The sequence below is a fragment of the Cheilinus undulatus genome, linkage group 15 (assembly GCF_018320785.1).
Source record: "Cheilinus undulatus linkage group 15, ASM1832078v1, whole genome shotgun sequence".
Taxonomy (NCBI): Eukaryota; Metazoa; Chordata; class Actinopteri; order Labriformes; family Labridae; genus Cheilinus; species Cheilinus undulatus.
The window spans coordinates 9746248-10223204 of record NC_054879.1 but is presented as its reverse complement, the minus strand read 5'-3'; the positions used below and the strand labels follow the sequence as shown (position 1 = coordinate 10223204).

At 39.8% G+C, this 476957-nt stretch overlaps 1 protein-coding gene and 1 non-coding gene across 2 annotated transcripts; both read right to left on the bottom strand.

The window, feature by feature from the left end:
- Positions 1-29621: 29621 nt before the first annotated feature.
- On the bottom strand, positions 29622-29703 carry trnas-aga. The gene has a single exon. It is a non-coding gene; the product is annotated as a tRNA-Ser (tRNA).
- A 4968-nt stretch (positions 29704-34671) lies between these two features.
- On the bottom strand, positions 34672-308828 carry tmeff2a (transmembrane protein with EGF-like and two follistatin-like domains 2a). The gene is made up of 10 exons (XM_041807381.1): positions 308013-308828; positions 269325-269434; positions 183009-183138; positions 144211-144237; positions 78743-78839; positions 55619-55767; positions 50366-50416; positions 49981-50110; positions 38796-38954; positions 34672-35272 (listed from the first exon to the last, which is right to left on the bottom strand). Exons 1-10 carry the CDS (start codon positions 308191-308193, stop codon positions 35176-35178), a joined length of 1131 nt encoding a protein of 376 aa, XP_041663315.1. The 5' UTR covers positions 308194-308828; the 3' UTR covers positions 34672-35175.
- Positions 308829-476957: the final 168129 nt, after the last annotated feature.

The window sequence follows — 476957 nt, the reverse complement described above, 5'->3', positions numbered from 1 at the left end:
AGTTGTTGTGTTGTGTGAGAGTGTTAGTGTGTCCTTCCTTGTGTGCATCGCCTGCTTGCTGTGTTTTCATGTGACTGCCAACCATTCTACTTTGTGCATGCCTGGCTGCATTTGTAAAATATGTGTGAAGGCTACTTTTGTTTACTGCTCTCTCTGCTGTGTCCTTGTTTTGGACCAAATGTAGTGGACTGCATTGTGATAGCGGATGTGTATGTGGTTGTGTGTGTCCGAATAAACAATGAAATAAGCTACAGTCCAAATCAGTGCTGCAGTGTTGTTTTATGTGTTGCAGGAACTCTGAATTGTTTCCACTGCTACGCTGCAGGCTGAGATAAGTCATGGTCTGTATTTTCCTTATGGGGCATATATGTGTTGAACTAACCCCTAGCTTATTTATGAGTATGTGCCGGGGTGTGAGCGCCCTTTTCCTCTCCCCTCTTGTTTTCGTGCTCCGTGTCATGGCATGGGGCACACTGACATGGAAATGTGGAAATCCCTGTTTCAACAATGATCTCATCTCGCTCTGGCACTATGCCCCCGCCTCTCCCTCAATCTTTCTCTTTGTCACTATCGTCGTCAATATTTAATTCACTGTAACACAATCTCTCATTCAATCTAGCATGTTTTAAAATAGACAGAAATGTGTTGGAAAGTGTCTATGTTTATCTGCATTCCAGTACAGAAAACCTACTGTATGTGAAGTATGAGAAGAATTTATTCTATCACTGTAGCCAGTGGAAAACATTCAAGCCCACTCAGTTTTATTGACTTTGCCTGATATATTAAAGGCTTGGTCAGCTACAGTCTCAACTAAAATCAATACTAAGTACTCACACCCTTAAACTGAGATTAGACTTCCTGCTTCTACCTGTGTGTACTCACTAAAAGACACCTAAGAAAACATTAAAAATCTATTGGCAGAGTTCAGAGTCCTCTGCAGATACAAACCCATCAATAATCTTTTAGACTATATGGTAGTTTAAGAACATTTACCATGGTTTTATTTGTAGCAGCAATAAATAAAGTGTCCTGTTGCACCAGATAATACCCAGTCCTACTGGCATGCAAGCATCACATCACGAAGTATAGCATGCTAATATTTTATTCTCTGCCTTTATTCTGTCTCTTTTTAGTGATTGAAGAATTCTGTCTCTTTTAGTGATATACACAGATTGGGCATGACATAGAGGGTATGCAAGGCCGTCCATAAGGGGGGATAGAGGGGAGCTTTCTGGGGCCCATTCAAATGTTAAGCAGTGATATCCATATTGATATCCATATTTAATTGTTTTAACCTTAATAACAACTCTTTTCAAATCAAAAAATATCATTTTTTAATTTATTTGTGCCATAAAGCCTTTTTAAAAATGTAAATCCATTTTGTTAAATATCGAATTATAATTGGTTAAAATGGCTAAAACTGGCAAAAAAAGAGTTTTAAGTTGCAGAAATTGGTTAAAAGTGGCAAAAATTAGATAAAATGTAAAAAAAAAAATAGGAGAAAAGTAGCAAAAATATGTTCAAGTGGCAAAAACAGGGAGCGAAGGTGGCTGAGTGGTTGAGGCGCGCCCCATGTGCGCGGATGGCCAGGGTTTGAGTCCAGCCTGGGGCCATTTGCTGCATGTCTCGCCCCTGCTCTCAACCCTGTTTCTGACTCTATCTACTATCCTCCACTATCAAATAAAGGCACAAAAATGCCCAGAATAAACCTTTAGAAAAAAAAAAAAGGTGGCAAAAACAGGCAAAAAGTGGCAAAAGGCGTGCTGATGTGGGCATAAAAGTGGCAGAAGTGGGTGGAAATGCGTGGTGAAATGGGATCAAAAAGTGGCAACTGGCAAAATGGGTTAATTGAGGCAGAAAAATAGGCAGAAAGTGGTAGAAATTGGTTAAACAGGTAAAAACAGGGACAACAAACAGTGAAATGTAATTAAAATGGGCGTAAAAAGTGGCAACAATAGCAGCAAAAATGGGAGGCAAAAATAAGCTGAACATTGCAAGAATTGGTTTACATGTGACAATATGGCTTACAAGTTGGTGAAATGGGATAAAAATTTTGTTTAAAGTGGCAAAAATTGATAGGAAAAAGTGATGAAAACAGGTTAAAATATGGCAAAATTGGTGAAGAGACGAAAATGTGTGCAAATTGTGCAAGTGATGAAAAGTGGCATAATTGGGTGGGAAAAAATGTGAAAAAGTGGCACAAATAAATTATTTCAACACCTGAATTCAACAAAAGCTTACCAGACTCTACAGCTCTAAAATGAAGGAACTGTTAGCCAGAACGCTAGCACCAATGCTCAGTGACGTGAGCAGATCTGCAGCCCTCTTGCCACTGAAGAGGGCACTTAGTTTCACGTGTTTTCAAAGGCTCTTTAGACATGTTTATATGTTATACAAATGGCACATTATATAGCCTTAAAACAGACTAACTAGACAGCAGGACCGTTTCTAGCCATTTTGGTGCCCTAGGCGAACTTACAATTTGCTGACCCGCTGCCAAATGTGTGGTTACAGATGCATATTTCTTAAAATATGCAGAAATATTAATAGTAATGTTTTTATTTATTCTGTACCATGTGCTTTTAAGCTTTTCAAATTTAAAAAAAAATCAGTTTTTTTTTTTTTTTCTGTTTGGCAACAAGAATGAAATTTCCATGTTGTGATCAGCAGGGTCAATCTCTGTATCAAAATACAAGATATTTCTTTTTACATTCATCAGTCAGAGATAACATACTTTTACCAAAGTTAAAGACTTAATGTTTTGAGAAAACATTAGGGGCATAGACCCCACAATCCACCCCATGGCTCCACCTCTGACTGATGAACTTATCCACCACAGAAGATTTACATATCATAATGCCAGAACAGTGTCAGAAACATAAGGTTATTAACACACTGTGACATAATTAATTACAGACATAGTTCAAGAGCACCTGCAGCAGTTTTTAAAGATAATTATCCTGTTAGTTCTACTAAAAGAAAAAAAGTTAGATGGCTGTGTTGGGATCAGGTCTGAATTTCATTTTTGCTTGCACTAAAACTGTATAAGTTCATAAACAGGGCACAGTATAATTCCTTTAATGCGCCCAGAAGCTGTAACTCTCCTCATAGCGCTGCAGACATACAGTATAAGCGTCTCCACTGCTCTGATGCACCTCATGACGCACAGGAGGAGACTGGCACAGACATACTGAACCAATATTCTGTTATTTAAGTGGAAATCCCTTCTATCCATAAAAACTGGCCTCTTTTCATAAAGCACTTAATTTACAGATAAGGACAGGGACAGAGAGGGGCAAACAGTAAAAACAAACTCCCTGTAGAAGCTGACTGACGTACACTGAGCTTATTGGCACTCTCGAACAATGATCAGGAAAATAAATTTGCTGGCACATTCAATCCTTCAAAGTGAAGGTTGCAGTTGTGACTGAACTGTTGCAGCTTCAACTGAAGAACAAACTCCCGTCAAAAATCACGGTGGAGGATATCACTAACTTTTTGGTGGAGGAGAGCAAAAAGACCTTAAGAGTACAGCTGTGGGAGTTTGAGCTGGAGGACTATGAGGACGAGGACGTGAAGGCTCTACTCAAGCTTGTGTGGGAAGTAAACATCAGGATGCTTAACAGGGACGTGGAGTTTCAGGCAAAACATCTGCTGGAGTCTCCAAACAACATCCCTCCCTCCTACAAGCACCCAAAAGTCCTCAGCCAGGCTCATGAATATGCAAGAACCCTGGTGGAGCGACTACAACAACCTCCCATCTCCAAGAAGCTGAGTCCACAAGAGGTGATTCTGGATTTCGTCCCAAAAGTACTGCAGGCCTTTTGGGTTCCCAAAAGAACAACTTCAAGGGACATGCCCTCAGAACAGCTCTCTAAGCTGGCTGTCAGTGTGAGCAAAGCCGTTATGGATGGAGTATCGTCCTCTCTGTCTACCTCACTCCAACAGGCCTTCTTCCCCTGCTCAGTGAGGGACCTCATGGTCCGCTCCTTAGAGGGAAAGGTGAGACAGAGGTACTCTCCTGATACTCTGCGGAGGATGGTCAACACCTTTGACACAGAGCTGTTAAAAACCATCACCAAGGCTGCTGTGTTTTACGTCTGTTTCCTGTTTCAGTGTCAGACTCGCTCAGGTATCAACGCTGACAAACCCTCAGGGCTCACTGCTGTCCAGGAGACTCTGAATATGAGCCAGCAAACAGAAAACCATACAACGCAGGTAGTCCTACCAGCTCCTGTTGAGAAGACCACACCTCTGAACAAGGCTGAACTTCCTGCCCCCACCAGCATGGATGAACAAAGAAAGTTTTCTTCTGTCAGTCCAGTTCATGAGGAGGAGTCTTTATCGAGCCAAGACCCAGACCCTGCTGCTGCGACGCCGTCGCCAACACTCATTGATACCCCACCAGCTGAACCTACAGTTATGGTCTCAGTCCTGGGGGGTGAGGTAGTTGATGAGCAGCCCTATCAGGATCAAGAACCTGGTATCACACAAGCTCCAGAGCTTTTAGTTGAATTCAATGGTGTTCCCTCTGCTGCCACTGAGGGCGAACCACAAGACTCCTCACCAAACCAGGAACCAGACTCTGCTATTGCGATGCAGTTGCAGCCTCTTCATGCCCTGCAGACTGAACCTGAAATGATGGTTTCAGTCCTGGAGGGTGAGGGGAAAAGCAGATCACCATCCGGTCAGGTCTCCACTGATGGGGCACAGGATGAGGTCCCCGAGACTGGATTCCGCAGATTATAAGGTGGCTTAGAAACACCTTCTTCTGCTGCCTCCGGCCTGAGGTAGAAGAGAATCCTTCAGTCTGATTATTCTTGTAAATAAATTGTAAATAAATGTTCATGACAAAATAATGAATTCCTGATTCCATTGAAGTCCGTTTCTATCAGCCTGTCTCATCTGAGTTATTTTGATGTTTGTTAGACACAGTGTTATTGTGGATCATTAATCTACAGCTGAGGAAGAACAGTGAGATCAGATGGTGAAACTGAAAAACTTTGATAAATATGTTTTTTAATCAGTTTCAGATCTCACTGGCTTTCATTGCCACTTTGTAAATGAAGATTAGTTGCTGACAATATTAGCCTATAATTTGCAAACATGAGCATCACCAGCTCTGTTACAAAGTAATGTTTTTTTTTCATTATTTTAACCATGTCCTCATCGTATTTTCTTAACATCGAGGAGTCAGGTAAAATAAAGATATGGAGAAACATGAGGAGTTCCTGGTTGCTTTCTACAATGCTGAATAAGCACAGATCCAAATCATACAGGAACAGAGAGGTTAACCAAGGCCTCCACCTGATTCACACTTTACCAGACAGCAGATTGTCCTGTTGGTGGAATTGAAAACTTCCTTAAATGGTTGGATTAAATAGTTTTTTTTTCTTAGAGAAAAACTGTTCCTATTATGTTGTGTGTCTGATATTTTGATGTGACTGATGATGCAGATACAAATTATTCACAGCACTGATTTTTATCCACACTAATAGCGTTTATCTTACAAGTTTCAGTGATGGACTTTTATTGTCCAGAGTGAGGCTGGAGGGTGTTAGCACTTTTTAATGTCTTTTTTCTTTCTCTTATGTTGCAAAATTCGTCCATGAAAATGAAATGTTTACTGTTTTAGTACCTGTACCTAATGGAGTTCAGTTTCCAACAAAAAGACTCTGTATCATGACTCTGTGTTATGCATGTCTGATGTCTGCAGCTAGGTAACTCTCCTTTCACTGCATTTCTCTCTCAATATGGGAAATTTATCAATGAAAACAAAAGGCTGGATTTCTGTGGTAAATATAACTCAATATGAAGTAGTACTGAGAAGGAGGCCACCGAGGTGGGCGGTGCTGAGCAGTGCTGGTGTCAACTCACTGGAAAAGACTAATGCCACAGGTCTCTATGTTACAGAGGTGAATTTGGGCGGTTGAACTCAGAACCAATGGCAACCACTATTACAAGACATGTCCGAAAACTTAAGGAAATATTTGAGACACTCTATGATGTCAATCCTAAAACATAATGTAGTAATTAGTAAGGATTAATGCCTGACAAGTCCAGCTATCAGGGATTAATGGACAACAAATGAATGAAACCCCCAATTTAATCATGTTCATTTATTTTTCATACTTTTTGCAATCAAAATAGAAAGTTTTACTAAAGCAACAATTCCTTTTCTGTAGCAATGCCTGATGGCCTTTCTAATAACTGCAACAGTCCTTCCAATCCCAGCTAAACAGAATAATATCCTCTTTATGCACCACGAGGTGATGTGAAACATCAGCAGCATCCCAGTCATCAAAGTTGTCGTATTCACCAAATAAATTTAATGAAATAATTGAATCGCTCATTGTTGTTTTAAATTTGCTATTTTGTATCCTCAGAGAACTTCAGCTTTAATTCTCAGAAAATATGACTGCCTCAGGTTGCTATGGTTACTCCTATCATCTAACAGCTGCTGAGCATGAATTTGGAACAGTGTAAAGGTTTTTTGACCAGAACTACTTGAAAAGTTCCATAAGAGTCCAAATATCAGAAGTTAATGTACACCAATAGGACTTCCAGAGCCAATCAGAATTGAGCATTCAACCAGACCATGGTAACAATATGGATATATCAGAGGCATAATAAAACATAGCTCATCTTCAGGTACTGTTAAGTGAAAAAATGATCATCTTACCACCATATGAGCTCTCACATGTGCATACTCACTGGTGATCTTAGATTGTGTTCTTTGCCAAGAATAAATCCCAGATAAGAAAACTCTGGTAAATGTCAGAATCTTCTGAAAAACTGTGTGAGTGGGTTTAAATCACAATTCTTCCAAAGAGTTGTTGGTAAATGCGGCCCCTGGAGTCCCTGACTAAAGTCTCACCTTTCTAACAGACACAGATCCACCCACTGGTCTGACTTCAAAATGGTTCCTATTTAACAATGCATCCCTAAAGTCATAAAGTCTTCCCAAGGATAAGGGCCATGGTTACGGACACAAAAGAGATCGACTGTAACAGAATTGTTTGTCAGATAACAACATGCTGAAAAAGACCTTTATTTTTTTAAACAACTCCTGTGCACATAGATCAGCAAAACAATGTAAACTGCTGTAATATACATCCCACATATGGGCGTCTCTTACTTCAGTAGAGAGGTGAGGTTTATAGATACATCAACAGCTAACACAAAAATGTTTGTATGGATGGAAATGACACGTGGCTGCTACTCTTACAATGATTGTCAATGTGGGGGTCAACACCCCCTTTGGGGGTTGCAAGACACTTAGAGTTCGTCTCCAGATGCTTTGAAAAAACTAAGAATAATTGTTATAATTACACATTTGCCACTTTACACCAATTTTGCTACATTTTTCCCTGTTTTAATCACTTTTCCCCACCAATTTTGCTCATTTTAACAACTTTTTGCCACTCAAAACACATTTTTGTTGATTTCAAACCCTTTCCACCACTTTTTTCTGCCAAGTGTTGTCGCTTCTAAACCAATTCTTCTTTCTACACGCTACATGACTGTGTATTAAACTTAAAAACTTTTGTGTGATTTGTGTGATTCCATGTCTTCTACCATAGAGGGAACAAAGGGTCTAGATCAGTGGTTCTCAATGGATGGGTTGGGACCCAAAAGTGGGTCATGACTAGTTGTCTGAAAAAAAGTGGTGGCAAAAGTCCTGAAGTCCTTTCTGGACATGCATCGATACCTTTTATATTACCCTGTTTTACGGTGACATTGTCTAAAATTAAATGTTTTATCAATATTTCAACTACTTTATCTCCTTCTCTTGCGATAAATGACCTCTTTTCCCATAATAAAGAAGCAATTTCACAAATTCTCTGGAAAATGGGAAAAAATTGATACATAATGATGGAGAAAGAGAGTATAACATTTGTCAGTATTGTCCCTTTTCTTTTTTATATCAGGTGTTTTGGTCCAATCATGCTCCAAACTGCAACAGATTCAATTAACTAAACATATGCTGATAAAGATTTTTTGGAAACTTGGGTTGCAGTCAGTCATAAGACAGGCTGGTGAGTCCTGAGGACAGACAAGTTGAGAACCACTGGTCTAGATCAGCCATTCTCAACCTTGGGGTCCCGACCCCAACTGGGGTCGTTTGCGTTATTTGTTTACATGTTAACTGGCTCAACTACCAGCAGTATGATGTGATGTAGCGACCACTGTTGGTCTGTTGGTCACGTTAAAGAGTTATTGTGATGCTGCTACATGTTTTATTTAATAAATCCATAAGTGATTTGCCAAAAAATAGGATGTTATTGTGTTATTGTGATGTTATTGTATTGTGTGGGCAAGACCTGTGTCTCAATAAGAAACTGATAGTCTAAGTGTGACCTTAAGTGCTTGTTTATAAATCAGACACAAACAGTATGCTGTATTGTTCAGGCACGCAAGTGACAGAAAGGACACGGGACACCTTTAAAATATTAGAAGTTATGAATTTAGACAGAATGTCATGAAAAAAAAAGTATCTATTGAGATTTATTCATCATATACAGAAATAGCCCTCAAAATCTTGAGCGGAAGCTCATCCCGAGAGGCAAAGGTGCTGCTTTTTTCTCTCTCACACTTGTTGACGATTGCTTCACTTAGTTATGTTTCTGCAATCTTTGGATTTCTCCACTGACATTAGAGTGAAATTAGAGCCAGAGTTTTACTGACAACCAGTAAAGGGAGTAGAATAAGAACTCTAAGTATATTTTTAAGTTGTTTTTTCAGTATACCTGCACAGTTTGTTGTTTCAGGGGGGTAGCATGCATGTTTGGGAGGAGCGCGCAGGGTGGGTGGGGGGAGTGGGGTCGCGGACAACAGTGTATGTTAAATTGGGGGTCGCGACTCAAAAAGGTTGAGAACCACTGGTCTAGATGACAGCATACAAGAGTCTAGAGGAGGCTAGGTGAGCCCTTTTATGCTGTGATACACCAACTGTCCAAAAGCTTTATCTACACATGCACGCAGTTGTAACCCAGTGAGTGATGCAGACTGCAGGTGTATGTGAGCTCCACTGATCCCCCAGTGCACTCTGCTTAAAGGGGAAATGCTTACTGAAATCTCTCTAGGCTAATACTGCTAATATTTAGCTCATAATCAGTGTGTGAGATAAGCTGTTTGTAATGGTAGGTTTCGATTTTTTTCATGTCCTTCTGACTTAAATCTCAAAATTGTATGCCAACTTTTTTCTTGAAGTTTCAACTTTAGTCTCATGACTTTAATCTCATCATTTCAAATTTTAAGTGCCAAGCGCAAATTTTTCTTCACCTGAGGCCCTTATCCTCTTCCGTTGTAAGTAAAGCCTAAAACTCTACTAACTTATTTGTTCGTATGGCCAGTATGTAAAGCTGATATAGGCAGGTTATTATTGGCATAATATCAGCTGTAAATGCCAGCATTTTTTTTTTTAATCTGTTGATATAGATAATTCACTTTCAAAGCCACAGTGATATCTACAGACACTGATAGTGTTCTGATGATTTCATGCATCCCTGATTGAAGTGTATGAAGATGAGCTATTTGTAATCCCATTCATACGCATCCATACACATGCCACTGACGCAGCAATGGGAGCTATTTGGGGTTAAGTGTCTTGTCTAACCCTAAGACCCACAGACATGTGACTATGGGAGCTGGGGATTAAACCCCCAACCCTCTGGTTGAGACGACTGCACAATTGAACCACAGTTGCCTAAATCATTAAGAGTATAAGCAAGTGAGCCCAGACTCATAGACCCACCCTGAATGCTGAGCCTGGTCGGGCTGCTGTCTCCTTGTTTTTAGTCGTTGTGCTAAGCTAGGCTAATTGGTTGTAGGGAGGAGCAGCTACATTCAAGCTATTTCAGGAATGAAATATGAAATCCCCATCTTTCTCCTTAAAATGAAACAGATCTTTTTATAGACATGAAAGACTGTTTACTGGCCCATCTTTTCACCAGTTTTACATGCATTCAGATGTGCTCTTGACACATTCTCCCATGTCAACATCCAACGCTAACACCTCTTCCAGAGGTTACTCGCTCTCCCAGCTTCAAAGCTGTCACAGTAGAGTGGAAGTGCTAGACACACACTGGCCTAAACAAATTTCCTTCCTCCTGTGAGTGAAAACCTCAGTGTTCCTCTCTCCTCTCTCTGTCGCTGCCTCTCCTTGGAGACATACACTTTTGTCAACATGAAAGCGTGACCTCCCGTTCCTCGCTCTTGAACTCTGACTTTTCCCACTTTCGCCCGTGGGATAGAGAGGAGTGGATGACGCTCCCATCCTGTCATTCTTCCAGCTGTCCCCCTCCTTTCCTTTCCCCTGGTTCACCTCTTCTCCATGCTTCCCTTTTCCCCCTTTTTCTGTAACTTATCTTCTGCCTTCCTGAATTCCTCACGAATCGATCTGGTGCGTTGCACATATTTCCAGCGATGTGTCCAGGAATGTTGTCTCTCCCTCGTGTATTTATGACAACATTAAATATTTATTTAAGGGGTCCTTTTTGCTGTTTATCTTCCTACTGTTACATGTGCTGTAGGAAATTAAGTCATGCACGCAACCTATAGGTGAAAGAATCCATGAAGAGCTCGGGGCTGAAGCTCCAACAGATTGATGCATACGCCCCCTGGAGGCCAAGAAATGCAAAGACATGGTCAAACTCTCAGAGCTATAGACCAGTTTGTTTCAAAGATAAAAAAAATCCTGCATTTAATTTTTTAGAGACAATACTTTACAGCCTTTAGTCATTTTACTTCCTCTTTGTACTGAGAGTTAAAGTCTCATCTTGAGTCAGAAATCTTTTGGAGGAAGCATACAGAAAAAGCATAAATACAGTTCAAATTAAAGTTTCTACAGTAAAGTAATGTCACTTATACGAAGATATGTAATGTAAAATAAGTGACTGCATAAATATTCACCCCCTTCACATCAGTATTTAATAGATCCACCTTTGGCTGTGTGGATAGGTCTCAGTCAGGCCTGCTTATCCCATTGGGGGCACCTCAGGTGGCATTGGGCGTGAGACGGGGTACACGGGCGGGATTGCTCACTAGTCAATCACAGGGCTGAAAACCAAGCACACTCACACCTACAGCCAATGTTAGAGTCACAAATTAACCTAAAAAGAAGAAGCACATCTCTGGTGGGAGGAAGCCATGCATGCATGAGGAGAACATGGGGTAGGGTAGGTAAGACAAAGGTCTTCAGGTCCATTTGAATAGTCCATTTTGCTTAGGAAGGTTCCTAACTGAGTGAAACGACCCGGAAATATTTTAATGTCGGCCATGATAAAAGCTGTTTGAATTCTCAAACTGAAAAGGAAAGGAGCTTCATTACTTCCTTTATTATCTCCTTTAGCTGAGGAAACACTGGACCATCCCTTACCAAAGGAGAGATGAAAAGATGACCCACAATTCTTTGTGTAAACTTCATTTAAAGTGACGCACCTGTTGACCGCTCATCAAAACAAGCGATCAACTTGACTTTAACTTTACTAGCACTGATTTAAAAATCATTCTCAAACTTAAAATACACATGATAAACGGAAGGCAGTATGGATGAACAGAGGAATATTACAGACATGAAAACTATATCAGTCCACTTATGAAAACATTTTTGATTTCTTCTCATTTCCATTTTTATTCAACCAGTGGACTTATCAATCAGTGTTTCAAATGGCATTTGTTTGGCTATTTTGAAATTTTAAGTAAATATGATTAACTTTTCTAAATCACATCTAATTAAAGCAATAAAGGCGGCATGTTGCCATATTGTGGTTATTATATTTATCACCATAATTACGCAAGTAAGACACGGTTTATAGAGCTTTTCACATAATGAGCGTAAAGAAAGACTAAACCAGAGTAGACTAATAAAAAATGAGAAAATTAAAGAAAATGGATGGGTAGAGAATAAAACAAAACAATTTGATATTGTAGTGAAATCAAAGGACTTGAACATTATTCATGTAGTCGTATTGATTTCATAGTCACAGTTCCTCATCCTGAAGAGACTTCAGGATATAAAAATCTTAATGAGCTCATATTTATCCCAGAGGTTTTCACGTTTCATTTGCTGCACATAAAAACAAAGAGAACGCACCGAGTGGTAGGTGCAAATTTTGTAGTCCATTAATGTTCAATTGTAGTTTTTACACAAATAACACGTATCACGTCTGTAACATCTGCCTAGGGAAAGTGTGGTGAGATTCCCTAGTCACTGCTGTTCTCTTTCCTATCCTTTTACTTCCACCTTTGCTTGACCCTGTGATGTTTTTACTAGGGTTAAGGAAAAGAGGATAGGACAGGACTTAGGAGGTCATTTTTTTGACTTGTTGAGAGCTTGCATGGGAGGGGGTTGCTCTGGGACTCTGGAGCTCACTGAACAGCCTTCTGGAGATGTTGTGGGACTAACTGAACAAAACTACAGCAGAAGCAGGTTCCCACTTGACAACCTTGGTGAAGTGCTGAATTTTTACTTTCAGAGACCAATAATAAGGGCATCACTGAGTTCCTCACTGAGCGCTTATCCTTTCTGTAACACGTAAGCATCTTAGGTTTGCTTCAAATTTAACCGTTTTCTTAACAGCATCTCTATTCATACAGTTCTTCAGAGCAGGTATAACAGAAGCTGCAGCAGATACAGTGATCAGTCAATAACACAATTCCAACAAACACGCTGCTACAAGTCACGTCAATGACCGATTGAGCTTTGTATCCTGGTAACCTTCCCAGAGTTGCTTCATAAGCATTAACAGAAGGTGTGGTAACCGTTGGCTTTTGGCAGGAGGACTCTTTATTTTTTTAAGACTGGTTGATGAATGAGTTTCATTGAGTGCATTGTCATGGGACTATTTTCAACCATCTGCATGAAAATAATGCATTTGTATTATGTTTATTTCTCTAATTTCAGCCTGACGTGATTGCATTCACAAACCCACAATGCATTTGACATGGAGGAAGTGGTTTACCTTTCAAGTTTGGTCAGGACCGACTATTCACACCTGTTTAAAAACCGACATTTAATTGCTTGTCCAAAATAAGTCTCTACATCTTGTTTCATAACTGCACACACTAGTTTAACAAAACGGTGACATGCTTCCTTAACTACTCTGAGTTGTTCCCTGCCACATGTTTGTCTAAGTGCCTGCTTGATGCTGATACAAGAATGCAACCAGAACACCCTGAGGCAGACTTCATGGGGACTTTAATGACGGTTTCTCACACAGACGGAGCCACTCCGCTGTGAGGTCCAGGAGGAAATGCTCACATGGAGGTGCGCTGTCTGCATTTTTTTGTTCTACTTGCAGGATGTTGTTGTATGCTACCACATTGTGAATGGAGTTACATACAAAATAAAGAACGCTACAGACACAATGTTATGGTAGATAATTTCTCGAAGCAGCTTCTTTCATGTAGACAAAGCAAATGTTTTTTGATAAAGTTGGCAGATAACCCAAGCTGCAGGATGTGAACAAATAAGTTCCTGTGATAACCCTGCATTTCTACATTGCATCATTTCTGCGTCGTGCTCTGTGCAGCGCTGTTGTGTTGGCAGGACACTCCTTCATTCTCAGCAAGGCTTAATTAAAGTTAAATATAACTTGTAGGTCAACACTGAAGTAGCAGGCCTGGCCTCAATTCAAAGTTTTTGCAAAGTTGGGAAGTCTTAAAAAGAAGGTCTGTCTGTTTTTGTGTGGAGTTTGTTCATCAGGCCTTTGACTGACCAGACGGGAAGATTTGTATTCTGAAAAAATGTGGATACTAGTGGTTTTAAAGCAGACGACTTTGACTCAAAGCTCCTGTGGAGTGATTTTATCTGGTTTGAAACAGACTGAAATTAATATTTGACATTAAATATTGAATATTTAACATCAAAATTCTGCCGCAAGAGTAGAACGAACAAGTATGGTGAGTCTTCATTCAATGTTTACGCTCCAAGATGGTGAAACTGCCAGCCAGAGGATCTGAGACTATCAACATTTTTAACACTAGCTAAAAACTCATTTATTCATTCTGACGTTTATGTTGTACTTTATAATTTTATGACTATACGTACTATCACAATCACTGTTCTATTGATTCTATTTCTTATCTCACTCACATTTTAATTTTTTATTTTAATTCAAATTATTTTTTAAAAATTAATTAATTTTTAATTTATTTATTTAATTTATTTTTAAACTTTTATTTAACTATAGTTTTGATCATCCATGTTTTATGTCCAGTTTCACAGGCTTTTCATCTTTTTGAAATGTTAAATCATTTTTAAATTGTTTTTTATTATTTATTTTTATACAAATTTTAATTTTTCTTATTTTATTCAATCATTTCCATTATTGCTTTGTCTTTTATCTCTGCCTCTTTTTAATCCTCTATCTTTTTAAATTATTTTAACCAATTAATTTTGGAGTGCATTTGTCTCTAAACCCGTTTACCTGTTTGTCAGTCTCTTTTGTTCACTCCTGTAAAGCACTTTGAATTGTGATTGAATTTGTTTGAAAGGTGCAAAATAAATAAAGTTTAACTTATTGATTGATTGGTTGAATATTGATGTCACTTTATCAGCTCTAAAATCAAGACTACTAGCAACAGGACTGATTATTCATTGGTCCCCAAAGAGACTCAGGGCTTAAAATAATCTCAAGAATATGTCGACAGCTTCAAGATGTCAAATCAGAAAACACTTTCTTTAATTTCCCCAAATATCTTTATTTACTTTTCTGTTATTATTGCAAAACATAAAACATAAACTGAACAGTTTGAAACCAAAAATAGAGAGCAAACACTCACATGCATACACATACACACTTGAATTTTCATTTAAATAAAATAAAGTGTGCTTAAATCATAAATAAAATAAAAATCATATCAAAAATACCCCACACAGGTGAGTCCCATATTCCTAGCTTCTTTAATATTCATGTATGACTCCTAGAGTTAAACAAAGTCTTTCCATCTGCCTTTCAGAATATGAGTTAGTCTTTCCAATCCAATCCAGTCTGAAAGTTCCTTTATCCGCAGTTTCAAAAGAAGAGCATCTGTACTCTTCCAATAAGAGGGCTCAATATGCACAAATCGCCTCCACATTTGGCATCAGGCAGCTCCCAAACTTCTGATCAGGAGATTAAACGCAGAAGAGAACAGTGTATGATGGTGAATTACTTGCCGTTTGCTCGCTGTTTGCATGATTTACCCAGGCTGACTGTCAATGACGAGTAAATTTAGCTGAAGATTTCCATTATAGCACACAGCAATGACATCTAGAAGTGCTATTAACCTGTTTTTGAAACATCATTTTAGCACGTTTGGATACCATTATGATAAAGAGTAAACACAAACAACAATCGAAACAAACAAACTAACAAAGAAAAAAACAAAAACTGACGAATAAACGCAGTATAGGACGGTATAGATTCTGTTTTGAATTAGCATGTATCGTTGGGCGGAAGTTGGAAAGCGGCCTTATTTTCCACTGAAAATACGTCACACCATGCCGTGCATAGAGCCTTTAGCTCTCTTTGCCTGAAGAAGTCCAGAATCCAGTAGTTTTGTATGTGTCTGTGTTTGTGTAAAGTCCTCTGAAAATATTTCAGTTTGACAGCTGAAGGAATTTTGATGTAAAACGCTTCAGATAAACTTTTTATAACGTCTTTCCAGAAGTTCTGAATTCTTGTAGATTTCCATAAACAGTGAAGGAGGGGGCCTTTCTCATTAAAACATTTATCACAGATATCTGGACTGTTAGCAGACGTGAAGAAGTTTAACAGGAGTTGTGTACATCCTCATCAACCATTTATATTGCAGTAATCTGAATCCTGTAGTTGAACCTTTGCACATGCCTTGTTCCACACTTCCTCGTTATTGTCTTCTTGGATATAATTTTTCCATGCATTAAATTATCCATAGCAGAATGTTCAGTGTTTGGCATTAATATATTATAATACTTAGAGAGATAAGGCTTTAAATCTGAATTATTTTGAGCTATCTCATCCATTTTTTAAGGAAGTGGAAAGCACATAACCTGTTCACATTTGGATATTATGAAGCTTTTTTATTGTAAATATTCAAATAAATGTTTTTAAGCGATTGGATACTTCTCACTTGATTGCTCAACAGTAAGCAGAACTCCATCTTCATAAAGGTCCTTTATTTTCTGAATGTCTTTTATACTCCATGATTTAAATCCTCCATCTTTTTTCCCAGGTGTAAAATGCTCATTACCCCAAATAGGAGCAAACTGAGACAATGTCTGGCCTGGCCTCGTCAAAATTACTATGTAGGATTATTTACTGATAAATTGCTACTGATATCTTTGCATCATATCCTTGCCAGGGGGTCATAAGCAATTAACATATGCCATAAATATGCCAAAGATTCATCGTGAGCTGCACATTAAAGAGGATGTGATTTCTTGTCTGCAGACACAGCTTACACATGTACAGGAAGAGACCAGAAGAGAGATAAGACTTCATCCTCAGGGCCTGCCAAAAGTGAGATGACCTTAAAATTCCTGACAGGAGCCTTAAACAGAAAGAAGCGGTGATGCAGGTAGACTTACTGGGACCACACAAGGACACTGAGAGATGTCTAGATACACTCAGAACAGCTCTATCTCTCTTATGGATCAACACGGTCTCAAAGCATTCTGTTAAATAGTTAAAAAGAAAACATTAAAAATTTGGTTGGTATTTTTGTGGCGGCAGTGCATACATATATCAAGGAGGCCTTTTTTTAATAGGAAAGCAGGACGGCATTCCATGGCATTAAACATGGGACAGGTAGCCGTCAGTGAATCCTTTCACACATTTGCCAAGTGGTGATCTTTGCCAATCAAAAAAGATCTGTTTTTTTTGGGTTTTATGTTAGTTGATTTCCTGGTAAAGATATGGTATATTTATAAAGCTGTAGAGAATGAGGGTGACGGTTTTTTTTAGGTGTGTTTGGTGACATATGCCAGTCACAATAATTCGACTTCTAAAGCTGTGTTTCCGTTAGGTGGTCCTGCTTGATTGAGAATGGTTTGGTATCGTTTGCTATGCTAAACCCCCAAATAGTTTGCGTTTTTACAGACAACCGATACACGTGACCCAAGATCATGTGGCCCTAATGAGCCTAGTAAAAGGCCCAGGAATGCTCCCAGGTGAAACTAGATTAACAACTATACCGACACTTCTTAGGCGCCCACCTAGTTCTTTTGCATAATAATGATCAGCAGAGGTTTATATTACCAGCTCTGGCCCCAGTCAGTTTTAAAACCAAAGAAGTCTTTTCTTTTTTTGTATGATTGAAGTTTGACTTGCCCTCAGTCCTGAACTCAGGTGCAAATCCAATGTTCTTTTGATCAGCATCCCCAAACCTTTTTTGCACCACTGATTGCATTAATGAAAGACATTTTCATGGATCAGCCATCAATTTGAAGGGAATACACCTAAATACGCCTAAATAAAATGATACAAACAGCATTAAAATAAATAACATAATGTAACCTGAATCAATGGCAAGTAAGAATCACCTGTCATGATAACCATTGATGTAGGACTCCTGGTATTGTTTTTTAAATGCAGCTTTGTTTTTCTTTCTTTCAGTCGTAGGCTCTACTTCTGTCTCTTCATCAATCCTTTTCCTCTTTGTAAAGAAGCTTTCCAAGGATGTTTGATCTGTACTGCCCAGTACCAAATGACCCAGTTTTGTATCTTTTAAAGTTGTAGTGCCCAAAGTAACGGTCATTTGGTCTTGTCATCTTGACAGTAGAACCTACATATATTTTTATATTTCTGCTTAATTTTTAGTCCATGCTGTTGACCCCTAAACATCTACAAGAGACTCAACAACAGGCTCTTTGATCAGTGTTTAAGTAGGACCCCTAATGCTTGTGATTAACATCCACAGTCCCACACAGGTGGTCATACCTGTGATGATATGACGAATGCCCGGCAGTGTTTGATTTGTTTAACCGGCTCAGACTGGATGTCTGGTCGCACAGTCGGAAGTGAGGAAGCAATGGTACCCTTTTGTCGCTAAATCAAAGGCCCCCACTGAGGGGAAAATGGCATGCTGGGACCAAAACAGATGGCGATGGATCTTTAAATGACCCTTTTTCACAGACCAGCGTGTGTTAGACACACGTTCCCTTAAAGGTGGCCTTGTACGCTACCGTTGGAGAGTGTGTGTGTTTTCTGTGGTGTGTTATGATGCTATCAATTCTGGAGCTAATGGACCAATTTTGAAGGTGCTGAGCTTTACACACACAATCTGAGAATGAGAGGAAATGCCTCGTCTCTGTGTGTTTGTTCCTTTGTGTCTTACACCATCAATTTTCTAACCAATGGGCCAATCATTCCCCACCAAAAGAATGGAGGTGCATTTTGTTGATTGTAAAATCAATGTGAGGACTCTCCTGGGCAGTCATTCAGCCTCAAGGTTCACAAAATGTGGTATCCTCAGAGACAGACACGTGCCTTCAGGCCAAATGGTTTGATTTCACTGTTATTTCATTTATCACTAGTGCCTCTCTGCACCGCTGATGAAGGAAATTTTAATATTCAGTAGATGTACCTGATTTACATGTGAATCACCAAGCAGGCCTGCACGTTCAAACATGTTTCCCACAGTAGTAAAGGGTTCGATGAGGAGTTATGCATTTCTTAGATAAGTGTCAGATTCCAGAGTAAAGTGCCTATCTGTTAGCCTGAGTGGCTGCTGGGCTGGGAATGTGCCTGTGTGGAAATATGTCAGTGTGTTCAAAGGAAGTCATGTGGTGAAAACAGAGTGAAAGTTTGGTTTTATCTTTCCTTTGAAACCTCAAATAATTCAAGACCAGTCAAACATTGAAAACATGTACAGTTTTGTTAAAGGCACCTTCATTTTTACAATATAAACCACGCATTATGGTTGGTGGGACTGCACAAACCTCAATAGAAGTTCACAGTGGACAACCTTGAAAATCAAACTGATATGCAAAGGGGGAATTAAGCATTTAATCCCCTGCCAATTTCACAATTTTGTAACGAGAAGTCTATCATGGGATTGGCCCTTAGTACTTGGTAAGGTAACAAGCACAGATGTCAGGCATTTCTTGTTGGTCACCAGGTTCGCACATCTCAGGAGGGATTTTTGCCCACTCCTCGTAACAGATCCCCTCCAAATCCAAAGTTTAGAGGCTGTCATGAAGCTTCAGCTCCCCCCATAGATTTTCTATAGGATTAATCTCTGGAGACTGGCTAGGCCACCCTGTGATTGTGCTTCTTCTTGAGCCACTCCTTAGTTGCCTTGGCTGTGTGCTTTGGGTTGTTGTCTTGCCGGAAGACTCGCCTTCGACTCATTTTCAGTGCCTTGGCTGAGGGAAGGAAGTCCTGGCCCAAGATTTTGCCGTATATGGCTTTGTTCTTGATACGGTGCAGTCATCCTGTACCCTTGGCAGAGAAACAGCCCCAAAACGTAATATTTCCACCTCCATGCTTGACGGTGGGGTTGGGGTCCTTCTTCATCTTCCTCCACACACTGGTCTCATCTGACCACATCACATTCTCCCAAGACTCATTAGAATCTTTTAGATGTTTACTGGCAACTCTTAAATTTGAAAGAGTTTTTTTTTACATGTTACTTTTATTCAAGCACAAACTTCCCCTAATAGTCTTATCTAACACTCAACTCATTAAGGACTCTTTTATTTCTGCAATAATGGATAAAATATACCAGCAATCATTTTAAATTTCTGTAAGTTTCTTTTTTTTGGAGACCATCCCATAAACCTCCGAGGGGTCCTGACTCCCAGTTTGGGAACTACTGGGCGTGATGAGCTCCAGTCCAGACCTCATGGGCTGCAGCACACATGGATGGTGAAGAATCAGGAAGAAAACACATGATGCAAAATATGATGATATTATTTATCCCTTATGTCTATGCTGTGTGTATACTGATGCTTTTGAGAAGAAAACTCTGGTGAGTCAAAAAACAAATCAAGCTGATTAAATCTGGTCTGATATTGAAACAGGGACAGAATTCAAACATTGGTGCCGTGCTTGCTTGTGGTGAATTTTCCTGAATTTTCCTGAATTTTCCGGCTGCAGTGGCTCTCTTCAGCTTTGAGGAAGTTCCATTATGAAATTTAGATTAAAAGACTTGCATTGAATTTAAAGCTGTATCTAAAATTTCTCCTCTAAGAAGCAGCTAGTAGAACAGACTATGTTGATGTTACCAGTGCAGGTTAGAGCCACAAATGCTGTCCATAGAATTTGGAAATAAACCTAACATCACATACTGTGTGGATGGGTGTTCTGTCTTTCTTCGTTTATGAATATATGATGGGATTCCCTCTTTTTTTGGTGGCGTACATCCTAGCTGTCTTAGCTCTATTTATTTTAACAGGGTAAAAGGGAAACCCACACTGGGATGGTCTAGCTCTCCATTAATGTTAACATTCACTACATTCCTGGACCTCAGATGAGAGCAGATACTCAGACACTCGCTGGGATTTCCTTCCTACACCTCCCTGGCCTCAGGCCCACTGGATTTGAGCCGAAAACCAGCCAGAGAGGACAGGAAACTGACAGGATTACACTGACTGGGTCTGCTGGGTGCTGTGCCAGTACACAGATGTCTCTATGAATAAGGGCATGCCCAGAGGTTGAACTGATGTGTAAGGAGCCCGCCAATTATCTATGCTATGCAAAAGTGTGTGATGAATCGATTAGTTATCTATTAATGATATTATTTGTTGATAGTGATGGGGAAAAGTTTTTGTATATCTCATTGGCAAAATCATGGATCCTTATGTCAAAGTATGAAATATTTTGATATTTGGTGGTGGTGGTGGTGGGCGGGCTTGGGGTGGCAGACTAGTCTATATCATAAATGTAATTCAGACATCATCATAAGTTTATTTTAAAAAGTTTAGAGATTGAGTAAAAGGCTTTTGCTGTATGAGAGAATCATACTGGCACTCTACATATTTACAGTACATTTCCATGATAGTGCAGCCGCAAAGCTCAGCTGTCTTGCATCTTGAGACATTAGTGCTTCTACTTCAATGGTGTGATGTTACATAGAGCCTGTCTTTCAATTTATTGTTCAAGGGCTGGCTCTGTACTGTAAACAATGCGATCTAAATCCTACTTGAGAGGCATCATTAATTAATTAATGCGTATTTCATTAACACAAATACGCACTGGAGCACCAAGATGCTGAGCCATCATGCATATAAATTATTTGTGGAAAAAACACTCCTTACCATGCAAACTTGCCTTTCTGTGTTTACCCTCTAATGAAGAAGTTGGCAACAGCACAGCTCATCTTTGTATGACCTAAAGGTCACATATTTTACCCTTTTAAGACAAGTTTATATCGGTCTCAGAGGTCCCCAAAACATGCCTGGGAAGTTTGTTGCTGAGAAAAAACACTCCAGTATTGGATTTTTGTACGTCTAAAAACCTCTCTGTTTCAGCCCTGCTCAGAACGAGCTGTTTCTGTGTCTGTGGCTTTAAATGTTAATGAGCTGTCTGACTCCACCTCTGACCACACCCCTTTCAGGAAATGGACGTGGAAGGCAGAACTTTCTTCCAAGCGAAGCAATGGCTGTGTCCGAACCCACTCACTCATTCCCTACTCCCTATCCACTCTACAGTGAGCAGCATATAGTGGAATATATAGTGGACTCGACTGCAAAACGCATAAATGATTTCGGACACTACTTCGGACGCGGGCGATGACATCATTGCCGTCTCACAATTAAAATGTTTTGCAGCAACGGCTCGTAAATTTCCTTGACAACGGCTGAGGATTGAAATTAACGGTAGAATTTCAATGAAAACTGCTACAAAATGAAACGTATTTTCCCCAAAAATAGATATACTAATAGATAAAAAAAGCTGTCTCTATAGTGACAAATAATATACATTTTTGTGTGTATTATCACTTACTTTTGCACAAAGATGATGGTGTCATGTCTTGTAATCATCATAGGGGAAAGTTACTGCGTTTTGAATCCTTAACATTTTCTTACAGATTTGGTAAAACCAACAAACAGCAAAGCATTTAAAAAGTTTTTATGTGTTCCTGTGCTCTTCTCATTTTTCCGTCATGTTTGAGAGCAGCAACCGCGATGCATTGTGGTAAATTTGCTGGGCTAGTGAGCATTGGTTGTTTACTACTTTTCACAATGCATTGTGGGATAGGATGAGTGCACTATATAGCGAATAAGAATGCTCACTCAGAATTCGGACACCACTACAAAATGGCATATTCACTATATAGTGCACTATATAGTGAATAGGGAGTGATTTCGGACACAGCCAATAATACCCAACTGCAGCTGCGGGTACCGTACAAACCATGCCCCCTACAAACCACGCCCACTTGTGCTGTTTTCTTAGTTTAAGGTTAACTTGACATTGCTTGTACTAAGCTATAACCAGGAGTTAAATTTGTCTGAGGCCCCCAGCTGTTGAGCCAGACAAGGATGTGAGTGTTGTGAAGTCCCACTCCTGACAGAGCAGCTCACAGTTTTCATATCTACACCAGCAGGTAACTCAGGATCTCTCCTGCTAACCAGTCTCATAAATGCTGCGTTCGATTGTACTCAGAACTCGGATAAATCCGACCTCCGAACTGGAAAAGTGCAATAGAACGGCCCTTGAGCTCGGGACTCCGACTCGGGAATTAGGGTAGGGTCCAAGCAGCCCGAGTCGGTCGGAATGACGTAGCAAAATGGTGTCGCACACCGTGAGAATCACTTTCTCCTCAACTTTTACTTTTATGTGTTATCTAATTTAGCATTTGTGTTACTTCAGTACAGGCCTCTGCACAGCTCGCTTTGATGCCCGTGTAAGTTCAGTGATGCACGCAGGATTCCCCTCGCTGGTGCGTTCAAGTCATACTTACAGCATGTGATGTTTCTGTTTCTCTCTCTCCCTCAAGTTGCAAATATATTTCCCCAACAGTAATTTTTGATCCTCGAAAAACATCAAAACAAACATCAGCTTACTGCGACCGGCCATGTTTTCCGAGCTTATGCAATGAAACGCATTTACCTCGGAAGTCGGAATTTCCGACTCGGATTTTTCCAAGTTCCGAGTACAATCGAAGACAGCATTAAGCTTCTCTCCTCTTTCTTTCTTCCTGCTAAGTCTTCATCTGTAGAAGTTCTACTATTGCTGAGTACCTCATACAACCCAATTTCCAAAATACTGAAATGTCCCTTTAAGGACTTGTGCTTGATGTTGGAAGTTTTTTAGACCAGAGGGGACGTACAGGCCAGCCAGTGAGCAGGTTTTGTTCTACCTGCAAGGCATAATTGAGATTTTGATTAAGTTGAAAAAAATGAAGCAAAACTGGTGTAAAATATCGGCACAAATATCAGTCAAAGGTTTAAACATTTATAAATTTAACTGATTTAATGAAGTGGTACCAAATAAGGAGGTGAAAGAGCCAGACTGGAGCTCTAAAAGACCAGGAGTTCCTGTTCCCATTACAGTATATTTCTGGTATCACAATGGCTGTGAGTTAGGAAATGGCAGTTGTAGACACAGGTTTCCCAGAGTTATCCCAGAGAGATAACTACTATAATTACAAACAGTTAAATGGGAGGGGAGATAACCAAAATAAAACAGTAATAGGCCAAGCAAATAAACTCCTCTCCCAAACAGCACCGGGACAAAAGAGTAGCTAAAGCACTGCTGCCAAACAGCTGACCAAAAAACCAAAACTCCCTGGGAGACTGAGGAAACACTCGTTGAATGAGACAAAGGCCACCTGACAGGTGTGTAGAGAACCAAAAAGTCTGGTTAAAGACCTCCAGCAACAACAAACGTAAAGTCTTGGACAAAGTTGGTAAATCACTTAGAAAAGTTTTAGAAGTGCTTAAGACTCTCACACATAAAGAGCCATGAAAATGCAGAGAGATGCTTTCCCTGACTCTGATGGTGAGATAACAAGCCAGAGAGTGCAACAAGAATAAATAAAAGCTTCACACACCTGGGCCCAATCAGAGCCAATCAGCCACACCTGACACAACTCTGAGATGAGTCTCTCATCACACTGAGTGGGTGACCAGAGTGATCTCCCTCACAGCTGTGCAGGTTTAATGGATACCATTCTTCACACACCTTTACCAAGTCCATCCTCAGTGCTGTGCCTACTTAGACCACATGATGTGATTCAATACTATACAGTACATTCAAGGTGCCCACAAGGAGAGATAAAAAGGAGGGCCAAATGGAGGGCCAATGTAGGTCAGAAAAATCATTTTCCATTGTAAAGTTAAGCTGTGAAATCAATATTCTACCTTCTACCTGAATAATAAGCACTCTTATTAAAGCAACACATAATTTTTATTCATTTGTGCCACAGTAAATAGCATTCTTAAAAATTCAAACCCCTTTCCTTAAAAAGACAGAGTTGAAATATAAAAATAAAAAGGGGCAGAAATGACTTTAGAGTGACTATTGAGTTAACAGAGGCAAGAGGTGGAAAATGGCCAAAATAAAAGCTAAGAGTAGCAAAAATAGGTGTAACAAATACAGTGAAAATACAGTTTAAATTGGCAAAAAATCAGCAGAAAAAGTGGATAAAGGGTTAACAATGGCAATAACGTGTCAAGTGATGGTACAAAGGGGAGAAAATGGCAATAATTGGTTAAAAAGTTGGAAAAGAAAGGGGTGTTATGGGTTAAAAAGTCCAAAAATTAGCTAAAAAGTGGCAGAAATGGGAAGAAAAGGGGTTGGAATTGGATTAAAGTGGTAAAAAATAACATTGAAAGAGTTTTTGTGGTTAACAGTGGCAATAATGAGATAACATAGGCATTAACTTGCAGAAAGCTGCAAAGATTGGTTAAGAAGTGGCAAAAAATGGGCAGAAAAAGAGGTGAAAAAGTTTAAAATTGGCAGAAAAGGTGCAGAAAATATGGTGACATGGGATTAAAATGTGGGAATGAAATGGCAAAAATGAGTTAACAGAGGAAAACATTGTTTAAGTTGGCAAAAATTGGTATAAAAAGTTTTAAATGAGTGGCAACAGTGGCACTTAGGGGTCAACAGCAGCAACAGGTGGAAAGTGGCAAAAAATTGGTTTGGAGGAGGCTGAAACACCAAAGAGGTGGAGGGGGTTTAAAGGTGGCAAAATGGCTTAAAAGTAATAGAAATGGGCAGATGTGGTGGTGAAATGAGATCAGAAAGTGAAAAAAATGTGTCTTCAGGGGCAAAGACGGGTCAATAGAGGTTAAAAGTGGCATAAATTGTTTAGTAGCAAAAATGGGCATAATGAAGAGTGAATGTAGTTAAAATTGGTGTAAAAAGTGGTTAAAGGGGGTTAACAGGGGGAATAATGGGTCAACAGAGGCAAGATTGGGGAGAAAATATGGTGAAAAGAATCAGAAATAGGTTTAAAATTTTATGGGGAAAAAGTAAAGATTAGCAAAAACAGACAGCAAAAGCGGTGGAAAGTGGCAAAACTGTCTTAAAAGTGGCAGAAATGGGTGGATACGGTGGTAAAATGTGATTAGAATGAGGCAGAAATGGGTTTAGAGTAACAAAAATGTGTTATAAGTAGCAAAATTGATGTAAAGTGGCAACAATTGGAAGTAAAGGCTAAATGGTTTAAAATTTTGCAAAACTGATGGAAAGTGGCAAATACTAGTGGCAAAAATGGACAGAAAACAAAAATTTCAACATCAGAACCCAACTATAATTTGACTTGCCATTTGGCTCCAGAATGAAGTTACTGTTGGCCAGGATGCTAGCAACAACGCTTCTGCTAAAACACAATAGTGATTTTATTATCAGTAAATCACAAAGGGGAGGGCCCATGCTCAGGTTTGTCAGGGTCCAGCCTAACCTGTGGGCAGGCCTGAAAACATGGTCCATAACAACGATGATATCATAGTACTGTGATTCTGTGTTGATCAGTATGTTGCTGGGCAATCAAATGAAAATACATCATGGTTTCAGACTAACTGAATAACGTGAAATGAAGCTAAAATAATAAAATGCAGGATTAATGCATTTGTTTTCTTTCCTTCGGTAAATTAACTTTTGTTTACATTTCTTAAATTCATGTTATAAGTGCTGTTGTGAAGAGTTACAAAGTGGTGCCGTCAAACTGGCAAGTCATCAACATTTGGCATACACTGATCATATCAAACAAGCTTAGATAACAACATATGCTGCATTATCATGGGCTGTCTCATACTGGCAACTTTATTCATATTACATTTCTGTTCAATAGCCATGTTGTTTACTGTTGTTTACTGTCCTTGTTCTTAATCTTTGACTTGGAAGCACCCAGTGCTTAAACACCATGTGCAGCACTCCCACCATTATAAGTGCTCTTTGTCTCATTGTGGTTTGGTTTATTATGGCGTGCAATGCACACCATTTCACAAAGCGTTTCTTTATAAGTACCATTTCATATTGATATATAAACGCCTGAATTTCCATTCCTAAACTCCACAGTGGAGATTTTCAAGTTTCTCAGATGTGGGAGTGAGCCTGAGGGAAACAAACACTCTGTCTACAGACCCATTAAAAACAGTCAGTGACTACGCTTAAGTCAGCCAGAATGACCTGTTGTTGACCCTGAACTTAACTCCACATGTGAACTTCATACATGAACTCTGACCTTTCCCCTTATTAGAATAGTCTTGTGGTGTTGCAGTGTGACTTTGATGTTTCCAAAACACTGAATCTGGAGGAATGTCATGCATGCTTTGCTCCTGCTCAAGGCTGCAGATAACACATCAGTTCTTTTGGTGACCAGATGGGTCTTAGATGGATTTATTAATGGATAACTAGAGCTGTAACATACGCACTAAATTACTCTAAACTTATCATTTTAAGGTGGGCTGTAGGAGGAAGTATTCAGGAAAATGTACCATGAGCAGATGGAAGGGAGTGATGGTGTTTGCTGCGACCAGCAGCTGTGTTGTGAATCATCATCGGTGTGTTATCACATGTAATAATGCTGCGTCCCTGTGTTTACTCTGTTAGTATGAAATTCTCCGGTCTTTTGTTAAACATGCCACATTGATAAGAAGGCAAAAACTGTAAAACTGCAAAAACCATAACCATGCCCCACCTGCCAAGGGCATTAACCCATTAAAATCCCCCAACTTAGAGAAAAACTATGCACAACTTAACTGTGCAAGTAAACGTATCGTCTGTTGCTTCATACACCTCTTTCATGTTAATTTAACATCATTTAGTGCCTCCCCATGTTAACATGGAGATCCTAATGCCAAGAAAGGCACATGTCAACAAGCAACTCAGAAAGATTTTTATCCACTAAACATCAGAGGTCTGCATCTGTGTCAAAGGCAAATGTGCCCATGCAGATTAATATGAGCACTATGGGATTATTTATTTATAACTCAAACGTTACACTGAAATATATCCTGGTTGAAACTCGTCACTCGTTTCTGATTATTTTACACAACACAGCATGTTGTAAACTTTATAAAACTATGCATGTTTGTTGTATTCAAATAAGATCTTTTTCTGTTTATCTGGGTTACATATTTTGCTTGTTGGGCTTATTTTTTTAGGTTATATTCTAGTTAAAGCTCATTACTGTTTATGAGTATTTTAACAACACATTGTAGTGTCTCCTTTAACAAAGCTATGCTCCTGCTTTTTTTGGGGGCTTAAATTTTAGGGTTTTATGCTGCTTAAAACTTGTAACTCGTTTTTCACTATTTTATATAATACACAGTATTGTCGTCTTTATCAAAACTACCTACATGTGTTGCATTTAAATGAGAATATTACTCATGTTCAACTTTTTTATTTAATTCAGAATATTGTCATCTTTAGCAAAACTACATATGCATATTGTATTCAAAAGAGAAACAAACCTAATTCATTTTCACTTTATTTTGTACTTCAGAGTAGTGGCATTTAAAGAACAAACCTACTGAGTGTGTTGTTTTTGAAGGAGGAAAAAAACCCTGATTTTCTGGGTCACAATTTTTTTTTTTAATTTTATTTTTGTTTCCTGGTTTAAAATAATTACTCAACTTTTTAAAGGGTCTATACAATGCAGAATAGTGTGATCTACAACCGGGGAAAAAACTACATACGAGTGTAGCATTCAAATACGATTTTTTTCTGTTTTTTCAGGATAAATTTGAGCTTTTTAAGGTTACTTATAGAGTGGTATTCTGGTTTAAACTGATGAAAAATGCGTTACTACTTGAAACAATGCACAACAGTGTCATCTTTAACGAAACTACGTATGTTTGTTGCTAAATTTTTCCAGGTTAAATGTTGCTTTATTAGAGTTAATTCTAGGGTTGTATCCTGGTTAAAAGACATTTATGATTTTGAACTAGTTAAGTAGTCACAGAGTATCATTTTTTACCAAAACTAACTACTTGTGTTTTACTCAAATGAATTTTTCCCCTGTTTTCCTGGGTTAAATTTTTGCTTTTTGGGCTTATTTTTAGGTTTATTTCCTAGTTAATACTCATTACTCATAATGATTTTATTCAAGGCATTTAAGAGTCATTTTGAATCAACAAAAGCATGTATGTGTGTTGTCTTCAAATGAGAATTTACTGATTTAGAAAAAAAAAAATACAACCCAGAGTATTGTCACCTCAGATATTATTCTTATTTATTTATTTATTGTCCAAGTTTTATACTTCTTTCTTTTTTTTCCCTTTTTAATTAAAATTCAGAGTAGGGTTTTCACAATCAAAACTATGTACCTATGTTGTATTCTAATGATAAGTTTTTCTGGGTTCAATGTTTGGCTTGTTTAAGGGTTAGATTCTGTTTAAAACTTATTTCTCATATTAGCTATTTTATACAAGGCAGAGCAGTGTCATCATTACCAAAACTATGCACATGTTCTCACCTGAGAATTTTTTTTGTTTGTTTTTCTTGGTAAAACTTTTGCTTTTTGGGCTTTTTTAGGGCCATATCCTGGTTACATCTCGTTACTCCAAACCTTTTTTATTCACTACATTGTAGTGTCATTTCTAATTAAAAAAAAAAAATGCAATGCACGTGTGTTGCATTCAAATAAGAAATTTCTTTTTCTGGGTTAGATTTTAGCTTTTAAGGTTATTTATTTATTTATTTATTTTTTGCTGTTTCAATTACATCTTATCTCTGAATTTTGACAAATCGATGCTACTTACTCTTAAAACCAGAAAAAAAAAATTCAATTAAGAAAAACAGGGAGAAAGCAATATATTTCCAAACAAACCCCCACTGTTAATTTCCTTTATTAAGCCTTTTCAGTTTTGATAACTTATTTCTATAAAAAGATTGGGTTAGATGTTTTTTACTGTCTTAATAATCCACGACTGTTTGGGTCTTAAATTGAAATATTTAATCCTTCAAAGTATTGGATAATAATAGCCTGTTTTTGTCCTTACAAAATGGTCAATCCTCTTGTCATGGAAGAGAAAACTAATGCAGGATGTTTTTTTTCTACTGATCATCCAAACTGTAAATTAAAAGGCTCTAACATCTGTAGAGCTGGATCTGAATGGATAACAGAAGACATTCTTGGTGTTTAGATGTCAGGTTCTGCATTAAATCGCTCTGGTAGTTTAGCTGCGCTGTTTTAACCTTCCACGTGGTCTAAAGTATGTAATGGGCAGCATGCAGCGTGAAAAAACTGAGTCACGTTGTCGGCAGGATTCGAACCTGCGCGGGGAGACCCCAATGGATTTCTAGTCCATCGCCTTAACCACTCGGCCACGACAACAACCTATACATATTCGTCATGTATTTTCAACACAACATTATTAATCACGAGTTAACGCCGTATTTTTGACGTTTAACCGAGCTGTACCTGTTTGCTGTCCCGTTCGCCTCTGCTCCCGGCAGTAGAGGTTCTGTGCTGTTATCAAACACAGCGCCATCTCGTGGTGTTGGGCGACTTGAGCCAGTTTACACCTCCTGTTACCCTGGGATATTTCTGCACTTCAGAGGTTATGTATGCCCGGTCAGTATGAAAACTCACGAGAAAGATATGAATTTGTTCGTTAATTACAGGAATGTGATAGAATATACAGGGCCAACTCAGAATAAGCATGAAACTACATCACATTTTCACCAGGTGTTACTAATCAACTTTTAAGTATAGTTATCAGACGTTAGAGCTTTTAGAGATAAGTGGCTAAATGTTTTTCATGGTTTCTCATTGTGTAAATGAACACAGAGACTCTGGTTTAACATATTTTAAGTAAGCACATTGACATAAGAAGTATTCAGAGACTTTTAGTTCAGAAGCCAAGAGGCTACCCTTAAAAATATAAGCCAACCACGGGGAAATTACAGCAATAAACGTTTTTTGCATAATATAGCTTGATGTAAAAATATGATGTAATTTTCGTTTAGGGGAAATACTGCCCCCATGTGGTGAAGATTTTCATAAATACAGCAGTGATTTCATATTACGTTTAGCCATGATCAGAGTATTATTGTGCAATATTGAAAGGGCAAACTTTGTTAAAACCACATAAAGATGAAACTGAGCATAATCAATTGCCATATTATGCAAAACTAAATATATTCTGAATCAGGACTTATTATGCACACTGTATTTCTCAACCGTGAGGTGCTTCTTGGCACTGTCAGGTGTGCCTTCAAAATGCTTGGAGTTCAACCAGAAATGACCATAAACATGCAGATGTTCAACTAACCTGGGGTAAATCATCAAATTTGTCTCATATGATCTGTCCTGTTATCACATCAGCGTCAGCAAAAGGAATGGTTGAGGCAGTTTGGCATGACCATTCTGTAAAAATATAGGCAATTTAATTGTTTTCTGAAAAAGCTTTAGAGATTAATCTTGTTAATTCTGTTAGAATATTTTAACTGGGGCTACTTTTTCAAAATTGTTAAGGGTGCCTGTGCCAGAGGGTAGCATAGGTGGAAAAAGCACACGACTGTTGTACTCAAGTAAAAGTACAGTTACTCTGATTAAAATGTATTTAAGTAAAAGTAAAGTAATATGTAGTATAAATCTACACATTTTAAACATTTTCAATTTAAAGTTTAAGTACTGAGGAGTAGCTACTGAGGATTTGTACATTAAAATACTAACTTTCCTTTTTGGTGAGAACAACAAAAGAATAGATCTCTGACAAGTTTGTTCTTGGAAACATCACACCTCTATGATAAAGTAAAACACTCTGAACTGACTCTAAAGTAAAATACCCCCCCCCCCCCAGTTTGTTCAGACGCCTTGCATCCTAGTGTTTTACACTAGGATGCTAGGATGCAAGGCGTCTGAACAAACTGGTGAAAAAAGCTGGCTCTGTGGTCGGAATCAAGTTGAACTCATTGGAGGATGAGGTGGAGAGATGCACAATGAAGAAGGTGGAGGCCATTCTGAGGAACATGGATCATCCACTTCATATCTCTCAAAATGATCAAAGAAACAACAGTGGTGGACAGCTCCTCTCTTTTCGCTGCAGGACAGAAAGATTTAGAAGATCTTTCATACTATCAGCAATAAGACTATAGAATTCTACCATAAACAGATGAGACTCCAGACAAATGAATTTCCCTTTGAGGATAAATAAAGTTATTGTACTCAGCAAAATGACAGTGTTAATGAAACTCATATAGAGGTACATTTAACACTTGACAAATTTAATTAAATTAAATTAGTGACAACAAATATTGACCTTTTTCATGATATTGAATTTTTTTTAGACGTACCTGTATATTGGTCCTTATGTCATAAATTAAATAAATATATATATATAAAAATCATCCACAAAGGGGGCACAATGTAAAAATGGACCTCTGCTTCTGTCCTGCAGTCATTCAGCTCCCACTTTCAAAATAAACCACAAACAAAAATACTCATTCTTCAAGTAAAGATCTTCAGGTAAAGGCATATGTGTTGAGTTCATCACTCTTGTCTTACTATTGAAGACATTTATTCAAAATGTAATATCATAAGTTGAATATTCTAATAAAAATGCTGTGTAGAAATAGAGTGGCATAAAAATTATGTATAAATTGTTTACTTAGGCTAAATCTTTACACTATACTGTGTAAGTGTTGGACTTACTCTCAAATGTACATTGCTCTAGACAAAAGATTTACTGCTGTATTATTATCTGAAGAAAAATAAAAGCACATTCTGCCACCAAAAGAGATCTAAACTTATTTTAAGAGTTTGTGAATTGAGTAGTTCTATATGTCAGTTATGCATTGATTTGTTGTTACCAGGGGTGTCCCAAACTAAGCTTTTTCAAAGTTGAATGAGGTATTGAGAAATTTAAAAAAACAAACAAACGAACAAAAAAACTAAAACACACTAACTCTTGGCCCTGTTGCCCCCATACTGTGGTTTCCAATTCAGCACGACGGACAAAGACACAGACAACATGACTGTAACTTCACTCACTTTGTGGCTTATTCTGGGTCATTTTAGGCACATACAGCTCTCGTACATTGTTTAAAATGAAGGGTGAGTGTAATGGTCGCATCAATTATGCATCATGAGCATGTTGCACCCTCTGCTCGTGAGCATGCACAGGCACTTGTACTGTGCTGAAGCACACCTCTTCCATCCATGCAAGGGCCAAGAAGTGTACTGGGATTCAGCACTGTATGGGACACTCATGCCAGTCGAACTGGACTTTGGGGCTCAAGTGTGCTTGGGCAGTAGACCAACTGATTAAAAGTACTTTACTGGAATTGCATTGAAGGGACATATTGGTTGATGTATTTTTTTTTTTTAATCAAAATAGACAACCAGCCATGATTTATTTGGAGAAAAAGGAAAGTGTGTGAAATTAGGGAGTTGCCTTTGGTCCATGTTTCATATGACGGTGTTCAAGTATGACGTTTGCAGTCAAATGGAGAGGAATTCTGGCTGCAGACTGCAGATCTGGGACCACTAATGTGAGACGCCTCTCTTTCAGAACAGAAGGAATGTAATTTGCCACTACAACACTTTAGGTGTTTTTTTTTTTTTTTTTTTTTTTTACATTTATCTATTTATTTTTTGTTATTCAACTTTATTCACGAGGTATTCCTCATGACGGTTCTGCAGTTAGATTCATGATATAACCACACTGTAAAACATAAAACATAACAGACTGAGCAACATTTCATAAAAAAATAACAAAGGTCCAATGTCTAATATGGGATTAAATCCCATGTTTAAGAAGCAACTATTCAAATGGTGACTGGTTTAAGTTTCATAAGCTTTAGTTAAAGCAAAAAAAGGCTTCTCTAGCTATGTAGCTAAGCCAGTGTAGCTATGTTAGCTTAGGCTAAAGCTAATGAACCTAAAGCGAGCTACCATTTGCAAAACTACTAAACTGGTCTAGATTTAGCAAACATTATATAATCAAATGCAGCTTAGTTTGCTTTAGCTACATTAGTTAAGAAGCTACATTATCTACATAGCTTACAAAGCTAGCAAAGCTTTGTTTGCTTTAGATTCAGCTACATTAGAGATGTAGCTATGTTACCTGCTCGGTTATAAAGCTAACATAGCTTCGGAGGTTTAGATTAAGCTAAGATGTTTATGTAGCTATGTTACCAACATAGCTCACAAAGCTGACATAGCTACTTTAGCTATGTTTGCTTTAGCCACATTAGCTATGTTATTTATGTAGCGAACAGAGCTTTGTTAGATTAGATGTATTATGTTAGCTACGTAGTTATGTTACCTATTTGGTTACAACACTAACATAGCTTTGTTAGCTATGTTAGTTATGTAGCTACGTTACCAACACTACTGATAAAGCTAACATAGCTTTGTTAGCTTTAGATTAAGCTAGGTTTATTATGTAAGTATGCTACCAACATAGCTTACAAAGCTACCATAGCCTTGGTAACTTAAGCTATGTCAGCTTTAATATTTATGTAGTGAATGCAGCTAGTTAGCTTTAGCCTTAGCCGCGTTACCTGTGTTCCATAGAGGACATGCTCCTTTGCTGTCAACAGACCATTTACTCAGCTTTATTAAATGTTTTGTTAAAAGGTTGTGCAGGTCAGGTTTTTACTTTTAACATTGCTAGTCGAACCTTTACTATAACCCTTACCCAAACCTTAACCGGGATTTTAATCGTATTTATTTTAGAAGTTTTAGCGTGTATTTCCGTTCTGACAGAGATGGCATCTCACCACAGTGGTCTGCAAGCAGGGTCGTCTGAGATCTGCGGTCTACAGCCAGACTGTCTTGTTCAAATAAGGCTCCGTTAAATGTTGAATATTTGACCAGGTTTTTTCATTATTGTTTATCACACAAGTCTCATTTATTAAATATGACTGACATGACATGATTAGCAATTATATATAGAACATTTCTCATCAATTTAATCCTCTGTGGACAAAAGAGAAGTTAAGAGAACATCTTAGTGATTACAACAGGTTATTCTGTTATTGATCCATTATTCTATAATAAGTGTCCCCACCATAAAGAAAGTCGACACAGCAGGTTACATTTCGTGATATAAATTATTTATTTACATTTACAGAAAAATGACCCCATCAAGACAATGTAGTAATAACTATTGGAAATAGAACCCAAGATACAGAAGCTGACGTCTTTGTCACAACCGAACAGAGAGCTCTATAGTAACATTGTGCCCTCTGTCAGAGGTCTCCTATAACACAAGGTGCAAGGCATCACGTGTAGCCCCCGAAACCCCCCAACCCATCCCCACCCTTAGTCCCACCCCCCTCCCAGACCCGACAACACACACCTCATTTAAAGCCAATACCCTGCTTTGCACTATCCCGATTTTTGCTTTATCCCCTTCATCTACAAACGATAGACACCGGCTAGCCCTCCTCTACCAAAGCTCACACATCTAATACTCATTCACACACACTCATTCACTCACATTCTGTATCCTTAATGCCCCCCCAACACCTCATGGTTCAGTTTTCAGGAAAATCCCTGGCGGACGTGACAAGGTGCTAGGAGACACACGGCAGTCGGGGGGGGGGGTTTGGCGGCGTCGGGCAGCCGATGACCACGTGTCCCCCACGTGTGAGTCCATCACTGACTGGTGCACCAGTTCAGTCTTTGCTCTGCCACCGTCCTCCCTGGGCGTTGTAGTTCATACTGGGAGAGAAGGGGGGGCGAGGAGTGAGGGTAAGCATATCCTAATTGTCGGGAGTTTGGCCTACAGAGGGGAACATTTAACACCACGGCGCTCCGTAACATGGAGGACGTCTCCGTCCGGGGTGTCTGGGCTCAGATAAGTCGAGTAGAGGCGCGCATCGTGTTTTCTGAACTGAAGTGGACATTGTTCTGCTTCTGCCGGTTGATCCTGTTGGTCCGTGGGCACTTCCTGTGCAGAAATAAGGGGGAAGAGGGAACAGAATGATACATATAGGTTTAAAAAAGATTGTTTCATTATTACTGAGCCTAGAAAGTGGTACTTTAATTATTTCTTAAAGCAGTTATCCCCAAATTGTGATCAAGCCCCCCAGTTTCTGGCACACACAAACCCATGACATAATCTCTCAGTATTAATGAAATTTGTCATGATTTTATACAAAGATTAAGATAATGCTATATTGATCAAAATTGCCCATTCTACCAATTTTGATAACTTCCCTACCTGCAGCTTTTCTTGTATGATCTTAATACAAAAAAGTTACTGGAGATATTATACTACCTTTTGGGCATTTTTGCCATCAACTTCATATTAATAAGACAAAGTAATTGGGCATTCTTATCTTAAAAGAAAGGTAGGACTAAGTCGGTATTTTCTTCTTGAACCCTTAAAATCCTAAGAAAATCGAGACCACTGCAGATAAATAAAACTCCTAAAAAAAAGTTATTTAACAAGAAAACATTACAGCCTCTGAATACCAGAAACAGATAAAAACATGTTCTTGCACTCCTCTCATTTTTTCTGGAGATACATCTACCAAAAGACAACATCAGATGTTTAATTTTTTGGTGCTATTCAGCACTTCTTGTAATTCAAAATAACAAAAAATAGACACACTATGGCTCTGTCACAGCTAGACAGATGTCATTTATTTATCCAGAGTTGGAAAATTGCGATGTTGCAGCAGAAAGTTATCCAGGCAAATGGAGCATTGGAGAAATAAATCATAGAAAATAAGCCCCAAAAACAGAACGAAGAAATGCAATCAGACATCTAACTGAACAGCAATACAGTGATGTAGCACTGAGTCTAAAACCCAGAATATTGTAATAATTGTAGCACTTTTGGGTCCATTGTTTTCAAGTCTATATATTTTATGAATGAGTTGTCAGTAGAAGGCCAAAATAAGGTCTGTGTTTGGCTAAATCTTAAGAGAAGTAAACATTTAAATTTTCTTTTGTATGACAGGGAAAAAATCTGAAAGAGCTCCACTTATAAATTTTGACACTTTTTGCATCATGCAAAAGGCTAATGTCAGGGACATTAATGACATTATGCCAAACATCTAACTCTTCTACTAGCCCGCCTTACCGCTAGTCTGTGATTTATGCTAAAACTACCCTAACCTTTTTTGGAATAGTCTTTTATACTAAAGCCTTGCACAAATTAGAATATTTTTAAAATCATAATCAATTTTGGAAATGTGAGACCCACCTATGAATACAATAATGACAGAATTGTCCTGTTTTAAAAGAGTGTGGTGTGTAAATCAGGGGTGTGGCACAGTGAGAAAAGGCATACTGATTACCCAGGCCCTGAGTCGGGTGGGGCCCTTGAGAAGCATGGAATGAAAAGTGTGTTTCTTTTGTTTTTTGTTTTTTTTTTGTAATTCTCATCACTGTTGAACCAAAGCCACTAAATTTACTAGTCAACAGACTGAAATTTGAATCGAATAGAGTTCCTATGCAGGAAGCAATTTTCCAGACTGGCAACATGTTTTGCTGCTTGGAGATGTTGCTGCCACAACAGCTTTAATACCAGACATGCGTTTGCTACGTGTTGGCTTTGTCTCACTGCTGTCAAAGATCTGTCATTCTTCCTAGGTTTTACCTCAGTAAACCTCCCTATGAGTGACTGGATTCAGTGAATAGTGCTTTTCAAAATAAAATCATTCTGTACATATGAAGGGAGTTTCTCCAAAGAAATGCTAAAGTGGACTTTTACTTTGAAAAGCACAAACAAAACGTATTTTGTAATGTGATTATCTTTACCTGCAACATTTTTGACCATGAGAAACAGAAATGAGAAACAGAAAGCTTCATAAATTGTAGAAGTTTGGGGAACAACTTTATTAAATGATGCAATTTAGCTTGTGGTCTTCATCTGGTTAATCAAGAAACAGATTTCAATCATACTCTAGTGGTGTGAATGTAAATATTTGCTACAACAAGGTAAATATGGCTCTGTATTTATCATTTTCATGTCTAGCTTGACCGATAACTGCTCGTGGTGCAAGGAAAATATAGAAGAGACCCCAAATATTAAAATTTTCAGTGTGTGAGACGTGAAGTGTCTCTGAGATGCAGCCCTCACACTGGCTGCAAGTCTGAAACAGCGGCACTGTGACGTCACGGCACCAGTGTGGACCAAAACATGGCGGCCTCCTGGTGAGTTTTTAAACTCCAATTACTCAAAATGCACTTATCTAGTGAGTTTTTTTTTAATTCAATATGCATATGAGAGATACAAATATCTATCCAACAAGATGAACTTATCTGATCATGCAGAGCTTCTTTAAAGGGAAAGGCGATGTCCCAAACTAGAGTGTAAGTTCATCTGCAGCTTAAAACAACGTAAGAAAATGGTTTTAAAATGACACCTGCATCAAGTGGAAAAGGACGCGATACCTTAACGCTAGGTGTTCAATGAGGCCCTTTGTTTTTTGTGCTTAATGTGAGTTCTTGTCACTTGCATTTTGCTACTTGATCACTTTTAATCAGTCAAAAAATTGAACTTCAAATGTGTTTTTTTTCCAGACAGATGTGATTCACAATTTGTTTTTCGGTTAAGGATGCATACCTCAGAAACCTTCACCAATACGTAGCAGCTGCCTGTGTTCACACTCAGAAGCCAAACTCTGTTAAAATACAATGCATAAACCTGCTGCATTAAGTGGTTGCACAAAAATCCAACCACAGCACTTACATCAAAACAAATGTATTATTTTAGCTCCATCTGTCCAGCACAGATAAGACACTAAAGTGAGCAAGTAATTGGAAATACTGACCTATAATTCCTGTAAAGTTTCTTTCATTGGTCTAGTTAGGCCTCCTTCACCATTTGACTCTGTATTTGAGAGCTATGTGATATATCGTGGTCTTCGGCTGTATTTTTTATACGTATTGCTTTGAATAAATATCACTGATCAGCAGGAAACTTTAATGCTCCTATATTCTTCCCTTCTTTATCTCCTCTCTTTACCCTCCGTCCCTTTACAGCTGCTCCTGCTCTCATTTCATCCCCCCTCTTCCTCTCCTCCTTTGCTCAGAGGGGCACTTTTGTCTCGGCCAAAACTCTTTTAAAATCTTTTATTAAATGTCATAAATTGCTTAGGTCAGCCGGAGGCAGGGGAGCTGCAGGCTATATATGTACTTTTGTGTGTGGGCTTCCACTGTGAATACAAAACGCCTGTTACAACACAAGGGTGGATGCTTGCCTACACAGATAACTCTGTGGGTCCGTGCTGTAGCCTCACAACTTCAGATGTGTTTGTGCATCCACAGAGGGAGAGACAGGGACTTTTTCCCCAGCAAGGTGACCTTTTCGCTCTTTCCTCCAGGCTCCACAGACCCCCCTATGACTCCACAGCTCACATCATGGAAAACACAGCTCCAGGGCTCATTAGTAAAGCTTTACTTGAATTTGTGCTGATTTGTGTGTCTTTTGTGCACCTGTGTGTTAGAGCATGACTCACCTGGTAATGCAGAGCACCACCACACAGATGATGACCACCTGGAGGGCTCCGATGATCGAGGCGATGAGGACGTAGTGCAGTTTGCCAGAGCCGGGCACCACATAGAGCACGTTGTACTCTTTGATGTCACACTGGGGGCCTCTGAATCCCGAGTGACAGCTGCAGACGCACAAAAAAAAGCACACACAGGCACGAGTGAGGAGAAAGACAGGGAAGGAGAGTGGTTTCTAAAACAGGTTAATTATTTCCCCGTGTCTAATAGAGACGTCAGCACCTGTTTTGTGAAGGTGGTGTAACAATGAGCCGTGCGACCGTGTAGAGACTGTGCTTTTCTTTGTTGTGACTGCTCAGATGGACATGCCTGATAAGACTGCAGTGGGCAAGCGGTAGAGGGAGAGAGCAAGAGAGTGTGTTCACACTTGGCGGCTACATTTTCATCATTTTCTCCGTGTTTAGCTTGTGTCCACACTCAGGCTGGAATTAAAGCCGAGCGTTGGTGTGTGCCTCCTCAGAAATGTAACACAGAGGCAACATGAGCTACAGAGAGAGCACATGGAAACCGAAGCAGGTGTGATTGCGATGGAATATGTTTGTTTTTGCAGCGAGCCATAAAAGCATTTTCTGATTTTACAGCTATTCACAACATGGCGTTTTTTTTCTCTGTGGCTCCAAAATGAATCAAAACAAAGATGGAAAAATATCTACAATTACAAAAGTACCGGCATTGTTTTTAAGGTTCGGTCAAGGCTAAGTACGAAAAACAACTCTGTTGTACAAGAAAAATCTCTAAAAATATTATTTCTTTGGTGAGCTAACAACAGTTGTTTAACTAAAAACATGGTCAATAAAACCATGCTAAAAATCACATATTCATGTGTTAAATGCACATTAGGTAAATGTTGCTGCCAGAAGTCCATGAAACAGTAACAAAAGATGACACTAAGGGCAGAGCTTTAACATGCTCATATTTATGAAGAATGTTGAACTGAACAGTTTGATTCATGTGTGGATGTAGTTCACACTGGAAAAAGAGAATAACCATTCATGCTCAGAGAGGTAGATAGATATGATGACCACAGTTTGGCAAAGCAGATTTACTGCACCTGTTGAACAACAGCATTGGGTATATCATGGTACAAAGTAACATGTGTAATCACATCACATTACATTTGTCTATAACAGTGGTTCTCAACTGGTAGGTCGGGCCACAAAAGTGGGTCGCGGAGCCCTTTTCAGCGGGTCGCGAATATGTTCCTGGAAATAAGTAAAGTAAAGTAAGTAAACAAGTAAACTCTTTCAAAACAAGCTTTTTTGCCTCTCATCTTTGTTTGTGGCAAGTTTTGCATTTTTGAGGTTCAAACTGGGATATTTTTCATTAGATAAACCTGATTGGTCAAAAAAGATCAGAAATTTGGGTCTAAGTTTTTCATTGGGAAGTTGATGGTGGGAGCCACTGGTTAATAACAGTGACTTCCAACCTTTTTTCATTAGGGTCCGCCCTACTCATATAAAAAAAAAAGCCCCCACCCCCGAGACCCGATAGAAAAATATAAATTAATTCTGTTTCCACTGACAAAATCCCAAAATAATAGGCCTACATGCACTTGTTCTTGATGAAAGATTTATTTACAAGCTGCCCATTATTATGGTGGTGTATTAGGACCACTACAGAAAAGAGTTTAAAAGTCGTAGCTGTATGTGAACTGAAACTTAAAGGGATACTTCAACATTTCGGCAAATTTGTCCATTGCCATAATTCCTATAGTCTTAGTAATAGGTTCGTTACCTTCAGTTGTCGGTGCAACCTGTTTTTAGATCGGCCGCTGCCGAGTTCGGACCTGCTGTGCCAACTCAATGTAAGCACACGGTATTCTGGCTTTCCCTCGTCAAACTCATCAAATACACAATCTAACAACTCAAAAACGCTCTCGTGGACAAGTTGTGACCTGCACATTCACCACGCTATGAAATAATAACGTATAATTGTGTAACATTACGACGCATGAAGCAAATACTTGAAACTATTTCTTGAGTAAACCACTGGGCGGAGTGACACAGTGCAGCAGCCATGCCTGGAGTGTAGTTCCAGCTTTGCATTTAGCTTTAAAAGATCTCCGTCTCGTAATGTTCCATGATAATTTCATAGCATGGTGAATGTACAGGTCACAACATGTCCATGAGAGCATTTTGGAGTTGTTGGATTGTGTATTTGATGAGTTTGATGAGGGAAAGCTGGAATACCATCTGCTTACATTGAGTTGGCACAGCAGGTCCGAACTCGGCAGCGGCTGATCTAAAAACAGCTTGCACCGACAACTGAAGGTAACAAACCTATTACTAAGACTATAGGGATTATGGCAATGGATGAATTTGCCAAAATGTTTAAGTATCGCTTTAACATTTTTAGATTATAAAGACAAAAAGTCAAAAATCTGCAATATTAATAGCTTAGTAGACAATACACTACTCCAGCATGACTACACCAGTTTAATCCAAATATACCCGATACGTTCATTAAATGTGGTGAGCAGAAGGGGTCTCTGTTTCACTGTATGTGGGAGTGTCTATTAATGTTTATTTTTTGGAAAGTTGTTTTAAATATATGGAGCAAAATTATTAGTAAAGGGGTCCCTCTTAACCCCAAACTATGCATTCCTAATATCTACCCCGATGAATTTGTAATTCCAAACAATTTAAAGTCACTGATTAATGTGTTGGAGGCTCAATGATGCATTGCTCTGTTATGGAAACAACAAACAACCTGTGGAGTGTCCCACTGGTGGAAAGGATTGTGTGTCTATAGGGCTGCTGATTTATGTTTTGTTTTATTGTACTTTGTATTACTTCCTCTCCTTTTTTTCTTAAGAAATGTGCCAATTGACATCTTGTACACTTTGTTTTCCTATTAATGAAAAAGAGAATAAAGAATTGTTTAAAAAGTTTGGTTTCTTGTATATTTTGACTTAAGCACTGTTGTACATATATCATTTTTAAAACATGAAATGTTTGAGTCTCAAATGCCAAAATTTAAGACTTTTTAAACAAAGAAACATCCCCTTCTTTTCATAAATCAACAAAATTCTGAGTTTGTTTTCTTGAAAATATGTGACTCAAAAGTTTCAACCCCCCCAAAAGATTTCATTTTTTTTGCACAAAAATTAACAGATCATCTTTATTTTTTAAAATCTTCTTAGTGGCCCTTACATGCCATCATACATTATATAACTAATCATGATTTTGAAAGAATAGATGGCTGGCGTGGGCCAAAACTTCATATCATAATTTTCCATTATTTTCAATTTTTTTTTTTTGTCATCAGTGCTATTAGTCACCCTTTACATCTGCTGGTGAGTTTTAACCAATTCTAAAGCAATAAAAAAGTGTGGAAAAAAAGACTGACTGTGACTACTCAATGATAAAGTAATTTTAAAGATTTTTTTTAATTCCCTGAAAAGTGGTGTTTTGGAGATGAGAGGTTTTGGCACGATGCCAGCTATATGTACATCCAAGTCTAACAACGTCAGAGCAGACAGAGCCCTGTGACCAGCCTGAGATCTTTTGCGCCCCCTTAGGGGTCCCCGGATGCCAGGTTGGGAAACACTGGTCTATAACACGGTACTGTAATGTGTTACTGGTGCTAACTTTGTAATCACATTACAAATACTAGAAATTAACAATCTTGTTACTTGCGTTACTGTTAATTCAACAACTATGTGCAAAAGGGGAGCACAGAGAAAACAAATCAAGCACCCCTTTTAATATGCACTGATGCAACACACACAAATTCAGGTGAATGACACATCAGCACAAGTCCACAGAGGAGCAGTTGAACTAAGGATGTCTTTAGATGTATAGAGATATGAACACTACTTTGGATTTGTTGTACAAAAAGACGAGAATGTGATGGTGAAAAGTAAACTGACCCAGGTCAGAAACAACTCTCTGTCCCTCATGGACTCTACATCAGATTTTTCCAAAAATCTGCAAAGGCAGCACACTAACTCAAAGCCAGTCAAGACTCCCAGAGCTGGAGTGAGCCTCAAGATAACTGCATGAGTCCAACACCTTCCATCTGCCTGAGCTCAGTTTTCAACAACAGCTGCAATGGCATTTTGTGTGTTGTGACAAAGTTTAAAAATCCTCAAGTGGAGCTGTTTCAGATGTATTTTATGTTATAGAAAACCTGCTTAAATCTCTTCAGCTTGCGTTTACCTATCAGGGATCTGATTGAAAACATTCAAACTCCCATGGGCTTTGAGATGATGGAGTTGAAAGCGCTAAAATGCTAATTCATTTCCCAGTTTTAGGACTCATTACTGCACCACTCTACTGAGCTCTGCCTTCAGCCTGGTCACTGTCTTTCTCCACCTCTGCCATTAAATCTCCCTCTCTCTTTCTCTCCTCTTCTCCCTTTCTTTTCCTGTTTCCTGTCTCTGGGGAGGTTGTTACCCACCAACACCTGCGTTTCCTTGTTTGGCACTGACACAGAAACACACACACACACACACGAAGACACACCAAAACCTCCTCTTCTTCACACTCTCCATCCTTTTGACCTGACAGTGTGTAAGATGAACACTGCAACCTTGTTCTGTTATGGTTTAGTGCTCCGCTTCCTCACACACAGACGCTGAAAACACACACAAACATGTACCTCTCCCACAGAGACCACTGTGCTTTCCTTCTTATTAAGCTGCAGCTCATATTCCTACAGCCACTAGGGGGCAGCAGAGATCTTTTGCTTTCTCTATGCTCAGCATGCAACATGATTGTGTGGCTGGGCGAGCGAGGTTATAGAGAAAGGAGAGAGAGAGAGCGAGAGATAGCGAGACCCCCTGGCTGCTGCACTATCAGGCTGTAAAAGATGGCAGACCTGAGCGGCACACATGTACATTCTCTGTGTGTGTATTGTATGAGTTTGTGTGAGTGGGCGGTTGGGTGGTGGGCTTTAATATCATTCGTCATTGTGCCTCTGGGTAAATGCGAGCCTGTGCGGCCTGTGTTTAAGTGGATTTTGTGTGCTTACGTGAACATCTACATGCATTCTGTGAGGACTGTATTATGCAGCTCTAACACTGCTCATCTATATGTGAATCTTTGTGTCTACATTTGTTTTGTAGTGCTTTTCCTATAGTTATCTTTTATGAGGCTCAGTCTTTATGATCATACCCTTCCAATGGAAAATACTCCTTTTGAAATTCTTCAGAGGCCAAGATACTAAGACCTAGATCAGCTCACCACAGGTAAAGCTCCATCTGAAGTGATGGCTTTCAGGCATTTGTACCCTCAAGTGAAATAATCAGGTGGTCCAGGATTAACACTGTGTCTTAAAGAGCTAGCCTCAGACATCATGTCTCATCCCTCAGCATCGCACGAGCGTGACAGACTGGGGCGACTGTAGCTCAGTAGGTAGAGTGAGTCGTCTTGCAACCAAAAGGTTTGGGTTCTGTCCCCAGCTCCGATCACATGTTTATGTCCTCGGGCAAAATACGTAACCACTGCATCCACTGCTTCATCTGTGGCGTGTAAATGTGTATCCATGCAGAGTTTGTATGTTCTCCCCGTGCATGTGTGGGTTCTCTCCAGGTACTCCACCTTCCTGTCATGCCAATGACATGCTTGTTAGATTAACTAGTGACTCTGAATTACCCGTAGATGTGAGCATGCCTGGTTGTTTCTCTCTATATGTCAGCCCTGAGGTTGACTGGTGACTTGTCCAGGATGCACCCCACTAGGCTCCAGTCCCCCTTTACCTCAAATGGGATAGGAGGTGTAGACAATGGATGGATGGATGAATATTATGCACAGGTACCTCAACTTTGTAAAACAAGTCAACAAGCTCGAGGAAGTACAAGAAAGTCAAAGAAATATTCCGTCTGATAGTGCTTGTGTTTTATTGTTTTGTTTCCTTGTTCTTAGCCCATCTCAATGTGAGCGACAGGGGGGGAAAATAGAATGGGGCAACGAGGGAAAAACATTGATTTGCTGTTAGGACACTGCAATATGAATCAATGTAATCAAGCTGATTATGTTGTTCACTTGCATCGCGCAAGCCTTGATTAAGAATTAGGTTTAGGTCAAGGTAGGGTTATAGTACAAGAGAATGGTCTTGGTCTCAAGACCACATTTTGAGTCGCTTAGTCTTAGTCTTGTCTCAGAATCGGAAGCATTTCTATTCTGTCTTATCTCAGTCTCAGACTGGCCTGGCTCGGAATTTTCCATCAAGACCGGACAAGACCACAACTCATGTGTTATTCTTCCACGTCATTAATATGATAATAAGGAGAAGCCCTTGCTAAAACAACAATTTGCAATTTCCATCTTTACTCATGGCTCAGGTTTTTGAGTGTTTTGTTACTGAATTTTATCCAGGTTGGGTTATAATGCCATTTTCAGTTGACACTTTGGTCTTGGGCATGTCTTCGTCTTGGATAATGTGGTCTGGACTACAACACTAGTTCGAGGTTCTGAATTATCCATCCATTGGGGGTTACCCCATTCGGCGAGAGGCAGGGTACACCCTGGACTGGTCACCAGTCAATCACATACAGAGACAGACACACTCACATCCACACCTAAGGACACTTCAACCAACCTAACGCTGGTTAGGTTAATTATGTTTTATGGTCTTATGGTGGGAGGAAGCCAGAATACCCGGAGAGAACATGCACAGGGAGAACATGCAAACTTGCACAGAAAGGCCTCACTGACCGGGAAGCGAACCAGGGACCCTCTAGCTGTGAGGCAACAGCGCTAACCCTTGCGCCGCCGTGCCGGTTCTGATTGCAAATGGACGAAGTGGTCAATTCAAACCTCTAATTTGACCATTTTGGGGAGTATTTGAAGATCATTAGAATAGGTCCGGGCAATTAATTGAAATTTAGATTAAAGCGCAGAAGGTGCAATATTTTTTTGACCTGGAATGTGTTTCAAAACACCAATTTAGCCTCTTAATTTTGCTCTCAGAGCTCTCATTTAACTTAATGAAGGATCATGCCCTTGGACCCCCCTAGACAGTGCACAGTCCCCCTACCATAGTCTCCTAAGATCCTGTAGGGAACATCACACAGCTATCTCCACTCTGTAAAACACCTTGTGTCTTGTTATCTACCTGTTTCTTTGTTCTTTGCCAATCCCACTGCCAGTAATGCCCCGCTTAGCGATCCAGCCTTGTCTTTAGCAAAGTGATTTCATGGTCTTATACATTAGTAAATAACCAACATGTATATTCTTTTTAGATTTGGATGAATTTGCATTGATTTAACAGTCTTTATTCCTGACATAGCAAACATGTTTTTTGTGTAAAATAGAACTTACTACTTCACTTGTGTACTTCTCTCCCCCCTACCTTTTTTCAAGGTTCTGCCCTGCCCAAACACTGTGTTTGGGTGGCTGCCCACATGGATGTGAATAATATATATTATGACACTGATACGTGGAACAGTCTATCTGGTGTGTCAGCTTACTGTTTGCAATAACTGGTTGCCAACTTTGTTGTGTTTGTTGTTTGGCTAGCACTGCTTGAGTGGGGGTTTAAACACAGCTCTTTCACTGGAAACAAGGACATACTGTTGTAAAAGCAAAACAAAGAGCTGAAAGATACTAATGTTTATGCAGATTAGAAATACCCCTCCTTGCTAAATGAGCATTAAAGTTTAAAACAGTGATGGCCACTGACTTCTGAATTTCCGCAATGCTGTTAGCATTGCTGTCAACCACTCACCAGTGATGCTGTTTTAAAGATTGTTTTTTTTTGTGCTGTAATCAATACAGGAATGTTTCATAACCACTGGGTGGGCTGATGACAGATTAGAGGTGTCAGTCATCCGCGCTGCTGACAGCAGCATGGTGTTGTGTTTACAGCCCAGTATTATCATTGGCAGACAGATGATTGTGCAACTGACTGGAGCTTTTCAACATGTTAAATTTCCACTGAGTCAAGAATTAGACTTGTTAAGCAGGATCAGATTGCGTGGGGAAGGACACACCACCATGTTCATTTAGCAGAAAGGAATCCAACATGGAATTATTTTGAATGGTCAATACTTCCTCTTCTCAGCATACTGGCTTTAATTCCTACTCTGTAATCAAGCCTGATTATATAACTACATTTGGTTTCTGTAATATTCAAGCAATGCTACATTTTTACAAGTGATTAGCCTCCTTACATCACCCAGTTTCTCCTCATGTCTGCAGTTTAAGGACTGAGTGGGTGAGAGAGTATCCCTGTGTCTCTGTTTGTTTATGGCTGTACTGTTGCTATAGAAACATTGTAGTCAGTAATAGTTGAGATAAATTTAGCCTAACTGATTCCTACATAAAATCTATGAACTGTAGCTCATAATTAGCTACTACAAATACTGTATAGCTTCATTGATCCCTGGCTTTTGAATATTTATTCAGCTCATTATAAATACATGATCAATAGTCTTATTGGCACCAAAAATGCATGTCACTTGCACTCACTAGCTGCTCCATCAAATGGTTTTAGTCACAGAGCACATTACATTTATGATATTCATGATGCCCAAAAAGTTGTGCCGCTCCATGCATTTTGCTCTCGTTTTGTATCTGAATGTAGCAAGAGGTCTACATTTTTACTCTGCACAGTAGAAATGTTTTTAACATGTTATGATGAACTAAGAGAGAGGGGAAAATCCCTCATTAGTATGTGCCATTCATGCATGAGCTTGTTTTCCCTCTAATTAGAGTGAGTTTTCCTGCTAAATACTAAAATAATGACACAGAGGCTGTGTCATTATTTCAGTATTTCACCCAGGTTCCTCCCATGTCTCTTTATCACTGCTGAGGTGTTTCGACACCTTGACTGGAGTCCACCTGTGGTAAACCAAACTGATTGGACATGGTTTAGAAAGGCACACACATCTATAGAAGGCCTCACAGCTGACAAGGCAAATCAGAGCAAAATCCTAGCCATGAGGTCAAAGGAAATGCCTGCAGAGCTCAGAGACAGCAATGTTGCAAGGCACAGATCTGGGGTCTACGGAAGTCTACAGAAAAATTTCCGCTGCATTGAAGGTTCCCAAGAGCATCGTAGCCTCCATAATCAAATGGAAGGACTCTTCCAAAAGCTGGTCGCCTGGACAAACTGAGGAATCGGGGGAGAGGAGCCTTAGTAATAGAGGTGACAAAGAACCTGGTTGTAACTCTGGCAGAGCTCTAGAGATCCTTTGTGGAGATCAGACAAAGTTCCAGAAGCACAATCATCACGGCTAGACAGAAGCCTCTCCTCAGTGCAAAACACATGAATGCTTGCCCTGAAGGACTCTCAGACTGTGAGAAACAAGATTCTCTGGTCTAATTAAACAAAGATTGACCTGCTTGGCCTCAGTTCTAAATGTAATGTCTGGAGGAAACCAGCCACCAATCATCACCTGCCCATAACCATCCCAACACTAAAGCATGGTGGTGGCAGCATCATACTGTGGGGATGTTTTTCAGCAACAGGGACTTGGAGACAGGTTTGTGGGAAAGCTGAATGGAGCAAAGTACAGAGATACAGTGCTTAACAAGTCTGTTAGACCACCATTCATACTTGTTTTAAAGACCATCCAGCATCATGAAGTGCTTTAATGCGGACTCTTTCATTTTCAGTGAGCTCTCCACGTTTTACGATTTTGAACAGGAATGAGGGATTTCAAACTGAATTCATCCAAATTTGAGCCGGTGTAGGTACCAGATGGGCTCGGTCCTGCGCCTGTCGATGACGTCACGGTATATGATTGGCTGGGAGCTGGCAGGATGACGTAACAGACTGTGGTTGGTCCAGACAAATTACAAAACAGTTTTAGCGGGATTGTAGTTCTTTGGAGAAAACATGGATACATTTTACGAAGAAATCTCTCACTACTTGAAGAAAGGGATAAAAGCAAAAATATCTATTGATAAATAGAGATACTGAGCACATCTTTTTTTTCTTTTTCATTTAAAAAAGTTAACATATGCAATTAAAGCCATCTCAAAATTATGGTACAGTAAATTGTAATTCTCTGTACTATATGAAGACAAAGGTTTGAGGTGAATTGAATGAACAAACGGAAATAAAGACAACCGTAAGGGGCTTTAAACTGAGCACATCTGACTCTTATTAAATGGGGTGCAATGTAGTTTGTCCGAGTGGAGTTGCCGTAGTGTGACGTCATCGACAGGCGCAGGACCCTGGGCCGATCTGGCAACCCGAGCACATCTGGTACCTACACCGGCTCACTGGGCTTCTCTGAGAAGTCAGAAATTAATCAAGCATAACATACAACCACTAAAACTAATTTTCTGTCCAGGAATATGAGTAAATAACTATAATTTGACATATTAATCAAGAAATATTAATGTGCTTTACTATTTTTTCAGTTTTTTTGTGAACCAGTAAATTTGAAAATTCATGAATAACAATAATAATTATATTTTACCATGAAAAATATCATTTGGGTTAAAAAGCTTCTACATATCGGTGTATTAACCATTGCAGAAACATAAAAAATGATTTTGGTAATTACCAATGCTGTTAATTTAGGGCAGCTGTGGCATAAACCTTACTTTTGTTAGGGTTAGAGTGGTCTAATAAGTTTGTTAAGCGCTGTATCCTCAATGAAAACCTGTTCCACAGTACTCAGGACATCAGACTGGGCCGAAGGTTCATCTTTGCATATGACAATGACCATAAGCACAGCCAAAATAACACAGGGAGGGGCTTAGGGACATGCTGGGAATTTCCTAGAGTGGCCCGCCAGAGCCCTGACTTGAACCCTATAAAACATCTCTGGAGAGACCTGAAACCAGCTGTCCACTGACGGTCCACATCCAACCTGACTGAGCTTGAGAGGATTTGCAAGGAAGGATGCCAGAAAATCCCCAAAACAAGGTGTGCATATTCAAAACGACTCAAGGCTATAATTGCTGCCTAAGGTGCATCAGCACTGACTAAAAGGTCTGAATACTTATGTAAATGTGATATTTCAGTTTTTCTTTTTAAACAATTTGCAAACATTTCTAAAATTCTGTTTTCAGTTTGGCATTGTGGGGCACTGAGTGCAGATTGATGGGAGAAAAAATGTATTTAAATGATTGTAGCATCAGGCTCTAACATAACAAAATTAAAGAAAGTGAAGGGAGTCTGAATATTTTCTGGATGCCTGTATATAGCAGTACAATATATGTGTTTGCATACCTGCAGGAGGGCTGGGCCAGAGCGCTGGGGAACTGACAGTCTCCGTGCACGCAGTAGTTTTTGTAGTGATCCGGACAGGGGATGTACAGGCCGCGCGCCAGCCCGTTCCTTGGATCGTCTTTTTCCTCTACTATATAACACACAAAGCACAGATACTGAATATACAAATGTGTGTAGCTAAATATTCACATACACAACTGCAATGTAGAGAACTGGCACAAATGACAAGAAGAAAGAAGCTATAAATAATAAAAGAGAAAAAGGGGAAGTGAAATGGATGAAACAAGAGGAAATGAGAGAGAATGAAGGAGTAACAATGATGCAGTCAAGGGTGAGTGGCAGCACTTGTTATTTGGCAGCTTGCCACGGTTGCACCTGCACCCACCTGTGAGGTCAGTGCGTGCAAAGTGTCCATCTTCGCCTTTGTTCCCGGTTCCTGGAAATACAGAAAAACACATTAAAGCCGTTTCAGGCCACTACAACCTCAGAAATCTGCCCTTATAGGTCACACCGTCACACCGATGCCAGCGCTGGAGGAGCAGGTTGAATGAAAATCATGATCTCAACAAAGGCTTCATTTGGTGTGTGCACCTGTCTGGTTAATACGTATAAATGTGCACTATTCTTTCCAACAGTCACAAGCCATCCCCTCTAACGTATTACTCTGAACAAAGGACAGAATGGAGCAGAGCCGGGTTGAAAAGATCAGAGGGAATAATGCATTTTTGCTCACCTTATTGAATGCATTGAGTTCCTATTTCCACAATGGCAGGACAGAATTTTTTTCCCTCCAATCATTATCATTTTATTAGAATTGATTTTTTTTGTTCCCCGTGGTCGGTGAAATGATTCCCTCAAACTGAGTGTGGGAAAGTATTTTCCAGGTTTACGACGCAAGAGTGGTGCTGGGAAATTGATCTGGGACTTTTTATTTCTTATTTCTCTTATTTATTCGCTAATAAAACAGCAGAAAGGGAATAAAAGAAAGAAAAGGAGAGTTTTGTTTACATCAACAGCTTCAGTCTGGGTGGATTTCATACATACGTATATTATACATTAAAAACATGAGAAATGAAGTGAAATTATGGCCTTGTGAGAAAGAGTTGTTCTCAAACCATTCTTGGGCATACATTTAACTTAGACTTACAAACTTGGGTGTTAAAAAATGAAGCCAGTGCAGAAAGCTGGCAGAAAACGCCCCTGAAGTTTCATGCACAGTCACATTTTAGCAGCAGACATGAACATGTCTATAGCCTATTACAACAAAGATGGTCTAGGTCTGAATAGATCATATCTGTATTGGTAAAATCTGCACCAAGGGGGGGATTTTGCCAGTTATACCTTATCATTATTAGCTTATATGTTATGCAACTTGTTAAGCTGTGCAACTATCTACAGGAAAGGCCACTGGTAACCGTATTCTGCCCTCCCTAAAGGTTCCGGTTTAGTTTGGCAGAAAGATAAACAGTTCTTTGTGAAATGAGAGACCGTTTCTTCTTAGTTGGGCCGTTTATTGAGACCTCACACACAAAGGCGCTTTGTAAAACTGCAAAAACAACAGAGAACACAGTTGTCACTATAAAGAGTTAAAACAGCATTTTCACTGTAACCAAACTGTTTGACATGTCTTTACGTGATGCTCCGTAGAGCTAGCATACCAGATACATTCATCTTACACAAAGTCAAAAAAGGTCCATTAGCTCAATGCTAACACATAATGGAAAATACTATTTACAGGATAATGAAAATTAGCATCGCAATTGCGGTTATTCTTCAGCTATAAGACAAAAAAAAAAAAAACTTAAACGACACATTCTCAACACACAACATCATAAGTAGTCCAAAAATAATCATACTTACAGGCATAACTTTCCAACAGTTTAAAAAAACAAACTTAAGACTGCTAGCATTAGCTGATATATAAGCGGACTCCAGTCTAGGGCTGCCAGGTCTGTTTTCTTTAATTCCCTCACAAATCCCCATTAGCCGGGCAATAGTAATTACTAAAAAATAAACAACCATTTCAGTTTCACAGACGAATTTCACATAAGGGAGAAAAGCTGTTAAAAAGCAGCCTTGCTGGTTCACGCTAAAAGCTACTCACAAAGCGTATTGTAATCTCTTGCAGTGCTATTATACAGCTTTTCTCCCTCAGCATCAGAAATTTGTTGATGAAACCAAAACCGTGGTTTATTTTTTAGTAAATATACCATATGGAGTTCCGCTTTTGTTGAACAGAGCTTGGACAGATCCTGCTTCATTGTGTAGCAGCAACTCATGACCACAGCCATGTAACAGGACAGTATAACTATACATATATATATATATATATATATATATAGTATAACTATAAAAATAACCTCTCTGGCTTTAAGACGTGTTTTTGAGATAGTGAAAGCACTCAACTACAAGTGTATCTTACACAGGAGTAATCATTCTCTGATTATTTGATTTTCAGTGCAAAAAAGTCTAAATTAAAGTTAAGATCACCACCATAATGATACCTTTTCTGTTAGTCCATGAATAAAAATTTCCATTATTTCATAGTGACTAGCTTAAGAACTAAGATGAACCTGTGGCCTCTAATAGGTTGTTTCCTCCAAGCAGTCTGGCTCAGAACAGCACAGAACTTTTTTTGTGTTTCAATAGAGCAGAAGTTGGAAAGGGTCCCAAAAAACGGACCCGTGCCATCCAACTTTTCGGGACCCTTCCGTAGGGGTACCAATCTTACCTATCAGTACCAAAAAGGTGGAGCTACACTCACAACAATAGAGGGTTGCACTGACGTCATGTCAGTGCACGACACAGCTGCTCAGCTCCGGGGTGCAAGACATGGAAGTCTGCCCTGTGAGGAGCGAGCAAAGACGGGAGAAAAATGGACTAATGTCTGCATTAATTGGGGATATTTGGACTTGACAGAGATCAAAACTGATGTCTGGCCACAAATCAAGTTTCCTGACATTTATCTGGACCTGATTTTAAGAACACAAAGCAGAGCCTGAAGGCTCACAGCCTGCTATCCGCGTTGGATGTGAAACTAACCCCCAATTTCCATGTACAGTGTGCGCGCCGCGGAACACTGTCGAATTGTAGTGCGGAGCACTCCGCTCCCTCTCTAGTCTATCAGAGCACTTCCATAATCGGTGCTCCAGACTGGCAGTGGCGCATGCCTGGAGCGACCGCTGCCACACCTCGTAAATTCACTGTCATTCAGAAAGCACCAACCATAGAAGTCACAAGCATAGAACATCCGGTTCTTTCAAAATAAAACACAATGCACGGACTCCCCATCGTAAATCATCACTATATCAACATTATATCTCATCCTGCAGCAAGAGCAAAGGGTCACCGAGAGGTCAGTGGGTCACAGAGCTACAATGGCACCATTGACGAGGAAAAGTTGACTTTTGGGGATATTTAGCCAAAGAATTTTGCATAAAACCACAGATCCTTTAAGCAAACATTAACCTTTTAACTTCCTACTGTACTCACTCAATGGAGAAAGCATAACATCATGGACTTATACTGGAAAGGATGATAAATTAACCCCAAAAAGTAAAACAGTCTGCTGTTGACATACTATTCCTGCGTCAACTCGCAGTTCTCCCATGATCTCTTCCTGCTGATCAGGGCTTTCGCGCCATGGCGCTGCACTCTAGACTTGCTTCCAGTGGGCGAGGTCGCTCTCCTTTCGGTCGGAGCAAACCTGTGGCGCTTAGGTGCGCGGTGCGCACGCTGTATATGGAAATTTGGGGTAAATCAATGCTGAAGTTTTGTGAATACGAAGCTTTTGATCAGCTGATTCTCTGTACTGTAACTAGTTATTCATCTATTTCTTTTTTTAGGTAACTTGTGAAAAGATCGCTCTGTGGTTGTTAGCGTGTTCGTAAAACTACAGGCTGCAGCCTATTTTGAAATTCGATCAGTTTGATTTTAACACCAGCTGAACTTTTACTTTATTTTTAATGTGGCAAATTCTCACAGTACAGCTCTAAATATACAGACTAAAGTAATACAGACTAAATATAGTCATATGTTAACATACCATTATGATTCTAAGCATTTCTCTACAACGTATTCTGTCAGCTGATGATCTCCCTTGACAGCGGTTAACATAATTTATATGTAGTTATTTTTTTAAAAAGCACTTTCAGCTGAAATGAAGCCGTTTAATGCGTATTCCCTACAGATTTCTGTCACTCATCTGGACCAGCAGACTTGCACTGCATGTGACTTCACATGCATGCTTTTACAGCCCACCCACCAAGTGAGGGCACAGGTGTCTGTGGAAAGGCAAACTGTTTTGGGGTTTAGCGTACCAAACCATACCAAACCGTACTGAATCAAACCAGACCCCCTGATGGAAATACGGCTTATCAGCTTCCTTCCTCCATGCAGAGACTAAAGCACACATTGCCAGAGACTCACCAAACTTAACAAGACTACAGTGAAAAGTTTCTCTTCCTTTGTGTTATTTCTAGCCCTCAGCCTTTAGTCAACTTGATGTATTAATGATATAACTTCTGTTTTTTTAGCATCAAGTGATGGATGTTCTGAATGATAAATAAAAGAGCATCAGTTAAAAGCACAACTATTTCCACATTAAAAGAAATGCAAAGCAGTTTTCCAATAACATGACAAGTGACACACTGAGGAATATTAAAAACCAGTAATCTAAATATCAAGCTGCCACGTGGACTCCAGGCTAATATGATGTTTAGTTTTCTCTCTGGACTTAAGTGTTTCATGACATTTGTTTCGCTCTCTCCTTTCCCTGATTGAGCCAGAATGAATGGAAGCCAATCGATCAAGGTGGTCTGACCCGGAGGGTGTCGCGTGGGGGAATACAGATTTCTATTTGTGTTCCAGGGGCTGGTTAGCCCTGATTGCTTTACTCCCCATTACTTCTCCAAGCCTCCACCTCGGCTCTCACGTATCGATCAATCGTCCTGTTAGTCCCATGTGGATGCAGAGGATCAAATGCTTGCAAATGTACTCATGCACAAGAAAAACAGCTCCCATTTGAGATTTTTGGGACCGTTTCTGCCTCTTTTTGCACCAAAGATGGCTTCAGATCTTACAAGGGTTCAAAGAAAACAAGTCCATAGAAAAAAGAATTTAAGATGCTGGTGCACTACACCTCAAATTCAATAACAGGGAGTAATTATTATGTGCCTTTGTCTTCTCCCACATGGATTAACAAGATGACTCGGTTTAGGGATTTAAGCACAGAGATTATTAAAAAAAACCTCTATGCCTGAGACCGTTACAAACAAATACTGCACCCAAATGAAAAATACTACACATAAAAGGAGGGATTACCATTCTGTAAAATTATCAATATACATAGCAGCGCTGTCTATGTAGGGTTTTAGGGATTATCTTTGCAGAATATTCCCAAAAACGATGAGTGGAAATACGTGCAATTATGAAATGTGGTTGAAGCTGCAGCCTGAGGGAGAGACGGTATCCTGCTGTCTGCGTTTAGCTCTGCAGGCGGCCTCATTTGCCTCCATGGCCCCAATTTAACCTGAAGTCAACACCTGCCCGAAGGACTGACGGCTCCCAGTGTCTCTGCATGTTGAGGTGTTATTGTGACGTAGAAGTGTGAATGCATGTGTGTCTGTGTGGTTCTGACCTTGGCAGTGGCCCAGGTACTTGACCTCGATGCGTTCCTGCTTCTGACAGGACTCCTCCTTCACCTGGCAGGGGTTGTCATAGGAGCGACCGTCTGAGGCACACACCGGGTTGAAGCTGATGTGGGAACAGTCGATGTTGCAGACACACCTGCGGGACAGTAGCTCTCATTAGAATAACACAAAGGCAATACTTAAATTCAAATTCAACTTTCTGGAAATAAAAGCAACAGGAAGGCATACCCTACTAGATTTTGTACATGTGATAATGTTGATTGTAGAACGTGGGGGAAAATTGACATTGTGAAGTATTTTCTGTCTGAAAAATACTGTGATTTGGAAAACATATGACTGGTCAATGGGTCAGTCAGGACAACAACCAGAAAAAAGTCAGAAAATAAACTTTCTGAAGCTGACATTGAGATGTCTGTGAATGAAAGGTCAGTTTGTGACACATTGTTTGCTGCAGCAGGAAGGTCTCTATAAAAACAGACTGGCACCACTTTGCTGCTGCACTCCAGCCTCTGCTGCAATGCCAAAACATTCCCCATTCATTAGAGATGTAATGGTATTGTTAATATCATGGTATCGCATTGAAGGAGGCATCTCAATACTGTTGTGGACACAGGACGGCTTCAAACAATAGGTCATCAGGTTTTTTCTTTCTTTTAGTGGAATAGAGCAAAATGAAGCGTACCCATCATCCTTTGTCAGTTATAGTTGCTGGAGCTGAATGTAAATGTTTGAATATGGGTCTGTCTGCGCTGTAGCCAGACGGCGTGATACTTTGTAACAGCTCCACAAAAACTGCATGCACTAAAACAATGTCACTGAAACAGAAAAGTAAAACTGTCCAAGTCAAAAAGGCACAGGCTAATTAAAAAACATTTACCTTACAATTTTAAGGCTCCCCTTATGTTGTGGGTCTATCAGCTCACATATGCACCAGCGTGTGGAGACGCTGAGCCATTATGCAGTTATCTGGGAGAAAAATCACCCCCTTTCCATGCAAATCGGTCTTAATGCATAAAGCCCTGATGCCTTAGTTCTCAACTGATATGTAGGAAGCCAAAATTCGGTCGTGAAGACATTCTCAGAGGGTCACAGATCTGTGCCAGAAAAAACAAGTGCAGCAAAAAGTCTAAGATGTGTTTTTATTTTGATGGATATGTCTCCATCTTTGTTCTATCACATCTTTTGTTCTATGTAAATCCAGTGTGCCCCATGTTTTTAAACACGTCTGGTACTGATTGAAAAATGCAGGAAATTTGGGTCAAAATTTGTTGTTGATCAAAACAGATCGCAATTAAAACACTTGATGCACCCATTCTGGTTCTAAGTTAATAACACTTAATACAGTTAATCTTGACAGCCTGACTACATACACAAGTTTGCTCAAGTAACACACAGTGAGTTTAATCAAAAAGACCAGCAAACAAACACACCAGAGGTGATGGGGGGACAGTGAGTTGCTGAAGAGTTCAGCAGAATGTCAGACCATTAAAATCTAAAACATCTTGAGTCATCAAACACATGCTAAAGGTCATTAGGCCTGATCCTAAACTCGCTCCTTAAATAATAAAAGTGTTTCCATGTCAAGATGCAAAATAAGTAGAATCTCAATTATGAATGAAAATGGGAGCATCTTTGTTCCGGAGAGGATTCTGAGAGTGTCTGACTGCAAAGGACACAGACTGAAAATCATTCAGGGATTAAAACCCAGACAGAAAATAACAGTACAGCTTGCACTCACTCAGGATGTTGGACTGTGCATAGTAATCCTGTTCTGACTGAGTTTGGCACATTAAATATGACACAATAGCAAATGGATTGAACTTTGCAGAGAGAGAGAGAGGCTGCACGGAGGGACTGATTGACAACTGATGCACCATTTCAATGTCAGGAAACTATTAATTATAAAAGAAAGGAAGTTAACAGGGACAAATGGGAATAAATAAATAATTGCACATCATGCTGCAGAGGAAACTCGAGCAGAGAAAATGGCCATATTTCTGGCACTTTCTGGTGTATTATTGTTTTGAGATAACACAGGACAGAGGTTAAACAGAAAAGTAATACATTTATAAAAACTCTCATCGCACAGCTTGATGGAAAAGTCACTGAGGATTGCAGAACAGCTTGTTCCTGGTTTAACATCAACTCAATGGTGAGCATTGGCTCCAAGTCCACAGGCATGTTTGGTATCTTGTTGTCATAGCTGAGAAGAAAAATGTGGCCTACGCGGTTACTGAGTGGAAAGTATCCCTTATTTGAAAAGTAAATTATGGTCCTTGATAGCTTGATTATCTTTAAATTAAAGCACTTATGGCACCAAGTACAAGTTGTCCATGTTTACAAAGCTTTTTAAGCACTAAGAGCAAGTCAAATTAGAAGTGCTTTAGTTGTTATCTTTGGCAAATTTACACTCACATTAATGCAGCTTTAAATAAGTGCTGTTTTTCTTCCCTGTTTATTAAATCACTTATTTCCTTCCAGAAGCAGGGGCTTTTCTTGTGGCAGAAACACAGCTTTCATTCCTCGGTAAATCAGGCTCTTACAGGATGCTCTCACTCTTGCAAATTAGCCAGCCAATTTACAGTCGCACCATAATTTTGGATGAAACTTTAAGTGTGAGTTAGTCTGTGTTTGTGTGTGGGCTTTTCTGCATGTTTGACAAGTGTATTAATGACCGTGAGAGTCACGTGCACGCAGATACTTGTGTGTGAGTGTGATGTGACCCTTGAGTGTGTGTCAGGCCTGATCAGCAGAAATTACTCCCAGATTGCATTCCCAAGACAGTTGCTGCTGAGTAGCGCTGAACGCTAGATTCTGTAATTATAAATCTGTCATTATTCTCCCGCTCTTTTCATTTTCCCCTGGTGCCAGGCGCTCACTTAAGCACAGGCATTCAGCTGTCTTACAGATGCATTTGCATACGGCCCACGTGGGCGCCCGCCAACACATTGACTCCCCCCCCCCACATGCAGGCAGACACCTTCCCAATCAGCCGTGATGATTCCTCCTGCTGACACTGATGTTGATTGAAACGCAGTGCAACAAAGCGTGGCGGTGCTCAGCTACTGTTGTGATGATGGATCAGCAAAGTAAGAGTGATGTGAAGAAAGGCTTCGTTATGCATCAGAGAAGACACAGCTGTCTCAAGGTAGGCATAGATCCAAAATCCGAGCTGACACCGAAGGTGAGCCGACGCACCTTTGAATGACCTGCTGCTGCACGGGTTACACAACCAGACTGGAACACCATGACGCCGCCGTTCAGTTTGAATAAATTACAGAAAAGAAACAAATCTTTCTAGAAAGTTGACAGCTGTGCAGACAGTTTTATTTTGTAGGTTTTTATGTCTTTCTGTGGGCAGATGTTCCTGGAAATGTTGAAGTAATCCTGAAAAAAAACTATCAATAGTGTAGTCTGTGTAGTTTATAGATTAGTAAGTAAAATCTCTGGGGCACTAAAATACTTCAAGTACTTCAGTGTTAATTTCATTGCCTAAAATAGTGACTGAAAATGTTTGTCTACTAACTTCAACAGGAAGAGGAGACTATCACTATCTAAAAATAGATCTTTGGCTGCAGCTGGTGTAGAAAATAATGAGATAATCATGGTTGATCACAAGTACAGCAACAAATAGGCAACTCTCAGAAGCAGTTCCAGCTTCCTTACATAGCACTCTCAGCAGAGGCGGATGTTTAAGGGGCAGGGGCAGGGGGGAGATTTAAGAAGGCCCCTGCTGTATTACGTGGAGCACCAGCACACTGAAAGTTGTAAAGTTGCATTTAAAGTGCAGTAGTTGGAAAATCAACTAGAAGGACACAATGACGGTCACTTTGTCAAATTCTGTCCACCAGAAGGATGCCATATGGGGCAATTAATCACATATTGTTCACTTAAAGGGTCCCTCAAGGGGGCTCTCTGTCAAATATTTTCCACCTAGAGTGCACTTTAAAGCAAAAATTGTCACATTTTGTCATAGAGAGAACTTAAGAAGATGCTTTGTCAAATCTTGTCCACTAAGAATGCACTTTTAAGGGCACTTTGTCCAACTTTCTCCAATCACAGAGCTCTTAAAAGGGCACTTTGTTGAACTTTATCCACTTAAAGTAAACACAAAAGGGCACTTTGTCTTTTTTTCCCACTTAAAGCAAACTATGTCAAATTTTGTCCAGTGAGAAGGCACTGTGTTACACTGTGTCCAATCAGAAAGCACTTTGTCAATTTTTGGCCAATTAAAGGTGCAGTGAGTAATATTTAGCCTAGTAGCATTTAGTAAAACAAACAAACTTGGTTAAATGAAACATGATGTCTACAGGTAGGTCTGTCCTAATTACTGTTTATCCACCTGAAAAAATGTGTTTTTGTTTTATATTAACTCAGAATAAGCAGTCTATTCATACATGGGGAGGGTCCCCTCCACGGGCGCCGCCATCTTGAATTTTTGCATTTTGCATGTTTTTCTGGTGAAAACTGTGGCATCCAGTGGAATAAAAAAAAAAGTGTATGTTATTTGGTCGCTTCTGTGGCGCCATAGAAACATGCAAAATGCAAAAATTCAAGATGGCGGCGCCTGTGGAGGGGACCCTCCCCATGTATGAATAGATTGCTTATTCTGAGTTAATATAAAACAAAAACACATTTTTTTCAGGTGGATAAACAGTAATTAGGACAGACCTACCTGTAGACATCATGTTTTATTTAACCAAGTTTGTTTGTTTTACTAAATGCTACTAGGCTAAATATTACATACTTCACCTTTAAAGGGCAATTTGTCATATTTTGTCCAATCAGAGAAAATGCAAAATGTTGTCAAATCAAAGGGCACTTTGATGAAACAAATACACTTCAAATTGTTTCCAATCACAGAGTGCTTTGTCAAATTTAACCAATCAGAGAGCTTTCTCCAGTTAAAAGGCACTTTGGTGGGGGCCTCTTCATATTTATCAACCATAATGGCAAAGAGAGGCCAGTTTCACAGTGTCTCTTATCATACATTTGGGCACTGGGGGAAGTGGTTGATTGAGTGAGTCTACCAGTGATTCCTGGGCCTAACTTCCTTTGTTTCCATGGCAATATTTGACATGTTTGTCTGTCAAGGTGGCTCTGTCCTGGCGACTGCAGTGACAAGATATGGTCCATCTTAATCCACAAAAATGTTCTTAAAATCTTGACAACTATTACAAATACCTGAGCAATACAAATGCATTGCAAATTTAATTATTGCTCTGTTTGGTGACATGAAGCTCAGCCCTTTTCTGAGTGTGATCAAATCCTGGTCTTGTCGCTAAGTAAAAAGCAATGAGCTCACTGAAAGAAGATGACCAGTGTTATAAAAGCTAAATACTGCAAAAAGCAATAACAAGTGGTTTAATTTGAATAAATAAAGCTATTTGAAAAAAAAAACATCTTTGTAAAATACCTAAACCTCAAAATCAACATGTCTGACATGCATGATAAATGCTGTAATAAAAATACATTGGAAAAAAGTGCTCTCTTTTTAAATTTCTTTAAGTCTAGAGGTGGTGATGAGTGCAGGCTGAGACTGTGTAGGTTCATCCATGGTCTTTCTGTCGCAGTACCCTTTTGGACACGAGCGCACACAGAAAGGTCAAGTGTGTGTCGGTGGCTGCTTGAGGAATGAAATGTCCTATCACGTCTTTACTTTGGTCAGAAGAAAAAAAAAAAGAAGAGGAGCAGTGCTGGTCAAAAGGGGTTAAATATCAGTGAAGAAGAAAAGCCAGAGTTAAAAAAACAACAGTTTTTTTCTAAGATATAATCTGATACAATCTGTAAATACGCATAGGGTCTTTCATTTTCCTGAAATGAATATTCAACCAATCACCACCAACTAAAGGAGAATGAAAGGCTCCATGTTTTCCATGCAGTGTACAAGGAAACAGGAGGGTCTATCCCAGCCTAATCTTCTGCTCACAGCTGGTTAGATGAATTTCTGGCATGTTTGAAATTTCTACACACATTCTCATAATAAGAGCAGAGCCAGGTGTTGATTCCCCATCTCTCCTGATTGTGTCTGCACAAACTTGCAACAGGGTAACATGCTTGTTTAATGCACCCAACCCTCTCTGTCAAGAAAGATATGAATGGGAGAGATGTTGACAAAGATGGACCTCCATCTAGCAGGGAATGTTTATTTTGTTTGGCTTTCTAGTTAGCTTGTGTTGACTGGTAAAGCTGAGTGTGGAGCAATCTTGATGGTGTCAGTATATAAAAGTAAATGCATTCAACTAAGATGACTGTGAGCACCAAAGGCGTTGGTATGCTCAAACAAAACTACATTTGTTTTGTATTGTGAACAAGGAAGAAATGGCAAGTGTGGATAATTTGATTCTTTTTCGCTACAATATGCTTTAAATATAATCCTTTATGTTTTTGCTTGCAATAGCACCAAAAGTACCATAGTTGTAAAAGATACTACAGATTAGCAGTCACATCTTTAACCAGAATCTGCTGCAAATGGAAAGAGAGGAGGAGAGAACATGCAGCAATGGGCGATCAAACGTGGGGAGGGGAGCAGTGTTGGGGGCTCTCATACCAGAGTCTGCTAAGTTCCTCACTGGCTAGGGGCGGCCTTGGTAAAGTGACAAACAAAGTGGTGATCTCTGATACTACACAGCCAACAGTTTTATTAATTTTGTCTGCAAATACATTCTGTTAAATCTCTTAAGGATGTCATAGAGATGCAGACATTAACATTAGTGTCTGTTGCAGACAGTTAGAGAGCAGAGGAGAGAGGCAGTGACGTCTCCTGGTCCCTAAAATTTATCTTTTCTTTTTATCTTCTGTGGCTTAGGGTGGTTTCACATTAGAAACCCTAGCCTGGATTTTAGAACACTTGATCCCTAAGCCTAGTTCTTTTGGGTCAGTGTGAACACAAGCATACTGTAATCAGGCACCGTGCTCGAGCCTGCTTTAAGAAATACCACCCGGCCAAAGCACTGGGTTGTAAAGGCAAAAACCACTGTATCAACACGACGCAGGCACATTTCATCAACTAGCATGAACAGCAGATGTGGAAGTAGGAAGAGGGTTGTCGCTGGTGTCTTAAAATAATTTAAAAAAACATAGCCTGCAGGTTGCCCTCCATAGTCCATACACATTATCGAAGAGTTGGCCCAAGAGTTGAGACAGTTGTATCTTCTTTATTCTTAGTGGAGTTGCAAAACCGACTATGTGCACGTCACCATCGACTGTATCAGACTGAATGTGTGTGACGAGATCTCACGAGACTCAAACGTCACAAGATTTCTCATCGAGGTGAAAAACCATTTCATCCTTTCTTATTACCCACGCTGATGAAATCGGCAGGGGGTCATGTAAAGGGTTCCGTATCTTTGTTTGTTTGTTTGTTTGTTTGTTTGTATGTGTACAGGATAACTCGAGAACAGAAAGTCAGATCTTCACCAAACTTTCAGGGGATATTGGGATTGTAACAGGGAAGAATCGATTAGATTTTGGTGATGATCTGCGCACCAGTTCAGTTTTTTCTCAGACTTCGAAATTTTGAACACCATAGTAATCAATGGGAGCGGAAGTTCCTCGGTGGCGCTCCTTAGGCGTTGGTCTGCCGCCTCAGACGGCCATTCTACTTAGTATTGTATGGAAATTTAAAAAAGGACTGAATGATTTGGGAAAATAATCAAATTTTTACCCAGTATTGCGATTGCGATTTAATATTTTATTTCTGAAGTTCCTTATGTCATGTATTTTTCAACAAAAACAAACAATAATTCATTCTGTACTATAACAAACACAATGTTTGATTAAACTAGGGCTGGACAATTAAAAAAAATCTAACTGTGATGATTTTGACTCATTTTGCAAATTGAATATGAACTGTTGCATTAAAGGGAATAATAATTTTAATATAATTCTCATATTTAACAAGAAATACATTTTAAAAAGGAAAAAAAAAAAAGAATTTTTGTGCACACTATTCTAAAAATATTCCACTAAAATGATTGCATGATATGCAATGCATAATGTCTCTGCTGCTGCTGCTGCTGTAAAAAAAAACTTTTGAACTGGTATTTCGTGTTTGAATTTCAGATTAAAGAAATATTGCACCTTCTGCAATTTGAAAATTGCAGCAGGCCATATTGCGATTTAATCTCATTTGCGATTAATTGCCCAGCCCTAATTTAAAACTCTGCTATCATCTTTAAAACCATCCAAACCATGCTGAGTGTTGGATAGCAGACTGTGAATAAGACTGGTGTTATATCCTGCTATTTCCTCTAGGAGGGATACAAATACTCCTGTCTTGGTTTTATTCAGACCTCCCTTCAGGAGGTTCTCAACTTCATCAGTTAAAGCTAAAATTATGTTCACAGCAAGATACCACTGGAGGCAAATGAGGGAAAAAAGTACTCTGGGTTAACCTTTAAAGATTATAACAGAGACTCTAATTTTTGCAACAGCCACCCTCAAGACAAGATTAGACTCACAATTAAAGAGTCTGCGTTATCATAAAAAGTATCTAAATGAGAATGGTTTTAGCATGAAAGGGGAGCAGTGAGAGGAACTGTGAGGAACTTAATCAAAATCTTAAGAGCTTCTGGACTAAATGGAAATTTCTTCACCATGCTGCTGTAAAAAACAGGCTTGACTCTCCACACATGTTCACAAACACACACCCACGGTGGAGGAGCTCTCAGCCATCCCGAGAGGCCACTGTTGGTCGCTGGCTGATGTCTTAGCTGCATACATTTTTAATGAGGCCTCTCACTTTCTCCACAATAGGCACTATACTGCCAGACTGCAGTGCGTCAACACATCCTAATGCTGCTCGCAAACACTCGAACACCCGCAGACAGGCGTGCATGAGCAGTCATACACATGCATGAGCCGGCTTTGTGATAAACCCTGCTATTCCTGCTTCTCTCACTCACAGAATCAGGGATTCACACGTTCTGCTGAGAGGTACAAAGGGGGAGAGGAGTGTTAAACGAAAGTTAGCAGCGTGTTCGTGATCCCGAGCGTGTGTGACACGTGTGCGTGAGGATACTTTCTTAGCAGGATGTGTCGTATTGATTAGTTCCCTGCAATTATTTCCCTCCCCTCATCCCGCCCCTCCGCCTTCAGACTGTCTGTGTGGCTCTCAAGTGTAAAGGCCACTTTACACACATGTTAACACTATCACACAGTAACGCACACACACACACACACACACACACACACACAGCAGTCAAGTCCAAAATATTCACACACAGCCTGCACATTTTGCACAAATCCTAAGCAGCAAACCTTATTGCTAGTGAACATAGAATTGATTTTCATAATCCTTAGCCTCAAATTTCAGAGTAATCCTTTGCAAAAATGAGTGAGTGAGAGATGTAAACAGGAACAGAGATAGAGAGAGAGAGAAAAAATCAGCTTGTTGAAACAAATAAAGGGAGAAATAGAGGAAAGATAAGTCAAAGAAAATTGAGTATATACACAAATTATTAGATAAATGAGAGCTTTAACAGTACCAATGCACATAAGCATAGACCAAATCTGGGCAATATGACCTAAAATTTACATTTGAGTGCGTTTTTTACTCTGTGTGATAAAGGAACTGTATCCCGATACCAAATCAGAAGGGATTACATGTTTAAATTCAGGTGCTACCAACTCCTTCTCCCCCTAACACAAGCCTGCATTGCCATACTCAACTCATGCATGTGCATAAGATCACATGGGTTAATATAAGTATCTGGTTCATTTGTCCTGCTCAGGTCTGTTAGTCAACACCACATTTCCTAATGAGGGCTTTCATAATAAAAGCACTCAAGCTAAATAATAACTATGAAACGTGCCAGAAATAGCAGGTTTAACTTTAGCAGTTACTAGTGAGTGTACAGAGCAACAGTGTTTACAGCTGCTTCTTTGACCACGATCAGAGCTACAGCCTACTTCTTTGAATCATCGTGGACTTTAAACATGGGAGCCATCGGTTAAAACCGTAAAACTGTTGTTCAAGACAGGCCCGTCCACTGAATTGACCCCTGAGAAAAACCCAAAATGGCCCCTCCCCATTGTGATTTATTGATGATATCAAATGTGTGCTGGATCAGTAGCATCGGTGCTGGCATCCTGGCTAACAGTTACCTCATTCTGGAACTGAAGTGTGTCCAGCTATAATGGGCCTGATGGTAAAGTTCTTTATTTGTGCCACTTTTTTACCTCTTTTAACCAGTTTTCAGACCATTTTTGTAACTTTCATTTGCTACTTTTCATCAATTTTGAGCACTTTTTTACCCAATTTGCATCTTTGTACCCATTTTTGATGCAAATCCATTTTCATCATTTTTTTCTCACCCATTTGTCCACTCTAAACCTGTTTTACCACTTTTTAACCTGTTTTCACCACCTTTTCAGCTGTTTTTGCCACTTTTGACCCATATTGCCTTTGTTGGCCCATTTTTTTGCCCTGGTTGACTCTTTTTTCCACTTTTTTTTACCCTTTTTCTCCAATTTAAACCCATTTTTGCCTCTCTTGGCCTTTGGGTTTGCTACCCTTTGAACCGATTTTCCTACATTTAAGCAATTTTGCCACTTTTTGCACCCTTTCCACCACATTTTCTGCCCATTTTGTCTCTGTTAAGTCATTTTTGCTACTTTCCACCCCCTGTTGTCTCTATTAACCCATTTTCCTCACTATTAACCCCTTTTCACCACTTTTTATGCCAAATTTGGCTGATATTTATTGCATTTCCCTCTTTGTTATGCTCATATTTGCCAGTTGTAACCTTTTTTTCCACTTTTTTTCTGCCTGATTTGACAATTATTATGCCATTAATGCAACTATCCACCTATTCTTTGCTTCTGTCAACACATTGTCACCACTTTCAACCTATTTTTATTCTATTTTGAAGAAAGCAATATATTATGGCATATAAATAAGACAGAACTTGAATTTGAACTGAATTAAATTAGACAGATAGATAGATAGATAGATAGATAGATAGATAGATAGATAGAAAACGTGAATATAAAATGAAACAAGAATATGGTATGTGGTTATCACAGCTTAACTTGATGATTTTCCTGACCTCCATGCCCCCCTGTGCTCCACCATATCTATATTCAAACAAAATTAACGCCCTCATATCAAAATGTAAGCCTACACCTACATTGCCATTCCCTGTGCTTTACAGTGTAATAGTAGGCCTATTTGCTCTATAAAATGTATTAAACATAATGTCTACAGCAAAAGTACTGGTGATTTAAAGGACTATATTATATAAGGAGGAACTAAGATAAGACAATAATGAAATAAAAAGATAACTAAAATTTGGACATGGAAGCTTTTATTTTGAAATGTTCCCATTGGGTCACATGATTTCCTTTCATATCAAGTATTTCATTAAAACAAGAAAACAAAATAATTGGGGGGAAAAAAATTAGACCAATTTTGTTTTTTGTAAATTAGTTTGTCTTGCTTTCCATATTTGTGGCTGAAATGAAATAATGGGGAAATTGCTTGTTTTCCCATTTTTTCATTGTTTTTTCCAGAAACGAAAAATGTCTCCTTTTTCTTTTTTTTTTCTTTTTTTTCTTCTGATTTCTGGTCTCCAACAGGAAATAGAACTACAAATCAACATAAAATAACTATAAAGACATAAGAAATCTAACGTAACTTCAGTCAACAACTGGTGACTATCCGACTATAAATAGATGTTAAAGGAACTCTGAAGGAGCAGGCTTTTCATGTCAAAGAGCAAATGTTCTCTCCATTTGTTAACATGAGCGGTGCACTGAAGGCTTCCAGTGGTTTCTGTATGTGTGGATAAAAGGAGCAGGCATGAGGAGAACAGTGTCAGCTCCTACTTTGCCTGTTGGCCTGTGACTTTTTCATTCAAAGTCCTTTTTTGCTCTCTATAGAAAAGCCTTCAAAAAGGACACAAGCGCAGCCTTTAAAAGCCTCTCGCTCCTCTTTCAGGGGGTCTAAACCCAGCGAGTGTCCCTGCACTCCCTCTGTATGACTGCCCTGCTATCTGCTCCTTCTCTATCTTAATTCTATCATCACCAAATGGTGCTATTGATGGGTTTGAAAGCATGGGTTTTTGTGGGTAATTACAGTTTTACACCACAAATGGATCTAAATGGGTTTTCGTGACACTTTATTGATCCTTGAGGGGTAAATTGGTCTTTTTTTGCGTGCAGCCTGCCTGAGGAATAAGAAGCTAGAGGGGTGCTGTAAGGATAGTGAGGCTATTTCCCTCAGTGGGGTCAGACTCACTACAGTTCAGCCAGAATAGGTTCAAAATACATGCAGCCTTTTGGAAACATTGGCAGATTATTCTATTTTTCCTTAATTCAACCCAGACAGTGAGTCACACATGATGACTCATATATGAAATATCATTTCTCTCCTCACTGGACAGCTCAGTGGAAATCAGATGATGATTTTAATGACAGCAACCCTTTATTAATGTAAACATGAGCTCTTCTGGCACAACCTTTGTTTTTGTCAGAAAAAAGCCTTAAAAATATCATGTCCTGCAGATTTTTTCTTTATATCATGCAAGTGGAAACATTTCTATGTAAATAACAGCCACTAGTGTATTTTTATAAACACTATGTGGACAAAAGTGTTTGACCACACCTGTTAATTGTTGAATTCAGGTGTTTCAATCAGACCTGTTGCCACAGGTGCATAAAATCAAGCACCCAGCCATGCAGTCACTATTTGCAAATATTTGTGATACAAAATGGGTCGTTCCGAAGAGCTCAGTGACTTCAGGTGTGGTACTGTGGTGGATGCCACCTTTGTTATGAGACAGTTTGTGGAATTTCATCCCTGCCTGATATTCCACAGTCAACTGTATGTGATATTATTAGAAAGTGGAAGCGTTTAAGAACAACAGTCACAGACCAGACCACGTAAAATCACAGAATGGGGTCAAAGACTACTAAGGTGCATGGTAAGTAAAAGTCACCAACGCTCAGTTTATTCAATAGCTGAAGAGTTCTGAACTTCCATGGCATAATGTAAGCACAAAAACTGTGCAGTGGGAACTTCATGGAATGGGTTTCCATGTCCGAGCAGCTGCATGCAAGCCTCACAACACCAAGTCCAGAGCTAAGCCTCACATTAAGTGATGTAAAACACACTGACATCGGACCCAGGAGCAGAGGGAACATGTTCCGGAGAGTGATGGATCAAGCTTCTCTGTTTGGCAGTCAGATGGGTGAGTCTGGGTTTATTGGATGCCTGGGGCTGTTTTTCGAGGTTTGGGCTAGGCCTCTTATCTGCAGTGATGGTCAATCTCAATGCTTCAGCATACCAAGACATTTCAAGACATTCTGGCTGCTGCCATGAATTTCTGACAGCCCCTCTCAAGTCAGTTCATCTGAGATGTCATCTCTGTCAGAATGCTAAAACTTTTGAAATTAAATTGGATTAAACTTCTGTTTAGTACTAGGATATCAAAATTTAAAAACTTGACCTGCAAAACCTGATTACAAAATGTATAATAAAGCTGAGTCTGCTTACAGGAAAAAGCATTTCTTTCATAAAACATTCCACCACAGCCAGCAAAGCTGACATAGCTCCATTAGCTGCACAAGCTACATATAGGTTGTTTCCACCAAGTGGTCCGGCTCAGTTCGGTGCAGAACGGCATGCATTTTTTTGCGTTAACATATAGCAAAAGTTGGAAAGCGTCCCAAAAAAATCTTGTGGAAAGCCTTCCAAGAAGAATTGAAGCCTTTGTGGCCAACTGGACCAACTCCATATAAAGGTCCGTATATTTGAACACAGTGTCATTACAGCCCATGTTGGTGTAATGGTCAGGTGGCCTAATACTTCAATCAAAGCTTTTAAATTATAAAACAGGGTCATCTGATTTCACTGTTTCTTAGACTGACACAGCTGCAAAAGTTTACTAGTTGACTTTCCAGCAAAGTTCTTGATTATTCCACAATGAACCCTGCCTGATGGGAAAGATAAGTGTTTGTTATGACATTATGTTGTTTTATTATGTGTAATATTTCACAGTGTGACACAACCAGAAATAAGACAAACATGTCACGGTATTTCTTCCTTTTCTTGCCATGTTTTGACAAACTTTTCTGACATTATCCAAAATGTTGATACATCATGTACCAAAGTAAGGGAGCAGACTAGCCATAAATGTCAGACACCTTTTTACAGATGAACGTTTCTAGGCTAAAAATGAAAACATCTGGATGAACTCAGAAGTATTTATAAATCCAGGCTTCTTTTGGTAGTGTGATTTTTCATGTGTAGAAGTTTAAACCATTTTGTCTTACTTTAGTAACCTGATAGACCAGATAGTCAGTTTTACAATTCCATCCATGCATCCATCCACGCATCCATCCATCCATCCATCCATGCATCCATCCATCCATCCATCCATGCATCCATCCATCCATCCATGCATCCATCCATGCATCCATCCACGCATCCATCCATCCATGCATCCATCCACGCATCCATCCATCCATCCATCCATGCATCCATCCATCCATCCATCCATGCATCCATCCACGCATCCATCCATCCATGCATCCATCCATCCATCCATCCATCCATCCATCCATCCATCCATCCATCCATCCAACCATGCATCCATGCATCTATCCATCCATCCATGCATCCATCCATCCAGCCATCCAACCATGCATCCATCCATCCATCCATGCATCTATCCATCCATGCATCCATCCATCCTTGCATCCATCCATCCATCCATCCATCCACACTTATCCAGGTCCCTCTCCCCAGTGACACTTTCCAAATCCTGTTTGAGGATCCAGAGGCGTTCCCACACCAGACAGGATATAGAACACCTCCAGCACACTCTAGGTCTTCCCTGTGGTCCACTTCCTGCTGAACCTGCTCAGAAGACCCATTTCAGCCATGCCTAAAATCCCATTTCAACAGCGTTTCTGCCATTTTTTGCCACTTTTGACCCATTTTTGCTACTTACAAAAAACATCCACTTCAACAGCTTTTCAATTGTTTTTTCCACATTTTTCCACTTTCAACATGTTTGCCACTTTAAACCCATTTGCTAATTTCATCATTTTTTCCTCTGTTAACCAGTTTTGCCTCTCTAAATACAAATCAGCCTCGTTAATCTCTTTTCATCCCATTTTTACACCTTTTCTGCCAATCTTTGCTGTTTTTTCCCCCATTTCTGCCACTTTTTTAACCACTTTCAATATTTGCTATGCCATTTATAATTTCTCTCCATTTTTTCCTCAGTTTTTGCCTCAATTACCCAATTTATTCCACCTTCAACACATTTTTTGCTTCTTTAACTCTTTTTTGCTACTTTTATAATCCTATTTCAATACCTTTTTGTCCCTTTCTGCCACTTTTAACCCATTTTGCCCTTCTCTAATCCCATTTCATCACCATTGCATCCCATTTTTGACACTTTTAAGTCATTTTTCCCCTTTAAATCCTTTCTATCACTTCTCTGCCAACTATTGCAACTATTAATCCATTTTTGCCACTTTCACTCTATTGTTGCCTCTGTTGACCAATGTTTCCCACTAACTACTGTTTTATCACTTTTCACACCCATTTTTGCCAAATTTGACCACCCTTCACTATTTGCTCTTTTATTTGCCACATTTCATGACTTCTGCATGTTTGCCTGTTTTGTTGCAACTTTAACCCTTTTTTGTTCTACATATTAACCTCTTTTCATTACCTTTTTGATCAATTTTGAACCCATTTTTGCTCATTTTAAAATCCCTTTTCAACACCTTTTCTTTCCACTTCTGCCAGTTTAACCCATTTTGCAACTTTCTTTTCAAATTTCAATACTTTTTAATCCAATTTCTGCCACATTTAAGCCATCTTTGCCACTAATAATCCTGTTGTAACACTTTTTCAACACCCATTCCCCATTTCAACTCCTTTTTCTGCCCATTGTTGCCAATTTAACCCATTTCTGTGACTTATGTATCCCATTTCACCCCTTTTCCATCACTACCACTTCTACCATTTTTAAGCCATTATTCTGCCATTAATAAACCATTTTTCCCACTTTCCAGCAATTGTTGCCCCTGTTGACCAATTGTTGCCACTATTAACCCTTATTTTAACCACTCTTACCACCCATTATTGCCAAATGTAACCATCTATCACTATCTAGTATGCCAATTTTTGCCACTTAAACTCATTTTTGTCATTTGTAACCACTTCTCTACATTTTTTTCTGCCATTTTATGCCACTTAATCCACAATTTTGTCTCATTTAACCCATTTTAATTCTATTTTAAGAAAAGGGCTTTCCATTTTTTCAAAGGCTACACACTACAGCTCGAATGGATAAGAATGTATTTGTTGCTTTGACAAGAGTAGTAATATTTAAGGTTAACTGGCTTAATTTTATATTGAACCATTTATATTTATTCATATTGAACCCTGACCTCCCTGGGCCCCCTATTTGCCTGGGCCCCTGAAAGCTCTCCCCTTTATCCCCCCTTATGAGTGGCCTTGCACCATGTCAACAGATTGACTTAATTATGCACCAAATTGGTACATGATTCAGATGAACTGCAGGCGTTGAAACACCCGTAGGCCAGTGAGCTTTGAATGACGGTGATTCTTATATAACACACATTATCGGAAAAACAAACAAACAAACAAAAAAAAAACCCTGGCCAGTCAAGGCTTCAAACAAGCAGCTTCCATGCTCTGCTTGGTAAAACTGCTGTTTTTATGCATGGAGTCTGGTGGCTTGGAGGAAGAAAATAACAGCTCTTTTGAGCGTGTGAAAAATTGTGGTCCCTAGAGGATGGCCTTCAGGGAATTTATCAGTAATGATTTTAAAACAAAAATCCGTGCCATTCCTCTAGACTGTTGTATATCAGCGCCAATTAAGATTGGTGGGTTGGATATGTAGGAAGAATAAAAATATTTCCACACAACAGAAGACAAAAGAAGTAATGTTCCAAACAGAACAAAATGGCACTGAAATCCAACCATCAGTACTCACTCAATCCACATATTTCAAAGAATAAAAACTCTTGATGACTAACAAAGAAAGAACAACATGTGTTTATCCGTCTGTGTTTGCATGAAAATATAAACCATAAAAACACTTCACTTTCCCGTCATCCGGTCTTTCATTGCCATCATCTCTCTGTGCTCTTTGTTTGATTAACTGACGGTTTGCTTGATTAAATCAGCTACGTCTGATTGGAGGAACCTGTCATTTTAATCAAAACAATCCTCTGCTGGGGCAGAGGTTGGCGGCTGTTTGATGAAAATTACCTGCTGGTGGGTCGCAATTACCTGACTGATTATTCACCACATACATTCTTAGCACAACACCTCTTGGCTTTAGGAAGTCTAAAGGGTAGATAGTGTCTGATTAAGGGGAAAGGATGCACTTTTTAATCTGTTACTGTTGAGTACCATAAAATTCAAAGGTGCATATTTAATACATATTTTCACCTCCATAAAAAAAAACGCCTGCATGCCTTTAGCACTGAGACACAAGGGTAGAGATGTTCCGATACTAACCCCACTGCAGCCTCAACCATCACACATTACATGATGCAGTTGAGAATTTGCCCCCACCTGTGTCCGACACTCAGCTGATGCACTGCTCAATGGAATCCAAAGACCGGGCTGGTCATCTGGTCCATTCAGCAGCTTCTCTCTTTCATCAGGTGCTCTTGTGGAGAGCTAGTTTGATTTAAGTTTTTGTAACATTCTTTTGACTTTGCCATATTTCTAACATGCAGTCAAACATGACAATCAACAAACCCCTGGCAGTTCAGGCATTTCATGTTCTAGCTCAAGCAAACCTGGTGACACTGATGAAGCCCTACATTAGCATCAGGTGTGCTTGAAACTATGCTGTTCACCTCAACAAAACATGAGTGGAATTCAGTTAAAATTCAATACAAACAATAAATGTAATCTGTCCCTTTCCAGCCCTGATTCTCTACCGTTACTGACACCCTTTACCATGGTGATTGGTCCTGGAGAGTGCAAGCGTACTTTATTTCTAGGAAAAGTGGCAACCTAAGCAATGGAGAAAAGGAGCCTTAACCCTCTCAGACTGGCGTTGTCGTGTATAACCCAGAGGGAAACAGGATTATTATTGAATTATTAAAAGTTGAAAGTAGCCTCTTACCCCCACAATAACAGCATTTAAAAACAATTATAAAGACTTTTGAAAAAATATGGCAATACAAAATTATTTCTTTTATTTTTTAGTCACTAAAAATGGGAGCAAAAAATTTCCGAGTCATAATTGTGTGTTTCAAACAAAAAATCTTTGGGTTTTAATTTCTATTTAGATTTTTCTTTTGTCTTTATAGTCTCATAACTTTGTTTTTCATCCAACTGACATTACTGCAGCACACATATTTAAGACCCTGTAAAGTGAAAATAAATCTGTATTTAGGTTTGCTGTATGGCAGTGTGTTATGAACCCCTAGTTTAAATTTTATTCCAATAAAACATTTCTAGGTTCATAAAATTAAGCTTTAAAATCATGAAAAATGAGGCAGTAAAATCTGCTCCAGGATGGTGTGGGTGGGCGTGTCTGTTGCATGAGCTGAAGCCACGCCCACTCAGGAGAAGTACAATCCTTTTAAATTTAAAAAATGTTACAACCTGAATGGAGGAAAGCACTCACACATCAGCCTGCCCCTTGACAAAGTCCTTTTTCTGGCTCAAATCTCTGTTATGATGCTTTAAATGATCCATTGACCTCTGATGCTGATAGATTTGGCAAATTTACCTAAATGAACAAAAAAAAATGCATTTAACTGACTGTTAACTTTCTATAAAGGCAGTTACATCAGCCAACAACAGACTGTACTGAGATAAACTGCTCTGTGATTTTATATTGTAGTGTTAGAGGGGCGGGGTCATTCCCCATTGGGGGTTGGTGACATCATGAGCCCACATATCAGCCCCACCCACATGAACCCAAACCAGGAAAGAGGGGACAAACTGTCTGACAGTCTAGATCCAAAATTCAGTCACGTGTAGATCTCAGTGTTTTCAGATGTTTACAGTAACTGTATTTCAACATATCTAGTGTGTTAAGACGATAATTTTGGATTTCACTTTATAGGGTCTTTAAAGTTCAGGTTGTTTTGAAAAAAAAAAAAAAAAAAAAAGCATGTTTAGAGCTTGACTGTGCACCACAGGGTTTATGTTTCCTAAGCTTATTAAGAAAATAAGAGACAAAATGGTAAAACGATAGCTTATGGCTTGAAGGGTTAATGCATCTTTAGAGCCTCAGATAAACCGGCTTTTGCTGATGTTAGTCAGAAGGGGGGTACTGGGCTCAGCATAGTCTTGTTATCTTGTATGTAGCCCCCTTTATGTGCCTGTGTGACTGTTGTTCCAGATTGTACAGCACTCTTTAGTGACTTTGGCTGCTTTTCTTTCCTGGTCCGCTGTCTTTTATTCTGAAGGGACTAAAGGGCCATTGCATGTTTTCGAGGCTCCATTTGCCTTAATGTTTCCAGGTTTGCTTGCTCACATCACCACCGGTGCATTTTGCTGTTTTGACCTTCTAACTTCCACCTTGGGGGATTGAGAAATTGCCACTAAATCCATTTCTGTGTTTTAGTGGAATATTAAGGTGCATTTGTGAAAGTGGGTGGCATCAGGAGGAGAGGAGTCCAGCTGTTTGGTATTTGCAATGAGGCTCAGAATGCATCATGAAGCCGTTCCTTTTGCATTACGGTTATTGCACACCAGGGTACATTATCTTTCCATTACATCGAGCAGTTTGATAGAGTCATACTCTCAGGGCACTTCTAATTTCTAGCGGTACGTCTGGGATTTCTTCTAAGCGCTGCTCTCCCTTTTGCTGATAGCAGCTGATCCTTGTTCCACACCACATCAGTAATGTTGGCTCATTTAAGCTCCAATCATGCCACAGAAGGCAAACACACTCATGCTCCTGCTTCACGCAGGAAACAGCTCACCAGTTGAGCTTTTATCTAATTGGTCTTTGCACCCTTGTGTTTACTTTGCACCCCTGAGGACGTTTTTAGTGCTGCTTTCTCACTAATGCATGGGAGTGAGATAATAACACAATACCTGCATCTGCCTCCAACAAACGGTTAAATTCACGACAAACATTATTTCTTCTCTGAACTAGTTTTTCCTCCTGAGTCAGAGTCATTTTTGGCCTGACATTGCAGAGTCCTGTAGGGTTCATAATTGGATTTCCAGAATGAGTGAAAATCTTCTTTCTCTCTGTGCCCTGCTCCAGTAATTGAGGTTAAATGAAATGGTCAACCATGCACTAAACCTCAGCGGGTGCTGAGCAGCGGGGGCGAGCGGCATACAGAGGGGTCTGGATCTAAAGCCTCAGGTGTTTAAAGCTGGAATGAATGTACAGGAATAACACAATGCAAGGTGATGATACCTGTCTGAAAGATTACACACAGGACTGCATCTCTGAGGGGTTCTTAAATAAGTATAATTGCTGAGTTTGGTTGTGATGACACCAATGACCAGTGTGCAGTCTGCTGATACATTCCTCCAATAGATACCCCAGTTTACTGGTGATGCCTCATTTTACAACTGAAACTTCTTGTGCCTTCATTTAAATAATTTTCTGCAGCTTTTGGGGACCATTACTGTCCTGGATTTGGAGTTTAGGAGGATAATTGTGATGCATGTCATTGTAAATGAGCCTCAACACACCCAAATCAAAACAAAATATTAGGTGAAACAACTCAAAATGTAAGTTAACACAGATAATGTTTTCGTGGCTTTTACTCTATTGGGAGTAAAACCTCCACTATGCCAACATTTTCTCTCATTTGACCATTAAAACAGACGAGAGTTTATCCAATGGGTGAATCATTCTGCCCAGTAAAACACCTCTTCTTTCAGTCAGCATATAGGTATACTAGCCCTATGTTAGCATTGATTTGACTGGACACAGCACATAAACATAGGCTATCTACTTTGGTTCCTGCCCCATTATTTGCAGACAGCCAACACAGCTGATACCAGCGTTAATCTCTGCAAATTGTAGAAAGTATTCAGTCAATATAAAGAGAAAAAAGACAACAGGTTACTCTGCCTATCTGAGTTCTGGTTCAATCTGAATTCGGCATGGTTATTTTGCATTTCCATATATCAAAAGTTGAAAAGGGTCCCAAAAAAAAAAAATCTGTACCGTCCCACTTTTTTGGCATCTTTAAGTAGGGATACCAGTCTTACCTATCCAACACGACTGCTCTGTGAGGAATGGGAGAAAAACAGACTATATCCACTTAAATTTGGGATATTTGAACTCAGCAGAGATCCATGCTGTTTCCAGAACTGTGAATGTTGATATGTAGCCACAAATCGAGTTTCCTGACGTTTATCTGGACCTGATTTAATGAACACAAAGCAGAGCCTTAAGGCTCCCATCAGCCTGGTTCATCAGTGATGGATGTGAAGCTGAATTAATGTAGTTTTGTGAATACCAAGCTTTAGATCAGTTGTTTCTCCATATTGTAGCTAGTTATTCCTCTACTTCTTACTTTAGGTAACCTGTGAAAAGATTGCTCTGTGGTTGATGAACGTGTTTGCAAAACTTTGGAATGCAGTCTATTTTAAAATGAGATCAGTGTACCCAGGATTTCTTACTTAACCTAGTTTGATTTAAATACCAATTGAACCTTTAGTTTGTGTTTAATGTGATAAATGCTCTTAACTTCTATATTGTAAAATCCTGTGGATTTCCACTTCAAAAAATGTAGTCCACTCTGAGTGACTTGTGCCACAGGATGGGAAGTAATGTTGATACAGAGATAAGATTTACATTCAGCTAACCAGATGCATTGTACATTTCCGTTAAACGCCTGCTGGCAGCATGCTTCACTGAAAACACACCCAGCATGGATCTTGAGGTGAGCAGAGTAGAGAGACTTTGGAGCACTGTGTAGACTGAGTATATGGAGTTTATGGGTTATATGTGTGCATGTATTTTACTTTTATTATTCAGAGCAAAAAAATACTAAACAAATCTTAGAATAACACTGTTTTACAAAATGTTTAGTCTTCATGTCAATTGAAAGGTATTGTTTCACCTTCGACACTAAACACAGTGCCTACTATGTAATGATGAATAGGATATGATAAAATAAATGTCAGTCCAGTTAGAAATTAGATTCCTATTAGATCATGCTCCCAAGATCATGTGGCCAGAGGTCCACATCAGGTCCTCCATAGCCCTCCATCCGGCCCTCAGAAGATGATCACATTTATCAAATGGCTGCTGTTTTAACATGTTTTTGGTCTTGAAAGTCTAAATACTAACCCTGACCTAAAAACTTATCAAACAAGAGGCAATTAGGTGCATTTCCATGAGCTAGCCTGATACTGATCACTTTATTCTTGATCAAACCTGACAGCTTTCATGACAGCTTTTAACCTCAGTCTTTTTGAGAGAGCAGTTTCTCCAGTCGAAAAATCAAAACGAAAGACCACAGTCCTGCACATGTTTTTCAACAATCATAATACAGCGTAGTAGCATGAGACTCAGTGATCGACGACCTAACAGCTGCAGAAATATGTAGGCAAAATATCAAAATTACCCTCTTATGGTGATAAAGACAGGCAATAAAGTCTGAGCTCCTTAGGGCTAAAGCGTGCACACATTTTCAAAGAAAACAGCAATGTTTCAACAAGAATTTGCTTATTAGATCAGAATATTTATTTTGTTTTAAGTCTGGCCCTTGTAGTGTCTGTGAAGAAAAAAGCTGGCCCTTGTTCAAACGTAGTTGATGACCCCCAGCCTATTGTAGAGTGCTGTGGAAAAACTCTTCATCCTGCCAGATATTACAATAAAATCCTGATTCATCATCAGTTTTGGGATGCTGAATCTGACCACAGACACCACAGCCTAGCTGACATGGATTGATGTTTGAACGCATTGATGCACACGCCCATACTTCCCTTGTAACCCCTCAACTTCCAACAACATGCACTTTAGCTTCACTTGCATGTGCAGACATGAGACACACTATGAACCAACTCACTTTATTATTGCATGTACCACATATTTGCTCCAATAATGTGAAGATGAATTGATACTGCTTTCTAAGAAAAAAATCTGCGTTTTGTTTGTAAAGTTCAAACTCACCAAACATCCTCTGCATCCACATCGCACTCAGCTCCAAACTGGCAGATATCGCAGGTGGACGTTTCCTTCTGCCCTGCCTCTGCTGAGCCTTCTCCTCCTGAAAGAGACAAAAATAGACAAATGAGAGCATTTAGTGCCAGTTCCAACTAAGTCAATCCTTCCTGTAAGTGACTTTTCTCTTAAACCTCACTGATTAATTCAGAAGGAGTAAAAATGTGTAACAAAGGCTCTTAACCATGCACCGCTCACACGTAATGTGACCGTGAGAAATCATCCTCGGACTACTCAAGTGCATTCACATTCTGCCATATTACTCTATAATCCCACCCGAGCTTACTCCCTCATCCTTTCACCCCCCCACCCCCCCCACCTTTTCCCCCTTCCCCCCCTTGCCGACTCTCATCTATCACTCCCAATATCCCCGCTGATCTTTCTGGAGACCCTCCTTTATTTCATCGCGCTGATTTTCTCGCGCTGTGAGTGCGACGGCTCCTTGGCGGCGGTGTGGGTACTGGCGTCAGGCTTATGGCGGCTTAGGGACCCCGTCGGTGCATATCACGCTTCATGATCGGCCGTGGGGGAGAAGAGAGGAGGAGGGAAAAAAAAGCAATCTGGCCAATCTCAAATTGCATTCTGGTACCACAGAGGACTCCTCCAGTCTCTGCACGCTCTCACTCGTCTTCGCTTTCCCTTCGGCCCTCTCCTCCATTAGAAAAGCTCTATTTTTAAACTTACTAGGCCCCACGAGGACAACTTTGGAAAAGAAGACGAAAGAGGAGGAACTTGGCATCATTTCCCCATGTCATATCTTTAATCATCCCGACTCACACGCATGCACAGACACCCACGCTGCTGCCACCTTGCATCGCTCCCCCGTGTCCCCTCTTTCATTTTCCCCTCTGAAACTTTTGTTACTTCTCGTCATCCCTGGTGACACGCTGGATGAGATGGAAAGAACTGCAGAGGAGAGGTTTAACCTGATTTTCCGCTGTCGAGCTTAAGTCGGGTTCGGCTCTTATTTTAAGGTCAAAGTCAGTTAACTTCTCTTTGGCTGTCTTTCACTCTTGAATATAGTTTGAATACTATTGGCCTCCTCCGTAACTCTCAGCTTAGATTTTGTAGCTGTTGGCTAAGATTATCCCAACAGCTTCATTTCTCTGCTTTTGCCTGTGTCCAAAAAAACACAATGCAGCCTACAAGAGTGAAAAGTTCCATTGCAGAGGATGTTAAGCTCCTTTCAAACGTCCTGCCTTGGCTCTCAATGTTTTTTTTCTTCCGTTTTTTTTTTTTTTTTTTTTTAAGCTGGCTGTGAGGCTGCAGGTGTTGGAAGGCAGCCGTGCTGGTGAAACAACATGTCCTCTGAATGTTGAACATTTGCAGTCAGGTGGAAAGATGTGCATTCTGTATTCCCGGCTGTGGTTTCGCTTTACCTTCGGGTCACACGACTGACAAGACAGCGACTAAGGTGTGAAGCTGCGTTGGCGTAGAGCCCACTGGTGGAGGCCATTTCAGCAAAAATTCAACAAATATAAAATACCAGATCCAATACATGTAAAGTTTCACCTGATATTAAATCTTCTGGAAGTGTTTTAAATTACAAGATTTTGATTTTCTTAGCACTGAAATGTCTCTGTTAACCAAAAAAGATAATTGTTGTGTTTTAAATATCAAAGTTCTCACTTGTTTCCAGCAGCTCCAAAGCCAAAGAAGTACATTTTTATAGTTGCAACAGGATGTGTTGTTATGTTTGCTGTCATGACAGAGCTACTGTGACAGAAATGACCGTGGAAACACTGGATGCTGCATACAAGACTGCTATAATAAAGCAGGACCTGCTACTGAAACCAGCTGTTCTGTTGCTTCATCTCATTCATGTCTCATTCATGTCTTGTTACTAATGATGGACAAGGGGTGGGAAATATATTGAGTTTACTTGATGTACTACAGCTTTTTCCACACAAGATGTATAAAATGACTATTTACCGACCATTGAGTATAAATTATGTGAAAGTTTTAAGCAGTCTACGTGCAATTCTGTCTGGAATTTTGCTTCTCCCACAGTCTCCTAATACCTCCCTCACAGCACACAGCACACTCCCCTTCCCATCTAGAAAACTCTCCCCTTCGTAAGTGCATTTTTGTTCCAGAGAAGGAGGGAGTGACGCATCGAGAGAGCAGAAAGTGTACAATGAAGAACCAAGGAAAGTCAGAGAGTTTAAAGAGACAGAACTTTGAGTTGGAGACAGACGATTTAGTTCAGAATAAAAACAGTACTGGTTTTGGCAGTGGTTCAGATTTCAAAAGGAATACGACAAACAAAATGTGGTAATCTGTAAAATTTAGATGAGGCCAAGTTTACAGCAGCAATAACCTAACATCGCCAAAGACATGACCTCAATAAGTGATGTTGGAATGGCAGGATTTGAAAATCTCATACAGATCTCTATCCAAAGTTTGATTTGCCTAGGCGCAAATTGGATGGAATAAGCGGTGTAGAAAATGTATATTGCTGCATAAAGCTTCAAGTTTGGTCTGTGTATGGGGACACTTAATAATGGAACTTACCCTTTACTAGTTGTCCCAGTGCAGTAATGAATAAAGGCATGTCAACAAATTCTTCTTGGAAAAGTTTTTGTTTATAGAATTAGCACAGCAACACCAACACCCAGTGTTAAACCTGGGAAACATAATACAGTACAGCCTGAGCTTCATGTTTTTTATTATTTAATTTCTAGATTATGGATTCTAAATAGACCATGGGCTACAGTTGGCCCCAGACAGTAGCTTGGACATCTCTACATTAGATTATTCAGATATTCTTCCTGTAATTTCCAGGAAATATCTCGGAATAATTTTCCTTGAAATGCACACTCCTTATGTAAAGCAACTTGTGCAGTGAATTTATTGAAAAATATATCACCCAGTCGATGGGAAAAGAAAAAAAAAATTGGCCTCCTTGTGCATGGAGATACAAACAGTGTGTTCTGCCAGAAAAACCAGAGGTGGTTTATGCAAAGCTAGCAGTAATAAAAGTAAAAATCTGGGCCTGATTAATAACAATCAGCTGTGCAGGCTCTACTTGTGTCAGCTGTCTCTGCAGCTGATATCACATACCCCTCCAAAGTTTTACTAAACTTTGTGATGTATAAGCCATTCTCTACAGCTTCAGACAGAAATCTGAAGAGAAATGCGCAGAGGGTAAGCACTGATGCCACTTTAGAAACAGAACACTCTCCTCCTGTTTGGCTGGGTAGTTAAAGAGTCAGCATCATTGCTGACTTCAGCAGGAGAAATGACAACAATGGGAGTCAAACAGACCCTCCACTAAAATTGGAGACATCTGGACTCTGAAGAGATCCCTACACATCCCTAACTCTGTGTTCTGTGGGCGATGAAATATCACCGGAAATGGAACCTTTGCTTGCTCTCTGATTGGTTCACTGACCCACCAACCAAAGAGCTCCCTCCTAAAGTTTAAACCCATGCCAAGTATTTTCAAGCAAATGACCTCAGATAGATTTGGCTCTCCTGGCATACGGAAACCTCCTCTTTGATGGCAGAAACTACATACAGAGGGTCCCGAGGGTCTCCAAGGCTGTGTTTGTTGTGCTTCCTCCTTTGGTCAGCGTGCTTCTTTATTGGCTATCGCTCCTTCCCATCTAACAGTCTTGAGGTTCTGATCATCTCCTGAGCATTTCATAGAGGAAAGATCACTCACCCACAGGACAATCTGGAGATATAATCTTGAGAACCAATCTGATAAGTAGGCTTTTGCTGACATGGTTGAAAGGGGGGAATCTGGCTGAAAATTGCCACAGTTATCTTGCAGCCAGGGATGCACGATATTATTAGCCCATTGGTATCTGCAGAGGTTGGCTTGAAGGGATATTCCAGTATTTTTGAAGTTGGTTATATACAAGCTTCGTGCAATGCACGCTCAGCATATCTAGTCAGCTGTTTGGGCCTATGGGCGTTGACAGAGACAACAAGAAACTAAGCTAGACATTAGATGGGTGGCAATGACATGTCATTTACTGTACACAGCGGAACAACTTCTACAGATGGAGACTCAGAAGGAGGAAAGTGAGGTTGCAAAAACATAAGTAGAGACGAGTGAGCAGGAGAAATCCCAAGTTACCTGGTGTAGGTTTGCAAACTATGAGCCTCTGCCCACTGGGCTACTGCTGTCAGGACTTCACAATACTTCTTCAGGACATTTCCAATCGAGGATGGCAGCTCACAGACGCCTGCAACCTGCATCACTCTCCATCCAGAGTTCCCTGCCTGACTGAATGCTGGAGTTTTATGTGCCTTCTTCAACTCTCTAAAGATAAATTGGAGAAACTGACCCATCCCGAAGAGTTAAATGGAAGTTGGTCATCCAAGTAAGGTTATCATCAGATACGCTGAGGTGCAAAAGAACATAGCTGGTAGCCAAAGCTTGCAATGCAAATTAGTGCTAAACACAGAAGCTTTCTTGAAGCTTGTTTTTTGACACACACTGAAATTTCTGAAGGCTAATGCCACTACTTCTGCCAATTATCTTTTACAACCCTACTTCAAAACAGTGCCAATTCTGACAGCTATTTTCAATTCTAGCCCCAGTCTTAGTCTTTAGATTAAATGCCTAGTTTTGGGGGGCTGCACGGCAGAACAGTGGTTAGCGCTGTTGTCTCACAGCAAGGAGGTCCCTGGTTGGCTTCCCGGTCAGGGCCTTTCTCTGTGTTGAGTTTGCATGTTCTACCCCTGCGTGCGTGTTCTCTCCAGGTACTCCGGCTTCCTCCCACCACCAAAAGCATGCTCATGAGGTTAATTGGTGACTCTAAATTAGGTGTGAATATGTCTCTTTATGTCAGCCCTGCAATATACTGGCGACCAGTCCAGCAAGGATAGGCTCCAGCTCCAGTCCCTTTAAAACATGCTAATTTAGCAAAGCTTTCTAATCCAGAACAGATCGATAACACGCACTTGTTTTTGTTGTGTCAGAGTTTAAGTTACACGTGAAGCCGGGCTGCTGATGATTGAATTAGCCAGTTGTTACTCTGAACCACTCGCCTAACTGAGGTTTCACTTATTTCAAACTGTCCTGTATGAAGTGATGTGTGAAATTTCCTCAGCCTCTCACTAGCTGGTCTCGCTTAGCTTCACTCTGTTCTCTGTCAAACGATCGACTCCACATAACGGCTTGTGGCCAGGCAAGCATGTAAGCTCTCCTGTGAGAGGACAGTCATGGTTTTTCTTACAGGTGTGCACGAACATGCACAGCACTGATGCCAACATTGTCTCTTGTCCCTTGTCTTTCTGTCCTGACAGATCTTTTATGCACACCACCGCACACACTCTCCCCCTTGTTCCCCACATACACGCATTCGGTGCAGCAGGCCCAATTACCAAAGGCGACTAGGGACAGGCAGTGTTTTCCACTCCTCAAATCCCTGATAGAGTCTCCTGTAGCACTAACACAACATCTCCCCTGTTTCTGTGTCTGCTAATCCCTCGAATCAGGAGACACGGCTGGGTAATGACTGAAATGATTAGCCCTTCTACTGCCCCCACAATCACCCTCCCACCATCTCCTACATCACCGTGTATCGATCCATGCCTGGACCAGACCAGTCGACTGGCCTGATGTGTGACAGCTACAACAAAAATCCCTCCTTTGATTTGCTCCTATTGTTTCCAGCTGCTCACTTTAATAAACACATTTCTTGTAGCTGTTGCTTCACTGTAACAGAACAGAAAGTAGAGGTAAAGAGCATTCAGGAAAGAAAAACTCAGGATTAATTTCCTTGGGATCTGAATAGGAGATTAAAATACAAAGGAGGGAAAACGGTGGCTTATTTTTGTAATTTCTGGACCTCCTTCCAGGGTTTAAATTGGGTCTTTCACTGGTGTCTGGAGCTCAGACATGCAGAAAATGCTTTATCCTTGTATGTATGCCCACAAAACAACAGAAATCAACACCCTGAGAAACCCGAGACTCCTTTGGTGATGCTAGTCATGCACTCAAAAAGCTTTCCCAGTAGAAAATGGGAAAGGTTTGCAGTGAGAGAGGAGAGCAGCATGACCAACTCTGAGCTCATTTTGCTGCAGCAGGCTGAGGCGAAGCACTGGTCCACTGGGCTGGCTAATGTAAGCTGTAAGACAGAACCAAGGAGTGAGCCACTGTGCATAGAAAATGAATATCTGTGCAGTAAATAGATTCACTCCATGATTTTTAAGGCATCAGTGTCAACCTAGAAGTATCGTTCTTACACTGTTTTTTTTTTTGTGCTAAAGCTTACAGGATCAAAGTGAGCAACAGTTTAACAAAGTTTGGCTTATATTAAGGCCGAATATCCACCGATTATCTACAGCTGTCATTGGGTGAGAGTCAAGAGGCAAGTCAATCACAGGACTGAAATATTGAGACAAAAAAGAACCAGGTTCACACTCACATGTGGGTGTGCCCACAGAATTGTCTGGGCTCAGAGAATGGGCCCTCCCCAGTTGTGATTTACTGATATCAATGTATGTGTATCAATGTATGTGCTAGCATCCGGGCCAACACTTTGCTCATTTTGGAGCTGAAAAGTGCATCAAACTACTACTGGGTTCTGATGATTTTTGATACTTTTAAAACTCTTTTCACTACTTTAGCCACCAATTTTTGCCCCTTTTAACTCCTTTTTTACCCATTTTGCCACATTTTAACCATTTTCTACCATTTTTCATCAAAAATATTTGGTTATGATTGTAAAATGTAACCCACCCAGCAAAAATTAGTTGAAATGACATTTAAAAACATCTCCACTATACGTCCAAACAACATCTAGATTTAACTGAAATGTGAAAAGCTGTAATTTTCAGGTCATTGAAAAGCCATCTCTGTAAAGACGTCGGCATAATATGGTCATATTTTAAATGACTATTTTGTGACCAAATTAAGGCTAGAACATTAGCTATATATTTTAGCCTGAAAAAGAACATCTAAATGAAGTCGGGTGTTTGGTGGGAAGACATTTGTGTTGCAAGTAGTGGTAAAGGAGTTGAGGTGCTCATGCTAGACCAGTTTAGAACCATTGATTTAGGCACTTTGGAAGTGATTCCAGAATGCACATGTGGATCCTGGATCCGAGAGCACGTGTGCATTCTGGAGTCACTTCCAGCAGGAATGCCCGTGTGCACTTTTAGGTATATTTCACCATTTCATGAGAAATTTATGAATGAAAACAAAACAGCAGTTTTCTGGTTAGTAGATGTATAAGTAGTTGTGGCCTAGCAGTGCTGATCTGTAATTGTCATGTTGTGTTATTGTTTTGATTGAGAGCCCCCTGGTGGTAGAATTTCACATACTATGCACTTAAATGTCACGTATTTTTCCCCTTTAAGATGAGTTTACATTGTTCTCAGATGTCCCCAAAACATACCTGTGAGGTTTGTTGCTGTAAAAACACTCCAGTATAGGATTTTTGCATGTCTAAAAAGCCCCCTGCTTCAGCCCTGCACAGATTGAGCTGTTTCTGTGTCTGTCTTTAAATGTTAATTAGTTTTCTGACTCCGCCCCCAACCCCGCCCCGCTCAGGAAATGGATGCGGCCTAATGGATAGGGCTCTCCTGATCCTCCTTCCAGCTGGCAGCTGAGAGGAGGATCAGGAGAGGAGGGTGGAACTTTCTTCCAAGCGGGAAGGGCCAACTGAACCTGGGGGCGGGGCTTAGTCACCACATGACGTCATGAGGGGGAATATCTGAGAAAAGCTTGTTTTAGCACACATTTTCTGAAAGGTGGAGGTTCTGATTCTTGGGGGTATCGTGGACAGGCCAGGGGCACATATTTTTATTAGAAAAGCCTGAAAAAGTCTTTTTTGCATAATCTGTGGCCTTTAATGAGATGTGAAACTATTCACCTAAGAACGTAACTACTATAGATGTTTACTTCTGATCTAAAATTGGACATTTTAATGAGAGTATTGAAGGAACTTTCATGTCTTTGAAGCCAAACTTCAGTGGACACCCAAGGGAACACATCTTTTTACAATTCTGCATTGCTTTACTTTTCAACACTGGAGGTTGTAGTTGGGCTGTTTCTTTTAAATAATGTACAGAGTTTGTGCATAATAGTGTACGACATGTACAGAACAAAACCCAGCAAAACAGAAACTGTACAAGGACACAGGCTCCGTCTGCCTGCAGACAATCAGTTAAACAAAAAAGCGGTTCCAGTGAGAGCGACTAGAAGAGAGATCATTTAATTGCGTGAGCATACGGAGAGATCAGGAGAACAATTTCTTTTAGTGAGCAGACACACACACACATACAGTATACCCACACACGCACAGAGACCCACACCCAAACGCAGACACCAGATTTAGGGCACTGTAGCATGCAGCTATGATAGGGATGATGAATGAAGCCCACACATCCCTGGAAAACAGAGCAGGACCACTGCGACCTTGGTTGAAAACACACAGGGGGGAGACAGAAAAGAGGAATGAGGGAATAAAAACATAGGCTGATATATCCTATGTCTCTGTGAGTGTAAACCCCACATGGCTGGTATTGTTACTGAATCACCCTTCAATGGTTTAGACTGGGTTCAGACACAGCACGTTTCAAACAATCCACTAAGTCTCAGGAGTGATTTATTCTCTGTAAAGATTGTTTGGGTGATGGCCATATGTTTAATTTTAGACTGTCTGTACTACATGGCTGCACAGGCTGCCTTCAGAGAAGCTTTGCTACCGATATCTATGTTAAAATAGTGAGCTGCGACCCCTAGTGTCCATGATGATTGACATCAATTGATTGACAAAAGTAGACACTGTTGAGTCTGTAGACATACAAGAACAATGGAGTCCATTCACAGTTGCGATCAGTTCAAACAAACCAGCCATTTCTCATTCTTGAGGCATCAATGTTTCGTCACAACCCTTGGGATCCCAGGCTCATACCTAAGATATCCTTCAGGCGTGAATGAGACACAAGATAAAAAAGAAACCCATTAAAAGTCGACCTTTCAACATCAACATCAGCAGCTCAGAAAGCATGTGATGAGTAGCTTTCATAAAGAGACCCAAAAGGTTTATTTGGGGTGGTGATCATTGGCGATGGATGTGATGAAAAACATCTCGGATAAGTCTCAGAGATGACTGGAGGGGAAAAATGGGAGTTGCGTGGATGCCATTGCTGTTTCCCTACAACATCTACGTGTTTGAATGCAATCTGCCAAGGATGTGAGCATTTTGCTTTTTTGAACATGACTTTCTATGGCAAAGAACTTTCAACAATATACAAAAGACGGAGTTAAGAACCTGTGGAGCTCTCAGCTGCTCTAACAGTCACGACAAAGAGTAACTTTGGACGAACATTAAACAGGCTTTTACCTCAGAGTCCCTCTGTATGAGAGCTGACACTGATTCATTTCCTGCACAGAGGATTGAGATGTTCTTTAGCAGTGGATCGATAACAGCAAAATTATTTTGGCCTTTGTGAGTGATATGGAGAAGGACTTTTATTGTTCATAGCTACACAATGCATAACATTCTTCTACTCACAAGTAGGCCTTTCAACTGTTTTTATATTTGAACCAAACTGACACACATGAAGTACCCAGCAGAGCCAATAGCGTCTTCAGATCAGCCTTGCAGGGAAACTCTGGGTTGGCAGTGACATTTCATTAGAAACATGACAATATTAGACAAAATCACTCAGATATGCCACCCACTGTACCCTGAACTAAATAAATCAATGCTCAACAATGTACCCCCGACAAAGAGGGCTGCATGTAAAGGTTATACCTACATGTAAAGTTAGAAAAAAAACACTCCACTCACAGGGCCAGGCTGTATCTTCCACTGTCATACACAAGCATGATTTATTGCAAGCTGCATGCTGCAGTTAAACATCCCAATCAGGCTCTAACTGTAGCTTGACTGTGAATGACTGTTACACCAAAAACAGATGGACCTCCTCTGACACTTGAAGCTATCTCACATTTGAAGACCGCTATTATTCATGCCACTTTTTGCCAATGTCCTCAAAATCTTTTTGCAACTTTTGGACTATTTTAGCTGCCTTTTGCTATTTTTGTTCTAATTTTTGCCCCTTTTTGTTCAAATTTGCAGTTTTTCTCATTTCTTGCCATTTTCTTCATTTTTCCAACATTATGCCCATTTAAGCCACATTTTTTTCCATTTTAGCAAGCTAGTGCTATTTTTTTTAACCCTGTTTTGCTGCTTTTAACCTATTTTTTGCCACTTTTCTCGTATTTTTTGCCCCTATATGCCCATTCATGCCACTTTTTCCCCTTTTTTGCAATGTTTTTGACACTTTTGCCAATTTTCACCACTATTTGCTATTTCTTTCCCATTTTTAACACTTTTTGCCCTTTTCAGCCTTTTGCTATTTTCTTCTTTACCCCTTTTGGACCCTTGTTTTCCCAAATTTGCTGTTTTTTTTTTCTGCTTTTCCCCACCTTTTTTCAAAATTTTACCAATTCAGCCACCTTTTGTTATTTTATCCATTTATGCCACTTTTGGCCATTTTTTTTTTTTTTTACACTTTTTACCATTTTTTTCCACCTTACCCCACTGAACCACTGTTTGCCTTTCTTTGCAGCCTTTTTTTCTATTTTTAACCCTTTTTTTTACTCTTTTTGTTCCAAATTGCGTTTTTTTTTTGTTTTTGTTTTTTTTTGCTATTCGCCACTTTTATTTTTTTGCCAATTCATGCCTGGTTATGCGATGTTTGCCCATTTAACACGCCTTTTGCAATTTTTTTTCACCAAATTTGGCCTGATTTTGTCCAATTTGTTCTTTTTTTGCTGCTTTAAAACCCATTCATTGCCACCTTACCCATTTTGCTACTTTCCACTGTATTTTAAAACTTTTGTCCATTCTTTCCACTTCTTTTTGCCACTTTCCCCCATTTTTTTTTCCACTTCTTGCCCCCCTTTGCCAGTTTTAACCAATTTTGGCCATTTTTCACTGTTTTTACCTATTGTTGCTACTTTTCACCATTGTTGGCCTCTACTCACAATAATTCTATTCCTTTCCAACAAAGTTGTCACAGTTTCTTTATGCATCATTTGTGCACATTACGGCCTAGCCATGAAGTCTGACATTACTTTCCTACTCAATTGCAGGGCTGACATAGAGAGACAGACAACCAGGCACGCTCACATTCACAACTGCAGCCAATTTAGAGTCACCAATTAACCTATTGAGCATGTTTTTTGGTGGTGGGAGGAAGCGGGAGTACCCGCAGAGAACCCACGCATTCATGGGGAGAACATGCAAACTCCGCACAGAAAGGCCCTGACTTGAGAAAGCGAACCAGGGACCTTCTTGCAGAGAGGCAACAGCGCCAACCCCCCACACCGATGGCAGCCTGAGTGGTTGTTATACAGGTTAAAATAGAAATATTGTTATCACAGCTTAACTTCAAAAAGGACCATAATTTTGTTGACCTCCATGGGCACCCTTTTTGGCTGGGCCCCAGAAAGTTCTCCCATTGATCCCCCCTTATAGGCGGCCTTAATCAGGACATGTGGCCTGCCACCTGTGAAAAGGCTAATTTAGAAAATGCTCCTGTGGGTCGTATTAAAGGGGGACAATGCATGTGGTTTCATTGGCATTGTGCAATGTCATAATATAGCATTAAAAATGCATGCAATCCCTATTGTGAGCTGAAACAGATATTGCATGTGGAGAATTGGTTAAGCACGATCTATGAGACAAAAGACGTTAATTATAAATGAGAATTCATCAATGCAGATTAACACGAACAAAAACTATACAGTGCAGTGTTGCACTGTCTGCCCTCTTTGATATAAATAAGCAGGGAAACCATTAGAAACAGCCCTCTGTTAAACACAAATCAAATAACCAGAAGCACAAACTAAAGCCTCCAAAATTACCATGAAGTTCAATCATCACACTCAGCGGTGGCTGCAAGGCTGCTGTATCAGACTGCATTAGTTTTATCTCTGCTTCCTGTTCAATCACTACTTATAGACTCAAATTGCAGAGAGTGTTGCTGGAGATTTGTATACAGGCTGCGGCATAATTGCACCATGCCAGCAAAACAAAATTAGGCCTATTGGCAGGTGTGATAAATCTTAGCGAGGGCTGTTTTCTTCCCGTAAACTGACATGCGATCCATGAAAGGTGATACAGGAAGCAATAAACAAGAGCCTGATAGCTGATAATGGCTCAGGGATTATGATACTGAATCTACATGTCCTATCTGCATCTCTGTGAGCGCTGCATGCGGCCCGAAATCATCTGAGTCATCTGAGACATAGTCCTCCCGTTGTATGGGAGAGCTCCATTAAAAGAGGACCATGCTGACAATTAAACTTTGAAAGCCATCAATCAAAATGACATTATCACCGTGCCGCTGCCCCAAGTGGCCGATCTGACAGGGCGAGCGGGGCCAAAGAACAGAAGACAGCCAAATAATCCATAAACATAATGGACATCAATATTGAAAAGATGACAGATGAGACTGCCGACAGAGGCCAGGATTCAATTTCTATTCTTTTTTTTTCCCCTGCAGGACACCATATCGCTTTTCACAAAGTCATTTATCAGCCATAAGGCCGATGAGGAGAAGCCAAGCTCCTCCAAAAAGTGAGCCAAGGGCGGTTGTTTTCAGTGACGCAAATGACAAAATAAATCAAGCACGAGGCAATAATGACTCTGATATGAATAATGGCACAATCAACATACTTGGTGGGCACCGGCAGGGGAACTCAAAATATACTCAATGTGGTAATGCAAATGAACATTTACAAAAATACTTACAAAGGCTTAAATGATGATGCAAGTTACTGTCCAATACTGTGAGTCATTTTAAAGAGGCTCCAATATCAGGCATGGATGTCTCATTTTACAACAACACAAACAAAAGAATACCAGATCTAATAAATGATACCAGTACTGGAATACTGGATTTGTTCTATATTTTCCTTAACAAAAGTGCTGGCAAACTACTGCATACTGACTAAATTGCACACATATGTTGAAACTTTGGGGTTCACCATGTTGCTATATCCACCTCATTACTAGGGGCTCAAGGGGAGATGTGATAATGGGTGGATCTTCTGGTTATACAGTTGAAGAAGATAAAATACTCAGTTGCAAACCAGCATGCTTTAATTTTCAGGGAGTGCATGGCTAGAAACCCTCATATGGATAGATACATTAATGACAATGCATACTGAGTACAATAATATTACTTCAAAAGCAATTAATACATAGTAGCATGAATCTGAATATGAGGGTACAACAAGCTTTATGTTATAAAGGAGGAGGCTGGGGTGGAGGAGGTTATTGCTTGCCAGCAGCAGCAGGTGCATGGTGCATCAGCATTAATACAAACAGGGATTAGTGAGAACTAAGTCATATTTAAATGGGCCGCTGTGTTTAGAGAAAGAGCTGTGATTGGCTGTGGGATGTGGGAGGCAATAATTGGGATCAGTGAATACCGTGTCCAGCGATAATAAATTCTGAGCTTCATCCATACATAGAGACTAGTTTGTGAAATAATGAGAACTTTAGAACATCCACAGAATAAAATATCTGACCAGAATCCATGCTCATATTTATGCTGAACTTTATTTAAGCATTTTTCAAGGTTATTTTGGGGTTTTTGCCTCTATTTGGATACGACAGCTGAAGAGACACAGGAAACATGGGAAGAGAGAGTGGGGGAAGACATGCATCAAATAGCAGCAAGATTGAGAATCGATCCCCTCACCAGTGCCTCTGTATATGGGCGCCCACTCTACCCACTTAGCTAAACTGGTGCCCTAAGCTTTGTTTTTTTAATAGACAGTGTTGAGCAATGTGAAGCGCTTACTGTACTTAACCATTAGACTCCTAACCCTAAGCCTTCGCAATACCATCATTAAAGTCATTAAAGAATAATTATATCGAATTCAAGCACTGGGTATCAAAGTTTTGATGCCCAGATGGCCTAGCAGTTAGGTTCAAGTCCAGCCTGTGGCTTCTTTCCTGCATGTCAAACCCCCCTCTCTCATCCCTGTTTCCTACTCAACCCCCTGCTCTACCTTTGTCATTTACAAAAAAACCCCAAAAATGAATGTATTAACGTATTGAAAACATAAACAACCTCATGTCCTTCCTGATTCTGTTTTTACTCATGTTTGTGCCAAACCAAATAAAAAATGCAGCATTCTGAGGTATTCTTGGCTGAAAACATTCATATGCAGCCTCACTACTTTCCATGACCATCTCTCCCTGACCTTAATACCTTATTGTTCAAACACATAGAGGCAAAGGCTTAGCCATGTCAAAGCAAATATGCTTTGCTTTTCTGTGGGTAAAGAATACTTGAGCTGTGTTTTGCTGAGGGATTCCTAAGCTGCTTTTAATAGTTTGTGATGCGTCCTTTATCTGAAGGTCACATCCAAAAACATGCCTGGAAATAAAAATTAAAAAAGATAAAGCATTGTAGGATTTCTGTTTGCACATGCACTCTGTTGTAAGGAGTTGGGTGCAATGTTAGTTGAAGTGATGTTATCACTTGTCAGTGAGCTTTTTACACTAAGACTGAGCGTCTTTGTCACACCTAGAGGGACAGAACAGGTTAAATGTAGCAGAAAATACTGTAAAATGTATTAAATTGAAGGGTCAGCTGAGTTCACGGTTGACAGAAAACAGCTGATGTAGTTTTCAAACAACAGCCTTAGTAACTTCAGACAAGTTTGGCCTTTTCAAAAGTTCAACTGTGTCTATGACTGCTAGTTTAAAACTCTTTAAAACCCTTCCCCCTGGACAAGCCGGTGCAAAACCCACCCCGTACCTCTCATTCAAACTTTAAGCACAGCACAAAAACACAATGACCTCCAACTTGCTCTTCGAATCCCAGAGTGGCGCGACACAGCTGCAGCCAGGTACGAATACCTTTGCCGGTGCCTGTGCAGCTGTTAACGAAATCATGAACAAGGTCCCCAACTGGGTCAGAGCCGCTCTGAATGGATTAAAAAGAGAATTATGGTTTTAAAACTTTTATGACATCTTTCAAAGCTTTGAGAGGATTAGACCCAGCATTCTGTTCTTCTCCTCTCTCGCCTGAATGGCTCAGTGACCGTCTCTCACTCCTGGCGCAGATCTGCAGCCAACAAGAGCTGAGGAAGAGGTGCAGTCAGGCTGCCCAAAACACTTCACTTCTTTGGCCCAACGTTGCCTCCTGTATTCTTTCAGTTTAATTAAACACGACTGAGACCGAGGCTTCTCGGTACCTCTTGACTGTTAAATACTTGTGCAAATAATTTAAAACCAAATTAAAGCTGCAGAAGGCGTAGCAAATGTGTCCTGCAGAGGACTGTTTGTCTTTTATTACCAGTGCTCATATAGCCAGGATACTTTAGGATACATCACCTCTGTCTCTGGCAGCGAGATGAGCAGTGTGATACCAACAGTGGTGGAGAAAGTTAATAAAACATTTAGCTCTGTTAGCAGTTAATCCACTAACAAAGACATTCACATTGATAACAAGTTATCTGTGAATTTAGCCCAAAACTAATGAAAGTTTGACAGTCCATGCCGAGGCTGTCAGAGGTTCTCTCCTCTTTATTCCTAATATTCACAAACCTGCTGTATAGAAATGTCATGCTATGCATTGTAAAAAAGTTATGATTTTTGTGACTGCAGCCATTAAAAATCCACAAACACAGCAGCCACAACTCCAGACCATGCACCGACAGTGATCCGTAGAGTCATTAACTCACCATGAGAAGCTTTGCTGCACTCTCTTGATCATACATTCCAACAAAAATGATCCTGCTGCATCAGAAAGGGTCCCCAGAGAGTACATCCAGTATAAAGATTTTCCTTACTAATTACATTGATAAAGACACTTCACCAATAATAGAAACTTTTTCAGTGTAACTCCAAGTCAATCACACTTCTGGGATATTCTGGGATGTCCAGTTAGGAAGCAACACTGATTGTGAATCAATTTCACCTGCTGTTGTGCAAATTGGAGAGACAAAGGCTGGCCGTTTTCGAATTTCCCTACTATACTAGCAGGGTGTACTGATTTGCCCAAAATGTAGTATGCAGTATGCGAACAAATGCAAAAGTTGCAGTATGCCAAAAATACCCGGATGATGTACTGATTTGGAAAATTTCACAGTATGCATAGGATCAGTCTGCTTCGCCTACTGTTGCCCACAATGCAAAGCGCCGGGTCAGAGTTCATAATGGCGGAGAGTGGCGAAACTTTCACTGGAGCGGCTGACGGTTACAAATGGAAGTGCCATTTCTTTTAATCTTTACTTTTTTAACATCTACTATAGCGAAATATGTTGTAATTAGGTCACTGTTGTTTTTGTTTTGCCATTATGGCTCATAATGGCTGGAAAGGTGCTGTCAAGTGTGTCCTTTCACTGCGCTATACATGCTAAGCTAAAAACAACGGCCATAAAAATCTAGAAAAATCAAATAAAAACACTCCCCAAATTTTTTCTGTACGTAAATGGATGGAAAACACTGTAGCGTCGTTTGCAATTGACCAGGATATGACATACTTATGTATACCGGGAACCAGCTAAACTGCACCAAGCATACTACACAGTAACGTCTGACTGGCAGTCATACTGCATACTACTGTCGAATGCAGTACGTAGTGCGCAATACATACTTCATACTGCGTTTGGCAGGAGTATGCAGTAGGCCAATTCGAAAACAGCCGCTGTGTCCGAAACCACACACTAATTTCCGACTCCCTATCCACTACATAGTGAGCAGCATATAGTGGACTATATAATGGACTCAACTGCAAAACGCAAAAATGATTTCAGACACTACTCCGACCGCGAGCAATGACGCCATTGCTGTCTCACAATTAAAATGTTAAGCAACAACGGCTCATTGATTTTGATGACAACGGCTGAGTATCAAAATGAACGGTAGAATTTCACTGAAAACTGATACTCAGTGTGATGTGTTTTCCCCCGAAAAGGTAAATCTGCCACAATTTTTCATGATTTTGAAGCTTAATTTTATAAACTTGGAAATGTTTAATTTGACTGAAATTTGATTTAGGGGTTCATAACACAGGGACCTGTCATACAAAAAAACCTACATACGGATTTATTTAGGTCTTTAAAACTGGTGCTTCACTAACATATACTAGAGCAAAACTTATATGAGTTAAAATATATGAGTTAAAAGGCCAGTTTATCCCAATCTGATGTTTCTCAATCATTTACAGAGTAGAAATGAAAGGACGGTTTAACAGTGATGCAGAGATAAACTGAAGCAACTTTACAAGTAACTGCAAAGACCAATGAACTATCCCAGATAGTTTTCATTTCAGAATAAAAGCACTGTGTGATAATGCAGATGGACTCACCAAAGAAACAAAATGACCAGGCTTTTACTTTGAAAAACTCAATGGAGGTGTACTGTACCGGTCACATCATGGGCAGCAGGTTTAGACTGAATTCACGCCTTTATTCATATTTTGAAAAATGAGCTGGTCAGTTCAAAGTTCACCAAAAATATGGGCAGGCTCAATGAACACGTTCATGCACAACACTGCCTGGGCTTTTTCACGCCTTTATTTGACAGAGGAAGGACAATGGATAGATTTGGAAACAGGGAAGAGAGTGGGGAGAGACATGCGGTAAAGGGCCACAGGCTGGATTCGAACCCGGGCCGCCTGCGTAAATGGGTAGCACCTTAAACCACTCGACCATCTGTGCTCTCCACCTGCCAGAATTTTGTTTTTTTTTTTACCTGTGCCCATACCCGTGAAATTATATAATTAAATTCTCCTCCTGTAGCTGGACAGTGAAGGACTCTAGCTCGTGGTAAGTCTACCTTGGATGGTTATGACATTATCGCCCCTCAGCATGGACTGAATGATGTTGTGACTGATGTGGGACAGTAAGAAAGCATGGGTGGGCATGTCTTTAATCCCTCCTCAGTGCTCAAGTGTAGATACTCTTTAAAAGAACAAACTGAAAATCAAAGCCACTGTTGGTGCTTGGTCCCAAAAATAATTCAAGGCTCATAGTCTTGTGCTTTAATCCTGTTTTGACAGGTTTACACTAGTATTTATGTTTTTGTCTTCACTCAGTAAAACCCAGAGCAGAAACCACTCATTTATTTTCTGTTTTTAATCGTAATCAGCCACATCAGAGGTTTTCCCTCTCCATAAGACACGTGTCTCTACAAGAAGAATTTACATCACACGCTATTTTGAGATTAAATAAGCATAGAACTACATTTTATGAAGCAAGAATTGAACATCCTGCATTCAGAGCCGCTCAGTATTATGCAAAAAAAAGAGCATTTCACAGTGCTTTGCATCAGCAACAACAGGATGTGGAAGCTGCTTTTGTGCCTTTCATCCTCTATATTTGCTACGGCCCTTTTTCTCAACAGTCTCTTTCTGTGTTGTGTTCCAGACAAGATTCCTTCTTTAATCCGGAAACAAGCTGAACTAGCCTACAGCAAGTCACATTGGACTTCAAATAACACAAGGAGAAAGCAATGCAGGCTATTCCTCCCAAAAGAGGACACCCATCTATTTAAAGTTTGATTCCACTAATGCATTATGACAAAGCCACAGCTCTGGCCCACAGCGTTCACCGTCTATTAAGCTGGAAAAGAGATTTTTTTAATCAACCACACTAAATCATTCATGCTTTGTTTCCATTTAATTTCAAGTCTGTTTAATTTTATATAAATGTGGGAGATTGCACCACCGCGGCAACAGAATGCAACTCGGTGCCATTACTTTGCTGTTTTCCTCTTTGTAATCCCTCCTTCCTGCCATTACTCCATTATTTGTCTGCATAAATACAGCTCAAAAGGATTTAGAGTTTTCTATCCATATCTCGCATCAGCATGCTTGTTGGAAATTCAATTAATTTTCCTCTCAGTTCGCACTAGCAGCTAGGCCTCTCTAACCTTGGCATATTTACTTTCCGAGCCCTGTCACAATGTGGAGAAAATACAGAAATGAGCAGGCAGGGAGTACGAAGCTTGCTCTTTTTTCTGTCTCCATCTTTTTTTATTCAGCCATGTGGAAAATTGTGAAACACACGTCTGTCGAGTGTCCCCTCTGCAGAAAATATCACTCGTCATGCTGTAGTAAAGGACAGAAAGACTCCACCTTGACTATGTGAGGCTGTAGAGCTTCCATGGGTAAGAGACATGCTTCGTTATAACACTGTTTCATGTTTGAAATTACCTCAGGAGTGATAAAACAGGCCAAGTGAAACTGTTTCTGTATAGGTATTATGGGGAAAAAAATAGGTGTTCTCAGTGAGGATAATTAGATTTTTATGCTAGTACTTTTACCGTGTTCTCCACATCAAACTCAGCTCCTTAATGTCTGAAATTTGACATTTGGTAAAGATGTAAATAAAAACAGAATGCATTGATTTGCAACTCCTATAAACCTGTATTTTATTCACAAAAGAACATAACATACTAGATGATGAAACAGAGATATTCTATCTTTTCATGAAAAATATTAGCTCATTTTGAATTTGACTACATCTCAAAAAAGTAGGGACGGGGCAGCAGAATGCCGAGAAAGTAAGCGGTATAATGAAAATCAGCTGTAGGAGCATTTTGCAAATATAAGGTTAATTGGCAACAGGTCAGTAACATGAATCATTATAAATCAAGCATTTTAGAGAAGCAGAGTCTCTCAGAAGTAAAGATGGGCAGAGGTTCACCAATCTGCAAAAATTTCAGAAAATGCTCCTCAATGGAAAATTGCACAGGCTTTGAATATTCCACCATCTACAGTACAAAATTTCATCAAAACATTAGGAGAATCTGGAGTACTTCTCTGTACACAAGGGACAATATTTGATGCTCATGCTCTTCAGGCCCTTGGGTTGCACTGGCTTTAAAAACAGGCATGATTCTGTTCTGGAAATCACTGCATCAGCTCAGGGACACTTCCAGAAATCAATGTCTGTCAACAGGGTTCACTGTGCCATCCACAAATACAGGTTAAAGCTGTATCATGCAAAGAAGAAGCCATATGTGAACACGATCCATAAATGCTGCTGTCTTCTCTGGGCTACAGCTCATTTAAAATGGACTGAGGCAAAATGGAAAACTGTTCTGTGGTCAGATGAATCAAAATTTGCATATTTCAGCAAGACAACGCTAATCTATATCCATCACAACAGCAGGGCTTCACAGTACAAGAGTGTGTGTGCTGAACTGGCCTGGCTGCAGGGCAGACCTTTCACCATTAAAAACATTTGGGGCATCATGAAACAAAAAAAAAATCAGAAATGAAGAACCAGGGCTGTTGAGCGACTAGAATCCTATGTCAGATAAGAATGGGACAACATTCCTCTCCCAGCAACTAGTCTCCCCACTTTCCAGACATTTAGAGACTGTCGTTAGAAGTAGAAGGGATGCTACACAATGGTACATATGACCCTGTCTCTACTTTTTTGAGATGGGTTGTTGCCATAAAATTCAAAATGAGCTAATATTTTTCATAAGATGTGTCCATTTTAACATCTGATATGCTGTTTGTGTTAATAGAATTATCAAAAAAAATATGAGTTTGTGAGATTTGCAAACCCTTACATTTTGTTTTTATTGACATGTTAGAATGTGTACCAAGTTTTTTGGAATTGGGGTTGTACTTTCTGGCTGAAAGATGGATGTGCACTAATGGCATTAAAGAAACAGACCACTACCTTAGTGTGAAAGCATAAGTGAGAAAACAGGTCGTCTGCTCTTTTTTATGCAGAATTGGAATTACCTGAGCACATTCATATGGAAAAGGGAAGTCAGTCATTTATTGGTAAGTACTGACATTTCTGATTTAACATGTTGAAGACAGCGAGACAGCAACGACATCTACTTCTCTCTTCCTCATAAGTTCTGTACTAAACCCAATGTTGAAGTGATTTTATCTGAAGTTCCCACCTGTTACTGCTTACTCTGGGATCTTAAACAGAGCAAGTCTTGCTGTTCCAACTTATTCCAGTTTTTATGATTCAGCTAATTACCTTTCAGAGAGTGATATCAAACTCTAACAAGAAAATCAACAAGAAAATCATTTAATTTCAAAGACTGTTGAACAACTTTCTGTTTTCAAAACCACCTTGGGGTATACTTGAGGCAAACAAGTAATCGTTTAAGGTGTATTAAATGGAGAGAGTTCAATCATTACAACTGCAGTAGATGCTTTACACAGCAGATACTTATGTTTTAATTAAAGGAACAAGCTCTGAGTGAGGAAACCCCTCCACCTAGTGATGCTCCAATGCTCTACTGATGAGTCACAAACCCCTGACCCAACAGAGGAGACTGATGAGAGGTGAGAAGAAACACATCATCAGTGTCCTCAAGTGGGCAACTCCCTTAAATGTGCCTTTGTTAAGCTCGGCCAGCCCACAACACCTTAACGGGGCTTTACAGTGCACTCCGGCATCTTGGAGCCAACCTGATTTTACTCATGTGGATTGAGAACAGAGAAAACCAAAAGGAAAATATCATTTAGAGATATTAGAGGAAGTGGAAACGGCAGAGCCAGGGTGAGAGGCTTCTTTAGGCTAGAGGTAAACCCTCCTCGGCTACATGATTCTTCTCAGAGTGTTAGACCAACATGAGGACAGTTTCAACCATTTATTAACATTTTGATTCTCTCAAACACAAATAAGAGGATTTGACAAAACAGTGGGAGAACACATCTGCCTTTTGTAGCAATAACCTCACAGTTAAACTCCACAGACGTGAGATCTCACAGAAACTTGCAAGATCAAATGTGACTTTGGAAGATAAACTAATATTGAGGATGACCAACATTGTGGTCAGTATTCCTCGTTGCTTGGGGACATTAGTGTTTATGTTTGCTGCTGTTTGTGAGCTTTAAAAGTCAGAGAGGGTTGGTGGTGTTTCCAATTCTGCTTGCTCTCATTGGCTGCTGTGGGTATTCTCCCTGGGCAGTGGTTCTCATGTGGCGTGCTCAGGCATACCGCTGTGCCTTGAGGTAAAACTTTGTAGGAAGTTTTACAATAATATGGGTTTACTAAACCTATGCAAAAACTAAAGATACTGTAACACATCAAGGTGATATTTCGCATGGCTATGAAAAAGGTGTGCTTTGAGATTTTGGTTTAAACTTGGGTGGCCTTGGGCCAACTTTGGAAAATCCTTTGGAAAGGCTAGCCTTGCAAAGTCGATATATTAGCCAGATTCCAAGTCTGCCATCAGGATGATCCATCTTACAAAGCTTAAAGCTGATGCTCTTGTTCCCAGTCACAGAATGACCAGACCAATCAGCATTAGGCAGTAGCTATGGGTGAGGCTTAGCTGTACTGAAAATCAGTGACCAATGGTGGCAGGTGGAGAAATGAGCATGGATGCAGCTATTGCAGCAGTTTTATCACAACTGGACAACAGCTATTTAACCCCACTGCATCGCCAATGATCCTGAGCGGTAGCACATGCATTGCTTTAAATATCTCAGAAGCCACAAGACAGATCTCTATGGAGTAAGTTGCAATCTAAAGATTAGCATTTGTCGATCTACAGATAGCTCCTGGCGTTTATAAACCTTCCCGAACATTTGTAATCCAGGTGCAAAGAGCAGTGTTTATTCACAGCTTTGATACAAAACTTCTACATTGGTAAATCCATGAGAATATGACTACACAATGAAAATCTGAGCAATGTTGCTATCAGCCCTCCATTTCCACACTGGAAGTAAAAGATGACTACTCCCTTTAAGCCTGCTGGCCAATCATGGTGCTCTAATTTCTTCTTCCATTGTTTTACTGGCAGTAGCAAGCAATCAGGACCCACCAAAGATCAAAAAAAGACAGTATAGTATATCTGCTAGTTTGGAAAGGTGAGAAAAAACAGTCCTCTGGCCCAATGAATGAAAAGGTATATGGGATTTGTATGCTTATTAAGTACTGGAATACCACACGTGCAGACAATGTGAATTGGTTTTGCAGAGATAGTCTGGTGTGTAGCCCGTCTTCAGCTCTAAACCGCCACACTGGGGTGTACATAAGGCTAATAACTCGCTGTTTAGACTCGTTCCAAATGGCCAGGGCCCAATCAATGCTTACACTGAATCCAAATAAAGTACCATGCAACAGCTTTAAAAAAAAAATACTGTTAAACACAGACCACTGGAGTTGAGACTATGACAAGCATTGAGTCTCATTCTGCCATCTTCACCCCTGATGTTGACTCTCTCTCTGGCTGATTATTTCAAACCAAGACTGGAACATGAAGCAGATCCATCCCTACTTTCCTACTTATCTGGGTCGTGCAGTTCAGCTGGCAGCACACCAGACCCTGACTCCTTTCTGTGTAGGAGGTTAAGCCCACATGTCAAGCCAACAGCACAGCAGCTGAGTAATGACTGTTTCTCTAAGCTAATGACACGTTTGACCAGCAGTGTAATTACATGCGGTGTAATTTGCTGTAGTTATTACTGCTAAACACGGCTAGTTTGGAGGCTTGCAGGAGCTAGCTCTCAGTGCTAATTTGTGCATGCAGACACTGTGTGACTACACCAAAAGTAGTCACTGTTCCATAGATGAGGAGCTCATTATTGCAAGAGAATGTAATCGAAGTCCATATGCTTAAGTATTGTAGTGCTCCAGGCCATTGGCTTTAAATTGCATCATCTAGCAGAACAGGTGACAGCAGTCAGACATTCTCAATGGAGTGTTTCCACAGCCAACATTTCACATCAGTTTCTTTAAAATGCACTTCCAAAAGGATTATTAATGTTAACACGCAAAATGACTGTTTGAATCTCTGTCTCTGAACATCAGTCCAGAAGGCAGAAAAGAAGAAAGCATGAGAGAAAAGGAGAAACAATACGAGAGACAAAGATCGAGACAGAAAAAGGACATGAACTCTTATGAGGAACCCTTACAGCCAGAAGGCTTAGCTGTCCTCATATGACCAAACCTCAATGTTTTCTCCCAGATATAGTTTCCAATGCTTGATTTAAAACAATTGTTATTGTTGTGGCATTGTCTATCCCTGTATAGGGATTACAGTTATAGCAGACACATTCAGTACTGTGCGCTCATTTGTTTGTATGTTAGTCTGTTTGAAGGCGACTGGGTAAGATGAGCGTTTATTGATTTCACAGCATATAATGCAGCAGATATACAAATATGTACAGTCTTACACTGTAAGACACTTTTAAACCTAGTTTTTTATTTCAATTGTGTGTTGGGACTTGTGCACACAATTTCTAAACAAGTGCCACATTATTCCCAATTGCAGCTGCCACCTTCACCCACAGGCTAACACAATTGAAATTTGACCCCGATTGTTGTGTGTTGTGATTTTAACTCGCTGTTGGAATTATTTGATGGTGTTGATGAATTTAATTAGTCTCCAATTGTGTAGAGAGTTTATCTAAGCTCTGCCCACTGTCATTTCAAATCTGGGAATCTCAGAATATGTGGGCAAGGTTTTCCCATTATGCCCTTGGGCAGATTTTTTTTATGTGTTTAAATGTGTTTAGATGTAGCTAGATTTTTTAGATGTGTTTGGTTGCTGTCTGTTGTACAGTGATCACTCCTGCAATTCCTTTGTTTATGATTCTAGACGCCATTGCACCAGAGTGAAGTTATCCAGTGTGCTAGTGACCTCACGACCATGGAAGCAAATGTTCATGTATGATAATGACCTGCCAAAACACATGATACTCCTAACCTGTTAAAATTATATAAACCCAGGAAAAGTGTTGTGGGAGTTTAATTAACACTGGCAAGTGACTTTAAAACCTGAATTTAAAGTTCACCCTAGTGTGCGAGGAACAGGGATTGTTCATTTCTATTGACCAGTACATAACAGATGGTGCTAAAGAAGCTAAACGGCTGCACAGAAACTGCAAACTTTTGTATTAAGTGAATGCAATGAAAGTTAAAACACAGGAGGACAGTTCAAAACATATACCGGATTTTACAGGAATAACAGCTGCAGAAATGCAAACATTGCATGAGTATTGCACATTCATGAAGAAACACAGCAGACACAGTAAACAAAAATAGAGAAATGTGTTAATGCACCATTCAAGTTCTTGTTCTACTCTACACAAGTGATTGGATGAGTGTTTTATGGTTGTGTTCTTATATCTAGTGGTAAAGTGCACGTTATACCAACACACCAGTGCTTACAGTGTCTGCAGGCTAGGCTGAATTGTATCTGAGCCTCGGTGCTGGTATTAGAACAGCTTTTATTGCAGTAAAAGAAAATCATATTGCAGGGATTATGAGCTATTAAAGTTAGAAATGAGTTTGCCTTATGCTATCTTTGGTAAAAGAAAAAGAAATGCTCAGTAAAAATCCTTCACAAGATGTATTAAGAAATATGTTTATGTATGCAAATGTATGTTTTTGCATACAGATCAATGAGTCAAAGGCTCAAGGCACAAAAATCTGTATTGTATACATACATTGTAGATTTGTCACCTATAACAAAAGGTCAACGCAGCAATTTCAAGAAAAGTAGCTCATCAATTATCTTTTTTTTGTATCAGCTCATACAATTTGGCCTCCAACATTTTGTATAAAAATGTCAGCCCAAGGTTGGGAACACAGAAGCAGATTACTACTTACATCAGTCCTTTAGGAGTTTTTTTTTGGCAGTGCTATCGGATGTTTCTAGGCCTTTATTGACCCTCTCTGACTTCAGGAAATTTGTCTTCTCCAACATCCCCTCATTATCAAATTAAACCTGACTTTTTCTCCCTCAAAAGGCCTGCATTTGCATGCTGGGATATTAGTCCAGATAAAAAGGTTTGCTTTAATTTTACACTGGCATCAGTCCAGGTTTGAATCTTGTTACTGAAGCAGATGAGCGTATCTGTGAAAACATTACCTCTATACAGAAGCATATAACAAGAAAAATTGGCCAGAGAGGAATCAGCTCCACTGCTGGAGAGACTAAAAAAACTTTTTTGTTCTCATTGGCTCACTTTACTTTCAGTTGTCAAAAAAAAGTATCACATCCATTTAGTGTCTTACTGCTCTGAGCCACTTAGAAGCACGTCAGTAACTTGTTTTACTTGTGTTTTTTTTTAATGTATACCACTAAGGAGCCAAAATGTTCATTCCATCAAAGCCTGAAGTGCTTGGAGAGACATCTGTAGTGTCACTTCAGTGGGTAAAGCTGCACATCACAGCAACGTCTACATTTTAAATTCTCTGGAACAGCTGTCTTTAAAATCGCTGCTGCATCTGCAGAGCAACATCAGTGTAGCATTACTATTTACCTTGCTCTGCTTTGATAGAGTAAAGAGCTTTTTAGACTTGCTAGCCCCACCAAGTTACTTTAATTTCTGATATAGCCAGTTTTTATTCTTTCAGAGGAGTAAACTCCTGTTATAGATTTATCACATCATCACGACCAGGACGGAAATTATTACTGAGATTCATAAATGTCTGCAAAATTAACTCTGATAATCTTATTATTCATCAAAACATATGATTTAATAAAGCTACCAGTAAAAAGACTACTGTGATAATGACGGAAGCCTGAAGAAACCACTTTAACTTAGGAGTATTTTTTCCATATGTGCAGAAGCTGTCACATTTAAAGGATGCCTTCTCAGCGAGGCTCTTGTTCAGCTGCTCTATTTCAGTCATGAATCCTTCTGTGCTTATTGTTTGCAACCTTTTCACATAGAAAATTATACCCTTCCTCTTTACAACGAAGGCTGAAAACTCTACACTCACAGACTCACAGACTTCAGGCTTGTTAACAGTGCCGTGTTTACTTTCACTATGAATGTTGTGGAGCCGTAACAGGGGACTAAGTCTTTGGAGGTAGCAACTGAGGAGTTGCAGGGACAAGAGTGGGATCAGTGGAGCCAGCTCCCACTGTGCTCTGCTGTGCTGTCTCACACTCCCGCAAAGTCATAATGCAATGTGAAATAACAGCCTGAGACACCAAATATGTCCAGTATCAAAATCAGTGTCTTAAGATATAATAGTAATCCAACCCTTTATCAAAGCAAGCATTGACGTGATGGGGAAACGCAAATGATGCAACTTGTTTTCAAGCAATGTTTAATGCAGTGTCCAGTTATCCAAATCTTTTCCGAGCAGGCAACTGGACTTGACTGAGGTTCCTGAAGTTTCAAAAGGTTGCCACCTTGACCAAGATTTGGATAACCATGACCTGAATGAATGGACTCAAACACTGAACACCTTACATCAGTGATACTCAACATGTGGCTCTTTTAAGTCTTACGTAGAAAAATAATTCCCCCAGAAAGCCTTAAAGTGGAACATTTTGAATTCAGAAATGATCAATTGCATATCACATCAATCACAGTGTTTCCCACGCTCACATGGTAGACTTTAATGGAAGACTTCATTTTCAACCTTTATTTCTTGTCTTTATATTTCCCTCTGATGTGTGCAAGAGAGGACATGTAAGATAAATACTGCTGATTCATGAAAAAAGTGTAATTTTTTATTTTAACCACCTTTCCCTTTCCCTAATCTTTAAGGTTCTGGTGCCTAACCCTAACTCTCTTTGGGGTTTCCTTAGTTTATGGGTTGTTAAAGTTTAAATTCAGCCCCCTTAGTTTTGATTTTTATTCACAAAGTTCTGCTATTAAAAAAACAGCTACTTACTGTAACCTCTGACAGTGAGATAAACATCATTCAGTACGTCATTCTGGTTCTGGCTTGGGTTATGTAAGCCACTTCCTGCTCCATGGTTGAGGTCACCCCATTGCAGTGGTCTGCAGCCAAACGTCCTGCCATAGACGTCTGCAGCCAGCTCCTCTTGAGCTTTTTGGAAACAAAAGTCCCACCTTGACCACCTTTAATGCAATCACTGTTGCCCATGAAAACTGATTTTTGTGTAGTCCTGATTGTAATCCACAGAAGCCTCTTATACACTTTAGAAAACATAAATCATGATTGATTTTGATAATTTATAGACTAGACCGTCTCTGAGCAGACAATCCCCTGACAACTCCCTCTGGTGACCCTCGTGTCCTTGGGCAATAGCACACTTTAGTGATCTTGGCACAGTTCTGCCCCTTCTGTCCCCATCACCTGCTTTCTCAGTTCTGCATTGGAGACAGCTTTGGATGTGTCAGTTCCCAGCCCGAAACTTCTCTCTGCTGTCCACAGAGCTCCGCCGTGCCACGTCTAATCCCGCCACAAGCCTGCGGGGCCAATCGCACGCCGCTGAGTGTTGGAGAGGAGCCTTGGACAGCAGGATGGCTGCTGAGTGGTGGCGGGGTTTGGTCTCTCAGGGGGGGAAAGGAAAGAAAACTACGAGCTAATGGCTAATCCTGTGTGCATAAGACCACCAGAGAGGATTGGCTGGGGCTAAAGGGAGAGCTACAGGGGATAGAGGAAGGGGGAATCAGACAAGGAGAGAGGAGGAAAGCTGGAGAGAAGTTATGAAGGGTAAATCCACATCAGGATGAGGAGGATATGAATAAGGAAAATGATAAAGGTAAGATCTGCTGGTGACTGGCTGATGTGACAGCAGATAACAGCGCTGAAACCACATTATTAAAAAGAAGTAGTCTACATCAAGGTGCATGGCAGAGAACCAGATTTAACTAAACATAAGCCAGTCCTCCTTAACCTGCATCAATTTGTAATTAAACCTTCCTCATTTTCTCACAAGACTTGAAGTAACGTATTAAATCTGAACTCTCAGAAGTATGACGGGCTAAATACAAAGTCTGGTGATGTTACTAAAATGTGATCATCTCAAGAATAACCCTGGATTTGGCACCCATAAAGCATCAGAATCCAACACAAAAATGCTTTCTGTGCTCAATCAAGATCACGCCACATCATTTTAAAAACGCAACTACTGTTGTCTGTCATTCCCTTTTCGTAACAATCAGGCAGTATGTGTATATAATGATAAACACTTGATTTAAAGAGGTCGCCTGATAAAAACTGGAATCTCTCGAAGTCGGAGGGAGTTGCAAATGCTCAGGGTCCTGCATCTGCTGGTGATGGGACACAATACGATGCCTGTATGTTGGTTAGATGTATGATGATGTGGCACATTGTGATTGGCTCCCAAGGAGAAAAAGGCTTTAACCATCCTCCTGTGTGGCTGTTTCTATTTCTTTCAGCAAAGTCAGAAATGTACAGTGTCTGTGGAGCTGTGTCTGAGTTGGCTCATTCGCTAGCTACAGTAGTGGAGCTCTCAGCCCCTGGTGTTTGCTGTGCAGCACTCACAGCTTTTGAGTCACTCTCCTCTTCTCCAACTGTCATTTGTTGTCCTTGTTGAGGAGTCTGTTCAGGCAAACTAACACTCATAGGTAATGGTTACACTAAGGGTATACTTCTTGTTCTCTTAAAATGCACTATTATAGCCTAAGTGGTTAATGAATGGTGCAAGACTCTGCTGGTCTGGCCAGCAGCCTTATGTATTCCAGCACATTCTGAGCTGGTTGTTTGCAAGACACAGTGAAAGTGGGGAATTTCCCATCACATTAGGTCTCATGCAGCATGCTGCAGGGGTAGCTGGATGCACTTACAGTGATGATGTTGCATGCCTTGTGAATAAGTTGCACTGGTTTATAAGCCGCAACCAACTTTTTAAATCTTAAAGCAGTTGCTCAGTCAGGAACACTCTCATCATACATTAAATTATTCATTTAAAATGGATGCACAGTTTTACTTGGCGGTGAAGGCTCTGCTTAAAGGATGCTTTCTGGGTTAGACAAGCAGCATGTTTTGACTTTCAAGGAAGTAAATTCCTGGAAACCCCCATATAGATGGATGCATTCATGACAATGAAAAGTGAATAAAATGAAAGTAAATCTGAAGCAGTAAATCAGTAGAGTACTCCTGTAGCTCAGGCTATCGTCATACTGGTCATGCTTGCTTTGTAGATTGTAATCGATGAAGGGTTGCTGGCAGGCTAAAACTGCTAATGCTAAGGGACGAATGCTATGAATTTATATTTTAGTTGGGTCGGATCATAATCAAGCTTTATTTGCCAGCTATATTTAAATATACAAGGACTTTGACTAAAATAAACTACAAGGTACAATTGGGTGCCAATCACATGGTGTGATGTCTTTGTACCAACACACAGTCAATCATACTGTCTAATATCAATAGCATACAGGGGACCCCAGCATCATATCCTACATGCATCTTCCACAGTTTCAGCACTGGGCTTCAGACAACAAGTCAGAATATATACAAAGAAGAAAGCCAAGAAGACAACACTATTAGTGAAGGGAGGGCTGGAGAGAGCCACATATTACTGAACTGATGAGGAGACAGTTTATTATGTGTCAGTTGCAGGAGTTGAACATACAGAGGAACATGGTCGTTTGAGATGTGATTTAACAAGGACGATGGATTCAAGGACAGCCTACTCAAACAGAGTTGAACTAACTATGCTCTGCTAAAGTGCATGAACCCTTCTGACAATAAAAACATGACCAAAAACCAAAACTACAGAGTTCAATTTGTGCATTGAAAGAAACATTCAAGCAGCTCTAAATGGCAAATAACTGATAAAATATACTGTATTTTACTGGTAGATAATGGTCAGATCCAGCCTTATTCTGACACTAGGAGATAGTGGTCAGTCCCCTCTTTTAAACTAGTGTTTTTTTCTCTCACATACCTGACATACACTAGCCAGTCCATGGAGAGCCAATTATAGCACAGCCATACACAACACCATGCCCTGCTACCCTGGAGGCCTTCAACGGACCGTCAAAAGCGCCCATCCTTACCTCAGGCCAAAAACAAAAAGAGAATAAGGTAGTAGCTGACTATAAGCACTTAAAATACATGCATTTTACCGTCCCAACAGTAGAGTTGGTGCCTCAGAAACTGAATCAGATCTCCTTGGTATGTTTTTCCTGCTATTCAATATTTCCAGTCATCAAGTATTTCCTTTAAGTAACTCAATTAAAGTGTTTATAGAGCAGCAAAATGCCAACAAAGCACTTTGTTGATTTGCTACAAAAAGTGTCATTGCAATGTTAATTTAAATTTCTTTGGCAAGGCATTAAAAGATATCAATACAGAACCATGAGAACATTTAATCAATATTGTGAAATGGAGGTGAATGGATCGACTGGTTTCCAGGATAGAAAAACAAAGAAAGAGCGTAGTAAAGACTAATTTCATAGAGGAAAGCTAGTAGCACAGCTTACTACATTTTACATGTAGCTCGCCCTACTCTGAATGTGACCGTGTCCTTGTTATTTGTTTTCCCTGAATTGGGAGATACTGAGGACTCACTATTATTTCCCTCTAATGTGCTTTCAACAAGAAATCTTGTGCTGGAAGAAAGGGATAGGAAAGTAGACTGCTTTTAGGTATGCACACAAAAGATAACAGAAACAACAAAGGAACAAAAGGATTCAAACAGGTTCCCAGAGTTTATTTAACATTTACAAAAACTATGAAGGGCAAAAGAGTCTGTGCTGAGCTGCTGTTTCTCATAATGGCAGGAAAATACACATCAGCAAGTGTTTTCCTTCCAATAGTCCTTCTCCTGCAGTCTTAATATTTAGAGACCTTTGCTGAACAAATAAATATCTTCTCCGCTGCCTCCACTTTTAATCTGAGCTCTTTCACAGCACTCCTGCTGACGCAATTTCAAAGAGTAAATAAACACATTGACTGTCCCGTTTTTGCCTATGATCCATTTCTACTCCCAATATGACCAGCTCCTCGAAATATAAACAAACCAGCCACCACGCTGGGCATCCCCTACGCACAACCTTAACGTCCTGCTCTCCAAACACAAAGCCTTCAGCACGCAGAGTTTACCCCCTTCTTTTGTGCCACCAGGGATTTGCACGCTCATCCTCAGATGAGTGTTGAAACCCACAAATAAACAGCCCTCAGATGTTTACATATGGAGCACGACACTGCCGAAGGCCTCCAGAGAGTAGGTGGAAAGCTCATTTGCACTGTCAATGAGAAGAATCAGAATCTCTGCCTGTGGTTTATAAAGATTAAAATGTATTCAGGTTAGGAGGGAAGTATTACAGGCAGAGAGTCAGAGGAAAATGTGCACTGGAGCATGCTGCCTCATACAGGAAGATACAAATTTAAACGTGTTTTAAAATAGGGCAAATGTACAAAAAACAACCTTTTACATTCATACCCCATTAAATCTGCAACAGAAATGAATCTGCAAGGCGCTACAAGAGTATTTACTTAAAGTGGCATCATTACTTGGAGTATCTTCAAGTACATTATATCCCAAGTATCTGCAAGCATTGCTCGAGCAAACAGTGCTTTTAACATTCCAGGAGTAGCTTGAACCATTTCCATAATTTATTTCAGCTGTGCTCATTTTAAATGAGTTAGACTGTTTCACATCACTAATACCACGCAATATATTTGACATCCATCAGGGCTGGGTTAAGGTTGATCCTAACCCTACCCATAGACAACGTTTTAAAATTGCACAACCTTTCTTGAAGGGTGACTAGGGTTGGGTATTGATTGGGTTTTTTTCTGATACCAGTGCTACATCAATACTTTTTATACAGTACCGGTACCTCAGCAGTGTCTGACTCAATACTTTTGAGAGAGAATGAGTGTGGTGAAAGTTAGCGGGAGACTAAAAGCTGTCAGAGTATCAAAAATGAGTCACAGAAATATCTTTAGAAGATGCCAGTTGAATATGGGATAATTGAACAAAACCAGGGTAACTTAACACATAAAACACACATATTCCATAATGATTTTCTTGCTTTTCATTTGGGGTGGTCGGGTACTGAAATGAAGTATCAATATCTGCGTTGTAATTTGGTTGGGAAGGTATCACATGTGATGGCGCCAGTACCATGTCTGGTTGGATTTCGATTCTTGTCCTTAAGGTTGACTGGATGGAAGGCAGATCACAGCAATAATCCTTATAATATAGTAATGAATAATATATATAATAGTAGGCATGGCTTTAGTAGTAGTAGGAATTTCTCCTCAGAGGAAAGCTTTCAGTGTGGTTCTTTGCTCTGCTTTGAATAAAGAAATGCCCAGTTCTGATAAAACTGCCACTATAACTACATCCATACTAATCTCTTCCCCAGTCGCCATTTGTTTACTGGCTGGCAGCCACTCCCACTAAACCACACCCCTAGCTACTGCCTCTTTGGGAGCTTTTATCTCATATTTCTAAGCAAGAATAAAATGGATGACTGTACACCATCTATCATGCATCTGCTTGCTGCAATTTTTTTCAACCAAAGGTATACTGCTGGTTGTAGAAGTCGGCGTCCTCTGCTTCCACAGCCTCAGGGTGCAGGGTTTGCACCCCACACACTTAGACCAGTATTTCTCAAATAGTATGGTGAGGTACACTGGTGTGCCTTGAGGCAAGTTTTGGTGTGCCATGAGAATTTGCACAACCATAATTTATTACTGCAACCATACAACAACTTAAATTAATGTAAAAAATTTTTAAAGAGGCTATTTTGTGTGGATATAGTGTGCCTTGATCTTAGGTTTGCCTTGGGCAAAAAGGTTGTACCCTTGCCTTAAAGCATATTGCACACATACCTGCAGCTACTAGATGAGCTGGGGGTCACATGCAATTGGCAGAACAAGGTTTTGGGACACAAATGTCAATCAGGTAGGTTGCTGGTGGTGCTAAGGTGTCGTTCACACTCAACTTAACACTCATCTGTTTTGGCTCAACCTGAGGCTGTTGTCACTCTCCAGTCAGTGCCTGGAGAGTGACTTCTCTTCTCTTCAGGAAGGCTCAAGCATACCTGCGATGCTGAAGGAACTCACTAGGCTTGGGATTTCCATCACTGCCTTGCCTAAGGCGAGGCATTCTGGCCTAAGCGAGGTTAGTGTGGGTGGACACATCTTCGCCCATGCAAAAAACACCTCATTGAAGGGGTGGCACTGGTGTTTGCAAGCCAACTGGTTGGCTTGATATTGGAGGTAAGGTCAATGAAGGAGTGTTTAGGGGTGAAAGGGATTGTCACACTAGTGTGACTTGCTCACCATCAGAACATCTTTCAATCAATCAACCAATCAAACTTTATTCATATAGCACCTTTCAAACAAATTCAAATTCAATTCATGTAACAAATAGGTAGATGATCAAAAACCCTCTGGCACATTGTGACAACCAACCCCATTAAGGGGAAGGTTGTCACACACTATGGAGTTGTTTGTCACAATGTTGTTGTAATGGGAAAAACTTTCAAAAGAAAGCAAGAACTAAATTTGAAACTTTAATTGCATTGACAAGTTGGCAAATACATAAAAACGTATCTTAACACAAAATGAGCAAGGAACATGAACAGGAACATGTTTTGGCCAGCCTTTAGGCCTACAGCAACATAAAGAACAAAACAAACAGGCCTAAAAATAATAGACTATTCAACTAGGCTACATGCATTCACTGAGTTACAGTGATGGCAAATATTGGGTCTGCGCACTCCAACTAAGCAGAGCTCATGCGCCCACTGGTTGAACATCCAACACTTCACCCATACCTCCCATGAACAGCTGTGACAACCAACCCCAAAGAGAATATGACGCCCAACCCCAGCTGGAATTTCTTGCTAGCATCAAGGCTAACAATTGTCTAACCAGCAGTTATCTAGCTAACAACAATCTAGCTTTCCCTTCACCCTTTTAAAGAATAACAATTGTTTTTTTTTTTTATAAACCCTTTAGTGTAAAAGCCTTAACAAAAAATTTTGAGAAGCTGAACATTTACAATTTCACATGAAAACACAAAAAGTCCCCTCACTTCAAGTTTAGCTGAGCTGCCCCAGAGAAAACAATGTAGGTGAGCTTTGGTCTCAATTCTGGAAATTTCCATACCAAATGTGGGGACACAGCGCCCTCTGGAGGCGAGATATAATGAGTGTGACAACCAACCCATGTGACAACCAACCCTGTTCTTTGCTACTTCACGCCAAACTGACTCATTGGTTGGGCTCGATCCCATACATTGCAGTATATGATCTGACAGGTCTTGGTGGCAGTTGTGTGCATCGTGGAAGTGTCAGCTGAGAAGATACCTGGACAGACTGGGCACGGGCCTGGATGATGGATATCAGCAGGCCAGAGTAGTACAGGGAAAACGTTTAACAGGAACCTCATAGGTAGGCCTACGTTTTTGTTTATTCTGATGCAAATACTATCACTGGCTGCAAGAGCTACACACATGAACATACACACATAGAACCACACTGACAAGCTCCTCAATGAAATGAACACTTGTTTGTGCCCCTGTGGATGCAAGTTTAATGACTTATGCTCCTAATATTCTTTTAACTTGAGATCTTCCATTGCACTGTCATGCAAAGATAGTGAGGATAATGCTCTCCATCTGCAGCTTCACTGTCGTCTCATTTCTGCTGTTGCATTCTCTAACCATAATTTGCACAGAACAGTACGTACTGATATCATCAACCTTCATACAAACAGATTCTGCAGATGCTGTCTCTGCCTTTGTAACCAAGGGTGTGGGTGTGGTGTGGTGTTGTGGGTGGTGTGTTTTTTTTTTTGTTTTTTTTTTTTTTAGATAAAGCTCAAAAGCCCTATGGGTCTGTTATCAAATATATGATGAACAGTATATCATATTTACTGTTTGTGTATTTATCTGTAAGTGATAGGATTTTGCCATCAAATGACAACACTGATGGAACATAATTTGTGGTTGTAATATAATTATCTGCTCTGTCGTTAACTCATTACTATACTAATGGCTTCTGTATATAGAATTCTAAATAAAAAACAGAGAGAAATGTGACGTCCAGCATTTATAACACCTCACGTGTGAATACAGTCTCATATAAGACGACCTGTTAAGGGTTACTGCTTAACCGAGCATCAGCAGAATAATAACGGCTGCAATTATCTCCCAGCAAATGAGGAAATGTTCTTCTCCGTGATAAAATGACCCTCAGGAGACACCGTAATGTGACTTCTCACTATCAGTTCTTTCCTCTCGTTTCCTTCTTCATACCTGGAATCCAGGCCAACATCTCTCTAGTTTAAATTGCTTCGCTAGCATCATCCAGCCGCACACACAGGCTCTAATGAGCTGTGAGCTCGCTGCTGACAAAGGCAATGACAGCTGGTGAGATTAAAGAAATCTGGGACTTGACCAAACTGTAACTTGTGGGAAACGATCCGGGGGAGGAAAGACTCGGCAAGAAAAATTCATTGAGCTTAAATTCTAACGTCTAGAGAAGGAAAACGGGGAAACTCTAAAAGGATAAAATACATACAGTAGTGAGTGGAAATCTATGATGTTATGAATAAATCAGGCGTCTTAAAACTAACAGTAAAAACAGTGTTGATAAAAGCAGGATTTTTAAATCCTCAAATAGAGAAACCGAGCTGAGATAAGCATTCCTGTTTCATTACAAGTGTTTTCATCTGGCTTACATAAGAAGACATGACCTGAATTCCCACAGGAAGGGCCGAAAGGGCGGGTGGATGTCTGCTCTGCTGCTGCATGAAGGATTATGGGCCTTCATTTATCCAGGACATCCTATCTGTTTCCCCGAGTACGGTCTTAAAAGCCCTGGCACTTTCACTGAAAGACTGTGTGTACAGCAGATGGTTATGGCACTACATAACTGTATATCACTGAGCTGATGTAAAGTTTGACACGCTTCCTTGGACATTAAAGATACAATCAGCCATTTATTTTCTTATCCACTGTGTGTTTTGACATAATGTGGGGCCTTTGCCACTGTATGAGTGCAGTTTTACAATCAGTTTATCCAAAGTTAGATATAGAGGTCAAAGTCAAACCGAGGGATCTGTTATGTTTACACCACCAGCGCATCATTTAAGGCAGATTTGTCTGAGGGATTTATATTTTGATTGGTAGATAATGCAGGGCATCACAGTCAAGTTGGCAACAATAGACTTGCATTTTCAGATCAGAAACAAAAACAGCAGTCAGGCTGGTAAAAAAGGGAACCGTCTGGCTATCCATATATCCATCCATGCATCCATCTATCAATGCATCCATTCATGCATCCATTCATGCATGTATCCATCCATCCATCCATCCATCCATCCATCCATCCATCCATCCATCCATTCATCCATCCATCCATGCATGTATCCATCCATACTCTCAAGGCAGGGGTTTCCAAACTTTTCAACCCGTGACCCCAAAATTAACAGTGCCAGAGAGCATAGACCCTCACCATCTCTGGTGGTCGTTCAAGCACATGATGTTGCACAATCCATCATGCACAAATTTACACTTTTCTAAAGTCTCCCTGTTAGCTCACCAGGTTTGTGGGAATGGCTTCACTGTTTAAAAATTTGCACCCCCAGGTAACTTGGCATCTCACTTTTTCTCCAGGATTCTCAAAAGTTTCCCCTCTCTGTTGTTCAGACCTCTGCCAAAGTTTTCCTCCTAAGTACTCCGGTCAACAGGAACTAATTTAATCTTTTTGTATCCACAATAAGTTGCATTGCCTGTTAAACATGTTTTTTATGAGTGTGGTTTTTTTTTGGTTTCCCTTTAGATGCCTAGAGCAGATCAGTGCACTCCTGGCAGAGGAACATGAATATAGTATGCTTAAGTAGTGCTAAACAAAATGGCTTTCCAGCTGAAGAGTAAAGACCTATTCATTTTTTTCAATGAAGAGTACATTTGGGGCACCGCTGGCCTGCGGTAAAGTTTGCATACCCCATGTTAAGACCAAGCAACGACCTCTGGGGCTAAAAACTGAAGCCAGAAGTGCAAGTACATGAAGTTCCTAGATATTATTCCTAGTTACTATTACTTAAAGTGAGTCGCCTGGCCCAGAGCAGATCTTTTACATCTTTCCCCCATAACAGTCACAGCATCATTCCTGCCTCTTTCCACTGTCCTAACTATCACAAAAAGAGACAAAAGCCCCAAAACAACACATATAAATTGCACATTCATCCTGATGTTGCTTGCTCTATTAAAAGGGGGCATGCTGACCGGTATTTGCTATGTTGTTCTTCATAAAGTCCCCCTTCAGAAGTACCACACTGTCCCTTTAAACCCTTGCCTCGCTGCTAAAAAGTCCCATCCATGTGAGCGTTTAAAATCTTTATAATAGGTTCCCCGAGTCTAATCAAAATGATTAACAGCAGGACAGGGTGCAGAATTTACATACAGTGTGGATTTGGATGAGTTGGACCACTTACCAAGCTGTCATTTTTGATAACTCATGAGTGAGAACAAGCTGGCAAATCACAATAGAAACCATTATAAATCACGCTGCGAATGTGCCCCATCACACACAAACACAACAAAGCCTACCTGATTCCCCTGTTCCCTCTCTAAACCCCAGTCAAATCCTGCTATTACAGAAAAAAAGTTCAATCCTGCCATGTCTCTATTCCCATATCTGTCCATCCCTCCCCTTCAGTGGGCCTCGAATTGGCACAATCTCCCTCCCTTCCTGTGCTGCCATCCTTCTCAGCCATGTTCCATTATTTCAGGATGAAACAAAAAAAATATGACAATAAAACCCCTGATGCAGGTGAGAGCAAGGGCTGGCCTAAAGGTGACCCTGCCATTCTCATCAGCCTCTGTCCCACTTTTCAGCCACCTGCACTGATGGCTCTGACACACGGCGACTGATACTAGCCGCCCACATTCCTGTCTCACACCTGATACTGTCTGAACCCCTCCCCCCCCCTACTATCACCACCCAAACTCATCTCATTCAAAGCCCCTGCTGTGCACGCTAAAACACGTACATACACACAAGGAAAGGAAATTTTAATAACAATTTCAGAGTGGTATGATTGGATATGTTCCCGTGAAGAGAAAGGAAGGCAAAGCAAAAGCAGAAGAGGTGAGAGATGGAAAAAAGGAGAGTGTACGTGTGCGTAGATGAAGGGATCTGACGACTTTGCCTCTATCTCATTTGCAGATCCTTTCCCCCCTCTCTTTATATTACCGCCTTATCCCCGAGCCAAAATCAAGGCTTATCAGCCAAGGCTTTCTCATGTGCTCTGCCTGAACATAAGCTAGGTGAGAGCGCAGCATAGATCTGCTTTAATGTCCAAACCATTGTGTTCAAGTGCTGCACCGTGTGAGGAATGAGGATGTCTGCATGCACATGTTTACAACAGCAGGGGTCTAAACCTTTTCATCTTTATTCCTCGATCATCAGCCTCAAGTGTGAATATAAAAACAGAATATAATTCTGCTGCTTGGTAGATGTTTATCCAAGGTGACTTATGCTCAAATAACAACACTATTTTAAGAATAGTGATGGCATACCTCTCCATAATCCTTTTCTAGACTGCTCATCATGATGGATTTACATTATCATTGTTCTAATTAATATATTTTAGGAATCTGTAATGCTGTTAAGTAAATAAGCATCTGATTTTAATTCGCAGTAGCTTAAAAGAGGATCCCGTTTCTACAGGGATTGCCTGGTAGTCCTGTACCACTAAACGTTCATTACAACCTGCCACACAAAGATCTTTAGAATCCTCACCCCACATATGCACAAATAATCACTGGTTTTACTGATTTGTTTGTAAAGTGTTTGGTGAGACTACCAGACTTCACTCTGGTCTTGAATTTCAGAACTCCAAATCCAAACTTTTACTCCAAACTTCAGCATAAACAAGCTAATGTGGCTAGCTGTTAGCTACCTGCTACATCCACGGTAGCACAGTCCAGCTCCCTCCCTTGTTAGTTCTTTTGTGGTATGTTTGACAGTGGTTCTCAACTGGAGGGCCGGGACCCAAAAGTGGGTTATGAAGCCCTTTCCAGTGGGTCACGAATGTGTGCCAAGAAAATGACTAGAAAGTCTATGTACGGAAGCCCAAAGTGGATATACAGTAAACGGATACAGCTATTTTAGTTTGATGACGAGTTAAAGATTTCTCCTTATAGATCTCTTTTCTTTGGAAAACAGAGCTGATTTCCCAAGTTTGGAGGAAATTCCTTAAGACATTACCAAATTTCAACAAAAGATCTGGGGAAAATGGGTACAAGAGATGTATGCATGCCTGTCATTTGGAATGTGAATTTTCTTCAGAAGGTGGTGGGTCGGGATGTCTGGCCCAGTTAAGAACGATTGTTCCACAAATCAACCTCCAATTCTGATGTAAATCTCACTTTATGCTTCCTATCATTGCCATGGCTGTGTTTGTTGTGCTTCCTGATTGGCTATTTGTCCGTTCCACTTAATAACTTGTGCTTACTTGGCTTTTCTCATTTTTTTGGCCCCACACAACAGGATTTATGGTCGTAAATATTAAACCAGTTTAATATTTATAATCTTGAGTCAGAGTATGTTTGATCATCCAGCGACTAAGTTGGGGAGGGAAAGTTTTCCTCTTAGCAAACCACACAACACAGAATAATCCATCAAGATAATCTTTAGAACCTGATAACTGTGTGTTTGCAGACTCTGGTCAGAAGGAGGAATCAAGTCGACAATCAGCATGATCATTGTCTAGTATGTGCCTGGCTTAAAATGGACATGGCCTCTGAGTCTTTTGATTAATGAACAATTATCCCACTGCTGACTCTGTTTGTGTTATTGGGTCAACTTTAAAACAACTGAAATATTGTCCACCTCGCCTGACTCCACCTTAGGGTCTCCTACCAGTTGGACATGCCTAGAAGACCTCCTCAGGGAGGGGACCAGGAGGCATCCTGATCAGATCACCTCAACTGGCTCTTTTAGATGCAAAGGAGCAGTGGCTGTTCTTTAAGATCCCACTAGATGTCCACGCTCTTCACCCTGTCTCCATGGCTGAGCCCAGACACCCTCCTGAGTAACTCAACTGCTTGAATCTGCAGTCTCATTCATTCAGTCGTTGCCCAAAGTTCATGACCATAGGTGAGGGATGGAACATAGACTGACTGGTAAATCAAAAGCATTTACTTTAGTTTCAACTCCCTCTCCACAACAACAGTCCAGTACACTACAACTTCAAACTGGCGATTGTGCACCTATCACAGTCCATTCTACCCTCACTCATGAACAAGACCCTTGAGATACTGGAACTCGCTCAGTGGGGTACAGACTCACTTCCCACCTGCAGGGAGCAATCCCTGCCATTTCATGACCTAAAGCCAGGTATACACTGTGCGATTTCAAGCCGACCGTACGATGGTCGTTGCAGAATGTCATCTCACACTGTGTGACTGAATTGTTTACGATGCACGACCATCGCGCAGGAGTTGTGTGCTCACACTGTACGATCTGACAGTCATGCACGACCTGAGTGCTCACACTGTGCGACTGAAATCGGGACAGCCTGTGACAGAAACCCAGAGTTTCCTTTTTAAAAAGACTCACACACCCAGGGTGAAGTGTCTCCATTCATTTTCTCTCTCTCCCCACTCTCTCTCTCTCTCTCTCTCTCGCTCTCTCTCCCTCTCTCGCTATCTCTTTTGATCCCACACACACAAACAAGATCACCATCTGTGTCTGTGAGCTGCAGGTCTGCAGATAGGAATATTTCCTGCTTGTTTATTTACTTTATCATAGCGGGGAGCATCAGAAAGGGATTCCAGCTATTGTCATGGTAATTTAGGACGCTGTCTGACCATTTACAAAGGAAAACAATCTCCCAAAGTTGTTTATTCTGTTCGTGTTTCTGCTCTGACTGTTAAGTGTCAGGAGTCGTGCGACTAAAATACCAAACATGTCAGAAATCCTCACGATCAGTACGGAGCAGGTCTTTGCAGTCGTACGACGGGCTGTGGTCGGCCATCGTACGCCCCTGTACACAGCACAAGAATTGATGCCCGACTCCAAATTCATGGCTGAATCGCAGGAAAACTGCACAGTGAATACCCGGCTTAAGCCTAACCATGGCATAAAATTTGAAGGCGTTTTGCACTCAGCTGCAAAAAGTGAGGTAACCCAAGTGAGGAAGCCAACAGAACTACATCATCTGCAAACAGCAGACATAACTCAGAGCCACATAGTGCAGAAGGAAGCTGGCTCAAACCCAAGCAGAAAACTTCCTTTGCACTGTAGAAACAGAGGATCTACAGTGCTTAGTCGTAAAGAAATAAACCCATTAATAGGTTTTGCATGCATTTTCAACTGTTAGAAAAGCAGGACGATACACTTAATTAATCCCCCAAGGAGAAATTCGTCTTCAACAGTTATAGGCTGAAACCCATGCTCGTGCACAAACATGATCCTAAAGACATGTTGGAAGGGCGTTGGGCTGCTGCAACATGGAGATGCCTGCCAACAGAAATTTAGTGTTTTGGTGCCTTGCAAATAGGCACATCAGCTGTACTCTGGCACGTCTCCAGCTACTAGTCCCAATATTTGGTCACACCAGGACTTGATCTGGCAACCCTCCAGTTTCCAATCCAAGTCCTTACTGGCTGGAGTAGATCTGGTTGTTATTCAAGGCTCCACCAAAATTTAAAACAATCTGTTTTAAATGAATGAAATATTATTTTCTTATCTTTGTTTATCAGAAAGGGGGGACTTATCCCTGCTGGCTCATTTAAACCAGCCACCAGCTGTCAGTATCTTATCAGTAATGTGCAATACAAAGCTTCAGGAAAAATGGGTTCCTTTCTGCTGGTAAGCCTCACACCAAACTCCTTTTCTAATACTACAATATTTTCCAAATGCATATTCATTTTTTCTTCTTTTAAGCCATGCCATTATTATTCTTGATGAAAGGTTTTTAAGAATGAAGAGATTTAGTCATCCAGTGAGCTCTGAATGTTGATCTGCAGCCCCCGAAGCTCCACAAAAGAGCATCAAGAGGACAACGATTTTCATGTGAAACTGCTCATTTCTGTGTTTTTCTGGTTTTAATTACAGTTTGTTTTGTTGAGGAGGAGACCTCTGTGGATAATACAGCCCCCGGTAAAAACATTTGTGAATGATCAACACTTGAATCAAGCAGCACAGCTCACAGAACTTGTTGATGACCTTTGTTCACTAAAATAAGGTGCTGGAGAAATGTAGATTACACAGTGAAACAAATGAATTCAGTGTTTCACTCGGTCTTGACTTAAGGTTATGTTTGTCTTGCATTTTTTAATTGATTTATAGAATATAAAGTCTGCTGTGCTGTTGCTGTTTTTGCACAATAAACAGCTGAAGAAAAAAAACAGAGATTAATGGTTTGGAATTTGACATATTCACATACATTTAATAAGACTTTTTAAGACAGTAGTAGCTCTCCACTCTGATGCTTCTTTTTGCTCATCTTTACATCACCAAGGCAGGCAGACGAGAATGTACAAAGGCAGCTAAGAGTCAAATAAAACCAACAGAAACACAGTATAACCAGTAAAACAATCTCAGTGTTCAATGTGCACTTTTATGGTCTCCAGTTTAATTGTGTTGCTTGGTGGGTAGCCCATGTGCCGAGCTAACACTAAGGTTTTGGTGCTCTGTGTGAGATGAGGGTTTGGTGTCCAGACTATTCCACCTTATATCAGAAGGTTACAATGAAAACTCATGTCTTATCCCTAATAACACTCGTATATTTCTCCTCTGCTCTTCATGCTTCATCTTCTGTCAGTCTGTTATGGGAGCATTGGAGCTCCCTCAGGTGAGTTAGTTGTTGAGAGATTGAAGGAGTGAGAGAGAAGTAAATGCTAAAAAAGCGACAAGACGAAAAGATGGCAGAGATGTGGACAATCTGGCAGTGAAACTAAATTTGTTTCAAGGAAACTGAGGCTTAGCCAGTGGTCTTTTAAACTTTTCGATCTAGGACATCATCTTAATAATCTTTGCCCTTAAATCAAGACAGTCTGGCTGCAGACAGCAGGTTTCAGATGTCCCCTCTTGCAGACCAAGACTGCGAGTCGTAGCATCCGTGAGAACAGAATAACACGTAGGGCCCCCGTTAACAGAATTGTGGGCGGATTCATGGAATTGGAGAAATTGGAAATTGACAAACTCATTGGACTAAGCCAAATGTTGGCAATCAGGCAGTATTTTATCTTTAAAAGTCCATGCAAAGACAGGCAAAATGGGGGCATGTAAAGTATGCAAGGCAGTAATTTTGAGGGGAGGCACCACTGCTGCTAACTTCAACACGAGCAACCTGATAAAGCATTTGAACACACTTCATGCAAATTTTGCACTGAAAACAAAGGAGAAAAAAAAAATTACTGCAGTAGCAAAGTCTGGAGGAAGCATTACAGTGATATGAGAAATTTCCCAAAGACAGACTAAAAGCTCTCTGTAAGCCTCTATCCTCCTCTCTGGAGGATAGAGGCTCACAGTTGTTTGCAGCCTGCATCACTCACCATCCAGAGTTCCCTGCCTTACTGCTGGTGTTTTCATCGACCTTCAACTTTCCAAAGATAAACTGAAAAAACCCAGCCCCTTTACGGAGGAGCTGAATGGAACTTTTTCATTGTAGTAAGCTTATGGCTGTCCCTTTGGGGGTTTTTTATGGCTGATTATTAGGCAAGCTACAGCTGGCACAATATGGTTAACTTCTAAAAACAGTGAGTCAGCTGTTGAAGCAGGAACCTGAGCTGAAATAACCAGCCTTACTTTGTTGTCATGGTCTCTAACAAAGCCTACAGACCTTGCATTGCAAAATAGTGTCATATAAATAAATTCTTTCTGGATGAAAAATAGCACTCTTGGCATTTGTCTTGGTCCATTTTTTCTTAAAACTCATAAAAATACATGGAGTGTAGCTGTCTACTATGCTGTAAAGCCTCCCTGCTGAAAGGGGCAATGCTCACTGAAATCACTGAAGGCTAATGCCTTTACTATTGCCAAGTAGCTTACAGTTGAAACCCGAAGTTTACATACACCATATAAAAAGGCACATAAACTTTTTTTTTCCTCACTCTCTAACATTAAATCAGATTAAACTTTTCCTGTTTTGGATTTGGAAAACCCATTTGCATCCAAACTTTAACTTCCTGGCTGATGTCTTGAGATGTTGCTTCAGTATTTCCACATAATGTTCTTTCCTCCTGATGCCATCTATTTTGTGAAGTGCACGAGTCCCTCCTGCAGTAAAACAACCCCACAACATGATGCTGCCACCCCCATGTTTCACAGTTGGGATGGTGTTCTCAGGCTTGCAAGCTTCCCCCTTTTTTCTCCAAATGTAACGATGGTCATTATGGCCAAAAAGTTTAATTTTAGATTCATCAGACCACAGAACATGTCTCCAAAAATTAAGGTCTTTGTCCCTGTGTGTATTTGCAAACTGTAATCTGGCTTTTTTATGTTTCTTTTGGAGTAATGGCTTCTTCCTGGGAGAGTGGCCTTTCAGCCTATGTCGGTACAGGACTCGTTTGACTGTTGATAATGACACACTCTTACCAGCTTCAGCCAGCATCTTCACGAGGTCTTTTGCTTTTGTTCTTGGGTTGAGATGCACTTTTTGGACCAAAGCACGTTCATCTCTGGGACACAGAACCCGTCTCCTTCCTAAGCGGTATGATGGCTGGATATTCCCATGGTGTTTATACTTGCGTATAATTGTTTGAACAGATGAACGTGGCACCTTCAGGCATCTGGAAGTTGCACCCAAGGATGAACCAGACTTGTGCAAGTCCACAATTCTCTCCCTGATATCTTGGCTGATTTCTTTTGATTTTCCCATGATGTTACACAAAGAAGCAGTGTGTTTCAGGTGTGCCTTAAAATACATCCACAGGTGTGCCTCTAATTAACTCAAATGTTGTCAATAAACCTATCAGAGGCTTCCAAAGACATGACATCATCATCTGGGCTTTCCCAAATTGTTTAAAGGCATAGTAATCTTGGTGTATGTAAACTTCTGACTCTCAAGAAAATGATAAAAAATTGTTTAAAAAAATGATCTCTCTCATTATTCTGGCATTTAGCAAATATAAATAATTTTGGTAATCCTAATTGACCAAAAACAGGAAAAGTTTAATCTGATTTAATGTTAGACAGTGAGAAAAAAAAGTTTATGTGCCTTTTTATATAGTGTATGTAAACTTCTGGTTTTAACTGTATATGACCCAACTTAAAAAATACCAAAATGTCCCTTTAACTGGAGTAGATAATCCACTTCAATTCCTGCCAATCCCCCATAAAGTGTAAATAGATGGCGCGAAGACATGGCTGCATGACTGCTGTTTCTTCAGGAATAAACTTAAAAGAAGAAAGAACAGCTTATAAACTCAAATGTGATAAACTCAAATGTTGTAAAAGGAAAATATGCAGAGCAATATTTTGAGCTGACATTTGTGGTCATTTTCTGTTGCAACATCCTCAGAACAACAGTTCGGTTGATTTACCCTCATAAAATCACCCAGTAAAATTCTTTATTTGCATTTTTTAACCTGAAAAGACTGGCTTGCATGAAAGATTTCTTAAGTCTTAACAGATGTTGAAAATGTGAAACAACCAAAACAATGCTGTTTGAAGCCGTTTGTTCCTGTAGTGTTTTTGGAGAGCAACAATATGACTAAAACAGAACACCACATAATCAATTCAAGTACTTAAAACTGGGAATCTTGTTAAAAAAAAAAAAAAGCAAGAAGCGAGAAGAGGCCGGTGCAATTATGGCAGAACACATTAGCGTGGAAGCTGCTAGAGCATCAGTTTTATCAGAACTTGACAACATTCCTTCATTAAAAGAAGAAAAAAAGAACAGCATTGAGTTGTCCCTTTAAAAAAATGACAAAAGTTGTGTACTGATACGTCTACAGTCGCCGTGGTTCATGTTATGCAGTTTTCTATGGAGTTTACTCCTTGGTAGCGGCTACGTCGGGTGTTTTGTTGCACTGATTGTCCCGTTAGGATGTGTCAGACAGGACGTTCATCCAATCACCCTCTGAGTTTTTTTCAAAGGCCCTGCCCTTTCCCAAACGCCGTCTATGGGAGGTTTACCAGATGGATGTGTGAAACAAATCACTCTGGCGTGTCTGGTTAAAATGCAGAGGCTTTCAGGGTGAAAAATAAAATGCCCCTCTGTTTGACAAATACCCCTCTGTTGTACTTTAGCCACCTTTCCCAAATCTTGTTACCCTTAAAGGGGCAACACACACTGAACTCTCACAGCAGGGGCCGGACTCTCAATTTTGGTCTAACGTGCAGTTTAGTTTAAAAGGTCAAAGCACTACATTTTTGTTTTTTAGGTTTATTTTGGGCATTTTTGTGCCTTTCATTTGATAGAGAAGGATAATGGAAAGAGTCGGAAATGGGGACAAGAGCAGGGAAGAGACATACGGTAAAGGGCCTCAGGCCGGATTCGAACCCTCACCGTCTGAGTATATGGGACGTGCCTGAACCACACGGCCACCTGCGCCCCTAAAGCACTAAATTTTAAGTCGAAACAGTGTTTTAAAGGGCAAATATATGAGACAGAAAATCAAGATCACAGGTTTAAAAGGTCAAAATCTGAGACAAAATTTGTAATCATAAGTGTTAAGGGTCAACATTTCTGATAAAAGTCAAAATCATGAGCTCAAAATTTCAAAATACTAGCTAAAATGTTAAATTATGAGTCTAAAAGGTCAAAATATAGGATATAAAATCAGTTAGGAGTTGAAAAGATTAAATTTTAGATACAATTTGAAATCATGAATTTAAAAGGTCGGAGTATAAAAATGTAACATTGAGAATCCAAAGGTTCAACTATGAACTAAAATTTGAAATAATAGGTTTAAAGGGTCAAAATATGAGAAAATTTGAATCATGACTTTTAAAGGTCAAAATATCTGACAAAATTTAAAATAGTCAAAACATCAAAATATGAGTTAAACTTTTATGTCTGAAAGGTAAGAATATGAGATAAATTCAAACTCGTGAGTTTTAAAAGTCAAATTTGTGATAAAATTTGAAATCATGGTTTTTACATGGGATCAAATTTTAAATTATGAGTGTAAAAAGCGAAATATGGGATAAAACGTCAAAATATGAGTTGAAAGGGTCAAAATGTGAGAAAACAATTCAAAATCATGAATCTAAAAAATCCAAAATATATATTAGCATTTAAAGAGTGAATCTTAAAGGTCAAATGTGAGATAAAAAAGGCAAAACTATTAATTGAAAAGTTCAAAATATGAAATAAACATCAAAAGTCTAGTTTAAGTTGTAATTGTGAGATTCAAAATTGAAAACATGAAATGAAAACACAAATGTATTCATTTTCCACATTTTTCACTCTTTAACCAATCTTGGTTCCCCTTTATAAGATTTTTAAGACTTAGCAAGGATATTTGAAATCATCAAGTTTACATTATTTACCTGGAGGAAACCTGCAGACCTCATAGCATTAGGCCAGTTATAATAGAAGTATGATGTGATCTAGTGGGTGTAACCGTAACACAGGCCGGATTTAACCCCTAGCTTGGGTTTGTCATCCCTGCTCTAGAGGCTAATGCTGCTACTAATGCCAAGTTCCTCATACAACCCAACTTCAAAATGACCAAAATATCCCTTTAATCACTTCCTCTCTGGATATCTGTGTGTGACGTGGCATCTGACAACACCACCTTACAGTTCCTGTTAAAACAAGCCAAACCAACCTCTGCAGTAAAAGCAGTGAAGCTTTCCTTCAACACTGAGCAACGTCAGCTCCAGTAAGGTTCAGGCCTTTCAACAAGGCTGGAAGCTTTCCTGCCCCCTCGGCTTTCACCTGCCTATTAGTGTGGAACATATTGGCTAGATAACTGCTCTGTGCTTGTGTGAGTAAGACGTGCAGCACAGAATGACCAAACAGAACACGAACACGGGTGGGCTGGCGGTGGTGAGCCTTATCGCTATGCCACAAAGTGGGAAGATTAGATTATTCACTTCCCTAAACCTCTAACTTGGTTACCATGGCAATAGCAGCATGACTGGGGCAGCGGCTCGTCATTGTGGAGGCTGCTGGAGCGGGAATGGACAGATGAAACAATCCCCAGGGGAACCGGAGGTCAGACTCTTATTTTACCTCAGTTACTCACAGTCCTGTTCGATTCAGTGTGATTCAAACTTGTTTCCAAAGTCAAAGCGGGCAAACGAGGTCATCTAATATGCTTTGACATCTATTTCCTGCACACACTGTATCAGCAAAACAGAGATTATTCTTCATTATGTTCTCTGTTAGCTAATATTAGAGCCAGCCCTGCAGTATTAGGCTTTTGATGGAGGGTGTTGCTCCAGAATATTTGAAAAGTCAATAAAATAATAGTGTTGAGTGCTACCTCATATAATCATTTTTGTGCATAGCGGCATACAGACCGCGGGAGATCAATTGAAATTGAATTCATAATTGCAGCACAGTGGAGCCTCGCCCTTAATTCAAATTAATGAAGTGCTTGCAAATCCATAGTGTTGTGGGTCTGATCATTAGATTAATTACCCCAATTGGGCTATTGTATTTCAATTAAGCCGAGTGCTGTGTTTATCTTTTCATTAGTCAACACTCAGAAAGTAAATCTAAAATAAAGAGTGGAGACAGGCTACACAAATATAATATGGTTATCTGTCTAATGATACTCTTATCATCAACAAAGATCACAAAAGACCAAGAGAACTCCCCGTTCAAACAAACATTTCAACCTGATTCTCTGTCCCTGCCACTAAGGACTAAAAATGGAGTCCACTCACTCTGAAAAATGGCTCTGATAAGTTACAGGACACTGTTTTGACCTTGACTGAGCACTTAATTTAGATAAGAGTTACCCTTCGAAGCTGCAGTGAAATTAGGTCACTTTAATGCTGATAGCTCTCAGAGCATGACGGAGTTTAAATCTCTGACTTTGGGGCTGGAAGCCGGAGGGTCCTGCTGGCTTTTTACCAGTCTTCTCCCTGGCTCTACTTGAGGCAATTTGGGCCTACTAGAGGATTTTCAAAAGGAGATATTTAATATTAAATTGAAAAAGCCACAGAGGAAGCACAGAGCAGAAGTAGGTATTTTAGAAAAGGAGGTGAATAATTAAAGTTAGTGGTTGGAAAACTATAACAGTTAAATCGACCAGATGATTTTAGAGGTACTGTTTAGTCCACGGCTGATTGGTGGAGTCTTTATCTGCTGTTTGGTGTGGACACTGACATTCATTACAGATGTTTCCCTCCTAATACAATCAAACCACTTCAATTCTTGTGTTTATATTTGAACTTAGTTCATTTTTCTAAAGTTGTTTTAGTGAATCTGAAATTACTCACATGACAAGCCTTTACACTGACAACAAGAGCAATGCTGCTGAGACACCTTGAACCAGTGAAATACCGTGAATATTCCTGCCTCTACTTTTTAGATAGATATTTTATCATCATCACATAGTAAAAATACCGCAACATTTCAATTGGCAGCCTCCTTTGTAGCAGCAAACAGTCGTCCAAGTGATGTTTAGAAATCCACAGCCCCACGTCATCCATCTCACTGGTGAGGGAGCGGTCACCCACGAGAAAGATGCTCGGTACTGCAGGTTTGTGTGAGTGATGCTAAACAGACAGTGTCCAGGGTGTGAGGGGTCCATCAGGATCCTGGAGGCCTGCTTATGGAGACGGCTCTGGTAGATGTCTTTAAGGGGGGAAGGGGAGAGCAACAACCCCCTCTAGTCGTACTGAAATTGGGTGTCCGGTCCGCTCTGTATATGGTGCGGCCTACTAGCTCCACAGCTAGGTCCAGAGTGTTCCTGTGCAGCCAGGTCTCTTTTATTATCAAGACACAGTCGTCCAAGCAGTTGTTAAAAATCCGCAGCCTTATGTCATCCATCTTGTTGGCAAGGGGGCGGGCATTTGCGAGAAAGATGCTTGGTGCAGCAGGTTGGTGTGGAGCTGCTCTTAGCCTAGCCTGCAGCCCGACTTGTTTGCCCAACGCTGTCACTGCCTCCTACCCACCCGGCTGTAGGTGTTGTGCTGCCTCTGCCTCCTTGTCCTTTCAGTCTCTGAGCACCCCGTTCTCCGAATAATCTCCGTCAGGAAAGATGCAAACTCCGTGGGCATGCTTCCTTTTTAGAAAAACTTATTTAGACCTCTTGGAGAGGTGAGCCACTGAGCATCAAAAAGAGGTGGTTCAGGCATCTGCCTCCAGAAGTCCTCTCTTTGGAGGTCTTGAGGGCATGCACAACTGGGAGAAGAACTCTGGGTAGGCCAGAATGTGCTCAGTGGAGTATTTATCGCTTTCCAGTGACAGTGGCTCTTATGGATGCCCTTCCATAACACAAAACATGACAAATATGCCTTTTGAGTGCCCATAGCAGGGAAAAAGCAAAGTAACCTCAAGGATGACCTCTGAGCTCACAAAAGGTGATAAAGTGCCCCCCTTAAATGCCCTAGCAATGGTAAAATAGTTCATAATTCTTTATTTGTTTAACTATCCAGAATGTATAATCACTTTACAAAGGAAAAAAAAATATCAGCCCAGGTTTCTAACTTTATTTGCTCTGGTGCCCCACTACATACAGCAGGTGCCCTTTTTCATTATTTTTGCCCCTACCCCTCAAACATCCCAAGTCCACCACTGCATATAAAAGACACTTATGTTAATCTACTAGGGTCAGTATCTGATAATATGCAGGCATCCTTTAAAGGGGAAAAACTTTTAAATTGCATCGATTTTAATGTAGTTTGGTTCATTCAGGTTTAAGGATTGCTAGCTGCCTTTTGATTCATGTATGTTAAAAAAGAGCCAGGGGAGCTGGTTTTTCACCAGCATGGATAAAGTTCATAAAACGTGTCATCTGTATAGACCTTTCCATGTGACATCACTCAGTCGGACTAGCCCGGTATTCCCCAGCCAGCAGGGCAAAAGGTGCATGTTCCCCACTGGATGCTAGTGCAAGACGAATACTCCTGTGCATAAATTCCCCCTGGTAATCTGTGTAACATGAATGCATATTCTACACAAGGAAAGCTTAGAACGCTTGAAATGTCAGTATAAGATGCTTGCAAATCATTTTATGAAGCATAAAACAGCATTTTCCATAGCAAGGCCTCATTAGTAACAGAAGCACTGAATGGACTAATGCTACAGTAGCAAAAGCAGATTGATGGTTTAAACGTGACCCCAGTTACAGGAGACTTTCAACCAAATGAGAGGTTGAAAACAAGAAGGGTACCTGTGGATGAATTTTAATGAAATGCTAAATAAAGAGGTATTAGAGAGAACATTTATGTCGGCCTCAAGGCTTTTTATGCTTTAAGATCACTGCTTATGTAAGGGAAAATCTCTTTCAGTCAAGTTTTCATCATTTACTCTTTTTGGGGTGACACTAAAGGCTCATTTAAAGGAGCAACAGACATTTTTGCTAAGTAAGCTACTTCTATTACTCTACATTCTCTTCTTATTATAGCTGCAAAATGCACCTCAAGCATGATTCTTCAAAGGCTTCATGTCAACACGAGCACTTCCACTATCCACTGCAGTGACAACATGGAAGGCATATGTCTGCTTAATGTGTTTATTCCGGGCACCAGTTTAGTTCAGTTGGTAGAGCAGACACACAAATACAGAGGCTTGAGTCCTCAACTTACTGGCTGTGGGACCAAATGCTGGCACAATTTGGTGCATAGCTCCCTTCTCTCTCTCTCTCGCCAAACTGTCTGTCTCACTCTGGCTGTGCTGTCAAAATAAAGGCAAAATGCCTTAGAAATAATCTTTAAAAACAAATAGAACTTCAACTACAGCTGGGCTACTGAAACCAGAACATAGTGAAATCCAGTAGGTTTCGGCACTTTGTCGAGTCAACAATGGTCTTGTACTACTCTGGCCCCCTGATTGCCATCCTCCAGGCCTGTGCCAGGTGTCCTTCCAGCTGCCCTCGCCATGCGATCATCCTCAGCGTCTGGACCAGCCCCCTGGGTCCTGAGCACCCAGGATGTGGTGAGCTGGGTCAGGCTCGGGGAAGCACGGCAGGTACATGTAAAAGTGCAGCTGCTGTTCCCGTATCAAGCAGCTGAACCTTCCTTGCTCTTCTGAGCATTAGACTAAAGGTCTTGCTAATGATACCCAAAAGAGAGGACTTGTCACAAAGGAGTCCAGCCAGCGTCTCTGGCTATCAGTAAACATCCAGGCCCCACAAGTAAGACCAGGAGGACCAGAAGACTCTGACTTTTGTCTGCATGCTAAGATACGGGCAACACCACACTGACTTTCTAAGCAAACCCAATGCCCGTGAGCGAGCTTGGGAAGGGAAGGACATTTCAAAAAATTCTTGGAAGGTGATTGGAGAAATGTTCTGTCTTTCATATTCATTGTGGGCCAATTAGAATGACAAATCAACATTATGTTGTACACATGCGCTACTCTTGAGCTAACAGGCTTTTGCTGCTGTTGAGTGTTAATGGCAGAGCTTCTCTGTGAATAAAATGTGCATAAACATCTTTTTGCCAAGACAAGCTTTCAGTGTGGCTCTAGGCTCTTGTTTGAATAGAAATGTGGTCCAGTTCCAATTAAACTACCACTTTTCTACAGCTACATCTGAGCTAACAGCTACTGCGGCAGCAACCACTGGATACACCGACAGACCTCACCTGTAACGATCGCAAACCAAACCTGAAGCAGACCAGGAGGAGACTGAAAACAGATTTTCTGTCATGAAAAGCTTTCATTGTTGCTCTGTGCCCCTTGTTTTAATAAAGAAATTTTTTCTAGTTCTTACAAACCGCTCCTGTGGCTAAGTCCTCGGTAAACACTCCACTAGCAGCCATTGTACACAACCATCCACAAAACAACTAACCGTTTCCCCCCATAACTGACACAAACTCATGCCTAAGTAGATCTGCAGAAAAATGAAAGCATCTTTTCCATCATCAAAAGCTTTTAGTGTTGTTTTTACTCTTTATTTAATAAAAAATAGGGTTCAGTTCTAGTGAAACTGACACTGTGCTAAAGCTACATCTGAGCTAGCGGAGACAAGTATCACAAACAGCTATCGCCTTGTTCTTGTCAAATGAGGCTAACAATGTTCGGTTCAGCACAAATGTTTGCAGATTGCAGACTGGAGCTTTTCAAGATGGATTTGCTTGATGACAGACATCGTGTCTGGCAAATCCATCCGCTTTGCAAGGTTTCGCTGTGCAGCTGTTATATATGGAAAATGGAGATAAGCATGTGGTAAGTCAAAATTCTGATAATATAAGAGATTGCACGAAATGCTGTCACATTTTGAAATTCAACTATTTGCTTCTAAAACTATTTTTGTCTCATTTTGTATTTTTTATACTGTCTTAAACTAAGGAACTCCTGGTAGATTGAAGATTATGGCATGTACTTAACCAAAGAAAAACTTGTTAAGGATTGAAAAGAATCAGCAAACATTAAAAAAGTTAAATGTTTGATGGCAAAAGGTGCAGATGAAGTACGACTTACTGAGCTGTCTCAGTTTTTTAAGTGTGCTGAAAGGGTCAATAAAACGTGATAAATGCAATAAAAAAAACACAAATGTGCTAATTACAGACCTTATTGGCATCACTATTAATGCATTCATGCTGACAGCCCTATACATTCTCATAACGATGCAAAATCTTTCTTTTTCCTCCTTCCGCTCATTTTAATGTTTCCCTTCTCTAAAAGATGAGCCTGCTCTAAGGGGTTAAAGTAACCGACATCACCATCCATGAAGTCATGCTGCTAAAACTGACAAAAAAATGAAGGCGTCGCATTTTTCTCCATGCTTGGCTTCTTATTAATACCTTTCTTTTTTTTACAGCTGATATAAAATTTCACATATTTTGTACCTCATCTTTTACCTCTCTCTGCTTTTCTTCTTCTAACATGAGCAATCCAGTCTCCCTGCCTGGCTGCGTTTCTGCAGACTCTTGCGTAGCCGTGTTTAAAAATACACTTCTGAGGGCTCTGCTTGTTCTTTGTCCCTGCGTGATCATGTGAGAGCAATTCGATTTCTCCAGTGTACAATTTGATTTGGACAAATGTCTGATTCTGACTAACGGTGCCATGTGACCATGCTCGTGTCCTCGGGGCTTCTCTCTCTGCATGGCTGACTTGTGGTTTTACTCACTGTCTCACAAACAAAAGGAGCCGCACTCCGATGGCATAAATGTATACATGCTAGTGTCGGAAGTAGCCTGCAGCCTGCACATTCACACGTTTAACAGCCAATGAAACTGGCAACCAGCCAGAAGAGAGGAGTTTTATGTGTGTGGATTTATCATTGGCCATTAAAATACATTTGATTTTTACCAGTATGCCTCTCCACCGCTGGTTTCCTCAACAGGAGTCTGACCCTTCTTTTACAACCACTTTCTTTAACCTTCTCCCCTGCTCATAAAACACCAGCAGCTTTCCTCTCCCTCCTTTCCTCCCATCTTTTCCACTGTATCTCTCCATCTACTCTGACCTCTGCTATGCTTCTATCTTTATAGGGCGTGTTTGTGCTTCTCCTCCTCCCGTCCTTGCCCTCTTCTTTCGCCTCTCACTCCTCTACCACACAAATATTCTCAGTGCCCCTGAGCTATTTTTTCCTAATTGTCTCTTTTTGTCCTGAATGATCGATTCGTCACATTTATCTGACAGTTGAGAATAAAGAGGGTTCTCAGGCCTATATTTTAAACACCCAGAGGTCTCAAAAGGTGATGAGCACCTAGCATGGGGTCATGCAGAGGCAACCTTTCCTACGTTTAATGAGAGGACAACGGCCTATCTTAATGTGCATTTGACACTAAACTACACTATTCTCTATAAATGCTCTGTGCTCTATTCCCCATTTCAACTGATCTCGCTATTTTTTACAATGATATAGACATTTAAGTGGTAATTTTAGTTTCTTTATGTCTGTGCAACCTATATCAGACCCCACACAAAGCAGCATCCTTCTTAATTTCCTGGGGAGTGGCTGTCATCTTCATGCCCAGGGATCATATGTGCAAATAAATAATGAAACTTTCACTAACAGTTCATGCAAACAAATAGGAGTCGTTCATGACCGGCATGGAGGCCTGGAGGGCAAAAAAGCTTAGGACAGTGACAGTTACCCTTGATCACTAGTTTTTGTTACTTTGGAGCCTTAAACAACTTTATTGTGCTTTTAACTGTGTGGCAACAGTTTGGGGAGGGCCCACACAAAACCCTGACCTTAACCTCATCGAGCATCTTTGGCATGAAATTGAATGGAGATTGCAAGCCAGGCCCTCCCGTCCAACATCAGTGCCTGACCTCATAAATGCTCTACAGAATGAATTGGCACAAATTCCCACAGAAATACTCCAAGATATTGTGGAAAGCCTTCCACGTAGAGTGTAAGCTGTTATAGCTGTAAAAGGGGGACCAGGACATGAGAGTAGTAAACAACAGATAACTTTGCCTTTCTGACATCACATTGCTTCGATATGATGTTTTGTTTTTTTTTGCTTTTACCATGGGTGAGTGCATTAGAAAGTCAAAAGCTATATTTTTTTTCTAGAAAGAATGAGTGGTGCCATGTAAAATCCTGTGGTTTTCAACCTCAAAACTTTACTTTTTTCATCCATGGCACTCTATTATCTCTGTGACCCTCTGACTAACTGATGACCTGTGGCTTATGCCTCAGGATGATATTCAATGTTGATATAATTATCAGATTAACAATCTGTAGCCCATGTAGTATTTTGAAGTTGAGGGGGGGTCAATCTGCTCTTCATGAATTGATGCCATTTTGGCAGCTGCCTCAGATGAATATAGACTGTGTACAACTTGAGCACAGTAAAGTGGAGTGCAATTTGGGTTGGTGCTGGAGAAGGACTACAGCATGTGCTGTGGAACTGCAAAGGTAGACTAGAAAAGGAGGAAGTTGCTCTGGAGTGCACTCTGCATGCAGATTATGAAACTGATGGAGTATGTGGAATTTTAGGGTCAAACTGAGTTTATGGGTGCTGCCAGTGCAAACACCACCATCTACAGACACAGGCTCTGATTGTATTAAACTGCATAGATATCAATAACCCCGATCCTGCCTACTTGACTTTGTAGATTTAGGTTAATTTCATTTGACTGAAGTCTCTCTGAACAGTTTGTTTGCCATCCAACTGCCAAATCCAGATGAGATGAGAGCTAAATTGATAAAAATGTTCAAACATTCATCTGAGCCATAATCTGTTACACGCATTAGGAGGATTCAGAGTGACAAGCAGTGGAGTTTTTATGCCCTTGGCTTCATCTCCCAGGCCGAACAGAAGCTACGTGACATGCAAGCGAAGGTCAGTGCATTTGTATTTGACCTGAGGAGTACCTGCTGTGAATAAGGAAAGACTTTCTTCTGTATTTTCTCCCTCATACTCTGTAAGTACACTTCAGTGCAATGATCAGCATTGAAGGAGCATCCAAACTGGCAGGCTCTTGCTAGTTACCACTGTATTACTTCATCAGAAGGTCTCAGTTCAGATTTTATTAACTTTATGAGTTGTCTTGTTTAGGGACAGCATATTCCACTTTCTTTTTGGCTCTTTTTCTTCCTTTAATTTCCCTGGGACATATTCAAACAAGAAATAATGCCATATATTATCACTACTGCAGAGAAATTATAATGTGTCCTTGTAATAAAATGCTTAACTGCCCTGTCAGATAATGAAATTTGGCGTAACTGTTGTTGAATTCCATCCAGCGGACATACTGTATATGAAAATGTATGTTTTGTTTCGTTTCCCCGTCCTCCTGTCCCTTATCGCTGTCTGCCCTCCGTCTCAGCCTCCATTTCAGAAACACTCGCCTTGTGTTTTCTCAGCTCTGTTATCTATTTTGCGACTTTCCTCGGGCCATTTCTTTGTCTACCACCCCAGCCTGCATGCCCTCCTCTTCCTCTCTTTCTCTCTCTCTCTCTCTCTCTCTCTCTCTCTCTCTCGCTCTCTGGTTGACCTAGCACCAGTTTCATTTCCGCTCGCTCATCCGTCTGTCCACAGCCTTTTTTTTTTGGGACTAATCTCTTTTCCAATCTCTCTCTCATATATGCTTGGTGAGCTTCCATGCACGGGAGTTAATGAAGGAACTGCATGGGTAAACACAGAGGAGGGCAGATAGAGACGGACCAGAGTAAATATATGCATGTGTTTAAACATGCACTGACAGATTAGTTTGACTTCTGACTGCGTGCTGTCTGTGCTGACATTACGGCTCGGGCTTGTTGGTCAATTAGGCAACAAATGAGAGTCTTAGTTGTTATTAATCAGCTCAAGACTTTGTATGATTAGTTACTCACACTAAAGCTATTCATAAAAAGTCACTCATAGCTTTAAGCTCTTTTATCTTATTACAATAAACTACAAACGACCTGCAAAAATGCATCCTCCTGCAGCACAAGAATGTATTAATTGCAGTATTTCTCAAAAGCCCAATGAGAAAGAAGATGCCACCTTCACTGCAGTGTATTTCTAAAGTAGGTGGATGAAATAAAAGAGAAAGAGCAAGTTTGTATTTAAGGACTTCCATCTGCTGAACTGAAGTCAAATGAATCACTTTGAGATTGAAACTGTGCCAGTAATGTTGCATGCTTCACTGCTATGATTAATAAACTGTGTACACACAAAGTTGTGTAATCCCAACAAATCTTACAAACCAGACCTGCAGATCAACGGGGCGACTGTGGGTTGTCTCACAACTGGAAGGGTCAGGGGTTCAATCCCAGTCACATGTTGAGACACTTGACCCCAATTTGCTCCCACTAGGGACGGTATCTGGTATTGCTTCATTAATCATAAAGGATCCCAAATATTGTGCATTTCTCTCCTCACTCACAAATTAAAGGTTCTACCCTTTTATTAAAACATGCGACACCAGCTGTGGAGCTGTAGGTGTCTGTTAGCAGCATAGTTTGTCAGGCTATACTAATTAAGCTCTACCATGGCTAAGCAGTGTACAACTGAATCCACCAAAGAAACAAGTAAAAATGGCAGTATGGTGTCATTATGAGCACATGAATAATTACCTTGAAGTTATTCAATGTAACAGATCCCCCTTCTGTAATACAGGACGGAAAAAGTTGAAACTAAAGTGTGAAACATCAGCCAGTGCTAGCCGCCAACTGTGTGATATCAACGAAAAGTTACTAAATGAAACATCAAGTTGGAATGAATTCTAAATGTGCTGCTCCAAATCTGCAATGTCGAGTTACAGCTTGGCTTTTAGGATAGTGTAAAGAAATGATAGGAAATGCAGTCAATGGAAGACTTCTCAGACAGTGAAGGTTACGCCTAGTTTCCACACACGCATGTGACTGATGTCCGTATATCTGTAAATGTACATATGATGCCCCCTAGGGTCCAACGAAAGGAACTGCACTTTTTATGGAGAATAAAAGCTGATAAACTACCTGTAGCTGTTGGAGAGAAGATAATATTGTTGTGGCCATTAAGTAGCTTGGAATCTGTGTTTACTAGAATTACAGAGAAAAAAAACGGGACTAACATTGCATATCAAGAAATAATTGCAGAAGTTGGCCAACCAGGAAAGCGGAAAATATTTCATATACAGACATATGAACGACCAAGCTAACTTGTTTAGCCATTCAAATGTTCGTTCAGATGTTTAATAACGCGTTTTTAATTTAATCATACTATTAACTAAAATTAAATTAAAATACAGCACTTCATATTGACTGATAAAATCGTATATATTTCATATCAAAGTTGTTAATCTGACTGCATTTTGTATCAAGCTGATAAATATGGCCTGCCATAGCCTGTTGTCTAGTTAGCAGCTTGGTCAGCTAGCACACTGCCATACAATCTCTATGAAATCCAATGTTCAATTTTGACCTAGATTATTTGATCTTTTTTTCTTATTTATTTCTGGTTCAAAAGAGGAAGCAATAAACAACATTTAAATTTCTGTGGAAGGTTCATGTGACTTTATTTATTAGAAATAAGTTTGGGCTAAATAATGGAAATAATCATGAAACCGAGACTATTCATTAGACCAGTGGTTTTCAACCTGGGGTCTGGACCCCACTAGGATCATGAAACACTGAGAGAGGGGCACCAGATGCCTTCCAAAAAATTTAAGAATTTTTTTGAATGACTTCAAATGGCATATTTTACCCCTTTAAATAAAAATATATGCATTAAATTGGTAAAATGTAAAATAAAAACATGTTCATTCGGTGAGATTTTCATTCTTATCAAAGTAGTGTCTATAAAAATCCTTAAAATGTGAGTCCACACATGGCTATTCTGGAATTTGCTTTGCTGTGTTCAATTATGCTTCAATCACCCTCGGGTGCTGTGGGGATCCCCAGTCCCTGGCACTTTTATTTTGGGGGTCCTGAGTTGAAGAGTTTGAGAAACCCTGCATTAGACTTTCACTAAGCCATTAAGAGGCATAATCCCAGCATCCATTGCTCCCACTGATGTTTATGAAAAGTATGAATAAATAAATGTACTGTATGAATGAATGGGTTTGGCTAACATTGATTGAGATAGCAGTCTCAACCATCAGTGAAGCTGCCCATAACGAGGGAAAGGCTTTAGAGGTCCATCACCATGCTGAGCTCCACATTGCAAAGATGTGGTCCATCCTAAATTGCAAGCAAATGATCAAGTTTAACCCCCCTCGAAAAGTGGTATGAGCCTTTTTTGTAGTATTAATGCTGTGCACAGGCTGATTGAGCTTAAATGTTTGGGCAGTAATGTCAGGGGCATAAACTTTTCTCATTCACCTCCAAAGCTGATTAGAACCTTGGATCAATGTTAGCCAGGTGGCTACGGCTAACGCTACTGATCCAACATACATGTGTCAGTATTACTAAAGGGCAACTTGGGAGCGCCTGTTTGGCATTTCAGGGGCCAAGCCATTTTAGCAGGTGAGCCTGAAATCAATGTATAAATGTATGAATTTTTTAATGTGTAAGGGTTTTAAGTAATCGGACAATCCGAAAAGAGCTGTGCAAGGTCAGATACTAAAAGACACTCTAAGCATAAAAGTATACTGAAAGCTCTGAGTATGAAGAACAGGACATCACTGATTTAACAAAAGTTGGTGTGCCTGGAATAGCCACTTGAGACTGGCTCCTAAAGTATGGCCATAACCTTTAAATGGCCATTTTTACATCAATTATACATGTTTATAATAAGTGAATGCTACTTGATGTGGCATGGTTTGTTTAATTTAGTTGCTGCTTCTTTTGCCACCAATTGTGCACAGGCTTGTGAATTTCCCAAATTAAACGAGTCAACAACTCCACTCAGCTGCTGTAGGAGGGAAGCCACAGGGTTTTCTGCAAGCATTCTTACTAGAGCCAAAGATGTGGATACAGCTGGCATCAAGGGAAGGCCTAGAAAATGTCACAGTCATTTCACGCTGGAGGGGGGACAAACCACCAGCCACAATGCAGAAAAGCTGCTGTGAGGCCGTTTGGATGACAAATAAGCCAAAAAATCTGGATCTCAAGTTTTATATTTTACCCTGCTACAGCCCAGAGTGGAGCAGGAGAACACTGTGGCTGCAAGCCATTTGGATGAGCTTTGTTCCCACTATGGGACCCAAAAATGAAGCATTTGTGCATCTGTAGTAAGGCTGAACAATTAATCAAAATTTACATTAAACTGCAATAAGGCCTGCAATTTCAAATAGTGGAGGGTGATATTTCCTTAACCTGATATGTGTGCCAAAACATCAGTTTAATAGAGTTACACAGCAGGAAAGATGGTGTTCTAATCTATACATGCACACAAACATAACTGCTTACCTTAACCCACAGGGGTCAAAACTCACACTTGGGACCCTTGGGACCCAATGGGTCCGTTCAAAGAAAGTGCTATAAAAATCATATAAATGGATATTTTTCCACTTTCAAAGCTAAAACCTTTAAATCAACTTCAGCCCTAATCAGAACTATAAACTTCTTATTCACTTTTAACAAGAAAAACACAAAATCTAAAACATGACTTGCAGAATGGAATGTTTGATTTTGTTGCTTAAAGGCTCGTGGGGCCACAACATTATGCACCTCAAAGAAAAAACATCTTGTTCTACTAATTATGCTTTCACAATTACAACTGAACTTTTGTCTATCATTATTATTATTGTTATTATTATTATTTTTTTTTTTGCATTTTTTCACATCTGTCCGTATCTGTCTGAATGTGTGAATGACTTTTTAGAGCAGCACCTGCAGCTCCTTTCTCTGTCTTATCTCTCCCGGCGCTTAAATTTACTTGAAGTACAGTGATTTTCCCATGTATTATATGGATATGAACCATGGAATATGATAGAAATGTGTATTTGGAGCTACATAACAGAGATTGAAGAGAAAAGCTGCACTCTCTTGCTCTGTCTTGGCACAGGGCCATGACACAAAATCTTGTGCCAGTAACCTTTTTTCTCTTTCATGGAGTGAAAGAGACACAGACTCATCTCTCCTGCTTTATTTTCTTTGCAGTACAAGAGCATTGGCCACGTTTTGCACATATTCACGATGATAAGAAAAACTAGGGCCAAAGGCAGCAATGGAGGGCCTTTGCACCCCAGCATATGTCGCAGGTATGTGGGAATAGCTGGGTGTTAGCAAACCCAATCTGAACTTTGTTCTGGGCATAAATCAGTAATAAGAAATGATGTATTTACTGTTTATAACCATAGGTGCTGTAGTAGTAACACCAGGCAAAATCAAAACCATCAACTGTTTTACTTGTCTTTACCCTTTAAGTGGTAAATGTAGGTTAAGTTAATTAGTGCTTGTAAGGTCATTTTAGGTTCTTAAGTATTAGTTAACTTTTTAAAGTGAACTTGTGGCTGGGTGGTCCTTGCCATTATTGGCAAAAATATTTCATATTTTAGGGAGGAAAGGAAGAAGAGAAAGGAACTTGGTTTGATTCTCTGTCCTGAAGTTTGCACGTAAACAACTACAAATCACTTCCAGCTGCCCTGTAATAAACATATTTTTGTTTTTGTTAAAAGATTGAATGAAACGCCTGCAGAAGCTCACATTCTACCTCTACTTCCTGTAGAATGCTTGTATAATGTGTTTTTTAAAGTCCCTGTGGAGTCATAAAAAAATCTGTATTTTAGGTTTGTATTATGACAGGCCACTGTGCTATGAACAACCAGGCCAAATTTCAGTCATGAAAAACATCTCTAAGTTTCAAAATCATGAAAAATGAGGCAGTAAAATCTGCTCGAGGATGGTTTGGCCATTTGGGTTGGATGAGCTATAGCCACGCCCATTCATAAGAAATACGATCCTCTCAGATTCAAAAAATGTTTCTGATCAGAGCTCAGCTGGCTCTGTGCCAGAGCAGAGACAAAGGTTGGGGGTTAGATTTACTGTTTTCTGGCACAAATCTCTCCATTATGACACTTTTGAGGACTCGTAGTCCACCATGGCTGACAGATTTAGGAAACTTACCTCACAATGAACAAAAATCCAGCATGCAGCTGGCTGTTAACTTTTAATGAAGGCAGTGACATCAGCTAACAACAGACTGTACTGAGACAGCTGCTCGGTGATTTTATATCATTGTGGCGTTAGGGGGCGGCTTATTCCTGAAGGGGACCAGTGATGTTGTAGGTTTATGTATTTGCCCTGTCCAAATTAAACCAAGCCAGGAAAGATGTGAAGAACTTTCTAACAGTCTAAATGAAAATTCAGTCACACCACTGGTTTTCCAATGGTGTGGTGAGGCACACTGGTGTGCCTTGAGGCAAGATTAGGTGTGCTGTGGGAAATTGTAAATCCACATGTCTATACAACAACTATACAACAAAAGATTAGGAATATCAGCTGTAAAACTGGCCTATATCGTCTGCAAATATTGGCAGGTACTGATTGAAAATAGTTTTCAATGTCAGCCTATACTGGCTTTAAATATTAGCCTATATCTTATTAAGATATGGGCTTATACAGTCTGTAAATATCAGCAAATATTGGCTTTCAATATCAGCTGATATCAGCTGAAGATTTCAGCCTATATCCTATCTAAATATCGGCTTGTATAGCTCTAGATAATGGGCTACACAAATCGGCTGTAAATATTAGCCTATATTGACTCTAAATACTGGCCTGAAAGGGTTGAAAGTATCAGCCAAAATTGGCTCTGAATATTGGCCCATATTGGCTGTCAAAATCAGCCTATATTGTGTGTAAATATTGGCCTTTACCAGCCATAAATTCCAGTCATATTCAGCTGTAACTACTGGCCAATATTATTGTAAATTTTGGCCTGTATCAGCTATAAATAGTATCTGTGTGTCCAAGCAAGTTTGTGGAGTTTTAGTCAAGACCAACAACAGTACCAACAACAATTTGTTTTTCTGTTTTTCATTTTCATTCCCTAAACTTCAAGTGTGATATAAGGACTGAAGTTTCACATCTGAAATAGATTTTTTAAATTTTGGTATTGGCTTAAATTAATCTGTAATAAATTAGCATATTGGACATTGGTAAAAATCCAACATCATGTATCCCTACTAAAGGTACAGTAACACGTGTTGATGTGGCTGTTTTGCATGGATACGAATATGGTATGCCTTGAGGTTTTAGCTTGATCTTAGGTGTGCCTTGGACAGTAAAGTTTGAAAACCACCGCCCTACACCACTGCCTAGTGGTAATACCATATACAGCAGGGAAATTTGACAGTGGCCTCAATAAAGTGTCCTTTTTATTGGACTGAGGATCCAAAAATGACTCCCAAAGTTCTGGACTCACTGTGCAGACCTTAATATCATTCAGCTGGTCTTTCATAATGCATAGGCAACAATCCGATCCCATTTTGATGATGTCCTTTGTCAATGGTAGCAAAGTCCACAGTAAGAAATGACACCTTGTTGGCATCAGAGTTTAACATCAGCATTGCAGGGTGCAAAAAGGTTCATTTCTCTGCTCTAAACTATGATGCAATGCCAAGTGGATGCAAATTTAAACCCTTTATGTATTGCATTTAAAATAAAAACATCAACTAACGGGAAAAAATGCTGACTGGTTTCATTCACGGCGTGGAAGTGTCAAGAACAACTCCACTCAGCTGCTCATCCATAAAGAACCTGTCACCCTGGGACAGTCTACTGCAAACTAGATAACAGACAGGTAACACCATTAGCCCAGAGTATTGACTGAATAACTGGGATTTTTTCTGTTTGGCAGCCCCTGACTTATTTTCAGCTCTACTCTCTGGTACATGCACGGCCGCTTCTGGTACCAAAAACTCCAAAATAGTGATGCCTAGCAAAACAAATTTAAAGCAGCCCAAAACCCATGGCTGCCACTGAAACGCCTCTTTCAGAGAAAGTGCTGAGAAGCCTGTATATTCACTACAAATGTCCTGTTTAACATGTAAGTCCTAAAATCACTGATAGCTGTTTATAGTGAAGCAATAAGAAGAGCATAAATGCCATTGAACTATGATGTCAGTGGGTTGTGGAAACTACATTTAAACTGTTGTAAAGTGGAGCGGAACGGTTTTCTCCTTACATTTGGATTTCTTCAGTATCTAAAGAACTTCAAACTTTGAATACACTCGACTCATGCTGTTCTTTAATATCTTTAAGGCGTCATGTAGTGTTGTGTTGGTGCAAAATAGCAGAAGTTTCCTTTCAAAAATCTCATCTTGCCTTGAGTACACACGTCTGATAGTTTTAGATGACTTTGAGCGCTGAAAAGCAGAACGTGTGGAGTCAGAAATAAGAAGAGGAGGAGAAGGTGAGTAATCTTACCATCGTCTCCTGATCCTGAGCCGGCATCTGTGGAGGAGAACAAACACAGTTATTAACCAGAGGCTCAGACAGACAGAGACATTAAGCTGAATAAGCGTGTCTCTGCATATGTAAGTGTGTGTGTCTGAGCCAATGAGGGTATCTGCGTGAGAGTGCATGCGTGTGAGTGAGACTCTTTGTTGGTGTTTGAGATGCCTCTGAAGAGGGTGAGGAGAGTGAAACTGAGTCAGATTTGGAAAGGAAAACAGAAATCAGATGATGGTAGAGGCTCTCAGGCTTAAGGCATCCTGCGTCTGCAGTATTTTACAGTGAAACAGGCTGATAACACCTCTGACTGTGGACTTTATCATGCTAGGACAAAGGCCTCGGGTTGGAAAGTTAAGAAAATTACTTCCTAAGTCTTTTCCTGTCTACTGAATGTCCCATTTCATTTCAAAAACTCAGACAGCTCAGTGGACAAGTCTTTACCTGTCTCCTTACTCCCTTTTCAGTTCATAACAACTTGGTTTTTCTATGATAATGTTCATATCATAATCTTTGATCTATCTATAGAAGCAGGTCTGTATCTAAACAGGAAGTGAATTAGCCTGAGGTTAGGACAAAATAGTGAAATTTCATATTGCGATATAAGGGATGACACATAATCACAATTAACTACATAAATGTGAGATTAATCGTAATGAAATTGTACAGCCCTTATAAAAATCACAGTTATAAAGTTAAGTTAAATACAAAAAGGCCATTAGTTAAAGTGACAAATCATTTTAAGTAGTAATGTATAATAACAGTTTGTTACATGTTATCGGTTTATTCAAGGCTGCCCATAAGGAGGGATAAAGAGGTTCTGGGGCCCAGCCTAATGGAGGGCCCACGGAAGTCAGCAACATCATGGTCCATAATAAAGTAACACTGCGATAACTGTATTTTATTTTTAACCTAAACAATAACCACTCTTATGAAAAAACAACAATGATTTTTTAAATCAATTTGTGCTGTAGTACAATATAACTTTTTTTTTTTAATGTAAACCTTTTTTCTTAAAACAGAATTACCTTTTTTTTCTGGTAATGCCAACAATGTGAATGGGCACAATGAATTAAACTATTTGGAAACAAATGCCAGATGTCTTAGCTGAGACATAATATGGACAATAACAAAGAGTTCTTTAAATAAACAAGCAAAAATTGAGGCTACTAAAAGGGAAAAATAATCATATGATTGTGGATAGTCGACAAAAGAGCAAAACATGGGTATAAAGGGGCAGTAAAGTTGAATATGATATATTAGAAATGGCATAAAGGGCAGAAAAGGTCGTGAAAAGGGATTAGAAACAGGTGACAAGGGGCTTCAAAGTGTCAAAATGGGTTAAAAGTGACAAAGAATGGGATCAAGATAGGTTAATTCTATGAAAACTGACAAAAGTTGGTTAAAGGTAGCAAAAAAAGTTTGAAAGAGGCAAAAATAGGCAGGAAAAGGTAGTAAAAAGGGTCCAAAAATGGTCAAAAATGGGTTATACTTATTTTCATCAATTAACCACAACTTGGAAGGCCCAAAGGGGCAAAAAGTGGAGAAATGGGTCAAGAAGTAGCAAAATGGGGTAAAAGTGGCAGACAAGTGCAGAAAAATGGTAAAATGTATAGTAAGTGGCAAAAATTAGATAACAGTGGGGAAAAAGGCAAACAGTGGCAAAAATGGGTTTAGGTGGTTAACAGTGGCAATATTGGCTAAAAAATTACAGAAGTGGGCAGAACAGATGGTGTAGTTGGATAAAAACATGGCAGATATGGATTAAAGTCTCAAATTGGGTGGGGAAGTTGGTCAAATGGGATTGAACTGAAGTGGCCAATTATTCCATGAAAGTGTGAAGGCTTAGTTTAAAAGTGGCAAAATTGGCAGAAACAGTGGTGAAAAGTGAAAAAAAATATTATCTATATGTCAGATAAGGGCAGAAAAGTGGTGAAAAGTTGTTAAAAACAGATGACAATGTGTCAAAAAGGTTAAAAATGGGTGACAATTTGAAAAGTTGGTTAGAAGTGGCAAAAGGGGTCGAAAGACAGACATGAAGAAGAAGGAAAGGCAAAAAGGTGCCAGAGAGTGTAAAAATTGGTTAAAAGTGACACAAAATGGGGGTTGAAAGAGACAAAAATGGCAAAAGTTGGTGAAAGTCTCAACAATGGGTTAAATGTGAAAAAAATGGCAAAAATGGTGAAAAGTGGCAAAAAAATGTCTAAATAGGAAGAAGTTCAGAAAATGGGTGAAAAAGTGTTGGTAAAGGATTCAAACAGATGATAAGGGGTCAAAAAATGGCAAAAATGGGATAAAAGTGGAAAACATTTCAGTTAAAACTGGTTATAAAAGAAGCAAATGTTGACAGGAATAGGTGGTGAAGGGGCCCAAAAAGTGAAAAAAAAAAAAAAAAAAAAATGTAAATAGAGGCAAAAATTGGTGAAAAGTGGTTAAAAGTATCTGGACAAAGTGGTGAAAAAATGGTTTTAAAAAAGTGAGCATGAATATATATTTTCATCATGAGAATCCACTTTCCAAATTCAAAATGAGGTAAATGTTAGAAAGGGTGCCAGCACTTCTGCTACTTATGCAACAGACATATTAATATCATTAGTAAATCACAACTTGGCTGGGCTCATTTCCCGAGTTTTTCAGGAGAGCAGTAAATTCTGTGAACAGGCCTGCATATATGGACAGTAACTAATGACTCTGAGGAAAGACTATGAGTGAAAACTTAAGTCTGCTTCATCCAATGAAGATTCATTGTTGTCATTACTAAAAGCCATTACTGTTTGTAAAAACTAAATTGGTTTAAGGCAATTAGTTTAAAAAAAAATTCTACTGAAGTCTCAACTAACTTTAATTAAGAGTAAATTTACAGTGAAATATGGCTGATAGCACTGCTGACTGTGGCCTTTGCCGTGAGAGAACAAAAGCACCAAAAGCTCTTTGTTTCCAGTGGTCAGTGCTGTTGTATGCTGACGACTCTCTGCTCTTCTAAGTAGATCTCCCTCAATCATCAAGCTCACTGAATTGTTTAACATCACCACTGTGAAAGAGATACTGATGAGCACTTTAAAGAACCGGCACGTGTAACTGGAGGAGCGGCATAAAGCGATCTGCTAAAACGCCCCCAGCCAGACACCAGACACATGCAGCCCCTCAGAGGGCCATGTGGGGATAATAGCTCAGATCTATATGAATACCCATGTGAGACGGGTTTATTTGAAGAGGTGAACACATGAGCTGGATTATTGGGGCCATCATGGCCCTGAAGCACACCGAGTCTGACCAAAAGGCTGTCCTGATACTTTAATGGCATGAGCTCAGTTCAATAAAATACATTTCTGAGGGATAAAAACACGTCTCGAGAGGGATGATTCTTCAAGGTCAGCACAGCAGATGGTCAGAAGTGCTAATGGAAAGAAAATCTCAAGGCAAGAGTCAAATTTTCATTATCTGGGAGGATAAATGGCCTTGAATTTTTGGGTTTGGATTTTTAGTAAAATATGCTTTTCCTTTAATTGTCCTACTTTGTTAAAAATCACTCTGTTCTTTAATTACTCCCTCAAGGGTACATTTGAGTTCAACACTTTGGAACTGAACATGTTACACATGCATGGCTAAAATACATGCACAAAAAGGATTCTGCATGAAAGCATCAGTGGACAGATGCCAGCGTAAAGGGCTTGCTGCCTTGCTAAAGGGCACCATGGCAGCACTCAGGTAGTGAATTGGAACTTTTCCAGCTACCAGACTGATTTTATGATTTGGTCCAACCAGAACTTCAACTAGTGACCCTCAGATTTCCTTCCCAAGTCCTTGCAGACTGAACGTCTGCTGCCCCCATCATGCTTTCTACATGCCAAAAGACATTTATATAAGCTTCCTTAAAATAGCTTTGCTCTAAAACATGGAAGCAACAACTGGCTAATGATCAAACACTGTTTGTAGAGCCTGATATCTGTGATTGGTTCCCTCATTTCTTTTCTGTATTTGAACGTCCAAACATCAGTTCATGTGTGCTTTAAGGAGTTTGATTAAAGCTATATGTAGTTCAGGTCTTCTATGAACAAAGACATGAACTGTGGCAAAAAGAAAGTGGTGCAGATTGCATCAGTTTTCTCCAGAATTGTCAGATGTCTTTAAAGTTTGCAATATCATCAGAATAACATCAGGACATTAATCCTTCTGCAACGGACTAATCCACTGGAATACTAATCCACTGAGCTGGACTCCTGGATGTGAGGGATGTCACAGAATTCAAATTCAAGAAATTGAGACTTACAATACATGGCCTGGCTTATAACTTTGATAGAACTTCAAAACCATTTAAGGACATCATCAGAGACAAGCTTGACCCTTCAATAAGTACTCCATGAGTACAGTAAAACACATCATTTACGTCTCATCCATGTCTCCTAAAGAAAAACAGGCAGCAAAGTTTAGCCTTGTGTGAAGCTCTGAGCATGGTTTTAGATTTTTTACTGTTCGTTCATTCTTAGATCTTGGCAAAAAAAAAAAAAAAAAATTAGATGACCATGAGATCTCAAATCTGTCTCACAGTCTAAGACCCAGGCCCAGATCAGAGTACATCTGACCCTAAAGTAGTCTGATAACTTGTGAAGCAGGTGGATTGGCCAGATTCCATGTCTGTCATCAGGCAGATCCATGTCACAAAGCTCCGATCTGAAACAACTGCTCCAGGCCTGAGATGGGCCTGACCAATCAGCTTCATTTGAGGTGGTAGCTACGGCAGGGTTCAGTAATACTCAGCTAGGTGCACCGTGGTGTTTTCATGCTGCCACACTCTGAACAGAAAAGTGTGGACTTTCTAAAAAAAATAGCTTCATTTGGTAACAAACAACTGAATAAAGTTTATAAATCTCCATCTGTCAGAGGGTTTTAAGAAATATGAAGCAAAAGAAAGCATCAAAAAGACTGACTATGACAATTCAGTGCCAAACTATTTTAAAAATACAGTGTTTATAAAAATTCCCCAGAAAACTGGAGTTGAGAGATCTTGGCCTAGTCCCAGAAAATTCAAGTTACCAAGTTTCAACTCAAGTTAACTTAGTGCAGATTGTTAAATTGAGTTGAGTAGACTTAATTCAATTGTCTGTTACCAGCTGAAGAACTCCTTTTAAGAAGTTACACAGTTTTCTTATTAGAGTGAATATCTGTGAGCTGCAAAAGTCGGCAGCATCGAGTTGGTGATGCTTCTCAGTCTCTTATGGAATATGGATTGTATTTGGTCGTAGACCGGTGAGGCTCCTACTCAATCAGAAGCAATGTAATAATAGAAAGTATTGACACCACACACCTGAGGACCGTCACAACAACCTGGGAACAGGCCATGCCTCTTCAATTGCTGAAACAGGGTCACTTAGTCACTTAAATCCCCTTTCTTCTCCATTCTGATGCTGTTTGAACCTCAGCACATCAACTTCACCGTCTTTGCATGCCTAAGTGCACTGGTTGCTGCCATGTGATTGGCTGGTTAGATATTTGTGTTGATGAGAAGTGGGACAAGTATGGTGCCAAGGCCGCCCATAAGAGGGATAAAGGTGAGAGCTTTCTGGGGCCCAGCCAAACTGGGGGGCCAAGGAGGTCAGCAAAATCATGATCCATTGTAAAGTTAAGCTGTGATATTAATAACCACTCTTATCAAGCAACATTTTTTTTTTGTTCATTTGTGCTGTATTATATAGCCTTCTTAACAATGTAAATCCATCCATCCATTTTCTTTATCCCATTGGGGGTCGCGAGGACAATGTAAATCCCTTTTCTTAAAACAGAAAGAAAGGTAATAAATAGCTAAAATGGGTTAAAAGGGCACAAAAAAATGGCAGAGAAGTGCTAATGGATTAAAAAGTGGTAGAAACAGGTGGAAAACGTGGTGAAATGGGATTTAAAAAGTAGCCAAAATGAGATAAAAGTGGTAAAAAAAGGCGAAAAGTGGCAAAATGGGTCCAAGTGGCAAAAAACGCAACAGTGTTTAAAGGGGTTTACATTGGCAATATCGGCTTAAAGAGTTCAAAATGGGCAGAAAAGATGGTGTAATGGTGGTGAAATGGGATTAACTGAAAATGGGTTAACTGAGGCAGAAAAAAAGGCAGAAAGTGGCAGAAATGGGTTAAATTGGCTTAAATGGGCCAAACAACTAGTGAAATGTGGTTAAAATTGGAAAAAAAAATGGGCATAAATAAAGGGAAAAAGGGGTTAATTTTGGCAACAATACCGGCCAATTGTTTTTTCTGTTGAGGCAACAATTGGTGGAGTGTCAAGATGAGTTTAGAAGGGGCAAAATTGGCAGGAAAAGTAGTGGAAAGGGTTTAAAAGTGACAACAGTTGCTTAAAGTGGAAGAATTGGGCAGAAAAGGGGATGACATCGGAATAAAAAGTGGCAAAAATTGGTGAGAAAAAGTAATGAAAACAGGATGATTTTTTCAAAATTGGTTTAAAGTAAAAAAGAAGGTAAAAAGTGGCAAAAATGGGTGCAAGCTGTGCAAAATTGACAAAAAGTGGCAAATTTGGGTGGGAAAAGTGGTTAAAACGTGGCACGTATAAATACTTTGAACATTAGGACCTAGTAGTCTGACTCACTACTGAAACTGAAAACACACATGCACTGATACTATCAATAAATCACAACCAGTGAGGACTGGTTCTCTGGGTTACTCAGGGGCCCAGCCAAATCTGTGGGCAGGCCTTTCTAGTGCGGCCTAATTCTCTCAGCAAAAAAATTGGAATCCCAGTCTGACAGAGCCTTTCAGTGTGGAGTTTGCTCGTCCTCCCTGTGCCGGCATGAGTTCCTTCTGGGTGCAACAGCTTCCTCCGACAGTCCAAAAACATGCTGATGAGATTAACTCTAAATTGCTCGTAGATGTGAGTGTGGCTGGTTGTTTTTCTGTGCCAACCCTGGGATTGACCAGTCCAGGATGTACGCAACCCACACCAGAAGAAGTGGATAGATGGATATTAATTCTGACTTTTTTTTTTGTATCACATGTTTTGAGTTGTCATATAATTGAACTGCAGTTGTTTTTGTGGTAATAATGTTATATAATCCAAAAGTTTTTTCTCCCTGAGTCTGATTTCTAAAAACAACTTTATCAGACAGTGGGATTCAATGTGGCCAAAAGGAAGATGACTTTGCACCAAAGCAATGCCTCATCCAACAGTAACCCTCCTCAGTATAAATTCTAGAGTGGAACAAAACGCATCCAGCTTCCCTTTTCAGTGAAACAGAGCCAAAACAAATTCCAGCATAAAAAGCCTACACAAAATGAGTTTTGTCAAATAACACAGCATGTAAAAAGAAATTTTCTTTGTTTACAACTTTCCTCCACAGGGCATCTTTGATACTGGAAATAAAATCTCCACACATAAATTTGACATTAAGTTCTCACCTCTGTCTCGCCTCCTTTTAAACCTGCAGCACTTCACTGACCTTGGAGCATGTGGGACACTAAATGTGCAGTGTTTCATGAAAAAGGCTTAGCTTGAAGGATCAGGCAGGAGTCAGAGGGGGTTCATGGGAGATCAATAAAAACCTTTAGTATCTGCACAAGGGCGGAGGTTTGAGGAGAGAAAGACTGGCATTAGAAAATAGAACAAAATGGCCAGGGAGAGAGACAGAGGCTCGCTTTTCTGCTGCTTGTCTGCCAAATGAAAGCTCACAGAGAGGAGATACCAGGCAATTTTATTTTCTGAGAGGCTCTGAGGGTGGGTGAGATAGCAGAGGAGGAGTGCCAAGTGGAAAAAAAAACGTTAACCTCCATTGACAACACATGATTGAAGTGATTTTCTTTTCTGTTCTGGGGCGATTGATTAGAAGAGGGTAGAAGCAGGAACAAGAAAAGAAAGCCCCTCCAGGGTGACTGTTATTAACATTACTGTGGTGTGCATGAGAGGATTTGCTGCATTTCACACAGACTTTATAAACATCGCTTCAAGCCAGGGGTTTGCTGCATGAACTCCAGAGCTGAACCCTGACAGTCCACAAAATGTAAGTCAATGAAGAGTCTTAGGCTACATTCATGCTGCAGGCAAAAGTGACCCAAATATGATTCTTTTTGCTCATACTTGAGTCAGACTTGATTTTTTTTGAGCGCTTGAGCAGCACAAGTCACAAGCAGTTTTGTAGAGTGTTTTGAGAGATTATCAATTGGCACTAAACAAATAAGACTGAGATATGAAATTCAATATGTCAGATCAGATTAATCAGCAACACAACTTCAGTCTTAACAAAACTGAAGTCATCGTGACTTTGACGTCACTCTTGACATGAGTGGGAGCCTTGGCATACAGAAATCTCTGCCTGTGAAACCAGCCGTGCTTAGATCCCTCTACTACAGGGTCTGACATCACATCCACACCGACTGTATATCAAAGCAGACAGTGCTGCTCCATCTCCTCTTAACTGTGTAAAGCCCTTTGAGTCGCTCTGTCTATGACTGACGTGCTATAAATACAACTTAAAACACACTCAGATTTTACTCTCAATAGAACATAAATAACATATCAGATGTTAAACTGAGACATTTTACCATTTCATGAAACTATTAGCTCATTTTGAATTTGTTGGCAGCAAGACAGCTCAACAGGTCAGTAACATGACTGGGTATAAAAGGAGCATTTTAGAGAGGCAGTCTCTCAGAAGTGAAGATGGGCAGAGGTTCACCAATCTGCAAAAAACCCCAGCATCTTAAAAGTGTAGAACAATTTCAGAAAAATGTTCCTCAATGTAAAATTGTGAAGACTTTAAATATCCAACCGTCTAATATGGTCAAAAGATTCAGAGAATCTGGAGAAATCTCTATGGTCAAGGGGCAAGGCTGAAGGTCGGGATCTTCGGGCCCTCAGGCGGCCCTGCATTAAAAACAGGCATAATTCTGTACTGGAAATCACTGCATGGGCTCAGAAACACTTCCAGAAATCATTGTCTGTCAACACAGCTCACTGTGCCATCCACAAATGCAAGTTAAAACTGGACTGAGGCAAAAATGGAAAACTGTTCTGTGGTCAAATGAATCAAACTTTTACATTTTCCAGATGCAGCGTCCTGCAGACTGAAGAGGAGAGGAACCATCCAGCTTGTTATCGGCGCTCAGTTCAAAAGCCGTCCTCTCTGATGGTATGCGGTTGTATAAGTGCCTATGGCGTGGGGGAGCTTACGCATCTGGAAAGACACTATCAATGCTGAAAAGTATATAGAGCTTTTTAGTGCCACATACACTGCAAAATCATCAGTGTTAATTCAACTCCCATGTTTGTAGTTACATTTTACACAGTTTCCTATTTTTGGGGGGAAATAGGGTTGTACATTTACTTTTTCTGCAGCTCAGAGGAAAGAATGTTCCTTAAATCATCAATTCTAAATTGACCCTTCGCTAAGCCCCGCCCCCCTTGGTTACTGTTGCTACTTTGAGCAAACTTTCAGATCTGCCATGCTGCTAGTTTTCCACTGTAGCAGAAGGGGGTATTCTACTATCAAATTTGTAGAAAAGTGGTCAAAAATATCTGAGAAGGAGACAGAAACGTCCACAATATGCTTATGAAAGCTACATTCATGATTCATGATTCATGCTGTAATAGTTTGTTGGTGTTTTCTCTGGACAGTATTATTAGGCTGTTGTATGGTACTAGCTAGCAAGCTAACATAAAGCTAAGTGCTCGTGTTTATGTGTTAAACGCAGCAGCATGTGTGTTGTAATGGACTGTATGTATGTAAGAAACAGCTGACCCCTTATTCATTATACAGACAGATAGATGAAATAATGACTTTTTCACAGCCTGATTGCGTGTAGTCTGTGTTAACAGGCAGGCTTTAACAGGGAATGCTCAGCTTTGCTATAAGGCTCGGTTTTTACCATCTGTGACTGGGGTCAGAACTGGACAGAAATAAGTGACCCACCGGACTAACATAGTGAAACAACATTGCTCCCTTTACAGAAGAAAAACTTAGGATATGATTACATTTTTAGCTAATGTTGAGTTAGCTTTAAATATGCATGTGTTAAAATTAGCCATTCGCTAGCTAAACTGCCTCTGTTCATGCAGTCTCAGTCTTCCACACCATTTTATTTATATCTCACATCACTTCGCGATAATTGAACACTCCATTGTAAATATTTGCCGGTCCTGTAAGCTCACCGCTTCAGTACACTAGTGTCAGGCCTCCCGTGCATAGTTACAGTTGCTAACCTAGGGTTGGACAGTGGCCGTTTTAAGGTGGGGCGGGGTCAAATGGTCAAGCCTTAGGACCCACTTTCACTGGTGCAGTGATGTATGCAGAAGTTGGTATAGTTCACCTAAAAATAGGCTTTTTGCATATTGACATTCAACTGCTGCTTGACTTTAAGTAGTAAGAGTCTGAAACTCCAAAGAAGGGTACAAACTCAGTTCAGACCATTTAACTTTTACTGCAGGTTTTTTACAATAAACCAAAAAGAAAATGCATCAGACTTGAAAGGTTTGAGTGCATGAAGTTTTTACTGGATTAAGAATTCAGAAAACCCCTCCAAAATAATGGACTGTTTGCAAATGCCTCAAAAGTCCCACATTAAAGGTGCAGAGCACATTATGAGTGTTTTACATATGTAATCATTTTAGAATTTAACGTATTAAGTTAGTTAAAAAAGAGGAAACACTTTGAAATGAAACTATGCAAGGACTTTTTAATTAGACTAAACTGGACTAAAATGTTCTTGAGTTTTCATCGACTAAAATATTAAAGGATGAAATAATGCTAAAATGTGTCTAAAACTAAGTCTAAATCGAAAATAGCTGCATGCACAAACAACAGAAAACGTCTCTGTAATCCACTTTCAGGCCCTGTCCCACCAAATGAGAATTACTGCCTTACAGGACCTTTTCTCAACCCTGGAATTTAAACTATTTTCCGATCCAAATCCTATATATATGGTCTGAGATAATTAGGACTAAACATCAAAAACTTTGGTTGAAAGTCAGGATTACATGACAAGAAAAAAACTCTCTCAAACTAATAAAGTTTGGTTTTGTGGAAGCTGAGGCTGCATGGCATTAGTTTTATGTGTTAAACTAGTTGTGAGTCCCTCTGGCAAAGAGGGGAAACATATTCTAATGAAATTTCTACACTGTGAACACTTGGTGTTGATTTATCTCGCTGCAAAATTAGTCAGCAGGCGGCTAGAATCCCACCAGTCTTGTGCAGAAAAATCTAATCCTTCATGTAGAAAAATAAGACTATACACTGTGAGTATGCTGTCTATGACTTGAAAACTCAACCCACGTGCAATGTTTGCAAAAGCAGCCCCAGGCATAACATTCCCTAACTTTTCATGTAAAGCGTTGGCAATCTGATTTTCAATTCAGAGAAGGATTTCACATTTTTTATTCACTGTAAAGGCTAAATGAGACATCTGGGGAAATGAAGAGCAAGTTTTACACCTTTGAACTTAAATTCTACCCAGGCATAATCTGAGAGGAACATTTTCAGCTCAGTAGGAAACATGGTTTTTTAATCTGCCGGCCACGGGGGTTTGTGGATCCTATGATTCAGCAGGAATCTGAACTCTCTGACTGGTAAATAGCTCTCTACAAAGAACACAGATCCCAAAGAGGAATCTCAGAAGTGGCGGACCTTCCAGCCATCGCTATATCACGCTTTAATTTGACAGAAGTGCTGAGGTTTCCTCCCTGGTAGCCATTAGACTGCGCTTCAAAATCCCAACCAGCACGGTATCCCGGGGAATTATGTGCATATTACACGATTTTGCATGCCACGATTTATGTTCAATTCCACCATATAGTGCGGATGTGGAGGCTGGTGTGTGAGGAGGGAAGTCAGGGTGTGGAGGTGATGGAGGTGAATGGACCTGTAATTAAAATTTGCATTTTTATTAACCGTGGCCACATTTTTCCCCGACCCTAAATGATCCATTGATGCCATGCTCAAATATTGCAGAAAGCACTTTTTAAAGCACTGGCATTGGATGTAATCCAGGATTTTGTAGAATGATCTAATACAAGCATTAAAGGCTTGTTGCAGTGTTGCCCAGACCTTAAATGTCCTTGGGAAAGACTTTAAACTCAAGTGACTGTATGTCCCAGTTTGACCTAGCCATTCCTGTTTTCAAGCGCTGTGCCCTGAGTCCTGACAAATATCTATAAAACACTAATATGTCCTGGTTTTAACTGATTAAAATAGCAAAAGAACACCATGGATTCTCCCAACACTGAGTTGTCAGTATTACAGTCAGTGCCGCTGCTGAGGATGTTGCTAATCTAACCAATAGAAAACATCAATAATGCAAAAAGTTCAAAATTGATTTTTCTGTACAGTGTCTGTCTCTGTGTTAGCCCATCTTATCATTATGGCTAGGCATGTTGCATGACACCAGCTGTCACGGAAAGGAAGTCTGCCTTTTTCCTAGAGCTCTAGAGGAGGTTCAGTTCCCTCTGACCTGCTGCCTAATGACAAGTACAGTAGCTTTTTCCAAACAGCTCCTGGAGAAGAGAGGCATAGTCCACAGGTAGGCAGGTATTTTGAGAGGATTTTCAGGCCATTTTGACCTTTTTGTTCTTATGCATAAGTTCTGGTTCCCTAAAACCTGTATCCAAGACAACAAAGCTCTGGCCTTGTGGCTTCACACTGTGCACCAGTTCTCCACTGTCTGATGTTTCTAGTTTGGAAGACCAGCTCACACTATGCAATTTGTTGTCTTTTTATCAGTGCTAAGTCAGAGCATGCAACAAAAATCTTGTCCAGTCTTCGTCGACAGACCAGGCACACTGCAAGTGGGATCCAGACTGCTCATTGTATGCTGATGTCACCACTGTCTCAGCGACTGTGTGCCAGTTCACAGGTCATCGGGGAGACAGGTCAAAGAGTGTCAATCAAAGCTTCAACAGGAATGATCAGTGATAGTGGTCTTTTGCTCTGAGGAAGAAAACAACAAACGCTTGTGGACCCGTCCTGATGAAACAAGTGGCGGACAATGTTGACCTGCTATCCTTCAAATATAAAATGAGAAATGAACGTAGCAACTTATAGAAAATTAGCTTAATTAGCTAAAACATACAGCATGTGACTGTGTTTTTGAATTTCCATATGGATAAAGATGTTTTCATGAGGTGAAGTAGGTGTGTGAGGTGTTTGGATGACATCCATTCATCCATCCATCTTCTTCCACTTATCCAGGGCCGGGTTGCAGGGGTAGCAGGCTAAGCAAGTCCACCCAGACATTCCTCTCCCCAGTGACGCTTTCCAACTTCTTCTAGGGGATCCTGAGGCGTTCACAGACTAGACAGGATACGTAATCCCTCCAGCGCATTCTGGGTCCTCCTCGAGGTCTCCTCCCAGATGGACTTGCCCAGAATACCTCCATTGGGAGGTGACCAGGAGGCGCCCTGATCAGATGCCCGAACCACGTCAAATGGCTCCTTTCGATGCGAAGGAACAGTGGCTCTACTCCTAGCTCCCTCCAGATGTCTGAACTCCTTACCCTATCTCTAAGGCTTAGCCCAGCCACCCTCTTGAGAAAACTCATTTCGGGCACTTGTATCCGCGATCTCATTCTTTCGGTCATTACCCAGAATTCATGACGATAGGTGAGGGTTGGGAGGTAGATTGACTGTTAAATTGAGAGCTTTGCCTCTCGTCTCAGCTCCCTCCTCACCACAACAGTCCGGAACAACACCCACAATACTGCTGATGCTGCAACAATCCGCCTGCCAATCTCACGCTCCCATTGACCCTCACTTATGAACAAGACCCTGAGATATTTGACTCGTCACTTGAGGCAAAGACCAAGACCATGATTCTCTGCCAGAAAATGGTGGACTGCTCCCTCCAGGTAGGAAGTGAGTCTTTGCCCCAAGTGAAGTCTGGGCGACATTAATTAAAAAGTGCTTGCCAATTGTGGTCCAGGCCACAGATTCTATTTCAAAGACCAGGAAATGAATTTGCTGCTTTTTTTATGCTGCAATTTTCCATTTTGGAAATGCTGGAAAATAAAGTCTAATTAAACAAACAAACCCAAACAGAAGGTACAGGCTTGAAGTAGATGAGCTATGGTTGACTTCAATGAGGCAGCAGGCTACCAGCTTAACAGAACAAATATATTCCAATACACCAACGAAATCCTCACGTTTGTTTACACTGCTGTTATATAGTTACATTTTACAAATAAAGTTTAGGTTGATCTTAGGAGACATGTAACCTTGTAAAGCAGATGAGTTGGCCAGATCCCATGTCTATCCACCTGACAAATCCCTCTCGCAAAGCTCCAGTCTGATATGACTGTGCCAGGTCTGAGAACCGACCAGACCAAAAAGCATCATTTGAGGAGAATGAGGGGGTAGCTATGGGAGGGGTGTAGTTGTACTGGGAAAAGGTAGCAATGGCTGCCACTGATGTAGCCTTTAGCTCAGATGTAGCTAGTGTATGGTGGCAGTTCTAGCCAAACTGGACCGTATCTATTTCTTAACTAAAGAGCAAAGAAAGCTCTGAAAGCTTGGCATGACTTTGCAAAAGTGGGCAGGGAATGTACCCTGGTACATACAATGACTGCTGCGTTTGTAGCGATCTGCTGGGATGTAGCTGAAGGATTTTTTTTTTTTTTTTTTTTTTTTATCAGAACTGGGCCACACATTTCTTTACCTAAGATGCTTTTGCAGAACTGCTGATCGACCCCTGCATGAGTTTTATCCACCAACAAGCTCCACTGTTCACAATCTAAGGTATGTGCTAGTCTGTTCAATTACTGGAGCTGTGCATGCCTACTCATTCTGTCCTTGAATGTGACAGACAGAACATTTGTCTTATCAACTTACAGGGAAATTTTTAAAAAGTCCTGCCCCTCCCATACGCAAATATATCTATGCGATGGATATATGAAGCTGTATCCTGTAGGAAGCAGGATTTCTTATTTGCTTTAGCCCTCACCATGATGCTAAAGGTGCACTGAAGAGAAATTTAATTGTTAAATGAGCTCATATTTGTGGGTTGTAGTTAAATCTAAGTGTCTCTATTCTATTGGAAAGGGTTTTAAACCTCTTCTTAGACGTGGATTTGTGACCTAACCTAACCCTAACCCATGGCTTCCTTTCAGAAGAGCCAAACCAAAGAAAACTCCTCTCCTTATCAATAGTTCAATAGATATGATGACTCAAAGAACTTCAAGTAATTGTCAAGGACAAGAGATGGATTTTTTCATGCATTATACAGAGTTGAAGTGTTGTATTGATGACTCTTCTTGAACTGTTTATGAGATTATACGGACAGCATTACAGACAGTAATTCAGCTCAGGGTTGAGTGTGCTTCTTGTAAATCATCATCCAAACATATGGCTCCTGTCACCGGTCAGAGCTTGGGGATTGCACAGTGACAAAATGGTGATTAAACATGCCATCAACATTTGAACAGTATGTCTATTAAACCCTCCCCCACCTTCCTGTTTAATGAACTCCTTGAAGTTCTGCTCTTCACTTTGGGAGCCGAGTTGAAAATTGCTTTGTTAGCTCTTACTTTAGCTCAACACTCTCTCCTTTGGGAGAAATAGACGGCTTGGTTTGTTTCACTTGGCTAAGCTAATGCTTAACTACTCCTCTCTGTGCTGGGCTAGCACTTGATGTAATAGGAAAGTGGTACCATCCTGTGCTCATCAGCTTTTACTGGCCTTGTACCACTGAGAGCTCTCTCTGTTATCGACTTTTAAATCAGAACTTCCTTATCTGCCGGTGACATGGAGGTAATAAAGACAGGAATGGACTTGGACTGGGGAAAAGGAGGTGTAAATTTCTTCTTGGTCTGGCAGATGTTGCTTTGGAAAAGTCAATAAAAGGCTAAAATCCCCCACTTTGTAAGATGTCACCAATCTAAACCTTTATTATATAGGATTGTGCATTATATGGAAGCTTTGCTGCAGCAGCCAACACAAAAGTGCTTTTCCTCAGGGACAGAAAACAGAAGGCTGTGATATGAAATCGTGTTTGCCTACACTTCAGTGCTGTCACTTAGCATGAAACTGGCACCTCAGCGGGCCTCCTGTTTACTGTTTGGACTGACAGAAGTCTCAAACGTCTGGCCTCTTGGCCTCAGCACAGTTTAAGAGGGTTAATGAGAGCACATGATGCTGTGAAGTCAGGGGGGCAGATCCATCTTAGAGTTAACAAAGAAAAAGGGCTGCAATACTATGTCACTGGTCGAGAGTATAGTCATTCTGACAAAGTCATTCTTTCATTCTAATCCTCGTCCTCTCCTCCCGAAGAGCACCTGATCCTGTTTATAATGTATTGTTTGTGTGTGTGGGGGGGTTCTTGCTCTGCTACTAGTCTATTGCCAGGGCTCTGACACAAAAACTCTGCCATGGCATTTTGGCCCACACCGGCTCCTAACGGTTGGCCAAACATGTCACAGCAGAGGCCCCTAAATACACCTACTACTCTACTATAAGTCTGCACGATATAGATGCTCTAAGTAGGTAAAAAGTGAATGTGGAAGAAAAAGAAGATCTTGTTTTCAGTATTCATCCTTAACTTAGAATGTATTTTGTCAAATGGCAGTTGGGATTGTGGAGCAAAGTCTTCTCTGTTGTACCCTTTTTTTCTCTTGTACTGTCTTTTTGCTGTGGTATGTCACTTGCTGTTTGGTAAAAAGCTCTTATTTTGAAGCTCAAAAAATTGTGGTTCATTAAACAATAGTGAAGTAACTCAAAGGGTAACTCAGCCCTCCACTGACTTTTTTTCAGGTGAAAACGTGTATCAGGATGATCAGTTAGGATCTATATCATGACATTTGAGCAGAAGTACAGTATATGGACAAAAGTATTTGGCCACACCTTGTTGAACCCAGGTGTTTCAATCAGATCTGTTACCACAGGTCTATAAAATTAAACACCTAGCCATGCAGCCTCCATTTGCAAACATTTATGATGCAAAATGGGTCATTCTGAAGAGCACAAGCATGGTACTGTGAACAAGGCCTCCTTGCAATAAGACAGTTGATGAAATTTCATCCCTGTTTGATATTCCACAGTCAACTGTAAGTGACATTATTAAAAAGTGGAAGGGTTAAGAAACAACAGCAACTAAGCCACAAAGCAGAAGACCATATAAAATCACAGAGCGGGGTCAATGAATGCTCGGGTGCAGATGAGGAAAGTTGAGCTTCCACTGGCATTAATGCATGCACAACAACTGTGCGGCAAGAGCTTCATGGCATGGGTTTCTATGGCTTAGAAGCTGCATGCAAGCCTATCATCACCAACTCCAATGCCTAGCATCAGATGGAGTGCTGTAAAGCTCAAAGACACTGGGCGGTGGAGCAGTGGAAAGATGTTCTGGGGAATGACAAATCACATTTCTCTGTTTGGCAGTCAGATTAGTGATTCTGGGTTTGGTGTATGCTGGGAGAACATTACATGACTGACTGCACTGTGCCAACTGTGAAGTTTGGTGGAGGAGGGATGATGGTCCAAAATGTCTTGGCATATACAAAGACATTTTGGACAATGCTATGCTTCCAACTTTGTAGCAACAGTTTGGGGAAGGCCCTTTTCTATTCCAACAAGACTGTGCCCCAGTGCACAAAGCTAGGACTATGAAGACATGGTTTAATGAGTTTGGTGTGGAAGAGCTTGACTAGCTCACACAGAGCCCGGACTTCAACCCCATCAAGCACCTTTGGGATGAACTGGAATGGAGATTATGCGCCAGGCCTTCTCATCAAACATCAGTGCCTGACCTCATAAATGCTCTACAGCATGAATGGGCACCAATTCCCACAAAAAACACTCTAAAATCTTGTCGAAAGCCTTACAACAAGAGTAGAAGCTGTTACAGCAGCAAAAGGGGAGCCAACGCCATAACAAAGTACAGTCCTGGTTGGTGTGACGGGCAGGTGGCTGAATACTTTTTGTCCATATAGTGTTTGGAATGTTAGCTTTTGTCACCACAAAGTTCAACAGTTACAGCCCACTTTTACCATGACAGTTGACCATTAACTTTAATAGCATCAGCTGACAGCTAAAATTCATGGGTTTCAGTGAACTCCACCAATTAGATGTCACTGTGTGACCCAGGGATTGTGGGTAGTGTTGAACTTTTGCACAGTACTACAAATGACCCCTGCTTTTCTTAAAATTAGGTTGATATCAGACTAGTTTGTTTCATACCTATGAAGATGTTTCATCATTTCCCTATTTAACCTGCCTGTGTAACATGCAAATTTAATGCAAATAATCCCAATTGTTGTTTTGTTCTTTGACCAAAGGAAGGTCAAAATCCCTATAATAATTGAAATTCAATTAACCGTGCAAGCCTGCAAGAATATGCAAAATATATCATATATTAACAATGCTGGGGCTGCATGGTGCCGCAGGAGTTAGCGCTGTTTCCCCACAGCAAGAAGGATCCCAGTTCAAATCCCTTTTGCACAGAGCCATTCTATGTGTGCTTCCTCGCACAGACCAAATCATGTTTGTTAGGTTAGTTAGTGAATCTAAATTGCCAATGGGTGTGGATATGAGCCTGGCTGCTTCATTTCAGTCCTACGGTTGACTGGCAGCCAGTCCTGGTGTACCCCGCCTCTCAGGCAATGACAGCTCAGACTGTCTCCAGTCCCCTGTGACCCTGAACAGGATAAGTAGTGTAGAAAATGAAACACACTTAAGTTTAAAACCCTGTCTGTCTACTAAGTCCTTTGTAAATAGTGCATTAGTAGCTGTGTGGACTCAAACTAGAATCCCAACAAATCCACCATAAGTTTACCCAGGCAGTGAGGTGATCAGAAAATTTCATTTCATAAGACGGGCTGTTTGAATACACAGAATAATTTCCACTCCACACCAGTCCCCACCCTGCAGGTGCTGATTACTCTCAGAGTATGTGCCAACTTTTAAAAGCTCCTAATTCTCCCTCACTTTGTCATAATCATCCATATAAAGAAAACTGTGATGCACTGTTTAGTAAAGATAACGTGTGGGATGCTAATGTGATTAAAAAGACTCCTAAACTCAAGCGGAGCCGAGCAGGCACGAGGAGCATTTTAAACACTCTTAAAGACACAGTTAATATTCATCGGACAACAGCATGCTGGGCCATAAAAAGTGTTTCTCTGGCTTTTCAAAGAAATTCTAATTTCTTTGCCTTTTTGTGTTTTCCAAATCTGCTGTCAGTAATTTGATAGAAGTTTGACAGGATGGAAATATTTTACTCTGCAACACACCTTCTGCATGTGAATGCCCACAATAAGATGGGGCGCAGATAGGACCGTTCTTGTTCCAGCATTCTGTACTCAGTCTAAAAGTCATAGCTAAGACAGACATTAGAGACAAGACTGACTTTATTTATGCCCAGCTGGTGCATTCAACTACAAAGGCTCTCAGTTTCTTCTTGACCTTTTGATTTTATCAAATGATCTCCACTGACAGATGTTGTGAAGAGTTCACAAGTTTAAGGAAGGTTTGGAAATCAACTCCATGATGGCTTACAAGCTGGACGAAAAGTCTTAAAAGACATACAAATCAGTATTTTTAGTAACAATAGAGAAACAAATCTGTGTTACTTCTAAACAAGTACAGATAGACCCACAGCGACTTTTGTCCACCTCTGCTGTTAACCTCTTAACTTTCCCTGACCCATGGTAACTGTGGCTATGATACGGCAGTTTTAAAGGGATATTTCAGTATTTTTTAAGTTGGGTCATATACAATTGAAACCAGAAGTTTACATACGCTATATAAAAAGGCACATAAACTTTTTTTTCTCACCATCTAACATTAAATCAGATTAAACTTTTCCTGTTTTTGGTCAATTACGATTACCAAATTATTTCTATTTGCTAAATGCCAGAATAATGAGAAATGGATTTTTTTTTTGACAATTTTTATTACTTTCTTCAAAGTCAGAAGTTTACATACACTAAGATTACTATGCCTTTAAACAATTTGGGAAAGCCCAGATGATGATGTCATGTCTTTGGAAGCCTCTGATAGGTTTACTGACAACATTTGAGTTAATTAGAGGCACACCTGTGGATGTATTTTAAGGCACACCTGAAACACACTGCTTCTTTGTGTAACATCATGGGAAAATCAAAAGAAATCAGCCAAGATATCAGGAAGAGAATTGTGGACTTGCACAAGTCTGGTTCATCCTTGGGTGCAATTTCCAGATGCCTGAAGGTGCCACGTTCATCTGTTCAAACAATTATACGCAAGTATAAACACCATGGGAATGTCCAGCCACCATACCGCTCAGGAAGGAGACGGGTTCTGTGTCCCAGAGATGAACGTGCTTTGGTCTGAAAAGTGGATCTCAACCCAAAAACAAAAGCAAAAGACCTCGTGAAGATGCTGGCTGAAGCTGGTAAGAGTGTGTCATTATCAACAGTCAAATGAGTCCTGTACCGACATGGGCTGAAAGGCCACTCTCCCAGGAAGAAGCCATTACTCCAAAAGAAACATAAAAAAGCCAGATTACAGTTTGCAAATGCACACAGAGACAAAGACCTTAATTTTTGGAGACATGTTCTGTGGTCTGACGAAACTAAAATTGAACTTTTTGGCCATAATGACCATCGTTACATTTGGAGAAAAAAGGGGGAAGCTTGCAAGCCTGAGAACACCATCCCAACTGTGAAACATGGGGGTGGCAGCATCATGTTGTGGGGTTGTTTTGCTGCAGGAGGGACTGGTGCACTTCACAAAATAGATGGCATCATGAGGAAAGAACATTATGTGGAAATACTGAAGCAACATCTCAAGACATCAGCCAGGAAGTTAAAGCTTGGGCGCAAATGGGTTTTCCAAATGGACAATGACCCTAAGCATACAGCCAAACTGGTTACAAAGTGGCTTAAAGATAACAAAGTCAATGTTTTGGAGTGGCCATCACAAAGCCCTGATCTCAATCCCACTGAAAATTTATGGGCAGAGCTGAAAAGGCATGTGCGAGCAAGGCGGCCTACAAACTTGGCTCAGTTACACCAGTTCGGCCAGGAGGAATGGGCCAAAATTCCTGCAAACTATTGTGAGAAGCTTGTGGAAGCATATCCAAAACATTTGACCCAAGTCATGCAGTTTAAAGGCAATGCTACCAAATACTAATGAAATGTATGTAAACTTCTGACTCTCAAGAAAATAATAAAAAATGGTCTAAAAAATGATCTCTCTCATTATTCTGGCATTTAGCAAATAAAAATAATTTTGGTAATCCTAATTGACCAAAAACAGGAAAAGTTTAATCTGATTTAATGTTAGACGGTGAGAAAAAAAGTTTATGTGCCTTTTTATACACTGTATGCAAACTTCTGGTTTCAACTGTAGCAGTAGTAGTGGTTTTGGCCTCCTGTGATTTCAGTGAGCATTGGTCCTTAAGAAGGAGTCAATGATTGTACCAGCAGGGAAGATAGGCTGTACAGTGTAACAGACGGGTACAGTTTCTCCATGGAATTAAGTCAGTTTTTGGGAATAAACTTTTATTATTAAAGTTTTGATAGTATGTATGTTTGAGCCAACATTGTTTTGTGGCCCTTTTTTTTTTAACAAAAATGACTAAATTCTGTGGAGAAACTGTACCCATCTGTTACACTGTATAGCCTAGCTTCCTGGCCAGTACAACTAGCTAGTCCTTCTTAACGAAGCAATGCACACTGAAATCACTGGAGGCTAATACCACATCGACTGCTAGGTACCTCAAATGACTCAACTTAAAAAATATTGAAATATCCCTTTAAACTTTGGTACTACTATCAAATAATACTGATACAGTTTCAATACCACAGCAGCACCGTGACTGACAATATCTTGTTTTCAATAATCAAATGTCCAACTCCTACAAACTAACTAAACTGCACACATACATAGGCAACATCTCATCGCCAAAACAAGACTTATTAGTTCAACCGACCACAAGTTCCTGAGTTTACTTGCAAGTTAGGATGGACTCATTACTCACCTTACACTTTATATGGCATAGTAATGCAAAGTATTTCTACTTCATAGGGCAGCCTTTGAACATGATTAAATGCAGAGCTGTAAGAGACATGAGTAAAACTACTGCATCTTTTTGTCACCATAAATAGACTTGAAACTGTTATTTGCTGACCAAGGAATCTGAGAGACCAATAGCTGCCATATCTTGCAATAGCTTTTGGTCTAACATTTGACTGGATATTTGAATGTTTAAAGCTTTTTTTTCCATCAATTACTTCAATAAAAAAGATTATACCTCTTTAAAACGTGGGCCATTGCAAAGCACTGAACATTCTGACAACCTTTCCCATGACTATACTTTTAAACTCCCATCACTCAACACATTAGTACTGTTGCTACAAGCAGTAATCATCAGCTTAAAAGCCTCTTTACACAACCTTCCCCAGCAGCAAACGGCCAACTGGCACAGTAAGCTGATGAATTACAGTAAGTGGTGCATTAAACAACTTAGGAGTCAGATAGTTCCTACAATTAGTTGGTGAAGACCAGAGGAGTTAAAGGAGTATAGACTCAGATTTATAAGACAAGAAAGTAACTCTCTCATACTTAAGCATGATTAAATAAAAGCTACCTTATAGAACATGTTTGTTTTAGTTTATAGGGCATATGCCTATTTATGGGTGATGAACTTAAAGATCACTTAAAACAAATTTAAGTCTCAAAAGGTAAACCTAAACAACAGTCCTTCCAGCTATAACCTAACTCATACCAACCTAACGTAACCTTACACGACATCCAAGTGGCCAACCCACCAACCAGCTTACTAACCAAAAACCAACACACTACCATTAATCCAGCCAAGGAAAACAACACACAAGCAAAACAACCAACTGACCAACTAAGCAAGCAACCAGGCAACCAACCAACCAACCAACCAGTTAGGCAGCCAACCAACCAACCAGGCAGGCACCCAGCCAGCCAGCCAACCAACCAACCAGGCAGGAAACCAACCAACCAACCAACCAACCAACCAACCAACCAACCAACCAACCAGGCAGCAAACCAACCAACCAGGCAGCAAACCAACCAACCAGGCAGCCAACCAACCAACCAGGCAGGCACCCAGCCAGCCAGCCAACCAACCAACCAGGCAGGAAACCAACCAACCAACCAACCAACCAACCAACCAACCAGGCAGCAAACCAACCAACCAGGCAGCAAACCAACCAACCAGGCAGCCAACCAACCAACCAGTTAGGCAGCCAACCAACCAACCAACCAACCAACCAACCAACCAACCAACCAACCAGGCAGCAAACCAACCAACCAGGCAGCCAACCAACCAACCAGTTAGGCAGCCAACCAACCAACCAACCAACCAACCAACCAACCAACCAGGCAGCAAACCAACCAACCAGGCAGCCAACCAACCAACCAACCAACCAACCAACCAACCAACCAACCAGGCAGCAAACCAACCAACCAGGCAGCCAACCAACCAACCAGTTAGGCAGCCAACCAACCAACCAACCAACCAACCAACCAACCAACCAACCAGCCAAGCAGTCAGCAAGCTAACAGACTAACCAACCAACCAACCAACCAACCAACCAACCAACATATGAACCAACAAGCCAGGCCAGCTTACAGACCTGCCAACTAGCCAACCAGCCAGCCAGCCAACCAACCATCTGACCAGTCATCCAGCCAATCAACAAGCCAGCAAGCCAGCTAACTAACCAACCATTAGGCGATTTGATTAGGCTTGTAAAACAATGTTCTAGTCGTCTGACCACTTTAAGTGCTTTTAAAACTGCAGGCCACGCTTACTTACTGTCACCCAGTTATACACTGATGACCGATGCTGCTATGTAAAGTTGTTTACTTTACATTTATTCATTATCTCAATGTCCACCTACACCAATGCAAAGCAAACCTCGGTTAAAGGTTTTGCCCAAGGCCATACTGACACCAGGCTGCAGGAGTTGGGGAACAAACCCCCAACCTGTTTGAGAGATGAACAACTAAACCACTGATGTACAGCTAAAGATCTTTTGGTAGCACTAGGTTTATACAGGCCAGTTTAATTTGATTTTATCAATTGCAACTATAAAATCTGTGTTAATTATTAACAGTGATAAGGACCCATTTTCATCTGGGTGGGGGCTCAATTTTCTACCAGTAAGGAGGGTTTCCAGGAAGAAGGTTGGGAACCTTTGCACTAACATGGAGAAAAGTGCCATAGTTACATTATATCCACTACATCTAGATTTTCCTTCAACAAGCTTCCCCCTGAGATATTTCTTGATATTTTTCTCCCCGGCTTGAAAACAAGTATTGGCAGAGGCAGGCTGACATATATCCATTACACTGTGTACTGTTGGCACTAATGGGATTTTGGAAAGTGGAAAGGAGGACAGGGAGGTAGTGAAAAAATAGAGGAAAAAGGCTTTGTGGCAGTACATGTGCAGTCTGGATAAAATAGTTTGGATGCTTCTTATTCTGAGTTTCTCATATCATTGGTATTCGAGATATTCTAACCTTATCCATTGCTCTGCTCATTTTAAGTTAGCTTAGCTGAGGGTATCTGCTAAAAGGCTAAGTGGTGAAGAAAGGAGGGAGGAAACACTTCAGAAGAAGCTGCCTGCCCTACTTTTCCACATGAGAGGTTTGAGTGTAACACTTTGTTATGTAAGAAAGCTCCCACACAGCAATCTCATGTGTTTAATTTTCTAATGAAAAGCTGGAATTTTGAACCCCTCCTTTAGATTTCCCTGTGATATCAGACTTTGAAGGAGTTACTTGTCATCAATCTGACATTTCCAAGTTAGTTAACAGCAAATATATCAGTGCATGTTGGCTGTCTTTTACCTATCATTGCATTGCTGTTGTCATGACAGCAGAAACTGAACTTTGATTTAATTCTGGTAGATATCAAATTACACTAGTCCTGTTTTAATACAGCAGCAACACAAACAGAAGTCCAGGGCTCCACATTTTGGGGGATTTTGTGTTTCATTACCAAAAACTGCAGGCAGCATCAGCTAACTTGTGAAAAACAGTGGCAACACTTTGGTACTGACACCTAAACTCTTTCAGGATGTCTGAATAAAACATATACATAAGAAACCCTTTGGTAGGACTATGTTGCAAATGTTTTCATGCAGTTCAGGCAGAGTGCAGAACATTGTTAATTTTGTTAACCAAAAGTGTGACGAAAAATGTTAATCAACAACCTTTTTTTTCATTTCAAAGGCATTGTGATCATGAGCTAAAAATAGATCTTCTATGATAAAAACTGTAACAAAAACTAAGTTTAGCTTTCTGGATGAAACTAAAATGTCAGTGCTGGACTGTCAACAACTGACAACTATTCAACATCCATATCTCTCCACCGTGCATATAATCTGTCAAAATTCAAGTAGAGATGAAGTCAGAGAGCAGTGAGACAGAGAGAGCACAAGCTGTTGGGTAGGTTGAACCCTTTAAGAAACAATTAAAGTCCCTGTAAAGGGATAATAAAAAGTGTATTTAGGTTTGAGCAGAGACCAAGTCTGTTTTTTGGCTCAAATCCCTGTTAAGATACCTTAAATGATCCATAGGTCACTGTGGCTGATACATTTGGGAAGTTTACCTCACATTCGGCTGGCTGTTAATGTTCAATAAATGCAGTGACATCAGCGAACAACAGACTGTACTGAGATGAACTGTCCAATGTTTTTAAATCGTTGTAGTATCAGAGGGGTGGGATTGTTCCCTATTTTGGGCTACTGACATAGCCAGTTCACATATTTGTCCCTCCCAAGTTAAACCCAGCCAGGAAAGAGGTGAAAAACTTTCTAACAGTCTAAATCCAAAATTCAGTTACATGCAGATCTCAGTGTTTCGCATGTTTAAAACATTTTTTATTCAAACATGACTTTGCCCCAGTGCACAAAGCAAGGAATATAAAGACTATTAAGTGAAAACATTTTGATTGTAAGTTATGACCAGAATTTATGGACTTTTTATTGACAAAGTTGACTAAAAAAATTGAGTCTAGACTGACTAAAACTAAAACTTCTGAACATTTGAATATAAAAAAATAAGACTCAATTTGCTGAAACAATTAACACTGGAGCATTTGTTTGCCTGCTATTTAAGGTGGATTCATTCCTCTCCTGTATGCCAGTCTTATGTCATAAATGTTTCTAAGTTGGTTTTTTTAGTATTAACTACAGTATTAGTTTGAAACATGTGGTATCAAAAATTGTCAAAGACTTCTGAAATCTGATGACCTTACCTGTGGATTTAAAAAAAAACATCTGACTTCCAATCATTATACTTTTTAAATCTGGTTTCTGAGAGTAGCTTATTTCTATGGGAGCTATACTTGAAAAAAGTTAAATTTCATATTTTTACATTTTTAGAAATAATCTTTCTGTACTGAAGCGTGTCCACTCTTTTATAGCACTGTTTCTATCAGATGTGACCTTTCGAGGATCCAACAATCAGAACTTGATAATGCTCACATTATGACTGTTGATTACCACAGATAAATCCAATGAAAGGCTTGATTGAACCAAAGATGAAACATAATAAATGTAGGAGCTTTCACGGAGGAACCAAGGGCACGCTGAATGCTGGATCAATGGCTACGACCTTCGAGCTCACCTGATGTTAAACCAAATGAAAACCTTTCAGAGGTTTTACCACCCTACACAACTCATCAAAGCGGCAGCTGAGGAAATATGGTTAGGAAGAAAAAGCCTGGGAGTACAACATACTTGTATCATCAATTCTCAGAGACCTTCAGGGGTACTTTTGTAGTTCTGACATGGTCAGGACACAAAAATACCACAAAAACAAACACCTTGGACATTTCGGTTTTAAAATGGCAACATTTCTACAAGGAACAAGACTTTTTCTGAGCCATACCTATTCATCTGTTTGTATCCTTAAAGACCAAGGCCTTTAGTTATGAAACTGGAAAGGTACAAGGCCTTTATATAAAGAGGTTTATTTTAGGAGTCAGACATGTATTTCAAATGTTCTCTCAATCTGAGAAGTAAAGTTATTCTAATTTTAACACAAAGCAAATGTCATAAAGTAACGACAGTAGTTGTTTCTGGAAACTAAATAGTGAGGTAATAACAATAAAACATGAATATATATACATATAATACTGTGTAGAACTTTTAAGCATTTTTTGGTCAAAAATTGAGGCTGAAATAAAGCGTAGAAGTGGCGAGTAAGCTGACTGAGGGCGCCATTAGGCAGGAAGGAATATTGACACAACCCCGGTCGTGCTCTGGATGTCCTTGTGTATTACCAGGGGAATGGGGGAAATAATCTGTTGAAAAAATAACAATGCAATAACAAGCAAAGGGTGGATATGGTGAGTAAGCAAAGCCTAAGGTACCGTCAGGACAGGTAGTGGGGTTGCCACAAGCCACTGGTCGCTCTGCGGATGTTCAAAGGACACTAAAACAGATTGGGTCTCCAGGTGTATGACTGGGGGTGAAATGCCCGAAGAAAAGAGATGCTGTTGAGCTTGGCATTGGCTGTGGAAATACACATGGGATACTGATACGGATACGCGATACTGAAGCATACAAGATGTACTGGATTAAACTGCTCATATGGGGAAGAATGGACATATAACAATGTCAATTTTTGATGAAAAGCTCTTTTTCTTTTTTTTAATTAACAAACCCTCTCTACCGTCATTTACTCTCCTCGTTTATCCTGCAGCAGACTTTTCTGTCTGCACAGCCCTCCTGTGTGTTTCCATGTTTACTTGCATAGTTAAATATACTGACCTTTTTGGATAAACATCTATGTCTTTTCTGCACATGGTTTTCAAGGAATCACTAATCTTTGACAGAAAAGTAAGTTTTAATCATGGCTCCTCACTTTTCTTACATAGAAGTAGGGGGAAGGGGCTGAGTAAAAAAAAAAAATATGCAAAATGAAGACAAAACAGAAAACAGCATAAAATCTCCTGATTTGAAAAAATTAAAATAAATACATATGAATTAAAATATGTGCTTTTTAGGGCAATGTATCATATGTATGATTTTTGAAGTGCTCTGTAACACTTTTTTCAATAAGCCAGTGTAGTGGTTACTCATGCAAAACTCTGACTCATGTTCACAGCACAGCAGAAAGTTCCTGGTTCGCTTCCCGGCTAGGTCTGAGTTTGCATGTTCTCCCCGTGCACACGTGGGTTCTCTCTGGGTACTCCAGCTTACTCCCACCACCAAAAACATGCTCAGCAGGTAAATTGGAGACTCTAAATTGGCCGTAGGTGCGAGTGTGCCTGGTTGTCTGTCTCTATATGTTAGCCCTGTGAATGACTGGCGACCAGTCCAGGGTTTACCCCGCAATGACAGCCAGGATAAGCTCCCCCCCGTGACCCCCAATGGGATAAGTGGTATAGAAAATGGATGGATGGATGGATGTTCATCAGTGAAGGACCACAGGGTAGCTCAGAGGACAGGATGTTACAATGGAGCAGAGCACTGAAAACCTATTTGTTATTGTTTTCTCTACTTCTACCAGTCTGGATAAAGTTTATAGATTATCAGCACTGGTGATATCCTAAACTGGCTTTGCTTTCACATCCAAAGCTTTTTTAAAAACAGCGCGGCGATGAGGAGAGGGAGAGAAGGGGCAGCAGGTCTCACAACTCTGCCTCTCTTGCAGTGGGAGCTGGAAGCCAACTTTCTTCTTCGTGTGTTTAGATATGCATGCTACTTCCTCTTCTACATTGATGGTTTAATAGCGATTAGCAAACACTTACCAGCATTACTACCACCAAGATCAGCGGGTTAATACTGTCACATTTGCTTTTATTTTTTTAATTTTTGTTTTAATGGTTCAGACATATTAGTAGCGTGACTACATGCACCCAACCCCCAAACCACGACAGTTTGGGATGAATACAAATACTATTACAACCCTAGAAGAATGCAAAATTTGGATTCATCTGACCACAGAACAGTTTTCCATTTTGCCTCAGTCCATTTTAAAAGAGCCTCGGCCCAGAGAAGATGGCGTTTCTGGATTGTGTTCACATATGGCTTCTTCTTTACACGATACAGCTTTAACTTGTATTGGTTGTTTATCTATCGATTTCTGGAAGTGTCATCTGTTATGATGTTTATGTTCTATTGTGAACAAAAATAGGTTTTTAAGTTTTGATAGTCATTGCATTCTGATTTTATTTTCATTTTACATAGAACCCCAACATTTTTGGAATTTGGGTTGTACATTCATTTGCAACTGAAGCTATGAAACCTTAACCTTGCAAAGCAGATGGATACGCCTGTCTTGTTTTTCACTGGTGAATCCATCTTGCAAAACTCCCATCTGAACTGTTTGGGCCTGGTTAGAAAGTGACAGGACCAATCAGCGACGAGGGGCAGTACTTTCAGGTGCAGCAGAGTCGTGACGTAAACAAGCAGCAGCAGCAAGAGCTGGTGCAGTTATGGAGGAAGAGATTAGCGTGGATGCTGCTAAAGTGCCAGTTTTATCAAAACTTGACAACATTTCTATGTTAAAAGAAGAAAAAAGAACAGCAATGAGTTGTTTTCTTCTACTTATGTTTCTATAGTTGCCATGTTTCGCGTTATTCCTCAGTAGCTGCTCACACGCAGCTCAATAGCAGCTACGTCACGTGTTTTGTTGCTCTGATTGGCCCGTAGAGATGTGACAGACAGATCGTTCATCCAATCACACTTCAAAGCCTCTGCCTTTTCTCAAATGTTTCCTATTGAAGCTTTCCCAGATGGATGTGTGAAACAAATCCATCTGGTGTGTCAGGTTAATGAAACCTTGTTTAAATCAATTTCCTTTTCTATTAACATGAATGAAGAGAGGTTGTAAACATACCTCGAGAGTAGTAAAGTATGCAAATATTAACATGCGAGCCTGACATTTTCAGATGATATATTTGTTCTGATTTCATTATGTCTAACTAAGCTCTGCAAATATCCCTGGCAGCAGTTCCTCTAAATAACTAATGTTTCTCTAAATTACTTTAAATAGTCATATAAAAGCTCTGAGTGTCACATGCATGCACTCCAGTATGACAGTATCCTTATTTATGGACCAGGGAAAGAAAACAAGTTGGATGTTAATTGCTTTAAAAAAATTTTTTGGTAGTCCACTCATGAAAACTCACATGGAAAACATAAATGACCACTGATTTTACAGACAAATAGTATAATGATCCTAAAAAAGACCTTTTCTAGGAGACAGGGTTGCTACATAACAGTGCTTTCATGCCCTGTTTATCAGAAGCCTGCACCACAAAAACACTCTTATTTGAACCCTGCATGAACGTCTTAAAAGTACTGCTTGTGCCCCCAAAGAAAGGAGTCTTTATCCCTTTTCTCTATCAAAAGATACACAAAGCCGTGTCACACAGTCTGGCTTACGCTATCACATGTCTCGAGAAGGACTTCACAAACAACCCACACACAAGGCTGAACATTTCATGTGACTGCTTACTGGCACACAGACAGCACTTCTCTCACAGCAGTAACGTTCAGCCTCAATCTCTGCATGTTCTCTCTTCGTCGAGGCGAGCCCATTTGATGGCCTTTTAATGGACTTCTGCCAACTGCCCGTCACTGAGGGTAACTGAGTCAGACAGTGCTCAACTCCAGCTACCACCACTACCTTAGCTTAAGCTGTGATTCACATGTTTGGCTAGGAAAGAGCAAGTGGATTCACTCAGTCATAACTAAGGATATTACACAGAACATGACTCACTAATTGGAAGATACGGAGGGAATTTCTTTTTTGGGCATCAGGGTATGCCTGCCTTTTTTAACTGAAGTATTTCCTCATCCGTTTGGATTTGTCACCACAGGATTAAACACATTACATAGGCTAAACCTAATTACACATGTTTTAATGAAATAATGACCAGAGGGGGGAAATCATTCCCTGCCTTTGTGCATTTATAAATGGATCATATCAGATCACATTCATCATGAGACTGGACTCATTTTTTCCCTCAGCTTTTCCGCTTTCATTAATGAACGAGCAACCAGGGTGCACGATGTTGAACAAAAGAAGAATGATTATTTTTTTAGCATGACTATGAATCACAATTCTATTTTAATTTTAGTGTAAATTTTGATTGATTATGGCATGTTTCCTGCTAGTCATGCACCACCGCGGGTGGATAAGTGCTGCAATGATTCTAGATTTCATAGGTACGATTATAATCTCACTTTCACAATTGTCATTATGATTATTCTGCTTTTAGTTTCTGAATTCTAACGTCTAAAAAGTCAGAGTAACAATGTCTTTATCTTTATTTTTGTTTTTCTACAACAGAAATAAGACAATCATCAAATAATCGAGGACAAAATAATACAAATATATATGTATAAAAAGTCAAAAGTCTCCTTTTAAATGAAAGAATTGTGCAGAAAAAAAATATTTTTTGGCCCTTTTTACCTCAGCTGTTGCTGCCATTTGAAGCTTTGACAATTTAAAAGTGATGATAAATCAGATATATTACAGGAATATACAGTCTGTGTCTCTATGGAATAATACAGGTGCATCTTAAAAATGTAGAATATCATGTAAAAGTTCAATATTTCCAATATTTATCCAATGTTTATGGATGTTTAATTTTTAAAAAAATTAAACATCCATAAATTCTAGATTTATTTCATACAAAGTAAAATATTTCAAGACTTTTTTTTGTTTTCTTTATGATTACAGCTTACAGATCATGAAAATCAAAAATCCACAATCTCATCATATCTAAATATTGTGTAAAAGTCTAATTTGCAAAGATTTCAATCTCTCCCACTCAATTCATACAACCACAATCATGGGGAAGACTGCTGACTTGACAAATGCCCAGAGGACAATCATTGACACCCTCAGCAAGGAGGGTAAGCCACCGAAGGTCACTGCTGAAAGGCCAGGCTGTTCTCTGAGGCTGTATCAGAGCATATTCATAAGCTGACTGGAAGGGAAACGTGGTAAGAAAAGGAGCAGAAGCAACAGGGATGAGCTCAGCCTTCAGAGGTTTGTCAAACAAAGTCGATTCAAGAACTTATAAGAGCTTCACAAGGAGTGGACCGAGGCTGGAGTCAGTGGATCAAGAGCCACACAGACGTGTTCAGGAAATGGGCCACAAGTCCTGAACCACAGATGTCATGCATCTCACCTGGGCTAAGGAGAAAAAGAACTGGACTGTTGCTCAGCACAATGGAAGTCAGTTTAAAGTCCGATGTTTTCGGTCTCCACAGCCAGTGATGGTTTAAGGGTGCCATGTCATTTGCTGCTGTTAGTCTACTGTGCTTTATCAAGTCCAGAGTCAACGCTGTCTGCCGTCTACCAGGAGATTTTAGAAACCTTGATGGCTCCATTTGCTGAGAAGCTTTATGGAAATACTGAATTCCTTTTCCAGCAGGACTTGGCACCTGCCCACAGTGAAGCCAAAACTACCAGAAACTGGTTTTGCTGACCAGCCAACTGGTCTGACCTGAACACCATAGAAAATCTCTGAGAAAATGTCAAGAGGAAGATGAGAGACTCCAGGCTCAACAATACAGATGAGCTGAAGGCTGCTATCAGAGTAACCTTTTCATATTTGTTTTTCTGGACATACATCTGTGTATTCAGATATCCACTAATGCCTACTGATACATGACCAGTCAATAAAGCTCAGACTACAGCTGTACTTCATATAGAAATGAGAACACTTCCAATGATTCCTATACTACTCCTGCTTACTTTGGTAGAGATTTTTACTTTTTTTTATCTGCAAATAAAGATTATGGCAGGGTAAACAAAACAAACTGAGTGCAGAAAATTACCCGTGGTTAAAGCAGTCAAAGCATATGCTCAGTCATCAGGATGAAGGTGTAAGGTTTCTATGAGGATCTTCATTTTACTGCTGCCCTTAGAGTGAATTAATAACAGTTACAAACTTTTATGACCAGGAACCTTTAACTTTATAGCACAGGGTGTCCCACTCAGTACCATTCACCTCCACAACTCATCTAATAAGGAAGCTGACCTTTCCCCACTGAAGTCGCCCACTCAGCAGCTTAAACACCAGACTATATCCGCACACTGTAATCTCAATTATCCAATGTTACTTCATCACAAACATGGATTTTTCTTCCAGGTCAATGGAAGGGCTTGAAGAGTAGGTATTTACTACATTTTTACAGAAATCTACAACAAACTCAGTCGCTGTTGAGGCAGTATGTAGAAAATTGATTTACAGGCCAACATAGCACTTCACCTGTTGATTGCTGTGCACATCTAATGGTTGTCTCATCCATAATCAGGCTGTTAGAGTTGCTCTCCACTAAGCAAATTGCACTGGCACTCTTTAATTCACTCAGCAAAATGACTTTATAATGCAAAAGATAACAGTGGAGATAGCTTTAATAGAATACTAATTTGTTTATCTACTGACATGCAATCATTTTATAGCCTACCTATTTACATTTCTTCCCCTCCAGTTAGATGAAGAGTGACAACTCAAGTGTTTGCACTGATAATAGCTTTACAAGATAATGATAATGCAGAGATGACTTTTCTCTCAGTCATGTCTGTGCCGTCAACAGCCTTGGCACCAGAAATAGCTGCATAAGACACAAAACAATCATCAAATCTCTGTAGTGTTGTCGCTGCCCTCTCATGTACACATGGTTAAAGGGATTAGCCTGCAAATCAGATGCCTAACTTGCGCCTGCTTTAAAAAAAATATATGCCAACAAAACAATTATACCAATTACCATAAAATCAGGTGCATAAGAAGCAGCTTTAGCACCCTTTTCATTCAGAAGATGGCCAGGACCTACAGATGGGACCAATATATCAGCATAAAGTACTTAGATATGAGCTGTGACAGCCACCAAGTGCAGCCACTACCAACATTTCACAACGTAAACACTCTGACACCACTAAAAACTCGCTCCCTTAAAATGTATATTGCATGAGACAACTTCACTGCTTACAGTGTTCTGGGATAGATAGATGCCGAACTGCCCAGTGGGAGTTGGCACCATTTTTACCATCTTTTCTCTATTATTAGGTTATAACCCTGCATAAAATAAACAGGGGTATACACATAGCTGGTTTTATCATTTGGCAAAGGTAGGCAATTGCCTGGGATCTTATGCCCATATAGGGGGCCTCAACATTTAGCCATCAACCTCATAATATCCAGGTTATAAATTGTTTTCAATGCTTAAGGTGTCTATTTTGTACGCCAATAAGGGTGAATGAAACTGCATCCTAACAGAGTTTGATTGACATAAAACATCTTCTGGGAGGTCTCCTGACCTTCAAAGGACTGCAAAGTTGTTCACCTTTGGACTGGCAGTGCAGGATCAATAATAACCCTAAAAAAAAACATCCTTAAAACTATCTCAGAATAAACCAAACCTACACTCAATGATGGGCAGTTCTGCTTTAGCGTATTCAGACCTATAGGTATGTATTTTCATACTGCACCAGTCTACCTCACACTGCACTTTCCTATTTCCAGTTCTGTTATTGTGCAGTACATGTTTATATATATATATATATACATATACATATATATATATATATATATGTGTGTGTGGGTGTGTGTGTGTGTATGTGTTTGTGTGTATGCATGCGACTGTTGGTATACTGGAACTGTTGTGTGCACTTATGACTATTGTTTGTCTGTATGCATGATTGTTGTTGTATACATGTCAGGGGGAAAACACATGTCTATGTATTACTCTATGGTGTAGCATTTTCTCAGAATCTGGGTCAGCATCAATTAGATTACCTACTATAACTGCTTTAAGCTCCTCTTTTTTCATCTTTTAAATGGTGGTGCAACATGCACACATGGGAAAAATTACTCCTTGCACTTGAAGTAGCACTCTATAAAGTGCACTTTATCCTGTGAAATTTACATGTATTGCATGTTTGCAAAGTAAAAGGAACTCTGCATGATCAGACAAGTTCATCTTGTTGGATATTTGTATCTCTCATATTTATATTGAACTAAAAAACTTAACAGATATCTGCGTTTTGAGTAAATTTGAGCCTGTAAACTCAACTGTAAACTAATACAGTAGCCTTTTTCAGACGGTTGCAGCTGTTGCTGCCATAACAGCTTTCATAACAGACACCTGTTTACTGCATGTTGGCTTTGTCTTCCTGCTGTCAAAGCTCATGGCCTTCATCTGGTTCATCAAGAAACAGATTTTAATCATATTCCACCCATGTGGACGTACATATTTGCTACAACAAGGTAAATATGGGCATGCATTTTTCATTTTCCTGTCTAGTTTGACCAGCAACCGCTCGTGGTGCGTGAGACGTGCAGCCTCTCTGAGATGCAGCCCTCACACTGGCTGCCAGTCTGAAACAGCGGTTACTGCATAGGAATGACATCACAGTACCATTGTGGACAAAAACATTGTGGCCTCTGGTGAGTTTATAAACTCAAGTCATTCAAAATAAAGATAACTAGTGAGTTTTTTAGTTCATTATACAGATCAAACAAAATGAATTTGTCTGAAAATGCAGGGTTCCTTTAAAGGAAAAGTAAGGATTTAAATGACCAGCTTAGCAAACTCTTGCATTTTTACGTTTGTCTTTTAAACTCATTTTCATTAATGTGCTTGGTCCCTTTTAAATAAACTAATAAAAACACTTTAAAGCCCCTCAAAAAACCGATACCTGTCTTCATATAAAGCAAGAATATTAAGACAATTGTGATTAATTCTGATTCGATCCGATTCAGATGCATAATATGCACCAATACCAGATACGAAATCCTACATTTTTCAAAATCATGATTAATACTCTTATTGTTGTTGGTGGTGTTACGTGTAAGGTTACACAAAGCTATAGTAAACTTGAAAAAGGATTACCTATTCAAAGACCAGAACACATTTAAATGCATAAAACTAAATATTATTCCCTACGATTTTGAAAAACTTTGTATTGGCTTCACATAGAAACAGGTAACAGCAACAAATGTAATGATTTTAAAGTAAATATTTAAAACCATAGTTTAAGAATAGCAGCAACAGCTGTAAACAACCAACAGCATCACAGGGCTACTGCAGCAAAGTGAAAAAACATATATCACTGTATAACAATTAAATATGTATGAATAAATGTGTTAAAGATTTGATTCAACTACATGAGATAACCGGATACATCTATGAACTTTTACAGTGGAAAGCAACAAATGTGATGACATCGACCAAAAAACTGACACAAACTGCTACTGAAAACACTTCATCTTTTGATGGCGGCGTTAACAATAATGGTTAGTATATGGCTGACTGCAACTAACCGGGATGCCTGTTGAAATGCCTGACTGAAATGTGTGTTCTGGCAGAGTTTTTTTTTTTTTTCATTAGTATTATTTATTTATTCATTTTTTGCCTAATTTACTGTGACTGATTACTTACATGTTTAGAGCTGTTTTCTCATCTCTCTCCCTCTGTGTGTGGGGACCAAGTCCTAGCAACAATTGGTTAAAAGTTGTACATAGAAACAAATGAACCAACACAGGCATGTCGAGTCAGCCACATCCCTTGAGAACAATGAGGAGAAAATATCCTCCCTTTATTCTGTGTTGTTTTGTGCAGGGAGAGGACACATCACTACAAGAAAACCTCAAAAACCTCTTCTCTGCCAGGACAAACTTTCAGTGTGGCCCTCTGTGCTGGTTTTAAGAAGAAAAGTGGTCCAGTTCTGAGTAAACTGCAGTGGTTCCAGGGACTTCCAGGCTAACAGCTAACACAGCAGCAGTCCTGAATATACTAGACCAGCCCATCATCAATGATTGGAAAGCCATGCCGGAACAAACCGGGAGTATGGGAAAACATCTTTTCTGTCACGGAAAGCTTTCAGTGTTGCTCTCTGCGCTGATTTTAATAAAGACACATTGTCCAGTTCAGACAAAAGTGCCACAGCTGCAGCTAAGTCCCAGCTAATCACTCCACTATCAGGCCTTACATACAACCACTCGCAATAACTAAACTTCCCCCTTTAACTATCTCATACTTGTGCTGAAGCAGGTAGACAGAGGAGTGACTACATTGGTTTCTGTCTCGGAAAGCTTTCAGTGTTGCTCTCTGCACCTGTTTTAATAAAGACACATTGTCCAGTTCAGACAAAAGTGCTGTTGTGGCTAATTTGAGCTAATTTCTCTACTAGCAGGCACTGAATACAAGCACTCTCACAAGTAACCTTTTCCCCCTGAACTATCACGCACTCATGCTGAAGCAGGCCGGCAGAAGAGTAAAATCACCTTCTCTGCCACAGAAAGCTTTCAGTGTTGCTCTCTGCACTTGTTAAAAAGAAATGTCCAGCTTTGACAAAAGAGCAGCTGTGGCTAATTCTGAGCTAATCGCTCCTCTAGCACACAACAAGTAACCCTTTCCCCCATCACATACTCATGCTGAAGCAGGTCAGCAGAGGAGTGAAAACATATTTCCCAACATGAAAAGCTTTTAGGGTTGTTTTTATTCTCTATGTCTTAAAGAAACGTGGTGATCTAGTAAAAATGTGATGGTAAAGCTCTATCTGAGGTATTTCCAGCAGCAGAGGCAGCCATTACTGACGGCTTTCAGTACAAGCAAACCCACCTCTGTATGGTATGACTCTAAAAGTAGCATCACCCAGTCAGTCAGTCGCAGACAGGCTGACCTCAGTGGTCAGCCAAAAAAACAAAATGACATCAATATCAGGTCATATCACCAGGCTCTAGTGCACAAGAACTAAAACACTGACATTCTAAGCTGCTTCTTTTTGGTTAGAAAACAAAGCTTGTTTCTCTATTGTTGATGTAACAGTCTGAGATTTAATTCAATAAAGTTAAAAACTAAAATGCCTTTAGAAGACATCAGCTATTCAAAGCATCTGCTTTGTTAGAAAGTGTCACCTGGAGCACATTTCCTACATTGTTTTGAATACAAAGCTGTGAGCATTTCTAACAACCCTCTCTAGTACTGGAGATGTAAGTCATACAGTAAGAATTCATTTGAAGTGGCTTCACTGGATCTCTTACGGAATTAATTCAAGTGTTCTTTGAAGAAGATAAAAGACTACAAATGTCTACATAATCCAGAAAAAAACAATGAAATGGCCATCAAGATGATGTGTGATTCAGTCATTTCATTTTCTGCTTTGTTGAGCATGCCTCTTGGCAACTTTGTTACACTTACTACCTATGACAATTTGGCAAGTATTTCCATGTTATGCCTTTTGACACTTATTTGAATATTACATAACAAAAGGTCGTGGCTGTCAAGCTTCCTTTTACTTTCAGCTTAACGCACTAATTTTAAACAAACTGTATAATGAACATGTTTGACTCTGCACTCCTCATGAGCCTCAGGGCCAAATGATGGCTTCACTTTCCTCTGAGGACTTTGTTTGCATATGATGAAATCTCCATGTGTTTAATGAGAATGCATGTCACTGTCATTGTAGTTGCCCTTGTTACACCAAACTTGAGAAAATTACATCAGTCTGTCACCTCTAGTCATTTCATCATCATGCATTTTCTGTGATTCCTTTGAAGTAATGCATCAATGTTATATCTGACTCCCCTTCACTGAGAGTGTTTGCATGTTGAAATGATATTAAATCTGCAATTTTACCTCTGTATGTATAATTTAAAAGTGGATTTACATTTATAAAAGGTTTATCCTTGCAGCAGTCTGGCTTTATATTCTATAAAACAGCAGTACATGAGTTCTCTGCTTGTGTATTCAGCAGCAGAGTTCTGATGTTCCGAGCTCCTCTGCATGTTTTGTGTACTTGCTTCTGACAGAGTGTATTTGCTTGTGTATGCATCTTTGCAGGCAGCATAATGTAAATGTACATACCAGCAGGACAGGCTCCCTCTGACACGATAAGTATTTCAGACTGCTGCTTGCAGGCGTCCCTGCGCAGGAAGCACTCGTTCTGGTAGTTCTGATTGTTGGAGCCGCACACTGGGGCATAGTCGTTGTTGCACTGCAGACAAGAAAAGACACGTAGGAAGATGAGCATAAGGAGTGAAATCACGTTGAGAATATCAGACAGAAATACATACATAACCATAAGCTTATCTTCATTCAGTTGCGGGCATATTTTTAGACTTGATGCCAGTGCCTTAAAAGTAAAAGATGCTGGAAACTCTTAAGCCTGGCGTTCAATACAAGATAATCAAGCCAGGTTTTGGCCTGATTCCCATTGTCAAACCAAAGTCAGCAAAGGCCTGATTATCGGATGGTTCTAAAGATTATCTTGCCAAATTTTCCTGTGGTGTGTTAAGAGGGATCTTGCTGTCTCTGATCTGCTCAGAAGATGATCCAAGCTGGTCCAATTTAAGATAGAAAATATCAAACATTATCAGTATTCTCGGGTTGACATCATCTAACATGACACACCAGATAGACGGTTTTATGATTTCACATACATCTGGGAAACTTTCCATACAAAGCTTTCGGGAAGATATTTTTCAAAAAAAATCTCGGAAGGTGATTGGACAAATGGTCATTCATTACGGGCCAATCAGAGCAACAAGAAAAATTTAGGCAGTGGGCATGTGCAGCTCCAGTAGTAACCTGAGTAGTTTATAAATGGTGGAGCTTGTTGGTGGATCAAACTCAAGCTGAGGTCGGGCAGCAGAAGAGTGACATCATCTTTTCCACCAAGAGAAACTTTCAGTGCAGCTCTTTGCTCTTGTTTTAATAAAGCAATGTGACCAAATTCTGATCAAACTGCCGTTATACAAAAGCAACATCTGAGTTTGTCGCTACACCGGAAGCAGCTATTGTAAATACCAACTCACAGTAACTGAACCCTGTCTGCAACTATCAGAAACTCAAAGCAGGTCAGGAGGAGAGCAAAACACATCTTCTTCACCAAGAAAAGTTTTCAGTGTTGTTCTTTGCTCCTCTTTATATAAAGAAAAGGGGCCCAGTTCTGATAAAACTGCAGCTTTACTATGGCTACATCCAAGCTAATGGCTACACCGAGGACAGCAATCATGTCCAGATTCCAGTACAATTAAACCCTGCCATTGGCCATCGCCTTGTTTTCCTCAAATCATGCTGATTGGCCAGGTCCATCCTCAGACTTGGCACAATTGTTTCAGACTGGAGTTTTGCAAGATGACAGACATGGAATCTGGCCAGTCTATCTGTTTTGCAAAGTTAGACACCTTCCAGCCTGGCCTTTTTTTCAACCAAGGTGCCTTGGCACCTTGTTGTGTCTTCAAAATGCTTCAAAATCAACCAAAAACTACTCTGAATGTGCAGATCATAAGCTATCTTTGGGTGAATTATCAACATATCTTATATAACTTTTCCTGAAATCACATCAGTGTTGGTGTCAGCAAATAAACAGTCTTATGCCAGTTCAGCAGGTGTACCAAAATGTCTTTAAAGATGCACACAGCCATTCCATATCATAAAGAAATTTAAATTATTTTGAGGGATTGCTTGGAGGTTTATTTGGTTAATCTTATTACATTAATACCTCAGCAGTCACAGGAATGTAGAGTGTTACTTTTATGCCAATAAATTTTGACTGGGGAGAGCTGAGATTTTTCATTTTTTCAAAGGGTGCCTCAGCAGAAATAAAGTTGAGAGACACTGAATTAGTCTACTGGTTGGTGGATGTCGTTAGTCAGAATGTTGTTGTGAGCATGCACAGCAGAGTAAAGAGGGAGGAGAGAGGCCGCAAGCCAGATAAGGAGAAAAGGGTGCTGTGGTAGGCATTCAGGTAGACAGAGGGACACAAAGTCGCCATCACAGAAGTTTTCTTATGCTTCATGGCAGTTACACGCCAAAAAACTTAGTTACAACACATCTTCAACTTGACACAAAGATGCAGAATGTTTGTACTTAAGTGTCACTGCTGAGTGATACTGCTCTGTCCTTTGTCACAGCATCAACTACCACGGCCTGTTTTAGTCAGGGGAGGAAAAACATGTTGTATTAAGTCCCTTTATCATCTCATCTAAATACACAAATTAGCATTAGTGTCTGTTACAAAATGTTAGAGAGCAGAGGAGAGAGACAGCGATGTCTCCTGGTGCTTAAGAGTACCAAACTGCTGACGTTTTTCAATTTCATCTCAGTAAATATACACTGCATGCTGACTGGCATATGCTTGTAAATTACACTGCACTGGCTGGAACAAATGGCCCTGTTAATACTTATTTTTTTAAAGTCAAGACAAAAACCATTATATGTAAGGTTTTTTTTCTAGGCTATATGATTCTAAATGGCCTTGTCCACGTTGGTCGTCTATAAGTCGATGGTTATTTCAGTACGACATAATAAGGTTAAAATAACAATACAATAGGGAGAAACAACAGGGACAACTGAGCAGGCATGAGCAGGATTGTTACATGGAACAGAACGTTAGCCAATCAGAAAGAAAGCTGACTGAAGGAGGAAGCACAACAAACACAGCCTTGATTTATTCATGACAACAACACTACTGTTTAAGTGATGTGTACTGGAAAATACACCACAATCCAACTGACAAGGAGAGGAGATGGACTGATTGCTACAGAATGGATGAAGCATGTAGCTAACAGGTAGCCACGTTTAGCTTGTTAATTATAAAGTCATGTTTGAAGGTGTGAGTACTGGAGTGCAGACTCTGGTTGTTGGTGTAGGAATCTGTTAGTGTATGGTGTTGGTCATCTCATTCCACACCATGAACAAAACAGTTAAATCTGTCAGTATTTGTCTCACATGTGGGGTCTCTCATTCTCAAAATGGGTTGTGATTTTAAAAATATTTTATTGTGTGCCAGGCTTGAGATAGTATGCTGGAAGTCAGGTCTTACATTCCAGTAAATCTGTTGCATAAAAAAGAACTTATTTTGCCCTTTTGTTTGCAACTCTCAATCCAATTTCCTCCCTTTCCCCTGGGGGCTTTTTTACTTAATGGAGAAAGGAAAATTCTCAACTAACTGCAAACATTACCCAAAACTAATTATGGAAGAAAACATAGCATTGATTAAAAAAGTGAGGTCAAACTGAAAAACAGCTATTTGAAATAGACACCACTTGTTTTAAAAACTTCGAGCACATTGAAGTTATGTGGGAAAAACATACTTTTGTTTGAATTACCAAAGCTTTCATGTCCTTCATGTGAAATAATGAGGTGTCTCATCACCTTATTGAGTGAAATGTTGGGATTTAGATGTTTATTAGAGGACAAATGTGCTTTTAAATTGCACAAAGAGATCCCCGACTTCCACCCACAGCCCAAAGACGTGAACATTGGATTAAGTGGAGAGTCTAAACTGACCACAGGTGTGGATCTCAGGGTGTCAGCCCTGTGACTGTCTGGCTAGGATGTACCCCATCTCTTACAGCTGGGCTCGGTTCCTGGCCCCTGCAGCCCTGAATGGGCCAAGCAGTGTAGAAAATGAATGAATGGGGAAACTTTTCATTGTATCTTGTGTAAAATACTCCACAAAACATGACAGAACAAATAAACTGAACAAAACAAACGTGTTTGAAAAGAAATTCATGAATGTGAGAACTTTTTTTTTTTGTTAGTACTACCAACAACAGCTACAACTGATGCTATAGAAGACAATGAAAAAAATGACCACAAATGCTTTAAAATTTACTTATTTTGTTACATTTTAAGCAAGAAAGTACTAAATACGGCATCCTTTACAGACCAAAGTCACAAAGTGCTTCACAATAATTAATAATGATTGGGTGTTAGGGCTGGCCAATTCATCAAAATTTAGATTAAATCAAATATGACCTAATACAATTTTAAAACAGCAGAACATGCTATTTTCTTCAATCTAAAATGTGGGTCAGAATACCAGTTTAATCCTTTTTCAGGCAGGGATGCTCTACACATCATGCAAACATTTGAGTGTCAATTTTTTAAATAGTTTTCAAAAATCCAACTTTTCTTGTTTCTGTATATGTTTGTCTTTCAAAAATAAGAGAGGCTTAAAAAAACGCCATCACATTCAAAACAACAGTTCACATTAAATTTGCAGAGGGTCAAAATAATCATAATATTTTTTTCAGAATTGTTGAGCCTCAGTTTTATCTACCAAATGTTGTGTTTGTTATAATATAGAATGATTTATTGCTTGTTAGTTGAAGAATACATAAGTTAAAGAACATAAAAAATAACTACATATTAAATCACAATTGCAATATTAGGGAAAAATTTTAAATTAGATTATTTTCTCAAATAGTTCAGCCCTATTGGGCACAGATAGCCTAGAGCATGGGTGTCAAACTCATGGCCCATGGGCCAAATCTGGCCCATGGAAAAGTAAATTCCAGCCCACAATATTATCTCATAACTGGCCCATCATCCTCAATGATTCAAGATATCCTTGTTAAGTCATAAAATCTGCAAAAAAAGTAAGGAGTCAAAATATTTAGATAAGAAGTCAGGAATGTGGGGAAAAAAATTTCATTTGTTTTATTCTCATATGTTCAATTTTGCATCTCACAATTAGGAGTCAGACTTAGGATTTTGACTTTTTATTTTGTACTTTGAGCATTTCAACTCAAATTTTTGGACTTCTCATAATATTTTGAGCTTTGGGATTCATAATTCTACATTTTTTAGTCATATTTTGACCTTTTTAAACCAATAATTTTGTATTTTATCTCATATTTTTAACTTCAAACTTTGACTTCATAATCCAATAGTTTGACCTTTTAGATTCACAATCTAAAATTTGAATCGTATTTTGACTTTTAATTTCATGATAAGAGATTTTATTTCATATTTTGACCTTTTAAACTCATGATTTTGTCTTTCTTTCTAATATATTTGCCTTTAAAAACATTACTTTTCAATTTCAATTTAATGTTTTGACCTCTTTACACTAACAAATGTACTTTTCTCAGATTGTGGCCTTTAAAATTATCTTTTTAACTTTAAATGTGAAATTTATTTATCAGTGCTAAGATTTTGTCATATTTATTAGTGGTGAAATAAGGTTGACAGTTTATGGTTAAAAAGGTGACCCTGTAAAGCCCTCAGGTTAGACCTGAATCCAGAATCCTGCCCCTGATTGAGTTTGACACCCTTGGCCTAGAGGTTTAAGGTGTGCCCTGGTTCAGGTTCAGCCTGTGGCTGCTTTCCCGTATGTCTCGACCTCCACCCTCTCAGCCTGTTTCTGACTCTATCCACTGCTCTCCTCTATGGATGAAGGCATTAAAAGCCCCTTAAAAATATATATTTAAAAAAAAAAAAAAAAAATCATAATGACAATCAGAAACAACAACGAGCCGTCATTAAAGTGAACAAAAAGAGTGAAGTCATTAAAGCACTGGTCAGGGGACAGATTCCCAATCTTGGTGCTGTTTGGTGCATGACTTCCTCTGCATACTCCCTGTACCTCCTGTCTCTTCACCTATCCTATCAAAATAAAGGCAAAAAGCCCCCTCCAATTAAAAAAAGGCCAAAACATACAAGAACTTTAAATGTGTAAGATGTTCATGAGCCAATTTGAAAAGATGCACCATGCATCAGCAGAAGCTGCTGAATTTGATTGCTAAAGAAGGGAGTTGTAAACTTTTGATTCCTTGAATTCAAAAGCACAAACACTTTTAGCTTTCAAACATCCAAACAAGACAAAAGAATGTTGGTTAAAAAAAAAAAAAAAAAACTCAAGGGTCAACTGGGGACAGAACAAAGCAGAGCTATTCAGGTTCCTGCTCATGCACAACTAACCGGATTAACAGGACAATATCAGCTTATCAAATTAAACTGTTATCAGTAGACATGTTTTCAAATGTGCACAATGATATCAGAACAACAATCGATGTGCAATTAAATGGAAAAAAAGCCTCTATTTCTTCTGAATCAGAAATTCACAGTATCAGGCACACCGGAGGTAGTCTGTTTATATTCCTCTCTTTAAAAAGGTATTGGTTAGAGAAACCTCCTATTGTTCAGGCTGTATTTTGCATTGTAAGAATTTCTTGCAATGACCAACCAGAATATCCTACTTTGAAAATGCCTTTAAACATATTTCCTCACTGAGCTTCTATGAGTCATGCTATTCATAAACACTCATTTCTGCTGTTGTTGCTTTTCCGTTCATTTGCATATTTTATTTTGCTTTAAAATTGGATCGCAGATTTGTGACCCATCTTCCTAATGCCTCATGCTCATGCTGCATATACTGCCAGAGAAATGTCCGGCCTCTCCTTCTGCTCAGTCTTGTTGTTGCTCCACTGGAGCAGGAGCGGGTTAAGTGACTTGCTCAAGGGCACTGAGCACAATAGCAGCTAAGTCAGAGAAGCACATTACTCATTCATTTCCCCACATGCTTTGTTGGCTTAGAAGCAAGTCAAATTTTTTCAGATGACTGATGGCTCTTGTCTAAATTCTCTTTTTTCTTTTTGTGGCTGTAGAGGAAAGAAATTCATGTGATTTGATATCGATTCTCCCGTGCTACACCGCTGGAATAACAAACGTGATTATTCAATAGAGGAATTTTCCCCTCTGCTCCCTGGGATGACAGTACGTTTACTTGAAGGTCCTGAGACATAGATGCTGCATAGTCACAGTCTATAACCTGATTAAGTTTTAAAGGGCTGAAAAATAGGCAACGTGTGAACACTGCTGGGTGCGACACCACAAGGACAAGGAGACTTGTTCGAGAGCTCCCAGAGGAGCAAGGCTAAGGAGCTCATGGCTCTTTGTCTCACTTCTGTTCCCCTCTTAGTCCCCAATGGATTGACCTGGAATCTGTTCACTCTGGGCACAATCATCTGCCTGTGTCTGGGTAGAAAACTGCCAGGCTCTCATGAGAAACTTCAGAGTGGAGAAGCACTAACTCATATACCAGACTGGGAGGTTTGAGGGATAGGGCATCTAATTTCAGAAATAGAGGATACAAGCTGATTATATAAAGTCTAAATTCAATTTTGAGGTTTTCAGAAGTATCTTTACTTTTAAATTGTCAAATGCGTGTTAAGCAATGCTATCCGAGATTGTCTGGACCCAAGGTTGTCGAGTAGAAAATGCAGCAGCAGTGACAATAGTTGGTGAAGAAAGTGAGAATGAGGCGGCAAGTCAAGTATAAAAGACATTTTTCATATGGATATGTGCAAATAAACATACAGACAAGAGATGCACTGTGAAAATAAGGGCTGATACAATGGCTTAAGTACAGAGATGTTTCTCTGTCACTTCTTCTGGTGTAGCGTCCTACTTAGTCGATATTTTCTCTCATGTTTGGCCACGAAAACAGATCAGAGTTTGTCTAACAACATCAGCTAAGAACAAAATTTCTTATCTTATTCTTATTACCACAGGTGCGTCCAAATGTTTTCCACTGAGGGCCACATACAGATATATATGAGGATGGTGGGGCTTCTTTCATATACCTCGCCTCTAGGATATTCCATCCATCCATCCAGCTTCTTCTGCTTATCCAGGGCTGGGTCGTGGTGGTAGCAGGTTAAGCAAGTCAACCCAGGCATCCTCCTCCCCAGTGACACTTTCCAACTCCTTCTGGGAGATTCAGAGACGTTCCCAGACCAGACAGGATATATAATCCCTCCAGTGCATTCTGGGTCTTCCCAGGTGTCTCCTCCCAGCTGGACATGCCCAGAAAACCTCCAAAGGGAGGTGTCCAGGAGGCATCCTGATCAGATGCCTGAACCATCTCAACTGGCTCCTTCCGATGCAAAGGAGCAGCAGCTCTACTCCTAGTTCCCTCCAAATGACTGAACTCCTTACCCTATCGCTAAGGCCTAGCCCAGCCGGCCTCCGGAGAAAACTCTTTTTGGCCCTTTGCATCCGCCATCTCATTCTTTTGGTCATTACCCAGAGTTCATGACCATAGGTGAGGGATGGGAGGAAGATTAACTCGCAAATTGAAAGCTATCTGAGCCTTGAGGATGTTAAAGTTAGTCACACCAATCAAACTAAGACATGCTTAGTGGGGCACAGACAGCCTAACTGTTGTGTCAGGCCCCATGTATGTGAGCGTCCCAGGTTCAAGTCCAGCATGCGGCTTCTTTCCGCATGTCTTACTCTGACTCTCTCATCACTTTTTCTGCCTCTATCTAATGTTTTCTTCTATAAAATAAAGGCATAAAATATATATCTACAAAGACATGCTAGTGATTGAGTATGCTTAAATGGCTAGTTTATGGCTGAAAAGACAAATAGACAATCATTTTAAGGATTTTTGGAGGGCCAATCAGATTTAATGGGGCTTTGGTTGGCCCCATCTATCACTGCTCCTGGAATGCCGTTGGCATTGCTATTTGCTGCCATAATATATCATGGCATTAAAAATCAAGATATTGTTATTATTTTGGTTTGTAATATGTTTAAGTGTTGTCCTAATTTAGTCACAATAAACATTAAGAAATTTGACTTGTCAAAATGTTTGTCTACAGAATTAGCATGGTGGCACCACCCTGTGCTGAAACTAAGTTGTACAATACATTTGGCCCCCTGGGCCATAGTTTGGACATCCCTGGTGTACCAGATGACAGCATTTAACTGTTTGGACACATCAGATATATTTGGTCACAAATATCCGTTCATTATTTGGCATATTATCTGCAGAGGGCTGGTGTTTGGCAACAGGGCTGATATCAGCCAATACCAATGTTAAACCAATGCACTAGTGCAGTGATCATCAACTGGTCTGAGGGCCACATCGGGCCCCCCACATCTTCCCATTCGGCACCCAACACATTATTACAATGAGAAATATTGCAGAGGATAAATATGTTGTGGTATCTCAGTTTATAATTTCTTCACAGCTATTTGAAAAAAATACAAACAATTGAGACTAAAACTATTTTATCTGGATGGTTAAATGTTTGATCCATTCTGCAGAAATATATCTTTCAGCCATTATTAGTGTATAAGAGGTTTATTTTTTTTAACTTTAGACGTTTATTTTCTCAAGTCAAACTCAATAACAGACCCAAAAATATTTAGCTCAAATATCTCAATCGCCCCCCTTATGGCTGTCTGAGGTATAGGGACTGATCTCACTTTTAGGAGCTAAAAATGGCATACATTTGATTAAAAATGTTTTTAAAAACAATGTTAATCAGAAAAAAAAATGTCTACTTATTTGAGCTCATATGAAAGTCCGGCCCTCACAGCAAGGAAAAGCTGGCCCTTGTACAGATGTAGTTGATGACCCCTGCACTAGTGCATCCCTAGCTCAAACTCTGTGGGAAGTTTCCCGAATTACTTTTAAATGCAACCAAAGCAGAGCTTCATGCTGCCCAGTAGGGCTGCACAATAAATCACATCTGTGCTGTTATTGCAAAATGAGCTTTCACTGTAAAAACTGCAAAAGTAGGCAAGTAAGTAATGCTTTCTCACTATGCATAGGTACATTTTACATTCTTGCACCATTTTCATGCAGTCAGATGAAATTCAAGCTTTCAGCTGACCTAAAATGCCAGATAGGCTGTTTATATATCCAAGACATGATATTTATTTCACATCTATCTGTGCAACAGGGTTTAATAAGCGCAGGACCTCACAAAAAATAAAGACTCTATTTGACCTATGATTGGACGACCATCTTGTCTTTACAGTTATTAAGGATCAGGTTATAAGACCTTGTGAAGTAGAAGGCGTGCACTTTTGCTGAGGCGTAAACTGCATAACACAAACTTGACAGATAGCCATTGACATTCCAATGCACAATTCTTCACTGTCATTGGGGCCAGTTGGTAAATTAAATTCTTGCAAAAGCCAGTCTGCAAAAACAGCAAAAAACATTTTTTTTCACCACAAAAGGCTTTCAGTGGGGTTCTTCGTTTATTTAAAAAAACGAGGAGTCAGCACTCAAAAATTTTATTTTCTATTTTAGGCAAGGCAGTAGCTACAATGGGCTTGCAGTCTTCTTCAGCACTGTGAACAAAGAGTAGAAGAATACCTTAAACACAAGAAGCATGCTAAGTAATGCAGGTACAACCTTCAAAATAAATCTTTGGCATACTACTGGGCTGATGATGTATGCATATTTTCATGTATGTGTATGTTTATTAGTGTGCATATATATGAATTTATTAGTCTTTTTGCATATTACTAAATGGATTGGTATTTTCCACAAAGCCTTAAGAGTTTTATTTGAAGGTTGTACCTACACTGCATAGCATGCTCCATTGTGGCGCTGTGGAAATGAAACTACTTAAAAGGACTTTTTCAGGAGTGCTGACTCCTCCAAGTCACGTTTTGCAAGTCTTTTTTGTCGTCCATCTTAAGAAGTTTATTACCCCTATAACTAAAAGTATGTCCACCAATAAAGATTGTTTACAGGCTTGCAGTACAACCAAGCCACTGCCATGATTAGCACCTCATTCTCTTCAAACAAGGCCAATGTCAGCTTGAAGATTTCAAGATGCATCTGTTTGATAACTGACATGGAATCTGGCCAATCCATCTGCTTTGCAGAAGTAGCTACCAAAGTCCTTGTGACACATTTAGTGGTAAAAAGTGTCAATTATTTTGGAAATGAGCTAGCTGCAGGTAGTTAGAGTTATCACTAATATGCATTCTTCAGTTTTGGTTTATTCAACACACTTTATATCATTAACACATTATACCGTCATCAGTGTATAAGCGTAACTCTTTTATGCTGTTTGGGTTGTCATGGCCATGCGGAAGGCTTGTTGAGACAAAGAATGGCTCTGTGTTGGTACATGCATGGACGGAGGTGACACTGAGACACTGGAGCTCACTCTCCAGCCTTCTAGCCTTTTCCTCGTATAGGTAATCCTCCATGAAATAGCTCTAAAGTCCTATATACATTAAAAGATTTAATGTTGAACTCCCCATGTTTAGTTCTATAGAGACTTGTCGCATTTATTTGGATTTTCTTGCTGTATCTCTTCATTCCAGAACATATTGTATACTGAGGAAAGAAAACATGCTGTGTCACAATACCAGTTTTGTCTGATACTATTCAGCCCTACAGCCCAGTATTAGTGTCTCTTATCCTCTGCTCTCAGCTCACACCTGAGGCTCTCTATACGTCCTTAACAAAACACTGCGTTCTCTTTCTCTGGTCATCGAGTCTGTTCATAAGCCTTTCCCACTGGCTTTTCATACAGATGCTCGAGGTTTCTAGCTCTGCATTCTATAATAAAACAGAAAAAATAACTGCAGCAGCTTTTCTCACTTAAACCTTTGAAATCATCAAGACGCGCTTGTATTCAGTCTCCTATTTATTCATACTGTGCATTATGTCAGTGACAATGCATGTTTACATTTCACACCCTGTTCATACTCAATATCTACATCCTATAGCTATTCAAAACCATATCCATATGCACCACTAAGCAGCCTCATGGCCTTTGTATCTGATACTGTTAATATTGTTTAGTAAGCCCCTCATTTATTTGCATAACTATAGCAGCTCTTCTGTAAAGAATATTATCTAGTTCATCTGTATACCTCTATGAGAATGATGGACAATATAAGTAGAGTTGTGTTGACTTGAAGATGAATTTTTCATCCACCTGTATTACCATCTTTTGCTCAACCAGTGCTCTTCCCAGAAATGTTTTCCAGCTCCTCCTTGAGGTTTCAGTGGCATTTCCAGGCCAGAAGAGATAAATAACCTATGTAGTAAACTCTGTGCCTACCTTTGGATCTTCCACTTGCCTGGAAGACCTCCAAGGGAGGGGGCTTCTTAATGAGTTGCCCGCACTGTCTCAACGAGCTCCTTTCAATGTGAAGAAGCAGTGTTACTACTCCCAGCTCCCTCTGGATGATTAAGCTCCTCACCTTATCTCTATGACTGAGCCAAGTCACCATTTGAAGAATACTCATCTCAGCTGCCTGTTTCTATGACCTTATTTTTCTATGACTTTTTTTATTTTGTCACTACCCATAGCTCATGACTGTAGGTGAGGACTGAATCATTGATTGACTAGTAAATCAAAAGCTTTGCCCTTCGGCTCAGCTCCTTTTTCACCATGAAGGTCTGGCACAACTTCCACGTTGCTGCTGATGCTTACTTATTTCCACCACTTACTTTCTGACTTTGAAGGAACAAATTTTGTTAAAACCAGTGGTGTCAAAAAACCAGGATATTAAAGTATGATTACTCAATAAATTTTCATATCAGATTGGGATTAGTAGCATTTTTACATGCATGGTCAACAATTATTCATTTAAAATGCATTTTTAAGTCAGCATTGTCAACGTGAAGCCTTTCATAGCAGTGTCTTGATTGGAAAATCAAATGAATGTAGCTACATAATTGTATGGTCTTGTGCTGCAGTGCTACAACAGTGTGGTATGAAACCATGACTGAAAGGTGAGAAAGCCTCAGTGTGCTAAGATATATGCAGGAGGGCATGTACAAAATGACTCACTGTAGTCCAGTGATTCCAGATTAATGCAGGCATATTCAAACATTTGTTTTTGATTAGATCAAGTTTAGTTGCTCTCTCAGCCCCAGTAATCCAGAGATTTACAAGTAATTTTCTAAAAAAAAAAAATATATATATATATTTATTAAGCTTTTATTTTGTAATTCATACTGTCTTAAGGCCGTTGCACCCTAAGTCCATAATTTTTAGACACATTTTCTGATCCATAATGGAACAAAACCATGCACACACAGAGTCTAAGTTGCCCAGGTGTTTTATTGCAAAAAAAAGGGAAAAAAAAACAGTAAAAGGCAAAGAACTTTACAGAAAAAAAGGCACTATTTGAAAAATTGAAATTAAAAACTGGGTCCATTCTGACAGAGCCCTTTGACAGGTTATTTGTAAAAATCTGCATCATCAGCACTCAATTCAGTCTCTTTGTTAAGTGGCTGTGAGTACAAATTCTGGCCCTTATCTATCATGCTCTCTGGTTGAAAAATATAATTCCTAGACAAAGCAACGTCTTAACAGTGAAGTTTCAGTGTGTAAGAGGGAGAGGGAGTGAAAAGGAGCTCAGACTTGGATTGAGGAACAAAAAAAAAATGAAGCTGTTCTAAAAAAAAGGTTATGACAGATGAAGGTTGCACTGTCAGTGTGCATAACTGGTTAACACAACAGAAGAAAAAAATATATTTTTAAATTGATTGTATTTATTTCTTATTACCTGCAGCTAACCTAACATAAACTGTTTCACACATCCATTGAATGGGATATATTTAACATACATCTGGGCAACAATACATTGCCAGTGTTTGGAAAGGGCAGAACCTTTCAAAAAAATCTCAGAGGGTGATCAGAAGAACTTTCTGTCTGTCTCATCCATCACAAGATAATCAGAGCAGCAAAACATATGACGCAGTTGGCATGCCAAAGTCTGGACAGTGAACTTGACACAGTGGCTGTCATTGTTGCCAACTGCTGGTGGAGCGTACTTGCGCCAAAGCTGGTCAGGAGATGTGCAACAACATCTTTTTGGTCAAGAAAAGCTTTCAGTGTGTTAATTTGCCCTTCAATCAGTTCAGTTCTGTTGAAACTGCAGCTAATTGCTTTCAAGCTAATTGCTACACAGGGCTAAACCCCGCCCCTAGCCACTGCCTCATCCTTTTTAATATGACACTGATTGGTCGGTCTGTTCTCAGACTGGGAACAGTCATTTCAGATGGTATCTTTGCCTGCTAATAAACATGGAATCTGGGCAATCTTTCAGCTTTTTAAAGGTTAACTTTCAGCAGTTTTGGGCCAAAAACAGAATTACTGTGCCAAAGTCTTTGAGCTTAGAGTACTTAACTATCAGTTTGGATGATGTTTTGAAATAAAATTTAAAAAAACAGCCCAGAGACTGAATGTAACATTAGTGTGAATGGGGAGGAAACATTTTTTACTTGCCAGGCACAGTAAAGTAAATGAAAACAGCTTTAAAAAAAATCAGTAAAAAGGGGAAACTTTTGGTTTTATAAGGCATGGATTTTTGAAATGTCTGCTGAACAATATCAGCCTTTTGTAGGTGCACTGAGGCATTTAATGGCACAGTGGTACAGGGCTAGGCAGTCACTTGCAATTTAGATGACATTGAATGAGTCCTCTTGTAATTATTAAATCACAGAAGGTGCAGTATTTTTTGCACTGACAGTGCAAGTTAAAACACTTTTTTTGCAGCATAGATGTCATGCTTTACACATCATGCCAACATTCAAGTGTTGTTTTTTCTTGCTTAGTAAGAACTTATACTTTCCTTGTTTTTGCATTTTTATACTATTGAAAATGAGAAAGACATAAAATATTTTTTTCCCTTCAATACAAATAATTACAAATGTGCAATGAGTCAAATTAATCTGCCAAATATTGTGTTTGTTATAATATTGAATGATTTATTGTTTGTTGAGAAATACGTAAGATGAGGAGCTTAAAAAGTAATTTCATATCGAATCACAACTGCAATATTGGGGGAAAAAATTGCAATCTGATTATTTATCTGAATCGTTCAGCCCTACAGTGGTATTCTGTAAAAAGACTAAGGCAAGTCATATCCCGCTACAGAAGTTTAACTATCAGGCCAGATCAAGTATGGAAGCATGTACTGGGTCCGTGCTTTGCCTCGGTCCTGCCACACTAAGCGTGTGAACCAGCCCACAGGTCCGGTATGCTGTGTGCTGGATCAGGTCTGGGAAAGCATTCCAGGTGCCTGTAGGGTGCAGCTGTCATTTCCATACCCAAAAATGCAAAGAATTAATCATGCTCAACAATGGTGTGGTGAAAACTACAAAAATAGCTAAAAAAACAAACCAAAAGTAAAAGCCAATTTTGCACCTTAATTACACTGTAGTTAACACAATAATGCAGGCAGCACTATTTAAAACTTTTGTCAATGCTTTACCGAGTCCTTGTCTTGCATTTTAACCTTTAACCACATCAATCATCTTATCCTGATGGAAAATGAACCAAAATTGTTCACCATATGCTTTTTGATAAAGAGTGCCTGCCAGTAGAAACAGAAAATATTTAAATTAGAACAACAGAGACCAGGAGTGAGGCTGCTTAAAGACACAGTACTGTCTATGATCAATGAGAGCAGGAGGAACTGAGCAGAGGTTCACTCAGATTACAGTCGGCAGGATAATTTATGTGTCCCACTTCCTGCTAAGTATGGGTTTGAGTTTGTTTTTGGGAGCCAGAGAGGCGTTTTCCCACTCCTTCAGGTGTTGTGTGTGGAAAGCAGCAGTTTACACACACTTTTTTCACTCAAACGACACATCCCAATTTAGCTGGCTTAGTGTGAATGTCATCTGAGACGCACACGAGGTCTGATGGCCGCGAGAAGAAGCACAAAAATAACCACGCCATCGATTCAGGAGCCCGTGAGCATCATAACGATCAAGTGTGAACACAGTTTTTAACCCGCCGAGGGGGGAAGAGACGAAAGAATACACACAAAGGAGTGTAAAAAGAGGAGGAGGAGGAGAAGGAGGGACTTGGAAGGAAAGAGAAAGTGCACACTGGATCTTGATCAAAGGGATTGAGATGCAGGAAGGAAAAGAGGCCCGCAGAGAAGACGAGAGGCAAAGTTGATGAGTGGGATTGGGCTTAGGGGGGAAAAGGAGTCAGAGAAAATGGATGAGGGTGAGACAAAGGGGACTGAGGGCTAATGAAGGTGAAGAAAATACAGAAGGAAGATGTTGAAAGAGAGAGATAGAGAGGGAAAGACCAAGTCCTGGCTCAACAAACTTGGCATGATAAAAAAGACCCACAGTGCCTGAAGAAACTGCTGCAAAAAAGAACATCATAATATAAAAAAGGGAAAAGAAAAAGAAGAAATAAACGGGGACAGAGAAAGGGAGAGGAATAGAAAATCCCCTCAAAGGAGAGCGGGAGAGAATGAAAAAATGGCAACCCCACAAAGGCGCTTGGAATAGCTTACTGCAGGGCCCGCGCTTTTTTGCCATCCTCTATCCTTCCCCTCTGTCTTCCTCCCCCCATTTCTCTCTCGTACTCTCTCTCCCAGCTGGCTCAGGCTGTTCTTAACCTGGGGACTCTCGCTTTATGCCAAGCGTGATGCAACGGAAAGGAAAGCTGCCCGGCAGAAACCCTGCGGGTGTCTTTTAAGATCGCTGTCTTTTTTTGTGAAAACTCCTCCTCCACCCCGTCTCTTGATCATCCCTGGTATTTGGCTCTCACCCCTGTAGAAAGAAGTGGAGTGATGAGAGGATGGGTGATTTAAAGCCTCTGTCTTATCAGAGGAGGTGCAATACGGTGGATGCAGCTGTGCACGAGTCCTATGTGGGTAGAGAGAAGGATCTACAGTCTTTTAAGCTTCTTAGTGTATATTGTGTGCATCACTTTTCAACTTACAGAAAGGAAGGCAAGGAAAGTGTGATGAGAGAATCTTTATTCTAAACTCCTGAAAATTTGGAGTTATGTTGGTCCTGACATATGACTAAATCACCAATGCTGACATGTCCCATAAGCAGATGATTTTCACTGTTGCCAGGTCTTAAAATTTGACATTTACTTCAGTAACTTCAGGCAAGAGAGGATGTCTGGGGAAAAACCTCCAACAGTGGCAAAAATAACACGGTCTCTTTTGTTGTTGAGTTCCAAATAGTTTCTATCTGTTCCCACAGACTTGCTTTAGATGACACTTTTGTGCAATCAATCTTTGAATATACTAAACCACAAATTTCTTCAACAGGGTTCTGGACTTTTACTTGGCCAGTCCATCAGTTCCAGTCCTCCAGATCCCTCTTTTTGCTCCAATAGTCTCTGCTGTCACAGCAGGAAGAATGCTTGGGGTTATTGTCTTGTTGGTATATGAACCTACGACCAGTCAGATTCAGTCCAGAAAGGATTCCATGATGTTCTAAGATGTTGTAATAGACATTCTTGTTCATGATACTGTCATTTTTCACTAATTTGCCCATATCGTTTCCACAAATGGAACCTCCAACATGTTTCACTGTGGGTTTGTCCAGCATCAAAATGTTCTCCAGCTTTTCTGCAGACATAAACCCAACAAAGCTGACCAAAGAGTTCAAACTTGGACTCGTCCATCCAGAATTCTTTCTTCCAGTCATCAACAGTCCAGTGTTTGTGCTCCTTAACAAATCTGAGATGTTTGCAGCCTCAATAATGGCTTCTTAGCAGTGATTCTTCAATTTAAGCCTTGTTCCATCAGTCGTCTGCTTATGGTCATTCTGGAGACTTTCTCAGACTCTGATCTAGAAGCGTTCATCTCTGTCTGAAGATCAGCAGTGGTCTAGTACTTAAAATCTCAAAGGTGTCTGACATTTGTAGGGCCCTGTGATTTCCGTGTTAACTGAATCACAAACGGAATCCAGGAATTGGCCAATAAAAACGGAATTTACAATTTAATGCAGAAATCTCGGAAATTGAACGAATTTCACTGAAATGCTGTGTTGTGTGAATGTAAATCCGGGGATATGTTCCCTGGGGAACACTAAACACTTCACAAACACTCACCCCTCCCCTTCCTACACAATAACAGCATGTCAAAGCAGCTGCACAAAACACCAGCAAACATCATGTAGCTCAACACCAGGCAGTAAAGGGGCAACATAATGTTGCACCAGAGAGTCACTGAAAAAAGAGAGAGGTGTGTCTCTGTGCCAAGTGGCAACCTCCAGTTCTAAAAAATGAAGCCAATGCAGAAGTGCCAAAAATTGCTATACTACGGGTGTCCACTTGAGGCTGGCTGCAGGAACACTGGAAGTCCAGTCTGTACACATGTTAAACAGCTGGTTTTGACACATGAAATAAACTGGTTTACAGCCTGGTTCAAAACACCAAACGTGTCTCATTAGCTAGTGTCTTATTGTGCTCCCACAAGTTCGTTTGGATTATATTTAGGATGAAAGCTGAATGGCACGTCTCATTTGATTGACAGATAGCTCAGCAGGCAGAGGCTCTGTTTCTGTCAACAATATGGAAGCTTCCACGAAGGGGCTTCAAGAACTGTTTTAGCCTGCCTATTGTAAGCAGACGACTGATGTCACACAGGGTTTGTTCAATTCATTCTACATTCTATACTCTGCGTAAGGCTCAAAGCTGAAGTCAGAACTTGAGGACCTGCTCATCCCTCGGAGGCTAGTAGGGCAGCTATGGCATAAACCTTATTGGGTGGTGATCTAATACTAATTTCCCTTCAAGGATTACTAAAGTATAACTTAAGTAAATACATTTGATAAAACACTGTATAAAAAAATAAAACAAAACAGCACATTGATGTAAGCATTCAGACTCTTTGCAAAAACCCTCTGAGCTGTGATAGCCCTGTCCTCATAAGCCACAACCAGCATGCAGCACACATGCACCATGCAAAGCAGTGATGGTGTGGAGCTGACACACTTGTCCGTTGCATGCTGCAAACATGCACCAAGTGAAACATGCATAAAAAACACCCACAAAAGAAATGTCAAGTTGAGCACAATTCATACTGTTAAGTTCAGTAAATATGATATCTTAGAATATCTATATTTCCATCTAAAACGTGAGCTGCCTGTGTACAGTTGTGCTTTCGACATCTTTGCATATTACCAGGGGCATGGGAAAATAATCTGTTGAAAAAGTAACTAAGTCTTCACCTTTAGGGTGAGGTAAGGGGTGAATGTGGCGAATTAGCACAGCCTAGGGTACAGTCTGGGTGGGTAGTAGAGAGCCATGAGCCCCTGGTTGTGCAGTGGATGTCCCAAGGAATACTACTGGTGGTCTCTGGGAATATCCCCAGGGGTGACAAAAGAGATGCTGTTGGTCTTGACCTTGGCTACACACACGTGTGTAGACATGCCTTGAGCTTGACTCCGCCCAGCCTCAGTCCCAGGTTGTGGCACATCGATGCTGTGATGAATCCTTGGCACCCTGCATGCCTAAAAGTGTGACCACTATACCAGTAAAAAACTGCTGAGACATGCAGTCATGAGCAAAAGAGTAACAACCATCAGCCACTGCATTTGGTAGGGCTGGGTATTTTCCAAGGCCTCATGTACAGGGCCCATGCTAACATACATATTGTGGTTAGGGCTAAGGACGGCAAATAGTAAACAGACATCTGAATAAAGGGAAGGGAACAAGAGATCAGTAAAAGTGGCAGCACAACATGCAAACTGGTCATAGGCTGTGAGCCCTGACCTCGGTAGTATCAATGTTACCCTAGGCTGAGAGGGAAACCACCACAGAAGTAGCTTGCAAGATTGAGGATGCATGTGGATGCTGCTGAACGAAGCAAATTGTTACATAGACAGTTCAGGCACAGAAAGACCCCAGTCAGGGTGCCGGTTTGTAAGACGTGAAGTTTGAAGTACTGCTTTCATAGTAACTACATATTTCAGTGGCGCTACTGTAAATTTAGACCTTTCTGCAGGCGTTTTTGTTCCCCTTTCTAAGTACAACTTAATAGAAAATAATGCGTCCTTTTATGCAATCATGTAATTGCATAGCCTAACATCGTAACTGTGATTGCAAAGGGACTTTGCACCATTGCAGTGCGACATAGTTTCATTATTACAGAGTGAAGTCCGTTTACAGACTAGTCAGCTAAATGCATTTATGTTTTGCATTTAACCGGATAGGAAATTATGCACCCAAGATCATCCCTAATCCAGGCAGTAGATTCAGAAAAACAGGCCTCATATGGAGCTACAGCCCCATCTAGTGGCCAGTGGCTATGTTATAGCTTAGACACAACATCTGACCTGCAGTGAGGTCCAGCATATGGAAATATTAATGGTTTGTTTCACTGTAATGCTGGTGCTCAGTAAGGAAGGAAAATGTTCAAACATCAAGTCACGCTTCCCTAATAGAAAGGTGAAGAAAATTCTGCTTGAAATCATGTCATCAGATTGGAAAATTTTCATTCTCACCTGCAGCAGTACTCAGTAATGCTTTCAGATTTTCAGAAAAGCACTCTGGACTACTTCGGAGCAAATTGCCAAACATAAAAGAACACACTCTGACAAGGCTTGAAACATTGCAAGTCTTCATCTTGAAAAAAGAACCCCATGACTCTTAACTGCCAACTTCTCATTTATTCATCTGGCATATCTCTCAACATGACAGTGAGGAAGAGAGCGAGCCAAAGTCACAGATTTTTAACTTTCAAACTGACTCCGATTTTTTCTGCCAGTGCTTCTTTTTCACACATGACCATATTGGAGACAAAGCGCTCTTGTTATAGTCATTGTCAGGATGCCACAGCTTTGATCCTTGGATTCCTTGATAAGTTGCAGCGTGTGAAGTCTGCAGTCTGCAAATATCAGCTTTGTCAGCTGTTGCACTTTACTGTAAGTCGGCCCAGATGATTGTCAGCTAAATGTAAATGGAAGAAGACAAAGGTGCCAGGAAAAATCAGAGATGTGGCTTTGAAAGATGGGGCCATTTAAGGAAAGATTTGGGAGGAGGAGAGATGAAGTGAGTGCATTAATGAGAAGGGGGGTGGATGAGACAGAAGGTGAGAAAATTTGATCCTCTACAGTGCTCTGCAGACAGGGGAGTGGGGGCAATTGGCCAGCCAGGGCCATATGGCACGGCCTTATGTGCCCGCTGGCTCTGGCTTTTGAAAAGTCGCAGACATTGCCCCACACCTCCACTGTGACAAAGCCTGGACAGTTGCATAGTGTCTCGACCAAGAGCACAGGGGCAGCAGAAGTGTCAGTGGTACTCTCTGTGTGTCCCCTGTGTGTCAGAGCGTGGGATGACTTAAACCCATTTTTAACGTGCGCTGCATTCCTGAAAATTTCCAGACACTGGCTGGGTTTGATTGATGTGTAAATGCAACTGTCAAGTCTATTCACTCTGACTTTAGACAGAGCTCTCCCTGCCAGGACCCTCATAAGAAGTCTTCAAGCTCAAGTCTGAGACACTTAAACGGCATAAGTAGGCTGAGTGATGATGCATCACTATTGAGCCTCTGCTTACTTCAGTTTATCTATGCCTTTGTTATATTTTCTACAATAGCCGTTGCATTGCTGAATCATCCTTATAAATGTAGTGAGATCCAAAAAATGGATAATGGTGAATGACTCTAGCTTCTGGCCTCTTTCTAGTCTTCTGACTGCAGGTAACATTCACCCATTCAGAGGCTAATGAGAGGCTACCACGTAATAAGGTGTGAAAATATGAGTATTGGTACCAGACTGTTTCGGTACAGAACTTTTGTGAATATCTGCGGATCAAAAGTACTTCATGCAAGTTTCCAGATGGACTGACAAGCAGGAGCTGAACTGGAGCACAAGCTTGCAAAGGGAAAAGTGAACGAAAGCTACAAGCACATCAGCATGTGTCCACAAGTGTGAACCTCTTTATGTCCAGTCACACTGGTGTGGCTGCTGTAGCATTAGGGTGAGGGCTGCATGATCATGACAAAAACCATAATCACAGTAATGTTGATTTACACTGAAATCACACGTACAAATCTCTGTTAGAATGAATTTTTAAATAATCAAATACATTTGTCCCAGCTAAGTGGAGTGCATGTCTTTGCTTCCTCTGCTCCTCACTTAAATAAAAGTGAGAGCTGTTTTGGTGGGAGAGGAAGAACACACTGTGCTTTAAAGCAGGGATGGTTAAACAGATACATTTGTTTATTAAACTAATAACCTAAAAATAGATGCCTGGGAATATCCCTACTTTAAAGCAGTGGTTCCCAACCTTTTTTCTCTTTGCTACCTCTACATTATCTAAAACAAAGTCTTTGTCCTAGGGCCCACATGGAAAATTAAACTTTACTGTTAATTTGACCGATCAGTGACAAGCGGCAGTACTTTCGGGTGCGGCGGAGTCGTGACGTAATCAAGCAGCAACAAGATGCCGGGGCAATTATGGTGAAAGACATTACCGTAGATGCTGCTTCAGCGCCAGTTTTATCAAAACTTGACGACATTTCTTCATTAAAAAAGAACAAAGAACAGCAGTGAATTGTTTTCTTTTCAAAAACAGCAAAAGTTGTGTACTGACATGTCTGTAGTCGCCATGGTTATGCAATTCCCTATGGAGTTTAGTGCTCCGTAGGGGCACAGCTCGTTAGCAGCTTCGTCACATATTTTGTTGCTCTGATTTGCCCGTAAAGATGTGACAGACAGAACGTTCATCCAATCATCCTTCGAGTCTTTTTCAAAGGCTCTGCTCTTTCCCAAACGCTGTGTATGAGTGGTTTACCAGATGGATGTGTGAAACAAATCCATCTGGCGTACCAGGTTACAAAATCATTGTATTTCTCTTCAAAACTTCTGTATTTTTGGTGCTAACATTGTAATATTTAAAGCAGGGATGATCAACTGGTGGCCCCAGGGCCACATCCAGCCCCCAAGCGATGATCAAATTCATTAAATCTGAAAAATAAAAAGATGCTGTTGTTTTAGGGTATCTTTAAATCCTTTTTTAAAAATCCTTTTCTTACAGAAACTCCTGGCAGCCATTATGAGTGAATATGATGCAGGATATGTATCAGTCAAGTCCTGATTAGACCTGTCAAAACTTTCTACTTCAGACTCATTAAAGAAGAATTTGTTTCCTGCATGTGTTTTGCACCAGTCATAACACAGCATATTGGCATCAGACCCAAAGACAGACAACATGAGCGCCCCAGAGATAAAGAGCTAAAATACCTCACTCTCCTCCTTGTGGCTGGCTGCAGTATAGCTGATGGGGACTCATACCTTTTGAATGAAAATATAAATACTAATACAATAATTATTAATTAGCCCAAGGTTCTAATTTTAGTTCCCCACAGCATCAGTCGAGGAAAAATCTGGCCTTTAAACAAACGTAGTTGATGACCCCTGACTTAAAGCAAATGATATCAAAGAAAGTATCATAGTCCTGACAATTTTGGCAACCTTAGTATCTTGCATAAGGCCATTTTGACATGTGTATTTGGAGCTGTGAGAGCACATCCAGGGCTGAAAACTCTACTGCTGTGAGAAACATGTGTGAAAGGTTTTTCCTGAAAATGTCAGGATGTGAATTTTCTTAAAATTGTTCAAAAATGCTCAGATATGGTGTAATCAGTGCAGAGAAGGTTGGAGTTGTTGATCATCATTGTCCTCTTGTGCACTGAAGTGCCCCACCTCCATGGATTTACAAGACCAAATTCATCTGCAGTTGTAGAAAAACTACATATTTGCAGCTTTGTCTGCAATAAAGCATTCTGCTTTTTCTTCCACGTTTCAAAGAAAATCTCTGACAAGAAAGGTTCACTTCCTACAGTATAGCTCAAGTGCTTATATTGTCAGACAGAACAAAAAAAGGACCTTATTGTCAGCTAAGGTCACATGATAAAGAAACTAAACTTGCAAATTTCAAGGACAAGTGCACTCAAGTACTCAAGCACTTCACATTTCTTTGAAATTTTTAATTACATTTTCCATGTTCCTCTCCTGCTTCAATGCAGTCTTGTATCCTTTCCTCATTCTCGTTTAGTGTCACTCTAATTTTTGCTTCCACAACCCTCCTGCAGGGGCTGCTGTGGCTCTGCCTTCCCAAAGTCTCCTCATCTGACTTCCAAAAGCTAAGCACTGGGACTGCAGCCAGGACCTGTTGTCTCCCTACCTGCCTGGGATCAGTGCATCGAACACATACACCAACATGCACACAAACACGGAGACGAGGCAGCGTATGCATCCACCGTCAGAGCACTTTGCACAAAAAAAGGCATCCACACTTTACCAGGTCACAACACACAACAACCTTGCAAAACAAGCAGAACCATCATCATTCATTCAGTGCCTTATAACAGCTCCCATTGCTGACTTCACCGACATAACTGCCGGCTGACAGGGGTGGAACAAAGACAGGTGGTGGGAGGAGGAGAAGGGGAGGAAGAGGAGCTTGGGAACACGGTGAAAAAGCAGTTATGAAGAGGAGGATCTGAAGGAAAAGAGGAAGGGAGGTGGAAGAGATAGAGAGAACAAGCAAAGTAGGCAGGGTGGCGGGGCAGAGGAGGTAAGAAAGAGAAGACTGAAAGGTGTAGAAGTGTTAGTAATGGGGGAGGATAGATGATACAAACCACAGGAATGAGAAGAACAATGTGGAGGAGTGGCAAGGGACACGCACAGCATGAGAGGAAAGCGTACGAGTGGGAGACAAAAGAGAGGAGCGATGCAAAGTGAAGGCGAGTGCACGCAGCAGTGCGTGACCGCGGAGCTGAGGGATGGAGCATGCCAATTTGAGGGGTAGAGCTCTGCGAAATGCAGCCAGAGCAAACATGACAGGATATCAGCATCAATAAGCAGAAAACAAATGAGTCATGCATTCGATGGAGCTTGTTCCACCAAAACACTGCTATGCAAAAACAGATCCATTTCAAGCAACAATTAGTCAGATATTTGCAAAATCCTGCAGCTAGAAGTCACACTGAGGAATGTGTGGACTGCAGCACAGCAGGAGGGTGTCATTCTGCTGCGAGATGTACGCTGCAAATAGAGTTAGAACATGAAAGGGAATACTGTACATTTTTAGACTCATGCACTTTAAATAATGCACTTGTTTATATTTAAAAAATCCTCTTACCTATGAAAAATTCAGATGCAAATAAAAATGTGAACTATAAATGAACCAAGCAAAGCCTCACCCATCTTTAAAGTGCAGAAGTTTTGTGTGAACTTGTCTTGCTGATGAGTGTGCAGATACTTGGTAACGGCATTTTTAAGTTCTGACACTTTTGATGATGGTGATGGCTTCTAAACTTTGTTGCCTTGACTTAAGGAGATTAAATGTCAGCCTTTTTTAAAAATACGAAACAGAGAATATTGTGCTCTTGTAGTCTTTGGACCAGTGGTTCTCAATGTTCGGAACACTTAAAGGGGGTCGCCATGCCTTAAAAACTACAAATATTTTTTCCTGCTTAATTTTGTTACCATTATTTGCCACTTTTCATCAATTTCTGCACAATTTGGATCAATCCTTGCCTCTTTTTTACCCAGTTTTACCACTTTACAGCAATTATGACAAATTTTTACCTATTTTCATCTCTTTTATCCCACCAACTTTAACTCATTTTTGCCACTCTTAACCCCTTTTTGTGAATCTTAAACCCTTTTCACCATTTTTTTTTTCATTTTTTTGCCAATTCAAAACAATAATAGCCAACTTTCCATCTATTCATGCCTCTGTTGACCCATTATTGCCACTATTAACTCCTTTTAACCACTTTTTATGCCCATTTTTTCCCATTTTATCCACATTTTGATAATTGCTATGCCCATTTTTGCAAATTAAAATTCCTTTTACTACTTTCAAATCCCATTTCACCTAATTTTCCACACATTTTTGCCACTTTTAACCTAGTTCTGCCACATCTTAATCCCTTTTACCACTTTTTTGCCACTTAACTCTATTTTGTAAAGCCACTTTTATCTCATTTTTGACACACTATTTCTGATACTTTTGCACTCCATTTCACCACATTTTCCACCACTGTTTTGACATCTATAACCCATTTTAATTCTGTTTATAAGAAAATGGATTTACATTTTTAAGATGGCTCTATACTACAGCACAAAAAAGAGATTTGCTTTGATGAGAGTGGTTATTATTCAGGTTAAATATAAAACATGGATATCACAGCTTGACTTTACAATGGAGCATTATTTTGCTTACTTCATAGACCCCTAGTTTGGCTGGATCCCAGAAAGCCCCCTTTTCTATCCCCCTTATGGGCGGCCTTGTCTGCACATGACTATTCTTCGATGTGCATGGCTGTATTCAACCACATTCAAGTACAGTGGGGTCTCCAGTCTCTGTCACCTTTATTTTGGGGGTTGTGAAGGTTGAGAACCCCTGCTTCAGACTAAGGTTCAGAAAGTTACCTAGGATGGGCTGATCTTAAATTGACACTACGAAATGAGGAGAGAAACATGATAATGTCACCTCTTAAAGACAACAAAGTCTACAACTTGTGAAAAAGTCAATTTTACCTGATTGGAAAAAGCCAATCAGAGCCTACAGGTGGATGCTGAGGTGGAATTAAAGCCTGAACCAGACACTGAAGCAGTGCAAAGCTAGCAATGTCAGAGGAAAAAGGGAGAGACTGGCGATCTTGCAGCTTAAATAAACTCCCAGTTTGGAGGGTGTTTATCAGGTTATAAATTGATGATGTGTGTCATCTCCAGTTGTCTGCCTGAACTTGATTTTTGCAGTGATTTCTGTATTTGATTATTCATATGACCTTATGAATGAGTACTCTGATTATATCGTAAAACCCCAAAATTTTCACACATATCTGCAGGTGACCAACACCAACAGGTGACCAAACTCTAGTTTTGAATTTAATAACAAGAAATGATAATGTAACTAGGGGTTTTTAATCTGATAAATATAAAGACAACATCAAGACATGGAGCTCCATGGTATGAGCAAGACAGTCCAAACTATTCAGCCATTGCTTTAGACTCTTCTACAAGCAGAGACAAAATAGCTGAGAGTAGGAAACAAAGTCTGAACATGCACAACCAAACCAAGTGAAAAACACAACATTGAGCATGCATGACCCATTAGTTCCATCTCTGCATGCATTGCTGTTTTTTATAGATTTACATTCTGAATGCACAGATCTGTATCTTTCTTAACATTTTCACACTAATTCTGCTACAAATTAAGAGCAACATCTTGAACATGTTTATTTGTATTGCTTATTGTCACTGGGTTAGATATTTATTTAATCTTTGTTCATATCTGCTTATGAAATGTGCTCATCTGACTTAGTGGTCATGTATTTGTTCATATTACAAGCTTAAGCAGCTGAGATGGGAGAGACTCTGCATACAACTGTTGCCTGGGTTCTTCACCAGCTAAAGATTTATGAAAGAGTGGCAAAGAGAAAGCCACTGTTGAAGAAAAATTAGATTAAATCTGGACTAGATTTTGCCAAAAGGCATGTGGGAGACTCCATGGTTAAGTGAAAGAATTTTTTTTGGTCTGATGAGACCAAAATGATGCTTTTTGGCCAACAAACAAGACTCTATGTTTGAGGGGAACCAAACACTGCAAATGACCACAAACACACCATTCCTACTGTGAAGGCATGCTTCTTTGCAGCCGGCCCTGGAAGGCTTGTGAAAAGAGGGTAAAATGAATGCAGCAAAATATAGGAAGATTGAGGACAATCTTATTCAGTCTGAAAGAGAACTACGGTGTGGAAGAGGATTTAGTTTCCAGTAAGAAAATGATCCAAAACACACAGTGTAGCTACACAGAAATGGTTTAAAGACAACAAGGGGAATGTTCTGGAGTTGACGAGTCAAAGCCCACACCTCAGTCCTATAGAGAATCTGTGGCTAGGCTTGGTAAGGGCTGTTCACACCTGATCCCCATGCAACTGGACAGAACTTGAGCAGTGTTGCAAAGAAGAATGGAGAAAAATTGCAGTGTGCAGATGTGCAGCCTTGACTGAGATCTATCTGTGATTGCAGCCAAAGGTTCATCTACTAAATACTGACTTGAAGGAGGTGAATATTTATGTACTCACTTATTTCACATTACATTATTTAGTTTAATTTACATTATTTTATCAAATTTGTTTTCAATTTGACATTAAAGAGCTTTCTTTTCAAAAAAGCCAAATTATAATGACCAGGATTGATTTATAACATCATTAAAGGGTAAAAAATCCAAGGGGGTGAATACTTTGTAGAGGCACTGCATGTTTTTACTTCTTATTTGTTAACAAGTAAATTCAGTTAGAAGAACTCAGAAAACTTATTTATTACTGTAAATATCTTGAAATACAGTAGCCTGAAAGAATGTGAGCCCAGTACATGAATAAAGGAACATTTCTTGTATAATGACGGCCTCACTGAGCTCTTCAGTAGTTGGGTACCCAGACCAACCGCAGGAGGGAGATGAAGGAGGTTTGAGGTACTTTAATGGCCTCCTCTCTGGGGCATGACTTTGGATTGGTCAACAAGTTTCTTTTTTCTTTTCTTTTCTTTTTAATGTCTTTAATTTGTACTGCTGCCAGTCTTGACTAGGACATGTTTGAGACATTACCAATATATTTTGAATGATTAATTTTAAAAGATTAGTATCCAGGTAACCTTGAAATTTCAGGTTGATTGAAATTCAGATGATGACTAAGATCATTTAACTTCTATTTCTTATTTTTATTCATGGTCATACACGACAGAGACTGAGGAACCTCCTTCACAGCTGCTATAAATCACCATTTCATCTTAGGTTGTTTTCACACCTGAGAGTCCAGGGGACTTGGTCAGTTTTGAATGGAAACTGCAACACTGTTGCACTTTCCTTTGGTTTGGTTCGGTTCGCATTCACACCATTCTTGGTCAAACGGCCCAAACCGTCTGAACACCTACAACCTCTGCCCGTTAGGGGCGCTGTTGTCACAAACAAAAGGTGACCAAGAAGAAAAGAAGGCGTAGAACAAGACGAAACTGGGGAATTCATCTCCTTCCGCTGGTCTTTTCTTCCACATAAACAATGATAAAACACTGAATTCACACTGACTTGGGGTCTCTGCTTTTGCATCGGGGTTTTATGAACAGCCAGTGAGCTGTCCAGCATGTCGTTCTTCACATGAGACAAATAAATCAGTACCGATTATGACGTGTTGCTATGGCTACACAGACACCAAGCAAGGTACCAACATGTATTTGAGTGTATTAAATCACATATAAATCCATATATCATTACGCTTTATACCACTTCCTGCCTTTGGTTCACAAGTTGGTCCACTTTGCTTTCACACCTTAAACAAACTGCACCAGGGTTTGTTTGGAAGCGGACCGAGACCCCCTGTCAAGCAGACCAGAGTCCACTTGTTTGGTCCGCACCAGAGTTCGTTTGAGCTTTCACACCACTCCAAACGAACCAAACTACCCAGGAAAATGGACCAGAGTTCGTTTAAAGCAGACCAAACATTTTTGGTGTGAATGTGCCCTTAATTTTAAATCTAAATTTGGGTCAACTTAAGTAAAGGCATAAGTCTTTGCACTCATACCACTAACTCTAATGGAATCACTTTTGTCAACTGAAAAACTAATATAGTTGAGATACCATGAACAGAAAATACTGACCTATGTTGGTGTATGGTTCTTCTTTTCAGAACTCCAAACAGGACAAACCCACTTACAGCTTGTGAGAAAAAAATAAATTGTCATAATTTCATTTCTTTTCTTTTTTTTTTTTTTTTTTTGCCAGCTTTGAGGACAGACAACGTTGACAGTTATTAATTAAGAGGCCACATTGCAATCAGTCTGACCAGCCAGCGTGAGATCCCTACAGCCTCACGCTCAGCAGGGAGTCTGTGCACTCTGATGGTCCCTGCAGTGTCTACAATGTCTGGCCCTTGGGTCTGATGCCAGGTCATTGTACTTTAAATACCTTCAAATAGAGGCCTCCAGGGAGGGGATGTTAGTGCCTGAAGCAACATTTGCCAGAGTGAATAAGCACATTTTGAAGTCTGCTCAAGAAGCCTGGACTCTTTAAGGTCAGTGAAACAGTATTTATGTTAAGATAACTACACAAGTTCTCTCCATCCTGTCTTAAACATAGAGAACTGTAATTAATGAACCATTCAGCACTGAATCAAACCATCGTGAATGCAACCACTACATACACTGAAACTGCAGCAGTTCAGACAGGGAAGTCTTTGTGGTTTGGTCTGATGACACAATCGACCCTCATAGCTCGGTCTGCTTTGATGCTGTGTTTGCCATGACTAACAGGGAGATCACTGAAAAGATGTACTTACTTTGACTCCAGCACTGCTACAGTCTGTTTATTCAACAGGGTAATACAGATATAAAGATTGCTCCATAGGAGACAGACCAATACAAGAGATGATATATATGTAGCGTCTAGCCTAGACTCACTGCTTCAACTGTATTTTCTTTTCCCACAGGCGCAGTTTGAAGAGTATAATTGGACAGAATATGAGCAAACAGCTGCCAATTGTCAAGAATCTGCATCTACAAAGAATTCCACTGAGACAGCAGGAGCTGCACTTGAAATCTTTTTTAGCTCTGTGCTAACCGCACTGTACTCCGGCCAGCTAGCTGTAGACACCACCTTGATGTAATTTCTAGATTTAGCCTTTTATCACGTTTTGATGGACTATGAGGTCAGGAGGAGTTGCATGAGAGTCCGCTGCAAGATTCATACGGATTCGACAAGCATTGACACTTTAATTGGGAAACTGGATTTTAATTCCTGTGTGAAACAATAGCTGTGTCCCAATTCAGGGGAAGCATACTTCAAAGGACCAAGCAAGCTAAGGCTCCAGTCCCCGTGGCCTGTGTTGACCTCTCTTGCAGAACTGAAATGAGAAGGTCTGGACCACTGAAGATTACAGCCCTCATGCTTTTGTTTCTGCTAGCTTGAATCCTCGACATCTGCACCAATACTAGCACACCTAACTGACTTCTCATAACTTAACCTAGAAATAAACATATTATGTTAGGGTTGATGCATCAAACAGTGTCAGAGAAAATCTCATAATTAAGCTGGGAAAAACTAACAATTTAAGTTTAAACCAAATAGTAGGCATACTTGTCCAACACAAGTACATTTGTATGTTGTCTGGACTGAGCCATAAAGAAGTCACCTTAGATTTGAGTGCACAACTGTGCTGATGCAGTTTGCTAGCTTGTGTATTAGCAGATCTTGAACCCCTGTGCAGCCAAACTGTGTGTGAACCTCCAAAAATGTATAGCATTAAAACTTATGCAGAATGCAAGGACTGAGTACAAACCAGGGATGCCTTAGATAAGCAAACTAAATGGCTAATGGCGGATCCCTTGGTAGACTGCACCAAAATTACTAGTCTGTTAAACTGATTGACATCTTGCATCAGTTCAGGCCCCCAGTCTCTAGCAAATGCTCCATCTAAACTGTAATGAAGCCGCCTGCCACACGTTGCCCCAGCATGGCTACTGCCATGCTGCCACAACCCTCATTAATCCAATGTAAGACAAGTGAACTGATTGCACCAACAGTGTCTCCACTGTTGATCAAGAAAATGAGGATGAAGTTGTGCACAGGTTACACTCAAATATAACTGAAGCATCAAGCGAAGATATTCAGCACAGGGATGCAGTTAACCTGCCAAAGAGGATGGAAGGCCTGTGGTGCTCACAGACCTGCCTACAGGAACGGTGCTTTAAAAATGCCACGTAACAATACAATGCATGTATGTGAGATCAGTTGTGTTAGCACTAGCCTCCAGGCTAACGTTTAGCTCCCTCAGCTGACTAAAAAAAATGTTTTAATTTAATGTTGGGAGTCAAATGCTGTAGCCTCCTTTCTTACCTGACATTCTGGCTCACACAAGACTTTACCATTACAAAAACCTCTTATTATTCAAGTACAAAGTTTTTTTTTTAAACAAGCAACAATCAATCAATATGTATTTTTGTTAAGGTAAGAGACATGGGTTATCATTTCCTTAGTTAACTATGGGCCATGTCAGTTGGGCCCCAGAAAGCTTCCCCGTTGTTCCCTCCTTATGAGCAACCTTGGTTGATAGCACTGCTAACGTTAGCCACATTCTGTACCACAACTCCACATTGCTTACCGACTGTCTGTGTGTCTATCTACAAAAGTGCATAATTTTGACTATTTTATGGGTGATTTAATGACTTTAGAAAAGTCGACTAAACAGAATTCTAATTTTGGTTTAATCAGATTTGAAGCCATTTTCCACTAGCTTAAACACAAAGCATTTAACAATGGCTAGATATGTTACTGGTAATGGGTTGTCCTGAGCTGCTAATGGATCATTCATCACACTCTGAAATACAGTTTTCATGATAGCCCTTTTTTATTTTCTTTCCTTTCTTTTTCATGATCATATATAAGCCATTCAACCATTTTTCCCTTCTGGCATGGATGAAAGGTCCTGAGTAACCGCGGTAAAACAAATCAAAGGCTTTTCTTAAAAGACAGTGCCTATGACCCAATGTGACAGCATCTTCACATTCTTTATTGCTTACAAAAAAATCAGATTAAAGTGTCAGAGCCCATTGTTTTTAACAGTAGTAGATGCAATTTGAGTTAAAATAAGTTAATCACATTCAAAAGTCTATTACTCCACCACTTGATAGTCCACCTGTTGATTTGAACTGATGTGCGATTACTAGGAATATTGGCCTCAAAGAATGCACTGGATGGATGTTATGTTAGCTGTGGAAAGTCAGGCTTGGGGCATGGTTGTTTTCATGTTTGCTAGCACAGTAGTTCATCTGGCTGGTTATGCTGACCAAGGCTGCTCAATATGGGGGGAAAGGGGAAGGCTTTCCAGGGCTCAGTCTCATTTAGGGGCCCATGGAAATAAGGAAAAATGATCCATCCCAAATTCGAGCAATGCTTTTCACTTTTTCTTGCCTTTATTCGACAGGACAGCTAAAGAAAGAAAGGGGGAAGACATACACTTAACATGTGCCAAGACCAGGAATCGGTCTGGCAACCAGTGTGTGGAGGACTATAGCCTCTGTATAAGGCCCCCTGCTCTACCCACTGAGCTACACCGGGGCCTTTGTTTCTTACTGTTGACCAAAATAATCACCATCAGCCATTATGTAGTTAGAAAAAAAGAAGTTGTTTCTTTAGTAGCATCTCTACTATTTACAGGTTTATACCCCCATTTACTGACGAATGACCCCCCCACCCCCCATAGTATTAACATTGTGCAGAGGCCAATTCAATGTTAGTTTTGGGCCTTGAATGTTGGACTGTGCAAAGCCATTCCAGGACTGCCTTTAAATCCCAACAAAACCTGTCAATAAACTCCCAAAAAAAAAAAAAAAAAAAAAAAAAAGATCCGAGCCAGGCTAAGGAGGCCAGTGTTTTCCAAAAGTAGGCACTAATTCTGCACATGGGTTTATAATATTAGTTCACACATGGGGAGGGCCATTACAGTGACTTTCAGGGGCCCAGTCATTTTTATGGGTGGTCTGGTCTTCACTCATACTGGCTTTTTCAAGAATTCAATCTGAGGAAGCCCTAGGAGTCTAAAAATCAAATACATTTGACACAACTTGGGCCAAAATATAAGAACTAAAAGCATCTTGTGTGTAGCCAACCTAAAACGCACCTCTTTTATAAGGCTAGGTAGGAAAACTTCACAGTTGCTATGACAATCAAACGCATTCCATTGTTTAAGCTTCACAGACAGGAGTCTCCATGGCTGTAAGCCTCTCTGTTACGCCCAGCCTCTCTGTTGATGGTCAATAATGAGAGATGTGCAAGTGCAGAGCACTGAAGCATGGTTGCTAAGCCCTTAAGAGAGATTGGTAGTTTCTTAGCAGGAAGGACTCAAAAGATGCTGTTTGCATATATATTTCATTTAATCTGACATTGTTGACTTTAAAGTTAGTTACTGCAAGAATAAAAAAAGGAATAATATTTATATGCATGCATACATCAGCCTACAGAAACACTGTCCATGCATACATATCTAATATGTGTATAATATACACTAGAATAAAAATATAATGCTACTTAAAGCAATGAACATTAAAAGGAACGATAACTTTCATGAATATATTATGAGATTATCAATTAAACACCTCTTAGAAAGCATTAATCCCCTTGAGTCTCAACACACTGTCTTAATAACAGGATTAATGGTGATAATGTTATGGTCAAATGTCTTATAGTCTACATAATAGCACTACTTTAAAGTTTTCTTTCAGTGTTTCTGGACAGTTCAAGCCATTCTGCTGAGTGTTCCTCTGTACATCGAGGCTCTTGACAGATCAAGTTAAGCAGTGTCACTCTGCAGATGCTCCAGTTACAAAAGAAAAAAAAAATGTAAACAATTTGATAATTATCATCAAGAGGCACGAACGAGCACTCTCCACCCCTGAAAAGATGCTCAACATTGTCCTCAAACACTGGGTCCACAGATATCCCTGCCTCTTTGCATCAGATTTAGACAGCAGCTGCACAAGTATCAACAGAGAGCGTATCACATGCTAATGATATGACTGACTGTGTTAGAGTGCTGCTATTCCAGCACAGTGAGGAAGTGCTGCACAGGCAGGCGGCCTGACAGATGCTGTTCTCTGAGAAGGCCTTAACTCAAATGGAGTTAATGTTGCAGCCTCTCTGTCAGCGGCTCTCAGTCGTGGGACAGCCTTCTCATATGGACTTACATCTAAACTGAATGCCTCCACTCTCAGACTACTGACTAATGTCTTACTACGGCCATCGAGCCAAATGACAGGCCTGTAACATAGAAGCCTAATGAGGGGGCTATAAATATGAAGGGTCACTTCAGGACATGCTTCCTTGCGTTACCACAGTAATGGCTGATAAATGTCGGGGCTTTTATGTATAAATCTAAACCAAATGGAACTGCTATTGAATGCCAGGGCAATATAGTGGCTGTATCTACATTTTTTGCTTAAATTAAAGTCCAATCACACGTCTTCGTAGCGGTTTACCTACATCACAAACAACTTATTCCAATGTGCCTTACAGCATGTACAAATTACATAAGACATGATCAAGCATCAGTGACAAAATCAGCTTAACTACATTGACTCTCATCCTAGCATCTTTAAGTATGTGAGCAACACAGCATGACGGGGAGTGACTTTTTTGCCTCGTCACCCTTTTCCAATTACCCTCTCCGTCATTCACACTAAAATGGCAAGTAACAAAGTAAAAGTGGAGGTGAGGAAGCACCAGGAGTGTGATTGGAATACTCACCAAATAGAGTTTGTTAGCATGTTTTATGAGGTCAAAATAGGTGTGCATTGAAAATATCTACATCCATGTTTGAAATCTATTATGATCTGACTTTTATCAACCTAGAGGCAAACTATGCAGCTCAAAGCTGTCAAATGCTTATAAATGCAAAGGACCAAACTTCAGTTTGTCTGCATTGAAAATAAAAGTGACTCATGTCATATAGGTTTAAAAAGGGAGCCTGAAATTTAAAGTAGAGGTCAACAGATACTAATCTTTCAGGGCCGATGCTGATGCCAGTTATTAGCAGTTTATGACACTGATAACCAATATGGAACTGGTGTGCATTTATTGTGATGAACAAATGTACTTAATATGAAAAAAGTAAAATTGCAAGATCAACTAGAAAAGCACTCAGAGAGGTAGACCTCCGCCATTACCCCTATCTCCCAATACTGAAGAATCCTTTAAAAACATTCCTGGATCCAGATGGTGATCCGAATCACTCCCAAATTCTAATTTGCCTCTTACTCCCTCCCCGGTGGGGTGGAGACATGGAAAGGCAAAGCATTGGCTTCGCTACGTGTGGACTGTCATGGCGGAAGCACCCATAGTCTCACCGGAGGACTGAAAGTCATGGCAGAGGGTGAATATTTCTCTATTCCTCCCAGCATTGTAAGTATTCTCGCTACAATTCACTCTCTTTCTCTCTGTTACGCTCCTCGACCAGGCGTGCGTCTTTCAAATTCTAGAAACTCCAAAACTTTGAATAGAAACACACCAAAAACATGGTGCTGGGATTGAAGTTACTCATGTCCGCTGTCTCCTGGTGTAAAGTGGTAACAGTGCAGACCTCTGCCATTAGCCCTATTTCCCAATGGTAAAGAATTCTTCAAAAAAAAATCCTGGATCCAGACAGTGATCCGGATCAGTCCCAAAATCTAATCAGTTCTTCCTTATGCCATTTCTGACATTTTCTAAAAAAAATCATCAAAATCTGTCCACAACTTTTTTGAGTTATGTTGCTAACAAACAAACTAACAAACTAACGACCTAACCCACCTGATCACATAACCTCACATAACCCCATAACAACTGTATTGTATGCAGGACATAGTGAGATTGTGGGGATTGAAAATAAGACAGAGGGAAGATGAACCATGCAGTGGAGCCAAGGTAGCACACGTTTGATTGACTTTAACTCTTAGGGGTCCACAATCACTCTGGCGTGATACCATCTGCTATTTTTGTCACATGATAGTATTAAAACAAAGCCACATCCTACATTGCAATTACAAGTGGAAAACATGATTTTTAAGCTTTCTTTCTGTTTTTGTTTGATGTCAATAGGGCAAGTAAAACCATACTGTACAGGACAGGCATAGGCATTTTTTTCATTATTTCAACAGTTTGTAATTTATTTTTGTTTTAAATAACAATTTTAAAACATCAGTTTTGGGTTTTGGGTTTTTTGGAGTTCCTATATCTAGTATAGTCAATTAAACTTAAAATAATATATATATAGGGTAACACTTTCTATGCCCACTCTCTATGATGCATTATAACAACATATTATACCACCTATAATGCTGTATTACAATAGTTCTAAGCATTCATGACTATTCATATTGCTCCATAACAGTAAGCATAGCTAATTATAATGACTGTCCATAATGACTTATAACTACATGCAGTAAAATACATTATAAGTCATTGTAGGCATTATAATTCGGTATGATGTAGTAAGTTATTATAAATAGTCATGAATGCTTATAATGTGTTTCAATGTTGGGGGGGGGGGCTAGAAAGTCTTACCAAATATAGTTAAGAAGATGGTAAAGAATAACACATTCCAAGCTTTAAGGATGGTGAAACAGGTGTTTGCAAATGGTAAATGGACTTGAGCTTGTGCAGCACTTTTCTAGTTGTCTGATTACTAGAAAAGTGCATTTACACCACAGGTCACACCTACCCGTCCATACATTTACCCTCCATACTCACACACTGATGGCAGTGTGCTATGGAGACCTGGCCATCAATTTTAGCTAATCCCATTCAAATACATCTCTACATACCACCAACGAAGCAGTGGAGCGTGTAGCCCACGGACATATCGACATGTGACTGCAGGAGCTGAGGATTGAACCCACAAACTTCCAAATGCAAGACAACTGATTCTACCTACTGAGGTCAGGGGTTTTCAGCCTGCCACTCCCAAAATAAAGGTGCCAGAGACTGGGGACCCCTAAAGTACATGAGGGTGGTTAAAGCATAGTTTAAAACTCATGCACATTCAAGATTTATTTAAAAATTACTTTGATCAGAGAATAAATCTCACAAAATACCCATGCTTTTGCTTTACATCTAACTGATTTTATGCTTTTTTTTTTTTTTTGGAAGGCATCTGGCAACCCCCTCTCAGTGTCTCATGACCCCGAAGTTGAGAAGCACTGGCCTAGGGTACCTTCCATCTCCTCTCCAGCCCTGGGTTCTGGCCCATTGGGCCCCTTGATGAATCCTCAGCACTGCCTAAAACTTGTGCACATGACTGTAATATCAGCTAAGTTTATTTTAAAGCATGTTCAGTTTGAGGATCCCAACAACCACCGCCACAGTCAGCTAAAAGTCCCCAATTAACACCCTCACACCTAATCCCCTACAGTATCATCCACACTTAAGGCTTTAGATCTGTGATCACGCTAAGTTAATAAACAGTTACCTGCTTTAAGAACACACATTTAATTCATACTCAAATATTTTGCAATAAATAAATATTTTGTTTACTTTTTTCTAAGTATTTGCAGAAGCTTCTAAAACATAAAAAACCTAAAGCTGCATTGTCTGGAACATGTTTTATTGTGCTACTTGAAGCAAAGTTAGAATTTGCAGCTCCGTTAAGCATAACAGACTGGAGAAGATCCTGAAATGTGCAGCTCTTCTTCACAAACAGAGAATGAATTTGAAATTGGGAATTGGTTTGAACTGAATCCTGACTCTCAGATTGAAAGAAAACAGAAAAGAGCTTTTAAAGATTCAAACTTATACCAGCATCATCCTGAGGAAGACTGCTGAGCTTAAATAATTATTGTATTGCTCAAACAATCACACCCACATGTCCCAAGCTCTGCTAAGACTTGTGCCTACCTAATTTATTTTGTAGACAAGATTAATGAATAAAAATAGAAACCAGTGACACTCCTGCAAGTTTTACAACAAGGCAAACTTTGAGTTTTCTGATTGTGAACGTGGGCATGTTGACTTTCATCCTTAACACGGCTTCAGTGGCTCAGAACTGCTGAAAAGGGATTTAACTCTGCTGAAGGACACTCTTAGGAACCGTGTAAGCATCTCAGGCGCTGCTCCAACATAAAACAGGGGTATGAAATGCTTCACTAGACTGCAATCCCTTCATCAGCATGTGCGCTATACAGAATGAATTTCAATGACAAGTTTGACATTTTCTAGGGGCACACAAAACTGTTTCAAGAGGAGAGAATCCACTGATCTCAGCGGCGAGCAAAGGTGCTACGCAAGAATTTATTACATGGCCTTCAAATCCCTCCTTTGAAATGTGAATGTGTATCCGGAGCTATCTGAGGGAAACAACAGAGGAACATGGAGCGGAGAGCAAATCTGACAATGTTTGTGCATCACTGAAGTACACCTAAGGAGAGAGAAGCCACTGCCCTCCCCTTCCACCCGTCGCCGACTCCTCCTGAGTGTTCTCCGAGAAAAAGTTAACAGGGCGGTTATGTTTTCAACTCCAAACTCGCACTTTGTCAGTCTCCTTCTCGGCCCCTCTGCCTCGCATGGAAACCTGACAGGTCAGCCATCTTTATTCACCGCATGGTGGGAAAGTGCAAGTGGGAGATGAGGGGTTGATTCAGAGCACCGAAACGTTGCTTTTCAGCTAGTTTGCCCGACAAATTTTCCTCCCAGTGCAGCCAAACAGATGGCTGTTAAAAAAAATCACACCTACATTATGTTAACTCTGTGCCTGACTCATTGCTACAACTGGGCAGTTGACAGCATCACGTAACACAATGCTTTAATCCAGTTAGACAACGAGTTTTCACTGCATAAACAACACAATTGAAATCTCTACTAATGCCACAAACTCAATCAAATCTTTCCCAACAGCTCATGTGAAATCAGGCGGAGTTCTGCACAATTCTCCCTTCAAAATCTGCACACACGGTTTAGTTTTGCTACACGCGAGGTAGAATCTGATTAACTTCTGTTTCAAGGACTCTTTTGTGTCAATAAAGTATGGCAATCAGGGACAACAGTTGACTGAAAGTTTAATTAAATAAAGACAAAGACAAAAAAACGGCTTACTGTGATAAATCCAGAGAGTGAAATATCCAACACACAAGTTAAAGGGTTGAGGACACACTCAGCAAAGATTCTAGGCTTTAATAATAATGAAGCTTTATTTTGGGGGTAAAGTGTAACTAAATTAAATCAAATAAAATGTTATTTATTCTTTATAGCTAAACAATATGTAAATGTGCTTCATATAAACTCAATTAAAACAAAGTGAGTAAAATTGATATGAATTTAGCTTTAGTGTAAAGTGTAACTAAATTACTTCAAATTAAATGTTATTCAAAAATAACTAAACCCAACATAAATATGCTTTTCTCAGCTAGTATAATTCAAGTAAACTCTGTGTGATCAAATGGGTTAGTTTTAAATTTCACTGAAAGGTGTGTGTGCACATGTGTGATAGCAAAGGTAACGTCATGACTGGGATGATGCAACATTATGAAACCACTTACATGTAAAGTTTTGAAGTCACTGTTCATGTTTGATTGAAAAGGACAATAAAGTTTCAGTAATCGTGAAGAAGTCTTACTTGAAATTATTATTGAGAAAAAAATCAGCAGAATACCAATATATATTTAGATATATTTAAATATTTATATATTAGGGCTGGGCAATTGTGGCAAAAGTCAAAATTACAATTAATTTAACTTTTGGCCTTGATTACAATTAATGAACGATAAATCTAACCTCAACTTCTGACTCTGTTTTGTAAATATTTGTATGATTTCAAAACAAAGTACTGAAAGGAACATACACAGATTACTAATCTGTGGTTATTTATTTATTAAAACAACTGGGATCAAAACACACATTAGCTGATTTTTTTTTTTTTTGTAAAAAGTCACATTTTCTAAGAAAAGTAGAAAAGTAGTATTTCTTGCTACAAAATAAAGTATTTTTTTTACTGGTGTATAAAAAGTAAAAGATGTTGCACAGTTGGCTCCATGTATATATATATATAGTGCTTAACAAATTTAAGCTCTCCACGTTTTACCATTTTGAACAGGAATGAAGAATTTCAAACTGAATTCACCTTTTTATACCCAAATTTGAGCCGGCTCACTGGGAGTCAGAAATGAATCAAGCATAACATTCAACCACTAAAACTCATTTTCTGTTCAGGAATGCAAGTGAATAACTATAATGTGACATATTAATCAAGAAATATTAATGTACTTTACTATTTTTTCAGTTTTGTTGTAAATCAGTAAAATTGAAAATTCATGGATAACAATAAAAATTATATTTTAGCATTAAAAATATCATTTGGGTTAAAGAGCTTCTACATATTGGTGTATTAACCATTGCAGAAACATAAAAAATGATTTTGGTAATTACCAATGCTGTTAATTTAGGGCAGCTGTGGCATAAACCTTACTTTGGGTGGTGGTCTAATACATTTGTTAAGCACTGTATATATAATAAAATAAGAAAAACGTTAAGAAAAAATAAAGGAAAAATGGAGCTACAAGGTTTTGGTGTGACACCAGTGAATTGCTAAATCGAGAGAAACCAACAATTTGTAAAAATCTGTCCCTCTGACATTGAGAATAAAATTAATGTGACCCTCCTCATCATCAAAGTTGTCCATCTCTGATTTACATCATAAATGATTTATCATTTATGTCATGAATATATTGACTGAAATATATATATATATATTTTTGTTTTAATTTTTGGAAAACATCCACTAACCCCCACTTTGATGTCTCACAAACTCCCCTTTAGGAACCACTGCACCAGCGAGATCAGGCCATGTACAACTACCTGATGTTGGGTGTGAACTACAAACATGGCTCAGAGTAACCTTGACAGAAACATCAGTATTCAATAGTGTCATCAGATCAGCTCAAGCTGATGACCAGCGGTCAGTGCTCTGTCAGCAGCCTTAACAGCTCTGCAGTATCCTCCTCCATGCATGGATGTAACAATCCCAGTGTTACAGATTAACGAATGACTGTGTTAACTGGTGTCTTTATGCTGAATGTATCATCTTTACAGCAGATGCTGAAAATGGAAAACACCTCGGCATGCTGCTCATTTGATAACAAAAGAAATGGATGCACTCTACGTTAAGTTGCCAGGAAGTTCCAGGGTCACTCATTGAACCCAAACAAAAATCTTGTTTGCATTTGTTTCATGTTTCTGAATAGTGAATATCAATGGAACAGAGTTTACCATGCCACAATATTGTGTTGCAGATCATAAGCTACACAACATAACATTTACACAAAGCATCCAAACACAAAGTTGTGCTGTTTCCTTCTAACTGCCAAGAACTAACATTATTCACTGAGCTGAAATGCAAAACCGTCTCTTGTTATTTATCTTATTTCAGATTAATTTTATTTTCATTAAGCATTCATTTGCAGTGATTCTTCAGGGCCATATTCTCTGCTGTTTTCTTGCAAATTTTACTCAGACTTGTAGAGTGGCTTTGAATCAATACAATAAGGATTGTCAATAAAATGATGGTCCTGAGGGGTACTTTTCTTTCATTAAGATTCATATTAGATGTAATAATACTGTATAGAACTGTAATTATTTGCATGTCCACGGGGAGGGAAGGGTCGCCTCCACAGTCATTACTGCGTTGAATTTGATTGTTTTGACTCCTTTGCAAAGATCACCTCATTCAGCAGTCATAATTACATTCCTGATGGTTGCAGCCGAGCAAGAAAAAAGAGAAGATGCCTGGACTTAAAGCTACAGCAAGGTATAAGGAGAGGTTAAATGTCTATGCAAACAAAGCCGTTTGTTCTGTTTACAGAGAGTGGTCACAAACTCTGACTAAAGGCTTCATGTGCAACATTATGACCATGATTATTCCGGCGGAAAGCCCAGTCTGACGTGCTGGATGTCGCTGTCTCTCTGCAGGAGTAGTGAAACCAACACGGGATGCTTCACGGATACAAATTCTTGCAGATGCATTCTGGGTGAGACATGCTTCAGACGCATGGTGTGAGCGGTACCGGAGCGAAATTGGAGCGGGATGGAGCGCAAGATAAGGTGCCGGTCCAGCTTTTTTGAAAAATCCGCTCCCTGCTCGCTCCTGCTCCGCTCCGCTCACATGCTCTGGTGGGGATGCTTCTCAACAACCAGCCCTGGAAAACTTGCAAAGGTAGAGGGTAAAATGAATGCAGCAAACATAGGAAAAACCTGGCGGACAATCTTATTCATTCAGCAAGAGAACTACGGCTTGGAAGAATATCTATCCTCCAGCAAGAAAATGACCTGATGCATCACCAAAGACAACAAGGTGTCCCAGAAGCCCAGACTTCAGTCCAATTGAAAATCTGTGGCTGGGCTTGAAAATGGTGTTCACTCCTCCAACCTGACAGAGCTTGATCAAAGAAGAATGGAGTAAAATTGCAGCGTCCAGATGTTCAAGCCTGATTGAGACCTTTCCACACAGACCCAGAGCTGTGATCACAGCCAAAGGTGCCTCTACTAAACACTGGCCTGAAGGGGTTGAATATTTATGCAGTCACCTATTTTACACTACATATTTTAATCTAATATACATTATTCTGTAGGAATCTTTGACATTAGATTTTTTTAATATGTTTTTTGGTCAAAAAGCCAAATTATACTGACCAAACCATTGACGAACAAAATCAATTTAAGGGTAAAACATCCAAGGGGCTGAATGCATTTTATCGGCATTGTAGCTGTTAACTTATTTCTCATGGAGTCATCATGGATGAGATTCCTCAAATTCTCTCTGTCATTGGTAAAAGAGCTTTTAATGTTTCTATGTCATCTAGGTCTGAGTTACAGGGCGAACTTAAGCTAAAGCATTGTTTTAGTTTGAGGAGATTTTAAGGCAAACATTTGACCAGCGTGTTGTGTCTCTACTGAAAGCTGCTACAGAGCTGTCTTTTATTTGCACTATTGAAATAGAAAAAAATGGTTTTCAAAATTCCCAGGGCATGGTTTTCATGAGACAAAAAAACATGTGACCTGATTTTCTGAATTAGAAAGATTACTGCATCAGTATTAAGAGGATAGATTTTATTGGAAAATACAATTTTGCTCTTATTCTTCTGAGTACTGTGTTGATTTATGCGGGATCAGACCAGGGCTCTGACTCCAGAGACAATGAAAGCATGCAGGGTTCAAGCTGGGACAAGACAGATAGCATGAAATTCAATGAACTTAGTGTCCTGTATCGCTGTTGTCCAAGCTATTATATCAGTGGGCGTGATTTCATCTAAACTCTGTGGGAAAAACAGCAGACACAACCTCCATGGAACAGACCACAGGAAAGACTGATTCAATCCATTTGAAAAGTGGATGTGAAGAAGACTCAAATCACAGCAGGGACACAAGGAGAGTTTAAAATGGGTTGATCGACCACCTGCTGTGAAGTGATCTCTTGATATGATTTCACCCAGTCATTGCAGCGCTCCGTCTGAATTGACAGATTGGATTTTAATTTAAAAAGGCATGTGTAGAAATACCTGATTTGTGCAGTCAGTGTGTTTACATGCATTGTAAAGACAAGCTATGGCTGATTAGGCCATTTAATTGGACTACTGTCCAGTATATTCCATTTATCTTATTTCTATTGGAAAATTTACTGCTTGATCTACTCTATTATATCACATACTAAACCATCTGCATGCATGTTAGGATGCAGCAAAGTGGCTGTATGTCCAATAGTGAGAGCTTTGCAGCTTTATATATTTTTGCAAATGCGCTAAAAGCATATCTTCATTGGTAGAAAGTGAGTGGCTCTTGCCATATTTAACCCCCTTGTCTTCTTTTATCTTAGCTTTGCTCTACATATTGATGCTGCAAAGCCTGGGAGCTGTGGAGCATGCACAGACTTTTTGGTGCATTTTGGCATACATTAACTTGTATACATTCAAGAGTTTATGAATGAAAAACCACATTACAGAGTAACGTAAGTCTGATTTTCTAAATTTTTAGTACAACTACAATTTTTATAAAGTTGCATTTCCGTTGAAACATGCCCATCAGATTAGCTTTCTTTTACACTGGTGAAATTGCATAAAAGAATGACACTAATGCTAAAACAATAACCAAAACCAAAGCAGTACAAAACAGCTGCCCTCAAGCCAAAGAGTCAAAGACAATTGAAGTAATACAATCAATGATAATAACAGTGATGCATGGGTGATATGGGACCAGACCCCCTTGAGAAGAGTGATATTTCAAAATAAAAGTGATTATTTTAGCAATATGTGGTCTGTCAGAGGGAGAAGAAGAAGGGGAAATTAGATTGTTGATTTGATAGATGCATGACCTGGAGGTAAACACATTTGTTAGTGTTCTGCTATCTTACAGTTATGTATGGACAGTGCAAATGTCACTGTGTGAAGCAAAGGACACAAGAGATAAAAATGAAATGATGACACAAGTATGCATATGGCAATAAATCTTACGGCTGTGCTCAAAATTATGTTAAAGTAATACATGTACAGTAAGGTCAAATTGACCATTTTATTGACACTAACAATACCAAGGATGTTCCTAGGCGTCAATGTCTCCATTTGGCTAAATGTCCATTTAAAGTGCTCATGACTGTGTAGTCTAAAGACAGTCAAATTCATCACAGGGTCTTTGTGTTAGCAGGTGTGATAAGAGCCTGATATACTCTGAACAGCGTGGCTAACATTAGCAGCTAGCTCCGCCTGCCTTCATTCCTCCTGCAGATTAATACTGCACTTTGATATGTGGCCTCTTTTCACTCAGTTGACCTCCAACTTCCACATATAGCAACCGTACCGCACCGGGATCCAGTGGCAAATAATACTGCAGAGCACATCGCCTCCGCTCTAGTCAAACAGAGCAGTTCCACAGCCCATGCTCCAGTCCAGCAGCGGCACGTCCCTCGTTCGAGATACGCTGCAGGTTTATTTTCAGCGCTGGCTGCTGCTAAACCCTTTCAATTCCTGTCGATTAGAAAGTTCCAAACAGGAAGTTAGTTGGAATATCGGCTCTCTCAAAATACAACACAATGCACAGACTCCTGATTGTAAATCATCACTACATCAACATTACATCTCATCAGCACCATTGACGAGGTAAAGTTTACTTTTGAGGACATTTAGCCAAATAATTTTACATAAAACCACATATCCTTTAAAGATGGCCAATGGTGTAAGCAATAATATCATGGACTTGTACCGGAATGGATGATAAATTAACACCAAAAAGTAAAACAGTCCGCTGTTGACACACTATTCCTGTGTGAACTTGCAGCTCTCCCGTGATCTCTGCTTGCTGATCAGGGCTGCGTGCCGTGGCAAAGCACTCCAGACTCGGTTCCAGTGGGCGAGGTTGCTCACCTTCGATCAGAGCAAACCTGTGGTGTTCGGTGCGCAGCGCAGTCATCGTATGTGGACATTGTGGGTCAGTAGTTATACGTAAGTTCAACCCTCGACATTCTACATACCACTTTATTTCCACTTACTACTAAAAACCTGTCATACCGCACTGTTCCAAAGGGGGAAAGCTTAGAAAGGAAAGCAGCGGCCTCTAGTGGCAGGAGGTTCACTACATTTTAAAAGAGTATTATAAATTAGGATTTCAAGCCTGTATTCATAAAAAATTACAGGTAACTAGTCTAACTGATTTGTGAATCTTGCTCAGACTTCAGTAGGTCTTTTAATGTTTAAGTTGCTCCCCAAAGGCAGGATTTGTCCAACTGAGTCAGTAACTTCACTCTTGGTGTAAAAGTGTCTGATGCCCAAGGGCATTCTTGGAAAACTCTACAGATTAAAGGATGATTGTCAAATAATTTGAGCAGAATGACAAAAATACATAGAATGATCGAGCACTGGTTACTTAAAATCAAAAACGTGTTTTTTCACCTCAGAAAAACAGAGCTGATATAGCTATATTGGGTTTTTAAGGGGGCAGAATTTACAGATGTGTTTTCAATGTTATCAAGATGGATTTTTTTGTCTGTTCAAGTTGAATTAAGCCAAAAATCCATCAGAATCATTAATTGTATTTGGTTGCCTTACATAAATTTATGCATACAACTATGTCTATCTGAAATACAAATTATACAGTAATAAGTAAAAAAAATAACATTTTTTCATTTCTGCTCCAAATCTATTTTTTTAATGTATTTTTAACAATTGTATACATGCTTTTGCATTGTGTGATGAGCAATGCATAAACTCTTTCTTCTAAAACCAGAACGCTGCTAATTCTGACAACAAAAAAATTATTAGATCTCTCACAACCAGTCAAACAAAACTGCCCAGGTGCAGTCTGGCAAATGTACATTAGATGCTTTGCTCAGTGGGGCCTCAGTGGAGAGCGCTGTTATACACAATGCCCAGTCCCAGGGGAAACTAATAGACAATACTACAAGCAACATTGCAGTAAAAAAGTTAAATAAAGGCAAGTTATGGCAAACCATGACAAGTAAAGTCATCAACCATGCTACACATTCAGCAGGCTTTCTATAAAAGGTCCTCTGAGACGCTGTCGCCTGGAAATCCACAAAATCAGGTGTTCAGTATTTACTGTCTGCTTCCTTTTCTCTGTACTCTTGATTTTTCTTCTTACTTTATCCAAACACCTCCAGGTGATTGCTTTACAATAACACCCCACTGTAATACCTGAAGATAGCTGCTCTCATTTTAAACTCTCTGTACTTATTCAGGAAAATCTGTTCACCAAATGATCAATACTGTTAACAGTCTGCCTGTGAGCACACTTGACAATATTGCTTATCTCAGGAAAACACAGACATTATGTGGTAGGACATTTTGATCAGCTTGGCTTATAAAAAAAATATGTATATATATATAAAAAAGACCAGCTGCCAAAATGAAAGTGGAAGCATTATTGCATCTATAAAGAATCAATAGGTACACAATGATGTGCACTCAGCAAGTACAGCTCTCTCCTGCAGGGTTGTTGAATGGGCTCGTTCCAAAAGCAAAACTATGTAGACAAACTATTTCATGCATTTTAACACAGCATAAACCATATTTTAGTCAGCGTCACTTAAATCTTTCAGAAAGGATGAAGAAACTGTGAGTGCACACTCGCCGGTCACTTTATTAGGTACACCTGCCACACTCCTCACTAATGCAAGTATTCAATAAGTACACGTTAGATATCATCACATGGCAGCTAGTAATGCATTTAGGCTTGTGGACATGGTCAATATGATCTGCTGAAGATCAAACCTAGCATCAAAAAGGGGATGCCTTTGAACATGCCATGGTTGTTGGTGCTGATTTGCAGGGATTTTCACGCTCAACTATTTCTTGGAATGGTTCAGAATATCCAGGGAGCTGCAGTTCTCTGAGCCAAAATGCCTTATTGATGGCAGAAGTCAGAGGTGAATGACCAGACTGGGAAAGCATGATAAAAAAGGCAACAATAACTCAAATAACTACTTGTTGCAACCAGGTGCAGCACCGTGATTACAATTTTGGGGTCACTAATTTTGGCTGGGTTGTTTCTATCATGAGTTTAAATTGTTTCCCTTCTTATTGGCTACTAAGTCCAATACTTTTGTTCATTTTGAAGACAATGCTGCATATGCTTCTGTGATAAAATCCACTACAGAGCTAGCCTTTTTTGTAACCCATAAGTCGTTTATTTAATTGATGGCATTAAAGCTCTTATTCCCCAATGTAGGAAATATAATCTTTCTGCTATGCTCAAAGACCCATATAGTAATGTTTCAAAACAGTTCTTTAACTTTTATGTAAGAAATGCCTCTCTCTTTGATGATAAACATGAATTATTATTTTGTTTATATAGATAGTGGAAGGAAGGAGCAACAACAGCGCATGTTGATGGAAACACAGTGGTGCCCTAGTGCTGTCTGTTTAAAAGCTTATATAATAAGAAACACTTTGATTCTGCTTTTAAGACAATGAAAAGACAATCATATCAGACAGGAATGTTCAGCACTAACTCTTGTCTTTTCTTTCTTATTTTCACCAGATGCAGTCACTGTGGGTAAGATCAATGTGGGAAAGGTCATGATGAAACCTTGAAATGCTTTCTGCCTTATTCCTGAGTGAAAGTTGAGTTTCTCTCTTTCACATGTTGCTCTTTCTCTGTCCCTCATGGATCCATTTGCTGCTGTTGAGATGCATGACGTGTTAGTGAGAGCTTACATGCTAGTTTATAAGCCTGGATAGTGTAAAAAGGCACACAAGGAAAGTTTATTGTCTTCCAATCATTCAGGGTGGACCAATTGGAGGAGTAGGTGAGCTCAGGCCTATAAGGCTCAACCATAACCCCGTATCTGGGTGCCACCAGGGTATGCAAAGAGCATCTCCGATCACACAACAAATCGACACTTGACAATGGCAGCAGAGGACCACACCGGATGCCAGGTAAGAACAGGAAACTGAGGCTACAGTTCATACAGGCTAACCCAAATTAGACCATAGAAGATTTAAAAAGCACTGCCTGATGAGTCCCTTCCCAAACCATCTACTGGGTGTTACCCAGATGGATGTATAGTATATCCCATGCCATGGATATGCAAAACAGTCTTATCTGGTTTGTCAGGTTATGAATTGTTGTGGGTTGTTGTTGTTGCATCTATTGCTCATCGTTGTTGCTGTGATGGCAGTTGTAGGTGTGCAACATCTCGAGTCCACATTGTGTATCACATCGCATCGCACCTTATCGTACTCTATCCTATCGTACTGCGTAATAATAACAATAACAAACAATAAAAATCATTTTATGTGATGCTCATTTAAACTCACCTGTGACAGTAACAGATGCTGGCAATCTAGAAATCACACCTGAAGCCAGTTAGAATGTATAAAAGTTGACTCAACCTTTGTGTTGTGTGCCTGTGTGTGTCACACCAAGCATGGAGAAGAGAAGAAGAGCCCAGAATTGTCTGAGGATTTAAGAAGCAAAATTGTTGAAAAATATGTATAATCTCAAGGTTACAAGACCATCTCCAGAGATCTTGAAATTCCTTTGTCAACTGTGCGTAATATAATCAAGAGGTTTATAACCCATGGAACTGTGGCTAATCTCCCTAGACATGGACGGAAGAGAAAAATTGACAAATGAATGCAACGCAGGATAGTTGGGATGGTGGATAAACATCGTCAGTCAACTTCCACACAAATTCAGGCTGTCCTGCAGACTCAGGGTTCAAAAGTGTCAGCTCGGACCATACGTTGTCATCTGAATGAGATGCAGCGCTATGGTAGGAGACTGAGGAGAACCCCACTGCTGACAAAAGACAGACTGGAGTTTGCAATGATGTACCTGAGTAAGCCTCAATCCTTCTGGGAGAACATGTGGTGAATAGATGAGACTAAGGTAGAGCTTCCTGGAAAAGCACATCATTCTACTGTTTAAAGAAAACAGAATGAGGCCTACAAAGCAAAGAACACAGTACCTAAAGTCAAACATGGTGGAGGTTCAAAAATGTTTTGGGGTTGTTTTGCTGCCTCTGGCACCGGGTGCCTTGCGTGCAAAGAATCATAAAATCTGGAGACTATCAAAAGATTTTGGGCTGCAATGTAGGGCCTAGTGTCAGAAAGCTGGGTCTGCATCAGAGGTCAGGGGTGTTCCAGCAGGACAATGACCCGAAACTTACCTCAAAAGGCACCAAGAAATGGTTGGAGACAAAGCGCAGGAGAGTTCTGAAGTGGCCAGCAATGAGTCCGGATCTAAATCCCATTAGACACCCATGAAAGATCACAAAATTGTTGTTGCAAGAAGGCACCTTTCAAATCTGAGAGACCGGGAGCAGTTTGCAAAAGATGAGTGGTCCAAAATCCAGATGTGAGGTGGGAGAAGCTTGTTGATGGTTATAGGAAGAGATTGGTTTCAGGTATTTTTTTCCAAAGGGTGTGCAACCAAATATGAAGTTGAGGTTGCCAACAATTTTATCTGGCCCATTTTTGAGTTTTGTGTAAAATTATGTCAATTTTGGCTTTTTCTTCTGCTTTTTTATGTTGTTTTAATGCACATAAAGGAAATAAACATGCAAACATAAACATTGTAGGGGTGCCAATACTTTCATCCATGATTGTATGTCCCTAGTATTACTGCTGCATGCCACACTAATGAAACACTCATGTATTTTCATTGTTATTTTACATTCACTCTTTAATCTATCAGACGTGTTTAAGAAATAGTGTCTCTTACTACAACTTACTGGTTTTAGTCTTCCAGTGTCGGTAGAATCAGTAAATGCTTTCAGTTGCTGACCTCACTCTACACTTGTAAAAGAAACACGACCCGAAAAATAATAATTCTCAAATAAAATTGGAAATATATTTTATTAGTCCTAAAGGAAGTTGAAGAGAAGGTTCTGCTCTTACATACATATACTATTTATTTTTTAAATATATTTTTATTTATTATTATATATCTATATTTTGGGGATTATTTAATTGAAAAAACTGTGCCGATTAACTTTATTTCCAAATGCTTTTGTTGTCTATTTGTCACAAGAAGAAAAGGCACCTTGGTGGAGTTGTTTTCTTGTGGAAGCCGATATCTTGCAGGTGTCTTTCCTAGTTTCCATCTGATGGAGTTGGATGTTGTTTAAATAGCAAATTAATTTGCACTTCTGTTAGCACACACAGTCTATACGGTCCACAATATGCAGTCTGTCTAGTTGAAGAAACTTGTATACCCAAGCTGAAAGCAAGGCAAAGCTGCAACAACAGCACATTCAGAGTAACTTGAAGCACTTTTCTTTTGCATTCTGACACCCATGTCTACATGTCTTAACATATAGATTACTCCCATGTGATCAGCTGATTAGATATTTGCATTAGAGAGTGGTTGAACAGGTATACCTAATAAAGTGGCCGGTGAGGTTATATAACCTCTATCTAACTTCTCCAAGCAAATGATGCAATGTATTTCTGCTCATCTCATTGAAATGTATTTAGAGCTCGTCTCATAAAGAAGCATAAACACACCTGACATTTCACAGAACATTCCTCTGAGGTGGCTCGGTTCCTTTCTCTCTGTCTTCATTTCAGCATTGTGTGCCGTAGACTCCCAATGGAAAACCACCGCAACCTTCTATTCTGTTTCTTTATGTGACGAAAGGAAACCTTTAAAATGTAAAATTCGCCCTTCTTACGTACATAAAGGATGCATTTCAGTTTGAGTAATCACATCCGCACCCAGGATATTATCAGGGATGTGCTGATGGGTAGCTGACAGGAGGATAGTACTGCCCACACACAGACAGAAACACACACAGGCATGCACATAGAGAAACCCATCCAAACACAGACACATCCTTCATCCACTGAGACCTGACTGATAGCCTGATCCATTTCCTGTATCCATTAGAGGCGGCTCTAGATTATGCAATTCATCCCAAGGCTATCATCCACCTCTATCAATAATAAACATCTCTGCGAAAAACTGGGGCTCGCCTCGGAGGATGGAGCCGGCACCGCCCAGCACGTTCCACTTCTCATGAAACCCCTCTCTACGCACGGCCCCCAAACAGCACAGTGTTTGCTTTCCACGAGTCTCGTCTCGAGCTGCTTAGACCCTCCGGCGCAATCTTTACTTCTGCCTTCTCGCACTTATCAAAGCTGCAGCTTTATCGACTCTGACAGAAGAGCCTCAGAGCTCGTGGTGGTGGCAGGGAGCACCTGTGGCTCACGACAGGAGACAGACACTTTCGTCCGGTATTCTTCTACGTCTGTGATGGGACCCTCCTTCTTTCAATCAGCCAACCCGGTCGATGTGTCAGTGACGTCGGGGCCAGCATTTGTGACATGACCTGGTGCTGGTTGGGGAGTGAGGGGATTGGAAGAGAGGGAGAGTATAAAAATATTCTGTTTGATGTTAATGAATAGATTTAGTGCAACACATTCTGTTTGAGCTATTTATAAGAGGCTACAGTCAGGTTAATCCCTAGTGATGCTCACTGAAGCCAGATTTCCTCTGAAATTATAGAATTTCCATGAAAAATAGGCCAGGGAAATATATGTTTGTTTCCAACACCCTCTGAATATAATGTGTTAGGTTTATCAGTTAATTCCAGTCATTTCCAGTTCTGAGGAAGAGGACACCACAAGTTCATGCAAGGCTTTGGGCCCTATATTCATGGCTTTGTGGCCTATCCATCTGAATTTGCTCGCTACACGGTACACAATCTGGGTGCAAAGCCAAGAACAGAACACAGAGAGGTTGGACTGGGCAGCTTGACTTTACATATGTGAGTTTCAGGCATAACATGACTCAAAACCGCAGTTTCAGCTCCCATTCCCCTAAAGAGCTAGGTGTGTGATGGCTGGTGTGTTGGCATTTATACTGACAATTTCAGACAGAGTTGACTCCTGCCAGCTCTTTAAACTTCTCTCCTTTCATTGTGCCTCTGAATAGACACAGGACATATATGTATGAAATATGCTGGAGGATGTGAAGGGACGCATTCCCACAACATCAGAAATGATCAAAAACGACAAGGCGAACACTTCCACATAAGGCACAAAAGCATAGCCTTATTCATGATTAAACTCTCCAGACATGCCAGCAGGATCAGATTGTTTTACATTTTCTTATCTTTGGCGAGTTCAACATCAAATAAAGAAAGGATGAAACATTTATTTATTAAGCATTCATCTCCCTGCAGCATGAGGGCGTCTGAGTGTGCTTGCTTTTCTGTTTCTGCATGTTTTCAACAGAATGCACACTGGAGAGCTTGGAAAAGAGCTTTCTTTCTCTGAGCCTTCCATCCTATTTAACACATGTCCTGAATGTACCAGAGTGCTAATATTAAATCTTTGAGTAGGTGCACTGTTGTGCATCCTGTGTGTGGAACAAGCTCAGAAGAAGCCTGTAGAGAACCACAGCCTCTAAATATCAGGTACACACTGTGCCAAAGACACTGTTTCTCAAACCAACTTTTAGGTAGTCAAAGGCAGTTGTTCTCAGCTTGTCCAGCCTTAGGAAATCATAACCCAGGTTTCCTTTTTCAACCAATCAGGTTGATTTAATCACGTTGCTGGTGGCCTGGTGGTCGTGTTGGCATGCTTGATGTGCATTCCCAATATGCAGAGGCTGCTGTCCTTGAACATTCATAACAAGCAGGTCCTGCAGAGGGCTAATGCTACACTGAATGAGTTCAACCTCTTACAATCTGGTCATAGTTTCAGAGTTTCTGCAAGGACAACCAAAAGACTCCAGTAGTCCAGTTCATTCTTTACTGAATGGCAATCACCCCTTGTGCATTATTATTGCTCATTTGCACACTTCTGCGTTGCACTTTGCATTACAAAGCGGGAAATTTTTATTTTGGTATGATCTCTGATTTGATTTAATTGTTGGTTTTGTGTATTTTACTCTTTAAATTGTATTATTTTTATCGTATCTGACTTTAAGTCTTTTTATTGGGTCTTATTTTCTTGCTCAGAAAGCAGAGGAAAATGAGATCTGAGCATGCAGACTAAGTCAGAGTCTTTTGGACCTTATGGTCTTACTGTGCTCTTGCGAGGCCTGGATGCTGACTGATGGCCAGAGGCGCCCACTGGACTCATCTTAGGTTATTGCTGGCAAAACCGTGTTTCTAATCCTGACAAACTTGGGAATGGGAAGGGTCCGCTGCTTTTACGGGCACTTGGGCTAGTGTAGACGCTGGGGGCGACTATGCACATCTTGGAGGAGTCAGCTGGGCGGATACCTAGAGAGATCGGGCATTGCACAGGCCTGGACGATGGCCATCAAGAGGCTAGAGCAGTACAGAACCAAGGTTGATGTGTGATTCCATACCTGACTTGACCTTATTTTACTTTTGTTGTCTTCCTTGTATGTCTTCTGGGTGCTCCTGATTAAAAAAAAAAAAACTATAAAATTTCACTCTATAATAAGGAGACAATAAAGAGAATTTAAATCTGACATCCGAAGCCACTGGCCTAAGTTTGGGTCGAGTCTGCAGCTCCTCTCCCTTGTGTTGTGCTCCACTCCCTCTGGCTCTGACTCTATCCCCTCATCTATTTTATAGAATTAAAGCACAAATTTCAATATCAGGAAAATATAAAATATGAAATGTTGAAGTTTAGACCTCAGATTGTACAAAAGATGACAGAGCAAAGAGACAGAACAAAACAAACATGTTTAAAAGTGCTTTACGGACTTTGGACATGATTTTTTTCTGCTCAGATGGCTCTGCAACCCACTTTTGAGGACCGATCCACCAGCTGAGAACCACTGGTCTAAGACACAGTCATTTTCTGCATTGCTCCTTATTTTAAGACAAACTCACACTTTGGATGGCAGCTCAAGTTTATGTATTATTTAAACAATGCGAGTGCTGGGTGTAAAAATGACAACTGCATCAGGTGTAAAACAGGAAAGACACCTGCACAGCATGCAATGACGCTTTGAGTGGGTGTATGTGACACATGATGGAAATATGCCACCTCACACTGATTTTATGACTAAGTCTCCTCAATGGAGTGAAACTGTTCAGGACATTTTATTTATCTACTTCACACAGAGCATGAGTTGTTCACCGTGTGCTTTCATTGCATTCACATTTGATTTAATTAAAATCTGGCCTTTTTCAATTCAGTCAACTTTTTTCCCTCATTTTTTTCCGCTCCAATGATCCTTTTAAGTGCAAATCAAACACAGAAAAACAGATGGTATGAAATAACCTTGAGATCCGCAACTGTTGTCCTGTCACATTACTGCTAACCACAGTGTTACATTTCTCTGACCTCTGCTTTAATGCTACACAGCATAAGAAAGTTGCTTTTCAGTTGTAATCTTCCTTTTTTTTAACCTTGGGCATGATTTTTTACATTTTTTAATCAAGATTGATTAAAAAAAGGTTACAGAATTCATGCAGCTCACAGTTGACTTTCGTCTTATCAGACCAATGGCTTTTTCTTCCCTTTCAATAGCTGCAGTATGCCCGAAAAATGAGATTGTTACATCTAGTTTAAATTTCTTTAAATAAAATAAAAACTTCAAATAAATGCTCCACACTGTCAATGTGGATTTATAGTTTTGAATTGCAAAACAAAGGAATTCAGTCAAGTTGTTCATTTTTGCTGGTCTTATGCTTCAATTTGATTGGGATTTTCATGCCAATGATTCTGTTCAATTCAACATCACAATTCATCATGATGGACGCATCCTTAACTATCTATATCAATGAACATGGCTATTTTTACTTTACCAGGGACAAGCAGTCAAAGGTCAAGGATGAACTCTCAATGCCATTGTTAATTTCTCTACATTGTAAATCAAAACAAACAAATTATATACTGTGGGTCAGGGATTGGCAATTTTGTTTCTAAAAGGGCCATGTGAGTTTCTTTTCTCACCACAAGACGCCCTGTTCTTTCCAGATTAATATTTAACAATTAATATTCCCTATTGTTTTATTGTTTTATTGTTTATTGGGATCCCCATTAGCATTGGCACATGGCCGCAGCTATTCTTCCTGGGGTCCAATAATTCTACATCAATCAATACAACTTCCATCATACTTTATTACAAAGATAATTGTATTCTTAACTCAAATGCAACTAGTAGTACCCAATCTAATCATCTAAACACTGAACTTGATCCAATTTTAACTGCTTTTGACAAAATAGTTATTTCAGTTTATTCTGCATGCATATCTGCTGTTTTTCTGCTTTTAATTATGCATATCAAATGATCTTTTAAGCCAACTTTATCTCCAACTTCTTAAAAACCTTACAAATACAAATAAAAAAGATAATTAGAGAAATGTTTCTTTTTTCCATTGCCGATATCATTATGTTTTCTTCTTGTTTACAATTTCTTGATATATGAAATCGACTTGCAGGCCACACTGAGTGAGGAGGGTCGTTTGTGGCCCCAAGGCCACAAGTTTCCCATCACTGCCATAAATCCTCAGCTAATATCCAGAGCCTTTATTTACATCAGTGCAGAAGGGGCTAGGCCTTTGTATGAAGCCTAGTGGCTGTATAAACATTTGTAAGCAGCAGAGGTAGAAAAAGGACGTGACTGTTGTACTGAAGTAAATGTACAGCTATGCTGACAAAAATGTAACCAAATAAAAGTCAAACATATTTAATAAGAATCACTCTGAGTAGCTACAGATGAGTTGTAGAGTAAAATGTGATTTATAATAATCAAAAACAACAAGAGAATAGATCTTCTACCAGGTTGTTCAGGCATAGTCACATCTCCATGATAAAGTTAAATACACAGAAAGTGTTTATAAAACTCAGAGCTGAATTTAAAACTTTTAAAGTGTCTGTCAGTCCACGCTACTTATAAACTTCACTTTAAAGAGTCTTAAATAGTTTACAGGATGGTAGAGCTGCAGTAACTCTCACAAATCTGTGGCAATGTGGGTCTCTTCTGGCAAGAACAAAGCAGAGTCAACCTCATAGCCAGGTCATGCATACCAATGAAAAATATGCATATGTCTAAGGAGTGCAGGTGTAACAGAGTTAGAAATGAACTTGAATTTCTATATATATTTCCAATTTATTTTTGAGAATTTATAACTGTTTTATTTGAATATTTTATTTGGTATTTGTGAATTTTATCTCAATTACTTATTTTTATTTGGGGTTATTTCAAATATCCTGTGGAAACTGACATTTTTGCCCTTCATGACTTCTGTACCTCCTGGGCTTCTGTAGTTCTTCCTCTCTGTCCCTCACAGTGCTGCTCCGCATTGCTGAGGGTAAGTTGTGTGTAAAAATTCTCCGACATTATTTTGTTGTTTACATTATAAAATGAGCCATTTAAGCTGTAACCCTTGGTGTGTGGTGCTAACTGTTGCTAATATAATGTTATTCAGCCATTTAGTGCTGTTTTGAACAGTTTTATCAGGAGTTTAGATGACGTTTTCATGTAACTTTTTAGGCGCGATTTGGAATACTGCATCCCGCTGTAAGTCGTGTTGTCATGTAGAGCAGGAGATTTTTCCACCTCATTCATTGTTAAAAATTTGTTGTTTAGGAGCTGCGGTGCAGAAGGAGGAACGGAGGGCAAATTGTGTGTTTTGTGTCTTCTGCAGGTATGTTTTTGTTTGAATCATGTTGCATTTTCCGGTGCATTTGTTTAGTTTCTCTTCCGTGTGTGCCATCTTTATTTCGTCCACCAGGTGTCGCTATATGTTCAGAAATATACTGTGTTAAATATTTTTTTGGGACAATTTGTTTAAATAATTCAAGCTAAAATGTATGGCTTTCAGCAGTATTTTGTATGATCTGGTAAATGATTTAATGAGCAATTCAAATGTTAAATGAATTACATATTTATATGTAATTTTGTTGCATTTATACATATTGCTAATAGACAGATTAGCTCAGACAGTGCTGCTCCGCATTGCTGAGGGAGCTGCGGTGCAGACAGAGGAACGGAGGGCAAATTGTGTGTTTTGTGTCTTCTGCAGACTTCATTAAATGCTGAAAACCAGTCCCTGTGTTGGTCTCCGTTCATGCCCTAACCAAATCTGTTACACAGGCAGAAACTCTAACTCAGTGGATAACTTCACTCATGGTGCAAATATGGCTCACATCAAATAATAACAATAAGTGACTTTGCACCACTCGTAAGCAGCCATCAACAGACTGGCAAATCTTATCAAAAAGGTTAACTTCAATGATACACTATATTGCCAAAAGTATTCGCTCACCTGCCACCTCATAATACCACTGACAGTTGACTGTGGAATGTTAAGGAGCGAGAAATTTCACCACTGGACTTGTTGCACAGGTGACATCCTATCACAGTACCATGCTGGAATTCACTGAGCTCCTGAGAGCGACCCATTCTTTCACAAATGTTTGTAGAAACAGTCTGCATGCCTAGGTGCTTGATTTTATACACCTGTGGCCATGGAAGTGATTGGAACATCTGATTTCAATTATTTGGATGGGTGAGTGAATACTTTTGGCAATTAAGTGTACAATGTTAAATCATGTAATCCCTTATTTTCTTGTTTTAAGTTTTGTATTTAAAAATATATAACAAGCTTTATAAAAGCAAATGAACGTTTAGTTAAGCTTTCCCCTTCTCTTAGTTTTCTTACTTTTCTAAAAGTTTTTTTGACTATTTTTTAAAAATCTTTTTTTTCTGATAAAAATATTGAAGCAGTTTAACCTCTTGCCTCTCTTTTTCCTCCCCCACTCTCACACATCTCTGATTTAATGAGGGACATTAAATTCAAATCACCCTGTCAGGATTTAATATCTGAGCTAAAATTGTGACAGGTAGCCTCCTGTGTCATTAAAAGTATTTTTTATATCGACTCAAAACTAACGTAACTTTAAGGAAACCTTGCTGGCAGGTTATAGTGTTTGGTGTCAGGATTCTGGTTAATCCATCATGTTGGGCTCATTATCCTGATCTTTGGAGGGCATGTTTGCTCCACAGATGTGTTCTGTCTCATAGTCATGTTTGACATTACCATATTTAATGATCACAATGATACAACATTTAAGACACACTGGAAAAATTAACCAATATGTCCTCCTATTCTTGATTAAAATGTCTTTTTTTTATTTTTCCCACCGTGCTTTATATGTCAGTATTCCTGTCAGCAAACTGAACTCTACAGACTCAATAGTGTTTCCTTGTTTACACGCCGCATGGTAAAGAATGCTACTGAATTTAACCTGTCAGAGACTGTCATCTGCTCCACTTATTTTCATACAGAGTTGTTCATAGTTAGGGACATGTGGTTGTCACAAAGAGCTGTCTTTACTTGTTTCATGATTATGATTTATTACACTGAATGGTGTTTGTAAGTCTGACATTAGACTAGAATAGAATAGAAATTGTGCAGGTGCAGACGTCTTCTGACACACATTGCAGAAATCCTTCATGTGCAGCAGGCAACAACTCAAAGGGCTCTGCAGAGCAGCTTTTTAACCTCTGAGCCCTCAGCTATTTTTAACTACTGTGTCTAGTCTGGACTTTTTGTCTTAAATAGCTTGTAAAACATCAACCCTGTGGTGCAGAGTCAGGCTCTTTACATCCTTTTATTTCAGGACAACATGGGCTTTAAAAATATGTGTGCTGCAGCAACGCCACTTGAATTTAAAAAAAAAGTTATGGGACTATAAAGACAAAAGGAAAACAAATCTAAAATCAGTACGCAAAGATTTTTATCTATGAAGGGAAAAATGTTTTTTTGGTTTGTTTGTTTTGTTTTGTTTTGCACAAAAAGACAAAAGAATTAAAAAAGTAATAATTACTCAATGTGCTTCCAAATGGTCACATAATGACAAGAAAAGTCCTTGTTCTTTTGAGAATTTGAGTCATTATACATAGTGCTGTGGCTCTCAGGGACAAATCACAGCCTCTCTGTGTCTATTTCTCTCTATTATGAGTTCAGGCTCTCTTCTGTGCACATGCGCAGTTTGACAAAGCAAGACATGGCAACGGAACAGCCTGCCATTTGTTGTCGCAGCCCAGTCACAATGCATTCTGGGATACAAACAGCCAATATGGCGACGGGTTACCCGGTAACTGCAGGAACGATTGAAAAAAAGGATTATAAATGGATAAAAACGCATCCAATATCAGAGTTACTGGTCTGGAGTCAATCTTTAAAGACCCCGGAAAGTCAGCCAAGTTCCAGGCTCAGTAGAAAACGTTCTGTAGGAGTTATGAGGGTGTGGATAGCGTCATTAGAATGGCACAACATAGGGCTTTCAGAGGAAGTTCCTTTTGATGCGATGGAGCATCGAAAGGAACCAGTTGGGATGGTTCAGATACCTGATCAGGATGCCTCCTGGACGCCTCCCTTGAGAGGTTTTCCAGGCATGTTGCTGGGAGGAGACCTTGGGGTAGACCTAGAATGCGCTGGAGGGATTATATATTCTGTCTGGTCTGGGAACGCCTCGGGATCCCCCAGGAGAAGTTGGAAAGTGTCACTGGCTTAACCTGCTACCACCTTGACCTGGCCATGGTTAAGAGGAAGAAGATGGATAGATGGTGTCTCTTCTTGTCGTATACGTCAACGACATCCTCAGAGGGTTTATTGTGAATCTGCTATTGTCTTCATACTACTGCATCTTGATATTAAAATTTTTCTTAAAACAGTAAATTAGATAACACTATGTATAAATCTTAGTGGGGAAACGGGGGCTTTATGAAATGAAAACTACTAGAAAAGTCATATTCCATTACAGTATATAAAAATATTAAAGAGAGAAAATATGTAAAATGGTATGATTGAACTTTTGAGACCCTGCAAAAAGGTGTAGCACAACCTTTGGTGTGGCCACAGGGGTAGAATCTACGAGAAATGTCTGCATGCTTCCTTTATATTCTGCCTCTGCATCAATGCAAAATCATCCATGTTTGTTATTCTGGTACTTATGTTAAAACGCATTATAGAGAGGGGGCATAGACAGTGTCACCATTATCAACACCTCTAGAATTCAAGCAAGCGATCAACCATCAAAATCCTTCAATTAGTTGCTATTGAAAGCTTCAATTCTCTGACGGCCCTAATCTTGGCCCTTCAGTACAAAAACAAGTTTTTATACGGTGCATCGTAGCCATTTTGAGACAAGACGCAGTGTTGTATTACATGTTAAATGTCAGATGCATGCAGGCACTTTGCCTTTTTGCACAAAAACCCTCCTGAATATCAAAACATGTGTGACCTATGGCAGGTGTTTGTCAGACTCATGACTGACTGACTGTTGGGATGGTAATATAAAAAGCTTGATGGTGGTCGAGACAGAAATGAAGCAACTTGGTTTACAAGCCTGAGAATGTGGTCGCTGACAGAGCTGAGTTATTAATATTGATCAGATTTATCAATTACTTTAAACTTAAAGGGAGGATCTTGATATAAGTTTGAGTATATTGGCTGAAAAAGTTGCATAAAAGTTTCAATTTGCCTTAGGAAAACTTTTGCAAAGCTACGGCAGCAAAACCCTGTACTCATCGAAGCAGTCGATGGAAGAGAAGGTGAACTGAAAAAAAAACCAAAACTACAAAGCACCAGTAGCTCCCTAAGGAGTGCTGTCACAGTGACAAATCTGTTCTGTGCCTGACACTGTGTTGTATTCTGCAGACCTCCTGGACAGAGGCCTGTCAAGCGTTGTCTGAGTAAGTGACAAACTCCTCTCCCATGATGCCTTGCCCTGTTTACGAACACTGGTCAAGTCCTTACAGCGGAAGCAAAGACAAAGAGAGAGTAGCGGGGGACAGAGACAAGCGAGGGCGAGCTGTTTGGACAGGCGGGGGAGGGAGGGAGGGAGGGAGGGAGACAGACGGAGAGGGATGGGAGGGATGGAAGTTACTGTGACAACGTGAAGATGGAGAGAGACAGAGGGGAGGCTGGGAGGTGGCTGGCTTGTGCTTCTGCTCTTTAACCGCTTGGCAGTCTCCTCTTGATTAGGGCCTAGCCTGCCGGTCCCCATGGAGTCTCCCCGGCCGAGTCACAGGAGACGGACTCCTCTGTAATAGTGTCTGACAGGCCGGCCCGAGCCACAGAGGAGCTGACACAGATGCTGCGTTTTTCAGCACACGCCTGACTCTATTCCTCCCCAAGTCCTGCCCCTGTCTCCTCTCTCAGCTTCAGCTAAATAGTTTTAATATAACAGAAAACACCAATTGACTTAGATCATTGATAATGTTAAGATGCTGTAATAAAGTTTTAGTGGAATCAAAAAGAAATGATTAAATATGGAATCACTGCAAACATTAACAAATCATTGTGCTACACAACAACTTGCAAAGCTTAATTCATCACTGTACTCTCTGTACTCCAGTCAACTGGCCTTTATTGACCACTTGTAGTGTAAATCATTGGCATTTCCTCATTTATAAGGTAAGACTTGGCTTGCTTCCCTCATACTTCCATCCATTTTCTACTACACTTGTCCCATTCAGGGCTGCAGGGGGCTGGAGCTGATCCCAGCTGTCCTTGGGCAAGAGGCAGGGTACACTTTGGACTGGTTGCCAGTCAATCACAGCGTTGACAATATGGAGACAAGAAATCAGGCACTCTCACACCTATGATCAATATAGAGTCACAAATTACCCTGAAAAGCCCGTTTTTGGCTATAGGAGGAAGCCAAAGTACCCAGAGTGCATGCATTAAGAGACGCATGAAGGCCCTGTCTGACTGGGAGTCAATTATTCTTGCTGTGTAGCAACAGTTTTTATATTTTAGGTTTTTTTTGTATGACAGACAACTGTGTTATGAACCCCCAAAGCTTCCAAATCATGAAAAATGAGTCAGTAAAATCAAAATCACAAGAAATCAGATCCTCTCAAATGAAAAAAAAAAAAAAAAAAAAAAAAAAAAAAAAAATCATCTGACCAGATATCAGCATGCCTGGCTCTGCGCCAGAGCAGAAAGACAGTAGGTGGTTAAATTTACTGTTTTCTGGCACAAATCTCTCCATTATAATACTTTTCATATCCTGTAGGCCACTGTGGTTGATAGATTTAGGGAAATATACCTCACAATGAACAATCAGAAACTTTTAATAAAGGCAGTGAAATCAACTAACAACAGACTACTGAGATGAGCAGCTAAAAATATAATAAAACCAAGCCAGGAAAGAGGTGAACAACTTTCTAACAGTCTAAACCCAAAATTAAGTGACACAGTTTTCACATGTTTATGGCAACCTAATTCCAACATTTTTATTGCATTAAAGCACCAAGTTTGTATTTCACTTTACAGGGTCTTCAATCTAACTCCATCCTCCCACTCCAGACCCCTCTGACGTAGTAGCCCTGTTAGACATTTCCATGTCTAGTGGAAGCTGCTGACCTCTGCTGTTTTTTTATTTGAATCGAGGGCTCTATTCAAAGAAACTTCACTCCATAGTAGGGGATCGTCAAAAAGCGAAAACATCGATCTAGACCTTTAAACTGCACTATTGTTTGGAAATTCCTAAAGCATGCCTGTTTACAATTTCCACCAAGTTGTGTATTGTCTTGAACTTACAAACAAACTCATGGTAAACAGGTTAACAGCTAGCTGCTGTGATTACGATGATAAACAGGATATATACTCCTGTTATTAATCTTAGGCCCTTGAACCACATCCAATTAAAATTAAGGCAGATTATGTGATATTGGAGAGTATTGTATCATCATCTAAAGCAGTGGTTTCAAAGATTTTCACCCACAGATAACTTAATAAAAACCAAGCCTAACACTGTATGGTATCGTGTCTTTACGAACTTTACTGTTTCTGTTTCATGAATGAGTTACCGAAAAGAGGGAGAAAAGCGGTTAACAGTGACCTTCCTGTTTTTGTCTATGCGAGTGATTCCAGAAGGCTTTGAAAGTTGTTAACGACATGTACCAGGATTGCACTTTTAGCAGCTTTTCTCCTTCATAATGTAAAGTTATACTGCAACCGTATGGCAGCTTTGAGTAGCAGTTCACGTTTCACTTATATCCATCCATAAAAATCTAACATCTAATGTTCCAATGCATCAATAAAGATGTGTCCTCCATGGTGGTTATGTCATGTCCATTTCCAACTTCTAAAACAAAGGTTCTCCTTGGCTTTTTAACTGTTTGAATTATTGTGATTGTGGGGGAGAAAAGCTGTTCAAAGTGAAGTTCCTGGTACATGCTGCTTGAGATCCCAGAATGCTTTGCAAGTGGTATGCGGTGTGAACAAGGGAGCTCACTTAAAACAGATTTTTGTTGTCCTTATGTAAAATTCATCCATAAAACAAAAATGGTAGTTTGCTGTTTAGTAAGACGCTAACAAATAAAATTATTCCTCAATTCATTTAAAAAATATATTAGTATTATATTGGCCTAATAATTAGCCTGTCTGAGGAGAAAAAACATTAAATGCCCACCAAAAATTGAAAAAAATAGGAAATGTTCATCCCTGCCATCTCTGTATGAACAGGATAGAAAGTCAGTTCAGTTTTTGTATTTTGAGCCTCAGCCTCCATACTCTCACTTTAAGTATACAGTCAAACAGTAAGATCTTTATACGTGGAAAAGGAAATCCCTGTTCAATAGAAAATTAAGTGATTAGTGGGTAAATATTGAATAAATAGTAGATGATAACAGATGTAAAATGAACATGATTATGTCAACAGCTCCTCGTGAAACAGGGCTGCATGTGTTAAACCTGTAATTATTTCATCAACACTTGCTTTGTGTTAGCTGCATGTTCGCACATTTTCCAACCACAAATATGTGCTTGAGAAATGTGCCTCCTGTGCTAACTCGTCGAGCTGATTTTAATTGGTAAATTTGTCATGCAAAGACAAGAGGTGGTTGAGCTCCACCACTGAGAGTTCTGACAAGAGAGGGAAAACAGAAGCTGACAACGAACACAAATGACATGCTCAAAGGTCGTTTGATTTAGCAGATTATTTTGGTTTACTTTGAAATATCCAACTTCAAATGGTAAGAAATCCTTCTTTAAATGCATGGTAGGGTAATTATGCTGCCAGGGGACTTCAGCGAAAACAATAACTGAAGATAACGAGTAAAGACACGCAGCTATTTCCACTCACCTCTGCCCACCTCAGCTCACCTCTGATGCTTAATTCTTGAATGAGGACTTTCCTTTCTCAATAAAACTGCACTCCATAAGGTGTATTTACAACAGTCATTAACTCTTTTGTTCCATGAAATTCACATAATTAGGTAGATACTTTTACCTTTTGTTCACTTGCAGCATTCTTGGCTTGCTTGCAGCATTTGGACCAGTGTCCACAGCTGCTGTTTGTCCACTCATTTTCCAGTGCTTTCAGCTTCCTGAGCACTAAAACCTGCATGTCAGATGTTTTCTGTCACTGCATTCTCAGTTGAAACAGTTTAACTTTTTGAACAGTGCAACTAGGGATGTACAATGTTGGGTTTTTGCCAATATGCTATCAGCGATAGCAGGAAGGAAGGCTGAGTTAACCTGGCACACCAGGTAGACTGTTTCATATCGCCGCTGAATGAATATGTTTCACATTCATCTGGGAGAGCTCCCATAAAAAGCGTTTGGGATGGGACTTTTTAAAAAATTCTCTCAAGGTGATTGGAGGAGAGTTCTGTCTGTCTTTCATGGCAGACCAATCAGAGTGACAAGACAAAAGGGCGTTTTAAGCAGGCACATCTATTGAGCTAACAGGCTGCTGCCATAGATTGGTAACGGCGGAGCTTCTTTGGTGAACGAAATGGATGCCAAGGCCAGAGAGAGACATGCAAAAATGTCTTACCTACCAAGACAAGCTTCCGGTGTGGCTCTGTGCTCTTGTTTTAAAAAGAAATGTGGTCCAGTTCCGATTAAACTGCCGCTTTCCTACAGCTACATCCAAGATAACAGCTACTGTGGCGACAACCATTGAAAACACTCAAAAACCCCACCCGTAACGATTCCGAACTCATCCTGAAGCAGACCGGACGAAAAGCGAAAACATCTTTTCACGAAAAGCTTTCAGTGTTGCTCTCTGCCTTGTTTTAATATGGAAATGTTGTCCAGTTTGGACAAAACTGCTGCTGTGGCTAAATCCAAGCTAATCCCTCCACTAGAAGCCACTTTATATACCCTCTCACAGTATAACTAACCATCAACCCGTTACTCTAAAAAACTCCTGCCAAAGCAGGACGACAAAGGCGCCAAAACATCTCTCTGATCATGAAAACCTTTAAGTGTTGTTTTTGCTCTTTATTTCATTCAGAAATGTGGTCAAGTTCTAATAAAACTGCCGCTATAAAGTAGCTACATAAAAGCTAATCACTGCACTGGAGGCAGCCGTTACAACAGCTAGTGTAAACCTGCGCTTGTAGCTACCGCCTCGTTCTCCTCAAATGCTGTTGGCCTAAGCTTTGTTTGGTTTGGCTCAAACGTTGTGGATTGGAGCTTTTCAAGATGGATTTTCCTGATGACAGTTGTTGACATGGAGGCAGTCAGATCTGTCTGCAGATGTTTTGAATGATGTCTTTTGATTGTAGTCAATCTTAACAAATACTTGCTGTTTCTCTTTCAACGTACTGGTGTTTAACATTTTATTTGTATTACTACTCATTGTTTGGCTATAATTTCGACTGTGCTGCTGCCTATCATGCTTGAAAAGGAGATTTTTAATCTCATTGAGGTTTTCCTGGCTAAAGAAAGGTTAAATAAAAAAATAATAAGTCTGGCAAATCTATCTGATATGCAAGTTTAGCTCCAAGTGGAAGCATGCCCACTTTTTTGGAGTGGTGAAAAGGTCCTAGGGACTAGAGATGAGGGATAACAACAACAGCAGAACTATGAGGTCAGAGAGGAATTGCAAGACTAGGCAATGTCGAGTCCATTGAGAACATATGTAAGCAACTCATTACTTTGTCTTTCTGAGGATGATTTGCTGTTTATTTGGTGTTATTCTGTTTTGTTTTGTTTTTTTGCTTTCATCGCATTTTATTACCTCAGCGACCCTCTGACCAACTGATAATCTGTGACTTGTGTAACAGGATGGGACCTTATTACTGGTCAAGTCAGCTGTCTTCCCCATGATTGTGGTTGTGTGTAACGAAACAGAGTGAAAGAATGACGGCTTGAAAAAACCTTTGCGGGTGTTTTGATTTATTAAGCTGATTAGCTGAATTCTATTATTATGAGATGCTGGAATTTTTTATTTCCATGAGCTGTAAGCTGTAATAATCAAGATTAAAACATAAAGTTTATTTTACTTTGCGTGTGATGAATATAATACATATTTAAGCTTATTTTTTAAATTAAATTACATGTGAAAATGAACTTTACGATGTATTCTATTTTGTTTAGATGCATTTGTAAAGTTGGGAGTCTGTGTACTGTGTTGTGTTTTCAAACTGATTGGATGCTTTGAATGATCTTGGTCCGTTGTGGACTGACACGTTTTGGAAGCGACCTTTGCTGAAAATAGACTTGTCACGCATCTCTGGCACCAGTGACAGAGACAGACCAGACAGGTGCTGTGAAAGTGCATAAAGGAAGTGATTTGCACCGGGGTGTGCATCGTGTATGGATTGCTGCACAGCCTAAGTATATGGAATTTGAGGGTTACCTGCATAATTCCACTATTGTGCATTGCACAATGTTGCTTAGTTTTGTTTTATAATCATATACTGGCCTGTCAAACTCATACCAAACAGAAAGTAAAGTCAGCCTAACGTCTCCTTTTTTGTATTCCCAGCCACGGCTGTTTGCAGAGGAAATCTAAAAAAATAAAGAAAAACATTTCCTCACTCTTTCTTGTCACCCTGCACTCCTTTACACAACATGACACAGCCTTTCTCTCTTTTCCTTCACCCTTGTTTGCTCAGCAACATAAACTTGTATATACCTGACACAGGGGTTTCTACAATGGAGTTATTCTACACAAACACTGTGATTCTCTCTATAAAGTGCTGAGATTCCTCAAGAGGAATTTGTTGATATGTATTTTGTTGCATATTATAAAAAAAAGCAACCAACATACATCCAGCTCAAAGCTCTCTGTGCCTGTCATCCTCCTTTTAAAGAGTATTTTCTCAAACTGTAAAGAGAGCATTGCAGAGGGATAACCCCTAAAAAGGCTGAGCTTTGTTGTTTGAGTTTGTGATGTTGTTTGTTGGTGAATAAATATGAAAACCCAATTCATGTCCCTGTTGTTCTAGCTAAGCAAATTAATGTATTCCCCTTTTACAATAAGATAAGCAGTGGATTGTTTCATCAGTATTTTGCATGGACTAATCCTCTTTCCTCTAATTCCTTCAACCCTGCATCTCCTACTGTCTGCTCACTGCCTCCCGCTCCCTCCGTCCTCTCATCTGTCTTTTTCCAATCACTTCTTGCATGTTTGTGGTCTTCCTGCCAGGCTTTTAGTCTGCGAAACATGTGTCATCATGTACCCCTGGTGGCTTTTATCCATGTAGAAAGATTTGTTTGTGTAGCTGAGATTTGGAGATATTCATCTGAGATTTCAGCTGCAGCCACATTTCAAGAAGTGGGAATGAAAATCTGGCATGCTTGACATTTTGTCGTGCTTTAAAACGCTTCAGCACAACTTAAATAAATGTTTTCTGTTAATCTCCTGAATACTTGAATACTTTTTGTATACATTTATTAGAAATTCTAAGGCACAATACATTTTTAGAACCTTTAGCAATTGCAAACATTTTCTTGATGAAGGACACAAGCTGAAATCTATGTCTAATAAAGTTGTTCTCTAAACCTCTGATATTTGCTTTTGCACTGGCACAGTATGTTAGAAGGAAGATAAACACAGTTGGAGTATGCTCAAAGTAAAAGCCTGGTTTAGCATTTCCTGATAGGGAAGCTCACCTCATTTGCACAGAATGCTTTGTTTCAGATTTTTTTTCCCCATCTCATTTTGGCTATACATTGTATCAAGTCACTTGTGGGACAATTGATTGAGGGCAAACTTGTGCAGAAAGACAGGACTGCAACAGCAGGGAGATGCAGCCAAAACACAGTACATTCATGCCTGGTATGGCAGCGATGATGGAGCGTGCAAGAGTGGAAATGTACGGCAGCTGCACGAAGCAGACGGCGCTGCCAGTCTGAAACAGGTGTAAAGCAGAAAACCACTACTCAATGCACTTTTTGGTAGGACTTTGTATTAGTGGGCTCTGATTACCTAGTAATTTAAAGATTAAGTTGGTAATAACTCATGATAAGTTGACATTTAACCATAACTAGGACATATGGTAATATATAGGGAGTATTCACCCATTAATAATGTAATAATTATCAAGTAATTCCTCATAATATTGTGGCAATTCTCCGGTAAGTAGGTAGCATTTTATCATAACCCTATCCCCTAACCCTTTCCTTGGTAATATCATGGTAATCAGGTGGTAATCAGGTGGTATTTTACCATGACCCTATCCCTAATAGGGCTGAGCGACTTGCAAAAATAATCTAACTGCGATTTTATATGCGATTATTCTTGGGTTAATCTTATGGTTTTTTCCCCAAAAAATTCAGGCAATAAATAATTCTATAAATAAGACCCATGCGTATTGAAAACGATGAAATTATTTCCGAAGCAATTAATCCATAGTAGCATCAATCTGAATATGGGTGTGCAACAAGCTTTAAGCTATAAAGGAGGCAGACTTTCATGAATTAATGCTAAACTTCATCAGTTTAAGATAGAATGAGCTTGCTATTTTTGCTCGTATTGCAAATTTGATGTCATTTGCTTTGTTTAACGGCATTATCGTTTTTATGTCACTCATTCTGATTAAGAAAAACACACATAAAACACAAAAAGGAGGATTTTTGTAAACCATTATAAAAAATTTGACACTTGAATGTTTGCATGATGTGCATAAAATCTTTTGCCACCGCAAAAAAATGGTTTATTAAACTGGTATTTTGACACATTTCAAGTTAAAGAAATAGTGCAACTTCTGCAATTTGAAAATTGCAGCAGGCCATATTGTAATTTAATCTAACTTGCAATTAATTGCTCAGCCCTAATCCCTAATCCCATAACCCTTTCCCTTGTAATATCCTGGCAATTCTCTGGTAAGTAGTTGGTATTTCACCATAACCCTATCCCGAATCCCCTAACCCTTTCCCCTTCTCCCTCTGTGGCATTTCTCTCGTAAGCAGGTGGCACTTTTTCCATAACCCTAACTATAATCCCCTTACCCTAACCCTAACTTCTAACCCTACCCTATCCCTCGTAATACTGTGGCTATTTCGTAATTTCTTAGTAATAAGATTATAATTCTCTGTATTAGTTTCTTGACAATTCTCAGGTAGTTTTCTTTATTTTGGCCCACTCTGTTAAAGTGAGTCCATACTGAAAATTTTTCAAGTAAATTTAGGATTAGGGTTAGAGTACTACCACCTTATTACTGGAGAATTGCCACAATATCACAATGATTTACTTGATAATTAATACATTATTACTATGTAAACACCTCCATAATATTTACATATTTCTATATTTTTCAATTTCTATTTGTTAAAATGCTAACATTTTCTTGGAAATTATCTTGAGGAAACTACTCGATAATTACCACTTACTAGGGAATTAGGACCCACCAAAATAAAGCCCTACCCACTGTAGGCCACACTTATCCATTCACATCTATACACGCAACATTAGCACACTGATGGCAGAGGCTATGTAGAGCAGCCTCTAGTATTAACTAATCCCATTCAGACACAGCCACACTGCCACACTGAAACAGTAGTGGGAGCAATTTTTGGGGTTAGGTGGCTTATCCAAGGACACATTTATTTTATCTCATTTCATTTATTCAACCAGGAAAACCTTTTCTGAGATTAAGAATCTCATTTACAAGACTGTCCTGGCCAAGAAAGGCAGCAGCACATTAAATAAAGTCACAGATACAAAAAGCAGAGAAACTGAAAATACAGATCAACCACAGAGCGTAAATCTTGATGTAAAGCATTTATAATCTCCTGCATCTTTCTTGTGGCTCATTATCTGTTGCTTTTTGGTTGTTCCTCTTTGTCAGGACCCTCTTGAAAAAGATTCTTAACTTCAATGAGGAAAAGAGACAGCCACTTGCACCCTTAATCAGTAATACCAGAAAAATCTGTTAAATGGGATCTTTCTGGCTTGCTGTGCAAATAAATGCTTTGAAAGTAGCTCACCACACAAACCAGGAATGCACTTTAACAGCTTTTCTCCCTCATTATGCGAAATTACACAACAGATGCAGAACTGCTGTTTCTAGGTCATGCTTCCTTATCACAGTCTTTGGTGCAACATCCAACATTTCCACAGCAACAGTGAAGATGTGGGGGTTGTCATGGTTACTCCAATGACAAGACATGTCCTGTTAAATTATGCAAGTGATTGATCTTTCTAGCTCTGATAACTATTAGAACAGCCATGGTCATGAAGAAGAAAAGCTGTTAAAAAGGACCTTCCTTGTTTGTGATGGTTTGTGCAGCGTAAGAGTTGAACCAGAAATGCACTTTCAACAGCTTTTCTCCCTCATTATGTGAAATTAAGCCATGAAACAAAACAAGGGTTCTCTGTTTGGTTAAAACACCATATATGGAGTGCATTTTAGAATGAATATGGTCCTCAGTATAAGAGTGAATCTGTACTGTTTTGTTAGTGTTTTGATTGAGGACTCCCTGGTGGCAGAGTTTCCATACTGTGAGCAATTTTAACGACTACTTTTGAGTAAATACTACAATCTGCATGTGAAGCTTTCTCTTTCATGATGCAATATCTTCAAACCGCCCTAAAATCAGGAGTTTTTTATTTTTAATTAGCATGTTTTAAAAAAGTAGGTCATGTCCCTTTAACCTCAGTCTTTAAAATCAAATAAAGGCCCTCCTCAATGCACTCATTACCTCCGAGTATCCATGTCTGTAACTGATACAGTGTGAGAAGCATGCTGCATTCAGTTTTATAAATAGTCTGAAATAGGACCCTGAGATCAGGTTGACATCTTACATTAATGTCACCTTATACACAGGTGAATGCTGATCATCATCTCGTTCTGCATGCCTGCTGTTTCGGCTTCACTGCATCAAGAAAATAAATTCATCATCACTCAAAATCTCAGCCCCAGTTCGTTCACATGGCCATGGATAAAAGGATGATAAATGAATGCAAATATATGGAACGGGGTCTGCATCAGAAGCTGGAGTCGGTACCACCTGGATCTGTGTAAATCTCTGTGTATCTGCGTAATCATAGCTCTTTCATTATTTCCACATTCTTTCAGATAAGCCTATTTGTGTGGCTGTGGCTGTGGAGGGGCTGAGAGCAGGAAAGGAGGAGGAAATAGGCGGGTCAGTGAGGTTGAAGCAGTTTGAGGATCACACTAACACTTACGGCCTGAGTGTGTTTTTGAAAGGTGTGCACTAAAGCATTTTCACAGCTCCTTGTTTAGTGCAATATGAAGGGCGCACTGCCCTTCTGCACCCTCCCATCACATCGTATAAACCCACATTAGCTCTCAGCGCTCTTTGAAGTGCTGCGAGTTTCAGCAGTCCGGCCATCACAACCCAAACATTAGACAGCTTCCGGCAGGGAAAAGCGGGAGAGCAATTTGAGGTCAGGCATTACGGAGAATAGTGGCCACATCAAACAAGCAGCAGGGAGCATATTGGAGAGCAAATGTGCTGCCAACATTACGCTTAGTTGTTTTATACAGAGTCAATAAATACACCGGCCTGACAGAACTACATTAGGATTTTCAACAGGCATGTGAGAGGATTTGGTAGGATAGAGAAGTGACAAAGCACTCAACATGTGAATTAATGTTATGTAAGCTGGAATGATCATTTCAAATATGTTCAACCTCTGGCTTGTTAAAAGGCAAATTTACTGATATGTACACAGCTGTGGAGTACTGGTGTAGATGTCTGCATACAGACAAAAGTAAATAACTATGCACTAACAGACTTGTACTTGCATTTCTCTGCTTGTATATGATAACTAACATGACATGCCAAATCAACTGTTTCAAAAATGTTTGAAAAATTCTCAAAAGGTGATTGGATGACCTTTCTGTCTGTCACACTCATTACAGGCCAATCAGAGTGATGAGGCTCAATTTGATCATATGCATCTCCAGTGCTAACCTGAACTATAGAGGCTAGGTGAAAAATATAGGGGGCTAAAATTCATGCCGAAGCCTAATCGAAAACATGCAAGCAGTGCAACTCTACCCCACCCATAATGATCGCAAACTTATAACAAAACAGGTCAGTAGAAGAGTAAAAACATCTTTTTATCATGAAAAGCTTTCAGTGTGGTTCTTTGCTGTTGTTTAAATAAGACCTGATAAAACTGATGCTCTGGCTACATCCGGGCGAGATGTGCCACCAGCAGCCATTGCACATGCACACAGGTCCCCCCCAAACAATCACAAACCTGTGCTGAAGCAGGTCGACAGGAGAGCAAAAACATATTTTCCACCATGAAAAGCTGTCAGTTCTGTTCTTTAATCTTTACAAAACAAAGAAATGTGGTCCAGTTCTGATAAAACTGCCACTATAGCATAGCTACATCTGAGCTAACTGCTACATTAGCAGCAGCCATTACTAACAGCTCACAGTACAACTTTTTTTCTAATGATATATTTTTGGGCATCTTATGCCTTTATCCATAGAGGAGGACAGTGGATAGAGTGGAAACAGGGATCTATCTCACCATAAACTGGGTTCCTGGGACCTGGTGGGATGGAACAGGCCTCCGGCTGCATGTGACATGGGGTCAGCTAGGAAGATATCTGGAGAAACGGGGCATGGGCCTGGAGCAGACCTGGACGATTGCCATCAGGAAGCCAGAGCAGTACAGGAGCAAAGTTGACACGGTGAAGTGCCGAGATTGCATATGCTCCCACAGCTGACCCACAGCAATCACAGTTATTATCTCATGCTTTGCTAAAATACCAGGCATAAAATCAAACTTTACACATCTACTGCTTTGGTCTTCAATGGCATATTGCAAACACCATTAGCATCCTACCACTTCCATGTTACTCTCTAAAATGAACTGCACATCAAAGACTTTCTGCCTCAACTCTTCTTTTACCCAAGCAAACAACTGGATCCCACTTCTGGGGTCAAACCAACCAGCTGAGAAGCACAGGTCTAAACTACCAAAACAAGCTGCTTTAAACAAGGTTTTGGCATAGTTGTGCATTTTCACACAGATTTTTATGGATGCTAAATGGCACATCAAATCTTTGGTATCACATTTGAATTTTTCATATTTTAAGCCAATGTCCCAGAGGCTCTGAAAAAAACATTATAAACACAAATAAACACTTTAAAAGTTTTTTTTTTTGTTTTGGGACTTTCCTGGTGTGAAAAACAGGTTTAAACTGTCCTTTGGCTATTGCTTTTTAATCACCATATGTTTTAGCCATTACAGTTTGCACTCCTGCTAGCTATAACACAGTAGCTGAGCTCTCAATCTGTGCTCTGCCAGCTTCTGATAGTTACTTTTTTAGGAGTCTATTAGTCAAACCAGCTCTCCACAATTACCTTTTTTAAGATTATAATCTAACCTGGGAAAGGACAGTAAAAAATGGCACAAGTCTGGTTTTTATCGCTATGTTGTGAGGAGTTTAACAGTTACTTGCAATACAGAACACTTAGGGGGAATTTTAGCTTGTGCCATGTTGTGTCCACGTTTGATGTTGACACATGCAATCATGACAGTGCATGTTTCAGTGCTTTATACTGGTGTATTGGTCACACCAGTATGCAGGTCACACCTAACTCTGAACACATCGGTATTTAAAGTGCATATTATGCACTTGTAGTTCATGGCTGTGTCTACTTTAGAATCTGCCACACAGAACTGAGTATTCCAAGAGGACAGCTTAAAGTGTAAACTGGCTGTTTTGATGATTTTAATCCCAAAACAATGTGTTGTGATAAAGACAGTCCCAAAGGTAAAAGCTGGAGCTGGAGCTCAACACTCTTTTTACTTGTCTTTCCATCATTTGTTGTGAGCAGTGTCCATTTATTTACACACACAGGAACCCGCTGTGCAGTTTTAACACTCTATTTGAAGCAGCATGAAGTTAAATCTGTGGAGCGTTTGTTTTCAAAATAGCCAGGAGGGAGAGAGACATACAGTTCTGAGTTATGTTGATGTTATTGCCTTTTCATTTAAATTTAACTACCATTTAAACACTTTCCAGCACTCTCACGTTGTGCAGGATATTTTATGCAATGGCTGCTGCTTTGTTCTTTCAGCCTGCAGCCACAAACAGCCTTGCTCTCTGCATTACATTGCATTTTTATTAGCTGAATGATGGGATCCACCTGAGCATTGTGAATAATCTATAAAAGTTATAATAAAAGAAGACATACAGACATATGACACTCCAAATAAGCAGTAATTCTGGTTCTCAACATGAATGTTTCTTTAATGTACACTGGATGCTCTTTACTCTATACCATAAACATGCCAACAACCCTGTATACAGATAGTGTGTCCTGCAAATAGATACCACTTTGCAATATTGAAAAATCAAGAAATTATCAATACCATTTGCCCATATACCCAAAAAAAACATTACTTTTCAGTAAACCATTCTATGGTAAACAATTACACGAAATAGCATTGTTTTATGCCTTTAACACACTTAAAGCACTTTTACACTCCGTACCATATTAACCCACTCTTAAGGCATTCACACACCGATGGCAGTTTTGTCAAGTGACATTCTGCCCATCAGTACTAATCCAATAAATTGAGCTCATTTGCAACATATAGTTCCCAACTCTTTTCCCCAGCTATGTCTCTAAATTCTATAAAAATGTCTACATTTAAAATGTTGTTGCAATCTCTATCCATCCGTACATTTTCTTCCGCTTATCTGGGGTCAGGTTGCAAGGGCAGCAGGTGAAGCAAGTCAACCCAGACATCGCTCTCCCAGTAACATTTTCCAACTACTCCTGGGGGATTTCAAAGCATTCCCAGGCCAGATAAGATATATAATCCCTCCAGCAAGTTCTGGGTCTACCCGGGGTCTCCTTCCAGTTGGACATGCCTGGAAGACCTCCACATGGTGGTGACGGGGGCATCCTGATCATATGCCCCAACTACCTCAACTGGCTCCTTTCAACATGAAGGAGCAGCTGCTCTACTTCGAGATCCTTCTGGATACCCGAGCTCCTCACCCTATTTCTAAAGGCTGAGCCCAGCCACCCTCCTGAGGAATCTCATTTCAATTGCTTTAACCCGCAAACTTGTTCTTTTGGTCATTACCCAGAGTTCATGACCATAAGGTAAGGTTGGGACAAAGATCAACTGGTAAATTGAGAGTTCTGCTTTCCAGCTCAGTGCCTCTATGAGCGCTTAATTTCATCCTTTCTCAAAATGTTTTGGGTCTGAAATAAAAAACTTGGGCCACACCTGAAAGACGTGGCCATGTAGGCCCCTTATCAACTGTTGTATAGGACAAGGGAATATGAAGCAATGTTCCAGATATGTCTTAAGTGTTATTGATTTCCATGTTGTGCTTCAATGGCGAGGTCAATCCAGCAGCAAGTTAATTTTATGACAGGCTAATAAAAAGACTAGACAGACGGCTTCAATGCCTAAAGTAACCAACAAGCATCAATTAAGTTGATCTAAATTTCACTTAAAAGGGGTAAAGATAAGAATTGATGTTTTCAAAAATGGTTAATGTTTTGATTTCGGCTTTTGCTACAGGAAGCAGAGGTGACCTACACCCAGGAAGAAGAATTAAAGTGTTTTTAAACTCACGCTGTAGTTGATCACATTCCAGCTCGACTTTAAAGAGGACTGTGCTTCGCTGTGCCAGGCATATCCATCCATCTTCTACACCGCTTATCCCGTTTGGGGGGGGGGGGGGATGGGCTGGAGCCTATCCCAGCTGTCATTGGGCGAGAGGTGGGGTACGCCCTGGACTGGTCGCCAGTCAATTGCAGGGCTGACATATAGAGACAAACAGCCAGGCACGCTCACACTCACAGCCAATTTAGAGTCACCAATTAACCTAATGAACATGTCTTTGGTGGTGGGAGGAAGCCAGAGAACCCACGCATGCAGATGGAGAACATGCAAACTACGCACAGAAAGGCCCTGACCAGTAAGCGACCCAGGAACCTTCTTGTTGTGAAGCAACAGCGCTAACCCCTGTGCCGCCGTGCAGCCTGCACAGGTATATATGCACCAGTAAATATGCATGGATTTGTTGTTTGCCAAATTGGCCGACAGGACTAAGAGGAGTCCTGCCATCCTTTCTAAACAATCTTCACACACAGGCACTAGTGCTACTGGTGGAAATGGACACATACTCTCAAGGCAATGTGCGCTCATCACACAGGACTGTGTTCATGGTGGTAGTTAAAGCATCATTGTGGCTATTTTTCAACACCCTGGAATACAGTTTTACCAAATTACACATTTCTATACCAAAGTGAAAGAATATAGTAAAAGGAACAGTTAAGTCAGAATGTATAATGGTTAGGGACCTCTACAGAAGCATTACGCTTTCATGCTTTCATGCTGTTTTCTTTGTTTTTTTGTGCTTAACCATAAAATCACCAGATCAAGAATCTGAAGACGCTTCATTTTTAGATGTCTGTCCCAGAATCCAAACTTTTGAAACAAACCTTGATGAGAAGGAAAGGAGGGTAAGCAGCACTGCTAAAAACACATTCTGCTATAATATTAAATCAAAGATGCCTGCAAACCTGCTGCATCTTTTCAAACAAATATATGATAGCAAACATTTCATTCAAAGCTTTGGTTGAGTCTTGTGTGAACATATTCTTCATAGTCCATGCAATGCATTTTCATCAGTGCCTGTCCTGCAGGCCATTTCAATACAATGTTTGCAAATTTGTGTAAAAGTTAACCAACATATACAGTCAAAGTTCACTCAAAATTGCAAATGCATGCTCTGTTATGCCTTCTTTACTACTTAGTTTCAGGTTTAAAAGTTTGAATTTCAAATCAAAAGGTTTAAGAATAACAATAAGAATCCAGAATGTAGATTAATGTAACCTACATGCCTCTGATGGTGAAAAGATTTCTGATTATGCTTCTGGCAGGTAAAACTAGATCCTCCGCTGCGTTTTCTCTGCATAATTTGGACGACCTGTTGCACTGCTAAGCAGCATTTGCATTTCAGTGAAGTCAGGTCTCGACCGGTATTATACAGTATCTAACGTTAGCAGGTATCAGAAGCAGAAAAGAAAAATAAATGGAACAGGAAAAGGAAAATTCAAAAGATTTAAAACCAAAACTGCTGGAACACAGCTTGAAGAAAAGAACCAACATTTTACAGGTACAATGACGATACAATAAATCCTATCTATTTCTGAGGATGTAACACTGCGGTGTCTTTCTTTAAACATTAGAAAGTGTTTTAAATAACTGCTATGTACATTTTAAAAGTATTGTGAATGTTTCTGTTATTTTTATTCGATTCATTATTGTTTGTTTCATTTGAGTGGGTGATTTTAATCTTGTTTTATTTCATGATCTCAGACAAAACGGTTTAGCTAAGATTAAGTCATAGTTCTTAAGATTATCCTGCTTTTTCCTGTGTTGTGAAGTGTGTTATGAGTGATTTACAATCACTGATCTGCTCCAGAGATGATCAGAGCTGATTCGACTTGGGATCTTTCTCAAATATGTTTGATATCCATACTCAGAAATCCTGCTGTGGGGGGAACACAGAGGACAGCCAAATAGGCACGAGCAATATTGTTATGTGGAATGAAGCAATAGCCACTTAAAATGCAAGCTGATGAGAGAAGGAAGCACAACAAACACAGCCATGGCAAAAATTGGACACTTAAAGCAGGGAGTTTGGATGGACATCAGGAAGATTTCAAATTTTAATAGTGGAGACTCTGGTTGTTGGTGATCAAATCTGTCATGGTCATATTAAACGAGGTGCATGACGGTTGTGTCTTAGCTGTGTAATGACTTGGTTTTCTTTTCAGTGTGCAAACAAGTCAAGCTTTATTCCTTTGGGCGCCAGAGTTTTTTCAAGAAAATATTCAACTTTGATATCAAGATTTCAAAAGGCTGTAGCTTGAAAGTGTTGGAGATAAAGGCATACTGTAAATGAGAAGAATCTTCAGTATGACCCCAACTTTGTGATGGGAGTAAATTCGGCCCCCCTCCCCCAGCTTTGTATTTGATAAATTTACAGGTTCTGGCCCTGCCCTGGAGATGCATGATGTAATACAGCAACAGCAGCTTCATGAAGACAAACCACACAAACAGAGTTTAAGACCTTGCTAATCAGAAATCAGACTGTGGAATAAAAAGTCATCAGCTGACTTCAGAGAAAAAGTTGCAAGTAACGAGAGTGTCTACAGCAATGATACTCTAAATTTGGCTCTTTTGTGTCGAATTTTGGCTCTTTTAAGTATTATTTAGTTAAATAATTTCCCCAGAAAACTTTAAAAAAAGAGCATACCGATTAGCTAATCACACTCATTATAACATATCTAAATGGCTTAAGCATGGCTATGCTTCTTTTCTCCCTCTACAAGCTGCTTTTTGCAAACCTCCTCCACCCCAGCTCCTCCTTTATGTTATATATGACTTAATCAATGTCATTCTGCTGCCACTGATCCCTTCTCTGCTCTGAGTTTATTTTGTTTCTCTCTCTGGCTTAGGCTTTCCTCTTAGGCACAGGACAGGCAGGAACGCTCGCTGCTACTGCTTAATGCTTTCCACATAGGCTTGTGGAAGGGCAGGGGGATGCTAGAACAGTCAAATTTCCAGATATAAATAACGCTGTTCTATAGAAATGTAGTGGAGTAAAAACTGATATTTGCCCGTCAAATGAAGTGGAATACAAGTAAAAAGTCCCCCCAAAAAATGAAACTCAAGTAAAGAACAAATGCTCAAAAACCATTTTTAAGTACAGTACTTCAGTAATTCTACTTCATTACCATCCACCACTGCCAACAAGCTCCACCATTTGAAAGCTACAACAGTGCCTGCCTGCCGGGCTTTTACCTCATTTTTTACCTGCTGCACTGATTGGCCCATACTTAAAGTGACAGGACCAATCACCAATCACCTCCTGAAAAGTTCTGCCCTTCTCAAACTCTTCTTATGGGAGATTTTCCAAATGAACTTAAAATATATACCATGTAATGCGTATATGAAAAAGTCTATGGCGGGTCACGTTGGGTTAAGTATCAAGGAAATAACATTTGTTATAATTTGGCACTACATAAATAAAGCTGATTGATTGATAAAATTGTTGAAATGCATACAGTTTGCACAGTGGGGACTTTTTGGTTAAATTTTGTGCATAGAGCTTTGCAATTTTTTTTTTTTTTTTTGCAGTTGCAGCTTAAAAATTCAAAGAACCCAGAAATGACTATGATTCAGAAACAACTGACTAAACACAAATCTCTCTGTTGGAAAGGGAATAATCCTGTTTCCTCTTTTTAAAATCCTTTTAATTAGAACTTTATGCAAAAACAGATTTTCTGGAACAAAAGCTGTACAACACTGACACAAAAACCAACAAATCCTATCTGCATTTCAAGTTTGTGAGGCAAGAAAAACAATCCTATTCAGAGCTCTGACCTCCAATAACACATTACAAAAAGCATTACCAAGAGCTACAAAATGTGCCTTCTAACGTCTGGTGGGCAGTATTACTTCACAGAGCCATGAGCACACATATTTTAAGATTAAACAACCCTTCGGGGAATCAGACTTGTGACCTGTCATGAGCAGAATCAAAGTGACAGCCATCACTTTATCCCACAGCTGTTGTGGGATGAATTACAAAGTAATCTTATGTGATAGTTGGTGTTAGCTGACAGAAAGCAGAGCATTTTCAGGTACAAAAGGGCATGTTTTTTGTAGCTGTTACACTCTGCTTACTGAGAAACTCGTGGCTCTTTCATGAGTCAGTGTGAGGCGGATCTAATGCATCTTGGCAATGAATAGTGTCCATTGATCCCAGCACGCCAAACTCACTTCCTCTTCACACAGCCCTTTGCATGTCTCATCCTTTTTTTTTCATGTGGGAGCCTCCAAACCCATCCATAGATTCTGATCACTAGGATGAGGAGTTATACGACTTTGTGTCTCCTCTGACAGACCTGAACAAACTGCCAAAAGGAGAAAAATCCCAGATCTATTTATCTGACACTGATTAGGACTGACTGATGATTTCAGGGCACGGCAGCAATTGCGAGGCTAGGAAGGTCATGTTTGTGCTGATTGATGAAATAAAAATACTGCCATGGAAAACCCTCCAAACAGACAAACAGAAGAGCACGTAGCGTAGGTTGACCTCAGACCTGTGGTATTAAGCCAGAAATTGTGGTATGACCTGCTCTTTCCGGAGAGCACAGAGAGCGCCTCAGTGCACAGCGACGACGGTATCAGTGTGAGATCTCCTGAAGAGGAATGGAGCTGTAATGTCATTTATCTGCAGGCCTCTGTTAACGTTTGCTCCAAGGGGAAGTACGAAATTGAGATAAAAGCTTGTGACCAATTGAGTGTCAGCTTGCCTAGTGCCTGGCTGCGCTGATGACGTGCTGATAAAAGCGACGGATGAGAACACATGCTACCGCTTCAGATCTCAGTGGCTTCATTTATCAGGGGCCCTGCATAGGATATTAGTCTGCAGGGCTCGCAAACGTTATACCAAAATCAATACTCGGCTGACTGGTTTGCTCCGTTTTTATTATAGGTCTGGTCGTAAAGTTAAGTATGAGTCATTATCAAGAACAGCATAATTTCCCAGGTTTATGTCATCCACAAGCACCTCTCAGTCTTTGGTCTCATGAGTGGCCATCTTTTTTTATGAACGCAGTGAGCATAGTTTGGTCTAAAGGAGTGACACTGGAGTTTCATAGGAGCTATAAACATAGCTCTTACTATCACAGCCTCCTCTGGGACTAATGCTGTCCAATCTAGACAATGGACTTCGATCCAGTCAATTATATATAAATACCCTTGAAAATACTGCGCTGAGTTCAAACGTATACCACCATTTAATTCTTTCAGCTCCCGTAACTTTTCCTCCTTAGATAGGAAGTTTCAAAGTCAATCTAACATTGACTTTATCCGATTTTCACCTTTCGCTTGATTGCTACACTATGTTGCTATGACAGTGCAGGGTTTCCCATCTAATATCTGGACCAGTGGTTCCAACCTTTTTCCATATGGGCCCCCTACTCGTGTCTAAGCAAAGCTAAGGACCCACTTGAAAAACAAAACAAAAACATAAAACCATAAATTTTTGTTTTCACAGACAAAACCCCAATGTAATAGGACTACATAAACTTGTCCTTGATAAAAGAAACTATACGTCATTTCTATAGTGTTTTTATCCACTCTAGAAAAGAAAATAATAAAGGATATTTTAATTTTCGAGAAAAAAATGGAAAATCTCAAGTTTAAAAAGTAATACAATTGCAAGAATAAAACTTTTTCTTTTTTATTTATTACCTCTAAAGTCATAGATATCCATGGATCAAAATTTTAAATTTTTGAGACAACAGAGTGGAAATTTCAAAAACCCGAACCCTTTTTTTTGAGTTTGGTTTCTTCTTCATTTTTGACTTTCACTGTTGTAAATTCATGATGTTTGTATCAAAAATTCAGGCTTTTTTAACTCAAAAAGTTTACATTTTTCCTTGTAAATTTCGAACTTTTTAAACTCTGACATTCTTAGACTGATTTCTTGTAATTATAGAAACACTGTTTTGACTTTATTGCAAAAAAAAAAAAAGAATTCTTTATGCCTTTCGTTTGCCCTACGCTGTTGTACATTTCCTTTCTAATCATGATTTCAAAAATATATGTGCACATCTAATTTGGATATCGTCAGAGCAGATGGGGTCCTGCGCCCCTCTTGAGATCTTTGGCACCCCCTCTGGACCCCAGGTTGGGAACCACTGATCTAGACCATGGCGCTCCATGGCATGGTCTAATCTTTACCGCCATAGCCTCATCAGTGTTAATCGTCATGCTCAACAGTGAAGGGCCACGCACAGATGAGGATGGGGGTACTGCTTACATATACCGCGCCTTGAGCATATTTAAGTAATGCCAAACTTACTAAGACATGCTTAGTAGGGTGATAGCCTAGCTCACGCCCCATGTACGTAGGCAGCCCGGGTTCAAGGCCGGCATGCAGCCTCTTTCCCGCATGTCTTACCCTGACTCTCTCATTCCTGTTTCTGCTTCTATCAACTGTTCTCTTCTATAAAATAAAAGCATAAAAAACAAAAATATATCTTTAAAAAATATGCTAGTGATAGAGTATTCTTAAATGGCAAGTTAATGGCTGACAAGGCAAAGAGACAATCATTTCAAGGATTCTGGGAGGGCTAATCAGATTTCATGGGGCCTTGGTTGGCCCCAGCTATCACTGCCCCTGAAATGCCAGCAATATTGCTATTTGCTGCCATAATCCATCATGGCATTATTATTTTAGCTGGCAATATGTTTACTATTTACAGTGATGTCCTAATTTAGTCACAAAAAAACAGCATTGAATTTGACTTGTCAAAATGTTTGTCTACACAATTAGCATGGCAGCACCCCCCTGTGCTGAAACTAAGTGGAACAATACAGTTAGGCATAAGCTTAACATATTTCATTTTATTTCTAGAATTGGCTGAGGGCCAATCAAAAATGGACCATGGGTCACATTTGGCCCCCGGGCCATAGTTTGGACATTCCTGCCCTACATGCACCTGAGCCGTGCTGCGTGCACAGAGTGTGGTGCAGCAGACAGTCTGGAGCCTTTTCATGTTGCTCTAAAAATGCACCATATTGGTGCATTTCACTTGCCCATGGGGGAGCATGCCCTCAACCCCCTAGAAGGTTCAGAGACCACCATCAGAACATCCTGTGGGAAACACTGCAGTGGGGTGTGGTTCTGTCTAGAGAAGTGTGTTCAGCTTGGCAGCACTTGTTTGCACATCAGCCATCAGTTCAAAAGAAGCCCGGTAGCCCATCTTGGTACTGTTTGTATACACTGTGTTCCAAGTTTTTATGGAAATACAATTCCAGTTAAACATTTGATTTTTAGTTTTTCAATTAAAGTTTTGAATTGTGTTGCTTCTACTGTCAGTTAACATCATTGACATCAGTGGTCATCAATGGTAGGTGGCGACAAAAAGCCATTGACTTCTCCATAATTTGAGCAATACAAACCAAATGAATGAATTGAATTCTTGTCAAATTCTTGTGGAATTCAATACTGCAGCAATCAACAATACTTGTCAGACCCCCGAGACAGACTGATGATGAAGCCTCACCAACAGCAGTTATCTGTGCTACGCCTGTCAGGCTCTCCATTCTCTCCAACAAGAGCTACTGTTCTAATAATAGCAGACATGTCCATCAAACAATCTTGGTAATTTATGAAACAATGAGTCTAGGATTTCAGACAGAGGTAGACAAATGCAGGCTTGGTATTTCTAGTGAGCCACTTGTGTATTGTGGGCTGATCTAACAATGGTCATTAGTAGATTGCATAAGTAGTTGCAAGCTTTGGATGTTAGCTCCATATTGGAGGGATGTTTTATACCTACTGTTTTTTAACTTTTCAAAATTTTGCTTTTTTTTAAAATGGGAACTTTCAACTCTGTAATACATATCTTTGCTGACAATGATTACTATTGCTGCTGCTGTGTTTACAGAAACAGTCCAGGTCAACAGGTTGTTTGCAATCACATGATTAGGGAGTGGTGGACAGCCATTTGGAATGAATGAGAGCAGAGGACAGTTAGTACTTTACAGCTCTAAATGGACCTGCATGCTGCAATTATCAGCAAAAACTTAATGCATATATTGAATATGATTCCTACACTTTACAAAAAAAGTGATTTTTCCAACAGTTTAACTGATTTACCTGCAAACTTACTCAGTCCTGCAGACCTCAAATGGCACACTGGTGTGCCTTGAGCCAAGTCTTAGTGTGCCGTAGCAGTTTGTACAGCCATGCATAACTACTAAAACCAAATAGTAACTCAAATAAAGTTGCGACCAGTTTTTCAAGAAACACACATGCACTTATTGCTGTTTTTCATATGTGGCTGTTCTGTGAAAGAGGAGCTGAGGTGGAGGAGGGGTTGTAAAAAGTGGCTCGAAAAGGAACAGCAAAGCATAGCCAGGCTAGATAAGTTTAAATATGGCAGCATGAGAGCTATAAGCCAATAGATTGCTTAAAAGCAAATCAGCTGGCTGTCAGCTGATGAGGGCTTGTATGAGATCAGCTGATCTCAATTATACAGCAGTGATTGACTCCGTGGCCTACCTGAACTAATGCTATATGCTCGATTTACAGTATCATCATTTGAAACAGGCAATGTTGTAGAGATATGGATTTGGTGTGCCTTGAAATTTTGACTTGATCCGAGGTGTGTCTTGGGCAAAAAAAAAGGTTGAAAACCACTGCTCTTACATCAGCTAACCAGATGGAAGAAGACAAGAGTCTAGAGGAGTGAGCTAAGAGGATAGCTGATCTCTATAACATATAAATAACTCCTTATTTTGTCACAAATATGCTTATATTTGAAACATAAACCTTGTGGAGTATGAGACTCATTGCAATTATGTGAAACAGCTCTTTTATTTTGATCCATTGTAGCTAGCTTATATTTCAGTGCCAGTTTCCTTTCCTCCATTATTTAATCCTTATTTAAGAAGCGAAACAGGTACCAAATGAAGAGTCACTTGGGAGCCAAACAACCAGAAAACATGGGCAAGATCAGAGTAAAATGAGGTAAAACATGACAAAACTGCGCTGACAAAACCAGACTGCTTCAGGGAAACATACACGGGTGTTGTGTGACACCACTTGCCACTGTTTCTCCATGATTTTCTTTAAACTTTTTTCCTAAATATTTCACTCTCAGGACAGAAAAGTATCTTAAGAGTTAAGCATGTTAGATTTTCCCACTTTGAAAGCTTTGCATAGTTGTAAACAGTCACAAACATGGACGTTTGGTAGCCATTCTCTATGCAGAAATCACTACTTGGCCCCCATGGAGAGTTCTCTGCAGCAGTGTGATGTCTCTTGCAAAGACCTGACCTATTGCTAGTAAGCAAAGATACTATGGAAAATTTTCTTTTCAATGTTTTCCTGGCAGATTTGGTTATGTTTTCTTCTTGTTTAAAATGTACTGATATACAAAATTGACTTGTGGGCCACACTAGTTGGGTTCGGGGTCCATATCTGGCCCCCAGGCTGCCAGGTGCCCACTTCTGCACTTGAAGCAGGTTAGACAACCCTAATGTCCCATTAACACCAATGTTAAAATTCCCATTTTGACAATGAAATAACCACATTTACTGACTGGTTTCTGGTCTAAATTGCTTATCGACGAACACTAAGGGAGTGGGGAGCATGAGGCGCTCAGGTGAGTGGACGAACTACTGGACAGGTCGGTGAAATGTAACTGTTTGCCAGGAGGTCTTAGGCCCGCCTGAGCTTCACCTGGTCACCAGTTTCAAAGGTTTACGAAACTCTGCTTTGGTAACCAGTGGATGATAACACTGACATTACTTCCATGTTTCATACAGTCTAAGGGCTAAACCTTGAGAGCATCCAAGCTAGAGGACGAGTCTGTTACCAACAAACAAAAAGGGAATGAAAAATGAACACGAATACAACTCTAGGCATCAGACTAATTACTCATGCTAGTGGTTGTGTCTTAATTTAGAGCAGAAATAACCTTGTTTGATCCATTCCCAACACTATGCCCCCTTGTTTTTGGTTTTGTAGTCGCTTGAAAAAGAACACATCCATTAAATTCTGCTGCAGCTCCAAGGAAACAGCTTCAACTTGCAGAACATAATCAAGTCAATTAACACCAAAGACAGCTCATAAGAAACCAGAGCGGTGGAGTGATAAAATAAAAAACAACAGATCTTACCTTGAAGTCGCAAATGCAAGTCACCATGTTCCCAATTCTTAGACACTCCCCATCGAACTTGCATGTGTTGGTGTCGCACAGAAACAGGTCTGTGTCCCGGTCATCATAACCTGGAGGAGCAGAGCCAAAAAGAGACGTCAGTGACTAAGTGCTTCTCTCTTCATCCCTCAAGCAGCTCAGAGCTGAACTCCACTCAGGGTCAGTCATAATGAGAGTCTACCATTAGTCATGGCTCCCACAGCACGATACACACTTTGATCACACACTGTGCACTTTGAAAAGACAATGCTAGTACGTATTCTTGTCCTTAGCTGCCAACATGATGAAATGCATTTAAAAAACACTGGTCCCAGGACTCTACTGGTGGGATGAACAAAGGATTCTTCTTCATTTGGTGTTTTGATGATGGTGGAGGAGAACACTGCCTATTGTGTCAGTCCAAAATCCCCCATAGGTGTTCAATGGATGTGACATCTGGTGTCTGCCAGAGCCTATCACTCACATCATTTTCTGCGCTGTATGAAAGACTCTCCATCCTCTTTGTTTCCCAGATAATATATTCAGCTTTTTCCTTGTAATATTTGTTTGTTTACATCAGCACTGATGGCTGGGGCGTTGTCCTGCAGAAGCAAACCCGGTGCATGATCCGATTCAGGCTGCGTTAGAGATCTCAAATGACTCCAACAAAGTATCCTGAATCAAATCAGAGTCACATGGGCATGTGGCTGTAGACTGAGCTTGAGGCTATTAGTCTGCCTGAACTGATTGCTTACAGAAAGAAGCCCCTGTGTACATGTCAGTATTTGCATTTCAAGTGCATAGGTCAATATTCGACAGCTGACATGGTTATGTTAATTGAAGGAGATTATACTGATACTCCCGGAAGAGGCAATAAACCCTTTGGCGTAACGCCATTACTTTTGAGGTAAAAGAAATAAATTGTTTTTTTTTAGAAAATGGTGTTGAGGGGTGTGGAAAAAGTATTTGCCCCTTTTCTGATTCCTTTTCCCTTGCATTTTTGTCACGCTTCAATGTTTCAGATCATGATGCAAGATTTTTTTTAATTGATTATTTTATTTAGAGGTGGAAAAAAAGCCATCTAAACCTACCTGGCCCTATGTGAAAAAGTCATTGTCTCCTAAAACTAAACCTAATACCTAGGTTGTGCCACCCTTGGTGGCAACAGCTGCAAGCTAGCATTTGCAATAACTGGCAATGAACCTTTCAGTAGAGGTTTTCTGGTCCACTCTTTTTTGCAGAATTGCTCAAATTCAGCCACATTGGAGCGTTTTCCAGCATGAATGTCCTGTTTATGATCATGCCACAGCATCTAAATCAGATTTAAGTCTACAGATTCCAAAATGGACCGACCCAACCCTGAGTTGTCTCAACTCAGCAGGGTTGGATTATGGGCTTGACCCAGCGGGTTTTGTTATGTTTTTGACCTCTAAACTGGGTAAAAATGACAGGTTGTTGGGTAAAAGCAACCAAAAACGAGGCTATAAAAGACCAGACGGGGTATATTATCCCTCCAGCACATTCTGGGTCTTCCCTGAGGTCTCCTTCCAGTCAGACCTGACCAGAGTAAAAGTCCTCATTGTCCTTCCTCTCATAGGCCAGCCCCCTCCACATTCAGGAAGTGACCAACTTAGTGGATGACTTCACTCATGGTGCATCCGTGCTTAACACAGAAACAACAATAATTCACCAAAAACATGAGCAATGGAATCCATTTACAGATCAATGTATATCACACAACATCTTAACACATATAATTGCATCTAAAACACATAAAAAATAAATAAATAAATAAAAAACATTAAGCAACTGATTTTACTGGGTAACTAATTCTAGCCCAGCATTTATGGTTGTAATTTTTTCTCTTTATTAGCAGGTATTAATTTGCTTTTATTGCTGTTAATATCTGGCAGTGTGGCTGGTCTCCTGCCCTTCCATAAGCCTATGTGGAAAGCATCAAGCAGGAACAGCACACACTCCTGCCTTTCCTGTGCCTACAAGGGAAGCCTGAGGCAGAGAGAGAAGCAACAATAAACCCAGAACAGTGAAGGCATCAATGACAACAGAATGACACGGATTAAGTCTTAAAGGAGGAGCTGGGGTGGAGGAGGGTAGAAGCAGCTTGCAGGGGGAGCAGCACATCATAACCAGGCTAGAGCAGCTTAATATGAAAACATGCAATTAGACAATAGCGTGCTTAGAGTGAATCAGCTGGTCGTCAGCTGCTGAGGGCTTGCATGAGATCAGCAAATCTCGATTATATGGCAGCACTCAACTCTGTGGCCTGCCTGAACAGATGCTATACCCTCGATTTTGTTTTTCTTAGTCGTTCAGAAGTGGCCCAAGTGTGCTTGAGCTCGGGGTCACACACTGATGGCCAGACATTCTCCTTCAGGATTTTCTAGCAGAGAGCAGAATTCATGGTTCCATCAATTACAGCAAGCGGCCCAGATCCTGAAGAAACAAAGCAGCCCTAGACTGTCACACTAGCACCATGTTTAACTGTTCGTATGATGTTCTTTTTATGAAATGCTGTGACTGGATGAACACCTTCCAAAATGTTCAACTTTTGTCTTAACAGCCAACAGAATATTTCCACAAAGTCTTGGGGATCAAGATGTTTTCAGCAAATGTAAGACGAGCCTTTTGGTTCTTTCTGGTCAGCAGTGAGTTTGGCCTTGGAACTCTCCCATGGATGCTATTTTTGCCAAGTCTCTATCTTACTGAATCGTGAACACTGACTTTGACTGAGTCAGGTGAGGCCTGCAGGTTTTTAGATGTAGTCCTGGGTCTTTCATGACCTTCTGGGTGAGTCTATGATGAGCTCTTAGACTAATTTTGGAAGGCCATCCACTCCTGTGCAGGTTCACCACTGTCCCAAGTTTCCTCCATTTGTGGGTAATGATTTTCACTATGGTTTGCTGGTGTCCTAAAACTATAGAAATGGCTTTGCAACCCTTCTCAGACTGATTGATGCCAATTACTTTGTTTCTGACCAGTTCTTGAATTTCTTTAGATGGCAGCATGACATGTTGCTTTTTTAAAGATCTTTCAGTCTACTTCACTTTGTCAGACACATTCCATTTAAAGGATCTCTTGATTAACAGGACTGGCAATGATCAGGATTTGTATTCATTCAGGTTATCTTTCTCTAATATAAAAAAGTATTCAATGATCCAGTGTGATGAATATGCAAAAAAGACATCAGGAAGGGAGAATATACTTTCCCCACGCACTGTAAATAGTAATAACCATTACTGGTGTAAAGTTAAACACATTATGATATGACACTAAATATATTTGCACAGGTATGAGTCATCCAGTCATTATGTGCAAACAAATTATACAAGCATTTTACTTTGCAGGGTAAAAGCCTGCGACTTATAATTTTCTAATGATAGATATCATGAAAGGATGTGATTTATGTCTATTTTGGGAGGCTGTATTCCCAAAAGAAGACTCACAGTTTGTTTAGAGAGTGTGGATTTAGAGAGCAAAAAAACATTACATTATTATGCATCTCTACATCTGCTAGATCAGTGTTAAGAGACTCTCGAGCCTGACTGATAAAGCAATGCTTTTATGAGCTTACCACTGATGTATCACTATCTGCATTAATCTTCAGATATGCAAAAGAACATTCCAGCACACTCTGAACTGCTGGTTTGTATTTCAGTTGCTTTTTGAAGTTGAGCCTTATGCTTTCTTTGACATTTTTCTATTTGGCACGTATACAATGCTCCCTAGTTAGGCTTATTTCATCTCTTGTTGTAACATAAGTGCAGCACAGTACAGATCCTTGGCTTGAAAGAGCTTTTATGAAGCTGTAGTCCACTGTGCATGACAAAGAGGCTGGCAGTGTCATGTCCAAGACTGTACTTGTCTGTCTAAGGGCTTTATTTTAACTGTCTGTCAAAAGTGTAGTGATTTAGGGTTTGCCTGACAACTTGTTGCGAGTTATGATCACACAATCTGGGTTAAAGAAGAGTGAAGGCAGCAAAGAAGGATAATCAAGTCCTTGATTTACACACAAGCATGTTTTGGACCTAACATGGATCAAACCAGAGCATCAGGTCTAATGTGCTATATGACTCACTTGCAGGCTGGCATGTCATTATTTACACGCTGGATTTTAGTCTTTGTTTTCGTACAGACCAAACTCAAGCCAGCCTTTTCAACTTCTAATTAGTGCCTTAGTTAGGATCCAGGAATGATCAATTATTTATCATGAATGTATGCATGAAAAATTCAGAAACGGATTCATGAATTCAACAAAATATAAGTAACGCACATGGATTTATAGTATCTCTTGAATGACTCTATATGGTCTATTAATGACTTTTGGCTTTGCAGCTTATTTGGCTTATTTACTGGTCTTTAGCCAGTTTCACAGGTGGATGTCCAGCAGACAGAGAGATTAACAGCCAAAATGTCCGGCTGAAAAATATGCCAGTTACCAAAAAAGTAAACTCAAAGCAATATAAATCAAAGGCTTAAAAGCTACTGAAAACTATGCAGGCAGAGCAACAGTATGGAATGATTTATTATAGGTTATGTTTTAATATAAGCAGAAATGTTCTTATCTATAGATATGATAATTCAATTTTTAAGCTAATACCTGCCAATAGAAATATACTGATTATATCTTCCATCCTTAATTCACTCTTCACAAAGAAACAAACATTCAGATGTTCAGGCATCACACTACAGAGCACACATGCTGTGTTTGAATGGGAGAGTGTGTGCGCTCTGTTTACCACACATCACAGCATGTAGCACAGTAATACAGTTACTTTCAATTATCTTGTTTTTATGACTGTGGAAATTTAAAATCATAACAGTAAATGAAACTCAATCAGTCGCCCAGCATTAACAACAATAACCCTCTTTCTACTCCCATATCTACCTTGCAGCTCAGCTGATGAAGCAGTCCCACTTTTGCAGAGATATGACAGTTTAATGAAGAGACAGAGGACCTGCCTTTAACCTCACTAGCTGAAATATACCGAAAACTGAGGTAAGGTCAGGGTTCACAGCTCCTGCATGTTTTGCCCGAGTCGTACCTGAGACCTAACCTTGCAAAGCAGTGATTTACCAGTCTGTCATCAGGCATGTCCATCTTGAAAAGCTTCAATCCACAACATTTGCAAAGAGCCAAAAATGGACCAATCAGCATCATTTGAGGGGAATGAGGCGGTAGCTACAGGTGGGGTCTGGTTATAGGCTGCAGTTTTATGAGAACTGGACCACATTTCTGTACCAAATAATGAGCAAAAACAGAACTGAAAGCTTTTCACGAAGGAAAAAAATGATTAAGCACTAGTCCCAGCCAGCTTTTATCCTTGGAAGATGGATTGACCTGTGTTTCCCATCTGAACAGTTTGGACCTGGTTAGAAATTGACAGGACCAATCAGCATTGAGGGGCAGTACTTTCAGGGGCGGCAGAGTCACGATGTAAGCAAGCAGCAGCAAGAGGCCGGGGCCATTATGGCGGAAAACATTAGCGTGGATGCTGCTAAAGCGCCAGTTTTATCAGAACTTGACAACATTTCTTTGTTAAAAGAAGAATAAAGAACAGCAGTGAGTTTTTTTCTTTTCAAAAACTTCAAAAGTCGTGTACTGACATGTCTACTGTTGCCATGGTTCACGTTATGCAGTTCTCTATGGAGTTAGGGGCGCAGCTCGGTAGCAGCTACGCCACATGTTTGTCGCTCTGATTGGCCAATAAAGATGTGACAGACAGAACATTCATCCAATCACCCTCTGAGTTTTTTTCAAAGCCTCTGCCTTTTCCCAAACACCGTCTATGGGAGGTTTTCCAGATGGGTGTGAAAAACAAATCCATCTGGCATGTGAGGTTAGCCAGCTTTGGCATCACTTCATGATTGTTGCAGGTGAGGTTTGCCACTGTATACAATAGCTACTGCCATGGTAGCTATTGGCACAGATGTAGCTGAAGTGTAGAGACAATTTCATATAAACTGAACCACAGTATTTTACTAAAACAAGAGTGAAGAGAAGTTTTTGTACGTTTCAGTGAGTCTCTGAGTTTCGCAGAGAAACTCAGCCACATTACAGTAGAACCAGCCTGTAGACTATTTTGTCTAATCGCTCTGATTGCCTGTAATGTGACAAACAGAACACTTGTCAAATCACATTATAAGAATTTTTTGAAAGTCCTGCCTTCCCATATGCTTTCTATGGGAGATTTTCCAGAAGAATGTGCAACATGTAGATTCAGTTGATATATAAAACAGTCTATCTGTTATGTCAGATAACCTGAGACCACCTCCTCCAGCAGACTTTGGCTTTGTGTCTGAGTCTGGTAATGTTGTGTTAACGCTGACCACATAGATTTTATGATAAACATATTCAAGGATGCTAACAGTGGCAAAGATTTATTTATTTTTTTTAAAGTAAGCTGGGGGTAAAAAGGACACTGTATCAGGGCTGCACGCCACGACACATATAAAATAGGGCTTTGACAGCCGTGGACACATTATTGCAAAGTTATTGCATTTTGAATCCAACACAAATAAGCTTAGAGTGATTTGAATTAAATTTAAAAATAAAGTCAGAGCTGTCTCACACAGCAGAGTCATTGTGGTAAATATACACTGTGCGCTCTGATAGAATGGCTGTATTTATGTTGATTAAACATTGTAATTTAAAGAGGTAACTTTGCCTTCTGGTTGGGGTAATTAACTGAAACCACGTGCTCCATTTGCTGGTGGATAGAAAGTAAATTTTGACTTGAAAGTCTGAAGCATTTGAAAACATTCAGTGAAGTATAAAATATGACAAATCCTGTTATCTAAGTGCAGCAGAATGCGTGGTGAAGTTGGAATTTGAAGCTGACGATATCAAAGATACTAATCATGAAAATGAACAGTGTGGGTTTGTTCCTTTATTTGTTTCAGTTCATGCTTTGTGTCCTCATGAAAAATTGTTGAAAACAGGAAGTATGCGTACCAAATCTGAACCCTTGTGACAGAGATCAAATCAACATGTATTGTTCATGACTGCTGCATACAAATCAAGTTAAAGCCAGTTAAGTCTTTTGTTTATAACATTGTTCATTAAGGCATGTGTGAAAAAGGCATCTTCCTATTGGTGACAGTGTCACTTTAAAACATTTAAATCACCTGTATTAGGCAGGCGATGCAGTGTTCATAAATACCTCCTCTCTGACTGCTCATGCAGCAATTTTGTTTTGTAATGCGGCTCTCTACAGAGAGAATAAATGTCAAGTTCAGCTAACAGCTCTCCTGCAGCAGGTAAGATGTCACTGTCAGGCTCAAGGACACTTCAACATGTTTTCTTTTATCGTTACACTCATACTGTTCAGCTCCCCCTGCACAAAGCTCAACTGTATGTTTTAAGTCACACATGGCCAGGGCTTTCATGTGCCTCTGAAAAAAGTTTAACATTGGCCCCAAGATATTTACATTACTGTTTACAACTACAGCTTTATTGCAGTTATTATTATGAGTAGCATGCTGACGCTGATGGGGAAGGGGTGAAAAATCATATATTTCACATACCTCCATGAATTTAAAGACTTTGATTGTGAATTCAAATATGGTTTTGCTTGACAGTGTGACAAATATGCCCTGATGTGGCTAGATCAGTGACAGCTGTCCGGTCTGCACACCAAGGATGACGCAAATAAATAACACAAAAATGCAAATTTTGAGACGTCTTTCTATGCAGATCAGTAAGCAATTGATTTTCCTGATCCATTATGCAAATTCTACAAAATATTCATGCTGTGAAAAGTCTGCAGTGCACTATCCTCTGTTAAACTGGGATACTGGGAAAAGAGCAGAAGGTAAAATGTATTTTTTTTTGTCTCTCTGTTAAGAGCACACACGAGGTTTGTGGCAATTTAAATCGTATTACATGCAATGTTAGTCATGTGACCTGAAGCGGGTCATTCTGACACTTCTGTGTTGTTTGATGTAAACCAAAACCACAAGTTTTCTCATTTGACTAACCTACAATAAATCCTGTCTAATCTCAACCTCAGAAAGGCTGGCTATCTATGGGGTTTTTCTGATACCAGCGCTAAATCGACACTTTCTATAAGGTGTTGGTGCCTAAATGGTGCCTGAATCAATTCTTCTGAGGGGAAAAAACATGTTGAATGTCAGGGTATCATAAATAATTTGCAGAAATATCTTTTGTAAGATGCCAGTCAAACATGGGATATAAAAGGAAACCGGTGTAACTTAACACACAAATCACAAAAATTCAATAACAGATGTCTTGCCATTCATTGGGTGGCCAGGTATCAAAATAAAGCATTAATTCCTGTGGTGTTTTTGGTCCGGTAAGTATCAGATGTGTTGGTACTGGATTTCGATACTCATCCCTAACCCTCAGCAGTAAGAAAGCTGAGCACTGTGCATTCAGAGTGTCTGTCTTCTGCTTATATCTCCAGGCTACAGGTGACACTGCTGCTGCCACACTGGCACAAATGCTTGAGTTCAAGAGGCTGACCTTAAGTAAGTACACTCCCACTAACAGCAGCAACTTGTCCTGGAATTAACTGATATAGGGTAGAGCAGGGATGTGTAGATCATTTACTTTACAGTGCTGCAGTGAATGCAAATCACAGCAGAATGACACGGTGAGCTTCCATAGCAGAAGTTACTCTGATGGGGCTGTTCAGGTCTGCTTAACACTTCAAACATCAATACTAGTGCATCTCAAAAAATTAGAATATCATGAAAAAGTTCAATATTTGTTGTCACTTGTTTCTGAAAGTGAAACCCATATATTATATAGACTCATTACACACAGAGTGAAGTATTTCAAGCCTTTATTTCTTGAAATGTTGATGATTATGGATGAGATGAGAGACACCAGACCCAACAATGCAGATGACCTGAAGACCGCTATCAAAGCAACCTGGGCTTCCATTACACCTGAGCAGTGCCACGGGCTGATCGCCTCCGTGCCACGCCACATTGATGCAGTAATTCATGCAAAAGGAGGCCCAACCAAGTATTGAAGGCATAGAAATGAACATACTTTTCAGAAGCCTGACAGTTCTGTTGAAAATATCCCTTTTTTAATGATCTTAAGGAATATTCTAATTTTTTGAGACACTAAATTTTGGGTTTTCTTATCTGTAAGCCATAATCATCAACATTTCAAGAAATAAAGGCTTGAAATACTTCACTCTGTGTGTAATGAGTCTATATAATATATGGGTTTCACTGTCAGAGACAAGTGACAAAAAATATTGAACTTTTTCATGATATTCTAATTTTTTGAGATGCACTAGTAGATATGGTTTCTGACATTCAAATAACACAGCATTCGTAAAACTTATGAAGGAACAAATCACTCTGTCCACCTTTTTCTTCCCCCATTTTCTCCTTACAGTATTGTATAGAACTTTTAGGCCTGTTTGGACCTTTGCAGCTGACATTAGAGGATTGACACAACAGCCTGACCGATATGGGATTTTTGGGGCAGATGCCGATTTCAATACTTGGGGCTAAAAAAAAGCCGATATCCAATATATCAGCCGATATCCAATATATTGGCCGATAACCAATATATCAGCCGATATATGAAATAAGAACACTGATAATACAGAGGATATATACTGTATATGAACACAAATTCTTATACTTATATTACCTTTGTTTATTTCACAAAGATGCAACTTAGACGTTAAAATGCTGTTTAATAGTCATATTAGATAATGGTGGACGTGAATTAACAGTTGCATTTATCATTGTTTATTCTCGACTCCTGAGTCTCTACTCCTCTAAGCAGTAGAGATGCAATTGGCCGACTACAACTCCCACAACGCTTGTCAAACAAATACAGATGCCCACTGAAGAAAGTCAAAGTACATGATTGAAAACAGATTAAAAATGGATAAAAAAATGCTTATTATCGGATGTAACGCTGTGGATTTAATCTCCAAAGACCCCGAAAACTCACCAAAGTTCCAGGCTCACTACAACTTTAGAGCTACAGAGCCATCGATGTAGCAAACAAACGGCAAAACGGTCAGTTTTCAGAGGAAAGAAAGAGTACATTTCTATGACTTCGGATTCAAAAGTTCTCAACGTTTTTATAAACTGTGTCATGTATTGTTGTATAGGACAACACTGTCCTCAGAGACTCCAGAAAGTCAGCCAAGGTCCGGGCTTACTAGAAAATGTTCTGTAAGGGCTACGAATGCTTGGAACACATGATTAGAAAGGCACAACAGATCCGTGCCACGTGAGCTCTAAGGCTTAATATATCGGCTACATATTGGCCGATGTTGATTAATCTGTGATACACAATAATCAGCCCGATCAATCGGTCGGGCTCTAATTGACACAACCCAGGGCACGCTCTGGATGTCCTTACATATTACCAGGGGCATTAGCAAATAATCTCTTGATAAAATAACAAAGTTCATACTTTTAGGGGAGAGTAAGCTCAGCCTAGGGCCTAAGGTACGGTCTGGACAATAGAAGGGTTGCCACAAGCCCCTGGTCAGGCTGTGGATGTCCTAAGGACCCTAAAACCACCAGCGGTCTCCACATGTATTACAAGGAGAGAAAAGAGCTTGACCTTGGCTGCTGATCAGCATGTGTTGAGGTGTTTTGCTTTGCTCTGACCAACCAAGTTATGGACCATCGGGCACACAGCTGTGTACTGCATTAAGAAAACCTATCAAAATGTCTGTTTTTCCAACATCACTTAGCCCTAGTTTATGATTTGGCTATCGTCGTTTGGCCATTAAATGTAAACATGCAAAGTGACAGATCAATGCTTGTGTTCCTAAAATCATATTTCTTTTGATAAGTTCTTTTGCAATGCCTTTTTGCAAATGCTTGCAATATAGACAAAATTACATTTTATTGTGTAGCTCTTATTCCCACTCTCATCAGTGAGGAATGCAGGCAATGCTGGTGTCAGCTCACTAACCAGTAACCCCTAAAACCAAGGTATTTGATCAGTACTGGAACTCAAAAAGTTGGGTGGGTGCATCTTTATTATGTTTAGGCGCTTCAAAGGCTAGTCTAATACAGATCACCTTTAAACAGAATGTGATCTATTGTCAGGCAGCGTCAGTGTTGAGCAGAGGCTGTTCTGCGCTGATGCTTGCATCTGCTTCGGGCAGTGCTCAGAGAGCTGTAAACACCATTTCTAAATAATCCCAAACAAAATTTTCTGCATTGCATACCAGCCCACTGATATATCTGTCAGGCTCTATTATGGACACTTGTACTCTGCCTCCTCTGTGACCTAACTGAAATAACTTATGCCCCTTTCCATGTCTAAAAGCCCTCCTTGGCATGGAACAACCTGTCAGGCAATAATCCTGCCGCTAAAAATGAACCTGCTATTTGCCAGGGTTCCTGAGTGACCATGAAGTGCAAGCTCTCAGAGCAAAAATACAATCATCCAGCCAAGAACAGTGACATGAGAGGCCTCGATGCTTCGATTGCAAGGCTGGAACAAAGCCCTTCGCCCCAAGAGGACCATACAAGGCAATCTGGAAACCCAGAAAAAAAAAAATTGGCACCCTGGCAATTGACATGTTGATGGTGCTCACTGGGGAGAGGCATTGTTACGATGACAATCAAACTGCTGGCTGGCAGCATACAAATGGCAGGGAAATATCAGTTGCTTTTCATGCCAGCTGGTGGACTCTTTGAAAAGAGAAAGGCCGGTTTTATTTATCTATTTCATTATTTTTAGAAGTCATTCCAGCTACACTTCTGATACTTTGATATCTCGCTTTTTTCTCAAGGTCCCCTGGATGGTTATGCGATTGGAAACCAAGAAAGGCATCAATCAATAGTTCTTAAATTACAGGAGAAAAAAGAGGGAATGTGGCTTTTTCTTATGTAGCGACGTGTGCACTTTATAGTGTCAGCAGCCAGTAAGCAAGAAAAATACAGGTATTACTTGTGCACACATCTTAGAGGAATAAATGACAGATACAGTCATCTTAATCATCCCATAAACAACAGTATTTATAGATCTTTACCACAATCACAACAGAGATTGTTCTGCTGACTGTTTACAAGAACAAAAATGACACTTTTGTTATGGGTGTCAAGCTTCAGAATGGAACAGGTAAAAACATAATAAAGTAAATGCCACAGATGATCACCTCAGCGATCATACAACAGGGCAAACACGGTTTAGGCTTCAAAGACGACTCAGCACAAATCTCAATTAGTTATATGACACTGACTGCCTCAAAGCCTGTACAAATATAGATTTACACTACTGGCACAAACAGCAGGGCCATTTTTCATTCTTGGCAGAGAAGAGCTTTAGGCATGCAATTTTCTAAAAAACAAAATACATCACAGACACAAGATATAAATGAAACATCATCCAAGCAATGCTACCAACCTGTGTTTTTACCAATGAAACAGATTTCAACAATCCGTTATCATACTTTTAGGTCGCAGCTTTTTCTCGATCTGCACACTTTTGGATTGACAGAATCAATGGCAATTCTTTTAAGGTGCACATATTAATAGTCACTAAGAAGTTGTTAGAAAGTGTACACATATGGGGGTGCTGGTAGCCTGCATGAGTGGGTATACTCTTAATTTATGCCACACATGTTCCAGCAGCAGATTCAGCACTGGATATACACCCTGTGATCTAGAGTACGCTATAGGGAACACCTAAAAATTCCCCTTTTGAATTTGTACACTGACCACCAACTTCTACTCCAGGTTATATTATCAATATAAGAGGAAGTATGATGATAGAGAGTAACGCCACCAGCTCCATTCACAACACAACGTTACCCAGAGAACTGCACAGTACCACCTGCCCTACCCATCCTTTGAATGGCTTACCCTATGCTAACTGGTGATGTTGCAAAGCGCGTGATTTCCCATTCGATTAAACATGAATTATAATTGCGTTTAGCCAACTAGTCTAAAGTCATAAATACATTCTGCAAACCAACTTCGCTCTGCAGCAGTGAAACAGCTTCACACCATAACGATGCAAAGTTGGTTTACAGAATGTTGCTAAAGTTAGCAGTGCTAGCACTGCCAGCCTTCGATTGACTCTGCAGGTCAACAGCCACATACCTGTGCTGAATATCATCCCTCATTATTTTTGCTATATGTGAGTATAACTTGACACAGCTTCTGGACAACTTTAGCCCCATTTTCTAGATTGAACTAGTGCTAAAATGCATGGTTTCTACAGCATGCTATCATGGCTCTAGCAGTTAGCGGTTGTTTATATCAGATTAAAGAGCATAGCTGCAGCAAGGCAGTGGCTACTAATATCAGGCGGCTTTATTACAGCGCAGTGCTTGATGGGATTGTGGGCTTAACTGTTAAAAAATGTTGAGAATTAGTTAAGCCAACGGACCCATTGAATCTGTCTATCTGGCAGGCTGATGGAGCGTCATGCTTCACCCACCTCTGTTGCTTACTATGTTGTCTGAATTGAGATGTTGTTACATTAAAAACAGAACACCATAAGAGACTGCAAAGAGCATATCGCAAACCAACGTTTCATTTTCATGGACGAATTTCACATACTAAAGTAGAAAATAGGTCTTAAGGTGCCGTCCAGTCTCACTCTGCATTGGGTTCCAAACATGCTTTGCATGTGTCCACTGGAGGCACATGCCAGAAGGTGCTGGCACTTTTAAAACAGCTTTTCTCTCTCAATATATAGAAGTCAAATGTTGGTTTACTGTTAAGTACTGACACATTATGGAGGGATCTGGATTTAAACATTTAGTAGGGGTGGGAATCACTCACGATATGATATTATCGTGATAGTCTATAGTCTATTGGGTTATGATTTGATATTATTGAAATTTTAAACATTTGGCTATACAGTGAGTATTGTGATAACATATATTGCGATATATACCATTTTTTCAACTGTTTAGCTGATTTGGCATTAGTCTTGCCCTCATGTTTGTTGCCTTTCTGCAGTATTTTATTTTCATGTAGTAATTCTTGCAAACCTCATGTGTCATGTTCATCTCATTCATGCCCTGCTTACATTCCTAATATTTCCCTCCCTAGTGCTGCCATGCTTGTTGTACTAACTTTCTCCTGCTCTATGACTCTCACCTCTTCTAACCTCACTGGACAAACAGTTAAGATTTTATTTTTCCATTAGCAATTTATTTGGAAAAAAAAAAAAAAAAAAATCAATACTTGCTGGACGAGATGATACGATACATCAACCGGACACAATATCGCTATAGTGTGCTGTATTGATTTTTTCTCCCACCCCTACCATTTAGTCAGCTCATTGTGCACATCCCTTAGACTAACCAATACAGGGAATAACAAGTGCAAGCCAATTAGAGGCCAATCAAGGTGGGTCCTACCTTCACCGTTATGGAATCACTCGTACCATACCATACTACTGAATGATGTGCTAGGGGATTTTGAAGATAAGTGTTCATACTCCATATACCTGCATATACACTGAAGTGACTTCCACTTCCAGGTAGCCTGTTGGTTATGCCTGAGCAACTGATGAACAGACACTGTTGTCTTCAACTAGGCGGCCCCGGTTCAAATCTGGCCTGTGGCTCCCTCTTGTACATCATGTCCCACACCCTCGTTTTTGTCAAAGAAAAAGAGGGAGAGAGGGACCTAGAAGTTGATGAGCATACATAAATGAGTAGAAAAAAAGCCAAAAAGAAACAAGACAATTGGAAGAGAGCAACCTGCAAAGGTGTGAAGTTGTCCATGTTTTCACTGATCCACATAAAGCTGGTGCACAACCTGCTAACTTGTCGAGTGTTTGGGATCTGACTTGATTAAGTGTCAAACCAGAGGAGGGTAGGATACTGACCAGCTTAAAGGGGTTTGTTGCTATTCTTTTGTCAGTAATTCCTGGGTGCTTATACACAGGACAAGGACGTCAATTAAATAAAATGGCCTAATTCAGCTTTAACCACAGCTCAACTTAAGTGTGCATGCAAATTTACAAACACAGGTGGTTTTTACCATAAGGAAGGCAAAGGTAGGCTGTTGCCTGGGGCCTTGTGCACAAAGAGGGCTAAACATACAGTGATTACATCAAAATATCAAAAGATAGATGCCACTACTGTTCTCTGGAGTGATACCTTCAAGGGTGCCAGTATAGCCTCAGCTCAAAATTAAGTAATGTATGATGGTATAGGAGAACCTTGCAAAGCAGATGGATTGGCCAGATTTCATCTCTGTCATCCGTCTTGCAAAGATTCAAGCTGAAACCAGTCAGAGAATGCCCAGACCAAATGACTGCAAGTCTGTAAACAAAGGCTGCCAGTGAAGAGATTGGTGTGGATGCAGGGAAAGCAGCAATTTTATCTGAATTTGGCAAGGTTTATTTTGCCAACTTGCTCCACTGATGATGGAGAATCAAACATTGCACGACAACAGCTGTCTGACCAGCTTGTGTTTTTGTGGTTCACTGCTCAGCAGCGGTGCACACCTAGATCATATGTTTGTTTGGTATGCAGTGAATATGACAGAATGTCCACCCTTCAAATGTTCTTTTAAATGTTCTATCCTTCTCAAACACCATCTATGTGGCATTGCTCAGATGGATGTTAAATATATCTCATGCCATGTATTTGTGACACAGTCTGGGGTGACGGTGAGGTATATCCAAAATTATAATATTTAAAAGCGGCTAAAATAATTAGATTTTCAAGCAGTCCAGCAGGGTTTTATGACTATAAATGCTTTGTTTCATATATTGTATTGGGCTTTTGCAAAGACTTTTATTAATATAGGGAAATAAGGCCTATTGCATTTACTCATATTTTTTTCTTTCTTGATTTAGGAGATGAAAATATCAGAATTATAAAAAAAACAGACAAAAAAGCAAGAAAATGTCCTGTGCTTCTCAACCAATAAGGCAGAATAATTCAATGGAAAAAAAAATATAATACTGTTAATAATTATGGTGATTACAATAATAACATTTATAATTTGAATTTTAAAAGCATTCTAACATTTCACTCCTGAGTCCTAATTAGTCTAATTAGTCCTGCAGCCTCCCAGTGGGTCTGTGGGCGGCCTGAAGGAGGACAAGGAGAGAGCCACTGACACTGCCTAAAACAAACAAATAATTAAAAACATGTCAGGTGATAAATAAAACAACAGCAATAATTATTGCAATTACAATAATATCATTAAGAAGTGGAAAAAATCCCCCATGTACTACTCCAATGGGCATTCACAGTCTCTTAAATGAAGCTCTACTAAAGACCAGGCTGGAAGACTGTCACTCATTCTTAAACTATTTTGTTTGCATGCACAGTTCCACCCATTCTCTCTCTTTTCCATGTAATCATCAGCTGTTCATATCACATGGTCTCATCTGTCCAATAGCACGGCTACCCTTCCTCATCGTTATCAGATTTCTGCTGTTTCTTAAATATGATTTTCTCCTCCACCAGTTCATCCATGACACTGCTATCTGACCCTCCTCTATCACTGCCCAGTCTGCAGTTTCATCACTTTCTTCAGCTCACCAGCCTCAGACGACCTCACCAGACATCATCTGGTCCACTCCGGTCTACACAGTTTAATCAGCTTTTTCATCTCATCAGCCTCAGATAACAACTCCATTAACAGTGTCTGAACTCCACAGTGGGGTAAACAGCCTTCAATCACCCCATGTCCCTGTGGAGTTCAAGAACCAGAGACAATTATTAAATATCTATTAGGCGTGTAACAGTATTCAGTTTTAGTCTTTAGTTTTAGTTTTAGTCTTTAAATGAAATGTATTATAGTTTTAGTCCCATTTTAGTTATTTCTATTTTTTTTGTTTATTTATTTGTTTGTTTTAGTCTTCACCGTGTTCAACATTATTATGCAAATGATATTTTTCTCTGATTTTCCTAAATTCTAATGCAAATGACAGTCAGAATATTTTCAAGTCATCAGCCATTAGAGCATAATTCTAATGTTTTTGAACAAACTTCATAATGACAAAAATTATTTTTTAAAAAATAAAAACCTCAAAATGCACTGTTCCACATTATTGAGCACAACAGCTGTTTAAAACATTTTATAGGTAGTAAAGAACTGAAAATGGTCATTTGTAGAAACTGCAGCATCAGGGGGTCAATATTTACTGAAATCAAAGCTATTTCAGTCAAAAACATCTTAACAGGCTAAGTTCCATGTTAACATAGGAGCCCTTCTTTGAGATCACCTTCACTATTCTTGCATCCATTGAACTTGTGAGTTTTTGGAGAGTTTCTGCTAGAATTTTTTTGCAGGATGTCTGAATAGCCTCCCAGAGTTGCTGTTTTGATGTGAACTGCCTCCCACCCTCATAGATCTTTAGCTTGAGGATGCTCCAAAGGTTCTCAGTAGGGTTGAGATCAGGGGAGGATGGGGCCACACCATGAGTTCCTCTCCTTTTATGCCCATAACAGCCAATGACACAGAGGGATTCTTTGCAGCATGAGATGGAGCATTGTCATGCTTGAAGAAAATTTTGCTACAGAAGGCATGATTCTCTTTTTGTACCATGGAAGAAAGTGGTCAGTCAGAAACTCTATATACCTTGCCGAGGTCATTTTCACACCTTCAGGGACCCTAAAGGGGCCTATCAGCTCTCTCCTAATGATTCCGGCCCAAACATGACTCCGCCCCCTCTTTGTTGACGTCCCGTCCTCATTGGGACATTGGGGCCATCCACCAACCATCCACTACTCCTCCATCTGGACCATCCAGGGTTGCACGGCACTCACCAGTCAACAAGACTGTTTGAAAATGAGTCTTCATGTATTTCTGGGCCCACTGTAACCATTTCTGCTTGTGAGCGTTGGTTAGGGGTGGCTGAATGGTAGGTTTATACACGACTGCAAGCCTCTGGAGGATCCTACACCTTGAGGTTGGTGGGACTCCAGAGGCACCAGCAGCTTCAAATACTTGTTTGCTGCTTTGTAATGACATTTTAGCATCTGCTCTCTTAATCTGATGTATTTGTCCGTCAGAAACCTTCCTCATTATGTCTTTATCTGCACAAACCCGTCTGTGCTCTGCATCAGCCACAAATTTCTTCACAGTACGATGATCATGCTTAATTTTTCCTGAAATATCGAATGTTTTCATTCCTTGTCCAAGGCATTACCCTATTTGACACTTGTCAGCAGCAGAGAGATCCTTTTTCTTTCCCATATTGCTTGAAACCTGTGGCCTGCTTAATAATGTGGAACATGTGGAAAAGTGCATTTGGAGGTTTTTATTTTTTAAAAAATAGAAGTTATCATTATGAAGTTTGTTCAAAAACATTTGAATTATACTCTAACTGTTGATGACTTGAAAAATATTATGACTGTTATTTGCATTGATATTTAGAAAATCAGAGAAAAACATCGTTTGCATAATAATGTGGAACATGGTGTAGTTTTAGTCCATATAAAGTCCTCACATTTTAGTCTTTATTTTTGGTCCAAGCATTTATTCTCTTGCCTAAATCTGGTACCAAGTCATGTTAGTGTGTTCTATGTACCCTGCCAAACCTGGGGTCCCTGCTTTCTACAGCTGAGAGGCAGAATAGCTACAGCTGCGTTGTTTTTGACAGATTTACCCACAGTGGAGAAATATCATGGATTTTGAATGTCTGACGATAACTACATTACAATTTAGTCTAGTTTTAGTTATCTTGACAAAAACTAAACCTAGTTTTTGTCAGTTTTAGTCATCAAAGATCTATTTTTGTTAGTCTTAGTCTAGTTTTTGTAATGGAAAAAAAGGCTGTCAATGAACATTTTCAGTCGTAGTTTTAGTCGACGAAATTAACACTGACAGTATTTGTATTTGTCTTGAGGAGTCACAATTCAGACGTCATGATTCAGTGCAAGCAGTCACAGGATGAATACATCTAAATGGGAAAAAAGGCAAAATCACACTCACACTCAATATCCACACCTTAACCCAGGTGGCAGTGATGCTCAAAACTGTTAGGAATACACAACAAACAAAGAGGAAATAGACAATAAAACAACCAAAAAAGGCAATTTACATGCAGTAACAACTAGTAAGATGACACAGGAGAGCTATGAGACCCTCTCCTTAACTTCTTCTCACTATTTTTTAAATAAGCCTCTGAACATGAGAGCAGACAGGTTTGTAGACATTACTGAGGCTAATACACTTAAAAGGCTATGTGCATACGGTGGTAAGGAAGGCTCAAGCCTCATCACAATATACCTTCCCATGTTAAATAAACCAGTCCAAGCTACGTTCTCAGCTCACATGAGCACAAATAACCCCTACACTTGCTGTTCTTTAGCAGCTACATGACTGCAGACTTCATTAAACATATACAGTGCTTAACAAATTTATTAGACCACCTGTCATATTTGTCTCAGAGACCATCCAGCATCATGAAGTGCTTTAATGCAGACTCTTTCATTTTCACTGAGCTCTCCACGTTTTACCATTTTGAACAGGAATGAGGAATTTCAAACTGAATTCACCTTTTTATACCCAAATCTGAGCTGGCTCACTGGGCTTCTCTGAGAAGTCAGAAATTAATCAAGCATAACATTCAACCACTAAAACTCATTTTTCTTTTCAGGAATGCGAGTAAATAACTATAATTTGACATATTAATCAAGAGATATTAATGTGCTTTACTATTTTTTCAGTTTTTTGTAAATCAGTAAATTTGAAAATTCATGGATAACAATAATTGGGTTAAAGAGCTTCTACATATTGGTGTATTAACCATTGCAGAAACATAAAAAATGATTTTGGTAATTACCAATGCTGTTAATTTAGGGCAGCTGTGGCATTAACCTTACTTTGGGTGGTGGTCTAATAAATTTGTTAAGCACTGTATATCTAATACTGGTAACAGTATCAGGACGCTAGTAGCATTCACCTCGTTCTCCTAAAATGACGCTGATTGGTCCGGTCCGTGCTCAGATCTTGCGCAAAAGTTTCAGATTGGAGCTTTCCAAGATGGATTTGCCTGATAGCAGATGTGCAATCTGGCCAGTTAATCTGCTTTGCAAGCAAAACCATTTTGATGCTTGGTTTGAATTCCTCTTGACCATGTCTACATGCCTAAATGCATCGGTTGCTGCCATTTGATTGGCTGATTAGATTTGTTGTGATAAGCAGATGAACAGGTGTGCCTAATAAACTGATTGTTGAGCGCATGTTCATCCAAACATGAACTGTTATCCTCGTTGAGCAGGTAAAAACAACTCTTGACAGCTTGGCACTCCAATAAGAGATTTCAGGGAATTACATCCAGACCATTTCACAAAGTAAAGCATTTACTTTTATTTCTCTATCTCAGGTGCCTGTGATCCATTTGGAGCCTAAACACATTTCTGGTACCTACAGAGTCCTTGGCTTGAAAAAGGAAAAAAAAGCATGCCAATGAGGTTAAAGAAAAGTGATGCAAATTTCTTTCCTTCCAAGACTTACACTTTTAATTCAATAACTTCAGGTCTAAATCGCGTCTCAACAACATCCCTATGACAGGATTTATTTTTAACAAGCATTTTCAATGTGCACGAATACAATCACCCACAGAAAAAAATCTGCCATAAATGTCAGTATCTCTGAGCTAAGTCTCTCTGATGAAAACAACTTTTGAAAGAGCTGAATACCAAAGAAGTCTTGAGAAGTCTAGGAATGTCTGCTCAGTGATTAAAAATGATGTTAAGCACCTCTGTACTGTCATAATTGTTACAGCAAATACAAAACTCTGACTGGAAATCAGGGGCTTCAAAAGCAACATTCTGACTGGTGTCTCTACTTTATCAATGTCGTGTGACTAAATTCTGAATTGTGAACAGTCTTAACCATGCATTTTTCAGGGACATTTTTTGGAAATACGTCCTGCAAGGCCCAAGCATGATTGCTTGGACATATGAATGAAAACTGGTGGTATATCAGTAACAATTAAAGAATCATGTTTTTTATAAAGCACACTAACTGACCAAAGTGATCCAAAGAAAACTGTTCAAAAAAGACACTGTGGGCACCAGCAATACATCTGAGCTTTTGAAAGGCTACAATCTTATTTCCATCAATTGTCATTTTCTGTAAATTGATTCAATAGGCAGCACCACCTTGAAAGCCAACCAAAGTGAGCTTGAAAGACCTCGTAGTTTTGAGGGGTCATCTTTGGTCTAAAGTGACAAGCCTTCAAAGCTGCCAAAGGATTTCAGAATAGGAAGCAAAGAGTGACTGAGTTACACTGTAAGTTAGGGGTTTAAAGGTATATATTTTACAAGACTCTTTTGGTATGGAGCAGATGTGTCCCATTATAAATGCAAATTTGCATCTGAGTTCCCACTGACTGGAAAGCAGGTGCACACCATACAAGTATGCTTGGACCGCCATGGAAACCACAACAAATATGAAGCGAGAGCTCTTGTTTGGGAAAATTGCTTTTTTCCAAGTGAAATACAACAATGGACAAAGACGAGTGGACAAGACAGAAAGTAGCCCGTAGATATAATCCAGCTGGGATTGCGTACATCTCTGAAAACATCTTATTCAAGCATTTGAAACAACAACACATGAAAGTGATTATCACTACAACTGGAAAAATGAACACAACAGATCAAATCATCTCCCTTTGGAAATTAAACAGCCTTTTTGCTGGTAAATCTGAGTAGACAGAAGGGATTCAAACATGCCATTAGTTAGCACGCTTTAGATAGATTTGCATAACAGATGGATCTCCCCTGGAAAATACACTCCTTTCCTCATGTTTATGAAGGAAATCAAAAGAGACTTACAGAGAGGGCGGGAGTGATACACGGCATGGACAAAAGTGTGTGGCCGCCGTAACCTTTATATGGAGTTTCCCTCCCTTGTAGCTTTGATCTGCAGCTATAACAGCTTCCACTCTACTTGGAAGGCTTGCCAAATATTTTGGAGTATTGTGGGAATTTTAGCCCATTCATTCCGTAGAACACCAATGAGGTCAGGCACTGATGTTGAACATGAAGGCCTGACTTGCAATCTCTGTTCCAGTTCATCCCAAAGGTGCTCCATGGAGTTGAGGTCAGGGCTATGCAGGACAGTCAAGCTCTTCCACACCAAACCTATCAAGCCATGTCTTTATAATCCTTGCTCTGTGCACTGGGGCATGGTCATGCTGGGTAACACAAGAACCTTTCCCAAACTGCTGCCACAAGTTTGGAAGCATAGCATTGTCCAGAATGTCTTGGTATGCTAAAGCATTAAGATTGGCCTTCGCACGTTTTGACTGCTTCACAGTCCAGTGTTGCCCCCTTACCTAATGTTCCCTCCGCACAGTTTTTGTGCTTACAGTGATGCCAGTGGAAGTTCGGTAATTCTCAGCATTGGTGACTTCCAGCGCCATGCCAGCAGTCGACCCTGCTCTATGTCTTTATGTGGTCTTCATACATGTGGCTGAGTTGCTGTTCCAAAACGCTTCCACTTTCTATTAATATTACTTACAGTTGACAGTGAAATAATATCCAAAGGTTTCAAAGGTGGGCTCCATCACAGTGCCATGCTTGAAGTCACTACGTTCTTCAGAACAACCCACTTTGCTTCACAAATGTTTGCAAATAGAGACTGCATGGCTTGATTTTGTTTTCACTACTGCATGGTGCACAATTAGGCAATATCTGTTAAAATCTAAAATATTTAATGGCCAAGCTTCTGCATTAAACAGCTTGTAAACATATTAAATAAAATATAACCCCTACAAAACTTTAATTTCCATAAAATCTAAAGTAGAAAGTCTTTGATCAGCAAAAAAGTGGTCATCCTTAGAGCATATTATTTACTTCTAATATTAAATTAAGCATAAACTTTTGAAAGTTTTATTCCCACATCATTTGAAGGGGTCATTATAGAGAGGGTGGTTCTGAAGTAAAGCTGGATAATGCAACAGTGAAGAAAAACACATTAACAGGATGTAATAGTGATCAATTTGACAGAGAATTCTATCTAGCTACAGCGCCTATAGAAGTTTTCACCCCCTTAGATGTTTTTCCCTTTCATTGAAAACTTTTTTGACAAAAAAATACAAAACATCTCTTGTCAAAGTGAGAACAAATTTCTACACAGAAATGTCAATTGAACTAAAATATGTCAGGTAAAATAAGTCACTGGTTTACATTCACCCTCTTTAAAGTGACTGAGTTTATTCAACAGAGGTCAATCCAGTTGGTGCTAGTAGTCTCACAGTAAGTGAAATGGGGATCCCTGAGTGCAGTGAATGTGTCTCAGTGATTTTAGTATAAAGACATCTGTGTCTTGAAGACCCAGTTGCTGGTTAATCAGTATTCCTGGCTACATTTACACCATGGAGACAAAAGAACACTGCAAGTAATGCAGAGAAAAGGTAACTGAAAAGTAGAATTCAGGGGACAGATACAGAAAAATCCAAGTTACTAAACATACCATGGAGTTCAGTTAAATCCATCATCAAAAAATGGAGGGATTATGGCACGTGTGTAAATCTGCCTGGATCAGACTGTCTTCACAAACTAAGAGACTAAGCAAGAAGGAGACTAGTGAGAGAGGCCACCAAGACACCTACGAATACTCTGAAGGAGTTACAAGCTTCAGCAGCTGAGTTGGGAGACTCTGCATACAACAACTGTTGCCAAAGAGAAAGCCACTGCTGAAGAAAACATATCAAATCTCAACTAGAGTTTGCCAAAAAGCATGTGGAAGACTCCATGGTCAAATGGGAGATAGTTCCTAAAGCTGCAGTAAGCGTTTTATTTTTAGTGTCATATGCCCACAAAAACAACACAACCCATCAGGGTCTTGTTATTGAAGCCATCTAACAGACTAACACACTTCTGCAACGCCTCCTCGCACTGCACTCTCATTTGAGGAAAACCAGCAAGGGTCAATGCTCCAGCCAATGAGGAGGCTAGTACTTGCAGCCAATCACGGCTCAGGATGGAAGGAGCGTTCCTACTACCGCTGTAGTAGGTGTGCTTGCACCTCAGCTCAGTGAGAAGTTGATACAGTGGCGAAGTTTCCAGCATTACATACTCAAGCTTTAAGTCTGACAAGACCAAAATGGTGTTTTTTAGCCATCAGAGAAGATGCCATGTAGGCTTGGACAGTATCCACTTTTTAACACCGTCATACCCTCCCCACATTTTACCAGGGTATACTGTATTACTGCCGCGCTTTTTTAAGCAGTGCTGTCTTCATGACTGTGATTAAAGCGATAGCATGGCCATTTATTAATACCCCGGCATATGATATCACTCATTTCTAGCTGAAAGTGACTTTAAGTTGAAGCCTTTGTTTTCACACCTTACAGGCAAGAAGAGATAAGGCAGAATGAACTCATCCTTCATATCCTTTTTCCTCTCTCTCTTTCTCTACGTGTCTCTGTGCGTAATACCTTAAATATATGACATCCTTACCCTATTGTATGAGGAAAAATTAAAATAAAAATCCTCAACTGTTATAATACAGCATCTATGAGTGTGAAGCGATGTCCCATGTGCTTCTAAACAGATAAAGCTCTGCCTTAATTATTTGTATTTGCGTTGTGCAGCGCGGGAAAACTCTGTTGCCACGAGTTTAAAAACTCCAGTATAGCTCTGAGCGCCTTCATCATTTGCCAAATTGAAATGAAATCATAGAAAGGATCTCATTTATCATGTCAAAGCATCTTCACACACTGGCAGTGGTGCTGCTGGTGGACAGAGACACATGTTTTCAAGGCATTTGTTTAAAAACCTGCACTCATCACATGGTCCTGTCTTAATGATGGTAACTGAGGCAATTCCGTGGCTTTTTTAAAATACTCCGGTATATGGTATTACCATGTTTGGCTGGTACCTGCACATCACCACGTCAGCCCAGTGGTGGCAGCATCATGTTGTGGGGATGCTTCTCAGCAGCCAGCCCTGGAAGGCTTGTAAGGGTAGAGGGGAAAATGAATGCGGCAAAATATAGAAAAATCCTGGGGGGTAATCTTATCCAGTCTGCAAGAGTACTATGACTTGGGAGAAGATTGATTTCCCAGCAAGACAATGACCAGAAACATGCAGGGAAGCTACACAGAACTGGAATTTGTGGCAGGACTGGAAAAGGGCTGTTCACGCCAGATATCTGTGCAACCTTACAGAGCTTGAAAGCCGAATAATATTGACCATGATTGATTTACAAAATCAAGAAAAGGCTAAAAAAATCCAAGGGGGTGAATATGTTTTATAAGCACTGTAAATATATGATGGTTTAAGTGGTCTTTTTCCATTGATGAATCTTTGGGGCTTCATTAAAAGATGCTTCTTTTTTCCTCTGCTCTTTAAACTTTTTTCTTTCTGAACTCTAAAGTCTCCAACCATCTCCACCTCCTCTTCTAAATGTTAATGAGCCCTGTTTAATACTACCTCTATGCAGGGGCCTGAGTAACACCGTGTCAAAGGCCTGGGAAACGTACACTTCCTGCCCCTGCCCCGCCGCTCCAGGAGGAGATTACAGCGAGCTGAATAATTAACGAAAACAAGCTGGCAAACATCAAATATTGAGAAGGTAATGTTTGTATGCTAACGATTTAGATGGCAAGTGAAGCACTTACTCCTTTAAAAGAGAGAGCCTGTCAGCCAAATGCATCTCCTCCTACAGAGCTTACCTGCAATTTCACAGCCCTAAGAAGAGCGAGGAATCCTTCACCCCCCCCCCCCCCCGTTTTAAGCGTTGTTCTGATCAATTATTGAGCAGGCTGAATTAATAATGAAGGCTGAATAACCACATTGGTGAGACATCCTTTCTTGACCTCTCTCGTGCTGAAGGCCTCATTTCTTTTTTACAACTTTGCAACAGGTTTTTAAATGTTTATCATGGGGAGAGTTACATTTCAACCTTTTATAATGTGAGGTTATTAAAAGGCACAATAACTCTTAAGCACTGCAAGCACTCACCTCGTAATCAAAACAGGGTGCTATAATTACAGCAACGTTTCAAAGAGGGGTTTTCTACACAGGGAAATAACACATTTCGATTAAACAGCTCTAATGCAGCCAGTCAGCAATTAGTAACTTGACTTCCGAGTCCTGTTATTCATAGTTTTCTGCCCCAGGTGCAGACCTATATTCATGAGAGCAACTCCTGACCTCTGTGTTGCCAAATCTCCAAAGCAGACATGTGATTCTCTGCAGACTATATTGATAATTCACTCTACTTGATGAGATTTACAAAGGGGCTTTGCATATTCTCCTCTCATCCCTGTCACTTCAACTATCAAAGCATCACAAGGCCTTTCAAAGTCAACAATAGCAGGGGGGTTTCAGGGAAGAAGGAACAATAGCCTTTGCATGGAAGCGGCCCCAGAGGATATATAATGTGGTAAATAAACATTATAGTACACACCCACATAGAACCACCATTAAAAAACTGTTAGATCTCGGGGAAACAGAATTGGGCCAACTTGTACCAAGGGAGCCATTCAGCAAGGGATTTCTACAAACAATCTAAGATTCAGCTCGTTTCAAACGTAGATGAATGAAATGGCAAAAAGACGTGTGCTGATTTATGGCCAAAGTCTGCAAGTGCACCTATTAAAGATAACACAGACTTCGCTCATTTATCCAAAGTGATACAAGCCAAAAAATTACAGGCAGAGTGCCACCAGTGCTTTGACTGTGATAATTACACAGAATGATGACTGCACAGTCAACTGGGCTGGATGGATGCAAAAAGCAGCCAAAATGTTTGAGCAGAGTTGGCATTTTATGTTTATTTACACTTATAGAAACTTAATTAACAGAGCATTTGTAGGTAATTCCCTATTGCTACGAGACCGTCAACATCATCGCTTACTTATTAAAATTTGGCAGGTTGGCTTAAATCAGCGTTAATAAATGTCTTCATTTATCTAATGAGTAAAGATTAGGGCCGGTGCAGGTCACAGGATTTCTGAAACAAATTAGGAAGTGATATCAGAGAATGATATATGCACCAATTTCCAGAGTAGAGGTTGATAGAGTGGATTTCAGAACTGGAATCAAAGCTTGTACATCATTTTGTATGTGAACTGTAAAAAGTTTGATCATTAGAGGGTCTTAATAAGGCTGCCTTTTAATTAAAATAACTGCGCTGAAAATATTTTAAAATGATCACACAGTATGAAATCATTTACATGAGCAGACCAGTGTCGGCTCTGAGATACGTGTTTACAGTTATGTGATTCTAATGATGTATAGATGTTTGATAGGGGGGCAGAAGTGAAGACCAACGGATATGAATCAATGGAAAGGAATTATAATCAATACGTATAATCAAACATTTTATAATACTTTAAACTAGGGCTGTCAAGATTAATCGAGTTAAATGCAGGCAATCAGGTTCCAAAATTATTTTTTTATTGGCCTTATCATGGTTTAAGTTCTTTATTTGCAAATCTAACTTTGGCAGCTTTAGAGAAGACAAAGTCTCACATCCCCCCCTAAGATCTTTGGCGCCTCCCTTGAGGGGTCCCGGACCCCAGGTTGGGAACCAATGCTTTAGTCAGCTTTCACATTAGGCTCCATTGATTTGAACCACAGCCTGATTACTCCACCTCCCCTCTCTCCATCTGACTTGTTAAAAATGATTCAGGCTTTGAAAAAAGGTGAGTGAGTGCTACATGGGGTCAAAGGTATCTAAAACTATGTCGCCACGATCAGGTGCTCTTCAGGATAAAAGGACGAGGGTATAATGTAAAAAGGAACTGTCATCATCAGAGTACTTGGATTCTCAGTTCTGACTGCCATCCAACACTATGGACTGCTTTTGATAGGTAACAGGCAACTCATTGCTTCCTTTTTATATTATTCAGGGTTTGTTTGAGGCAGAGCTCTTCTTAAATGTGATGACTACCTGTATAGTGCATGCCTTTGAGAGGCAAAGTCACAGATCCAGGCTAGACCACAGTGTTTTTTGCCATTGGCTGCATCTTGTAATCGGTGAGTTTTTGTGTAGGTTCACTTCACCCTTACTGAGGAAAATAATAATCATCTTACTACTATAATTGGTGGCATGTCTGTCTGTCTGTCTGTCACAATTGTTGCGCCTTCCACTGCAATTTGCCCCCCTCCCTGTCCTTAACCCCCAATACACAACTTTCCCTGTATAGCACAAACACTCATTCTGTCACAATGCAGAAGAGGAGGCGGCCTTCACTCTCAAAAAAACCCCGCTAAAAGCCAGAAACTACACCTGGCTCATGACTCTGGTTCTCTTTATAATTGAGACAGCAAGTAGCTGGAAAACAACTGGACTTTGGAAACACACCCACAAGGAAACATCTTTAGCACACTTGGATGTGATGATACACCTTCTCAACAATCCCTGATTAAAGTAAGCTCTCTTTAAAGCACTTTTCTGTGCTCTTATTAAACAAGATAATACAGGAGATGTGTCACATGTTGGTGTCAGAAATCAAGGTTTACATGATGTTATTTGTTGAATATGTGATGCTTTGAACAATGTAGAACAATAAAGTGCGTGCTCTAAAACTGTAAATAAGTCAAAAGATGCAACTTCAATGCTCCCCTTATTGTGTTGTAGGCCAAACACTGCAAATATGCATCATTGTGCAGCGATGCCGAGCCATTACGCAGTCATCTTGGGGGGGGCGGCAACCCTAACCCTTTCCTTGGAAATTGGCATTATTGCATTAAGCATCAAAGGCAAGGTTGCCATAAATACAGTAAAGATTAGCCTACTGTATGTAAGTGTGCTGCAGTTTTTAAGACACGCAAACTTTCCAGAGATCAGGAATTTGACGTCTGTCTGATTTTGAAATAAATGATGTGTAAATAAGGTTGGTAAATATTACTTTCACATTGCTACTACAAAGCTATTACCAAGAGTTAAATCAGTCTTTTCTTTTATCAGGGAGGACAGTTTGTCAAGGTGGTGTTTAAGTGAACACATTAATATAACCATTGTTTTAATGAAACACACTGTCTGTTATTGTGAATATTTTTACATGGATCGTCAGGATCTGTGTGGGATACATAGCTTAAAAATATTGCAATATTAATTTTAGGCCATATCACCCAGCTCTTCTGAGAAGCACAAAGCATATGCAAACAAATCTTTGAAACATTAGATAGTCTGATACACAACATGTTGTGTTTTTCCATGTCATTGCAAGTGTGACATTTTTATGCCACTGATTTTGTGGAATGATTTTTCAATATGGTTTACCAGCTCATAATTAAACTCTGAAGGCGTATTACACATCTAAGCAGAGTTTCTGCAGTGTTTTAAGGACAAAAAGGCGAGGTAATGCTAACGTACCTATAGGCATTTCTTGTTGTACGCAGTTTGACGTGTCTGTAATTTTATACTTTCAGTTCTCTCTGTGCAGTTGTGTTTTCAGCCTGCTGTAGTTCTTATAATTAGCTGATTTTACCAGTGTGCTCATGACTCAGCGAGAGCTGTGGATCTCATTCCAATCAGCAAACAATTTGATCAACACCTTTTCCACAGGAGGACTGCTGATGATGGTTTTGTTTTATTCCGGTCGTCTGGTATGTCATGACTGTGACATTTAACCAGCAGGCACAAAACCAAAGACAAAAGCAGCAAATGAAATGAAGAAATCACTGGTCTGATTACTCACTTGCTCTTTTCTTACTGTGATGTGTGAAATGTTTTCAGCAGAAAAAGGTGTAAAGAGTGCCTCAGATCTCCGTCTTCATTACCTACTGTTTTTTTTAAACAGAATTTGATAATTAAAGATGTGGGAAATTCTCAAAGTAACACATTTGTTATCACATCTATGATACGGTCTCCGATGACGGAGACGTTTCTCAGCAGTCTCATTTTCAAGTTTAGTGAAGTTATACAGTGTCACTTCCTGTGTGTACATTGCTCAACTTTTCTACCAGGGTTTTCGCAACTTCACATATAGAGAGGGGAAAATCTCTCACTAACATATGTGACTAATGAATGATCTTTTCCCATATTCCTCCTTGTAGTTCAACACACTTCATTCACCACACTGGGTTCACTTACGGCATCTTCAGAGCAAATCTGCACCCCCATGAGAACAAGGATTAGCACAGAGTTACGATCATTTCTGTTCTGCCTCAGTGAAGTCTTCAATAGCTATTTCTCTCAGCCGTCCACAGATGCAAACTAAACAGAATAAGTCTTTGTCAATCCCGTTTTATTCCATGTACAGAACCTCTTTCAGCACAGCTGAAACTGGTGCCCCATTCCCATTTATATGACACTACCACTTATAATTATCCACGTCTTAGCAACGAAGTGACATTGAACTGGACTTTTTTCAGTCGCCCTGTTGTCCCTGAACTGAAAACAGTCACACATTAGTACTGCTGTGAATGTGCATGACATACAGAAAGGAGTGGATAATTAAACCACTGCAATTACTGCGTGTGTTTTAATTATTCCAGTGAGGGTTTTATCTTTTTTCACAATGAACCAAGTGTCACTTGTTCAGTCGTATTAATTCTAACCGATGCCGGGTGCATAGGTGGGTGCATGTACTGGATTCAGAGAATTCACTTAAACCCCCTCCAAGGCGTGTTGGATAAAAGCCTCTATCTAAATGCATGCAAGAGTGTGTCAGGAAGTGGGGAGGTAAAGGCAAGGATGCACTGTGAAGCATTACGAGGCATTACCTTCAACAACATCAGCAGCAGCACAAAATCAACTTCCAGTCCTCTAAAGTAATACTGTACATAAGTAGGATCAAGAATTCAAGGGCATCCATATCATACCCGAGCACGTTTAACCCCAAAGACTAGTTTTTTGTGAGTGCTCCATACTGGCACAAGCATGTTACGCATCCTTAGTCCTTAGTGTGATAGCTCAAGCACAGGTGCATAACATGGACATGATGTGTAATCTATAGGACCTTCAAGGCCTTTGCACACTGATTCTGTTTTTTTCCTCTGAATTTTTTGCATGTTAAAAAATAAAATCTCATGTTGTTCTATTAATGTTCACTCACTGATGCTGGAATTTTTTTCTGTCTTTTTTTTTATTTTTATTTGGGACAGGTTCAATTTTATGAGAACTTTCTCATCATACCAAGTCATTAAGATCAGTGGTTCCCAACCTTTTTCCATAAGTCCCCCAGAGGACCCACTTGGAAAAAAAACCACATACATTTTATCCATCCATCTGTCCATTTTCTATACCGCTTATCCCGTTGGGGGTCGCAGGGGGCTGGAGCCTATCCCAGCTGTCATTGGGTGAGAGGTGGAGTACACCCTGGACTGGTCGCCAGTCAATCGCAGGGCTGACACATAGAGACAGACAACCAGGCATGCTCACATTCACACCTACGGCCAATTTAGAGTCACCATTAAACCTGATGAGCATGTGTTTGGTAGTGGGAAGAAGCTGAAGTCACATAAATTTTAACTTGATTTAATTTAATTTAATTTTGAAGAAAAATCAGGAAATCATTAAGTTTAATTTTTTTTTTTTTTTTTTTTTTTTTTGTATTTGAAAGTCATGGATATAAATGGAACAAGACTGAATTTTTGAGACAATAGAGTGGAAATTTAAAAAAACAAACACTGTTTTCAGTTTGGTCTCTTGTACATTTTTTACCTTACACTTTTGTAAATTTACAATTTTACAAACTTGAAATTTTTGAGTTTTTAATGTCAACATTTTGTTCTTTTTTGAATTCAGAAAGTATACATTTTTTCTTGTAAATTTCAAACATTTTTAAAATCTGAAATTCTGAGACTGTTTTCTTGTTAATAAACAACTTTATCATCATCATCAAAAAATAAGATTCCCCCCCACCCCCAAAAAATGTTTTTACTTTTTTGCTAAAAAAAAATAATGGATTCGCTTTAAATATTTTTATGCTTTTGTTTGCCCTGCGCTGTTGTATATTATGTTTCTTAACATGATTTCAAAAAAATATTTGCACATCTTATTTTGACACCATCACTATTAACAGTAACCCAAATCTGTTTTTCTTTTTTGCTGATAAATGACTTTAATCAGATTTTTTCTGACAGTGTAAAAAGCACAAGTCACATAATACAGACATTTTCATATCAGATTCAGGCCACCTGCATGTGTGGTGCTAAATCATATACATATCTGATCTTTTGGAGTTTGATCACAGCATGAACAGCAAACAAAAAAATCTGATCCGAGCAAAAGATCAGAACTGAGCATGAAGGCTTGCAGTGTGAACGTAGCCTAAGTGAAACCTTATAAACATGCAGCATTTTGGGTTACATGTTACAAAGTGAGAGTACTTGCACCACTTTTTTCTTGTTACAAGAAAGCAGTTAGTTCAGTCAGATTCAGGCAGCAAACAGGGCATAGTCTGTGTTTAAAGTCTGGGCTCTGGACCACCAGGACCCTGTGTATATCAGTCAGTGCCTACAGGTGGATGCTGGGTTGGTCCTGGGGTTGAATGCAAGGGTTCAATGCTAATTCAAGACAGAGCTGGCAAAGCAGCTTTTCCATGTAATTGATGAATGGCACATGCCAAGTGTTGTGGATGTTTTTTATAATCTGAATAATTTATTTGCAAATTCACATCGCTCCTGAAAGAAAGCCGTGATAAAATATCCCCCTGAAATATTTGCATTTTCGTGCATCAGCCTTAATGTGTAAAGGGCTTTAGTCTCATATTAACAACCAAAGGGGCGCTGATGGCCTTGTGGTTAAGGCACGCTCCATGTATCCAGGTGGCCTAGATTTAAGCCTGGTCTCTGGCTACTTTCTCACATGTCTCTCCCCAACTCTCTCATCCTTGTTTCCAAATCTATCCACTATCCTCCTCTATTAATAAAGACATAAAAAGCACCCAAAATACTATATCGTTGGGTGCTGGTTAGTAGGTAGAGCAGGCGCTACAGAGGCCACAGTCTCTATGCTCTGGTCATGGAGTTGATTCCCGGCCTCCACACTGCTTAGTGCATGTCATCCTTCCCACTCTCTTTCCCCATATTTTCTCTCTTCATCTGTCCTATCTAATTAAAGACAAAAAAAATCTAAAAAAAAAACCAAAAAAAAAAAAGGCAAAAAAATCTAACAAATAACCCAAAGAAAATCTATACTTAAAGCATCTGCACTGCAAACAACCATGTGAAGCTCTACTGTCCCTCCTGATTATAATGCACTGATGCATCAGTTTAACATCTGTATCAGTCGATATTGATCCATATATCAGCCAGTAATGCGGCATGAGCAGATCTGTATCTGTTGTGCCCAGTCAATTTGATGCTGACATCTACTATTATATTGAACTGCTCAATCAAATAAGTGAAGAATTCACCTGTTGGACAAACTCTCAGCCCTAATTTTTACTATTGGTGCATATGTAAAAGGGTCCTCATGATCTAAATCCAGCAAAAGCAAACACATCACATCCATTAAAAAGCACTGATCTCTTCAAATCTTCAAACAGTGGGCACTTTTTGATTCACTTTCGCAAAGCCGCAGAAGTGGCTGAAGCAGCTTTTCACAATAAAAGCACCCAGGGCGTTTGGCTGTTTACGTACAAGGCTCTCTAAAGTTCAGGAGGTGGTTTTCTGTTGCTTAGAAAATCACACAAACAGATATTAATGCTGCAACCATTAACTGAAGATACAGTGGTGACTAGTGCCAGGAGGCTCTATTACAGTTTTAAAAGAGCAATTGACCAAAATCTCAGGCCTGAATTTGTAAAAAAAAAAAAAAAAAAAAAAAACAAGATATGTAGTAGAACTGACTTTTACATCAAAATCAACTTTAAAGCTGGCTAACAGCACACATCCCTGGCAGCTGCATACCAACAGAAGATAAACCTTCAGTTGCGTTGGTACACAAGCACAGCTAGCTAATTCAAAGAATCGGGAGAGAGGACAGCATGATACTGAATTTTTGGACCAAATAGGCAAGAACAGCTGGATGAAAACCTGATATTGGTTTTTCAATAAATTATTAGTTGTGCATTAGAAATGCACAGTGCTATGAGTATAATATTGGTATCAGTTAGTGAATTATCGATATCGGCAGACATGAAAATTTCTGCCAATATTTACAAACGATATCTTAACTATAAAATTCTGCCAATATCTGCTGCAAATATTGGCCATATGACCAAATAAGTTAGTGGAGTTTTAGGAGTTTTAGTCTTAAGGACCGACATCTGCTCATTTATTCATCCTCAATCTTCAAATAGCATTTTTTAGGGACTAAAGTTTTGGGTATGAACTACAATTATATATTGTATCAATATCACTAATATTGTGTTGTAAATATTGGCAAAAATCCAATATCCTGCATCCCTATTATGCATGAGGCCAATAACCAATATTAATTGATATGCATTTGTTTGTCGACAACATGTACTTAACATGACCAAAGTAGAGCCTCATGTTAAAATAGAAACAACACAGAGCAACACAGAAGCAGCAGGAAATAGGAAGAGATGCCGTACACGACCTACGTCAGTGTAATCCAGGCCTCAGAGTTGATTGACTGGTAGTTGTGTGACATGGAGCCAGTCAGGTAGTGTTATGGGCAGGACATTAGGTGAGACTGTAGAGACTGAGAACAAAGCCAGAGGGGACTACACACCCTACAGTAGAGTACAGCACCTTTTTAATTAATTAATTATACCAATTATCAGTAAAAGGGAATGCTGATACCAATAATTGGCTCAGTGCCAAATATCTGCATCAACTATCAGCCAGGCCGATAATTGGTCTACTCTGAATTTTTGGTGTCATAAATGCACACTAGTAGGTTACTTTTCCGAGAACGCAAAACTGCAACATAATTTACTTTTAATGGCAGTAATCTTACAGCAACAAGTTGCTATTAAAAGCCACAACACCCAACACTGGCAACAGTAACCATACGATTGGAGCTTTCAATCCTTTTTGCAGGTTAACTTCCACATTCCTGTGCTAAATATCATCACTCCAGGCTTTGGTTGTCTGTAAGTATAACCTGACATGGCCTCTGGACAACAGTGCTGAATTGGGCTAGCCAGATACTGTTTCATATATCCATTGTATAGGATTAATTTCACATTTATCTGGGAAACTTCCAATACAAAGCGTATAGGAAGGACCTGTCTGTCACGTTCATTATGGGCCGAGCAGAGCAACAAGACTAAACAAGGTAGTTTGCCTGTACAGCTCTGGTAGTAACCTGAGCTTGACAGGCTGGCGCTGCTGTAGTTTATGAATAGTGGAGCTTGCTGATCCAAAAAACTCATGCAGAGGCCAGTCAGGAGAAGTGCACCAACATCTTCTCTGCCAAGAGGAGCTTACAGTGTTTCTCTTGTTTTAAAACAAAAATGTGGCCAAATTCTGATAAAAATGCTGCTATACTATGGCTACATCTGAGCTAAATGCTACACTGGCAGCATTGTTGACGGCATCCAGTACAATTAAACCCCAACCATAGCTACCACCTCGTTCTCCTCAAATGACGCTAATTGGTCAGGTCAGTTTTCAGACCTGACCATGTAATGAAGCCAATTTATCTGCTTTGCAAGATTAAAATTACAGTTCATACAAAATGCTACCGATGCTATCATTCATGGTTGTTTACATCAGATTAAAGAGCATTGTGACTGCATAGCAGCAGTGATTCCAAACAGCTACATTGGCTACTAGTGACAGGAGGCAGCATCACATTTTGGACAGAGCATTTCACTGTTATTGTGCTGCCTGAACTGAGTTATTTTAACCAACTTATAATTCCAGTGCTGACTACTAAGGGATCCCAATTTAACCGTCTAGACGTGCATTCCTACGCAAGACAATCATGTAACATTACATCAAAATAGAGTTGTCTCTCAAGTGGATGGTTAAGGGCAGGGGTGTCCAAACTATGGCCGGGGGGCCAAATGCAGCCCACAGCCCATTTTTGATTAGCAAATTCTAGAGATAAAATAAAATATGGCCCACATTAAAGCATGAAGCTTATGTGTATTGTACTTCTTGTTTTCAGCACAGGGCAGTGCTACCACGTTAAATCTGTAAACAAACATTTTGACAAGAAGTTATCTTGATTAGTAACTAAATGGAATATCACAGCAAATAGCAGTACCAGTAGCTTTTCCGGAGCAGAGCCAGTGATAGCCAGGGCTAAACGGGGCCCTCTGAAATCTGATTGGCTCCCCAAAATCCGGAAAATGACCGTCTATCTGCCCTGTTAGCCATTAACTAGCCATTTAGACAGTCTCAATAGCTAAGCATGTATTAGCTTTTACTAACTTTTAAATCCTCATGGTGAGGAACATTAAAGTGGCCCCACCATCCTAATATACAGTGCTTAACAAATTTATTAGACCACCTGTCATATTTGTCGCAAAGACCATCCAGCATCATGAAGTGCTTTAATGTGGACTCTTTCATTTTCACTGAGCTCTCCACGTTTTACCAATTTGAACAGGAATGAAGAATTTCAAACTGAATTCACCTTTTTATACCCAAATCTGAGCCGGCTCACTGGGCTTCTCAGAGAAGTCAGAAATTAATCAAGCATAACATTCAACCACTAAAACTCATTTTTCCTGTACAGAAATGCAAGTAAATAACTATAATCTGACATATCAATCAAGAAATAATAATGTGCTTAATATTGTTTCACTTTTTTTGTAAATCAGTAAATTTGAAAATTCATGCATAACAATAATAATTATATTTTAGCATTAAAAATATCATTTGGGTTAAAGAGCTTCTACATATTGGTGTATTAACCATTGCAGAAACATAAAAAAATGATTTTGGTAATTACCAATGCTGTTAATTTAGGGCAGCTGTGGCATTAACCTTACTTTGGGTGGTGGTCTAATAAATTTGTTAAGCACTGTATTTTTGTAGTTGTCCCTCTGTGGAAAAAAGTTTGGACACCCCTGGTTAATGGGTGTTCTCCCTAGCTCCTGCAGGCCCATGGTGATGTCCTTGCAAGATGCTTAACCCCAAATTTCTCCCCCTGTGGCGTGAATTTTCATGAATGGAATAAGATAAAACTGACAAACACTTTACATAGCAGCCTCCAGCATCAGTGTGGGGATGGGTACGTGTGACCTGCAGCATATGAAGCCCTACATAAGCTCACGCCCATTTTCAAAGAGACCCTTGAAAAGTTAAAGCAAAAGATTAATGTATTCATGCACAACAATTCAGTGTCAGTTTCGCCTCTTATCACGCTTTAGTCTTTGCTTTTCCACCACAGTCAGACATAATCCTGCTCTCTTCGACTTCTCTTCACATTATCCATGCCAGATAACACACTGTGAGGAATCGAAAGCGAGCCAAACTGGCCCCATATTTTTCCAAATCCTCAAGCAGTTTGATAAGTCAGGTCAAAAGTACAGTGCTGTCTCCAGAGTTAATTTAGAGCTTGTTCATGAACACCAATGATTCTTCAAAGACAGCTCTACACTACAACTGTCTTTAAAATTTTACAAACATAAAAAGCACTGTTAAAAAGTAAGCAGTCAGGGGAGTCCTTTTAGAGCTTCAGTTTGAAAGAATTCAATTACCAGAGGTGCTTACAATAATGACAGCAATCATCTGAGTATTCCAAACCACGATAAAAAAGAGGATACTTCTCATTTGAACTGCTGTTTTAATTAAGCTTGGCTTAATTAGCCAATTATCATAATCTAATTCATTTTTGAAACCTTGATATCCAATAAGGCTCGCATTTTCTGATGGGGAATCTCACTTGTGACAATAAACTTGGAAATAAATCACAGTGGAGTCTGCATTCATCACCTGAGTGTTTATGGTGTTTTCAGTGGACGTGTCTCCCCGATCTTTCTATGAACATGTCATGCAATGCTACTGACGATCAGTGTCAGGCTGCAAACGGCAGTCATGGCTCCGTATTGATGGGTGGCTGTTATGAGCCATAATATCAATGCTGCTGCTGCTGCTGCTGCCCGTGAGTGTGTGGGATCGGCTCAGAGCTATTTTAAGGGTTCAGACTTGGACAGGCGACAGGGGAAATATATGGCGGCACAGTCGGCTGATTTACAAAGGGAGGCGAGTCTGTCTGTGTGCTGTGCAGCTCTGGTCCCGATCCTTTTATCGCTTTGGGCACCGAGGAGAGAAAACAAGTTTACAGCTCGGTGGCCTATAAAAGAAACGACTACATTAAGATTTAGTCCAAAGAAAAGCGCCTGGGATGCCAAATAAGACCATAAAACCAGATTTATCATTTCCTGGTGTCCTTTTTGAGGATTTAAAGCCAATTTCAAGAGTGGAATTACAGCGTCTGAGTGTCCGATCCTTAAACCAACAGTGCTGGTGTTATTTCTGTGCCGTGCGTCATGCCATTCTGGCGACCATCAACCCAAATCTCTCCCCTCTAAGTGATCATCGGTGATGCTGTTTTCACTTTGAATCAGATCGAAAGCATCGATCTCTCTGCCTGCTGGGTGATTATTCTGACATGATCGGCGGTCTGTTGTGCAGCGAGACAAACTCGTTCGGGCGAAATGCACATCAAGCAACCACAAAAGTCTGCATCCTCTCCTCGCTGGGCTTTGCAGAGCTCAGTGTGAGCTCCACAGCTCTAACAACAAACCCAGGCATTGACACAGAGCGCAAAAATACACTAGGAAAGAGGCGCCTGCTGTAAGATGTGATCCAAACTTTGATTTGGTTCTGCGTAATGCTGCCGGTTGGCGAGTTTTGGATCCTTAACTTGGACAGTGTGTTTAAAAAATGAGCTTCAAAGTGTGACGAGACTTACCAGAGCAGTTCCAGCCGGTCGGCGTCTGGCAGTCGCTGAGGGAGGACGGAAAGGCGCGCAGTTGCTCCACAGGTAAAGTAGCGAGAAACGAAACAAGGGTGATCCGGAGCCAGCTTCCCGCCGTCCCGCTCCACTGGCGCAGCCGTCGGGGCTCCTCGATTGGTGCCTCAGAGACACCCATATCTCACTGGCCCCGACAGCAGCACAGGCGAGGTGGAAAAGAGACGCAGACGCGCACCGGCAACTCCAACCCCAGCTGGTTCAGCGGGGCGCCTAGAGACCGACAGCAGACCATTTTCCGAGCGAGACCGTGCGCCCCATGTAGCAAAGCAATGCCCCCTCGTGAACACTGACCAAATGGGTTCCGCCCGATCCAAAGAGGGAGAGGGAAGACAAGGAAGGGTCTGTCGAAGGGGTTGGTGAGCGATGGAGGAGGCTGTGTGGGATGGAAAAGTTAGCCAGGAAGACTTGCGAGAAGGAAGGGGAGGATGCTCGAAGATGAAGAGAAGGGAGGACGGATGGGATAGAAAAATAAAGAGGGGAAGGTGGTACAAAAAGAGATAATAAAAACTGTGAAAGTGAGATGATGCAGCGAGAGTATCCCACGGACAATGTCTGGTTGTTGTGTAATAGAATCCACGGATGAAACAGGCAGCTCACCCTGCACGAGCGGAGCAGTCCTCCCGTTCACTCCGTGAGTGCTGTGCGCTCTGAGTCGCAGCGACTCGCTCCCTCTCTCTCTCTCTCTCTCTCTCAGTCTACCTTGCTTATGATCACGTGTAGTGTGATGCGAAGGGAGGAGGAGGAGAAGGAGGAGGAGGGGGGTCCCTTCATAATAACTTGAATATCTCACTGTTGGAGACGGCAAAAGGGAGAAAAAAGAGGGGAAAGGAAAGCAGAGCAGGAACACAGGCTGCAGACTTCGTCCCATCACTTGGTGACGCCCCCATCACTGATAGGCAGTACAGGGGAAGATGCACTGCTCTTATAATTGGCTAGAAGCATTTAAAAAGTCTGCAGGAATCGATTCGTCCAGCCTGGCCTGGGATAATTGCTCTGCTTTGAAACTACACTGATGCTATTCCTAGGTTCCTGCCTCCAGGCAATCTAGAGAGACTGGTATTATTCATATACTTTTGGACATAACCTACTGCTATCACAGGAGCAGGAAACAGCCAGTAATTGACACACTTTCAGCCATAAAATATGCAGCATCTGTGCCAGTTACAGAGATCAAGTCCGGCATCTTTGAACTGAGAAAATTAGAGGCCATGCACTTGGAAAAGCCCGTTTTCAGAGGAAACAAAGGAGCTTCTGTTAAGGCCTGTCACCACTATAAGGACACTTGACCTCACGGTAGCAGGAAAGCAAAGCTGCTGTTGCCTCTAAACAAATACTCCTTTGATCGCTTCAATTAGGCATAGATCATTGGGTGGAAGTATCCTGTCTTTTTGTCAGCCAACAGGGTGATGGCACAGTTTGTCTGCTGTGCAGGGGCGGTTGTTGTAATTAGGAGGCCCCAGACAAAAAACCCAATATGAGGCCTTTCCCCATTTAGCTAAAAACAATCGCAGCAAGTGGAGAAAGTATTTTAGAGCATCACTTTTGTGGTAGCAAAGCCAGAGAATTAAAGGATATACCCAAACACTCAACAGTACTTCATCAGCTCTAAGAAAAGCATCATAACTCGAATTTACCATATTATGATATTCTCACATGCCTCTAGCCCAGGTTATACTTAAAAGAATAAAAATAGATGCTCACTGTTGGGTACATTATCCTTTCCTCTATTATGAGTCACACATTTATATTGATTGCACAGCTTTTTCCCTTCATTAATCCACAAAACCATTGTTGCAATATGTCTATAGGAGTCTACCTTTAATATACAGTGATGGACGCAAGTATTGGCACCCCTGGAATTTTTCCAGAAAATGTACCATTTCTTCCAGAAACAGTTGCAATTACAAATGTTTTTGGTATACATATGTTTATTTCAATTACATGCATTGCAACAACACAGAAAAACAGAAGAAAAAAACCCAAATTACAGAGCCCCAGACATGACATTGTCAACAAAAATTAAATTGTGGCCACAATATAGCTATGACATGCACACGAAATATGAATTCATGGCCACAAAATACCAATTTGTGGCCACAAAATAAGTATAATGTGCTCATGTAATACTAATTTGTGGCCATGAAGTAGGTATAATGTACTCAAGAAAGACTAATTAATAATATTAATATCATTCCTGGACAGCTGGGTAAGCAAATCGAGCGCACCTTCCTATCCCGTGTCCAAGTTGTACCTCTGCTGCTGGTAAAGCAACCTGGCTCTCAATATTCTGTTGAAATACCTCACGGTAATAATGGTTCCTTGCGATGCCAGGCTTAACAGAATGTCTCTGTAGCTCATTCCTAGCCTAAAATAAAATTTGATCATACTATCCCTGTCCATCGTGTAGCTTTAGCTCCTCTACTGCCTCTACCTTAGACCTTAGAAAGCGTGCGCTCCATTTGCTTACCCAGCTGTCCAGGAATAATATAAATGTTATTAATAAGTATTTCGTGCACATATTATACCTACTTCATGACCACGAATTGGTATTTTGTGACCATAAATTAGTATTTTGTGGCCATGAATTGGTATTTTGTGGCCATGAGTTGGTATTTTGTGGCCATTAATTGGTATTTTGTGGCCATGAGTTGGTATTTTGTGGCCATGAATTAGTATTTTGTGGCCATGAATTGGTATTTTGTGGCCATGAGTTTGTATTTTGTGGCCATGAGTTGGTATTTTATGGCCATGAATTAATATTTTGTGGCCATGAGTTGGTATTTTGTGGCCATGAATTGGTATTTTGTGGCCATGAGTTGGTATTTTGTGGCCATGAATTAGTATTTTGTGGCCATGAATTAGTATTAAGTGGCCATGAGTTGGTATTTTGTGGCCATGAATTAGTATTTTGTGGCCATGAGTTAGTATGTTGTGGCCATGAGTTCGTATTTTGTGGCAATGAGTTGGTATTTTGTGGCCATGAATTAGTATTTTGTGGCCATGAATTGGTATTTTGTGGCCATGAGTTTGTATTTTGTGGCCATTACTTGGTATTTTGTGGCCATGAGTTGGTATTTTGTGGCCATGAATTGATATGTTGTGGCCATGACTTGGTATTTTGTGGCCATGAGTTGGTATTTTGTGGCCATGAATTGGTATTTTGTGGCCATGAGTTGGTATTTTGTGGCCATGAGTTGGATTTTTATGGCCATGAAGTTGGTATTTTGTGGCCATGAGTTGGTATTATGTGGCCATGAGTTGGTATTTTATGGCCATGAATTAATATTTTGTGGCTATGAGTTAGTATTTTGTGGCCATGAATTGGTATTTTGTGGCCATGAGTTGGTATTTTATGGCCATGAATTAGTATTTTGTGGCTATGGGTTAGTATTTTGTGGCCATGAGTTGGTATTTTGTGGCCATGAATTAGTATTTTGTGGCCATGAATTGGTATTTTGTGGCCATGAATTGGTATTTTGTGGCCATGAATTGGTATTTTGTGGCCATGAGTTAGTATTTTGTGGCCATGAGTTGTTATTTTGTGGCCATGAATTAGTATATTGTGGCCATGAATTAGTATTTTGTGGCTATGAGTTGGTATTTTGTGGGCATGAATTTGTATTTTGTGGCCATAAATTAGTATTTTGTGGCCATGAATTAGTATTTTGTGGCCATGAATTAGTATTTTGTGGCCATGAGTTGGTATTTTGTGGCCATGAATTAGTATTTTGTGGCCATGAATTGGTATTTTGTGGCCATGAGTTGGTATTTTGTGGCCATTAATTGGTATTTTGTGGCCATGAGTTGGTATTTTGTGGCCATGAATTAGTATTTTGTGGCCATGAATTGGTATTTTGTGGCCATGAGTTTGTATTTTGTGGCCATGAGTTGGTATTTTATGGCCATGAATTAATATTTTGTGGCCATGAGTTGGTATTTTGTGGCCATGAGTTGGTATTTTGTGGCCATGAATTAGTATTTTGTGGCCATGAATTGGTATTTTGTGGCCATTAGTTGGTATTTTGTGGCCATGAATTGGTATTTTGTGGCCATGAGTTAGTATTTTGTGGCCATGAGTTGTTATTTTGTGGCCATGAATTAGTATATTGTGGCCATGAATTAGTATTTTGTGGCTATGAGTTGGTATTTTGTGGGCATGAATTTGTATTCTGTTGCCATGAATTAGTATTTTGTGGCCATGAATTAGTATTTTGTTACCATGAATTAGTATTTTGTGGCCATGAGTTGGTATTTTGTGGCCATGAATTAGTATTTTGTGGCCATGAATTGGTATTTTGTAGCCATGAGTTGGTATTTTGTGGCCATAAGTTGGTATTTTGTGGGCATGAATTAGGATTTTGTGGCCATGAGTTGGTATTTTGTGGCCATGAATTAGTATTTTGTGGCCATGTGTTGGTATTTTGTGGCCATGAATTGGTATTTTGTGGCCATGAATTGGTGTTTTGTGGCCATGAGTTGGTATTTTTGGCCATGAATTGGTATTTTGTGGCGATGAATTAGTATGTTGTGGCCATGAGTTGGTATTTTGTGGCCATGAGTTAGTATTTTGTGGCCATGAGTTAGTATATTGTAGCCATGAGTTATTTATTTTTTTCAGGCTATGACTTAGCATTTTGTGGTTAAATGTTAGTATTTTGTGGCTATGAGTTAGTATTTTGTGGCCATGAGTTGGTATTTTGTGGCCATGAGTTGGTATTTTGTGGCCATAAGTTGGTATTTTGTGGCTATGAGTTAGGATTTTGTGGCCATGAGTTAGAATTTTGTGGCCATTAGTTGGTATTTTGTGGCCATGAATTAATATTTTGTGGCTATGAGTTAGTATTTTGTGGGTATGAGTTGGTATTTTGTGGCCATGAATTAGTATTTTGTGGCTATGAGTTAGTATTTTGTGGCCATGAGTTGGTATTTTGTAGACATGAATTAGTATTTTGTGGCCATGAATTGGTATTTTGTGGCCATTAGTTGGTATTTTGTGGCCATGAATTGGTATTTTGTGGCCATGAGTTAGTATTTTGTGGCCATGAGTTGGTATTCTGTTGCCATGAATTAGTATTTTGTGGCCATGAATTAGTATTTTGTGGCCATGAATTAGTATTTTGTGGCCATGAGTTGGTATTTTGTGGCCATGAATTAGTATTTTGTGGCCATGAATTGGTATTTTGTAGCCACGAGTTGGTATTTTGTGGCCATAAGTTGGTATTTTGTGGGCATGAATTAGGATTTTGTGGCCATGAGTTGGTATTTTGTGGCCATGAATTAGTATTTTGTGGCCATGTGTTGGTATTTTGTGGCCATGAATTGGTATTTTGTGGCCATGAATTGGTGTTTTGTGGCCATGAGTTGGTATTTTTGGCATGAATTGGTATTTTGTGGCGATGAATTAGTATGTTGTGGCCATGAGTTGGTATTTTGTGGCCATGAGTTAGTATTTTGTGGCCATGAGTTAGTATATTGTAGCCATGAGTTATTTATTTTTTTCAGGCTATGACTTAGCATTTTGTGGTTAAATTTTAGTATTTTGTGGCTATGAGTTAGTATTTTGTGGCCATGAGTTGGTATTTTGTGGCCATGAGTTGGTATTTTGTGGCCATAAGTTGGTATTTTGTGGCTATGAGTTAGTATTTTGTGGCCATGAGTTGGTATTTTGTGGCCATTAGTTGGTATTTTGTGGCCATGAATTAATATTTTGTGGCTATGAGTTGGTATTTTGTGGGCATGAATTTGTATTCTGTGGCCATGAATTAGTATTTTGTGGCCATGAATTGGTATTTTGTGGCTATGAGTTAGGATTTTGTGGCTATGAGTTAGAATTTTGTGGCAATTAGTTGGTATTTTGTGGCCATGAATTAGTATTTTGTGGCCATGAATTGGTGTTTTGTGGCCATGAGTTGGTATTTTTGGCCATGAATTGGTATTTTGTGGCGATGAATTAGTATGTTGTGGCCATGAGTTGGTATTTTGTGGCCATGAGTTAGTATTTTGTGGCTATGAGTTAGTATATTGTGGCTATGAATTAGTATTTTGTGGCCACGAGTTGGTATTTTGTGGCCATAAGTTGGTATTTTATGGCTATGACTTAATATTTTGTGGCCATGAGTTGGTATTTTGTGGCCATGAATTAGTATTTTGTTAACATGAATTGGTATTTTGTGGCTATGAGTTAGTATTTTGTGGCTATGAGTTGGTATTTTGTGGCCATGAATTAGTATTTTGTGGCCATGAGTTGGTATTTTGTGGCCATGAATTAGTATTTTGTGGCCATGAATTGGTATTTTGTAGCCATGAGTTGGTATTTTGTGGCCATAAGTTGGTATTTTATGGCCATGAATTAATATTTTGTGGCCATGAGTTGGTATTTTGTGGCCATGAATTAGTATTTTGTGGCCATGAATTGGTATATTGTGGCCATGAATTAGTATTTTGTGGCCATGAATTGGTATTTTGTGGCCATGAGTTGGTATTTTGTGTCTATAAGTTGGTATTTTGTGGCTATGAATTAATATTTTTTTTGGCCATGAGTTGGTATTTTGTGGGCATGAATTAGTATTTTGTGGCCATGAATTGGTATATTGTGGCCACGAATTAGTATTTTGTGGCCATGAGTTGGTAATTTGTGGCCATGAATTAGTATTTTGTGGCTATGAGCTGGTATTTTGTGGCCATGAATTAGGATTTTGTGGCCATGGGTTGGTATTTTGTGGCCATGAATTAGTATTTTGTGGCCATGAGTTGGTATTTTGTGGCCATGAGTTGGTATTTTGTGGCCATAAGTTGGTATTTTATGGCCATGAATTAATATTTTGTGGCCATGAGTTGGTATTTTGTGGCCATGAGTTTGTATTTTGTGGCCATGAATTGGTATTTTGTGGCCATTAGTTGGTATTTTGTGGCCATGAGTTGGTATTTTTTGGCCATGAGTTAGTATTTTGTGGCCATGAGTTAGTATATTGTAGCCATGAATTAGTATTTTGTGGCTACTAGTTAGCATTTTGTGGTTAAAAGTTAGTATTTTGTGGCTATGAGTTAGTATTTTGTGGCTATGAGTTGGTATTTCGTGGCCATGAATTAGTATTTTGTGGCCATGAGTTAGTATTTTGTGGCCATGAGTTGGTATTTTGTGGCCATGAGTTGGTATTTTGTGGCCATGAGTTAGTATTTTGTGGCCATGAATTGGTATTTTGTGGCCATGAATTAGTATATTGTGGCCATGAATTAGTATTTTGTGGCTATGAGTTAGTATTTTGTGGGCATGAATTAGTATTTTGTGGCCATGAATTGGTATTTTGTGGCTATGAGTTAGTATTTTGTGGCTATGAGTTGGTATTTTGTGGCCATGAGTTAGTATTTTGTGGCCATGAATTAGTATTTTGTGGTTATGAGTTAGTATTTTGTGGCCATGAGTTAGTATTTTGTGCACTCCTCATGGGTTTATTCTCACCACAATTTAATCTTTTTTTTTTTTTTTTTTTTTTTGACCATGTCATGTCTGGGGCCCGTTACAAAATTGACATCATTTTACACAAAACTGAAAAAATGGGCTGGACAAAATTGTTTACACCCTCAACTCAATATTTGGTTGCACACCTGTGGGAAAAAATAACTGTTGATGTTGAAACTGAGACATTTGACCATTTCATGAAAAATATCTCATTTGTAATTTGATGGCAGGAGCAGATCTCAAAAAAGTAGGAACAGGTCCATGTTCACCATTGTGTAGCATCTCTTCTTTTACCAGCAGTCTGCAAAGGAGGCCAGCCATGGATGTTTTGGGAGAGGAATGTTGTCCCATTTTTGTCTGATGTAAAATTCTAGCTTCTCAACCATCCTGAGTCTTCTTTGTCAGATTTTTCCTTTTGTAGTGCTATAATTGTTTTCTGTTGGTGAAAGGTCTGGACTGTTGGAAAGCCAGTTCAGCAGCGGGACTCTTCTTGCGACCATCAAAATACCAACTCATGGCCACAACATACTAATTCATGGTCACAAAATACCAGTTTGTGGTCATGAAGTAGGTATAATATGCGCACGAAATACTAATTAATAACATTTATATTATTCCTGGACAGCTGGGTAAACAAATGGAGCGCACGCTCTCTAAGGTCTAAGGTAGAGGCGGTAGAGGGGCTAAAGCTACACAATGGACAGGGACAGTATGATCAAATTTTATTTTAGGCTAGGAATGAGCTACAGAGACATTCTGTAAAGCCTGGCATGGCAAGGTCATTTTTAAAATTCATTTTAACAAGTTGGCGCTAATATTTCCGAGTTGCCATGAACACACCATAGCGTGTAGGCTACAGCAATGTGAGCAGGGACAGTGAGACAGATGCTCTGACTCTAGATGCGAGCTAGGTGAACTGTATGGTTTGAATGAAGGCAACGTTAAAGGCCCACTGACGTCAGAGTAGCTAATTTAGCACTTTAAGTATATTTTCTACGAATTGCAGCAACAGCCTTCTCACCCATGGTGTCGAATAGGGGAACAAAAAATGACCGCAATTGTAATGTTTTGAACAAAAACACCATGAACAACAAAAATTAATCAGTAACTTTTGCATTTTGGAAACAAAATAATACATTTAAATTCCTTTAAGTCTTTTGCCATGTCTCATGGGATTGATGAATGGTCACGATGTGATGTGCCCTGATAAGCTTCCTGTTGATCCGGTTTGCGCCAAAAAATGGAGAGACAATACATATTGGGCTTTAAAACCTAAAAAGCAAGAGAGTCAGTAAGGTTAAAAAGCGCCATGTGCTCCTCATACATCTTACTGCTCATCTAACTCATCCTCAGACAAGATAAAAACGGATGAAGACGATGGTGACTGTGCTAAATTACTGCTAGCACTGACCGTGGCTAACGAGGAGTTTAGCAGCTATGAAACCGAGGAAGGCACACCAGGGGAGGAGGACTTAATGAGCATGTTTTTTGGTGATTGGAGGAAGCCGGAGCACCTGGAGAGAACCCACACATGCACAGGGAGAACATGCAAATCTGCACAGAAAGGCCCTGACAGCGAAGCAAACCAGGGACCTGCTTGCTGTGAGGCAACAGGGCTAACCCCTGTGCCACCGAGCAGCCCAAATGTTTTTATATTGTCACTAAAATCTTTTAAAAGTCTGATGGTACAGCCAGCTTGGTGCCAGCATATTTAACATACAAGTACCTCAGAAGCCAGGAGCGCTGCAGAGAGCATTAGCATCAGTATGGTGTAAATGGCATTATTAACAGTCAAGTCAGTATCTGAAGTGGTTCTTTTTTTGAAGTGTCAGTACTCTGTGACAGTGTGGAAGGTACTGCATCCTATTAAAATGTGTGGTATTGAAAAATATTGAGTGAGTAACATGTAAAGTATGAGGAAATATACTTGAATTAAAAGCTTCTGATGGCTCATGCGTGTATTAGAGGTGGAATTAGAGAATTATCACAGGGATGGCTGAGACTGTGGTGTCAGGACCCTGTGTGACATCTTTTAATGGTGCCCCAAAAATCCTGGTGATGCCCCTGCAGGAAGACAACAGTATTGATTTTGTCACACAAGCACAGAGGGGGAGGGGAGTAGGGTAGCAGCGAGTCATGTGAGGTGTTGGTGATAATGACTTAGAATTCACACGTGCTGCCAGTAATCATCAGTCTGATTAGAAGCCACAGGATGGAGATCTCAGTTCATTTTCACTTTTGATCATTTATGTACACAGTGGAAACAACAAATGTATCACTTAAATTCTGACATCAGCTGACTAAGAGTGGATGCCTGTAGAGGTGAAGTTACTGAGAATCATCTGTTCACCCTGCATTTCAAGGACTTCTAAGGCTCCTCTTAGAGCATTGTGTCGGGCGATGAGAAATCTTTCTAGCATCTTCCCGGAAAACTGTTGCTGCATTCACCTCTCTGACCTCCTGCCATCCCTGAAGAGATCCTGAAACCAAACAGTCATGGTACAGCAGACATTAGACTGTACCAAAGGACTGGAGAACAAGTGACCCCTAACAACCCCACACTCTGAGTTTTTTCACACAACAGCTCACCTTTAATAAAATGTAAAGTATGAGAGTTTGTTGCAAAATACAAGCCTAATTCTAAAATTGATTGCAGCAATCCAACTTAAAAAAGAAGTAGGGACAGGGCAACAAAATGCTGAAAAGTAAGTGGTACTAATGAAAAACAGTTGGTGGAGCATTTTGCAACTTATCAGAATAATTGGCAACAGGGCAGTAGCATGACTGGGTATACAAGGAGCACTATAGAAAAGCAGAGTCTCTCAAAACTAAAGATGGGCAGAGGTTCACCAATCTGAGAAAAATTGTGGATCGATTTCAGAAAAATGTTCCTTGATGTAAAATGAAGACTGTGAATATCCCACTATCTACAGTAGATAATATCACTAAAGATTCAGAGAATCTGGAGAGATCTCTGTGCACAAGAGACAGAGCCAACGGTCACTAATGGATACTTGTGATCTTTGGACCCTCAGGCAGCTCTGCATTAAAAACAAGCATGATTCAGTACTGAAAATCACTGCAAGGGCTCATGAACAGTTCAGGAAATTATTTTCTGTCAACACAGTTGGCTGGGCCATCCACAAACGCAAGTTAAAGCTGTATCGTGCAAAGACGAAGCCATGAAACATAAATGCTGCTGTCTTCTGTGGGCCAAAGCTCATTTAAAATGGACTGAGGCAAAATGGAAAACTGTTCTGTGGTCAGATGAATCAAAAATTAATATTATATTCAGATGCCTTGTCCTGTCGACCAAAGAGGAGAGTGTCCATCAAGTTTTAAAGCTGTGCACAGCTCAAAAGCCTTAATCTCTGATGGTATGGGGTTGCATTAGTGACCATGGCATGGGAAGCTTGCACATTTAGATAGGCACTATCAATGAAGAAAAGTATACAGAGGTTTCAGACCCACATATGCTCCCATCCAGATGCCGTCTCTTTCAGGGAAGGCCTTGCATATATCAGCAAGACAATGCTTAACTACATACTACTGTACATATTTCATCTATCACAACAGCATAGCTTCACAATAGAAGAGTCCTGCCTGCAGTCCAGTATCACACTACAAAAGAAATCCAGCAAAGACGACCAAGAACTGTTTAGCAGCTAGAATCCTATATCAGACAAGAGAGGGACAACAATACAATACAATACAATAACTTTATTTATCCCCGAAGGCAAATTCATTCGTCTGGAGGCTCATCTGTTTATGGTAGAATTATAAAGTCTGATTGCTGAGGGTTTTAAAGATCTTCCATATCTTTCCATCCTGCAGCAAAGAGAGAGAAGCCGTCCACCACTGTTGTTTCTTTGGTCTTTTAGGGTGATATGAAGTGGATGATCCATGTTCCCCAGAATGGCCTCCACCTTCTTCAGTGTGCATCTCTCCACCTCATCCTCCAATGAGTTCAACTAGATTCCAACCACAGAGCCAGCTTTTTTCACCAGTTTGTTCAGATGCCTTGCATCCTTGTGTCCATCCTGCAGCATCTCACTGCAGATGTTTATTGATCGGAGTCTTCTGAGGCAAAAGAGGCGGCTCTGCCCCTTTTTGTAGATGAAGTCTACATTTTTAGACCAGTCCAACTTATTATCCAGGTGTACGCCTATTTATTTATATGATTTCACCGCCTCGATGTCCACGCCACAAGTGTTCACTGGTTGAAAAGGGGGTTTGGATCTGCGGAAATCTATGATCATTTCCTTTGTCTTTGAGGTGTTCATTCTCAACATTCCTCTCTCAAAACTCCAACAGCTGGCCTCCTCATTTCCCACGTGTTTGCAGACTGTTAAAAGAAAAGGGGATGCTGGAAAATGGTAAACAAAAATGGCCCCGTCTTTACTTTTTGAGATGTGTTGCTGCCATTAAATTCAAAATGAGCCTTATGTTTTTTAATGAAACGGTAAAATCTCTTAGATTCAACATCTGATATGTTGTTTATGCTCTATTATGAGTCACATATCAGTGCATTCTGTTCTTAATTTTTGCACAGCGCCTTAACTTTTTTGAAAGTGGGCTGGTACTTGAAGACAAGTTAAGAATATCTCCTCATGGCTCAGTGGCTGTCAGCTTTCTGCTTAAGTTTTTTTGGACAGCTGGCTCTCGGAAATTAGCAACAAAGCTGCTCAGAGAAAACTACAAAATTACAATTTCCACAAATCAGCAAATGGCAGAGTTTTAGCTCAAACCTCGGCACTCCACCTACTCCGCCTATTCCATTTGTCTGTGCATGCACTTACATGCCATATTTCACTCTATGGCTTCTGTTAGTTGTTACAGTTGCTCTTTAACCTTGCTTGAAATAAATCCCTTGCTAGTGTTTTACAAAGTGGGGGTCCCAAACCTCCAGGGTAAACTAAAGGTGATGTATCGGTTACACTTTAATAGATATCATTTCTGTCATTTTTAATCACTGCATAGTGAAATTATTGTTTTTTTAAATGCCATATATTTGGTTGGAAAGCAAACACACCTAAGGGTGTGTTGAATGTAAAGAATGAACAGCCGGAAGAAAAATGTTGAATAAAGCTTACTTTTACTTTGTTGATTTTTGTTAAGAAGGTCAGATCTTGCTGAGTTGTTTTTTTCACACATGACTCAGTTCTATCCCTATCTGATAGGGGGGAAGTGTGTGTGGGTGTGTGGGTGTGTGTGTGTGTGTGTGTAGGGGGGTGATACCCGCGAGGCATGCAGTGACATTTGAAAGGACGTGTCAAGATGGTAAACAAGCAAGAGACCTATGCTTTCATGACAGTTTTTTGCCATATCTATGCTATTTGCAGATTAAAACATGATGAAGCATTTTCACTTTGTACACACGGATCTCTTCACTTGTGTGCCCATGGCAGGATAAAAATGTCACCAATCACTCCCACTCACTTGTGGTAAGTTTCTTTGAGTATTACTTGCTGCGTTTACACAAAAGCTCATCCACCCATGCATGACAGGGTAAAGTCTGGGTAAAGAGGAAAAACATTTCGCATTATGCAACCACAAATGCAGCTGACTCTGACATTTTTGGACCTTTTTAAAGAATTTTGTGCAGGTAAGTTTGGAGATAAACTTTCTGTTCAACCTTACTTCTGGTTGTGCCATGAGCATACTTGTAAACATGCCTGAATCCAAACTGGGGGCCGTCTATAGAGTGGACACAAGAGAGATCATACAACCGCCTGGTGTGTGGGATGTAAACTACCAACATTGAGACACATGGTGAGGTTACGATGATGTTAATTCTGAGAGCAGAACTAAGACAATAACAACAATTAGACAGACAGCCTCTAACATCAGCTCAAACTGATGGCATGTGAACAAACCCTGTCAGCACTGCCTGCTACGGGTGTAGCACAGGGGGGGAAATGGGCACTGATTACCCGTGCCAACAGTAGGGAGGGGTCCATGGGAAGCCTGCAATGAAAAGTGTGTTTTTATTTTTTATTTATTTATTTTTTCTTAAGAATCATTATTGAAAATAAAAAGCAACTAAATGAATTTTGTATCAGAGTGAAATAAAACACTGGAGCACCCCTGCTCCTCCCTCAAAAATGTCCAAATGGTATAATCCAGCACTGCAAGCAGATTTAATTATTATTGTAAAAATATTGCTTATGAATCTGGAAATCATGGTTCAAAAATACATTTAAATTTATAAATATTTTCAAAAATGCTGCAGATTTTTTTGCTTGGCTACCTGGTTAAGGGGAGCCCTGTGTAATATTCTTTCTGGGGGCCCAAAATCCCTAGCTACGTCCCTGCTGTTTGCACTACATTTCTTCTGCAGTTTCCTCCATGCCATAGTGTTTTGATTTAATGTGTGACCGCATTAACTGTTGACTTTTAGCCCACATTGTTCGTTGATTCTGCTGTTACAGCACCTTTAAAAATGGAAAGCGCCATAGCTTCCCTGACCCACCACACTGTTTCTATGGCATTGGAAATATTACTCATAGCATCACCCCGTAAACAGTGTTTGTGAAGGGCAGATGAACCTTTCCAAAAATAGTCAAAACAACAGAATGTATGGTGTAATGTGCTGCCAGGGAGGAGTAAACTACTTAACATGAACACAACATGTCTATACATGATAATTTGCCATCAGTGGAGCCAGTTGGTAAATTTGACTCTAACCAAAGCTGGTCTGAAAAAGCAAAAGCATCTTTTCCACTTAGAAAATCTTCAGTGTGGTTCTTTGCTCTTTTTTTAATAATGGAATGTGGTCCAGTTCTAATAAATCTTCTGCCATAGCTGAATCCACTCTAATCTTTTTACTGGCTGCCATTTAGGAATAGGGCTCAACAGTGTGTTTCCAGGAGCAAAAATCCCATTTATTTTCTCGACCAGTGGATTTGATTATGAGCCACATTATCTGAAGTATCCAAGTCAGACTTACCACAACCTACCTGAGCTGAAACCATGATCCTATGGCCCTGTAGAAGATGAAAGTTTACAAGATATCAAATTCATTTTCGGAAAAAGTTTATTCACAGTCTCAGTCAAAAATATACAACATCCACAATCCTTGAGCGTCAGTGACATCTCTGATTGGTGGGGGGCTATGGAAAAATCCACTCAGGCTGTGAATGAAGGCTCTCCACTGTTGGTGACAACAATGCATGCTACTGTAGTATGAAGTAGAGCTGCAGCTATCGATTATTTTTGTAAACAAGTACTTTATCGATTCTTCTGGGGATTAATCGAGTACTCTAATAAGAAATATTGCATTTTTTTAATCAGTCACTTTTGCTTTCCAAGCTAAGAAGTACTAGACAAATGAGAAAAGAAGCGGGGTCCCATAAATGAACTACTTAACAGGTTCCCTAAAGAAAATATATTTTACAAAGTGCAATGAAATTCTGATGACATTTTATATTTCTTAAAGTTACAAGAAAAGGAAGTTAAATAATGACATTAGATTATGCCATATTTGGGATTTTAGGGATCCTCTCCCAGGAAATGTTTGGTGCCAACACTTTATTTCTTCTAATGTATTCTTTTTCCCAATTTGTCAATAAAGTAAAGGGACATCTAATCGTTTTAACATCCTCTACTTTATGTATGAATGTAATATTTCATATTATAGGAAGAATAAAGTTCCATCATTCACACAGCAGTCTGATGATGTCTGAAAGGTGAACCTTTAGATTACAGGAATATGGTCAATTTTTCACAGGGGTTCACTTTTAATTTTTGCACATATTTGTTTGAGTTCATCCACCATAATAATCTGGTCTTGTAAGACCATCCACTGACATGGAGAACAAATTTTAAGGGATAAAGTTGCTTCTGTGACCTGTTGAGTCCTGACTGTATGATGATGAACTTTGACCTATCTAGTCTCAGTCACTGTCTGTGGCAATAGTGTGTTTCTATTTAATTTGTGTCAGTTTATTATCAGTATAAATCTTATCAAATTATTCGGGATACTTTTTGAAAAATACACTGCAATCAAGACATCAGTGTGGTGAATTTTAAATAATTTAAAATTAAATGTATAACATGCAGGATTTGAATCATGACGCCTGACAGCTTTCTGTAAAACCGTTGGGTCGGTTGGAGAAGTTTATAAAATTCCCTGAAGTCTGCAGACACAAACTGAGTGCTGTCTCACACCAGCGAGTCGTGCAGGCAGAGCGTAAAGTCAGAGATCTGAGTGGGTTCACCGGTGCCATATCTGCCATGAAGCCAGGGGCACTGGCTGCGTAAAAATGCAGGACACGTGCCTGTTAACATCAATGCATCAACTTCTCTTCCCTTGTGATTTTCACGCCTCGAATCATGCATGTTGCGTTATAGTAACAGCAAAAACAAGAATATTGTGCCACACAAATAGCCTGTCGTGTGAACGCAGCATGCTGTGCAACTCATGGCACGATTTCCAAACTTACAGCATGGGTGTATATGGATACAGGACTGATTTAAGCGAAGCCTCAGGTAATTTATTGATTCACTCGAATAATTTGAGGAATCATTTCATCCCTAGTATGAAGCAATAAATGCTACAGTTACAACACATAACATTATCATTTCAAATATAATCACTACAGTAAAGATACATGTTGACAAAAAGGTAATTATATGGTTTAAAAGCCTGAAAGCTATCACTAACAACAAATAAAATGAATCACAATGGATTGTAGGATACACAGTTCCTTCCTCCTTGTAAACAAATACCTTCCATCCATTTTCTATACCAGTTATCCCATTGGGAGTCGCAGGGGGTTGGAGCCTATCCCAGCTGCCATTGGGTGAGAGGCGGGGTACCCTGGACTGGTCGCCAGTCAATCGCAGGGCTGACATATAGAGACAGACAACCAGGCACACACACAGTCAATTTAAAGTGACCAATCACTCTTTGTTGCTGAACAAAAAACCTCTAGTATTGGATTTTTGCACTTCTTAAAACCTCTCTGTTTTGGGACTTCCGGTGGCACGAGGACAAAGATGGCAGCGTGAAAATTCAGCTCCTGACTGAACTACCACTTTCCCCCTTTTAATCCAGGAGATTTGCTGTAAAAGCGTATTCTGATACAAAATAATGCCAGGGGGGGAAGAGAAGGGCCGATTAATGACTTTAAGAAGCAAAAAAAAGGACGAAGACATGGAAGACGCATGCTGTAGCAACGAGGCTATGCTAGGTGAAATGGTTTCGTTAGCCTCCATCCGCGACACCATAAACGAAACAATGACCAAGGCAATGTTTGAACTAGACAGCAAGATTTCCAACCAGCTGTCGGACTTTCGGAGGAACTTCCAGGAGGATATTAAAAAACAGCTTGGTGAGATGAAAGCGGACATTAACCAAAAGATGGAGGAAACGGCAAAGAAAGTAGAAGCTACATCGCAGAGACTCGGAGAGGCTGAGGAGCGTATTGAAGAGGCGGAAACATTTAGCGTGGAAGTCAAAGAGGTGTTAACCCAGATGCAGAAAACCCAGCTTGAATTAAAATCTAAGATAACCGAGCTCGAGGGGCATGCACGCCGCAATAATATTCGGATTTACGGTATCAAGGAAGGGGCCGAGGGGACTTCAATGACCAGCTTTGTGGAGAATCTCATAAAAACCGAACTGGGTGAGAGCACTGGACTGAACGATCTCGGGATTGAACGTGCCCACCGAGCACTCGGACCTAAACCCGTGGAGTCTGCTCCGCCAAGATCAACGGTAGTGAAGTTTCTGAAATATACAACAAAGGAAATGGTAATCAGCGCAGCTTGGAAAAAAAAGATCACCATAGACGGGGTAAGGATATATTTCGACCACGACTATGCTTCAGGGGTGATGGAGAAAAGGAGAGAATATCTGCCAGTTAAAAGAGTACTGAAAGAGAAAGGCATCAGATTCCACACACCGATGACCAGAATGCGCGTTTTCTTGGACTCCGGGACAGTTACGTATGAGAGCGCAGACCGAGCTGCTGAGGACTTACGGGCAAAAGGCTTCCCGATACCACCGAGACCGGAGGGCAAACCGAGAGAGACGACACAGCTGAGCTCTCGCTGGGAGATGGTGAGACATAACCGACGCGGCAGTGACGATTACCATCAGAGGATCCGGGACAAGCTCCGCGGATTTCAACGGCCAGCTGGAACGGACACTGAGGAATGTTAACTAACTCTGTTAATATCTCTGGACTCTGGGCCTCTCCCACGCCTAAACTACCCCTAAACGGGCCAATAACGACTGCTCAGGACATTTGCTGATATCCGTGAGGCCCATTTTAGTAAAACATTGCTCAAATTTAGAAAGCGGTAGTCAGTCTAAAGAGTCTGAATGACAGCCACCCGAACAAGAAACCTGAGAGGGGCCTGCCGCCTTCTGGCCGGATTACTCCCCTACACAAGAGGTCTAAAGATAGCCTCTTTGTTGGAAGTCCAGGTATTTTTTTCAAAGAGTTTTTACTGTTGTAACTATTCTGTGTTTTTTGTTGATATTTGTTCATTGTTCTTGGGGATATGTGTGTCTCAGAGAGAACTCTGTTTAAAAAATGCATAACGAAGTATTTAAGGTTATCACCCTCAATGTTAATGGCTTGACAAATCCTATCAAGAGGGGCAAAATGATATCAAAAGCAAAAAAAGAAAAGGCAAAAATTATATTTTGGCAAGAAACTCACTTAACAAATCAAGAGCATGAAAAATTGAAGAAGATGGGCTTTAGACATACTTACTATTCATCCTTTAAAACAGGGCGCAAAAGGGGAGTGGCTATTTTAATACCAAATTCAGTCAGCTTTGAACTCCTGTCTGAAATTAAAGATAAGGAGGGCAGGTACATTATGGTAAAAGGTAAATTAGATGATAAGGAGGTGACTCTATTAAATGTTTATGCACCTCCAAATAGTAACAGGGGATTTTACAACAAAATAATTGACTTAATTGACTTCCAAATAACTGGAGTAATGATTTGTGCAGGAGACTTCAACATAATTTTTAATCCAAGGCTTGACACAACTAGCAAAAACAGAAGAATGACCAGCACAGAGAGATGGTTTAAAAGAAGAGCCCAAGACTTAGGTCTGGTAGATGTTTGGAGGGACTTTCACATTCACAATAAACAATATACATTCTATTCAAATCGTCACAAGGCTCATTCAAGGATAGATTTCCTGTTTATGCACAACTTAGAGAGGCACAGGATAAAGGAGTGTGAAATAAGTCAGAGAGATTTATCAGACCACTCTACTGTTTATTTAAAGTTACACTTAGATAGTAAATCTAAGACAACAACTTGGAAATTAAACGTAAGTATGCTAAACAACCCCCAGTTTAGGGAAAGAATTAAGAATCAGCTTAAAGTATACATGGAGAATAATGATGATGGGAATGTGAACCCAGTGATACTTTGGGATGCAGCAAAAGCAGTCCTGCGTGGTAAAATTATATCAGAAGCAGCACATATTAAAAAGGTAAAAGCACAAAGACTCCTGGACCTGCAAAAACGACTTTTAGATCTTGAACAACAACATAGTAAAAATAGCAATCAACAAATTCTCTTGCAAATGAGACCAATTAGACAAGAAATAGATAAACTCTATAGTGAGGAAATAGAGAAGAAGCTCAGATTTACTAAACAGAGATATTACGAGGCAGGCTCTAAGGCCTCAAAGATGCTAGCCTGGAGGTTACGAAACAGCAATCAAACAATCAGGTATATAAAATTAGGATCCTTCCTCTAAAAAGATAACACACGAGTTAGCAGGAATACAAGAAGCATTTGTAAAATTTTATCAGACCCTGTATACCCAACCTACACAATTTGACGCCTGTAGAGCAGAAAAATTTTTGAATCAATTAGACCTCCCCTCACTGGGAACAACTCATAATGACAACTTAATTAGAGAAATATCAGTTGAAGAAATTGCTAGGACAATTTCCTCCCTAAAATCCTGCAAGTCCCCGGGGTCTGACGGATTTCCAGGAGAGTGGTATAAAGCACTGAAGGAGGAATTGCTACCAATTCTATATAGGAGTTTCAATTATACACTTAGGGAGGGTATCCTTCCTCCATCCTGGAGGGAGGCAATCATCTCTGTAATTCCAAAAGAGGGAAAGGACCTTAGGGAATGTGGTGCGTATAGGCCTATCAGTATCCTAAATCAAGACTATAAAATCTTTGCAGCCATTTTAGCTAAGCGATTGGAAGAAATTATGCCCTTACTGATAGATGAAGATCAGTCAGGCTTTATTCGTGGAAGGCAGACCCAGGATAACATAAGACGTACTCTCCACACCATCGAATATATAAAAAGAGGAAAATTTGGAGCCATTTTGTTGAGCTTGGACGCAGAAAAAGCGTTTGACTCTGTGGGGTGGATGTTTCTCTTTAAGGTAATGGAGAGGTTTGGGTTTCATGAGAAATTTATTAATAGCATCAAAACACTATATACATTCCCTACTGCCAGAATTAAGGTTAATGGAAGCTTGTCCAGGACTATAAATTTACAGCGAGGCTGCCGTCAAGGCTGCCCAGCCAGTCCTGGACTCTTTAACTTATTTATTGAGCCACTTGCCCAGGCCATAAGACAAAATACAAACTTAGAAGGTGTTACCATAAAAGACACAGAGTACAAAATATGCCTTTATGCGGATGATGTTTTGGTCAGTCTAAAGAATCCAGAGAGTGGTATTCCTATACTGATGAATATGTTGCAGGAATATGGAGCCCTGTCAGGCTACACGCTAAATATTGATAAAACACAAGCACTGGTGTTCCATTTTATCCCGTCACCGAACTTAAAAATATGTATAAGTTCAGCTGGGACTCTACATGTATGAAATACTTAGGTGTGAAATTAACAAAGGATTTATCCCAACTTTATTCTGAAAATTATTTACAAATATCAACAAAAATAAAACAGGACCTGAATAGATGGACATCTTTACCTCTGGATTTTGGAAATAGAACAATGGTGATAAAAACTAATATTTTACCTAGATTACTCTACCTGTTTCAGTCCTTACCTATTCAGGTTCCTGATAATCAATTTGGAGACTGGGATAAGGTGATATCCCGATTCATTTGGAACGGTAAGCCCCCTCGGGTAAGATATAAAACCCTTCAGCTGCCAAGAGGTAGCGGAGGGGTTGCCTTGCCTTGCCTTAAAGACTATTATCTGGCAGGACAGATAAGACCGCTGGTTCTCTGGTGTGACCAAACATATATCGCAAAATGGAAAATCATGGAGTTGTCATTGTCAGACAGACCCCTACAGAGTTTGCTAGGACAGCCATCTGCAATCAAACAATATGATATCCAGAGTCAGTGGACTGGCTTTTCGTTAGATACTTGGTCTAGTTTAGTGAAGCAACTTAACATTCAAAAGAAATTAAAATCTTGACATGGCCAATCCATGATCCAGGTTTCATATCTGCTGCCAAGGATGGAGGGTTCAGTCAGTGGGAGAGACAGGAGTCACAGCCCTGTGTCTGTTGGTTGAGGATCAGGAGTTACTGGATTTTCAAACTATGTCAGGAAAATACGGCCTAATTCGACAGGACTTTTATAGATACCTCCAACTCCGGCATTATTTTGACAAGAGTGTTAAAGGGTCCATACCAAGGAATTTCACAGGTATTACACAAACCTTCATTAAAGCCTACAAAACAAAAGGTTCAAGAAAGGTTATAGGTGAATTATACAGGTATATAAATGAACTAAGAGGGAACTCTACAGAATATGTAAAAGCCAGATGGGAAAAGGAACTGGGGTGGCTATTCCCCCTGAGGACTGGACAAATATGATTAACACACAAATTACCACCACAGCCTCACAGTCATGGAGGGATTTTTCATGGAAGAACCTTATCAGATACTTTATAACACCAAAACAAAAATCCAGACAATCCAGTCCTCGATTCAGCTGTTGGAGAGAATGTGGTCATTCTTTGGCAGATCATTCACACATATTCTGGCACTGCCCTGTTCTCAAACCCTTTTTGGAAAATGTTTACACTGTTGTTAGAAAGGTCCTCTGCTTTGGTTTTGAATTTACTTGTTTATTTTTTTATTTAGGAAATATAGACACAAAACTCTCTAGTAATGACAGATACCTCCTCAGAATATTTATGGTAGCAAGCAAAAAGGCCGTAACAAGGCGTTGGCTCTGTAGGGATCCACCCACGATTAGTCAGTGGACAGGTATAGTAAAAAATATCCAGTGCATGGAAAGTCTGACCTTTTCTCTAAGACTGCAGAAAGAAAAATATGATGCTCTCTGGAAGAAATGGGAAACATACCTATCACAAAGCGGTGATAACCTATGCTAATTTTAAAACACATTTTTCAACTGAAACAATGCTGATAATGGGAAAATTTGGACTGACCCACTCATGTCCCCTTAAGTTCTATAGTTCCTACTGTTTCGCTGAAAAATTTGTGTGCATAATGTGTTTGTAAGCTTAACAGATTTGTGTGGCTTGATATTCAGTTGTATTTTCTTTTCTTCCCTGTTTAAATCTGTCTCCGACAGAGTTGTTTTGTATTCTTTCTTCTTAAAAACTAAAAATAAAGTTATAAAAAAAAAAAAAAACCTCTCTGTTTCAGCCCTGCTCAGAATGAGCTGTTTCTGTGTCTGTTGCTTTAAATGTTAATGAGCTGTCTGGCTCCGCCCCTCTCAGGAAATAGATGAAGCTTAATAGATGTGGCTCTCCTGAGCCAGCTGAGAGGAGGATCAGGAGAGGAGGGTGGAACTTTCTACCAAACGGGGAGGGACAACTGAACTTAGGGGCGGTGCTAACTCCCCACATGACATCATGAGGGGAAAATCTGAGAATGGCTTGTTTCAGGACACATTTTCTTAAAGGTGGAGAAAGAGAGGGGGGTAGGGAATGGATTTCTATGATTCTGGGGGGGGATTGTGGACAGGGCAGGGACACATATTTTTGCTAGAAAAGCCTGAAAATGTGTGTTTTGCACAATATGTGACCTTTCAGACAGGAGCCTTTATTTACAATATTGATAAGGGCACCAGGTCTTTATAAGAAGGAGGCTTTTTATTTGGAGTAAGGTCTTTAGTTCTGATTATCACTGAGAAGTATACTTCTAAAATGGGTCTATAAATGATTACATAGTCTACAATTTTTAGTTTGTTATATTTGCAATGTGGTTATTTCATGACTGTAACATCCAGCCTTTGTTTATGAATAAAGTTGAAAAAAAAAATTAAAACTGGAAACATGGTGTACTGGCAAATTACGGCTCTTCCTTTCTGAGTTATACTGGGTCTCAGATGAAGGGCTGTCAGGCTGTCAGAGATGCAGCAAGACCCATGTCAAATATATCAATCAGTAGGCTACCTATTTGATGAAAAGTTTGTTGATGTAAAACATCAATCTTATTCCTTTAAGTCTTTCAGATTTAAATCTTGCCCTATTGAACAGAGTTTATTTGTCATTAGTTTTACAGACACGTTTTTTGGCTGTGCAGGTTCAATAACACGTCATGTAGATGTGAATAGCTGTGGACCTGGTTGATCAGTTTGTCTCTAAAACTCTCAGTCATTGTCCCTGCTGCTGTCCTTCTGTCTCCACACTCTCCCAGCCAGTCTTGTGCATACTTCATCACATTGTTGAGGAGGAGCAAAGCCAACAGGGACAAACTGACAGAGAGGATGCATGGCAGCCATGATGCATATGCATACACGAAGTTAAGAGTGATTATATCTCTGTAATGACTGCATGTATTCTGCTGCAAAAGTCTTGACAGGATTTTAGTTTAGTCTGACTGGGAAAACCGCTGTACTCTGCCTAGCACCTAACAGTATTCAAAGTTACAGCTGATTTCAAACACCTGGCAATAAATGACAGATGATTTTCACAGGTTTTGGTGACAACAGAAACTCCAGGAGGCTGCAGACACCAGATGGATTCTAATGTTGTTTAGTCTCTGTTGAATGATTAAACCTGCATCAACTGTTTTTGTGCCACTTGGGAGCGGCAGAAACAAGCTGTATACACAACACTGACATATTATCCGTATATGCGGGCTGATATTGCAAACTCATTAGGACAGAGTGCCTTATTTACACATCCAAAAGATACAGAGCAATATTAGCATTCATAGGAGTCATGTTTCCTAATACCTGATGATTATAAGTCTCCATTAAACTCCAGAGGGAAATATGTGCCTCTTTAACTCCACTGTGCTTAATGAAGAGTCTCTTACCTTTTCTGTCTGCTGTTTGGGGCTGAGCAGGTGCACTGTGGCTTGTTGGAGCTTAAAATGAAAACAGATGCCTCTTGTTTTTGAAAGGATGCTGATGAGAGCATTTAAAGTGACTTAAACAGTAAAATTAAGGGGTTTTAAAATACACCACAGACAAAATGTTCCATTGACATAAAGAAACTACTGGCAGGAGATGCTTTTCGTCCTTTTCTTTGGGAGCACGTTTCTCTAAAACCTCTATATACTTCTCAGCACTGATAGTGCTTTTCCAGATGTGTAAGCTGCCAACAGCATAAACACAAATGCAACCATTGACTATCAGATATGCTGATAACAAGCTGGATGGTCCCTCTCCCCTTTATGTATCTTTTGATTCATCTGACCACAGAACAGTTTTCCATTTTACCTCAGTCCATTTTAAATGAGCTTTGGCCCAGAGAAGACAGCAGTGTCTCTGGATCACTTAGGGCTTCTTCTTTGCATGATACAGCTTTTACCTGTATTCGTGAACGGCGCAGCAAACTGTGCTGACAGACACTGATTCATCGAAGTGTTCCTGAACCCATGCAGTGATTTCAAGTACAGAATCATGCCTGTTTTTAATGCCGTGCCACCTGAGAGCTTGTAGATCACAAGCATTTAATATTAACTTCCAGCTTTGTCCCCTGCACACAGATATTTCTCCAGATTCTCTGATTCTTTGGATATTATGTACTGTAGATGGTGGGATATTTCCACAACTTTAGGTGCAGTTGTTTTGCCCAGTGTTACTTCTAAGAGTCTCTGCCTCTCTAAAATGTCCCTTTTGGACCCAGTCATGTAACTGACCCGTGTCCAGTCATCCTTCATTAGCACCACTTACTTTTCCAGCCATCCCTACTTTCTAAGATGCATTGCTGCGATCAAATTTCAAGTGAGCTAATATTTTTCATGAAATTGTAAAATGTCTGAGCTTCAATATGTGACAGACTACTTTGACAAAATCATTTGGCCACACCAGTTAATTATTGAATTCAGGTGTTTCAATCAGACCTGTTGCCACAGGTGTATAAAATCACAAAATGGGTTGTTCTGAAAAGCTCAGTGATTATTGCTTTTGCAATACAACGGCTAGTGAATTTCATCCTTGCTGGATTTTCCATGGTCACCGGTGAGTGATATTATTCGATAGTTGAAGCATTTAGGAATGACAGCCACAAAGCTGAGACAACATAAACCCAGTAGTGTGGCCAATGACTGCTAAGGTGCATGGTGCACCTAAAGCTAAAGCTAAAGCTAAAGCTCTGCTGATTCCATAGCTGAAGAGTTCTGAACTCCCACTGGCATTAATGTAAGCACAAAAACTGTGGTGGGAGATCCATGGAATAGGTTTCCATGGCCCAGCAGCTGCAAGTCTTACGCCAAGCGTTAGATGGAGTGGTGTTAAGCACACCAAGGCTGGCACAGTGGAAACGTGTTCTGTGGAGAGACGAATCCTGCTTGTCTCTTTGGCAGTCAGCTTGGCAAGTCTGGGTTATGGCAGATGCTGGAAGAATTTTACCTTCCTGACTGCATTGTGCCAACTGGGAAGTTTGATGGGAGAGGGATAATGGCATGGGGCATTTTTTCTGGATTTTAACAGGGCCCCTTATCTCCGTGAAGGCCAAGCTTAAAAGTTTCAGCATACCAAGAGATTTTGGACAATGCTATACTTTCAACTAAGTGGCAACAGTTTGAGGAAGGCTCTTTTCTATTCCAACCTGACTGTACCCCAGTGCACAAAGCAAGGGCTATAAAGACATGGTTTGGAGTTCATTGTGGAAAAACTTAACCTAACTTAACCCCATCAAGCACCTTTTAGATGAACTGGAACAGAGATTGTGAGCCAAGCTTTCTCGTCCAACATCAGTGCCTGACCTTATAAATGCTTTACAGAATTAATCAGTGCAAACTCCCACCAAAATACTCCAAAATCTTGTAGAAAGCCTTCCAAGAAGAGTTAAGTCCCAACTTTTTGGAATAAGGGCTGTAACTGGAGATTGTGCTGTTCCATTTGAAGAGACAAATTATAGTAGATACAATTACTGTTTGGTTTGCTACAGCCCAGGTGTTACAACAGGCTGCTCATCAATCAAATATTAAGTAGTTTTATTACCAGGTTATCTCTTTGAGGTATCCCTGAAAAAGATACTGAAAGATTAATTGCTCTAATGTAAGTGAGTATGTGGGTATGGATTGTGCAACAAAAGCATGAAGCAAATCCAGTGCTTAAAAGAATAACAATATGGAGGCTCGTAGTCTTGTTTGCAAATTTGCAAGGCAAAATCAGAGCAAGAAAAGCAACAAAGTTGAGTGGAAATGTGTGGAAAGCTCAAAGTATGACAAGTAAAAAGAAAAGAGATGCCTTACTGTCAGGATAGTGGCAAAGCAACCCAAGGCTTCCTTTGTTCTGGTGCTCATTTGGAATTCAAAGCAAGGCCTCTCTCTCTGCTTTCAGCAATCTCCAAATGTCCACTGAGTCATTTGGGAGCATACTGTACGGCTGCTGCTTTCCAGGCAACCTTGTGTATAATTCGCTGTGTGAAACAGGAGCTCAATAGAAGAAATATGAGTATGATTTAAAGTAATAGCATTCTTTTCAGGCAATAGAATGCCTATCATTTTCAGCAGCACAAGCACAGAGAGGAAAGTTTTGTCCTTGATTCCATCAGTAACACCTGTAACACAGTTGCCAACATTACCTTCACCAGTAGTCACTCTGATTCTTGGCAAAAAGAGACAATAAGCTAACTGCCAGCAATAACCAACAGGGCTACACCAGCCATCTTGGACTAGCTTCTGTGGTTGGCAGTTTCTACCATTCTGGCTGATGCAATACACTGAAAAGAAAGAAAAAATATCTTCATTTCTGGAGGCTGTCACACCAACTGGCCCAGCTTAGTGGCCTGAACTGGTTGGGGGTGGGAAAGCTATCATATGGCCATGGGTCATGATCACACGGCTAGGCTTATGGTCATAACTCACCTGCTTTCAATAGAGTTTATTTAACACAAGGCCATGTTTGTGAATAATGGCTGGGCTGAGTCAAAGGTCCAAGGGTGTATATCACTGACAGGGCGAGGTTGTTCCTTAGTAAACTGACATGATTAAAACTAGAGGCGTAACGATCCATCAATGTGCACTCATACATCAACTTATTGATCAAATATCCAATCAAAATGATAGAAAGTCAAACACCTAGACAGTGATATTATAGTAGTGCTTTTATTTTGATAAAACCACCGCACACGTCATCTGGAATTTTCTAGCTAGCATTAAGTAGGCAAGATATAAACTCTTCTCAGAAATATTTTGGGCATAGACTGTCCCAGGGTGGGCCTCCCAGCTTCATCAGCTGACCGTGTTTGCATTCTTTGTTAGCTGGATAGTTCAGTGATTTAAATTGCTGGCTTGGATACAGGAGATTTGGGGTTCAATTTCCAGTCTGGGTACAATAAATTTCCAGTGTGGACACTTGGGCAAGGTCCTTAATGCTGTGAACACCTGTCTATGTCTTAGATGTAAATAATTTTGGTAGAAGCGTCTGCTAAATAAAATTGTAACACCTATATATAAATGTGATTTATGATGGTAAATGGATAAAAAAACAATCTCACTATCTACCCATGGCTTAAGTAGTGCGAGGAGCATTGAATACAGACTCTGCAGCCAAACAGAGAGAAGGCTGCTGTAATGTACCTTGTCGTAAGAAATTATAGTATTACGGCATCTCACATGAAATATTTTGAAAATAGAAGCTGCACAAGTGATCTTAACAGGACAGAAACTCTCTCTCTTGCTTCATGAAGCTCCTCTGTGTCCCAGCCCCTCCATGTTTCAAAATCAAGACTGAACGAAAACAAAAAATGTCAATTCTACACTGCATGTCCACATGTCACAGATTTAATCCCATTTAAAATCTCATATCATACCAGACTACAAAAGCTTTTCTACATTTATAAAGAAAATGTGAGGGGGTGAAAAAGTGCAGAGAAACAGTAACTATTCAAGTCAGTGTGAGTACATGTATTCATAAGATACACTATATTGCCAAAAGTATTTGCTCACCTGCCTTGACTTGCATATGAACTTAAGTGACATCCCATTCTGAATCCATTGGGTTTAATATGACGTCAGTCCACCCTTTGCAGCTATAACAGCTTCAGCTCTTCTGTGAAGGCTTTCCACAAGGTTTAGAGGTGTGTTTATGGGAATTTTTGACCATTCTTCCACAAGCGCATTTGTGAAGTCACACACTGATGTTGGATGAGAAGGCCTGGCTCGCAGTCTCCGCTCTAATTCATCCCAAAGGTGTTCCATTGGGTTGAGGTCAGGACTCTGTGCAGGCCAGTCAAGTTCATCCACACCAAACTCTCTCATCTGTGTCTTTATGGACCTTGCTTTGTGCACTGGTGCACAGTCATGTTTGAACAGGAAGGGGACATCCCCAAACTGTTCTCACAAAGTTGGGAGCATGGAATTGTCCAAAATCTCTTGGCATGCTGAAGCCAAGCCCAGCTCCAGAAATACAACCCCATGCCATAATCCCCCCTCCATCAAACTTTACACTTGGCACAGTGCAGTCAAGTACTGTTCTCCTGGCAACCGCCAAAACCAGACTCGTCCAGCAGATTAGATGGAGAACCTCGAGTCGTCACTCCAGAGAATGTGTCTCCACTGCTCTAGAGTCCAGTGGCGGCGTGCTTTACATCACTGGATCCAACGCTTTTCATTGCACTTGGTGATGTATGGCTTGGATTCAGCTGCTCGGCCATGGAAACCCATTCCACGAAGCTCTTTACACACTGTTCTTGAGCTAATCTGAAGGCCACATGAAGTTTGGAGGTCTGTAGCGATTGACTCTGCAAAAAGTTGGCCACCTCTGAGCACTTTGCGCCTCAGCATCCGCTGACCTCACTCTGTCATTTTATGTGGCCTACCACTTCTTGGCTGAGTTGCTGTCGTTCCCAGTCGCTTCCACTTTGTTATAATACCACTGACAGTTGACTGTGGAATATTTGGGATCGAGGAAATTTCACCACTGGACTTGTTGCACAGGTGGCATCCTATCACAGTACCACGCTGGAATTCACTGAGCTCCTGAGAGTGACTCATTCTTTCACAAAGAAGGTGCTTGATTTTATACAGCTGTGGCCATGGAAGTGATCGGAACACCTGAGTTCAATTATTTGGATCTGAGAGTGAAGACTTTTGGCAATATAGTCTATGTTACAATGTGTGAAAGTCGACAAAAAGAAAAAGAAGATGGCGACAATAAAAAGGGTGATGTAAAGGTACATATCAGTGCTTTTAATTTCTTAAAGTAAAATGTGCTTAAAAAACATGCTTGGCACATTAATGTTTAGTGTTAAAAAGTTAACATGTTTAAACATATATTTCCAAAGTTATGCATGTTATTTAAAGAAAATTAAGGCCCTGAATGTTAACTGACAAAAAAGTTCTGGATTTAACTTTAAAAGAGGATCCTCTGATATTAAAAAGAAGACCAAACTTGAAAACTGTATATTTGTGCAATCTACCAATTGAACTCAATCCCCAGGACAAGTACCTTCTGAAAATACTGATAGCCAGCAAGAAATCAATAACAAGGAAATGGCTTAAGAGGGAACCACCGACTGTAAAAGAAATATATGAAATGGAAATGCTGACCTTCTCCCTAAGATTCTATGGTCATAAAGCCCAGAAGTATTGGTCGAAGTGGTTATCATATGTAAATGAGAAAATGGTATAGAATAAGGCCTTTTTTGTTTTTCATGTATCTACTCTCTATGCTATGACTGAAGTTTAATGCCAACTAGTGTTTTAAGACTGGCAATAAGTCACTCTGGCACTGGGAACTCCCTTTTTGATACCATTGTTCACAAACCTTTCAACAATTTTCGTTCCTCTATCATATTTGTGCCTTATGGTCCTGTCCGAAAAGACAACTTCCCCATTCCCTAAAGTGGATTGGATGGACTTTCACTGGAGAGACTCCCACTCAGGCCTGGCTCACAACACATGCACACACACATACACACTTTTCCTTTATTCATTTACTTATTTATTTGTACATTGTCTTCCATCCATGGATTGCTGTAACCTTATGCTACACAGAGCAATATAATTGTTTGTTTGTTTTTTTGTCTGTCTTAGATACACCTTACTTTATCTCCCTTGGTGACCTGAATGTTCTGTACAATCTGGTTTATATGTTATGTTCCTTATAAAATTTTAAAACTCTGTACTTAAAAATAAAGTTAAAAAAAAAAAAAAAAAAAAGAAGACCAACTTCAGCAACAGAACTGTCAAAACTGCTTTCTAATCATATGAAATGTAATTGTGTTGAATGGGTAAATGATATTGTCAGTTTCTGACCATGGCTCCTGAATCAATTTGTAACATGGCAGACTTTTTGATATTAAGAAAAAATCCTACCTCTGTCAAAAGAATTGTATCATATCGTATCATCATGTTTGAAGATCTGGGGACATGTATTGATCCTTGCAATCCACTGATCATCATTGTCTATCGTCTGATAGGTGGTGTGAAACTAGGACTGAATGATTATCCACGTTTATTGTAAAAGCAGTATGAAAATGAGACATGGCTAATCGCAAAGAGGCGATGAATGAATAAAAACACATTTTATAGACACAAAAAGCTACTCAGTGATTCACTTAGAATGCATTAGATGCAGCCCTGGACTTATTGGCAGATCAGCTGAAGCTCCAAGATTTCCTTTTTCATGTAGCATTAACATCTGAGATGTAAATGCCATCATTTCTTCATCTTTAACATCCTGAAGAAATGCTGTTCATTTGATGAGTCTCAGTTCAGCGGTAGAAGGAATGTTCCATGGGAGTTACTTGCAATTGAGGAAAATCAAGTTAGCTGTAGTAACAGCATTATGATGCCATTTTGCCTAAATAAAAAGTCAGTTTTAGTATTTCTGATGTTTTTAAGAAATTTAAGATATTAACACACTAGTTGGCTTTTGCTGCACAGCATCAAGTAGATTGTCCTAAGCAACTGGTCAGTCCATCTTGGACCATAAATGCACTACTAATAGAAGCCAGAACACTAGACATGCAGAAAGTCCCCTCACCTCTTCACTCTCTGTGCACAGAGTCAGCATTATTATGTATAATCAGAAAATAGAGATTATGGATTCGGAAATCCTTAATCTGCATAAGGTTGATCCAATACACTTTTCATTGAAAAACAGGGATAAAAATGATGGATTACGTGATTCTTGGAAGGAAAAAAGTGGATTACCAAACCCAGATTAAACCCGCTGAACACTGGCAGCAGAACTTCTTAGCTCAATAGTAAAGGCAAAGGTAGTTAGTTTATCTGCACGTGTTCAGTGGCCTTTGATTTGATTTATAACAGGGAGAGATGACTTTTGATAAGACTAGATTCATCATTAAGGGTTGTATTTTAATGGCAGGGAATGTAAATGAGGCAGCAGTTTGGCCAGAGAGTTCAGCCAGGCTGTTAGGATGAGTCAAAGAGCCAAGAGGAATATCTGCAAAGAGACAAGTCTGACTTGGAACATTTCCATTTCTCTGACAGCAGCCGACCCCAGTGGCTGGTACAAAGGTCATCGATGGGTGGATGTCACACAGAAATGAGAATATTTTTCCCTGCAAATTTTTGGGTTGTTAGTGAGAAATAAAATATCTTGGGTTACACACAATAATTCTTTGTTTCTTTTGGGAATTATTCCAGTGCTTGAAGGGATTTTTATTGTAGTATTGTATTTGGCCTCTGCAATAAAAGAGCCAAGGCTTTACCTCATTATAGAGCTCAGCAGGTATCAGCACTTCTGATGAGAGTATGTTTTAGCTATTCATTAAATAAATTATTTGTGCAGCCTTTCGAATTCTTAAGAGTTTTTGTTGCAGTGTTTATCTTGTGCCATGTTAATGGCAGGCAACTAGACTAGGGTGTATCCTGCCTCTTGCCCAATGACTGATGGGACTGACTTCAGCCTCCCTGGGGCCCCAAACAGATAGATGGACAGATTTAACTAGCACAAGGGAGCATTGCTTTAACAAGTATTACATGCTGAGTAAAGTAATGTCTTCAAGTACGTTTGCGTTAACAAATATTAAAACCCTTTACTAACTTGTTCCACATATTGGTTATAAAAATGGCACCTATCTCGACTCTACTGTCATTTTACAGCCCACTTTATACCCAGTTATTCAATGTAACTCTGCAATCCTGTTAAGATCACTAACAGATGTAGAAATAACCCTTATAGCTCTATAATATAACAACCCTAGTGGCTGGTACAAAGGTCATTGACAGGCCTGGTTAGGAATTAAGACAAAGTATGGTTTCCTTTATCGGAACAAAACTAACTTCTTAAATCTTAAGTAGAATATGGATCACCGTCTTTTCATTTAATGATTCCACATTAATTGCCTCTTAGGGTCATGGCAAGGTCACATATAGGAGCATAGACCAGTTAAGCAATCCGCCACATCAGCTATGGCCCTGTGCTGCTCTGGCCTCCTGATGGCCTGTCATGGGCTAATCCCCCATCTCTCCAGGTTTCCTCTGACCTGATCCCTCCAGGATGCATATGGCCACCCCCAAGACCTGGTCCGACTGACCTTCTTGGTCCTGAGCACACAGTAGGCAATAAGCTTTATCAAGCCTGGGTAAGCATGTCAAGTGCTCATAGAAATGCAGTTGTCGCGCCAGCAGCGGACCCTTCCTGTCCCCACTCTCCTTATCATGTCAGCATACAATACAATACAAAACAATTCCTAAAAATGTGCAGAAGACAAGACTTTATAAAGGAGTCCAACAGGCGCTTAATATCCAGGTGCCACAAGAGTATGGTGAGGCCAAGGGGACCAAGGACTGAAAGACTCTGAGCATCCCCATGCTCAGATACCGTGAGTGCCACACTGCATTGCCCAGTGAACCCCATATGTGAGGCTAAGTATATGATTGATCTCAGACTTGCAGTTAGCAGATTGACTGATAACGCTGCCAAGGCAGTTGAACTGCTCTACAACTGCCACACTCTCACCGTTCACAGACACAGATTTGATGGCAGCATCCAAGCTGTTCCTAAATGTCTGGATCTTTGTTTTAACGTAGGAGGCGTGCATTCCCAATGCTTCAGCCTCCTCACTCGGTTAGTGAAGAGCCCCCACAAGGACATCTACACTCTCAAGGATCATAGCATCCTTAGCAAAGTCCAGATCAGTGATATGAATATTGTAGAATGACATAGGCAAAGTTTCAGGGTCCGAGAGTTATTTTTCCAAATAAAAGAAAAAAAACAAGATTAATTTGGTGTGCAGAGGGGATGTTTGGAGCTCCAGAGTTAACATGAAATACAGCTAAGCGATTCTACATCTCCGAGCGGTATCCAATTGTTGAACAGAGAAGTACAATGGTGGGTCAGGAAGTTATAATCGAAATGCTTTAAACAAAGGCTGACTTTGAGAATTGCGGACCTTGACCCTTGACCTATGACCTCCAAAATCTAATTAGATAATCCTTGAGTCATAGCTGATATTTGTGCAAAGTTTGACAAATATACCCCTTAGCATTTTTGAAATATTGTGTTCAACCTAGGGATGCAGAACAGCCCTTGACCTTTAACCCCTAAAGTCCGGTGAGCTCATCCTTGAGTTTGAATGAGCATTCAGGCTAAGTTTAAAGAAAATCTGCAAAAACTTTCTGAAGACGTTCACAAGAATAAACTGTGAACAAGGACAGATGGACAACCCAGAAAACACAACTATCTGGACTTGTCTATGAAGGGTGGTTTAGGGGTGGTTGCATTGCACCCTAATTTCAAATTCCTCCCAACAGCTGATAAACATAGTGTGCTGCACTCTCTCATTAAAAGTCCCCCATCGATGTTTTCTCTCCCTCTCTCTCATTCCCTGCTATTAAGCCCCAAACATCAGCCAACTACCAGATTGCCAACTTCTTCTTTCCCTCTACTCCACTCACCCAGGCTCTCTATGTTTCGCTCTCTTTCTCCATCTCTCTCTTTTGTGTGCACTCACTGTACATTTACATTGTATGAAGAAGAGAGATGTCAGAGTATCAGATCTGGTGGACCCTTTTGTAGACCCTAACTTCCAGAATTTTGACCAATAGCATTCGGTAGGCCTCTTTGTCATGATTGTACCCACACTCATATTAGGGAAAACTGCCATACATTCAAACAAAGAGACAGACAGCTGCAGGAGATAATCAAGTCATAATCATGCTTTTGGTGCAAATTGGCTGGAGCTAGCCCTGACCTGGGACCACGTGTAAGACCTGACACACTTACCTTATTTTTTCATAGCTGTTATCACTGTATCTGTACCCTCTGTAATCCCAGATTCATCCTAAGACAATGTGTTCTACAACCAGGCCTGTTCTGAGAAATAAAATTAACAAATGACAGAAACACAAATGCCAAATTCTTGACATCCAGACAAAAAATAAACCATCATTAAAAACAAACAAACACGCATCATCATTGTTTCAATTCATGATTAAGTGCTTTCAAAGACACCCATTCAAAGTTTAATACCCCTCCTTAGTCAGTGTGCATCATCCTGTGACAGCAATACCACGGCTGCAGGTATAAAAATTTCTCTTTAGCATTTTGTTCCAGCCTTAGGAGAAACAAACCAACAGACAGTGCAAGGAAGCTGAAACTCACAATTTCAAAGATGACAACAGTGAGGACGGCCAGAAGTTTCCTTGTAAAGATAATATGTGATACATTAAGTTGTGGTAACTCAGAAGCTTGTCACTTTGTTCAGATCTATATGGAGAAAGTAGTGCGAGTAACAATCCTGCTCACTCCTGCTTTGCTGTCCTTGGTGTAATTCATCTCTCACCACAGTAAAATCTGTCAAAACAATCTTCAGAACCTTTCCATAGTCTGGCCTTTGCTCACTTTGGTCGTTAGAAAGAACTTGGCAGAGCTACCAAAGCTACCAAGGTTACCAAACCATGAATAGAGGTGAAATGACAGGACAGGTTCAATAAAAGCTTGAAGAATAAATTCACTGATGTGAAGATTTCTTGGAAAAAACAGACATTTCTGTGCCTTTGTACAATCTTCCTCACTAGAGTCCATAATTCTTCAATATATTTGTATTAATCAGCACATTCAACAGCCAGATTCATGATGAATGTTGATTCATAGTTTAGAGGATGAGTATTAAAGTCTACAGTCTCTTCCTTCATCTTAGAATCCTCAAACTCCTTGACAAAAATTCACAGCATCATGACTGGGCTTGTAATAATAGCAAACTCTCCATGACCTCATGTTTTAAATGCATGCCAGTAGCCACTTTTTTTTAAAGCTTGACAGTCACTGAATAACTGTAGCTTTGGAGAAAAAGGTACTGGCCATGCATCAGCTTGCACAATGTATAATCATCAAAACTAAACAGCCATGTTCAGTCTTGCTACATCAGAAAGAGCATTGTTAATTCAAGAGGGACATTCTCTAACCTAGTGATGATTAATGGGTTAATAAAAGACTGGTGGTACCACTGGTGTTCGCCTCAGGCCAGTGTGGTAGTTTGTCCCATCAGCATTGGCTTGTTTCTTGACTGGAGCGCTTGTGAGAGCGGTTTTAGGCCAGTTGATAGTTGACCAAAGACCAATTTGTCACACACTGTATCATCCTGGCTCAAGGTTAGTGGTGCCCCACTTGCTTGAAGCCAAACCATCCATCTTCCTTAGGCCACCTTTGCAGACAGTTTTCTCCCTTGTTCTGACATTGCAGCAAAGCACACCTTCAGTGCTGAATACTTCTGTTGTAAGAAAGTATAAAACGTTGGAATAATCCCCAGGATTGATAAATTGCTCAAATTTGGACTGGAGACTGCATAAAAAGGAATGAGAGTAAAGTTGGGATATTTTTGGTTTGTGTCAAAGTTAATTATCCATCTTTCAGGGGGACATTTGTTGTTAATCCTGCTTGATTAGGACATCATTTTTGGACCAATTCTCTCCATTGTAGCTGTGACATATCACAAATAGCTTAATGGAAACAAAACTGAGAGGGACTAGTGTTATCATTTTTTTTTTTTGTTATTATTGCATGAATTAGTCATTGACGGCACACTGACAGTAACTTTGGTTGGCCGACCACTCCTGGGAAGGTCCACCACTGTTCCCAGTTTTTTCCATTTGTGGATAATGGCTCTGACCGTGGTTTGCTGGAGTCTCAAAGCCTTGGAAATGGCTTTTTAAAACCTTTTCCAGACTTATAGATTTCAATCACTTCGTTTCTCATTTGTTCTTGAATTTCTTTGGATTGTGGCATGATGCATTTCTTTTAGAGATCTTGTAGCCTACTTTACTTTGTCTGACAGCATCTATTTAAGTGATTTCTTGATTCAACAAATCTGGCGGTGAGCAGGCCTGGGTGAACTCAGCTTTCCAAGAACTGTGGTTAATCACAGTTAACTCATGATTTAACAAGGGAAACTGAATTTTGTATTTACCTGGGTTGTCTTTGTGAGATGTTAAAATTGGTTTGATGAGCTGAAACATTCAAGTATGATAATATGCAAAAAAATGAGGAATCAGAAAGGGGGCAAATACTTTTTCACTGCACTGTAAATTTGGCATCTGAGCTTACAGTGCTGCTCTCCGAGTAAGGGTACGGGTGTCTGTAGAAAAGCAAACTATTTTGGGGCTTACCATACTGAACAATAGCTATAGGGTACCACACCATACCATACCATATACTTTGCTGTCCCCTGTTTGTCTTGGACTCCAACTCCAGCACACATACAGCTGCCACCACAGAAATAAATCATCAAGAACAATCCACATATAAACACAAAATCTACAAGTATGCTGAGAAGCTCATAGCAATAAAACAAGACTAGGTTAAAAACAAGTTTAAGTCCAACCTCAACTATCTGGGATGCCTGTTGAAATGCCTGACTACAATGTGTAGTCTGGCAAAGTGATTGGTTTTTGGGGAGTGTGACTGTGCTGTCCAATGTGTCTGTGCATTGAGAATCGAAAGATCCTGAAAGTTTACAACATAAAGCCCTGTCGGCAGTAACATGAGACACGCCAGATAGAATGTTTCATACATCAGTTGCATGAATATATCTTTCATATGTGGACTTTTCAAAACTTCTCGGAAAGGAAAGGACTTTTTAAACAGTTCTTGGAAAGTGATGAGCCAATCAGAGCGACAAGACCCTATTACATTATGCGCATGAGCTACTCTTGGGCTCACAGGCTACCGTTGCTGTAGATTGCTAATAGTAGAGCTTCTCAGTGAAAACAATTAATGCCAAGGCCAGACGAAGGAAGTGCAAAACACCTTCTCTGCCAAGACAAGCTTTCAGTGTGGCTCTTTGCTCTTGTTTTAAAAAGAAATGTGGTTCAGCTTCGATTAAACTGCTGCTTTCCTACGGCTACATCCGAGCTAATAGCTACTGCAGCAGCAGCCATTGGATACACCGGCAAGCTGCACCTGTAATGCTGCAAACCTAAAGCAGACCGGGAAAAGAGCCAAAACATCTTTTCTGTCCCAAAAGCTTTCAGTGTTGCTCTCTGTCCTTGTTTAAATAAAGACATCATGTCCAGTTCTGACAAAACTGCCACTATGGCTAAGTCCGAGCTAATCACTCCACTAGCTGACATTATATACTCACACAACTCAGGCAACAACGAACCCTTCCCCCGTGACTGTCATGCTGAAACAGGTCGGCAGGAGATTGAAAGCATCTTTTACATCATTAAAAGCTTGCAGTGTTGTTTTCAGTCTTTATTTCATATAGAAATGTGGTCTACTTCTAGTAAAATTGATGCTATGCTAAAGCTACATCAGAGGTATTTCCCGCGGTGTGCATACGGCTTTGAGTACAACTAAACCTGGCCCATATCGCAACTCTGAATGGCTCTGAAAGTATGGTCAGTCAGTCAGCCAGTCACACACCGTCCCATGTAGAGGACTGACTTGGTGATCAGCCAAAAATGCATACCAGTAAAAAGCACATATTACATTTTGCAGCTTCTTTCACCTTAAAGAAAGCACAAGGAATTACCATATATCATTCCTGTTTTCATTAGGGGTTACTTATTTATTTTTCTGTTTGCATATTTTCTTTTGCAGCAGAATAAGCTGCTTTTTTCATGTAGGCCTGTCTGGTAACACCAGACTGAACTCTGTTTTTGTTGAGAGTTTGGAATATGAGAAGTTTTTAAAGTCCTTTAAACCCAGTATGGCTCAAACTTGTATACCTTGTCTGAGACATTTACAGCTTTGGACTTTAAGGGGTCAGAGCTGCAAACACATCTTTACTTTAACTTTCTTGAAGCTGTCAAGAGAAGTTGTTCTGCAGTGTGCATGCGGCTCCTTATAGAGAGCAAAACCAGTCATGCCGGAGTCAATCTTCTTTGAAAACTTCACCCACATAGTTTTGCAGGTTGTAAACTCAATAACCTTGTGGGGTTTTGGATTAGTTTTACCTAAAGGCCAGACAGTTCTCTGCTTCTCTCACAGCTCCGCTTATAAAAGTAGTTATATGTAAAGGTCATCACAGAACAGATTGGTCGATTTGTTCCGTCTCTTGAATTATCCCACACAAGTCTGCAAAGTGTTAACTCCTCAAGAGGCTAAAGCTGTAACCTGGCTGCAAGAGAATACACTTTGCACTGCAGCTAAACAGTAATTTCCCCTTCAGTGTGCAGCTCTTTTATCTCTGCATTAGTCTGACTGAATACCTGCTGTGGTATCAGTGACGCCCAGGCAGGCCATGTGAGGAGGAGGTTTGGCTAAATGCAGCCTAGCCCCAGGCTAAAGGCTAATTACATTTCTGACTTGCTGAAATGTACACCGTCTCTAGAGAGAGTGTTCTGGAATAACACTCAAGCCAGTATCAGATATCTGATGATTGATTTTTACCTCATAATTACTCTAATGTATTAATAAATCATCAATTTCTTTTGTAAATTCAGGGGCTGGCGATGTCATGGGAAACATTTGCTGGTGTATATTACTCATGCTAACAGTGGAAAGGTTAGAGTGCACATCAGAGCATATTGCATGTAAGTGCGGCAGCGTGCTACAGTGATTGCTAAGATGCATTATTACAACATGAGACGGCTCACGAAAGCACTTGCTTCTTTTTTTTTTTGTGTGCCTGTGCTTGTGTGTGGTTGAAGCTGGCAGGCAAAACGCTTGTCAAATCATCTTTAAACTTTTGTCCCAGCACACTCTGATTGGAGTCACGACTCTGATGCATGTCTCCCTCTGATTGTGTAGCTGCAGGATTATAAAACCGTGATTAACTCCAAGTTCTTAAGAAGAGATTTGGCCTCCATGTGTCGACCTTCTGTTCCAGGCATCATCATCATTTTCATCCTCATCATCATCACCTCGAGCATCATTATTCATCCTAATCATCACGTTTATTGTAATTTGCTTCCTACCCTTTCAATCACTCTTCCTTGTCTTCGTTTCTTCATATGGGAGCACTATGTTATTGTCGACTTATTCATCCTAAAGGCTTTTTTCTGCCTGATGATAATAATGCAACACATTTGCAATACTCAGTCTTGTACGCAATTGTGCTCTGCACCTCACAGAGAACAGCATTTAAATGTAATTGCACTGTTATTATAGTGATTTATAGTGGTACTGGAAGAAACTGTTCCATACATTATGCCACTATGCACTTGTGTGTCTCTGTGTGTTTTAATGCCTAGAGTGCAAATCTGGCTTATCCTGATGTTTTATCAAAGATAGTAATTGTTTTGGCATCCTTGTTTGATAGAAATTACTAATAAAGGGAGCTGTCAAACCAAAGATTAAATGGATGATGTGGAGTTTTTGAATTGATATGCTAGTCAATTGTAAGCACTTTTGTAACACATTGATTCTTGGTCTCCGTGCCGCTGTTGGGTGCATGTCTCTCTCCACTCTTTCTCCCATGTTTCCTGTCTCTCTTCAGCTGTCCTATCAAAATAAAGATGAAACTCACCCGGAAAAATTTTGGAAATAAAGATAATAGGAAGTGTACACTCCAACTCCATTTACTGGATGTCTATTCAGTGGTGGACAAAGAAGGCTTTACCCGCAATGTCCACATACAACGGCTGCGCTTGCACTCAGCAGCACCACGATTTTTGCTCCGACCAAAGGCGAGCGACCTCGCCCACTGGAAGCATGTCTAGAGCACTGCGGTGTGCTCACAGCCCTGATCATAGTGCAGAGATTACTGGAGAACTGCGAGTTCAAGCAGGAATAGTTCGTCAACTGTGGATTATTTTACCTTTTTGGGTTGATTTATCATCCATGCTGGCATGAGTCCATGATATTACTGCTTCCACCATGGGTGAGTACATTAAGAGGCTAAAAGGTTAATGTTTGCTCCAAGGATCTGTGGTTTTATGTAAAAATATTTGGCTAAATTTCCTCATCAGTGGTGCTGTTTTAGCTCTGAGACCCACTGACCTCCCGGTGACCCAGTGCACTTGCTACGATATAAGAGGTAACATTGATATAGTGATGATTTACGACCGGGAGTCTATGCATTGTGTTTTATTTTGAAAGTATCAGATATTCTATGCTTTTAACTTCCTGGTCAGAGCTTTCTGAATGGCAGGTATTGATGCGATTTGGCAGCGGCCGATGCTGAAAACAGACCTGCAGTGTATCCCCAATGTAGCCCAGTGGAGTGGTGCTTTAGGGACACGCCAGTGCTGGATCAGATCGCAGGCAGTGGAACTGCTCTGATTGACTAGAGAGGGAGTCATTTGCCAGTGGAGCGTGGTGCAACTGCTCTATGTGGAAATTGCTGTTTAGGAGGTTAGTAAACATGCTGGAGCCAAAGTATAACTTTATGTTTTAAGCCTTATGCACACCAGCGGCACTCTTTTGCACAAATTTTAATATTCAAACAACAACTGTTGTTTAATAAATGCTCAAACTTGTGTTGGACTGTTAGGCCAGCAGTATTAGACATTGGAAGCATTTAGGAACAACAGCCATGAAGCTGAAGACCACATGAAATCACAGAGTGGGAGTCAATGTCTGCAAAGGCACATGGTGAGTAAAAGTCTTCTGTTCTGCTGATTCCAAAGCTGAAGAGCTCTGAACTTCCACTGGTGTTAATGTAAGCACAAAAACTGTGCAGTAGAACCTCCTGGAATTGGTGTCCATGGCTAAGCAGCTGAATGCAAGCCTCACATCACCAAGTCCAATGCTAAGCATCAGATGAAGTGGTGTGAAGCACACCGGCATTAGACTGTGGAGCTGTGGAAACATGTTCTGTGGCATGACCATTCCCACATCTCTGTTCGGCAGTCAGATTGATTAAAACCATGACAAAGTTGTTTATACAAAGGTCTTTTTATAAGAAAAGCATAAATAGGCCTTTTTAGGGTTTTATCAGTGAAACAATTAAAATCTATGTTGATTTTTGATGGCAGTGTGTAACTATTTCTTCTCTCTTGGGTCCTGGAGTGGCTCCGCCATTCTTAGGTACATGCAGAGGGGCGCCAAGGAAAAATGGTTGGAAAACACTAGACCACAGTGTCACCCACATGCCTTTGGTGAACTGTAGTTGAGATTTATTTGAGTTGTCTTCAGTCAACAGTGACTTTCTCTTTGCCACTCTCCCATAAAGCTTTGACTGGTGAAGAGCCTGGTCAACAGATGTTGCATGCAGAGTCTCTCGCAGCTCAGCTGCTGAAGCTTGTAACTCCTTCGGAGTAGTCATAGGTGTTTTGGCAGCCCCTCTCACTAGTCTCCTTAATGCCACTCAGGTCACTCAGTTTTGGGGAAGGCCTGTTCTAAGAAGATTTAAACATGCAGCTTTTATTTCTTGTTTTTGGATTTAACAGAACTCTAGGGATGTTCAGTACCTTAGATTTTTTTTTGTATCCATCCCCTGACTGCTACTTTTTGATAACCTTTTTCACTGAGTGTTCTCTTGTCTCCATGGTGTAATGAATAGTGATCAACCAGTGACCTTCCAAACACAGGTGTCTCTATTCTGCAGTCACTTGAGACACATTCACCGCACTCAGTTGATCCTCGTTTCTCTAATTGTGAGACTACTTGCACCAATAGGCTGGGCCTCTGTTAAATTAGGTCAGTCACTTTAAAGGGGGGGAATATTTATGCAATTTCTTATTTTACATAATATATTTTTATTTAATTGGCATTACTGAGTAGAAATTTTTCTTCACTTTGACATTAAAGAGTTTTTTTTAAATCAAAAAAGCCAAATTATATTAACCTTGTTTGATTTTTTTAAATTAAAAAAAGGTTAAAAAAAGGAAGGGGTGAATACCATTTATAGGCACTGCATGCAGGCAACTTGGAGAAATGTTAGTTAGAAATGCACCTATTGATGACTTTATAGTGAGTATATTTGCAAGTATAGGTACAATAAAATGCTAGAGAATGTGCTTTCTTTTCTTTTCTGAGGATGAGAACTTCAGTGTACCAAAGAAACTTTATTTTTCCCACATAAATATGCACTGTAGAGGAATAAAAACAGGAATGAGTGCATCCATCCCTGACACAAAGCCATTCAGTCCATGAAATATCCATCATAAATATCCCAGTGAGCTCTCGGTTGAATGGATGCTTGGAGGAATGCATGAGGAAGTAGCTTTATCCTCTTTCCCACTCGTGGGAGCTAATAGAGTTAGCCTGAGGGTAATAGCCTGCGGTGGAGGCAAAGGCAGCTGCAGTGCTGTAGTTATAGTCAAGATCTAACACTTGGTGGATGCTTACACCCAAAGCACCACCCGAAAGCTGATCTCTTACATTTTTAGTAAGGATGGCATCAGTCCCTGTCTATATAAGTGCAGTAAGTATACAGCTGCACAGGATTATTATACACTGAAGAAAATGCACTCTCCTTCCAGGAAATTAGAGCTATAATCAAGCCATAATATAATTACCTCTCTGATATTTATATGCACAACATCTGGGACACATCTACCATGTTATGTGTGCAGAGTAATTACATATAGGGACGTATATGGACAGGTGCCCATGCTCGACTCAGAGCTTCAGAAACTTTTACCCAGAGTGGGCCACCCACACCTGCCTACATGAAAATCAGCCACCTCTCGCTTTGAATGGTGATTTTAATGAGCAGGTGCTGGGCGCAGGGACAAAAGGCATTCAGAGGCTCATCTCTCTGATTGCAGGCAGCCGTGCTTGTCTGAGTCAGATAGCGAGGGAGGGATCAGCTCTCTATCTCTCCTCATGGGAACTTTTTGGTGTTTGTGTGTTGAGTCTTTTTGTTTACAGACGATCCTTTAGAATAAGCAGGGATGGGAGTGATGAATTACATCGACTCCTCTCACTGTACGGGTTTCTCTGAGAAGTTGCATCTTTCCCACTTGTTCCTAATGAGGAGAACATTTCCAGGAGGGCTTCACCTTGTTTCTGCGTCTGCTCTCAGTGCCTAGGGTTGAAAATCTTTGAATTTTTAAGAAAGAGGCTGGTGTTGTCACCGTGGCTTCTTTTTTTCAAAGGAGGAGAACCCAGACTCGGCCGTGTGTGATTTAAATAGGAGAAAACAAGCATTTTTGGGCACTAATAACAACAGCAATATTATGGCTTTTCAGCAGCTTAGCTTTTTTAATTATGTAGAGTCTAGCAGCTTTAAGACGAGCTACATTTTCCCACCACAACAAAGCTAAAGTACAACAAAGCTCTCCATCTAACAGTCCAAAATCAAACTTTTAAGGATGATGAGATGCTGCCTGTATGAAAAGGCACTGGTGCATGTATGTACATTTTAATACCAGGATTAATTGATTGTTCAGGATACCAGGATAACAGGATCCCTGTTAGCTTTGGCACATGGCCACAGCTAACAGGGGTCCAGAGGATAAAACAGTCTACATAGGCCATACAAAATTAAATAGAGGAACTGGACATGAATGGGTATGGAGGAAAATTTGTGCTTTACAGCTCTACATGGACCTCTATGCTGCAATTCTAATCAGAAAATTTCTAAATACATTGAATATGATCCCTACACTTTACAAAAAATATTTTTTTCCACAGTTTAACAAATTCACCTGATGTGGAGGTGATCAATAACCCAGTTTACTTTGCAGACCTCCTGGCATTGCCAATGGTTCTCAACTGGTGGGTCAGGACCCAAAAGTGGGTCGCAGATCAGTTTTCAGTGGGTCACAACTAGATGTCTGAAAAAAAAAACATGGTGGCAAAAGTCCTTAAGTCCTTATTTGACATGCACCGACACCTCTTATTTTACCCTGTTTTACTGTGAAATTGGAAAAATTTAAATGTTTCATCAATATTTCAACTATTTTATCTCCTCTTCTTGCAATAAATTGCTACTTTTCCAATGATAATGAAGTCATTTCACAAGTTCTGTGGAAAACTGGAAACAATTAGCACATAATGATGGGGAAAGAGGGCCTAAAATATGTCAGTTTTGCCCCTTTTCAGGAGTTTTGGTCCAATCATGCTCCAAACTGCAACATATTCAACTAGAAAAGCACTCAGAGAGCGCAGACCTCTGCCATCAGCCCTATCTCCCAATAGTGAAGAATCCTTTAAAAACATTCCTGGATCCAGACGGTGATCTGGATCACTCCCAAAATCTAATTTGCCGGTTACTCATTCCCCGGTGGGGTGGAGACACGGTGAGGCAAAGCATCAGCTTTGCTACATGTGGAAGTCATGGCAGAGGATGAATATTCCTCTATTCCTCCCAGCACTGTGAATATTCTCGCTACAATTCGCTGTCTTTCTTTCTGTTATGCTCCAACTCGTCTCCTCAACTGGGTGTGCGTCTTTCAAACTCTATAAACTCCAAAACTTTGAATAAGTTACTCATGTCCGCCATCTTCTGGTGTAAAGTGGTAACAGCGCAGACCTCCGCCATTAGCCCTATCACACAATAGTACAGAACCCTTTAAAAACATTCCTGGATCCAGACGGTGATCTGGATCACTCCCAAAATCTAATTAGTTCTTCCTTATGCCATTTCTGACATTTCCTGAAAATTTCATGAAAATTCGTCCATGACTTTTTGAGTTATGTTGCTAACAAACAAACAAACAAACAAACTAACTAACTAACTAACTAACTAACTAACTAACTAACTAACTAACTAACTAACTAACTAACTAACTAACTAACTAACTAACTAACTAACTAACCCACCTGATCACATAACCTCCTTGGCAGAGGTAATTAACTAAACATGCATTGTTGAAAATTGTTTGGAAACTTGGGTTGCAATCTGTCGTAAGACAGACTGATGGGATTGAGAACCACTGGTCTAGCCAAATAAAGGGAAACAAGAGACTTAAGGGCTCCTGTTCTGAGCTAAGAGGCCATCTGAGTCTTTTGAAAATATTAAAAAATCTAATTTTTTCACAAACATGCTTTAATTGAAGGTGATGTAATACCACATACAAACCTTGTGGGACGACCGAGTTAACCTTGCAGAGCAGATGGGTTTGCCAGACTCCATCTCTGTCATCAGGGAAATCTATCGTGAAAAGCTCCAATCAATAACGTTTGTGTAGAACGGATTGTGTAGACTAATCAGCATCATTTGAGGAGAATGAGACTGTAGCTATGGGCAGGGTTGTACTCAAAGTTGTTTGTAATGGCTTCCTCCTGCACGTTGATTAGCTTGGACTTAGCTATCGTCCAGCATCAATTATATCAGAACTGCACTATGTTTCTGCAATAAATAAAGAATAAAAATAACATTAAAAGCTTTCAATGATGGGATAAATGTTTCGCTCCTCGTCCAACCTGCTTCAGCATGAGTTTGTGAGAGTTACAGAGGGATTGGGTTAGTTGTACTGTGAGTGGTTGTATACAATGGCTGCTAGCGGAGTGATTAGCTTGGACTTAGCCACAGCTGTGGTTTTGTCAGAAAAGAAAAAGATTTCATTAATAAAACAAGGACAGAGAACAACACTGAAAGCTTTTCATGACAGAAAAGATGTTTTGGCTCTTCACCCGGTCTGCTTCGCATGGGTTTGTGAACATTAGGGGTGGACTCTGGTGGTGTATCCAATGGCTGCTACCACTGTAGCTATTAGCTCGGATGTAGCTGTAGGAAAGCGGAACTGAACCACATTTCCTTTTTAAAACAAGTGCAAAGAGCCACACTGAAAACTTGTCTTGTCCCAAATGTCATTGTCCCAAATGTCTTGTTGCTCCGATTGCCCTCCCCTTACTCTTTCTATGGGTGCTTTCCCAGATGAATTTGAAATACACTGATGCAATGAATATTCGACACAGTTGATCTGGCGTGTCAGGTTGCAACAAGTGACGATGTGCTGTCAGGAATGAGCCTGTGCTACGAAACGGCTCTTTAATGTGAACCACAGTTGCTAGCTCCTGTTTGAGTGCCAGTTTCCTCTGCATCCTTTTTCGCTATTTGATCAACATTTTAAAAGCCAAACTTTTACCAAATGAAAAGCAGTTTGGGAGCCAGCAACCAGCTCTGATGAGAAGAGCCAAATCTGGATCTCTTAAATGAGGATTTCCTGTCACAACAAATAAGGCTGGAGAGATATTAAAAACTCACTAAAAGATAATTAATTCTTTTCTGTTTTGTTGTCTTAGCTGGACTGTAAATGCTCCACCACTGTACAGCTGTCAAACGAAGCACAGGACATAATTAAAGAAATCCATTCAGAACTTAAGGGCAAGCATCCTCTGGTACATACTGGGGGAAAAGCAATATCAGAAAGGCTTGATAAAAAAAGAAAGTAATTTCAAAGGAGGCAGCACTAAGATATCACACAGCTGCCTCTGTTAAGATATTGTTGTCGGTGAAAAAATTTATTCCAGCACTCTGCCAGGCCTTTTGTAGTTTTTGTGCATTTTAATAAATCATATCATTTCTTTTACCGAAGCTATTGTTGACTCTTTTAGACTTAATACATTTTAATATGACTTCAAAAGCCTCACTTATTATGAATTAAAAACAAGTAAACTGAAAAAAATGATCATAGAATATGATAAAGAAGTGCTAAAGAACTGGAACGCACCACAGAGCTACCCACTGAAGTAAAGATGACATCATTATGGGTTAAGGTCATTATAATCATACCTTGACACGGTGGAGGGTACATTTACTGTAATTAATTAAACCCTAGTGCACCACATAGCAATCACTCTAAGTGATCCAAATAAAACACACCTTCCATGCTGCGTGCCAACAGGTGCAGAGTAGGTCATGCCAAAGTAATGGAAGAGAGAATTACATGAACTATAAACAGAGCATGTCAACATGAACCTGATGAGAAAAGAGAATTTATGAAATTCTAATGCTACGAAGTGGATAAGGGAAAAACAGATGATGTGATAAAGATTGTACAACGGAAGAGAGACTGCACTCGTCTTTAGAAACAGTGAATGATGTGTCATGTTACTGGAAATGTTTAATTTGTAATGTGAAGATTCATTAGCTGAGCACGTATATTGTTACCCGCATTCACATCAAGTCAAGTGCGAACTTCATTTAAATTTAATTCATCAGCAGAGTACTGCTCGTACAGGACATGAAGTACAGTGTTTGAGAGCTTTATAATCACGTTCACCATTATATATTCATGTCAATAATTAAGGCTACACCTCTGATGGTATAGCATGGGTCACCAGAGTTTTTGTGAATATAGCTGCCTGAACACAACACATGTTACTAAAGGAAATCTCTGGAGGGCATGAAAGATCAGACTGTATGTAACACTGTGGGGACAGTAAACTACAAACATAATGATGATAATTACTTTGAGCTCAGAACTAATATAATACAAATCAATAATCAATAGTTACAACTAGAGTTTCATAATATTATTAGCATGATCTCTGTATAGGCAGATATTAGCTTAAAAAAAATAATATTGAATCAGCAAATATGAGCATTCAACCAGAAAATGGAGAAGAAACTTGTGGAGTCTGTCTGTGGCTACCTCGAGCTAGACGACACAATAATTAAAAAGATTTTGCTCAGAGGAAGTTGAGTAAGGATGTCAGATTGCCTAATAACTTGTGAAAACATTTGTCTGTCACTTGATTTCAGCCCCTCAGGCAAGCTAATTTTCCATCACTACTTGACATCTAAGGAGTCATCTCTGTTGATTTTTGGCTTTCCACAGCAGTAAGCCTCTCAGTGGCATCCAGCTCAGCTATGTGTGCTGACAAATGACTGAAATGTTAGATTTGGGAAAAGGAAGCTCCTCTCCTCCCTGCGCCTTTTGGGTTATTGGGTACACACGATTTGACGTGTGAGTGGAACAAGTTATTCACACTAATTTTAGAGAACTAAGCGAGTAAACTCCCTTTATTTGCACGTTCAGATAAATGCAAATGGGCAATTGTTCACATCTGGTGTGAATACAACATTAGACTTGACACAGCTGATGGCAGACAGCTGTTCAACATGAATCTGGTTCTGCTCAAGGTTCCTGTCCTTCAAAGGGAAGTTTTTGCTTGCCATTATAACTTTGTTAAAGGTTGTCTAATGCTGAACTTATGGTGGATTCATCTTAGATCCTTATAAATAAAATAAGAAAAAGAACAGCCTTGACCTGCGCCCTTTGTAAAGTGTCCACAGATAATATCATCAGTAATGGATTGGTGCTATACACATAAGGCCAGATCTACTAAAGGTATGCGTGCATAAAAACGTGTGCAAACTCATTGCACATGCAAAAAAAGTACAAACTGATTTACTAACAGCACGCACTAAGGGTTGCGTCTTTCAAAGGTGCAAAATAGCGCGGCTGCATCCAGTTAGTACGTTTGTCACAATGAATATGCAATATGGGGCGTTTAGATGCAATTGTGCGTGTGCTGGGAGGAGAAAATTTAAATATATTGTTTTAGCACATGCAAAGCGATTTATCAAACCTGAAAGCAATTTTGGTCATAGAAACTGCGTCTATATTTAACACGTCTCAAAGGGAGGTGCAAACTGTTTGAATGTGTAATTGCGCACACATGTCTGCTTTTATTGTAGCAAGAAGGAGACATGGAAACTATGAAAGAAGATGCAGAGAATGCATTTTTCACCCTCGTGTGAACATTTTTGGAATGAATGAGGAAACAGTCATTAAAACATATCGCCTATCCAGCCTTGCCATTTTGGAGCTGTTGGAGGAACTCAGAGCAGATTTGGAGCCAGCCACGAGAAGGAGTCACGCAATACCTTGTGACAGTATCACCAAAACAGTAAATTAAAATGAGTTTATTTGAACTTATGGTAATGAATGAAATGATGGAAAACAGCGGGTTTTCTTTGTACAGTTAAAAAGAAAATATTCCCTGTATATTTAATGGTATGATATGTAGGTACCCGCTGTCATTCTGGTATGTTGATGTTATTTTTGTGTATTGATATGTGGTTAAAATAATGTATAAAATAAGACGAGATAATATAAGGAGGATGTGTCGTGAAAAAAGAGGCGAAGAAAAAGAGAACCAGGAAAAGGAGCGGACGGACCTAGGAAATAAGGGCCTGAAAATAAAATAAAAAGAAACAAGCTGAACACATTAAAAACAAGACTGAAAAGTAAAAGTAAGCAGCAGTTACGACAGAAGACGGTAAAAAGTGTACCGGTTGATTCTCTGCGCGGAGGCTGGAGCGTGCGTCAGGGAGCAGGAAAAGGATTACTTCCCTGGTGGATTATGCTGTGGACTTTGGTGAGATTTTTTGTTACTTTTTACCTGGTATACCAGTAATTAGCAATCAATTGTATATTTTTGTTTTTGGGGTTTTCGTTGTGTGGATTTATCGTGTTTTTCCTTCATTTCCTTGTGGATTATAGACTATATTGAGTTTACATGCATCACTGACTTTAAAAGACTTATAAGACATTTAAAAGTGACTTTATTACAGTCTCTAGAGCACTTTATTGATTGTGTTCATTCAGAATTGTTGTTTATTGCATTTTGATATATTCTTTACTTTAAAAGGTTTTCTATTTTCCTTAAAAATCCCCCCTTGTGTATGTTTAACACTAGCTTGAAAAAAGTTAAGTGTTACAACCTGAAATGACAAAACTTGCACCGGATGGCCAGGTTTATTAGGTTTCCACGCACTCAGGACTCCTTGAATGAGACCAAACAGGGCTTCTTTGCTGTAGCTCATTTAAATGTTTATTGGTTACATCCACCAAACACCTCTAATTCTGTAGGATTGAATTTCATTTTGCATGTTCGGCTCTCCAAACTAGCCATGCTGCAAACCGTGAAAACACGCAAAACCCTCATTTAAATAGGCGTGTCTCTAACACGTTTGCACCTCTTGTCATTTACGCAATCACTCTTAGTAAATCACCCGCAAACTGCGGTTCAACCCCAAACGCGAAATTCTAGATTGCGCACGCAAATTAATATACACAAATTGGGATCTTAGTAGATCTGGCCCATAAATTTTGACTGATAGAGGAATCGATCAAATACACCACTAACACTACTAATATAGTCATTGCTGAAAGTCACCAGTTTACATGGTCACTTACTGAACTGATACACCATTAATTTTATAGCTTGAAATATTGATGTCTAAAACAGACTTTATCTGTCTCAGTTAGTTCGACTTACAATAACGCATCCTAAGGATGCAGATAATTGTGGACTTGGTTTTTCAGTTTGTCCTTGAAACATTCTCCTGTGTTCACTCTCATATCCTCCCTGTCTCTACACCACATCAACCACATGTGTATACTGCATCTAGTGTCTGGATCACAATCATTTTTGAGGACTGTGTGAATGCCGATGCACTTCACATGGAGACATGTGGCAGCCATTGTGTGCCATGGTGCGTAGTTACTCTCTGGCCTAACAAGTGAGCTTCACTGTGACAGGATGGACCCATAAGACATGTAGAAAAACGTTACTGGTGTGTACATGATTTTGAACTAAGTTTACCATGGAGGTTTATTTCAGAAACAATTAAACTTTTGGTAAATTTGGTTTCTGTTAAAATCATTTTTGTCACTTGTGTCTTGTAACACTTGCCATGGAGTAGAAAAGAAAAAAAGTCTGTAAAATATATTAAGATATCTTGCGAATATATGGTCCTAGTGCACCACTGATTTGCATTAGAAGTTTAACCATAGTCAATTTATTTACCTGAGAAAGACGAAGGCTCCAAACTGATCTCGCACTTCCTGAGCGAGAGCATACCGCTCTGCACTTTGGAAGCTTATTAAATAATGTGCCTAAATGGCCGTCTCCGCCCCAGGTCCTTTTATTGTGAATTGCTAGTTGACCTACATCAGTGATCATCAACTGGCGGCCCCAGGGCCACATTTGGCCTCCTACAGCTTCACATCGGCCCCTAGAACATTATTATAGTCAGGAAATGTGAGAAGAAAAAGTATGCCGCTTTGAAAGTAACCTGAAGAAAAACTGAGATTGGAACAATTTCATCTGGAATGACTAAAGATTTGCGCCATGTAGAAACCCAGCTGTCATGCATTATTGGTGAATATTTAACCAGAAGAATGCTTCCACTCTCATAAAAAACTGTGCTTGGTGAATAAAGTAAACTGAATAGTAATGGCCATCAGTGAGGATGAAACAAACCCTCTCATATGACTGAAATGTTGCTTGTTCATCATCCCGTCAACATCTAAGAATGAGGAAAAACTGGTGGTTTTCTTCAACATTTTTGCTAATGTTTTACAGCTGTATTTAACGAACATTTTTGCAACCTTAGCACTTACAATTATGTTTCTAAAAGTCTGTGGTGTTGGTGTGGGAATGAAAGAAGATGGTCCGACTACTGAGCAAAAACAATTTACCTCAAACTTAGATGCAAATAGTTATATTATATTTATGCCATGATGCACTATAAGCTTAATGTAGTTGCCATCCTGGATTCTCTATCTTTTTTTTATTTCTCTTGTATTATTGAGTAGTCTTCTGTGCAACAGTGCCACCAAGCCGTATAAGGCATTAACTATATTAAACTGAACCCAACAAAGTAAAAAAACTTCAGCCCAACAAACTTATGTGTCAAAAGAGGCACACAGGTAAAGCATTTCTATAAGCTGGCATGATAAACACATGATAAGCCCATCCTTGATTAAAGCTGCACTTAACTTACACATCAGGCTCTACAAGAGTACAGTTTTCGCCGCCTGAGATTCAAAACAAAAGACTTGATTCCTGTGGGCCTCTTCCACAAATCATGACACAACAAGTTAGCATCAGAAACAAAAAAGATAACAGCCTTAGAAATATGCAGGCAAAATATCTCAGCTGCCCCCTTGTGGCTGGCTGATGCAATGAATTATTAAGACAGTCTGGCTGCAGACCTCCTCTCTCAGATGCCTGTTCTAAAGACCACTGCTGTCAGTCAACACCACAGTCAGGACGGAAATACACTCAAAAATGTACATACTTAGCTAAAGTTAAAGCTAAGGAAGCAAGGTTAGCTTATACTACATTTGCAATGGCTAATGCAGCAATATTGATTAAGCTAATGTTACTAAAGCTAACATCTAACCAAGCTACATTACCTATGAAGCTGACATATTTAGATTTGGTTGTTACTGAGGAGTTGGTGTGGCATCATGCTCTCACTATGTGCTACTGTGTAGTAAATAGAGGTGGAAAAAGTACAAGAGCATTGTGGTCAAGTTGCCCTGGTTTATTGTTTATTGGAATCCTCATTAGCATTAGCACATGGCTGCAGCTACTCTTCCTGGGGTCCAAAACGCAGAACATAAAATAGTTTACTTACAAATAGTTCATACTATGCTAAATGAAGTGAGACATACATACAATTTCATCCCTACCTAACCACTCCTATAAACACAGCAAACAGCATGTAAGTTGATAGTTAACCCTAAAATTCAATTAGTTACTTTCCAGCCCTGCATAGATGGCACCATGCTTCCCAACAGTATACTATCTCTCAGCTTCCCGTTTCCCGCATTTTGAGACTACAAAATAAAAGCACTGTATTATATAATAACAAAAACATCTTTTAACTAAACTTTGTCTTTAGAATTATAACACAGATCAACAGCAAGCAACAGTTTGTGTTGAATTCAGTTAGAGAAAAACTGATTTAAAGCTATTAAAGTCAACATTTTCACCACCAGATTAATGGTTGATGAAATCTGATTCATGAATTCATGATTAAACTGTTTTTTTTTTTTTTTTTTTTTTTTTTTTTTTTAATTTACCAGTAAGGGGGACAACCAATTAAGAGCTAGGAAATATTATGGAAAATCCTCAAATGATTTTGCAAACCATCTTTTGGTCAAATGGGCAAAACTTCCAAAGAGAGCTCTACAGCAGTGTAGCAACTGCTTTAGTCCAAAACATGGTCAACTCCACAATACACAGTGACCAGGACAACTGTGGTTAGAGGACCAATGGGTCCTTTGACAAAAAATTGATAGCTCAGTGCATGAAGGGTTAGGGTGACCAGTAGAGTTAACAGTGCGGTGAATAGTCATATTAGTAAGTAAGGGCTATAGTTTATGTGCCATTCAGCATTGTAGAATAGGATATCAATCAACCTTAAGTGGTTTGCAATCATTTATTCATACAGTGTGAACTCTCTCCATGCAATGGACTGTCTGATTGTAAGATTGTGTTCACAAGTAAAAACTTGTCTACTCTGCAACTAATTTATGCACGAAAAGCCCAGCATGAGCTTCAAATCTAGCCATTAGTCCATACAAGAAACAAATTGCAACATGCTGTATTGGAATCCACTCTACACAGCAATTCTGGAGCCTTTTATCCTGTTTCAGAAAAGAGAGAAATGACACTGAAAATAATTTGTGCTGGCAGTACAACCGTGTGTGCTTCCAATGCCAGGCTGAGGGGAGAAGGTCATCCAGACTGGGATTGGGGAGACCAATTATTTCTGCAGTGACAGAGGCGATTATGATTTCTCCTAGTTTGTGACAAAAGGCATACTGAAACCGGAACTACTGCCAGCTGGTTAAATGCCGCCTTACCCTGGTAACTATTGTTGGAGCTCTGTTGTACATCTCTTTATATTTACATCAAGGTGGAGCAATGTAAGACAGACTGAAATGACTTAAATTTGCTCACTTGTATAAGCAGTTACAGTTCCTTAAGGCTTCGGTATGGTAGAATGGAACAGCAAGGTCAATGGGACCTCCAAATCTGATCAGTTCACCCTTAAGTTTAAGTCTAGGTTTGTGCCAAATGTTGCAAAGATTCTGTCAGTGCATTCTTGAATTATTGTTTGCACCAAATGTGAAGTCATGGTGACCTGGAAGTTGTATGTGTAAAATCTAACCCGTTCATCTTTGAGGCAGACTTGAAATTTTTTTAAGTTTGTAGAAAATCTCCCAATAATTCTTGGGATATAAAGTACACAAGCAAGGGATAAAGACAAAGCACAATGACCTTGACCTTTGATGTATCATCTCCATAATGTATTCAGTCCATCCTTCAGTCTGAGAAGCTTTCATGCAAAGTTAGAGTGAATCCCTGAAAGCATCCTTGAAACATCCCAGTCAAAGTGAGTGACCATGAGGCTGAGACCTGACCTTTGACCTCCAAAATCAAATCAGTTTACTCTCATTTTGCAAAATTTGAAGAGAGCACCTTGAGAAACCAAGTTCACAAGTAAGAGATGAAAATGAGGCCCATTGAGCTTGACCTTTGACTTTTTTCCTCCAAAGTTTAACCAGTTCATCCTTGAAACAGAGAAGACATTTATGCAAAGTCTGAAGAAAATTGTTCAGAGCAAAGGATTTACATGTGTTTCGGGTCATTTTGCTGCCACATAACCCGAATATGTGTGAGCTTGAGGTCATGAACTGATGGCATGATATTCTCCTTAAGGGTTTTCTGGTAGACAGCAGAATTCATGGTTCCATCAATTACAGCAAAATATCAAGTTCCTGAAGCAGCGAAGTGGCGCTGGACTATCACACTACCACCACCATGATGATGATCTTTTGATGAAATTCTGTGTTAGCTTTAAGCTGTAATGGGACACACCTTCCACAAACTTCAACTTTTGTCTCTTTAGTCAACAGAATATTTTCCCACAAGTCTCTGGAATCATCAAGATACTTCGTGGTCAGCCATTTTGAATGCTATTTTTGCCCAGTCTCTTTCTTATTGTTGGGTCATGAACACTGACATTAACTGAGTCAAGTGAGGCCTGAAGGTCTTTAGATGAGTTGTTGATGCACTCTTGGAGTCATTTTGCTAGGATGACCACTCCTGGGAAGGTTCACTTTAGTTCCAAGTTTTCTCCATTCGTGGATAATGGCTCACACCATGGTTCGCTGTAGTCTTAAAGCCTTAGAAATGATTTTGTAAACTTTCCAGACTGACAGATGTCAGTGACTGTTTCTCATCTGTTCTTAAATTTCTTTAGATGGCACCATGATATGTTGCTTTTTGAGATCTTTTAGCCTACTTTACTTTGACAGACAGTTTAATTTAAGGGATTTCTTGATTCAACAGGTCTGGCACTAATCTGGACTGGGTGCAGCTAGTGAAATTGAATTTAACGTTCCACAAAATATGTTAATCACACTTTATTGGTTGACTTAACAAATTACTTTCTCACATAGGGCCAGGTAGGAATGGGTGCCTTTTTCCCTAATAAATGAAATCCTCGTTTAAAAACTGCATTTTGTATTCACCAGGGGGTTGCCTTTTTGGATATATATTTTTTAATGATCTAAAACAATTAGGGTTTACAAATGCAAAATGAATAAATCAGGAATGCAAATACTTTCTTACACCACTGTAAATTTCTAAATTTAAATCTAGAATGTTTTCTAAGTCCAAACTGAGACTTAAGTGCCTCAAGTGACCCTTGCATTTGACTTCTTGTATTTTTAATTTGCTTACCAGCCCAGATAACCTTCTCAGTGCTCAACACAGCCTTGAAACCAAATCCTCAAAGGTCACTGATGACAGGAGTGAACAAAAATCAATACGACTGGCTGTGATCACAGAGGACATTTTGAGTTACAAGGGTTTTCACACTTAGGAAATAACTTATCTTGGCTTTGTGGCACATTGTGGGCACGAGATAATGTCATGAGGAAAGGTTATTCTGGAGAGCTGATGAATGTGTTTACATCACCCCAATTTAAGAAATGGAAAACCAAAGCGAACATTACCTTTTAGTGGGTTTTCTTGTACATATACAGAGCCAATACAGGCCTAGAATGTATGTGCTACAGAAATGATCTTGCAGCATCATTTTCACAGCAGCACGGTCTTAATAAGGTTTGTAGGGCACACTCGGTTTGAGTGACAGCAGGCAGTTATGAGAAATTAGTGCAATAGCCAATGGCAAAGGAAAGAACTATATTGAGAAGATGTTATCTAGGCTACAGTGCAGACAGGAGAAGGGATCTGTTGTTGACAGCCTTGTGTCTTCATTTTCTGGGTTAACCCGCTTGATTCGTTTTTTGCCACCTCTGACACCAACTCATTTCTCACTGTTGTGGATGTGGAAAGAGAGACAGACACTGGTCCCCTCGAGGTGAAAACAGAAAGAGAGGTAGGTGTGTTTGTTCTCTTGTTCATATTGAACATCCCTGCAGCATGACGGCAACAGGTCGTGGTCCCATAGCCAGTAATCTGGACCGGACACAAAGGGGAGAAGATATAACTTATGGTGGGGAGATCTCATTTTGTCTGTTTCTGTTTTTAAAGCATCAAAAGACTTTAGTGTTTTATTCATCCAAGAACAGTCATGACTATAAATGATGGGTCTGTAAACAATGAAGACCTTAGAGTGAAAATAAAGCCTCTGAACTCAGTAGTGGTCTGAAGTTATCTAATAATCAGAGTAAGAAAGAGTTCAAACTAACCCCTGCAGTACAGGTTCCTGGGCCTGGAGCAAATTACTCAATGACAACTGACAGTTCTGAGATGGTGCAAAGATAAGTAGCACTCATAGCTTTCACCTGTCACCAGAAAGTATTCAGACACCTTTTCAATTTTTCCTGATGCTACAGACAAAAAATGTGGTATTTCCATTGCAAAATATGGAGCTATATAGCCTAGCTTCTCCAAGCACGTCCTGTTTTTAGGGACAACACTCACTGTAATCTCTGGAAGTTAATGGCACTGCTATTGCCAAGTACTTCATACAATCCAACTTTAAAAACACTGAATTTCCCTTTAAAGGAAAGGCGACTCATGGTAACCCATTAGCTGACCACTTTTCATCAGAACAAAATATTCTAGTATGCAACTAAGTGCTGACTACATTCATCTAAAAACAATAGAATATCATGAATTTTTTTTTTCAGTGATTTAATTCAAGAAGTGAAACTTCCAAATATTCTACATTAATCTAATACAAGGTAAAATATTTCAAATCTTATTCTTTTTAATGTTGATGATTATGGCTTGCAGCTCACAATAATCAAGAATCCACTATCTCAGAATATCACGAATAAAGGTCTTGAAATGTTTGTAAACTTTTACATGAAGTTCTAAAATTTAGATACACTTGTAGGTGGTTCTACCATTAGGCAATGGTAGGCAATTTCCTGGGGCCATGTGCTCCAAGACACTTTAAAATATAATCATTAGAGGTGTGCAGAAAATGTGAGTTACACATTTAAAATCAAGTCAGTGATTAAGACGTGGTTTGATTTTAGGTAAGGGGCCACGAGTTATTAAAACAGCATAGTCCAGTTCTTCTCTTGAGGCAGCAATTGTACAAAAAAAAAAAGGTTTCAATCAAAAATGTACTCTTAAGATGTCCTTCAGAAAAGCAATCCAAGGCATACTTTACATGTCAAAGCTGAGTCTACATCAAGGCCATTGTTAGCAGTGCAATGTATTATTCTTTTCAGAAGATGAATTGAGCAAAGCAAACCCAAAGTTTCCTAAGAGCACCTGCTGTGACACTAAAGACCTAACAGTTCTCCTGCACTTTTGTCCTAAACACCAAAATAGATTTTGATTATCTAAATAAGACCCTGCAAAGTCCAAGTTCCTCAAAAAGCACTAAAATGTCTTTATAGGGTGAGAAAATGTAAAAAACAATGACTCCATCTATTCATGTTGCAGACTTTCTTGGTTTAAAGCTTACTTCTGTGTTGCTAGTGAAACCTAGCAAAAAGGTCTGATGTGGATCTAAGCTTGTTACAAACTTTCATAACATCACTAACAAGAAGCTTCTGTTGCATTTGTGTGTAATAAAAACATCATGAGGAATAACATCGTAACTTTGAGCTTTAAAAACAGTGATGAGTCTAGATTCTGCCTACGGTAGCTGGATCATAGGTCAAAGTGTGTAGAAGATGCAGAGACATGTTATGCTGAATACCACACTGATAGAGTAACATCTTTAAGGGGTTAAAAATGGTGTTAGATGGCATCTCCCTCACGAGAAACACAAGGCTTGTCATCATTGGAGGCAATCTCAATGTAGAGAGATATTGAGATGAGGTTCTGCAACCAGTGGCAATCCCATATCTCCATAGTCTGGGAGTGAACTCTATCCTCCAAGGTGTCAATGCTCGCCCCCACAGAGCGGGGTTTGTCAGAGGCTACCTTCGACAAATGTTGGTTAAAAAATGGGATGCCATCCCACAGCAGTGTGTGACCAGGCTGGTGACCAGCATGAAGAGGAGGGGCCAGGCTGTAGTAGCTGTCTATGGTTCAACTACTGAGGCTCCTGTTTGTTAAATGAATAAATTATTGAATTACCAATATATCTTGTTTCTTCCGACTTTTATCATCCAATCCACCAAAAAAACAAACAAACAAACAAACAACAAAAAAAAAACAACAGTCAATGGCAGAATGAGCTGTGGAATTGGCAGAGAAGATTTGGACATGTTTTTTTAATGGGTGCAACCCACATACTCAGCTCTGCTGCTCATCCCACAAATGCATGATCCTTACAAATGTGGCACCATGTAAAAGGGAACTAAACCTTTCAAAGCTGATAGGTTTACCAGAGTCTATCTCTGATGTGCCAAACTGAACACTGTTCAGACCAATCGGTGTCATTTGAGGGGACTGAGACAGTAGTAGCAGGGTTTAGTTGTACTCCAAACTGTTAGCAATGGCTGTCTCCGCTGCAGTGATTACCTTGGATGTATATCGTCAGTTTAACTAGAACTGGAAAACTTTTTTGTATGAAATAAAGAAGAAAAACAACACTAAAAAGCTTTTCATGTTGTGAAAGATGTTTTCGTTCTTCTGTTAACCTGTATCACGTGAGTTTGTGAGAGTTATGAGGGGGTTGGTAGTGTGAGTGGTTGTGTACAAGCTAGTGGAGGGATTAGCTTGGACACAGCCACAGCAGCACATTTGTCAGAGCTGGACATTTCTTTATTTAAACAAGGGCAGAGAGCAACACTGCTTTTCATGACAGAGAAGATGTTTTCACCCTTCTCCTGGTCTGCTTTGGTATGGGTTTGCGATCATTACGGTGAGATTTTTCTGGTGTGTCCAATGGCTGCTGCGGTAGCTGTTAGCTTGGATGTAGCTGTAGGAAAGCGGCAGTGTAATTGTAACTGGACCACATTTCTTTATAAAGCAGGAGCAAAGAAAAATAAAAAGACTATGGCATAAAGCAAGAGCAAAGAGCCACACCGGAAGCTTGTCTCCTGACCGGCCTTGGCATCAGTTTTATTCACTGAGAAGCTCCATCATAACAACCTACAGCAGTGGGAGCCTGTCAGCTCGGGACTAGCACATGCATAGAACGCCATTTTGTCTTGTTGCTCTGATTGGCTTGTCATGAATGTTACAGACAGAATTTGCCCCAGTCACCTTCTCAGAATCTTTTGAAAAGTCCTCCCCTTGCTATGAGAGCTTTCCCAGATGAAGGTAAAATAAATTCATGCAATGGAAACAGTCTATCTGGTGTGTCAGGTTAAAAGGAAATAAACAGACTTTCCAATGGTATGAAATTCATTGCCAAGAAGCACTGAAACAACAAATAAATAATCTACCACACACAATCTTCCTTATATTTGTGCCAAGTTTAGTTTCAGCTAAATTTGGTGGTGTTTTCAATGCAGACCCAAACAGCTGTTCAGATACACTGAGGTGGAAGAGCACGTAGCTGGTAGCCAGAGCTCGCATTGCAATATAGTGCCCTACACAGCAGCTCTCCGGGTGAAAAATAAAGCGCTTCAAAAATACTCAATATAGCATTCAATTGAGCCAGCATTGTTTTTTGGACAATTTCAACCTTAAAGTCATTAAATTACATGGAGCAGCTATACCCATCTGTGGCCATATGTTGCCTAGCTTCTCTAATCTCATCCAATTTGAAGGGGCAATGCACACTGACATCTCTGGAGGCAGTATCTCATACAACCCACCTTCAAAAATACCCCTTTAGATATCAAACATTCATCAATTAAGATATGAACTGCAGCCTAAAGTTTGTTTAAGTCTCCAGGAAAATGTGGAATAATCTTGTGAAGGAAAATCTGTCATATGGTGATTGTTTGTGTAGAGTATGAAGTTTATTTTCAGTTAATTACCCATGACCACCTGTTGCAGTAATGTGTAGATTGGATCTGTAGTTTCTTGCTGAATACCTGCTACTGCCCTTGTTGTCTGCATTACATTGAGGTGGGTTTCCACATTTTCACACAAAGCATGTCTGCACATCCAGCTTTGCAAACACTCCATATATGCTGTCTGAGCTCCTGCACATTAGTTATCCCAGCATATGGCCATCTTAATTTAAAAACTTTAACAGTCAACAAAATGTTTCTTGACTATGCAGTATTAGCTGGATTCTAAGCCCAACTCCTTCACATTTCTCACTTTATTAGCTAGGAAACCTTTTTTTCATCTTTTGCCATCATTAGTAAACAGGTACTAATGGGGATTCTCTTTTCTCAGAAACATGAAATAAAATGCAAGCTGAAGCTTCCCTTCAACTGCTGGGAGTGAAAACAAAACAGCTTTTATGACACTCCATTTACCAAGATCTTAACGTTAATACCCTTCTACTCATGGAGACAACTAAATACTACACTTGAGGCCAGTGAAAGAATATAACAAGAGGAAAAAATGTGCAATAAAAAGTAATAAGCTCATCTAGTTGGTGCTTAAATAGAGGCCTGAATTGCTGCTATTATAGGCCTGAATTGCATCATTATATGGTAATAAGTAAAAGCTCCACAATCTTTCTCCAATCCTCTTGGCCATTTTAAACTCTTCAGGTGCTCTTGTTAAAGTCAGCTTGCTTTAAATGTTCTAGTGCAGGTCAATTGAAGAAATTCAATTGTGGCCCCAGAGGGCAGAGAGGCTACATCATACTTCCAGGCCTGCAAAGTAATTAATGTTGCACTTGGCTCGATCAGTGAAATCCTTCCTGAATCTTCTCATCTGTGAGGGAGGGATCCTGCAGACCTTAAGGGCCTCCTGCAGCAATGAGGCAGCCACAGACTGTTGTTCATATAATTAGCTGGATCGGCCCACTCAGCTAATTGGTTAGGCAGAGTTCATTTGGCTTCCTCTCTGATTTGGCTAGCCACTGGGGAAAGGAGGAGTGAGTAATTAGGAACTCGAATTAAATGTAGTTTTTACAAATGGCTCTGAGGAGACCGATTGACACTGTGTGACCGGAGGTTGCTCTCCATGTGTGGTGGAGCCATTTAAACTGGTTAGAGGTTTTTAAAGAAGACATTAGGGGGCAAAGGGTTAAGCATTGGATGATGCAATTTAGGTGAAATGATTGAGAGAGGAAATAAAGGCATACCTTAAGTATTCAGCCGTGCTTTTTTTATGCTTAAGTCAGTCAGACTGGAGGAGGCATTTTTTTTGCACAGCTTACTTTGTGAATTTTATAGCAGGAATTCAGACTGAAATGCCACACTACTCCTTTACTGTTTGACTATTTTTATAGGTCAGTGAATGCAACTAATGAGTGCTTATAACCATCTGAAAAAAAGACTGTGGAAAATTTCAAGTAATGATATTAATCTTCAAGTTGATTCAGCCATTATACATCATGCTGAGTAGCAGTTAGCCATTTAGGGATACACTATATGGACAAAAGTATTTGGCCACAATTATTGAATTCAGGCATTTCAATCAGACCTGCTACCACTTCTTAATGCTTCAGCATAGTGAGACATTTTTGACAATGCTTCCAACCTTGTAGCAACAGTCTGGGGAAGGCCCTTTTCTATTTCAACATGACTGTGCCCCAGTGGACAAAGCAAGGACTATAAAGATGTGGTTTGATGAGTTTGGTGTGGAAGATGTTGACTAACTCCCATAAAGCCCTGATCTCAACCCAATCGAGCACCTTTGGGATAGACTGGAATGGAGGCGCCTTCTTGTGTAACATCAGTAATGCTCTACTGAATGAACAAGCACAAATTCCTTCAAAAACACTACAAAATCTTGTGGAAAGCCTTCCTAGAAGAGTTGAGGACGTGATAGCTGCAAAAGGTGGATACTATGTATTTTAATTCAATGTAATTACAGTCCCAGTTGGTGAATACTTTTATCCAAATAGTGTATTGTAAGTCAATTATTCAAACCCAAAAATACACATACTGTACCAGACTCTATAGCTATGCAAGTGTGCTGAGTCAAAGAACATGCAGCAAATGTAAAACCAGGCCAGCATGGGAGAGCAATTATGCCCAGCAAGGTGCACAAATGGCACAGTGTGCCTAATATGAAAAAAGAAGGGATTGAAACATGTACAAAATGTTTTTCAGTCTCTTAACATTTGCAAGTTGATGAAGGTGCCATTCTTTCAATGAGAACACAGAGATAAAGTCAACCAATCCAGAGAGAATTTGGCCTTAACACTTTATTTTTTAGGAATTCAGTGTTTTACAATATATTAGCACAAGATAATTGATTTTATATGCATCATTCATAAATAATACATAGATATTTCTGAAGTTCTTGTACAGAACATTTTTCCAATTAAATTGGCTCTGCACAGCTCTTCAAGAAAAAGTCAGAGATTTTGGATGAATACAGCTTAAATTACTGTCTAGTCCCAGCTTTGGTCTGAATGTAAACTAAAACACAGCTTCCTTTAGAGCCTTTATGACTTAACATCTGATCATTTTAAAATCACATGAGCATCGTTGTTGTTATGGAAAAAGTAATGTTGGTTTGGCCTCATAATACGTAGATTCAGTAAAACTGCAACACTTGATTTATTTGTGTATGAATATTTTGGCCAAAATACATCATAAATAATACCCTACGAATGTGAAAATGACAAAACACAATTTATGGTGATAGCAGCTCCGGTAAATAAATTATTTTTCGTGTTGCCACTCAGTATCCTGTAACTATCACATGGAAAACACAGTTTAATAAGTTTGACAATGTTTAAGAGGTAAATTTTCCAACTCTGAAATTAATTTTGAAGTGAACTGACTGTTCACTTTCTCTTTTGAGGAGGTACATGTAGGTGGTTTTGACCCTCTTGTCAAAACTTCAGCAAAATATCAGACTGATAAATAACATCAGAAAAATGCAGAACTTTTTATTTCAGGACAAAATCCAACATGACTTCTAAACCTTTATTTACTGAATTTCTGCTGCTATCTCTTTGACTAGTAATATTGAACAACTTGACAGAGATTCCTCTGTGCTAGTATTGATTTCAGTGATTGACAGATCAGCTGAACTTGGGCTAAAATGCATCTTAGGTCATGTTTACACAGAAATGATCCACTGTTAATAGAACTGTTTATTTTTCTATTTAAAAAAAGTATCAGTCACCCTACAGCAGACTCGTTCTTTTGCTGGTAAAAGAAGAAAACGACAAACAAGAAACAATTATGGATTGGACTATAGATAACAATTATGGATGTATCAAGAGGGGGACAATATGGCTCTCGTTAAGGTATGCAAGTGATGATATAAATAGAATACCCAGTTGGGTTAGGGTTACGGTAGGGGTTTTTGTAAATGGTGATGGAGATAAGGAGCAAATACTCTCCTGTTGGTAGGTGTCAGGATATACACTATATTGCCAAAAGTATTCACTCACCAATCCAAATAATTGAAATCAGGTGTTCCAATCACTTCCATGGCTACAGGTGTATAAAATCAAGCACCTAGGCATGCAGACTGTTTCTACAAACATTTGTGAAAGAATGGGTCGCTCTCAGGAGCTCAGTGAATTCCAGTGTAGTACTGTGATAGGATGCCACCTGTGCAACAAGTCCAGTGGTGAAATTTCCTCGCTCCTAAATATTCCATAGTCAACTGTCAGTGGTATTATAACAAGGTGGAAGCGATTGGGAACGACAGCAACTCAGCCACGAAGTGGTAGACCACGTAAAATGACAGAGCGGGGTCAGAGGGTGCTAAGGCGCATGGTGTGCAGAGGTGGCCAACTTTCTGCAGAGTCAATGGCTGCAGACCTCCAAACTTCATGTGGCCTACCAATCTGATGGACAAGTCTGGGTTTGGGTTTGCCAGGAGAACAGTACTTGTCTAACTGCATTGTGCCAAGTGTAAAGTTTGGTGGAGGGGGGATTATGGTGTGGGGTTGTTTTTCAGGAGCTGGGCTTGGCCCCGTAGTTCCAGTGAGAGGAACTCTGAATGCTTCAGGATACCAAGAGATTTTGTACAATTCCATGCTCCCAACTTTGTGGGAACACTTTGGGGATGGTCCCTTCATGTTCCAACATGACTGTGCACCAGTGCAAAAAGCAAGGTCCATAAAGACATGGATGAGAGAGTTTGGTGTGGATGAACTTGACTGGCCTGCACAGAGTCTTGACCTCAACCTAATAGAACACCTTTGGGATGAAGTAGAGCGGAGACTGAAAGCCAGGCCTTCTTGTCCAACATCAGTGTGTGATGACAAAGCACAAATGCGCTTCTGGAAGAATGGTAAAAAATTTGTTTAAAAAAACACACTCCTAAACCTTGTGGAAAGCCTTCCCAGAAGAGTTGAAGCTGTTATAGCTGCAAAAGGTGGACCGATGGCATATTAAACCCTATGGATTAAGAATGGGATGTCACTTAAGTTCATATGCAAGTCAAGGCAGGTGAGCGAATACCTTTGGCAATATAGTGTATGTTGTTGACGTCAGGTCAGGATGTCAAACTGGACCTCAGTGCAAGAACATTTCTGACATGCTTGTCTTGTCAAGTTGTTGTAGTAGGGTTTCTTGGATGCATCGTTAATTATGCACTCTAAAAGACCATTTGTCGTTCTCCACTCTAAAAATCAGGCCTGAGTTTTGATGATGAGCTACGACGGTACAGTTGGGCCAAAATCTGTAATTTGTGTAGTCGGTGCCATCCTTAAGCCACAGGACCCCTGACAACATCTGCCGTTCAATCACTATAGCAGTCCTAACATGGTTCAGCACTGGAACTGACATGCCTACTACTTCATTCCGTCTCATCGCTCTGATTGGCCTGTCATGAATGTGACAGACAGAACTTCGCCCAATCACCTTCCTGGAAACTTTCCTACCCCTCCTAAAATTCTTTGTACGGGAGGTTTCCCAGATGAATGTGAAATATATCCATGCAATGTGTATGTAAAACAGTCTGTCTGGTGTGTCAGGTTACTCTGAAGCCTGTTTTTTAAAATTTCCTCAAAAAACAAATAACCAAAATGCAACAACAGGTTGCCCTGATTTCCAACAGGTCAGTTTCTAGATGTTAGGCACCAAGCATGACATACTATTCTGACTCAAGCGCAACACAATACAGCTTTAATTGGTCGTTACAAAACAAAGATGTAAAAAGTAAGTGAGACAGTTTTAGGTGAATGAAAGATTACCAGCTGCTCGGCTTCCTTTCAATAAAACAATTAAAGGTTTCAAACAATTGTCCAGCTCCTGAAATAAAGTCTGCAGCTCTCATACTACTCCTCAGTGATGAATGTTTTCCAGTGCTTTCTCTCTTCCTGCAGACAGCATCCAAACACCTACCAGGGCCCATACACGTCATTCAGTTGAATGTCAGGAATTTGACACCCTCTCTTCTCAGTTTCCTCTTTCTGTGTTTCTGCAGAAGCTCACCTGGGCCCTGCATAGGTGCTCATACTCTATTACCATTTTTAAGAGCTATGCCACAGCAAGTCTTTTAACCAAATTGCTCACTGTCAGCCGCTCCTAAAAATAAAGATGCAAATCAGTGGACAGAAATCTGACACTGGATGGTGTCTCAGATGAGGCTGAACACTTCTTTGAGGCAGGCTCTGTGGGAGATTGGAGCTGGTTCTGCCCCTGCAGCCTTCCACAGTAATCTGACATATGCAGTGCTTTGCACTATTACACGCTTTGAGGCACTGATCAAAGGGAAGAGCTCTAACAGGGCCATGAAACAAATACAGAAACAAAGGAACAAATGATTTTGTACCAACCCCGGTTTGATGTCTACCTCTTGCTCATCACGGCCTCTCCGCCTACTTTCTCCCCACACGTGTATATATTGTCTCATTTTCTTCACAGCTCCCTTCTCTCATCCACCTCCATTACCACTTTTCCCATGTGTTTGACTGGAGAAATTGTTTCCTTCAAAGAATTCCCATCAAAGGTTCTGAGCAGTAGTTTTATGTGGTTTAGAATGGCCAATGCAGCATCAAGGACTCATTATTGGCTGAACTCAGCTGCAGTATATATAGTATATGTGGGTTAGTCTTCTACAAGCCTGCTTCCCTTCCTAAGGCTCCATATACAGTTAGGTCTATACGTATTTGGAAAGCAACACAATTTTACCAATGTACTTCTATTTACCACCACAGTGGATTTGGATGAAACAGTAAATATGTCACTGAAGAGTAGACTTTCTGCTTGAATTTCAAGGGTGTTATAAAATTATTAATTTAACCATTTGGGAATTTTGATCAGTTTTATTCAGAGCACCTCCATTTTCAGGGGCTCCAACGTATTTGCACAGTTAAATGGTGAAGACTTTAATGGCCAGATGTGATAGGTTCCCTCTTTACTTCAGAACAAATGAAGAAGATTAAAGGTCTGGAGATGTTTCCAAGTGATTTACTAGCATTTTAAAGCTTTTTGACTGGCACTATCAATATGAAGTCCAAGTGAAGGAGGCTATAATTAGGACTCCTTCACCTGCATTAACCACTGGTAATATTCAAGAAAACATCTGTGAACGTCTGGGCCCTGAAAAACACAGAGAATAGCCCCTCCCCAGTTGTGATTTATTGATGATATTAATATATGTGTGTTGGATCAGTAGCGTTGGTGCCTGGGCAACACTTCCCCCATTTTGAAGATGAAAAGAGTTTCAGACTCTTACTGGGTTTTGGTGTTGGAATGATTTATTTGTGTTTTTTTTATCACTTTCACCAAGTTTTCCCATCCATTATTGCCACATCTTTTTACCACTTTTAACACATTTTTGCTGTTCTCTGCCTATGTCACCTTTTTTGCCCATTATTTACCACTTTATTGCCTGTTTTTGCCTTTTTTTTCCATACTTGCCACTTTTTGCCCCTTTTTTGCCACTTTTAAACCATGTTTGCCCTTTTTCACCCATTTCTGTCATTTTTAACCACTTTCTGCCATTTTTTGCCCATTTGTTGTTGCATCTTTTTGCCCACTTTAACCACTTTTTGCTTTTTTTGCTGCTTTCCAACCATTTTGCAACTTCTAGCCTATTTTGCCCTTTTCCATCCATGTCTGATTTTGTTTATTTACTTTTTGCCTTTTTTTTTTTGCCACTTTTATCCTATTTTCACCCTTTTTCACCCATTTCTGTCATATTTTTACCACTTTTTTGCCAGTATTTGCAACTTGTCGCTGCATTCCACCCATTTTTGCTACCTTTAAATTATTTTGCTTCTTGCATTTTTTGTTAATTTTTGTCAGTTTTTGCTGAATTTAACCCATTTTTGCTGCTTTCCCCCTATTTTTGCGACACTTTCTACCATTTCTTGCCACTTTTTGTCAATTTTTTAGCCACCTGTTGCCCACTTTTCAATTTGTTCCCATTTTTTTTTAATTTATGCAAATTTTTGACCATTTTTGCAACTTTTAATCCATTTTGGGATTTTGATCTAATTTTTGCAACTTTTTACTTACTTTTTACTTTTTGCTTGACATGATACTCAATATGTAATGCAATAATGGAACAAGTTCCTTTTTAATGCCATTAATCTTGTGATGAAAGTCACTTTTATACTAATGTTACTGATTCTTTGAGCATCCATCTGAGACAAAAGTTAAATGAGATAGGTCAGATGCTTTAATTACCTCCCGCCAAAACAGTCGTCTATAAAGACAAAACAAGACATGCCTTTAATGTCCCTGAAGTCCACAAAAGAGGGAGCAAAACACCCTAAAAACAAACAAGGAAAAACAGCCTGATCCAGACCACCACATACTGGTTGTTTGACCAGACCTTGGTTCCAGCCAAGCCCATCATGGAGGGGTCAGCTGGGAGGATACCTAGAGAGATGGGGCATGAGTCTGGTGCAGGCCTGGAGGATGGCCATCAGGAGGCTGGAGCAGTACAGGGCCGAGGCTGACACAGCAAAGAGCAAAACCAGCATATGCTGCCATACCTGACCTGACCTACTTTGGTAAAAATGTACTCTAGAAGAAATACTATTTCTGGCCAATAATTTTACTAAAGCAAAGGTAAACAGTATTTCATTTCAAGTTTACTTAAAGTACTAAGTAGCTACTTAGGAGTGGTGCAGTAAATGTGATCTTTCCTTACTGACAAGAACAACAAGAGACTATGCATCCCCAACCTGGTTGTTCAGATAAAGTCACAGCTTTATTATAAAGTGAAATGGAGCATGTGTTTTGGGATGTGACGTGTAATCATTCTCTTGCTGTACACTACTGTGTCAAAGCCAAACAATGGCCAGTTTCATGCTATTGACCAAAAGCTAGAACCTTCTTATTTTGAGTTTATGTTTTTCTTCTTTCAGTATTTTTTAAGTGTAATGAAGTTCAATTCTTCCCTCAAGATATACCTGAGCAAAAATAAGATTACTGATTTCAAAATGTACTCAAAATGTACAAGGGGTGCAGATGGTCTCGTGGTTAGGTCGTGCCCTATGTATGTAGGCGGTCTGGGTTCATTTTGACCTGTGGCTCCTTTCATGAATGTCTCTACCCCAATCTCTCATCCCTGTTTCCTGCTCTATCCACCATCATACTTGCTAAAATAAAGGCATAAAAAGCCCCAAATATACCTTTAAAAAGTACAAGAACCCCACAAAACTACCTCTGCTCGGCTCTCAAGACTGTAAAATCATCAGTCCTTGTGCTCTTTGACTTTCTTTCCTCGATGTTCAGAGTAGCAGAGTGAGCTCTGGATGATTCCAGCCTGTGCTCTCTGTACAGGACAGACACTTCAGATTGACTGAAGTGCACACATCAAGGAACAGGCTGTACTCTCTCAAAGACTTAAAAGAAATTAAATTGTAAGTCCTCTGACAGTGAGTACGACTTCACATCTGCAGAGACATTTTTGCACTGTTCCCTGCAGCTTTGAATCTGTGAATGTGACTTCTATGGAGATAGGTGCTAAATGCATCGATATTAATATTTACAGGTCAGTTAAGTTAGGTTTTTCACCCCAACATAAGTATTTTTAAACACCTTCCTATTATGAGACAGCCCACAGAGTCGGATAATAAAACTAAAGCATCCTGTGTCAAAGAGCCATTTACTATTTTGAGCAAGAGAGGAAAAAAAAGATTTAAAAAATCACACATTTTTGACCACCCTGTGATTTCAGTCAAACCTGTCACTGATCGTTTGCCACATTCTGCTTTGGCTGTCAATCACAATCTGTCAATCAGGGAACCTGACTGTTTAAAAAGGTGGAAAACATGCCATTTAGCTTCCAAGCTTGGCACCTTCAGTCTTACTAATCTAAAGTATGTCAGCATGAAGTGCTAATCTAAGAGACTAGATTGTACTAAATGTTGTAAATATAAGTAAACTTCCATACTTTCATAGTTAAAGGACTTCTGGATTGTTTTGCTGTTAGGTACTCATCCCAGTTCCCTCCATGTTTGGAAAAATGCAATTGCTTTGGAAGCATGACAGGCTAAATCAAAGTATTTCTATAAGAGAGCAGTGCAGGATGGCTTTACCCAAGTGTGCTTGGAATGATCCTCAAATGATCCCATCCTTGTCTGCCATGCTGTCCACTTCTGTGTCAGCATGTCAGGGCTTTACAGCAGGTTTAGGTGAGACGTGTTGCCAGAAGATGTAACGCAGCAGAAATGCAATGGAGCATGATAAAGAGAGGCATCTGTTCAGCAGGAGGACTCAGAGAGACAGGCAAAGCAGTCTCAAAGGCTCAATAAACAAATGAGGTCCCTGTGGGGGGACCACTGTGCTCTGCAGAAGTGCTCGCAAGGAGGGTTCCTAGGGCAGGAGGAGAGAGCAGGATTGCTTTTTAGGGAGGCAGAAAAATGATTAAAGAGCCAAGACAAGACAAAGAACATTGCAATAGGGTGATGTAAGGAAGACACAGAAGTCTTGAGGTCAAAGAGGCTGGAGCATAAGATCATGCTGGTGTAAAAGTTTCCTACTGAAATATCCTTAAGCGCATACAGTGATGGTTACATGCCTCTGCAAGTTCCAACTGACAGACAGTGAAAGAACATTAGGGCTGTTATGCTGCCAAGGCTGACCATGAGGATGCACAAGAGTCCTTTGATTGTAACCTTTGACCTATAACCTTCAAAATCCAACCTCTTAATCCTTGAGCCATACTGGACATTTGTGCAAAGTTTGAATGAAATTCCTCAGAGTATTCTCAAGATATCACATTCACAAGAACAACCTTGAAAGATATGAAAATGAAGCCCAATGACCTTGACCTCTGACCTCCAAATTGTAGCTGTTGTACCCTTAAATAGGAGAAATCAGTGGTGAGTAAAGAACGGGGAGACACACGTGCAACTGCCATCTTCACTGGCCTTTTTTAAGCGCAGAAAATGAGCATGATCTACCTTCACTGCGGCCCCAAGGCCTGACCAATCGATCACAGAAAAATTAACTCAATCAAAAAGCTCTAAATTGTTCCTTTCTTATCAGTGCTGACAAAACAACCTCAATATTGAATACTGGTGCACATAAATAACTGTTAAAAAGAATATGCTAAGAAAAGGTGGTAAATGCAATAAAGACAAATGAAACAAATTGATTAGTCATGCCTGATTAGTCATGCAGCAGTCATGCCTGATGTGCACAAATGCGCACTAGGTTACACATTGGTGCAAAGTTAGAAGAAAATCCATCAAGTCACTCTTAAGATATAAATAGATGAAATTAAAATCATATTAGCATAGAGATAATTCAATAAGAATGTGTTTTATGTACCAAAGATGTCTGATATTAATAATTCATTTGGAGCAGTGAATTAATCGTGATGACACCACACTCTTGGAGATTATTCAGAGAAATATTTCAGCCTGAGCCTTCCCTCAGATACACCCCCACGATCGTCGGGGAGGAAAATCTGGCCTCAAGTTGGGCTTTAATCGTGCAGTGTGTGTGGCCAGCTTCACATATAAACAAATCATGAATATTATTATCAATTTCATGAGTCAGGATGATTCCAAAACCTTAGATAATACATTAGTTAATTTATGAAGTCAGCCATATAAGACACTGTAACCAGGGGTGGAAAGTAATTACATTTACATGACAGTAATTCAGTACCTTTTTTGTGAGCTTGAAGTTACAAGTTTTAAAAATGAAAAACTTGCCAAAATTGTTTGGCATTGACCACACACTGATGGTAGGACACAGTGATAACATGGTCCACATAACATCCAAAAAGGCTGTCACATTTCACATTTTTATGAAGGTTGCCTTAAGGCCAGCTCAGACAACACAAATTCAGACAGATTTTGGCCTGACTGCAATGTTAGAGCTCATTACAAACTTTTTGGCCCGCAAGAATAAAGGTGCAAGAGACCGGGGACCCCCACTGTACCTGAGGGTGGTTGAACACAGTCACGCACATTCAAGAGTAGTCACGTGAGTACAGCGCCACAGGGAATTATGAAAATGGGTTGAACTGGCAAAATTGGGTGGGAAAAGGGATTAAAAAGTGGCACAAACTTTTCAATATTAGAACCCAATTTTGACCCACTTTTCAGCTCCAAAATGAGGGAACTGTAAGCCAGGACACTAGCACCAATGCTACTGATAAACATTGATATATTAAATTAATTACAACTGAAGAGGACAAGTTCTCTGGGTTTGTCAGGGATCCAGCTAAATCTGTGTGCAGACTTACTTTTTACAGATTTTTTAAACATTATGTTGATTTTAGCATAAATCTTACCAAATTACCATGGTTTAAGTCAGCATTCAACTAATTATATGCATTTAGTTTTATAAAATAATACAATATGAAATAATTTTAAAAACATTCTTAGACTTTTACAGGCACCTGGCACCCAGATGCCTTTAAAGATGCCAGTGTCTTGTGACCCTCAAGGGGGGGCTGACCCCATGTTGAGAACCATGTACTGAAACAACCCATTCAATCCAAAGTAACTGTCATTTTACTTAAGTAAAATAGTCTTTTTCCATCTTTGACTATTTGCACATCATTGGTTCAGGAACCAGAGTAATGCATGGACATGAGACCAATTACACAAGGCTGGTAGTGTTACTATTTTCATGTTCTTTTGAGATGACAGGTAAATATCGGTCTTTTTCCTTATGGTTTTAACTCATTTAGTCCCTTTACCCAGGATGACAAAGCTGGTTTTCCCAAGATAATGAAGACGTTCCTTGATAAATCACACAACTACTATGCTGTCTCAGGATAATGGAGTGAAATAAAAAAGTAAGCATGTTTGTTCCTCTGTAATGTGCTTTTAAAACATGTGAAGTGTTTCATTTCTCATTGCTCGATTATATTTTTTTCTTTCTATTCAGGGAACTGAAACATTTTTCATTGAATAAATTTGAGTGGTTGGTAAAAAAAAATACTGGTTTGCAGTTTCTCATGAGGAGGAGGTGGTAGTGGGTCCTGATGTCTAACCAGTTGAGGACCACTGGTGGGGATCAAAACTATAAGGCCACTGCCTTTGCCTGGTGCCAGCACTGCATCTAACCCCATGCCCATTCCTGCAGGTCCCACAGGGTGGCAGCTTCCTGTTGTTTTTTTGGGTTGAATCTGACCGGGCCTCATGGAGAGGAGCAGCCAGGGGGTGCTCTGATATCCCATTTGTGGGTGAAGTGACTTGGTTCCCAATTTGCCCTTTCATGGTGGTTTGAATCACAGTTTGTCTGCAATTACCCCTGGGACCTTTTCAAAGACTTCCTGGGGCTCCCTGGTTCACAGGGCCATGCAGACCCCTCTACCAGGATTAGGTGATGATTCATGGGGGTTTCTATAAGAGTGTTACCTGTTCTGTTTGTAAATGTTAAGCATATATTTGAGACCACAGAGTCAAAGACCACACACCTGTAGATCAAACGTGCTGACCATGAATACAGGCATAACTAAGACATGTAAGAGCTGCCATCAGAAGAGAACATTCCAGATCATACACAGTGCAGACAGACCATAACATCAATCACACCTACAGTGTCAAGTCTCTTTTCTTCACACACTCACAGCTTCGGACTCATGTCCACCTCAGCGCCGGCCGATCCTGAGGTGTAACGTATCTGTGATGCACAGACCCGCCTGTAATTAAACACCCCAATGAGCAGATTACGAGTTTCCCCATTTGGAAATTTCATTACCATTTCCATAATTGGATTCCAAATTTAATTAGTGCTCCTGGGCTAAACAGCATGTGATCGGAGAGTGAATGCAGATGCTGTCAGAGGTCTTGAACGCTGCTTTAACCCTGCTTACTCCTCTGCTGACACCTTGGCAGGAAACACAGTGACCAGAATAGAACATTAGAGCACCTGTATGCCTTCAACAAACACAAACTTTAATTACAACACATGTCTGAAATTTGTTGTCAAGGATTAGACGTCAGTGAAGAACCTGTTACTGCAAAGGTACATTTAATTATCCTTTAACCACACATCTATTGGAGCTTAAACCTCACAGAATTAACCAATAAACACTATTTAATGGAGCCGGGGAGGTTTTTAGTGTTTCTGAACTACATGCTAATGACAAAACAAATGAGCTAAGTACTGGACCTGATGTTTCAAGGGCAAAGGTGTCAATCCCAGGACAAAACAGTATAAGTAAGATTTAAAACATAGTTGTTTGCCAAGGAGCTAAAATTACGCAAAGGTCCTTTATTCTTGTATAAAAATAGTTTTCAGCATATTACTCTGGGGGAAATCCATTTTCCATACTGCTTTTCCCATTGAGGGTCCCAGCTGTTATAGGGCTGGACTGGTCACCAGTCAATCACAGGGCTGACATATAGAGAGAAACAACCAGGCACGCTCACACCTACGGCCAATTTAGAGTCACCAATTAACCTAGCGAGCATGTATTTGGTGGTGGGAGGAAGCAGCAGTACCCAGAGAGAGCCCACGCATGCAAGGGCAGACATGCAAATTCTGCACAGAAGACCCTCACCAGCAAAAAGGCAAAATCTGTGCAGTCAGAATGACTGAATATGGTCTTTCTAGGTAGGAGTGATTAGATTCTCATAGCATCTAGAGTAATTTGTTAAAGAAAAACAACATACAGACACTTTTGGAAAGTCAGATGCCAGCAGCATTGTTGCATTTATTCAGCAAAGGTATATGCAATGTTATCATGAGATCAATCAAAATGACTGCCATTGTAATTTTAGTGTTCTGTGGAAGGATGCCCACTTCACCACTCAAGTGACGGCTCCTCCGGCAAGCAAGATGTTTCTCTAACCCTGCTCCCTCACAGCAAAAGTCATGCTCGCCCTCTCCGGGCCACAGCTGCTCGAGATGAAGGCTAGAGGGGGAATCCACACAGCAGCTTACTAGCAATGCCCCGCGAGGCCTCTGTGCACACAGTCAGATGGGTTTTCCTGGTTGATCATGCCAGTGGCATATGCTGAAGCTCAGAAGTTGAAGTACACACGGTTGGTACGGTGAAACTGGCTAATCAAATCAGTAATGGATCTTTGATCCCTCCAGGGGTGACTGTGGCCCAGTAGGTAGAATCGGTCGTCTCGCAACCAGAAGGTCATGGCTTCAGTCCTCAGCTGCCACAGTCACATGTTGATGTGTCCTTAGGCAAAACACGTCACCCCAATTTGATTACTACCGCTGGAATGCTGAATGGGCAGTATGAAGAGGATAAAGTAAAACTGATGGCCTATTCTCCATAAGTATATGAATGTGTAGCAAATGGGCAGGTCTAATGTCACTTTGATAACTTTAGCAATTCTAGAGCTAGGTCATGCTAAGGAGCACTGACCTCTGGGATGCATGCAGTCATCAAACCAAGAACGAGTGTAAATAAATGAATGAATGACTAAATGGATGAAAGAATATTTTTGGTCATTTACATGACCTATCCCACATGGAATTATCCAGTAAAGCTAACAGCAAAAGAGTAAATATTCTTGGATCTGGCCAGCATCAAAGAGCATAATGCACTATCAAGAAATAAGCATAATCCTCCTTCAGATTAGAACCCTCCAGGAGGTAAGGTATGCATAAATTGTCCTAAAGTACAGTGTACTGTTTAAGTTGTACCTTAACTTCTGGAGACCAGTGCAGAGTGTACCCCAACTCTCACCCAATCACAGCTGGATCTGGCTTCAGGCCCCCCGTATGAAACAGAAGAGACAATGTAAATAATGTAGACAGATTAATGCACTTGTAGGTTTGTGTGTGTGTGTATGCATGTGCTTTACATGCATGCATATTAATGTGTGTGTTGTCAACAAATCAGGTAGTTTATTTGGAGGAAAAGTTTGACATTTTTGGATGCATGCTGAGTCACTTCCATGCTGAGAGACAACCCTGGCTTGCTGAGAAGGAACATGAAGGACAAACAGAAGTCGTCTAAATAAAAGTTAAATGCATAAATTAAAGAAATTAAAGTAGGAATAGTGAAGGAGTTGGAGATAAGAAACTTCATAATTATGTAATAAAAACACTTCTCTGGGGCCTTCATTAATTATGAAGTCATTAAAAGGCATTTTAATACATTTCATATCTTGCGAATCCACACAGACTAAGCTAAAGGTTATTTAGATCACATTTTATGAACAGATGCACAAAAATATCCATGCAAAAACTCAAATAATTAACAGAACATTTCTGAACACAATTTTTTTTTTTTTTTTTTTTTTAGAAAGATTATCTTATATGTATAAGCAGAGGGCATTTTCAGAAATAGTTTTGTTGCCAATAGAAACTTAAGCACTTATTGAAAAGCTTCATATGTAAAAAAGTTCAAATATTTTTTGCACAGCAATTCAATGAGGATCATTAGGGGTCATTTAGCTCTGAAGTCTAGGAAAGTCACAGCTGTCTGTAAGAATAAGAAAATGTGTGGTGCATCACTACCTGTAGATGGAACTTGCTTTAACATTCTGAGTTTGTGTAAGGAAAACCTGCCCTGCAGTTGAGATGATAAAACATTGCAAAACATATTGCATTTGGCTCCACAGGTTCTGTTTTAAAGATCAATCAATTGATTAGGGAAGAAATACGAGGAAACGACAATCGATTAATCCTTAACAACACAGAATTAAGGCCGCATATAAAGGAGAAGAAGAACCATGGTGTGATGATTTATGTGAATAAAAACAAAAGACAAGAAAGTCTGAAAATTATGAAATTAAAGTGGTAAATTAACATCTAAATTCCTGTAAGTGTAGTGGGAATAAAGTAATATCAGAAGATTAAAGCTGTAAATTCACAAGAATAAAGTCATAAATCTTCAAGAAGTTCTAAGAGAAGAATGTTGTAATACCACAAGATTAAAGTCATAAATTTATGAGAATAAAGACGTAAAAGAATAAAGAGAGTAAATTAGAATAAAGACATAAAAGAAAAAGGGTTGTAATATCACAAGGTGAAAGTCATAAATCTATTAGAATAAAGTCGACACTGAAGTCATAAATTCACAAGTTCAGGGTTGACATTTCCTATTCCAAAAATTTAACACAGTCTTCTGTGGTCTAAATAAAATGTCTGTCCTGTGTTTTATACAAAATATAACATGGAGCAAGCAACAGGAATCAACTTCCAAAAATCCTGTTTTTGTGTAAAATAAGTGTCTTTTCATTGCGCTGCAGGAAATGCAAGTCATTCTGCATAGATAAACCATAAACACTGCACAAAGTTCGCTTATTTTATATTCTGTGGGTCTGCAGATACTCTGGATACCCACATACACTACATAGATAAAAGTATTCGACCACCTGACTATTACACCAACAAGAACTGTAATGACATCGTATTCAAATACATGTACTTTGATATAGATTTGCCTTCTTTACAGGTATAACAGGTTCAACTCTTCTTGGAAGGCTTTCCACAAGATTTTGGAGTGATTTTGTGGGAATTTGTGCCAGTTTTTTTGTAGTGTTTCTGATGTCAGGCCCTGATGTTGGACGAGAAGGCCTGACTCACAATCTATGTTTCAGTTCATCCCAAAGGTGCTCAGTGGGGTTGAGGTCAGGTCAAGTTCTTCAACACCTAATTTATCAATCCATGTTTTTACAGTCCTTTCTTTGTGCACTGGGGCACAGTCATGTTGGAATAGAAAAGGGCCTTCCCCAAACAGTTGCCACAAAGTTGGAAGCATAGCATTGTACGAAATGTCTTGGTTTGCTGAAGCATTAAGATTGGCCTTTACTGGAAATAAAGGGTCTAGCCCAAACCCTGAAAACCAGCCCCATATCAATACCTCTCCTACATCAAACTCCACAGTTGGCTGGTATGTTCTCACGGCATCTGTCAAACAGAGACAAGTGATTGGTCGCTCCACAGAACATGTTTCCACTGGCCTTGGTGATATGAGGCTTACATGCACAGCTAGGTGCTTGATTTTTTGGGTCTAACTGAAACACCAATTCAATAATGAACAGGTGTGGCCAAATACTTTTGTCCATATAGGCTGCCAAAGAAGTCTATAACTTCCCAATAAGCTCCATGTTCCTTATTTTAGTACAGGAGGATGGCTGCTTGTCTGCCTTTCAAAATGTCAGAAATTTAAATTTTTTTTGGTTTCTTTCATCTTGAAAATGTTTGATTTTAATCTAATAAACTCAATGTCAAAGTCTTGGATATTTTTTTCCTCTTTATCATGGCCCTAGTACTCAATCAAAATCCCAAAACTCACACTGGCTGACATTTTTCACGCTACTTCTATCGTTAATGCACTTCAGTGTTTCAGACACTCACTTTTTCTTCAGAACCACACCATCCAATTTAAAACGTCTTAGCCAGTCATCAAATCATGTAATAAGATGCATGTTTCCACAGTTCAAAGGTTTTATTTCCAGTCAAATGCACTTTGCTAAGAGAAAATGTGCATTATGTAAGCAGTCTTTTATGTCCACAGGGGCTGAGAGTAATAGAAGATCCACCTCCCTTTATAAAGTGTACATGTCCTGGAAAAATTATGATCATAAATTCAGTGAAAGGGCCTCGAGTAAAAGAACGAACCCACCAAAATTACCCAGGCAATCAGTAGGTTGTGCTTGTTCAAATTAAACCCAATACTTCTGTCTTAGTGTTTCCAAAAAAAAAAAAAAAAAAATCTGCAAGCACCTCAGAAAACAGCCGAGGAACTGCAAAGATGAGACTCGTGCACTTTGTTCTGGGATGAGACCACGGGGAGACGAAGAATCCAGTAGCAGAAGAACAAATAAACATTTTTCAGTTCTTGGCACATGGCTGAGACTTTCAGGAGTCTGAGAGCTGCAGGCCCCGACCCGACCTCCACAGGAAGCCAGCCTGAGGCAACATCACTGTGAGGATGTTTATCTGAAGGAGGGAACAGGATGAGTCTCACATCAGAAGTGCATTCCTGCTATCCCATATGTCAGGCAGGTAGACATCTTAAGTGTATTGACTCGATGACATGTGCTGTCTACTGAAAGAAACCTCTCAGAGTTTAATTATAGGTTTTTAAAACTGTGTGCAGCTACTTAGAGCTGTCAAAGTCATAAATACACACGTCAATCTATCGGTGAAGGAGACGTCGATGCCACATTTTGATATGCTACTCATACTGAGGCAACACTTTTATATCTGAATGTTAGTTTAGGTTCAGACTTGCTGAGATGATTGTATATGCATGGTTTAAATAACCCACAGGCAAACACTGATCAGTTAGTGACACCATGTCCAGACACATTCAGATATCAAATATCATCCAGCATTGCATGCTTACTGCCCACTGTGTTAAAGTGCTTTTATTTTAAATGTGGAGAAACACAAGTCTTTAAAATAGCATTAAATGGCAGGGAGCCAACAGGCCAGAGTGCAACACATTTCAATCATGGATATACCTAATGCACAACAATCTCCACTTTGTAAAACAAGCAAACACGCTCTGTTGAGTGAGATAAGTGTTCCTGTCAGATACTCCTGATACCTTGTCATCGTCCTCTTTCCTTGTTCCTAGCCCATCTAAATGTGAGTGACAGATAGAAAAATAGGATTTGGGTGATGGTGCAAAAACACTGCAGAGGGTAGAGGCAGGGTCGTCCATAAGGGAGAGAAGGGAAAAAGCTTTCTTGTAAAGGCTTGATATTCAGCTTTACTTAATACAGCAACAAAGCTAACTTTCCATTTATTGTTGCATGTTTCATGAAGTTAACTGTCAAGTTGTTGCAAAAAACACAAAAGGAGGAGCCAAACGCAAGGCACTGATGCTAAAACAAATGTTTAAAAAAGTAAAAATGTCAGAAAATACGAAAAAAAAAAAAAAAATTGTCCTTAGAAAAATGAAAATACACATATGGCCAAAAAATACAACACCTAAAGCGCACAAAAAAAAACAAAACAAAAAAAAAAAACAAAACACAAAGGAACGACAGAGACAAAGAATGGAGAGGTTTGAAGATGCAGGGATAAAGCAAACAAACTGACAAAGTAACAGGGAAACACAGAAACTAACTAAACAGAGAGTAATTAGACACAGAAACACAGGTGAGGCCAACAAGACACAGGTGAGGCCAACAAGACACAGGTGAGGCCAACAAGACACAGGTGAGGGCAACAAGACACAGGTGAGGGCAACAAGACACAGGTGAGGACAACAAGACACAGGTTAGGACAACAAGACACAGGTGAGGACAACAAGACACAGGTGAGGGCAACAAGACACAGGTGAGGCCAACAAGACACAGGTGAGGACAACAAGACACAGGTGAGGGCAACAAGACACAGGTGAGGACAACAAGACACAGGTGAGGACAACAAGACACAGGTGAGGGCAACAAGACACAGGTGAGGACAACAAGACACAGGTTAGGACAACAAGACACAGGTGAGGACAACAAGACACAGGTGAGGGCAACAAGACACAGGTGAGGCCAACAAGACACAGGTGAGGACAACAAGACACAGGTGAGGGCAACAAGACACAGGTGAGGACAACAAGACACAGGTGAGGACAACAAGACACAGGTGAGGGCAACAAGACACAGGTGAGGACAACAAGACACAGGTGAGGACAACAAGACACAGGTGAGGACAAACAAGACAAAGGTGAGGGCAACAAGACACAAGTGAGGGCAAACGCGACACAGGTGAGGACAAACAAGGTGGAAGGAAGAGAACCAGAATCATACACAAGGAGAAGACAACCACAGAATAAAACAGGAAACACACTGGGGATAAAGAAAACAAGAACACAGAGGGAATGAACAAGATAAAGGAACTAGAAACTAAATTGGGAAACACAAGGACTAGGGGACACTGGAGGTTGAAAACTAACAAAGCTCAGGTAACTAAAGAATCTGGAACCACAACAAAAACCAAAACCATGGCAGTAAACCACTTCACTTCTTCCTACAGCTGTAGGAACCTTTAACTAAACTTAACCTACACACCAGCAGTAAAAATGAATTCAAACTAAACTTAATTTGAAAATAGAGTAAAATCCAAATAAAAATAAAACCTAATTGGGCACAGACGACTTAGTGGTTTGGTTGGTCCCTATGTACACAGATGGCTTGGGTTCAAGTCCAGCCTGTGGCTTATCCCCCACTCTCTCTCATCCCTGTTTCCAATTCTATCCACTTTCCTCCTCTCTTTTTCCCCCCTCTCTAAAAAAGGCATAAAAAACCCATAAATATTTCTAAAAAAAATGAGAAAACATCCAAAACTACTATAACTAGACTCACTTTGTGGTAGAACTAATAATCAGACAGGGTTAAGTCTCTGAGGACAGTATTGCCATATGCAACAAGGAGAGACACATGATTTTAAGTTACATTACTTTGGAACTGTAAATCTGAAAGCCCTCTACTGTGCCTTTCTAATGGTGCTATCCCTGCCTTTGTAGCTCTTACAGAACATTTTCCACCAAAACTAGAACTTGGCTGACTTTCTGGATTCTTTAAAGATTAAATCTACAACATTAACCACGATATTTTAGGTCTTTTTATGCATTTATAATACATTTTTTGATCATTCTTGCAGTAAGCCAGTCAGCCCACCACCATATTGTCTGTTTGTATCCCAGAATGCTTTGCAACTGGGCTGTGACATCCAATGGCAGGCTGTTCTGTCCTAATGTCATGCTTTGCTGAACAGCAAATGTGCACAGACTTTGAAACTGCGGAAAAGAGCCTGAATGACTCATAATAGAGAGAAATAGACAGGGAGACAGTCATTTTTCCCTGAGAGTCACTGCACTTTAAATAATGACTCAAATTCCCAAAGGTGCAAGGACTTTTTTTGTGAAAATGTGAATATTTGGAAGACTTTTAGTCACAGAATGATTATTTTTAATTCTTTTGTTCCAAAGAGATGGGAGACCAGGTTTTTGAAAAAAACCCTTAGTCATTAATGTTTACTGTGTGTAATACATAAAAATCATTGAGTTTAATTTGTTTTTTTTTTTTTCCTTTGTCTTTATAGACCTTCAACTGTTTAAAAATTCAAGTTGCATTACCGCAGCTCATATATTCTTAAAGCCCAGGTTTTCCTGAAGGACAGGATGTTAAAGATTGACTGTGCACCACAGGGTTGATGTTTTACAAGCTTTTTAAGACAAAAAGTCCAGGCAAGACACAGAGGTTAAAAATAGCTCAGTGTGTTGAATGCTTAAATTCCAAACGGCCAGAATGTGGGCGGTGCAGGAGAGAGGGTTAAGTTAGATGTCCAGGTACCCTGGCAACCGCCTACCTATGCCTGATGATGAAGTCTCCCTCTGTGTGAGAGGGAAGGCTGCCACCTCTTCGGTATGTTTGCGGAGTAAGCGTATATGTTATACAAAGGAAGTGATGTAATGGGGGACAGTGAGGGGGGCGAAGTGAAGCAAAAGGTGCAATGATTTTGAATTTTATTGAAAGTACAAATATATGACATTTTTATCACACCAGTTTCAAACTAGTACACCTAAGAAGTCTTGTGAAAGATATCGAGGTGGTTGGAGCAACAGTGTGGTGTGCAAACCAACACAGACACACACCCACACATATATTCAGTTATTTGTAAGATAGAAACAACAAATACTGAGCTATCACAGCCTTTACACCAACTTCTATTTAAACTGAATGAATTACAAGTTACTTTGACAAATTATTTCTCAGTATGTACCTTGTAAAGCATAAAAAGCCGTTTTCAGTTAGATTAAGATCTCTGAATGCTGCTTCCTTTCGAATTTTAAACACATCTGTGCACAGTATTATCTTAATAGGTACTAAGTTTTTCTTTTACAGTTGTATTTTTTCTACTGAGCACGAACACACTTTTACCTCAACAAAAAGGAGAGCAAGGCTTTACCAGACCACCAGTAATGGCTCCTGGCACACTGATGCCAGACACCCATCCAAGGCATGAAGAGCTCCCATCAAGTATTTAAAACTGCTGATAAAATATTCCCCACCCCAGGATCACCCCCACTTCAACCACCTACTCAAACACCATGAAACTTCCAGGTTTTAGATAGTGACTTTTTTTTTTAACCCTGAAGACAAATTTGTCTCTCTTCTCCTCTGCAGCACGTCTCTCTCACCGAGCCGCTTTGTCAGACAGTTGAGCCGCCTCAGGCGAACTTTGAATTACTTTCAAGTGACTTTGTTCCATTCCTGGTATCACCTTAGCCTAAACTTGTCTTGAAATCTCCACAGACGGGGAGGGAATAGACACGGATATTGATTAGCGTTCTTTTCATGGAGAGTCGCTGAGGTGAACAGTATATATATCCGTGGAAAGATGCAATAGAGGACCTTTGTAAGCTTTTCTGAGGTATCTAATGAATTTAAAGCACATTGTAAGACAGTAGTAAAAGTGCTTCAGGCTATCGGTTAATTAGGAGGTTTCTGGTGCTATCTAGAGACAGGAAATCAGTGTTTAGTTTTATTGGGACAGATAAGGTCAGGAAGTTTCAGTTCACCCTCATCTAAAGTCCCCTATGGTAAAAGCTTGAAATCTCTCCTCTTACTTTTACAAATGGGACTACTTTTCCTCTCTCTTCCCTTTGGTGCATCTGTAATAAGTCCTCTACATGAACTCTGACTCCTGCCTGTGAGCCCAAACTTAACCCTTGGGTTGGTTATGTCAGCGGTTCTCTGTGCCTGTCCATGTTTGCTGTAAAACAGCATGACCTGAATGTGCAGTTCCAGGTAAAGAGGACGCTCTGAGTGAAAAAGGTCACAGCACTTAGAGTGAAAATACGCTAAAGACATGAATGAATGTTGCATGGCTTCTCCAAGTGAAAGCAATTTTCAATTTGTGATGGATGAGTCCTTGGCATTTGTGCTTTGCATAAGAATGAGTTACAGTTAAAAGCATTAGTCCTGACCTTGTTGAAAATGCTGTTTGTTGATGTTGTGACAAATATTCAAAAGTAACTAATGTCTCCATTCACAGAAGAATCAGAAAATTCTTTTTCCACTCATGAGACACATGAAAAGATTTTTTTAGTGGAAACAGTTTGTTGTTTTTGGCATTTAAACTACATGCTTAATCAAAAACCCAATGATTCCTTTAATGCTGAGTGTTGCCTCCTAGCTGTTTTTTAAAAGAGGTAGAGGTTTTTTTAGACAAGTCTTTTGGATTTTATGACACATTCAGATCAAAAGATCTTTATTTAATGATCCGAAGAGCGGTGGAAACAGTTAATCAAATCTTTAGCCTTTGTATAGTGTTGGGCGGTAATCTGGTATCAATAATATCACCAGTGTAATTTCTGCCATGGTGTGGAAACATTGCAACATCCCCCATTTAAACGCTCATATTATGTTATCATGCACATGCAAACCCTGAGAATTGACCCTCCCAGTTGTGATATTATTGGTGTAAATGTGTTGGATAAGTAACATTGGTGCTAGCGCCCTGGCATAACAGTTATTTCTTTTGGAGCACATATGTAAATGCCACTTTAATCACAAATTTAAATACCCATCTTTGCTCTTTCAAATGGCATTTAACTGTTAGTTATGCTCATTTTCCCCTCTGTTAACCTACTTTTGCCACTTTTAACCTATTTCTGCTAGTTTTAAATTCATATTTTACCACACCCCCTCCCCATTTTGGCCACTTTTGAGCCTTTTTTTTTTTTCAATTTTACCCCATTTCTGCTATTTTTAAATTCCCCTTTTACCACCTTTCTGCCCATTTTTTGCATCTTTCGATCCTTTTTTCTTACTTGTAACATCCCATTTTAACAGCTCCCCCATTTAAATGCAATTTTGCCACTTATTTACCCTTTATACAACATTTTCTTTCTATTTTTGCCCCTTCTAACCCATTTCTGTCACATTCTGCCTGACGATGCCTCTGTTAACAAACTATTGCCACTACCATCCCTTTAGATAACTTTCAATACCCATCTTTTCACTTTATATTGGTATTTAACTGTTAGTTATGCTCATTTTTGCCTCTGTAAACCTACTTTTATTACGTCTAACCCATTTCTGCTACTTATTAATTCACATTTTACCACCCCCCTCCCCATTTTTGCCACTTTTGATATAATTTTGCTCCTTTTAAATTCCCCTTTTACCTCCCTTTCGGCCCATTTTTTTGCTTCTTTCACTCCAACATCCCATCTCATTTTTCCACCCATATGCCATTCACTTTTTAATGGTATTTCACTACTTTGCCTCTTGGCACAATATGTTTTTTTTTTAACCCCTTTTCCAAACTTTTTACACCCCTTTTTGGCCAATGTTATCAATTTTTCACCATTTGTTATGCCTTTGTTTGCTGCTTCTAACCCATTCTTGCCACTTTCTGCATACAGTGCTTAACAAATTTATTAAACCACCTGTCATAAAAACGAGAAAACATAAATATTTTGATGAAGTGCTTTCATTTTCTTTCATTTTCAGTGAGCTCTCCACGGTTTACCATTTTGAACAGGAATGAGGAATTTCAAACTGAATTCACCCAAATTTGAGCCGGCTCTCTGGGCTTCTCTGAGAAGTCAGAAATGAATCAAGCATAACATTCAACCACTAAAACCCTTTTTTCTGTTCAGGAATGCAAGTAAATAACTATAATTTGACATATTAATCAAGAAATATTAATGTACTTGACTATTTTTTCAGTTTTTGTAAATCTGTAAATTTGAAAATTCATGGATAACAATAATAATTATATTTTAGCATTAAAAATATCATTTGGGTTAAAGAGCTTCTACATATTGGTGTATTAACCATTGCAGAAACATCAAAAATGATTTTGGTAATTACCAATGCTGTTAATTTAGGGCAGCTGTGGCATAGACCTTACTTAGGGTGGTTTAATAAATTTGTTAAGCATGGTATGTTTTTTTCTTTACCCATTTTTTCCCCTTTTAACCTATTTCTGCTACTTTTAAATTCCCATTTTAATCTTCTTATCTGCCCATTTTTGCCACTTCCCACCCATTTTAATCTCTGTTAACCTTTTTTTCCACCTCTATTTGCCACTCTTCATCAATTTTGGGCAAATTTTGTCTGTTTTTGCCTCCTTTTATTTGTTGCTTTTTACACCAATTTTTGCCATGTATTAACCTTTTTGCCACTTAATCCGTTTTTCTTCAATGCAACATCCCATTTTTACATTTTCCTCATTTATATGCATTTTTTAACCAATCTGTTCACCTTTTTACCGATTTATGTTACTTTTAAATTCCCATTTTAATCTCCTTATCTGCCCATTGTTGCCACTTCCTACCTCTGTTAGCCTTTGTTTTCTACTTCTATTTGTCACTTTCCATCAATACTTTTGCCTCTGTTAAGTGATTTTACAACTTTTAAACCCTTTCCACCACTTTTTGTTTCTGTTTTTGTCCTATCCCGTTTTTCGTCACATTTCACCTTTTGGGGCCTCTATTGACCAATATTTTTTTTGCCGCTTTTAACTTCTTTCACTAATTTTTTACACCCATTTTTCACCATTTTTAACCACGTTTCACTATTTGTTGTGCCTAAATTTTTAACCAGATGTATCGGAAGTCTGCCCATTTTTGCCCTTTCTAACTGATTTCAATTCTGTTTTCAAGAAAAGGGGTTTATGTTTTTTAAGAAGGCTACACTACGGCACAAAGGTATAAAAACAGAACTTGTTTCTTTAAGAGTGATACATTATGCTTGAACTTAAAATGGACCATGATTTTGCTAACCTCCATGACCTCCAATTTGGCTGGTTTCCAGACCCCCCCCCCCCCCAGTCCTTTCCCAGTTGTACTTGTTCCTTTCCCAGTTGTACCTAACAAATGTCTCTGACACCATCACCTCCTCTAACAAGCATGCAAACATCATCACTCAACACTTTCTAGAATCCATTAAATCCTCCATCACAGTATCCATAGCGTCTCCCCCAGCGTTGTAATTAATATGCAACAACAAAGCGAGCGATAATTAAATTTTCTGTCCATTTTCATAAAGCAGTGAGCATGACACTTGAAGAGAGAAGAGCTCCTGCTGCCTGCATGCTGACAGATGTGTTTTAGAGGAAAATTATTTATATTCATGAAACTAAATGGACTGAATTTTCAGCTATATCTCCTGAGACATAAAATGAGGTTAAAAAGCAGAAATAGGATAAATTAAGTTTAACCTGCTTCTTACTGCATATTGTATTAATAAATAATGGACTGTGCTTTATCAAACACAAAGAGAAAGGCTCAGGAAGTTCACACATCACACATGCAGTTTATGTTAGAAATTAAATCAAGTCAAATATATTCAGATATACTGTGAGGGTAATGTTGTATAAGATGTTTAGAAAGTTTCCAGTGAGTCACCAATCAAGCTGGGTGATTAAAATTGATCTCTCCTGCTGATCAAACATCAGACACTGCTGATGATTCCTATCTACAGCTGTTTTCTTCCTGACGGCATATTCTTAATCAGTGCTCTGCTGTTATTCAAGCCCTTCAGTATATTTTATATGTATATAATTCTAGGATGAAGAGGAGTGTTAGTTCTCCATCAAAGATGCACAGCAGGTGAGGGAGGCAGCGGAAGATTATAATGATATTTGACGGTTCATGCTGAGTATACATAACACAAATAGAGTAGAAAACTAAAGACAATTTTGACAAAACACGGCTGCTGACTCACACCATTTATGACTAAAACTGCTTGGACTGCATGGATAAGCAGGCAGGGTCATACTGTGTTAAGCTGGGGTGTTTAGGCCAGCTTCAGTGAACCACAGGTGGAGTCTATGCAAATGTAGCTATGGATCATGTTTTTGTGATTCCTTCGTCTACGTGGCAGACATTGACAAGTGAATGGAGAGTGGAAAGTTGGACTACAATGCATGATTGGTCTTCTCATGCAGTTTACAGAACATACTGGACAATCTGGCATTGCTCCAGTGCATTTCAACACAGATGTTGATCAGTTTGCCCTGCAGAAATACAGCATCAACTTCTTAACAAATTCAGTTAGGTCAGGTAAACATTTCACGGACCTCACTGGATGAATCTTTTACATCACTGGCGTTGGGCCATGACCTCGTATCTCCAAAATCACCACTTTTCAGTGAGAGGGAAAAAAGCATCTTTTTGACTCTTTTTGGGCCTGTTTCCAAAGCTGGCTGTTTTAGTGGTGGCAGTGTCTATAACCTCATTTTCAGAGCATTTCTCACCAGCGGTCTGTGTCGCTACATAACAAAGAATGACTCTCGCTCTCCTCTGTAGACTCTGTAACATTGTTTTAAAATTGTGGTGTGATTCATATTTTCTGTGTTTCAAGGAAATTGAACACATAAAACATGGAGACAATGTAAAGCTTGGCTACTCAGTTACAAATTCAAATGGGCCAAATCTTAAAATCAGGAAATGTAGCCCGGCCAGACATGTTTGGTGCCAAGTAAGCAGCTGGTAATGTCAAATTTGATGAAACTGATCAATTTGATGAAAAATCTGCACTTTTTATTCATATTCTTCCTTTTAAATATGGCAACATGACAAAAGCACATCAAAAAGTGCATAAAAACACAACAACAGAGCAGTATTTGAACATAACCTGAGGTTGTAGAAATGTTTTTTCACTTGAATAAAAATAAAATAAAAAGAATTTTGGAAAAAAAAAAAGAAATTCTGTAAATAATAATTTTGGTCACATCTGACCCAGGCAAATCTTTAAGTGCATTATAACTACAGTTGAAAAGGACATGTTTATACTCGGTATCTTGGAGCTTACTTCTGTCAGCATTGCTAGTCACGCTTTAAAACAACACCGTGCATTGTGGGTAGACTATTGCTAGGCTACCGAAGTGTTGCATTTACCGTCTGAAACACTGTAGGAATATATGAAAACCTGCAAAACAGGTTTCCCTCTTCATCTCTGGCATGACCACAGGCTGGACCACTTGGGGGTCGGTTCTGGGCCTCATGTTGTCCCCGGGCCGCTAACTGAATAGGCCTGATGTAAAGGAGTGCTGTCAGATCAGTCTGTATGGATAAGAGCAACCCATCTGGATACTGTACCCAATCGATGCCAGCCCCTCACCTTTCTGGGGCAAAACATTCCATAAAAATGACCAGTCAGTGGTAAAGATTGGGTCATAAGGGATTTGATAAGCTTAAATATGATAATATAAAAACTGTACGGATAAATGGTTATTGAAATTTGTACAACCTGATGTAAAGGTGACCAAACGCGCTGGTTTATTAAAAAAAACAAAAACAAAAGTAAGATCATGAGAAATGGAGATGGGAGGTTTTGGCCCAACGCCAATGAAATGTGGGCGGTAAACTGACTTTTATTCTGGGTGCTTGGATAGCCCAGTGGTTTACAATACTGACTTCAGTACAGGTGATCTGGGGAATCTTTCATGATGAATATCCAGTGTGGGCCCTTGGACAAGGCTTCTGAAAATTACGTTGACCACAACCATATAAAACAAAGTCTGGCAGAATCTGAAGTTATATTTATGATAGGGCTGCTATTCAATCAGTTTTATTGAATTGATAAAAATCAATAGAGCTCTGGGAGTTCAATTTTTTATTGATTCTTTGTGTTGCATGATTATGGCGCCACTTGGTTTGGCATGAACTTGTTTATGTTTCACCCAGTTGATAAACTTCACTTTTTCTTAGTTAAATGTCTCTCTGATAATAATCTGATGATTAACAGAATTAAGTGGAGATATATTCATCAATAACCATTTTCCATGACAGAGACGAGATGCTGTTGATCTAGAAATAGCTCTCTGTTGTAAAAAGTTTGGTTTCTGTTATGAGATGTGATTGGATAAAAACAATAGCTATCAGACATTCATTTAATCTGTGATATTTGCCCTTCTTTATGTCTTAAATGTCCACTAACAGCTGAGCAGGAGAGAGGAAGGAATAAGGCATGAGAGGAGCACGTTTGTTTAAAGAATCCAGAAAAAATCAATTTTTAATTCAAACTTAAGAATATACAGTGCTTAACACATTTATTAAACCACCCTAACCGTAACCAAAGTAGGGTTTATGCCACAGCTGCCCTAAATTAACAGCATTGGTAATTACCAAAATCATTTTTGATGTTTCTGCAATGGTTAATACACCAATATGTAGAAGCTCTTTAACCTAAATGATATTTTTAATGCTAAAATATAATTATTATTGTTATCCATAAATTTTCAAATTTACTGATTTACAAAAACCTAAAATATATATATATATATATACTTTTTTTTTCTTGATTAATATGTCACATTATAGTTATTTACTTGCATTCCTGAACAGAAAAAATGAGTTTTAGTGGTTGAATGTTATGCTTGATTCATTTCTGACTTCTCAGAGAAGCCCAGTGAGCCGGCTCAAATTTGGGTGAATTCGGTTTGAAATCCCTCATTCCTGTTCAAAATGGTAAAACATGGAGAGCTCACTGAAAACGAAAGAGTGCGCATTAAAGCACTTCATGATGCTGGATGGTCTCTGAGACAAATATGACAGCTGGTCTAATAAATTTGTTAGGCACTGTAGATATGTGGACTTTAACAACATTTTAACAGCTTTGGAAAGTCTCTCTTCTGTTTTGAAATAAAGGGATTTAAAAACGTGTTTTGTTTTTTTTTTGGGATTCCAACATGAGTCAGGAAAATAATCATCCAGTAAATCAATGATATGAATGAATAAATTTATGATAAGGTATTGATTTAAGTCAGAAGTTGCTTCCACCTGGATTTCTAAGCTGCAAAGTGGCGCCATCTGCAAACAACGGAAGAAGATTAGGGTACTGAAAAAACTAAGTTTTTAGACACATTTATTGTTTTTAACTTCAGTCAGAATTCTGAGAAAAGTCAAATTCTGACTGTAAACTTAGAATTCTGACTTTATTCTCAGAATTCAGACTTTAATCTCAGAATTCTGACTTTCACGAGAACAAAAAAAGTGTCTCTATTTTTTTTTCCAGTGGCCCTAATCCTCTTCCGTTGCAAACAACCTATGAGCCACTTTCAAAAAGAGGAATGGAGCCTAAAGTTAGAAATGGGAGCGCAGCTGGCCTAGTTGTTAGGACACGCCTCTTGCCCGGGTTTCAACTCTGGCTCCATTTTCCTTCCCTACTTTTTCATCCCTGTTTCCGACTTTATCAACTGTCCTCCTCCAACCCTAATGACACAAAAAGCGCAAAAAAAAAAAAAAAAAATCTTAAAAGAAAGTTAGAAATGTGACTGAGCCTTTGAGTACATAAATAATATTTTGTCCTGATCACCTTTTTGTAAAAACATTGTGCGACTCTGATATTAAAAGACACAAGAGCCGCATAGCAGCATTGTGCTCACATTATCTAAGGCGTTGGGGGGGCTGATGCATTTGCAGGATGAATGCAGGTTAACACACCACATAGCTAACACTTCTGTATGAGTCAGAGGCTTTTGTTCCAGCAGATGTACTCACAATGTTTACTGACACTTTTACACAAAACCTTTGACAACAAAGAAATTAGATCTGCTGCAGATGTTAACACCTTAAGATCACTAAAATGCAATTAACAGGTTTTGTAGAGCAGTCATGAGGATTCAGAACACGGCTAATGGCTTCATTTAAGTTTCCCTGGAGAGGTGTGAGGTTATATTCCTCAAGATTACCGCTGTGTGTCTTTAACTCTTTTTCCATGCATACAGGTGATTGTCACCTTTTCCCTACATCTTTGAGTCATGAATGCACTGACAGGATGTCTCATAAAGATGAGGATGGAGAAACCATCGCCAGTGTAGGCTGCCTTATATCGACACATTTGCATTTTGCACATGACAGAAATCACAAGAGTGGATATGGGCAGCGGTTTTCTTTGCATTACTATGACTTATGGACTAATCGGTGTTTGGGTGAGCAGGAAAGTGGGCTGTAAGATGAGCTAAAGGCCTTTCCTTCTCCCCTGGAGACGCATGCTGGTGCCCCGCTAATAGTGGCTAATTTGCTAGTGAGGCATAATTGGGTTCCGGAAGCATAAACTCCACGGGAATTGTGAACACCAGCAGAGATAGTGGCCAGGAAAAGGCGACTGTGTGTGTGTGTGGGTGTGTGTGGGTGTGTGGTGATGTGTGGGGTTTAGATAGGTCTTGCTCACAGTAAGTGCATGCATGACATTAAACAAAGTGGATCTTTACTCTATTGAAGTGTGCATGCCTTTTGTGTGTATGCAATCTGCTGAGCCTGGTGCAGGGTTTCACCATCACTTTAATGATATTAATTGTTTTCTGTGTGTGCTTTTGTGTGTAAATGTGTGCATGCAGTCTCTGAGAAGGTGTCTTTATGTAAATGAGAAGCTGTAGGAGGCGAAGCGAAGCTTCAAAGCTTGCTGCTAGAAGCGAGGAAAGGATACGAGGGGTGCACACTGAGCAAGCTGGTAAGAAATGGACTGTGGGGCAAGAGGGAGAAAAAACTCTTATTATTGACCAATAGATTCAAAGCAAGCACATGAAAGTGTTGTGAAAGGTAGCCATCTTTTGCTAATCCTCAGTGCTGTAATGTGCAGCTGGAGAATGTTTAATGACCTCTTCGAAATGACACATCCTGCAGGCAGGTCCGCTTTCAAACATGAAATACAGCTCTGTTCTGGAATGCATGCAAATTATTTCACAAAAAAACAAAAACTACCAGGGTCAAAATTATTATCCCCTTCAGAAGTGACCGTTTTGTTGAACCATAGCACAAACCACTGTTGTCCAATGACATGACTAACTTTGTAATGCTCAAAGCTTGTAAAATCAAGCTAAAACTGAGGGTTATCTTCACATTTACACACATCTGTAAAACTTTGAGCTGTCACTGGATAAAGCATCTTTTTCCTTCATTCCTCTTATTGTGCTGAGCTCTGATTTTGAAAGGAAGGCCTCAGTAATTGGCACCAACACAAACATGTTTCATTGAAGGATGTCTCACTGAGGATAGTGAGCATTTCAATAGGAGATATTGAAATGCACAAATAGAGAGGCAGGAAGTTTGTGCAGCTCTCATACCAAACATCCGTTTGCCTTCAAATGTGGGTGCGAGGGCCCTTCGGTGCTGCTTGCAGCCAAAGTTTTCTTCATAGTTCCACTAGAAAATTGAAAAACATCACAGATATTAAATGTCTAAAGTATTTTAAACAGGAATAAGGCAAACAGAAACATACAAAATCTGAAATATTTATATATATTTATATGTATATTTATATTAATATAATATAAATCAACCACAGTGACCATTTATGGTCCCTTGCCCCATAAAGGGTTAACGCTCATTTAACTGCATCAGAAAATGGAGTTATTTCATGCATGTATTACTATTAGAGCTGTAAGCATTAATACATAATCAAATGATGCATTTTCCATTTCAGCACACTTTGAGTCTCCCTGCAGCCACAGTGGTATAAAATAAGTCCACCACTGATTCTTAATGCCTCATTTCACTTTCAGAAACTCACAGACAGCTCAGGACAGGTCAGAAGTCATCTGCACATTGTGCTATCAAACATTTACCTGTTCCTTTATTTCCTTTTCAAACCATTACAAATTCTTTTTTTTTTGTGGTTAAGACTGTCATTATCTTTGATCCACCCAAAGTCCCTTATTTCTTTCAAAATAAAAGCAGTTCTGTATCAAAACAAGAAGCCCATTAGTTTAAGTACAAACAATATGACAAAACAGGTGGAAAGATTAGAATTTCAGTCATTAATTCTGAGATTCATCACAATTTTCAAGCCCTTTTTTTATCGAGCCCCTGCTTCCAAAAATCCTCTGCACACTAATATAGTTGCTGCAAGTGTTTGTGTTTGAATGCAGGGGTAGAAGCTGAAGTTGTCGTCTCTGCTTGTGTGCAGCTGCTTTCTACCTCTAGGTTCATCCATTTGTAAATTATGCAGTAAGCGTTTCCTGTCATTAAAGATATTATAATTATTCACTTCCTGCTTCTCACAGTGAAGCAAATTAACAGCAGAGAGACCCAAAGTAAACCGATGACCTTAAAGTTTCAAATCTCAGACGAAAGAACCTTTCCACCTCTTTAACAAAATCATGACTCAAAATAGAACTTGTGTCTCCAGCTGTGCTGACACCAAAGGTGCGTGCGTCTCATTGTCTTATTTCTGAGCTGCAGAGACTCTTGATGTCAGGCTCACTTGGTTCATCTTGTCCTGCTCAATTACACAGACAAAACAGGCTTGAGGTGCTCCGTTCACTCGGATCATTGTACTGATACCTTAATTTTAGAAAACTGAACTGTGTTCAAAGTGTTGATGTTACCAGCAGCTGCTCCTAAGATGCTTTGGAGCAATGTTGTTTATTGGTATTTGTTTTCTTAAACTTTTATAGTTTTTTTTTTTTTCTTATCATGAAAGATTTATTGACAGCAAAGTGGAAGTTTAAAGCTCACTCAGGTCCTTTCAATCAAATTCCTAAACGCTGAAACTCAATTATATATCTGGCAAATTTATGTCTTGTTTTCACACCACATTATGCTCTATTATCTAATACGTCCAGCACTCAGTACAGTAAATTAAATCTTCAAGATTGATTAAGTGCTGCTCCTTAATAAATATAACAAAATTACCCTTTCCAAGCAAGAAGTCTGGCCAGATAAAACCTGGAAATTGCCCGAGGCTTGGCTAAATGAAAGTTGAAATAGTTCATTATTCATTAAAAGTTTGAACATGCAGAGGGGAAATAGATTTTTCATCTTTAGGTTGGAGACCTATCATTTTATAAACATACAAAGTTTTACTCTCAATACTTATTCTGGGGCTTTACTGCAGGTGCTTTGTAGGGTTCACAGTTTAAGTTATTCCTTATAAGTTATGACCCTGACCCCTTGTGCAGCCTCTCATTTGTTCCTCCCTGAAACAGACTGAAGCAGTCTACACATGAGAGGATTTTCAGATCTTAACTGCTTTTAAAAGCATGGGAGAACGCCGACATAAGGACGGTTTCTACGAATGTTTAATCTTAAAATCCCTCACACTAACTCATTCTGCCAAACCCTCAGACCACACACCTGCTGCTTGCAGGGATGATTTCACACTGATGCGTTCAAAGAATTTTGCATGATCAAACATGAGAACATCTGATCATGCAGCATCAGAAGAACAACAAATATGGAGGATGATCAGCATCGGTGGCGGGCGTGCATTCTGTTGGAACTTTTCAATGTTTTGTCAGTATTTCTCTTGGCTCGGTAACAGTTCAATCAATCAATCAATCAATCAATCAATCAATCTGTATTTGTGTAGCATCAATTTGTAACCAGTGTTATCTCAAGACACTCTCCAAAGAAGCAGGTCTACACCATACTATTTTTTATGTAATTTACAAAGATGGAAAGAATGTTGCTTAAAATTAGGCTGGAATTTACTTAAAGGGATATATCTGTGACCCACTTCAGGGTCCTGACCCACCAGTTGAGAACCACTGGTCTTGTGTGTTGCCAGTCTTAAAACCTGTTCACATTAAGTCACTCCTTCATCTTTGTCTTAAATTTAATCCATCCATTTCAAGACCAGATCCTTCCTCTAGTGACGAGGGGATGCACAGAGATCTGCCACAACAAAGATTGCAGGAGAAATTTTCTTTTTAGTGTTTCAACTCATAACTACTTATTATGTAATGTTATGGTGGCTTCAGTCCTTGAAACACGAGCGGAGTTTCCTTTTTTCTCTTTTTACAGCCATGTCTATAAGTGTAGGTGTGAAATTGTCCCATTGTGCCAACTGAGGTGGAAATTATCCGTTCCAGGAAATTAAAAAGTTGATAAAGCTAGAGAGAGAAAAAATAATCAGCTCTGTTCTGAATACTATCTCCAACTAGCATATTTCATAGAGTGGAGAAGAAAACACCAGATAAAGCCTGAGTGGGGTCAAACCATTTGGTTCGACATATTTTAGATCAACCTAGGAACAGACAAAGAGAAAGAACAAAGAAGTCTGAAGTCCCTGAAACAAACAGCTGTATCTCTAATAATACATATCTCAATATCCTGGGTCAACCTCAAACAGTGTGTGCCTATAAAGGTATGAACTTTTTTATTTTCTGCTGATAACATTTATGTACATTGTCCTTGGGCCACTTTTGACCTGTTGCCAGAACTTTTTTCATGTTTGTTTTTTAAAATAGATGTGTATTTCTTTACCATATTACCTTAAAAACAATATGGATGGTTCCCTGCCGTATCCTTCCTCATCAGTCCTTGCTATGGATGAATGGGTGTATACAGCACTTCTTGTCTTGTTGGTTAAAAAATGACCCAGGGGTGCTATATAGGGTGCACTATAGCCAAAAGATTCACAATTTCTGCAGAATGTCACCGCAAAGTAGACATAACTTCATGCAAGTGTGTTTCATTCAGACCCCCTTCATTTATTTCAGTTTTGTGATGTTGCAGCCTAAGGCTACAATCATTTAAATCCATGCTTTCTCTCATCAATCTATACGCCGTGCCCCATCATGACAAAGTCAGAACTGAGTTTTTGAATTTTTTTGCACATTTAATAAAAATAAAAAACTGAAAAATCACATTGTATTCATAGTATTCAGACCCTTTACTCAGTACTCAATTGAAGTAACTTTGGCAGTAATTACAGCCTCAAGTCTCAGTTTTTGAATAGGATGCAACAAGTTTTGTGCACCTGGCTTGGTGAACTTTCTGCCAAATGCAAACCTTTCAAGCTTAGTCAGGTTGGATGGGATGACTGGTGAACAGAAATTTTCAGGTCTCTCTGGAGATGTTCAGGTCAGGGCTCAGGCTGGTTACTCACAGAGTTGTCCCAAAGCCTTTCCTGTGTTGTCTTGGCTTAGGGTTTTGGAAACTTAACCTTTGGCCCAGTTTGAGGTCCTGAGTGCTTTGAAACAGGTTTTCATTAAGGATATCTCTGTGCTTTGCTCCATTCAGTTTTCCCTCAACCCTGACAAGTCTCCTATTTCCTGCTGCTGAGAACCATCCCAACAGTGATGCTGCCACCAACATGCTTCACTGTTGGGATGGTATTTGGCAGGTGATGAGTGATGCCTGGTTTCCTCCATATATGACGTGAGAGTCCTTCAGGTGTTTTTTTTTTTTTTTTTTTTTGCAAACTCCAAAATACTGGCAGAAGTTTTCACATCTGCCGACACCCAAAGTTGAGTTTGTGAGGTAATGTCTAATACCTCATTTACCAATCTGGTACCAATCATGCAGATTATATTGTCCATCCATCCTTTTTTTATCCCATTGGGGGTTGCGAGGGGGCTGGAGCCTATCCAGCTGTCATTGGGCGGGAGGCCCAACCCTGGATGGGTTGCCAGTCAATCCCAGGGCTGACACATAGAGACAGACAACCAAGCACGCTCACATTCACACCTACAGCAAATTTAGAATCACCAGTTAACCTAATGAGCATGTTCTTCGGTAGTGGGAGGGGCCAGAGTACCAGGAGAGAACCCACGTTTCCATGAGGAGAACATGCACTGAAAGGTCCTGACCGGGAAGTGAATCAAGGACCCTCTTGCTGTGAGGCAACAGTGCTAACCCCTGCACTGCAATGCAGCCCGATTAATCCCCAAATAAAACATGTTAAAATGCAACCATATTAAAGGAAATGCATCTACTTTATAAAAAAATAACTTGGGAAGAGCCATAGTGCACCTGACACCCATGACGATCGTGATGCATAACGCCACGCCCTTCAGTACCAGAATGTCTCATGGCGCATGGATGGCAGAGCTTTGTTATGGCGCTGTGACAGCATCTTATGATGCCTCTGCTTGTGAGGCCAAAAAAATCCCAGTTTGCTGTTAGCACACAATGCAAGAGCAAATGAAGGACAGCCATACAATACGCTCTTTACACTGCTTTGTGTTGCTAGTTCTTCAGTCTGTGTTGGGTTGTTATGGTCTTGAACAAAGAATTGTCATAAATTACACTTCATTAGCATCATTGTCATCTGCGCTGCATAATCACTGTCCCTGAGCTGCTTTTAATTTGCTGTCACTCCTCATTCTGCCTGATCACTTCCCCTCTCATGCCTGCTACCTCTGTGATCGCTGAGTGACATACATTGTGATCTAGTCTGAGTCTTTTAAACCCCTTAACCCTCTCAGTAAATCCCCCTGAAGTGCAGTCCCGTAGACTTAGCTACCGGGGCAGAAGCTATGTTTGCAATAGTGTTAGCTTTGAAGCAGGAATAAGAAACTGCAATCCAGGAACCAACAATGAGGAATGCACTGGGGAAAACACCAACCTTATCTTATTTTCCTGAGATGTTTGAAATTGGTTGTGGGTAAATGTGCTGTGCTCACACCCACCTGGTGAGGAATAGAGCCCATTCAATATAGATTTTGACAAGTAAATGGAGTTACTGCTGCCTGTGTTGGATACACAATAAAAACTTCTCAGATATTATCTTCATCATCGTTGAGGCCTCCACTGCAACGCTGCTCTGCTATGTGCAAGTAAGACTGGGAGACCTTAATGTATGCCCCCCAGTTTTGTGCAGTTATCTCACATGAAAAAAGGAGAAATAACATATTGTACTTAAATCAATGTGTTGCAGTTGAAAAATTTCACATTTTTCTGCATGCATGACCCAACATGTGTGTATCCTCATCCTGTGTATGAGTGTGTGAGGCTGAGAGAGGCTCAGGTGTGGGAACGTCGCTGCAATCAGGCCTCCTTTTCCTCATCTGACAGCTCTTTTACACTCTCCATCTAAAGTCTGCTTCGCCACCAGCCAATAAATTACTGCGGCCTGGACACAGGGTCGTCTTTGGAGAGTTTCAGGACCTTTGGAGAGATAACCACTAAGAGTTTGTGTCTGCAAAATCAGACAGGGACTGTGACTCAGCTAAAACAACATTGATCTTGTTTTCTTCTCTGCTTGAGACTATTTATTTCTCCTGGACTTGGTTTCTGCTTTGATAGTCTCGGTGGGTTTTTTTTCTTTCCCTCTATAATAAAAATCTGATTACAGGACAAATCCTGAATCCATTTAATCTGGGGATTCACCGTTTCATCAGTTTAACATCAGTACTGGTCGATATCAGCTCTGTTTACCATCAGCCAGTGGATAAATTATGCTGCACAAGCAAATATCAGTTATCAATGTTTAAAATACAGTTTCTGAATGATTTCATTTATTATGTGAAAAAGTACCCCTCTTTGTTTAATCATGAATTAACAGCGATCACTGCCAGACCTGCTGAATCAAGAAATCCCTGTAACAACATAATGTAGACTAAAAGATCTCAGAAAGCAACACATCATGCTGCTGTCTAAGATATTCAAGAACAGATGAGAAACATTGGCATCCATCAGTCAAGCAAGGGTTAAAAAGCAATTTTTCAGACTTTGAGACTCCAGTGAACCACCCTGAGAGCCATTATCCACAAATGTAATAAACTTGGAACAGTGACAAACCTTCCTAGGAGTGGCCAGCCTACTAAAATGACTCCAAGAGTGCAACAACGACTCATCCATGAGGTTACAAAAAAACTCAAAACAACATCTAAGTCCTAAGTCCAGACTTATATCCAATTGAGATGCTGTGGCATGACCTTAAACAGGCTGTTCATGCTCGAAAACCCTTAAATGTGGCTGAATTACAGTTTTTCTCAGTCGCTTTGGTACATTTCTCGAATCATCCTCGACATTTGCAAAACAGTAAGTGCATTTCTCAAACAATTCGTACAAATAGCAAAACACCATGGATTACCTGCAAAAGCCAGTCTCTTGCTCAAAATCCTTAGTTCATCTCTCAAAAGTAAATATCTGTGTCAATGAACATGTCAGTGCCATCAGAATGACTAGTCCTTGTGTCATTGTGTACAGATAAGACAGTCAAATTGCTTAGTCATGTTGTCAATATAACAGTATACTCTGGAGGAATGTTCTAATGTAATCGGCTAAAGTTTTGATGACAATTATTGTAAATTGTAAGTTACACCTTAGTGTATGTGGGAGATTGCAAGAGACTGGACAAGATTCACATTTCCGCTTTTACTGTTTGTACTGTAATTTGTTGACGATGTTATTGCAATACAGAAAAGAAAAGACAGCCCTGCATAGCACAAAGAAAAAAACAAAAAAAAAAAAAACCCACCAAAGTAGAAATGTGATCATAGGACAAATCTTCTTTGGGAAAACTGTACATGCAGTGCTGTAGGAATTACAGTGCAGTCTTCCTACACCTCCTGACGCTCCTGTCTGTTGGGCCACAAATTCTCATCCACATCACAACAAATTTCTTCTCTTGCGATGCAGCGTGGAAAGAATCTTATCCACAGAGTGGACACAGAGTGTCTTATCCAGCCTCTGCAGATATCTGCTGTGATGTCATCACACGCTATATCCATGTTAACCAGAAGGGTCATCTGTGTATGTGGCAATCATATACTTTCCATCTCCATGTTGAGAAAATTCCTCAATCATCAAATTCTCCTCAATCAAATTCCTTGATCATTGGTTGATCCAATGCTTCACACATTTCCCTTCATTAGAGAAAGTCAAGATTCACCTGGGTGCAATTTACCAATTCAGGACAGATTTAGGGGAAAAAAAAGACTAATGGAAATGCATAGAAACATGCTTGACATATTATGACAACATGTTCAACCATTTTGCATGTAAAGACTGATGCGATGAACTAATGCCTAAATGTTGTGGGGGTTGAGACTATTCAACAGAGACCCATGATAATACATTTTGATCAACATGACATAAGCAACTGATAATGTAGGAAACCGCAAAGAATTGTACATAATCATTTGCATGGATGTACCAAAGCATTTTGCAACTTGTTAAAAAAAATGAGAAACTGCTTTTTTGATGTGCACAACTGACACAATGATGTGAAGATTGAACAAGTAGTTTTGAGAATTTCAATTCTGATCTGAGAAATGTACCAAAGCGACTGAGAAATTGAGAAAACTGTAAAACAATTCTGAAAAGAAGAGTGGGCCAAAGTTCCTCTACTGTGATGTGAAAGACTCATTGCTACTGTTGGCAGATAAGCTATACAGCAGCCTTGCATTGGGAACCCAGATATAAAGCACCAAACTTACGGAGGATAACTAAAAAATGAACAGCAGACACTCTGTTGCTTTTCTGCTCACCAACACAAACAACTGAATTCAGTTGCAGGTGCGTGGCTTTTTATTAAACACAACTAACATAAGTCAGGGGGCCAGTCAATCAATTAAACATTCAATTAAATTAATAACATTAAGGTTGTCCATCGTTAACAAAATAATACATACAATAATTGAGGGCACATTCCAACACCCCCACTTGCTCTCACATTGTTTCCCACAACTTTCCCTGAGTCCAGACTTCACAATGTGGAGGTTTGTTTGTTGGACCTTTCATTTTCATGCCATCAACAACCCTTTGTAACTTTTGAATGTCATTGTAGTTACAGTGCCCCAGAATTTCATGCCATGTCTGCATATTAAAACATCCCTTACATTAATCATCACATTCATCATCATTATTTACTGTGTGCAAATAATATAGTCTATCATGGACATGAATGTGGAATGTCGTACCATCTCTGTGGATCAGAACGTCCTTCCCTTTCTTGAAGATCACCGTGGCTCCGTTGGCAGTGGCTGCTTTCACAGAGAAAATGTCTTGTGGGTAGGATGGGACGTACAGGGCCTGCCTCAGCGTGGTGTTCAGATGCCTGTCTCCGCTGTCGATCAGACAGACCTCTGCATCTCCACGGTGCTCTGCCATCCCCTTGCACCTCATGCCGTCAGCCAGTTCTACACAGTGTGTCTCGGCCTGGAACTCCTCATCAAACGTCTTGAACTTAGCTAGGTCTGTGACGATATATGAGGTCGCCCCGCAGTCGACCATCGGGCCCTTCACGTTGACACCTGCCGCCTCACTCACTCAGAAGGCGTACTCTTTGTTGTCCTGCTCGTCTGTCTCCCTGGAGACTTTGCGTGCGTCATTTGGGTCTCTGCGTTCGTGACCCACTCTTGGGTCCCCACCCAACAGTTGAGAACCAGTGATCTAAGCATTGGTATCAGTATCAGCCTTGATTTTCCCAATCAGTGCATCTCTAATTTAATCCATTGCATGTGTGAAATAATTATAAAACCAAACTCCAAAAAAAATGGGACATTTTTAAAAATCGAGTTAAAATCAGAATGCAGAGATTAGCAATTCATTTTCAGCCTACAGTATATTTCGTTGAATACTGTGTAAAGATAAAATATCTAATGCTCAAACTGATAAGCTTTATTGTTTTATTGGTCATATACACACAAAATTCTGAGTCTGCATTACATCTAAAAAAAAAAAGTGGAACAGGAGACAAAAAATGACCATGACAGTTGGGGAATGCTCCAAAAACTCTTAGAACATTCCACAGGTGAGAAGATAACTTGATAAGGAGAACGTACCATGACTGGGTAAAGGGAGCAATCCTGAAAGACTCACAATCAGTGGTGCTGCAAGGTTTACTTTGTGAAAGACTGCATGGGCAAATGGACAGTTTACAAGCAATGCTCCTTAACATGCAATTTTGAAGAGTTTACAGATAAAAAAAAAAAAAAAAAGATTTAAACTTTATTAAATAAACCAGGAGAAAACCTCATTGAGAATAAAAATCTCTTCTTCAAGAGTGTCCTGGCTAGATTTCACCATCTACAGTCCATAATATCTTCAAAAGGTTCGGTGAATCTGGAGAATTCCCTGCATGTGAGAAGCAAGGCCAAATACCAGCATTACCAGTCTGTGACCTTCGACCTCTCGCCCCTGGCACCATGTTGAAAATCATTCTGATAGATATTTAAATGTGGACTTTGGAACACTTTCTAAAACCAGTGTCTGTTAACACAGCATGGCAGTGCATCAACAAATGTGAGTAAAAACTCTGCCATGCAGAGTGGAAACCTTAAATCATCATCATTGAGAAGTACCTCTGACTTCTCTGGACCCGAGCTCGTCTGAGATGGACTGATCTGACAAAAACTGAAGAAGGGCCACTCTCAGTCAAACACCAAACAAGTGGAATATATTACCATTGCAAAATAAACATATTTGAATTATCAAGCAGGCTGACACATGCCTTGGATTTTAATCTCGTCTTATGAATATGAATTCCTTGATGCTATAAATAGAATGGAAGAAATGTTGTCGGTTTTGTTAACCTTTCAAAGCAGATTTTTCAAAGGCTCTGCCCTTTCCCAAATATTGTCTATGGAAGGTTTATCAGATGGATGTGTCAAACAAATCCATCTGACGTGTCAGGTTAGGAGTTTGTGTCATTACCATTAAAATTTTGTTCTCTATTTAGTTTTTTGCCATGCAGTCCTTGTTTGCAAACATTTGTGATACAAAAGTGGTACTGTGATGGACCACCTTTGCAATGAGACGGTTTGGGAAAGTTCAGCTCTGCTGAATATTCCACTGTCATCTGTAAGTGATATTATGAGAAAGTGGAAGCGTTTAGGAGAAACAGCGACTCAGCCATGAAGCTGAAGACCATGTAAAATAACAGAGCGGGATCAACGACTGCTAAGGCATATAGGGCATAAAAGTCACCAGTGCTCTGCAAGCACAAAACTGTGTAGCAGGATCTTCACTGAATGGGTTTCAGTGACTGAGCAGCTGCATGCACACATGCAGTGGAGCAGTGGAAACATGTTCTGTGGAGGGGGGAATTAAGCCTCTCTGATTGACAGTGAGATGGGCGAAGCTGGGTTTGGCAAATGAAGGGAGAAAGTTACTTGCCTGACTGTCCTGTGCCAACTGTAAAGTCTTGTGGAGGAGGGGTAATAGTATGGGACTGTTTTCAGGGTTTGGGCAAGGCCCCTTATCTCCAGTGAAGGCCAATTTTAATACTTCAGCAAACCAAGACATTTTGGACAATGCTATGCTTCCAACTTTGTGGGAACAGTTTGGGAAGGCCATTTTATATTCCAGCATGACTGTGCCCCAGTGCACAAAGCAAGGACTACCAAGACATGATTCGATGGGTTCGGTGTGTAAGAACTTGACCGGCCTGCACAAAGCCCTGACCTCAACCAATGTTCCCTCTAATTTTTAAAACTCCTGAGCAGACATTCAACTCCCCTGAGCACCTACTTCATCAACTGTGGGCGACATCTGACACATACGCTATGTCCACATGGCAGCGCCATGGCAGCACCTCTCAAACCCCAAATAGCATTACAAGTGACAATAACTATAATGATTAATAATCACTGTTCAAGTCATGAATTTCACCATTCATTCATTCACTAAACACTAGCTTTACACTTCAAGGATTTACAACCCCTGAAATGTAAAAGTAAACTGTGGTTCTAACTTACAAGCATTTGTCCTCAGGTGAAAACAGACGTGAACAAAGTTTGCAGTTTCACATAAAAAGGCAGAAAGCTTAATGATGGATGAGACAAACACATGCTCTGTTTTCATGCTTTATCAACCTAATCACAGTCAGGTCTCCTAGGACTTCTACCTACACAAGATAAACAGCCCATTACAGAGAAATCACACTGTTAGAAACATCAGAGCTTAAATTCTTCTGTTATAGGGCTTTCCTGGTCTCACTGTAGATCATTTTAGCCAGATTCATTCTTAAAAGCACTGTAACTGTTTATGTAAATAATAGATTGTTTGAAGGGGTAAATTAAGTTAACACATGGGAAAGATATAATCACCTGTTTTAACTCTCATTACTGTAATAAATAAAATGATAAAAACAGAGAAATTTACAGCGTTACTCTTTTCAGCTGAAGTCTTTAACTCCTGTAGAAGTTTTCTATTCCTGGTTCCTGGCTGCCTCTGTTTTTCACTGTCCTGCTGATCAGTTATCAGGATTTAGGAGATTTTATGATGTTTTTGATCTGTTAATTATCAATATACAGTAAATCTATAATATTTCCTGAAGCGTGGCATTTATCAGATGTTTTGATAATGAGCTCATATACTGGTGTTTAATCATTAGGGTGTACTTTCATAATAAAATAAAGGAGTGGAATGTTAATAAAACAATATTTTAACAGTCTGCAGCACGCTGAGGAGAGAGAGAGAGAGAGAGAGGTTTTTCATACAGACAGCATTGACGCAGGCGCCATGGTCAAAGAGGATCTTTAAAGCAGGAGTAAAGTTCAGTGTTTGTCTGTCTGTGAGTGGCGTTAGTGTTGTGTGAACGGCATGAAGCCAAAGGTGTCTGTGCAAAGACGCGCGATGGACGCATCGATAGACTTGGCCATATGACAGTTATTCCGGAAAAAAATCCTCCCTTTATGTGTCAATCAGTCATTGAAACAACCATCCATTTCCCACACACACACTGGCACTCAGAGCTGTGCACAGTTAGCGGGAGGTGGAGTTTGTGACGCTGATAAATTCAACTCACCAAAATGTCTCACTGAGGAACCCTCTGTGGCTGGAATCCACCCCCATTCAGCAGCTGTCAATTTCAGGCCCTGCCATCAGTGTGTCAGCTGATGCATGATGTGATAGTCACATTTTCTCTCTCGTATGAGGTAGAAACCCTAGACTACAGTACCAGCTAGCCTGCAGATTAATTCGCCTTTGATCACGGCGCACATTAGAAAATAACAGTGAAAACTCGTCGGGGATATTTGAGTGCGCAACTTTTTTTTTCCTCTGCGCAGACAGGTGGAGAGCAGTGCACAACTGCGCAGAAAACACCCTTAGAGGGAACGGTGACCTCAACCCCATCGGGCACCTTTGGGATGAGCTGGAAGGGACATTGCCAGCCAGGCCTTCTTGTGAAACATCAGTGCCTGACCTCATAAATGCTCGACAGAAAGAATGGGCTCAAATTCCCACAGAAACCCTCTTTGATGAAAGCCTTCCAAGAAGAGTGGAGGCTGTTAGTGTATGTTGGATGATACATAGAAAATATACCAGACAACTTGTGACTAAAAAATAACCGCAGGAAGACATAAGAGTCTTAATAAGTTGATATTCGTGCCAAGATAGGCCATGAGTTATGTTTAATTTAGAGAAAAAAAGGCAAGTCTATGTTTAATTAGACAAACATCCTCATTTCGCTGGAAGGGAACGATCCTTGTTTCATAAGCAGGTGTGATTGGGAGTCAAATGAGTCTCATTAAACTTTGATGCGGAGGGAAAAATGCTTTTCCAACACTGGGGTGTATAGTTTCTTCACTTTCCTACTAGGTGATAATGAGATGCTGCTAGGTCTAAAGCCGGCCCTACAAATGAGGGAAATTTGCTTTCTACAGATCTCACGTTTTCTTTGGGAGAATATAAATAGATCAGGTTAATCATGTTCTTCACTAGAGCAGCCAAAAATACGTTTTCTGTGACAACAAGGCTCCGTCAGGATGATGTGAAAATAGGTTAGTCATTTTGTATATTACCATGCCTGAAAACAACACGCCTCCTGCAGAGAGCTCTGATCACTGGAACAAAAAGTTTGAGTTTCAAACAGACAGATAAATGTCTGAAAACTAGATCAGTATGTTCCGTCTTGTTCTAAATAAAATCAAATATATGAATAATTTAATTTGGTCCCAGCTGCATGAAAGCGGCTGGTTCTTGCGTGGAGAAACAGTAGGCTGCTTGTGACACAAACTGGCTTTATGTCATTAAATCTCAACAATGAAAATACTGCAGCATCTACAGCGTTAGTGTACTGAGCTTCTAAAGCTGGAACTTTTAGGAAGGGTTTTTCAGTCTTTGATGCTTTCACTTGTTATTATCGAAGAAATGTGATAAAAGCCGTTCATTTTCTTAATGTTCATCTGGGAAAACTGAGGCTGATTACACTGTAGGAATGAACAAAGGCCTTAAATTCAAGGTAAAAGATGTGAACAGAGACGTATGAGTTTGTTTTTGTTCTTGGTTTCCTTCTTTTTCTCGTCAAACAGGACAAAGATTAATTCAACCAAGCCCAATGAATAGTAAAATTTTTAATTTCCTCAGATAAGTCCCTGTTTACAGTCATATTTTGTTTTGATGAGAAACTAATCAGCATTTTCTCATTAGCGTTAATCAAAGGATTAAACGAATGCGAACTGAAGCTCTAATTGTTTGTCAGTTTTTATAGCCGAAAAAGTCAACTCATGCTTTCAACATTTTATGGATTCATTTTTTTTAAGGAGCGAAGAGATGTGAAAATATCTCACAAAGCAGAAGTAAATGAACCTGGCATGTCAGATTGACTTTTTCACTCTTCCATTGCATGGGAAAATATTTCACATCCATCTAGACCAGGACCAAACCAGGTCCACATTTAACCATAAACTGTTAACCTCATTTTCACCAGCATGAATTATGGGGGCAAAAACTGAAGCACTGATGATAAATGATTTTGAGATTTAAAAAAAAGTAAAAATGATCTGAGATTAAAAAAAAATCAAACTTATCAGCTCAAAAGGCCCAAAACATGGCATTTAAAATGTCAAAATCATGTTTTTAAAGTCAAATATATAAGAAAGCAAGATGAAATCATGATTTTTACTGGACAAAACATGAGATGAAAATGTGAAATCATTTGTTTTAAAGGTCAAATGTAAGATAAATTTCAAAATAATCAGTTAAAAATGACAAAGCCTGAAAAAAAATCTAATTTTGAGTTTTAAAGGTCAAACTATTACTTAAACTTTAAAATTGATTATACAAAAAGCAAAATTATGAGAGAAAAGTCAAAGTAAAGAGCTAAAAATGTCAAAATGTGAGAAAAAAAATTCAGAATTTAAAAGGTCAGTATATAATTGAAAGGTATAAAATCAGATAAAAAAGTCAAAATATGAAATAAAAAGTCAAAACCATAACTTTGTGTCATATCTGTGAGATGTAAAATCAAGATTATGGAATGAAAACTGAAATTTATTTTCCCACATTCCTGACTTTTTATCTAATTATTTTAACTTTTTACTTTTTCTCATTTTTATGACTTGACAAGGATATTTTAAATCATCAGGATTAGGTTTACATTTTTAAACTGGAAGTTTGCATGAAGATAAAGAAATAACAGCATTTATAAATACAGGCTAAAAAGGATAAAACAGTCACATCACTACTAGATATTAGAAGCCATCCAGAAAAATGAGGAATAAATAGATTAAAAGAGATAAAAAAAACAGAGCAAAAAGTGGTAAAATGGGTGAAAAGTGGCAAGAATAGGTTAAAATAGTAAAAAAGAAATGGCAAAAATAGATTATAAGAGGCAAAGAAAGGGCAAAAATGTGCAAAAATGTTCAAAAAGTGACATTAATGGGCCAGATCTGCTTAAAGTGGCAAAAATGGGGAAAAAGAGGAAAAAGAGGCAAGAAATGGGCATGAAGCAGCCAAAATGGGTTCAATATAGAAAAAAAAGAAACTGAAAAAACGGAGAGACAACTGAAAACCGACAAAAAAACTGAAAAAGACAAAAAGTGGCAAAGGGCAGCTAAAGGCATTGCAAGAAGATTTGCAGGAATGGGCAAAAGAAAAGGTGACAGAAATGGGGGAAAAAAAGAAAAAGGGGATAAAAGTGGCAAAAATATTTTTTAAAAAGTGGCAAGAAATGAGTGAAAGCAGCAAAAAGAGTCAAATAGCTAAAAATTGTCAAAAATGGCAAAAGGCAGCTTAAGTGGTTAAAAAGACAAAGAAAAATGTGTAAACATGAGCAAAAAGTGGTTTAAAAAAAGTGGCAGAAATGAGCACAAGCCGCCAAATAGGTTAATAGTGGATGTAAAAAAGTGGTGAAAGTGGTAAAAATGTACCACGAACAATTCATTCCAACATCAGAGCCCAAAAACAGTTTGACACACTTAAAGGTCCAAAATGAAGGAACTGTTAGCCAGGACACTAGCACCAATGCTACTGATCCAGCTCATCTACATTAATATTTACATTAATATCATCAGTAAATGAAACTGAGGAGGCCCCCCATCTCTGGGTTTGTCAGTCGATTCTGCAGATGGGCCTGATTGTTGATGAATACTGCCAAAAGAGCAGGAACAGAAAAGTCAAACATCCCTACCACCAATGAACAGCCTCAGACGCTGGTCCCTCTTGACACTCGGTGCTCACTGATTGTCTGAGAATGTCTGTGATAAAGGGGGAACCAGTGACACATATAAAGTAACACACATTGACATACATGTATTTTCACCTAAAAGCCCTTTAGAATGCAGTGGAAACTCAAAGGTACATAGAGAACTGTGGGCTGACTGTACTCTAACATTTCTATGTTATAGCTTAGATCTTAATCACAATCCTTGTTATTTCATTTGTTTTCTGCAGAAGGTCACACACAAAGCAAAACCTGTCTGTTCTGATCTTATTCATGTGCTGAAGAATAAGGTTGTTGTTCTCTGTGTTTGCTTTATTCTGGCTATGCCATTGTTACATAAACTAATTAACAGTCATGCCAGGCTCCAATTAAAGGCTTGTAGGATGCATAAATAGTATTACTGCCTCAAACCCTCACTGCCCCTTACATCTCGTTTCTTAATTAGCTTTGAAGTTAAACCATTTAGCAATTTGGCATGTTTCTATATCAGCTCAATTCTACATATTTTCAAGGTATAGACCAAATGATTGTTTTAAATAAGATGCTCAAACTATTTATACGTCTGGCAAGCTACAAAGGTAAAAGATGTTTAAGCAGCATGAATTTAACACCTCCAAGATGATCAGCAAGTGAGTCAGCAGCCTGTTGAGCCCATGGCTGTTTCATGCCAAATAAATACAGAAATACATGAATATCAGAGGAAAGCAGAGGCCGCTTTGTGCTCAGTGAGCCCTCAGATCCTCTTCAAAGCCCTCCAAGGTGGCGGTCTACAAAAACAAGATCCTACCAACCAAATCTGTAAATGAAAGCAGTTAAAGAGAAATGTATACAACTAATCTTAGATGACCCTATTTCACCAGTGTAAAGAGTGCTGCCCTAAGTGCATGGTGCAAAGCAATTCAAGTTATGTTCATTTAAATTCTGCTGCATTTGTGGAGAGGTAAGCACAGTATGCAAAGAGATACTTAAGATTCTTTATCACACATTAGTATGAATCAAACCTCTTATGTCCTTTTACTGCCTTTCTTTCTCATGTACATTACTGCTTTTCAACAGTAATGAATCATGGGGGGAAAACTTAGCACTGATGGTAAATGATTTTGAGATTTTTGATTGTCTGAAGGATCAAAATCTTAAAAAATCTGATGAAGTTCAAAAGGTCGAAACATGAAATTAAAAGTCAAAAAGGGCTGTATGAGCTAGATAGTTGAAATAATGACTTCAAAAGGTCAAAATATGGATTTAAATTTTAACTTATGAGTCTACAGGGTCAAAATATGGGTTCGGAGTCAGATTTAGGTGTTGAAAAGGTCAAACTTTGAGTTAATTTCAAAATCATGAGTTTTAAGGATAAAAATATGAAATGGAATTTTAAATTGTGAGTTTTTAAGGTCCAAATATGAGACTAAATTTGAAAGTATGAGTTTTAAAAGTCAACATATGAAATGGAATGTTAAATTGTGTTTTAAACTGTGAGTTTTACAGGTTAAAACATGATTCAAATTTTTAAATTGGGAAACTAATAAGTCAAAATATGAAAAAAAGTCAAAACCATAAGTTTAAGTCATAATTGTGAGCTGCAAATTTGAAAATATGAAACACATTTTTCCCACATCCCCCACTTTTTATCTCATTATTTCTTCACTTTACTTTTTGAAGTTTTAAACCACGAAGGTTAAGTTTACATTTTTATACTGGAGGAAAGGCCAGTTATCATAAAAATGTAATATCTTACGGGTCGGGTATACTGTAAATGTACCATGGGCTGGATTTGGCCCCCGGGCCTTGAGTGTGACACCCCTGGAGTAAGGTATCTAATCTAATAAGGTCAATATGGCTCTCTATCTGCCATTTTCCTGTCATATTTGGCAACAGCCATGTGCAGCTTGCAGAAAAGATAGGCGAACCCTCTATTCTCTAGATTCTCCAATGGTCAGATGTGCATATCGGCCACATAAAATGCAGTGCTCACATGGGACGTCTTAAAGCTCTGACCAGTTAATGTGCTTAAACAAAGGGAAATTCAAGCCGTGTTGCAGACATGTGTCCCACACACCCAGTCTGAAAGGCTGTAGATTGACTGAACTATGTCATTTAACCTCTCTCCTTTCTTTGTGCCAGTTAAATTTGCTGACGTCTTCTCTGCGAGAGTGACAGAAAAAAAGAAGCAACTAAATTTTTTGCAGGATAAAGAAGAAAAAGCTGAAACTGAAGGACACCATTACAACTGTTTGAATGCATATATGAGTTTATCCAATGTCACATTTACAAGGATATAACACAGTCATTGTAACTGCAAATTAAAGAACAGGAAAAAGTATGAATTGTATTTGTGCCTCAAACTACAAAGAGAGAAAGAACATAAGAGCTGGATGGGGAAAGGCTTTTTAGGCTGAATGTCCTCTGATGTCCTCCTGAATGTTTGCTTTCATCCCTGTCAGTCATAGACATCTCAGTCCCCTCTCCTCTGCTCTGGGGTCCAGTTCTGCTCTGTTGTCCTTCTTGCTCATCAGAATTATTTATAACTTTGTTCTGGATATTTTTCATCCGTTCTGTGCATTATAAAATGACAGAAAAATAATAAATTGTTCTCTGTCTTTATTATGTGTTGTCTCAACAATTTATGTTGAAATGGGTCAGATACAGTTGCTAGAAAAAGTATGTGAACCCTTTGAGATTTCTTGGATTTCTGCATAAATTGGTCATCAAATGTGTTCCGATCTTCATCTAATTCACAACAATAGACAAACACAGTCTGCTTAAACTAATACTGCACAAAAAATGATATGTGTTTATGTTTTTATTGAACAAAACATGTGAACATTCACAGTGCAGGGTGGAAAAAGTATGTGAACCCCTAGGCTAATGACTTCTCCAAGAGCTATTTGGAGCCAGGAGTCAGCCAACCTGGAGTCCAATCAATGTGATGAGATTGGATGTGTTGGTTGAAGTTGTCCTACCCTAAAAAAAACACACACCAGTTTTGAATTGGTTCTCAAGAAGCATTGCCTGATGTGAACCATGCCTGGCACAAAAGAGCTCTCAGAAGACCTACGATCAAGAATTGTTGACTTGCATGAAGCTGGAAGTGGTTACAAAAGTATCTCTAAAAGTCTTGATGTTCACGTGTCCACTGTAAGACAGACTGTCTACAAATGGAGAAGGTTCAGCACTGTTGCTACTCTCCCTAGGCGTGGTCGTCCTGTAAAGATGACTGCAAGAGCACAGCGCAGAATGCTCAATAAGGTGAAGAAGAATCCTAGAGTGTCTGCTAAAGACTTACAGAAATCTCTGGCACATGCTAAAATTTGTGTTGACAAATCTACAATAAGTAAAACATTAAACAAGAATGGAGTTCATTGGAGGACACCACGGAGGAAGCCACTGCTGTCCAAAAAAACACATTGCTGCATATTTGAAGTTTACAAAAGAGCATCTGGGTGTTCCACAGCACTACTGGAAAAATATTCTGTCTATAGCTGAAACCAAAATTGAGTTGTTTGGAAGGAACACACAACGCTATGTGTGGAGAAAAAAAGGCACAGCACACCAACATCAAAACCTCATCCCAACTGTGAAATATGGTGGAGGGGCCATCATGGTTTGGGGCTGCTTTGCTGCCTCAGGGCCTGGATGGATTGATGTCATTGATGGATAAATTAATTCCCAATTTTATCAATACATTTTACAGGAAAACTTAAGACCATCTGTCCACCAACTGAAGCTCAACGACCCAAAGCATAGAAGTAAATCAACAACAGAATGGCTTCAACAGAAGAAATATGCCTTCTGGAGTGGCCCAGTCAGAGTCCTGACCTCAACTTGATTGAAATGCTGTGGCATGACCCCAAGAGAGCGATGCACACCAGACATCCCAAGAATATTGCTGAACCGAAACAGTTTTGTAAAGAGGAATGATCCAAAATTCCTCCTGATCATTGTGCAGGTCTGATCTGTAACTACAGGAAATGTTTGGTTGAGGTTATTGCTGCCAACGGAGGGTTATAAACCAAGGGGTTCACATACTTTTTCCACCCTGCACTGTGAATGTTTATATGTTTTGTTGAATAAAAACATGAAAACATATCATTTTTCGTGCAGTATTAGTTTAAGCAGACTGTGTTTGTCTATTGTTGTGAATTAGATTAAGATCAGAACACATTTGATGACCAATTTATGCAGAAATCCAAGAAATCTCAAAGGGTTCACATACTTTTTCTAGCGACTGTATTTGGAAGGCTGTGCAATGTTGAAACTGATACTGAAAGGACTGCAGCACATGTTTGATCTTCTAAAAGCACTTTAATATTTTCACCCATTCACACCACATTCACACACTGATGACAGAGATGCTATGGGAAGTATAATCTCATCCTACACATTCATACAGCGTTAATGCAGTCTGGAGTGATGCGGGTCCAGCACTCAACAAATACCTACGATAGCGAATCAGTCATCACCCTCCTTAATGAGAGACAACAGACTCCACTCCTCAGCAAAGTCACCCCAAGACCAAGTGGTTTGGTTTGATTCAGTATAGTCTGGTGTGGCTTAGAACAGTGAAACGTCATCAAGCTTGCACTTCCACAGCCCCATGTGCCCTTACTTAGTAGGGGGTAATGTAAACCAGCAGTATATCTACCTTTTCTCTTTAGAGTCAGATAGGTACGCTTGGTTCCCCAACAGAAGGTAACCAAAAAAAAAAAGAAAAAAAAAAAAAAAACAGACTAAACAGATCAACTGTTTTGGTACCTTTCCTAGTGAAAATGCAGAAAATCATGTTCCATACCGAACAAAACTGAACTGGACTACTTTGGTGAAATGCTCTGACCTGCAAATTCCACATACTCAAGAGTCTGCAGTGTTTGGTGCACACAGCATTATTGCTTCAACCAACAGTGTACCCTCGCACCTCTAGATCCGTTACCGGATTGCTCTGCTGAAAACAGCTGGAGAAGAGAGATCACAAGATCACAGAATAACAAGTTCACGCTGTTGCAAAATTACGTGTTGGTGAGTCCTATGTGAGAGTAACATGTAATTGACTGATTATTTTCTGACCCCCAAAATCCTGTTCTGGATGTGCATTGCTTTGCTTTGACTGATGGCAAGCAACCTCCAACAAAGGGTTTCTGGAGTGCTGCACATCGCTGTGCAACCCTGAGCAGCTCGAGACTTGTGATAACAAGACCACAGGAGAACTACAAATTCAAGCTGGAACAGTAGGCAAACAACAGATTATTTTGCTTTTCTGGAGTTTATTTGCCATTCATTTTGACATGAGTCCATGATCTTTTAGCTTCTGCCATTGGTCGGTACATTAAATAAATAAATTATTGACATGTAAGAGTTGTATTTTGTGGTTTTGTTGTGTTAGAAATAAACCAGAAGCACCAATGGTTTATCTAATAGGAAAACCAACTCATTAACAAATAAAAACAATGACAAGACTCTCTCTTCTTCTAGCATTATCTTTCAACTGCAAATACCCATCCATCTATCCATTTTCTACCCCGCTTATCCCATTGGGGGTCACCGGGGGCTGGAGCCTATCCCACCTGTAATTGGGCAAGAGGCGGGGTACACGCTGGACTGGTCGCCAGTCAATCACAGGGCTGACATAAACAGACAATAAGGCACGCTTACATTCACACCTACGATCAATTTAAAGTCACCAATTAGCCTAATAAGCATGTTTTCAGTGGTGGGAGGAAGCCAAAGTACCCAGAGAGAACCCACTCATGCACAGAGAGAATATGCAAACTCTGCACAGAAAGGCCCTGACCAGGAAGCAAACCATGGACCTTCTTGCCATGAGGCAACAGCGCAACACTAAACCACCGTGAAGCCCAATTGCAAATATATTTGTCAAATAATTTTTACTGGACAAAGGCAGGTGGTTGTTTTTAAGCAGAAGAAGCATCAAATGACGTGCTGGACCCTCCTTTTCTGTGAACACACACAGCTTATAGCAGAAAGCCAGAGTTCATAAACAGTTTCATGGTTTCCTTTTTCTCTAACTGGAGCTTTGCAAGTCCAGGTGTGTTGAACCTGCTCCCTGGTTTCTCCTCTAGACTAAGAGCATTGTTTAGCACTGATGCCAAACTGTAGAAGCTTTTGGACTGAGGACTGCTTTGGGACTGTATTGTTTTGTTTTTGTTGATTTTGACTGTAGTCTTTTCTGTTTGTTTGATGATTTTTTTGTATTTCCCTAATAAACCCTGAGGATTCCAGGTCTTTGTGGTGTTGTATTTGATTTTGCTGGGTCATGTTGTGATTGGTGTTTCCCCCATAGATCTATGCTGTGTAGAAGCAGTTCAAAGGGAAGATATTTGTGGTAGAATATTTGTGATAAAAGTTAAAAGCTGAACAAACAAGAAAACTTCAGGGTAAGTTATTGCGGACTTAACTGAAGAAATTAAACTGTAAAATATTTAGTTTACTTTTATATATTTAATTAATGTAATGGTAAAGCTGGGTTTACAAGGTTATTTCCTCACTACTGACCTTAAAATTCAACTTTGATTTTCTTGGTTTGAGACACTTGTAAGATCACTTGAGTTGATCTGCCCTTAAACTGTCTGACATTTGACTCTGCATGTCGTTGTTGACTTCACCATTTAATACTTTGTTCTCAGAGAGAAGGATTTCTAAAGTGCAACAAAGGTTCTTAAAGATTATGCTCCCTGGACCTTTGATTGTGACAAAAGAAACATAATTTTAATGCTTAAAAGAAGAAACTTCAGAAAAGTTATGCAGATCTCCTTCAGGGTGAAATATTTTTTGGGCTTTTTGGCCTTTATTGTGATGGGACAGCTGAAGAGAGACAGGAAATATAAGCACAAAAAATTGGGAAAGACAGGCACCAAACAATGCAGAGACCTGGAAATTGATCCTACAACCAGTGTGTCCAGGACTCCAGACTCTGCCCATGGGCACCCGCTTCGCCACCTGAACCAATCCAGTGCCCTAAAGCTAACGTTTTAATCAAAACTTAGACAGTCGCACTGCAGATCTCAGATGCCCTCCCTTGCAGACCCCTACAGTGAGACTCCACATCTTGCAGGATGGAAATACATACTAAAACTTTTGAAATTAAATCCCATTAAACCTCCAGTTAGGGTTAAGGTACCAAAAGTTGGGGCAGAGAGTGGTTCGTCACACCCCATGTATGCAGATGACCCAGGTTTAAGTCTGGCCTGTGGCCTCTTTCCCACGTCTCAACCCCAGCGGTGTGTAGTGCAGGTATTCAGAGTGCTCTGACTTCTTTTCTGTCACCTTAATGTATACCCACTTTAAAATTAAGAGTATACCCACTTCTGCTCACAACACAACACCACTGCTCAACCCCACTCTCTAAACGCTATTCCCAACTCTAGTCACTGCTTTCCTCTCTAAATAAAGGCTTAAAAAGCCCCAAAATAAATCCTAATAGAAACATTTATATAAAAAAGATACCAAAAGTTACACAACACTTATCAAAGCTGAGGTGTCTGCATACAGGAGAGAAGCTTGTCCTCTATGAAAACAATAACACAGCTAAGGAAGCTAAGGCTAAAGCTAACGAAGCTACGTTTGAATGGAGCTACGTTATAAAAGCTGTCATATTAAGCTACAGTTAGTACCACAGAGTTTAGATCAGCATTGTAGCTGAACAGAGGCTGAGTGAGTTCAAGTATCTCTGGGTCTTGTTTACAGGTGAAAGTAAAATGGACTGTGAAATCGACAGATTGGTGCAGCATCAGCAGTTTTGTGGGTGCTGTACCGTACTGTTGTGGTGAAGAGGGAGCTGAGCTGTAATGCAAAGCTTTTGATTTACATATCAGTCTATGTCCCACCCCTCACCTATGGTCATGAACTCTGGTCAATGACAGAAAGAATGAGATCATAGGTTCAAGCAGACAAAATGAGATTCCTTAGGAGGGTGTCCAGGCTCAGCTTCAGAGAGAGGATGAGAAGCTCAGACATCTGGAAGGATCTCGAAGAAAAGCCAGTTGATGTGGTTCGGGCATCGGATCAGGATGCCTCCTGGGCGCCTTCCTGTGGAGGTCTTCTGGGCACATCCCAGTGGGAGGAGACCCCAAAGTAGACCCAGAACTCGCTGGAGGGATTATATATCCCATTTGGCCTGGAAGCACTCCAGAATTCCTCAGGAGGAACTGGAAAAAGTTGTTGGGGAGAAGGACGTCTGGGCTGACTTGCTTCGCCCGCTGCCACCACAACCAGACCCTGGATAAGTGGAAGAAGATGGATGGATTATAACTGAACGGTATTTTAGGCTAACTCTTTTATATATTTGCTTGAGTGTGGATTTTTTTGTGACAGGGGAACAGTCAGTGTGTTTCAGGAGTTGAAGTTCAGGTCAGACAGTATTTGACCAGTTGCCAGGACCCAAAATACCAGGAGCAGAATTTTTTTTCCTCCCATTTCAGCCCTGGTCATAAATCTTTAGTAGGATATATATATATATTTATACACAAAAAATAAAAGATGTACTTGAAAATCATAAACAATAAAGATGAATAATCTTGATCTTTTATCAATTAAAATGTGACTACAGTTTTGACCAAAATTGTGCAGCCCTGCTGCATACTATGGGTTAGATCCACATAAGAATTGCGCTAATTTTGCACCCTGCTAAACCAAATTAGGTAAAAACAGACAACATCCAGTCGACAGAGCAAGCAGAATTATTACATCCATGCAAACTGCACACAAACTCAGCCGCATAGACAGCATACTGGGTGTGTTTGTCCAATTTGCATGAATGAACAGGAGCTCTCTTCCTGTGGAACGAAAAATCCCATCAATTTCACAAGACCAGCACTAATTACCACATGCTGTAAGAGTGGAGCTACTTCATGTCACTTACAGCTCTGTATTAATTTGCTCCATTCTCTCTTTGTCTCTGTATTTATCTTTATCCCTACCTGAAGTATGTGTTTGTGCTCTTTGTGCGCCATTAGATAAAGACTTTACTTACAACCATATCCATCTCATTAAAAGCTTCTTGGCAGGTGCATAAGCAGGATTATAATTTTGATAGGGCCTGTTAATATCAGAACTTAGAGCTGTTTAATATATTCAGTGCCTTGTAAGAACTTACTTGAAATGTTTCTCTGAAATATTTATGATGCAGAGACAGCCTTTTGTTCACCTGCCAATGACTCATGAGTCATTTATTAACTTATTCACTGATGAAAGTAAACATTGCTGCTTATTACTCGATGCAAAAATATGATCCTTTTATTTATTGCCAGTGATGATTGAGAGCACTGTGACACTGTGAGAAACTTCTCTCTTTTTGATGATATTATTTGGGAGAGAAAAAGCGATCATTAATGGCTGATCTACTTTGACTTTACCAAAGACTGTTTGAGACTGTTTCCAGGCAGGAAATCCCAGTTTTTCTTTGGTGTTTTGTGATTATTTTGAAGGGTTAGACACAAGTGTTATTCCAGTTACAAAACTAGCTGGTGACTCTAAGCAGACCCAGTCAGTAACTGTGATTGAGATCAGTGAGGGAATGGTGATCGTACATCTGTTGGAGTTTAATGACTCTAACCTGAATTTAATGTGAGTCTTTGTCCTTCACATCTATCCATTGTTGATACATTTCCTGCTCTGCAAAGTAATGCTGGGTGTAAAACTGTGTGATTTCAGATTGACTCAATAACAGGATGTCAGCTCACACTGTGTGACTGAGCTGTTTATGATGCACAGCCATGATTTATGTGCTCGGATTGTCTGGTCTGATGGTCGGCCACTACTTGAGTGCTCACAGCGTATGAGTGGAGTCAGGCTGGACTGTATCACATCAGTGGAGTTTGCTCTGAAATGTCACACACATAGGTTGACGTTGGACCTATTGTCTCATTTCTATGGTTCAAATACCTACAAACAGCGACAGGACCATAAACACATAGACAACGTTGCCAGCAAACACAACTAGCAGCTAAACAATAACAAATATTTAGTGTCTGCTGGAAGTCCAGGCCTGTTTCCTGCTCATTTATTTCCTTTATTATGTTTGGGGAAGACACATAAATAGGGCATTCCTGCTGTTTTTATAGAGATTTTAGATTTTGTCACACAGTTTACAAAAAAAAGCCCCAAAGTTTGAGATTTTGCCTGTGCTTCTGCTTTCACTGTGTAATCATGCAACCATAACACATGCCAGATATCAATCCAACCAGTTGGGAGCAGCTGGTCTGGCTGTGGTCGGCCTTTGTGTCCCTGCATATTGCAAAACAGACAACAAAACTCTCGTCTGCATCTGCTAAAACTCAAACAGTGTACGTCCAATAACAAGAGTTTCACAAGCCTTGCTAGGGGAAAAAGGCCCAATTTGATTGGTCAAGACTTCACACAGCTGAGGCTGCTCCTTAGGGGTTGTTGATAGTAGAGTGAATACCAGGTTGAGGGTGAAATGCCTTTCAGCACCACGGCCAGCTCCATGAAGCCTACAGCCCTGCCCTGCTTGGAATAAAACAATCCCTGTGCTCTCTGTGGATTTGGCATATCTTTCTTTGTTTATGCAAGTCCCAAGCACTGATTTTTACTTTCTGTCTGTGTTTGTATGCGTTTGTGCATGTGCTTGTGTTCCTTCATATCTTACTTTGCTTTTAAATTTTTGAATGTGCCAAAAAGCACGAGTCTGCTTTAGCAAAATAGCAAAGTCATGTCATGTTGTGATCAACCCTAAACCCTGAGATGACAGTCTGATAATCATATTTTTATTTCTCCTCTCTGAATTTTTCATTGTCCTGTCTGCTGTTATCTTTACAAAAAGCCACTGATTTGCCACATGGAAAATGGCAGCACAGGTACTGGATTTGCACAGCTGTTTAACTCTGTGGGTGTGTTAGCGCCAACGTGTGGATCAGATCAGGTAGAACTGGGAAATTAGCTGGTACAGTTTTATGCAAATAGTGTTGCTTTTGTCAGGTGGGATCTATTCTTTGTGGATCTGAACCTATCATTGTTACTGGTAGCCAGTGTTGGGGGTAATGCGTTAAAGTAATTCGTACCCAGATTGTTTTTGTTATAGTGCATAATGGAACGCTATAGGTCTGCAATTAAAGTCATCTGTTATATCCTTACTCTAACATAAAAGTACTTAATCAATCAAACGATATTTATTTGTAATGCTCTGATATCTGATATCTTAAGACACTTCACAAAGACAGCAGATTTAAACAACACTCTTTATTACACTATTTATTGTTTTATTATTCTCAAAGACCCAACATTACTCTACCAGCAGAACAGCCAAAGCGACATTTAGAATAAAAAAAATATTGTACATCCCTTTATCTTCAGTCACAATAAATAAAAAAGGAAACATCAGAAATGTATCACATTTACAGGAGAAAATTTTCTTTTTTTCTTAGTTCCTGACATCAGCATCCAATTCTTTACCACAGCTTGTCCACCAGAAGATAGTGATGCCAGTTTCTCAGAAAAACAGACAATGACAAAATTTAACTCTGAAAAAAAGGGAAAAACCTCAAAATTCATTAACTCTCATTTATTAGTCATTTACGCAATAAAACGTTGGAAAATGTTATTTTAGTTTGTGAATGCAACACTCTTGTGTAGAAATGCCCTGAAAAATGTGCACAGTTTCTGTTTCTCTCTCTGTTCTGGGCACACAGTGTATCAACCGAGGGTAAATCTATAGTTGTATCAGTATTCATGGGTGGCTAGATATTTCACAACTAGTAAGGTCTTGGAATGAACAGTATGCACTTTGTGAAAATATTCACATCATGTTGAATTCTTAGATAAAAAATAACAGGAGCATTATGAATAAATGATAAAATTCAAGCTTAAGGGCCCTTTTTTTTCATTGTTGTTTCCACTGAGCGGTCCAGTTTAGTTCAGTTCAGTACAGCACGCAAAAGTTACAAAGGTTTCGAAATAAACGACCTGTACCATCCCACTTTTTAAAGCATCTTTCTGTAGGGGTACCAATCTTACCTATCTGTACCTCCACCTAACCTAGGTGGAGCTACAAACACAACAATAGGGGTTTGCACTGACGTCGTCAGTGCACAACATGATTGCTCAGCCGGATTGCAAAAACCAAACACAAAAGTCTGCTCTGTGAGGAGTGGGCAAAAACAGGAAGATCTTTGGACTTGATACAGGCCCACACTGTTTCCTAGTCTGTGGATATTGATATGTGGCCGCATATCGAGTTTCCTGGTGTTCTTTTGCATTCAAAGGTAGAAGTACAGTAGGCTATGTGCCGCATGGAAATGCCAAAGTACTCTAACATGCTACTATGTCACGCAGTAGCATAAGTTAGTTTTTAATGGCATAATCTTGGAAAGGTAAATTACTCCTAATGATATCATTACCCATGAGCAAGCAGGATTGCAACTATGAAAACAAATGACACTCGAAAAGCTACACAGCTCAACAGAAATTTCACGTTTGGGATTTTGCTGCATGCAACAGAAGTTGTCAAAAGAATTTTAAACAAAAACAGTTTTGTATGCCAGTGCAACTTACAGTTATGCATATGTTTAATGCATGCATGGTGCTCAGGATTCATCATGGGGCCTGATGTACCACAGTCTGGAGCTGGGGAGGAGCAATCAGAGTCAAGCTCAACACAGGTAGCCAGACTTGTGTCACTCTGCAGCCAAGTTCAAAGCTCAAATGCATTTCTTTTGACTGTGCCCTTTCACCCCTGGTGACACACCAAGAGACCACAGAAAGTTTTTGGGCCCCTGTCACAACCACAGCATGACAAAGGGGTATGTCGCATGGTGTGGACTTATTTTCCCATGCCCTTGAAATATGCAAGGACATCCAGAGCACGACCTGGGTTGTGTTGATCTTCCCTCCACCTGATGGTGCCCTCAGATGGACTTACTCGACATTACACACCTTACTGCAGCCTCATTTTTGTCCCAAACAAGCCTCAAGCTCTGCACAGTCCTGTATCTGCTGGATGTCACAGTAACTACTTTTATCTGCACATTTAAGGAGATTTGATGACCCTTTTTCTAAACTGTGCTCATAAAGCAAATGTGCATTAAATGTGCATCAAATTTTTAAAAGCTTTCACCATTTTATTTTAACACAATTTCTTTTTTTGTGGAGCTTGTATGTGAGCTTGAAGTGATGTAATGCCAGCTAGCAAAGTCAGGCTAAAGAAACTTTACAAGTCCATGTAGAAGTGAGTTCACAGAAGTCTGAGGAAGCAACGTGAAAGAAAAGAAGCACTAAAGCAGAGGAGAGTAAAAGACCAGCGTTGGGGAGAGGAAAAAGGGTCTCCTCTTGGGCTCTGCAGAATAAAGAAGCTCGGAGGATGATGATGACGGTCAGAGACGAGGAGAGAATGATGGATTGGAGCTTTGGCAGGTCTCTGCAGAGCGAACCACACTCTCCAGTGGAGCAGAGAAAGGCAAAGGCAGAAAATAGGAAAAAGTGTGCTTGTCTTGTCTTCTGTGACCCTGCATTCCTTGCTCTGACATTGACCTCATCTCCTTGTGGACACTGGAAGGACAAAAGCTGTTTGAGGTTATCCGTAGCCTGTGGACAGCGAGTAATGGTGTATTTCTCCTGAAAGGTGAACAAACATGACAGACTGTCCTTTAGTTTGATATTTCACTTTAACTACCACAGAGAAAAGAAAGCATTTTAAAGATTAACTTGCAGGATCTACTTAAGTAATTGGATAACCGCACTGAAGAAAGGCATGACACACTAAACCACAGCTGTGACAGCTGCAGGGCCATGATTTTCAAATAAACACTTCAACTAAGCAGACTGGGAACAATCGTGAGTCAAGCACAAGGGTATATCTTTTGAAGAATTATGTCAAGAATAAGCTGAAATGGGATTTAGAGATTCAGATCACACTTCTCCTCCATTTGCTTTTCCTTTTTTTTATCGTCTTTTCCCTCCTCCCAGCACCTGAAAAAAGAAACAATCTAGATTGTGAGAAAACATTAAAGATCCAGCCCCCAGGACAAACCCCTGCTGGGCTCACCTGTCAATCAAAACTCCCCCAGCATCGCTCGCAGAAGGATGATTTTCTGTTTGCAGATGACATCAGCGATAGAAGCATCACCCATTTATCTGCAGGCTGTGCTAAAAATTACCAACAAGGCATTTGTCAGTGGATCGAGATCTGGTTTCATTGATCCTTGTCAAGATGAGATGCAGTGAGAAAGGCAAGGACAAAGCAAAGAGAGAAAAAAGGAAACTTAATTTCCTCTCCCCAATTTGATTTCAGAGCCTTTTCTTTAAGCAGAAAAGTGACTGCTGCTGCTGCAGACATCTGTGTGCCATGAACTGTCCTCACTGAGACTTTCAGCACAAGTTCTGTCAGAGTTTGAAGCAGTCTCTGCAATCAGGTAATTTCTCCTTTCTGATTTAGCAAGTTCTCTTTTCCACATGCTCTAAATCTTAAAGCTGAAATGATCATTATTATTATTTTTACATTAAGAATGAATCAAACAATTGCAATGACCATAACCAAGAGCCAGTAATTTTCATGTTTCTGGAGGCGGACCAACAACAGCTGCATCTTGTGGTTTCTTTTAAACTACAGGACTGTCATCAGGGTCCAAAATATTTCAAGGACAGAAAGCCGAGGGCCACACATGGATATATATATATTTAATAATTAGCTACTTTAGACAGAAGATTTACAGGATTTTGCAAGCAATCTAAACAGGTCAGGCATAAATATGCTGTCCTTGAATCAGATGGCAATTTTTTCGCATTTTTAACGTTTTTAAGACTGGAATATTCATTATAAATATACATTCAACACAGCTGTTTATGGCTTTAAATATGCAACCTATTGTCCACAATATCTGATATGACCCCCAGACCATTTCACCCGACCTAGGATCAGTGCACACAGTCCAGAAAGAGAGAGAGAGGAGGATCCTGCAGAGATGTTTCCCTGACTGCTGAGCTATTATTACTCAAAGTGAAAACTTGACTTAAAAGCACATGTCTGAGCCACATCAGTCATTCCTCTGCATGTCCGTTCTCTTTGAACCCCCCCAACATCCTTTGGCGCATCATGAATTGGCACATTTCTGTGCGTAATTTTGTCTTTTAGCACTGCACCAAGACCAAAAATGCTGATCTCTCATGTCATAGGACAGCCTGTGTCCAAGTTAGGATTAAACTTTCAGTTCTAAAGACTTTATTTTAATGTTGAGAGGAATTTTTATCATTTGATGGGAACTGTGGTTAAATAGGCCACAGGATTTATAAACTATCCCCTGTTTAAACATTGGTAATCAAGATATAAAATTCAATCATATGTAAATAAATGTAGTTATATTAGTTTGGCATTACAGATTCACTATAATAAGGGATTACATCAGGCTGACATTGAACTGAGTCACTCACCAAAGTGAGATACGGTGTCTGCGTTTGAAGGACTATTACACAGGGAAAGTATTTGCTATCATGAGAGCAGCTAGTTTAATCTACCACAGGGATAGAAGTTTGGTTTTACAAGGCAAAAACCTCTAAGTCTTGTTAAAATATGAAATACATCAAAACCAATCAGAGGTACGGGCTGGGCTGGACTCTGACAGTCTGTGTAGCTGCGCACAATAGTTAAATTCTTTGTTTAAAAAAAAAATAAAATAAAATAAATCCTTCTCCTTCAGTCTTAAAACACATGCAGTCTGTATAAGCCTCTTGTTAGACAACATGTTTGTGGAGCTGAGGTGAAGCAGTTGCGCTGCTGTGTGCTCTGCCATGTGTCTTTTATGATGTTCCTACCTGCTTTAAAAGAGTTCAGTGTACCATATCTAACTTATTTATTGCATAGTATTACGAACTTTCCTTGCTATAATTACAGAAAGATCATGATAAATAGTAAAAATTTGTTTTTTAAACACCTAAGAAGTTAAATATTGACAATGAATATATTTTTCATAAATTTACATCTTTTTTCTCAAATGTCTCACGGGCCAGATGACACCTGTTGGTGGGCCACCATTTGGCCCGCTGGCCGCCATTTGGGGATGGCTGATCTAGAGAATAGAGGGCTTGCTTATGTTTTTTTACATGGCATGTGTGGCTTTCTGCTAAAATAGACTGGAAAAGGACAAACAGAAAGCCATATTGACCTTCTATTACCAGATATGCATGTCCACAGTGGAATATGTGTGCAGTCTGTGTCTTGATGACCCTGATGATGACCGCTAGCTGAAATTTCTTCGTCTAATAAAGTTGTTCTATAAACCAGTGGTTCTCAACTGGTTGGGCATCAGGACCCACTATAACCAACATAAGAGAAATCGCGACCCATGTTTTTGAAAGTGTTTAACCACTCAAATTTATCTAAATAAGTTATGGACCCTAAATGGAAAAAAACACATACTGACTAAAGGGATAAGACAACATGTTTAAAAGCACATCATTACAGAAGGAAACACATGCATACAACTTCTGTAACTCAAATTTTTCAAGACAGCAAAGAAATTCTGTAATTTCCTTAAGAAGTTCCTTTTTATCTTGGGAAAACCAGAAGTGCTATCTAAACATAAGAAGATAAATAGGTAGAAAGCTTGAAACAAATATGGAAATTAACCCATAACCCAAGGAAAACCTTAAGTATACATGTATAAATTACCCTATGTCTACCTTGGGCCTCTGCATATAATATTTCTACCTCATTTTATTTCCGGCACACATTCGCAACCTATTGGATAGAGCTTAGCTGCCCACTTTTGGGTCCTGACCCACCAGTTGAGAACCACTGCTCTAAACTTCCACTGTTAGGGCCTGTGTCTATAGCCTGTTTTTTAAGTGCTGGCAGTGCTTATGTTTTAATTGAAAACCTCTAAAAATTGAGGAAATTTCCTCGGACCTCGACAGGTTAACTGAATCACAGAAAAAGGAAAAAGGGCTCTATGCTAGTTCTGGTTCTGAACCAGTTTGAACCGCCTGGCGCGTTCAAACTGGTTCTGTGCCTAAAAGGTTGGTTCTCAGCTGGAACCAAAAATAGTTCTTTCTTGGGAACCGTGACTTCATCAGTGGGCTTATCACATTCTAGGTTGTAAAAGACAAGCAGAAAATGGAGAAAAAGTGGTCTGCTGGGGAGAAAAGTGTTTGGTTGTAATCTGGACATTGACAGAAGTCCAGGTGAAACTGGAGAGTAGTAGAAGGACGAGCGAGTTATATGCCGAACTTGCAGAAGAGATAGTGAAGGCTGGATTCACCCGAGCAACAGACCAACAAGAAACACCAAGACAACAAAAAAGACTTGGTGATACATGTTCATCATGTCCTCCCACTTTGGTTCTGCTGAAACTGGTGATTTGCCAGAAAGTACCAAGGTTCTGAGACTCCAGAACAGGACCAGAACCGTGTCTGTCTGTAAACACCCTGTGGGTGCAGGGAGATGCTACAGTGGTTTAACAATTCCATTAATGCAAATTTATAAAATAGTAATAATAATAACAATAATAATGATAATATTAATAATAAAGCTGATGATGATAATGATGATGATTTGAATAATAAAAACAACAACAACAACAATAATAATAATAACATTAAAATATTAATAATAATAAATAATAATAATACTAATAATAATAATAATGCAATGATTATGAACTTATTTGCATTACAGTTATTGCCTTAATGTTGACAGCCCTTGTTGATTCATTTATGTTGTCCAAAAAAAAAAACAAAAAGACAGAATTAAATGGACTATGCAGCAGGCCAGTTGTGCTTTTTTCAAGTCAGTTTACACCCTAGACTGGTCACCAGTCACACACAGGGCTGACATATAGAGATAACCAGGCACGCTCACACTCATACTGGTCAATTTACAGACACCAGTGAACCTAACAGGCATGTCTTTGGACTGTGGTAGGAAACACTCAGTGAAAACCGACATTTTCAGCCCACTAAGGACTGGATTTAAAATGGTGTTATACTGGTATTCCTTAAGTGTTCCCTTAATTTTCTAAGCACTATACAACATATGTGCTGAGCTATATGGTCCATTTAAACAATTTAACAACTAGAATAAATGACCATGTGGTGAAAAGTGCTGTATTTATGGTATTATTTTGTAAAAATTGCAGTACATTTGACAATGAGAGCAATACTATGTCTCTTTACAGCCATTAAATATAATGTGGCAGAAGTTTAAATGGCTTATTTTGAATTCTGGCCTTGGGCTGGCTAGTTATGAGCTACTTTCCATTGGCCAGTGGACTTATTTTGTCACACAGACCTGTCAACCTGGTCATCAGGGCTCTAAGCACCAGCTGCTGGCCAAATAGCTGGCTACTCAATTACTGCCACATTTTTCCCACCTTTTCTGACTTAATTAAATAGCTTCAGCAGCATGCGTTGACTGGATTCTCTTGTACATTCATGGAGGCTTGCCTTTTCCTCAAATCATTACAAACATGTGAAATGCCTCTCTGTGCAAACCCCCGCTCCTTACTATGTGTGAATGTGCGGGTATTGCAGCTCCCTTCAGAGGAGATTGTTGTGATTGATTGACTGCAAAAAATCAGTGAAAAGAAGCAACATTTATTGCAAAGAGATGGCCATTGTCATCCCCACAGTACAAATTGCTTCAGTAAACACAGGAAACAGCGGTAGCAGTGATGTAACATCAGCACAGTAAAAAGTTTAGAATCTCCATAACGGCTGTGAGCTCTTCCTCCCTCTCTCTCCATCTCTCTGCCTCTTGATAGCCGATAATTAATGTGATATTCAGCGACCTGACGTGTTTGGTTTCATTAAAACTACGTTCCCTGACATACCGTGAGATGCATCTCAGAGCGTATTATAAATTGAGCCGATTTCATATTGATGATTAAAGATTTACACATGGAAACAGCATTGCTGCAAAAACCCGTCACAGAGCCTGGAAGGGTTTACTGTCAGAGTTTCTTAGATTAAACTTTTTTTTGGAGTATTTGAAAAGGAATTTATTTCAGCAGAGTATCAACTCATTGAAACATTTACATAAAAGTAATCGCTCCGAGGTAGGAAAATCTCTCATTATATCTATTTTTTGGTTGTTTTTTTTCTGGTCAGTCCAGTAATAACTCCCATGATAGTAAGTGAAAAGTTTCTCCATTTTACCTCTTAATACCTAGGTTAGAAATCTTTCATCTGAGGCGATGTATGGCTCAGAGAGGAAGTACTGTAATTTGAAAGTACGACGTATTTCCAGGTTTGGATTATCTTTTGAATTCAACTTTATTCATAAACAAAGTCTGGTAGTTACATTCATGAAATAACCACAATGCAAACATTACAGACCAAGAAACATTTCATAAATCGAGTAAAAGGAAAGAGGCCTAATTAGAGACTAAATTATGTACAGATCTGTTGAAGAAGTCGTGACACTACTGGTGGTGCATTTTAGCTTCATTAGTTTTAGCTTAAGCTAACATAGCTATGCTAGCTACATTATTAAAGTTACTACATAAGCCAATGTACCTAAGTTAGCTTTAGCAGCTTGAGCTCTAGCAAACAAAGCTAACGTAGCTACGTAGATAATGCACCCAGTGTAGCCTACATAGCTGATTTGTGAGCTTAGCTTTAGCTATATTAGCTACATTGCTGTTATATATAGCTAAATTAGCATTAGCAATGTGAGTTTAAGTAAATGTAGCTTAAACTTCCTTAGCTACACAGAAAATGTAGCAATGATCTTACTTAGCTTACCGTGCTGCTTTGTGAACTCAGCTGTAGCTACTTTAGACAGAGCAGCTGTTTCTCAAAGTCCAGGATCCTTCCGCTGTAGGAAGGATCCCCCTGAGTCAGGTCCCTCGGAGGCAGGGCAGGAGTCCTTCCCTGGCAACTCAAGAACACACACTGGGATCCGGCTTACGAGTATGCGGGATTATGTCATAGAAACAGTCACGTCCATAAAAATCAAGCTTAGGCTGCTTGATAGGTAATGGGCTCACCCAGTTATAAATGGCCTCATCCAGACTCTGGGGGTCTTAAAGTGCTAACTTTTTGCCCCTGCCTTTGCAGATTTTTGGAAAGATTTGATGCGATTTCTCTGCAGTCAGAGCGTAGTTTCCAGCCTGGTCACAATTTGGACTTCACCATCAGATTCTCGTCCTTTTCTGCAACAAATCCAAAGTAGTGTCTAAGGATGTCCTTATCTGAACTGCTACACTGTTTCTCTCTCCTTCCTCAGCAGACTCAAGCTAATGTGCTCGTCACCTGGATCAGTGAGTGTTGTGTAAGCATGCAAAAGGGGCACTTGATATCCTCAGTGCTTCCGTTTTACTTGTAGTTGAAGGATTTACAGTATACATGTCTCAAGATTAATATTTCATTGGAAAGGTATGTAATTTGTAAGTTAGCAGCAGTAACACATTACACTACTCCATTACAGACAAATGTAATGTGATAACAGAGGGCAGCATCATGCCCATCCAATCTGGGGGGGGGGGCTGACGCACACCACAAACTCTCAGAGACGCTGATGACAGGTATGAGTGTATGGGTGAGGGGGTGGAGTCACAGAGGAGACTACAGCACCTGTTCACTGGTGCCTTTGATTAAAAAACTTTCTACCTTTCAAATTTTCCATTTTTGCTCCAACTCTGCACTGTAGCTTTTTTTTTTTTTTTTTTTTTTTTGCTGTTTTAAAAAACTTTTTATGTGTGTTTTTAACTTTTTTGGATTTTATACAATTTTATACAGTTATTCATTGTGTTTCTTTTTCCCTTTGTCAGTGTATTTTAATGATCTGTGTGAAGCACTTTGAATTGCCTTGTTGCTGAAATGTGCTATACAAATAAACTTGCCTTGCCTTACAGAGCATCAAGCTTTGCCTTTAAATGTGTAAATATAAAATTAGTTATACATTATTATTCACCTGCTCAAGACATTTATTATCGCTGATTCAGTTGGTATAGCCCTCCGCCTTTCAAGTTGGTGACTGGTCAGAATGCAGTTTCCAGTTCAACACTGATATGGTGGGTTCCCAGCTGAGTGAATCACAAGGGTAGTAATTTTATCAATGCTTAATCAGAGAAAAACAACAGTTATTTGATCATTTCTGGTCAGGATCATGGAAATATCTTCATCTGAAAAAATATTAAAAAAAAGCACCAGGGGAAAAGGATGAAGACACAGGAGGTAAGTAATTATCAATGAGGTAAATAAATACAACTTAAATACTTGTAAAATCTATATTTTATCTTAATAAAGATATGACTCAAATTGTAGGAAAGGTGCCAGATAATTTACTGGAAGTAAAAGCCCTGCAATCAAAACTTTATTAATAAAAAAGATATATGGTATAACCAATATAATACACTCGGCAGAAGTAAAATTCCTCATATAGTATGTCTCAAAAGAGGATAACATGTTTGAATTTATTTCTTATTCATATTTTGTACATGAATCTGAAAAGTCAATGCCTCAAAATATTCAATATTACCATTTAAGTGTTTTTTATTTTTTTTACTTGCAGCAGGTCTTTTAAAAAGCTTTTTGTTTAACTGTTTCAGACCAATCAGAAGAGGATGTGATGGTGATGTCATCAGTCAGGTAAAGGTGGTGCTCTGATGGAGGCAGGTAAACATGCTTGATGATGATGATGATGGCGTGGTGATGATGTTAACCAAAACAGTAAACCTTGCCAGGCTGCTGTGTCAGATGTAGTCAGCTTGACTTTTGTAATTGATCAAGTGGAGTTGATCGGATTAGTGAAAGCTAGAAAAGGTAGACATAAGCAGAAGAGAGTTTGCATTATTTAACTCATGTCTTCTTAAAACCTAAACCATCCTCAGAATATCTGTGGAGGCACATCAATGTTAGAGAGGCACAGAAATAAGATTTCTTTAAAAAATAAAAACCCCTCATGCTGTTGCGTATGTATGTTTCAAAATGCAAACAAATGGCATCATTCTTCCCCTTTTTCTAAGAAAGACCTTCTTGAACCCCACTCCAACATACTTTTGGGTTGCATGACACCCCTGATGACAGAAACATATTACTTTGTACACCCAACACTGGCCATGAAGACAACTCCATAGATACCAGGTTGGAAAATGTAAGGGTTGACTTGGTCAGGTATATTTAACTTAAGTTCATAAGCCACTGATAGCTCGTACTCTTATCTATAGAGGCTGTAAGTACTTTCAAATGGCATGCTGAAGTTAATCTCCTCAAATAAACCTTTGTAATTACAATCCATCCAGTGAGTAAACCCCACCAGACCTTAGCTCATGCTCAGTCATTTTACCAGCATTTGGCGCTGAGACAACTGCTCCCACTGATGCAAAACCTGCAAACAACCCAGCTCGCCTGCAGGTTGACTTTCTCTTTAAAGTAGAATGATATTCACCATTGAGCACTTACGCATGGCCTCATAACTTCTTCCATGACTTCTCCAAACATCGGTGCATCCTTCTTTGATATATTCCTCTTAACTCGCCTATTTGGATCCATTTCAGCCCATCAACTGGTGAAGTGAGAGCTTCCAGCCTTGGCAGCTAGGTATAAAAATTTGTACCAAATCAGTCAATTAGGTCAGGTCCTCCTCTGCACTTCAGCAGGCATGCAGCTCTTTACCTACAAGGCCTCACATGGCTGTGATCCAACCTGTCCCATCTGTCTGAGCTCCTCAGCTCACACTGCCTGACTCGCTGTGCGCCTCCTCTGCCGGCCTCTGCTGCTCCACATTTGTACACTTGTTCTGCAGACTTCCTTCAGTGCTGTCAATCATATATTTATGCTCAGATTTAACTAGAAATCAACAGTATTCAGAATGAAATATGAGTACTTCAGAGTGAGAGGTGCAACTAATCACCCCTCTGAGGGAGTAACATTTATTTTAGGCTTGTAATAAAATAGAACTTTTTAAATGATGAACCCATGACAAATGTCTCTCTTGGTGCATGTAATATCTCATTAACGTAGGGGTCTGGATGAGAATGGTGATGTTTTTGAGGGATGTATAAAAAGAGGGGCAGGAAAGGGCTGATTCCCACTCTGCTATAGAAAACATCTGGGTGGTAATTGAAGAGAGACCCACCATGATACGGGAATCAGCTGCTGTTGGTGCACTGCAGGGTTCAGGTCTCAGTAAAATCCCAGACTCCCTGGCCTGCTGTTCTCTTCTGTTAGCGGCAGCTCAGCAGTCAGGAGAGGTCAGGAGTTCCTTCAGCTGAACTAAAAAATCCAATGTTTTCCTCCAGCATCCTGAGGTATATTAAAACTGAGCTACTGAATGGATGAATGAGGATGAGGATGCCCTCTTATTGTTGGAAGAACAGTGTTGGGTGACATTATAGTTTAGAGTAACTCATGACACCACTTGTTAATTACCATCAAAACTTAGCCTGTTACTGCACTAAATACAGATATAAGTGATGCCATAGAGCAGTGGTTCTCAAATGGTGTGGCACGGCACACTGGTGAGCTTAGCCTGGGTGTGCCGTAGCAATTTATACAATCATGCATAACTACTGCAACCATATAATAACTCAAGTTTAGTCAAGACCACTTTATCATTAAACACATGCACTTATTGCTGTTATTCATAACTGGCTGTTCTGGGAAGAAAGAGCAGGGGTGGAGGAGGGTTGTAAAAAGTGTCTTGGAGAGGGAGCAGCAAATTATACCCAAGTTAAAGCAGTTTAAGTATGGCAGTGTGAGAGGGAATAGCCAATAGCGTGCTTAAAAGCAATAGCCACCAGCTGATGAGGGCTTGCGTGAGATCAGCTGATCTCAATTTTATAGCAGTGCTTGATTCTGGGCCTGCCTGAAGTAATGCTATATGCTCAATTAACAGTATCATCTTTTAAACAGACAAAGTTGTATTGATATTGATTTGGTGTGCCTTGAAATTTTGGCTTAATCTGAGATGTGTCTCAGGCAGAAAAAGGATAGAGTACTGCCTTAGAGTACTTTTTCATTACCAAAAACGTAGACTTTCTAGCAAGTTTTGCTCTTGAATGTACTGACTCAAGCATCATTCTACAGCCCAGTTGGCCCATAATCTGTAACTATGCAGCAGGGCTAGCTAGCACTTTATTTTGAAATGCAGGGCGGTTGTAACCTTGCACAGCAGATGGATATGTCTGTTTCTTTGTTTCTCACTGGTGAATCCATCTTGCAAAGCTCCCGACTGTACAGTTTGGGCCAGGTTAGAAAGTGACAGGGCCAAACAGCGATGAGGGGAAGTACTTTCTGGTGTGGTGGAGTCATGACATAAGCAGGCAGCAACAAGAGGCAATTATGGTGGAAAACATTAGCGTGGATACTGCTAAAGCGCCAGTTTTATCAGAACTTGATGACATTTCTTTGTTAATGGAAGAACAAAGAACAGCATTGAATTGTTTTCTTTCAAAAACAACATAAGTTGTGTACTGACATGTCTACAGTCGCCATATTTTGCATTATGCAGTTCCCTATGGAGTTTAGTCCTCGGTAGGGGTGCACCTCTTAAGCGGCTACGCCTCGTGTTTTGCTGCTCCGATTGGCCCATAAAGATGTGTTAGACAGAACATTCATCCAATCACACTCTGAGGTTTTTTCAAAGGCTCTGCCCTTTCCCAAACGCTGTGTATGAGTGGTTTTCTTGCTGGGTTAGGGCAGTTGCACATGTGGGAGAAAGAGGCTAGACCGAGGAGCAAAAAGATTAGAGAACAAAGTCAGCAGTTGACATTGGCTAATGTTGGGGCCCCTTCGGCTTAAGGCCCAATGTTACCGCCTATACCGAGAACTGTATGCTCCACAGCCTATTAACAGAACAACAGATGCCTTATACAGTGGGAACCAGAAGTTTACATACACGGTATAATAAGACACATAACCTTTTATTTCACCGTCTGGATTTTTTTTTTAATTATTTTCTTCAAATTCTGAAGTTTACATATATGTCCTCAACATTTGGTAGCATTGCCTTCAGACTGTATGACTTGGGTCAAATGTTTTGGGTATCTTTCCATAAGCTTCTCACAATAATTAGCTGGAATTTTGGCCCATTCCTCCTGTTGTAACTGAGTAAGGTTAGGCAGCTTTGCATGCTCATGCCTCATCAGCACTGCCCACTAACTTTCTATAGTATTGAGATTAGGGCTTTTGATGGCCCCTCCAAAACATGGACTTTGTTGTCCTTAAGCAACTTTGTAACTAATTTGACAGTATGCTTAGGGTCATTGTCCATTTTTAAGACCCATTTGTGCCCAAGCTTTAACTTCCAGGTTGATGTTTTGAGATGTTGCTTCAACATTTCTACACAATGTTCTTTCCTCATGATGCCACCTATTTTGTGAAGTGCACCAGTCCCTCCTTCAGCAAAACACCCCCACAACATGATGCTGCCACCCCCTGTACATCACAGTTGGGATGGTGTTCTTAGGCTTGCGCTCTTCCCCCCATTTCCTTTCAATGTAACGATGATCATTGCGGCAAAACAGTTCTGATTTTAGTTTCATAAGACCACAGGACATGTCTCCAGGAATTAAAGTATTTTTCCCTGTTTACATTTGCAAACTGTAATCTGGCTTTTTTTTATGTTGATTGGGGGTAGTGGCTTCTTCCTTTGTTGAGTGGCCTTTTAGCCCATGTGGGTACAGGACTCGTTTCACTGTAGATAACGACACTCTCTCACCATCTCTACCAAGCACATTCACAAGGTCTTTTGCCTTTTTTCTAGGGTTGATACGCACATTTAACACCAAAGCAGAATATTTCCTGGACCTCTGTTGAATTTGGTGAGTCACTTAAAGTGGGGTAAATATTTATGCAGTTGGATATTTTACCTTACATATTTTTAGTTAATTAATCTGTTTTCAATTTGGCGTTAAAAAGGTACTGCCAGAATGTGATGTCCAAATGTTTGAATTTTTCTTATGAGTTGGCCACACATGGCCTCAACTTCAAGGAATGATATGGGAGAGAAAACTTTACCTCATGGGACATGTGAAAAACTGTTTTTTTTTCGTAGAGTCTGAAAAACATCAGTGACAATGGTATACTTTGATCTTCTGCTTGTGTAATTTGGTGTTTGTGTTCACCAGTAGCCTTCTATCCCACTGCACAGAGTAAGTCTGTCATGGATGTGTTAATGTAGGAGAAGGCATGTTAATGAGAGCATCTTTTTACTGGACCTTTCATAATTAGGGGCCCAAGGCTGCCCATGAGGGGAGATAAGGGGATAGCTTTCTGCAGTCCAGCCAATTTTTGGGCCCACTGAGGTTCAGAAAATCTCGGTCGATTGTAAAGTTTATCTGTGAAAACCATATTATATTCAAATTGTAAAATAACTACTCTTATCAAAGCAAGAAAAATTAATCTACTTATTTGTGTATGTTGTTGTATAGTCTAGCATTTTCAAAATGTAAACCCCTTTCCTTTAAACAGAATGAACTTTTTGGGTCATGTTAACAATGTGGATTGGCACATTAACTAAACCACTGGGAAAGTCATGTCAGACTTCATAGCTAAGCCATGATGATGAGCGCCAAGATGCCAGGGAATCAAGTAGAAGGAATGGAAATAACTTTAAAGGATAAATAAATGCAAAATAAAGGAAAAATGGGCTAGAAATGGCACAAAACAGTGGAACCAGTGATTGAAAAGGTGGCTGAAAATAAATACTTTGAACATTAGAACAATAACAGCTTAGTAACAGCTTTACACACTTTTCAGCTTCAAAATGGGAGAACTGCTAGCCAGGACACTAGCACTTATACTACTGTTCCAACACATATTCATTGATATCATGGTAAATGGACTTGAGCTTGTATAGTGCTGGGTACTCAAAGTGCTTTTTACACTGCAGGCCAGACCTGCCCATTCACACCCTTTCACTGATTTATTCTTTGTGGCTAAAACTATGGGTCAAAAATAACAGACTTGGGTTCTTGATTTCAAAAACTGCATAATAAAATGGGCAAGGTGTCTCCATGTCTTTCCACTGTACAAAAGTGAAGCCAAAATACCCAAGAACCCAAGGCCCAGTGCTCTCTAGTTTTCTCTTTTTTTAAACACTTTAGACTGCATCAAATGCACAACACAAAAAACACAAAACAAAAAAACAAACAAACAAAAAAAAAACTGTTTCAGCTCTACTTATCTTCTTATAGCTCTATTTATCACTCTTTCTTGTGTGTCCTCCTTGTTTTAAGAGTGGCACAGCAAATTTTGTTGTACATTGTGCAATGACAATAACGGGTATTCTGTTCTATTCTATTCTAATCTTAAAAGGCGCTGACATATTGTCCTTGTGCTATGATTAGAACCAAATCAAGAGAGGAGCTGGCTGGTGGAACTGTGGAGCTGAAACCACTTTAGTAGGCTAAATCAAACATTTAAGCTATTGATGAAAAATCATCAAATTACATTAGTTGCTATGGAAAACTGGCCATAAATATTAGCTAATTGTATTCAAATGCATTCACCCCCAATTAGACACCACCAATGAAGCATTTGGGGTCTTACCCAGGGACACATTGACATGCGATTGCAGGAGCGTCATGAGACAACCTACTCTACCTACTGAGCCATAGTGGCCACCAATAAACACAACTGTGGATGGTCCATTCACTGGGGTTTTCAGGGGCCAAGCTAATGGGCAGACCTGTGTGGGCCTGGATAAACACAGTGAGGTAAAAAATATATTTTCTTGCTTAGAATTTTTTTTTTCAAGAACAAAAGAGCACATGAAAGAGCACAATTCAAATACTCAAATATTCAGAAATGTAAATTGCTCAGAAGTGTGTGCTACTATGTTCCTTTTAGGAGCATTAAATCACTGTTCACCATATCTTTGATTCTACAGCTCCCCTGGCAGTAAAGCTGATAGATGTTTTACATTAATGAGAATAATGATTAATTTAAATGCAGTGTATGAGTGTTAATTTCGTTGACTAAAACTATGACCAAAACTATTCATTGCCAACCTTTTCTCCATGACAAAAACTAGATTAAGACTATCAAAAATAGATCTGTGATGACTAAACAAAGAGAAAGTTAAATTTCTGTCAAAATGACTAAAGCTGGACTAAAATGTAACGTAGTTTTTGTCAGACATTCAAAATCCATGATATTTCTCTACTGGTGGTAAGTCTGTCAAAAAACAAAAATCTTCTGCCTCTCAGCTGTAGAAACCAGGGACTCCGGATCTGGTAGAGTGCAGAGAACACACTACCATGATTTGGAACCAGATTTAGGTAAGAAAATAAATGCTTGGACTAAGAGTAAAGACTAAAACGTGGGGACTTTTTATGGACTAAAAATAGACTTAAATGTTTTTGAGTTTTCGTCGACTAAAACAGGACTAAAACTAAAATGCATTTTGTCTAAAGACTAAGACTAAAATTAAAAATAGCTTCCATGAATAAGGCTGTAGTGTATCAATATTAAGCTAATAAATGGCTTACTAGGCTGTGGATGATTAGACAGATGGTTAGAAGGGGGATTTGTCCATATCAGTATGTTCACATTAACTACAGTGTCTCTCTCTGTCGCAGTGGATTTTTCTTTTTTTCTTGTCTTGATGGTTAATGCAGAGGCCTCATACAGTCCAGTGTTTTCTATACAGGTAGAGGCATCACTCTCATTTCTTCATCTGTCACATTTATAGATTTCTGTCTGGAGGCTAAATTACTGAGTGCAGCTGCAGAAAAAAAACAAGCCTGAGGGTTTATTTACAGATACTCCATTAGACATTCCTCCTATACATTCTTCTTCTTCTGTTTTCTATGTGGGTATTCTGTCCATTAAACCCTTGACTGTTATATATATAAGAACTTGGATTGACAAGGACTTTTGATACATAAGAAACACAGTCTCAAGGCCATAAATACTCTTCAAGCACACACTAATTGGTCCGCTATGTTTTTTCATGAGCTTCGTCAATATCACATGATTGTTTTCATGTTTAAACACAGCTCTAAGTTGGTTCTCTACATGTATGAAAACATTTCATTAGTTCTTCGTTAAGGACATGTCAACATAAAGGATCCTTCAGAGCCATCGGTGTTTAATGTGCTACAATTTAAAATTAAAACCCGAAGCTTCTGGGGCAAACTTGGAAATTCTTGATTGTCTGGAGAAGAGGAAGAGCCTCAGCAGTGGAGTTAGGCCAGGGGAGTTTAGATCCCAAAGGAGGCAAGTACTAGTAACATCCTGCAATTAGGAGCTATCTGCCAATTTTGTGTGGCAAGATCATTTTGCAGGATGCTTATTGAGTTTCCTCCTGGAGAACTCCTACATAGATACGTTGGGGAAGAATTCCCACAAGTGTCATGGTTGCAGTGAACAATCTGGCATGGAGACAGAGGGGACTTAGTCATTTGTGGCTCAGCGGTACGAATGGCTATAGCTCCATCCATCACAAGATACTGGAAAGAGCTCTGTCATGCTGCCCTGTCTGGGAGGAGAACTAAACTCGATCCTTGACTATTGGTCTGAAGATGTTATCTGGAACACTGACATCCTCAGTTTGAGAAGGGCATCATCACAAGCTGCTGTATTTTAGTTTTGTTGTTCAATGGCCATAAAGTGATGGTGGAGCATGCAGAAGGTCAAGGTCAAGGTCAACTTTATTTATAGAGCACTTTCAAAAAACAAACAAAGTTTGTACCAAAGTGCTGTACAGGAAAATTTAAAAGAGTATATTTAAAAACATCAGGTAGAACAAATCATGACATTGCAAGTACGTTTAAGACATAAACATAGACAACATAATAGTGACATACCCATCAGTATGCAAGTACATGTAGGTATACCACCTGCACACCCATTTACAGTGTGATAGGTCAGGGGACAATAGCGATTTTAGACAGAAATTAAACACACATACACATGCACACACACACAAAATGGGTCAAGCATAAAACAAGGAGGAAACAAGGACACAGAGCCAGGGTGGATTAACAATCAGAAAAAGCAAAGGAATAAAAGTGAGTCTTTAAGTGTTTTTTGAAGCAGTCCACAGAATCAGCTGATCATATATGTGATGGTAGGTTGTTCCAGAGTGTTGGAGCGGCTACTGAAAAAGCCCTGTCGCCAAGTTTACGGTGTGATCATGGAATGGTTAAAGCTGTACTTTAGGGTGTTAAGAGTTCTTTGATGTAGCTCGGGGTGAGGTCATGAAGGGCTTTATACACAAACAGGAGAATTTTGTATGGGATTCTGTACTGAACTGGTAGCCAATGTAGGGATGCTAATATGGGTGTGATATGATCTCGTTTTTTACATCTACAGAGGAGTCGTGCAGCAGCATTTTGGACAAGTTGTAAGTGGTGAATGGAGGACTGATTGATGCCAAAATAGAGTGAATTGCAGTAGTCAAGTCTGGAGGATACTAGGGCATAGATGACTTTTTCTACTTTTCTACTACACATCTATGTGATGTGATTTGATAGCTGACCAAGTGACAGTACTGTGGTGTTAGTGGAGCTGGAGGGATGGAGCATGATGACCTCTGTTTTGTTTTCATTTAACTGTAAGAAATTATCAGCCGTCCATGCCCTGATATCCTCCAGACACTTAGTAAGAGAAGTGGGTCCGGTTTGGTCATTTGGTTGAAGGGGGATATATAACTGTGTATCGTCTGCATAGGAGTGAAATGAATGTTGTGTTCCTGAGAGATTTTTCTTAAAGGAAGCATGTAGATGGAGAACAGGAAGGGCCCTAGGACCGAACCTTGGGGAACCCCACATGACAGAGGGGCGGAGGAAGAGGAAGAGTCGTTGAGTGAACCAGAGAAAGTTCTATTTGTGAGGTAGGATTGACACCAGTTTAGGGTGGGTCCTGAAACTCCAACCCAGTGCTGCAGACGCTGGATGAGTATGTTGTGATCTACTGTGTCAAAGGCGGCGCTGAGGTCTAAGAGGACAAGAACTGTGGGGAGGCCATTGTCAGCTGCTACAAGCAGATCATTGGTGACCCTGAACGAAGCGGATTCCGTACTGTGGTGAGCCCGAAAACCTGACTGAAATTTTTCAAAGATGTTGTTGTTGTTAAGGTATGGAAGGAACTGACTGAGGACTGCTTTCTCTAAGACTTTACTGAGGAATGGAAGTTTTGAAATGGGTCTGTAATTGTTCGCAGTTTGTGGGTCGAGGGCCGGTTTTTTAAATAAGGTTTGGACTATGGCATGTTTGAGAAGAAGGCTGAGGCCAGTTTCCTCAAGAACCTGATGAGAAAATGTCACCTTCAGCTCAACCTGCCCAAAAATGAGCTTATTATCATCCCAGCCAGTCCCACTGTGGAACCGCAGATCAGTATCCAGCCTGAATCAAATAATCTCTTGCCCACTAAGTCAGCCCGAAATCTGGGTGTCATGACTGATGATCAGCTAACCTTCAAGGTTCATGTGGCCTCGATTGCTCGGTCCTGCCGATTCGCCCTCTACAACAACAAGATGATCAGACCCTACTTGACAGAGCATGCTACACAACTCCTGGTACAGGCTCTTATAATATCACGTATAAACTACTGTAACTCAATACTGGCAGGCCTACCTGCATGCACAGTTATACCTCTGCAGTTGATCCAGAATGCAGCAGCACGTCTGCTCTTCAACCAACCCAAGAGAGCTCATGTCACGCCTCTTTTAATCTCTCTACACTGGCTTCCAGTTGCAGCTCGCATTAAATTCAAAACTCTAATCATTGCTTACAAAGCAGTAACTAAAACTGCTCCTGTTTACCTGGAGTCCCTCATCCAGGTCTACACTCCTTCTCACCCACTACGCTCAGCCAGCGAAAGGCGCCTGGTACTTCAGGCTCCTAAGTCACTAGCCCGACTCTTCTCCTCTGTTGTCCCTAAATGGTGGAATGAATTACCCAACTCCATTCGATCAGCAGAGTCCCTCTCTACTTTCAAGAGAAAGCTGAAGACCCAGCTCTTCAGAGAAAACTATGCACTTAGCTAGACTATTCTCTACTGCTGTCCCCAGTGGTTGAATGAGTCTCCTAACTACAGTTGGCTCGCACTGTCCTGCTCTACTTCTGGGATATCTTTGCCCAGCTCTTTGTGAATGACTCAACACTTGGTACTTGGTATTAAGTTGTTGTGAAGTCTAATGAATGGCAATGAGAGATCTCACATTTTGCTTGATCCATTGTTGGTGTTTAAAAACAAAACAAAACAAAACAAAAAAACAAAACAAAACAAAAAAACAAAACAAAACAAAAAAAAAAACAACATATATTTTAGGTGCTTTGCCTTAAACACTGCATGGCAGCACCTGCATCCAAATGGACCTGAAGCACTTTGTGGCACTTACTGATGTTGTTTCTTCTCATCTAGATCTTTGCTTGTGTTGTTATTGCTCTCGAATATATGTCGCTTTGGATAAAAGCGTCTGCTAAATGACGTTGTAACATTGTAACAACCGAGTGACCACTATGGATAGCAGAGCTGGACCATGGTAGAGTGGCATCATGGCACTGGACGGTGGCTGGACCCACTGGAGATTGAGGCAGAGAGCTGTAGCAGGTACCGCGGGAGATGCTTGGAACAATACGGTTGGCCTGGACTAAAGCCACTGCGGAGAGGTCCAGAATTAGCTCATCTTTCTTACAAAGATAGCAGATAGCAGGATAGAAGATAGCATTATTTGTAATGAAACACCAAATTTATAGGTTAGCAAAAGTATTTGAACATATGATTGACAGGTGTGTTTTGATGTCCAGTTGTGTCCTATTGTTTGATTATTCAAACAATAAATAGCTCTGAATGTCCTCACCCAGTTTCAGATTTGGGTTTTGCCTGTGTTTGTTTTCACTATTCTTCAAAAGCGCTTTTGAATAAAAAATGTATTATTATTATTATTTTTTTTTTTTTATTATTATTATTATCCATAAATTACCATTTCAAATACTACCATTTACTTGCATTTTTTTTTAAATGAATTAGTACATGTATGGTGTTTAAATGAAGAAATATTAAACAAACTAGAGTTTTTAAACTTATTTAAGGTTTGTAAATCAGAGTGTCTTAATTCACTGAGCAGTAATATTTATGAAAGTGAATGATCAGGTGTGCTGTTACCCTGAGGTAGCTGAAGTTGCTGACTGATGTCCAGTGGTCTCTCGTCAGTGTAATAAATGTAGCTTGGGATGTTTTGGGGACAAACCTGGGTCTGCTGGACTGCGTCGGTGTAGCTTGACGTTATGACTTGACTCTGTGTTGTTGTTAGTGTCTTTGCTAACATTAGCAAAGATGCGTTTTGCCCGGAGGTGGTACTTCAGACTTGTGCTTCAGAGTAAAGACAGTTCATCACCGCAGTATGTACACACAACTTTTGTTTCATCCAGACTTTCATTAGGCAGCTTTTGAAATTGAAATTTGCCATGAAGCAGACCTGGGTCTGTCATCACTGCTGGCTGCGTTTGACCTGCCTTTAACCTTTTCACCTCAGGGATGTAAACATCCGTGCAGGAGGACTATGGGAGGAAGTTGGGGTCAAACTTAGTCATGTGATTAAATTGTGTTATTACTTTTTTAATACTTTAAGCTTTCCAGATTAATCACAAATGTTAAGACGTTAACATTAACAGGCCTAATATAAATATATTTGTATGAAATATTTTCCTAGTTTGGTTACAGTTTGGTAGAATTCTGGTGACTTTAAAGGCCATAGTATATTACCAAAAAAAAAAAAAAAAAAACCCAAAACTTTAAACTTCATTGAATCCTGTAAAATACCCTTTTATTGAAAGATATTCTTTTTATAGAATCTGCAGTTTTTCATTGAAAACTCTCAAAACTAAATGTAGAGAGCTTTGCTGCCATGGCAGAAATATTTTTTGTCATTGTACAGAACCACTCATTGCTTTTAAAAAGATGTGCATGAACAATGTGAAATGTATTGAACTGAGTAAAATCCACCATTTAAGTCCCCCGGTTGCTAAGCAGGTACACAAGTTAAGAATCACAAGTACCTGCACAGACACCATCACTGAAGAAAAATCCAGTGAGGCTCCCACACTGAATATAGAATATTTCAGTAATTGTTCAATTTCCTCTTTCATTGGCCAACTTCCAAAAGGAGTATGTGCCAAATTTCACAGCCAAGTTCATGATTGAATATTGCTTTACGCCTTGAGAAGTAAACTTGTGGTTAGAAAGAGATAAATGATTGGTAATTGCTGTATAAGTGTGATTACAGGGGCCTAAGGGTGAATACCACAGATTTGACTCTGGGCTTTTATATTGGTATGCAGACTCAGCAGTCTGACAGGACAAGTATAAACTTTAAGGGGTCATCTGAAGAAGTCTGATTTTAGCCTGAACTCCAGTGAGCTCTTTAGTCTTCCCTCCTTTACTGAACACACGCACAGGTATGGACACTGAACATCAGAAATGCTATGGTTAAGCTCATGTTAAACAGTAATCTTCAATTTACTGATCTGAGCAGGTCTGTATCCAAACAGGGAGTCAATCACCCGTAGTTTAGGCAGCAGAAAAATCCAAAGTGACTCAGGAATATGAAAGCGTGGGATTTTGAAAATGCAATAAAAAAAGAATGTGATTAATCACAATCACAAGTTTTTCCCTTATACAGCACCAAGGGCACTTTTTAAATCACTAAAATCAGAAAAGTCTGGGCAGCACTTAGCGTCAGTGATTAACTACCAGTATATCTGCAGTAGTGGAGAGACCTTCCTATAATGTCTTCACTGGTATGACAGTGCACAAATAGCTAGTTTATGCACTCTCAATCATTTTGGGCCAATAATGCTGCAGTTGGGAAACTGAGGTCCAGAAAGTTTTCATCATCAAAACATACATTATATTGCCAAAAGTATTCACTCACCCATCCAAAAAAATTGAAATCAGGTGTTTCAATCACCTCCATGGCCACAGGTGTATAAAATCAAGCACCTAGGCATGCAGACTTTCTACAAACATTTGTGACAGAATGGGTCGCTCTCAGGAGCTCAGTGAATTCCAGCGTGGTACTGTGATAGGATGCCAGCTGTGCAACAAGTCCAGTCGTGAAATTTCCTTTCTCCTAAATATTCCACAGTCAACTGTCAGTGGTATTATAACAAAGTGGAAGTGAATGGGAACAACGGCAACTCAGCCATGTAATGGTAGGCCACATGAAATGATGGAGCGAGGTCAGCAGATGCTGAGGTGCATAGTGCGCAGAGATTGCCAATTTTCTGCAGAGTCAATCGCTACAGACCTCCAAACTGCATGTGGCCTTCAGATTAGCTCAAGAACAGTGCGTAGAGAGCTTCATGGAATGGGTTTCCATAGCCAAGTAGCTGCATCCAAGCCATACATCACCAAGTGCAATGTAAAGTGTCCAGTGGTGTAAAGCACGTCACCACTGGACTCTAGAGCAGTGGAGACGCATTCTCTGGAGTGACAAATCACGCTTCTCCATCTGGCAATCTGCTGGACGAGTCTGGGTTTGGCGGTTGCCAGGGGAACGGTACTTGTCTGACTGCATTGTGCCAAGTATAAAGTTTGGTGGAGGGGGGATTATGGTGTGAGGTTGTTTTTCAGGAGCTGGGCTTGGCCCCTTAGTTCCAGTGAGAGGAACTCTGAATGCTTCAGCGTTCCAAGAGATTTTGGACAATTCCATGCTCCCAACTTTGTGGGAACAGTTTGGGGATGGCCCCTTCCTGTTCCAACATGACTGTGCACCAGTGCACAAAGCAAGGTCCATAAAGACATGGATGAGAGAGCTTGGTGTGGATGAACTTGACTGGCCTGGACCTCATATTAAACCCGATGGATTAAGAATGGGATGTCACTTAAGTTCATATGTGAGTCAAGGCATGTAGGCGAATACTTTTGTCAATTTAGTGTAGATGAATGCTTATTAGCTAACTTTAGCTAGATTTCGTAACTTAAAAACACAAATGGGATCATGGTCAGTTGTTGGTTTTGATGAAGCTTGGCTTAAGTTCAAGCAGGAAAACAGTTTAATTTCCATTCATCCTTTCATTCATTTATAATAACTCATTCACATGTCTCCCTTTCCCTGCTTCCTCTGATAATGGGGTTATGAGTGTTCTAAAACTATTCTGCCACAACCTCTCCAATCATCCTGCTGCTGCCATATTTTAAATTCTGTTCTCCTCTCCTCTGGAGTCAGTTTTAACATGATCGCCATGACCCTCCTCCACCCCAGCCATCTCTTTTATATCTCATCTGGGTCAAATCCAGGTAAGGGAAGTCTGCCCTGCTCATCTTCCTGCATCCTTTCATCACCACCACCAGTGCCCAGACTCCATCAGGGGGTATCCTATCTTTCTGCCAACCTTACTACCACTGTGAATACATAAGGACATCACAATGAGTGTTTTTGCCTAAGATGCTAATGAATAAAAAAGTGTTCATTTGCATTCAAGTCTCACCTGGTTTAACTAACTTGAATACTTTAAAGACCGGGCCAGGTTACACAAGTTTGTCTGTTACAATGGCCACTCTGTCAGATTAAACCATAAGTCAGAGATTCATGCCACGACTACAGGCATGCCTGTCTATACAATGCTTCCTGACCAAAATGATGATGTTAGAATGAAGAGGGGCTTTAGTGGACTACACCCAGAAAGTAAACAAACATGTATTTACAGTCAGTTATTTCTTTCCATTTCTATGGGCATGCCGAATCAGACCGGGAGAAGAGCGAAACCATCTTTTCTGTTATGAAAACCTTTCAATGCTGCTCTCTGTCCTTGTTTTTATAAAAACTTGTCCCAGTCTGACAAAACCACCCCCATGGCTATTACCAAGCTAATCGCTCCACTGGTGGCCATTGTCTACAACCACTCACTGTACAACTAACCCCTTCCCACCTGAGCTCTCACAAATTCATGCAGAAGCACATCAGATAAAGCAAAAACCTCTTTCACTTCATGAAAAGTTTGTAGTGTTAGTTTTATTCTCTATTTCATACAGTATCGTGCTCCAGTTCCAGTAAAACTGACGCTGTGCTAATGCTACATCTGCGCTTTCCACCACACTGGAGACAGCCGTTGCAAACAAGTTTGAGGACAACTAAACTCCACTCATAGCTACTGTGACGTTCTCCTCAAATGACTCTGATTGGTCTGAACAGTGTTCTGTTTGGCTCAGACATTGTGCATTGAAGCTTTTTAAGATACATCTGTCTGATGACAGAGATGGAGTCTGACAAACCTATCTGCTTTGTAAGGTTATACAACTGTGAGGTTGGGCTAAAATCGTGCTGAAAACATGCAGCCTGACCCTGACTTAGAGGTGAGCTACATCAAAGTGGCCCAGCCGTCCTTATAGTTCTCTGTATGCATCCCTCAATAAAAAAACATGTGGACTCCTCTGCTGTAGTAGGATTAGTTTAGGCAAAGCTGTTCACTTTGGAACATTTTTCTTCTATACAACTACTTTATTGATGTTTACCATGGGTAGTACATTTTTAACTATTTTCCCCAAAGTTTTCATGTAAGCTTAGCAACATGCCTTGAGATAGAAATATGAGTTTCTCATACTAAAAATGCAATACAATGCATATCAGTAATGTAGAATTGAACAAGGGTTTGTTGTCCAGATACAACAGATCAAAACAGCTCTAATATGGAAACCTGAGGCAAAGCTGTACACATACAATGATAGTGTATGTATTCTTGATTTAATATTCTCAGCTACTCAGCTGCTGGTTCATTCTGTTGTGTTCAGTTATGCAAGCAGAAAATTCCCTCCTCCCACTGTAGTGCTTTTGATCCTCACTAAGGATTATCTTACTTTCCACCAAATTTGATTCATCTGGTTTAATATTATGTAATGGCCTATGAATCGTGCAAGAAACAGTGATTTTTCCATGAGTTTAAAGAGCTGCTCCCCGCCTGATCTCCCACTAAATTGGCTCTTGCTACTAGAATGCTAATGAGTCAGTTTGTTTGAGGTTTGTGAGCGAGGCTATTGTGATGCAAATTTCCACTGCAACCAGTGCTTAAGACCAAAGAAAAACGTGGTATACCTGACATCAGATTTGAAAGTCCCAATGATTTGTTTATCAAATAATCCCAGCACACTTGCCCACTTCAAACAGTGTAATGGTATGAAAACAGTGGGAGCTTTGATATGCAAATGCTGTGTAAGGGGATATAAAACATTCTGTTTTCCTCCTGCACACCACATCAGGCTGCGACAAAGATGCCGCTTAGTCTCATTCCTGCACAAAACGCTCCATTAAATTCTATTTAAAGATGACTCTGGTGAACCCTTTTGACAGCACCTCCTACACTCAAACCCACAAAAGCTTTTAAGTGTTATTTTGCATTGTGCCTTTTGAATGGGTTGTGGATTTATTTTGCATATGTCTTTGACTCCTGTCCTGATGTCGGATGCACATTTCCTTGGGTCTGAACACCTCAGCTTCCAGATTCAATTTGTGAAGTGTCTTATCCAACACGATGTAAGATTTAAAGTTACCACTGATATTAAATGAGAAAAAGACAGCACTTCAAAGGCTAATGGATATAAGACAAGCTGAAGGGGTAATTTATGTCTGGATCAAATTGGATTACAGTCCATACAAGTGTTCTGATATTTTGGTTAAAGAACAGATCAACTATAAAACTAGCCCATACATCGCCTTTAAAACGTATTCACCCCCTTGGATGTTTTACCCTTTACATTATTTTATAACTCCATCATGGTCAATACATTTTTTTTCTATAAACAAACCCTCTTCAAATATCAAAGCGAAAACTTAATTCTTCAGAGTAATATCAACTGAATAAAGATAAGTAAGGTGAAATGACCAACTGTATAAATATTCACCAACTGGTCCAGCCAGTTGGTGCTAGTAGTCTCACAATTAGTGAAATGGGGATCACCTGAGTGCAGAGAACGTGTTTCAAGTGATTATGGTATAAAGACACCTGTGTCTGGATTCCTGGTTACCATTACACCAAGAAGACAAAAAGAACACTCCAAGCAAATCAGAGAAAAGGTTATTGTAAAGTATGGCCCAGCGGATGGACGCGTACGAATTTCTAAGGCGCTGAACATCTCCCGAATTTCAGTTAAATCCATCATCAAAAAATGAAAGGAATGGGGTGAGCCGGTAGTCAAGTGGTTAAGGCGCGCACCATGTACGCAGGTGACCCGGGTTCAAATCCAGCCCGTGGCACTACTTCCTGCATGTCTCTCCCCGCTCTCTTCCCCATTTCCGACTCTATCCACTGTCCTCTCCCTTATAGAGGCATGAAAAAGCCCAAAAATACATCTTAAAAAAAAAAAAAGAAAGGAATATGGCACATGTGTGACTTTGTGTAGATCAGGCCATCCTCACAAACTGAATGACCATGAAAATAGACTAGTGAAAGAGACCACCAAGACACCTATGACTACTGACGGAGTTACAAGCTTCAGCAGCTGAGACGGGAGAGACTCTGCAGAAAACAACTGTTGCCAGGATTCTTCACCAGTCAAAGCTTTATGAGACTAGAGAAAGCCACTGTGGAAGGAAATTCAGATTAAACCTCAGCTAGAGTTTGCCTGAAGGCATGTGGGAGACTCCAGAGTCAACAGGAAGAAAGTTCTTTGTGCTGACGAGACCAAAATGGTGCTTTCAGAAAAGACACTATGTTTGGCAAACACCAAACACTGCACAACAAACACACCATAAACACTGTGAAGCACGTTGGTGGCAGCATCATGCTGTGGGGATGCTTCTCAGCAGCCAGCTTGGGAGGGTTTGTAAACATAGAGGAAAAATCTAGGGAAACCTTGGAGGACAATCTTATTCAATCTGCACAAGAACTACAGCTTGGGAGAAGATTTATTTTCCAGCAAAACAAAGACCTAAAGCATGCAATAAAAGCTACATGGAAATAGTTTAAAGACAACAAGGTGAATGTTCTGGAGTGGCCGAGTCAAAGCCCAGATTTTAGTCCAATAATTTGTGGCTGTTGATGCCCGATCCCCAGGCCCATTTGTATTGACCGTGATTTATGTTTTAAAATCAAGAAAAGGGTAAAAGATCCAAGGCAGTGAGTACTTTAATGAGCACTAGTAAAGTGGAGTTTACAACAGCAGAGAAAAAGTGATATTACATAGAACGACTGAAACAGCTGCCAGGATGAAAAGTTCTACAAAAGTATCAACAGTTATTCGCATTTTCTAAGTGTTTGGGTCAGTAAATCTGACCTCTTTTGTCAAAGTCTTTATTCTCATTTCTTTGTGAATTTTCAGTAAAAAATAGCTGAATCTACCCTCTACTTCCTCCTCATCCTCAGCCATGTTTGTTTGCTCTGAAGTTAATCTTATCTGTAAGAGACTTTGCAAGGTTTCCAGGGTCAGGACTCTTGTGGTTCCTGAACACAATCTGTTTGTGTTTTGTATTGTATTTTGGTAATGTCGTTGCTTTTCACATGTGAAGGAACTGGTTAGTCTGTCTTTGTTTGTCATTATGTGTGCACTCTAAACCTGAATTAGTTGACATTACTAATAAACCCAAGTAAGCCAATTGCCTTAAACCACTCTAGTTTTTACACAAGCCAAAACTAAAGAAGTTGTATCAACATAGAACCTTAATTTTATGCAGTCATCATGTTAAGTGTCTACTAGTAGTCTTTACTAAAAATCATTAATTGACATGCCTTAAACCACTTTAGTTTTTACACAAGCTAAAATTAAAGAAGTTCAGTTGATTTAACAAAGAAACCTTAAGTTTATGCAGTAGGCATGTTAAGTGTATATTAGTAGTCTTTACTAAAAATCATTAGTTGACATAAATTAAGTCTAAGTTGTATGAAATAATGCTAAGTTTAATTTTCATAAAAATAAATTGTATTTTTATTCTTGTACTGTTTTTCTAATGCTGATGTTCATTGCATTTAGTTTATTAGTTTGTGTTTTTAGTGAGAAGTGTTTTTTGAAGTGTGACACCATGAGTGAGGGGGTCAATGCTGCAGACCACCCTGCCTGTATGTGACCGTGGTGCAGGATAAATAATAGCTGCTCATGCTTCCTCTGCGAGAGCTTGTCAAAGTCATTCAAGTTGTCCGGGAGCCATTCCTCATCGCTGCTTGCCGCTATATGACACTAGGAAAGCACTCAGAAAATACAGACTTCTGTCATTAACCCTATCACCCAATAGTTAAACAAAATTGCTGAATTCAGATGGTGATCCGGATCCAGCCCCATATCACCTCTATAGTAGAGAGGACACAAGGTGAGGCAAAGCATTGACTTTGTCAGGTGTGGTTGTCATGGTGAAAGCATTGCCTGCTGGTGCCAACAGATGCACTGACAGTCTCACCCATGGTTTTTTAAAATTTTGAAATAGCCCCTCCCCTGTAAGAACTAAACATATTAAGTTTTCTCAGCTGAATAGTACAAACAAATAATCTGTTTTAGTAATGTCAATGTTTTTTGTAAAACATGCAAGAATAAGTAACGATTACTAAAAAGTTTAAGTAGAAACAGAATCCAGGTTTACAGTTTGGGCTCTCCCACATTGTCAACACCTACTGAAATTTTAAAAATCTCTTTCTCTGGGCCAGACTTTACTCTCCTTGAGCGTTGTGTGTGTAACTTTTTGGCTCTGAGTATGGAGAGGAAATTGATGCCATGTATGACAAGTTTTAATGCATTGAGAAACCTGTGATCAGACGCTGGAGCGCAGCCTTTTCTTAGGCTTGTTTCTAATTATTTTGATTATTGTATTCATTTCTTCAATTGTGATCTGTTGCCTGCTTTGGCCTTGTGATAAACTGGCACACTCAGCTTTTCTATTGAAACTCAGCAGACCTCTTTGGAACCTCTTCTTTGGACTTAAATGAAGATTTTTCTATTTCCAATAAAATTAGCTGCTTTTTTCTTAATGCTAGGGCATACAGACACCTGAGCCCCCTCATCTTAAAAATGAATACCTTCACACTGTAATTACTCAATCAGTCTTTCGATTTTCTATAAAAATGTCATCTTTTTTTGAATTCATCTCACTCACAGTCATTTTATCTTCCTCCCAGACATTTATACAGACCAAATGATACTGTTAGGGGTCCACTGGGCTAATGTAGCACATTTGAGGTTTTTACGAGTTCAGCTCATCATGAAAGTGCTCAAACACGGGATGGAAATGGACGAAGGACGGAGCTAATGCCTAACAAATCCGGGATGGCAGTTTTCCAAACACTGGAGGGCTTTGGGGGGCAAATGAATGAACAGAGCACAGATATAAAACCACATATGCCTCCCTCACATTAAGAGTGATAGCACAGCATGCCCGCTCCTCCTTCATAATGGCCCTGACTCTTTTATAACTATTTTTTCAAGAGGCATAGATGCCTCAAGCATGTGTCCTGAAGAGGGAGAACAACAGTGGAGCAGAAGACATTAGTCCTGGAAGTTCTCTGTGTATGTGTGAGTGTTTGTCTCTTGAACATGGGCATATGTAGTGGGGTTTTTGTCAAGCTTATTTTTGCATAATTTCAGCCAAGCTGCGTGTCTGTGCAGTCATGTGCATCTGGTGCATAAGCATAATAAATGACCTGCTGGGGTTTGGTGGAACAGGGGTGTTGGGGGGTAAATGATGTGTTTGGGAGCTCAGTAATGTCGGGGTTCTGTGGAGGGTTGGAGCTGGAAAGCGCTGGCAGAGGATCACAACTGGCACGACGAAAAACACAGGCGTTCCCTCGAAAGCTGTGAGATCCGCACAGCCGGGAAGGCTATTATCTGGCTGGGAAAGGGACTTGTTTACTGCTGGCTATCACTCACAGCGCTCGCGGGCAACATCTCAGAACACAGAGTCACGATGTAAGGGATGCAGTGATTCACCAAAGAGGGATTTAAACGGTTTACCGTACTGCAAAGGAGGAGATATATGTATGAAGGCATATGATTTCCTCCTGTATTAGATCAGAACCTAAACTGTTGGATTTATCATCTCAACATACAGACTTGTGATTTTGTTTTAGTGTATCTTGATAAAGTAATAGCAAAGGACTTAAAGCCTTAAAGAATAACTAAACCCAAGTTCTACTGAGTTGTAGTTACTCCTGATTTCCAGAATACACCCTTAGGGTAGAGAGATAAGATAAACCCACTCACTTCTTCCTGCTTTCCCCATTACCCTCAACATCATATAGTCCAGTGGTGCTCAGCTGGTCGGGCATCAGGACACACCAACACTTCTTTATGAGAGATCATGACTCAAATAAACCAAAATACATGCATTAAAAAATGTTGCAGTTTGGATGTCAAATTCAACAAAACATGATCAAACCAGGAAACAGGACAAAACAAACAGCTAGTTTTTCATTCGTTTCTAAAACCAGATGAATGAAAAAAAAAAAAAAGTCTAATTTTTGCATGGCTGATAGTGAAAAAAAATCCTGAGCCTGAACTTTTTCCCGGGCGGGGGACGTATACATAGGAAGGCCAATAGCGACAAAAGTACTGGATCTGACTGCAATATAGTAAAAGTTAATGGTTGCCAAATGATGTAACCGCCTTATTTGCATAATCAGCAGTATGCATTTAATTGTAATGGAGACTGCAAGAGAGAGGAAAAATGCCATGAGAGAGAGAAAAAAATGAGTTAAAAGAACTTTAATATGTGTAGAACTAAAAATGAAAGTGCTTCTGTTGATTCTTGTTTTTATAACATCACAATTCCAACCCTCCTTTATCTGGGCTTGGGACAGGCAAAAATGACTGCAGAGATACTCTGGCAGAGTTACTTTAATTTTTATTTTTAGTTTATTATTCTATTTACTGCTCTATTTTTCTTAGAAAGATAGTTTTCTTATGTTTGGTTTAGTTTAAAACCTTATGGTCCACTTAAAAGCCTACACCAAATCCCAGTGAAACATTAACATTTTTGACCATACCACTTATAATATGTTTATATATATATTTATATATAAAGTCTTCATTAACAATTTTAAATTGACCAAAAAGAGACAATAGAAAAAAACAATCATGGGGCCATCACAGCACGGTTAATTTGCTGTCTGGACATGAAGGTGTGAGCATCTCCTGCTACGACTGCAGGCGCGTGAGGATTGGGCTGCCTGTGAGTGCTGTTGGACGGGAAGGGGCCACACGGCAGCATCCGCAGAGCAACAACGATGTGTGCTTTCACCTCAGAGTCTCCAAAAGTCTCCAGTAACACCAGAAAAAGTCTCCAGATTTGTCGCTAGTTGCTTTTTGAAAAAGAGTCGCTAGAGGGGTCTGAAAACTCATTAAATATAGCGACAAAGTCGCTAAGTTGGCAACGCCGGTAGGGATTCATCAGCGGTAGATTCACTGAACGGCAGAGCAGGAAATCAACCTAAGCTTTGTCTTCCGCAAGACCCGCCTCCGCTGTACTTCTGATTGGCTAGTATGCCTAGTGTGGTTGATGGACAGTGTCAGTTATCTTTATTGACTCGGGACTTCACGTCAGGCTGTCCTGCATAAACAAGCTCACAAAAGTAATTTTTTTTCACAGCAGTCAAACACCGCCGCGCCGGAAATCCAGCACGGTGCCGGAATACTATCACCCCTGTTTTTGTTTCTAAAACTAAATTGAATTAACGAGAAAATTTTTTTTAAGTTTTGATATTTATGTTGGGATCAAAGAATGTAATATGAAAAAATGGCCACAAGCAGTCAGTTTGATTTCATTATTCTTTTGTGTAACTCTATGCAGGTGTTACGCTCAGAAAAGCATCCCCAGAAACATGTGCCCATTACTGAGAAGCATGATTTACGGAGCACAAACGCTGTCACCTTTTTAAAAGGACTAACAGCTTCACCCCTAAAATACACCAGATACATGTGCGATCTACTCCGCTCCAGCACGGTAACAGGGCAGAAAGGTTTTAGTCATTGAGAGAGCTTCCATGAGCTCTGCTGTGCTGCATCTCTGCTCCACCAGTCTGGCGCCCCCCACAGCAGATGCTTGAGACCTGCAAATAAATTCAGCACTGAGCAGATCGAACAGGGCAGGAAGTGTCGCTGAAACTAAATCAAAATATCTGGTTAAATTTCAAAATAAAATTCTCTGTGTTGTCGCCGACACATGCCAGACTGTATTTCCTCATAATGGGGTGTGGCAGAGCCTGTAGTCACCAGGTCAGAGCAGCGAAAGGAAGCACATGTATTTATAAAGGGTTACTGACCAGTGGTAGAAGCACAAAAATCCACATGAAAGGACAAAACAGAGACAAATCAAAGCACGTTCATCCTGCTCCTGCATCATCTTACCTTAATATAGCAGTATGTGACACTTTAACATGGATGAACTGCTGTCTGTTTCTCTCAGGTCTATCCCATTAGTCCTACTGTGATCCAGGTATCCAGTGATAGCAGCCTGCTAGCGGATGTTGCTAACTCTTCATCTCAGCTCTCATCTACCTGTACAGGTGAGCTCTAACTCAGTGTCTACAGGTGCATCAGCTGTTGTTCCAGCAACTGCTGCTGATAACTTCTGAGTCACAGCTGTTTTTATCTTTTACCTTCATAAACGTCCGTTTGTCCGCTTTGTCAGCTGAAATAAACTCTCACTGCTAATGTTAACTTTGTAAATAGCGCTTTATTGTCTGTGATTGGTCGGTTGTTTACCGATATGATGCTTTTGTGCACAAGTCAGGATGTGCTAGGCTGATATGATGCTTTTTTGTTTAGCCTGCCTACTCATAGGCTGCAACATACAGTCTCACACAGTCAGTACTCCTCTACACTCTAGAAAACTAACGCGCAATGTTATGTTTACACACACTCGCAGAAATTTATTATGCACCCGCTGTCCCTGGAGGAGCTGGGTCCAATCAAATAAGTGCCAGTCACGATCTGAGAGGTGCTGAATCTTGTTCTGGTGGGATCCGGCCCAAATTAAAGGGGCTCTATGTAAGATTTTTGCTTTAAAACTTCCCACTTTTGAGTATGTAATAGTTTGCACTTTATCCCAATGTGAATAATAAGGCTCTTTATGTCTTCCTTGTTTGCCTGTATAAGCCTGTGGAGTCATTTCTCTGTGAAGATTTCGGGCCACTTAAATATCTATTGACTCTGTTAGCTGCTATTTTATATAAACTCATTCTGCAAAGTTTGATCTGTGCATCACTTTCTCTCCTAACTGTTGAGAAAAGTTGGGTAGGTGGCAAAGACTCCTCCTGTGCCAACTTTCAGTTCCTGGAGGATCTTGTTCAGGCAGAAACTACCTAGTTACACAATAAGATTTTTTTTTTTTTTTTAAAAAAGGGGTCTGACTGTTATCTATGGGACAGTTTAGAGTTGTTATCATTTATATATCCTATTATGTTATGTGTTTGCCTTTTTGCATTTGCGCCAATTCCCAAATGTTGCCAGTAGGTGTTCAGTTAGGCATAACCACTATTAATGAGCTAAATATTATCTACCGGGAATGAAAATTTTATTTACCATTTAATGTCATCAAATGTAAAAAAGTTAAAAAAAAGTATTGAGTACAAAAAAAAGGGTAAGAAAATGTTCTGATCTAGTTATAAAGCACAGAGTCTTTCACCCACATGACATAGAAACATCAGTAATCAGATCAGGATGATGATGCTGTTTGTCCCTCTTTAAAGGGGACGGCTGTTTGTGCTCAGTATATCATTATATTAAGAATATACTCCTCAGCGAAGGGCACGTGATTCCTCGGATGCTTTTCTGAGCACAACACCTGCGTGGAGTTATGCAAATGAAAAATTATATCTGCTTCACCACTTGTGGCCGTTTCTTCATATTCCATTCTTTGATCCCAACATAAATATAAAAAATTGTTTGATTTTATTTCAGAAATGAGAACCAGCCGTTTTATCATTATTTGATTTGTTTTAAGAAACAAATGATGGAAAACAGGACGCTTTTCATTTGTTTGAACAAATGATACACAGATTGGTATTTTAATTCCATTTTTCTGTTAAAGCTTTGAAGTTTTGATAATTTTTCATGGAATAACATCATTATCTTCGGAAAACCAGCTTTTAAATCCCAAGTAAAGAAGGTAAACGCATTAAAATCTTGTGCAAATGAATGACATTTACTCCTCTTATGCTTCTGTACGTCATAGATTTGTTGCCCCCTTATTCCTGGTACACATTCACAAGCCACTGGAAGCAACTCTGTGACCCACTTTTTGGTCACAACCCCTTAAGTTGGGAACCAGTATTACTCTACAACCTATTTCAAAGTCCCACAGTAAAATTCAAAGATTGTGTCCAAATACACGAGATCTATCGGAATAAGGTTGTTGTAACATAAACATATCCGAAATCTGTGTGTGACAGAATTTTGGATTTAGACCATCAGACAGTTTTTTCACTACTTCCGTTGCTTGACTTATTTTAGGCAGTACAAATGTAGTGCCTCATGATGTTAGCAGGTGCTGAGTGAAATATCCCACCCCTTAATTCTCCAGTGATTTAAAAACACTGAGCAGTTTACCGATGTCTACACCATCATTGAAAATTAGCTGCCAGCAGAGCTATTTTTGACTGCAGTGTGAGGTAAATTTGCCGGATCTATCAGCTACAGTGGCCTACGGGTCATTGAAAGCATCATAACTGAGTTATTTTTGACAGAAAACAGTAATATTAATCCTAGACGTCTGTCTCTCTGTTGTGGCACAGAGCCAAGAAGTCGAGCTCTTGCTCTAGTTCACCCTAAGGTCGGGGGGCACGCTAACTGCTGGAGTGCTTGTCTATTTCTCACTTGAACCAGGTGTAGCAGGAACAAACATCTTACCTGTGGAAGATGTGTTTTAATCAATATTTCACTTGTCTTTAGTCCTAGATGATTGAAAGAAACGGAGTGTGGCTTTGTCTCTCTCAAAGCAGCACCTCTTACCCCCTCCTCTCTGCTAGTGTGGTGATGCCACATTCTGTTTCGTACTGCTATGTACAATGTTTATTCCTGCCAAGGTTGTCACGGTAAAATTCTTAAATCCAATCATCATTGAAGACTTTTATTTTGAAGGGCATCCACCCATCCATCCATGGCCTGTCAGGTGTCAGGTCACAGCATAAGGCAACAAAAGAAGAATTCAACACAGACAGTCCTCTCCGCAGCAATGCTTCCACCTCCTTGGGGATCCTCCAGTGAGTTTGCCCCAGAGGCTTCTCCTTAGGTCTGAATATTTCATATCCTTACTGACAAGTATGTGAGGTGAAACTCATCTGTTTTGACTTTATGAAGGATAAGAGTTTTTCATAATGAGGCGAGCGGCTGATGATGGAACAGCTGTTTTTGACGAGCCCAGAAACCAGCCTGAGGAGGTTTGCTGATCCAAAGTTAGCTTTAGACAGCTTTTCAAATATGACAAGTGCCCTCATTTGGCTCTAAAAACCTCATTCAGTACCAGTGGATGGCATCACAGAGACTTCATACATGTTTAAAGATTGTCTATTACTTCCTGTGCACCATCAAGACAAGTGCACAAATGTGATAGAGTGATAGCTGCATTGTTTTGCTGAGAGATTGTGTCAGTCATTACAGTTACACTAATGTCTTGGCTCTAAATAGCCTTAACATACACTTGGCTTTCCTGGTACCTCCAAAGTAGTTCAGATGGATAAATATACACATTGTGGCCTCAGAGAAAACATATTTTTACAGACTTTACACACCTAATCTCACAATGATGGCACACACAATGATTTATTACTGATTGCCATTACACTCATATGGTTCTTTTTGAGTCATTTTAGTTTCAGATGGTCACATTAATCATTTCTCACACTGAAGGCCTGATTCACAAAAGGATTGTGTTGGTTGTGCACCAACAAATCCGTGCAAATGAGGAAAAAATATAGTGTGCAATCCACACAGCATGTGCAAATGAGCAATCATTCCATAATCAGCATCAAAATCAGCCATACCGTTAACAACTGTGAGGGAGAATTTGGGGTCCAGTGTCAGCCTAGGACATGCAGACCACAGGTGCCAGGGATAACCACCAACAACTGAGACACCCTTGAGATCAGATGATCTGATGTGCTGTAGAGTCCCATGTCTAGTTGCTGACTTTTGCTTTTCCAAAAGAGTAAATGGCGCAGAAGTTGAATGTTTAAGACCAGATTTACTTTTAAATTGCTGTTTGTCGCCAAGTTTCACAAAAAAAAAAAAAAAAAAAAAAAATATCCTTTTTAATAGTTTTTAAACAACAGATGCAGGGATGTTGCCAGAAAATCATTAGCTCTATATGCTATTACACAGACTGATATGAAGTGTGGTAGGGTTATCTGCAAACTTGATTCATCACAAAGTTGGACACATAAATACAGAGAATTTATTGGCCAAAATACACACCAGGCTGATCAAAGTAGATACTGAGATGTGTATTTTTTTTAAGGAAGCATTTACAAGCAGAAGATTCAACCCTCCTCTGAACAGAGCTCTGAGAGCTTCTAAAGGTCTGAAGTTGTTTAGTTTCTGCTGTACTGTAGAAGTAAAACTTGTATAATCAGCACCACAGCATAATGTAGATAGATACATACATAGAGCTAATGAGCAACTGAGATTATATTGGCATCACAGGATAATCAGGATTCCTGATGTCCTCAGGCTGCTAAATATATAATAAGACATCTTGAGTTGACTACATGACTACAGAGATGCTCACACATCAGAACAAAACATTTGTACATGACTCATAAAGAGACGTGAGTGAGAACATGAAACAATGATCAGAGGGAGAGAGTGTGGGGGATGCCGCACTTGTAACCTGCCCACAACCACGACGACAGCGACAGCTCAGGCAAGACTTTGACACTTACACCACCAGGGACTTTTGCATTACTTTCCTTTGAGTCATACTCAGAAACCATGGCATGTGGGAGTGAGATTTATCTGTTTTAGATCACACTGAAGGGGTTTCAGTCAAACCCTGCTGGGTGGGAAGTTAATAGGAACTAATGCAAGAGCTAATGATAGAGACACTCATCAGCTATTGGTGTTAGAAGAACAGAAAAGAATTTCATTACTGTCATTGTACAACACAATTGAAATACAATCCTTGCTAGTGCTAGAATTGGCATGTCAGCAAGCATAGGGTGCAGCCAGTGTTCATTTCATTGACAGAAACTAATCTAGGAATGTTTGTCGACTACCTTTATTCCATGACAAAGGCAAGTGTGTTGCCTACTGGCTTTCTAAACATTCGTGGGTTTGCTTTCTTAACTTCTGTGGGTTGATTTTTCTAACTTTCAGGGGTTGGTTTTCTTGACTTTCGCAGATTATTTTTCTTAACTCCGTGGGTTGACTTTCTTAACATTTGTGGGTCATATTCTTAACTTTTGTGGGTTGGCTTTCTAAACATTCATGGGTTTGCTTTCTTTATTTCTGTGGGTTGGTTTTCTTATCTTTAGTGGGTTGGTTTACTTGACTGTCACAGGTTGGTTTTCTTGACTTTAGTGGGTTGGTTTTCTTATTTTCATGGGTTGGTTTTATGAACTTTTGGGGCTTGGTTTTTTAATTAAATTTTGTGGGTTGATTTTCTTATTTTTGTGGGTTGGCTTTTTTAACTTATGTGGGCGGGTTTTGTTGGGGATTATTGAACATTTTCAGCAAGCACAGATAGACAGGGTATGCTGAGGGAAATCCACTGAGAGGAGTCAGACAGGCAATGCTTTGAGTAATTTGTTACAGAGATTTTAAGCAACACATATCGGTAGGTACCTTAAGAATTTTTGTTTAATTTGTTGTTTTGTTTCATTTTAATGCTTCACGACAAATGTTAAATGTTTTTATGTCTTTATTTAAAGTTTTTTCCATCCTGGTAATTTGGACAAGTTTACAGTAAATGAGCAAGCTCAGAATGGCTCACTGGTGAATTAAAAAAAAAAAAAAATTGGTGAATTAAACTCTTATTAAAATTAAGTTTAGTTTTTGTCAGGGAGACTATAATGAAACTAAAATACAAGTTCTGGGTTGTTCATTTAATATGTGTACAAATACACAAATACAAATACAAATAAATACAGTGTATTTTAAATTTTCTTAGTATTAGTAATAGTATTGCATTAATATGAGTCATTTACATATATATAATTTTACAATTTGATTGAACAAGTTTAACAAATGTTTAGGGTTAAAGCAAAGACTAAAATCCAAGGACATTTCATTGACTAAAATTGGTTGATTAAAATGTTTGAGTTTTCTAAAACTAATACGATACTGAAACCATAACAGTTAAAATGAGTGAAATGTGAAGAGGCACTTGTCTGCAGACATCCATAAACAAATATAATCTTTAACTTTGCGGACATAATATAACCTTTATTGCTTATAATGCTAATAACATGATCACAGACTGTGAAGGGAAATTTAGGCCCAGCTGTTTCAATGTAAACAAGACAGCATGTGCTGGATGTTTCATTCCACACAGGGAATTGTTCTTGTCCGATTGGTCCTAAAAACAGTATTTCCACAAGATAAATGCTTCCTGACATCTTACTACCTGAACTGGCTAGCTCTGAATATGTACTGACACAGCTGTAGTTGTGATTTCCACAAGTAAGAAGCTACATCCAGACAGGTAGAGTAGAATCAAAAACAGGGTAGATGTACTTTTTCTATGGCAGTAAAAAGGTGAATAGAAAAAAAAAACGTTTTCAGTACTGGATTTCTTCCATGAAAAAGTAAACTAATGTTTTACTCGAGCTGCAGAAACTACTTGTTGGATTTCTCGTAATATATAAGCAATATCTCAGTGCTTTCCTGAGGTGGATGTTTTGGCTTCATTTTGTACAGCAGGAGGTATTTAAGGGTTGATGCACTTTAGTATAAAGTCTTGTGATGGAAATCATCTGTAAAGCACTACAAGACCCTATCGGCAGCTTCGTTACACTAATCTAATGGAATCTCTATCAAGAGATTTCTGCATGTAAGAGCTGCTAAGGATATCAAATCCATTCTTATTTCCCATATAGTAAGGTTAACTATGCAATACTAGGGAAAACTGGTTACTATGGAAGCCCTGAAAATCTAGACATCACCTCCAGTAGCTGCATTATTGGCTGGTTGACCCTGGTAATGATCAGGAGGTACTACACATAGACACAGCATCAGTAACAAGGATACTAGTGGTGGGAGCTGACTCTCTCCTCAAGACTGTTTTGGATTTACTGCTCGTCCGTGTCACGTGAATTTGAAGACCAATCAGACATGCCTTACCTGCTCGTCCATGTCACATGACTTTGGAGACCAATCTGGCGTCGATCCTGCCGTACCATGTGACTTTGGGGACCAATCATAAATGAGAAATAGATTTCAGCAACTCTACTTGCTCACATGTGAATTTATTTTATAGTCTGTGATGTGAACCTGGCTGCTTTTCTCACTCAGTGTGGTCTCCAGTAAACTTCAGAATTGTAAGGAAACATAAAAATACTGGCACCACATGCCTTTACCATAAAATGTATAAAGACCGAGTTGTAGAAACATAAAAAGATAAATATTTCTTTGAAAATCATTGGTGACTTGTATTTCTTACATTTTTGCTTGTGGCTATGGGGGCTAATATAAACCTTCTATCTGAATTAAACAAAAATAAAATTGGGCATTTTTATGTTGTTGGTATTTCAATGTTTATACACTGTTGTGCTATGATAATATTTGATTTATTTTTTACCTGCTTGCACAAATATTTTATTTTAATTGAAGTTTCTCCCTTAATGAATTTCTGAATGATATGCATATGCCTTTTTTTGCCCGAAATTTGTGCTTTTTGAAAATTTGCGAGTTCAATATTTTATTCTTTTTTCAAAAGTATCGGTCCTGAATTAAAAAAAACTGCTATCGCCCATCCCTTAAGGATACCCCGATTGAAAGTAATAAGCATTATCAGCTTGTTTTCATTAAAAATATGATCAAAATATTGGAATTAAAGCTGTGAGTCACTGATCCAGTCATCTGGATAATACTCTGGTGTCTGTGGCTGAGAGCAGCACTGTGTACGCAGTGTAGTGTAATTATAAAAGCTAATTGAATTGCCATTCAATAAGTATTAAGCACATCAGCATTGTTCAATCAAATTAAAATGAAATGCAGCACCTTCAAATGTCAGCTTGGGAACAGTCTGTGAGCTCGTCTGTTGCTGCTCCAACTGTTGCTGCTCAGTATTTCACTTCAAGCAGCCCCAAAGATTTTTTTGATTTCCTTTAGTTGAAGGTATGAATCTATTGTTGAAATCTGTGTTGATTAAAGCCTGTTTGCTAACATCTATTAGCTATAAGCATGTTTGCTGACATGAAGCACACTAGGACTATGGAAGTTGGTACAATGATTTTAATTAGTGCTGTTAGTTGATTAAAACAATAATCAAGTTAGTCACATCACTATGCTGTGATTAATCATGCATTTCTTTAGTTTTAGTATTTTTTAGATTTTTAAACTTTCTTATCAAGAGTTTATTTTCATTATCTTAACTTTATGAACAGCACTTTGAAAATGCTTTTAACAAAAAAAATGTATTTTTATTGTTATTATTATCGTCTATAAATTTAAAATTTAAAATGCTGCCATTTGCTTGCATTTTTGTTTGAGATAAATTATTACAAGTATGGTGTTTAAATGAAGAAACATTAAACAAAATAGCATTTTTGAATGTATTTGTGGTTTGTAAATCAGAGTGTCTTAATTCACTGAACAATAGTATTTATAAACTGCAAACGAGCCCAGAAGACAAACCCACCAGGTACAAAACACCTTCTGCCGTAAAGTGAATGATCAGGTGTGCTGTTACCCTGAGGTAGCTGAAGTTGCTGACTGATGTCCAGTGGTTTCTCGTCAGTGTAATGATCTGCCTCGGGCTTTCCAGATACTTATAGCAGCGTAGAGATCATTCAGGCAGTCAAGAAAACAGAAACAGACTAACTAAATTTAGACATTATAAACAAACAAACAAAAAAAGGTCATCAATCATTTGCAAGATTAACCCCTTGCTTCCATGTACGTATCACCACAAAAGTGAGTCAACTGTAGGTCCTTTTATTCTAACGAGAATCTCTGAAATCCAGGTGCCTGCAAAACTCTTCTCTCTTCTCTTCTCTTTTCATCTAGAATGTGCCCCAAATATGAGAAATTGAAATTTAGCTGTGGACTTTGGGGAGACCATTGTGCCAGCTTAGTGAACAACCTGCTGACAAGCTAATAGGCTACAACGAATCCTACAGTTAGATCACTGAAATACAGTGTCATTTATCTGCTCATGTAAAATGAGATTGTCTCTGCAGGTTGTAATAGATAGATAGATAGATAGATAGATAGATAGATAGATAGATAGATAGATAGATAGATAGATAGATAGATAAAATTTAGGAAAAATTGAGGCATAATTCGACATGTTAGTTAACATGCAAACAAACATTTAAATGGCTAAATGAGTTAACTTAGCTCCTTCAGCCATTCATACTTCTTTTAAATGAAACATTTCTTAAAATATATCACATCCATTTAAAGCTTACTTATTCACTAATTTCATGACATGCAAAACCTCCACAAAGGTGCGCATACTTTAAATGTCATTGAAACCTTTCAACGTTTGTATATTCAGGGTTAATTATAAATTTGCCATAAATCGATAATTAACGGTTATGAAAGACGAGAGAAACTCTGAAACTTTAAATCAGTTCACTGAGGCAGTGAGAAACAGAAGCAGAAGGATAAAAGTCTGTAACTGATCACTTAAGAGTCAAACAGAATTCAACTAAACAGTGATTTTTTTTCTTCTTATATTATACATCAGTTGTTTGTTCTCCAAATGTGAGCTTCACACACCAAATGTAAGTCATCTATTATTTGAAGAGATATTTTAATTAGTATTAGACACACGGGTGAAAACATTTCCTCCATACAGTATAGAGCAGAGGACAGGAGAAGTTGGACACTTAATATTCTCTGGTGGAGATTTGTCAGAGTGAAAATTAGAGATGTTCTTGTAATCTGCTGTAGCTTTTTCTAATAAACAGCCGATTAACAGTATTTTAATTTTAGCATAAACTTGATACCCATTAAGAAAATAAAAATCTAAGAGTTTTGACTCTTAGATGACTGTCTCTAACAGTCTGACCCATATCTCAGTAGTGTGCTGTTTCATATGTACAGGGAGAAGTGCTTTATTAAGAGGAGAGCTGATATTGATCATATTGGTGAGGGAAAGTAGAGCACGTGTGTCGTATCATACCCTTTGTACCAAATTTGGCATATAGCTCAGAGTTACCAAACACCAAAGTTGTGGCTAGTGGAAATACTGAGTGGCTAGTAAGTTTGCAGAACCACTAGCCACCGTGGCTGGTGAGCAAAAAAGTTAATGTCAAGCCCTGGTGCCACCTGTAGGAGGTAGACTGTAAAAGAAGTAGACTGAGCAGCTACCGTCTATTTTAGATGCAAAAAAAAAACTGATCAGGACATCTCTGATTAATACATATGATCTTTTATTCTTACACTACCCTGGTTGAATGGTAATTTTGGAAGTTATGAGACATGAAGTAATGCATACGTTGATCAATCATGCAAAAAAAAAAAAAAAAAAAAAAAGAGAATACCAATTATAGGCTCAGGTGAGATTTAAAGTGAAAACAGTAAAATCCAGACTTCCGTGACTAATAACAGAAAACAGCTCAATTTCTTTCCTGGCTTGCCTTCAATATTTTTCAGTGTGGATTATCCAAAAGGCTCACAAGAACAGGTCCTTCCCTGCCACACACATGGCTGCCAAATAAAAAAAAAATCAGCCGGAGTAATCCCCTGTGAAAAACACTAATCTGCTCCCCAAAACCTGCTAATTGTCAATTTGGTTACAGAACTGGGTAAACAAGGCAGAGCTCTGCAGCTTCCTCCCACCCAGCAATGTCTTCAGCGAGATCAATGCAAACAGCATGGAAAAGCTTTCCACCCATTATTTCTGAAAACACATTCTAAATAAAGCTGAAGCAGCACTCGCTTTAAATAAGATCAAATGCTCAATGTCTGATTTGTCCAGGGCCTGAGAGCAGCTTGAGATACTTTTCATACTGGGTGGGATTTTTAGGAAGCAGAAAAATCGTCCCATCTTTTATGGGCGTCCATGAAAAATCAGCTTTGAGCTGGAGTTCCGATTAGGCTGTCAGAATGGCAAAAAGCTGCTGGTGCTGTAATGTTCTGGATGTAAGAGTTACTAATTGCTGTAGCAAAGTGCTGCAATTGAAAAATGAGGAGGAACTGTGTACCATTCCTTCATTAATTAACTCAAGATCCAGTTTTTCAAGCTGGTTTGATGGCCACCAAAGCAAAAAATCCCACTGACTAAGAGCCATACTTAATGTTTTTGTGGCATTTTGACATCTTGGGATGTAGTTAAGATCACTGCTTAATGAAAAGGCTTGTTAGAGGCAGTAGAGCTGAAATGAATAATGAGAAGAAAAGCACAATCATCACTGCGCAACATTCAAGTCGCTTTGGTGTCCCTGAAGCATCAAAGTATTTTAATTAATGGGTGTCTGTTAGTTGCCAAGGCGGGTTTACACAGCTGTGGAGGCCCCTGAACACCAATAGGACATGCATCTCTACCTCAGCAACTTTCAGGGATCTTATCCTCAAGGATCAATGTATTTTAATTAATGTAAACCTGTAAGTGTGCAGTCTGCACAGCTCCGACAGCCCCTTGATCAGGCGAGGATTCAGACTACTTTTTTTTCTGGAGCCTCACTGGGACTCTGACATGTGTAGGGATTACATGATGGCTGCTTTCACATACACAGAGACGCAAAAATGATCGTCATACATTTACCTTTTCCATTCCCACTCATCTACGTCTTTAACCTGCTGTTGTATCTCTCACTTGTTTGGGATTAGTAGTACCTGAGAAGTAAAAAGCCTCAGTCTGGTCTTTGGACAGGAATTAGTTATCAATTAAACCGACGTCCATAAATCTCCCGAAGGTCCTGATTCACCGCTGGATCCGTTACAGAGCAGATGTTTTGTCAATGCGTTGGTCAGTTGTTGGGAGTCTTCAGTGAGTAAGAAATGGTTTTGGTCATCGAGAGAGGACTGGTAAAGGTCAAGCATGATTAAGAGTCCACTAAAAGTTCTGAATTTCTTGGAAATGTTCCTTTACCAAATCCACACATGTTCCCTAAAAATTCAAAGAAATGACCTAACATATCTGTGAAAATTCTTACATATATTTTTAAAGTATCCGAAAAGCAGCACAAAATTTCTTCATTAAGCTCAAACATTCAAATAATGATGCCCCTCCAATTCCATGAAAATTCCTGCAGAATATCAAGTCTATTCCCTATAAAAAAAATGATACTACATTTCCCAAAATTCAAATGACCCACCCTCATCCTGAATTCCCAGTCAAATTCTCCAAAATGTTCAAATAACTTCCCCAGATTTCCCTGGCTATACCTTGCAATTTCAAATCAAACAACCCTTCAACAAATCTATTCATATTCTTCAAATTAAAAATTCATTTCCCAAAATTCCACAGAAATGATGGAAAATATCCAGAAACATCCCCAAATTTCCACCGATACACCTTACAATTTTAAATTAAACAACCCCACAAAATAAACCAAATTCTGCAAATCACAAATATTTTCCCCAAATATTCATGACGATGCCTGAAAATGTATCAGATTCTCCTAAACATTGAAACAACTTTCCTAAATTCCCATGAAAATGCAATAAATAAATAAATAAAAAATTAAGAGCTTATTTCATCAAAAACTTCCAGTGAAACTCAAAAATATCCAAGTAAATTCCCCAAAATCCTGAAACAAATTCCCTAAAACTTCCATGAAAATCCCTTACATTTTCACTGCAAATGCTCTTAATTTTACAAGCAAATAACTGAAACTTTAATGGGCATTCAAAATAGCAGATAATACTACTATGCTGTAGGAAAACCAGTACGTAATGCCCTCTTATTTATATGCAGGATTTAACACTGCCAGAATTCTGCAACTACTAGAATTACCATAGCAGTCATTTTGACTGCTCTGACATTATTTGCATATAATTTGGATAATGAATAAAAATATCCAAGATAAATTGATGGATAAGGTAAAAAACACCTCAGGACACAAAATGAAAATTATAATGAATGAGATTTTTATTTATTTAATTGACACCAACAGAGTTTATCCGGAAAGTATTCACAACGTTTCACTTTTTCAGCATTTTGTTATGTTACAGCCTCATTCCAAAATGAAATAAATTTTTTTTTCCTCAAAATTCTACACACAACACCCCATAATGACAACGTGAAAAAAATTTGTTTTAAATCTTTGCAAATTTATCAAAAATAAAAAACTTAAGACATCACATGTACATAAGTATTCACAACCTTTGCCAGGAAGCTCAGAATTGAGCTCAGGTGCATCCTGCTTCCACTGATCATCCTTGAGATGTTCCTACAGCTTCATTGGAGTCCACCTGTGGTAAATTCAGTTGATTAGACATGATTTGGAAAGGCACACACCTGTCTATATAAGGTCCCACAGGTGACAGTGCATGTCAGAGCACAAACCAAGCACGAAGCCAAAGGAACTGTCTGTAGATCTCAGAGACAGGATTGTCTCAAGGCACAAATCTGGAGAAAGGTACCGAAAAAATTATACTGCTTTGAAGGTCCCAAGTTTGGAAGTTTGGAACCACCAGGACTCTTCCTAGAGCTGGCTGCCTGTCTAAACTGAGTGACTGGGGGAGAAGGGCCTTAGTCAGGGAGGTGAGCAAGAACCCCATGGTCACTCTGTCAGAGCTCCAGCAGTCCTCTGTGGAAAGAAGAGAACCATCCAGAAGGTCAGCCATCTCTGCAGCAATCCACCAATCAGGCCTGTATGGCAGAGTGGCCAGACGGAAGCCACTCTTTATCAAAAGGCACATGGCAGCCCGCCTGGAGTTGGCTGTAAGGCACCTGAAGGACTCTCAGACCAGGAGAAACAAAATTTTCTGGTCTGATGAGACAAAGATTGAACTCTTTGGCGTGAATGCCAGGCGTCATGTTTGGAGGAAAACCAGGCACTGCTCACCTGGCCAGTGCCTACAGTGAAGCATGGTGGTGGCAGCATCATGCTGTGGGGATTTTTTTTTTCAGTGGCAGGAACTGGGAGACTAGTCAGGATTGAGGGAAAGATGAATGCAGCAATGTACAGAGACATCCTGGATGATAACCTGCTCCAGAGCACTTTTGACCTCAGACTGGGGCAACGGTTCATCTTTCAGCAGGACAACAACCCTAAGCACACAGCCAAGATATCAAAGGAGTGGCTTCAGGACAACTCAGTGAATGTCCTTGAGTGACCCAGCCAGAGCCTAGACTTGAATCCGATCAAACATTTCTGGAGAGATCTTAAAATTGCTGTGCACCGACGCTCCTCATCCAACCTGATGGAGCTTGAGAGGTGCTGCAAAGAGGAATGGGCGAAACTGTCCAAAGATAGGTTTGCTCAAAAGATTTGAGGCTGTAATTGCTGCCAAAGGTGCATCCACAAAGTATTGAGCAAAGGCTGCGAATACTTATGTACATGTGATGTCTTCGTTTTTTATTTTTGATAAATTTGCAAAAATTTCAAACAAACTTTTTTCACGTTGTCATTATGGGGTGTTGTGTGTAGAATTTTGAGGAATAAAATGAATTTATTCCATTTTGGAATGAGGCTGTAACATAACAATATGTGAAAAAAGTGCTCAGCAGCTTCACAGAACATAAAAATCAAATAAACAATAGAGCAGGAGAAAGAGTGGGAAAATGAAGCAAACACTAAAATATGAAACCCAGTGTAAATAGCATGCAGTCAATTTGACTGCTATGGTAGTTTGAGGTAGTAATACTCAGAAATCTGTTGCGTTTTGAAATTTTAATGATAAAACAATGTTAGAATAAAGTATTCACATATTTAGGAAAAGTCAGGGTCCTATTGGTACATAGGTTTTATTTAGTCAAAGTTATGATGTTGCAAATTTTGAAGCAGTCAAAATGACTGCCTTGGTAGTTCGAGTGTATTCTACCCTTTTAGGACAAGGTTATATTGGTCTCTGAGGTCCCCAAAACATGCCTGTGAAGTTTGTTGCTGAAAAAACACTCCATTGTAGGATTTTTGTATTTCTAAAATACCCTCTGTTTCAGCCCTGCTGAGAACGAGCTGTTTCTGTGTCCATAGCTTTAAATGTTACTGAGCTGTCTGACTCCGCCCCCGACTCTGAGAGGAACCTCAGACTGTAGAAAGAACTGGATAAACCCTGTGCGACATCAGCCGTGTGCTTACAATAGGCAGACTCAAAAAGCTCTTGAAGCCAATCCGAGGAGGCTTCCATATTGAAATCGCAGTCTCAAGCGAACTTTGG

Coding starts and splice junctions, on each gene's coding strand:
- tmeff2a (XM_041807381.1), bottom strand. CDS start 308,193: ATGGGTGTCTCTGAGGCACCAATCGAGGAGCCCCGACGGCTGCGCCAG. Junction 78,840..144,210: donor CTCAGGATCAGGAGACGATG/GTAAGATTACTC, acceptor TGTCTCTTTCAG/GAGGAGAAGGCTCAGCAGAG. Junction 50,417..55,618: donor GTACCTGGGCCACTGCCAAG/GTCAGAACCACA, acceptor CTGTATTTCCAG/GAACCGGGAACAAAGGCGAA.